This window comes from Heterodontus francisci, chromosome 6 (genome assembly GCF_036365525.1).
Source record: "Heterodontus francisci isolate sHetFra1 chromosome 6, sHetFra1.hap1, whole genome shotgun sequence".
In the NCBI taxonomy this organism is placed as follows: Eukaryota; Metazoa; Chordata; class Chondrichthyes; order Heterodontiformes; family Heterodontidae; genus Heterodontus; species Heterodontus francisci.
In genome coordinates this window covers 130284603-130854838 of record NC_090376.1, presented here as the reverse complement: position 1 = coordinate 130854838, position 570236 = coordinate 130284603, and the positions used below count along the sequence as shown (strand labels likewise).

The 570236-nt window shown below is 43.0% G+C and overlaps 1 protein-coding gene across 9 annotated transcripts; it reads left to right on the top strand.

Moving 5' to 3' along the window:
- Positions 1-316941: 316941 nt before the first annotated feature.
- On the top strand, positions 316942-555170 carry klf12b (Kruppel like factor 12b). Of its 9 annotated transcripts, XM_068034300.1 has the most exons (9): positions 316942-317066; positions 318780-318889; positions 347850-347897; positions 423956-424054; positions 464424-464964; positions 492835-492939; positions 498279-498408; positions 529788-529945; positions 554322-555170. In XM_068034300.1, exons 3-9 carry the CDS (start codon positions 347877-347879, stop codon positions 554501-554503), a joined length of 1236 nt encoding a protein of 411 aa, XP_067890401.1. In that variant the 5' UTR covers positions 316942-317066; positions 318780-318889; positions 347850-347876; the 3' UTR covers positions 554504-555170. The 9 variants fall into 9 exon arrangements, 8 of the variants coding, with proteins under 8 accessions (XP_067890401.1, XP_067890402.1, XP_067890404.1 ...); XM_068034301.1 differs by lacking the exon at positions 318780-318889; XM_068034303.1 differs by lacking the exon at positions 347850-347897.
- The last annotated feature ends 15066 nt before the right edge of the window (positions 555171-570236 follow it).

The following is a 570236-nucleotide window of genomic DNA, read 5'->3' as shown; positions in this document are numbered from 1 at the left end:
TGTATTAGTGCTGAGTGTACGGCAGCTCCACAAAGGCTTTGTCACCCTTTTGGAATGTACCCAGAAGTGTTGTTAGTGAAAACACTAAACTTCATTTTCCTCAGTTTGGATACAGTAAGCTAAATTACACAGTTGCATGATTAATACACAGCATGTGGTTAAAAAAATCCTCAGTTATACTTATGATATATACTACAGTCCAAATTATTAGTTGTTTAAAGTTGATAATGATTATATCTGCCTAAAGCTAGTCGTTTTGTCGTAATCCACTTAACGGCGTAAACAATTTTGGCAAGTTGAGGATAGCATTAAAAAATTGACTGTGCTGACAGTCTACATTGAAATTTGTATGTTTAGATAAAAGTTGTAAGTACTTTGTTCTGGGTTATTTAAATAGCCTGTTTATTATCCCATTTATATTATAATATTACTTTCAGAAAACATAAAATTATATGGAATTTACAGCATAGAAACAGGCCTTTCGGCTGAAGTATGCCAGTGTTTATGCTCCACATGAGCCTCCTCCCACCCTATAATAAAAGCAAAATACTACAGATACTGGAAATCTAAGCTAAAAACAGAAAGTGCTAATACTCAGCAGGTCTGGCAGCATTAGCGGAGAGAGAAGCAGAGTTAACGTTTCAGGTCTGTGCCCTTTCATCAGAAATGGCAAAGGTTAGAAAAGAATTAGGTTTTAAGCAAGTGAAGACAGTTGCGGGGGGGGGGGGGGGGTGGGGGGGGGGGGCTGGTGGTGATGGTGTTGGTGGGGAAGAGAACAAAAGGGAAGGTGGGTGATAGGACAGAGGGCAGGAGAGATTAAATGGCAAAGGCAAAGAGCGTGTTAATGCTTGTGGTGAAAGACAACGCATTAGTCCAGAGAGAGTGTTAATGGCAGAATAATGAACAGCTCTGTCCACATGAAAAACAGGCACAAGGTTAAAAAAATAAAATAAGATAATAAAAAAATAGAGAAAAGGCCAGTCATGCTCTGAAATTGTGGAACTCAAAGTTCCACCCTCCCACCGTATTTCATTTAGTACTATCAGCATATTCTCTATTCCGTTCACCCTCATGTGCTTATCTAGCTTCCCCTTAATTAACTCTGCTGTTTGTCTCAACTACTCCTTATGGTAGCAAGAAGCACACTCTAACAACCCTCTTGGGTAAGAAAAAAGTTTCTCCTGAATTCTTTATTGGATTTATTGGTGACTATCTTATATTTATGCTCCCCAGTTTTGCATTCCCCAACAAGTGAAAACATCTTCTCTACTTTTACCTTATCTTCATAATTTTAAAAACCTCTAATAGATCATCCTTCAACCTTCTGTATTCTAGAGATAATCGTCCCAGTCTGTCCATTCTTTCCTGAGAGGTATCAACTCTCAGTTCCAGTATCATCTTCTAAATCTTTTTTACATCTTCTTCTGTGCCTTTATACCCTACTTGTAATATAAAGACCAGAAATGTGCACAGTTGTGAGTAACTCTGTGGTAGACTGCAATACAAGCTACTTTTACGTTACACAAGAACTGTGCTAGTGGACCTCGTGAAACTGAACCAGAAGTAAATTTGCCAAGATATGCTAAAGGTAACGGCAAAGAAGACACTAGGACCCAGGTCACAAGATGAGGCTCCTTGAGCCGAAGCACTTGTAGCCAGTGGCTATTCCCCTGCAAAACAGATGTACTGCTTTGGATGCTGTTGGGGGGAGTGGCCTCTCAGCGGAAAACATCAACAGCCCAATTCATTGCACTATGGCTGGCTCTGCTGCACAGGGGAGGAGTAAAAAGTCTGGGAATGCAATAGTTATAGGGGATTCAATTGTAAGGGGAATAGATAGGTGTTTCTGTTGTCGCAAAAGAGACTCCAGGATGGTATGTTGCCTCCCTGGTGCTAGGGTCAAGGATGTCTCAGAGCTGTTACAGGACATTCTGAAGGGAGAGGGTGAACAGCCAATGGTCGTGGTACACATTGGTTTAAACGACGTAGGTAAAAAAAAGGATGAGGTCCTAAAAGCAGAAGATAGGGAGTTAGGAAGTAAGTTGAAAAGTAGGACCTCAAAGGGAGTGATCTCACGTGCTAGTCAGAGTAGAAATAACAGGATATATCGGATGAATACTTGGCTGAAGAGACGGTGTGAGGGGGAGGGTTTTAGTTTCCTGGGACATTGGGACCGGTTCTGGGGAAGGTGGGACCAGTACAAACTGGACGGGTTACACCTGGGCAGGACCAGGACTGATGTCCTCGGGGGAGTATTTGCTAGAGTGATTGGGGAAGGTTTAAACTAAAATGTCAGTGGGATGGGAACCTTTGCAAGGAGTCAGAGGAGGGGGGATCAAAGACAAGAACAAAAGACAGTAAGGGGAATAAGAGAAGTGATAGGCAGAGAAATCAAGGGCCAGATTCAAACAGGGCCACAGTGAAAAATAGTGAGAAGGGGCCAAGAAATGTTAAAAAGATAAGCCTTAAGGCTTTGTGCCTTAACGCAAAGAGCATTCGCAATAAAGTGGATGAATTAATCGCGCAAATAGATGTAATCGGGTATGATGTGGTCGGGATTACGGAGACATGGCTGCAAGGTGACCAGGGATGGGAAATGAACATCCAGGGGTATTCAGTACTTAGGAAGGACAGACAAAAGGCAAAAGGCGGTGGAGTTGCATTGCTGGTTAAAGAGGAAATTAATACAATAGTAAGGAAAGATATTAGCTCTGACGATGTGGAATCTGTATGGGTAGAGCTGACAAACACTAAGAGGCAAAAAACGTTAGTGGGAGTTGTGTATAGACCCCCAAACTGTAGTGGTAATGTTGGGAATGGCATTAAACAGGAAATTAGAGATGCATGCGATAAAGGAACATCTGTAATTACGGATGACTTTCATCTGCATATAGATTGGGCAAATCAAATTAGTCACAATAATGTAGAGGAAGAATTCTTGGAGTGTATACAGGATGCTTTTCTGGACCAGTATGTTGAGGAACCAACTAGTGAACAGGCCATCCTAGAGTGGGTATTGTGTAATGAGAGAGGAATAATTGACAATCTAGTTGTGTGAGACCCCTTGGGGATGAGCGACCATAATATGATAGAATTCTTCATCAAGATGGGGAGTGACATAGTTGATTCTGAGACTAGGGTCCTGAATCTTAGTAAAGGAAAATATGAAGGTATGAGGAGCGAGTTGGCTATGATGGATTGGGAAACGTTACTTGAAGGAACGACGGTGGAAAGGCAATGGCAAACATTCAAAGAGCGCATGGATGAAATACAACAATTGTTTGTTCCTGTCTGGCGCAAAAATAAAATGGGAAAGGTAGCCAAACCATGGCTTACAAGGGAAATTAGAGATATTAGATCCAAGGATGAGGCATATAAATTTGCCAGAAAAAACAACAGACCTGAGGATTGGGAGCAGTTTAGAATTCAGCAAAGGAGGACCAAGGGACTGATTAAGAAGGGGAAAATAGAGTACGAGAGCAAGCTTGCGGGGAACATAAAAACTGATTGTAAAAGTTTCTATCGGTATGTGAAGAGAAAAAGATTAGTGAAGACACATGTAGGTCCCTTACAGTCAGAAACAGGGGAATGTATTATGGGGAACAAAGAAATGGCAGACCAACTAAATGCATACTTTGGTTCTGTCTTCACAAAGGAGGACACAAATATCATATCAGAAATGTTGGGGAACACAAGGTTTAGTGAGAGAGAAGAAGTGAAGGAAATCAGTATTAGTAGAGAAATGATGTTGGGGAAATTGATGGGATTGAAGGCCGATAAATCCCCAGGGCCTGATGGTCTGCATCCCAGAGTACTTAAGGAAGTGGCTCTAGAAATAGTGGATGTATTGGTTGTCAGCTTCCAAGATTCTATAGACTCTGGAACATTTCCCACAGATTGGACGGTAGCTAATGTAACCCCACTATTTAAAAAAGGGAGGGAGAGAGAAAGCAGGGAATTATAGACCAGTCAGCCTGATGTCGGTGGTGGGGAAAATTCTAGAGTCCATTATCAAAGATTTTATAGCAGAGCACATGGCGAACAGTGGTAGAATCGGACAGAGTCAGCATGGATTTACGAAAGGGAAATCATGCTTGACAAATCTACTGGAACTCTTCGAGGATGTAACTAGTAGAGTTGATGAGGGGGAGCCAGTAGATGTGGTTTATTTGGACTTTCAGAAAGCTTTCGACAAAGTCCCACATAAGAAATTAGCGTGCAAAATTAAAGCACATGGGATTGGGTCTTGTGTATTGCGATGGATAGAAAATTGGTTGGCAGACAGGAAAAAAAGAATAGGGATAAATGGGTCTTTTTCCGAATGGCAGGCAGTGACTAGTGGGGTACCGCAGGGATCGTGCTAGGACCCCAGCTATTCACAATATATATGATTAATTTAGATGAGGGAACTAGATGTAATATCTCCAAATTTGCAGATGACACAAAACTGGATGGGATGGTGAGTTGTGAGGAGGATGCAGAGAGGCTTCAGGGTGATTTGGACAAGTTGAGTGAGTGGGCAAATGCATGGCAGATGCAGTATAATGTGGATAAATGTGAGGTTATCCACTTTGGTAGCAAAAACAGGAAGGCAGATTATTATCTGAATGGCTATAAACTGAGAGAGGGGAATATGCAGCGAGACCTGGGTGTTCTCGTACACCAGTCGCTGAACGTAAGCATGCAGGTTGAACAGGCGGTAAAAAAGCCAAATAGTATGTTGGCTTTCATAGCGAGAGGATTCGAGTACAGGAACAGGGACGTCTTGCTGCAATTATACAGAGCCTTGGTGAGGCCATACCTGGAATATTATGTGCAGTTTTGGTCTCCTTATCTAAGGAAGGATGTTCTTGCTACAGAGGGAGTGCAGCGAAGATTTACCAGACTGATTCCTGGGATGGCGTGACTGACGTATGAGAAGAGATTGAGTCGGTTCGGATTATATTCGCTGGAGTTCAGAAGAGTGAGGGGGGATCTCATAGAAACCTATAAAATTCTAACAGGACTTGACAGTGTAGATGCAGGAAGGATGTTCCCGATGGTGGGGAAGTCCAGAGCCAGGGGTCATAGTGTAAGGATACGGGGTAAACCTTTCAGGACTGAAATGAGGAGAAATTTCTTCACCCAGAGAGTGGTGAGCCTGTGGAATTCGCTACCACAGAAAGCAGTTGAGGCCAAAACATTGTATGTTTTCAAGCAGGAGTTAGATTAGCTCTTGGGTTTAAAGGGATCAAAGGATATGGGGCGAAAGCGGAAACAGGTTACTGAGTTGGATGATCAGCCATGATCATAATGAATGGCGGAGCAGGCTCGAAGGGGCAAATGGCCTACTCCTGCTCCTATTTTCTATGTTTCTATGTTACGATCAGGTGAGGAGGTGTCAAAAAGCTCCCCTCTTGTCCCTCTCCTTGGTTGACCGCAACAGTTTATTTCTTTTTAACAGTGGATTGCTTACCAATTCATTGAGTGTTTAACCCTTTATGGTGCTATGATCATAAAAGAACCAATTGTTCAGGTTTTCTTAAGTTTAAACGAGAAAGAGGTTACTTTATTATACTTAAAACCAAAACCCGATCTATGTAAAAATAACAAACTACACTCCAACTTTCTCGCTCGCGCACGCACACACACACACACACACACACACACACACACACACACACACACACACACACACACACACACACACACACACACACACACACACACACACACACACACACACACACACGTTACAGAGTGATGAAGGACAGTTTGGTTGGATTGGAGTCCAGAGCAAATAAAATAATATGCAGTCTGTGAAGTTTGATCATTCATTGTCTTCTGACTAAACTCGTGGTCCTGACGTTTCTGGCTGGTAGAGGTGGCCAGCTGATTCAGGGTTTTCTTGGAGACAGTGATGTAGATGGTTTTCTCCCCAGAATCTCTGCCTGCAGCAATAATAGGCTTGGATGTTTTGCAGCCTGCAGGCAGGGCTCAAAACACACAGTGTTTCCTGGAGAGAGAGAGAGAGAAAGAGAGAGAGCACTTGGATCCGACACTGGTTAAAACACAAAAGCTTGTCTGCTGTATCCAAAAGAAACTCCAAGTTTTCACATAAATGGAGAGACTGTCATATGATTGTCCCAGTGTATTCTCCTTTGCACTTTAATCACAGAGTCACAGAATTGTTGCAGCGCAGATGGAGGCCATTCAGCCCATCGTGTCCACACCGGCTCTCCGAAAGAGAAATTCACTTCGTGCCATTCCCCCGCCTTCTCCCCTTAACCCTGCACATTCTTCCTTTTCATATAATAGTCGAATTCCCTTTTGAATGCTTCAATCGAACCTACCTCCATCACACTCTCAGGCAGTGCATTCCAGACTTTAACCAGTTGCTGCGTGAAAAAGTTTTTCCTCATGTCGTTTTAGCTTTTCTTACCCAGTGCTATAAATTTGTGATCTCGTTGTCAATCCTTTTTAATGAGATCCAACTCTAAGAATTCCAGTATAATAAAAGGAAAGTACTGCAGATGCTGGAAATCTGAAATAAGAACAAGAAATGCTGGAAATACTCAACAGGTCTGGCAGCATCTGTGGAGAGAGAAGCAGAGTTAACATTTCAGGTCAGTGACCCTTCATCAGAACTGGCAAGTATTAGAAATGTAAAAGGTTTGAAGCAAATAAAGCAGGGGTGGGGCAAGAGATAACAAAGGAGAAGGTATTGACAGGACAAAGTCACAGAGGATAACTAAACAGAAGGTCATGGAGCAAAGGCAAATGGTATGTTAATGGTGTGGTGAAAGACAAAGCGTTAGTACAGAGAGGGTGTTAATTGACAGAAAAATGAACAGCCCTGGCCCCAAGCACAAACATGAAAAAAACAGTGGGTAGGCACAGTAGAAACAAACTAAATAAACTAAAATAAAATAAACAAATATAAAAGAAAAAATAACTAGAAATAAAAATAAAAAGGGGGACCCATCATGGTCTAAAATTATTGAACTCAATGTTCAGTCCGACAGGCTGTAGTGTGCCTAATCGGTAAATGAGGTGCTGTTCCTCGAGCTTGCATTGATGTTCACTGGAACACTGCAGCAATCCCAGGACAGAGATGTGGGCATGAGAGCAGGGGGAAGTGTTGAAATGGCAAGCAACCGGAAGCTCGGGGTCCTGCTTGCGGACTGAGCGGAGGTGTTCGGCAAAGTGGTCACCTGATCTGCGTTTGTTCTCCCCAATGTAGAGGAGACCACATTGTGAGCAGTGAATACAGTATACTAAATTGAAAGAAGGGCAAGTAAATCGCTGCTTCACCTGAAAGGAATGTTTGGGGCATTGGATAATGAGGAGAGAGGAGGTAACTGGGCAGGTATTACACCTCCTGTGATTGCAGAGGAAGGTGCCATGGGAAGGGGACGAGGTGGTGGGGGTAATGGAGGAGTGGACCAGGGTGTCGCGGAGGGAACGATCCCTTCGGAATGCTGACAGGGGAGAGGAGGGGAAGATGCGTTTGGTGGTGGCATCATGCTGCAGGTGGTGGAAATAGCGGAGGATGTTCCTTTGGATGGGGAGGCTGGTGGGGTGGAACGTGAGGACAAGGGGAACCCTGTCGTGGTTCTGGGAGGGAAGGGAAAGGTTAAGGGTAGAGGTGCAGGAAATGGGCCGGACACTGTTGAGGGCCCAGTCAACCACAGTGGAGGGGGGGGGGGGCGGGGGAATCCTCAGTTGACGATAAAGGAGACATATCAGAAGTGCTGTCGTGGAAGGCTGCATCATCAGAGCAGATGCGTCGCAGACGGAGAAACTCGGAGAATGGAATGGAGTCCTTACAGGAGGCAGGGTGTGAAGAAGTATAGTCGAGAATTCCAATCTCTCTCAGATCTTATCCTTTCAATGTTTACCCCTTCAGGTTCATCTCCCCTAGTGTTCGTGTTCCAAGATAGCTCTGAATGTCTTGCTAATTAAGGTGAAAGCAGGTAGCTCATTCAACTGCTCAAGCTGTTGTTCTGGATGATGGCTATTCAGACATGTGTCTCCACCTCAATACCTTGGCATGTGAGGTATTTCAATGCAAATTGTGGTGGCCATCTTAGCTGCTTTCTTTCTAAACGTTTAATATAGGTTTCCAACCGATGAATTAAAAATCATCATTCAGCATAGCACTTCATTACACCAGTTATACTTCTGAGTTAATGCTACTGGCTCTGGAAGTGTGGAAAACCAATTCTTCAGCTCTATCTGTGTCCCTCCTAGGGCAGTATTTGCCAGCTAATTTACTTGTGCCCCAGTCATTTGTTTTCTTTACAGTCAGATTAAATAAATGAACTATTCAAATGCTTTTTGAAAACTATTTATATGAATTGAAAGGGTGTATACATTCTTTACTTCACTTGAGTGCTACAACGTAGAATGAGAAAATACTCTTTGACAGGCCCTTTAACTCTTATTAAATGTGTTACATACAGCATAATATATGGCACATGTCTTAAATCTTGTGTGGCACTTAGATTCAGTGTGCAGTTAATGTAGATGAAAAATCACCTTGGTTATCATAACTTTTAACCTTTGGATATTGATGGAGGATTATTTTATTTGACCACAAATTCCAAGAGTTGTTGACGAGGAACTCCTGCAGGGATATTCTGGGGCTGAGGTAATTGGTTTTTGAAAAAACCACAGCCTCTGAATAATTTTTCCTCTGATCCCCAGTAACTTCAATTTTACTACGTCTCCTTCGTCGCACCATTAGTCAAATGTTGTCTCGATGACCAGGGCAGTCACTCACACCTCACCTCAAGAGTTCAGATCTGTGCCCATGTTTGAACCAAGTAGTCATGAGATCTGGAGTCTAGTGTTCCTGGTGGAATCCAAACTGAGCATCCTTAGTTATAGAGCAGGCTATTGGTGTTTAAGTGCCACTTGATAGCACTGTTGCTACCTCCTTTGATCACTTTGCTGATGATTGGGAGCAGGCTGATAGGGTCATAATTGTTCAGTCATGACTTGTTCTGCTTTTTTGGACAGAACATATCGGGGCAATTTTAAACATTGTCGGGTAGATGTCAGTGTTGTAGCTGTACTGGAACAGCTTGACTAAGAGCTGGACTTCTGCAGCACTACAGCTGGGATGTTGTCAGAGCCTGGAGCCTTTGCTGTGCGCAGTGCGCTCAACCATTTCTTGATGTCATGTAGAGTGAATTGAATTGGCTGAAGATTGATATCTGTGATGGTCGATACTGTAGTGTTGTAGTGTTTTGAAATTGCAATTGCATTGTGCTTTGTGTACTCTAGATGCTGCTGTAGAACATACATACTCGCAAAGGGAAAGTGAAAGTAAAACAGAATAAAGAAGAAGCCTTTGCATTCAACAGCTTGCTGCTTCTGTCTCAATCTCCATCTCACATATCTTATTCTAAACTCGGCTAAACCTCACTCCAGTGACATCACAATGGTGATGTGGTAAAAAGCAGAAGGATGGTAAATAACCGGAAGCATTGAAAAGCATGAAAATTTTAGAAGGTTTTTGTCTACTTTTGCAGGCAGCATTTTCAATTTCAGACTGTGTCAGACACACACAGAAAGCTTGTACAGTGTATACTCAGACACTAATTTCTCCAAAATAACCATCCAACCAAAAAAATTTATAATCTTGGATCATTGCAGAGAAGTTTTCTCCGAAAGAAATGTGAGCCCCGATCCTTTATCACTGCGTTGCTGATCAGTATGATGTTGTCTATGCCCTATCTATCCCCTTCTGTTGTGCATTCAGAGCCATCATCTGTATCCGCACATTGGCAAAAGTGGCTGCAACGTTTCAAAGGCGCGATGGCAGGTTTTGCAATCACAGATGACACAAGGAAAAAGGCCTTGTTTCTACACAATGGGGGTGAAGAATTAGAAGATATCTTTGAGACACATACGCCTGAGCAAAATTACTACAACTCAGTTAAAATTGCTCTGACGACCTACTTCATGCCCAAGAAAAACATCATATGCTAAACTGTTATCTTCCGACATACTGAGCAAGAAGAAAATGAGACAATTGACCAATATTTCAAGTGACTGAGGTAATTAGCAACAAAATGTGACTTCGCTGATATTGAACATGTCGAACAGAGATCAAAACACAAATAATTGAAGATTGCCTTTCCAGTCAAGTATGCTGAAAAGCACTTGAGAAAGACAGCTCGCAGAACTGTTGGAGTTAGCAAGATCACTATCATTCACAGAGTCCAGAGCTACTGAAGTTGAGGCTGCTAACAGTAACTACCACACTCCAAGTACAATTCCTGTGAACACTATTCATCGCTCACATGTCAGGAAACCACCTGCAAAGCAATAACAGCTGTCTCACAAACAGAGCTGCGACTTATCAGAAGAATGTTTCCACTCTGGTTACCCACACCGTGTCCTTCTACTGGTAAACAGTGCAAAGCCTGTGCAAAACCCAACCACTTTGCTCATGTTTGTCGCTCATTAGCAAAATCAACTACTAAGACCAATACCAACAGTAGGGTGCCACGTATATGTACTACAGCAAAAAGGTGACAGAATGTAGCTAAAGTAGAGGTGGATGACTCAGAACATACTTTTGTCCTCTCTCTCAGACACAGCAAAGAGCCACATGTGCCAGTGACCACTGGCTGCTTGGATGTAGATGCTCTCATAGACACAGCAGCATCTGTCAATGTCATGGGAGCCAAAACAGTCAACAAACATTCAGGATTGCCGCATCCTCTGAAAACCAGGGAATACGAAAATTTTCTCTTACAACAGTGACAAACTGCTGAAAATCATCAAGACTTTTGAAATGCTAATCTCCTTCAAGGACACTAGAATGAAAGCTGTATTCTATGTCATATCTGGAGAATGTGACACACTTGTCAGTTTCCACACAACAATTCCTTCACATAACAAAAACATTCTTGAGCTGTATGCTGATCACTTCACTGGTATTAGCAAGCTGAAAGGTGTTACATGCAAGCTGCATGTAGACCCTAATCTGCCCCCAGTTGCCCATTAATTGTTACAAATACCATTTCATGCCAGGAAACAAACAGAGAAGGAACTTCAACAACTACTGGACCTTGACATTATTGAGAAAGCTAAGGATGAGCCTACCCTTTTGGTCTCACCCGTAAAAGTCGTCAAGAAACCCAAGGGCTAGAACCAAATTAGAATCTGCGTTGAGATACGATCACCAAACCAGGCAGGCATACAAAACTCCCATCTGTGTATCAGTCCTTACTTTAAATGGATAAACTATCAAACTAGGCTCAGTATCTATCAATTGATGCCAAATACAAATTCCTCTTCCAGTCAAGCTAGCAGGGAGTGAACATGCCCTTCCAGGAGGTGTCAGAGTACATCTTTCAATAGAGATTGAGATCCAAAGTCAGGGGCCAAAATAAGTCCAGCATTGTAGGCACTGGATCACCTCAGACACTATTAATCTAATTATATAAGCAAACCCTTTTAAGTAAACTACGTTATATACTTTGTTTTCTTTTTAATAAACAATCCCAGTCTTTAAAGGGTTAATGCAAATACTTCAACCCACCTGTCCTGAGAGTCCTCACATGTAAAATGAGCAGAGTCATTTAATGTAAGCAAATCTGTAGAAAGTTCATGAAAGTTGCATCTAACAAGTCTGAATAATTACTTGTGTATCCCTTCTACTACCATCTAGTGATCAGGTTCGCATTACAGGCAGTTAATATCGCTAAAGTATTTTAATTATTAACCATCTGTGTATGGAGCAGAAAGATATCCAAGAACTTGTAACATTTATATCCTTTGTACATGTGGACTGTTTTCAAAGGATAGTAGCTACTTCATAAAGTTTGAGTTCCTATATTAGCTAGCAGATGAATTTTAATGTACCACCAAGTGTTTCTGAAATTTTCACAAATCAAAATAATCACAGGCAGTATAAACACTTCCCTAGGATTGTAGCAGTTGGTAAAATTAAATTCAAAAAGAGCCAAGGCTGTATTTTTGCTTTTATATTGAAACAGATAGATCAAGCTAAATCCTGAATCTTCAACTTTAACTTCCTTGCTTGCTAATCCTCAGTAAGTGTCTGGGATCCTGAACAGATGCTTTATTTACTGTGTGGCCCCTTGCTTACACCAGGCAGTTTTATCTTTGCTGTTCATTCACCACTCGTTAAAACGTTGCTGATATATTTCCACCTTGATGTGTTCTTTTCCTCGAAGAAGACACCTAGGCAGGCATTTAATGAGGTAATCTATAAAAACAGGAAACTGAAGTCTGTCAATGCTTATCAGTTGCTACCATTTAAAAATACATACACCAAATAGCTCTAAAATTCCCAGCTACTCACTTATTGATTATAAGCACGGAACTTCTACTTAAAAATTTAGCAAGGGAGTCGCAAAGCACCTAGTTACTTACTTATCAATTATTAACTGCACAACCTCAAGCTCCATTCAGTGGCTGCTTGGGACAGCGTTTATTCAGAGCTGGGATCACATCCAATCTGGTTTACATAGAATTTGCTGACTTTGTTTAGACTGGAGTCAAGTGCAAGCAAAAACAGAGTGCTATGTATCTAGTGCTGCGCAGCAACTACTCAATGTCAGTGAACTAAGACCAGGTGATGTAATTTCCTGTCAGAGATGTTGTTTTAAAATCTTGAGAAAGCTGGGATAATCGAACCTGGAGAAGCTAATTGAGACTTAATAACAATGTCATTAATGATCAGGTCAGAGGTCCTAGCAGACTGGAACCAGCTGCCTTTTATCAGCCTGTACTGTTAAATGGGCCACTATCTTGATGCAAAATGTTTAGCAAAATGATCTTTTGGATGGCAAATGTGACACTATGAGGTCAATTGCAATGAAACACATGATTGTGTGTGTCATTTCCATGTGGAAACATTTATGGGCAAAAAAGGCTGTTCCAGTTCTTCTCCTTTCCCAAACACAAACTTGATGAAGATGTAGCCTCTTTAAGCGTGAAGCTAGTAGGTAAATTGATACACAGATGTGAGGCCTGATTTTAACTCTGGGCCAATTTTTGGGGGGTGGGCAGCTGCTCTAGAAACAAGGGTTGGGCTATTTCAACTCCTGGGCCTAACTTAAATCCTGCCGGCTGACTCCCATCCATTCTAGGAGAGATGCACAGAGGACAACTCCCCTGACACCTGGGTGGCAAGATCGGTCACTGGGCTGTCTTGCAAGAGCCTTGTAATAGTGAAGGGGGATGGGGAAAAGTTGAGAGTCTGCAACAGAAGAGGTCTAAACTTTTCTTGTGGGATCCAGTGAAATACTCCTGCTCCTGCTTGCCCAATAAGGAAAGTTTTTAAAATAAATTATTTATTTAGATCTCTTCCAGCCCCAATTATTTTTCCCACGGTCTTCACTCATTGAGAAACTCACTCTGGCTTTCCCCTCAGTGTGCCAAATTAAATCGCAATTGGGTCTCGATGATGTCATTGGGACCTGATGACCATATGCAAGAAAAGGATCTTGCCACTTGCTTAGGAAAGCAGTTAAAATTGGCAATAAGGTCAGCTGCCAGAGGCACCAAGGCAGGTAAGTAACATGGGCAATTTTAACTGCCCACCTACCCAGTTTCCACTAGGCAGATAGGTTTAAAATCATTCCCATAGTATACAAAGAATATAAAATTAATGCCGGGGGTGGGGGGAGATATATAGAATTCCATGTTTCTTGGTTTCAACATCCAGAAGAAGTGGGCAGGCAGCTGTACTATTCATAAGTGTGCAGGGAAGAGGTATATTGGATAAAATTATAAATACACTACAAATCCCGCAAAGCTGGTGCTAAGAGAAAAGCAGTGGTCGCAAAGTGCCCACCAGTCAGTGTGATACTGACAGCAAATGGGCTGTGTGACGCTCATGAAATATAAAAAGAAAACGCAACAAATTGACAATCTGCGCAGAGATTTATTAGCACAGTCTGACCATTAGCCCCAGCTGCTGCTGAGGCAGTTGTAGCACCACAAGTGGTGTTGTTAGGTTGACTGAAACCTGTGTGGTGCAGCAACGAAACAGGAGCCGTGCGAACAAACATTGGGTGCTCGATCCACAATGATAAAAAAATTAAATCGACTGGCAGTATCCTATATAATTATAAACCTGTTAGATTGCACCAAAATACATTGGACTGACACTATAAAATTGTCCTTTTCAGTAGTCTGTAGAATGTACAGCACAGAGACAAGCCATTCGGCCCAGCTGATCCATGCTGGTGCTTATACTCCACATGAGTCTCCTCCCACTTTACTTCATCTCTCCCAATCAGCTAACCTTCCATTCCTTTCTACCTCATATATTTATCTAATTCCCCTGAAATGCATCGATACTATGCACCTCAATTACTCCATGTGGTAGCAAGTTCCACATTTTCACCACTCACTGGATAAAGAAGTTTCTCCTGAATTCCCTATTCATGACTATCTTACATTTATGGCCCCTAGTTTTGTGAGAACATATTCTCTACATCTACCCTATCAAACCCTTCCAGAATTGTAAAGACCTTTTGTAAGGTCACACCTCAGCCTTCTCTTTTCTAAAGAAAAAATCCCCAGCCTTTTCAATCTTTCCTGATGAAAGTAACCTCAATTTGCATTCTTACCCTGTGGGGATGGAAACATCAAAGCTTTAACTATTTCTTCCTGTACTTTTCTAGGTTATTCACTGGAGTCTTCATCCCTCGTTATTTTTTAATATTTCTTCAACTTTTCCACATTTTTCATTTTCATTTTTCTTTCCCTTTTATGCATTATCATCTACCTTTCTATATCTTTGATTCAACTTGTCCCATGACTTCACTCTTAACAAAATGTGTTGCTAAACTCGGGAGTTTGAGCAGCCAGACTGTTCCGTCATGCATTTGGGATTATTAAGAAGAAAAAAGACTCAATTTATGAATATGCTAAAGGAAAAGATTCTGTTGCTGGGAAATATACCAGACGTAAACACTCCTGTGGTGCGTCTGCTTTCAAAAAAAGATTTTAAAAGCTTGTATGTTGAAGGTGTAAATTAAAGTGACACTTCAATAAAAACAGAAAATGCTGGAAATACTCAACAGATCTGGCAGCACCTGTGGAGAGAAAAGCAGAGTTAATGTTTCAAGTCGATGACCATTCATCTAAACATAGACCTGCTGAGTATTTGTCATTTCAGTTTTTATTCCAGATTTCCTGAATCCGCAGTATTTTGCTTTTATTTTAAGGTTAAGAGGAGATTTGACAGAGGAGTTCAAAATCAAGCTAATAAAGAGAAACTGTTCCCAGTGGCAGAATAATCAGTAACTAGAGAGCACAGATTTAAAGGGATTGACAAAAGAACCAGAGTGACAAGAAGAAGCATTTTTTTACACAGCGAGTTGTTATGATCTGGGATGCACTGGCTGAAAGGGTGATGGAAGCAGATTGTATGGTAACATTCAAAGGTAAGTTGGATAAATACTTGAAAAGGGAAAAAAAATTACAGGACTATGGGGATAATTTTACTGGTACATGTAAGATGGGCCAAATGGCCTCCTTCTATGTTGTATCATTCAATGATTCTAATTATGTCCTCTGCCAACATCTAGGGCTGAAATTTATGAGTGCGCTGCAAATCATGATGGCACACTCTGCTGTCGGCGATTTTCAGACGCGGATGCGCTGTCACTGAGCCCCCACGATATTTTGTGCGGGGGCTCATTTAAATGGAGGGGGCGGAGCGGCTGCCCCCAATGACATCATCAGGCGTGGCCACTCCGTCCCCAGCAATAGCGTCCAGCGACACCGCACATGCGCCGGCGTCGTTTTTAAATGGCTTCAAGCCCTGCAGTAGCATTTGAAATTTTCAAGCGACATTAATTTGAAATTTGTTTAAAAAACTAAGTAAAAGCGGGAATCCCCCTCCCACCCCCACACCCCCCCTATCCAAAATAATTTTAATTCCCCATCTGAACTTTCCCCCCGAATCTCATTACCTTTGCCCTTCAATCCCTTCCCACCATCCCCTCAGCCAATGGAATAAGTTATCCTCCGTTATCTCCCCCACCTGAAAATTAAACTCCTCCCCTCTCCCCACCAATGTCTCGCCTTGAATCCCCAAACGGGGATCGGAAGGCGCGAGAATATCGGCATGGGATGGCCGCCCAATCCAGGTAAGTTAATTAACATGTATTTGCATAAGTTTTATTAGGCAAGTGAAGGTCCCGCCACTGAGTGGCGGGGGTGGGGGGTGGGGGGGTGGTGTGGGGGGGTTGCTGCACAGAGGCCTCACCCCTGCCGGTAAAATGCGGTGGGGCCTTCTCGGCATCGGGGGTTGTGGTGGGCCTCTCCCGGAAGAATTTTCCAGGTCCCCCATCACGTGCCCCAACGCCGGAGGGCTAGTAAAATTCAGCCCCTAGAATTTTCTGAATTGGATAAGCATAGCAGCAAATTACACATCAGAACCACTTAAAACAACAACTTGTGTTTATACAGCACGTGGAATGCAGGCCTAGAGTTTCCTCAATGTGATTTATACCACAATAGTATCAACTTTGGCTGGGAGGAGACTGATGTGGGGCATCATAAAAAATCTGCTGCCATTCTGACCCTGTCAGAAGCAGTCAGAAGCAAAGTGCAGGTGTCTAAAGGGTGAAGGGGTTGCTTAAAAATTCATTTCCTACCAGAAGAAATCTGTTTTTATTTTAAAGGTCTCCCATCCTCCTCTGACAGGAAGGTCTCCATCCAGAGCCAGTGCTGATGCCTGCCGAGCCTCTCCGATTGGAGCGTAACTTGCTTCAGATGCAGAAGCTGTGCAAATTCCACAAACCCATGGGGTCAGATGCCACTGGCTCTCTCTTTGACAGATAAAAATGAGGCCAGTGGCAGCTCAGTAGGAGATTCACTGCACAATCCCAATATGGTGGGGAAACTCGGGCAGAAACAGCTTGCACCTGACTTTCCTCCCCACTAGCCTCCCAAGTACAGATAGGCACAGTGGTCAACTAGCCAGCACTAAGTTGCTACTCAGGATGAGATCATGACCTGGATTTTACGCAGCTTTCGCAAATCAGGTGGATACAGCAGGAAAGTAGAGGGGTGGGATGAGATCGACCACTACCTTGTCACCTTCACATTGACATTCCTCCTCCTGCCTTCCACTGGCAACCAGACACTGCTACCCTGCCCATGGTATTAAGTTATAGCTGTGGCTGAAGGCCAGCAAGGCGCAGCATTACCCAACCTTCAAATATTCCAACATTATTTACAAACCCATCCAAATAGAGAACACTAGCAGCAGGACAATATCACCTCAGTCATTAATAATAAAGTGAGGTTAAGATGACCTTGGCTACAACAGGGCTTATTTTCAATATTATTATTTATACATATATTTAAAAAGAAAAAATGCTGGAAATCCAAAAGTTATATAAAATGCTGATAATACACACTGGGGATAATATTGGCTTGGGGTGACAGTGTAAGATGGGCAATCTCCATTCAGTTGCCCCTTATACATCTCTCTTGTTTGATGGGTTTGCTATCGTCCAATTTATACCATCACTTAAAGTTACCCCCCGAGAGTCTGCTAGAGCTGATGGGAGAAAAGACGGGTTAATATTTTGGGTGTAGACGCTTTGCCAGACTATTTCTTATTGACCTGTCTCAAGTGTTTCACTCTCATTAGGCCCACCATTGTTTCAGAACCTTTTATAATGCGATTTTTTTCTTTGACTAGTGAAACATCAAAATTGTTACCTCAACACTTAAGCATGATGAAAACGTTATATATACAAGAATTTGAGGGCCTTTCAGAGTGTCAGCAGTATTAAGGTTGATTTACTTACATTGAAAATGAGTATTTGGCATTACAGTTTGTTTCAGCAGTCTTGGTGCCATATTAAATTTTCTGGTTTGGGTTTAGTACAGAGGCTAATGCTTATTGGTAAACACTAACTGGCCATCTTAGGAATTCATAGAACCATAGGGCAGGACTTAGTGTTTTGGGTTGGGACCCTTACGTCAGGGACTGGACATTGACTTTTGCTGCATTGGCCAATTAGTGGTCAGATGGCACGCTCGCCGTCCAATTAAGGATGGCAGACAGGTTCTCGAAGCTGGAGGGCCAATAGGAGCTCCTCCAGCACTGAAGGAGCTGTAGCCTACCATTGCAGGTAAGGGAGAGAAAGTGTGTCTCCATCTTGAGGCACCCTCTCAGCACTGATAGAACTTTTGAAAAAAGGCCACAGGTGTCAGCCCACCATTGTAGGTGGAACCCCCTCCCTCCCCACTGAGAGGGCGGCTTGTGGCTGTAGCTGTGGCCAGGTCAGTGGTGGGGAGGGGGGTCGGCTAGTGGGCATCAAAGTCAGCCTGGAGCGCTGGCCCCCTGGTCTGCCACTGGAAGGCTCCCTCCAGGCATCTGCCGTGCTCCCAATGCACAAGCCGACTGGAAAATTCCAGTCAGTGTCTGAGCCTTGGCCTGAATTAGCCTTTTAATTATCTGAACAAGCTACCTGCCACTTGCGGGCGGTTAGGCATTCCATCCCTGATCCAGCCTGCAGGAAAATGGCTTGGGGGCAGGATAATGCCAGCAAACAATCATACTGGCCGGTGGTATGACATTACACGCACCCCCCCCCCCCCCTCCACCCCCACCCCGCCAGCCTGCCCACCTCGGTTCCCACCCCCATATCGGGGCAAACATCCTGCCCATAGATTCAGATAGAAGGAGACCATTCAGCTCATTGTGCCTGTGCTGGCTCTTTGAAAGAGTTTTCCAATTAGTCCCACTCTTCTGCTCTTTTCCTATAGTCTTGCACATTTCTCCAGTTCAAGTATTTATATAACTCCCTTTTGAAAGTTACTATTGTATTTGCTTCCGCCTGCCTTTCAGGCAGTGCCTTCCCGATCATAAGTCACTGTGTAAAATAATTCACCTCATCTCACCTGTGGTTCTTTTGTCAATTATGTTATATCTGTGTCCTCTGGTTACTTATCCTACTGCCAGTGGAAACATTTTCGCCTTATTTACTCCATCAAAACCTTTCATAATTTTGCACACCTTTATTAAATCGCCCCTTAACCTTGTCTGCTCTAAGGAGAATCATCCCAGTTTCTTTAGCCTCTCCCCATAACTGAAGTCGATTCTATCCAGTTTAGTAAAAATTTGCTTCCAGCCGCTTTAAATACCTACTCTGTAAAGGCCCACTTATCATATGCATTTGCTACTGATGGCATTCCTGAGGTCAACAGCAAACGTACGTTGTAAATTGTAGTAGAATTGCTTACAGATGTAAATGAGCATGGCCAAGGCATACAGTTTTCACTCATGCTTCACTCTCCAATGTAAGCACCAGAGTACCATGCGATGAGAGATAAGAGGTGCTGGAAAACATAGCTGCTGGCAAGCTGAGTGGCTGAACCATTGCTGCCCATAAAGAGATGGGCAGCAAAGCAATTCTGTCTCTCTGTAAGAATCTTCCTATCGATTAATATCACAACAAAGAAAGAGTCAGAAACGGTTGGTTGGTTGGCAACCTTCCATCTACACAAGATGATGGACACGCAGCAAACAATCCATTTAGGTGGGGTGTCTTCTCTTGGTGCACCTTTGCTAATGGCTGTAAAGGTCAATCCTTGAGAGGCAGGTTCTGCCACAAGTGCTGCATGTGAAGCTGCCAAGTGACACTGTGAATTGTTGCTTTTAGCATTGGCACCTGTTACCAAGCTGCTAACAGGTCGTCGTGGTAGTGCACACCGGTCCACAGGATGTGTCGCCATTTCCCTCTTTCGCCAGCTTGTGACTTCCAACTGCGATAGTCGAGATTTAGGGCCTTCATGTCATGCTTGCAAGCATCCTTGAAGCGGAGCTTTGGGTGCCCACTGGTTGTCTGGCCCCGGCTACCTCACCATGCAGCAGGTCCTTGGGTATGCAACAGTCTTCCATCCTGCAGACGTGTCCGATCCACCGAAGCCGTCTCTGTTTGATTTGTGTCAACACGCTTGGGAGACCTGTTTTGAGAGGGCTGCCCCATTTGTGATTTTGTCCCACCAGGATATACCCATAATGTGCCGCAGATAGCGAAGATGGAAATTATTGAGCTTCTTTTCCTGGTAGCTGTAAGTCACCCATGTTTCACAGCCATACAGCAAGGTGCTGAGAACACAGGCCTTATAAACCATCAGCTTGGTCCTAAGGGTCAGCTTGGTGTTAGCCCATGCGCATTTGCAAATCGGCCAAAGGTGGCAGCTGCTTTCCCTATGCGTGTATCGAGCACTGCATCAAGGGACAGATTATCACCGTGGAACCAAAGTAGCAGAATTTGCTAACCACTTCCAGTGGGTATTATTTATTGTGATCGGGGACGGAGATGAACACCTTGTCCCATGACCATGGTTTTCTTGACGCTAATAGTCAGGGAGAACAAGCTACAGGCATGGGAGAGGCAGTCCATAAGTTTTTGTAGCTGAGTTTCCGTGTGAGAGACTAGCACAATATCAGCAGAGTAGAGGAGTTCTTTGATTGGGACACAATGCGTTTTTGTCTTCACTTTCAGCCTTGACAGATTGTAAAGCTTGCCATCTGACCTAGTGTGCAAGTGGACTCCTTCCATAGCTGCTTGTCAGAAATGGTAACTGTCAGGAGCACAGAGAAGAAGGTGCCAATCAGAGTGGGGGCTAGGACACAACCCTGTTTCACTCCATTCTTCACTCTGAAACTGTCAGAAGTGAAGCCATCAAACTGAAAAGTGCAGTGCATGTTGTCATGGAAAGAGTGGATGAGACTGAGGAGCTTCAGTGGACAGCCAATTTTCCCCAAAATCTTGTAGAGCCCTGCTCTGCTGACGGTGTCGAATGCCTTAGTGAGATCTATGAAAATAAGGTAAAGGGGTATATTCTGTTCCCTAAGCTTCTCATAGCTGGTATATCGAGAAGATCATGTTCACAGTAGATCTGCCTGCATGGAAACTGCACTGTGCTTCTGGGTACACTTGATCTGCAAGTAAATGGATTCTTTTAAGTATGACTGTAGCAAAGGCCTTCCCCGTGATACTAAGGAGTGAGATTTCCCTGTAGTTGTTGCCATCTCCTCTGTCGCCTTTGTTTTTGTATAGTGCAATGATTTTTGCAGAGCCTACTTTTCCAGCAGAGAAGGAGAAGGTCATAAAGATGTGGCAATAGATGGCACTTTCTACTCTTGAGCAGTTCCGCTGGGATTCCATCCTTGCCAGTTGCCCTTCTGTTTGCTCGGTGGTCTATGGCCTTTTCGAGCTCCAGTGATGAGGATTCTTCATCTACCTCATCCATGACAGGAAATTGCAGGAGAGCATCGAGTACAGACTGGGAGATGTCTGACTCTCAGGAGTACAGCTCACAGTAGTGTTCAGCTCAGTGGGACATTTGTTTACTTCTGTCGGTGAGTGCTTCACCATCTGCCGACTTCAGGGAAGCAACTTTGGTGATGGCAGGGCCAAGCGCCCTCTTGATCCCTTTGTACGTGGCTCGTAGATTTCCTTTGTCATATACAGTTTGGATTTCTTGACATAAGTTGATCCAGTGTTTGTTTGCGCAGTATCTCTCTGTCCTTTGCACGGCTGTTTTGGCTACTTTCAAACCATGCAGTGTCTTAGCTGCTTGTCAGAAATGGTAACTGTCAGGCAAGCCCCCACCTGCCAAGAATGAGGAAAATTAATTTCGCCACATGAACATTAGTTTTGGACTGTTGTTGGTGAAGGAAGAATTTGCTTTAAAAAACAATTGGAGATTTTGGCTGGAGAGAGACTTTAGCATATCAACAGACAGTACTTCAAAGGACAAAGGGGTTATTCCCTGCTCCAATTTAATCCACAATGGACTTTTGATTACCAGACCTTGAAGGTGGAAAGGCTAGCATTCCAAGTTAACTACTAAAATGGCCGAATACACAAACAGACGTGGTCGGACCGGTTTGGGTCACAGGACCAACTGACTGTTGGAGCTTTTTGAATTTGAACTTCCAACAGGGAATTTGAATTCAGAAAGCTGTTTTCTCCTGGACTGAGAACACCGCTCTCCTGTCTGCTCTCATCTTGCTCTCACCAGCTTCAGAAACCATTGAGGACACATGAACCCCAAGAGAAAAAAGTCTCCTAGAGAGAACAAGGTTTAAGAAGAATACTGGGCCCCAACGCAAAATAAGACTATTTACAAAAGGACTACAGTGAGCTCGAAGCATAGTAAACATGAAACTCTTCTGATATTGCCTCAAACCTCTCCATTTTATTTTTGTTCCCTTTTCTGTCTCTATTTGCACGTGCATATCACATATGCATGCTAGTGTGGTACACGTTTCTTTAAACCTAAGAAAGCCTGTTTATGCTCATTTTTCGCCTTATAATTGGAAAGTGGTGAACAAGGATTCACCAAAGGGGGAGCTCAAACACAGTGTGTTTAAAAATTAAACCCTGTTACAATATAATCAGGTGAAGATAGTAAAAGACCCCGAGATACCTTTCTCACCTGGTCGTAACACAACTTTAAAATAACTGGAAGGTAGGAAAACTGCTGCGAGGAGGAGTAACGGCTGCTTATGCAGGCTTGTTGGTTTGTCAACAACATTGTGACTGACAACGATGGGGAGAAAGTAACAAAATGATGCTCAGATGTCCACACATTTGACTCTACCTCTCCCATTCCAACACAACTGATGTGAAGCAACTAAAGAATGAAGAAACCATACTGGGGTTTATGCACATACTGTACCTTGCTGACTGAGAGTTCAGCATGGGTATACAAAAGCAAAAATTTAGATTTAAAAAAGAACCCTTACTAATATCTGAGAGGTGTGAAAATTCTTAACATTGGTAATTAAAATCAAGTCACATCCTGAGCCATAAAATAATGAAGTAAAATAAGACAATGCTGGAACTATGCAGTAGGTATCAGAAGCTGAAAAGAAATGGGAGCCCTCATTAGTTCTGAGAAAAGATTTCCACCAACAATCTTAACTTTCCTTTCTTTGGGCTGGATTTTATCTTGCTGACGGGGGTCCCGGCGACGGTTGGAAGGCAGTGGTGGATTGGGGAGGGTGCAACTCTGCCTCAGACCTTTATTGAACCTGAATTCAACAGCGGGAAGGTATTAACTGCCTGTCGCCGGGGATCTCATACCCTTTAAGGGACAAGATCCCACCCCAAGAGCTGCCAGCCAATCAGAGGGCAGTGATGGCCATTGCTGGTACTACAGCAGTCCCAGGACTAGGAGCAGTGCTGGAGCCTCAGACTGCAGGTGAGTGGGGGCAGGTTCGCTGTGGCCAATCAGGCAGGCCCCGGCGAGGGGTGGGGAGTTGATGTTGAGGGCAGGGGGATGGGTATTGGCACAGGGGCAACCACACATTACCCAAGCAGGAGGGCCCCACCCCACACCGCACAGCCCACAGAGAGGCCACATGATGTCACTGGGCAGCATCCCCATGAGGTAGAGGGCCTCGCCCTCGCCCCCCCACCAGTTAAATGCCAGCGGCAGCAGGAAGCGTCCCTTAAATGGCCATTAATTGGCCTCTGTGCGGGAGGGCTGACCTTGGCCTTCCCTGCCCCTGACAAAATTTCATGGTGACGGGAAGGCGACGGGCACTCCATCCCCTGCCTTCCATTGCTATTTTATGGGACCCCCCCCCACCACCAACCACCTTGCCCGTCCCTAGACGCCTGATAAAATTCAGTCCCTCATTTCAAATGCTGTCAGACCTATAGTGCGTTTTCAGCATTTATTTCAGATTTGCATTATTCATTTTTTAAAAGCTTTACAGTAAAAATGAAGTATATTCAAATTAACTGATCGAAATTGACTCATTAATAATATCATGAGCATGAAATTCTACCCAATGAAAGAAAGACTAAACTGCTTGCAGTTCTTTTCCGTAAGTTCTTTGTAAGTATCTGATGGAAAACAATTCTTTATGGGGTTGTATTATCCCTTATCATGTAAAACAACAGGACACAGTAAGGAACTAAAGAACATGAGATTGTATTGCTGTGTATTTCCCTTTGATAATCAAATGACTGCTTCTCAACAGTCACACAATTAAAATATTAACCATGTTTAACACTGAGCTGAAAATTGTCCGAACTGATCAGATTTGGGCTTTTTAATAACTGAGAAAATAGCCTCTGGAGTCAACTTTCAACCAATTAAGGCCCATTGCTTTAAAAGTAATTTCCATCATCAGGGCAGAATAAACAGCAGATGCAAGACTTCCAATTTATATTTCACACACACTTCATCAGGGGGATTTTACAGTACTTGTCTCATCCAATGAAATAGTCTCTTAATCAACATTAAGCATAGAATAAATGCTGATCACAGCGATTTGCTATGGAGCTATTCAGTGATATGTCCCAAACTTAATATCAGTTGAGGTGCTTCCCTGCTGAGTGGAGGTTCAGAAGATGAGCAGTTTCCACTGAGGACAGTAAATAAACAAAACATTATACATCGTCTACAAATTACGGATCTCCTTCACTTTTATTCCTATAATCTCCTGCACCAATATGAAGAGAAATATATGTGCAGCTAAAGAATAAATGCAATGCAAACACTTTTGGGGAAATCCTAGCCACCTAATTACAACATGTGATGACACAAAATTAATTTAATTTTCCATGGCCCCGATTTTAACACCCACCCTCCCCTACCCAATGGGAATAGTGTGTGGTAGGCCAGAAGATTGGGAAAATGTTAGAAATCTGTAGAGGATGACTAAAAACACACAAAGAGGGAGAAATTAAAGTATGAGAGTAAAATAGCAAGAAATACAAAAACAGACAACAAAAACTTCTACAAATATATAAAAAGAGAGTAGCTAAAGTAAGTGTTGGTTCCTTAGAGGATGAGACTGGGGAATTAATAATGGGAAACAAGAAAATGGCAGAGAATTTGAACAAGTACTTTGTATCTGTTTTCACAGTAGAAGACACAAAAAGCATCTCAAGTATAGTAGAAGATCAAAGAGACAAAAGGGAGTGCGGAACGTAAAATAATCAGTAAAAGTGAAGAAAAAGTACGAGGAAAACTAATGAGATTAAAGGCTGACAAGTCCCCTGGACTTGATGGGCTGCATCCTAGGGTCTTAAAAGAAGTGGTTGCAGAGATTGTGGATGCATTGGTTGGAATCTTCCAAAATTCCCTAGATTCTGGAAAGGTCCCAGCGGATTGGAAAACCACAAATGTAACGCCTCTATTCAAGAAAGGAGGGAGACAGAAAGCAGGAAACTATTGGCCAGTTAGTCTATCATCTGTCATTGGGAAAATGCTAGAATCCATATAATATTCTGAGGGGGCTTGACAGGGAAGATGCTGAGAGGATGTTTCCCCTTGTCGGGGAATCTAGAACTAGGGGGCACAATTTCAAATTAAGGGGTCTCCCAATATTAAGCGCCCAATCCTCACCATTTTTAAGCCACGTCTCCATTATGGCCACGACATCCTATTCCCACATGGCAATTTGTGATTGTGGCCCACCAATCTTATTCACCTCACTTAGTGCATTTACATGTATGTATTGTAATCCTGTCTTTGTGTTCCTCATAGTCCTTCTTAATCTGCTCCTATCTAATATGGTACTACTTCTTTCTCTTGTCTTCTCTTGTACTATCCAACACTCTCACTCCTCTATGTACCTTATTCCTCTTTTCTACTTCTATATGCTAGTGCCCATTCCCCTCAATTTAATTCCTCAGCAACAGTAGTGAACCTCTCTGCAAGGACAATGGTCCGAGTCATGTTGAGGTGCAACCTGTCCCTTTTGAATAGGCACCAGGGAGGCTTCCTGCCCCAGAAGTAGTTCTAATGCTCCAAGAATCTGAAGCCCTCCCTCCTGCACCATGCCTCAAGCCACACATTTATCCTCCCTAACTTCCACTTTCTACTCTCGCTAGTGCATGGCACTGGAAGTAATCCAGAGATTACAACCTTCAAGGTCCTACTTTTTAACTTCCTCCCTAGTTCCTGAAAATCTGACCATAGGACCTCAATACTTACCTTCTCTATGTCTTTGGTTTCGACGTATACCACAACATCCGCTCACTCCCTTCCCCCTGCTGAATATTATGCACCCTCCCCATGATGTCCTTTACCCTGGCACCAGGGAGGCAACACACCGTGCGGGACTCACAATGACGGTTACAGAAATGCCTGTCTGTCCCCCTAGCTACGGAATCTCCTATAATGACTACATCACTGTTCCCTCCTATGCAGTCCCTTACCCATTGATGCCATTGTCTGGACTGCACTCCTTCAAGGTGTCATCACTCCCACTGTCTCCAATGCTGAGAACCAGTTTGAGAGTGGCACACACCCTGAAGACTCCTGCACTTCCTGCCTCTTCCTACTCTTCTAGATGGATACCCATCTACTATCCTGAACTCTCACTGCCTATGGGGTGACCATCTCCTGGAACATACGATCCAGCAAATTCTCCTGCTCCCTGATGCTCCGCAGTGACTCCAACTGCCCCTCAAAGTCAGAAATCCTGAGCTCGAGCTCACGCAGCTGGAGCCACTTCCTACAAACGGGGTCCCCCAAGACACATGAAGTGTCCTGAAGTTCCCACATGTTGCAGGAATTGAGAGCAACAGGTCTCAGCTGCCCATCCATGATCTAAGAAAAATATCCCTCTTCCCTCTTTTATAATTTAGTTAGTACCTTGTATAAGCTATTAATTCTAATTAAAATGCCTCTAGATCTGCTCTGTGCTAATGCTCATATTAATTCAGTTGCTGTTATACTTACCCTGATTGGAATTCTATTAATTAGTCTAAGCTTTAATAAGGTACTTTGTAGTTTCCTTTTCTATTTCACATGGCTACCCTATATTAGAGAGAATAAATACCCTTACAAACTCATCAATCAATCACCGACTTGCTATCCTTTGACGTTTTGTCAGAAAACACCATGGAAGGTCCTGTCCTCCCCCCGCTCTGATTTTTTAGCTGCCGCTGCTGCTACCAGGTCTCACTGTCTCCCACTCCCTCACTCAGACCACTCCTTGTTTTGTAAAAGACCAGAACAGCATCTCTTCCCTCACTGCGCCGAATTCCCTCACTGACCAAATACCCCGAGTTACATACTCTGTCACAGCAGTTCTCCGTCAAGCTGGACTTCGTGCTACTTACTTAGGAAGAAGAAAAGTTTGTGTTTGATGAGACATACCATGTTTTTCAAGTCCTTGGTATGGAATTTATTTGGAGCTGCTCCAATCGCTTCACCATAACTTTACCAGTGTGTGATGGAACTATTTGAACATATTGCACCTCTGTCAAGTTAAAGTGGTAGCGTGGAAGCAGCTCTAAGATAATGAGTTAAAGTGGGAGACAATGCGATCAACTTTACTTTGTTACAGTGAACCTACAGAGGTATGAAATGTGTCAGTGTATGTTTACAATTTTGGAGAGGGAACTGCAAGGGAGTAGTGCCCATATTGATATTGATAAAATACAGAGAGAGAGACTAGAAAGATTGGAGGCGGAGTTTGGAGCATAGAATCTAATGAGATATCCAACTGGCTTGTATTCCATCTAGGACTGTAAGAGATGTACTAGAAGGACTTCCTCAGAGATCAGAGCAGCATTCACGTCTTCCATTGAGTTGAGCTTCATTGCGATTTAAGAAACGTTGAGGAAATAAGTGATTTTTGGCATGAATTCAAATCAAGCTTCTTGGGACCAGTGTTAGGGATGGAAGAGATTTGAGATCCGAGCACATAAAGGCCAACTAGTCCTCAAATAAAGAAGGACTAAGGTTGAGATGATCAAAGGAAAAAGATGGCAGCTGCCAGAGTTTCAAGAGACATAAATAAACTGCTGGATAATTTTAAATGTGTTTCACATAGCAGAAGTGCATATTTGGAATCGGGTATGTAGGTTACATCCCTAGAATTTTCTGATCGTTAAAATTAATGGATAGAAAATCATATTGGATGAAAGTCCTCCTTTGTTTAAATTCTGTGCTCTCATCACATACAACTCTGCACCAGCAGCACCAATTCATAAAATTAGCCCTTATGTCTTTGAAGAATTGAATAAAACTGATTTTGAATACAGCTTTCACAAGCATGGAGATTAAGATGATACAGCCATTGCACAGTGAAAGGAGGGCAGGGTGTTTGTACTGAGGGATATGCAATATATAGCAAGTTAATGAGTGTAGAATGGAATTAGCAGCAAAAGAATGGATAAGGTAAGCTGATGAATGTTGAAAGTCATTGATACATTAAAGGAACAGAGCTCATGACTCTAAGTACTCCTGAATAGGTGAGGAAGAGATGAACCATCAACTACAGCATGGATTGAACAATTTGAGAGCAGAATTGATGGCCATGAATTTAACAAAATTTATCCAAAGTACCCTCGGAGTTAAAATGTTTAAAATTAAGTAAACATCTACCCAAGTATGTCAATTTCTCACATGGAAGAAATGTACGAATGATTCCAACTGACCAATAATTAACCACTGTTATGATTAATTAATTAATATAATATTCCACGTCACCTTTTTACCTTGTTCATAGTGCATGCATTTCTATTTTTATCTCAAATATATATTGACAGTTTAACTGACCATAAAATGTGTTCTGTCTAAGATTGACACTTTATAAATCTTTATGTCAGAAGTATCCAAGCTACAACCAACAGGCCAGTGAAGTCTAAGAATGCTGGTTATCTAGTTTGTGAAGCCTTGTGTGATGCTATTGAGATGAATACCTACAACAACCAGCACACATTCTCATATACTCATCTTCTGCGATCCATTCCATTGCTACGGTGAGGCTGTCAGTCAGGTCAAGTGTTCATATTTACAAGCAATATTAATCCAACAGTTTTTTTATTCAGCATATTTTTCTATCCAGTTTATCCTCACCAACTCTTCCATTATGGCTTTACAATGATTTTATCTTTTGCTCCTGCACTTGCAATAATATCAAATTGAGCTTATGGTACTCATAATCTTGCTTACCACAGATTTACTCCGAGTTTATTAACAGCAAGTCAGAAGAATACTGTTTCCTTATGATTGTGATTTCAAAGGTCAAACAGTTAGGTGTTTGTAAAGACTGGATGCTAAAGGCCTGCTCAGGTCAGGAAAAAAAAACCCGACTCGAACCCGACCCCGGCCTGAGTCCCTCCATTTTTTCTCGCGCCCAACCCAACCCAAGCCTGACCCGACCCGATCACCAGAATGTTCACTTTACCTACCTTCCGATTCCAAATCTGCAGGAAGCTGCAGCATGAACGCGATGATGTCATAGAGTCACTCACTCGCTCACTGCACAGACTCAGAGTTTCCCTCCTTGACGTCCCTGACTCCCAGCTCAGGTAGCTTTTCAACTTTTGACACTTACTAAACTCAATTTCTGTTTTGCTCCCAGCAGAGCAAACGTTAATACTGCGTTGTCCAACCGAACCCGGCCCGACACGGACCCAGCCCAACCTGAGCCAAGCTGATCCGAAAGTCGGACCCGGAAGAGCGACCCGACCCAACCCGAACCCGACACATGCCGCTGGGTCCCGTTAGGTTTGGATCGGGTAGCTGACCTTTACTGGGTGCCCCTTGTCCAGGGAAATCATGGGAAGAAGATGTGGGACTCAGCTTGCCAGATTGTGAGAAACTGGGTGCAAACCCTCATTAGACAAGATAATAAGAATATTACAAATCACTATTTTGCTTTTATATTTCTATTGATAGATAGCAGCTGTTCACTGTTCTACTGAAGAGGCAGATTTTCGACATCAACATATTTCATGCGAAGTTTTAAAGTTTACATCAATTAAAGTGGTTAGGATCCAGAATGCATTGCCTGAGAGTGTGTTGGAGGACAGATTCAATCGTAGCTTTCAAAATGAATGGGATAATTATCTGAAGCAAAAAAATTTGCAGGGCTATGGGGAAAAGGCAGGGCAGTGGGACTAGGTGAGTTACTTTTTTGTATTCATTCATGGGTGTCATTGGCGAGGTCAGCATTTATTGCCCATCCCTAATTGCCCTTAAGAAGGTGGTGGTGAGCTGCCTCCTTGAACCGCTGCAGTCCTTGGGATGTAAGTACCCCCACAGTGATTTTTTTTCTTATTATCTGTTCATGGGATGTGGGTGTCGCTGGCTAGGCCAGCATTTGTTGCTCATCCCTAATTGCTCTTGAACTGAGTGACTTGTTCAGCCATTTCAGAGGGCATTTAAGAGTCAACCACATTCCTGTAGATCTGGAGTCACATGTAGTTAGGAAGGGCGTTCCAGGATTTTGACCCAGCAACAGTGAAGGAATGGCGATATGTTAACAAGGCGGCACAGTGGTGCAGTGGTTAGCACCGCAACCTCACAGCTCCAGCGACCCGGGTTCGGTTCTGGGTACTGCCTGTGCGGAGTTTGCAAGTTCTCCCTGTGACCGCATGGGTTTCTGCTGGGTGCTTCGGTTTCCTCCCACAGCAAAAGACTTGCAGGTTGATAGGTAAATTGCCCCTAGTGTAGGTAGGTGGTAGGGGAATTGAGGGAAGGTGAGGCTGTGGTAGGGAATGTAGGATTAGAATAAATGGGTGGTTGATGGTCGGCACAGACTCAATGGGCTGAAGGGCCTGTTTCAGTGCTGTATCACTCTATGACTCTGTCAGAATTGTGTGTTGGTTGGGAGGGGAACTTGCACGTGGTGGTGTTCCCATGCAATTGCTGCCCTTGTCCTTCTAGGTGGTAGAGGTCACAGATTTGGAAGGTGCTGTTGAAGTAGCCTTGGTGAGTTGCTGCAGTGCATCTTGTTAGATGGTACACACTGCTGCTACTGTGTGTCAGTAGTGAAGGGAGTGAATGTTGAAGGTGGTGGATAGGGTGCCAACCAAGTGGGTTGCTTTGTCCTGGATGGTGTCGTAGTGAAGGGAGTGAATGTTGAAGGTGGTGGATAGGGTGCCAACCAAGTGGGTTGCTTTGTCCTGGATGGTGTCGAGTTTCTTGAGTGTTGTTGGAGCTGCACCATACAGACAAGTGGAGAATATTTCCATCACATTCCTGACTTGTACCTTGTAGATGGTGGACTGGCATTGGGCAGACAGGAGGTGAGTTACTCGCTGCAGAATTCTCAGCCTCTGACCTGCTCTTGTAGCCACAGTATTCATGTGGCTGGTCCAGTTCAGTTTCTGGTCAATAGAAACCCCCAGGATATTGATAGTGGGGGATACAGCGATTGTAATGCCATTGAACATCAAGGGGAGATGGTTAGATTCTCTCTTGTTTGAGATGGTCATTGCCTGACACTTGTGTGGCGCGAATGTTACTTGCCACTTATCAACCCGAGCCTGAATGTTGTCCAGGTCTTGCTGCTATCGACATGGGCTGCTTCAGTATCTGAGGAGTTGTGAATGGTGCTGAACATTGTGCAATCATCCACACTTCTGACCTTATGATGGAGGAAAGGTCATTGATGAAGCAGCTGAATATGGTTGGGCCTAGGACACTACCCTGAGGAACTCCTGCAGTGATGTCCTGGGACTGAGATGATTGACGTCCAACAACCACAACCATCTTCCTTTGCTCTCGGTATGACGCCAACCAGCAGAGATTTTCCCCCCGATTCCCATTAACTCTAGTTTTGCTCGGTCTCCTTGATGCCATACTCGGTCAAATGCTGCCTTGATGTCAAGGGCAGTCACTCTCACCTCACCTCTGGAGTTCAGCTCTTTTGTCCATGTTTGGACCAAGGCTATAATGTGGTCAGGAGCTGAGTGGCCCTGGTAGCACCCAAATTGAGCGTCAGTGAGCAGGTTATTGCTGAGCAAGTGCTGCTTGATAGCACTGTCGACGACCCCTTCCATCTTGCAGAGAGCTGGCACTGACATGATGGGCTGAATGGCACCCTTCAGTAACCATTCTATGATTCTATGAAAGTCTCAAATGACCAGATCTGGGCAAAATGTCAGTTTGATTGAAACTGACATGAGCCAATTAAATTATCCAATTTGTGCCACTTTGGGCTTTTTGTTTCAATTTAACTCTTAGCTCCATTTTATCTTTAGTTCTCTCCTGGTTCCCCTTTGTTATTATGAAAAATACTTAATTATCATACTTTTATCATTCTCTGTATCCAAATAGTTTCCAGACTAGACAAGGTGACTGTGCACTAAGATCATCGGAAGTAAGTGTCTATTATAAGTATTTGTAATATAAGCAAGAGTATCATATCATATGATTAGTAGAAGGTTGCAATATTTGTTATGAAAAGAAAGAAAGACTTGCATTTATGTAGCACCTTTCATGACCACAGGACACATCAAAGTGCTTCACAGCCAATGAAGTATTTTTGAAGTGCTGTCACTGTTGTAAATTAGGAAACCTGGCAGCCAATTTGCACTCAGCAAGCTCCCACAAACAGCAATGTGATAATGACCAGATACTCTGGTTTTGTGATGTTGATTGAGGGATGGTTTTTGCCCAGGATACAGGAGCGAACTCCCTTGGGCTTCTTTGAAATAGTGCCATGAGATCTTTTACATTCACCTGGGTGGGCAGACAGGGCCATGGTTTAACGTCTCATCTGAAAGACGGCACCTCTGACAATGTAACACTCCCTCAGTACTGCACTGGAGTGTCAGCCTAGATTTTTGTGCTGAATATGTTCCTGTACTATTAACTGTTTTGGAATTATTATAGAAAAGCTTCAGGAAAAACTGATGCAAACTGCTGTTGAATAACACTTGTACAATTGTTAAATGTTCCATAGTTGTCATTTGTTGTGTTATGTTAACCTATTACTAGATGGGCTTCTTCTTCTTCTCCTCCTTCTTTGGCCTCCTTGTCTCGAGAGATAATGGGTAAGCACCAAGAGGTGGTCAATGGTTTGTGGAGCAGCGCCTGGAGTGGCTATAAAGACCAATTCTAGAGTGACAGACTCTTCCATAGGTGCTGCAGACAAAATTGGTTGTCGGGGCTGTTACCCAGTTGGCTCTCACCTTGCACTTCTGTCTTTTTTCCTGCCAACTGCTAAGTCTCTTCGACTTGCCACTCTTTAGCCCCTGCCTTTATGGCTGCCCGCCAGCTCTGGCGATCACTGGCAACTGACTCCCACGACTTGTGGTCAATGTCACAGGACTTCATGTCGCGTTTGCAGACGTCTTTAAAGTGGAGACATGGACAGCTGGTGGGTCTGATACCAGTGGCGAGGTCACTGTACAATGCGTCCTTGGGGATCCTGCCATCTTCCATGAGGCTCACATGGCCAAGCCATCTCAAGCACCGCTGGCTCAGTAGGGTGTATATGCTTGGGATGTTGGCTGCCTCGAGGGCTTCTGCGTTGGAGATACGGTCCTGCCACCTGATGCCAAGGATTCTCTGGAGGCAGCGAAGATGGAATGAGTTGATACGTCGATCTTGGCTGACATACATTGTCCAGAACACTACCACATTCTAATTATATGAACCTCTAATCTCCATTTAGCTAGTTAAAAACTCATCAAAATAAACAGCTCAATGAAAATTGCAGTTTATTTTTGAAACAACCAAAGTGGAAAGTTGACGTCAATCATGCTAACTTTGTATCAGGATATCAGCTCTGACCACCATTAATAGTAGTCACTAAATGCACATCACATTATGGTGGGATTAAGCAGTAATAAAATAGCTTGGCTCAGTGGGCAACACACTCCACTCTGAATCAGAAGGTGTTGGTTATGTGCTCATAATTTAAGCTAACACTCCACTCTTGTACTGCATTGCCGATGGTGCTGTCCCATAGGTGAGACACTGTCTGTCTGTTCCATGGTTCAGTTGGGTGTTAAGAGATTCCATGCCACTATTTGTAGAAAGTGTCTCAGCAAACATTGCGTCCTTGACAACACCTACCAAAAACAGAATATCTAAATTTTGTTTAGGGGATCTTGCTGGAGCTGAGCAACTGTTGCCTTTTCCAGACAGCAGTCACGATGGTTCAATTGTAATCCATTGCGTGAAGCATCTTGAGATATTTTAATTTGGCAAAGTTCTACATGACTGCAAGTATTAATTTACTACTCAAATGAAATTCTGTAGAACATGAATAAAGTGCTGTTGCAAATTAACTTTAAACTGGCTCTGTAGTCCTTACTTGCAAATATTTGAATGTAAATTTTGACTATCAACACTTTTTTTATTTTAAGCATTTTCCCCATCCAAAACTTTCAGGGATGACCATCATTGTCAATGCGAATTGAAGAGTTCTTATTGGCTGCTTGATCTTAACAATAACAGCAGCAAAATGACAAGGTCATGCATTACGAAGGCAAGGTACATGATCTGCCTCTCTGTTAATTCATGCATAAAATAGTCCGCTAGAAAGAGCATAGACACATGCTGGGTTTCATTTACATTTGCTTAAATGTTAACTTATTGAAGATGTCCACGACTGAATTTGGATCCAAATTTTTTTTGAATTATCAAAGATGAACTATGCTGATATTTTTCACTCTGGGACATGGTGCAAATATTTACTAAGTGTTTTCTAATGAGAGCATTTTAATAAAGATGTTGTCTTAAAAATGTTTGATATTTTAATTCTTGTTTGAGTGCATAAAAAACTTGAGCTACTTCTAATTAAACACATGCACACGCAACAAATCTTTCTTTTGAAAATCTGTCAGGTAAAAAGACTACAATATGCTTCCATTAAAGCATAATAAATGTATTCATGATCTACATTTATCTGTTGTTAGACTGATTGACAGGTGAGTTGGCATTAATCCCAGTTGGAACCTTCCATTCCAGAAACTCAGTTTGAATTCAAAAAGTTGTGCCTCCAGTGCACTATCTATTAATAGTTGTAGATAAGCATCATAAGTTAACAAAGCCATATAAATGCAAATAAAGCACTGTGATTGATTTCTAGTGGAATATAACTGAAAAGTGGAGAAGTTATGTTAAATTTATTAAATTTAACGACCACAAGGAGTAGTTGAGGTGAATGGCATAAATGCATTTAAGCGGAAGCTAGTTAAGTACATAAGGGAGAAAGAAATAGAAGGCCATGCTGATAGGGTTAGTTGAAGTGGGGTGTGAGGAGGCTTGTGTCAAGCATAAACACTGGCCTATACCTGTTGGGCTGAATGGTCTGTTTCAATGCTCTAAATTCAATGTAATTTCTCTCTGCAGCTTTGCTCTGAAATGTTCAATTAAAGATCTGTTCGCAAACTCTGCAAACACTAAATAAAATATGTGAAAAGCACACACAACAAAGAAGCTCTCTATTCTCTATTCCAGTAATATTTTATGTTCTATAAGTATGACTTTTTGATGATAAAAGTCTGTATGAGGAAAGGGCAGATTTTCTAAATAAATTGACACATGAGGCTGAATTTTATTCTGTCGACAGGGATCCCAGCGGTGGGTCAGAAGGTAGGGGGAGACCCTGCCTTGACCCTTCGTCAGACCCCCGTTGCAATTCCATGGCTTGCATACAATTAACTGCCCTCCGTCGGGGATGCTGTCCCTTTAAGGTACGAGCTTCCTCCTCCAGAGCTGCCGGTTAATCGGAAGGCTGGCAGTTCTGCAGTAGCTCCAGTACCACTGGAAGCAATGGCTAGTGCCACAGGATGTTGGCGACCTCAGGACGAACAAGTGGGGTCAGAGTCGTCAGGGCCATTCACTGGCGATGGTAGGGGGTGGGGGTGGGGGGGGCCTAGGTATTGGTGAGGTTGGGAGGGGGGTCTCTTCCTGGAGTGGCAGCGATCGCTGCCAGGGGGGCCATCCAGGGGCCCTGGATTGTCCCCAAAGGAGGGACCCCTCTCCGACCCCACTAGGAGGGCTTAAGGTTTTACCTGATGGCGTCTCCCCACAGCAGCTGGCCACTCTGCCATCAATAAAATTGAGGCGGAGGTGGGAAGAAGCTCTTAATCAGCCATTAATTGACTCCTTAAGGGTCTCAATTGGCCTGGGATAGGAAGAACTAAATTGGAAGGCATTGGGAGGGCGATGAACTTTCCAATGTAATTTTATGGGCTCTCCCACCTCCATTCCTGTCCCTATCACTAATACTGTTAGAGCTGTAACAATTTGCACTACAACAGACATTTAGAACATCTTTGCACCATATTATTCACTGAATAATCTGTTCTCATATTTCACTATCCAAAATAAGTCAATATTCGATGAGGTCCTACCTCACTCACCTGACATTATGTGTATCTCCACAATTCGGGGCATGTTACCAAATGACATCAAAGCTTTTGAGGCTGAAAAAAATGTTTTAATAATTGAAAAGAAATAAAAAATTCACCAACCCCTGTATAGTGGGGGTTAATCAGTGAATTGCAGATTGTAATCTAATCTCTGGGTTTATCTAGTGAATAGAGCTTTGCTCTTGATTTGATTACTGCCTTGTAATGACTGCACTGACAGCCATTCAGTGTTCTCTCTAGATTTAATCTTTGTACGTTCGGGAGTTGCATAGATATTAGAGTAGAATAGATGTAACGTAATTCAAACTAAGAGCATTAAGATAGTTTCAAGTAAATTGTTAAGTATTTTGGAGGGACAAACCAAGGAAAGATAGCACCTTCTATATATAGCACCTTTCACAACTTCATGATGTCCCAAAGTGTGTTACAGTCAATGAAGTACTTTCGAAGTATAATCACTGTTGTAATGTAGGAAATGCAGCAGCCAATTTGTACACCTCAAACTCTCACAAACAGCAATGTGATAATGACCAACTAATCTGTTTTTTAGATATTGATTGAGGGATAAATTTTGGCCAGGACACCAGGGTTAACTCCTCTTTAAAATAGTGTCATGGAATCTTTTACATCCACCTGAGATGGCAGATGGGACCTTAGTTTAATGTCTCATCTGAGAGCCAGCACTCAGTGCTGTCTGTCAGTGAAGCACTCCCTTGGTACTAGCAATAGGCTGGAATTTTACGTTGGGCGGGAGGTCCCGCCCACCCGCCAAAAAATCAGGGGCGAGCCTGCCTCTGCAGGGCCTGGGGAGCCATGCCAGGATTTTACAATCCCCAGGCCCTTAATTGGCTTTGGGTGGGGCTTCCACCTCTCTGAGGCAGGAAATCCCACCTCCAAGAGCTGCCAGCCAATCAGTGGGCCGACAGCTGTCAGCCCCAACAGCACCACTGGGAGCAGTGGCCATTGCTGGGACTGCACCCAACCAACAGCAGGATCGTGGAAGTCGGCCCTGGAAGAGAAGTAAGTTTTGCAGCCTCGCCTGGGACAATTGGCCAGGCCCAGGCGAGGCAAGAGGGGGTCGGTTTGGGGTGGGGGACTTTGTTTCAATGGGGGCAGCTGGGGCTTCGGGGGGGGGGGCCCTCCGTGGGGCACAAGGTGCCTGATCAGGAGGATACCCCCCCCAAGCCCACAAGGAGGTTTTCCCTGGCGGCCTCCTGGGGGACCTCTGCCACCCACCCACCCACCCATTGCTGGTAAAATACCATCGGCAGCATTAGAAGGCCCTTAAGTGTCAGTTAATTGGCCACTTAATGGCTTTGATTGGCCTAGGGCAGGCGGGCCGTTTCTTGCCACTGCCGCCCCTGGTAAAATTGCAGCGGGGCGGGAACGTGTCGGAAACGCCTCCGCCCCCTTGCCTCTCACTCAATTTTATGACCAAGTCCCCCCACCTCCTGCCACCAGCCTGCTCCTGTGTGGGGGTTTGTAAAATTCTGGCCACAGAGTGTTGGTCTTGATGTCTGTGCTCAAGTTCTGGTTGAATTTAGTGAGGCTGTTTGGAATGAGAATGGAGGTGTGGGGAGCTGGAGAATAGTGTCAGACGTGTCCGCCAGAAATCTGATGTCATGACATTGTTTCCTTATTTAGTCAGCAGCGGGAAAGCTCCATGATGGCGTTGCCACCCCGAGGCAACAGGACTGCCATTTTAATTGCTGAATAGATAGTCATATTACATGTGCATGCAATTGATCACGATTCAATGGGGGGCCTTGGAATTAAATGGTCGGAGGGTGGTCCTCCCGCGCTTTTGGATGCCCGGTTGTTGAAAGGGTGGCAGTCACGATGAGCACTGAACAGAGGAAGAGGAAGGAGCAGAGGCCATTGAGGGCCTAAAGTGCTGTGCACTCTGCACTTGGGGGCGTTGTATACTGTGGCAGTGCCAGGTGGACTTGGTCTCGGGTGGTCTGCATGAGTCGGCTGGGCGTCAGGTGAGAGGGTTGAGAACCCATACTATCGGGCTCTCAGCAAGGGTGGGCACGTAAACTGAAACGAGTAGCAAAGACAAAGATGCCAAGACAACTTCATCTCAGCAAGGACAGTGCTCTGGATGCCTCCTGATCAGCTGGCATGGGTCTCATACACCCCGTTCTTTGTGGACCTCCGTGGCGTGATGCAGCACCACTGATTGGAGACCGGGTCAGGTGGAGCTCCACAACGAGAGCAGCAGCAACCAGCCATGCCAAGAAGGGCCCACCTGCGCCAGAGAGTGTACCGGATTCGACTCAGCTACCTCCAAATATCCAAGTGGCATTGTCAGTGAAGATTGCAGCTCTCCAGGGAGGCCGAGACCAGCACGTTGCTGCAGGACACGTTGCAACCTATGGGACTTGGGTGTAACCCTATGCTAGTGGCCCTGAAGATTACTGTGGCAGATTTACGCAATTGGATCTTTCCAGGGGTCCACCCTGGAAAGGATATGTATGGGGTGTCCCAAGCAGCAGCTTACTGCTGCATTAAGGAAGTGACCAATGCCATGCTCATGACGGCTGGCGGCTATGTGCGCTACTGGACCGACCCTGACAGTCAGGCTGAGAGGGCCATCGGATTCGGGGCCATTGCTGGATTCCCGCGGTGCAAGGTGTGATAGATTGCACACATGTGGCCATCAAGGCTCCAAAGGACCAGGCAGCCACCTTTCTCAACAGGAAGGGCTTCTATTCCATCAACGTTTAACTGGTCTGCGACCACCGAAAGCGTTTTCTGCAGGTGTGTGTTCCCGCTTCCCAGGAAGCAGCCACGAGGCCTACATACTTCAACAGTCCCAGGTGTCACAGCTTTTCAAGCCCCCCACTCACCTTATGGATTCTTGGGGCCAGGGGTTACCCATTGAAGACATGGCTACTGATGCCTGTGAGGAAACCTCACAGTGCAACAGAGGAGAGGTACAGCGCTTTCCAGGACTCTACCCGAGTGGCCATCGAGCAGGCCATTGGGCTGCTGAAGATGATATTCCAGTGTCTGGATCGATCTGGTGGAGCCCTTCAGTGTGCCCCATATTGTGGTCATCTGCTGTACTTTGCACAATCTAGCACTGCAGAGGGGAAAGGCCTTGCATCTAGAGATCATTTTTGATCACCAGTCCTCAAGTGACGAGGAGGATGTGGAGGAGGTTAATAAGCTGGCAACACTGGATCTTGAAGCCCTTGCACTGGAGGCCAGGCACATTGAGTGATGGGCAAGGGAGGCAAAAGACAATCTCATACTTACCTGCTTCCAGCCACCATGATGGCCTCTCACAAAGTGAACGCAATAAAGACACCTCAATGGATTCAGTCTGTCGCCTCCTTTCTAACTGGATTCTCTGCCTAGTGCCCAGCTTCACCATGCGCTCTGGCACATCTGAGATGCTTACCAAAGGAGGTCTGTGCCTACACCAGCAGCCCAATAAGGGTGAAGGTTGAAGGCAGCATCTCACAATTGAGGCTTGAAAGAATTAGCATTTTCCAGCAATGAATATGAACTACAATAATAATATAAATCAAAACACAAAACAAATGGCAAATGTCATACACCCTTGAAATCCCAAGTGTCGATGTGCTTTTCTTTCTATGTTTCCGTGTGCTTCTACAAGGTATGACTCCTTGGCTATTAGCTGAGCTGGAGGCAGGCTGCTGATCAGGCTGCTCCTTGCCTCAGATGACTTTGGCGGCCGTCCTCTGGCTGCCTGAGACCTGGAGGGCCCCTGCTGCCTGAGGATTTCGTGCACAGGTGCAGGGTCCTCCTTGGGCATTGCAGCTGCTGGAGTTGGGCTTACTAGAAGAGGGGCTGAGGCGCCGGTGTCCATGCTGTCAGGCAAACCCCCCACCTGCCAAGACTGAGGCACACATGGTTTTGCCACATGAACATTAAAACTTAAAATTGCAAGACCCTGACTGGAAGGACATTTGCATAGTACCAGCAGTGTTGGAACAAAAGGGACCCAGTCGTTGCTTCCCCAATAGACAGAAGAAGTGGTCAGACCAGTTTTAGTCACATGACTAGCTGGCTGTTGAGATTTGAACTTCCAACAAAGGATTTGAACTCAGAAAACTCCTGGCTCCTGGTTTGAAAAGGTCTCTCTCCTGCCTGCCCTCATCCCACTCTCAACAGCTTCGGAAACCATTGAAGACACGTAAACTCAAAGAGAGAAAAAGTCTCCAATGTGAACAAGGTTTAAAAAGAACACTGGGCCCCAACAGAACGCAAGACCATATCTTCAATAAAGGACTACAGCGAGCTTGAGAAACAGTAACAAGACATTCCCTTAAACTGTTCTACTTATCTTTTCTTCTGCCCTTTCTGTCCCCATTTGCATGTGTGTATCTCATGTGCATGCTAGCGTGGGCGCATCGTATATCCGTAGGCGTTAACCATATTAGAGCTTAAGTTTGAATAAATTTCATCTTTCTTCTTTAAACCAAAGAAAGCCTGTTTGTGCTCAAAATACAGTGTGTTTAAAATTAAACCCTGTTATAATAAGGCCAGGTGAAGATAGTAACAGTTCCCTAGACACCTTTCACACCTGGTCGTAACAATGCTCAGAGTGCCCTGAGGGGAGCCCCCAGCTGTGGAGGTCAGCCTCTCCTCCTCCCTTTCAAAGCTCACTTGAACCTCCCTGCTGACCAGAGAAGGACAATGTCCTGGAGAAGTATTCAGGTGCTTCATCCTGTTCCCACCTTGCCACTGCTCCATTGAGCTCATGATCATGTGTAGGTCTGCACACACCTGGCTCTCCATGAGGAAACCATGCACTCACACGCCTGAGACATTCCACCAGTCATGGCATGGATGGACTCACAGCTGCATATTGCCTCTGGCAGCTCCACCAATTGCTGCCTTACCTCGCTCTGCAAATCCAGCATGCTCTGTGCTATCAACACTAGAGGCTCGTCATCATCCTGGGGCTCAGCATGGACCTGACCACCCATTGTCCTCCGACTGTCAGAGGCCTTGGCTGTCTAAGCCTCAGCCAGCTGCTCGGGTGTGTGTGCGGTGCTCTCACTAGCATTTGACCCTGATTCTAATGCTGATCGATTATCCACTGAGGTGGAAGTATCTGCACTTGTGGAAGGTGCAGACGACTCATGGGACGGTGCATCCTCTGAGTGTTTCTCCTCCTCAGAGGTTGACGGCAGTCCTTCTGTGGCTGCAGTCACCTGTCAATGCCGACCTGCGTGAGAGAACACAACCATGTGTGGGTTAGGCTGTGCATATCCCGTAATGCCAAACATGCCTGATGTAATTCACTATAGTTCATGAATATTTCAATGAATGGCAATTATCACTCTCTTGCTCAGGGACTCCGGTCTCCCCATCAGATATTGCTCTGGCTCCCCGCCAGTTCTGAAGCCTCTTCCTCGGCATGGCTTAGAGAACGAATGCCAGGGACCCCTCCACCAGTCCTGGCCGCCTTCCTCCTGTTATGGGCCCTCTTCCCTTGCAAGAGGAAAGATGGAGAAATTATAAATTGGCCTTGACAGTTCTGCTACTATGGGCCCCTCGCCTCCAAATGGGGGATCTGATATATCTCATGCTGACCACATGCTGTCATGGGATTTACTGGCAGTGAGCTATGGACAAAGGTGATGCATGGCCAAGATGCAGCCGTGCATAACCTCTCTGCCATCGCGCTGGTAATGACTGCCTCACCATGTTGTACCGTCTGCCACGTAGTCACATGCAAACCCCAAAAAGAGCACTGGAATGGAGCACTCACCTTGGCTGAACGCAGGAGGTCATTGACCCTCCTCCTGCACTGCGCCCAGTTGCGATGGCTGCTGCCCTCCTCTGCGATCTCCACCCAGGCTTTCTTGGTCAGGTGGGAGGAACTGTTCTTGCCATCACTGGGGAAGAGAACCTCCTGCCTTTCCCTTGCAGCCTGGAGGAGAATCTGCAGAGAGGCATCACTGAAGCATGGGGCCACCCTTTGTCTATCCTCGGACATCCTGTCCACTCTTCCTCGTGGTGGGGGTGGGGGGTGGGGGTGTTGTGGTGGGAGGGTTGGGTGGTATAGGAAACAGTGCTGTAAATTTTTATGCTTCACACTTCACAGAGCTTCTATTGACTGTAAGGCAGGAGTGATTGCAGGGCTGGCAGGCTTTTAAAGATGGCGCCAGCACCTGATCCGCTGTCAGCTGACACCGTAATCGACGTCTCACTTCCCGCCCCTGCCACGCGATTGTGGGTTATGCAAAGTGGCCGAACCACGTAATCGCAGTGGCGCAGCTGCATGCGTGACGCACGGGAACACTGCCCATTTCTGAGTCCGCCGCTGAGACCGTTGGAGGCCTCATTAATTTCAGCCCTAAGTTTGCAGCTGACACCACGGTTAAGAGGGTAGAGGAGTCCAATCAAATCCAAAAAGATTTAGATGCGCTAGAGGAGTGGGCCACAAATTAAATGATACTTAATTTAGATAAATGTTGTGTCACGCAGGTTGTTGGGGCCAACACAGAATACACGTATCATTTCCATACTGAAAGAGGTCGAGCAAGAAATTGATCTTAGTGTTATTGGATACAGGACATTGAAGGTTTATGACCAATGTAGAGTTGGGTTATAGTAATAGAACCATTCAGTATAAATCAAAGTACACCATTTTGACACTATATCGGTTGCTAGTCAGACCGCATCTAGAGAACTGTTTCCAGGTTTGGACCCTTCACATGATGGGTGATATAGTAACTTTGTATAAAGTCCAGAAGAGAGCTCCAAGAATGATTCCTTGCTTAAAAAAAACCTTAGCTACTCAGATAGGCTCAAGGACCTTGGTCTATCTATGTTAGAGCAGCGCAAACTTAGAGGGGACCTGAAGGAGGTTGCTAAAATAATTAAAGGGCTGGAAAGATTCCCTATTAATAGATTATTTCTGTTGTGTGATTGCCTTCTCATTACAATTCCAAGGGACAATAAATACATCGCAAAATTCCTCTCTGACCCCTTCAGGCAATCAAAGCCAGTCCAGGAGTTCACTTGGATCAAGTATTACCTCCTACTGGCAATTAGGTGTTAGTTGTGGCTCCATTAGTAGCACTCACACCTCTCAATCACAGGGTTTAGGGTGCAAGTCCCACTCCAGGACTTGAGCACAAAAATCAAGGCTGATGTTCCAGTGCAGTACTGAGGGAGTGTCGCGATGTCAGAGGTGCTGTTTTCAGGATGAGACATTAAACTGAGGCCACCTCTTCCTGCTCGGGTGGATGTAAAAGAACCCATGGCACTATTTTGAAGAGCAGGGGAGTTCTCCATCGTGTCCTGGTCAATATTTATCCCTCAATCAACATCACAAATTATCTGGTCATTATACATTGCAATTTGTGGGTGTTTGCTGTGTGCAAATTGGCTGCAGCGTGTCCTACATTACAGCAGTGACTGCACTTAAAAAGTACTTCATTGGCTGTAAAACGCGTTGTGATGTCCAATGGTCATGAAAGGTGCTATATAAATGATTGTTGAGGACCAAGGGATAGGAGCTTAAACTATGTAAGAGTAGGGATAGACTGGGGATTGGCTGGTTCTTCTTTTCCCGGGGAATTGTAAGCCTTCAGAATGTGTTGTCAGCTGATGTGATGGGTGCTGACTCTCTGCATTGCATTCTGGAGGGAGCTGGACTGGGTTCTGACTGGAACAGAGATGGGCATCATACAGAAGGTAAATATCTTTTTTCTTTAAATTGTATTTATATAGCACCTTTCACGACCACTGGATGTCTCAAAGTGCTTTACAGCCAATGAAGTACTTTTTAAGTGTAGTCACTGCTGTAGGATACTCAGCAGCAAATTTCCACACAGCAAACACCCACAAACAGCAATGTATAATGACCAGATAATATGTTTTTGTGATGTTGATTGAGGGATAAATATTGTCCAGGACACCAGGGGATAACTCCCCTGCTCTTCTTCGAAATAGTGCCAGGGGTTCTTTTATATCCACCCAAGCAGGCAGATGGGGCCTCAGTTTAATGTCGCATCCTAAAAACAGCACCTCTGACATTGCAGCACTCCCTCAGTACTGCACTGGAGTGTCAGCCTTGATTTTTGTGCTCAGGTCCTGGTGTGTGACTTGCACCGTAAATGCTGTCGTTGAGAGATGTGAGTGCAACCTACTGAGCCACGACTGACACCTAACTGCCAGGCAATACTTGATCCAAGTGATCTCCTGGACTGGCTTTGATTGCCTGAGGAGGTCAGAGAGGAGTTTTGCAGAGTATTTATTTCTGTATTGACCTAGTTTTTTTCCTTTCCCAAGTGGCTGCAGGGTGTGAGGGGAGGGTGAAGGAGTGTTTAGCCACATTGGGCCAGCCCTCATGGTATGGAGCAGGATCAATGGACTAGCTGCTCTTTTCCTACCCGTCATTTTCGTACATTGATAAGACTATTGATAAGTACATGAAATATAGCATGAGATGCCTCATGTTCTTCAATTTCAATCATAAATGAACAAATAACACCCCAACAGCCCATCATCCCCGACTATAAACTGTAAATCAAATCTATTAAGAATTGGATTTAGCAAAAGCACAGATATTACGTGGCAACAAAACTTTGCTTAAACTACAGCCTCTATTCCCAAAATAATATTTTCAATGCCCTTGAGGTTAATTTAGATCAGATTTGGTAATGTGTCGATCGTACAAGGTATTGAATATTCATGCAATGTCTTTGCTAACCCTCACTTGTTAACAGACTGGTGAGGCAGAAATTCATTAAAATGTCCTCCTGGTTACCAAATCTTTGCTTTCAAATTCAAGTTGAGACAAAAGGTATTTTAAAAAGAGTTATCTTTCACTATTGAATGGAGCTCTTACGCAGAATCTGTTTCCAGACATCTACCGCTTTTCGGACAAGGACAAGCTGTGAGAGCACTTCCTTGTAGGAACTCCAAATGGGACAGTTAGCTCTGTCTCTTTCTCACAGCCAACTAACTCATTAAGTGTTTTTTCTACCTATATGATTTCAACAATTAGTATTCATTAAGTAGTCTACCTATGCAGAGGTGACTTATCCGGTCATTTGAAGTGATATCAGCACATGCAACTTAGTGTATTCACCCAGATTTTCTGTTACTAGCCATAAATAAGCAAATTAAAGAGGACACCAGCTGGCCAGCTACCAAAAATGTAATCTTTTATGATTTGAAACACAACATATTTCTGATCTGTCACAACCCCTGTCTGGCAGGTTTTATTAAATAGAACCCATATTTTGACCAGCCTGTTGGAATACACTCAGGAAGAGAAATGAAACTTGAACTTCCCTTGGGGTGAAGAAGTCAGTGTCATGTTATCAGGTCACACACTGAAGACTGCAGGGTCATTATCAGTGATGGTGCATGCTGTGAATGCATGCATACATTATGGGGCCATGCTTTGCTGCATTGGACAAGTCGGCCTGAAAGCCTGATTTGTGAAATCCAGTGACAGGAAACTGTTTCACATCTTTGGAAGTCCTGCACTGACACGGTGAAAACTGCTCCCATGCTGAATTCCTTGAGTTTTTATTCGTGTTCATTATAGAATCACTGTTTATACTTACAAAATTGACACTGCTGAGAGTCACTGTTCGGACCATTGGGAGTTTCCTTTATATTTGACTGTTCAGCATGGCATCTAAAATTTTTTCTTTATTCCCCCTTTTAGGTTATCTATGTCTGTCTTGACTTATTTGGCTGGATTTTTCAAGCTCACCACCGATCTCGGTGGCAAGCCTCTGGAACGGCACGGCACACGTGCAAGATGCACACTGCTGAGCCGCCACGCTATTTCGCACAGTGGCTCATTAACAGTAAGGGGGCGGAACGCCCACCCCCAGTGACTTAAAGGGGGCCAGTGCTTGGTCCCCGGCAATGGCATCCGGCACCACTGCGCAGGCTCTGGTGCCATTTTTAAAGTGCTACAAGCCCTGTTTAAAGGGCTTCAGATACATTTGAATTTTTAAAGGTCCTGTTGTTAGAAAAATTAAAATAAAATTATGTCACTTTGAATCCTCTCTCCCACACCACCCCACCCCCCCACCCCCCATAACATTTTTACGATCCTGAACTTCCCCCATCAAACTTCATTACCTTTGACCTTCAACCCCTTCCCACCATCCCAACAACCAATAGAAACAGTTTTTCTCACTCCCTGCTCCTCCCTGAAAACCTCACTCCTCCCCCCCTTCCTACCAGTGTTACACCTCGGATATCCAAAAAGAGATCCGAAGGTGCGTAATTTCTGGCAACTGGCCGGAAAATCGGCGTGGGATGGCTGTTGTGACATGTTAAGTAATTATTCTGTAATTATCATTTATTTAAATATGTTAATTAAGTTTTATTCGCCGAGCGGTGAGGGGGGCTGCCCTCAGGCCTCGCCGCTGCTGGTAAAATGGGGCGGGGCCTTCCCGGCATCGAGGCCCATAGTGGGCCTCTCCCGGATGTATTTTCTGGGCCCACCTGCCTCGAAACCCCCCCCCCCCCGACATTGGGGGCCTGGTAAAATTCAGCCCATTATGTTCTTGCTTGCTGCTATTAGCATTTTTTTTGCATTTCAAACTGCTCCTCCAATTTTTTTCCCCTCAACCGCTTTGCTGACATATTCTATTTCACTTGCAATTAACAAATTGTTTCGTTTAAGTATTCTTTTGGACATTTTTGCTGCTGTCCTAGTGTCCCCGATTTTGAGAAGGTAAAGGAGTTTCATTTGGAGGGAAGAAAATCAAGTCCAACTGAGGCATTCTGCACCTGCTTGCTCTTACCTCATGTGCTGAGACACCTTGGTACATCTGAAGAGACCTGACTTGGCCTTTCCATTTTACAAGGTAAGCCATCCCCAAATTAGGCCTTCTCCTCGAGTGTGACCACCAAACAAGTTCCATCACAGGTTCAGATACATCGTGACCATAGACTTAATTAGACTTGGAAAACTATGGCCAGCCTTATCTTAGTACTCTTCCTCAGACAAGGGAACTTTTCTTTCATTTGCTTGCACAATGTATAAACATGGAACACATTGTTGATTTGAACTGCCATCTTCTGCCATACTTGTTGCTGAAGGTGGTACACAGAAAGATTTTGCTCAGCTCCAAGTATGACTACCCTCCTCTGTCACAGCTCATCTATAAGAAAGATTTGTATTTATAGAGTGCTTCACACCCTCAGGATGTCCCAAAGACCTTTAGAGCAAATTAAGTATTTTTTGAAGTGTAGTCACTGTTGTAATGTTTTGTGTTGTTGTTGTAGTTGTAGCATAGCTAGGACATTATCGAGTCTGGATAAAGTCAATTAATAACTTATTATTTACACATCACTATTTACACTCTCTTCAAGCCTCCTTAGCTAGCACCCTTCGTGCTGCTACCCTCTTCTTCCAAAGCCCATTACCATTTGACTGTTGTATCATCACCCTTACAGTAGGAGGGGTTGCTCTCACTGTCTCGAGCATTAGCCCTTACATGTCCTTATACTACATAATGTAGGAAACACAGCAACCGATTCGGGCACAGCAAGCTCCCAGGAACACTGATGTGATGATAACCAGATATTCTGTTTTCAGTGATAGTGACTGAGGGATAAATATTTGCCAGGATAATGGGGATAGCTCCCCTATTCTTCTTCAAGATAGTGCCATGGGAGCTTTTACATCCACCTAAGAGAGCAGATGGAGCCTTGGCTTAATGTCTCATCAAAAAGACAGTACAGCACCCTGTCAGTACTGCACTGGTGTGTCAGCCTAGGTTTATGTGCTTAAGTCTCTGGAATAGGACTTGAACTCACAACTTTGTAACTCAGATGTGAAAATGCTACTAACCGAGCCATGGCTCACACATATCAAGGAAAATATTCAAGCTTTCTTACTAAATAGGAAAGTTCTGGCCATATTCCCTTGCGAATGTTTCTTTGCTGAAATAGATTTTCTGCAGTCAAAGAAAGCAGCCAACTTGCAGTGTAAGCAGCAATCCTCTAATAGCTGCAATCATTTGGATATCTTGCCAATAAAGATACACTCTCTGCTTGTGAAAGACATCCTGAGAGCATATTCTATTCATTAACTAACCTTGCTGAATCTCAGTGAGGTAAGCTGGCAGCTCCACTGGTGCAAAGTCTCATAAGTGTGCAGCAATCCTCACACCATTCAGCTGAATCAGCCCTTATATTTCAGCCATTATATTGTGTAAACTTTGGGGGTGAATTCCGTGGGGGGTTTTCCTGATTATCTTCCATAATTTTGGTGGAAGAGCTATGGAAATCCTGCAATAATATTGTTAATGCTGAAAATTCCTGAAATTTGCCTAGGTCTTCTGTTAAACTCGGATGAGTGGGAGAATCTTTGTGGAAATCCACTTGCTGTGTGTCAAAAATGGCTGGGGGAGATAAAATGTTAGGTTACTTAATTGGATACATGCTTTAGTCAATTTACACTCTAAGAATACACATTTCTATAAGTCTTTTATGAAATTAATGCAGATGGATGTTCAGTGCGTTTTTATGCAGACAGGAATCATCAGGACTATATGAATCAACACACCCTCAATAAATTATAAAAACTGAATGCCTACAGTATTTAATAGATGGAAAAATGTTTCATAATGGAGGAAAATCTCTCCCTAATAATCAAATATCAATCTTACGAACATACATACGAGCATACGAATTAGGAGCAGGAGTAGACCACTCGGCCCTTTGTGCCTACTCCACCATTCAATAAGTTCATGACTGAACTGATTACTCCACATTTCCACCTACCCCTGATAACCTTCTACCCCCTTGCTTATCAAGAATCTGTCTACCTCTGCCTTAAAAATATTCAAAGACTCTGCTTCTACCGCCTTTTGAGGAAGAGAATTCCAAAGACTCACGACCCTCTGAGAGAAAAGATTTCTCCTCATCTCTGTCTTAAATGGGCGACCCCTTATTTTTAAACAATAACCCCTAATTCTAGATTCTCCCACAAGGGGAAACATCCTTTCCACATCCACCCTGTCAAAACCCCTCAGGATCCTATATGTTTCAATTAAGTCGCCTCTTACTCTTCTAGATTCCAGCGATACAAGCCTAACCTGTTCAATCTTTCCTTGTAAGACAGCCCGCCCATTCCAGATATTAGTCTAGTAAACCTTCTCAGTGCATTTACATCCTTCCTTAAATAAGGAGACCAGTACTGTACACAGTACTCCAGATGTCATCTCACCAATGCCCTGTATAGCTGAAGCTACTCCAGATGTGGTCTCACCAATGCCCTGTATAGCTGTATAGCAATCAAGAGAAGGACACTAGACAAAAATTCTAAATTTATCGCTGAAGCAAGGTCTAAATGTCAATGTATGTTGGGGAGAAAGAGGAAAAGGGAGCACTGGGGCACAACGAAGCAACATAGTTGATTTAAAAGATTGTTATGTGAACCAATTAAATAGTTAAACTGTTTTCCAGATGGTTTGTTCATTCAACTGAACCCAAACTTAATGTGATGTTGTTCCCCATTAAAAAGCAAGCTTTGGATTAGAACAGCAAATTAGTTGCTCCCCAGGCCATACTTGAGACTGAAGTGTCTGAAGCATCTCAAGCATGGGGAGGGGTAGTTAACCCTCTTCCTCCTTTGTATTTGCTTGGTTCAGGTACATTCCACATTAGAATGGATTTTGGCTCCAATACGCCGCCAAAGGATGAGGCCGAAAAACCCATTCCCATCATCCATCTTATCTGATGGCCTGTGGCCACTGCCAAGAATTTTAAGGGCATATCGTCTTTCAAGTCATGTGAAGGTGGAGAGTCAGTACTATCTTCAGATATATAATTTACTGATAGACGCCACTGCCTGGGACTGAGGCTTTCAGCCACTTATGACGTTGATGGGGTTTCTTCTATGCCCAAGGAGGGTAAATTGCTTTCCCTTTTTTATCCCACGTGTGTTCTGTGCCCTTTATTGCCTCCAGGCACAGGAAAGAAGCACAGGGGGAATAGCTGGAGAATTACATCTTAAAGGAGAAGTCAAAGGTCTATTCCCTATAGTTTAACTGTTAGTAGCAAGCCATGTGAAAGTCAGGGCACAATTTTGGAGCAGGACCTACTATAAAACAATAGACCTGCACTGATACTGATACACTTCTGTCCCTTGTACAAGTCCATAGAAAAGTGGCAAGGGAATCGGAAATGTTTTCTGCCTATAAAGGAATGATGCCCTGTACTTCTTTCCAACAAATTTGGATATTTTCTCAGCAGACTTCTGTCATTTTCTTCAAATGTTCCAGAATGCAGCTGCCTCAGATGGTATACTGTTCATTCTTTGGCTAAAATAAAATAAAAGCTCTTGCAAATAGTATCTCCCATTTTTGGTGCACTATGAACACTGGGCTTTTGCACCAATTACTCCCATTCTCAAATGGACAGACTTTAAAACAACTGGCAATGCACACTAGGAGATCTGGGAGGGTGGGTGTCAGCAAAGAACAGAATCAAGGGCCTGGATTGTAATCTGGACGTGGGTTCTGTGTGTAGGCGGGTGCTATAGTGAGGTCGGGAATCCTGGAAGAATGGGCTTCTCAAATGTCCTGCAGAATGTAACTGCGTGACTCCTTTTAAGTGGGGTTGCTGCCCACAGGCAGCCTGATTGACAGGCAAAAGACATCTTAGATGAGAAGTTTGTTTTGTAAGGCTGAAGCATTTGAAAACAGCTTTATTAGTATTAGTTGAGTGAATGGGATTGTGGGGGTGGTGCCAGATCACGGGAGGGGTCGTCCCGTTTGCTGGGGGGGAGTGGGGGCAGGGTGATGGTTGAATGGTGATCGGTGGGGTTGTGGTCTCAAATGGAGGTCGGGGCTGGGAAGCAGACAGATCATGGAGGTGGGGAGGGGGTTTACTGGTAGTTTGTTGTGCCTGGAGGAAACAGTTCTACTCCTCGTGGCCCACAAGCAGTGCTGTAAAGGCACTTAACTCATTGATTCAGCCCCTCTCTCCTCCCTTAAGCTGCCTAGTTTCCCAAGGCCACAGAACCCCATCCAACATGAGTTAAAAATACAATGACAGCCAAAATGAAGGTTCCCAGCCTCATTATAATATTTAAATTACCAACCTACCTCCCATGAGCTAGTGGTCACCCATCTCTTTTCGCACCTCCCCTTAAAACCGGTAGTGTGTAAGTTCGAGATGTGTTGTGTTCCTGTTTCAGATTTCTTGTATTCTAACCTCTGACACAACTTCAATCCAACTGTTTTTGGGAGTTAAAATTCTGTTTTGTTAACCCCTCAACTTAAAACCCTGTGATTCCTCGATTCATTTGATGGCATTCAATCGAGGTTTTAAAAGCTGGTCATAAATATTCCCAAGGGACAAATCCTTGATCATTCTTGAACAAGTGCTCTTAAGGGTAGTCTCTTGATAACTGTATGTGGACACTTAATTGTTATTAATAATAACGTAAGCTCTGTTCTCATAATAAATGTTTGCCTTTACCTTTAATGCCTACACAGTATTATTTAAAAGTAGTGCCTTATAACTTGTATAATTCAAATGTGTGATGTTATATTCCTTTCTTGTAATTTTATATATCAACATTAAAATGAAGTAAAACAAAATAAAACTTCAAAAGCTACCTAAATAACATAAAAATGCAGCAAAGTAAATGGAAGCTCATCCTTATTGAACCAGATACCTTATCCTGATGTTTAAACCTGTTCGGAGGTGACTTGCTTTCCAGGCATTCCTAAGCTCCAGGTTTTACCTAATAAAGGAGAAATAGGTCTTGCATTTATATGGTGCCTTTCACATCCTCAGGACATTCCCAAAGTGTTTTACAGTCAAAGAATTACTTTTGAAGTGTAGTCAGTGTTCTTACGTAGGCAAAGGATCGTCCTTTCAGACCTTACAACCAACATGCTTCATTTCAACTCCATAGATATGTACAGGCTAGATTTTTTTGACCAGTGTTAGCTTAATGCTAATCCATTCAAAATAAATGGGATAATGTCAGTGTTACTATAATGTCAATTGGAAAATTCTAGGATGATAAACAGAAAGCACAGAAAAAAAATACACACACTAAGATGATTATACTTTATACTGAAACACCTATGGACTTATTACTTGTTATGTTTACACTGGGTTGCTGGATAATATATGTATATCTGATTTATCTCAGAGAAATGCAGATATCTCACTTGTACTAAATCACCAACTAGATTTTTACAGCACATTAAACTACATTAGTTCTTACGTGATTTCAGTACGTCTTCTCATAGCAGTTAGTGTGTTTTCTGATCGAAGCTGTGTCTTTTAGTTTCACTTTTAATTCTTAAGGTCCACCCAGAGGCTTAAGCAACTAAACACAGTGAACACAGATAATTGGATAGACTAATACAATTCAAACCCAGATCAATCAAACACGACATTACTCAGAATGGCTTAATGAGGGTATGTTGAATACTAATGAGGAGTTCAATCCATGTAACACTAATTCAATAAAAGGAAGGCTTCAATGAATTTAAGAAACACAGTATATTATGACTGTATTTTTTTGGTTCAGCATAAATAGGACAGATCACGTTTCTGCATCCATTCTGTAATTCTGTGATTTAAACAATAATCATGACAAAGGATAACTGTAAAGGTCAATAAGAGATACATGAAAATAGTAACTACTTCTGGCCAATACCAATTAATCAACCTCTGCCCATATTCATTTTTGACAAGAAAAGGTAGACATCCAAGTGTTAAATGAAGCATCTAATGTAGTTCTGAGGCATACAAACCAAAGATCAAACCTGGAGTCTGTTGGTGCTGGTGTAACTAGTGTACCTTAGCATGAGAGATTACCTACATTGAACGAGGTAGGAAAACTGAAAAATAAGAAACAGCTGCCATAGAATGGAAACCTGTCAATAAATATTATTTTAGATGGTTCCACTAAATTATAAGCATAGTAATTTGATAAAATGTTTTGTTGCTAAGTAATAACACAGCTTCAGGCTTCCAATTTTTGCAGGAAATCAGGAAAGATATGAAACAATCTTCCAGTGAAGGTTCCTGGGGTACGACCAATCTTTCCTGACAAGTCACCTTAACCCAATTCTGAGATAAACACCCGCATAACATAATTTCCATTCCCTATGTCTTTTAGCTTTCCTGAATGAGACTGGAAATTGGTGATTTTGTTTTATTCATTCATGGGATGTGAGTGTCGCTGGCAAGGCCAGCATTTGTTGCCCAGCCCTACTTGTGCTTGAGAAGGTGGCGGTGAGCTGTCTTCTTAAACCGCTTCAGTCCATCCTGGTGTGGGTACTCCCATAGTGCTGTAAGGGAGGGAATTCCAGGAGTTTGACCCAGATTAATTCCTGGGATGATGGGGTTGTCTTATGAGGAGAGATTGAAGAAACTGGGCCTGTATTCTCTAGTTTCGAAGAATGAGAGGTGATCTCATTGAAGCATACAAAATTCTTACAGGGCATGACAGGGTGGCTGTAGATAGGATGCTTCCCCTGGCTGGTGAGTCTAGAACCAGGGGACATAGTCTCAGAATAATGGTTAGGCTATTTAAGACTGCGATGAGGAGGAATTTCTTCACTCAGAGGATGGTGAATCTTTGGAATTCTCTACCCCAGAGGGCTGTGGAAGCTCAATCATTGAGCATGTTCAGGATAGAAATCGATATCTAGATACTAATGACATCAAGGGATACGGGGATAATGCAGGAATGTGGCATTGAGGTAGATGATCAGCCATGATCTAATTGAATGGCAAAGCAGGCTTGACAGGCTGAATGGCCAACTCCTATATTCCTACGTTTCTATGTCCTGGATGGTGTCAAGCTTCTTGAGTGTTGTTGGAGCTGCACCCATCCAGGCAAGTGGACAGTATTCCATCATGCTCCTGACTTGCGCCTTGTAGATGGTGGACAGGCTTTGAGGAGTAGAATTCCCATCCTTTGACTTGCTCTTGTAATTACAGTATTTATATGGCTACTCCAGTTAAGTTTCTGGTCAATGGTAGCCCCCCAGGATGAAGATCGTGGGGAATTCCACAATGGTTATGTCTTTGAGCATCAATGGGAGATGGTTCGATTCTCTCTTGTTGGAGATGGTCATTGCCTGGCACTTGTATGGTGCAAATGTTACTTGCCACTTGTCAGCCCAAGTTAGGATGTTATCCTGGTCTTGTCGCATCTGCACACAGGCTGCTTCGGTATCAGAGGTGTCATGAATAGTGCTGAACATTGTGCAATCATTAGTGAATATCCCCACTTCTGACCTTATGATGGAGGGAAGGTCGTTAACGAAGCAGCTGAAGATGGTTGGGCCTAGATGATTGACTTCCAACATCCACACCCATCTTCCTTTGTGCTAGGTATGACTCCAACCAGTGGACAGTTTTCCTCTTAATTCCCATTGACTTCAGTTTTGCTAGGGCTCCTTGATTCCACACTCAGCCAAATGATGCCTTGATGTCAAGGGCAGTCACTCTCAACTCACCTCACCTGATGAATTATGAATAGCTTGGAACTCAAAAGTTGTTGCATGTTATTTCTTTTAGGAATCCCACAGCTGGAAGAATTCAGAGGCCTTCATGCCATGGGTGTGTGTTGCATTGAAAACCAGCTTTGAGTAGCAAAATTATGTTTTAATTGAATGCATCGCTATTCAGTGACTATCTTTAGGGGTTTAATTCCCCAAGGGTGAGGCATCCTGTCTCAAATTCACAGTTTCAGGTAACTTCTGCAAAGAAAAGTGTGCACTTGTAGATTTTCAAAATAAAGCATCTTCCTTTTCCATTACTTTTCCTGAGATTTGAAAAACTGGGAAGGGGTGGGTGGTGCCAGGTGTGGGTGCCTTTACAAGATCCAGAGAGTGAAGTGGGTGGGGAGCACGGAGCAGCAATGAGCAACTCTGTAGGGTGCCAGATGGACTGGGAACTATAACAACAAGAAGCTTCAAAATGTGTGGTTTTAATCAACATTGGCCAAGACGCACAATAATTTTTAAGCCTCCCATTGTTTGATCATTAAACAGCGCGGAGCCAGTATAAATTCGGCAAAAAACGGGGTTGGTCCCAAACAGAAAAAAAAATTAGAGCAATGAAAAGATTTTTCGGGAAGGTGATGTGCGATTGAGAGGAGTGGGAGTCAGTGTGAAGCACTGGGAGGTCATCGTTAAATTTGATTAATGATTCACGACTATGCAGTAACATTAACATGAATAAAGTTGTAAAAGTGCTTCATTGTGCATCTTTCTCCAGTAATTTCACTGCAAAAGGTTATGGATATGTTTTTGTACATTGAGAAATTTTGAAAATTCATTCTCAGGATGTGGGCGTTGCTGGCAAAGCCAGCATTTATTGCCCATCCCTAGTGGCCACTTTGGCATCAGCTCATTCCCTCCTGCTGCGCCCACTCCTAGAATTGCTTCACCAGACCCAGCCCAGTTGTTTCTGCTGCCACAGCAGTCCTGCCCACTCCCATGACTTCTGTTTCTGATCTCAACAGAACGCTGTTTTGTTCCAAAGCTTGTGCTCCTTGCATTCACATCCTCACCTCTCCGAGGAAGAAATAATAGGAGAGTAAGGTAGAGGGAAAGAGGAAAAAGAAGGGGGGTGGTGGGAGCAAGGAGAGTCAGAGTAAACCAGAAAGTGAGAGAAAGGGAATGTACCAGAAAAGGAGAGAGTGTGAGCAAACTAGAATGGAAGGGGGAGAAAAAGCAAAGCAAGGAAGTACAGAACATGAATCAGAAAAGGAGAGAATGAAAAACCAGAACATGAGAAAGAATAAGACAGAAGAGAGACAGAAAAAAGGATAAGAATCAGAGAGAAGCATAGAAGAGGTGAGAACAGGAGGGGTGAAAAGGGCAATAGAAGGAGGCGTGAATAGGAAGGAATGTCAGAAAGCTGAACTAGAGGTATGGAGAGCAGGAAGAAAATAGAGAGGATAGAAGGAATGAAGTGGAGACACACACACAAAAGGAAAGAAGAGGGAGAAATACAAGTGGAATTAACGGAGAGGGAGAGCCAACAGGAATAGAAGAGAGAGTGATTTGGAAGGAGAGAAGTGAGAGAGTCACAGAAAGAAAGATGGGAGAGATACATAAGGGCTGTGACACATAGTGAAGGATAGCAAGTATTTTTTCATATATATCATTATGGGGAATAGACAGGCTGAGTATTTTTTGCTGAAGTGAATTATAAAATGTATCGAGAATCATTGAATTAGATTTTACTCACTTATGTTTACTGTCCAACATCACATGTTACATGAGCGAGATACAAAGAAATATTCCACGAACAATCAGTTTGTCCAATTGTTCCTTCTGTGTGCTATTCTTAATGCATTGTTCAATATGTGCACATTGGAACAGATTTTGTGGTTAGTGGCAAATTAATGGCGCCAGCCATTCATTATATTACACTTGCACTTGCCGATAGACTTTCTACGGCTTTTGCATTGGTCGGTTATGTCAGCCAACTGGCAAAAAAGCACAATCTCCCATAAAGGGAACCTGGGACCTGTATGAACAGGGTAAGCAACTGTGTATCTCCTTAACCAATCAGATTGAAGAATCATTAATGAGCAGCACAGAGTCTGAACCAGGAAGTGTCAGTTAGGATATTAAATTCAATGTTAAATCAGGTACAGAAAGTGAAATAAGAAGAGGGAAAGAAAGACTGGGTTAAATGAGAGAGATAAAAAAAGACAGAAAGACATTTTTTTAAAGTATTTAATTTTTTTTAAAATAAATTTCTGATGATAATTAAAACCTGAATGAATAAAATTCTACCCTGGTAGAAGTTAATGTTCAGTGCCAGAGAGTTTATTTGACTGTAATTAAGACTTAGCATGCCATTAAATAGGTACTTACACTGGAATGGACAAGCCCTAACTTTTAGTGGTGAGCTTAGTCTGTATCTGTGTGGTAAACACAGCAACTTCATGCTGTTTCCTGTATTCCAAAGGCAAGTTTCTCAGCAAGGTACCAATTTCGCACAGCTTTTGGAAGAGCAGGGCATCCCAGACAGGAACCTTTGGATTTCCATGTTTAACTGCGCGTTTGGGCTCGCTGTACAATTTCCATGTAAATAATGGTGAGCGCCTGTTCGCCTCATTGTTATTTCTACCACAAAATCTGATCCATTATGTTCCTAACGGAGCCACTTTAAAATAATGTTACGACCAGGTGAGAAAGAGGTCTAGGGGTTCCCTTTCAGCCTTCACCTGGTCTTACTGTAACAGGGTTTTGTTTTAAACACACTGTGTTTTAGCTGCTCTTTGTGAATCCTTGTTCACTGCTTTCTAATGATAAGGCAAAGAAATGAGCACAAACAGGCTTTCTTAAGTTTAAAGAAGAAAAATTAAATTTATTAAAACTTAAACTTAAACTCTAATTCAGTTAATGCCTACATGCTAGCATACATACGCGATACGCACATGTACATAGAGACAGAAAAGAGCAGAAGAAAAATAGTGAAAAAGTTTGAGGCAATCTCTGAAGGGTGTTTGTTACTGTGCTTCAAGCTCACTGTAGAGTCCTTGATTGTAGGTAATCTTGCTTTTCGTTGGGGCCCAGTATTCTTCGTAAACCTTGTTTTACTGAAGAAGACTTTTCTCTCTTGGGGTTCATGTGTCTTCAATAGGTCTTCAGTTCAGTGAAAAAGAGATGGAAGCAGACAGGAGAGAGTTGTTCTCAATCCAGGAGTCAAGAGCTTTCTGAGTTCAAACTCTTTGTGGCAAGTTCAATGAAAACCTTCAACAGCCAGTTAGTCATGCAACTAAACTGGTCTGACCACGTCTGTTTATATATTCAACCATCTTAGCAGTCAACCTGGAATGTGAGCTCATCCACTTTCACCATCTGGTAATCAAAAGTCCATTGTGCATTGAATGTGTCAGGGCATGGTCTTTTGTCCCTTTTAAGCACTATCTGTAAATATGCAGATGTTTTTCCAGTCAAGGGTCTGGTGTGTTTTTTCAAAAAGCAAGTTCTTTCTTCACTCCGGTAACAGTTTAAAAATCAATGTCCATATGGCAAAATTAATATGCCTCATTCTTGGCAGGTGGGGGCCTGCATGATAATAACCATTACCCATTTGAAACTGCACACAGTAATTTAAGGCATGTACGTTAATTAGTGTGCTAAAATATGCAGGGAGGGCATTGAATCCTTCTAGTTATGTAAAACTGATAAATGTTATGAGGAGAGGATTGCCTCTGCTAGATGAAAGTGAATCGTGTGCATGATTTTGCTACAAATAAGAACAATTTTGTCTGTGTTGTTTTTTTCATCTCTATGTTATGCCATTCATGCAATACTGCTGGCTGCAGATAACTTCACTTTTAAAATATTCATCTCATGACATTTCATTGAGTTCAACCAACAGTTACTACCTAGCATATAATGTCCAATGCCAAAAGTGAGAATGATCTCAATGTCGGACAGTTGAATTCAGAGCAATAGGGGTGACTGAAAATATTCAACAACAATAGCAATTTGCATTTACGTACCAACCGTAATGTAGTAAAATATCCCAATGAATTTCACAGGAGTGTTATCAAGTAAAATTTGACATCAAGTCACCTAAGGAGATATTAGGACAGGTGGAGATAGGTTTTAGGGAGTGCCTTAAAGGTGGATGGAGAGGTAGAGAGGCAACAAGGTTCAGTGATGGAATTCTAGAGCTTTAGCGCAGAGGCAGCTGAAGGCATGGCTGCCAATGGTCATAGAGAGTCATAGGACTGGATTTTGTGCTGAAGGTGGGGCTCCTGGCAATGGGTCGAATTGCTGAAGGGAACCACGCCTCTGCCTTTTCGTGGCCCCCTCCACCCACCCCAGAGCAAAGACTTTAAAGGATGGGGATCCTGCCAATCACAGGGCTGGCAGCTCAGCAGAATCGGCAGCACCACCGGGAGCGGTGGCCAATGCCAGTTTTGCAGAGGCCTCGGCTCCAGGCCCAGCAATGGAACGCTGGAACAGGGGTAGGTGAGGCGGGGTTGCTGGGGCCAGTCCAGAAGGCCGCCAGTCCAGAAGGCCCTGGCGAGGGGAGGTGTGGTGGGGGCTATGCATTCCAGGGCGAGTGAAGGTCCCAAGGGGTAAAGTTGTTCCTGGTGGGGGTCCTCCGTGGGCTACAAATTGCCCACGAAGGAGGGAACCCCCCCAAACCCACAGGGAAGGCACATCATTTTACAAGGCATCCTCCCAGTGCAGCGGAGGTCCCCCTGCTGCTGGTAAGATCCCAGCAGCATCGGGAAGAGGCCCTTAATTGGCTATTAATAGGCCACTTAAGGGCCTCAATTTACCTCTGGGTGGAAAGGCCATCATCGACCTATGCCGCCCCTAGGAAGATTGCTAGGTGATGGGTCCTCAGCCCCGTTGTCCCCTGCCCCGCCATTCCTCGTGATTGTCTGTGCCCCACCCCGCCTTCGACCCTGCCTCGGTGGCCTCACAAAATCCCAGTCTTGGAGTCATTTACGGCATAGAAGGAGGCCATTCAGCCTATTGAGGCCACGTTGACTCTCTGTGGAGCAATCCAGTCAGTCCCACTCCCCTACTTCATCCCCGTAGCCTTGCAATGTTACTTCCTTCAAGTGCTCATCCAATTTTGTTTGAAATCATTGATTGCCTCCGCTGCCACCACCCTCATGGTCTGCGAGTTCCAGGTCATTTACAATTGTTGTGTAATAACGTCCTTCCTCATATTTTCCCTGCATCTCTTGCCCAAAACCTTCAATCTGCGTCCCATAGTCATTGTAACATCAGTTAATGGGAACAGTTTTTCCTTGTCTCACTTATCTAAGCCTGTCATAATCTTGTACACCTCCATCAAATCTCCCCTCAATCTCCTTTGTTCCGGGGAGAACAATCCCAGCTTTTCCAACCTAAACTTGTACTAAAATCCCCCATCCCTGGAACCATTCTGGTAAATCTCCTCTTCACTGTCATAAGGACCCTCACATCCTTCCTAAAGTGTCGTGATCAGAACTGGACGCCATACTCTAGTTGGGGCCTAACAAGAGATTTATAAACGTTCAGCAAATCTTCCCTGCTTTTGTACTCTTTGCCTTCATTTATGAAGCCCAAGATGCCATCTGCTTTGCTAACCACTCTCTCAATAAGTCCTGACAACTTCAAGGATCAATGCACATGCACCCCCAGGACTCTCTGTTCCTGCACACTCTTTAGAATTGTACCATTAAGTATATATTGCCTCACCCCATCCCTTCTGCCTAAATGCATCATCTCACACTTGTCAATATTAAATTTCATCTGCCACTTGTCTGCCCATTTTGCTAGCCGATCTGTGTCCTGTTGCAGGCGGTTCACATCATCCTCACTGTTTGCCACACCTCCAAGTTTGGTATCATCAGCAAATTTTGAAATTCTACTCTGTATTCCAAGATCCATGTTATTTATATATAGCAAAAAAAGCAGTGGTCTTGGCAATGACCCTTGGGGAACACCACTGTTGACCATCCTCCAGTCTGGAGAGCAACCATTTACCATGACTCGCTGTTTTCTGTCTTTGAGCCAATTTTCTTTATCCAATTGGACACTCACACTCCTATTCCATGAGCCTCAATTTTGTTAACCGGTATTTTATGTGGTACTTTATCAAACACTTCCTTAAAATCCATATAGACAACCTCCACCACATTCCCTTCACCAACCTTCTCTGTCACTTCATCAAAAAATTCAATTAGATTTGTCAAGCATGATCTGCCTTTTACAAATCCATGCTGGTTATCCTTAATTAACTCAAACCTCTCCAAGTACTTGTTGATTTTTTTCCCTGATTGTTTCTAAAACCTTACCCACCACTAATGTTAAATTAATTGGCCTGTAGTTGCTAGGACTGTCCTTGCGCCCTTTCTTGAACAAGGGTGTCACATTTGCCACTCTCCAATCCTTTGGCACCTCCCTCGTATCTAGGGAGATTAGAAGATTATGGCAAGCCTTTCCGTTATCTCCACCCCAACATCCTTTAGCAAGTGAAGCAATTAAAATCATGGATAAGCAAAAGGCCAGAATGGGAAGAGCACAGCGATCTAAGAGGGTTGTAGAGCTAGAGGAGATAAGGAGGGGCGAGGGCCATGGAGGGATTTGAAAACAAGGATGAGAATTTTAGCGTTGAGGCATTGCTGGACAAGGAGCAAATGTAAGTCAGTGAGCACACGGGTGATGGGTACATGGGACTTGATGCTAATTAAGATATGGGCATATAGGATATATCAGTTTCTTCACATGCACCTCCACTTCAGTTCTATGTACATAAAGCTAAACTCTACATACATCATGTGCCACACTATGTGAGTCTTGTGCTTCTTCATATTACATACTGCTCCATCTACACCACGTGCTCTTCACACATGTTGTATCCCACTTAATGTATACCGTCTGCTGATTTACTACCTATCTATTAGGGTGCGACTTTTTATAGCAAAAGCCACAAAATACATAAATATTTAGTTTCATCTCCTATTTGTTTCTTTTCTTCTTTACCAACTATTCCTGCAATGGTACTTGGTCCATTTAAACATGCATCTTTTAGTAAAACATTTTTTTAAAAAGTCCAGAACTTCCCTTCAAAACTTGAATAATGGTACTGTCCTTCCAGAAGTTTCTCCCTGTTTATTTGTCAATTATCTTTTGAGCTCTCAGTATGAACAGATAAATAAAAAGCAGCTGCTATAACTTTGTAAAATATATTACAAAATATAAATATTTCAGGTTGAAATTTGACACAGTTTAAAGTTTCATTTGCAACACCCTGAGGATTTGCAATCTGATTAACTTTCTATTGGTGAAAACAATGGAGAAAGGGCTGGCTTATAAATAACAGTTAATAAAATGTTCTGTGAACACTCAATAGTCCTGACAATTATTAGAAATGATATAAAAGTTATGATTGCAGGTACATTCTTGCCGTTGTGACCTTCAACATTGTTGGCTCTGGTAATCTGGATGAACTGCAGATTTGGCCTTTTGGACAGGCATTGTCTTCCAACAAAAGGCACTATTACGGGTATTTCACAGGGAGAATACAATTCAATGGGTAAGCTTAATAATCTTCTTGTAATATGTTTATTTCAAATAGTATATGCTCTGCTTAGTGGAATAATCAAGAAAAAAAGTACTTGCATTTCTGTAGCACCTTTCATGACCTCAGGATGTCCCAAAGCACTTTACAGCCAATGAAGTACTCTTGAAGTGTAGTTACTGTTGTAATGCAGGAAACAAAGCAGCCAGTTCTCTCACAGCAAGATCCTACAAACAGCAATGTGGTAATGACCAGATAATATGTATTCAGGTGTGGGTTGAGGGATAAATATAGTTAGCTGCAGAATCCATCCCTCTTCCTGGCAACTGCCTGAGGCAACACCAGCGTGTTCGCAACCTTGGTGGCATATTTCATCCCGAGTTGAGCTTCTGATCACATATCCTCTCCATCACCAAGACTGCCTACTTCCACCTCTGTAACATCACCAGACTCCATCCTGCTTCATCTGCTGCTGAAACCTCCATCCATGCCTTTATTACCTTTAGACTTGGCTATTCCAATGCTCTCTTGGCTGGCCTTGCATCTTCCACCTTTCATAAACTTGAGCTCAACCAAAACTCTGTTACCTATATCCTAAATTGCACCAAGTCCTGTTCACCCATCATTCCTGTGCTTGCTGACCTACATAAGCTTCCAACACCCCAATTTTAAAAGTCTTATTCTTGTTATCAAATCTCTCCATGGCCTTGGCTCTCCATATCTCTGTTACCTCCCCCAGTCCTACAAACCTTTAAGATTCTATGCACCTCCAACTTTGGCCTCTTATGCATCCCTGCTTTTAATTGCTGCACAAATGGCAGCTGTGTTACACCTGCCTAGGCCCTAAGCTCTGGAATTCCCTTGCTAAACCTCTCTACCTCTCGCTCCTCCTTTAAGAGTCTCCTTAAAATCCAAGCTTTTGGTCATTAGTCCTTACGTGGCTCAATGTCAAATTTTGTTTGCTAATGCTCCTGCGAAGCACCTTGGGACATTTTGCTACATTAAAGGCACTGTAGAAATGCAAGTTGTTGTTGTTGGAGTGGGGCTTGAACCCACAACCTTCTGAATCCGAAGTGAGAATGCGACACTGAATCATGGCTGGCAAGTTGGCCAATTATATGCGTTTACATATACATAGACATGATGCCCAAAGTGTGATGAGCAATATTTTATATACCAAAGATAATTTAAGAATTTAATTATATATTGTTGGTATTTTACTCTGTGATATATACATGATGGTTAATTGCTTATATGGTTTTACCACACAAATTATGTGTCCAATAGCTCCTAAATGAAAGGAGACAATGCAAGGGATATTATCAAAGATTTTATAGCAGAGCACTTGAAGAACAGTGATAGAATCGGGTAGAATCAGCATGGATTTACGAAAGGGAAATCATGCTTGACAAATCTACTAGAATTCTTTGAGGATGTAACTAGTAGAGTTGATGAGGGGGAACCAGTGGATGTGGTTTATTTGGACTTTCAGAAGGCTTTCGACAAAGTCCCACATAAGAGATTAGCGTGTAAAATTAAAGCGCATGGGATTGGGGTAGTGTATTCCGATGGATGGAAAATTGGTTGGCAGACAGGAAAGAGTAGGGAGTTGGTCGGCACAGACTCGGTGGGCCAAAGAGCCTGTTTCAGTGCTGTATCTCTAAATAAATAAAAAATAAAAAATGCATCTTGCACCGAATGGCAGGCAGTGACTAGTGGGGTACCGCAGGGATCTGTGCTAGGACCCCAGCTATTCACAATATGTATTAATGATTTAGATGAGGGAACTAAATGTAATATCTCCAAATTTGCAGATGACACAAAACTGGGTGGAAGGGTGAGTTGTGAGGAGGATGCAGAGAGGCTTCAGGGTGATTTGGACAAGTTGAGTGAGTGGGCAAATGCATGGCAGATGCAGTATAATGTGGATAAATGTGAGGTTATCCACTTTGGTAGCAAAAACAGGAACGCAGATTATCAGAATGACTATAAACTGAGAGAGGGGAATATGCAGCGAGACCTGGGTGTTCTCATACACCAGTCGCTGAAGGTAAGCATACAGGTTCAACAGGCGGTAAAAAAGGCAAATGGTATGTTGGCCTTCATAGCGGGAGGATTCGAGTACAGGAGCAGGGATGTCTTACTGCAATTATATAGGGCCTTGGTGAGGCCACACCTGGAATATTGTGTTCAGTTTTGGTCTCCTTATCTGAGGAAGGATGTTCTTGCAATAGAGGGAGTGCAGCGAAGGTTTACCAGACTGATTCCTGGGATGGCGGGACTGACGTATGAGGAGAGATTGAGTCGGTTCGGATTATATTCACTGGAGTTCAGAAGAATGAGGGGGGATCTCATAGAAGCCTATAAAATTCTAACAGGACTTGACAGGGTAGATGCAGGAAGGATGTTCCCGATGGTGGGGGAGTCCAGAACCAGGGGTCACAGTCTATGGATACAGGGTAAACCTTTCAGGACTGAGATGAGGAGAAATTTCTTCACCCAGAGAGTGGTGAGCCTGTGGAATTCGCTACCACAGAAAGCAGTTGAGGCCAAAACATTGTATGTTTTCAAGAAGGAGTTAGATATAGTCCTTGGGTCTAAAGGGATCAAAGGGTATGGGGAGAAAGCGGGAATAGGTGACTGAGTTGGATGATCAGCCATGATCATAATGAATGGTGGAGCAGTCTCGAAGGGCTGAATGGCCTACTCCTGCTCCTATTTTCTATGTTTCTATGAGGGGATAAGCTGGTGACATTTTCCTGCCTGCTAAGTATGTCCATAAAGAGAAAGGAGTCTTGTGTTCTACCATCTTGAATGCCATTACCACACATAGCATCCACTGACAATTCAGCTGTACAAGACTTTCATTTCAACTAATTCCCTTTCCAGTCAAAAAAAAATGCTTATTTGAGATGAAAAGCCATTCAGTTTTTCAGTGAGCATGGTCATGAAATCATTTAAGCTAGGCAAGTGGAAATACTTGCATTGCATCCAGGAGGAGTTCAAGAAGAGACATCTGGTGCAGCAGGGAGCTGGGACATTCTTGTTTGGAGGCAATGATTCTGTTTGCAGCGAGTCTGACAAATTATAGTTGACTACATCTATGCTTCGAGCAAAAATGTGGAAGGTGCTTACTGAGCGCAGGGTTGCATGCAAGGAGTGAAAGTTGCTGATGTCTCAAGTGCTTAGCTTGGACTCTGAGACTATGTGGAATATGTTGAAACAGTTCATCTAAAAAAAACCCAGACAGTTTCTCTTGGAATCATACAGTTTGATGTCACAGTATATTTCAAATCAGAGAAATTCAAAACAACTAGTCAATGGCTTCATTGCCTTGTTCATGACATCTCAACCAGCCAATGTTCCTGATTTTAATGCACACAAAAAAACTAACACAGGCATCCAATTATTCTGATACCTCATTAACTTTGAAATGCTTTGTGTACACTTCAATTTAATGTAATATGCCGACAGAGTTAGATAAAGTAGAGTGGGAGGAGGACCATGTGGAAAGTAAGCACTGACACAGATCAGTTGTGAAAATGACCTGTTTCTGTGCTGTAAATTGGATGTAATTCTATATGTAAGATGATATAGAAAATGTTGGAACGACACAATAGGTCAATCAGGAACTAAAAAGAAATAGGATCGTTTACCTTTTTGGGTAGAGTGGAAGTGGCCTATGTCTCAAGTGCTTGACTTTGATTGTGTATCTATTTTTCTGGCAAAGAGCCTATACTCTAAATGATAGGTGCTGACAGACCTGTTGCGCATTTACAGCATTGTCTATTTTATTTCAGAATTCCAGCATTTAAGGTTTATTTCTTTTTATCTCTACATTTAAATTCAGTGCACGTGCAGAGAATCTTAACCAAATATGAACTACGTTTTGTACTGTGGTATGAATATCACATCGCAATACTGAGATCAGGCCGGGGCCGGGATCAGAGTTGGGTGGGCACGAAAAATAGCACCGCCAGCCTGCATGCCGGTCCCCCGGCCATCCCACTCCCCCCCCACCCCGGCTCCATCCTGCCTCCAGGCCATATTCCCGGAGGTGGGATGGAGGGACAGTAGGTCCACATGCAGTAAATAGCCAATCCAGCTTGATAATGGCCACTTAAGGCCAATTAAAGGAGACAATTGGGTTCGTCTAATCAGTTTCTAAGTCCCCACAGGCGGTGGGGGCCAGTTAAGCTGCCTGGAGGTAGCTTTCTGGCGACAGATTATTGGGGGGGGCAGCTTTCTTTTCCAAAAATATACTTTATTCATAAAAAATTGCAAAAATACATTACAAAACAGTTCCAAACAGTTCAAATTTCACAATTCGGGAAGTGCAATAGAGATCAGATTTCTTTAAGACAGAAAATATGAAGTACCTCACAATTCTTGCCATTTCATTTTAAAAGTAATATACAGTGGCATTACATAGTATCATGCTAGGCTCCCACCTGCCAAGAATGAGGCACATTAATTTTGTCATGAACATTGATTTTTAAACTGTTACTGGAGTGAAGAAGGACTTGTTAAACAGATCAGCTGTGGCTGGAAAAGACATTTGCATATTAACAGACAGTGATTGGAAGGACAAAGGACCATTCCCTGACACATTCAACCCACAATGGACCTTGATCACCAGGTATTGTGTGTAAGAGCAGCATTCCAGAGACTGCTAAGATGATACAATCCAAGACATGGTCAGACCAGTTAGTCACATGACTAACCTGCTTGGCAACCTGGGTTTTTCTGAATTGTACAAACAGTTTGAACAGAGAGTGTCTGGTTGCTCCTGGACTGAGAAGATCTCTCCTGTCTGCTCCCATCTCTTTCTCACAAGCTTCTGAATCCACTGAAGATACATGAACCCAAGAGAGAAAAGTCTCCTACAGCGAACAAGATTTAAGAAGAATACTGAGCCCCAATGAAAAGCAAGATCTACCTACAATCAAGGACTCGACAGTGAGCTTGAAGAACTGTAACAAAAATTCTTCAGATATTGCCTCAAACCTATCCACTTTATTTTTCTTCTGCTCTTTTCTGTCCCTATCTGCATGTGTGTATTGCATAAGCATGCTAGCATGGGCGTTACCCGAATTAGAGTTTAAGTTTAATAAATTTCAACTTTTCTTCTTTAAACCTAAGAAAGCCTGTTTGTGCTGGTTTCTTTGCCTTATAATTGGAAAGTGGTGAACAAGGATTCACCAAGCAGGAGCTAAAAACACGGTATTTAAAAAATTAAACCCTGTTATGGTAAGATCAGGTGAAGGCTGAAAGGGAACCCTAGACATCTTTCTCACCGGGTCGTAACAGAAATTTGGATGCTAGCGTCCGGAATTTTACTCACAGACAAACGAGAGAAATTGAAAGTGGGAAGCCAAATTGTTCTCAATCAAAAAAGCGCAAGATTTTCTTGAGGTTGTGTATGATTGAATATTAACATGTCTGCGACTGAAGCTAGTAGCACCCCAAGCCAGGCTGAAGTAACTTGGGATAAGTTAAAAGCACTGTCTATGGAGGAGTTAAGGAAAATGGCTGAGTAGTGTGGGATCACTGCCCGTGCCAAGGCTAGAAAGCCTGAACTCCTAAGATTAGTGGCCAACCATTTTTCCCTTGAATCTGAAGAAGCAGAAACAGGGTTAGAAGTAGACCCATTTTTGATCTCCAGATAAAGCGGAAAATGGCTTGGGTGACCGCCACAGCACAGGAGTGGGGTACGGGCCAGACCTGCGCCACGTACAGTAACAATGTGAGCGCTTCACACCTGATGACCAAGTTCCTACCCGCAATGGAGAGAGAACGCTGCTCCCACATGCTCAGTTTATGTTTTACCATAGCTTATACACTCCTTCCAGTTTTTGGCACATGCCCCAGACCCTCCGAACCATATCCTCAGCACCTTCAGGTAGTCTGACCTGACAGTAAAGGGAACAAAGGATCAGTCAGCCCAGTTCCCAAAGAACATGGCCTCGCTTTTGCCGCAATTTATTTTGGCTCCCGAAGCCAGTTCGAACTGGTTGCAGATGCTCATTTAGTGGATTTAACGCTACACACATTAATGGAAGCAATTTTTATACCCATTTAAAGCTGGATGTCGCTTACCACACCAGGTGTCCTTACTAGTCCCAGTTCTTGGCTATTTTCCTGCATACTCATAGTGTATACAAGCTGTTGTACATTCGTTGGGCTCAGAAAAAAAATACCAGTCACTCACAGGGGGTTTGTTCCACTGGGGTGACATCAGGGGGGTCTTAGAGGCAGTGAGGTTTGCACTGTCCTCTGCTCGTGGTGTCTTTCCCCTCTGTTCCTCCTCGAGGACGTTACAGCTCCCGGCTTCCCAGAGCTGGAGTGCATTGGACACTTTGCTGCTCTTGGTCTCCCGGAGATGGGGTGCGCTGGGCATCTCACTGGCTTCAGAGCTTTGGGGTTGGGGCGTGCTGGGCCCATCGCTGCTTCCAGTGCCACAGAGCTGGGGGGCTTTCTCTTCCAGCTCCTTTGCATTCTGCCGCTTCTTTTTTAGGTGCTGTCTTTCTGGCCCTTCCTCATCCGATGAGGAGTAGCTGCCTTAGTCTGATTCAGACAGTAGCCTCCTCTTTCCACTGGATTGGGTGGTGACCTGCTCCTTTATTGGGGGCTTCTTCTTTGTGGTTCTCCTTTTGACCACTTGCCACTCATCCGGTTATCCCTTTGCTACCTCCTCCTCCATTGATTCTGTCTGTTGAGGAGGAGTTGCCGGGCACGGGGTAGGTGTTGGGTTGCTTGTTGCAGCTGCCTCACCTTTCTTCTCCTTCTCAGACAAATTTTCCTCACTGTGGGGAGGGTTGCTGTTCTCCTTCTCAGCAGCAGGCGCGTTTGTTGTTCCTTCCTCCAGCCTTTCCTTGGACTTTGCTGCCTGTGGGGAACTGAAGCAGTGTTTCAGGCTGGCTTGTAGAGGTGGCCTACCCCACCACACAGGTTTGCAGGACTTACTCTGCTTACAGTTCTTTGTCTGAAAGCCTTCCTTCTTGCAGTTCTTGCAGACGACTGTGCTGCAGTTAGCCGCCACATGACCAGATTTGCCACCGGTTCGACAAACTCTGGTCTGCCCCGCTTAGACCAAAAAGCCTCGACTTTCCTCGACAGCAAAGCTGGAGGGAAGACGGTTGATGGCTCCATTGGTGTCCACCTTCAAGGTCACCTTGACCTGCTGCTTGCTGGTCCAAATCCCAAATGGGTCCTTGACCTCGGTGCTACCGCCGGCCACCTCGGCATGCCTGGTGAGGAAAGTGAACACATCCACGACAGGAACATGGGGGTTGTAGAAGTGGATGGTTACCACCCAGTTCCACTGCGATGGCAGTGTGAAGAGGTGTTCCGCCATGAGAATCGACAGCAGCACCTGGTTTCCTCTCTCCTTGAAGACCTTCAGGAACTTGTGGCATCCTGCCACATTCTTGAGCATCACATTGAAATAGCCACTGCTGGGAAAGTCCTGCAGGTGGAAGATGTCAGCAAGTTGGAATCCACCGCATTCAACCAGGATTTTCTTAAGTAAGAAGGCGTGGTCGATGGGTGCACCTCCTTCGCTATCTTTCACGGCCACCTAACAGTGTTACACCCTGGCCTGGAGCTCTGGTGTTGGTTGCAACCATTTTTTTGCTTGACGGTTTCCTGGGACAGATACTAAAACCCCAACCAACAGGGAAACAACAATCACAGTAGATCAGGGGGCCAGCACTCCAGGCAGGCCTAGAGGCTCCCTGTGGCTGCCTGGGAGCAGCAGCAGTCACAGGCTGCCCTGTAGAGGGGCTCCTCCCATCACAGTGGTGGCCTGGCTGAAAAAGCCATTTTTTACTTAAACTTTAAAAGTTGGAGAGAGGGTGCCTCCATAATAAAGCACACTGACTCTTCCATTCCACTGCTTCTTTCAAGCTGGAACACCTCTGATTGACCGTCCAGCTTCAAGGCCCCACCCACCATCCTTGATTGGACAGTGAGCCTGCCCTCTGGCCATTAATTGGCAGCTTTGTGGAAAATCATAATGACGGTTTCCCCACAGTGCGGGATTCTGACCCCCATTTGAGCCTGAGGACGGCATTCAGAAATCCACAGGGCAAGTTCTGCCCTAGTTTTCTGAGTTTTAGGGAGATTTGAATTCATAGGGGGAATTCTCTCTGCCCAGTGGAAATCCGGAAAAATGGAAGTTAAATCGAGGCAGTGCACTTACCATTCATTCCTCACCCTCGGCTATTTTAGTGCCACTGATTTCTTGGGAAATTGAGGCACCTGCTTGATTCATGAATAAATGTACATAGGCATCCTATGATCTCATTAGAACGCCAATGTAATTTTAACTGCAGAACATCTACCATGAATTCTCCCCTATAGTAGACACCCAATGGAGATCCTGTCATGTATGTTTAAAACTTATCTTCCAATTAATTTGTCTTTGTGTTCGGACCCCACAAAGAAAATTTCAGCCACTGCCGCCCCAGGCTTCCCCATTACCTCCACCCACCTCCCGCCATGCTAAACGCTCACAAGTGCACACTCACCTCCCCATCTCCATACCTCCAGGCTGCCCCCTCTTGTGGAATGTTAATGAGATAAAATGGACTGGGCGTCGCCACCGCAGTTCCCGTACATCTAACTGATTTTCCACACAGGAGTTAAAATATCCCCTTCTAATCATTAAAATCTAAGTCCTTGCAAAGCTAGGGGTGAGCTGGCCCTAGTAACGCATGAATTTCTGTAACCAAGCAACACAGATATGTTGGGCTTGATTTTAACTCTATGTAAGTGGTTCAAAGGGTTAAAATCAAGCACATTCTTCCCAATCCTCACCATCACCGGCCTATAAGGCAACATAGATGTCACCCTGCAATAAATTGCTTGGGGTCGGTCTTATTCTAATTACTGCCTCGGGTCACTTCAGGAACCAAGATTAACAGAGTGCTTGACATGCAATGATCAATAGGCCACCAGCAAACAGATGCCAATAGACTACTCCACATGAATAAATCATCAGACCATATATGGTTTTGACTAAACGGGCTTTAAGTTCCTCAAACAAGTGATAACATCCGAAATTTCCTGCAATGGCGATATCGTCACTGAACACGATGGTCCGCTCGCCACTGACCTCGAAGAAAGCTGCCTACAAAGATCTAGCGATCTCTGCGGCATGTATTTCCTCTTTCCCGATGTCAGTTTTAATCTGGTGCCAGGTCAGTCCTGGGATCGCCAGGTTTCCAGCAAAAGTATTGCCATACACCAGGCTGAACAGCCAATCACGCCGATGCATTCCCGCAGACAACAAACCAGGAAGTAAAATGCATTGGGTTTTTCACTTTAAATTTAAATCTTACAGAGAGAGAAATAAATGTATGGAACATACACATGGGATAATGGTAGAAGTTGAAATATGATAAACAAACATTTGAAAAGATGTATTATTTTAAGAATGTGTGAAATGAAGATATTTGGCATTTCACAAATATAAAATTAGTTTTTCAGGGCCAGTGAGGCTGCTGAGCAGTAATTAAGAATACACCATTAAAAACCCACTTGCACCTCATTCAACAAGGTGTAACTTCTTTCAAGGCTTTTACAGCAAGACTAATAGCAGAAAAGGGCAAGTTCTCACCAGTTCAGTGACTTCTGCTTGTCTGCAGTCTTTGAGACTCTAACGGTGTACCCATGGGGAAATGTAGGTCACTGGTGGAAATTTCCTGATTTCTGCATTAAACTGCTCATGTGCAGACTCAAGAAGTTGCTGCGAGTTTCAGGGGAATAATGACCGTGAATATTGACAGTTTTGCCATCATTACCACTGCAAAATCTGGGCCCATAAGCTAGAAACTTGCATGCTCCAATCCTCCAGTAGCAGATTTTCTCCAACAGTTTCTGGAAAACTGATTAGCATATGCTTCACCAAGCATAGTGGGGATTGTACTTTCCGCAGTCCATGAACACTTCCTGCTTCCTTCATATAAAAGTGATGCTTTTGCATTAATAGTTTATATCTATTCATAGCAGTCAGTAATTTTTATGGCTTTTCATCAACATTATGTTTAAGGATACATTTATGCATTTTCTGCTTTTATTTATAGAAGTTGAAGGAAATAAGTAAAAACTAATATAAAAGTTACTTTCGAAGGCATTGTACTTTTAATCTTCCTGGTGATGAAAATTAAATAAAATGTTAAATTTCTCTCTTGTTCTTCAGGATGTGAAATCCCATATTTAAATGTTATTATTTGTAGTCACCCATTGTGAATTTTTTGATTTAGTGATACAGCACTGAAACAGGCCCTTCGGCCCACCGAGTCTGTGCTGACCATCAACCACCCATTTATACTAATCCTACACTAATCCCATATTCCTACCACATCCCCACCTGTCCCCTATATTCCCCTACCTATACTAGGGGCAATTTATAATGGCCAATTTACCTATCAACCTGCAAGTCTTTGGCATGTGGGAGGAAACCCGAGCACCCGGAGGAAACCCACACAGACACAGGGAGAACTTGCAAACTCCACACAGGCAGTACCCAGAATTGAACCCAGGTCGCTGGAGCTGTGAGGCTGCGGTGCTAACCACTGCGCCACTGTGTCACCCATAAATCTTTAATAAATGTGAGACAATTGTCTGTTTCATGCAAAAGAAGAAATTCAACTGTTGAAATAGAAAATACAAGGTAATTGAAAATAGAAATCTTGTGTTAGCCAAGGCTCAGTTGTTAGCATTCTTTCCTGAGTCAGAATGTTGTGAGTTCAAGTTCCACCCTGGAGACTCGAGCACAAAAATCAAAGCTGACTCTCCTGTGTTGTACTAGGGAGTGCTGCACTGTTGGAGATACAAAGAACAAAGAACAAAGAACAGTACAGCACAGGAACAGGCCATTCGGCCCTCCAAGCCTGCGCTGATCTTGATGCCTGCCTAAACTAAAACCTTCTGCACCTCCGGGGACCGTAACCCTCTATTCCCATCCTATTCATGTATTTGTCAAGATGCCTCTTAAACGTCGCTATCGTACCTGCTTCCACCACCTTCCCTGGCAGCAAGTTCCAGGCATTCACCACCCTCTGTGTAAAGAACTTGCCTCGCACATCCTCTCTAAACTTTGCCCCTCGCACCTTAAAACTATGCCCCCTAGTAACTAACTCTTTCACCCTGGGAAAAAGCTTCTGATTATCTACTCTGTCCATGCCGCTCATAACTTTGTAAACCTCTATCATGTCGCCCTTCCACCTCCATCGTTCCAGTGAAAACAATCCGAGTTTATCCAACCTCTCCTCATAGCTAATGCCCTCCAGACCAGGCAACATCCTGGTAAACCTCCTCTGTACCCTCTCCAAAGCCTCCACGTCCTTCTGGTAGTGTGGCGACCAGAATTGCACGCAGTATTCTAAGTGTGGCCTAACTAAAGTTCTGTACAGCTGCAGCATGACTTGCCAATTTTTATACTCTATGCCCTGACCGATGAAGGCAAGCATGCCGTATGCCTTCTTGACTACCTTATCCACCTGCGTTGCCACTTTCAGTGACCTGTGGACCTGTACGCCCAGATCTCTCTGCCTGTCAATACTCCTAAGGGTTCTGCCATTTACTGTATACCTCCCACCTGCATTAGACCTTCCAAAATGCATTACCTCACATTTGTCCGGATTAAACTCCATCTGCCACTTCTCCGCCCAAGTCTCCAACCGATCTATATCCTGCTGTAGCCTCTGACAATCCTCATCACTATCCGCAACTCCACCAACCTTTGTGTCGTCCGCAAACTTACTAATCAGACCAGCTACATTTTCCTCCAAATCATTTATATATACTACAAAGAGCAAAGGTCCCTGCACTGATCCCTGCGGAACACCACTAGTCACATCCCTCCATTCAGAAAAGCACCCTTCCACTGCTACCCTCTGTCTTCTATGACCGAGTCAGTTCTGTATCCATCTTGCCAGCTCACCTCTGCTCCTGTGTGACTTCACCTTTTGTACCAGTCTGCCATGAGGGACCTTGTCAAAGGCTTTACTGAAGTCCATATAGATAACATCCACTGCCCTTCCTTCATCAATCATCTTTGTCACTTCCTCAAAAAACTCAATCAAATTAGTGAGACACAACCTCCCCTTCACAAAACCACGCTGCCTCTCGCTAATAAGTTTGTTTGTTTCCAAATGGGAGTAAATCCTGTCCCGAAGAATCCTCTCCACCAATTTCCCTATTTTTCTGATGAGACATTAAACCAAGGCCCAGAGGGCAAACGTAAAGGATCACATGGCACTATTTTGAAGAAGAGTAGGGGGGTTATCCCCTGGCCAATATTTATCCCTCAATCAACATTCCAAAAACAGATTATCTAGTCCTTCTACATTGCTGTTTGTGGGAGCTTGTGTGCAGTCAGGCTATTGCTAGCAAGAATGTAAAAACATAAGAAATAGGAACAGAAGTAGATCCTGCGGCCCTTTGAGCCTGCTCCGCCATTCAATACAATCATGGCTGATCTACTGCCTCAACTCCACTTTTCAGCCTGCTCCCCATAACCCTGGATTCCTTGAGAGACCAAAAATCTGTCTATTTCAGCTTTGAACTCAATGATGGAGCATCCACAACCCTCTATGGCAGAGGATTACAACAGTGACTACATTTCAAAAGTACTTCACTGATTGCCAAAGTACTTTGAGACATCCTGTGGTCATGGAAGGCACTAGATAAATGCAAGTCTTTCATGTCATTAAGTTGAAACCACTTGTTAAATGGAAGAAACTCTGAATTGCTTATCGCTACTCGATATAAATGATGCTTTGAAAGAGAATTTAAGGATCTTGATCCTTTCTCGAACACTGATAGTTGTCAATATTTATCAATTCTTAGTACTTGCAAGTGATCATTGTCAAATATGGTTGTAACTAAGCTGATCTAACTTACACACTCTTCATTCCTCTTCTCATCTGAAAATGCCACTGAGTTTTTTAAAAATTCATTCATGGGATGTGGGCGACACTGGCCAGGTCAGCATTTATTGCCCATCCCTAATTGCCCTTGAGAAGGTGGTGGTGAGCTGCCTTCTTGAACCGCTGCAGCCCATGTGGGGTAGATACACCCACAGTGCAGTTAGGAAGGGAGTTCCAGGAATTTGACCCAGCAACAGTAAAGGAACGGCGATATAGTTCCAAGTCAGGATGGTGTGTGACTTGGAGGGGATCTTGCAGGTGGTGGTGTTCCCATGCGTTTGCTGCCCTTGTCCTTCTAGGTGGTAGAGGTCGCGGGTTCGGAAGGTGCTGTCCAATGAGCCTTGGTGCATTGCTGCAATGCATCTTGTAGATGATGCACACTGCTACCACTGTGCGTCGGTGGTGGAGGGAGTGAATGTTTGTGGATGGGGTGCTAATCAAGTGGGCTGCTTTGTCCTGGATGGTGTCGAGCTTCTTGAGTGTTGTTGGAGCTGCACCCATCCAGAAAGTGGAGAGCATTCCATCACACTCCCTGACTTGTGTCTTGTAGATGGTGGACAGGCTTTGGGGAGTCAAGAGGTGAGTTACTCGCCACAGGATTCCTAGCCTCTGACCTTCTCTTGTAGCCACGGTATTTATATGGCTACTTCAGTTCAGTTTCAGGTCGATGGTAGCCCCTAGGATGTTGATAGTGGGGGGATTCAGCGATGGTCATGCCATTGAATGTCAAGGGGAGATGGTTAGATTCTCTTTTGTTGGAGATGGTCATTGCCTGGCACTTGTGTGTCATGAATGTAACTTGCCACTTATCAGCCCAAGCCTGGATATTGTCCTAGTCTTGCTGCATTTCTACACGGACTGCTTCAGTATCAGAGGAGTTGCGAATGGTGCTGAATATTGTGTAATCATCAGCGAACATCCCCACTTCTGACCTTATGATTGAAGGAAGGTCATTGATGAATCAGTGAAGATGGTTGAGCCTAGGACACTACCCTGAGGAACTCCTGCAGTGATGTCCTGGAGCTGAGATGATTGACCTTCAACAACCACAACCATCTTTCTTTGCGCTAGGTATGACTCCAGCCGACGAAGGGTTTTCCCCCTGATTCCCATTGACCTCAGTTTTGCCTGGGCTCCTTGATGCCATACTTGGTCAAATGCTGCCTTGATGTCAAGGGCAGTCACTCTCATGTCACCTCTGGAGTTCAGCTCTTTTGTCCATGTTTGAACCAAGGCTGTAATGAGTTCAGGAGCTGAGTGGCCCTGGCATAACCCAAACTGAGCGTCACTGAGCAGGTTTTTGCTAAGCATGTGCCGCTTGATGGCACTGTTGATGACACCTTCCATCACTTTACTGATTGAGAGTTGGCTGATGGGGCGGTAATTGGCTGGGTGGACTTGTCCTGCTTTTTGTGTACAGGACATACCTGGGCAATTTTCCTCATTGCAGGGTAGATGCCAGTGTTGTAGCTGTACTGGAACAGCTCGGCTAGGGGCGCGGCAAGTTCTGGAGCACAGGTCTTCAGTACTATTGCTGGAATATTGTCAGGGCCCATAACCTTTACAGTATCCAGTGCCTTCAGTCATTTCTTGATATCATGCAGAGTGAATCGAATTGGCTGAAGTCCGGCATCTGTGATGCTGGGGACTTCAGGAGGAGGCCGAGATGGATCATCAACTCGGCACTTCTGGCTGAAGATTGTTGCAAATGCTTCAGCCTTATCTTTCGCACTGATGTGCTGGGCTCCGTCATCATTGAGAATGGGGATATTTGTGGAGCCACCTCCTCCAGTTAATTGTTTAATTGTCCACCACCATTCACGGCTGGATGTGGTAGGACTGCAGAGCTTAGATCTGACTTGTTGGTTATGGGATCGCATAGCTCTATCGCACGCTGCTTACGCAGTTTGGCATGCAGATAGTCCTGTGTTGTAGCTTCACCAGGTTCACACCTTATTTTGAGGTATGCCTGGTGCTGCTCCTGGCATGCCCTCCTGCACTCTTCAATGAACCAGGGTTGGTCTCCTGGCTTGATGGTAATGGTAGAGTGGAGGATATGCCGGGCCTTGAGGTTACAGATTGTGGTTGAGTACAATTCTGCTGCTGCTGATGGTCCACAGCTCCTCATGGATGCCCAGTTTTGCATTGCTAGATCTGTTCGAAATCTATCCCATTTAGCATGGTGGTCGTGCCACACAACACGATGGACGGTATCCTCAATGTGAAGGCGGGCCTTTGTCTCCGCAAGGACTGTGCGGTGGTCACGCCTACCAATACAGTCATAGACAGAAGCATCTGCAGCAGGCAGATTGGTGAGGCCGAGGTCAAGTATGTTTTCCATCTTGTTGGTTCCCTCACCACCTGCCGCATCCCCAGTCTAGCAGCTATGTCCTTTAGGACTTGGCCAGCTCTGTCAGTAGTGGTGCTACCGAGCCTCTCTTAGTGATGGACATTGAAGGTTCCCACCCAGAGTACATTCTGCGCCCTTGCCACCCTCAGTGCTTCCTCCAAGCGCTGTTCAACATGGAGGAGTACTGACTCATCAGCTGAGGGAGGGCAGTAGGTGGTAATCAGCAGGAGGTTTCCTTGTCCATGTTTGACCTGATGCCATGAGACCTCATGGGGCCCGGAGACGATGTTGCGGACTCCCAGGGCAACTCCCTCCCAACTGTATACCACTGTGCCGCCACCTCTGCTGGGTCTGTCCTGCCATTAGGAGAGGACATACCCAGGGATGGTGATGGCAGAGTCTGGAACATTGTCTGTCAGGTATGATTCCGTGAATATGACTATGTCAGGCTGTTGCTTGACTAGTCTGTGGGACAGCTCTCCAAACGTTGGCACAAAGATGTTAGTAAGGAGGACTTTGCAGGGTCGACAGGGCTGGGTTTGCCGTTGTCGTTTCCGGTGCCTAGTTCGATGCCAGGTGGTCCGTCCAGTTTCATTCTTTTTTATTGACTTCGTAGCGGTTAGATGCAACTGAGTGGCTTGCTGGGCCATTTCAGAGGGCATGTAAAAGTCAACCACATTGCTGTGGGTCTGGAGTCACATGTCGGCCAGACCAGGGTAAAGACAGCAGATTTCCTTCCCTAAAGGACATTACTGAACCAAATAGGTTTTTACAACAATCATTAGACTAGCTTTGTAATTCCAGATTTATTCATTGAATTCAAATTCCACCTTCTGCTGTGGTGGGATACCCTGGGTCTCTGGGTTACTAGTCCAGTGACAATACCACTATGCCTCCGCCTCCCCAGAGTACCTGGAAATATCTAGGTTGTTACACTCATTTGTTGAGTCTGTTGTTAATTGTTTAGATAAAATGCCCCCGTCAATCTATTTCAACACTCACAAACTAAAAGTGAAATGAGAAATATGGCTGTGTTTATCATATTAATTCTGTCCCTTTGCTGCTGCACTTTCGATATAATTGCTGAGTTATTTAAAATGTGAATCTGTACAATTTGCATTTATCGATAAGGCTTTCTGAAAATTTCATCAAGCTAAAGCTTACCACCTGTATTTTATTGAAATCAATTCCCGTGCAGCCATTCTGACTGTGAAATTGATGCAAAGTATTTTATCGTTATGGAGGAGCCATGATTAGCTCTTAGAAATAGCAATAGGAATCTTCCAAAGCATCTTCAGCCTTAACAATTAATGATTGAGCAAAATAACCTCAGACTGAAAAATGTTGGGGCTCCAATTAATTCTAAGCCTTTTCTAATCTTGTGCAAAAGTGAGGCATGTTTTGTTAGCTTAACTGATCCATAAAACTGGAATGTCAATCAGATTCAGAATATTCTAATCAAAAAATGAGGGATGAGCTGGGTCAGCAGCATCAAAAAATCCTATAACTTCATGGACTTTAGGGACCGATATTCTTTGTGAGAGCCTTTGCTGCAGTCTCCAGCCCAGTTTATGCATGGTTTTGCCAGCCATGGATTAACCGTCATTTGTACACATATCGATACGTAATTGTTGAGTTGTCTTTTATTGGCATTAATTTATGATCGAGGAACCTTTTAGCGAAAATAATTTAGCAAACAGTTGATTAGCAACGATCATTGCTTAAATAGAAACTTAGTTTAGAAAAACTTCATAGAAACTAATCCTTAATACTCCGTTTTTAATGATAATGGTTTAAAACAAGTCCCGATCAGCGAACACATAAATTATACCTGCCCTCTGGAGATGGTCTGGGAGGCGGAAAGGGTGGTAAAACGGTGGGAGAATCCATTGGGAAGGGAGCCCGATGCGTTCCTGCCACTATGGCATATTATCAAAGGTGCGGACAGCAGTGGCTTGGCTGCCCGCCAACCAGAGGCAGGCAGCCAATTAAGATAATTAACTGGCCTATTGACGGCCATTTTACCATGGCGACGGGATTTTAGTGGCGTCAGAATTGGCCTCTGCTGCATGGGGAGACTGCTAAGTACATCGAGGCAGCCTCTCAATGGCTTTCTGGGAGGCCTTCCCTCCCAGAGGCTCCATGCCCAATAGAGGGGCCTGCAGGTGGCAATGGCCGCCCCTGTAGATCTGACTTCGCTGCTGGAGGGTTCACCATTCGAATTGCAGGTGCCTCACTGCTTGGCCCTGGCACATTTTAGAATTTTTTACTGGCCCTTTGTGGGCGCCGTAACATGGAGGTGCCCTCTCCTTCTCCCTGCAGTCCCAGCAGCGGCCACCTCTATCAGTGGCGCTGCCAAGGCTGCAGAGTTGCCTGCCCTCTGATTGGACGGCAGTCCTGGCAGAAGCCTCTTGATTGGCTGCTGCCAGTAAAATCCCCTCCACGGTCCCCCAATTGCTTGTGTGAGCTTGGGAAATGCATTTGGTCCCAGCGGTGGGACCCACAGCATGCTGGTAAAATTCCACCCATTATTTAATTACATTCAGGGAACGTATTGAAAGCCAATAAATTACTTATAAATTATTTTTCAGTCTAAATGATGGCAGTAAGAAAACAGGAGTTAATTCAGGGAACTCATGATCCCCATTCAGTTTAATGCAGCAGAGCTATGATAATTAAATCCTCACTGAAGGTAATGACAGAGGTCGCAGGAGCTTACAGCATGGAGTATGTAATGGCATAAGTCACTTAAGCTCTTATTTTTTGGAAACTCTGCACCACAATAAAGGATACACCATCGATGCGCCATTATTATGGTGCAAGTTTCCAGGAAATTCTGGCCCAACATTTTTCTGTTTGCTGCTCAACACAATGACACAATTTGCATCAAAATGCGTCACTACGTCACAAGGATGCTCCTGTGAGAAACTTCACCTGAAAAACGGGCAGCCTGCAGTTACAAATTAGAGGGTCAGTAATGGGGTTGAGGGCTTGCTTGGGGGTCTAGGTAGGAGGGGCCACCTTGGATACCACTTTGACACTCGAAGTTGGTCTGTAAATAGGTGAGCAGTCCAGCCACCATGAACAGGGTTAAGGCTGGTTAAAGATGCAAATTGTGAGGTTCAGAGGAGCACTCCTGCCTCTCCTGACCCACAGAAAAACATGGGAAACATTTGAAGCTTACCTTCTGGGTCTGTCCTCGCCCAGTTCCCGAAAGGCTTTGCTGAATGGAGGAGCCAACACTGGTCCTCATCACCATCACTCCTCCCACCCCCTATCATTTGCTCAGGCCTCTGTATGATATCGGACCCTAACAACATCGGACATGATCTGCATATTTAAAACAAGACCCCTGATTCCTTTCTGTAGGTGCCTTGTCGCCTCAGAAAAGTAGGTTAATATGGGGACACATTCGGAATGAAACGAGATCTGTGTGGCTAACTAACATCCACAGGGGCAGTTAAAATCAGGGCCATTAACTCTGTTTCCCTCTTCACAGATGCTGCCTAACCTGCTGAGTGTTCGCGGCATTTTCTGTTCTTTTCCTTCAACAGATGGTGGAGGCTGTTCAGAAAAACAGACCGAACCAATTGTTAATTTTTATTCTTGCGAGTCCAGGAGATGCTCCCCCTTGGGCCCACAATTAATCGTTCAGCTCACTGCCGATGCAATCATAGCCCAAGACTTCTTTTCAGGGTGCCCTCATCCTCTCCAATATACAACCTGCCAGTGGCTGCTCAAGAAGGGGAGATGTGGTTGAAGTTTTCAAGATATTAAGGTGAACTGATAGGGTAAATGAGAGAAATTAGTTCAGCTGGTTGGGGAGTCTGGCACTAAGAATTAGAGGCAGATCTTTCAGGAGTGAAGTTAGGAAACACGTCGACATACAAAAGGGTGGTAGAAGTTTATTCTGCAAATGGCAGTTGATGCTAGATCAATTGTTAATTTTAAATCTGAGGTTAACAGCATTAAGGGATACTGAGCAAAGGCAGATATATGGAGTTAGGTCACAGATCAGCCATGATCTCATTGAATGGCGGAACATGCTTGAAGAGCCTACTCTTGTTCCATCTTTAACCAGCCTTACCCCTGTTTAAGGTGGTCTGACTACGCGCCTATTTACAGGCCAACTTGAGTATCGCATCAGAGGAACTTCAAGTGTCAAAGTGTTGACCAAGGTTTCCCCTTCAGCCCCCAACTCCATTCCTTCCAACCCCACCACTGAGCCTCCTATTTGTAACTGCAGGCTGCCTGTTTTTCAGGTGAAGTTTCTCATAATAACATCCTTGTGGTGTAGTGACGCATTTTGATGCAAATTATGTCATTGCATTGAGCAGCAAACAAAAAAATGTTGGGCCAGAATTTCCTGGAAACTTGCACCATAATAATGGTGCATCTATGGTGTTCATGCCCTCCACTACCAGCAGCTGCAGCAGGGGGTGCGTCTGGCATGCTGGCCTGTAACTGAGGCCTAAAGCCAAATTTGGCTCTGGCATCAGGCCGGCAAGGACGGGCACACACTGTTGCTTCTCCTCCGACTTTGCTTTTCAGCCTCAAGTCGGATTTTGCCACAGTTGTGTCCTCTGCACACAATGCTTTGTGATCGAAATGACAGATGATTATATTGTCTTGTATTTCTGCCTGAAGTGAAGATTGTGCCTCTGATCATTATATGTTACTGGCATTGTAAAAATGGTAGGAAAATTTCTACTGAGCACAATTACTAGTGGCATTGCAAACCCAGTGTTTTTGAAAGTATTTTTCATTTCATTAGAAGTACCCAATGCGGGATATTGGCTGCTGTGTTTATGGTTTCATGAGGAAAGGACATTTTTTGCACATACTTTCACGTCCACACAACAGAACTCCATAAGTGGCCCAAGGAGAAAATAGACTTGTGTGGCACAATACAGTTCCTCTTGCAAAGAAAATATGTCTTGGCTTTTTTAAAAGTGCTCCCCCTGTTGAGTCAGTGGGTATTGCAACATATTGAGTGATACTGTGCCAGGATAGATCAAGAAGGTCCCAGGTAATGTTCCCTACAATGTCTGTTTGTCCTGTGTGGCTGGCTAATTGCAATGCATAGCCAAGCATGCATACATCTTAAAGTGAGCGTTGCTTGTGCACGAACTGTTCCCTACATGGCACATTCCTTATTCTGCGGGGCTGCGCACATGTGCAGTTTAGAGGGAAAATTGATCCCAAGTTCGATTCCTGGTCTGAGTTAGCAGATCTCAGACAACGTGGTGGGAAGACCATAGGCTTGATTTTATCCTACCCTTGGAGATGGGAACAGAGGCAGGGAGGCCACACAAAATGGCGTGGGGTGACATTAGGTGACGTGCCTGTGGTCCTGCACCCATGCTTTTCTGCCCGCAACAGGGAAGATGAAGGATGGCCCTCCAACCCAAGGCCAATTGAGACACTTTAGTGGCCAATTAAGGCCCACTTTAGCATAGCTTTCCACTTCCGCTCCTATTTAACTAACGTCAGAGGGGCCAGCCGCTGCATGGAGACACCGCCAGCTGGTGGCCTCCTAGTGGGCTCAGCAGAGGAGTCCCTGTTCTGGGGGCAATCTATAGCCCATGGAGGCCCCGCAGCAGCAATGATTGCCCTTGCAGTAAGACCTCTGACCCACCCTCACCAACCACCAGCCCACTCCTTTGTCGGGGCCTGCTGACTGGCCCTGGCAACCCCAACCCCACTTACCTGAATCCCGGGATCTCCTCCATGTTTGCGACTGCAGGCCTCTTGCAGTACCGACAGTGGCCACTGCTCCCAGTGGTGCTGCTGGTACTGCTGAGCTGCCAGCCCTCCAATTGGCTGGCTGCTTTGGAGGCAGGAGTTTGTCCCTTAAAGGGATGACATCCCCGACGGCGGGCAGTTAATTGGCTGCTCGCTGTGGAATTTGGTCAGGGATCTGAAACAGGGCCGGCCCGCTATTGGAGTGAAATCCAGCCCAAAGTCATTCTTCAGTGTCCCTAAGGTAGAGTGGGGAGAAACTGCCACAGTTCCTGCCCATGAATTCTATCCAGTGGGACTATGCAAATGAATTTCTATTTGGGCATGTCAGTGAGGCCAGGACTGATGTCTAGTGCTCTCCAACACAGTTGAATTGTCACCAATCCTTATTGTTCCGACACATGAAGAATGGCCAATTATTAGAAAGGTGTTGTGAGGTGAGTAAAAAACAGGGAGAAAACCTGGAGGAAAGAGTCCTTTTCCCAACAGCTGACCAATAGCAAAAGTTTGGCTTAATTGGATATTATCCATTAAAAGTTCCATTCATTCTAAACTTTTGTGTGCTTGTAATCCCTATCAAAAGCAACATTCTTCTTCTTTTGAGGAATTTGCCTTCCCTACTGTGTCTATGACAATTGCCTGTTGAAGCTATAAAGACACAGTTTTATGAAAGGTAACGTATAGGAACAGTCATCAACAGCCATGTAATATAATGTGATGATGCAAAGGATGAGGTGGTGGTGTAGTGGTAATGTCACTGGACTAGTAACTCAGAGACCCAGGACATGAGTTTGAATCCCACCACAGCAGATAGTGAAATTTGCATTCAATTAATCTGGGAATTAAACAGCTAGTCTAATGGTGACCATTGCCAATTGTTGTAAAATCCCATCTGGTTCACTAATGTACTTTAGGGAAGGAAATCTGGCCTAAATGTGACTCCATACCCACAGCAATGTGGTTGACTCTTAATAAATGCCCTCTGAAATGGCCTAGCAAGACATTCAGTAGGGATGCGCAATAAATGGTGGCCTAGCCAGCGAAGCCTACATCTCACAAATGAATTTTTAAAAATTAGCTCAGGATTGACTTCCTTCTTGAAGCTTTGTGGGCCATCTGGAACTATGACGTGTTAATGAATCAAATACATAGACATCATTCCTGTGGAAATCATCAGTGGATCTTTGTCCCTAAACCCCACAACCACAATGCTGTTTAAAGCATGATTTAGGTGCTGGGATTTATCGCTGAGTGATTGGGTCTGGGAGTTGCCATGGAAATGTAATGCGGTCTGCTCGAAAGTGTACACATCCCAGCCATCTTTCAGGCTACTGAAATCTTCTTCTGATGCTGTAAAAGGATGCTCCTGCTTAGTCAGTGATGCTGTAATAAGCTGTGACCTATTCTAAAACATCATGGAACATTTGTATGGTGTTGATTTGGTGTTTAGTTTTAACTGTGTTTTTTGCAGTGAGATCTGAGGTAGAGTCCTCCTCTTGGAGGGATTAATTAATTCAGGACTGCTGGTTGAGAATCTGCAGAATTGCCAGTGAATACTTCATTGTTGGCACTTGCATCACCCTTGAATAGCACAAAAGAAAGAGGAATTTATGGAGTAAGTGAGTTCACCCATTAATTATACCTCCATATTTTCCTGTAACTTTTACGCCCATCCATCCTGACGCTTGCCAAAGACAGTGAGAAGTTAATTATCTAAACTTTTTCCTCTCCTATTAAAGTCAATGGTGATGGTGAATTTCCTGGATTAGCACCAGTTGTCACTTACTCAACAATCATGTTGCTGGTGGTCTCAAAGATCAATTCCTTTAAAGATATTTCTAATGACCGCAAAACATTTATAATCAGCCTTAGCAACAGCAGCAGAACCAGAAGCATTAACCCCGATATTTATCTGAAGGTGGCTTCCGAGCAGGGGAAACCTGGAGGTCAACTGAGCCAGTCAGAATCTGCGATCCCAACTCAATTGAACCAATTCATTTTGACTTCTGGGTTTTGCGTTTCCAAGTTGCACAGCTGGCATGATGTACATCTGCATGATGTGATCTCAGCTGCGTTTAAAGGGACAGTTCACCAATGAAAATTGGAGGTCCTCAGGATGAATGTTGGACATAGAGGAAGTGCAGCACCTAGATTTAATGATACCTCACTGGAATCACTGCTGGGTGCAGCCAGGAGGAGGGACATACTTTTCTCCAGCAATGAAAGGAAGGAACCTGCTGCTCTCATCAACATGTTTGGATGAGCGGCAGGAGTGTTGTACCAGGTCTTGGAAGCAATACAGGAAGCAGTTTAATGACCTAAACAGGTTAGGAGAAGTGAGCACACTTTCTGATTCAACAACACCCTGTAGTTTATGTCCCTTCCCCCTCTCACTCTGTCTTGCTTAGCGTACTCCATCACATCATTCCTCACACCCACTAAACTTCCAGCAACACCCAGCCTTCACTTTGTATGCATTTCAACACTTCCGCATTTGTCCATCCACTGTTCCCGCTCACCCCAAACCTATGCAACGTCATGCATGTGTCTCATAGTCACCCTCACCAAATGCATTGCATTCATTGGGTAAATACCTTATCTTCACTCACTCACAGGTCTGTTTTTACACCCCTTGTAGGAGAAAGAAGGGCAAAATGCAAAGAAGAGGGACAGTATTGGAGATAGGCCACCACTAATAGTACAGCTCACAGATGTGGACACCCTGGAGATAAGTGAAACATCTGCATCCCTCTCAGTCAGAGATGGAGAAACAGGGAGCTCACAGATAGCTGGTGACAGAATTACAAATATCCCTGACACAGATATGCTGACTTCAGTTCATCAATGACTGAATTATAAGAAGATTGAGTGTGGTGCTTGTCAAGATTGTGAGCTGAATTTTATGCCACCCCAGCAGGTCAGATGGTGGCGTGGGAGCGGCGTAAAATTGAGCAGGAGGCTCCAGGAGACCTACCCGCCCCCCTCCCACCTCCTGTCGACTTTACGGCGGTCGGGCGGGGGTGGGGGGAGGACGGTGACGCAGCCCGCCCGCCCGAGGCCAATCAAGGCCCTTAAGTGGCCACTTAACGGTCACTTAAGGGTCCTCGCATGCCTCCACAGGTATTTTACCCGTGGCAAGCGGGCATGCTGGGGACATGAAAGGCTGCCCAATGATAGCTGCCAGCCTTTCCCTGCCCCAGGGTGGGGGGCCATGGCAGTCGGGCACAGGGTGCCCAATTGAGGGCTGCCCCTGCCTCCCAACCCACTCCCGGGACCCAAGACGCCCCTGTCCCCCCAAACAACCACTCCAGCCTCATCAGGGAAGGACCGATCTCTCTGGTGAGGCATGCCCAACTTACTTTCACTCATGGATCCACCTGGTCGGCTGGGCTGGGCCCCCGGGCTAGACGGAAGCGGGTTCGCCACCAACTTTTACATCGTTGGCGAATTCCCGTCCACCTAAGGTAAAATCCAGCTCTGTGACTTTGTCACGACGAAATCATATCCCTTTCTTTTGTCTTACAGGGTCTTTGCGCATACAGTAAGTATCACAGGACACCATGAGGACGATTCCTCATAGGATCTCATTCCATCTGAAAATGCACCGTCACGGGATCCATAGCCCTGCACAAGCGCAGATACTCACACTTCGGTTTGTCTAATTAAAGGCTTAGCTGGGTTTTTACCTGATGATTCATACTTCATAAATGAGCACAAGCAGGAACTGGTGGCAGGGACAGCTGTGGAGAGTCTGTGTCAGGGATCACAATCTTCTCCAAGCTATGTTCAGGTGGACACACATGTTGAATCCTGTGGGCGATTGTTGAGAAGGAGAATGCGAGAGGTTCCTCAGCAACCTAGCCAGGTGCTGACAGACATGTCACACCCTCTCCAGTAGACCAGAGAGGCTGTTGATGTCCAATTTAATCACTAATGGATTTCACAAGTATGTCTGCCATATGGAGAGAGTGGCCACCTGCATGGAGCTTGAAGCAAGGCTCTCAAATAAATCTGTGCAGGCAATCGCCATGGCTGTGCAGACTTCAGATGCCAACCTGTCTGTCGCTTTAGACAGGATAACAATTACCTTATTCATGGCCTTATAATGAATCATTGATCTTCAGAAGTCAGGTCTATAGCAGATGGTAGGAGTGATGTGGTGCTTACCTGGGGTACAGATGTTGACAAAATGGGGCCTGGAATTGGAAACTCCCCTCAAAGCATTTCCACTTCTCACCTAAAATAAAAGCAAAATACTGCAGATGCTGGAAATCTGAAACAAAAGCAAAGAGTGCTGGAAATACTCAGCAGGTCTGGCAGCATCTGTGGAGAGAGAAACAGAGTTAACGTTTCAGGTCTGTGACCTTTCATCAGAACTGGCAAAGGTTAGAAAAGAATTAGGTTTTAAGCAAGTGAAGGGGAGTGGGGTGGGGGAGAGAATAAAGGGGAAGGTATTTGATAGTGCAGGAGAGATTAAATAACAAAGCTGTCCTGGAACAAAGGCAAAGTGTGTGTTAATGCTTGTGGTGAAAGACAAAGCATTAGTACAGAGAGACTGTTAATAGTGGAATAATGAGCAGCTCTGACTACATGAAAAGCAGGCATATGGTTAAAAAATAAAATATTAAAAAAGGCCAGTCATGCTCTGAAGTTATTAACCTCAATGTTCAGTGCACAAGGCTGTAGAGTGCCTAATTGAAAGATCAGGTGCTGCTCCTCGAGCTTGCGTTCACTGGAACACTGGAGCAGACCAAAGACAGAAACGTTGGCATGAGAACAAGGGGGATGTGTTGAAATAGCACAGCAACCAGAAGCTCAGGGTCATGCTTTCGGACTGAGTGAAGGTGTTCAGCGTCACCCAATCTGCGTTTGGTCTCCCCAGTATACAGGAGACCGTACTGTGAGCAGCAAATACAGTATACTGGATTGAAAGAAGTACAAGTAAATCGCTGCTTCACCTGAAAGGAGTGTTTGGGGCCTTGGATAGTGAGAGGAGAGGAGGTAAAAGGGCAGGTATTACACCTCCTGCGATTGCATGGGAAGGTGCCGTGAGAAGGGGACGAGGTGTCAGGGGTAATGGAGGAGTGGACCAGGGTGTTGCGGAGGGAACAATCCTTTCGGAATGCTGACAGGGGAGGGGAAGATGCGTTTGGTGGTGGCATCACGCTGGAGTTGGCAGAAATGGCGGAGGATGATCCTCTGGATGTGGAGGCTGGTGGGGTGGAAAGTGAGGACAAGGGGAACCCTGTCGCGGTTCTGGGGGGGAGGGGAAGACATGAGGGCAGAAGTGCGGGAAATGGGCCGGACACAGTTGAGGGCCCTGTCAACCACAGTGGGGGAGAATCCTCGGTTGAGGGAAAAGGAAGACATATCAGAGGTGCTGTTGTGGAAGGTTGCATCATCAGAGCAGATGCGTCGGACACTAAGAAACTGGGAGAATGGAATGGAGTCATCACAGGAGGCAGAGTGTGAAGAAGTGTAGTTGAGGTAGCTGTGCGAGTTTCCAGCAATTTTTGTTTTTGTTCCAATTCTCACCTGTTGCACCCCTACCCCCTCGTCCAGTACCAGACATGCTGCCTCATCTCCCAATGGACGAGTCTGCCACTGCACAGGTGTAGGTGGAGCAGTCTCTGACGGGGCACTCAGGGCCTCCAAAACCTAACGGTCATAGACAAAGCATCTTATAATCAGGGCAGGGATGTGAGCAACCTGCCTCTACCTCTGCTGAAGCTACACGGGATTCATCATGTAGAAGCAGTAGAACGTATACATTGAAGAAATTGTAATTCACCAAGGTTATACACAAGGGTCTTTGACAAAATGTTATGTTGTTAAGTTTCCTTTTTTTAATAATGCCACATAAAATTTAATAATTTGCTTCCTGTAGGAACATGGGAAGAGGAGGAGTCCCATTTATTCCCTCGAGTCTGTTCTGCCATTCAGTGGCTGATCTGTGACCTAACTCCATATTCCTTTGCTCAATATTCCATTTAGTACATTTGGTTAACAGAAATCTATCAATCTCAGATTAAACAATTTCACCACAATCAACTGCCATTTGCAGAAGAGAGTTCCAAACCTCTATCAACCGCTTTGTGTGTAGAAGTGTTTTGTAGCTTCACTCCTGAAAGGCCTGGCTCTAATTTTTATGTCCCTTTCTCCAAGTGGAAACAGTATCTATCTCATCAGTTCCCAAACTTCAATCAAATCACCCTTTAATCTTTTCAATTCCAGTGAATACAACCCGAGTTTGTGTAAACCCTCCTTGTAATTTAACCCTTGGAGTCCATGTATCATTCAGGTAAACCTACACTGCACTCCCTGCAAGGCCAATATTTCTTTCCGAAGGTGTGGGGCTCAAAATTGCTCACTGTACTCCAGGTGTAGTCTAAGCAGGGCTTTGTACAGCTGAAGAATGATTTCTAACCCCTTGTATTCTAGTTCTCTAGATATAAAGGCCAGCATTCCGTTAGCCTTTTCAATTTTTTTTGTAGCTGTTCATGACATTTTAATGATATATGTATATAGACCTCTAAGTCTCTTAAGATCTCCACTGTTTCTAGCTCTTCGCCATTTACAAAGTACTATCTTTTTTAGGTTCAAAGTGGGTGACCTCACATATGCCTATATTTAAATCTTCTTGCCACAGTAATTTTATGCTTTCATCTACACTGCTTACTATACTGTCTAGCTTTGTGACATTGGCAAATTTGGATACGTGGCTCTCTATCCATCATTAATTAATATTGTGAATAGTTGAGCCCCAATGCAGATCCTTTTGGGACATCACTAGTAACACCCTGCCAATTAAAGTACCTGCCCACTACTCCTACTCTCCGTCTCCTGCCACTCAACTATTTTCTAACCAGGTCAATAATTTGCCTTCAATTCCAAGAACTTCAACTTTACCTCTTATGAGAGACTTTATCAAATGCCTTCTGGAAGGCCAAATGGATAACATCCATAGACATTTCCCTGTCCACTAATTAGCCACCTCTTCAAAAAGCTCAATCAGGTTGATCAGGCATGACCTACCCTTTACCAATCCATGCTGGCTCTCTCCACATATACTGCCTGACCTGCTGAGTATTTCCAGCATTGACAGGATGAAGAAAGTGGATATGCAATGGATGGACGAGTGGTTGAATGACTGCTGAGTGCAAAGGGGGATGGAGAGGCAGGTTAGTGCTGGTGGTGGGAGCAGATCACGGGGTTTCATTTGTTGTGTTTCAATCTAGGTGAATCTCCGTGATATTAGGACATCCTGGCCAGCAATGTAAGGGCTGGTCTGGAGATGGGCACCCCATAATCATCCTTTTGCTCCTCCTCCTCTATGTACTCCTCATATGAAGATGAATGATGAGTCCCTATCTCCTCCTCCACCTGTGAACCTCCCTCCTATGCACATGCTGATCTCACCACAGCACATTGTCACTGGCATGGATGGTGATAGTTTTCTATGTTTGTTATGCTGTCAAACACATCCAAGGCATCTCCCATCCTGATCTTACCAATTTGAAATGCACTGAGGTGGAAAAGAAGCTGTATTCACACAAGTATTTTCTTCCAGACATTTGCCAGGGGGAACTGAGACAGTAGTTGCAGTTAGTGAGGTTTTATTCAATTTTAAGTTTCAATACCCACCTGAACTGCTGCTCAAACTTGCTTCCATTTCCCTGGTCAGATGCCTGAGCCACAGGAACCCGTGCTGCTCAAGTAAAATTTGGAGCCAGGTGAAAAACAATTTAATAAAATGTCTTCTGAGAGCGTTAATTGTGCCAGTAAGCACTCACCTGTATCAGATTAGGAAGTCCCCCATTGCGACGTGTAGCTTTCTCACCTGCATCCAAACACACCTCCCTTAAACCTGGAAGTGAGTGCTATCGAACCAGGTTTCACTCCTGCTCTAAAATCAATCATTTTTATCCCCACCTGCTCCCAACTCATCCCTTCTTGGGGGTTAAACTCCCCTCATTGCATCTGTGGCTAGAAAAGAGCACAAGTACAACAGTGATTTATGATCCAAGATCCCTGGTGCCAAGCCTGAAGGCCGTCCGGCTGCATGCTCTCCCAGTTTGGAGTTGCAGCGTGGATCGGAGTAGTACAGAGTCTGGAGCCCATCCCCAATCTGCTAGATTTGTTTAAAGTGATAAAGTTAGAATCAATGGATGACACACTAAAGCTTTCACACACGAACACTCACACAGACACACATAGACACACACACAAACACTCACACACTCACAAAGACACACGCACACAGACATATACACACACTCACACAGAGAGACACACACATACACAAAACGCCACACTCACACACACCACACTCACACACACACTCATCCCGCCCGCCCACACACACACAAACAGAGCATGCCTGCTGTGGCATATTCTAACCAGAAAAACAGCAATATCAGCACATTAGATGGTGAAATTCATGGTGTACATCTTGCCGAATCAGGGCCAGCATATTTAAACACTGTTGAATTTAATGACAATACTAAAAGGATTGACAGAGGCATGTCATACCAAACAGTTCCTTAAGCCAAAGAGGCAGTGCCTTACAAATGATGCTTAGAAAAAGGTGAAAATTGAACCCCTATTAGTGTTAGAGATATACTGGAGGAACTCAAGTATAATTTAGAAATGCTGTCAGCAGGAGCCTGCTGTACGATAACAGTAGTGCAGACTTGCAATAATTTAAAACTCAATGCTTCCACATTTGTCCCAGCATGAAACACTTCCTCTTAAGTAATGGCATGGGAATGATTTTCCCGAAACACTTTAGGTATTAAAGAGCCTTCGAGATGGCCAAGATGGGTTCTTCAGCTAAAATGCTGGTTTCACCTGAGCTTAGCACAAGATGCCATCTTGGTAAAGGAGTTGAAGCTTGTGCTAGAAATGGCCACCCAGAGGATAGTTAAGGTGCTGATTGCGACTTAACTTGCCTGACAGCACTCATTAAGGAGGCTGTCAGGCAATTTGGTGGCTAGCACTTGAACTAATGCCCTCACCTAACATCGGTCGGCCGATTGGAAATAAACAAGTTGTTTAACAGAATAAAAGCAAAATACTGCGGATGCTGGAAATCTGAAACAAAAACAAGAAATGCTGGATTCACTCAGCAGGTCTGGCAGCATCTGTGGAAAGAGAAGCAGAGTTAACGTTTCGGGTCAGTGACCCTTCTTCGGAACCAGTTCCGAAGAAGGGTCACTGACCCGAAACGTTAACTCTGCTTCTCTTTCCACAGATGCTGCCAGACCTGCTGAGTGAATCCAGCATTTCTTGAAGTTGTTGAACAGGATTTTTAGCACTACTTACAGTTACTTTTACCAATCACTTGCTGCTGGAGGTTTGAAGAGGACTTTAGAAACACATCAGGAGACTTTCTGCGACACTTTGCAAGACTTCACCCACTTGAGCAACATTTATTCTGGAAATTCTCTGAGGACATCACCTAAAGAGAGTAAGTGCTGTGCTATTCCACCTTACTGGACACCTTAGAGGAGTCACCAGGAGAATGGGACTGCTTGGCCATTTTCATCTTGCCGGGGTCTGCAGGCGGAATGGTACAAGAATGTGATGCCAGGCAGAGCGGTGGCAGCTTTTGCCGGAGAGAGGACAGGAGGGTGAGCAGGGTCCCTTCCCCCCTCAGGTACAGGACATCCCTCCTCCTCTGGACCTCCTCCACCAGGATCACCAGTGCCACAGATTAATTTTATCCATGTAATGATCTAACTGCTTTCTCACTACCAGTGTTAGGCTAACTGATCTATAGCTACCTGCTTTAACCTTTGCTCCATCTTTTGAATAGAGGCATTGTTTCAGTCCTTCCGCACAATTTCCATATCCAAAAATGTTTGAAAGACTTGGACCAGATCTGCTGTTATTTTCTCTCTTGACTTTTGGCGCAGAATTTTACCAGTGCCCAAGTGACAAGATCTGAGGTTGGCAGGGGGGGTTAGTGGAGGAGGGGGTGTGGTAAAATAACGGGGAGCTGCGCCAGGACAGCTTCCCAATGCAGTCCTGCTGCCGGGGAATTTGTCCGATGGTGGGTTGCGAGGCAGATCGGCTGCCTGTTCCAAGGAGGCGGGCAGCCTATTTGAATATTTGAAGTCCCTATTAAGTGCCATTTTAGGAAGCTGTTGGCCTTTTGCCAATTAGGAGGCTGCCTGCGGTAAAATCACCAAGCTGGACCAGCTGCCGGCAAGTGTGAGCTCTCGATCCGCTTTTCTCACTGATGTCAGGGTCCCTAAGCCTGCAGTAAAATTCAGCCCATGGTTCCTATCATCAGTGCTAATTGCTTTTCCTGCTTAGAGTTCCACTCCAGTGGAATCAGTGCTGGAGAACACCAGTGGTTGCGATCCTGGCAGAACTGCTGGTGCCGTGATCCATAGATTTTTAGGACCAACGTGCTTATGAAATTTTCTCTTTCTCTTTATGTTACTTGCTAATATTATTTTGGAAGAGAAAAATCATCTGTTTGCTTGAAAATCTATCTCTAAGCTTCTGCCTGCAGCTTCTTGCTAAGGGGTACCATGAATCATTGATTTATTTTGCTGAGGAAGGGTTATTATTAAATATTCCTGGAGAAAATACCTCTGATGCTGAATGGATTGAAAACTGCAGACCTTTTCAGTACAGCAGTCCATTCTGAGCCTTAAGATTCTCCCAGAAGGAAGGCACTGTTAATCTTCAAAAATATTTCTTGAAAAAGGCAATGGATTGTGGATTTTATTAATTATAATTACCTCTAATATTATTACTTGATTGTATTCACTTAATTCTTTGCACTTTACATTTCCATTGAATTGTAAACAAATTTATTAATTGCTTCACTGAACAAATTCAGTCCATTTCTAATAACAGCTTATTTGAAGGGAGTATGCCTAAACTATGTTAAGTCCAAAGAGCAACTCAACATTTATTGTAATAATTAATCTTTGCAGTCATGCAATCTACAAGTACAGGAACCTCTAAAATTATTAAAAGCAATAAATTACACCTGCATTCCAATATTTCAGCTTTCTTTTCTGTCTCATTCCTTTCTCACATCCCAATTGTTCTTCATCATAGTATGTTCGCATTTCATTTCTAATACTTTCTGCTTTGTTTTCCATTCAACTATGCCTACCTTGCTACATTTAATAATCGGAAGATCTTATGATAACACTGTACTGCCAAAGAACTATTGAGTAACCTTGTTCTCAGAAATTAACATTAGATTCTAGTGGCCATAAAAATATAAGAATAAAGAAAAAACCTTTCAGTCTATCTTGCTCATCTCGTCTAATTCATGCAGTAAGACCTGCTCAAACTATTTTAATTTCTCTCTTTGCTTGCTGCCATAACCTCTCTCTGAAGTGATTTATGACTTTAACCTCTTATAGGGACTAAACCAAATCAGGAGTACATACCTATGAATCTCCTTTAATTACGTTCAAACCAGACAAATTCTTATAGACACTTATTTGGGTCCAAAGAATTGAACTAGCTTTCCCTCAAAGAAAGAAAACTAGCAGAGAATATTATCATCTTTCGGATAGCCTATTTTTAATAATTATGTCTAAGTCATAAATATCCCAGATATTATAAGGGTCTGGGAAACTCTCTTCAATATGTATCTCTCCACCTAAAGAGACACAGAGAGGGGGTTCTTGTCGTTGTATACAGAGTGCTACTTGAGACAATTTATGAACTTTTATATATTTATTAAATAATTTAACTTGCAATACACTTTAAGTGGATAAGTATATCACAATATCAACTATTACTAAGAGATGTAGCACATAATCTTATTTCTAACATAGAATCCAAAAGTTTAACCTTGCTAATGTTACAGCAAAATATCCCAGAATATCCATCAAAATTTAAAGTAAACTTTTACCTTAAATTCCCCGGGTAAGCCATGGGGTGAGAAGTATTGTTTGAGGAATTCAACACTTCTAATTTTTGCTTCAGATATTCTTGTGTTTATACTGTTTCTAAGGTGTCATATGACCTTTTAGCATATAGGTATTACCTTTCTGTGTGTGTTTTTCTTGCTTTCAAGATCCATATTTGGTAGTATCATTAACTAACATCTCCACTAAATGTTTTAATGGAAACCCCCTGCTCTTGAAGTTGTGAGCATTTATCTGGTCAAAATATTTATAATTGTATTTACTTGACCTCTTTTCCTATAAGTACTATCCCATTTTATTGTTTTATTATCTATAATTGTGTTGTATGGTAGGTTGAACCCTCTCTGTGGGTCAATCTGCCTACATTTGCCAACACCATCAATTAATTACATTTATGGCAACTTCTTATTGATGTCACACAGGATATTTCAATGTGTGTGTTTATCCTCCACGTCCCTGGCAACAGAGACGCTGAAATAGATTTTCCAACTTGTTTCTAGGTCATATTCTATTGTAAAAGGGACCTTGACAGACCTTAAAATTTTTTAACTTTATCTTCTTAAAGGGGAATGTCAGTGAGTCTTGAAAACTGACCATTTATTCAATCTTTAATTCTAAAAGGTATAATATATTAACTGTATCTAAATTCTACCTAATTAAGCCTATTGTACCTATATTCCATCACAACTCTTCTACTCACTTCCGAATACAGATTTTGCCCATTCCTTTTTCAAATTCTACAGTCAAATCAATTCCATTTGATTGTGATCTATTCAGTAAATTGGTTAAGGTAGTTAGTTACTCCTTAAGGTACATTGGGGAGGCGGTGGTAATGTCACTTGACTAGTAATCCAGAGGCCTTGGCTAATGCTCTGGAGACATGGGTTTGAATCCCACCACAGCAGATGGTGAAATTTGAATTCAATTAATAAATCTAGAATTAAAAGCTAGTCTAATGGTGATCATGAAACCATTGACGGGTTTTGTAAAATAAAACCCATCTGGTTCACTAATGTCCTTTAGGGAAGGAAATCTGCTGTCCTTACCTGGTCTGGGTTACATGTGACTCCAGAGCTACAGCAATGTGGTTGACTCTTAAATGCCCTAGCAAGCCACTCAGTTGTACAAGGGCAATTAGGGATGGACAATAAATGCTGACCCAGCCAACGATGCCCACATCCCATGAACGAATAAAAAACAATTTAGCTTGAAGTTTTGTTAGCTTACGATCATGACCTCTGGTTCACTTCTAGTTCAACACAAAGGAACACTGTTATTAGCTTTCTCAGCACTGTGAGGCCTATGATATACTCACTCACAATGTGGATTTTAGAGTTTAATTGTATCTTGCATGCTGCAGTGTGTGAAGATCCTGTTCACTCTTGGTACTATTGACACTATAATTTGAAAATTGTTTGTAAACCATTTAGCTCTGTCATTAAGGGCCTGGGAAGTTTTTGAATTATAATTCTGAAATAGGGGTATATTTTCTCTTGTATGCCTACAGATGGGATAAGTGATCAATAGCAGTAATGAATAAGATGTGTGCATACTCACTTTTCTATTAACATTTGCTTCAGTATAGCTTTCACCTCACACTAAGGAGTCTCTGGTATGATAAAAATCACTGATATATTTATGCACTCTCTTTCATTACTGTCTAATGATTTTTAAGCCTGTGACTCAAAATTCCTGTTGGAAGGGTTAAATAAATGTGATTATATATAATTCCCTTTGTAGGTTTCTTTGATTTTGACATTATCACAAGGTCAACAATAACAACAACTTGCATTTATAGAGTGTCTTTAATATAGAAAAATGTTGCAATGTGCTTCACTACAGCAGAATCACACAATGGATAATGAGGCAAAGAAGAAGATATTAGGATGCCTGACCAAAAGCTTAATCAAAGAAGTGGGTTTTAAGGAGGGTCTCAAAGGAGGAGAGGGAGGTCCAGGGATGCAATTTCATAGCAAGTTGAAGGCACTGCTACCAGTGGTGGCTGAATGGAGCAGGTGATGCACAAGATTCCAGAGTGAAAGGAACAGCGTGTTTTGGGAGGGTTTGGGTGGTTTCCCTATTTCACCTCTCAACTGACCGCAGTGTTTTGATTAGAAGTGTGTTTAACCTTTGAGCTTTTAATGGTCAATAAACAGACAAATGACTGGTTTTCTTATAGGTTTAAAGAAAGATAAATGTTCAATAACTTAAACCTGAAAATTCACAACTTCACCCGTTCACACACGCAGGCATATGCACACACACAAGAAAAGATAGAGTTAAAAGACAGCATGCATTCAGGTCTGGTATTTCTAAAAAGAGTTTGTTGTGAAACCTTCTTTGTTTTCCAGGAGGAAAATTTAAACGGTGCAGACCGGGTTTTTCTTTTCCTGGTTCACTGAAATCAAATTTGGAAAGTTTCAGGTGGATGGATGCTTTGCTGCAGATTCCTTTGGTTAAATCTCAGTCGCACTCCGATGGCAAAAAAATCCTGTTACAGTCTCTCCGGTGGGGCGTTTTCAAGGTCACCTTCCATCTCTGCCTTGAGGTAGTTTTAAAATGGTATTTGGGCAGGGTCTTCTTCTTTGCTGGAATATATCCCTCTCATCCTCCTGGCTTTCTGTCTCTCTGGCTCAGCAATGTGTCTTATTAAAACCTCCTTATCATAGATTTGGTTTCTGTCAGGTGACCAAGATTTCTCTTTCATAATGTTTTCATAAATAGTTTGATGGCGTGGCCATTGTTAGACAATGGATTTCTATGTTGCTCATCTCTATACCATCCTGATATAGCGGTGCCTTTTCACACCTATTATCCTGAGTTTGAGACTGGAGACTCAATATCTGCAAAATTGTTGTTAGTCCAACTCGTTGAAAAAGGTAGCCATTAACATTGAATGGGCCATTAGCATTTCTAATGCTTTCTTCAACACTTGACCCAACATGACATCTGGTTCAGAGTTCCAGCAGTTACCATGTATATTTGCAGTTCAGGAGAGGTCACCTGACCTTTTACTCCATTTTGTCTTGCAGCAAAAGCATTTTGGACTTCAATTCCTCAGTTCATTTTATATTTCTTACTTGCTTTCATGCTCACGGGGGAACAGTGATGTAATATGAAATTAAATGGAGGAATTATGAAATAAAAGTAAACTGTTGAACTAAGTGACAAGAAAATGGACACTTTGCAACATGGAGGGAGAGGTCAGGTGATTCCCTCCTGTACTGCCAATCAACATGTTTGTCTGTTGAAGATGGGACCATTATTAACACCTAGAATCATCTTGAGGAGGCACATTGATGTGTAAAACAGCCCATTCCATGCTAACAAATCCTATTATCAAAAATTGGGCTAGCAAAGGCATTTACTGACAGACTGATGCTGCTGTCAAAGCCAAGATAATAGGTGTAAAATTACACCTATTTATTAAAAGAGACCACATTCAGACACCGTAATGTAACAATGGTCCCCACATCCTGGGGCGTTGTATGAACACCCCAGGGGAGAGTGTCTTGAGTCACCTGACTGAAACTAAAACCTGATAAGTTTTTACCTTAAAAGAAGTAATTTCTCTGTGAGAGAGGGAAAAAAAGCTATTCACGCCAGAGAAGCTATGAGATTGATCCAGCTAGGCAGGGAGCCCTCCAGCACTATCTTTAAACTACTGAGGCAGAGAGATTGCAAGGTGATCTTGAAAATGCCCCATCTGGGTAATTGAACCAGGACTTCCACCATCAACCTCAGACTGAGTTTTAACCAAAGGAGTCTGCGATACTTCATCAATTCCAAGACAAGGAACATTCAGGCTTGCAATGCTGTAAAAAAAAATTCCTCCTGGAAAACCAAGAACGTTTCAAAGTGAATTCGCTTTACAACAATTGAACTCTAATTGCATACTACTATCTACTCTTTAACTTTTCTTGTGTGTGTGCATGTGTGAGAATGTGGCGTGGGTGAGGTTGCAAACAGTTTTGGGTATTGTTTTAATAAACAGTTATCTTTCTTTTTAAAGCTATGAGAAAACCTGTCGTTTGTCTGTTTATTTGACCCTTAAACACTCAGGGACTAAAACACTATTTTGAAAAACACTGTCTGCGGCCAGTTGAGAGGTGAAAAGTGGAAGCCACCCACACCATTTTCCACCTGTCTGTAACATACTCCTTACGTGCATGTGACAATATATACAATTTCTTGAAATCTTTAACTCAAGCAAGTAGCAAAACAAAATATGAATAACATAGTAGAATTACAGTTTCATTTGGAGCAGATGGTATCTGCCCATGCCTGAGGTTGGTAAACCATCTATAAACAGTCTAGGGATTATGTGAACAGGAACCATGTAATTTTGGTCCATTATGTACTTTAGTAAATGGGCATGTAAGTAATTATGTGTTGGATAAATTAAGAGGTATTCTGCTCAAAGACATAGAGCTATTTTGTTGATTCCTTTAAACACATGGTACAGCTCATGACCACACACCCACTCTTTAAAATCCAAGGATGATTAGGTAGCCATTTTTCACAAGGGTTTTCCAGGTTGTCACTATCTGAAACCATACCACGAACATGTTTCTGCAGATCAATCCTTTTTCTGGCATTTCCAGAAAAATTGTTAATGCATTTTTAAAGATTTTTCAAGGAATCCCAAACAGAGGTGATCCCCATAAAGACATTTACAATGTTTCTGCCCGAAGAATCCTTACCCCATAAGAGCCGCATGGTTTTAATATTCGAATTCTTAACACAGATTGATTAGACCAAACAGATTGTTTCTGTGTTTCTAATTTCAATGTAATTGAAACTGATAGAAGAAATTGATGTAGAGGGTCTAAAAACAGTATGATGAAGTAAGCTGATATTGTGCTATATTTGAAATCTACTAGAGAATTAGTAATTAACTATTCTGTTTAATCACAGTTTTAATTATTACCCTTTACTGCAGACTCTGCTACTTTGATATACTTTGCAGGTATTTTTAGATTATTGTTATTCACTGAAAAACATAAATTTAGATATTGCTATATCATCTCCATCAATTTGCACATCTATTAGTAGGTTTGAATTTAGCCGGGGAATTCTTGAATAGTCTAGTTTTTAACATCTCATCCTTGTGGTTTCTGTAACTCTGTGCTTTTCCAATCCAATAATTTTCATTATGAATGGAAAAACACACAATGATGGATAGTCGGTGAATTGCTGCATATATACCTTCCCTTGATGTGGTGGGATGGCAAGCTAATCCTATGACCCTGAGAGCAATACTGGTGGGAGTATAACTCCTGGTAGGACCAACCAAGCTATAGAGGTGGAATGGTAGAAGCCAGATTAAATCCACCACCAATCCTCCTGCTAGGGGTTTGAGTCAGGTTAATGACCTGTCCATGTAAAAACATTTTACTTGGTTTCACTTTTACCTATCCAATTGTAACCAAAGCATATCCAGCAATGGCTCCTTTAGCCACCCCTGCATCATTGGTTGATTGTTAAATGCCCTCTGAAATGGCCTAGCGAGCCGTTCAGTTGTACCAAACTGCGAGAGAAAAGTCTAAAAGGAATGATACTGGGCGGACCATCAGCTATCGACCTAGGCACCCAGCATATCCCCCACTGTGCCATTATCATCAAGCCGTGGGATCAACCCTGGTTCAATGAACAGTGCAGCAGGGCTTGCCAGGAGCACGACCAGGTATGCCTCAAAATGACGTGTCAACCTGGTGAAGCTACAACCCAGGACTGCATGCATGCCAATCTTCGGAAGCATCGTGCAATAAACAGAGCTAAGTGACCCCACAACCGATGGATCAGATCTAAGCTCTGCAGTCCTGCCACATTCAATTGTGAATGGTGGTGGATGATTAAACAGCTAACAGGAGAAGGAGGCTCCACAAATATAACCATTCTCAATGTTGGGGGAGCCCAGCACATCAGTGCAAAAGACAAGCCTGAAGCATTTGCATCCATCTTCACCAGAAGTGTTGAGTGGATGAACCATCTCGGCCTCGTCCTGAGGTCCCCAGCATCGCTGATGTCAGTCTTCAGCCAATTCAACTCACTCCACATTATATCAAGAAACGGCTGAAGGCAATGGACACTGCAAAGGCTATGGGCCCAGACAACATTCCAACAATAGTACTGAAGACTTGTGCTCCAGAACATACCGCAGCCCTAGCCAAGCTGTTCCAGTACAGCTACAACACTGGTATCTACCCGGCAATGTGGAAAATTGCCCAGCTATATCCTGTCCACAAAAAGCAGGACAAATCCAACCCGGCCAATTACTGCCCCATCAGCCTACTCTCAATCATCGGCAAAGTGATGGAAGGTGTCGGCAACACTGCTATCAAGTACCTACTCAGCAATAACCTGCTCATTGATGCTCAGTTTGGGTTCCGCCAGGGCCACTCAGCTCTTGACCTCAGCCTTAGTCCAAACATGGACAGAAGTGCTGAACTCAAGAGGTGAGGTGAAAGTGACTGTCCTTGACATCAAGGCAGCATTTGACTGTGTATGGTATCAAGGAGCCCTAGCAAGACTGGAATCAATGGGAATCAGGGGGAAAACTCTCTGTCGGTTGGAGTCATACCTAGCACAAAGGAAGATGGTTGTGGTTATTGGAGGTCAATCATCTCAGGCCTAGGACATCACTGCAGGTGTTCCTCAGGGTGGTGTCCTAGGCCAAACCAGCTTCAGCTGCTTCATCAATAACCTTCCCTCTATTATAAGGTCAGAAGTGGGGATGTTTGCTGATGATTGCATAATGTTCAGTACCATTTGCAGCTCCTCAGATACTGAAGCAGTCCGTGTCCATATGTAGCAAGACTTGGACAACATTCAGGCTGGGGTTGATAAGTGGCAAGTTATATTTGCACCACACAAGTGTCAGACAATGATCATCTCCAACAAGAGAGAAGCCAACCATCTCCCCTTGATGTTCAATGGCATTACTATTGCTGAATCCCCCATTATCAACATCCTGGGGGTTACCATTGACCAGAAATTGAACTGGACCAGCCATATAAGTACTGTAGCTGCAAGAGCAGGTCAGAGGCTGGGAATTCTGCGGTGAGTAACTCACCTCCTGACTCCCCAAAGCCTGTCTACCATCTACAAGGCACAAGTCAGGAGTGTGATGGAATACTCTCCACTTGCCTGGATGGGTGCAGCTCCAACAACACTCAAGGAGCTCAGAACCATCATGGACAAAGCAGCCCACTTGATTGGCACCCCATCCACCACCTTCAATATTCACTGCCTCCACCACTGATGCACAGTGGCAGCTGTGTGTATCATATACAAGATGCACTGTGACAATTCACAAAGGCTCCTTCGACAGCACCTTCCAAACCTGTGACCTCTACCACCTTGAAGGACAAGGGCAGCAGATGTAGGAAACACCACCAGCTGCAATTTCCCCACCAAGGCACACACCATCCTGACTTGGAACTGTATTGCCATTCCTTCATTGGTGCTGGGTCAAAATCCCTTCCCAACAGCACTGTGGGTGTACCTACACCACAAGAACTGCAGTGGTTCAAGAAGGCAGCTCACCACTACCTTCTCAAGTGCAATTAGGGATGGGCAATAAATGCTGGCCTAGCCAATGATGCTCACATTCCGTGAAAGAATAAAAAATAATTACCTCTGGAGCCTCCCAAGGATCTATCCTTAGTCCCCTTCTCCTCCTCATATGCGTGTTGCAACCTGGTGACAACATCTGAAGATGTACCAACAGGTTCCACAAGTATGCTGACCACATCAAACTCCAGTGCATCTCTCACCTTCTCCACTGCTTGCCATAATTTCTTTCAGTTAAACATTCAGAAGACTGAAACTATTGTCTTCAACGCCAGCCACAAACTATGACCCCTAACGTCTCTCAACTCCTTCCCAGTTAGTGTTTCAGGACAAAGCCAACAGCTCGCAATCTCAGCATCCTTCTGACCCAACATCTTTTCCATCTTAAAGACAACCTATCTCTACCTCCATAACATCACCCGTCTCCACCCTTGCCTTTAACCATGCTTTGCCATTCCTCCGAATATCTCCTTCTTTGGCTCAGTGTCAGTTCTTGTCTGATTGCATTTCTGTGAAGCACAGTGGGCCGTTTTCCTATGTTAAAGGCACTTTATAAATGTAAGTTATTGTTGTTTTGTTACAGAAATAGCCCAGGGTCAAGATGAGCCTGCGACAGATTTGCAAATTTAAAGATCAACTGTGAAAAACCACAATCTGCTCCATGTAAGACAAGATGTTATTCCATTTTTTTTATTCGTTTGTGGGATGTAGACGTCACTGGCTATGCCAGCATTTATTGCCCATCGCTAATTGTCCTTGAACTGAATGGTTTGCTAGGCCATTTCAGAAGGCATTTTAAGAGTCAACCACATTGCTGTGGGTTTGGAGTCACATGTAGGCCAGACCAGGTAATACAGCAGATTTCCTTCCCTAAAGGACATTCAATTGATGTATCTGGACGGAAAGCAATGGAAGAAACTCAGCACAGGAGATTCTGACTTACTACGTATATAGATGTTTAAAATAGAGATACAAGACAATAATTGAATTTAAGGGTGCTGATGAATACATAAACTGTGAGAGATGTGTTTCCATGTTAGCAGAACCCCTGAGATTTAACTACAGTCTTGTAAATCTGCTAGCCAGTTTTAACATTTATAATCATCAATATATTTCTAAAGTTGTTATTCTGGAAAACTCAGAATAACTTTCCACTTTGAAAACATTTATTTCCCATGTCTTTGGATGCTCTTTTTTTGTCTTGTGCCTGATAAACACAGAAATTCAATGATATTCAGTCACAGCTACATGTGTCAAAGGAGCATTAGCAGAGACCTCGCAATATCCTGCTCATTGATGATGGATAATGTGTTCTGTGGAGAGAGAAAACTGGGTAAAAAATGTAAAAATAACTTTAGCACTAATGTTTTCAAATTGAACCATGAAGAAATGTGTTAACAGCTTAATATGAAATGTGTTATTTTAACCTTGATACCATGAAATTAGATTACCTTCTGCAAGCTCTCTATGAAATGGATTGCTGGCATGAAATTCTTTACCAAAAGTTCTGGCCCAAATGTATATGTATGTATCTATAGTTCAAATGTATAGATGTCTATGTATATATATAAAAATGTGTGTATATGTGTATCCCATCAACTCTGCCATCTCAGCTTTGCAATACATGACTGCTTAATCTTATACACTTAAATTCTCGCCTCTGCATCAGAAGGTTGTGTGTTCAAGTTCCACTTCAGTGACTTGAGCACATATCAAGGCTGACACTTCAGTGCAGTACTGACAGAGTGCTGCACTTTCAGGGGTGCTGTCTTTCTTTAAACCAAGGTCCTGTCTGGTTTCTCAGGTGGACGTCAAAGATCCCCTGCCACTATTTCAAAGAAGAGTAAGGGAGTTCTCCCTGGTGTTCTGACCAATATTCATTGCTCAACCAATATTTCTAAATAAGACAATCATGTCATTATCACATGGCTGTTTTTAGAAGCTTGCTGTGTGAAAATTGGCTGCTATATTTCCTACATTACAACAGTGACTGTACTTCAAAAGTACTTCATTGACTGTAAAATGCTTTAGGACATCCTGAGGTCATGAAAGGCACTATATAACACCAACAGCTTATATTTATATAGCGCCTTTAACGTAATAAAATGTCCCAAGATGCTTCACAGAAGCATTATAAAACAAAACATTACAGTGAGCCACAAAAAGAGATATTGGGCTGGATTTTATGACGGTCTGATGGGATCTGGCCACCGAATTTAAAGTCAGTGGTGAACCTGCATCCGCCCAGCCCGGGGATCCAACCCACATTTTACGGGTCCCAAGGCTTTAATTGTCCAGAGGCGGGACTTCCACCCGCTTGAGGGAGGAAGTCCCACCTCATTGAGCTGCCAGCCAATCATCAGGTCAGCAAGGCAAGGTTGGTAGTTTGGGGGGATGGGGGGGCGCATCTCGGGTCCTGGGCATGGTTGAGGAAGTGGGCGCCCTAAGTTGGGTACCCCCCCACCGCCGGTGTGCTGGAAGGCCGCCAGGTATCGTTGGGTGGCCTTTCACGTCTACAGGATGCCCATTTGCCACGGGTAAAATACCCGTGGAGGCGAGCGAAGGCTCTTAAATGGCCGCTAAGTGGCCACTTAAGGGCTTCGATTGGCCTGAGGCAGGCGGCCCGTTTCTCCCCCACCCCCCCCCCCCCCCCCCCCCCACCTCCGTCGCGGCCCACGGAAAGTGGGGCGGAGGGGGGAGCTGGCTGGGAAGGTCTCCTGGAGCCTCCCGCTCCATTTTACGCCACCATCCGGCTCGCTGGGGTGGCATCAATTCTGACCAGTTAGGTCAGTTGACCAAAAGCTTGGTCAAAGATATAGGTTTTAAGGAGTGTCTTAAAGGAGGAAAGCGAGGTGGAGAAGGGGAGAGGTATCGGGAGTGTATATAAATGCAAGTCTTTATTTAAAAATCGCCTCATCAGCACTCCTTTTTCTTTTATACTTTAGCTTGATTTGCTTTTTATAGCACACAGCATATTGCATTCCAGCATCAGAATATGTGACTGTATCTGGCAGAGTGGTTGACAGTTATAGTTGAGTGACTAAACAAATGACTCCCAAATATTACAGATAACGGTTCCATTCCTGTTGTCTAGAATTACCAAGGGAATTAGTAGGGAAACTCCTAGTGCTTATCTGCATTGCCTTTTTTTTATTATTTGATGTCAACTTGATAAAGCCTATCGCATCTTAAAGAAAACATTGATGCAGTGACTAAAATAAATCCCAAAATGACTGACATCACTGTACGGTACAGATACTGGGTATCATTGTATTGATGTATTATGTTGCATGATCGCCTTAAGAGTGATGTCCCTTTAAGATCTCAGTATGCTAATGAGTTAAATACCAGGATGTAGTCACGTGACTACAAGCCAGGGTCACTCTGCGACTGCAATGCCCGGATGAAGGTTCTGTAAATAGTTTTCTCTGTACTGTATATACTTGTTTAGCTGTACTAAACCTGTTAGAGATCTTCAACTAACTGGACCCATGCACCTCATTAATGTTGCACAAAACAACATAACGAGCTCATTACATATTGCAGCACGAAACAGATTTTATTTGAGAATATAACAGAATTGAATGCTACTCAATACATTTTTAAAATATTTTATATCAAACAAGTTTGTGTATTCCGAGTTCCTATCTGCATTTCCAATTGGCAGTGCCTAAAGCTGCTCCATAAACCATCCAGCTTGATACTAAGCCATTGATTCCCTAATTCTGGGTTTTATTCCTCCAAGTAAGTGTTCAAGGTCTAACAGCAGCAGTGGGATGGAAATGGATTAAAATCTCCCTCATTGAATCTCTAAGATATACGTCTGCTTCATCTGATGTGATGATAGTATGTGAATATTCCATATATTGGCTCCAAATTTACTGAAGCGGGGCATCGTGCAGTGAGTGCCATGATTTGGATATTTTCCCTCGGTCTTCAGCTCCAATTATTCCAGCACTGCAAATTGCTGGACGTACGAATTGATAGTGTGATGGTGGGGGCAACGAGACATCTGGGACCTAGGTGAACGACAAGTCTATCTCCCTAACCAATGAAATTTAAGGCTAGAGAAGAAACAGAAGAATGACAGAGAAGGAAATAGGATCAGTTAGAGTCAAGAAAGAGAAATAAAGAGAGGGAAAGAAAGATTGGATTAAGAGAGAGAAAAAAGAAATAGAAAGAAAAATTAAGAAAATAAATGTAAAAATTTATCATTTAAAATTGAAAAGCATTTAGGAACAATTTGTTACCTGCAGCAGTGAGACTCCACAATTTCAATTGTTTCTTTTCTGGGCCAGAGAGGTTGAGTGACAGATCTACCACAAGTCACCTCATTAATGGGGTCCTCACACCATGCAATTGCTGCCCTAACTTTCTATGAGAGGAGAGTTTAATTTGTATTTACAATGTAAGTGCAGCAATTTCTTGATGCTCATGAGGTGGTGGACGATGGTTTTCATTTTCCAAGGCTATTGGAGGAGCGGCATTAATCATCCAGCAATTTGTCGTGATTCGCAACTCACAGGTTATCTCTTCCTCGCCATACGTTTTTGGGTTTATTACGTACTGATAATAGCCCATGTATTAAACTCACTGTTATTTTGCCAGTGAATTCTGGGTCAATGTTTCTTCGGTAAAATGGTAGGGATGATTGCAATATCAAACCAAAAAAGCTCTGAATGGTCTGGTATGAATGGATTTAAGGCAAGTCTTTCATCCAATTCACATCTGGCCAATTTACATTGTTTCTAAATGATGTGTCACACCATCTGCCTCACTCTGGTTTTCTGTCTCACAACAACTCAAACAATTTCAAACTAGAAACATAGAAAACATAGAAAAATATGAGCAGGAGTAGGTGATTCGGCCCTTTGGGCCTGCTCCGCCATTCAAAAAAGATCATGGCTGATCGTCTAATTCAGTACCCTGTTCCCGCTTTCTCCCCATATCCCTTGATCCCTTTGGCATTAAGAAATATATCTATCTCCTTCTTGACTATATTTCATGACTTGGCCTCCACTGCCTTCTGCGGTAGAGAATTCCACAGGTTCACCACCCTCTGAGTGAAGGAATTTCTCCTCATCTCGGTTCTAATTGGCATACCCTGTATCCGGAGACTGTGACCCCTGGTTCTGGACTCCCCAACCATTGGGAACATCCTCCCTGCATCAAACCTGTCCAGAACACGGAGCCAAAAACCTAACAGCAAGAATTAAAGTGGGTAAAAAGTATAGATTTAAAGCATTTTTTTTTTAGTTTCACAATCCTGTTGCAATATCATGTTTTAATGGATTTTTGCCTGATCGGTCAGAAATGTATACCAAAGGTATTAACATATAGAAAAAGATGGATCTAACTGTTGATGAACATCTGAGGAACACTCCCTGTGCCACCACAAGACTCAGTAAAGAGCTACTGATGACCTAAAAATAGAAAATGATGGAAACAGTATCTATGGAGAGCGAAACAGAGGTAATGGAGGGAATTTAAACATGGCAACACACTGACATTGGGAGAGCCTGGTAATGCGCAGGGGCCTCAGAGTAAGCATATCCTATCTGTCAGTGGTTTTTAACCCAGCCAATACATTTTTATCTGACGTCTGGGTTTTCTGACCAATTAGCGTGAGGGGGCGTGATGACCATTTTCAACTGACTAGTTAAAGGGACCCCTGCAAAGATGACAGTTGATATATTGTGGAGGTGGGGAAACAGTGGAAGCAACTGGCATTATGTAGTCCGTATTTCTGGAAGGGCCTACAGGGAGATACTTTTCCCTGCTGACTGCCACAGAGAGCAGGAAGGCATGGCTGAAGATTGCTGAGGAGGTGAGCTGCAGGAGTATGGTGCCACACTCCTGGATGCAGTGCCAGAAGCTGTTTAATGACCTAATCAGGACAGGAAAGGTAAGTACAATGGAACATACAACTATATCCTGTTGTGGGCACCACACCAACCCCGTATACCTACTCCTGCATTTCACTCCTCGCACCAACTTACCTTGCAGGTTCACCCATCCCTCACTCTCTATACACTCCCTCACATCTGCATCTGTCCATCCACCACTGACACTCAACCTCATCTTAATTTACTGTCATGCCGCTCCCTCATAGTCACTCTTGACAAAGGTTGTCCATCCATCCACTCAACACATTCCGTTACTCTCACTCATAGGTTTCTTCTTTCCCTCCTTTCAGGAGAAGAGAGTGCTGAACCCCAGGGAGAGGCAGAGAATCAGCAGTGGCCCTCCAGCTATCTCCATACTGACAGCTGCAGAGGAAGAGGCACTGGAGATGAGCGGAGTCTCGGTGTGCCTGATCATCAGAGATAGGGAGATGGGGGCCTCCCAATGACCTGGCTACAGCATTAAATATCACACAGCCTCATGGCATACAGCACTCACTCATGTTGACTTGAAATGTGATCATGTGCATGATGTTCACTTAAAACTTTTTCACCGAGATCATTCTAATTCATGACTTTAATCCCCCAAAGGCCCAACAAGCAGGACGTGGTCCAGGAGGATAATGAGGACTCCTCAGCTTGGAGCATCCTGCACCCTCTGATGGAGTCTCTCCACTGTTGCCCCATTCTCTATCATCTGCTCTGGCTCATTTGTGATGTGAAAACCCAATCTTACTGGTCCCTCTGAGGTGTGAGTATCTGAGCTGGTGCAAGGTCAGCATGTGTCCTGTGGTGGTGCACCTTTGCAGTGATTGACCTCCTGACTACATTAGGTGGACCTTGGGAGCCGTTGGCAAAAAGGAGACCTCTGGAGCAGCAGCAAAAAATGTGCAAGGTACTCGCAGGCTTTCCAGCTGCAATGTGCATGTTTGCAGAGAGATTGGAGGAGTCCATCTCAAGCATGAGTAGCATGATGATGCAAGCCTTTGAGACGATGTCTTTATCCATGGAAAGAGTGGTCACCTACATGGAGCTTTCACACTTGAATAGGATTGATGAAGCCCTAGTCTTGGCCATTCAGTGCCCCACTAAAATGCTGCAAAGTGCTCTCCAGCTGTGGCTCAGTGAGAGAGAGCACTCTTACCTTTGAGTTAGAAGGTTTGTGAGTTCAAGTCCCACAAAAATCAAGGCTGACACTGCAGTACAGTACTGAGGGAGTGCTGCACTGTTAGAAGTGCCTTCTTTCAGGTGAGATGTTAAACTCAGGCCCTTTTTTACCCTCTGAGGTAAATATAAAAGATTCCAAGGCACAATTTCAAAAAAGAGCAGGGGAGTTAACCCCAGTGTCTTAGCCAATAGTTATCTCTCAATCAACATCACAAAATGGCGGCACAGTGGCGCAGTGGTTAGCACCGCAGCCTCACAGCTTCAGGGACCCGGGTTCGATTCTGGGTACTGCCTGTGCGGAGTTTGCAAGTTCTCCCTGTGTCTGCGTGGGTTTTCGCCGGGTGCTCCGGTTTCCTCCCACATCCAAAAGACTTGCAGGTGATAGGTAAATTGGCCGTTGTAAAATTGCCCCTAGTGTAGGGAGGTGATAGGGAATATGGGATTACTGTAGGGTTAGTATAAATGGGTGGTTGTTGGTCGGCACAGACTCGGTGGGCCGAAGGGCCTGTTTCAGTGCTGTATCTCTAACTAAAAAATAAAAATAAATAAATAAAAACAGATCATCTGGACTTTATCACATTGTTGTTTGCTGTGTGTAAATTGGCTGCCATATTTCCTACATTACAACAATGACTACAATTCAAAAGTATTTCATTGGCTGCAAAGCACTTTGGGATGTCCTGTGGTCCTAAAATATGCTGTATAAATGCAAGTCTGGCTTTCTTTCTTTTGATAGCAGGGAGATGCGGGTGGGCCAGGAGAGGGAAGATGGTGAAAGGGGACATGGAAGTAAAGACTCTGCTCAAAGTGTCTCCACTTCTCACTCATTGCCTCCCTTCCCCCTGATGGCCAAGTCTGCTCCTGCACAAGGGTGCAGGTGGGGCAGTCTTTGGTGGGGCCCTCACAGGTTCCAAAACCCAGAAGGCATCAGCCAAGAGCATCTCATCAGTGAGAAGAGGGGCCTGAGCAGCCTGCTTCTACCTGTGCTGAAGCCGCAGGGGTTACACCATGTAGGAGTAGCAGAGAAATAATTTGTTGCAGTTGCACAGGGTATGCACATGAGTGTTACAAATGTTAGATTGTTACGTTTCTGTTTAATTTATTTAGAGATACAGCACTGAAACAGGCCCTTCGGCCCATCGAGTCTGTGCCGACCAACAACCACCCATTTATACTAATCCTACATTAACCCCATATTCTCTACCACATCCCCACCATTCTCCTACCACCTACCTACACTAGGGGCCACATAAACATTATCTGTTTGCAGAACTTTACCATCTTGCCCATTTTTGTCAGGCAAATGGCCTTCTCACTTGTGATAACTAGTAAGACCAGAATAGACTCTGACCAATAGGTGTCAATGACAGGAATGCTATGTTGTTGTTTTGTGTTGGGGGAAGGGTGGGGAAGGTGGGGCAAGTGGCTTTAGCATGTGGCTGCCGATGGGCGCACTGGTGCAACCTAACTGAATCTTGTCATTATGAGGCCATCCCATGCAGCAATGTGCAACACTGCTAGTGCAATGGCCAAGTGACATTCCTCCTCCTCTGAAGGGACTCTCTGCACCTTGTTCCTCCTGAGGGTTCCTTTCTTATTGCTGCCCTACGTTGTGTACAGCATGGTCATTGTGCATACCACAATCATTCTAGAGACTCTAGCTGGTGTGTATTGCGCAAGTGCAGAGACTAGCACATGAATTTCATCTTCAGGATGCCAATTGCTTGGTCAATGACACATCTCTTCATATGGTTTTGATTGTAGCGCTTGAGATTCATTGCTTCAGTTCCTCACGGGTGTCATCAGCCACATCTTAAGTAAGTAGCTCTTGTCTCCAGGCAGGCAGTCAGTAGGTATGTTCCGGTATGCGAAGAGCTCAGGGCAGGGAACTGGTGCAGGATGAATGCATCATGGCAGCTCCCTGGGAATCTTGCATGCACCTGTATAAACATCTTTCTGTGGTTGCAGACTCCTGGATGATCTGAGGATGCATTGATTGCCATGCCGTTGATGACGCCCTCCATCTGTGGGAAGCCATCTAGAGATGCAAACTCGAGTGCCCACACAGTCTGATTGGCATCGGTGGCAATATGTACATAATGGTCTGCGCTGGCAAACATAGATTCGCTCACCTGGATGACACATTTGTGGGTGCCCAACTGCAAAATCCTGCAAATGTCACCTGCAGACTCCTGGAAGGAGCCTGAGGCAAAGAAATTGAGGGCAGTGGTCATTATGACAGTTGCTGATAAAGCGTGGCCACCAGGTACACTTGGCAGAAGGTCTTTTTCCAGCAGGCTGCAAATGTCTAACACAGGAGACCCTGAGCCCCCTGAGACACTGTTGTTCAGACAGGTTCAGGAAGCTGATCCTCTGCCTGTATGCCTTTTGTTGTGGGTATCACTTCCTCCAAGCTGCACCTCTCTACTCATCCCTCTCTCAGGAGCAGGCTGTTGCTGGTGCTTCTGGTGCTGCTGCTGGTCATCTTGGTCTTCATCTGAGGTTTAAGCTAAAACAACATAAGCAGCCCCCTTGCTGATCTGATTTATCACATGTGGCAAGTGGAGATCAGATGCACAAACCTCTAAAGTAATAGAAATCACCTGTAAATTAGTGAAAGTAAAGTCTCAGAATAAGTACTGTGAGCAAAAGCCTATTACACAATTATGCAAGAAAGCAGGTGTGAGATCTCAGTACTTATGGGAATTTTTTGCTTATAATTTCTTCAACTCCCTCAATTGTTGCTGCGCTCTCGCCTTGCTTCCACTGGCAAGTTCCAGAAAGCCCGGGAAACCTGTTCACCCACAGTTAGAGTTGGAAACTCCTGTTAAAAAAGTGTTTAATCACCTAATAACATATTTAAATTGGCATACCACCTCTCGCGTGGGATTTGCTCACGCCAGCCTAATGCGCTGTAGTTAAATGCAGAAGATGGTAAGATGCCACTTTTCAGTGCTTATAACCCTTCATCTGCTCCCAAACCCATTCGCCCTTGGAAGTTAAAATGCCTCTCACTAATGTTTCAGCCCAATGACCTTTTATCAGAATGGGAATATTTTGGAGGTGTAACAGTTTTTAAGCAAGTGCAGAGACTGGCAAAATTGGGTGGGGAGGGGGATGGGGAAGTGGAGGAGGTGGTGAGGAAGAGCAAAACAAAAGGGAAAGGCCAGTGATGAGGTAGGAGTGAAATAGTGAAATGGCTTGCCCCAAAACCTTAACTCGCTCTCCACAGAGGATTTCCAAATGTTTTGTTTGTATTTCAGATCTGCAGCACCCAGATTATTTTGCTAAGATGACTTTTGGTGAGGCAAAGGGAGATGAATGTGCCCAAAGAGAGAACAAAGATCTGTCAGGAAATAGTAAATCAAACCAATGCTGTTTCCACTTAGTGCTTGGACACAGGGGAAGAAAGGCAAGGTATCATAGTTTCAAAGCCTGGATCGAAAACATTGTAAAATAGGAAATGGATGGACAGGTAATGACACATCTGTCCCTTGGGCCTGTCCCATATAGTCATGTTGCAACTAAGCATCATGACCCCCAAAGCTCCCCACCCACCAGCAGCCATGAGAAAGCCAACAAAACAGATTTAAAAAAAAAACTCTCGGCCAATTCAGGGAGAAACAATCTCTGGGAAATTCCTTTCTGATTCACCCCCACCCCCCCCTAACCCCAATCATGATCAAAATGAGTTTGAGTAGGCCACACTAATAATGATGCATGTCACCCAATATCACACCTACATTGTGCCTGCAATGATATTACCCTTAGATGACAACTGCTGCAGGAATGTTAGGGTTGCTCAGGACAAAGGTGAGATATCCTTCACCGCAGGTCATAGAATTGGCCAAAAGGAATGGTTCAAAGGGGAAGGCTATCACTGGAGTCTGCATGTATAACAAACAGCGGGATTAGAAAACACAGCCATAGACATAGATGTAACCTGGAACAGAGGAGAGCACCCGCACATTGCTTTCACTTCAAGACCTGAGTCTTGTGTGTCCCAGAGGAGTCTAGGCCATCACCCAAACTCCCCTTCCCCCTTCCCAAACATGAGACTCCCATGAATGAAACCTGTAACCCAATCCTGCCATCTACCGTGTGTTGGCAGGTGACCTCCGGGTTACGTGACTTTCTACCACCTCCCTCCAACTGGTGGCAAGTTAATAAGGCCTGTCACATTTCAGGCTAAAGAATCACACTTGGTCACAGATTTAACTTTCACTATGATTTAACAAGCTTTATTAAACGTTTTTGTTCACTACAGCAACATTGCTTATCTAACCTTACAACAACCCCCAGGTTAGGTGTTTTCCCCAAAAAACTGAGTTCCTTTCAGTTTCACTTCCAAATACCATATATTGTCTAATACTCAAGCCCACACATACAATCATGATAAGGCCCAGGGTTTAAAATAATTGGACATAATTTCTGAAGCACCGGGTGGTTTCCAACTCACCTCACCACCTGTCTGCTTAAAACCCATCTTGTGTCAGAATTAAGGCCATTGTCTTTCTTCCATAGTTCGACCCTTTTTGCTTCACAATTACCTCACTGACAACAGCTTACAATTCAAAGCATGTTCTGAAGCAAATGGTAACCAGAAAGAATGGTTAACATTTATACAGCACCTTTCACAACCTCAGGACCTCCCAAAGTGCTTCACAGCCAATGAAGTACTTTTGAAATATAAAATAAAAACAAGAAATGCTGGAACCACTCAGCAGGTCTGGCAGCATCTGTGGAAAGAGAAGCAGAGTTAACGTTTCGGGTCAGTGACCCTTCATCGGAACCTTCTCTTTCCACAGATGCTGCCAGACCTGCTGAGTGGTTCCAGCATTTCTTGTTTTTATTTCAGATTTCCAGCATCCGCAGTATTTTGCTTTTACTTTTGAAATATAGTCACTCTTGTAATATAGGAAGCATGGCAGCCAATCTGCACACAGCAAACTCCCAGAAATAGCCATGTGATAATGACCTGATAATAGAAATATAGAAACATAGAAAATAGGAGCAGGAGTAGGCCATTCGGCCCTTCGAGCCTGCACCGCTATTCAATACGATCATGGCTGATCATCCAAACCCAGTACCCTGTTCCCGCTTTCTCCCCGTATCTCTTGATCCCTTTAGCCTTAAAAACTATATCTAACTCTTTCTTGAATATATTTAATGATTTGGCCTCAACCGCTTTCTGTGGTAGAGAATTCCACAGGTTCACCACTCTCTGGGTGAAGAAATCCCTCCTCATCTCAGTCCTAAATGGCTTACCCCTTATCCTTAGACTATGACCCCTGGTCCTGGACTCCCCCGCCATCGGGAACATCCTTCCTGCATCTAGTCTGTCCAGTCCTGTTAGAATTTTGTAGGTTTCTAAGAGATCCCTCTCATTCTTCTAAACTCTAGGGAATACAAGCCTAATCGACCCAATCTCTCTTCATACGTCAGTCCTGCCATCCCAGGAATCAGTCTGGTGAACCTTCACTGCATTCCCTCTATAGCAAGAACATCCTTCCTCAGATAAGGAGACCAAAACTGCACGCAATATTCCTGGTGTGGCCTCACCAAGGCCTTGTATAATTGCAGCAAGACATCCCTGCACCTGTACTTGAATCCTCTCGCTATGATGGCCTGTTTAGGTGATGTGAATTGAGGGATAAATATTGTCCAGGACACCAGGGAGAACTCCCCTGCATTTTTCTCTGGAATAGTGGCATGGAATCTTTTATTTCCATCTCAGAGAGCTGACGGGACCTCGGTTTAATGTCTCATGCAAAGGACAGCACCTCCAAGAGTGCAGCACTCCTTCAGCATTGCACTGCATTTCAACCTGGATGTGTGTACTTAAGTCTCTGGAGTGGGACTTAAACCTACATCCTTCTTGAATCAGAAGCAAGAGTGCTACCAGCTAAGCCGTGGCTGACATGGGCTCCATTCCCCGATTCATTGAGACACTTGGCGTTGCCAAAATATGCACAAGGTGGTGGAGGGGCCACCCACCAATTCATGCCATGTCTCGTTGACATGCTGCCTGCAAGTTGCGACTGTCAAGAAGCTGCCCTGCTGCAGACCTCCAGGTTTGGGTGAGTAGGAAATGAGCCAGTTTCCACACTAAAGCTGCCTGGTAGTTTGATCCGGGAGGAGGAGGGCGGGGAGGTAAAGCAATCCTGGGGAGCAGGCCTTGCCTGTGTCAGCAGCAGCCTGGGTCTTTTCTTCATGGTGCAGAAAGGGGCACTCTCCTCCTCCTGGCCCCACACTTTAAAAGAAACTTCTGCTCATTCTTCGAGTGTCTCGAACAACGTATAACAGGAGTATGACCCTGATTTGCATCAAGCAGCCTCACTTCTGTTTCAGGTGTGTGGGGCAACCATCTATTTACAGAGATGCCTGAATATTGCACCAGACAGTCCTTGGATATCAGTGGGGTGACCAATGTCCTCCCTTCATACCCTGACAAACTGACAAACACCCATTCTTCAGGCGATTTGAACATTCTCTTCCCCCTCCCAGTGTTTTTCAGCATTTAAAATAGCAGGTATGATCAAGACACCATTTTAATAACTTCATAATGCATTTTCAAAAATTATCCTTTACAATGGTTTTCGATGTTATAGTCAAACACCTGAGAAAAAAATAAGCTAATTCATGACAAGGGGAGTACTGAAATAGAGCTCAGTAATGTTTTTGATTCTTTTTAAGCACTGATGGCATAAATAGAGTGCTTAGCGGGCAGCTAACAATGTATCTTGTTGATCTCTCTCACATGGCTGAGCTTCATAATTCATTCATGTCGTTGCTACCCACAGGATAACAATTATACTGCATAGTTAAACTTTAAGTAACTTCTACTTACATTTGAATCATTGCTTAAGTCAAAGAAAGAACAAACTTTCATTTATACAGCGTCTCTCATGACCTCGGTGTGTCCCAAAGTGCTTTTTGTCACTGCTATGATCTACGAAACTGGCTGCCAGTATACACACAGCAAAATCCCACAAACATCACTGAGATAATGACCAAAGAATTGTTTTCTTTCTCTCACTGGTGTTGGTTGAGGGATAAGCATGGGCCAGGACACTGGGGAGATCTCCCTTGCTGTTCTTTGAAATAATGCCATGGGATCTTTTACTAAGAGGACAGACAGGAGTTTGGTGTAATGACTCATTCAAAAGGACAGATTCTGATGCCTTGATACAAAAGCTATAGAGGTAAGTCCTGTGAATTTGAAATATGTGCCCCATAATGGACCGGGTGGTTATTTTCTTACTTTGAAAATATTCCTATTATCCATCTCCGTTGTGAAGTTGTGTACTGGTTCTAGTCTTTTAGTCATTAGTGGGATTATTGTGTTTACTTGGTGTTGTCAATCAAGCTGATTTGCTTGGAGATGTCTGTTTCCTAGCACCGATATCAATAAGTTCAGTTTATTTCCAAACTGTCTGCAATCCATTTTATCTATTTTTTTAGTCCATGGCAATTTTTTCAGACTGCTGGCAGAAAGCATTTTTAGAATTTGAAAAAAAATTAACCTGAAATGGCGGGGGACAACACCAGATAGCAGTTGTATTCACAACTGATGGGTGTCCAGGTGACTAACAGATATACTATTGATTGACAGGTATCCTGATGACTCACAGGTCTATTGGTTACTGGCAGGTGTATTGGAGACTGGTTGGTAAATTGGTGATTGGCAGTTCTATTGGTTGTTGGTTGGTCGGCATCCTTCCCTCTATGTAAGATGATGGGCACGGAGCAAATAATCCATTTATGTGGGGTGTCTTCTCTTGATGCACATTTGTTGACGGCTGTGAAGGCCAATCCTTGTGAGGCATGTTCTGGCACAAGTGCTGCACGTGAAGCTGCCAAGTGACGCTATGAGTTGTTGTTTTTGACATTGGTGCCTATTGCCAAGCTGTTGTAGTAACTGGTTGTTGTGGTAATGCACACCAGTCCACAGGATGTGTCACCATTTCCCTCTTTCCCCAGCTAGTGACTCCCAGGCATGGTAGTTGACATTTAGGCCTTCAAGTCACGTTTGCAAGCATCCTTGAAGCGGAGCTTTGGGTGCCCTACTGGTTGTCTGACCCCGGCTACCTCACCATGCGGAAGGTCCTTGGTAATGCAACTGTCTTCATCCTGTGGACGTGTCCGATCCACCGAAGCCATCTCTGTTTGATTGGTGCCAACACACTTGGGAGCTCTGCCTTTGCGAGGACTGCCACATTTGTGATTTTGTCCTGCCAGGATATATCCATAATGTGCCACAAACAGCAAAGATGGAAATTATTGAGCTTCTTTTCCTGGTTGCTGTAAGTCGCTCATGTTTAACAGCCATACAGCAAAGTGCTGAGAACACAGGCCTTATAAACCATCAGCTTGATCCCAAAGGTCAGCTTGGAGATATCCCATGCACATTTCGCAAGTCAGCCAAAGTTGGTAGCTGCTTTCCCTATGCGTGGATCAAGCTCTTCATCAAGGGACAGATTGTCACCGTGGACCCAAATTAGCAGAATTTGCTAACCACTTCCAGTGGGGTGATATTTAGTGTGATCGGGGCAGGGTTGCAACATCTTGTCCCATGACCACTATTGGTGACTGGCAGGTGTATTGGTGACTGGCAGGTGTATTAGTGACTGTCAGGGATGATGCAGGCAGAGGAAGTAGACTTCTTGTTGAATAGTTTAAATGAAGTTTGGCCTTAACATTACCACTGCCTCATTATGGCAACCATCCTGATCCAAACCAGCATGACATCAGTCCCTATGATGGATCATATTTACAGCAGTAATAACTTGGACTGTGTGATGCATGGCTCTGGATCAATTTTAGGTCCAATATCCCTCCTGAAAAAAACAGCGCAATCATCAAGTAAGATGAATAGTCAGTCTGGACAATCAAGGCACTGACAATTGGATAGGCTAACACTTGTACCTTTGCTCAATGGAATTGATTCTTCACATTAAAAAATGTCACGCAATTTATGATTGCTACTGATTTTCGACTTTGGCAGCAGACATACATGCTATAACTATTCTTCCCAATTGTCTGCTTTTTCCAGGCACAAAATAAAGGCCAGAGAAGTTTAAGAGGAGATTTTATAGAGATGTTCAAAATCATGAGGGGTTTGATAGAGTAAGTAAGGATAAATTGTTTCCAGTGGCAGAAGGGTCAGAAAGTTGACAAAAAAAAACCAAAGGTGAGATGAGGAAACATTTTTATGCAACAAGTTGTTCTGATCTGGAATGCACTGTCTGAAAGGATGGTAAGAAGCAGATTCAATAATAATTTTCAAAAGGGAATTGAAATATACTTGAAGGGGAATACTTTTATAGGATTGTGGGGAAGGAACATGATCGTGGGACTAATTAGAAAGCTGTTTCAAAGAGCCAGCCAGGCATAATGGGCTGAATGGCCTGCTTTTGTCCTGTATCATTCTATGATTCTATGTCTTTTTAATTCATTTGTTTCATAGTAGCTCATTATACTAACCACTGAGAAAGTTAATGCTGCAGTTTCTGAGGGACAAATTCGTTAGGAAATCTTAAAAAACATGTTTTCATTTTTCACTTGATGATACAACCAAGGTGTCATGGTAGATTGCATAATTCATGCTATGCATTGTAAACCCCACTGAAATTATTGCCAACATTTTTCAGTAAAGATAATGCCCTTTTAAATTAAATATCATGACCTGACAAGACAGTTGATCATCAACAAGAAATCAAATCACGCGGGTAGTTCACCCAGAATGGAGGTTACTTGTTTTCCTTCTTGCTCAGAGTTGATCTGTGGTCAGAAGAGATAAGGGGTAGGGGGAAAGAAAGGACAGGGGAAAATAACTTGAAAAGATATGTCTGTACCTTCAAAGAAAAGGAAAGGAACATTGCCATGACTGAGCTACTAAAACCTAACCTTATTAAGTCAATAATATACATTTGATAAATTGAAAACTTTCAATAGTTGTGAATAATCTAGCCCGGAATGTATTCTTCCCTTCCTCCAGTCCACTTTGAGCGATAGTTGAATATGTTTGAGACATAAGAGTCATTCAAATAAGACTTTTGTAGTAACTGATGCAAAAAGCAAATTTGCTACCAATCAACCATGTATGAGATCAACTATTTTATGCATTACAGAATGATATTATAGAGTTCTAGTGTTTTATGAAAAAATGGCAAAGTATCATACAGAACTAATACATTCTGCGGAGCTTTCTGACAATATAGGTGCATGCTAAAACTTTTGGGATACTGTTTAAATATTTTAGATCTAACTTTACGGCATTTATGTATTTAATAATGCAGCTTTATGTTCCTTTGGAGTACAAATCTGGCAGTACCACCATAATTTTACTACAGGACTACAATGGGACTCCTTAGACTATGTATAAAGGAGAATATGAGACAAATGGAATGAGGTGACTAAACAAATGTATTTTTTGAAGACCATGAGTAGCAGATATTTTATTGTTCGGATTCACTTCCATGAAATGCATATCACATCTATTGAGTCTGTACTATATAAGCTAAATCAAAAAATGCATCTGATTAATCAAAAAGCCTCATTAACCCAATATTTTTTCTTCTGGCACACTGATCAGGGCAGTAGATTGCAGATATTAAATATTGCTGGATTTTAAAGCCCCTCCACCGTCGGGAACATTGGCGGGGGGCAATGAAGATCACTGTGGTCCTAAAGAACAGGACCCCCATTTCAGTTTTTAAACTAATTTACATACCTGATTTAATGAAGGTTAGGTTGCCTCCTTAATCGCCGCACCGATCTTCATTCAGGTGGCCGACAATGCCGTGCTGTCAAATCCCCGTTCAGGGAAACGTGGCGCGACACCCCTGTGGGGAGGGGGAGGAGGATTGCTTCGCTGTGCGGGAGGGGAGTAGTGGGGTGACATCACTGCAAATTGGTCGGGGGGAGGGGTGATGGGAAGGGGTAAAGGGCAAAGGTGTCGAACTTTGGCAGGGAAAGGTCAAATTCGTAAGAAACAAATTTTGGGGGCGGGGGAAAGGGCAGAAATGTTTTGAAATGCCACTACGGGGGCGGGGGGGGAATGAATTTAACAGTAATTTAATTCTGTTTTTGGTAATCGAACTGATCTGGCCCTTTAATTTTTAAATCTCCATTGAGGGGTGTAAGCCCTTTAAAAATGGCACCGGCGCCATCGCCTACACATCATCGCGGGGGGCGGGCGCCATGGTCATGCAAATGAACCACCGCATTTGAAATCACAGTGGCTCCGTGACATGGCGCTCATGCGTGCGGACCACATTTTTTTACATCTGCCGCCTACTTTGGCGGCGGACTCTTAAAATGAAGCCCATGGTGTCAAAGAAAAGGGAATATATTTTCTAATGAATATTCGTCCTGCAGTTTTCAGTTCTCGTCAAATAGACAGGATGAAATCTCTATAGATTTCAGTGACAGTTGGAAACAGAATATCAGCTAGATGGGTAGCTCAGTGAACATATGACAGAACTGATCTGGGAATCATCACAGGTTAAAACAAGGTGGCAAAAAAGATGAGAAATAAATATCTGAGTTACATTTATTCACGGGCTCTTTTGAGCAGCACAGTGCTTGGATGCCCTTCAGTATAATAACCAGCAAAACAAGGATGGTGGGAGAAAAGGACTCAGAGAAGATTTCAAAATAAACATATTGCATTATAGAAGTGTTAGTTGATGAAAGGATTAACGTGGTACTGATGGTTTCATGCGCTTTTTTATTGCCAAAAGGAATACACAGATGTTTCTGCTGAAAAAATATATTGCTTTATTTTCCTTTTGCATAAAGTATTTGACTGAGCAAAAAGATGCTGAGTTCGACCTTGGCTTGTGGTTGCTGCAAACCATTTCTGTCAGCAGCATTCTGCACCTAGCTGCCTTCAGCATCGTGGATGTCACTATTCCCAGACTCTGGCAGCAGGAACCCTGGGCAGAAATAGAGAACAGCAGGATAAAGATTCCATGATGCCATAGTCAGGTCACAGGAGGAGATAAAACACCCTTGACCATGGTGTCATCAAGAATAACTGAAAAATCTTGGGAAATCTAAAGGGGGTTTGACAGAGTCACTACGCTAGTGCAAGAACGTGAAAAAAAAGGTTACTTTTCTGAGGTGATTTTGCTCCATTCTAAACAGGAGTCTGTGTGAAATGTTATGTGATTAGGGCTTTTTAGAGCTGTATTAACTTTGTTTTAACATAATCAGGGCTTTAGGGTTGCATATACTGTGGAAATATTTCAAATATTTAAAATTAATTTGAATAATGTGTAAGATGTATTCTCACTGCTGTGTTTCAGAAAATGGTAGCTTGCATCCACCTTATGTTTGCATCTGGACTATTATATTCACCAAGCCTCACAGAACAACTGATCACACACACTTTTTAAAGAAAAGGCTAAAAGGGACAATTTTTAACCTTGCATTTCTAGCATGGAACTTCACTCGCTAAGATTGCATAGCATAAGTTCCGACGTTCACTGCCCATAATTTTCCCAGCATTTTCTGCAGTGTTGGAAAATTAGCCCTTAGATCTGAATTTTAAGATCATTCTCAGAAGAAGCAGAGGAGAGATGAGGAGATTTTTTTTTATGCAGTGAGTTTTTATGATCTGGAATACACTGCCTGAAAGGGTTGCAGAAAGCTGATTCAATTGTAACTTTCAAAAACTAATTGGTTATGTACTTAAAGGAGAAAACATTGCAAGGCTAACGGGAAAAGAGCAGGGGAGTGGAACCATTTGCATAGCTCTTTCAAAGAGCTGGCACAGGCAAGATGGGCCAAATGGCTTCCCTCTGTGTTGTATCATTCTATGATTGTATGAAACGGGTGGGCAGCAGTTGAAAATCACCCTAATGTTGACCAATAAAAGCCCTTGTCATTTTCTATGATAAGTGACATGTTTCTCATTGGTTTAATGATGTCAGATTCTCCTAATAAAAGCTCCACTTTATACAAATTCTATTTTGTTTCCCATAACATATATTGTACAGTAAATTAAAATAAAGTTGATTAACCTGCTGGGTTCTTTAACAATTTTTTGCACAACCTCACTTGTATCAGATCCAACTGCTTTTAATGAACGCTGCAAAATCTTATTCTTCACTTCTACAAAGTCACTTACTTTCTGAGTGCGATGAAAAAAAAATAGAAATGTCATTAATTCTTGGTTGCTGCAACCCTTACAGTTATTATTTTTTTAAATGTATACGACATGGCGCATTACTGACATTGACCAGAGACAGATTTTCAATCATTCAACTGGCATGTACTCAACAGACCATCTGATTTCACTTGTTGATGTGCAGCAGGAACTTGATTTAAACATCATCACAAGAGGAAAACCTGCGCCTTGAAAACTTTTTAAAACATTCCTGTAGTCCTTTGAGTTATAAATGTAAACAGTTCAAATGATGGTTCACTGATGGAGCCAATTTCATTTTTGCTCATTTTTCCTTTGTTCCATTTGCAGAATAGATTTATTCATGCATCTTCCAAAATTATTATAATATATCAGAATGAGGAATAAATATAAATCTATTAAATATAAAATATTTGATATTATGGCTGGATGTTCCTAGGGTTGATCTGTATGTTATTTGTGGTGTGCTGTTAATAATAAGCCTGCTAATACTTCATATTAAAATTCATTTGAACTCATTCTTTTGGGCCTCCTTATCTCGAGAGACAATGGATACGTTTTCTCATCTCTGGTCCTGGCCTCATTGTACATATGAAGATATGAAGATAACAGGCAGGAAAAGCAAGCCTGCCCCAAGCCGATTACCATCTGAACCTCCTTGTTACAAATTTTGAATCTTTCTTACATATTCTCTCAGGTTAACATCATTGATATCTGGAGTAAGTGGATTGGTGTCCCTTGCAATCAGAGGTTTAATCTCTCTACATCTGGGGGGTGGAGCGGATGTTTGAAATATAACAAAATTACCCCCTTGCTATATGGACTGGATACTCTAAATCTCTACATGTGTCGTTACCTGTGCTTCTCCAATCTTCCAACAGATGTACTGATTTGTACTTTGGTAACACAAGACGAGATATGAATCATTAAAACTGCTTTATTTAAATAGTTAGTAGGTGAGCTCATAGAGCAACAGCAACAGCAAATGTCACCTTACTTCAACTTAACTTCAGTTTATTCTCAGTCATTAAAAAAAAATCTTGCCCATGTTAGTGAACTAAATAACATGTTCTTTTGGTCGTAAATGTAAATGTATCATTGAATAAGACCAAAACTTGCTCTTTGTTTGGTTGGATCTCAGATTCAAGTAGACTAGCTTAAGTCTTAACTGGCTCACTCAGTAGACATTACCAACTGATTTTGAGCATTTGGGTCTTACTTCGTTTGTGGCCTCTCTGAACAGGACGTTTGGCAGTTTGACCCTGACTACTTCCCAATCTAGGGGCCAGCAGGAGAGATGCCTATTAAACCAACTACTCCACTCCCAAGAGGGGTTTTCTACAAGACCACAAGTACATCAACAAGTTGCACTTATAGAGCAAATACATAATATGGTAAAAAATATCCCAAGATGCTTCACAAGAGTGTTATCAGACAACATTTGACACAGAGCCATATAAAAAGACATTAGAACAGGTGACCAAAAGCTTGGTCAAAGAAATAGGTTTTAATGAGCAACTTAAAGGAGGAGAGAGAGGTAGAGAGGAGAGGTCTAAGGAGGGAATTCCAGAACTTAGACCCCAGGCAGCTAAAGCTATGGCCGCCAATGGTAACCCTTGGCGGTAAACCTTCCATAAAAATAAGGGATGAGGAAGAAGCAAAAATTGGAGGAGCACAGAGATCTCAGAGTGTTGTAGGGCTGGAGCAAGTTACAGAGATACGGAAGGGTTTGGCCATGCAGGGATTTGAACACCAGGCTGAATATTTTTAAATCAAGGCATTGCGAGACGGGGAGCCAATATAGGTCAGCGAGCACAGGAGTGATGGGTGAAGGGACTTGGTATGAGTTAGGATACAATCATACTGTGTATTCTAGAACATATTTTCTCCACAGTGTCCTATGTGAATGCCTATTGAAAATATCTGAAATTAAATTATGACCCCCCCCCCCCCACTTATTATTCAAAATTGTCATGGACACCAGTTTCGAGGGCTGGTTCATTAACTATCTGATGAGTTTTTGATTTTGATTTTTGATTTAGAGATACAGCACTGAAACAGGCCCTTCAGCCCACCGAGTCTGTGCCGACCATTAACCACCCATTTATACTAATCCTACACTAATCCAGCCCTTCGCTTTGCAAGCTGGAACGTCAGAACTATGTGTCCTGGCCTGTCGGAAGACCTTACACAAATCAACGATTCTCGGAAGACCGCCATCATTAACAACGAGCTCAGTAGATTCAATGTGGACATTGCAGCACTTCAGGAGACTCGCCTCCCCGCGAGTGGCTCTCTAGCAGAGCAAGACTACACCTTCTTCTGGCAGGGCAGGGATCCTGAAGAACCAAGACAGCATGGAGTGGGCTTCGCCATCAGAAACTCCTTGCTCAGCATGATAGAGCCTCCCTCAAATGGCTCGGAACGCATACTGTCCATCCGACTGCTCACCACCTCTGGTCCAGTACACCTACTCAGCATCTATGCTCCAACACTCTGCTCCCCACCTGAAGCTAAAGACCAGTTCTATGAACAACTCCATAACATCATTAGCAGCATCCCCAACACCGAACACCTATTCCTGCTGGGGGACATTAATGCCTGGGTTGGGGCCGACCATGACTCATGGCCCTCCTGCCTTGGGCGCTATGGCGTTGGAAGGATGAATGAGAACGGGCAGAGACTGCTTGAGTTGTGTACCTATCATAACCTCTGCATCACCAACTCGTTCTTTCACACTAAACCTGTCACCAGGTTTCATGGAGGCACCCAAGATCACGTCGTTGGCACCAGCTAGACCTCATTGTCACAAGGCGAGCCGCCTTAAACAGTGTTCAAATCACACGCAGCTTCCACAGTGCGGACTGTGACACCGACCACTCCCTGGTGTGCAGCAAGGTTAGACTCAGACCAAAGAAGTTGCATCATTCCAAGCAGAAGGGCCACCCGCGCATCAACACGAGCAGAATTTCTCACCCACAGCTGTTACAAAAATTTCTAAATTCACTTGTAACAGCCCTTCAAAACACTCCCACAGGGCATGCTGAGACCAAGTGGGCCCACATCAGAGACGCCATCTATGAGTCAGCTTTGACCACCTACGACAAAAGTGCGAAGAGAAATGCAGACTGGTTTCAATCTCATAATGAAGAGCTGGAACCTGTCATAGCCGCTAAGCGCATTGCACTGTTGAACTACAAGAAAGCCCCCAGCGATTTAACATCCGCAGCACTTAAAGCAGCCAGAAGTACTGCACAAAGAACAGCTAGGCGTTGCGCAAACGACTACTGGCAACACCTATGCAGTCATATTCAGCTGGCCTCAGACACCGGAAACATCAGAGGAATGTATGATGGCATGAAGAGAGCTCTTGGGCCAACCATCAAGAAGATCGCCCCCCTCAAATCTAAATCGGGGGACATAATCACTGACCAACGCAAACAGATGGACCGCTGGGTTGAGCACTACCTAGAACTGTACTCCAGGGAGAATGCTGTCACTGAGACTGCACTCAATGCAGCCCAGCCTCTACCAGTCATAGATGAGCTGGACATACAGCCAACCAAATCGAAACTCAGTGATGCCATTGATTCCCTAGCCAGCGGAAAAGCCCCTGGGAAGGACAGCATTACCCCTGAAATAATCAAGAGTGCCAAGCCTGCTATACTCTCAGCACTACATGAACTGCTATGCCTGTGCTGGGACGAGGGAGCAGTACCCCAGGACATGCGCGATGCCAACATCATCACCCTCTATAAAAACAAAGGTGACCGCGGTGACTGCAACAACTACCGTGGAATCTCCCTGCTCAGCATAGTGGGGAAAGTCTTTGCTCGAGTCGCTCTGAACAGGCTCCAGAAGCTGGCCGAGCGCGTCTACCCTGAGGCACAGTGTGGCTTTCGTGCAGAGAGATCGACCATTGACATGCTGTTCTCCCTTCGTCAGATACAGGAGAAATGCCGTGAACAACAGATGCCCCTCTACATTGCTTTCATTGATCTCACCAAAGCCTTTGACCTCGTCAGCAGACGTGGTCTCTTCAGACTACTAGAAAAGATCGGATGTCCACCAAAGCTACTAAGTATCAGCACCTCATTCCATGACAATATGAAAGGCACAATTCAACATGGTGGCTCCTCATCAGACCCCTTTCCTATCCTGAGTGGTGTGAAACAGGGCTGTGTTCTCGCACCCACACTTTTTGGGATTTTCTTCTCCCTGCTGCTTTCACATGCGTTCAAATCCTCTGAAGAAGGAATTTTCCTCCACACAAGATCAGGGGGCAGGTTGTTCAACCTTGCCCGTCTAAGAGCGAAGTCCAAAGTACGGAAAGTCCTCATCAGAGAACTCCTCTTTGCTGACGATGCTGCTTTAACATCTCACACTGAAGAGTGCCTGCAGAGTCTCATCGACAGGTTTGCGTCTGCCTGCAATGAATTTGGCCTAACCATCAGCCTCAAGAAAACGAACATCATGGGGCAGGACGTCAGAAATGCTCCATCCATCAATATTGGCGACCACGCTCTGGAAGTGGTTCAAGAGTTCACCTACCTAGGCTCAACTATCACCAGTAACCTGTCTCTAGATGCAGAAATCAACAAGCGCATGGGTAAGGCTTCCACTGCTATGTCCAGACTGGCCAAGAGAGTGTGGGAAAATGGCGCACTGACACGGAACACAAAAGTCCGAGTGTATCAGGCCTGTGTCCTCAGTACCTTGCTCTACGGCAGCGAGGCCTGGACAACGTATGCCAGCCAAGAGCGACGTCTCAATTCATTCCATCTTCGCTGCCTTCGGAGAATACTTGGCATCAGGTGGCAGGACTATATCTCCAACACAGAAGTCCTTGAAGCGGCCAACACCCCCAGCTTATACACACTACTGAGTCAGCGGCGCTTGAGATGGCTTGGCCATGTGAGCCACATGGAAGATGGCAGGATCCCCAAAGACACATTGTACAGCGAGCTCGCCACTGGTATCAGACCCACCGGCCGTCCATGTCTCCGCTATAAAGACGTCTGCAAACGCGACATGAAATCGTGTGACATTGATCACAAGTCGTGGGAGTCAGTTGCCAGCATTCGCCAGAGCTGGCGGGCAGCCATAAAGACAGGGCTAAATTGTGGCGAGTCGAAGAGACTTAGTAGTTGGCAGGAAAAAAGACAGAGGCGCAAGGGGAGAGCCAACTGTGCAACAGCCCCGACAAACAAATTTCTCTGCAGCACCTGTGGAAGAGCCTGTCACTCCAGAATTGGCCTTTATAGCCACTCCAGGCGCTGCTTCACAAACCACTGACCACCTCCAGGCGCGTATCCATTGTCTCTCGAGATAAGGAGGCCCAAAAGAAAAGAAAAAGAAGAACACTAATCCCATATTCCTACCACATCCTCACCTGTCCCTATATTCCCCTACCACCTACCTATACTAGGGGCAATTTATGATGGCCAATTTACCTATCAACCTGCAAGTCTTTTGGCTGTGGGAGGAAACCGGAGCACCCGGAGGAAACCCACGCAGACACAGGGAGAACTTGCAAACTCCACACAGGCAGTACTCAGAATTGAACCCAGGTCGCTGGAGCTGTGAGGCTGCGGTGCTAACCACTGCGCCTCTGTGGTATTAAGATACCAATAGGAACATAGCTCATCAAGCCTGTTCCAGCATTCAATTCGATCATGGTTGATCTATACCTCAATTATATTTAGCTGCCTTTGCTCCATATTCCTTGATACCCTTAACTAACAAAGGTTTATCCATCTCAGTCTTAAAATTTTCAATTCACCCAGCATCCAAAACCATCTGGGGAAGAGAATTCCACTATCCTTTGAAAGAAAGAAAGAAAAAAAAGACTTGCATTTATATAGCATTTTTCATGACCACAGGACATCTCAAAGCACTTGCTAGCCAATGAAATACTTTTGAAGTGTAGTCCCTGTTGTAATGTAGGAAACACAGCAGCCAATTTGCACACAGCAAGCTCCCACAAATAGCAATGTGATGATCTGATTTCTGTGATGTTGATTGAGGGATAAATATTGGCCAGGACACTGGGGAGAATTCCCCTGCTCTTCTTTGATATCGTGCCATGGCATCTTTTACAGCCACCTGAGAGGGCAGACGGGCCTTCAGTTTAACATCTCAACCAAAAGACAGCATCTCCAACAGTGCAGCACTCTCTCAGTACTGCGCTGAAGTGTCAGTCTTGATTTTTGCACTCAAGTCCTGGAATGGGAGTACCAGTGCTACCAACTGAGCTTTGTGTGAAAAAGTGCTTCCTGTTTTCACTGTTAAATGGTCTTGCTCTCATTTGCAGATTATGCTGCCTTGTTTTTGATTCCCCTGTCAGAAGAAAGAGTTTCGCTGTATTTACCCTATTGAATTCCCTTATTTTAAAGATTTTGATTAAGATCACCCCACAACCTTGGAAAATTAAGGGAAAACAAATCAAGTTTATGCAACCTGCTGTCATAATTTAAACCTTTAACAGATGACTAAACGTTTGGTCAAAGAGGTAGATTTTAAGGAGTGCCTTAAAGGAGGAAGGTGAAGTCGAGAGGCAGTGAGGTGTGGGGAGGGCATTCCAGAGTTTATGGACTAGGTAACTTAAGGTGCAGCCACCAATGGTGGAGCGATTAAAATTGGGGATGCTGAAGAGGCCAAAATTAGATAATTGCAGATATCTTGGAAGGTTGTGGGGTTGGAGCAGATTACAGAGACAGAGAGGGGCGAGGCCATGGAGGGATTTGAAAACAAGGATGAGAATTTTAAAATCAAGACATTGCTTGATTAGGAGCCATTGTAGGTCAGCGAGCTCAGAGGTAATATGTGAATGGAACTTGGTGCGAGCTAAGACACAGGCAGCAGAGTTTTGGATGCCCTCAAGTTTATGGAGGGTAGACTGTGGGAGTGCAGCCAGGAGTGCATTGGATAATCAAGTCAAGAGGTAACAAAGGCATAAATGAGGGTTTCAGCAGCAGATGAGCTGAGGCAGGGGCAGAATCGGTTGATGTTCCAGAAATGGGAATAGGCGCGAATACGAGGTCAGAAGGTCATCATGGGGCCAATTGTGACACCAAGGTTGTGAACAGTTTGGTTTAATCTCAGACTACAGCCAATGCATTTCTTTTAAAGTAGTCACTTTAGTAATGCAGAAAACGTGGCAACCAATTTGCGCATAGCAAGCTCCCACAAACAGCAATGTGATAATGACTAGATATCCTGTTTTAGTCATGTTGGTTTATATTGAATCTGCTTCGACCAATCTTTCAGGTGGTACAATCCTGATCAGAACAACTCATTATGTAAAGAAACTTTCTCCTCATCTCTTCACTGGTTCTTTTGCCAATTACTTTAAATTGCTGTCTTCTGGTAACTGATCTCATACTTTTCAACACCTCTATTAAATCTCCTCAGTGGAAGATGCGATTCCTCCAGAAGGTCTTTCCCGGTGTCTCTGATAATTCAATCATATTTAATGAATTAGAGTCATAGAGAGAGATACAGCACTGAAACAGGGGCCCTTCGGCCGACTGAGTCTGTGCTGAAAATCAACCACCCATTTATACTAATCCTACATTAATCCCATATTCCCTACCACACCCCCACCATTCTCCTACCACCTACCTACACTAGGGGCAATTTACAATGGCCAATTTACCTATCAACCTGCAAGTCTTTGGGAGGAAACCGGAGCACCCAGCAGAAACCCACGCAGTCACAGGGAAAACTTGCAAACTCCGCACAGGCAGTACCCAGATCCGAACCCGGGTTGCTGGAGCTGTGACGCTGGGGTACTAACCACTGCGCCACTCTTATGATGCCTACTAGTTTATTACATAGATATGTGGGCAGTGGGAAGGCGGTGGCGTAGTGGTATTGTCACTGGACTAGTAGCCCAGAGACCCAGGGTATTCCCCTGGAGACATGGGTTTGAATCCCATCATGGCAGAAGGTGGAATTTGAATTCAATTAATAAAAAAAAAATCTGGAATTAAAAAGCTAGGCCAATGATGGCCATGAAATCATCGTTGATTTTCACAAAAACCTATCTAGTTCACTAATGTCCTTTAGAGAAAGAACTCTGTTGTCCTTACCTGGTCTGGCTTACATGTGACTCCAGACCCACAGTAATGTGGTTGATGCTTAAAATGCCCGAGCAAGCCACTCAGTTGTACCTAACCACAAAATGGTCGATAAGAAATGAAACTGGATGCACCACACAGCACCGAAAATGAAAACGGCAAACCCAGCCCTGTTGTCCCTGCAAAGTCCTACTTACGACCATCTGGGGGCTTGTGCCAAAGTTGGGAGAGCTGTCCCACAGACTAGTCAAGCAACAGCCGGACATAGTCAGATTCACTGAATCATACCTCACAGACAATGCCCCAGACATGATCATCACCATCCCTGTGTATGTCCTGTCCTACCAGCAGGACATAGCCAGCAGAGGTGGTGGCACAGTGGTATACAGACAGGAGGAGGTTGCCCTGGGAGTCCTCAACATCAAATCTGGACCCCATGAAGTCTCATGGCATCAAGTCAAACATAGGCAAGGAAACCTCCTGCTGATTACCACCTACTGCACCCCCACCGCACCCCCCCACCCACCACCCTCCCCTCCCCCCTCAGCTGATGAATCAGTACTCCTTCATTGTTGAACACCACTTCGAGGAAGCACTGAGGATGGCAAGGGTGCAGAATGTATGCTGGGTGAGGGACTTTAATGGTCATCACCAAGAGTGGTTCAGTAGCACCACTGCTGGCTGAGTCCTAAAGGACATAGCTGCTGGACTGGGTCTGTGGCAGGTGGTGATGGAACCAACAAGGGGGAAAAAATATATTTGACCTTATCCTCATCAGTCTGCCTGCCGCAGATACATCTGTCCATGACAATATTGGTAGGAGTGACCACCGCACAGTCCTTGTGGAGACGAAGTCCTGTCTTCACATTGAGGCTACCATCCATCCTGTTGTGTGGCACTACCACTGTGCTAAATGGGATAGATTTCGAACAGATCTAGCAATGCAAAACTGGGCATCCATGAGGCGCTGTGGGCCATCAGCAGCAGCAGAATTGTACTCAACCACAATCTGTAACCTCATGGCCCGGCATATCCCCCACTCTACCATGACCAACAAGCCAGGGGATCAACCCTGGTTCAATGAAGCGTGCAGGAGGGCATGCCAGGAGCAGTACCAGGCATACCTCAAAATGAGGTGTCAACCTGGTGAAGCTACAACCCAGGACTACTGGCATGACAAACAGCGGAAGCAGCATGCGAAAGACAGAGCTAAGTGATCCCATAACTAATGGATCAGATCTAAGCTCTGCAGTCCTGCCACATCCAGCCGTGAATGGTGGTGGACAATTAAACAACTAACACGAGGAGGCGGCTCCACAAATATCCCCATCCTCAATGATGGGGGAGCCCAGCACATCAGTGCAAAAGACAAGGCTGAAACATTTGCATCCACCTTCAGCCAGAAGTGCCAAGTGGATGATCCATCTCAACCTCCTCCTGAGGTCCCCAGCATCACAGGTGCCAGTCTTCACCCAATTCGATTCACTCCGCGTGATATCAAGAAACGACTGAAGGCACTGGATACTGCAAAGGCTATGGGCCTGACACCATTCCGGCAATAGTACTGAAGACCTGTGCTTCAGAACTTGCCAGCCCCTAGCCAAGCTGTTCCAGTACAGCTACAACACTGGCATCTTCCCGGCACTGTGGTAAATTGCCCAGGTATGTCCTGTACACAAAACACAGGACAAATCAAACCTGGCCAATTACCCCCCATCAGTCCACTCATGATCATCTGTAAAGTGATGGAAGGTGTCACTGACAGTGCTATCAAGCGGCACTTGCTTAGCAATAACCTGCTCAGTGACACTTAGTTTGGGTTCCGCCAGAGCCACTCAGCTCCTGACCTCATTACAATCTTGGTTCAAACATGGGCAGAACAGCTGAACTCAAGAGGGGAGGTGAGAGTGACTGCCCTTGACATCAAGGCAGCATTTGACTGTGTATGGTATCAAGGAGCCCTAGCAAGACTGGAGTCAATGGGAATCAGGGGGAAAACTCTCCGTCGGTTGGAATCGTACATGGAGCAAAGGAAGATGGTTGTGGTAGTTGGAAGTCAATCATCTCAGCTCCAGGTCATCACTGCAGTAGTTCCTCAGGGTAGTGTCCTGGGCCCAACCATCTTCAGCTGCTGCATCAATGACCTTCCTTCAATCATAAGGTCAGAAGTGGGGATGTTCGCTGATGATTGCACAATGTTCAGCACCATTTGCGACTCCTCAGATACTGAAGCAGTCTGTGTAGAAATGCAGCAAGACCTGGAAAATATCCAGGCTTGGGCTAATAAGTGGCAAGTAACATTCGCGCCACACAAGTGCCAGGCAATGACCATCTCCAACAAGAGAGAATCTAACCATCTCTCCTAAACATTCAACGGCACTACAATCGCTGAATCCCCCACTATCAACATCCTGGGGTTACTATTGACCAGAAACTGAACTGGAGTAGCCATATAAATACCATAGCTACAAGAGCAGGCCAGAGGCTAGGAATCCAGCAGCGAGTAACTCACCTCCTGACTCCCCAAAGCCTGTCCGCCATCAACAAGGCACAAGTCAGGAGTGTGATGAAATACTCTCCACTTGCCTGGATGAGTGCAGCTCCAACAACACTCAAGAAGCTTGACGCCATCCAGGACAAAGCAATCTGCTTGATTGGCACCCCGCCCACAAACTTTCACCCTCCACCACCAACGCACAGTGGCATCTACAGTGTACCATCTACAAAATGCACTGTAGCAATGCACCAATGCTACTCAGGCAGCACCTTCCAAACCCGTGAACTCTACCACCTAGAAGGACAAGGGCAGAGATGCGTGGGAACACCACCACCTGCAAGTTCCCCTCCAAGCCACACACAATCATGACTTGCAACTATATCGCTGTTCCTTCACTATCGCTGGGTCAAAATCCTGGAACTCCCTTCCTAATAGTAGTGTGGGTGTACCCACCCCACATGGACTGCAGTGGTTCAAGAAGGCAGCTCACCACCACCTTCACATGGGCAATTAGGGATGGGCAATAAATACTGGCCTGGCCAGCAATGCCCACATCCCGTGAAATGAATTTTAAAAATATAACTTCTGAAAATGCCACTTTGCTCACTCCTGAATTCACATAACACTTCATATAGTACACATTGTACATACCCAAATGACTGCTGTTATGATCCCATTAACTTTTAAAAAGAGAATGTCGAATTCCCAGTTATTCCTGAAAGAATTGCACCACAAGATTTCACATTTTAAACAAAAACTTTACAGTATAAGAGTTAAACAAATCAAAACACTGCTAACTTATTACAATTTGTAAACACATATTTTAAGCTTAAAAATCTTAACAGAGCATGAAGATGAATATTTTAAACTCTAAATCTCAACAAAACACCCTCATTTGACTGTTACTTCCAACCCACAAATTTCCCCTATACATTACAGGACATTACGTTCATAGTTGGTTCACTTTTCCTGAGACCAATCCAAAGTGTACCACAGCTCTTAGAAATTTCTTAATTTCTCAGCTGTCTTCTGAGTTTTGAGATTTCCTGGGAATTCTCCCTCTAGCTTCAGCTGGGCAAATCCTCCAGTTTACCTTCAACACCTCATGAATCTGGATTTCCCAGTTTGAGTATGGGCATTTCCAAAAGCCAAATTACTGACTCTCTGAAAGCCAACAGCTTTTCAAAAACCAACTGCTTGTCCCAAAGCCAACTGCCTGACTGTGTCAGCAAATACACAGATCAAAAAGCACTGCTGATCCATCTCCCTAGCAACATCCATCCCCATAGCAAATGGTACACGTGGGATGTCCCAGATAGCAATTTAGTCTAATTACCTCCAACTTTAAATCTCTTTGTTCTGGGAAATTATATGAATAATTTAAACCCTTGATGATGGCAGCTGCAGCCATACCATCTCCACACTCCCTGTTATGACCTTACTAAATAAACACAGGCTACCCTTTGATTTGTAATCATCTCAGGTTTGTTTGTCAGCTTCTCAAACCAGCTGTTTTCATTTGTCTTGCATTTTAAAAAAAATACTATTTCCAAATTACAAATTACCTCTAGAAAATTAATACAAATCATAAACCAGATGATCATAGCGCTGCAAGATTTTAAACTGTCCGCCCTTGTGCCAACTATATACAACATACTGCAGATTTCTGGTGTGTCCCAGTACTATAACAACAGCCAGAAAAACAATTCAGCAGCAACACTCCATACAAGACCTCAAATCTACACACAATAAACAATAACTACCACAGAAGTGACAAGGTATAAAATGAAAAGAAGTATATATCTATGCTATAACAAACCAAAGCTACAGAAATGACATTACCTCATTGCTTAATATTGGTAATGGTTATTTCCTAACAGACTGCTAAAATTAATTTGATACACCCCTAAAAAAAACCTGGAATAAATATGATTCGGACTACCAGAAGCTTTCCAACAAGTATCACAGGCAATGGATGAATAACAAATTAATATATTTTACAGCACATAACAAATCCTACAGTATATTTCAAACCAGCTAATAAATTGTATATATCACTGAAACAAAGCATGGCACAATCACGTCAATTGACAGATACATTTTTTCCAGTACCTTGAGGTCTGCAACAACATTATTACACAATCATATCAGAGTGAACTTTCTGATATGGGCACTAAAATGGTCAAATCATGGACCAGCACAGAAGCTGCTCACCAATATTATGCTTTCCACAGTAAGACAGTGGTTCAAGTATGACACAAAGTGTGACTTGTCCATCTGTTCCATATTTACTGCTGGCCTATGCTAAGCCCACACATGAGCCCTCACAGCTCTTTCATTACTTATGCATGCCAATAATACAACAAGGCACAAATTCAAGCTGCAACTTCCAACTCACATCAATAAAGAGCTTCATATATAAAATCTTCATACTGCCAAACTATCCCTTCTCATCCTTCTTGACCTGTCTGCAGCCACTGGCATGGTTGACCACCCCATCCTCCTTTAACACCTCTCCTTCATTATTCAGTTGTGTGGGGCTGCACTCACCTGGTTCCATTCTTATCTATTCAGTCATAGCCAGACAATCACCTGCAATGATTTCTCATCCCACTCCTGCACCGTTACCTGTGGAGTTCCCTAGGAATCTACATATTGCCCTTTGGTAATGCCAGCTGAAAACACAACATCAGATTCCACATGTATGCTGATGACACCCAGCTCTACCTCACCACCATCTCTCTTGACCCCTCCACTGTCTCTGATTTGTCTCACTGCTTGCCCAACATCCAATGCTGAATGCGTGGAAATCTCCTCTGACTAAATATTGGGAAGACCAAAATCATTGTCTTTGGTCACCGCCACAAGCTCTCTTCCCTAATGACCAACTCCATTCCTCTCCATGACAGACAGGTACTTACTGACATGAGCCTCTGCTACCCAGAAGACGACACGCTCACTATTAATGATTTCTCTACTTTGGGGCATGATGCAGAGCAGGCACAATGTGTAGCCATTTCATGCTGACCATGTATTAAATACACACGCAGGTAGTGCATTGACTAATAAGGCGGATCATCCCAATACTCCAATTGATTTGAAACATTAACTCTGTTTCTCTCTTCACAAATGCTGCCTGATCTGCTGAGTATTGCCAGCATTTTCTGTTTTTATTTCAGATTTCCAGCATCTGCAGTATTTTGCTTTTGCCACCAGAATACTAGCCTTGAAGAGGCGGTGTTAAAAATGTTGAAGAAGGAGGTGGTCTTAACTGCCACTGACAGTGTCATCACTGTGGTAGAGGTGCCCTGGCAGGTCTTCTTACATATACTCTTGCGGTTAATGGCAGATGCCTTCAACTGGAATTGTGTTTTTGACAGTCTTGTGAGGTTTTTAGAGAATGTGTCTGTCATGATGGAATAGCTGCTATGCAGTGTGCAGGTTGTGAGATAATGGCAAGTGTGAGGAGAAGTGGGTGTGGTCCAGTGATGGTAACCGGGTGGCGGGAAGTGGGGGAGAGGAATATTGTGAGGCTACTGGTGTTGGAGGAGCGAGCAGAGAGTAGCAAAGCAGATTGGATGACCGCTTTGCGGAACACCTCTGCTCAGTCCACAAGCATGACCCCAAGATTCTGGTTGCTTGTCATTTTAATTCACCACCTTACTCTCACATTTCTGTCCTCGGCCTACTGCAGTGTTCCAGTGAAGTTCAACACAAGCTCGAAGAAAAGCAGCTCATCTTCCAATTAGGCACTTTACAGCCTTCTGGACTCAACATTAAGTTCAACAAATTCAGACCATGGCCCCATTTTGATCGTTTTTTTTTTCATTATGTGCCTGGCTTGTTTTTAATGTTTTTGCTTTTGGACAGAGCTGTTCATTATTCTGTCAGTAACACACTCTCTGGACAAATGATTTGTATTTTACTACAACTATTACAATCCCCGTTGTTTTTTGCTGCATAGCATCTTTGTCATTTAGTCTGTCCCACCCTCTATTTTATCACAGACCCTCCCTTTTGTTCTTCCCCCCCTCCCCCCTTTCAATGGCATAAAACCCATCACAGTTCTATCTTCCTTGGGTTCTGAATAAGCGTCATATCCGACTGAAAATGCCAACTCTGTTTCTCCCTCCACAGATGCTGCCAGACGTGTTCAGTATTTCCAGCACCTCCAGTTTTTAGTCTTCTCTTCTGGGACAGTGTACAGTGACCAGCTAGCAAAGGTCTCATACACCCAGTCTGTGTAGATCCCCGTGCTGTGCAGCAGAGACTCAGAGGGAAGCAGGGCCTAGTGGCTGCTGGTGAAAATTGACCAGGGGAGCCACAATAGTTGGCTGCACCAAGAAGGGCCTATCCGTGGCAGAGAGTATACCGGATATGCCTCAACTACCTCCAAATGTCCGAGCGGCAGTATCAGCAAAGACTATGGCTCTCCAGGGAGGCCTACACCGAATTATGCACCATGCTGTAGGACAAGCTGAGACCCATGGGCTTTGATGGACATCCAATGTCCGTGGGCTTGAAGATCACCATGGCACTCAACTTTCCAGGGATTCACAGGGGACATGTGTGGGGTCTCCCAGGCAGCAGTTCATCAAGGAGCTGGCCAATGCCTTGTTCAAAAGGATCAGAAACTATGTGCAGTACTGAACCAACCCTGACAGTCAGGCTGAGAGGGCGATTGGCTTCGGCGCCATCACTGGATTTCCCCAGGTGCAAGGTTTCATCGATTGCACGCACGTGGCCATCAAGTGCCCCATGGAGCAGCCAGCGGCCTTCATCAATAGGAAGAGCTTCTATTCCATCAATGTACAACTGGTCTGTAACCACCAAAAGCGTGCAGGTGAGTGCCCGCTTCCCGGGAAGCAGCCACAAGGCCTACATATGTCGGCAATGCCAGGTGCCAAGTTCCAGGCCATTACCACTTGCTGCGTAAAAAAGTGCTTCCTCAAATTCCCCCTGCATCTCTTCACCAAAACCTTCAATCTGTGTCCCCTGGTCCTTGTACCATGTGTTAATGGGAACAGCTTTTCCTTGTCTAACTTATCTAAGCCTGTCATAATCTTGTACGCCTCTATTAAATCTCCCCTCAATCTCCTCTGTTCTTCTTGGTTCATATTAAAATGGCATCAGGGCTTTAATTACATCAGAGGAACCTCTTTTGCATGTGGTCATGAGAATCCTGCCTATCTCTGGTGGGAGCCTGGGCCAACTAAACAAAGCTGTGCAAGTAAAATGATGGCCAATGCTAACACAGCAGGAACGGAGCTGTACAATGGCTTTAACTGCCCGTCCCTCCAGTCGTAGTGGGTTAAAAACACCCCCAAAGAGTGTTACGTGATGGGATTGCTTATAATTTTTAATGACTTGCTATCAAATTGGTACTTTTCCATGGCTCATCTCCAGTACACAGTACAGAACCACAAGACAATGTGGACAGCACAGTATAAATAAGATGAATGACATATGAAATGAAACATAAAATATTCCATTATCAAATATAATTATAGGCACAAGTTTTGTAGAATTGTAAAAATTACAGCACAAAGGTAGGGCATACATCCCATTACGCCTATTCCGTCCTGGAGCTATTTACTGTAGTCCCACTTCTCTGCCCTTTTCCAATCACTTTCATATTTTTTTTATTACTCTTTTTCAATTAATATCTAGTTCCATGTTAAATGCTGTTACAACTTCTACCACTTTTACCTTACTTCAATATATTTGCTCTGGATGTATCTAATACTGGAGCAGTTCATCATGCAGTTACCAGAAAGACTCAACAGGTGACTTCAAGAGTAAAAGTGACACAAATATTTTATTGATTTACTGAAATATTTCAGAAAATAAACACTAGATGAAACCTAATATTTCCCCCCCTGCTCATACATGGTCAGGAACTAACCTCACATATCTTTAAACTGTGGACTGGAGTTTATGGTCAGTGGCAAAGTAAGTCACTCTTCTCGAAGAAAGCCTCATGGAGAGATCTAGCGATTTCTGTGGCGAGAACTTACAGTCCCTCGGCGTGCAGTTGATTGCAATGCTCTTTCATGGGGATTCCCAGCTGGAGCTGCACTGATGTCATCAAGCTGTCCAGGCAGCCAATCGCATTAAATAATTCCCACAGACAGCCAAACAAGAAAAGAAAAGCTCTAAAACCGAATCCTTTTTAAAAACTGTTACATAGAGAAAAATAAGTATTGGGACATACACATGGGCTGAAGGTAGAAGCTGAAGTATGCAGAAAAATCTTTTTATTAAAAAAATTAAAATTTTGATTAAAAAATCTAGTAATTAATCATAATGGAGACAGCTACCAAAACTCCACAAATATAAAAATTAATCTTTCATGGCCAGTTCTGTTGCTCAGTGTCAGTTTTTACTCAGATCACTGTTAAAATCCCAGTTACACCTAACTGAATAAGGTGCAACTTTTTATCAGGTCTCTAACAGTGATATGAGAGCAGACAAGGGACATTCTCACCACATCAACAGATTTCGATAATTGCTGGCTTTGGGGTAGGTCCACAGAATGCAAGTTGAGGATTTTTGCGTTAAACTTCATGTGCACTAAATCTTGAAGTTGCCATCAGTTTCAGGGGGGTAATGACAGTGAACGTTGACAACTCGCTCTCAAACACTGCCCCACACACTCCATAAAATCTGGGCCCATCGATCAAACTTTAGTACAAAATCACAGGTGCAGTGAAGCAAGTGATGTCCACAGATCTGTCATATTGGAGTATTTTTATTCCGATTTCTGGGGTTCAAATCAAGAAATGGCTGCAGCAGAAACTGTGCTCATAATCCCACTGCAATTTTGAGGTATTAAAATTGGTTGTTTGCTGAACTGGATTAAACATGATATTGGTTTACTTTGACATTCCTCAAGATTCACTTTGTCTGCCATGAAATCATTGGACTGTATTGGGGAGTCAGAGAAAATCTCTCTCTCTCTCGGGTCCCATTGTTTTAGTTTTCACCCTCTGAGGTTTGTCTCCACCAGTGTTAATGTTCAAGATGGCTTTGAATGTCTTGTTAATGGAGGTGAGGCATAGCTCATTCAAAATTCACAAGCCATTGTTCTAATGTGAGATTGATCCAGACATCATCTCCACTTTGATACCTTGGCATTTGAGGCCATTTTAGCTGCAGGTTGTGCATTCCATATTCCATCCATCATCCATATTGTTGAAACAAAAACAGAAAATGCTGGAAATGTTCAGCAGGTCAGGCAGCATCTGTGGAGAGAAAAACTGCATTAACGTTTCAGAATGTGAACGCTGTGTCATGAACACAGGCTATGCGAAATGATTTTTTTTAAATCCATTGGTTGGAAACCTAAATTAAACTTTTCAAAAGAAAACAGCTAAAATGGTCACCAAAATTTGCATTGAAATACCTCATATACCAAGGTATCGAGGTGGAAATGAATGTCTGGATTCATCTCCCACAAGAACAATGGCTTGCGAATTTTGAATGAACTACCTGCCTCACCTCCATTAACAAGACATTCAAAGGCATCTTGGAACATTAATACTGGTGGATATGGGAACAATGGTACCCGAGAGAGAGACTGAAATTCTTAAAACTTGAACTAATTAAGATGCAAAAGAGAGAATACACTGGACAATCATTTGACAGTATCTCCATCTGTGTGAAAACTTGGAGTTTCTTTTGGCTACAGCAGACAAGCACCTGCTTTTGACCAGTGCAGGGCCCAATTGAGAGTCTGTCTGTCTCTCTGTCGCTCTCCAGGCAACTCTGTAAGTTCGAATCCTGCCTGTAGGCTGCAAAACATTCAAGTCTATCATTGCTGCAGACAGAGACCCCAGGGAGAAAACTATCTGCATCACTGTTTCCAAGAAAACCCAGGTGGCCATCTCTACCAGCCAGAAAATTCAGGACCCCGAGTTCAACCGGAAGACAATTATTCTGGACTCTAATCCAACTAAACTATCCTTCTTCACGCTTTAACCTATTTGTGTGTGTGTTAGTGTGTATGTGCGTGATTCTCATGTGTGTGTGAACGTTGGAGCGTAGTTTATTATTTTACAGAGATATGTTTTTGATTTTTAAGTACAATAAATGAACCTCTTTCTTGTTTAAACTCAAGAAAACCTGTCCGATTGGTTCTTTTATGATCATAGCACATAAAAGGTTAAATTGGTAAGCACATCCACTGTTAAAAAGAAATAAACCCTGATGCAGTCAAACAAGGAGAGGGACAAGAGGGGAGCCTTTTGACCCCTCCTCACCTGATCGTAACAGCTGTTTTTCTCTCCACCGATGCTGCCTGACCTGCTAAATATTTCCAGCATTTTCTGCTTTTGTTCCAGATTCCCCACATCCGCAGTATTTTGCGCTTGTATCTATATAGTTGATACTGTTTGGCTAAGGAGGAATACATTGCTCGTGCCAGTAATCACCTGCATTGTATTGTGAAAATTTAAGCGTACCTTTCACTGAAGGAGATATTTTTGTGACCTATGATTGTGACTTTAAATAAACCTTTTTTTAAATGCTGACCAGATAACGAAACTCATGTCAGAATACATCGTTGTGGTACTTGTATCTGGTATTATCATGGGAACAGATAATAAATAGATTATTTCTCACTGCAAGTCTGCTGTTATTTTTATAATGACAGCAATACCACCATTCCTTTTCTTTTTATAAAACCGTAATTCTCTACTTTTATTTTCCTCAAAGAAGCTGCTAACCTCCAGGCAACCTCTCCTTCAGTGAAAGGGCCAAGCAGTCTACATATTTTCTGTCAATACCATTCTGTGATTCCTTACATTTAGATAAGCTGACCGTCCTTTTTTTTCTTTCTTCCCTTTTCCTGAGAAAGAGCGGCCTGACAAAATATGGTGCTTTTTTCACCTGGTACGGCTAAGAAATGACCAGATTAATTTAGGCCCCAGTCCTGAGTGGCAAGCAGCCCTGAGATTTAAGCAGGCATCTAAATGGAAAGTAAGAACTTTATATAAAATTCGCAGCATGCTTGGTTGCCATGCCAACATACTGTCATGTCGATGCAACCATGTCAAGACAGCCAAGGGTAAAATCAATAGCTGTACTAAGTGTTATTGGCTTTTGAGTCGCATTATTCATTTTACCAAGCTCCTTTCCAAGAATTATTATACCCTTTTAGATTTAAGCTTTTAGTCCCTTTCATGAACTAGTTCCCACTCACTTATTTTATCTGTATTACATAGAATTACATAGAACTTAGAACAAAGAAGCAAACCATTTGGCTAACTGGTCTATTCTAATGTTTATGCTTCACATGAGCCTCCTCTTACCTTACGCCATCTAAACCTATCAACATATATTAGTTTGTCCCTCATGTTCTTGTGGGTTTCCCTTAACTGCATTTATACTAATTGACTCAACTACTTCATATGATAATGAGTTCCACATTCTCACCATTCTTTAGGTAAAAAAGTTTCTCCTGAATTCCTTATTGGTTTTATTAGTGACTATTTTATATTTATGACCTCTGGTTTTGGACTCCCCCACAAGTGGAACTATCTCCTTTATGCCTAGCTCTATCAAGCGCCTTCATAATTTTCAAGATCTCTATTAGGCCTTCTCTGTTCCAGAGAAAGAGCCCTAACCTGTTCAGTCTTTCCTGATAGCTATAACTTCTCAGTTATGGTATCATCCTTATAAATCTTCTTTGCATCTTCTCTAGGGCCTCTATACTCTTTTTGTAATTGGAGATCAGAACTGTGCACAGTACTCTGAGTGTGGCCTAACCATAGGTCTATATAGGTTTAACATAATTTTTTTATTTTTTAGAGATACAGCACTGAAACAGGCCCTTCGGCCCACCGAGTCTGTGCCGACCATTAACCACCCATTTATACTAATCCTGCACTAATCCCATATTCCTACCACATCCCCACCTGTCCCTATATTTCCCTACCACCTACCTATACTAGGGGCAATTTATAATGGCCAATTTACCCATCAACCTGCAAGTCTTTGGCATGTGGGAGGAAATCGGAGCACCCGGAGGAAACCCACGCAGACACAGGGAGAACTTGCAAACTCCACACAGGCAGTACCCAGAATTGAACCCGGGTCGCTGGATCTGTGAGGCTGCGGTGCTAACCACTGCTCCACTGTGCCGCCCTAAATGTATCTGGAGGAGTCAGTATTAGAGGGTTAGATCGCAAACAGATGTGACCTTTGAGCTGTGAAGTGAGTGTTGGCATTTAGTTATCGTGCCATCTTCCTTTGTAAGTTGGCATTTTGCTTCAGATAATAACAAATGCTACAGCCTTCATAGCACAGAAAAGTTAGGAGTTCTAGTTGATTTCTTGTGGCACTGCTCAAGAGCAAAAGATATGCGTCTTCCTGTCAAAATTTCTCCCTTTGCCTCATATCTGTAATTCTTTCTTTCTGTCTTACACTCTGTCCGCTTCTGTTTCTGTCTGCTACTGCTCCTTGCATGCTTGATAAATCTCTGTCCGCAATGCCTGGGATGTAATCTAGCTGACCGAGTCATCCACACATCACAGAACTTGCCCATTTTCATTCTGTTGGTTAGTAAGCGGGCAATAAGGATGCTTTCCACCCTGTCAAAATGTTCCTGGGCCCGACATAAAGTTTCAACTCCAGGGACACTACATGCCAGATGCCAAGCTTCGATAAACATGAAATTTAAGGCTTAACAATATTCGATGCAGTAAACACTCTGGTACTAAGTTTCTGCATAGGCTGTCCTGCGGAAGACTGCCGGAACCACTGGAGAAGGGACGTAAAGAGCAACTTTCAACCATTTATATGTTTTTTTCCAAGGATTCCAGAAGTCTGCAGAACTTCAAGAAATTCCAATGTTAGGCACTCTTGTCGGGATAAAACCATAAATCTTCATCCCTAAATCCAAAGTCCCAATCCTTCTATTTATTTCTTTATCCAGAATCTGCTTGCTCCTTGAATAAATTCAACAGCAAGAGGAACAATTAGATTTCATTCACTTATTGTAATTTTAATGAGTAAACATAAAGAATCTGGGCATTTATCAGAATAGAGCCATTACTGGTTGCCACAAAGGCCTGGAAGCTATGTAAACTGACACCAATGAGCTAAGGTGATAGAAAGCCTCTAGTGGCCTGTCCCTGTAGATTTTAATTGACAACCTACAGCACGGCCTGAGGTAGACGCCAGATTAGATCTTTCTTTCTCTATCTCTTTTTCAAGTTGTCTCACTAGTGAAATAATGTAAAGTGTTAGCAGATATAATGATTTGATATTCCACTATATAAAAAAATACATTTGGTTTAAATAGACTACTGAATAAGAAACACATGGCTTATTTGATTTGAGTAGATTAAAATGATACTGTATATCAAACTTAAACATTTTCCGATTGAATTACTTTATTTGACAATAGATTTGCTGTGCTACTGTATGCAGACTGGAGCCTGAAAAATTCTCTGCAAAACCGTTGATGTGACTTAAATTCTTGTTTCCCTCAACAGTGACCTGGTGATGAGGGAGGGATAGATTATTACCTGGACAAGGCAAACTGTAAGACCCTGGTCACGCTGCCCAGATCCTTTGCCTGAATCTGTGAAATCATTTAAGCTCAGTATTTGTGAAATCACTTAAGAAGGAAAAGGATGTTCCTAGTTAGGAAAGAAGCACAGAGACTTGGCACTGCTCAAGAAAATAGATTTCAATTTGAAGGTGGACGAGCTGAATTCTACTTTCTTGTGGAATGGAAAAATGTCTTCAAAGAACAGTCAAATTGATGTTCTTGAACAGAAGATTTCACCTTGCTTTGAATCATGTACTCCTTATGGTAAGAACTGTAAGTGAGAAACCCTTCCAGCATAATTTAATAAGACATTACAAACATGCACAAAACATAATGCCACCGAGAGCTCCACACCTCGGTCTTTCTAAGTATCTCTGGAGGATCACAGTTCACTACTTGAAAATGCCTGTTGTACAGTAATTTCTACTTCTCATTTGTCATTGCCATTGGTTTAAACTAAACCCAAGGCATACCTACCTTGCCAAACCCCCGCGATTGAACACCCCCTCCCCTTCCAATCTCTCGCTGACCTCCTTGTGCCCTCATCCCTAGGCCTGCAATTCCTCCTGAGGCCTTTGACTTCCCCCCGCCGCAAGGCCTCCAATTTCACCCCCAAGGGCTCCGGACTCTCACCTCCTGGCCTCCAATCCCTCAGGCTTTCGATCTCTGTTTCCCCCTTCGAATCAGAATATAGGAACCCTCACCCTCGCCCCCTCAAGACTGAACCATCCCCATCTGAGACTGGACTCCCGAGCACTCCCCAATGATTGGACCCCACCCCAGTATCTGCACCCACCCTCGGGTCTGGACCAACCCTCCCCACCCTGGGATCGGGGATCGACTTACCTGGTCTGCAGCCTGCTCCAGAGTCCTCCGTACCAACTGGAAGCCAAGCCTGTCAATCAGGCTATCTTCCAGGAGGAGAACCGATCAGTAACGTCACACGCATTCTGTGGAGTTCAAACTCTATGGCATATGGTGAAACCCTGACTTCCCGTGGGTTACCTGGTGTTCCCAGTCCAGTGTCAAAAAGTTGAAATTCCCTCTGAGTTTCAGCTCAAAAACCCACAAAAAGTCTGTGGGCAGTTGTCAGTGTGGTGGATAGTGAGTGCTGTTCCTTCATCACTGAACACAAATACAATCCAATACAGGTTTCAAGACATCAACACATCAGGAATACAGTAGCAAAAAAAAAAGATTATTTTTGGTAGCTAGGCCAGAAACAATTGCTCTAGCTTTGCAATTCTATTTGATCAAATTTGGTACAGTTTCAATAAACTTTCAAGCAGAACAGATACACAAGACAAAACTTTCTGTGTCTCTGGTCAGACAAAAATAACTGGTAATGGTTCCCCTGTTCTATAATTTCAGCATTTAGGAACAGAGCAGCTTTACAGCTTGTGGCGTCTTCCCAAAACAAAGGCCGGGCTGCACAGAGAGAGGTCACAAAGAGGAGTTTAAATCACTCTCCTGAATGGAGAAAAGCACGTGAAGAGAACCTTTTATTGAAACTCACTATAATATACCGCACCCCGGTAATTACTGCGATTATGAGCCATAACTGGTACTGTAATATATACTTGTAGCAAACTGACACTTCCCTATTACTTCTTCCCTGAATTCCTCCATAGCGATTGTTTAATTATCACAACCTTTTGTTTTTAATACAGTAAGCAATGTTATTGATCATGGCTAGATTATGTGTTTTTTCATTGACCTATATGATTTTTCAGCAGAGATCCTGTAAATACACAGATATTGGTTGTGCATCTGGAAGATGCTTACTTTATCCCATTGTCTAGACTACAGGGAGAGCTTGGCATGTGATGAGAATCTGAAAGCCTTAACCTCTGTGACTCCTTCAGGGGATGGAGTAAACTGTAAGTTGTTGAGGATGTAACCGCTGAACACTTTCTTTAAAACTGGCCTCGTTAGGATGGCTTATTCGAAGTGCATTGGCTCTCCCTAAATTAAGAATGACCAGTAGCACTTCCGCTTCATGGAATACAAGATATCTGGTGCCTCTTGGTTGAAGACTGATAGCACTAAGATATAAAGCAAAGTTCAGTGACCCCCGTCCTCACTCCCAATGGGGAGCATCAGGTGAAGAGGGTGCAAGTTGGAGGAGGGACACAAACAGTATTGTAGCTCTTCCACCAATCCCAGCTCTTTTCAAACCTGACTGACTGTAGTGAGTCCAGGATCACTGCAATTTACCCTATAGTGAACATCAAATATGTTTTTGCAGTATTTCCCTCTCCTGGATTTCGTTACAGCAAGAATAGGAACCAAAAATTATCTAAATTGACCTGTAACAGGAAAGAAAGGATGTTTTGGCAGCTATTATTAATTGTGCTACAGTGTAAGCTGGCAAGCTGGTGACAAGTATAGCTTTTGGAAGTACAGGATCAGTGTATTAGCAGTGATCTGTGCACATTATGGGCTAAAATATTGATTTTAAATTGGAAATGCACCATAATCTGGACTCTGACTTTCCTGATAGGATTGCTCATCATTATCATGCTGGATGCAGGTTTCCCTTATGAACCTACTCAAAACTTCCTGGAACAGTGTGGCACGACATGGTGAGATCGTGGGAGTGTCAAACAAATATAGTCTTGGCTTTCTTACAGTTTTAGGAGTACTCCATCCAAAGGGAAAGATGGCCATACAAGAGACTGGCCAGGGTTCCCCTTCTGCAATGGATAAATTCAATGCCATGCCAAAAAAGGCCACAACAGATGCATAAATCACTAAAGAATATGGCCATTAAAAAAGCAAACAAAGCACTGGGGTTCATTTCTAGAGGGATAGAATTACAAAGCACTGAGGTTATACTAAGCTTATATTGAACCTTGGTTAGACCATACTTGGAGTAGTATACATAGTTCAGGTCTCCATATTACAAAAAGGATATAGAAGCACTGGAGAAGGTGCAAAAAAGATTCACAAGGGTGATACCAGAAGTGGGAGGATATACTTATCAAGAAAGAATGAACAAGCTAGGGCTCTTTTCTCCAGAAAAGAGAAGGCTGAGGGGTACCTAGCAGAGGTCTTTAGAATTATGAAGGGGTTTGATAGAGTAGACAGAGGGAAGATGCTTCCACTTGTAGGGGAAACCAAAACTAGGGGGCATGAATGATATAGTCACTGATAAATCCAGTGGGAAATGCAATGGGAACTTCCTTACCCAGAGTGGTAAGAAGGTTGAACTTGTTACCACAGGAGTGGTTAAAGTGAATAATATAGATTGTTTTATTCTTTCATGGGATGTGGGCATTGCTGGCTAGGCCAGCATTTATTGCCCAACACTAATTGCCCTTGAGAAGGTGGTGGTGAGCTGCCTGCTTGAACCGCTGCAGTCCATGTGGAGTAGCCACAGTGCTGTTAGGAAGGGAGTTCCAGAATTTTGACCCAGTGACAGTGAAGGAACGGCAATATAGTTCCAAGTCAGGATGGTGTTTGGCTCGGAGGGGAACTTGCAGGTGGTGGTGTTCCCATGCATCTGCTGCCCTTGTCCTTCTAGGTGGTAGAGGTCACGGGATTGGAAGGTGCTGTCGCAGGAGCCTTGGTGCATTGCTGCAGTGCATCTTGTAGATGGTACACACTGCTGCCACTGTGCGTCGGTGGTGGAGGGAGTGAATGTTTGTGGATGGGGTGCCAATCAAGCGGGCTGCTTTGTCCTGGATGGTGTCGAGCTTCTTGAGTGTTGTTGGAGCTGCACCCATCCAGGCAAGTGGAGAGTATTCCATCACATTTCTGACTTGTGCCTTGTAGATGGTGGACAAGCTTTGGGGAGACAGGAGGTGAATTACATGCCGCAGGTTTCCTAGTCTTTGACCTGCTCTTGTAGATGTATTTAAGGGAAATCTAGATGGCCTCATGAGGGAGAAAGGAGAGGGAGTATATACTGGTAGGGTTAGATGAAAAGGATTGGGCAGTGGCCTGTGTGGAGCATAAACACTTGCATTGGCTAGTTGGGTTGAATTGTCTGTTTTTGTGCTGCAGATTCAATGTAACTATATACAATATTTGAAAACAGATAATAATTTCACTTACAAATTTGTACACATCATCTCAGATTACATAATTAATATCAGAGGAGGAGATCTGAGCAAAGCTGTTTGATCCTGTTTCAGCCATTGCCATTGCATTCTTTTCAAATTCCACGTTATGCTACCGAAGTTGTTCTGTTCTCATGTGGCCAGGATTTATATACTTAACAATCACTGAAAATCTGTTCTCCAAAACCCATTTCCTTCAGTCTTAATTGTTCACACTTTCTCCGGGATTTTTCAAGCTGTCAGTTATAAACTGCTGTGAAATTTTACACATTTTAATAACAGATTTAAATATTATTTGCAGTTCACTTAAGCTTCTGTGTGCCTGTGAAATCATTATGTTAGCACTTTATGGAAAACTGGTACAAAAATATTAAATAGAAGCTTGGATGAAACGTTCTTCAGATTGTATGAGTTATTAGTTAAACTATTTGAATAAGAGAATATTTCCCTTTTGTCAGAGTCAGTATAAGAATCCCTTGTTTTCCAAGAAGCTTTTGTTTTTAGCTTTTGATGTCTTGTCACATTACCCAGAATTTGATAGGGATCTTTGTTGAAGAATTGCTGCTTCAGTGAATTATACAAGAAAGCTGAAATGCCCTTGCCAGACTGGCTGGGATTCACCTGCACCGATCGATGGAGACAGCTTTTCATGTTGCTTTATATTTCTCAGTGAGCTTGACTACAGTGTGGAGGGCAAACATGGCAAAAAACGAAGGGTTGCATTTTTATAGTGCCTATTATGACCTCAGAACATCTCAAAGCGCTTTACAGCTAATGGAGTGCTTTTTGAAGTATAGTCACTGTAGTAATGTAGGAAAATGCACAGCAAGGTCCCACAAACTGATGTGAGAATGACCAGATAATCTGTTTTAGTGATGTTGATTGAGGGATAATTGTTGGCCCAGGACACTGGAGATAATTCGACACCCGCGCACCCCCGTGCAACCCCCCACCACCTCCCCCAACCCGACAAACTTCCTGAAACTTGTGTCATGCAGGCCCCCACCTGGCAAGAATGAGGCATATTAATTTTGCCACATAGACATTAAATTTCAAATTGTTGCTGGGAAGAAGAGAAGGCCTGTTACAAGGGGTGGCCAGGCCCTTGGCTGGAAAGACATTTTTGCATATCAACCAACAGTGTTTGTAGACCAAGGAGATACTCCCTGCTCCAATTCAATCCACAAACAGACATGGTCAGTCCAGTTAGTAAAATGGATAACTGGCTGTTGCAGAGTTTGAACTGAGAGTTTTAAATTGGTGAGACAATTTTGAACAGCCAGAGAAGGCAGAATGCTCCTGGACTGACGCAGACCTCCTCTCCTCTCCTGTCTGCTCCCATCTCTTTCTCACGGAACTCCAAAAACCCACTGAAGACACATGAAACCCAAGAGAGAAAAGTCTCCTACAGTGAACAAGGTTTAAGAAGAATACTGGGCCCCAAAGAAAAGCAAAAGCCACCTACAAACAAGGACTCTACATGAGCTCGAAGACCCGTAACAAAAACTCTTCAGATATTGCCTCAAACCTTTCCACTTTACTTTTTCTTCTACTCTTTTCTGTCTCTATTTGCATATGTGTATCGCGTATGCATGCTAGCGTGGGCACGTCGTGTATCCGTAGGCGTCAAACAAATTAGAATTTATGTTTAAGTTTAATAAAATTTCACCTTTCTTCTTTAAACCTAAAAAAGTCTGTTTGTGCTCATTTCTTTGTCTTATAATTGGAAAGCGGTGAACAAGGATTCACCTAAGGGGGAGCTAAGAACAGTGTGTTTAAAAATAAAACCCTGTTATGGTAAGAACAGGTGAAGGCTGAAATTGTGTTCCAGCAACATTTGGGCAGCCTCACCCTGCTTCATACTCACTGCCAATCCATACATGTTGATCTTGCAGTCGAACTGGCTGCACGCTCTGGACCTTAAAAATAGCAAAAGGTAGAAATTATGTACATCAATAAAGGGATATTAATGAAAACTATATAGAGAGATTGAGTGACACACAAAAGAGATTGGGGATGTAGCAATTGAGAGTTTTACACAAAGAAGGATTGAGAAAAAGAATTAGAGACAAATAATGAGATAGGCAATGAGAAGTATATGTGACGGGCATACAAAAAAAGGAACAGAAGAGTGGAAGACAGATAGAAAGATAGAGAGTGACACAAAGGGCTGAATTTTGCAGCAAGGCTGCAGATCTCGGCGGTGGCACCACTACCGCTCAGACATTCAGCAGCTGGCTGCACACGATCCAGCAAGAATGGCAGAGGGAAGATCCCGAGTGGCTCAGGATTCAGCGATGCCTCCCTGCAGGTTCTCCTCCAGGCTGCAAGGGTAAGGAGGGAAATCCTCTTCCCCAGAGATGGGAAGAGGAGACCCAACCCACCTGATCAAGCAAAGCTGGACAGAGATTGCAGGTGGCATGGTGGTATTATCACTGGACTACCACCCCAGAGACCCAGCTCTGGGGACATGGGTTCAAATCTCACCACAGCAGAAGGTGGAACTTGAATGTAATTAAAAAATCTAGAATTAAAAGTGAGTCTAATGATGGCCATGAAACCATTGTCAATTGTTGTGAAAAACCCATCTGGTTCATTAATGCCTTTCCGGGAAGGAAATTGGCTGTTCTTACCTGGTCTGGCCTACATGTGACTCCAGACCCACAGCAATGTGGTTGACTCTGGAATGACCTAGCAAGCCACTCAGCTGTATCAAACTGCTACAAAGTCAAGAAGGAATGAAACTGGACAGATCACCTGGCATGGCACCGGCAATAGCAAACCTGGCCCTGTTGACCCTGCAAAGTCCTCCTTACTAGAAGTGATGCATTTTGGGAGGACTAATAAGACAACAGAATATACAATGGATGGTAGAATCATAGGGAGGGCCAGAGGGACCTTGGTGTACTTGTCCATAGATCACTGAAGGCAGCATCACAGGTAGATAAGGTGGTTGGGAAGGCATATGGGATACTTGCCTTTAATAGGCAAGGCATAGAATATAAGAGCAGGGAGGGTATGATGAAACTGTATAAAATGCTAGTTAGGCCACAGCTGAAGTACTGTGTATAGTTCTGGTTGCCATACCATAGGAAGGATGTGATTGCACTGGAGAGGGTGCAGAGGAGATTCACCAGGATGTTGCCTGGGCTGGAGCATTTCAGCTATGAAGAGAGACTGGATTGGCTAGGGTTGCTTTCCTGAGAGCAGAGAAGGCTGAGGGTGGACCTGACTGAGGTTACAAAATTATGAGGGGCATTGATAGAAAGAAACTTTTTCCCTTAGTGGAGGTGTCAGTAACCAGGGGGCATAGATTTAAGGTAAGGGGCAAGAGGTTTAGAGGGGATTTGAGGAAAAAAATTTTCACCCAGAGGGTGGTTGGAAGCTGAAACACACTGCCTGAAGGGGCGGTAGAGGCAGGAACCCTCACAACATTTAAGAAGTATTTAGATGAGCACTTGAAACGCCACAGCATACAAGTCTACAGGCAAATATTAGAAAATGGGATTAGAATAGATAGGCTTGATGGCCGGCGCGGACACGGTGGGCTGAAGGGCCTGTTGCTGTGCTGTATAACTATGACTCAATGACTATGAAATCAGCAGCTATTAGGTCACCCCAAGAACCTTAATCCTGTGCTGCAAGCACATCAATGACCTCCTTCTGTCCACCAATGTGAGTAACTCCATATCTCTTTCCCTTTGGGGCCTGCATGTATCAACACAAGAGGGTGTGTTTGGTGGAGAGGGAGTGACCACCTATTCGGTGGCAATGGGAGTAAGACAGCAGCATATCCTGCCAGGGGCATGGCTGCATCTTGGTGCGAGGTGCCCGTCCGTCATTGCTGACTTCCAAAAAATCCCTCGAGAGTGTCTCTTTTCAGGAGACATTCCTGTGCCCCCATCATTGACCGCTGGGCCCTCACCAGCATAGGTGTTGTGCTTGTACCAATGGAGAAAATAACAGTCTTTTATCTTGTGCTTACAGGAGAAGACGGCACACAACAACACAGAATGGCGAGTGTAGGGGTGCCGTACCTTTTCATCCTGACCCCCATGGAGAAGGAGGCCTCGGTGAGCACATCACAGACGTGCATGAGCAGCTGATGGAGGCTGTGACAGTCAAGGCCATTGACAGTTGGAGGACTGTGGGAGGCTAGGCGCATGCTGAGCCCCAGGCTGATGAGGTGCTTCTGGAGTCAGCGGCAACACGGCAACTAATGCAGCTGCAATGAGAGGTAAAGGAACATCTGGCAAAGCCTGCTGAGCCTATGTGCATCCATGCACGGACAATGGAGGAGTCATTCCAGGCCATGAGTGCTGCCACATCAGCGATGGCGTGCTCTTGGCTTCCTCTATTGAGAGATTGGCGACCCTCATGGAGAGCCTGATGCAGCAGACCACTCAGTGATTGCCAAAGATGCGCGCTGACCACTTCTGAAATCTTCTCTCAGGGTGCTCCTGGTGTGGACAGCAGTTACTCTGACCTTCTGCCAGTTACTCCAGTGACTCAAGTAGCCAAGACGACAGAGGAGGGTGCTGCAGAGCCCCTCAGCATGCCAGGGTCTTATAGGCCTCATGCAGCCAGAGGATGACCACCAAGGTCAGCCCAAACCATGGGACAGCACGATCAGCAGCCTGCCTCTCCCTCAGCTGCGGCCTCAGAGGTAGCACCTCATAGGAGGACTTGTAAGAGAGTTAAGAAGAGCACCTAGCTGAACCTGTGGTTCATGGGCGTTTAGATTAATGCAGATGGAAAGCCTCGTTTCTGTTGTGTTGCTCAATAAATCTTTCATTACTGTTGCTGTTTTTCATTCCAATTCTTGCTTTTCTGTGAGATGACATCTACAGCCTTGCTCCCTCAAGCGGCTGGAAGTGATTGACTAAACTGCACTTGGTCAGCTCCTCAGCCTTACCATTGTGCGCTATGTCCCTGGGCTCTGGGAGATGAGGTATAAAATGAAGGAGGCGACAGCAGGCCCAATTAACGGTGAGACTTCACTAAAATGTTTCTGAAAGGGCATAAGGGTCACAAGAAATAGTTATGTATTAGGACGCCCCAATTCTCCCTTACATGCATCTCATTGTGCCTTGGCTGCGGTCCAAGGGGTCCCTCATCTTGCATCGACTGGTCAGAAGCCTCCTCCACATGCTTATCATCAGAGGAGGCATTGTGATCAATTATGTCCTCATTATGCAATGACTTCCACCTCTGCAAAACCACTTTGTGCGTAGCACAGCAGACCACCATGAAACACGAGACCCTTGCTGGGGCATACTGAAGGGCTCCCCTGGATTGATCTAGGCACGTGAATCGCATCTTCAGAAGCCCAATGGCCTGCTAAATGGTCACTCAGGTTGACGCATGGCAGGTGCTGTACCTCTCCTCTGCCCTGTGCATGAGTTCCTCATAGGCGTGAGGAGCCATGTCCTCAGTGGGTCACCCTTGTCTTCAAGTATCCATCCCTGAAGGCATGCGGGGGTCCAGAAAAGCGGTGGCACCTGAGATTGCCAAAGTATGTAGGCATCATGGCTGCTTCCCAGGAACCATGCACACATCTGAAGGACGCATTTGATGGTCGCAGACCAGTTCTATATTGAGCAAGTGGAAGCTCTTCTTGTTGAATGCTGCTAGCTGGTCCGTGGAAGCCTTAATGGCCATATGCATGCAGTCAATGACACCTTGCACTGGGGGAGTCTAGCGATGGCCCAGAATGCAGTGGCACTTGTTGCCTGATGTTCCGGATCAGTGTGGTAGCGTTCTTTGTCACCAGCCCTCTAAAACATCATTGGTGACCTCCTTGATGCATCAATGGATCGCAGACTGGGTGATCCCACACATTCCCAGTGGATCCCTGGAAAGAGCCGGAGGTGTAGACGTTGAATGCTATGGTAATCTTCAGCACCACTTGAACTGAATGTCCACCAACCTCCATAGGTCTCAGCTCATCCTGCAATGTGGCGCAGAGCTCAGCGACAGTTTCCCTGGAGAGCTGCAGTCTTCGCTGATACTGTCAGTTGGACATCTAGAGATGGTTCAGCCTCGGGTATTATACTCTCTCCTGGAGATAGCCTCTTTTGTGCACAGGTGGCTGTTGGCCTGCCTCTTTGCATCCTTCTCTGGCATGCCCAACCTGAGGCTGGCCCTCTTGCTGGCCCTGAGGTTCCTAATGAGCCCCCTGGGTGCCTGGGCCTCCCTCCCTCTAAGCTGCCCCTCCTCCTCAACAAGGGCGCTGAAGCCTGTGTGGATGAGGCCCATGGCAGGTGGTCTCTGTCCTGGTCCTGGGCCTTCTATCCAGACACCTCCCCTGCATCCACACCTTTCCCTGAGTCTTTCCTATTGAGCAAGTGCCACTGCCCCTATATCACCCTGCCAGCATTCCCCCTCCGTGCTGGCACCTTTTCCCCCTTCTGCCATCATCTGGCAATGCCCTCTGTGCACCAGCCACCCTGCAACTGCACACTGGCTCTCTCGATGGCTGGCCAATGAATAGGAGAAAACAAGAGAGACATACGACCATACGAATTAAGAACAGGAGTAGGCCACATGGTCATTCAACAAGATCATAGCTGATCTGACTGTAACCTCAATTCCACATTCCCGCTTACCCCCGATAACCTTTTGCCCCCTTCCTTATCAAGAATCTATCTACCTCTGCCTTAAAAATATTCAAAGACTCTGCTTCCACCACCTTTTGAGGAAGAGAATTCCAAAGACTCACGATCCTCTGAGAGAAAACATTTCTCTTCATCTCTGTCTTAAATCGGCGAGCCTTTATTTTTAGACGGTGACCCCTACTTCTAGATTCTTCTACAAGAGGAAACATCCTTTCCACATCCACCCTGTCAAGACCCCTCAGAATCTTATATGTTTCAATTAAGTCGCCTATTACTGTTCTAAATTCCAGCGGATACAAGCCTAGCTTGTCCAACTTTTCCTCATAAGACAACCCACCCATCCCAGCTATCAGTCTAGTAAACCTTCTCTGAACTGCTTCCAACACATTAACATCCTTCCTTAAGTAAGCAGACCAATACTGTACACAGTATTCCAGATGTGATCTCACCAATGCCCTGCATAACTGAAGCATAACCTCCCTACTTTTGTATTCAATTCCCCTCGCAATAAACTATAACGTTCTATTAGCTTTCCTAATTACTTGCTGTACCTGCATATTAACCTTTTGTGATTCATGCACTAGGTGTCCCAGATTCCTCTGCCTCTCAGAGCTCTGCAATCTCTCACCATTTAGATAATATGCTTTTTTATTCTTCCTGCCAAAATGGACAATTTCACATTTTCCCACATTATGCTCCATTTACCATATCTTTGCCCACTCACTTAACCTTTCTATATCCCTTTGTAGCCTCCTTATGGTTCCTTCACAACTTAGTTTCCTACCTATCTTTGTGTCATCAGCAAATTTAGCAACCATACTTTGGTCCCTTCATTCAAGTCATTTATATAAATTGTAAAAAGTTGAGGTCCCAGCATTGATCCTTATGGCACACCACTCATTACATCTTGCCAACCAGAAAATGACCCATTTATGCCTAATCTTTGTTTCCTGTTAGGTAGTCAATCTTCTATCCATGCCAATATGTTACCTCCTACGTCATGAGCTTTTATTTTCCTCAAGTTATCAAATGTCTTCTGGAAATCTAAGTACAGTACATTCATCTTTTCCCCTTTATCCACAGCACATGTTATTTCTTCAAAGAACTCCAATAAATTGGTTAAACATGATTTCCCTTTCACAAAACCATGTTGACTCTGCCTGATTACCTTGATTTTTTTGAAGTGCCTTGCTACAACGTCTTTGATAACAGTTTCTAACAGTTTTCCTATGACAGATGTTAAGCTAACTGGCCTGTAGTTTCCTGTTTTCTGTCTCCCTCCCTTTTCGAATAAAGGAGTTACTTTTGCTATTTTCCAATATAATGTAATCTTCCCCGATTCTAGGGAATTTTGGAAAATTAAAACTAACGCATCAACTATCTCACTAGCCATTTCTTTTAACACCTTAGGATGAAGTCCATCAGGACCCAGGAACTTGTCAGCCCACAGTTCCAACAATTTGCTCAGTACCACTTCCCTGGAAATTGTAATTTTCTTGAGTTCCTCCCTCCCTTCCATTTCCTGATTTACAGCTATTTCTGGGATGTTATTTGTATCCTCTATAGTGAAGACCACTGCAAAATACCGGTTCAATTCATATGCAATCTCCTTATGTTCCATTATTTTTTCCTCAGACTCACTTTCATAGGACCAACGCTCACTTTGTTAACTCTTCCTTTTTAAATATCTGTAGAAACTCTTACTATCCATGTTTATATTTCAAGCTGGCTTTTTCTCGTACTCTGATTTTCACATCCTTATTAATCTTTAGGTTGTTCTTTGCTGCTTTTTATATTCTGTCCGATCTTCTGACATGCTACCCATCATTGTGCAATTATAAGCTTTTTCTTTATGTTTGATACTATCTTTAACTTTTTTAGTTAACCACAGATGGTGGATCCTCCCCTTGGGATTTTTCTTTCTCGTTGCAATGTATCTATTGTGTGTATTCTGAAATATCCCCTTAAATGTCTGCCACTGCATTTCTATTTCACCATACCTTTCTGACAAGCACGCATTATTTCTTCATTAATAACCCGTCCTATCATGTGGTTACTGTTAGGGGCCTGTACACCACTCCCACAAGAGACTTCTTGCTTTGATCATTTCTCATCTCTACCCAAACCACTTCCACATCCTGGTTTCCTGAACTTAGGTCATCCCTCTCTATTATGCTAATAGCATTACTAATTAACAGAGCCCACCCCTCCACCTTTTCCTAGCTTCCTGTCCTTCCTAAATGCCGTGCACCCTTCAATATTCAGGTCCCAATCTATGTCATTCTGCAACCATGTCTCTGTAATAGCTATCAGATTGTACTTATTTATTTCTATTTGCACTATGTGCATAATTGTTTTGTTTCAGATGCTATGTGCATTCAGATACAGAGCCTTTAGTTTTGTCCTTTTACTATTTTTGTATCCTCTAGCCATGTTTGCCGATTTACTCTTAGATTTGTCCCTTCCTGTCACAATCTGTTTATCTTTTCCCATATTAATACCTTTCTCTCTCGCCTTGTCTCTATTCCTTGATTTACCACATCTTCCCAAATTTGATTTCCTGACCCCACTATTTAGTTTAAAACCCGCTCTACTTCCCTAGTTATGCAGCTTTCTAGAACACTGGTCCCTGCATGGTTCAGGTGTAAACTGTCCCAGTGATACAGCCCCCATGTTCCCCAGTACTGATGCCAGTGCCCCACGCACTGGAACCCACTTCTACCTCTTTGAGCCATGCATTCATTTCTCTAATCTTACTTACCCTATGCCAATTTGCACATGGCTCAGGTAATAATCCATTATTACCTTTGATATTCTGCTTCTTAATTTTGTGTCTATTTCCGCATACTGACTATGCAGAACCTCTTTCTTTGTCCTGCCTATGTTGTTGGTATCTACATGGACCATGATGACTGGATCCTCCCGCTCCCACTGTAAATTCCTTTCCAGCCCTGGGCAGATGTCCTGAACCCTGGCACCGGACAGACAACACACCCTTCTGGACTCCCATTCTTTTTGCAGAGACAGTGTCAATCCCCTCACTATACTCTCCCCTTCTACCACTACTTTCCTTTTTGCTCCCCCTGCTTGAATGAAGTCCTGTACCTCGGTGCCGTGGCCAGTCTGCTCATCCACCCAGCAGACCTTGCATTCGTCCACACAGGTTGCATGTGCTTCAAACCTGTTTGACAGTTGCAAAGGCTGAGGGTCCTGCTTGGTCCCTTTACTTGCCTCACTCACGGTCACCCCCTCCTGTCTCTCACCACTGACCAAAACAGATGACCCTATTCTAAGGAGTGTGACTGTCTTCTGGTACAAAGTGTCCAGGTATCTCCCTGATGTTGCATAGTATCTGCAGTTTGCCTTTCAGATCAATAATCCTGATCCGGAATTCTTCTCCCTTCTTACATTTTCTGCAGACGTGTTGTCCTGGATCGCGTTGGCAACCAGGCAATCCCACATTCCACAGCTGCAACACAACACCTGTCCTGCCATTGTTACTTATGTCATTTAGTTAATTTAATTTAAATACTTGCTTAATGAACTTAGAAAAATTCCTATGTATACTACAATTTACTGTATGTATTAAATGCTAGTACCACCTACAACTAAGAGTTACACTTTTCTTAATTACACAGGTATGTGTTTTTGATATTTATTTCAAAGTTTTAGTTCTTTTTATTTATAGATCTTCCCTAACTCCGTTGTCCTATGTCGGCTATTAGCACACTGTCCCTTACACTAAGCACTTACCAGCCAATCAACTTGCTAGTTTCCTGTGATTTCACAGTTTTTTTTTCACTCAGTTTCTTCAAACTGAGCGCGCGTTGGCTCACAGGAGTTGCAATGGTGTTCTCTACTGTTCCTGACTGTATACCGCAGGTCTGCTCTGACTCCCAGCTGTAGGAAAAGTTTTTTTTCTGTGAGCAATGCCGTGGGACAGGAATACCCAAACTATGGCCTGTAGTTTGCATGTGGCCCCACCATCCTAGCAATATATCCCAAGAGGCACAGGCAATTCAGTCCAATTTCTACTCATATTTCTTGTTTGCTACTTTATTACTTGAATTTTGAGGGCCCGGGGATTTAGAAAGAAATATTCCCCTCATTGTTGCCTCATTGGTGAATAAATCCTAAACGAGGACTCCAAGATCTGTCAGCATCAGCAAATTTAGATATATGCAAAGTAATGGGAAGATGGATTCAAATTTTATGTTGCCTGAAGCTGTATGTTGTGCAGCTAAGTGGCCCACAATGCTCGGACTTACCATAGGAAATCAATTAGTGTTAATTAAGACTGCTGATTAATTAGGATCATTAAGATCAATTATCTATGTTTTCTGAACTTCGGTATTCAAGAGGTTAGGAATGACTATTGAATTTGTAACTGATTAAAGAGATAGTCTCTTTATGCTACATCTGACCTGAATTTGAGGCAAAAACAGAAAATATTGGAAATATTCAGAAGGTCAGGCAACATCTGTGAAGAAAGAAACAGAGTTAATCTTTCAGGTCGATGACCGTTTGTCAGAATTTGCAATAATTTAGTCCATATTCAATCTAAATACACATAGAGCTGGATTTTATTTGTGTGCCGTGCTCCGCGGTGGCGCACTGTGAGGGCGGCGGCCTTCCGACATGGAAGGGCCACCACACAGCCTCCACGATATTATACGTGAGGGCTGATTTAAATAGAGGGGTCGGAGCGGCCGCCCCCTATGACATAGAGGGGGCAGCCGCCATGTCCCTGGCAACAGCGCAGGTGCTGGCGCCATTTTTAAAGGGCTTCAAGCCCTGACAGCTGATTTACAATTTTGAAGGGATCAGCAATTTAAATGTTAACAAAATCATTAAATTCAGCGTGAAAGCGCTTCTTCGACAACCCCCCCACAATGGTCACACAATAAAGTTATTTCTCCCCCCCGAAAAGCCATTACTGACAGCCCCGACCTTTAAACCCCAAACTTTGCACTCTTTGCCCTTCAACCCCTTCCCACCATCCCCACAGCCAATAAAAAATGTTTTCCTCGCTCCTCCAGCCCTCCCGCCCTGAACATTTTATTAATCCCCCCCTCCCCATCAGGTTCTCGCCTCGGAACTCCGTACGGAGTTGTGAAGGCACGCGAGCTGTGTTCAGTCGTGGTAAAATCGGCGTGGGACAGCTGACACCTGCAGGTAAGTTTATTTGCATATCATTTTGGTTGATTTAAATATGCAGAGGAAGGGCCCGTCGCCAGGCGACGGGTGGGGGCCGCACCAAGGTCTCCCCGCTGCCGGTAATATGCCGCAGGCCCTTCCCGATGTCAGGGGTCGAGGCGGGCCTCTCCCTCAGAATTTTACCAGCCCACCCCACCCCGGCGTGATCCACGGCATTGAGGGGCTGGTAAAATTCAGCGCATAGTTTCCTGAAATGAGAATGGTGTGCGATACACAACGATAAATGTCCTGATGTGCAAGCACTTGATATTTTAGTTGGTTGCTTTTAACACATCAGTGGCTCAGTGCTAGTTGGTATCCTTCCATCTACGAAAGATGATGGTCGGGCAGCAAACCATCCGTTTAAATGGGGTGACTTCTCTTGGTGCACCTTTGCTGATGGTTGTCAAGGCCAATCCTTGAGAGGCAGGTTCTGACACAAGTGCTGCATGTGAAGCTGCCAAGTGACGCCATGAGTTGTTGTTTTTGACGTTGGCGCCTTTTGCCAAGCTGCTGTAGCCACTGGTCATCATGGTAGTGCACATCAGTCCACATGATGTGTCACCATTTCTCTCTTTCGCCAGCTAGTGATTCGCAGGTGCAATAGTCAGCATTTAAGGCCTTCATATCACACTTGCAAGCATCCTTGAAGCAGAGCTTTGGGCACTCCACTGTTCATCTGGCCCTGGCCACCTCACCATACAGAAGGTCCTTGAGTATGCGACTGTCCTCCATCCTGCAGACATGCCCGATCCACTAAAGCCGCCTCTATTTGATTAGTGCCAACACACTTGGGAGCTCTGCCTTTGTCACATTTGTGATTTTGTCCTACCAGGATATACCCATAATGCACTGCAGACAGCAAAGATGGAAATTATTGAGCTTCTTTTCCTGGTAGCGATAAGTCACCCATGTTTCACAGCCATACAGCAAGGTACTGAGAACACAGGCCTTATAAACCATCAGGTTGGTTCTAAGGGTCATCTTGGGATTATCCCATGCGCATTTTGCAAGTCAGCCAAAGATGATAGCTGCTTTCCCTATGCGTGTATTCAGCTCTGCATCAAGGAACAGATTGTCTGTCACCGTGGGACCAAGGTAGCAGAATTTGCTAACCACTTCCAGTGGTGTTATTTAGTGTGAACAGGGCTGTAGATGCAACACCTTGTCCCATGACCACGAGCCACAGTGGTTTAGTATGACTGGAAAATAAATGCACTGATTGTCATTTCTCAATGGTAGTGTAGTGGCTTGCATCCTGTTTTTGTGGTACTTTAGATGGTATCTATTACTCCCCTTGCCAATTAGGTGTCCATCAGCATTTTTCTATTCCTTATGGTTCAGCAGAAGCTTCCGGTGGGCGGGGTGCAGCGAGGTGCAGCTGAGAACAGCTGCGAGAGAGGAGGCCGGGCACCCCCTCCCTGCAATCCGAGTCCAAGCAGGATGTAGGCAGATGGCGGAAAGCTGGGCTTTGCTCCCCCACTTGAGGGAGCCGTAGTGTGGATCCAGCCCCAACTCCAGCCCGCTGTCGGGCCGCGGGAAAGCGGCGGCAAGCGGCCACCACCGGCACCTGGGCCATGGACACTGCCTGAGGAAAGTGACGCTTACCAAGCCCACCTTCTGCCAACACTGTACCGACTTCATCGGGCGCTCGGTGGCATCCAGTATGACCGTGAGTCCGGGGCCGGGTCTGGGAGTCGCGTTTTGAGGGCTCGGAGAACCGAGGTGTGGGGGGCGGCTTTGCTGGGGAAGTATCTCCGGGTGAAGGCGGATTCTCTTTATTTGGCGCTCATTCGCCTTGAATTATGTCCGAGGATAGCACGGACTCGATGGGCCGAGTGGCCACTGATATTCGGAGCTTTTGCTACGACTATTGTGGATGGTGGAGGGTATCTCAGCATGGAGTGTGTACTCTGCTTGTTAGGGCCCCTGCTCAGGGACACGAGCTAACAACCCCACTGCCTGTGGGCGTCTCAGGAGAGACTAAGGCTAAGGGAGTAAACCACAACAGAAAATCCGGAGCGGAACCCCTAAAGAGGTCATGTGTCACCTTTGGCATGTTTCCAGCAGTTCCTGCAGCCAAACTGGTGCCAAACGTCATGCTCTGCACTTCTTTGGACCCCACTAGGAAGTCCGAGGGGGGGGTTTGATGCTTGGGCAACTCACAACCACCATACATTCCGCCCAGGCATGCGCCATAGTCGCCTCACAGCGACCAAAACTACATGGAAGGCAGCAGTTACGCATTTTAAGTCCAGCTCAATTGGCGTAGAGACTGGGCGTCATGGGTTGCCTTTGTCGGTGGGAGAGGTCATCGCATTTCATTGGACAGCTACCACCTGCCTCAAAGCGGGCCGCCCCCGGTCAGAAAGGCTCTGTCCCGCCACAGTCCACCTGCTTCAATGGATGCTTGGAGCTCAGGGTCATTGCCTGAAAAGTGGACTGTAACACCGCACCAAACAGCACGACAAAATAGGAAAGAAGGTACCAGCCCTTCATTTTGCAAGCTGGAACGTCAGAACTGTGTGTCCTGGCCTGTCGGAAGATCTTACACAAATTGATGACTCTCGGAAGACCACCATCATTAACAACGAGCTCAGTAGTTTCAATGTGGACATTGCAGCACTTCAGGAGACACACCTCCCTGCGAGCTGATCACTAAGAGAGCAAGACTACACCTTCTACTGGAAGAAGGGTCACTGACCCGAAACGTTAACTCTGTTTCTCTTTCCACAGATGCTGCCAGACCTGCTGAGTGGTTCCAGCATTTCTTGTTTTTATTTCAGATTTCCAGCATCCGCAGTATTTTGCTTTTATGAAGTCTTGCGACATTGACCACAAGTCATGGGAGTCAGTTGCCAGTGATCGCCAGAGCTGGCAGACAGCTATAAAGGCGGGGCTGAAGAGAGGTGAGTCAAAGAGACTCAGCAGTTGTCAGGAAAAGAGACAGCAGTGTAAGGAGAGAGCCAACTGTGTAACAGCCCCGACAACAAACTTTACCTGCAGCGCCTGTGAAAGAGTCTGTCACTCTAGAATTGGCCTTTATAGCCACTCCAGGCGCTGCTCCACCAGCCACTGACCACCTCTAGGCGCTTACCCATTGTCTCTCGAGACAAGAAGGCCAAAAAGGAAAGGATATGTCCAAAAACACAAACAGTCTAATAAAGGTTGGGCGCTGTGCAGCATTCATTTTACTTCAACTTCTGATTTGGAGAGGGCGATTGAACATCTAGATTTATCTGAACAATCATTCTTGAAAATATATTTTACTGCACTCTAGCATTGTTGAATACTTCTTGAAGTATTTCCAAAATATATAATCAGGCATTTACTATTTAAACATTAATCACAAATATTCCAAAAAGCTGCCACAAAATGATTAATGCATGGGACCCTTTAAAGATTTCCCCATGTTTATTCTCATTTGTCTCCTTGAATGCTTTATATTGTGCTGAATTTATGCATCTTAAAATATGCCTTTGCTATGAGATGTTCCAGAGTATTGACGTATTGTAAGACAATCTTTCCAGCTCTACGTGTTTTGCAGTCAAGATGTGAATGTCATTCACTGGAGTTTTAGTGACGTCAGGTTTGCAACCCACTATGTTTGAAGGTTAGGCCATTCCTGCAGACACAGGAAACCTAGACATAGAAGATAAAGAGAAAGACAGGCAGGCATGATTACATATAATGCTGCAGTAGTTACATTTTGTTTAACCCCTTTGTCACAGGATTGTGTTATTCTTACTGCACAGTAAAGGTTAAGCACTGTTTGAAAAATGTTGTAACACACAAGCAGCATGGAAACATGAGGATGCCCAAATGAAGGAAAGATAATTGTAACAAGAACCTAAATTAAATGAGATTACCTTTTACATTTTTGTCGCTCTATTATTCAAGAAGTATCTTATCTTCCTCAAAAATATCAGGATAAATTTTAGAAGGACACAGCCTTGTTCAGCAGGAGTAGGGAATAGAGGATTATATGTGGTGGTCAGCATGGTTGGTTTGTACTACTCGAAATCTTCTGGTGATTAACTTTTTCTTAAATCGGGGCAGCACAAATCTTTTGTTAGGTAGGCGGGCTGGCCGGCCGCTTCGTTGATGTGTCACGGCATTTGAATGAAGGGCAGGGAGGCGGTTTGAGAAATGGCGTCCACCTTGGAGCAGTGTCAACAGTGTGAGACAGCTCTCCTCCCAGGGTCAAATGACTCAGCTGTGTGACCTCATTAACAAGAATGGAGAGCTGCTGGCTAAAAACCTCTCTCACTTGGATACGGTGATAGGTGCGTTGGATGTACAGGAGCATTCTCTGGGAGTGTTGGCAGTATTGTATGTGAAATTTTCTATGCCCAGTATCCCAGATTTTGAGACTTTACACGGGCCCATGGTGGGCAGATGGAGTTGAGATACAGATCCGTCATGATCTAACTGAATAGCGGTACAGGCTGGAGGGGCTGAATGTCCTCCTCTTGTTCCAATGTTCCTACAATCGGGTGCGCTGACCATCACTGCCATTCTAAACGCTCTGATCCGCACTCCTGTTGAACACATTGGGAGCGTTCCCTTGTAGAATGTACCTTATAAGGTAAATAAACAAGCACTCCATTTAAAGAAAGAACTTTCATTTGCATAGCAGCTTTCATGACTTCTGGACATCCCAAAGCACTTTGCAGTCTATTAATTACATGATTGTAATGCAGGAAATACAGCAGCCAACTTGCACACAGCCATGTGATAATGATCAGATAATCTGTTTTAATGACATTGATTAAGGAGTAAATGTTAACCAGGGCACCAGTGTGAACTTCCCTGCTCTTTGAACAAGTACCACAAATCTTTTTCATTCACTTGAGAGGGCCAACTGCACCTGGATTGAACATTTCACCTGAAACGCAGCCCCTCTGACAGTGAACCACTACTCCATGCTGTGCTGTTGTGTCAGGCTAGATTATGTACTTAGGTCTTAAGTAGGACTTGAACCTATAACCTTCTGACTCAAAACCAGAATGCTATCACTGAGCCACAGCTGACACATTTCAGCCAACACCTTGTACTAAGGAGCTGGATTATTGAATTTCTTATCATTTTTCTACCCGTTAAATAGCTCACTGACAGTTTGAAAAGCACCATTTTTAGCTTCCCATCCTGATGGGATTCCTGTTGCTGAAAAAGGCCTTGCCTCTGGTATTAGGGAAGTTCTGGCAGATTCTATTCGAATTGGAGATAAGATCATTTTAAAACAAGCAGATCTAAGGTATCTAATATACTGTTTGGGCAGCTGCAGCATGCGTGTCAGGTAGGCGGATAATTATCCGTGCTCCGGGCACAGGATGTCAGTGCTGGAAAACCTGAAGATATTTCCACTTTAAACACTATCAATATCAAGCATTCACAGTCACATAAAGCATAGGTTAGGTGCAGATTAATGCTCTCTCCACAAAAACAATGTGCGTAAACGCAGAAGTGCACCGCTACTACACAAGTGGGATATTTCCATTTCTCAAACCAGACACCCTGTGGTCATTTTCATTTCAGTTCTACTCAACAGGCTTTATTTGGACCTGCATGCTACAAACCTCAGCTACTTTCACCTAAACCTGAATTTGCTCTCTGACCCATCAAGCTCGACACATCTAAGGCAACTGGCAAGAGGCATTAAAATATATGTGTAGTGTTAGACTTTCAAAAATCACCCCAAAACCCAAGTAGCAATTATTTTAGTTCTTAAAACTTGTAGACTTAATGTACAGGGAGGGAGAAAGACTTGGTGTTCTGAAGAAGGGTCACTGACCCGAAATGTTAACTCTGCTTCTCTTTCCACAGATGTTGCCAGACCTGCTGAGTGGTTCCAGCATTTCTTGTTTTTATTATAGGGAGAAAGACTTATTCTGAATCAAGTCCATTATGTGTATTCCAATAAAGATTGGCTGAATTCATATGTAAGTATAGTTGACACCCCAGTAATAATGCCATAACCTGAACTCCAGGGTTGATCAGTGTCACTGAATTTTTTTTAATTCTTTCATGGGATGTGGGCATTGCTGCCTAGCCAGCATTTATTGCCCTTGAACTGAATGGCTTTCTAGGCTATTTCAGAGGCCACCACATTGATGTGGGACTGGAGTCATACATAGGCCAGCAGATTTCCTTCCCGAAAGGACACTAGTGAACCAGATGGGTTTTTACAACAATCAACAATGGTTTCATAGTTACCATTTGACTAACTTTTAATGCCAGATTTATTAATTGAATTCAAACTTCACTATTTGCTGTGATGGGATTTGAACCCATGTCCTGAGAGCATTAGCTTGAGCACAGAATTACTAGGCCAGTGACATTACCACTATGCCACTGCCTCCCCTCTTAATTTCATGCTAGGAGAGGGTGGAGCAGGAAATTGAGTCTTCGTGCCCACAAGTCTGATGTGGTGCACAATGTATTTTGCAACCAAAACAACTTGCCAGGTTTCAGGAGGCTGTGTTGTTGGCAATCCTCATTACAACCACAAGAGTGATGATAGTTGGTCCTGTACCCATTTACATATTCTTCTGGTGAGTTCCAGACACTGGACATTTGTTAAATCAGCCAGTTTAATACCCATAAATAGCTAGAACAGAAAGTATATACGTTTGCAAGGGGTAATACCTTCATTGCTTTTACAGTGGTAAAGAGGGCACCGCACCGGTCAGATAGGGCTCAGGTGGCAGGATTCCCATGAGTGCTGGATGGCCCACATGGCTAGTCTTTGTCCCACCTTGTGTGACTGCATTCTAAATGCACATAAAGAAGTATAAAAAAGAACTTGCATTTATATAGCACCTTTCATAACCTTAGGACATGCCAAAGTGCTTTGCAGCCAATGAAGCACTATTGAAGTGTAGTCACTGTTGTAATGTAAGAAATGTGACAGCCAATCTGCACTCAACAAGGTCTCACACAGCAATGTGAAAATGACCAGATAATCTGGGCAGTGGGATGATGGGCAGGTATAGACAGTGGATATGGGTAGTCATTCGTGACACTGTTGTTTCTGAGCTAACCTTTCAATACTTAAGTTATGGTGTAAGCTCTTTGTGTGCCCCACAAAAGGTAGGACAATAAAGGATTGAATAGAAAAGTAGTCTCTACGCTTTTCATGATACTCCCTGCAGCTCATGTTTCTAGTTTGTAACATGCATGCTGTACCCCAATAGAGAAAATCTTTGCAAAGCTTGGTACACTTACCTTGGCACCCCATCTGATACCAGGAAACAATTTTAACTTGCTCCTCCATTTGTTCTCTGCAACATACATCACTGCCTATTTTTTCATATGCTGAAAACAGATGAGGAAAGGCTAACCTCACAAAACTTGACAAAGTAAGTTCTCCTGTGTTGCTGGCACAGGCTGCATTATAATATTGGGGTTTATGTCGGAAAATAGGGAACTGGGTTGTACTGGTTTCCCAGCGGAATCTTCCCGAAATTGGCCAAACTAGTGCAAAAGATTGCGAAATTTTAAGCGCAAATTGCATTCAGCATGACTCAAGTTTCCTCGATCTTTTGCATTAGTTTTAAAAACATGGTGCCAGAAGTGGGTCCCACCCACAAATCTGGTCACACCCCCCCAGTGCAAATTAATCACCATTGGGAGTCTTCGTCAATTGTGCTCATGTACAGGCCTTCGAAGAGACTCCAAAAATGGAGCTGGTTCTTTTGGTCCAAGGACACAAATAGTTTTTGAATATAATTTATTTTAAATGTAATAAGGAACTGATGATTGTACCCCAATCTAACTAGCAAATAGTTTGTATATTTTTAATAAATCATTTTTCAGTAATTTAAAATTGGGTTATACACTGTTGTTAGATTGACACTGTGATTAAAAATGCTTTTTTTTGATTATCTCATTTTCAACTGTATTAATCAAACTGCACTAACCTCTCACTCTTGAATTTATCAAGGAATATTTTTTAAAGCAAACTTTTAAAAAAAAATGGCTGTGGTTCATGGTGTTTGGTGATATGCAAATAGATTTGAGCCAATTTGGCCAATTGTGGCCAAAGCAGAAACTCTATCCTAGAAACAGGGGAAGGTCACTTTAGCCCCTCGAGCCTGCTCGGCTATTTAATTAGACCATGGCTGATCTGTAATTCAATTCCAATTACCCACCTTAGTTCCATATTCCTTGATACCCTGACCCAACAAAAAAAACTGAACTCAGTCTTGAAAACTCCAATTGCTCCCGCAGCCACAGGCTTTTGCAGGAGAGATTTTCAGATTTCTACTGTCCATTGAGTAAAAAAAATGCTTCCTGATTTCACTCCTAAGTGATATTATTTCCATTTTAAGATTACTTCTCCTTTGTTCTTGATCCACCTTCCAGAAGAAATTTCTGCACCTACCATGTTGAATCACAGAATCACAGAATTGTTACAGTGCAGAAGCAGGCAATTCGGCCCATCGTATATGCACTGGCTCTCCGAATGAGCAATTCCCTCAGTTCCATTCCCCTGCCTTCTCCCCATAACCCTGCAGATTCTTCCTTTTCATATAACTGTCTAATTCCCTTTTCAATGCTTCAATTGAACTTGCCTCCACCAAGGTCTCAAGCAGCGCATTCCAGACCTTAACCACTCGCTGTGTGAAAATGTTTTTCCTCATGTCACTTTTGCTTCTCTTACCAAATACTTTAAATCTGTGCCCTCTTGTTCTCAATCCTTTCACAAGTGGGAACAGTTTCTCTCTATCTACTCTGTCCAGACCCTTCATGATTTTGAATACCTCTATCAATTCACCTCTCAGCATTCTCTTCTCCAAGGGAAACAGTTCTAACTTCTCCAATCTATCTTCATAACAGAAGTTCGTCATACCTGGAACCATTCTCGTGAATCTTTTCTGTACTGATTCCAATGCCCTCACGTCTTTCCTAAAGTGCGGCACCCAGAACTGGACGCAATACTCCAGCTGAGGCCGAACTAGTGTCTTATACAAGTTCAACAAAACTTCCTTGCTCTTGTGCTCTACGCCCCTATTAATAAAGCCCAGGACACTATGATTTATTAACTGCTCTCTCAACCTGTCCTGCCACCTTCAATGACTTATGCATGACCTGGCCTGGGTTCTTTCATTTTTTTCCCGCACCTGACCCAACCTGACCAGACCATCAGTTAACCTACCTTCCATTTTTTACTTTGTTGCTTATCTGCACAATCTTAAAAAAACTGTAACTAAACTACCTTTCAAGTCCAAAAAGTACATTAACATTGGAGCCACATACCAGAGGTGGTGATAGAGTGTGTCCAACCCGGCCCGACCTGACCCAAGCCCGAATGCCGGACCCGTAAGTGCGACCTGACCCAACCTGAACCCGACACATGTTGTCCGGTCCCGTCGGGTTCAGGTCAGGTAGCCATGCTCTATATCTAGGTCCCTCTGCTCCTGCATCCCCTTTAGAATTGTACCCTTTATTCTATATTGTCCCTCCATGTTCTTCCTACCAAAATGAATCATTTCACATTTCTCTGCATTGAACTTCATCTGCCACCTGTCTGCCCCATTCCACCAACATGTCTATGTCCTTTTGAAGTTCTACGCTATCCTCCTCACAGTTCACAGTGCTTCCAAGTTTCGGATCATCTGCAAACTTTGAAATTGTGCCCTGTACACCAAGGTCTAGGTCATTAATATATATCAGGAAAAGCAAGGGTCCCAACACTGATCCCTGGGGAACTCCTCCACAAACCTTCTTCCAGCCGGAAAAACATCTATTAACCACTACTGTTTCTTTCCTGTCACTCAGCCAATTTCGTATCCATGTTGCTGCTGACCCGTTTATTCCATGAGCTACAAGCTTGCTCACAAGTCTGTTATGTGGCGCTGTATCAAATGCCTTTTGGAAGTCCATGTACACCACATCAACAGCATTAGCCTCATCAACCCTCTCTGTTACCTCCTCAAAAAACTCCAGCAAGTTAGTTGAACATGATTTTCCCTTAAGAAATTCATGCTGGCTTTCCTTAATTAACTCGCATTTGTCCATGTGACTATTGATTTTGTCCTGAATTATTCTATCTGGAAGTTTTCCCACCACCAAAGTTAAACTGACTGGTCTACAGTTGCTGGGCTTTATCTTTACACCCTTTTGTGATCAAAGATGCAATGTTTGCAATTTTCCAATCCTCTGGCACCACCCACGAGCCTAAGAAAGACTGAAAAATTATGGCCAGTGCTTCTGCGATTTCCACCCTCACTTCCCTCAGTATCCTTGGATGCATCTCATCTGGTTCTGGTGCTTTATCCAGTTTAAGTACAAACAGCCTATCTAATACTTGCTCTTTATCAATTTTAAACCCCTCTAGTGTCAGACTTATCTCCTCTTTCAACATTGCCTGGGTTGCATCTTCTTCCTTGGTAAAGACAGAAGCAAAGTATTTAATACCTCAGCTATGCCCTCTGCCTCCATGTGTAAATCCCCTTTCTGGTCCATAATCGGCCCCACTCCTCCTTTTACCACCCTTCATGATTCCTTCATGACATCCTATCGAATCTATGTAATCTCATTTACATCAGCAGTTTAAATATGGATAATGCTTCGTTCATCCATTTAGCAATGAATAAATAAAAGTGAGCAGAATATGACCCATGGAAGCAAAAGATAATGATCTTTTCGTGTATATTAAGAGCAAACCATAAATAAGTCATTGTAACGTACAGACTGGTGCGGTCAGAGGTTGTGGTGAATGGAATGTTTCAGTCACAACACCATTATTAGAATCTTATGTCAAAGTTTCATTTTATTACTGCTGCATTGAATATCAAATGTTGGTACAGTACTGAATTTGAAGACAGCTGTTTGTAACTGATGCTGGTACCTTATAGCACAAGTGTGGAAGTCAGCATAACCCAGTCAGTGTTATCAGACACTGGCACCAGTACACTTGAGATTTTCTGTTTAATTCAGAAAGCTTTAGAATGAAATTCTGGTGATCAAAATACATTATAAAATCACAGTAGAAGCTGAATTATTCCATTCATAATAATTGCCAATCTACTAGCTTCTGTCCACCAGCACAGCTTACTTAAAAGAAACAAAGACTTGCATTTATAACAAAACCTTTTATGACTCTGGGATATCCCAAAGTGCTTTACGGTCAACAATGTACTTTTGAAGCATAGTCACTGTTGCAATATACAACAACAACCTGCATTTATATAGTGCCTTTAATATAATAAAACACCACAATTCACAGGAGTGCTAGAACCCAAATTTTGACACCTATCTACGTAAGGAGATATTTGGGCAGGTGACCAAAAATTTGGTCAAAGAGGAAGGCATTAAGGAGTGTCTTAAAGTAGGACAGAGAGACAGAGAAGTGTAGAGGTTTAGTAGGTAACTCCTTGTGCACAAACAGCAATAAGTTTATGACTACATCCTGTCTTTTAGTGATGTTGATTGAGGGATAATTATTGGCTGAAGCAAATAATAATACCATGAGACCTATTCTCTTTGGCCTCCTTACCTATTACATCCAGCAAAGGCATGAGAGCCTCAATTTTGACTCTCTCTATTCTGCAGTGAAGTATCAGACTAGATTATGTGCTAAATTCTGTAAGAGAGGACTTAAACCCAAAACCTTCTAGTGCAAAGCTGAGAATGCTACAAACTGGGCCACCACTGACACATAGATGAGATAAAGTAAATATGGTCACTTGGATGTGCATGTGGAGAAACTTACTTGCACTTTAAATTCTGGAAGGATGAGCTCAAATGGGCTCTTTATCTGAAACTATCGTGTGATCTGGGTAGGCGGCGCTTCTAGTTACAACTTTACATACGATCTTGCATAATCAAGGTTTTGTGAAAAGATTAGAACCTGATTTGAGCAATGATAAGCATGTGAAAATGTAGGAACTTGCAAAGGCAATTCAACCCTCCAAATACCTCTATCGTCAGTTCGAGTTTCAGTCTCTGTCTGACGTTTTTTTTCTTAATTCTAGCCAATAGGAACAGTTAATTCAGATTCAGTGTTGAAGTCACTGTGAACTGAGAGAACCCATGAGTTGGCCACATTGTTGCCTGTTCGATGTGGTTTGTGTCTGGGAGATGAGGATTAAAGCTAGAGTGATACACAGGAAGCCCATGTCTTGTTACCCACAGTCATTTACGCAGTGCAACTGCTATTTCCTTTCTCAGGCCCTGTAGGACACAAGTTGACTGAAAACAGTTCTTTCTGAAAGATTGTTGTGTGATAATGGCCCATAATAAGTTGCAGCGGAGGCTAATAGAAGACTAATGCCTGTGATACAATGAATCAAGATAGTCATTAATAATTGGAAATCTTAACCACCAGTTCTTAATTCAATGATTGCTGCAAAAATAGATTCTGAATATATCTCAATATTAATAGACAAAAAAGAACATTTGGAAAAGCAGTTCAAAATATATGATTGTTCTTTTTTGGGACGTCAAGAAGAAACTTGGTCACAATGCCTGTTACCTGATGACTAAAAATGTATTGCCCAGTCAGATAGGTAAGCGATACGTAGCCACAACAACAACTTGCATTTATATAGTGTCTTCAAGATATGTAAAATGCCCCAAGGTGTTTCACAGAAGCGACTATCAAGCAAAGTTTGGCACCGAACCACAAAATTAGATACTAGAAAACAAAAGCAAAATACTGTGGATGTTGGAAATCTGAAATAAAAGCAGAAAATGCTGGAAGCACTCAGCAGGTCTGGCCGCATCTGTGAAAAGAGAGAGCAGAGTTAACCTTAATGTTAAGAGAAACAGACACGAAACGTTAACTCTGCTTCTCTCTCTACAGATGCTGCCAGACCTGCTAAATATTTCAGCATTTTCTGTTTTTATTAAGGAGACCTTAGGACCTGTTGATCAAAGAGGTAGGTTTTTAAGGAAAGTCTAAAAGAGGAGAGAGAGGTGGAAAGGTTTAGGGAGGGGGTTCCAGAGACTCGGGCCTCAGCAGCTGAATGCACGACTGCCATTGCTTGAATGATGAGCAGTATTAAAACTGCATGTAAATGATATGCAGATATGACCACATGGGACTGTGTGCCTGGAAAGAATGGTGATCCAAAATAACAGGTAGGTTATGGAGCAACAATATAAAACATCAACAATTATTAGTCAGATTCCTCTTGAGGAAGCCTTGAGTAGTGGTGTTTCACTAATATTTTGCTGTTAAGGCAAAAATAAACAAAGTTACACCACACAGGAACTGGTCTAATCTGTATAGTTGCCATTGTCTTGATTACTAATATCAAAACTCATGCCCCATTGTCTATTACAATACTGAGAAAGTGCTATGTCTAGAATAATAATCAAAAAGTAATGGAGCAAAGAGAAAGCCCTAAATGTGTTTACACACCTGTGATCAAATATCACTAAGGCAATAATTGGACTACGGCCTTTAAGAAAAAACTTTTCCAGAGACTGCTCAGAAACTAACAGAAAAAATTATATATTAAAACATTTTTTCATTACAAAACCAAATAAGAAACAGAAAACCTTTCAACAATCAAGCTGTAATTTATTTTACAGAAAAAAATTAATTTGCATTTATATAGTGCCTTTCACAACTTTTAACTTTGAAGTAGAGCCACTGTTGTAATGTAGGAAACATAGCAGACAATTTGAGCACAACAATGTCCCAAAAATAGCAATGAAATCAATGCCCAGATCATCTGTTTTAGTGATGTTGTTTGAGGGATAAATTTCAATCAGGGCACCAGGAGAATCCCCTGCCCTTCTTCAAACCTTCAGATCGTGGCATGGGATCTTTTACATCCACATGAGTGGAAAGACAGGGCCTTGGCTTAAAGTCTGTTTTTTTTTAATAGGATAGCATTTTCTCAGTACTACATTGAAATCCCAGTTTAAATTATGGCTGGAAATTTTCGGCTCCTGATGACTCCAGGGCAGACGGGGCGGAAGCAGCCAAGTAAGTGGAATCCGCTCCGCGTAGCCCGTCCACCAGCATCACGCACGGGGCAGCCAATTAGCGGCCCCTCGATGTGTTCGGCACCCGACAGGACACGTGCGGCTGGTTCAATCAGTAGTTGTGGATAGTGCCGAACGATGTTGTAGGGTACAGAGAGACATAGATAGGCTGCAGAGCTGGGCTGAGAGATGGCAAATGGAGTTTAATGCGGAAAAGTGTGAGGTGATTCACTTTGGAAGGAGTAACAGGAATGCAGAGTACTGGGCTAATGGGAAGATTCTTGGTAGTGTAGATGAACAGAGAGATCTTGGTGTCCAGGTGCATAAATCCCTGAAGGTTGCTAACCAGGTTAATAGGGCTGTTAAGAAGGCATATGGTGTGTTAGCTTTTATTAGTAGGGGGGTCGAGTTTCGGAGCCACGAGGTCATGCTGCAGCTGTACAAAACTCTGGTGAGACCGCACCTGGAGTATTGCGTGCAGTTCTGGTCACCGCATTATAGGAAGGATGTGGAAGCTATGGAAAGGGTGCAGAGGAGATTTACTAGGATGTTGCCTGGTATGGAGGGAAGGTCTTACGAGGAAAGGCTGAGGGACTTGAGGTTGTTTTCGTTGGAGAGAAGGAGGAGGAGAGGTGACTTAATAGAGACATATAAGATAATCAGAGGGTTAGATAGGGTGGATAGTGAGCGTCTTTTTCCTCGGATGGTGATGGCAAACACGAAGGGACATAGCTTCAAGTTGAGGGGTGATAGATATAGGACAGAAGTGAGAGGTAGTTTCTTTACTCAGAGAGTAGTAAGGGCGTGGAACGCCCTGCCTGCAGCAGTAGTAGATTCGCCAACTTTAAGGGCATTTAAGTGGACATTGGATAGACACATGGATGAAAATGGAATAGTGTAGGTCAGATGGTTTCACAGGTCGGCGCAACATCGAGGGCCGAAGGGCCTGTACTGCGCTGTAATGTTCTAAAAAAAAAGAGAAACGCCTGCCTATTAGGGCATTCCGGGTCTCTTTTGCTCTTAATTCCAGAGAACATTCTGCTTCCTCTCCCCTGCCATCATGTGGGTGGTGCCCATCGTCCTCATCAGAAACTCCAACTTCATCTGATGACGTGTCATGGTTACCTTGAACCTCCTCAATGGCGTCTCCCCTTTCCATCGCCAGGTTATGCAAGGCGCAGCAGACAACAATAATCCTGGAGACCCATGCTGGCGCTTACTGAAGTGCTCCACCTGAGCGGTCCAGACACTAAGCAGGCCAATCGTTTGTTCAATTGTCACTCTGGTGGCCACATGGCTCTCATTGAAGCATTCCTCAGCATGACCCCTTGGGATTCTCACAGGTGTCATCAGCCATGTCTTCAAAGGATAACCCCTGTCACCAAGTATCCAACCTTCCGGTCTGTCCGGGGGACTGAAAAGAGCAGGAACCTGAGAGTTTCTGAGAATGTATGCATCGTGGCAACTCCCTGGGTACCATGCACAAACCTGCATGATTCTCTTCCGATGATCATATACAAGCTGAACGTTCAATGAATGGAAGCCTTTTCGGTTAATAAATGCCCCTGCATGACCTGCTGGTGATCTAATTGCCACGTGCATACTGTCTATCATGCCCTGACCCATTGGGAACCCAGCTATTGCACTGAATCCTCTTGCTCTTTCAGCCTGGCTGGTGTTGTCCATTTTGAAACTAATGAAATTGTTAGCACGTCTAAACGTCTAAACAGTCACAACCTTTATGCAGTGGTGCTCAGTTGCTTGGGAGACTCCACACAGGTCTGCCGTCGAAGCCTAGAAAGAGCCACACGCATAAAAGTTAAGGGCAACGGTCACCTTTAGAGTGACCGACATTGGATGGCCACCGAGGCAGTTTGAGGCTACATCCACTGCCAGCATCTCACAAAGAAATGTCACAGTCTCACGTGACAAACACAGCCTTCTTCTGCACTGGCATTCCAACAGGTGCAGGTAGCTCAGAGGCCTGTTGGGCAGGCGCATTTCCTGACATGTGTTGGCTCTCGCCCACCTCTGCCACCTGCTCTCCCTCCCACATAAAAGGGAGCCACTTGACCAGCTGCTTGCGCATGCCCATGCCCAGCTGTCGTTCTGTCCCTGATTGGGGCATGGTCCTCCTCCTCTGAAGTGCTGCCTCCAGAATGCACAATTCCCATCGTTGAACTGGTTACCAGATTTAATGATTAAATCTCTTAAGTTTCAGCTGTCAGATCAGGCACACATAACCCTCTTCCTCCCAGTCACTGACTCAGGACAGATAGGTCCCGAGCTGCAGTGAGTCAGTCTCAGTTGGAGCCCTCTGCCCAAGCTACAAATGTCAACATTTACATGAAACACAAAAACTCTCACAGATAAGCAACACTAAAAACTTTACCTCCAACACCCTCACTGATTGCCTGCCTTCCGCCCTTTTAAAGCTGCTGGGTCCCCGACACGATCAGTGACCTGCTTTACGGCTGTAAAATCCGACGGCCCACATGAATTTCCAGTCAATTGCCTTCTCAACTACTTTAATTACCTTCAAATTACTTGCGGTTGGGCAGTGAGCGGAGACTCGATCGCGCCCGACTTCCTGGGTCGTGAAATGGCATCTGTGCATGATGATGCCGGGGACCCGACCCGACGTCATCTGACGCCATTTCACCACCCGGACGCCTGCCTGACCCAATTGCAGTAGATAAGATTCCGACCTATGTGTTTGCATCTCTGCAGTGGAACCTGCAGACAGCTTTCCATATAGGGGTAATTTTTTTTTTAACACTGCAATTATAGGTTGAGATTGAAGCTATAGTTCTGCATACTTGTCCTCCTGGGACTCTCCTGCCATGACCAAGTTCTGAGTAGAACTTCGGGAGTCTGGTGTCAGGCATGTGATTGACATGTCCTGCCCAACAGAGCTGGTTTTGGGTGGCCTGATGCTGGGCAGGTTGGCTTGGGAGAGGACGCTGCTGTTGGACCACCTGATTTGGAGGATCTTGTGGAGGCACGTCTGCTGGTACTTCTCCAGTGCTTTGAGGTTCCTGCTGTAGATTGTCCAAGTCTCCAAAGCATATAGGGGAACAGGGATCACTGCTGCCTGGTAAATAATGATCTTAGTCTTGGGATTAAGATCCTGATCCTCAAATATTCTTTTCCTCAGTCGGCCGAAGGCGATGGGGCGATGATTGGGGCAATGATGAACCTTGGCGATTATGTCTGCCTTTGCCGATAGAAGGCTTCCAAGATATGGAAAATGGTCCACGTTTTTCAGGATTTCACCATTGATTCTTATTGATGGGGGGAAGGTGTTGTGTTGTGAGCTGTTGGAAGAGGACCTTTTTTTTAGTGTTTAGTGAAAGTCCCATTTTACACTATTTGTACAATTTTTGAGTTATCTCTGTTCATTACCCAATATAGTTGAATCTAAGTTCCAGACCAGATGCTGTGCAGGACATGGCAGCTTAGCCACATCCTCTCCAGCAGATAGATGTTATCTGTGAATCTTATGTAGGCTATGTTGTGCTTGGTGCATGGCTCTGAGTGATACACACATTCTACTGAAAGTGCTAGTTCTGAGGGTTTGTTCCAAAAGTAAGAATACAGAAAACTCATTGAAAATTAAATTTAAAACACTAGCCATGATCGGAGTCAAGACCAAGTGTAGCATTCAGTTAAAGTAAGGATAGAGGGCAGGGAATAATTGAACCACAGTATGCAAATATAATTCAGTCCCTATTATATATTCAGAAACACTTTGTCCTTATTTCTATACAATATTTTAATTTAATATTTAGAGCTAAATAGCAAAATAGATGGCAACTTGGGAAGCAGGGAAATAGTGTGTTTGTGCCAAAGAATTGTCTCTGCAGTACAAGCAGAGGTGCTGCAGTCCCCCATTGGCATGAGGATATAATTGCAGCCTAACAAGTTTACATAGACAGTTACCATTATAAATGTGGATCTAGGCATTTACAATGGAAAAGCTGACAGGAAGTGCACACATAAGTAAGATTTTTAATATGTTATAGATAGACTACAATTTTTTGTAATTATTGAATGAACGTCAGCCATAAGAGATAGTTGAGTCATTTTCTGAGTAATAATAATTGACAAAAGATTTCCCTCATAACTTTTAAATGCTAAACCTGCTTTAGAAATGAAGCTTTCAACAGTGATTTGCCTTCGCCTTTTATGTGTTTATTCAGTCATTTCCTAAGTTCATAATTCATCAATTAGTTGAGCAGACAAAAACTACATAAGGTGCTCGTAAGGTTACGTTTCCTGAGGATTGCTCAGAATTATTAAATTATGGAACAAAAAAGATAAGCTGATCAGTAATTTTGCAGGAGTACCTGTTGGCAAAGTATTTATTGTGGGCAAATTTTACGATTCCAAATGTGCTTACACCCTGCTTCATGAGGGTTAATTCACAATGCATATCTTTGTTTAAGGTTAAGAAGTACAGAATGTTGTTACTATTGCTACAAGATATATTGTTTTAGTGAGTGTAAGTCTAGTTCTTTTTAAGTAATTCTCCCCTTTTATATCTCCAAACGTCTGACTTGTTCCCAGACCATTATCAATAGCATTTGGAAATGAAGCAGTAGGAGGTTCTTAGAAGTAGACTGGACTGTTCTCCACTGGACTGCATACCTAAAGCAATATCGTTGTTTTACTTTGCTGTTTATTGGCTCAGGCTCAGGGTTGAATGGGCTCCTCCATTAGGTCATTTGATTTGAGTGGTTCTGAAATTCATTACATGTGATACTGCTTCAGACAGTCTCAAACACAATGAAAGGTTACACGAGAAAGAAAGAATATCCGTTCTGTCCAAAGTCAGTTAAATATTTGACACCAGTGCAAAGGGTTGACACCTACCAGTGCTGCAATACGCTAACCTCTAATCAGATTGTGTGTAGCTTTGCCACATTGAAGTCATTATTAGAATCCAGCAGTTTCAATGGTACAGGATGATTGCACATCTGTATGAAAACAAGGTAGACTGCACCAGTTCAGGGATGGAAATGTGTCTGGCTTGAAATCTGAGCAACAATGAACAACCGGTTTAGTGATACCAGGTGTGAGGCAGATATTGCTTTTAAATGCTTGGTTCAGTATGCTTTGAAATCCAATCTTGTAAGGCTGCATTTTCTGCCATCTTTAATCAGCTGATATTACTGGGGTCAGTGACTGGGGTCAGAGAAATAGCAAGTCATAGAATTCCACTCTTTTGTTCACTCCTCATAGACTTTAATATTCCTCTTCCAAACAACGATCTAATTCCCTTCCATGAGGATTTACAAACTCTGCTTCAGGAATGGTTTTGCCTGAGAATTCCATATTCTAACCATTCCCTACGTAAAGAAATATTTTGTAAGCCATCTTTTTTTTTAATAATCATAAAGGTGTGTCCTCTCTTTACTAGCTTTCTGAACAGTGGAGATAAACTCTTACTATTTACCTTATCATAAGCCTTCTTAATCCTGAAGAAGGTCAGGAGGGGATTCAGTAATTAGAGATTAACTAAAGGCTTCATGGTCAAAAGGAACTTAGGTAAGGAAGGTTTGCCATGGATGGAGCAAGTTAGAGAGTCTGTAGGTGAAAGCCAGCTTTCAGAGAATGAACATACAGATAGAGAATGCATCTGTGGTTAAAAAAAAGTGATAAACCCACAGTAATCTGTTTTAGAATACATAAATATTTGAAGGCGGATAATTTCCTGAGGGTATGGGGAAAGGTTAGGGGAGTGGGACTAATTGGATAACTTTTTCAAAGAGCTAGCACAGCCATGATGGACCAGATGGACTCCTTCTGTGCTGCATCACTCTAAGACGTTACCAGAGGAAGAGCCTTGGACCCAAAGCTATATTAGAATCTAGATGTAAGCATTCAAATATTTCAGAGTTGGACTCACTGAAATATTAGTGGTCTGTCTTGGAATCCAAACTCTAAGGCCTGAATTTTTGAACTCGGCGGGGTGCCCGCATTCACCGGGCACCGCTGAGCCTGTGCAATATTTTGGTAAGGGGCTCGTTAGCATCACTGCCACGAGCCCTCCACCTCATATTACGTGGGGAGAGGTGGGACATCCAGGAGAGTGAGGAACCTTTTGACAGTTGTGCTGCAGGTGCTAGGGCCCTATTTAAAGCACCCCAGCACCTGCTTCCTGACAGCTGTCAAAGACATACTTACCTGACTGCTGAAGAGTGGGGCTGCTGTCCATCTGGCAGCAAAACATAAAGTGCTGGAGAAACTCAGCAGGCCAGGCAGCATCTGTGGAGAGAGAAGCAGAGTTAACTTGGCCAAGTTCACAGACCTGAAACTTAACTCTGCCTCTCTCTCCACAGATGCTGCCTGACCTGCTGAGTTTCCCCAGCACTTTCCTGCTTTGCTGCCACATGCTTACCCTGCTGTGTCCCAGTGTCCTGTGAAGTTGCGATCCTCTTCTTCCACTCAAGTGTTACATTGCTTCTTGTAGGCGTGCTGCACCTGGGTGAATAATCTTAATTTTGTACATTCCAGGAAATGAAACTTAAATGTACCATAAAAGACAAATACACAATAGAAATAAAACCATAATTGAAGAATATTTACATACTATGGGCTTCTAATCATCTGAGTGTGAAAAGCCACAGACTAATATGCATTTGGAATCTGTATTCATTTCTCTGCAAACTGTTTTGTGAAAATACATGTAACTGCAATTAAGCGATCTTTGTTAAAAAACAGGAATATATGGTCATATTCTAGCTGGATTGCCAACTAGAAATATTACACAAACAACTATGATCAGCTATTGTAAGAGCAGAGTGTTCGTGAACATGTAATAGTTGAAAAACCATGACAGATTTCCTCACCAGTCCTGCATTGGTTTCCAAACATGTGCAAAACAAACCTTGTAGCCAGAAATTAGAGCAGTTACACGGTGGATTCACCTTTGCATTTAAAGGACCACATCAAAAGCCGAGGATGGCAGAGGACTGCTCTAGGGTGAGCCCACAGTGCAGTGAAGCCTCCTTGCTCACTCTCCTCTAGGCTGTGCAGGCAAGGTGGGAGGTCCTTTTCACCAGCAATGGTAAGAAGAGGCTGTCCCACCTGAACAAGGCAGCCTGCCTGGAGATGGCAGAGGAGGTGAGTAGCCATGGGGGCATCCAGTGCCAAAGGGTCCAATGCCAGAAGGGAATGAATGAGCACTCCCCAGCCAGCCGGGGCCTTCTAGGCCTCGTGCACACCAGGTACGAGCACCAAAATCATCCACAGTCAAAGGGCAATCAGATCAACAGCCTTCCTCCAGTCAGACTGCTAGCACAGAGGCTGCACCTAGAAGACGCACTTGCAAGCATTTATACAGAACACACTGACACAAATGGGAATGCAGAGATGTCACAGCAATGTAAATATGTCTTTCACTAAGTGTTCCTCACCAACATGTGTGTTCTTTTCTCTGTGTGAATGATGTGTGCCAGCATGTAGCACCAATGTCACATCCTTTTGCACTGTTGGCCCTTCAGGAGAGCCAATATATGCAATAAGATCATTGCCATGCCACCATTACACATGAGCGTCTCCACAGATGCAGTGACATGGGCATTGGCTCAGTCAGCTGCTGCCTCTAACATCACAGGGATGTTGCAGATGTGGACTGGTGCACAGCAGGTGAGCGAGGGTGATGTGTGGCTTGCAGGGCTCGTGTCGGTTCCTATGGTGCAAACAGCCTTTGTCTGATAAGCCACTGCCTTACATCCCTAGCTCACTGCTAGCCCTGCATGCAGAGCCTGGGTGCCATCTGCCCTCCCATGTGCCTTTCCTGTTGTAGGTCCTCAGTGTCCTCATAGTCCGAGGAGGAATCCTGTTGATGTCTCTCCTCATCATGCCAGGGCTGGCCCCTATTGGATGCGTAGTTGTGCAAAGCACAGTGAGCAGCAAACGAAAGGAGCTGGCCTTTTCGGCCCATAGTACAGGGCATCACCCTGTCCATCCAGGTATTGGAAGCGCTCTTTCAGCATGCCGATCTCCTGCCCAATGGTGACTCTTGTTGCTCAGTGGTTGGCGTTGTATCTCTCGTCTGCAGCAGTGGTGGAGTCTCTCACTGGTGTCGGGAACCATGTCTGCAAGGGATAGCCCTTGTCTCCAAGAAGCCACCCCTCCATGTGAGCCACTTCAGTGAACAGCGGTGGCAGCTGGGACTGGCGTAGGACCCAGGTGTCATGGCAGCTACCTGAGAAGCGAGCACATCCGATGGCATGTCACGTAGGGCCTGTAGATGCACGGCGACCGTAATGGCGAGCTTCTCTTGGGGGCAGCTGCTCACGACTGGGGACCTTTACGTGGACAGCACCTGTATATTGGTTTTGGCTCCAGCGTATACAGATCCTCAGAAGCAGAGGATCGCACAATGTAGGATAAGCCATACCTATTTCCATGTGAGAAATAAAGTTGAACCCTCCATTTATTTGAAGCTTCCTAACAGGTCAAGGATTGGTGTTGACGGGTACATCAGGTGCTTTCCTGGATCAACTATGTAGCGTGGCATGGCATTGCCCATCTTTGCCAACACTCAGAGTGGCACAGCATGACCACATCAAGATCCTACCAACTGCATCGATTGCCCCCACCATCCATATAACCTTAATGCTCCTACCCTTTCTGGCACCCTCCCCACACACAGGGTGACTATTGTGCCATTGCCCCTTCACAAACACAAACAAACACAGAGCGTACACTGTTTACAGAGGGAGGGTACACAGTACCTCCCTTCATGCCTGCAGAGCTTTCCCTCCAGTAATCGCAGACCCCCTCCCTCCTCACTTTAAGAATGCAGAGCTGAGACCCCTGTGATCCCCCCCTCCTCACTTTAAGAATGCAGAATGAGACCCCTGTAATCCCCTCCCTCCTCCCTTACAGAATGCAGAGTGAGACCCCTGTAAGCCCCCCTCCTTTAAGAATGCAGACCTGAGATCCCTGTAATCCCCTCCTCCCTCTTCCCTTCTAGAATGCAGAGCTTTCCCTCCAGTAATGCCAGACTCCCTCCCTTGCAGAATGCAGAGCTGAGGCGCCTGTAAATCTTCACTTACCTTCACTGTCCAGTACCCCTGCTTCTGCTGTCCTCCCTGGTTTCCTGTTCATGAACGGGATAGCACGTGACGGCTGCCCTTGCGATATAAAATGAGGAAGTACAGAATGAGAGGTGGCGGGATGCATAATCTGCAGAGGTAAGTAGCGTTTTACGTATTCTAGTTGGGGTGCCCCCAGCAAGCGGCGAGGTGGGGGGGGTGTCTGCACCAGGGTCCCTCTGCAGCCGGTAATATGCAGCGGGCCCTTCTCGATGTTGCGGGTCGAGGCAGGCCTTTCCCCGCAGAATTTTATCGGCCCCTGCACCGTGACCCATGGCATCGAGGGGCCGGTAAAATTCAGCCCTAAATAAACACAACTAACACAAAAGAGGTTGCTAAAGAGAATTCCCCCCCCCACCTCCCTTCCACCCAACCCCGACCAACCCCAATCAGGATAGTGGGGCCTTTGGACTAATAACCTGCCAGAGATGCAGGTAGTTTGAACGGATATCCTCTGGAACTCCCGAGATATATATTCTTTTCCCCCGGTTACCATGGTAACAAACATCTTGGATGGATGGAAGGCTCATCTCCCTGTAGAACACTAGTGATATGAATGTCTTGGACACATAAACTGCTCCTTAATAAATAAATTGGCTGTAGCTTTGTCTCTGCAATAGTGAATAAAAATACACCACATAACACAAACTACAGTTATTTCTGACCAAAATATTTTATCCTATATTTCCAGAAAATAAATTGTACTAACTTACAATCTTAATTGCCACAGCTACTTTGTTTTAAAGGAACTTTCTGCCAATTGGAGTTTTTATCGTCTTTCTCTAGATTTTCAAAGTATATTCACACATTGTAAGTTTTAATTCTTAAGAAACAGTAAAGCATACTAACATGAGTACAAGTCCCTCAAGAAACTGTGACGACTGATTACCCTGACTACTTTGGATGATATGTTCTCAGTATGGTTCATTCTTTATCGCTGTCAATTTTCATACCCTACTCATACTCAGAAGGCATTGCTGGGGTACAGTTTCTTCAGCAATTGTCACCCTCGAGTACCTCCTCCAAATGAGCAAATTGGTATGAAGCCAGACAACGAAGATTTGACATTGGGCTCTTCCCAATTCTGGCCTCACACGGCCTCCATTTCCAGCAGGTTGCTGGATATAGCAAGCAGGAATGGGGGCCCTAGCTGACTATCTCCTCTATAGCCCAGAGACACAGGGGGGAATTAAAGCTCTGCTTCTGTTGTCTCAGCTAACGCAGCACAAACCTACAACCATCCTGGTCCATATGATTCAGCTAGTCACTGCCTGAACCAACTGAACTGTCAAAAGAACCTCGGTAAATTAATGAACATTGCTTTAACTAGTCAATATACTGATTCACATGGAGATCAGTTTTTATATTGGACTCTGTGGATCAACAAAAGAAACACTACAAGCTTTACTATACACCTACAAATAATAGATAATTACAGTAAACAACCTCAGCAAATACAAAACAGGTTTACATTTTTCTTTTCAATTAGTTCTTTAACAATTAGCTTGTCGGGCATAAATATCATATCAACATCATATCTTCTGGCTATGTTTCTGTAAGTTAGAATACTCCCCAAGCAGTTTCTATCTCCTCTCTCATCTGCTGACAGTGGCCAATGATCAGAGGATTCTATTCCTGCACTTCCTGTTGGCCATCTCCTATCATGTGTCTACTGGGTGACAGATACACTTCCTGTTTGCTATATTGGTTGCTGCAGTGGGGAATTAATTGTGATTAAATTATTGAGCTAATTCAGGCGTGAGAACATTCCCATTGAGACAGACCTGCTGGAAATGCCGAGTACTATTGCATAACTTGAGAAATAAGTAGGAAGTATCATTCTCCAACACTGACGTAGTTCTGCCAGAATCCAAAATGAAGCTTATTAAGGACAATCCTCTAAAGCAGCAAGTCATATCCCACTGGGTGAAATCAATGTTGAGCCTTGGCTTAGAGCACTATAAATTAACTTTAGAATGCAACAGATAAACTTGTATTGGTATAGCAAGAGCCACATGAATATAACTAAAATATAATAGAAAATTCTAAACACTCTGGCACAAAGTTTAAGATAGCAATTCAGTTCTTGCGTTCTAGTTTATTAATTACTCATTTAATTCTCATTGTTTGTAGCGCTGTCATAACCATTCTGTTGAATCACTGTCTTGTCTGAACTGGTTCATGCAAAAATTAAACAGGCCATAATTTGCTGTCAAGTTAATGGGAGGCTAAAAGCAGTCATTGTTATTTATGTGCCAATCGTATAGCAACATCAGGAGAGGGCAGTTGCACGATTAAATGCAGAAATCCAAAAGTAGCTGTCCTAGATGCATCACTCTCCTGTTGGCTTCACATAAATGGCATCTTGCTGTCTGACTCACCATTGAGATGCCTGGAATAATGTATTTCTGTATCTGCGTGGTAGATAAGAATTAAACTCATCAAGTTTAGTCTTGTCCATTTCAGTCTAACTTTAACTACATAATACATATTAATTACTGCCAAACAACTTCTCTGGCACTGAAAATTAACTCATACGGGTGTGAATTCTCATTCCTTCTGGTATTACTTATTGCTGGAGATTTTTAAAACATAAAATTGGATTAAAATTTATTTTTACTTTTCCATTCTGTGTCTGTTTTCTCTCTTTTAATCCAATCTTTCTTTCCCCCTCTTTACTTCTCTTTCTGGACCTGATTTGACATTGAATTCACCCACTCTAATTTACACTTCCTTCTCAGACATGGCACTGTTTATTTCACAATTCTTCAATCTGATCAGTTAAGGAGTTAAACAGTTGCTTGTTCTGTTCACTCAGATGATCCAGGTCCCTGGTTTCTTTCACTACATTGTTATGAACTCACACTTTCAGCAGCTTGTGGTGCGAAATATCATCGTGGTTAAATGAACATGGATAATTCTACCTAACAGTGAACACTATTCGTTGCCCTGCTACAACAAATTATGGTCCACTGAGTTTGTTCATGGGAAGTCAGTGCTGCTTTCCCCTGCTTACCATTTCACCCAGTCTCTGAAACAGATTTGACCTATAATATCACTATAATCATGTTGGTGGTTCCAGTGAACACCAACAACAGACCCATAATCATTTTTTGTTAATCTTTTATGGCGTCATTAGCATTAACCTCTTTAGGAAATGCAATTGGATACTTGTCGAGCATCGAAAATTTTCTCCCAATCAAATGTATCTACTTGTGGCTTGGTGCAGAACTAGGCTGACAAATAACGGGTAAGAAGCCTGGCCATGATAATGAATCCTTTACTAAAAGTGGGGACGCTAACATTCCAAGAGGCATTTGTCCTCTTTCTTATTTTTTATTTCTCATTTGCAGGCTTGTGTGTACTGAACCCTCTAGCCTCATAACGGCACCTTTTATGTCACAAGTAAATCAATCTACTTTATATTAATATGGTTTGGTTGAAATGTAAGCCCAAGAAGCTATTTGTTAAAGAACTAATTGAAAAGAAAATGTAAACCTGTTTTGTATTTGCTGAGAGTTGTTCACTGTAATTATGTTGCCGCCAGCGAGTAGCAATTGCCAAACAGGGTCTCGCTACAGCTCACTGGTCTTGGATAACACAATTTCAGCCAGCCTGAAGTCTAGCCCAGCCAGCGGGAAGGTAGGTCTGGGAGGTGTGCGGGGGACTGGGATAACAAAGGCCCATTTTCCACATCACCAGGCCCCAGGAAAATAATTGTTCGCTTAACGTTTTTAGGGCATCTTCCTCTTCACTGCCTGGTACAACTAGACAAAAGCATACATGACACACACATCATGGGCTGAATTTTACCGGCCCCTCGGTGCTGTGGGTCGCAGCTGGGGGGCCGGTAAAATTCTGTGGGGAAAGGCCCGCCTCGACTTGCGATGTCAAAAGGGCCCACCACATATTATCGGCAGAGGGGAGACCTCAGTACGGGCCCCCCGCCGCCTGGTGGCGGGCCCTTCATCTGCATATTAAAATCAACCTTAATGATATTTAAATTAACCTACCTGCAGGCAGCGGCCGTTCCACACTGATCTTACTGCCGCCGTTCATCCTTCGCGCGCCTTTGGAACTCCGTATGGAGTTCCGAGGCGAGAACCTGGTGAGGAGGGGGGAGGAATAAAACTTTCAAGGCGGGAGGGGTGGAGGAGCGGGGAAATCACATTTTATTGGATGTGGGGATGGTGGAAAGGGGTTGAAGGGCAAAAGTTAGAAGATTGGGGGGGAAAGTTCGGGAAAAAAGTTAGGGAAAAAAGCAAGTGTTGGTCATTTCAGGCATTGAAATGACCATTGGGGAGTTGGGGAAGGGCCTCCACATCTTTATTATATGTTCATGAAAAAGTCACATTAATGTACATTTAAAATTACAAGTAATTCTAAGGGCTTAAAGCCCTTTAAAAATGGCACTGGCGCCTGCATGGTGGCAGACGCCATTGCCGGGTATGCGGCGGCTGCCACCTCTACATCATCGGGGGTGGCCGCTCCGCCCCCTCTTTTTAAATCAGCCCCCGCGCATAATATCGCGGGGGCTCAGGGATGGCACCTCTACGAGGGATGCACGCCACCATCAGAGTGCACCACCACGAACTGCGGCGGCCTCGTAAAATTCAGACCCATGTGTTTGTACTTGAATTTTGCTATTGAGGGTCCTACAACTGGTGTAGGACCCCTATTTGCATATTTAAGTGGCCGTCAGCCAGTTTCAGGCACTCTACTGCTGGCCCCTTCACAGACCTGCTTGAGTATTCCATCAGTTGGTCCTTAGGCATCAACGGGCAGCCAAGGACCTCACCCCCACCCCTGGGTGCACCTCACTTGGATGAAGAATTTGCTCAGCTGCTGAACTCATGTTACATAATGTTCAAAACAACAACTCGCATTTATATAGCACGTTTAATGTAGTAAACATATCACAAAACACTTCATAGGAGTGTTATCAGACGAAATTTAACACCAAGCCACAAAAAGAGATATTAGGCATTGCCAGACTGGGAGCCAATGTAGGTCAGTGAGCCCAGGGGTGATGAGTGAACGAGATTTGGTGCGTGTTAAGGTAAAGGCAGTAGAGTTTTATAGAGGGTACGAGATGGAAGGCCTGTCAGGAGGTCATTGGAATAGTCAAATTACATGTAAAGATTTGAATGTTAAACTGGGGGATTTGGAACAAATTCTATGGACTATTGTGCAAAAACCAACAAATTCCATCCAATCGCTCCTCACTTGTCAAAGGAGGAAACCTTGATTTTTTTTGCCATTGTTATCTAATTACTCATATTCTTTGAGTGAACACAGGGGAGGACTTCAGTCTCATAGCCAATTAAAAACAGGGTGATTACAGAGCCACAATCAAGCAGCAGGTGGCCATGCTTGACTTACCACTGCATTGTCTTTTGTCCCAATTTTCAAGCAGGCCTTAGTTCTGGTGGCTAGAGCTCCCTATGGAAACATGAGCGAAACTCATACATATAATATCACACCAGGGTGAAATTATGCAGTTAAGACACCTCACCCCATTTCCGTCTCTGTCCGCCTGTCTACTGCCAGTTCCTGCCTTCACAAACCGAGTTGAGAGGTCGCCATTGACACCAATAATTAAAGGATCCTCAGCTGCAGTCAGGGAAAGCTGGGTGAATGTTTGAGGGACTTTTTTTATGATGGTCACATGTGATTTTGCCACTTTAATGAATTTCACATTGACAGCATTTGCTACTCTCAGTTCTGCACATGTTGCCTGTGCTCTAAATGGTCACCATTTCTCCTGCAGGAGTGCTTCCCCAAGCCCCACAAAAAATAATGTGTGCTCCCCTCTGTAATGTGACCTTCCCCCATGCACTTACCTTGATGTCGGTCCCTGGTACTACCACCTGTTCCTTCTTGCTTGTGCATTGGTCCAGATTTTGGGTTGGCAGTGACGCCATGGTGATCACCTTTGACCCTGAATTCAGGTACGAACTGACCGAACCTGTTGGTAGGGGTAAGAATTTCACTTGCAAGGAGGGTAGACTCCCTCATGGCATGGCCCTGCAGTGTTCTGTAATGCGGATGAAAAGGACAGATGACATGGTGCAGTGCTGTGCTCCACACCCAAAGAATTCGTCAAAAGTAAGCTGCTGCAGTATCTGTCCTAATAGATTTATATTAAGAAGTCTTTGGAACAAAAGAATAAGCCAAATAAATTTGATCAGAATCATTTTTTAAAAATCATAAATTTATACATATTTTAAAAAATTTGATCAGAATCTTTTTTAAAAGTCATGTGTTCAAACATTTTAAAAAGACATAAACATTTTAAAAATGTGAAAAGCCTTGTTAAAAATCCTATACATTTAAACTTTTGAAAAGTCACTTAAAAAGTCTGATAAATTATATTTGAGGAGGGTTGAAACTGTCCAATAGCTGTTTTTAAAGTTAAATCTTCTGTCCTGTACCGTGCACTCATTAAATACTCGTGAACTGCCTCTGGATGCTCTTTGCACCTGCATACAACAGCCCTAAAACATTCTGTTGAGAAAAGGTTGTTATAACTGGGCAATTAGCCCAAATTCTCACTATACCCATTCGTTCCATTTTAATCCTGATGTCAGCGAGCTTAAGAGTGAGCACACTGGAGGAGTGCAGATGGCCCAATGCAACTTTGGGATTCCTGCGCTACAGTTTGTGCACTCAAAGGTGCTGGGCCTCTCACTGTTGCAATGGTGGTGAACCCTGACAACCTCACCACCATTAGCCCAGCAAACCCCAAGCCAATATTAGTGCTGTGCTAAATAAATATGTAACTGTGAATCTCAGAAACCATCAACTCATCTTAAAACTTTCCTGCCTCAGCTGTTTGAATCCTTGTAACTGATTAACTCTGGTAATTTCCTGTTGTCCCTTAACACTGCTTGGATTTGTTTCTATTGGTAAATTGCAATCCCTGAGATAAGTATTATTTTCTTGTGAAACGCTGATGAGCTGACACATGGGTTGACAAGTTGACTCTCAGATGCTGACATGTATGGTCTAGGTGCCCTCCTCAAAAGGAGTCAAGGCCTTTACATTTCTGGTTTCTGCTCCCCCAACCTCTTCACTTTATGTCTGTTCTCCTTTCATTATATGACATCTTGTCTTGAAAGCAAAGTATTTTGCTTTGAGATTTTGTAAGTTTAAGATTCAGCAAAAGACATATTCTCATCCTGCAACCCATCTTGAGTGTCAGTAACTGGGACATGTTAAAAAGATTTGTCACGTAAAGCCCACTAAGAGTTAAATATGACAACCGTTTCAGATGTAAGTGGCAGCTTGTATTTGTGCCAATCTGTTTTATGACCAGGCATGCTAAGCATTCTAAGAGCTGTAAAATTGCATTCAGGTTTTGGAGGAGCGAGCAGAATGAGAACAGGTCCTGAGGGCACAGTTTTTGGCATGGATACTTGAGGTAGAAACCTGCTCCAGGAATCTGCTGAGTAGCACCATCTTAATGCCTTCCTCAGGTCTGCCATCTTCTTGTGCATTTATTTGCAAGACTTTTGGCCTCCTGAACAGGACTGCCCTACTTGCACTCAATTCAGGATGCATCTTTCAATTCTGCATTGGTTGTTCAATTGCAGTACTGATCATGAAACGCTGCTTCTTTCTGAAGTCATTTTCTTAATAATAGCTCCAGCCCCTTTAAAGGTTTGTTGCAGCCCTTTAATGTGCAACTGCACTCAAAACTTGTGACCCAGAGCATGCAAGTTTGTAGAAGTTGCCTGTTGCGCATGGGATTTGAGTTCACATAACAGGGGCTAAATCAGGTTGTATAGCACCCATTCTCAAAAATAGGGTCCAAGATGAACATGCAGACATCCCATGGAATATGCACAGGACATCAACTTGGTAAAGGTATTTGCATTGGCAGCATATAGAGCGGGCAGATTACAATGTCAATCAGTGTACAATGCTGATTTGACACCAGCGTTGCCATTTTCAAACTCCACACTCCAGCCATTGCCCTGCCTGAACCTTGCAGAGCTGAACATGATGTTAAACAGAGGAAGGACCCCCACCAGTGTGATTTAAAGGGATCATGCACTACTTACAGGTGAGTTGCTGGCTTATTTTGTCTGACTACTGGTGCAATTGTATGTGTTTTTGGAGCTTTCCTGTACTTGACTTAAGTTTGAATAGTCTTTAGGGAGTGGTCTGGCTGGTGCTGAAGTATTTCTTTATTGATTTAAAATCTTGTGTGCTGAGACAAGTTGTTTTGAGACATAGGTGGCCTGGTAGACCTTCCTTTTGCAATTAAGCATTACTGGGAGAGGCCATGTAGAGCAGAACAAGCTGCTTGAAGAGGTAGTAGGATGGGGTGGGGATGTTGAAGGGCTCTCCGCTGAGTGCCTATAGAGAGCAATTCTCTTCCCTCAGCTTCAGCGAGTACAAATTTTCATGCAGACCCACACCTGCCAAGAATGAGGCATATTAATTTTGTCATATGAACATTGATTTTAAACTGTTGCTGGAGGGAAGAAATGACTTGTTAAACAGATCAGCCGTGGCTGGAGAAAACATTTGCATACTAACAGACAGTGCTTGCAGGGACAAAGGGGCTATTCCCTGCTCCAATTTAACCCACAATGGACTTTGAGCACCAGGTATTGTGTGTAAGAAAAGACATTCCAGGGTCAGCTGAGACAAGATAATCCACAAACAGACATGGTCAGACCAGATAGTCACATGACTAACCTGCTTGGCAACCTGGGTTTTTCTGAATTGTACAAAGAGTTTGAACTCAGAACGTTCTGCTACTGAAGTGAGAAGATCTCTCCTGTCTGCTACCATCTATTGCTCACAAGCCTCTGGACCTACTGAGCTCAGATGAACTTCAAGAGGGAAATGTCTCCTACAGCGAACAAGGTTTGAGAAGAATACTGGGCCCCAATGAAAAGCAAGACCTACCTACAAGCAAAGACTTTACAGCAAGCTCGAAGGACAGTAATGAAAAAGATCTTCAGATATTACCTCAAACTTTACCACTTTATTTCTTCTGCTCTTTTCTTTCTCTATCTGCATGGGTGTATCGCGTATCCATAGGCGTTAACCGAATTAGAGTTTAAGCTTAATAAAGTTCAACCTTTTTTCTTTAAACCTAAGAAAACCTGTTTGGTTTCTTTGTCTTATAATTGGAAGTTAGTGAACAAGGATTCACTAAGGGGGAGCTAAAAAATGGTGTGTTTAAAATTAAGCCCTGTTATGGTAAGATCAGGTGAAGGCTAAGAGGGAACCATAGACCCCTCTCTCACTGGGTCATAACAAAATGCATGAGCCGTCTTCACTTAACAAAAGAGATTGTGACTGAAATCTGACAACTGCCGGAACCGCAACTGCAACCTCAAAGTAGGACAAGGACGGCATTGCTTGTGGCTGTCAAGGTGACCATCACTCTTAATTTCTATGCGTCTGGCTCCTTCTTGGCTGCTGCTGTAGATAAGAGCAACATCTTGCAGTTTATTATGCACTTTTAGCCTTAACACTTCAAATGATCCCACACCTGCAAGTTCAGAGAGGAATGAATGTACTCAGTGTGGGTGAATAACATTGAAGTATTTCAGCCTTAGGATTACATGAATCATAAAAGGTGTTAATTGTACAATACTATATCAGGAATTAAAAATAATGCTTTATGAACATAGCTATAAAAATTCTAGGTTAATTGTTTCAATTAATGTTGCTGTCAAACATAAAAGCACAATTGCGGTGGTTATGCCCTTTCTGCTCTTTCCAAATTAGTAGCTCAATAATTTACTGCTGTTCAAGTGCACTATTCTGAAGTATAGAATCAAACGAAGTGCAGCTCCAAAATTAAGTTCCATTGATTTTCCCACATTCCTCAACCACCACCACTTTCTTCATATGAAAAGCCATCAGAACTAGTCTGCATGCAGAATCTCTTGGAGTGAATTAACAGCACATGCTGAATCCATTTACAAAAGTGACATCATAAATAGCTAATAATGAGCTACGGTTCTGACCTCAGGATTTAGCAGCACCAGCTGCTAGAGCTAAAGGCTGATTGCACCAATATATAAAATACTGCTTCTTCAGGCTTCTTTTAATGTGTAAGGCTCATTACCGGTGGTAATTTAACTATGGTTTGAACTCACATTTTCTGGATTATTATTCTATAGCCTTGGACTCAGAATCCAGAGAATACGGGGGTTATTTTGGCCCAAGGGTGAGAACAGATGCGAATTGGGTGCCATGCTAATAAGACTAGCCTGTTTGAAAGCCCAGATTTTGTACACAGTTTTGGTCCTAATTTCTGATTTCCCATAATTCGAATTTCCCTGGAGGTGCTAAAGCAGAAACCTACCGGTTTAGTACTCAAGTGCTGATAAGACACAATTTTCATGGAGCACTTTGGCCTGAATATTTCCAGCTGAGGTGGCGAGCTTCACGTTGGGGCGCATGTGCGAGAATTGCTCATTTAAATGGCCCGGGCGGACCGTACCCCCCACCCCCACCGATGATATGGAGGGGACCGGCACACCGTCCCCGGCAATGGCATCCGCGCCACTGCGCAGGTGCCATTTTTAAAGAACTTCAAGCCCTTCAACTTTATTTAAATTTTTAATTTGTATACATTTTAATATTAAAGTAAAACATTTAATAAAATACCCTCTCCCACCACCCCCCCATGACAAAACAAATTATTACTTGCCCTCCTGTCCCTAAAAAAACTCACCTTGCAGTCCCGACCTTCTCCCCACCAAAGTTCACAAACTTTGAAGCTTACCCCTTCCCACCACCTCCCAAATCCAATCAAAAAGATTTCATCCCACTTGCCCACACCAACCCCCCCACGCCCTAAAATTTTACCTCCTCCCCCCTCCCCACCAGTGTCCCACATCGGATCTCTGGTCGGAGATCCAAAGGCGCGGGAGTCCCGGCAACCGGCCGGAACATGAAAGCGGGATGGCTGATGGGAGCAGGTAGGTAATTTATTAGCATATTTAAATCCTGCTCCGGTCACCAAGCAGCAGAAGGTGGGTGCCACCATGAGGGTAGGGCCTTCCTGGTATCAAGCCCCGTGGTGGGCCTCTCCCAGAGGCATTTTGCAGCCCCCCGCACCCACACACAAAGACCTCCAACATCTGGGGGTTGGTAAAATCCAGCCCTATATGTGGGCTCCTCACACCCACTTCCACTGAAGGTGTGGACTGCACTGACTGGCACACAGCAATACTTTGAAGGATGGCTCAGGGACCAAGGGAGAGGGCGCACAGGTTCACGAATGCAGCACTGGAGGCCCTGGTGGAGGAGATCCAGAGGAGGAGGGATGTCCTGTACCCACAGCGGGGGATGGACGGCACCTCACCCTCTTCTCTCTCCTAACCCTCCCTTCTGCAGAAGCTGGTACTTCATTGCCTTGCTAATGTTCTTTCCATTCCTCGTCCTAAACAAGGTCCATAGAAACATGCCCATGACCAAACACTCCCTTTCTCCTGGTAATTCCAATTAAGGGTTTACATCTTTGGAATAAAATCCACTGAGAATTTGTGCTGGAATGTTGGTGAAGTCTTGGAAAAGTAACCCAAAAAGTCCTCCGATGTGTTTCTGAGGCCTTCTTCACAGCTCCAGTGACAAGTGAACATGAAATGATGAGTATCCCTTTACATAGCACTTGAAATCAACACGTTATTTACTCCCAAACAGCTGGTCATTGGTAGGAAAGGGCATTAAGACAAGCACTAGCCACCAGAATGCCGTGCAGCATCTTGAATGAGCACCACCAGGCATTTTAAGTGGCAATCAGGCCCTTAATGAGCCCCTAGGCAGCTATTCCTGGTGCAGGCTTTAACTCCTTTACCAAGACGACGCCTTGAGCTAAACCAGACTAAACCATCGTTCCAATCCAGATCCCATCTTGGCCATCTCAGCGGCTGGTTAGTGCTTGAACACGCCGCCAAAAATTGCCCCCAGTGAGTGCAATCCCACCATGGCAGCTTCAGAATTTGAATTTATTTTAAATATATCTGGAATTTTAAAAAACTTATCTGTAAAAGGGAGTGTGAAGCTGTCAGATTGGCAATGAAGTCCATCAGTTTTTTAAAATTTGTTTCATGGAATGTGGGTGTCGTGGCCAGGCCAGCATTTATTGCCCATCCCTAAATGAGAAGGTGGTGGTGAGCTGCCTTCTTGAACCACTGCAGTCCATGGTGGGGTAGGTACACCCACAGTGCTATTAGGAAGGGAGTTCCAGGATTTTGATCCAGCAACGGTGAAGGAACGGTGATATAGATCCCAGCTAGGATGGTGTGTGGCTTGGAGGGGGGCTTGCAGGTGGTGGTGTTCCCATGTGTCTGCCACCCTTGTTCTTATAGGTGGTAGAGCTTGTGGGTTTGGAAGGTGCTGTCTAAGGAGCCTTGGTGCGTTGCTGCAGTGCATCTTATAGATGGTACACACTGCTGCCACTGTGCGTTGGTGGTGGACGGAGTGAATGTTTGTGGATGGGCTGCCAATCAAGCAGGCTGCTTTGCCCTGGATGGTGTCATACTTCTTGAGTGTTGTTGGAGCTGCACCCATCCAGGCAAGTGGAAAGTATTCCATCACACTCCTGACTTGTGCCTTGTAGATGGTGGACAGGCTTTGGGGAGTCAGGAGGTAAGTTACATGCTGCAGGATGCCTAGTCTCTGACCTGCTGTTGTAGCCACAATATTTATATGGCTACTCCAGTTCAGTTTCTGGTCAATGGTAATCCCAAGAATGTTGATAGTGGGGGGATTCAGCAATCATGATGCTGTTGAATGTCAAGGGGAGATGGTTAGATTCTCTCTTGTTGGAGATGGTCATTGCCTGGCAATTGTGTAGCACAAATGTTATTTGCCTGTTATCACCCCAAGCCTGGATATTGTCCAGGTCTTGCTGCATTTCTACACAGACTGCTTCAGTAACTGAGGAGTCGGGAATAGTGCTGAACATTGTGCAATCATCAGCGAACATCCCCACTTCTGACATTATGATTGAAGGAAGGTCATTGATGAAGCAGCTGAAGATGATTGGGCCTAGGACACTACCCTGAGGAACTCCTGAAGTGATGTCCTGGAGCTGATATGATTTACCTCCAACTACCACAATCATCTTCCTCTGTATTAGGTACAATTCCAACCAGCGAAGAGTTTTCCCTCTGATTCCCATTGACTCCAATTTTGCTTGAGCTCCTTGATGCCACACTCGGTCAAATGCTGCCTTGATGTCAAGGGCAGTCACTCTCACCTCACCTCTTGAGTTCAGCTCTTTTGTCCATGTTTGAACCAAGGCTGTAATGAGGTCAGGAGTTGAGTGGCCCTGACGGAACCCAAACTGAGTGTCACTGAGCAGGTTATTGCTAAGCAAGTGCCGCTTGATAGCATTGTCAATGACACCTCCCATCACTTTACTGATGAGCGAGAGTAGACTGATGGGACGGTAATTGGCTGGGTTGGATTTGTCCTGCATTCTGTGTACAGGTCATACTTGGGCAATTTTCCACATTGCCAGGTCGATACCAGTGTTGTAGCTGTACTGGAACAGCTTGGCTAGGGGCCTGGCAAGTTCTGGAGCACAGGTCTTCAGTAATGCCAGAATGGTGTCAGGGACCTTAGCCTTTGCAGTATCCAGTGCCTTCAGTCATTTCTTGATATCACGTGGAGTGAATCGAATTGGCTGAAGACTGGCATCTGTGATGCTGGGGAGTTTAGGAAAAGGCTGAGATGGATCATCCACTCAGCACTTCTGGCTGAAGATTGTTGCAAATGCTTCAGCCTTATCTTTTGCACTGATGTGCTGGGCTCCCCCATTATTTAGGATGGGGATATTTGTGGAGCCACCTCCTCCTGTTAGTTGTTTAATTGTCCACCACCATTCACGACTGGATGTGGTAGGACTGCAGAGCTTAGATCTGATCCATTGGTTATGGGATCGCTTGGCTCTATTGCACGCTGCTTATGCTGTTTGGCATGCAAGTAGTCCTGGGTTGTAGCTTCACCAGATTGACACCTCATTTTGAGGTATGCCTGGTGCTGTTCCTGGCATGCACTCCTGCACTCTTCGTTGAACCGGAGTTGATCCCCTGGTTGAATGTTGTTTAGGGAAGGAAGCCTGCTGTCCTTAACTAGTTTGACCGATATGTGGCTTCACTCCCATGCCAACATAACTGAGTATTAACTGCCTTCTCAGGTGCCCTAGCAAGCCCCTCAATTGCATCAAACCACCAAAGCAGTTCAAGAAGACCCACTGCCACCTTTGCAGGGGATTAAGGAATGGGTAATAAATATCAGTCTTACCAGTGACATGCACATCCAAAGAATGAATTTTAAAAAGTCAGGGAAGACTCCGACATAAAGCTGCTTTTATTGTTAAAACAGTGACATCCATCCTTTAAATGATGCTGTCGGCATTATATATTGAATAGTGCAGTATAACCGTTAGTCATAGATAACAGCTGCAGACAGGAAGTGTGTCAAGCATGATGTACAATCTAATTTTTCACCATCCCACACAATCTAGCTCACGATGTGACTTCAAGGTTAGAAATGGTGCAGGCTCATGGTAAGGCTGGCACACACTTCTGGCATTTCATCAGCAATGCAGCTTCAACACTGACGTCAAAAGAACACAGTTTGTTGCTACATTATCCCATTTAACAATATAGTGCAAGGTCTGCAAAATGAGGAAACTAGACTTAGGAGGTCATTTCAGTTCTGTGCTCTCGCCATTAAAAGCTCTCAATTGCCTTTTCTACTACAAAGCGTATTTATTTAAATTAAAGTTAAAATTTCCTGAGTAATCCATAACATGTTTCTTTTTTGCACCATTTAATTTTTGAAATCTAATTGCCAGGGAAATTACAAGTAAGCTTGTTACAAGCATCCCTCCAGACACTGACAGAGCTAACAGACAATCATCATGGTTTTCCACACATATTGTGACTAGATATATTTTTTTAATACCACTGTGAAATATGTCTATTTTTTAACAGACATTCCATTTAGTTTCTGTGTTGATTCAAACCTTAAGAAAGAAGTTTCACCATTAGGACACGATTTAATAATCAAAATAGTTACAATGAATTAGGATTACCATCCACATTTCTCCATTTTCTGTCCATTTTGGGGATTTATTTAAAAAGTAATTTTGCTTAATCAGTGTGGGTAATTGCTTGGAAGAGTCAGTGAGCCTGAGAATATGAAGAAGCTAAATTACCATGTACAGCCAATGCGGAGCTTAGGTTATGAGTGTACCCAGTGGTGAAAAGAAATGTTCGCAGGGAGTCTTAGTCAGGGCATTGTAGACCAACAGCCTGTGATTTTCCATTCGTATAAATGACTGAATGGAAAATGAGGGACTCTGGGCTCACAGTTTCCCAACCAATACTTCCTGTGAACGCTGCTCCTTTGTAGAAGTGCTTGATAGAGCAAAACAGCCCTTGCATCTCCTCATGATAATACAGCTCCCTCACAGTTGACCATGCTGGCAGTTCAGTGCAGTACTGAGGGAGCACTGCACTATCGGGGTGCCGTCTTTCAGATGAGACATCTTCCCTCTCATGTGGGTGTGAGAAATTGCATGCCACTATTTTGAAGAAGAGCAGAAGTGTCCTCCCCAGTGTCTTGGCCAATATTCATCCCTCAACCAACATCTAAAAAATAGATGGTCATGGGAAATTAGTTATTTCTGTTTGTGGGATCTTCTTGTGACACAATTTTGATTTTTTTTCTCCAAAAGTCCAGGCATCAATGGATACTCCATACATGAGGTCTATCCATGAACCTGAAGGGTTTCTACTCAATGAGCATCATCCCTGTGACTCTCTGTTCAGGATACTGTAGGAGGATGCCCACTTTCCCAGCAAGATTTATGATGCATTTCCTTTACTGCAGTCCACCATGTCCCCACACACTCCCAACATCTCTGCCAAAAACTGCACCAAGTTCCTTCATAAGACAGGAGCCTACATTTCCCTTGCCATCATCCCAATGTGCAAAAGCTAAATGCATAAATATAAGTGAAGTTCAAACTCTTGGTGCACTAGCTGTATTTTACTTCACTCACTGGGGTTAATTTTTGACTTTTGGAGAATGTGTAAAAAAGTTTTATAATATCATCAAAAGTCAAAATTGTCCCTGCAGACTTTCCAAAAAGTGCAATAAATTGGAACCACTCAATGTACAACCATTTCTGAAAACCATGTGTACACTTTGTGCCAACTAACTTACTTATCAGTGCTCCTAATTTAGTATTCCAAGAGCTGCTGTCTGAGTGAGATGAGTTTCAGAAGGTGAATGGCTGGGATTGTCCTCCTGCAGCCTTTGAGCCTCAGGGAACCAGCTCCTGGTGGCCTTTCTCTTACAGTGGCAAGAGGTGCTAGGCCTCTTGGTGACATGAGTATAGGCTCTGGAGGAGGCCTTCAGGCAGTAGGCCCAATGCCAAACAGCAGGTTCAGAGGAGCTTCTGGTCTGTGTCAGTGCAGACCAAAAAATCCCAGTCGGGCCCTGGAAGCCAGGGATTTGTCCAAAAAATCTCAGAACCTTTCCAGATGCTGACAACAATAAGGCCGCTGATGCTTGATTCTCACAGCAAGTGATGCCACTCTTTAACTGTCTTTCCCCCCTTCTCTACAACGATAAACCTTTCAGCAATGGTATTCTTGCTCCAAACCTGGTCTGCATAGCAAATTAGATACCTGGAGGAAATTGCAGAGGGTTAGCAATACTGCGTTAGTCGCTCACATGGAAATTCAACTACAAAGACTCATGGACTGTCTCTCCTGTGCTTGTAACTTGTTCTCCCTGACTATAAGCATCAAGAAAACCATGGTCATGGGACAAGGTGTTGCATCTCTGCCCCTGATCACACAAAATAACACCCCATTGGAAGTGGTTAGCAAATTCTGCTACCATGGGTCCACGGTGACAGACAATCTATCCCTTGATGCAGGGCTCGATATACACATAGGGAAAGCAGCTACCACCTATGGCTGACTTGCAAAACGCGCACGGGATAACACCAAGCTGACCCTTAGGATCCAGCTGATGGTTTATAAGGCCTTTGATCTCAGCATCTTGCTGTATGGCTGTGAAATATGGATGACTTACAGTTGCCAGGAAAAGAAGCTCAATAATTTCCATCTTCGCTGTCTGCAGCACATTATGGGTATATCCTAGTAGAACAAAATCACGAATGTGGCAGTCCTCTCAAAGGCAGAGCTCCCAAGTTGTTGGCACTAATCAAACAGAGGTGGCTATGGTGGATCGGACACGTCCGCAGGGTGGATGATGGTTGCATGCCCAAGGATCACCTGTATGGTGAGGTAGCCAGGGCCATATGACCAGTGGGGCACCCAAAGCTCCGCTTCAAGGATGCTTGCAAGCATGACATGAAGACTCTAAACGTCGACTATCAGACCTGGAAGTCATCAGCCGGCATAAGAGGGAAATGGCGACATATCCTGTGGACTGGCATGCACTATACAATGAACAGTGGCTACAGCAGCTTAGCAACAGGCGCCAATGTCGAAAACAACTCCTCACTTGGCAGCTTCACGTGCGGCACTTGTGGCAGAACCTGTCTCTCAATGATTGGCCTTCACAGCCATCAGTAAAGGTGCACCAAGAGAAGACACCCCACCTAAATGGATTTTTTGCTGCGTGTCCATCATCTTTCATAGATAGAAGGATGCCAACCAACCATAGCAATGGATTCATACGAGAAAATGTTTCCTGTTCCACCACTAATCTACCAACAGGAGGGAAATCCAAGTCCTGACTTCCAGGAACTGTAGACTGTACCTCGAGGTCAAGAAGGCTGCCTACCTCTCACTGCTCTTCAATCTGATTGACTGTTAGAATTGGGAAACTGCCACTTTAGGGACAACCTCAAACTAGCCAGCCCATCGGGAAACTGACAGGAGCATGTGCAGCCCACCTGATTTTACTCTCATTGAAGTCAAAAAAGTGTAATTTGAGCAGGGGGTAAAACCAGGGGACCTCCCCAACCCATGGGAATCCTTCCTGGCTCGTTGTTAAAATTGCTCTCTATGTATTGTATTAACTGCTTGAAAAATGCACTCAGTTACAATAGAAATAAATTGAAGCTTTATTAAGATGAAATTTAGAACTGAACCGTAAGGCTAAGATTTTGTGTGGCTCCCTGAGGCGGTGTCAGAGGTGGGGGGCAAGGAGTATCGTAATGAGTGGCGGGGGGACAGAGGGACAGGGGGGCTGAGGGCCCGTTGCCAAGCGATCTTCCCAGGGCAGGAAAGGCCAATGGCCTTCCCACCCAGAAGTCAACTGAGGCCCTTAGGTGGCCTATTAAAGGCCAATTAAAGGTCTCTTCCTGCTGCTGCTGGAATCTTATCAGCTGCAAGCGGAGGCTCCACCATGCGGGAAGGTCACCTTGAAACACAAGTCGACCTCCCTGCGTGCCTGGGGGGGTGGGGGTGGCGGGTGGTCAGGGGTCCCACCTACATGGGCAGTTTGTGGCACACAGAGGACTCCCACTGGGAACAACTTTACCCCCAGGACCACCCACTCCTGACTGCACGATCATTCCCCCACCCTGCCTCGCCGGGACCTTCCGGACTGGCCCCGGTGACCCCACCTCACCGACCTCTGGTCCAGAGTTCCAGTGCTGGGCCTGGGTCTGAGGCCTCTGCAGTACCAGCAGTGGCCACCGCTCCCGGTGGCCCTGCCGATACTGCTGAGCTGCCGGCCCTTGATTGGCCAGCAGCTCTTAGAGGTGGGATCTCTGTCTTTAAAGGGATGGGGATCCCGGCTTCTGAAACGTTGATTTAAAAAGAATGGAGGATCACTCCAGGTGGACATGAAAAAGCAGAGGCAGGGTTCCACCCCCCATTCCCCCCATCCCCACCAGCTTCTTGGCCGAGTGCCGAGAGTCCCACCTCCAGCACAAAATCCAGCCCTTTTAATTTTTTTTTCTTTTGAATCAATGTCTTTTAAAAACATTTCTGTGGACTGAACAATGAAAGGGAATTCCCTTCAGCTATGAGCACAACAAACAAGGAAAGCCACAGTATTTTTCCATTGTTTCTGCTGCACCATCTGCCAACACTGAAAGTGCTGCATCTAGGACTCTCCCAGGGGAAATAGCTGCAGATAAGTTATTCAATTAGAACCGCATTATTGACCAGCTACCACTGAGGATAGGGAGTTGATAATATTGTGATTATCCTTTGCTGCATTCCTTCATGCTCCAGACAGTCTGTTTCACTGAGGCAACTTCCTGAAGTATTTACTGTGTTGTAAGTTGAAGCAGGGAGAAATGGGGGCCATAAGCAAAACCTGATGGAAAATCAATCCAAAATGAACTACCTAGGTCATACAATACCTTCACTCTGAGTCACACAACCAGAAACTAACAAAGCAAGACCTGCATTCTAATTGTCACTACTATGTTGTTAATTATTTTTAGTTTAGCTTGCAGTCTGGTAATTGTGATACTTGCACAAGTATTTTTATCGTTGTCTACATGTTTTACGTATGAATGATGAATTCATAACAAATTCAACATATACTGTATACAGTTTCATATTAAGCATGAGGACAGAGGTCAGAGTTTATTTTACTTACATCATCACGGCTAACCAGTAATGCAGATGTTTGGTTAACCTCGGCAGTGCTGCAATAGCATTGTTTCATATTTTCCTTCCTCAACTTAGCAACCCGCAAGCATCTTAATTCATTGAAAAGATAAACTGTCTGACCTGCTGACCTTGGCCGACTTGCCACCCAGTTTTCCCGTGATCCCTCACATAGGGCTGAATTTTATGGTCCCCTGGAGATGGGTTCGGAGGCAGGGGGGGCCCATAGATTGGGGAGGAGGTGCTCTCCGTCACACCAGGAGGTCATCCAGTAAAACAAGGTGTCACTGTGGGCTTGGTGGAGGGGCGGGGGGTCGTCCGGTCGTCCTCTGTGGGTCACAGATTGGCCCCCGCCGGGAAATACTCCATCTACGTTAAGCCCCTCCCCCTGCTCTAAACACCCACCCCCACCGCCAGAGTCGGTGACCCTGCATCACTCATCTTGGATCTGGGCTCCACCGCTGGGCCGGGGTCCCAGGCCACTTGTAGTACTGGCAGTGGCCACCGCTAGTGCTGGCGCTACGAATACTACTGAGCTGCCAGCCCTGCGATTGGCCAGCAGCTCTTGGAGGCAGGATCCCATCTTTAACGGGACGGAGATCCCGGCACCGGGCTGTTAATTGCCCGGGCGCCGTACAATCTCACTGGGGGGCTCCAAATGGCTGACGCGGTGCTCCCCCCACCAGCACCACAAAATCCACCCATAGTCATTGTGTCTGAGATTCTTATTGATTGCTCTCAGTCCAAGTACTAATATTAGGCCTATTTCTAATTGACATTCACAGCCTTGTAATCGGCTGGCACAGAAGTGTGGTGCGATCGAGTGCCCTCATGGCAAATTGGTCTGCCAGCTTCATATGTACGTGGCTAATGAACTGTGCTGTCAGTCACGGCCTCAGAGGCAGCTCATTGGTTGGAGGCTGGGAGCCGGAGTGGAGGTGGTGGCGGGGGGGGGGTTGGTGGATGCTGGGATCCCAGTGACGGCCTAATGTAATTCTGAGGGGCAATGGAGGGAGAGAACGAGTGCAGGCGCCATTGGTCCATAGCAAACTTTAAACTCACCTCTAGGGTGGCAGTTTTCAGCAATACCTGTAAGGGCCTCTGGTGTAGCTTCTGCGCGCCTGAGAAAACCAACCATGTGAATGCACAGTGCGTACTGGAGTCAGTCACGAACCAATTTCACAAAGGGGCCTGAAACAAGCATTAGACCCTTGATTCATATAAGCATGGCTCAGTTAAGCACAAATGTGTTACACCCTGGAGCCCTTTAATATGGCCCTACTCTGTAATTATTAACTTTAGAAACATAATGAAAATTACTTTTACAGCTGTTGCATGATGGAAAACAGGTATATTTTGAAAAGAAACAAATGGTCCTCCATCCTCAAGACATAATAAAACAATCAAAATGAAAAATAAAGTTAAAACTTGCTCTAAGTACAGAATAGCAAACTGTATGTGAAATAAATATGTAAGAAGTCTTGCTATATGCCTGTACTGTCATGCAACTGAGGATCATCCTCAGTTGCAATCAAGAGACATATATAAGTGGAGCAGACCTATGGTGCACTGCGCTAATAAGCGACTTCACAGACCAACAGATCTGGGTTCAAATTCCCAGCCTTGACTGAAAATTTGCTCTTAGGCATTCCCTCCACAATCTCAGCCAACTCATCAGATGCAGTCAGTGAACCCAGGCAAGGTGCCCAGCCTTATGTGACTGGAGAGAAAATTGGCATAGTTTAGAGCAGCAGTCACACCTCAGCACCCCCAGCCAGCTGTTCACAAAGCAACATTGGCAGAGGCTAAGGGGATGTTTTCTGTCAGCTGCCTGGTAATATCAGCAGGAAACTCTTGCTTACAAACTGGGGAGAATATGAATTAAATATCGTCTGCTTTTCAGGCAATATTGAGATATCAAAACGCCGAATGCTGCATTGGAGTTTTATCCAAAATAACGTGAACAGTTTCATTATCTGATTTCAGCTGGGTAAATAAGTGGCCGCATGACTTTTATTTAAAGAATGCATAAATCTATAACATGGATCTAAATTGATCATCAAGGCTGATATGGAATATTTTGACTTTCTGTAGATAGGATATACTGTTATTTCCTGTTCTCCATTATATTCCTATTGGCTTTATGTAAGAATAAATAAAATAACAATTATGGGGGAGACAGTGACATAATGATAATGTCACTGAGCTGGTAATCCAGAGGCTCAGGTTAATGCCCTGGCAGCTGGTGGAATTTAAATTCAATTAATTAATGAATTCAATTAAATGCAAAAAATTTGGAATCGAAAGGTAGTTTCAGTAATGGTACCATGAAACTAACATCGATTGTCATAAATACCCATCCGGCTCACGAATATCCTTTAGGGAAGGAAATCTGCCGTCCTCACCTGGTCTGGTCTACATGTGACTCCAGACCCACAGCAACGTGGTTGACACTTAATTGTCTTCTGAAATGGTCTAGCAAGCCACTCAGTTGTTAAGGGCAATTAGGGATGGGCAACAAATGCTGGCCTTGCCAGCAACGCACACTTCCCATAAAAGAATTTTTTTTTAAATGAAATTTAAATGTAATGCCCTCTGTTTTTCTCCTATCTCAAAATAAGGGGTAAGCCATTTAAGACTGAAATGAGGAGGAATTTCTTCACTCAGAGGGTGGTGAATCTTTGGAATTCTCTACCCCAGAGGGCTGTGGAAGCTCAATCATTGAGCATGTTCAAGATAGAAATCGATAAATATCTGGATACTAATGACATCAAGGGATATGGGGATAGCCCGGGAAAGTGGCGTTGAGGTAGATGATCAGCCAAGAAGTAATTGAATGGGGGAGCAGGCTCGATGGGCTGAATGGCCTACTCTTGTTCCTATGTTCCATACCCACCTCTAGACAGGAGAAAGAGGATAGTCTGAGCTGCATGTGTGTTAATCAGACAATATCAACTTTTCTTCCCTCTCTTGGCTCTGTGTAATGCTCTGTCCAGCAATCTGAAAAATGAACAAACTTATGCAAACTGAGATGAATAAGTTTGAGTGGCTTCCCTCTGTCAGTGGCCTCAGGAAACAGAGCTCAAACAGGAGGAACTTGGACTTTGGCCATCTCAATGTTATTTTCTTCCAGGGATGAGAAGCATTTTATAGTCACATCTCGGCTGAAGAATTAACTTTTTTCAAAAACAACAATAATACTACCCACCAAAAAGCTAGCAAGAAAAATGTTTTCAAGCAGAAAAATGATTTTGTCTGAAATTGCTTTCGTCCGAAAAGTAAAATAGCATTGAATAACAGCCCCTGCTGATTCGTTGTACAAGATGCTGCAAGCTTTTCAGGAACCCCTAGGGTTTAGTGTGGCATCTGTAAGTGAAACATCTGAGCTCAAATAACCTTAACCCTTAGGGAAAAGGCCAAATGAGGAAGATGGACGGGAACAAACTTGGCAACATCTGCAAGACATCTTTGAATTTAGTGATTGTAATTATAACACAGGGGGAGTACTTCTAGCAAAACGCAAGTATCAGCAATTCTTCCTACTTCAACTTTCAATTGTAAAACTCAATGGCAGATCTGGAGATTGATTTGTTTGTCCTTTCTGCACCTGGGCACAGGCTGGCAGAGTGCACCCAAAGTGCACTTATTTGTACTGACCTACACCTGCCTCTATTTCGATGATAAAGTTATTATCTTGCTGTCAACATGGTGCTGAGATAGGTCCTTTCCCTTGCAGGGTCTTTCACATAGAAAGTTGGGCCACTGCAGGCCTGAGAAAATGATAGAAATGACAGACAGTTTTAAAGGCTGCTTTATCTAGTATTTGTTTCCTTCGCTGCATGTTTGGGGTATTTGCAAACTCTAATGTAGAAAATGATACTTTAAGCACCCAATAGTATAATGCTCCTGTGTTTATAAAACAGCTGATCAGAAAGATTACACAGATAAATACAGATGAGAGAGGCCATTGAGGCCATCTAGCTCATCATTCCATAGAAACCTACAACACCCCCACCCATACCCCGCACCCAACCCCACGCCCCATTCAAGTATTTCTCTCGAAAGCGCGAGATTTTTACTTCCCTACCTTTTCCCTCTAGAGTTTTTGCATCACCTCTTTTTTGTGCCTTCATTCCAATCCTCAATCTCACCATGACAAAAAGCACAGGCGAACCTTTCAGTAAATAATAAAAGACTTGTACTTATATAGCACCTGTTACAACCACAGGACGTCCAAAGCGCTTTACAGCCAAAGAAGTACTTTGAAATGTAAGAAACATGGCAGCTAATTTGTGCTTCCTAACAGCACTGTTGGTGTACCAACACCCCCAAGGATTGCAACAGTTCAAGAAGGCAGCTCACCACCACTTTCTCAAGGACAATTAGGAATGGGCAATAAATGTTGGCATTGCCAGCGACGCCCACATCACCTGAATGATTAAAAAAAACTCTCCAGTTCTTCACAATAGTGCCACATTAGAGAACAGACATGTCCACAGTTTAACACCTCATCAGAAAGACAGGACCTCTGAGAGTGCAGCACCCTCAATACAGTACTAGAGCATCAGCTTTGATTTCTGTGCTCAAGTCCTGGAATGGGATTAAAACCCACAGCCTTCTGAGTTGGAGAGTAGAGTGCTCCCAACTGAGCCTCAGCTGACATCTAACACTTAACTATTAAATAGCTGATTTAAATTTGCTTTTGACCTGACCTGGAGAAAATAGCATCGAATATGGAATCCTTATCTATCATAGGATGGTGGCACAAGTATTTAAGATTGAGCAGCTCATCATTTTGCAAGTACTGAAGATGAACCTTGACTTTTATTTTAATATAAACATCTGCTACGAGGCATTCCACCCTACCACTTTGCATTTTTCTTCATGGTGGTGTATCACCAAAGGTGTAACAAAGCATTGATGACAATGCTTTAGGTGTTTTAGGCATGTTGCCTTGTCCTGACCTTTGAAGTACAGAATAGATACAAAACTCCGTGACAAAAAGATTGGCAGAATATTGTACAAAATCTCATGCGAACTTATTGTCATGAAAACGTGCTTGGCCTAATGGTTTTTTTAATCCATTGGTTGGAAACCTGAATTAAACTTCTAAAAAGAAAGCAGCTAAAATAGCCACCATAATTTGCACTGAAATAGCTCACATTCCAAGGTATCGAGGTGGAGATGAATGTCTGGTCAATCTCCCACCAGAACAATGGTTTGTGAATTTTGAATGAGCTACCTGCTTTACTTCCATTAACAAGACATTCAAAGCCATCTTGGAACATTAACACCAGCGGAGACAAACCTCAAAAGGTAAACACTGAAACAATGGGACACGAGAGAGAGATTAGAATTCTAAGACTTGAATTAATTAAGATGCTTAAGAGAGAATACACTGGACACTCATATGACAGTCTCTCCATCTGTGTGAAAACTTGGAGTTTCATTTGGCTACAGCAGACAAGCATCTGAGTTTTAACCAGTGCAGGACCCAAGTGGGGGTCTGTCTGTCTCTCTCTCTCTCCAGGCAACATTGTAAATCCGAACCCTGTCTGCGGGCTGGAAAACATCCAAGTTTATTATTGCTGCAGACAGAGACTCCAGGAATAAAACTATCTACATCACTGTCTCCAAGAAAACCCTGAATCAGATGGCTACCTCTACCAGCCATAAACTTCAGGACCACGAGTTCAGTCAGAAGACAACAGAATTACCAGACGCCACTGACTGTATATTCTTTTATTTGTTCTGCATGCTAAATCTAACCAATCTATTCTTCTTCCCTCTGTAACCTATTTGTATGTGTGTGATTCTCAAGTATGTGAAAGTTGGATGCATAGTTTATTATTTTACTTAGATCAGGTTTTGATTTTAAGTACAATAAACTAACCTCTTTATTGTTTAAACTCAAGAAAACCTGTCTGATTGGTTCTTTTATGACCAAAGCACCTAAAGGGGTTAAACACTCCTGAATTGGTAAGCATATCAAACCCTGTTGCGGTCAAGCAAGGAGAGGGACAAGAGGGGAGTCTTTCGATCCCTCCTCACCTGATTGCAACATTATGTTTGCCTCATCAAACATAGAGGAAGTTTATTTTAGCCATAATGCTAAACAAATAATGCTGAGCCCATAAGCAGGACAGAAAGAAGATTGTAAATAGCTGGTATAGCCATAGTGGTGATCTTGAAAAGCCTAGATACCTATTAAGTGGTTAGAAATTAATGCTGCTGCACAATAATCTTATACCATGTCAGTAATGGGAATGTTTTTGATGTCTTGTTAAAACAAAGGTGATATTTAGGATTGCACAAAGGTCAGAATTCAGAGTGTAGCTAGTATTACCAATAAGTTATGTTTCTATGTAAAGAAGAAAGTGCATGCCATCAGAGGATGATGCATTAGCTAACGTGGAGAGTCAAACATAATTTGGACCACACAAAGAGGAATCTATCATGAAATTGTGGAACATTACCACATAAGTGGAACAAGAACCTTTAATGCGACTGTCAGAGAAAATAAATGACAATTGGGCACCTTGATATGTCTGTGGTGATTTTTACATAAGTTAAGTGAACTATTTATGTCAGCTGTGCTAGAAATATTTAAGTGATATAGAAGGATGCAAATCAAAAGAGCAAAAGTTTCCTTCAGTCCTTTGAACATATTCGAAGTTCCCTGAATTGCATTCCAGAAACTCTGTAAAAGCGCTGCTTCAGCACCTGTGCCATCATGTGAGAGGATTTTGGGAAACCTGCAGTCCAACACACAGCTCATGACTTTTCCATGGGAATCTTCAAGGATGCTTCCTACAATAGAGGAGGCGATGGCATAGTGATTATGTCAGTAGACCAGTAATCCAGATGCCTAGGCTAATGCTATGGGGATGTGGGTTTGAATCCCACCATGGCAGATGATGAAAGTTGAATTCAATTAATGAATCTGCATTAAAAGCTTGTCTAACGTTGACCATGAAACCATTGTCGATTGTTGTAAAAACCCATCTGGTTCACTAATGTCCTTTAGGGAAGGAAATATGCCGTCCTTACCTGGTCCGGCCTACATGTGACTCCAAACCCACAGCAATATGATTGACTCTTAAATGGCCTAGCAAACCACTCAGTTGTATCAAACTGCTACAAAGTGCAGGAAAAGGAATGAAACCAGACAGATCACCTGGCATTAACCTCGGCACTGGAAATGACAATGGAAAACCCAGCCCTCTTTATTAACATTTGGGGGAGCTTATGCCAAAATTGGGATAGCTGTCCCACAGACTAGTCAAGCAACAATGTGACATTGTCATACTCTGAAATCATACCATCCTGGGTATGTCCTGACCCACCAGAGGTGGTGGCACAGTGGTATACAGTCGAGAGGGAGTTTCCCTGGGAGTCCTCAACATTGACTCTAGAACCCATGACATCTCATGGCATCAGGCCAAACATGGGCAAGGAAACCTCCTGCTCATTACCATCTACTGCCCCCTTCCCCCTCGGCAGATCAATCTGAGCTTCCCCATGTTGAACACCAAATGGAAGAAACATAAAGGATAGCAAGGACTCATGAATGTACTCTGGGTCGGGGACTTCAATGTCCATTACCAAGAGTGGCTCAGTAGTACATAGCTGAAAGACAGGGTCTGCGGCAGGTAGTGAGGGAAACAACAAGAGGGAAAAGCATACCTGACATCCTCACCGATGCATCTGCCCATGACATCATTGGTAGGAGTGGCCAGTGCAGAGTCCTTGTGCAGATCAAGTCCCATCTTTACATTGAGGATACCCATCATCATGCTGTCTGGCACTACCACCGTGCTAAATGGGATAGATTTCGGACAGATCTAGCAACTCAAAACTGGGTATCCATGAGACACTGTGGACCATCAGCAACAGCAGAATTATATTCAACCACAATCTGTGATCTCATGGCCAGCATATCCCTCACTCCACCACTACCATCAAGCTGGGGGACCAACCCTGGTTCAACGAAGAGTGCAGGAGGGCATGCTAGGAGCAGCACCAGGTAGACCCCTAAAAATGAAGTGTCAGCCTGGTGAAGCGAAAACACAGGACTACGTATATGCCAAAGAGCGGAAGCAGCATGTGCTAGACAGGGCTAAGCAATCCCAAAACCAAAGGATCAGATCTAAGATCTGCAGTCATGAGTGGTGGTCCACAATTAAACAACTGACAGGAGGAGGAGGCTCCATAAATTTCCCTATCCTCAACGATGGGGAAACCCAGCACATCAGTGCAAAAGACAAGGTTGAAGCATTTGCATCGATCTTCAGTCAGAACTGCTGAGTTCATGATCCATCTTGGCCTCCTCCTGAGGTCCCTAGCATCACAGATGCCAGTCTTCAGTCAATCCAATTCACTCCATGTGATATCAAGAAATGGTTGAAGGCACCTTAAAGGCTATGGGCCCTGCCAACATTCCAGCAATAGGACTGAAGACTTGTGCTCCAGAACTAGCCACACCCCTAGCCAAGTTGTTCCAGTATAGCTACAACACTGGCATCTACCTGGCAATGTGGAAAATTGCCCAGGTATGTCCTGTACACAAAAAGCAGGACAAATCCAACCCGGCCAATTTCAGTCCATCATCTACTCTCAATCATTAGCAAAGTGATGGAAGGGTTCATCAACAGTGCTATCAAGCGGCACTTGTTTAGCAATAAACTGCTCAGTGACGCTCAGTTTGGGTTCCGCCAGGGCCACTCAGCTCCTGACCTCATTCCAGCCTTGGTCCAAACATGGACAAAAGAGCTGAACTCCAGAACTGAAGTGAGCTGAGAGTGACTGCCCTTGACATCAAGGCACTGAGTATGGCATCAAGGAGCCCTCGGGAAACTGGAGTCAATGGGAATCAAGGGGGAAACTCTCCACTGGTTGGAGTCATATCTAGCACAAAGGAAGATGGTTGTGGCTGTTGGAGGTTAATCATCTCAGTCCCAGGACATCACTGCAGCAGTTCCTCAGGGTAGTGTCCTAGGTCCAACCATCTTCAGCTGCTTCATCAATGACCTTCCCTCCAACAGGGTCAGAAGTGAGGATGTTCGCTGATGATTGCACAATGTTCAGCACCATTTGTGACTCTTCAGATAATGAAGCAGCCCGTATCCAGATGCAGCAAGACCTGGACAATAACCAGGCTTGGACTGACAGCGGCAAGTAACATTCGCGCCACACAAGTGCCAGCCAATGACCACCTCAAACAAGAGAGAATCTAACCATCTCCCCTTGATGTTCAATTGCATTATGATCACTGAATCCCCCACTATCAATATCCTGGGGGGGTTACCATTGACCAGAAACTGAACTGGACCAGCCACATAAATGCTGTGGCTACAACAGCAGGTCTGATACCAAGTGCAATGAATGGAATGACTGCCTTTAGAATATTGTTATTGTTGTATGTTTGATTAGTCTGCCATCGTTTTGCATATTTGATTAGTCCAGCTAGGAGAGATTAGAGTCTTCTGTAATTTTAGCATTAACTTATTTATAACATATTAACTATATACAGCTTTACATAATTCAATATGACTCCTCTGAAGCCATGTTGCTTCTCCTTCACATGTGATCGCTTACATCATCATGGTGGGAGGTATTCCTCACACTGTCTCAAACTTTAACCCTTTCAAGACCTTATACTACAGTTAGAATTTTTGATGGTTACATGTGTGTCATTAATGAGGCCCTGCACTTTTGGAAAGCTTGCCTCCTGGTAAAAGTGCTGCAGTCTCTTGTTCTGTTGCTTCCTTTCCTTGGTAAACAATGCTTCCTTTAATTGCTTTATTCAACGGGACCAAAGACGTGCTACATTAATGAAGCAAAGTCTTTTCTGTTGTGAATCAATTGTTTTCAAACCCTTGACCAGAGTACACACAGGGGTTAACAATGTTTCCTGTGCAATTATTCTGCAAGGTATTGGGATGTACATTTCTGTGGCCAGGCGATATTTCATGACAAAGCAGCACAGTTTTGGTTTCAGTCAAACAATGATGTTGGTTGAATGTTGATGATGCGAATCAATCTGCTAACAATTGAATTATCACAACAGCAATTCAATCTAAGGCAAATGCCTTGTGTATTCTTTTAAAGCATTGAGGAATATTGTGGTAATGTCCTTTACATACAAAGATACGAATTAGGAGCAGGAGTTGGCCACTTGGCCCTTCAAGCCTGCTCCGCCATTCAATAAGTTCATGGCTGAACTGATTACTTCACATTTCCACCTACCCCCGATAACCTTCCACCCCCTTGCTTATCAAGAATCTTTCTACCTCTGCCTTAAATATTCAAAGACTCTGCTTCCGTACTTTTTGAGGAAGAGAATTCCAAAGACTCACGACCTACTGAGAGAAAAAATTTCTCCTCATCCCTGTCTTAAATGAGCGACCCCTTATTTTTAAACCGTGACCCCTAGTTCAAGATTCTCCCACAAGGGGAATCATCCTTTCCACATCCACCCTGTCAAGACCCCTCAGGATCTTATATCGTTCAATCAAGTCACCTCTTACAGCCTAGCCTGTCTAATCTTTCCTCGTACGACAGCCCACCCATTCCAGGTATTAGTCTAGTAAACCTTCTCTGTACTGCCTCCAATGCATTTACATCCTTCCTTAATTAAGGAGACCAGTACTGTACACAGTACTGCAGATGTGGTCTCACCAATACCCTGTATAGTTGAAGCATAACCTCCCTACTTTTGTATTCAATTCCCCTCACGATAAACGATAACATTCATTTAACTTTCCTAATTATGTGCTGCACCTGCATACTAACCTCTTGCAATTCATGCACTAGGACACCCAGATCCCTCTGCATCTCAGAGCTCTGCGATCTCTCAACATTTAAATAATATGCTTCTTTTTTACTCTTCCTGCCAAAGTGGACAATTTCACACTTTCCCACATTATACTCCATTTGCCAGGTCTTTGCCCACTCACTTAACCTATCTATATCCCTTGTAGCCCCCTTATGTCCTCTTCACCTATATTTGTGTCATCAGCAACTTTAGCAACCATACCTTCAGTCCCTTCATCTAATGCATTTATATATATTGTAAAAAGTTGAGACCCTAGCACAAATCCCTGTGGCACACCACTCGGTACATCTTGCCAATCAGAAAATAACCCATTTATGCCTACTCTCTGTTTCCTGTTAGCTAACCAATCTTCTATCCATGACAATATGTTACCCCCTACACCATGAGTTTTTATTTTCTGCAATAACCTTTGATGTGACACCTTATCAAATGCCTTCTGTAAATCTAAGTACAATACACCCACTGGTTCCCTTATATTGACAGCACATGTAACTCCCTCAAAAAACTCCAATAAATTGGTTAAACATGATTTCCCTTTCACAAAACCATGCTGACTCTGCCTGATTAACTTGGAATTTTTCTAAATGCCCTGCTATAACGTCTTTAATAAAAGCTTCTAACATTTTCCCTAAGACAGATGTTAAGCTAACTGGCCTGTAGTTTCCTGCTTTCTGTCTCCCTCCCATTTTGAATAAAGGAGTTAAATTCGCTATTTTCCAATGTAATGGAACCTTCGCCGAATCTAGGGAATTTTGGAAAATTAAAACGAACGCATCAACTATCTCGCTAGCCACTTCTTTTACCACCCTAGGATGTAGTCTATCAGGACCCGGGGACTTGTCAGCCCGCAGCTCCAACAATTTGTTCAGTACCAGTTCCCTGGAAATTGTAATTTTCTTGAGTTCCTCCCTCCCTTCCATTTCCTGACTTACAGCTAATACTGGGATGTTACTTGTATCCTCAATAGTGAAGACCAATGCAAAATATCTGTTCCGTTCATCTGTCATCTCCTTATTATCCATTATTAATTCCCAGACTCACTTTCCGTAGGGCCAACGCTCACTTTGTTAACTCTTTTCTTTTTAAAATATCTATAGAAACTCTTACTATCTGTCTTTATATTTCTAGCTAGCTTTCTCTTGTACTCTAATTTTACCTTCCTTATCAATCTTTTAGTCATTCTTTGCTGTTTTTTATATTCTGTCCAATCTTCTGACCTGCCTCCCATTTTGCACAATTATAGGCTTTTTCTTTAAGTTTGATACTATCTTTAACTGTTTTAGTTAACCACGGATGGCAGGTCCCACCCTTGGAATTTTTCTTTCTTGTTGAAATGTATCTATTTTGTGTATTCTGAAATATCCCTTTAAATGTCTGCCACTGCATTTCTATTGACCTATCCCTTAACCTGATTTGCCAGTTCACTTTAGCTAGTTCTGCTTTCATGCCCTCATAATTGCCCTTATTTGAGTTTAAAACACTAGTCTTGGACCCACTCTTCTCTCCCTCAAACTGAATGTAAAATTCAATCATATTATGTTTGCTGCTACCTAGGGGTGCCTTAACTATGAAGTCATTAATTAATCCTATCTCATTGCACAATACCAGGTCTAGTATAGCCTGCTCTCTGGTTGGCTCCAGAATGTATTGTTCCAGGAAACTATCCGATAACATTCTATGTACTCCTCATCTAGGCTACCTCTACCCATCTGATTTTTCCAGTCTATATGTAGGTTAAAATCCTGCATAATTATCGTTGTACCTTTCTGACAAGCTGCCATTATTTCTATCTTTATACCCCGTACTACAGTGTGGTTACTGTTCGGTGGCCTGTACACCACTCCCACAAGTGACTTCTTGTCTTGATCATTTCTCATCTCTACCCAAACCATTTCTATATCCTGGTCTCCTGCTCTTAGGTCACCCCTCTCTATTGCGCTAATACTGTCATTAATTTACCTTTTCCTAGCTTCATGTCTTTCCTAAATGCCATGTACCCTTCAATATTCAGGTCCCAATCTATGGTCCTGCAGCCATGTCTCTGTAATGGCTATCAGATTGTACTTATTTATTTCTATTTGCGCTCTCAGTTCATCTGTTTTGTTTCGAATGCTACGTGCATTCAGATACAGAGACTTTAGTTTTGTCCTTTTATTATTTTTGTAACCTCTAGCCTTATCTGTTGATTTACTCTTAGATTTGTACGCTCTGTCCCTTCCAGTCACAGTGTGTTTATCATTTTCCATATTAATATCTTTCTTTCTTGCTTTGTCTCCTTGATTTACCATATCTTCCCAAATTTGATCCCTTGCCCCCACTATTTATTTTAAAACCCTCTCTACTTCCCTAGTTATGCAGCTCGCTAGAACACCAGCCCCAGCATGGTTCAGGTGCAGACTGTCCCAATGGTATAGCCACCACTTGCCCCAGAACTGGTGCCAGTGCCCCACAAACCGGAACCCACTTCTACCACACCAGTTTTTGAGCCATACGTTAATTTCTCTAATCTTATTTGCCCTATGTCAATTTACATGTGGCGCAGGTAATAATCCAGAGATTATTACCTTTGAGGTTCTGTTTCTTAATTTGGCGCCTAGTTCCTCATACTGACTATGCAGAACCTCTCTCCTTGTCCTGCCTATGTCGTTGGTACCTACATGGATCATAATGACTGGATCCTCCCCTCCCACTGAAGGTTCCTCTCCAGCCCTGAGCAGATGTCCCGAACCCTGGCACCGGGCAGACAACACAACCGTCTGGACTCTCGCTCTTTGCTGCAGAGAACAGTGTCAATCCCCCTAACTATACTATCCCCTACTACCACTACATTTTGTTCAGACATATCTTCACAGGACCTTGGAACAGGCCAGTGAAGGGGCTAAATTTTCACTTTGGGGCAGGAAACAGGAGTTGGATATGTTTTTGTGTCCTTAGCCCACCCTGGTGGTAGGGGGGGCAAACAATCACTGACCTGGGATTTTGGCAAGGGTGCCTCCTTAATTGGCATGGAGACAGGTTCCCCTTCCAAATAAGGATGGTGGGTGGGCTCAGTAAGCAACTGAGAAGCTGTTAAACAAGAAGGTGCTTTCTCAGCCACTTGTTTAAACATTTAAATAAAAAATAGAGAAAGCAGCCGGGTCATCACTGTGGGTGGGAGGGTGTGGGAGCCCTTCTACAGGGTGGCCTTTGGCTGCATTTCCATCCAGGCAGACAGGGAGCACCAGTAGGCTTGCCTGAAACGCTGACAACGCGGCCTGCAGGCAGTTAAAGTGTCCCCTCCGCTCCCCTCGGCAGTCTCTGCTTCTTACCCTTAGCAAGGCTCTTAACAAGTCTAATTAGCTGGCTGCTGCAACCCCGCCTCAGCCAAATGGTACACTGGTGGGTTCCAGTATTTTTGGACCCCACTCCACCTCTGTTTCCAGCCTTCAGGGGCCCAGAAATTCAGCCCCAGGTGTCTGACGCAGATCAAAATTAGCCAAGCCTGCTGAGGGTGCTGATTTTTATCAACACGTATGTCTCAGGCCTGTAAACAGAGCCAGGATCAGTGATTTGCTGAGGTGTTTTGAGGGACAATTTTGTGTCATAAATGACTCTATGACTCTAATCCTCTGCATGGGGGTTATCTGTGAATGCCTTGCCCTTTGCGCTGAATTTTCTTGGCCCTGTGGTGACAGGTTTGGAGGCAGAGGGGGCCAGAAAAATAGCAGGAGAGCACATCGGGACAGCTCCCTGAATTCCTATCTAGGGAAGAGAGCCTGTATTATTGCTTCATATAACTGAGACGGATTCCAACTGAGGTTTCGCCAATGACCCCTGAGGCCCACCACCTGTGTGGAGCACAGCATCGCTCGTGCCTCTTGACGGGGACTGGCTGCAGCTGTCACCACCACAGTCGCCTGTGTCGTGCTCACCAGCTGGTGTCACCCGTTCTAACTGCACTGCTGGCCCTGCTAAGGTAGCAGTACTATTCAAAGTACTGTATATACTGTACTGATCCTCAGAGGGCGCCTCCTCCTCTGAGGTGTTTGCTGTGCTATCTCCACCACTGGCCCTGTGGGAAAGACAAGAACATAGTTAATGACGCAGTATACTTCCCCTTCCTCCTGCCTCCATGTGTTCCTGAGTGTCGGATGGTCATCATGGACAATGTAGGTGCCACTGATGAGTCAACTGAGAAGTATTCGCATTCGCAACCAATGCAGCTCTCACCCCTCTTTGGACTCCATACCTGCTTCGCCATCGGCGACTGCCTGGCCTGCTGTCAATCTGCCAATCTCCTTCGCCTCCTCCTCCACTGGTGTTATGATTGTGAGGAAGGGAGCACCACCACCCATCCATCTCTGCTCCCATGCATTCTGAGATCCCTTCTCCTGCAAAGACACAAAGAGTCTCACAAAGCGTCCCTGCCCCTGCATTGTTCATAAGGCCATCATTGCGGCACTGGGTAGCCTGGTGCTGGCATTCAGCCATGCTAGGCACCACTTTGTTGCTGAATGATTGGCCAATGGCCTCTGGTGTGACAGCACCCTCTGCCTTGATGCTCATAGTAGGCCTTGTTGAGTCCCTATGCAGAGATCCTTGATGGCGTTGCATATGTCATGGCTACCATATGACACATGCTGGGCTGCCACCTTGCCAGCATGCATGCCAGCCTTCACGAGATCATTGACGCGCTTCCAGCACTGCACCCATGCTCTTGCCAACCTCCTCGGCTACCTCTGGCCAGCATGACTTTGTGAGGTCAGCTGGCTTCCTCCTCCCATCCTGTGGGAAAAGGACAGGCCTCCTTTCCCTCACTGCCTGCAGGAGCACCTACAGGGAGGCATCACTGAAGCGTGGAGCGACCCTTCCCCTGGTTCCTTCCATGCCTCCACACTCTGCCTTCTCCTACACCCCTTCTTCAGCCTTCTCTGTGTGCGGCCAGTATGAAGGCTGCAGACTGCCCTTTAAAGATGGGCCCCTCAAGTGAACTGCCTTCACTAACTCCTGTCCGCCAGACGTAATTGGTCAGTTATAATAAAAACAAGAAATGCTGGAACCACTCAGCAGGTCTGGTAGCATCTGTGAAAAGAGAAGCAGAGTTAATGTTTCGGGTCAGTGATCCTTCTTCGGAACTGACAAATATTAGAAAAGTCACAGGTTATAAGCAAGTGAGGTGGGGGTGGGGCAAGAGATAACAAAGGAGAAGGTGTAGATTGGACAAGGCCACATAGCTGACCAAAAGGTCATGGAGCAAAGGCAAACAATATGTTAATGGTGTGTTGAAAGACAAAGCATTAGTACAGGTTAGGTGTTAACGGAGGTGTAATTGGTCAGTTCTCCTGCAATCCTGTCATTAATCAGCCGCATGGAGCAAGATACCTCCACAAGTCCTGTCATATGCTTCTGATGGGTCATGACCTGGAAGTGAACACACCATTGGGATCGTGACTCAAATGATAAAATCAAGCCCTTTGAGTCAGCTTACAGCCAGCCGAGGGTGTAGGCTAGTTTGACTTTCTGCTATCATTTCACCATTTAAGAAGTCAACATTCTATTTTCAAGATTCAATACACGAACATAGGTAGTTCAAGTAGAAGTGCCTTTATTATTTTGATGTGTAGCATGAAAGATAACAAAATTTAACAAGTACTATAAATGCATATTATATTATTGACTGTTCATTTAGTTGGTCTATTTGAAATAAACCATTTGTTGAGTTATAGTCTGCACCTCAGTCTCATAGGCTGTATGTTTAATCCAGCCACCAAACACAAAGAAAAGTAACATGGCAGAACAAGATACTTTCTAGTAAGCTGCAGTACAATGATAAAGGTTCTCTTTTCAGTCACTCGGTCTCTTTACTGTTTCCCTACATATTGGACTGATAATGACACACATGACATGCGAGACCTACCTACAGGGGTAGTCAGTGATGCTGAGCCCAAGTAGATTGTCAAGCGTAAAAGATAAAAAATGTTAAGTTAGGGTGGGAGATGTCATCATTGGTGGCTTGGAAGGATTCAGTCAATAAAAAATTCAATGCTTTCGTTATCTTCACAACAATGGACAGGGTTGCCCCATATTGTCTGGGGATTAACCTTGAATAAAGAAAGAAAGAATTTATATTTATATGCTTTTCACATCCTCAGGATGTAATAAAGCAGTTTACGACCAGTGAATTACTCTTGAAGTGTAGTTGGAGCAGAAGGAACTGCAGTGTTTCTCTGCTCTCCAAAAAAAAATGTGCGTTGGTGCCTCTCTTGCCTCCTACACTCCATGATCCATATCAGGATCTCTATCTCTGCTGGCCAGGTCAACCTCAGGGCTGTCTAATGGGCATCCCAGTGCAGTTCATGGGTGCCAACCGTGGCTCAGTTGATAGCATCTCTTGAAGTCTTGACCACAAAAATTCAAGGTTGCACTCCAGTGCAGTACTGAGGGAGTGCTACACTGTCAAAAATGCCATCTTTCAGGTGAAACATTAAGCCAATGCCCCATTTACCCTCTCAGGTGGATGTAAAAGATCCCATGGCACTATTTTGAAGTAGAGCAGGGGAGTTATCCCAAGTGTTGTAGCCAGTATATAATCCCTCAATCAGCATCACTTAAACCGATTATCTAGTCATTATCACATTACTGTTTGTAGGAGCTTGCTGTACGGAAATTGGCTGCTTTATTTCCTACATTACAACAGTGATTACATTTCAAAAGTACTTCATTGACTGTAAAGCACTCTGAGACATCCTGTGGTCATGAGGCCCCTCCCTCAAAATAGACTGGGCCAGAAATGAGCTGGCCATCTGATAGTTAAAACGCCTCTTTTGCGTTCTGCAATCAGCAAGAAAAAATTTACAAAAATCAATCTATCAAAACTTTAAGGGTTTTGGAAAACCAGTAAATCCATGAAGCAAGCAAGCTGAGGACCACAGGGGCAAAAGGGGGAGGCCAAAAAGAACCAAAAGCTTTGAAGAAAAAATTGAAAAGGTTCAAGAAATCTCATTGATAGTTAACTACTCTTAATCTTGCTGAACAAATTTTATTTTCATGGCTCTTAGCTTTTACTTGCAATTTTTTTGTCTGTCATTCAACATTGTGGGAATTAACACCTCCACTAAAATGGTGGGCAATGGAATTTCATATGAGCTTGACAACCGGTATAATTTTCAAGCTTATGTTTTCTCTTACAGGAGATCACTGGAGAAACATCACCAATGACGTCTCTGCAAAATCCTTCACATTCCTTGGCAGGATAGGTAGTCTAATGTCAGCATCCTCTCCCAAGCCAACTGCTGTACTTTGAGCTTCATCGTGGCAAAAGACTCCCAAGAAGACAGAAGAAATGCTTTGGAGAGGTTCTCAAGGCATCCCTGAAGAAGTCCAACATACCCTTGATCGATCAAATTGGAGAAGGTGCATTTGGGAAGGTACTGAGCACCTCGTGAGATTTCAACGGAAACACACTGTCACCAAGTACAGGCAGCGGAAGGAGTGCACAGTCCCTCAAATAACTCACCCAGCCAACTCTTCAAACACCACCTGCCCCAATGTGCTGGAGTCTGCAGTTCGCACATCAGACTCGGTAGCCATATTCGAATGCACTGAACCAGAGTGGAAGCAAGTCATCCTCAATGCCGAGGGACTGTCTAAGAAGAAGAAGGTATTTTCTCTTATGAATACACAAAAGCTACACAATTTAACAATTTCACTGTTAAAAGCCCTTAAAACGTGTAAGCAACAACTTCAGCATCTACCATTTCCAAGAAATGTATGAATTGGTAAAGGTCAAGTGATGCCCAAGTATCTCACTGAGATTTGCCAATGGCAGATGACTGCTGTTACTAATCCTGCAAATTTCATTTTCTCCAGCTATTATGTACCAGTTGTCAAATATACTGAAGCTCTCCAAGGAAGAATGTGCTATTTTGACTAACACTGGAACAAAAGGAAGTACTTGGGAGAGAACAGTGTGTTTTATTTCCTGCAAGGACATCAAACAGCTTTTGCCAGCTACTCAGTATTGAGAAAGCATTTCACAAGTGCTTGTTTGACCAATCCCTTATGGATAAATGTATTTTTGTTAACAAATTAAAACTGTGGTGTCTCACTCCTGCAGGTAGTAAATCGTTCCTAGAGGATTTTTTACATTTTACATTTTTTTCTTACTTTTCCTTACTCTCTCTTAATCCAATATTTCTTTCCCTCTCTTTATTTCTCTTTCTATATCTTATTTGACTGTAATTCCTTCTCTGCCATTCCTCTGTTTCTTTCTCTATCCTTAACTTGCCTTGGTTAAGGAGATAGATTGTTCGTCCTGTCGTTCATCATAGATTGTTCGTCCTGTCGTTCATCAAGGTCCAGATGTCCCATTATCAACGAGTATTTCCTGCAATTTGTGGCTCAAAGTTAGTTGGAGCATGAGAGGCAAAAATCCAACTCATGGCGGACACTGTCAGATGCCGTTCTCCTGCAAATTCTTGGCCATTGCTCTGTGGTCTATGCTAACCATGAACTACTATCCATGTTTGCTATGTTCTAATCATACCTAGAAAACCAATTCAAAAAATACACAAGTTGGGCATATTTGTTTTAATTTAATTTTTTAAATTATTTCTCGACAGCTCCTCACCTAATTATGAAATTAGAATATATTCCCATCCCCTTGTAGTGTTCAATGGTTTGATTGATCTGTGTTTGTTTTCTATTAGTCTATTCACAGATTAGTGTTCACTGTGCTTGATTGCTTAAGCCTAGTGTTTTGAAACTGAAACAGGCTGGAATGTTCGAGTAAACACATAAGAGTGTTCTGAAAGACATTGTACTGAAATCCTGTAAGTGCTGGGATATTTTAAAGTACTCTAAATAAACCTGTTTTTGATTTAGAACTAGTGTCATCTCTGCATTTTTCTGAGATAGATCAGATATATAAAATATCCAGCAAACCGGCGAATACATAACACCCCCAACACCACCAACCGCCACCCCCCACCCCCCGCCCCTTCCTCTCATGATCCTTCCCATTCTCAGCCTAAAATCTTAGCTTTGGCCAACAAGCTTCTGACCCACGTATTTTTTTTACCTCCAGCGCAACCCTGGCCTGCATTTTCTGCTTTTTAAAAAAAAATTATTTGCTGTGTCTGTTCTTGTGCACACTCAGCTCAATTAGACCTTGGCAAATGGTATAGACTGATCCTCTCCCTTGGCTCTTGCTTGCAGCTTCTGGCCTAATCCTAATCCCCACACTAATCCTAATTATTTGTATTTGCACAGATAAATATCCAAAATATTTTGTAGCGATGCCTCTCCGACACCTGAAACAATATGGTGTGGACATGTTTCCAACACTATAATCTATCCAGGTTTCCTGACTTGGCAAAGCAAGGTGGGAAAGTAAACTGTGAGGAGGATGCAAAGAGGCTGCAAAGGGATAGAGACAGGTCAAGTGAGTGGGTGAGAAGGTGGCACTGAAGTATAAAGTGAAAATGTGAAATTGTCAATTTGGTTAGGAAGAATAGAAATTAGGACAACTTGTAAAAGGTGAGAGACAAGTACATTTTGGTATTCAGGATTTGGATGTCCTTATACATAAATCACAGTAAGTTAGCATGCGGGTACAGCAAGTAGTTGGGAAGGCAAATGGTATGTTAACCTTTATTGTAAGGGGGTTGGAGTATAAGAGAAAGGAAGTCTTGCTGCAATTATATAGGGCTTTGGATTGACCAGACCTGGAATATTATGTGCAGTTTTGGTCTCTTTACCTAAGGAAGCAAACACTTGCCTTGGAGGTCGAGCAACAAAGGTTCATTAGACTGTTTCCTGGAATGAAAGGGTGGGTGTATGAGGAGAGATTGAGTAGAAAGGGCCTACATTCGCTGGGGTATAGAAGAATGAGAATTCATATCATTAAAACATATAAAATTCTTATAGGGATTAACATGGGGTAGATGCTGAGAGGCTGTTTCTCCTGGCTGGCGAGTCTAGAACTAGGGGTCACAACCTCAGAATAAGGGGTCAGCCATTTAGGACTGAGATAAGAAGAAATTTCTTCACGCAGAGGGTTCTGTATCTTTGGAATTCTTTACCCCAGAGAATTGTGGACGCTCAATTGTTGATTATATTCAGAAATGAGATTGATAGATTTTTGGGATAATGGGATAGGGTGGGAAAGTAAACTTGAGGTAGAAGATCAGTCACAATCTATTGAATGGCAGAGCAGGCTCGAGGAGCCGTATAACCTGCTCCTGCTCCTATTTCTTATGTTCTTATGTTATTTGGGTGAAGGAAGTTGACTGTCCTGAATTAAACTTTTTCTGTACCTGTTTTCTGCCTGGACTTTCACTCCTTAGCCTCTGAATTCTCATGTGCCATGTCACGGGAGATGAACTAATTGTTCATTATATGCCTGGAAAACAGTGTGATAATGGGAGATGGATGCAAATGACCACTGCACTGCAAAGCAGTTTTCATTAAATGGTGCTTCAAGTGAGGTATTTTTCATTGGTTCCTAGAAAGTCTCCCTCATCCAGTTATGTCAATAAAGAAATTGATTCTCCTCACACCCATAATTTCATAAACAAGTACATCTGTGCTGCATAAATAAACAATTCATTGAATCATTTTTATCATCAATTCTAATGAATTACTTGGTTAATTTTTCCTCTCAAAGTTACCTATGATGCAAGTCTAAAGTTTAAGTTTCTCTTTCCTTTACTATTTTGATCCAAAAAACAAAACCAACTTGGATTCTTAATAATGGTTTCTTTGTTTAGCTTCACATCACTGGACAGGCAGAGAGGGATTCAATCTCGCAAAGAGCAAGCCCTGGCATATACTGTTAATGGCCAGTCTAGCTGTGAATGATTAGGAAAAGAAATTGGTGCATTACGTGCCGTCCATTTCCAAAAGATGGTGACAGAGTCAGAAGGAAGGCAGCCTTAAGCTACATTTTGTAGCCAAATGAACAGAGAAGGGTCCTACTGTGAATGATATGGAGCACAGCCAAATGTAAGAAACCAAGGCATCAGCAACAACAAAAAACTTCAGCAACAAAGCCCAAAAGAATAGTTGAAAGTCCAAGCAAGTACTGCAAATTGAGTCCTTAGCTCCATACACAGGAGTCGGTCTCTGCAAGAAAACATTTTCCAGGGATTTACAACATTTACAAGGAATTCCAGGAGTAAAAACAAGTATTTAATTCTTAATTTTTTAATTACTTATATTCTAAATTTTACTTACGTATTTATACATTTAAACTACCAACAATTCAATTGGTGGCTAAGATGAAATTCACTAAATTATTTAGAGTGTAATGACCAGGTGAGGAAGGGGGTCTCACTCATCCCTTTCTCCCCTTCTCCGGTTTGACCGCAACAGGGTTTATCTTTTAAACACTGTGATTTAACTTACCAACTCAGTGAGCACTTGCTCCAGTTATTCAAATATATACTTGCAAATGAACCAATCAGACAGGTTTTCTTGGGTTTAAACAAGTTTATTAACCTTATCACTCTAAACCAGTTAAGATTACTAAAATATATGATGCATACACACTCATAGTCACACGAGAGGCACACACACAAATAGATTACAGAGGAATAAACAGATTTGGGTGGTTGAAGTAAAGTCGGTAATAAATGGAATTTAAATACTGGGCCTCAGTGTCTTTAGTTGAAGTTAAAGTCTTGAAGTCCTTGTTGGGCCACGTGCACAATTGGGGTTTGTTTCTCTGGTTCCTGAAGGCAGGAGAAGGGTTTTATCCATGTCCCCTGGTTGTTGACGATAAGGATCAGTTGTCTTGAGGCTTAATAGCTGCCACCGAGGCTTCCCTGGGACTTTGCTGGAGAGAGAGAGGTCCTTTCTTGGAGTTCAGTTACTGTCTTTCTGAGGCACAATTCACAAACTTCCAGAGTTACACAGGTAGTCATGTGATGTGACCACCTCTTTGCGTTTGAAACAGAAGTTCTGGAAGGGTTTTTTGAAATTCAAAGTTCTCCTCTCAAGCTGTGCAAATATACTTGGTAGGGGGGTTTCGCTCTTTCAAAGTCGATGGGTGTCGATGGCTTTTGATGATCAACATTAACAAAACCATTCTAGGTAATTTAATCAGACAGCACCCCATTGTCCGAGCTAGACTGGGTAATCACCTCTGTCTCCAGTCGGCCTTTGGCGTTTCAAGTGCAAATTCATGCAAGGCCATATTTAACTGCTCTGTTCTGATTTTTAAAAGTTATTTGTAGTAATGTCCAGTAAAAGTCTCAGGCAAAGTTCCAAAAATAATATGAATATTTCTGTGTGGCATGTGGGGTTTCCATTACAACAGTGATTTGATTCGTCATTTTTTACCATTTGCTAATTCAGGATAGGTTCCTCATTGTTCATTAGCACTAATTACTGAATCAAATTGCTTTTAATTCTTTCACATTTATATCAATTGAATATTTGACAAGAAATTGAACCAATTCATGCTTATTTCAGCCAGTCATCAATTTTCGCCTGATGGGCATGACACCTTGAGGTGTATTACCCTGAAGTGTCAGACTTTTGAGCTCTGAAAAATATGTCATGTATGATGCTTGTGAGACTGCACTTTCAGGTATGATGCATCACCAGAACTTTCAAACAAGCACCAAGACGTAGCTTGGCTGGTGGTGAGAAGGGCCCTCCCCGTCAGATCCTTCATGCACACCCGAAGTCTCGCCCCCTCCGCACAGTGCCCCCGCGTTGGCTGTGGTGGGGAAGAGACGGTCGCCCACCTCCTCCTGGAATGTGCCTTTGCAAAGCAGGTGTGGAAAGAGATACAGTGGTTTTTGTCAAGGTTCATCCCAAGCAGCTCTGTAACACAGGAGTCTGTGCTCTACGGGCTGTTCCCAGGGACGCACACCGAGACAAACATCAACTGCTGCTGGAGGACTATCAATTCGGTGAAAGACGCCCTTTGGTCTGCCCGAAACTTGCTGGTCTTCCAGCGCAAAGAGTTGTCCACCACCGAATGTTGCAGACTGGCACATTCCAAGGTCCAGGACTACGTGCTGAGGGATGCACTAAAGCTTGGGGCAGCCGCAGCAAAGGCTCAATGGGGAAAGACCACAGTGTAAGGTTCCCCCACCAAGCTGGACTGAGGGGCTGGATCCATGGGAAACCCCTCGAACTGTATCGTTAATATTCTCAATTGCTGTAAATGTAAAACTGTAATTGACATGACAATTGTGAAACGGAAGGGTTGGGAAGAAACTCATGACAGTATTGAAGGAAACTGATCTCCCTTGCAATGTTTGTATTTTTTGGTGCTGTTTGGAAACTGTTTGGCAATGTAATTTTTACAGATTTTTATGAATAAAGTATATTTTGGAAATAAAAAAAAAGATGCCTTTGAAAGGTGCGATAATAGCAATACCTTGCCTGTTATAAACATCCTATGATATGTACAGTATAACAGCAACAGCAATATGCATTTATATGATGCCTTTAATGTAGTAAAACTTCCTGAAGTGATAGCAGTCAAAGTTTGCCACAGAGCCACAAAGTGATACGAGGACAAGTGACCAAAAGCTTGGTCAAAATGGTAGGTTTGAAAGAGTGTCTTAAAGGAGGAGGGAGAAGTGGAGAGGCAGGAGAAGTTTAGAAGGGATATGATGAACATCACTAGATGCAAGATTTTTCATCATAAGCCCAGATTAGTTATGTTCATTGCTTCTATTTATAACTGACCACTCAGTGGCATCAGGTCAAACACGGGCAAGGTAACCTCCTACTGATTACCACCTACCGCCCTCCCTCAGCTGATGAGTCAGCACTCCTCCATGTTGAATACTACTTGGAGGAACCACTGAGGTTGGCAAGGGCACAAAATGTACTCTGGGTGGGGGACTTTAATGTCCACCACCAAGAGTGGCTCGGTAGCACCACTAATGACCAAGCTGACCGAGTACTAAAGGACATAGCTGCTAGACTGGGTCTGCGGCAGGTGGTGGGGGAACCAACATGAGGGAAAAACATACTTGACCTTGTCCTCACCAATCTGCCTGCCGCAGATGCTTCTGTCCGTGACTGTATTGGTAGGAGTGACCACCGCACAGTCCTTGTAGAGACGATGTCCCACCATCAAGGAACCCTAGCAAAACTGGAGTCAATGGGAATCAGGGGGAAAACTCTCTGCTGGTTGGAGTCATACCTAGCACAAAGTAAGATGGCTGTGGTTGTTGGAGGTCAATCATCTGAGCTCCAGGACATCACTGCAGGAGTTCCTCAGGGTAGTGTCCTAGGCCCAACCTTCTTCAGCTGCTTCATCAATGACCTTCCTTCTATCATAAGGTCAGAAGTGGGGATGTTCGCTGATGATTGCACAATGTTCAGCACCATTCGCGACTCCTCAAATACTGAAGCAGTCAGTGTAGAAATGCAGCAAGACCTGAACAATATCCAGGTATGGGCTGATAAGTGGCAAGTAACATTCGCGCTACACAAGTGCCAGGCAATGACCATCTCCAACAAGAGAGAATCTAACCATCTCCCCTTGACATTCAATGGCATTACCATCTCTGAATCCTGCACTGTCAACATCCTAGGGGCTACCATTGACCAGAAACTGAACTGGAGGAGCCATATAAATGCAGTGGCTACAAGAGCAGGTCAGAGGCTAGGAATCCGGCGGGGAGTAACTCACCTCCTGACTCCCCAAAGCCTGTCCACCATCTACAAGGCACAAGTCAGGAGTGTGATGGAATACTCTCCACTTGCCTGGATGGGTGCAGCTCCAACAACACTCAAGAAGCTCGATACCATCCAGGACAAAGCAGCCCACTTGATTGCCACACCATCTACAAACATTCACTCCCTCCACCACCAATGCACAGTGGCAGCAGTGTGCACCATCTACAAGAAGCGCTACAGCAACGCACCAAGACTCCTTAGACAGCACCTTCCAAACCCGTGACCTCTATCACCTCGAAGGTCAAGAGCAGCAGATGCATGGGAACACCACCACCTGCAAGTTCCCGTCCAATTCATACACCATCCTGACTTGGAACTATATCGCCATTCCTTCACTGTCGCTGGGTCAAAATCCTGGAACTCCCTGCCTAACAGCACTGTGGGTGCACCTACCTCACATGGACTGCAGAAGTTCAAGAAGGCAGCTCACCACCACCTTCTCAAGAGCAATAAATGCTGGCATAGCCAGTGATGCCCACATCCCATGAATGAATTTTTAAAAAGTCCAGCAGGTCTCCGCTCCTGTTTATGCCACAGACAAGCCTCCTCCCCCTTTACCTCATCTCAGCCCATCAGCAGATCCTGTCTATATGGGTATATACCTCTATTTACCACTGATATTGACTTTGAAGGAAGCCAACATACTGATGGTCATACTGGTGTTCCGAAGAAGGGTCACTGACCCGAAACGTTAACTCTGCTTCTCTTTCCACAGATGCTGCCAGATCTGCTGAGTGATTCCAGCATTTCTTGTTTTTGTTTCAGATTTCCAGCATCCGCAGTATTTTGCTTTTATTATACTGATGGTCCTATTTTTTTCTGACTGGTTCTTATTTTCTTCACTGAAGGAATTGTCAATCTTTGGAATTCTCTAGCCCAGAGAGCTATGGATGTTCAGTCATTGAGTATATTCACAAAAGAGGCCGATAGGTTTTTGGGTACGAAGGGAATTAAGGGATATGGGGTAGTGCGGGAAGGTAGAGTTGTGGTCGATGATCGGCCACCCTGTAATCAAAAGGTGGAGCAGGCTCAGAGGGCTGAATGGCCTACTCCAGCTCCTATTTCTTATGTTCTTAACAAACATTACAAATATTCCTTTGCTAAATTACATTTTTTGACTGAAGTTTTTTTGTCAAGTCTTGTTCATTTTGGTGACAGCTACTCGGCTTAAGAATTAAATCATTCATGATGATATTTTTTTGCACTATATATTCACTACTTGTTTCCTATGTGGATCAAAACATTTATGCCAGACATGTGGTTAAAGGGGAGCTCAATCTGACTTTTAAACTTATTTTGTTTCAATCCTTGAAGTATGATGGCATTCCTACAACAGTTTATTGGCTTTGATGCCAATTTATATTGAGAAATAATCTGCAGTTGATTACTCAAATTTTGCATTTCGTATGCATTTTATAGGAGATAAATATGTTGAATTGAATTACTGGCGAGTAATCCAATTAAGGTATCCAGGTGTTGTTGTGAACTATACAAACCACAAGATTGGATTATTGCCTTGAATTATTTGCAGCTATCAGTTAGCAGTTACAATGTATATCAAATACTGAATTTGTATTGCTTATGTTCATGGTGGGCCATTTCTTTGATGTGGAACATTTTTTTGATGAGTTTTGAAGTTGCGTGACATAGAAAACAATATTCCAATTTAATACTATCAGCCGAAGGCATCTTGTATTGGGTCACACAGACTGTATGTTACTTGTTATTCTTCCTCCGCAATGGATTATAGAAAATGTAATCATCGGGTACATATTGTGAGGGAACAATAAGCGATGAACAAAGCTTGGTATAAACTCTGACTGAGTTGGCCTCCTGTCACTGGTGCAAATAGAAGCTTCACTGCACCAAGTGTGGTCAAGATGTCTGCCATTGATAGCAGGAAGATAGCATTTCGAGCTATAAAGAAAGGAACTGGTGCTTGACAGCAAGGAGGCGCTGTGCTTGTTTGGATCCAATAACCCAATTAATTACACCTTCTCTTTGGGCAAAAAGTACACTGCAGATGTAAAGCTAGTTCAGAACTATTTTTAAAGGGTTACTGCCTTTATAAGAACAGATTGGCAATCCTTTTTTTAAGCTTGTGAATGCAACAGATGAATATATAGATTGATGATAAGAACAACATAAAAACCTAAGAAATAGGACAGGCGTAGGCCAGACGGGCCCTCGAGCCATTCAATAAGATCATAGCTGATTTGATCTTGGCCTCAATTCCACTTTCTGCCTGTTCCCCACAACCCTTGACTCCCCTATAGTTCCAAAATCTGTCCATCTCAGCCTTGAATATATTCAATGACTCAGCCTCCACAACTCGCTGAGGTAGAGGATTCCAAACATTCATGACCCTCTGAGAGAAGAAAGTCCTCCTCTTCTCTGTCTTAAATGGCGACACTTTATTTTGAAACTGTGCCCCACTTCTAGGTTCCCCGATGAGGGGAAACATCCTTTCAGCATCTACCCTGCTAAGCCCACTCAGAACCTTATATGTTTCAATAATATCACCTCTCATTCGTCTAAACTCCAAGAATATCAACACAACCTTTTTTTGAAATTTATTCGTTCGGGGATGTGTGCGTCGCTGGCTCGGTCAACATTTATTTCCCATCCCCAAATGCCCTGGAGAAGGTGGTGGTGAGCTGCCTTCTTGAACCGCTGCAGTCCTTGGGGTGTAGGTACACCAACAGTGCTATTAGGAAGGGAGTTCCAGGATTTTGACCCAGCACCAATGAAGGAATGGCGATATAGTTCCAAGTTAGGATGATATGTGTCTTGGAGGGGAACTTGCAGGTGGTGGTGTTCCCATGCATCTTCTACCCTTGTCCTTCTAGGTGGTAGTGTTTACGGGTTTGGAAGGTGCTGTCAAAGGAGCCTTGGCGAGTTGTTGCAGTGCATCTTGTATATGGTACACACTGCTGCCAATGTGCGTAGGTGGTGGTGGAGGGAGTGAATGTTGAAGGTGGAAGATAGGGTGCCAATCAAGCGGGCTGCTTTGTCCTGGATGGTGTCGAGCTTCTTGAGTGTATTTGGAGCTGCACCCATCCAGGCAAGTGGAGAGTATTCCATCACACTCCTGATTGTACCTTGTAGATGGTGGACAGGCACTGGGGAGACAGGAGGTGAGTTACTCACCGCAGGATTCCCAGCTTCTGACCTGCTCTTGTACCACAGCATTTATGGGCTGGTCCAGTTCAATTTCTGGTCAATGGTGACCCCCCCAGCATGTTGATAGTGGGGGATTCAGTGATGGTAATGCCGTTGAATGTCAAGGGGAGATGGTTAGATTCTCGCTTGTTTGAGATAGCCATTGCCTGGCACTTGTGTGGCACGAATGTTACTTACCATTTATCGGCCCAAGCCAGGTCTTGCTGCATCTGGACACAGGCTGCTTTATTATCTGATGAGTCACGAATGGTGCTGAACATTGTGCAATTATCAGAGAACATTCCCACTTCTGACCTTGTGATGGAGCGAAGGTCATTGATGAAGCAGCTATAGATGGACACTACCCTGGGGAACTCCTGCAGTGACGTCCTGGGACTGAGATGATTGATGCCCAACAACCACAACCATCTTACAAAACTTGGAAGTATTGTGAACTGTGAGGAGGATAGTGTAGAACTTCGAAAGGGGACATAGACAAGTTGGTGGAATGGGCAGACAGGTGGCAGATGAAGTACAATGCAGAGAAATGTGAAGTGATTCATTTTGGTAGGAAGATTATGGAGAGATAATATAAAATAAAGGGTACAATTCTAAAGGGGGTGCAGGAGCAGAGGGACCTGGGTGTGTATGTGCATATGTCATTGAAGGTGGCAGGACAGGTTGAGAGAGCAGTTAATAAAGCATACTGGGCTTTATTAATAGCGGTATAGAGTACAAGAGCAAGGAAGTTATGGTGAACTTGTATAAGACACTAGTTCGGCTTCAGCTGGAGTATTGCGTCCAGTTCCGGGCCCCGCACTTTAGGAAAGACATGAGGACATTGGAGAGAGTACAGAAAAGATTCATGAGAATGGTTCCAGGGATGAGGAATTTCAGTTATGAAGATAGATTGGAGAAGTTAGGTCTGTTTTCCTTGGAGAAGAGAAAGCCGAGAGGTGATTTGATAGAGGTATTCAGACTCATGAGGGGTCTTGACAGAGTAGATAGAGAGAAACTGTTCCCACTCATGAAAGGATTGAGAATGAGAGGGCACAGATTTAATGTATTTGGTAAGAGAAGCAAAAGTGACATGAGGAAAAACATTTTCACACAGCGAGTGGTTAAGGTCTGGAATGCGCTGCCTGAGAACGTGGTGGAGGCAGGTTCAATTGAAGCATTCGAAAGGGAATTAGACAGTTATATGGAAAGGATGTGTCGGGTTACAGGGAGAAGACGGGGGAATGGAACTGAGGGAATTGCTCTTTCAAAGAGCCAGTGGGACATGATGGGCCAAATGGCCTACTTCTGCATTGTAACGATTCTGTGATCTTCTTTTGTGCTCGGTATGACTCCAACAAGCAGAGAGTTTTCCCCCTTGATTCCAATTGACTCTAGTTTTGCTAGGGGTCCTTGATGCCATACTTGGTAAAATGCTGCTTTGCTGTCAAGGGCAGTCACTCTCACCTCACCTCTTGAGTTCAACTCTTTTGTTCTTGTTTGGACCAAGGCTGTAGTAAACTCAGGAGCTGAGTGACCCTGGCAGAACCCAAACTGAGCATCAGTGAGCAGGTTATTGCTGAGCAAGTGCCACTTGATAGCACTGTTGATGACCCCTTCCATTACTTTGCTGATGACCGGGAGTAGAGTGACAAGGCCCTAATTTGCCGGGTCAGATTTGTCCTGCTTTTTGTGTACAGGACATACCAGGGCAATTTTCCACATTGCCGGGTAGATACCAGTGTTGCAACTGTACTGGAACAGCTTGGCTAGGTGCATGGCTAGTTCTGGAGCACAAGTCTTCAGTACTATTGCTGGAATGTTGGCAGGGCCCACAGGCTTGCAGTATCCTGTACCTTCAGCCATTTCGTGATATCATGTCTAGTGAATCGGATTTGCTGAAGACTGGCATCTGTGATGCTGGTGACCTCAGGAGGAGGCTGAGATGAATCATCCACTCGGCATTTCTGGCTGAAGATGGATGCAAATGTTTCAGCCTTGTCTTTTGCACTGATGTGCTGGGCTCCCCCATCATTGAGGATGGGGATATTTGTGGAGCCTCCTCCTCCTGTAAGTTGTTTAATTGTCCACCACCATTCATGACTTGATGTGGCAGAACTTCAGAACTGAGATCTGATCCGTTGGTTGTTGATTGTGAGATCGCTTAGCTCTGTCTATTGCATGCTCCTTCCGCTGTTTGGCATATAAGTAGTCCTGGGTTGTAGCTTCACCAGGCAGACACCTCTTTTCTAGGTATGCCTGGTGCTGCTCCTGGCATGCTCTCCTGCACTCTTCATAGAACAAGTGTTGGTCCCCCAGCCTGATGGTAATGGTAGAGTGGGGGATATGCCGGGCCATGAGGTTACAGATTGTGGTTGAATACAATTCTGCTGCTGCTGCTGATGGCCCACAGTGCCTCATGGATGCCCAGTTTTGAGTTGCTAGATCTGTTCGAAATCTCTACCATTTAGCACAGTGGTAGTGCCACACAACACGATGGTGGGTATCCTCAGTGCAAAGATGGGACTTTGGCTCCACAAGGACTGTGCGGTGGTCACTCCAATCAATACTGACATGGACATGGACGTGGTCAAGTAGGTTTTTCCCTCTTGTTGGTTCCCTCACCACCTGCAGCAGACCCACTCTAGCAGATATGTCCTTTAGGACTCGGCCAGTAGTGATGCTCCCAAGCCACTCTTGGTGATGGACATTGAAGTCTCCCACCCTGATTACATTTTGTGCCCTTGCTACCCTCAGAGCCTCTTGCAATTGTTGTTCAATATGAAGTACTGATTCATAATTGATGGGGGCGGGGGGACAGGCAGTAGGTGGGAATCAGCAGGGTGTTTCCTTACCCATGTTTGACCTGATGCCATGAGACTTCAAGGGGTTCAGAGTCAATATTGAGGCAACTCCCTCCCGACTGCATACCACTGTACCGCCACCTCTGGTAGGTCTGTCCTGCTGGTGGGACAGGACATACCTGGGTATGGTGATGGTAGTGTCTGGGACATTGTCTGCTAAGTATGATTCGGTGAGTTGCTGTTGCTTGACTAGCCTGTGGGGCAGCTCTCCCAATTTTGGCACAAGCCTCCAGATGTTAGTAAGGAGGACTCTGCAGGATCGACAGGGCTGGGCTTGGAGTTGCTGTTTCGAGTGACTAGGTCGATGCTAGGTGGTCCGTCTTGTTTCATTCCTTTTCTTAGGCTTTGATAGTGTTTTGATACAACTGAGTGGCTTTCTAGGCCATTTCGGAGTCAGCCACATTGCTGTGGGTCTGGAGTCACTTTTTAGCTAGACCAGGTAAAGACAGCAGATTTCCTTCCCTACAACAATCGACAATGGACTAACTTTTGAACTCCAGATTTTTATTAATTGAATTCAAATTCCACCATCTGCCGTGGTGGGATTCGAACCCATATCTCCAAAGCATTAGCCTGGGGCTCTGGGTTACTAGTCTAGTGACATTACCATTACACCACTGCCTCCTCATAACCTGCTCAACCTTTCCTCATAAGTCAACCCCTTCATCCCAGGAATCAACCTAGTGAATATTCTCTGAACTGCCTCCAATGCAATCATGATGTCATGAAAATGGAAGGAATGCTACTTTACGTGCCAACATTTAATTTGCATATTGTTAAAAGCTGTAGTTGTTGCTGAGAAAAAACTTCACATCTCCTCCCGTGCAAAATAATGGGCCAACTGAGGTGAAAGAAAATTTATCTTTGTCTGCTTGCTTTAACCTTACCCTTCAATTAACCAACTTATCACCAATTTACTAAAAACAATACATATACTCTAATCATCGAGCTGATGAATGAACACTCCAGCCTATTTTATAATGGAATAGTCAGCTGAAAGCTGATAAATGTACAAAACTAGAACTTGTGCTTTAATCAGCTTTAAGTTTCTGTCTCAGCTTAAATACCTTAGAAACAAAAATAAAATACCATTAGTTGCAAATTATTTAATTCATAGCACATTACTAGATAGCTTTTTTGCTTAAAAAGCTCAGCATTTACAAATTTGAATCCTTCAAATACCATTCTATTATTGTTACACAGTCCACTTCAAATTGTAATCATTGTAATAATTATTAGTTAGGTTGGAAATGAAGAATGGCTGTGATCTAGATAACCTCAATGAACATAGTTTTTTTTTAAAATCTCCCTCCTTCCCACCCACCCTCTCCCTCCCTCCATCTCACCCTCTGCCTCTCTCTCTCCCTCCCACCTTCCTGCCCATCGTCTCTCTCCCTCCCTCTCTCTCCCTTTCTGCATCCCTTTTTCTCCCTCCCTCTTTCCCACTCATACGAGCATACGAACATATGAATTAGGAGTAGGAGTAGGCCACTCAGCCCCTCAAGCCTGCTCCGCCATTCAATGATTACTCCACATTTCCACTTATCCCCTGATAACATTCCACCCCCTTGCTTATCAAGAATCTATCAACCTCTGCCTTAAAAATATTCAAAGACTCTGCTTCCACCGCCTTTTGAGGAAGAGAATTCCAAAGATTCACGACCTTCTGAGAGAAAGAAATTCTCCTCATCACTTTCTTAAATGGGCAACCACTTATTTTTAAACAATGAATCCTAGTTCTAGATTCTCCCACAAGGGGAAATATCCTTTCCACATCCACCCTGTCAAGATCATTCAGGATCGTATATGTTTCAATCACTAACCCTCTCGCTCCCTGCCACTCTCCCTTCAGTTGTGAGATTGCCTTAAGAGTGGTGTCCCTTTACGATTTCAGTATGCTAATGAGCTAAGTACCAGGATGTAGTCATGTGACTACAAGCCATGGTCACTCTGCAACTGTAACACCCAAATGAAGGTTCTGTAAATAGTTTGCTCTGTACTGTATATAATAGATTAACAATAAACCTATTTGAGATCTTTAGCAAACTGGACTCCATGCATAACATTTATGTTGCATCAGAAAACATAAAGAACTTATTACATGGTGGCAGCTGTGGTGATAGGACAAAAATCTCTGATTGAAGATAAAATAGCTGTGAAAACAACCCTTCCTGCAGCCAAAAGAGAAAAATTTCAAAAGAAATACTGGCCCAAAAAGTGGAAAGAAGAAAGAACCTACCTCCAGCTGTAGAAGACAGAGCATAGAATGACAGGCTGCAAACAAATTCCTGTGATTGGATGAGTCATTGTGCAGAAGGTCGAGGAATCTCCGTTTAAAAAAAAGCTTTGAAGTGCTTAAAAAGTTGATTTTTTTTTCAACGGCTCCATTAAAAAGAAAATGGGAAAGATCCAATTCCTTTCTCAGGCTGATCGAGGTCGGTGTCATTACAGGAGGCATCTGATAGCAAAAGCATGGGAATCCTCCAAATACTGCTGTCTCCATTCATGTAGCCAAAATTTTAAAAATACATTAAACCACTTGAGTGTGAAGAACATAAACAAACTCTTGCAAAAAAAAAGCTTTTGAACTGCCTGTTGAACAGCTGTGTAAACAGCCAAGCTTAATTGTTTCAAGCAAGATAAACACAGAACACTGTCATACACCTGTTACTCTTTATCCAGGCAGCTAGTCTAAATAACAAAAGAGAATCTTTTAAAGGGGAAACAGTGCAGAGTGAATAGAACAAAGTTAAATATAGAGCAGAAAGTAAAATAACAGCAGAAGATGGATACCAAATTTCCCAGCATGGACTGGAAGGCCATTGATATCCTATCTGAGTTCAAACTTTTCAAACAAAGAATGCAGTTATGTTTCACAGACCAAGTGATGTAGGACCAGAGAAGCAAGCTCTAAAAATACTGATAGCAGTTGGAAATGAAGGGTTATACAGAATCAATACCTCTGGCTTATCAGAAGAGGACCAGAAAGATCCCACAAAGATATGGAAGGTGCTAGAAGATCAGCTCTGATTAAGAGTGAATTTTAGAGTTCACCGCCTGGAATTGATGCCCTACACAGCCACAGGAATCAATAAACCAGCTCGTCAGTAGATGCCGTAGTTTGGGCAACAAATGTGATTTTTCAGAAACTGAGCTGTCAGAGCAACTAATGGAGCTAGTAATTGTCTCAACATTAATTGAAGCATTTCAGAGACTTCTTGGGGAAAAAGAAAGGTCACAGCATTGATGTGCTGCTAGAAGATGGCAGGAAATACAAAGCCATTGTAGCTGGACAACAGCATCTGCAAGCACTAGGTGCAGCCAACAGTATCGGCATGATAACCAGGTCAAAAAGAACAAGCAAGCTTTGTGGTATATGTGGTTGGTCCCACTCACTGCGAAGTTGTCCTGCATTTCAAGATCTGTGCAAGGTGTGCAGTGCAAAAGGACACTGGGCCCGTTTATGCAAGAAGTCTGGCTCTGAAGCCACAGCCAGAAGTCACAGTAGGACACAAACAAACAGGCGACAGGCACAGCAATAAGGCAACAGCCACAAGGAGGGTGCCAGAGACCTGCATAAATGCAAGCCAATATACGAAGTCCACAGTGAAACAGACCTGAGACAAGACTCCGAGAGAAGTGATTCTCAGAAGATGAGCAGGTGTTTCATATTGTGAACACGACACATGGTGTTAATGAAGTCAAACAACTGGAAGCTTTTGCTGCCATTAACATCATGTGCCCAAAGAAAATTGGCAAACACACACTCAGGGTTAAGACTGACACTGGAGCTAGTGCAAATATCCTACCAGTCCGAATCCCGAAGGATTCAAATCAATGATACAACCAACAACTGCAAAGTTATCTGCATATGATGGGTCACCCATCCTTTGCAGTGGCAGACTAACAATGCAATGCAGCTATGGCAAGTCGGCATGGAAAGCACAAGTATTTTACCTGGTAGACACGAGTGGACTAGCAGCAGCAGGACTACCAGCGTGTAAGGACCTCAACATCATAACTATCCACGAGGTCACCAAAATACCCATTACAGCAGAAGAGACCAAGGGTACCCGCATTGAGTCATAGTTCCTCCAGGATCTCAGTGGTTCTGGTTTGGAAAGTATCGGCCCCTTCTCAGAGACGCCATACTAAAAGAATGAAGATCCAAAATCAGATAGTGAAAGTTCTTCATCAACGAGCATTGTCTCTTCGCGCTCCAGCGATTCAGAAGGAGAGACTGACATTGTCACTACTGAGAAGCAAAGGCTGGCAGTGGGGAGCATTGCCAAGGGGAAATCTCCAAGGACCGGAACCTCTCGCAGACTCAGGCCAACATCAAACGGTGCAAACTGGAAATCCAGCAACAGTACAACTCTGCCGCACTCTCACTTCTGCTTTCTAAAGAACTACCAGCACCACAATGAACCAGAATGGACAGGTAGCTCAATAAGACCAAGTACTCTTCCCCTAACAAGTCCTCAACCTTGAGTCCCAGGTCTTCAGACACAGAGGATGAGGAGAGGCAAAGGTCACGCAATGTCCTGAAGAGACAGAGGAGGAATGAGTTGAAGCATTGTCTGTTGGCTGTTCGAGATCTGCTGCCAGAACTTCCCAAGAATGGCAAGGCCTCCAAAGTAGTCATCTTGAGAAACACAACAGAATATCTGAGCAGGCTGAAGGCAGAGCAACAGAAACTGGATGCAGAGAGGGAGAAACCTCAGAAAAAACAGCAACAGATGAGATGCTAATTCCCCAAGCAAGCGTTGTCAAACCCCCGAAACGACATATGGAATGTGTAAATAATTTTGATTTTCTTGTGTATTTTGCTTGTAGCATACGAGACTTATCTTTGGAAAGAAAGGGGATGTTGTGTGATCGCCTTAAGAGTGATGTCCCTTTAAGATTTCAGTATGCTAATGAGCTAAATACCAGGATATAATCATGTGACTACAAGCCATGGTCACTCTGCAACTGTAACACCCAGAAGAAGGTTCTGTAAATAGTTTGCTCTGTACTGTATATAATAGTTTAGCTGTTAATAACCCTGTTTGAGATCTTCAAACATGGTCTCCACGCATCTCATCTATGTTGTATCAGACAACATAAAGAACTCATTGCAGATTCCCCCTTCACTCCTTCCCTTTCTCCCTCTCTCCCAACTTCCCACCACACTCTCCCTCTCCTTCCTTCCCTCCTTATCAATACCTATCCAGTAAAATCACCCGATTTGATTAACATAGCTGCTAATGTGTTACTTATTGGTTGAGGAACATCCCCCTCCCCTCCCACAAAACAAAAACAAAATAACAACATTTAAGTAAAAATTAGCACAGAAATGTGGTTTTATGTACCGGGATCAAATCAAGGGACAAAAAGATTAAACAATACTTAGTATTACGTGCCTGCTTATAATGATCAACAAAAATTGAGTTGTACATTAAAAATGCCAGAACAGCTGCTAGAAAATATATACAATCGTGACTATCAGTTTCAAAGACATTCACAATGTAACAATCAACCTGGAATCCATTTTGTTTAATTTTTTTCCCTCACACTATCTAAAAGGAGAGTTTGTGTAATTCTACGCGAAGACAATAGTACACATTTTGATGAAAGCCAATTCTATGAAACGCTCAGATCGCTAATAATACTGAAATCGCTTTTACTCTGAGGGATAATGCTGGATACAAGTTGTGTGTCATTAGACTCGCCGTCAAAAGCTGGTGAAAGTCCTCCAGTTCATTAGCATTTCCTATGAAGGAGTTTCTTTGATACAGCACTGCTGCTTTTGGTCTGACAATATTTTCATGGGTTTTTTTTGGTCCCTGTCAGCTCTGGTTCTGTCCTTAGAGTTGTATTTGAGGTGCTCCAACTGACCAGGTTTTCTTTTAAATAAAAGAAAGCCGAGCTGGCAAAGAATAATATTTTGTTTCATGTGTTTCTTCTTCTAGGCTGATAAGAAATGTACATAGCCTCTTGTGTCTACTCTGCTGAACCTTCCTGTAGTCTCCAGACTTCAAATGCATGCATTTAAAATCAGGCACCTCTGCCGCCCTGACCCCAACAACCCCTTCAGTTCCTTCAGTAGCACCATAGCCAGTGGCAGCAACTTACTGTGACCTTTTTTTTTCAATCAGGTCATGATCAGCAGCTCCCCCACCAAACCAGCACAGCAGCTGATGAAAGCAAAGCACCGTTATCATGGCAACCCATCCTGGCAGCTTCCTCCACTAGGCTTAAGAACCGACCGAATGCTGTGGAACAACACGATCTGTTCTCCTGGCTCGGGGTTTGCTAAAGGTGAAGCAGGGTTTCTCAGTTAATATTCAGGACTGCCTGCCACGACGTGAGCCCATCAGCAAACCCATGCAAAGTGCTAACAAAGCTGGGCTTGAGCTGCTAACATGGACTTTGGGCTGAAGCACGCAGGATCGATCCTATGATGCTAGTGCTCTGCTCAGCAGAGAATTTCTCAACTTGTTTTTGGAGTCAGTAGTGAAACAATTTCACTGCTTCACTACATCTGCATGTTCTAGTCAGGTAAATATCTTCTAATCTCATGTATAAAAGGGTGGTGTCTCAAAGTACTGAATACAGGTTTGGAACTAATTCCTTCTCTCAGTCACACAGCAAATTGCTCTATCATCTCAACAATCTTTTTTTTTAAAAAAATCCCCTTTTACCAGGGTCCAGAATGAAACTCGGTAGGTTGCCCTGACTGTAATGGAACACATTCTGCAATGCAGTCATGGGGTTAGGATAAATGATCAGCTCCCTGACTTTCACAAATCAAATTTTGACCATTGCGCAGTATTAATTCCACACTTTAAATTTCATATGGCAGCTAGACTGAAGCATTTGAGCTTTTTATATTATTTCATTGAGTTAAGAGCTTGTTCCACAACTAATTAGGCAGAAATGCACACTTTTTAACCCCAAAATGGCAAGTGACTATAATTCTATTGGAGGGGGTGAGATATATTTCCTTCTTTATTCCTGCTTTCCTGAAGGTGTTGATTCTTATCGACGCATATTTTCACAGGCGTCAACAGCCTTTCAGTCCCTTACCCTGCTAACCATTCCTTGTGAGTCTAGACAAGCAATGCAATCATAGAGGATCACAGACAAGACCCATCATGTACATGTCTGCATGTGTATACCTGAAGCTGTCACTGGTGTCACAATGCAATAATGAGATGTTCCTTAATGTTGAAACCACAGTGACCAGCATCTTGGACAGGTGGTCATTCACCATAGTCCAGACCTGACTAACTGATCCCTCTGGGCCATAATGTCTGAACTCACTATCAGTGCATCCTAAGCATTTCCCTTTTGCCTTGATCCAACATTATCACCCCTTAGTGCCAGAAAAACCGAATTATTAGCTCAAAAGGCTTTCATTACATAATTATTATTTGTAACTTTTCTGTCTATTTGCATTATGATATAGTTGTTGTAGCACTCTCTGGATATTGTAGGGTGAAAACTACAACTGTCATAATGCATCACACTCATCCAGATTTTGTCAACAGGAACAGTAATTAGCCAGAATTCAAGATTCAAGCAAAGTTCTAACACGCAGCTAAAGAAACGCTTAAGACCCAGATCCCAAAAGATGGGGTTGACCTATGTATTGGAGCAGCAAAATGATTTTTCCAATCTCAGTATGGTGATAGCAGGAGCACTGTTATATGTTATTACACCCAATTGTGTTGCATACAGCTGATTCCAAAGAATCTTATCAGGGTCAGAGCGTATTAGTCACTCAGAGTGAGCTGCTGCTATGTAATCCATCAATGATTGCTGTTTTAGTGCTTCTGCAGCCCCTTAAAGAGCTGCAGCAGCTGCTAAAAGGTTGTTACTTTTTTTGTCTTTTTTTTGTAACATTTGTTCATCACGACACCATGTGAGAATGGAACAGTGGTATCTCAGAACACCAAGGTTTCTGATGCTGTTCTGGAAATGCTACTGGAAAAGTGAGGCACAGTAGGATTGCACTGTTAGTTCTCTGAAAAATTGAGAAAAAAAGAAACAATCTCAAGCATGCCAAAAACAGCCAAGGTAAGGCCATCACCATTACCATACTCCAAACTGATAGGCAAAACATGCCACCTTAGGGCTCAGCACAAGGAAGTACAGTGCAACCTCAATCCCAAACATCTTTCAATAACACCCCAGTAGCCAGCCCCTCACTTTATCCTGTCATTAGGAAGGGACCTAAGAGCAGAATCTTAGAATGTAAAACTCACAAACATAGACTGGTGCCAAAAACTATTGGGTTAAAATATTAAGTGTGCTTGCTGGGAAGGCAACACATTGGGTTAAGATCATTACATTTTTGTTCAGGGGGTTTCTTCTGACTGATGCAGTCTAAGTTGACAGCATCTTGTACCACTTAAAGTATGAAATATTGCCAGAAATACTCAGCAGGTCAGGCAGCATCTGTGGAGAGAGAAACAGGGTTAAAGTTTCAGGTTGATCACCTTTCATCAGAATTGTTCTGATGAAAGGTTATCAACCTGAAAAGTCAACTCTGTTTCTCTCTCCACAGATGCTGCCAGACCTGCTGAGTATTTCCAGCATTTTCTGTTTTTATTTCAGATATCCAGCATCCACAGTTTTTTGCTTTTTCTGTGAATTATTACCATTTGAGCTTATTCAAAACAGCTCCCCCCGCCCCCTCACCCACTTCAATGTTCATTTCACACTGATATACGGAACAGCACTAGACTACAGCCTGAATCTGAATGTCCTCTCATACTCCCTGAGGTTGAAAGAAAATTTATATTTAATAGCTACACTACAGACCCCTTCTTCTTTAAGGATCCTCCTGTTCTATTGAACTCTTGGAAATCCTTCCTTTACAGTTAGTTTTTTCTGTGATATTGGATACAATACTGCTTGTATATTAACATTTCCTTCATATTCTGACCCACAGAGTAAGGCAAAATCCAAACAAAGTATCTAAATAAAATAAACCCTGTGTTCCTTTCACTGCTGCCCTCTGCGGGCACTTGAACAGCTGGTGTGAGTGGGCAGAAGTAAGACTGAGCAGTACATCTGCCCAAAGATTGGAAGTGCTTCAAGGAACAATAATTAGGTCATTTGCATGTAGGGTGCATGTGAAATAAAGGCTTTGCATAGAATTTGTGAACATTTGGTGAATGCAAAGCTCGATTCAGCAGTGACTGGGTGCAACCCTCGGACATACAAGTCCCAGTCACTGTTTGCCCAAATCCTGGTGACAGGACCTAACCCACTGACTAAAAAACTGGCCCTTAAGTGATTAACTTTAGAGGTAGATATTGTGTTTTTTCTCCCAAAATTGTGTATCTTTTAAGCGTTTGTTATAAAAGCCACAATGAGCCGTTTACACTGACTTAATTGCGGAGGATGACTGAAAACAATGTGAAGAAATTATTTGAGCGACTTAATTAATTAATTTCATTGGTTGGTTTGGTATTGATTGGTAGATTGCGATTGATAGGTTTTCCTACCTGTTACATTTGTGTGAATAAACACAGTAATTAGCAGATGATAATTACGTGAATCAATCAGGTAAGTGTGATGTACTCTGCATATCTGACACTTCAAAGAGTGATGTACACTTTCTCATGCACTGTGAAAGTTTGTTAGATAATTACATAGATGCACAAAATATAGAATAAAATAAAAATAAATGCATTCATTTCATGAAGATCTTAATAATAAACTTAAAACACACCAGTCTAATAAGAAGTTCTCTATTTCACAGTTCTTCATCAAATATATTTTAAAAACCCAAACCAGTCTACACACTGTGCATTTGTCTCCAACATTAAAGATTGTAATGGTGAAACTCATCACGCAGCAAGAGCCAAATTCAATAGAAAATGATATATCTTATTGATCACATTACCATGCAATATATTGCTTTCTGTGCCCTCTTTCGAACCTATTCCAACACATTAAGTGAAACAGAAAGTTTTTCTTTTGTTGTGCCAGTTTTAATGTTTACATGAGATTGCAATTAATACATGTTCATTTTGCTCCTTTGAAAGCTTCAGTTAAAGAAAAAGAAACATCTTTCATCATCTATTTTAATTCCTGGATGCCTGTCGGCCAGCAACTCAGCTGCGATGGAACTGGCAGAAGCTTGTAGTGCTGCCTTAAATAAACCTACAGTGTGCTGATGATATTGTCACACCAGCATCATGCTTTCCCCCCTCACTTCAACGAAAAAGTGGACCTCTCCAAAATGTAGGCAGTGCTGCGCCTTTTGTGGCTTGGTGGTTTTGGACTCCAGAAAAATGGATTCAGCAGAAAACTAAGTGACACGTTTGCCTGCCTGTGGCAGCCGCGTCTATAGGGGAAGAGCACTCGGTTCCTGTTCGAATAAGTAGGAAGTGAAGCTTGAAAACTGCGGCTTCAGCAGAATCTTTTCACTAAAATCCCTAAAGTGAATAAACGAATGCTGTTACTAACCAGAATCGCCAGCTGAATAAATAACCCAAGAAACAGATGAAGAAAGAAAAAATAGACGTTTTAAAAGATATGTGCAACAGAACATTCTTTTCTCCCAAGAAGAGGTTCCCCGGAGAATCACTCGCCCAACCCAAGGGAATCGGGATGCATGACCTGTGTTTTTCTTTTCAAGATTGTTGGCTCCACATGTAGGAGTGTGACATCATGGTTAAATTCAATGCAGGAAGTGATCTATTTTAAAGGGCATTCATCACTTCAGTGGAATTTTAGGTTGGGCCCCAGTTCATAAGACAGTTTGCTCCAAAACAATCTCTGCCTGACCACTATGTTGGCCACAGAAAAACTTTGTTCTTTAACTGAAACTGCCCCTGCTGCAGTACCTACTTTTTCAATGGGAGCTTCGGGATTTTAACCTTCACTATGATTTATCGATTTGTAGCTGAGTGAAGATTTCTTACATGGCATGTCGTTGTATGAGTTCTTTGTTAAAGACAAAAGCGTTGAAAGAAAGTTTTATCATGATAATACTCTCTCCCTAATGTTTCAGAAATACAATAGATGGCCTGTTGCAGTCTCTGTTGGAGATGATTCATTTATACTTATTTATATTTATTAATTAGTGTGCCAACTCTGGCTCAGTTGGTAGCACTATTGCCTTTGAGTCGGTAGGTTGTTGATTCAAGTCCCACTCCACGACTTAAGCACAAAAATCAGGACTGACACTCCAGTCCAGCACTGAAGGAGTGCTGCACTGTTGGAGATGCTGTCTTTTGGATGAGTCGTTAAACCGAGGCCCGTCTGCTCTCTCAGGTGGATGTAAGAAGATCCTGTGGCACTATTTTAAAGAGTAACAGGAGAGCTACCCCTAGTGTCCTGACCAATATTTTTCTCTCAATCAACATCACAAAAACAGATTATCTGGTCATTAGCACATTGCTGTTCATGGGAGCTTGCTGTGCGCAAATTAGCTGCCATGTTTCCTATATTACAATAGTGACTACATTTCCAAAGTACTTCACTGGCTGTAAAGCCCTTTGGGATGGCCTGAGGTTGTTAAAGACCCTATATAAATGTAAGTCTTTCCTTCTGTATGGGTGTGATGTGGACTATTTTTATTCGATTTGAAAATCAAGATATTACTGTATTAGTTGGACGAATAATGAAGAAGCAGTGTTTCAGAATTTTTGGTTCATGATGCCATCAATACAGGACCTGCATTTCAGGGGCAATTCATATGGCCATAAGCAATGGCTATGTCATCAGATGGATCCAAATAAAATTATACAAAATGAAAGATCATAAGAAATAACGTTATGACAGAACTCAGTAAAAGCTGGTTAAACCAAAAATCCAAGCCCAAGTGTAACCAGTAAAAGTGCTGTTCCCTCTTCCAGCCCAACAGCCAACTGAGACTTCAGCTCCTTATAAATTAGCATGCTCTGTAAAAAAAAAGAATTGACTATCCCAAGGAAACAAAAAAAACCTCATTGTTTAAATGCACCAATCAAATATATGGAGTGGGTTAGGTCGATTTTATTCTCAGCATCCAATTCAATGTAATAACCTGTATATCAAAAGCTTATCAATATTCATAGTTCCAGCAGATGATATTTACTGCTGCTAGTAATGGTAATGATAGTAGTATTCTTCATTACAGGGAAATGTTTTTGAAAAGTAGTGCCTTTTAAATGACAGGTTCATTCTGCTAATAACGAAAGATAACTGTAGACAAACAGAAAGGTCATTTCCTTATCATAGTTCATTGAATGCGGCTGCGTGAGTTCATTCATGCCAGGAATAATGTCAATATGACTCAGGCAAGGTAAAATCATGAACTGGGTAAGGTATTGGTTAAAGGAAAGGATGTAACGAGTATTTTGTTAGGGGGCAAGGTCGGGCGGGAAGGAGGTACTGAGTGGACTGCCCAGAGATTAGTGCTGGGCTCCATCTCTTTCTAATGGAGATCACTGATTTGGATTCATAGGCTCAGTGCTAATTTGATGAAATTCATAAATAATACTGAACTGCAGGTGGGAAGCATTCAAGCATAAGAAAGCAGCTGACAATTAGAAAAAAAAATCTGTTAATATGACAAACAAAATTGGATGCATAAATGTAAGGAATTGCACATTGGAAGGACAAACAGATGTCACACACAAACCTATTCATACCTAAATAGCTAAAGGTGAAGTTGAAGAAGATTTGAAGCAGACAGTAACTTTGGCACTCAATGGGACAGAGTTTCCTCTGCATGGTTTCCTCATGGTACACCTATTTCCCAGGCACAATGCAGAAGAAAGTGGAATGGAGGCTTGGTGTTTCAGCTCTATGCACATTTTGCACTTTACACACATTTTCAGGATATCCTAAGTATATGGACAGAGTGCTGGCATGAGAAACTGGTGGCCAGATTGAAATCAAATGTAAGTGACAGGCATGTTGTCAGAATACTGCAGTGCATACTACAAATGTGCCTTGATGGTTGTACCCTCAGATTGGAGCATCTGAGAGGTGCTACGAACAACCTCCTTGCACCTGGAATTACTTGCTTCCTCTTTAGGAGCACCAAAGAAGATAGCGGAGGTGGACAACAGACAGAAAACCTCAAGGCAGGCAGACATTACCACTTTCCCCTACTTTTGGGTCATTGTCCCATTCCAAACAATGCCCCTACACCAGGGTATGTAGGGGTCATGTTCATGACCTGAGTCTGGATGGAAATACTGGAGGTTGAAGTTTGCTCAAGTGTAGTGCACTTTGGGGGTGTTGCAACTTATTTGCATGCTTTGTCGCTGATTCATAATCATTCCATCCATCCTCGCCTGCGGGGGTGGGAGGAAGGAAAGGACTGACTGGAGATTAGCTATAAACAAATCAAGTAAAATGCTAACTAATTTGCTGGATCAAATGGAGTAAAAGTGAGATTTCATGTTAAATTTTACCGTGCTCATGTCTTGAGTTCCTTTGTGGAATTTATGTTCCATGCAGAAACCATGGTTATTCTTTTCTTCGTTCTATTCAAAAAATATTATTTCATACAATGATACACATTGGGGCACATGTTCCTGGAAAAATAATAGCAAGTTCATGGCACACACTGTCATTCATTTGCAAATCACCAGACTGTTCATGGGATGAAGAGATACAATGTAAGGTGCAAATCTTCCAGAACTGGTCTCACAAATGGCATTTCACCCTTAGCCTTAGAATCACAGAACTGTTACAGCACAGAAGGAGGCCATTCAGCCCATAGTGTCTGCACCAGCTCTCCAAATGAGCAATTCACCTAGTATCATTCTCCCCATAATACTGCACATTCTTCCTTTTCAGATAACAGTTTAATTCCTTTTTGAATGCCTCGATTAAACCTACCTCCACCACACCCTCAGGCAGTGCATTCCAGACCTCAACCACTCGCTGCATGAAAACATTTTTCCTCCTGTCGTTTTTGCTTCTTTTGCCAATTACTTTAAATCTGTACCCTCTCGTTCACGATCCTTTCACGAGTGGGAACAGTTTCTCTCTATCTATTCTGACCAGACGAGTCATGATTTTGAATACCTCTACCTCTCAGCCTTCTCTTCTGTAAGGAAAACAGTCCCAACTTCTTCAATCTATCTTCATAACTGTAGTTCCTCATCCCTGGAACCATTCTTGTGAATATTTTCTGCACTCTCTCCAATGCCCTCACATCTTTCCTAAAGTGTGGCACTCAGAACTGAACGCAGTACTCCAGCTGAGGCTGAACTAGTGCCTTATGCAAGTTCAACATATCTTTCTTGCTCTATGCCCCTATTAATAAAGCCTAAGATACTGTAAGCTTTATTAACTGCTCTCTCGACCTGTCCTACCACCTTCAATGACTTATGCACAAATACACACAGGTCCCTCTGCTCCTGCACCCACCCCCTTTAGAGTTGTACCCTTAATTTTATATTGTGTCTCCATGTTCTTCCAACCAAAATGAATCACTTGACATTTCTCCGTATTGAACTTCATCTGCCACTTGTCTGCCCATTCCACCACTTTGTCTATGTCCTTTTGAAGTTTTACTTCTATCCAGCCCGACAATCCTCTGTGACTGACAGCGAGCTGCCTGTGGCTCAGCTTTGATTAATGGCTGTCCTGTACATGTACGTCAGGCCGAGGCGGTAGACGGGACCTGTGCTTGATGGACGTTGGACACCTGTCTGTGATTGGTCCCTGTGACTGACAGTGGGCTACCTGGACGGGATGCGTGCTGATTGGAATTTTGCAGCGCAGGCCATCCCTGTTGTTTTTGCACGGTTCAGGGAGTGAGTGGGAATGGTTGCAGTGGGGGAGATGGGGAGAGGGAAGGAGAGAGGCCGAGGGGGGAACAGGAAGCAGGCCAGCATACAGCCAGCGGCATGGCGCAGCATGGCAAAGTGTTGAGGGACCACGGTGAGACAGAGAAAGAGGAGCGGGCAGCAAGTCATAAAACTAGTTGTATCCAAGAGAAAAATGTTCATCACACTAAAATAAGCACTTTAAGCATACAAATCAAAACATCTCAAGAATGAAAGAATAGAAACTTTATGGGCATTCATAAAACTAGTCAGACATAATAGGAAAAAGTTTCAACTCATTGAGACAAGCATTTCAGCAGGGAGCAGGGAACCAGAGAGAGACACACAGAGAGTGCAGGGAGAGAGACAGAGAGCGGAGAGAGAGACAAAGCAAGAGGGGGGAGCGAGAGAGACACACAGAGAATGGAGAGAGAGAAACACGCACAGAGCAGAGAGAGAGAGACATGAAAAGTGGGGGGAGAGAGACAGTGGGGGGGGGGGGAGACGGAGAGGGGGAGGGAGACACAGAGAGAGAGAGAGAAATGTGGAGAGAGATAGACTCAGAGAGAGGAGAGAGAAAGTAAGTCAATAGTCTTCTCATTTAAAGCTTCTTCACAAAAATGCACATTTTTTGTTTTGGTAATAGTAAGATTAGTTTTTAATGCCTTAATCTTTCTGAAATTTGCTCACCTGCCCCACTATATAGGGCAAAATTTGTAATGTGGACCCCACGCGAAAGGTTGGACACCTCTGTTCTACACTAGCTTCCTCACAGTTTACAATGCTTCCAAGTTTTGTATCATCCTCAAATTTTGAAGTTGTGCCCTGTGCCCCAAGGTCTAGGTCATTAATATATATCAGGAAGAGCAAGGGGCCTAGCACTGACCCCTCGAGAACTCCAGTACAAACCTTTCCCCAGCTCGAAAAACATCCATCACTACTCCCTGTTTCCTGTCACACAGCCAATTTCATATCCATGTTGCTACTGTCCTTTTTATTCCATGAGCTATAACTTTTCTCACAAGTTTATTGTGCGACACTGTATCAAATGCCTTCTGGATGTCCATGTACACCACATCCCTGTTATTTTTTTTTTAGTTTAGAGATACAGCACTGAAACAGGCCCTTCGGCCCACCGAGTCTGTGCCGACCATCAACCACCCACTTATACTAATCCTACACTAATCCCATATCCCTACCACATCCCCACCTGTCCCTATATTTCCCTACCACCTACCTATACTAGGGGCAATTTATAATGGCCAATTAACCTATCAACCTGCAAGTCTTTGGCATGTGGGAGGAAACTGGAGCACCCGGAGGAAACCCACACAGACACAGGGAGAACTTGCAAACTCCACACAGTCTTTAAGAACTTACATAGAATGTACAACACAGGAACAATCCATTTGGTCCAACTAGTCTGTGCTGGTGTTTAAAGTCCATCGAGTCTCCTCCCGTTCCATCCACCTCATCTCAGCCTTTCAGCATATCATGCGGGTCTGGACAGAGTAGATAGGGACAAACTGTTCCAATTGGTGGAAGTATCGAGAACAAGAGGGCATAGATTTAAGGAAATTGGCAAAAGAAGCAATGGTGACATGAAGTAAAACTTTTTCACGCAGTGAGTGGTTAGGATCTGGAATGCACTGCCGGAGGGTATGGTGCAGGCAGGTTCAATCGAAGCATTCAAGAGGGAACTGACTTCCTATCTGAAAAGGAAGAATATGCAGGGCTATGGGGAGAAGGCTGGGGAGTGGCAGCGCACACATGATGGGCTGAATGGACTCCTTCTGTGCTGTAATAATTCTATGATTTTGTGATTCTTTCTATACACTTTTCTCTCATGTACTCATCTAATTTACCTTTGAAAACATCCATTTGAAAGTGAGTCTTTAATTTCAACCATTCTCTGAATAAAGGAATTGCTCCATATATCCCTTTTGGATTCATTAGTAATTATCTTGACTTTATGGCCCCTCTTTTTGGATCTTCTCACATGTGGAAACATTCTCTCCAGGTATGCCCTGTCCAACCCATTCATAATTTTAAAGACTTCTATCAGGCCTCCTCGAAATCTTCTCTTTTCTAAAGGAAAATCCCCAACCTGTTCAATCTTTCCTGGCAGTTGAAACTTGCTGTATTTCCATATTAATTGCCCATTGAACTTGTCGCAGAAAGTTAGGGCTCATAACTAATAGCATAATTGCTCCTTTAAAGGCGTGATAATTGTTAATGCAATGCGAATCATTCTCTCTGGTCCAGCTCAATCTCATTCCTGCATGTAGTCAGTTGTTAGAAATTTTAAAAACATCCAAAAAAATTTTACTTTTCCTTTCCATCTCTTTCTCTCTCTCTTAAGCCAATTTTTCATTCGCTTTCTTTCTGCATCTGGTTTGACTCTAATTCAGCCTAGTTCCTTCTCTGTTGTTCCTTTGTGTTGGATCTTCTCATGGGCCTTGGGACACCAAAGTCAGGACCCAATAGGGGTCCCGAGTCAGCACTTATCGGCAGCACGCTGGACAGCGCTATCTTCTTGGAGGCTGCCTCCTAACTGGTCGCCTCCGCGTTCGCCATCCTCTTAAGGACAGTGGGTGGGCTCCCGATGCTGCAGGCCCAATCGGAGGGAGACGTGGGCGCTGCTGAGACAGGTCAGGGACCAGAAGGGACCCTCAACATGGAGGCACCCTCAGAGATGTACATTTAAATTAAAAATTCTGATGGGCAAAGCCATTGGGCACCTCAGCGGATGACAACAAGGCCTCTGAGACTTTATTGAATGCAAGGACAACAACTGTATCTCCTTAGCCAATGAAAGTTAAGGATTAGGAAAGAAACAAAGGGCAAAATGCTGGCACGCCACAAAACTGGACCTGATTGAATCAGCTTAACTGTTTGCCTGCCTCCACATCCTGCCCACCCTTAGGAAACTTTCCCAGCGGCAGGAATGCATAGGGTAGCTGTCCCAATATGGCTCCCCCCTGCTTTCTTGTCGTCCCCCTACCCCCCGCGCAGCACGTCTTTTCTTTCTTAATTCTTAAATTTAATTTGTAAAGGAGATACACTGTTTGTCCTGTCATTCACTAAAGTCTCAGATTCCTTGTTGCACTTGTCGCATCATTATCAACTCACACTTATAGCAAGATGCAACACAAATAAAGTTGGAGCTGAAAGGTAAGGGAAATGTCTAACTAACTGTGCATGGCATGGAATGCATCTCCACATCAAGATTTGGCCTAATATGTTAATAGCAATATTTGAACATTTGCAACAGTGGCATCCACCCAGCAATGTGGAAAATTGCCCAGGTATATCCTGTCCACAAAAACCAGGACAAATCCAACCCGGCCAATTACTGCCCTATCAGTCTACTCCCAATCATCAGCAAAGTAATGGAAGGTGTCATGCAGGCCCCCACCTGCCAAGACTGAGGCACAATTTATTTCACCACATGAACATTAAAACTTAAAATTGTGGCTGGGAAGAAAAGAGGGCCTATCACAAGGAATTGCCAAGCCCCTGAATGGAAAGACCTTTTTTGCATACTGGCAGATAGTGTTGGAACAAAGGACCCAGTCCCTGCTTCTCCAATACACAGAAGGCCTGGTCAGCTCAGTTTAGTCACATGACTAATTGGCTATTTGAATTTGAACTTGCTGAGAGAAAGAAGCTCAGAAAGCTCTTTGCTCCTGGACTGAAAAGACCTCTCTCCTGTCTGCTCTCATCTCGCTCTCACCAGCTTTGGAAACCATTGAAGACACATGAACCCTAAGAGAGAAAAATCTCATACAGTGAACAAGGTTTAAGAAGAATACTGGGCCCCAATGAAAAGTAAGACTACCTACAATCAAGGTCTACAGCGAGCTCGAAGCACAGTAAAAACACTTCTTCAGAGATTGCCTCAAACTTTTTTACTTTATTTTTCTTCTGCTCTTTTCTGTCCCATTTGCATATATGTATCACGTATGCATGCTAGAGTGGGGCGTGGTGTTAACTGATTTAGAGTTTAAGTTTAAGGTTTAATAAATTTTTCTTTTCTTCTTTAAACCTAAGAAAGCCTGTTTATGCTCATTTCTTTGACTCATAATTGGAAAGTGGGGAACAAGGATTCACCAAGGGGGAGCTCAAAACACAGTATGTTTAAAAATTAAACCCTGTTACAATAAGACGAGGTGAAGACATTAAAAGACCCCTAGACACCTTTCTTACTTGGACGTAATAGAAGGGGTCATCGACAATGCTATCAAGTAGCATTTGCTCAGCAATAACCTGCTCAGTGATGCTCACTTTGGGTTCCGCCAGGGCCACTCAGCTCATTACAGCCTTTGTGCAAACATGGACAAAAGAGCTGAACTCAAGAGGTGAGGTGAGAGTGACTGCCCTTGACATCAAGGCGGCATTTGACTGAGTATGGCATCAAGGAGCCCTCGTAAAACTGGAGTCAATGTGAATCAGGGGGAAAACTCTCCACTGGTTGGAGTCATATCTAGCACAAAGGAAGATGGTTGTGGCTGTTGGAGGTTAATCATCTCAGTCCCAGGACATCACTGCAGCAGTTCCTCAGGGTAGTGTCCTAGGCCCAACCATCTTCAGCTGCTTCATCATTGACCTTCCCTCCATCATAAGATCAGAAATGGGGATGTTTGCTGATGATTGCACAATGTTCAGCACCATTCGTGACTCCTCAGATAATGAAGCAGCCCGTGTCCAGATGCAGCAAGACCTGGACTTGGGCTGATAAGTGGCAAGTAACATTCGTGCCACACAAGTGCCAGGCAATGACCATCTCAAACAAGAGAGAATCTAACCATCCCCCTTTTATGTTCAATGACATTACCATTGCTGAATCCCCCACTATCAACATCCTGGGGGTTACCATTGACCAGAAACTGAACTGGACCAGCCACATAAATACTATCGCTGTAAGAGCAGGTCAGAGGCTGGGAATTCTGCAGCGAGTAACTCACCTTCTGACTGCTCAATGACTGCACCATTTATATGGCACCAGTCAGGAGCGTGATGGAATATTCTCCACATACCTGGATGGGTGCAGCTCCAACAACACTCAAGAACCTTGACATCATCCAGGACAAAGCAGCCCGCTTGATTGGCACCCCATCCACCACCTTCAACATTCACTCCCTTCACCAACGCCACACAGTGGCAGCAGTGTGCTCCATCCACAAGATGCACTGCAGCAACTCACCAAGGCTCCTTCAACAGCACCTTCCAAACCCACGACCACGACCTCCTAGTAGGAAAAGGACAGCAGATGCATGGGAACACCACCATGTGCAAGTTCCCCTCCAAGCCGCACGCCATCCTGACTTGGAACTATATCACCATTCCTTCACTATCCATGGGTCAAAATCCTGGAACTCCCTTCCTAACAGCACTGTGAGTGTACCTACACCCCAAGGACTGCAGCGGTTCAAGAAGGCAGCTCACCACCACCTTCTCAAGGGCAATTAGGGATGGGCAATAAATGCTGGCATGGCCAACAACGCCCACATCCCATGAACAAATAATTTTAAAAAGGCACAGATTTAATTTAGCTAGTTTTGTTCCTCAAGTATAAAGTTCTTGTGAGCACATCTTGAAGAAGGACTTTGGAAAGCAATCAACCCAACAGTGTTCAGATAAACAAAACATAAACATAATAATAACTGAGTAGCATGGAGTTAATCACCTTGATTAGAGGGTACTGATTCACATCAGATTCACTAATAAATCGATAAATAGTTAGGCAAATATGGTTCTTATAGCTACCCAGATTTCCATCCATCACTGTTTAAAAAAAAATGACCTGAATGCAATACATTATTCTGTAATATTTAGTGATATGTACAGCCCTTGGAAATCTCAGAAGCCTTGAGATGAGAACCATCTAGCCCTAAGAGGTTCATGATATCACACAGTGCATGCAAGTGCAATAGGATCCCTTGTCTCAAGGTATCACTTTGGCAGAGCATGAGAATATATTTAAGAAGAGAACAGAGGCTCCTTAAGTAGGGGATAGAAGCACTTGCCATAAATATATGTGTGCACAATGTGATATGAAGTCCAATTTTCCAAAATATACGTGTGAACGTCCAAAATGATGGGCAGGAAAAAGTCAGCTGCCCATCGGGTCTATCCCATTCAGCCATGTTGCAATTAAGCAACATTATCCCCCAAATTCTCCACCCACCAGCAGCCATGTAATCTCCTGGGAGAGAAAAAGAAAAAGGTTTGATAAAAGTGTCTGTTCTTTGGTTTGTGTGTTTGAGAAGCTGTTTGGAGTTTAGTTTGCAACAGGAGCTGAAATTCTTTCTGTCCCTCCTTACTGAATCATTTTGTCTCCTCAAGTAGATGTCTGTTAAAACACACTAGAGGGAACAGCATGATCTTTAGGCTCTGATGGAAGGGTACTTCCTAATTGGTCATCTGTTTTGGTGAAGTCTTATCTGTGGTTTGACTGGAGTATCGTATCCAGCTCTGGATGCCATGCTTTAACAAGGATGTCAAAACCTTGGAGAGGGTGCAAAGGAGATTTACTAAAACGATACCAGAGATGAGGGTCTTAGTTACATGGAGAGACTAGTGAAGCTGGGATTGTTCTTCTTCAAGCAGGGGAGGTTAAGGGAAGACTTAATAGAGGTGTTCAAAATCAGGAAGGGTTTTGATAGAATAAAAATTGTTTCCACTAGCAAGAAGGTCAGTAACCAAAGATAATTGGCAAAAGAACCAGAGATGAAATGAGGAAAATTTCTTTTACACTGCCTGAAAGGGTGGTGGAAGCAGATTTAAAAGTAACTTGCAAAAAGGAATTGGATATATACTTGTAAAGGAGAAATTTGCAGGGCTATGGGGAAATAGTAGGGGAATGGGACTAATTGGTACCTCTTTCAAAGAGCCAGCACAGGCATGATGGGCTGAATGGCCTCCTTCTGTGCTGTATCATTTTATGATTCTATTCACTCTCATTTTTTCTTTCCAATGCTTCTGTCTACCTCCATCATAAAGACATATATTGGAATGGCCATTTGTGAACTCCACTCTAACAGCTCTGTGAAAGAAGCCTGAAACTGCTGACAGACAGTGTGTAGAATCCTTCCTCAACAGCACAGCTGAAAGTAAAGGTTTTTTAAAATCACATCAGTCAAAGCCGATATGTCAGAAAAAGTTTGTGGACAGTCAAAATCTGTAAATTCAATCACTTCCTAGATTGTCAAATTATGCAGGTAATTTAATCTCCCCTTCCAAAGGATTTAACTGTCAGGTTCAATTCTGGTAGAAATGATGGAATTTCTGGTAATTCACTTTTAGCCCTGATTTTGCTGTTAATTGTATTCATCCACCTCTTTGGGGCCAAATAAATCTTTCTTTCCTCCCTTCTTGGACTGGAATTTAGCATTTATATTAGAAGGGGCTTAAATTGAATGAATCTGACTTCTGTCCCAAATTGCAACCTGCTACACCAGGAATGACCCACTTACACCCCAAATGTTTGCAGAATTTCTAGTTCCCCAGCACTGGTATCAGAATTTGCAGCATTATTGGAACTGTAGAAGGTTATTGTACAAGGAAGGGATATTAGGTCAGCATAATATCCACATTTGAGCTCAATATAATCTTGTCCCTTACAAAGTTAGGATAGAGTCTTTGATAGAATGGATAAAGAGAAAAGCAAACATAGAGAATTCAGGCTGTTCAATTAGTGGGAACACTTTGAGATGAAGCATGCCTTAACAATAGAGATTTCAGTTCTGTCTCATCAGGCTTCAATGTAGCCCTTAACCACATTGCCTTAAGGTGCACTGCTCTCCCCTATGTGTTTTACATGGTGCTGTCGTTCCAAAGGAAGGCCAGTTACAATTGTAACTTGTGGTTCGCCACTATTACAAGCAAAAGAATCTGTCTTCGTGATTTTACTTTGAAACGTAGACCTGAAAGCAACTTGTAAGACCTACCAGAACATGTATCTCAGCTGCTGGCGGAACAATGAAGGTCAGGTCTTTTATATTTACAGAAGCATTTGATGGCAGGAGACCTGCATGGTTTTCTATTGGTTGTACTGTAAATGTAAAATCGCCTTTAATCACATATCTACATATGACAACCATATACTCACTTATGTTCTCAACGTGTTTAAAGTGAAAAGGAATGGCCTGCACATCTGTACACATAGCATGAGGTATGACTGGCAGAATCATAGGGAGAGATGAGCAAAGGTCAAATGATCATAGGGGTAAGGTTTCAAGAGATAATCATTAGGAGACACACACAATCAATTTAATTTGATATGTTACCTCCAGAATCAGCTGCTTACTATCCAAGTACCACCCCTTGGGCCAATGCTTACTAACATAGACCATCTCACTTTTTCATCCCCTTCAGAATTGTGTCATCACCATCTCCTAAAAACAAAATTACACAACCCCCTGTCCTTAAAACTACTACCACATCGCAAGCCTTTCCTTTTACCTAAGGTCCTTAAAACAGGTCGCTCACTTTCTTGATCCCTCCTATTCCTTATGTTTTTGTTACCCTTCTGCAACATCATCTGCAAACATGGAGTTAGCCTGTCTGCCGATGACTGCTATTAGCTTCATTCCACCATTACTTCTATACTGTCCAGCTGATCATCTACTTCTGGGTGAACCAGAACTTTCCTCTGATCCAAATTGGCAAGATTGAAGCAATCCTTTTGGCTGCTAACAGAAATGTTACACCTCAGGAGCTCATTCCATCTCCTTTCCTGGCTGCTTACTCAGACTGAATTAAGTTATGAAACCTTAGAGTCCTGTTTAAAGCTGAGGGAATGTTGCAACTTCACCATCGACTAGATCCAGAAAGAGAGTCTAAGATCGTTACCTATTTGGCTTTGTACCAGAAGTCAAGTTTTTCACTTACGTCAGCATAATTTGGAGGCACTGAGGTTGTCAATTGAATTTTTCTTTAACAGCAAAGAAAACACCAAAATCTCATCCTGACATTTGATTTTGGAGGAATGAAAGAACAGGCAGGTAAATGACAAAACTCCTAAATATAACAGGGTGTCATTAAAAGATCACAGGTCTGTCGGTGGGATTCGTGTCTCCCTCTATAAAGCTACAACAGTAGAAGAAGCTCAAAAACTGTCAGAGTTTATGATCAATTTACGAAGGAACATCTTGTGTAAACTTTCTTTCAATTCTCCAAAAATGTCAGATACATAATAGAAAATACCAACCGCTCATTAGCTCTTCAGTAATCACTCAGAATTATTGGGTTCTAGTCGAGGAGGAAACCAGTGTAAAACACACATAGTGAAGATCTTTCATGGTACCCTAATTCTCACTGTTTGTTTCTCTTGGGTTCTTAAATCCGCTTATACGTTTTGTCATATACACTCACCCATCGCCCTCCCCCACTCACCCCTCCCCCACTGAGCAACCCCCTTCTCCACTCACTATTCCCCCTGACCCACTCACACACACCCTTACCCCACTCACTCCACTTCCCGCCGCAGCAATGTTCCCTCTAACCTCTGTTTGCTGCACGTGGCTGTGCGGTTCCTTTAAGATTGCCACACCGCCGCGCATGCATGCATTTTATAGGGACATTGCTTGTGCACGGCCCATTTGTTCCCTGTGCGCACATTCCCTATTGCTGCGCATCCGTGCAGCTTAAAGGGAACATTGCTCTCCACTCACCCATCCCCTCTCCCACTCATTGCTTCCTGTACCGCTCTCCAATTTACCCTCCCCCACTCACCCCTTCCCTCTCATCCCTTCCTCCTCCCCCTCCCCCACATTCCCTCATTATTCACACATCCCCCTCCCCCACTTCCCCATCCCAATACAGACAACTCCCTCCCCACTCACCCATCTCCCTACCCACTCATCCCTTCCTCCTTCCCCTCCCCCTTAAACCCATCAGCCCTCCCCCCTCTCTTCATTGAAAATTGCATTAAAGTGTATTTTTATGATATTACAATGGTAAAACTACTTGAGGTGTTTGAGTAGCTTGAGTAACAGTGGGTTTTCACTGCACAATATATGAGCTGGCACCTTTATAAACAAAGGCCATCTGCGAAGCATGGAATTCCTTGAGCTGCCAGCATACTACACGTTAAAAACTGAAATGATATTATCCGCCCTCCAATCTTCTGGTGTAGATAAAATTACCACCTCTATATCCCTTATGTCTGCTTTTATTTGTTTCAGTTAGTCCAGCTTTATTTGGGCCTGGTAATTTATCAACCTGTAAGTAATTCTGTGATGCCCTTGAGATACACTGCAGCCAGCATTGTTCCATGTAATACACATACAGGAGAAATTTTTGATAATATTATCCCATATTCAGCAATTCTGTCTCCTAATGCCAGGTATTATGGTGGTCGGCAATTCTCCAACAATTGCATGACAATACTTCATTGAAGCACTATTATATCACAGTTTAAATTACTGCAAGATCAGGACTTATTTCATTGAATGCTGCGGGGGAACAGAATGACTTGTATATATGCCTCATTATTAACCTCTCTGAAAAATCCTTTAAGTTTCCATTTTCGTTTAGCATTTCCCTAGTTTACTTTAAATTATCTTCTATTAACTTAAAAACCACTCTCTGAGATTTGTATCAAGAAGTGATCCTGCACTAGCTCAAAGGGATATATTTCTTCACAGTTCTTTCTTGAAAGATCGTTATAACTCTTCCATTTCATTTCTGGCTAATTAGAATTACCCAATGTGACAAAGAAGACTTTGCTTTCCTTCTGTGTTCTCCAGTTTTGCTCAAATATTTTGCCCTTTACTCTTGTGGTTTACAGCAATTCTCGACTATTAATTGGAATATATCTTGATACAACCCATTGATAATTATCATGTTGGAATTAATTGCATTCCATTAATGGAGTCGAGTACTGTCAGATGATTACGACCATATGAATTAGGAGCAGGAGTAGGCCACTCAGCCCTTTGAACCTGCTCTGTCATTCAATAAGTTCATGGCTGAACTGATTATCCCACATTTCCACTTATCCCCAATAACGTTCCACCCCCTTGCTTTTCAAGAATCTATCTATTTCTGCCTTAAAAATATTCAAAGGCTCAGCTTTCACCGCCTTTTGAGGAAGAGAATTCCAAAGACTCACAACCCTCAGAGAAAAAAATTCTCCTCATCTTTGTCTTAAATGGGCGACCCCCTATTTTTAAACAGTGGCCCCGATGTTGCAGATTCTCCCATGAGGAAACTTCCTTTCCACATCCACCTGTCAAGACCCCTCAGGATCTTATATCGTTCAATCAGGTCGCCTCTCACTCTTCTAAATTCCACCATATTCAAGCCTAGCCTGTCCAACCTTTCCTCATAAGACAGCCTGCCCATTCCAGGTATTAGTCTAGTCAACTTTTTCTGTACTGCCTCCAATGTATTTACATCCTTCCTTAAATAAGGAGACCAGTACTGTACACAGTACTCCAGATGTGGTCTCACCAATGCCCTGTATAGCTGAAGCATAACCTTTCTACTTTTGTATTCAATTCCCCTCGTAATAAACAATAACATTCTATTAGCTTTCCTAATTACTTGCTGTACCTGCATATTAAGCTTTTGCCATTCATGCAGTAGGTCATCCAGATCCCTCTGCATCTCAGAGCTCTACAATCTCTCATCATTTAGATAATATTCTTCTTTTCTATTCTTCCTGCTAAAGTGGACAATTTCACACTTTCCCACATTATACCCCATTTGCCAGGTCTTTGCCCACTCACTTAACCTATCTATATCCCTTTGTAGCCTCCTTATGTCCTCTTCACACGTTATTCCATGAAAGGCACAGAGGAGACTGATAAGATTTGATACGGTAGAGTTACTAGATGAGCTGATAGTACATACAGATATAAGTATAAACTATATTCACAAAATATGTAGCACCAAAACTACATTTTCATCCATCATATCTTACAGCATGGAAGGAAACCATTCAGCCTGCGCCGACTCTATGAAAAACCTGTCCAATTAGACTCATCAATGCTCTCTCCACATAGTCCTGCAAATTTTTTCCTTTTCCTCAGTCCCCAACCCCTTTGATGCCTTATTTCACCTTAAACCAGCAGGACTGGCTGCTTTAGGCTGAAGACTTTACAATGGCTATTTAATTATACTGCTCTTTCACGATAAAACAATTCATTGTAACAAACTACAGAGTGGCTAGTCCAGAAGCTAGAAAACACATCTATTGAGGGAATGCCACAAGTTTGAAGATCCATGAAGATGGGAATTCAGACTTGGTGGGGGAGGTTAGGGAGATGTAGTCATAATGTCACTAGACTAGTAATCCCAAAGCCTAGGCTAATGTCCTGGGGACATGGGTTCAAATCCCACCATGACAGCTGGTGGAATTTAAATTCAATTAATTAATAAAAATCTGCAATTGAAAGCTAATATCAGTAATGGTGCCATAAAACTATCATTGGCTGTCATAAAAACCCATCTGGTTCACTAATGTCCTTTAGGAAAGAAAATCTGTCATCCTTACCTGGTCTGGTCTACCTGTAGCTCCAGACCCACAGTAATGTGGTTGACTCTTAACTGCCCTCTGAAATGGCCTAGCGAGCCACTCAGTTGTCAAGGGCATTTAGGGATGGGCAACAGATGCTGACCTTGCCAGCGACGCCCACATCCCTTGGAAGAATTTAAAAGAATTATCTTTGTTTACACCTGTTTTGCACACAGAAGATGGTGGCAAAAATGGTCAATTCTGTAGGGCTTTGCCTTGTGCCCCAGTGATGGCCGAAAAATGTCCAACGCCATAATTGACATCAGATGATTCTCACACGTCTGGGGCAGCAACCTAAAACAGGCATTGCTAATGAGGAAATGAACGACTGTCTTAGGATCCCTCAGGAAATTGGGCTGCTATGTGGATTTTCAGGTATGGCTGAAGCTTAGCAAGCTATCGCCACCAAAAAGGTAAGTTTACACTTATTATTTAATTCATGTGGAGCCAGAAGGAGCCGGGTGCCAGGAGCTGCTGAACTTATTGAAAGGAATCTCAGCCACAATTTTGGGCACTCCCTTCGGAGTGCTTGCTGCCTGTGCAGGGCCAATTCCCAGATGAGTTCCCATCCCAGGGTCTTTGAACAGCATGCCAGACCAGATGAAGGTTTCTCACTCAACAATGGCTTATTTATAGTTATTGATCTTTCACCTAAGAACACCTTCAGTGATGCCAAATGATCTTTGTTGTGAAATCAACACCACTCATTTGTAAGTAATTATTTTGTCATTTTTCTGTCCCCAAGCTACACTAAATATCACTTTTGGCACTGTCGGTAGCATTCTTGCCTCTGTGGCAGAAAATTGTGGGTTCAAGTCCCACTCCAGAGACTTGTGCACAAAATCTAGACTGATGTTCCACCTTAGTACTGAAGGAGTGCTGCACTGTCGGAGGTGCTATCCCTCAGATGATACGTTAAACTGAAGCAGTGTCAAGTGGACACAAAAGATCTCATGGCACTATATTGAAGAGGAGTAGGGAAGATTCCCCCTGGTCCTGGCTAGTAATTATCCCTCAATCAGCATCACTAAAAATAAACCCAGATTATCTGGTCTTTGCTGTTTATGAGTCCCACATTTCTTACAGTCCAACATCAGTGTCTTCTCACAAGCAGGCACCACAAGCTACCATTATCCGCCATCAGCTTCGTTGGGTTGGTCGTATAGTTTGGACATCAGATACCAGGCTCCCAAATCAGGTCTTCTTCTCCCAGTTCAGTCAGGTCAGATGCACCAGAGGAGGACAGATGAAGCACTTCAAGGATGTGCTGAAAGCCAACGTGAAGAAATACAACATTGGCATCAACTCCTGGGAGACCATCGCCCTGGACCGAACCAGATGGAGGCAGAGTCTGTGGGAAGAATCCCAGCGTTTTGAGACCCAACGACAACAAAATGAAGTAGAAAAGTGAGAGCGGCGAAAAGAACAAGTCATGACCCGAACTAATAATACACAACCAGACATCCCACATGACAACAAATGCCCAACGTGCCATAAAGTCCGTAGATCCCGAATCAGCCTCATCAGCCATTTTCGAACTCACGGACGACAATCATCCTTGCCTGCGAGGGATAGCCAATAATAATAATACAATAAAGTGCAACATTGGCTGCACTTCAAAAGCACTTCACTTGTTGTAAAGTGCTTTGGAATTATCTGAAGTTGTGAAAGGTACTATATAAATCTTTAAGATGTGGCACAAACCAATTAAATAGGACATGCTTGGTAGTTAGCCAAAAAATATTTGACAACTTGGGTGATCGGGGATAAAGTAATTGACAAGTGGTACTGATTATATTCTGGATCAAGTTTTGTTTTGTTCATTATTAATGGTCATATGTAAAATAGATTAAAGTATTTACATGCTGCAGAATAGCTACTAATTATTTGCCAGCGCTTTCATTGAATTGTATTTGTAATTTATTTCTGAATTTGATTTGAGATTTGCACCCAATTTTCACTCAGTCTGTGTGTCTGGTGCACTTTAGTTTGTACAGTTTGGTGAATGGGGTAATTTAGTTCATAATCAAAGACAAATCAAGGTAAAAGAAAAGGCTTACGCAATTGCAAGGAAAAGTTGAAATCCAGAAATATGGGAGAGCTATGAGAAGGAGCAAAGGGATACAAAGCAAGTATTAAGAGGTGCAAGAAGGGAGTATGAACAAAAACTTGAAAGGCATATGAAAGCTAACAGCAGAAGTTTTCATAAACATATTAAGGGAAAGAGAGTGGTAAGGGAAAAGGAAAGGAAGATACGTGCAGGACTATAATAAACAATAAATAATAACAGATTTGTTGAACGAATATTTTGTGTCTGTTCTCACAATGGAGAAAGAGAAAAAATGGAACCTAAAAAGAAGTCAAGCAAAGAAGCTTAGTCGATTTATTATGTGAAAAAATGGTAGTGGTGCAAAGATTGGGACTTATAATGAGCCTGATGGTCAAAGTATTACAATAAATGTATGAGGAAATTGCAGATGTATTGGTCATAATTTTCCGAAGCTGTCTAGGTGCAGGAATTCAGTCTTTGAATTGTATAATTGCAAAATTACTGTGCTCTTTAAATAAAAAAGGAGTGAAGGAGAAACCAGGTACCTACAGATCTGACAGTTTAACATCAGTTGTGGGGAGATTACTGCAATCTATCACTGGGACAGAGTGACTGTGTATGAGCTGATCAAAGTGGGTCTGCATGGATTTGTAAAGGGTAGGCAATGTCTGACTAATCTATTTGAATTTTTAGAAGAAGTCACTAGCATGGTGGGTAGGGAGTGTTTATGGATGCTCAACTTCCAAAAGGCATTTGATTAGATTAGCACAAAAGATTATTAGCAAAAATGAAAGCACACAGTATTGGAGGTAACCTTGTGACATGGGTTGGTAATTGGTTGGGAGGTAACAGACAGAAGATAGGATAAAGGGAATGTTTTCTGATTGATGGGGTGTGACAAGTGGTGCTCCCCAGAGATCTGTATATCCAAGATTTCAGACACTATGTTAGGAGGCACGATAAGTTATGCAGATGGGAGCAGGAAGTTACAAAGGGACATGGATAGGCTACATGAGTGGACATAATTATGGCAGATGGAGTTCAGAGAGAGGAACGTGAGGTCATTCGCTTTGGGTTTGACAAAGACAAATCAGAAAATGTTCTTACTGGTGAGAGACTAGGAGCTGTGGAGGATCACATACGTGTCCATGTATACTAATCATGTAAGGCTAGTACACAGCTACAAAAAAACAATCAAAAAGGCTAATGGAATGCTGGTCTTTGTCTCAGGGAGTTGAAATATAAATCTGAGGAAATGCAGCATCTGTTGTATAGAGCCTTGGTCAGACTGCGTCTGGAGTATAGCGTTCAGTTTAGGCCCCACACCTTGGGAAGGATATTTTGGCCTTGGAGTGGGTGAGTTCAGTGCAGATTCACCAGAATGATAATGGGGTTAAATTATGAGGATGGGCTGCATAAAGTCAATTTGAAGGTTGCGGAATAATCCAATCAAGGTCATTTACCCACCTTTGCTCCATATCCTTTGACACTCTTACCTAACAAAGATCCATCATCACAATCTTGAAAGCTTCAATTGCATCAGCATTCATAGCCTTTTAGGGAGAGAATTCCACATTCCCACTACCCTTTGTATGAAAAAGTGCTTCCTGATTTCGTTCCTGAATGGCCAAGCTCTAATTGCGTGTATACGTTCCCTTGTTCTTGATTCTCCCACCGAAAGAAATAGTTTCCCCATATCCATCCAACCAATTATTTTTAACATTTAAAAGCCTCGATTAGATCACTCCTCAATCCTCTATCCTCAAGGGAATACAAGCCATGTTTGGCTGCACAAGCTGGGAAGCTGGGGAAGCAACCTAGGGGTGTGTGAAATTAATGGTTGGGAAATCACTGGGGAGCACACCTCAATTCTTGATATTCGCCCCTCGGGTGGAATTTAATGATGCTTTAGGGAGCGGGTTGGGAGGCAGGGGGGCCGGAGAGTTGGGAGTGAAGGCGACGGGGTGTGGAGTGGTGGGCGGGGTGTGGTGGAGTGCCCATCCCCTTCTCAATGCTGTGAAATTCAATCAGCAGTGGGGAAAGTGGAGAATGGCCTTCCCACCCAGAGGCCAATTGAGGCCCTTAAGTTGCCAGATATGGCCACTTAAGGGTCACTTCCTGTTGCCGCTGGCATTCTACCAGCGGCGGTGGGGCTGCCTCCGCTGTGTAGGGAGACCACCCAATGAAACCTGGCACCTTCCCTGCGGGTTTCAGGTGGGGGAGCCCTACTGATCGGGCACTCTGTCGCCCACAAAGGGCCCCCCGGGTGGCAAGGGCTGCCCCCACTGTCTGGCCCTAGTGACTCTGAAAGAATTCCGCCTCTAATGTGCAAAACTTTGCACCAGGAGCAGCAAAGAAGAAAAAGTACTGCCATTTTATTTCTTGCAGTGTTAAATTGTTTCTGTTTCTTGTTCAGGGACTCTGTGCTTACAGCACTTTTTGGTGCAATTCATTGTACTGTTAGCACTAGGTAGATCAATATATAGTTATTCCAATTTGTCAATAAGGCGATAATTATGTGACAAATAGAGATTTTTTTATTTTCCTGCATATCTGGGTTTAAGATCCCTCAATATAGTGCAGTTAATTTCTGTTAAATAGATAATGTGTTGGTCACAGACATTTATTTGTTTACTAAGAACGCAACCATATTTCATCAACATGGAAACACTGAGCTAAAAAGTTACAGCCTGGATCTCGCCCCATACTTCTCAATTACTGATTTTTACCTTTTTATAAACATTATTATTCTGAAAGAAAAATTGTAAACAGGAATCCAGATCAAATCAACCACTTTGTAGCAAGAAAGTTTGCTCTTTATTTTTTTTCTCTCTCCTGTGGGTTAGCAGTAAAAGTCAGTCTGGCCCTCTTTTCAGGCCCACACTTGGAGAAGAGGCCTGAGGACTGATAGAAATTGGTGCTTGGGTCTTGGCTAGATAATTGGAGTGAGCTGCCTATGATGATCACACCTCTACAGGTAGCTCACCCAATGGGTTAAGACAATTTTGAGCCACTTGCCTTGCTGGTTGAAACCGAAGTAAGTCATTGGAGAGGGGGGTGGATAGTTCTGTGGGCAGAGTGCGATTGTAGAGCTTGTGAAGTCAGAAGAGCACTCCTGCTCCACTTGGCTCCACTTGAATGGTTTTTATAAAAACAAATTCTTAAAATGTACCTTTCATGGCGGATGGGGAGGTTGCCGGAGAACCCAGAACAAGGCAGGCCTGACATTTGCCTAATTTAGAAAATGAGTCCTTCAATGGGCATTAGGCCCTCAAGAACTTATTCAAGGGCCCTAACGGCTGTTCTAAGCATCTGCTTGGGACGTCTAATTTTTAAAATTCTTTCATGGGATGTGGGCATCACAACTGGCAAGGCCAGCATTTGTTGCCCATTCCTAATTACCCTTCACAACTGAGTGGTTTGCTAAGCCACTTCAGGGGGCAGGTAAGAGTCAACCACATTTCTGTGAGTCGAGAGCTACATGTAAGCCAGACCAGGTAAGGATAGCAGGTTTCCAACCCAAATGGGCATTAGTGAATCAGATGAGCTTTTATGACAACCACTGATAGTTTCATAGCATCATTATTGAGAGTAGCTTTCAATTCCAGCTTTTTAATTAATCAATTTGAATTTAAATTCCACCAGCTGTTGTGATAGGATTTGAACGAATGCCCCCAGGGCATTAGTCTAGGCTTTGGGATTACTAAACCTAGTAAAATTCCAACTACACCACCATCTCCCTTACAACTGGACCCACAAATTTAGCAGTGAGAACAACGCCCATGCAGATTGAGCACATGCTTTCCCATGACTAAATTGCTGTGCTTGGTGCGTCTTTTATGCCCACCAATGGTGTACAGCGCATACCAATTTCTACTCCCAAGTTTACTCAAATCAGAGGATTTCATATACCTGTAAATTCAGCTGCTTTTATAAAATATATCTGGGTATACACCTAAAAGCTATCCATGTGCATAAAGTCGATGCTGACCACAGTGAAATTCAATAACAACTTGCATTTATATAGCACCTTTAATGTAATCACCTCTAAGTCTGCCAAATGATGCTTCACCTCCCGAAGGACGTGGATGAGCTTTCCGGACGTCGATGGTGGGCACTGAGGAAATGGCTTATTACCTGCACCAGATTCCACCCCCCCTCCCCCCCCCTTTACCCCCCTTCCACCCCCCCCAACCCCCGTCCCCTTCCCTGCTCCACCCTCTCAGCTCACCCCCTCACAACCCCGTCCCAGCCCGCCCCCCCCTCGCACCATCTTCACCCCGCACCCCCTTTCCCTGCACCCCACCCCCACCCCCTCCCTCTACCCCTCCCCCTTGCATCCCCTCCTCCCACCGGCACCATCCTACACCTGTGTAGGGGCCCCAACAACCCCACTGCCTTGTGGGCGTCTCGGGAGAGACCAAGGCTAAGGGAGTAAACCCTAACAGAAAATCCGGAGCGGAACCCCATAAGCGGTCATGTGTCACCTTTGGCATGTTTCCGGCAGTTCCTGCAGCCATACTGGTGCCAAACGTCGTGTCCTGCACTCCTTTGGACCCCACCAGAAAGGCCGAGAGGGGGGTTTTGACGACTGGGCAACTCTCAACCTCCATAAATTTGCCCAGGCATGCGCCATGGAGAGGTCACTCCATAGTTGCCTCACAGCGACTAAAACAACACGGAAGGCAGCAGTTACGGGTTATAAGTCCAGATAAATTGGCGTAGAAACTGGGCGCCACGGGTTGCCTTTGTCGGTGGGAGAGGTCATTGCACCTCACTGGACAGCTACCGCCCGCCTCAAACCGGGCAGCCCCCGGTCAATAAGGTTCTGTCCCGCCACAGTCTGCCTGCTTCAATGGGTGCTTGGAGCTCAGGGTCATTGCCCGAAAGGTGGACTGATACACCGCACCAAACAACACGAAAAAAGGAAAGAAGGTACCAGCCCTTCGCTTTGCAAGCTGGAACGTCAGAACTATGTGTCCTGGCCTGTCGGAAGACCTTACACAAATCAACGATTCTCGGAAGACCGCCATCATTAACAACGAGCTCAGTAGATTCAATGTGGACATTGCAGCACTTCAGGAGACTCGCCTCCCCGCGAGTGGCTCTCTAGCAGAGCAAGACTACACCTTCTTCTGGCAGGGCAGGGATCCTGAAGAACCAAGACAGCATGGAGTGGGCTTCGCCATCAGAAACTCCTTGCTCAGCATGATAGAGCCTCCCTCAAATGGCTCGGAACGCATACTGTCCATCCGACTGCTCACCACCTCTGGTCCAGTACACCTACTCAGCATCTATGCTCCAACACTCTGCTCCGCACCTGAAGCTAAAGACCAGTTCTATGAACAACTCCATAACATCATTAGCAGCATCCCCAACACCGAACACCTATTCCTGCTGGGGGACTTTAATGCCAGGGTTGGGGCCGACCATGACTCATGGCCCTCCTGCCTTGGGCGCTATGGCGTTGGAAGGATGAATGAGAACGGGCAGAGACTGCTTGAGTTGTGTACCTATCATAACCTCTGCATCACCAACTCGTTCTTTCACACTAAACCCTGTCACCAGGTTTCATGGAGGCACCCAAGATCATGTCGTTGGCACCAGCTAGACCTCATTGTCACAAGGCGAGCCACCTTAAACAGTGTTCAAATCACACGCAGCTTCCACAGTGCGGACTGCGACACCGACCACTCCCTGGTGTGCAGCAAGGTTAGACTCAGACCAAAGAAGTTGCATCATTCCAAGCAGAAGGGCCACCCGCGCATCAACACGAGCAGAATTTCTCACCCACAGCTGTTACAAAAATTTCTAAATTCACTTGTAACAGCCCTTCAAAACACTCCCACAGGGGATGCTGAGACCAAGTGGGCCCACATCAGAGACGCCATCTATGAGTCAGCTTTGACCACCTACGGCAAAAGTGCGAAAAGAAATGCAGACTGGTTTCAATCTCATAATGAAGAGCTGGAACCTGTCATAGCCGCTAAGCGCATTGCACTTTTGAACTACAAGAAAGCCCCCAGCGATTTAACATCCGCAGCACTTAAAGCAGCCAGAAGTACTGCACAAAGAACAGCTAGGCATTGCGCAAACGACTACTGGCAACACCTATGCAGTCATATTCAGCTGGCCTCAGACACCGGAAACATCAGAGGAATGTATGATGGCATGAAGAGAGCTCTTGGGCCAACCATCAAGAAGATCACCCCCCTCAAATCTAAATCGGGGGACATAATCACTGACCAACGCAAACAGATGGACCGCTGGGTTGAGCACTACCTAGAACTGTACTCCAGGGAGAATGCTGTCACTGAGACTGCCCTCAATGCAGCCCAGCCTCTACCAGTCATGGATGAGCTGGACATACAGCCAACCAAATCGGAACTCAGTGATGCCATTGATTCCCTAGCCAGAGGAAAAGCCCCTGGGAAGGACAGCATTACCCCTGAAATAATCAAGAGTGCCAAGCCTGCTATACTCTCAGCACTACATGAACTGCTATGCCTGTGCTGGGACGAGGGAGCAGTACCCCAGGACATGCGCGATGCCAACATCATCACCCTCTATAAAAACAAAGGTGACCGCGGTGACTGCAACAACTACCGTGGAATCTCCCTGCTCAGCATAGTGGGGAAAGTCTTTGCTCGAGTCGCTCTGAACAGGCTCCAGAAGCTGGCCGAGCGCGTCTACCCTGAGGCACAGTGTGGCTTTCGTGCAGAGAGATCGACTATTGACATGCTGTTCTCCCTTCGTCAGATACAGGAGAAATGCCGTGAACAACAGATGCCCCTCTACATTGCTTTCATTGATCTCACCAAAGCCTTTGACCTCGTCAGCAGACGTGGTCTCTTCAGACTACTAGAAAAGATCGGATGTCCACCAAAGCTACTAAGTATCATCACCTCATTCCATGACAATATGAAAGGCACAATTCAACATGGTGGCTCCTCATCAGAGCCCTTTCCTATCCTGAGTGGTGTGAAACAGGGCTGTGTTCTCGCACCCACACTTTTTGGGATTTTCTTCTCCCTGCTGCTTTCACATGCGTTCAAATCCTCTGAAGAAGGAATTTTCCTCCACACAAGATCAGGGGGCAGGTTGTTCAACCTTGCCCGTCTAAGAGCGAAGTCCAAAGTACGGAAAGTCCTCATCAGAGAACTCCTCTTTGCTGACGATGCTGCTTTAACATCTCACACTGAAGAATGCCTGCAGAGTCTCATCGACAGGTTTGCGTCTGCCTGCAATGAATTTGGCCTAACCATCAGCCTCAAGAAAACGAACATCATGGGGCAGGATGTCAGAAATGCTCCATCCATCAATATTGGCGACCACGCTCTGGAAGTGGTTCAAGAGTTCACCTACCTAGGCTCAACTATCACCAGTAACCTGTCTCTAGATGCAGAAATCAACAAGCGCATGGGTAAGGCTTCCACTGCTATGTCCAGACTGGCCAAGAGAGTGTGGGAAAATGGCGCACTGACACGGAACACAAAAGTCCGAGTGTATCAGGCCTGTGTCCTCAGTACCTTGCTCTACGGCAGCGAGGCCTGGACAACGTATGCCAGCCAAGAGCGACGTCTCAATTCATTCCATCTTCGCTGCCTTCGGAGAATACTTGGCATCAGGTGGCAGGACTATATCTCCAACACAGAAGTCCTTGAAGCGGCCAACACCCCCAGCTTATACACACTACTGAGTCAGCGGCGCTTGAGATGGCTTGGCCATGTGAGCCGCATGGAAGATGGCAGGATCCCCAAAGACACATTGTACAGCGAGCTCGCCACTGGTATCAGACCCACCGGCCGTCCATGTCTCCGTTATAAAGACGTCTGCAAACGCGACATGAAATCGTGTGACATTGATCACAAGTCGTGGGAGTCAGTTGCCAGCATTCGCCAGAGCTGGCGGGCAGCCATAAAGACAGGGCTAAATTGTGGCGAGTCGAAGAGACTTAGTAGTTGGCAGGAAAAAAGACAGAGGCGCAAGGGGAGAGCCAACTGTGCAACAGCCCCAACAAACAAATTTCTCTGCAGCACCTGTGGAAGAGCCTGTCACTCCAGAATTGGCCTTTATAGCCACTCCAGGCGCTGCTTCACAAACCACTGACCACCTCCAGGCGCGTATCCATTGTCTCTCGAGATAAGGAGGCCCAAAAGAAAGAATGTAGTAAGATGTCCCAATAGTACTTCACAGCAGAGTTACCAAACAAAATTTGACACCAAGCCACATAAGGAGATATTAGGACAGAAAACAAAAAGTTTGATCAGAGTTAGGTTTTAAGGAGTCTCTTAAAGGAGGAAAGAGAGGTAAAGAGGTGGAGATGTTTTGGAAGGGAATTTCAAAGCTTAGGATTGAGGCAGCTGAAAGCATAGCCACCAGTGGTGAAGCAATTAAAATCAAGGGTGCATAAGAGGCCAGAATTGTAGGAGTACAAAGATCACAGAGGGGTGTGAGGCTAGAGGAGGTTGCAGAGTGGGCGGCACAGTGGCGCAGTGGTTAGCACCGCAGCCTCACAGCTCCAGGGACCCGGGTTCGATTCCGGGTACTGCCTGTGTGGAGTTTGCAAGTTCTCCCTGTGTCTGCGTGGGTTTTCTCCGGGTGCTCCGGTTTCCTCCCACAAGCCAAAAGACTTGCAGGTTGATAGGTAAATTGGCCATTATAAATTGTCACTAGTATAGGTAGGTGGTAGGGAAATATAGGGACGGTGGGGATGTTTGGTAGGAATATGGGATTAGTGTAGGATTAGTATAAATGGGTGGTTGATGTTCGGCACAGACTCGGTGGGCCGAAGGGCCTGTTTCAGTGCTGTATCTCTAATCTCTAATCTAAGATAGGGAGGGGAGAGGCCATGGAGGGATTGAAAACAAGGATAAGAATTTTAAAATTGAGGCATTAATGGAATGCAAGCCATTGGAAGACAGTGAGGACACTGGATGAACAGAAATTTCCCTCCAACAAAATATTGGTAAGACAAAAGCCATTGTCTGCAGTCCCCACGACAAACTCTGTTCCCTCGCCACCAACTCCATCCCTCTCCCTGGCATCTATCTGAGGCTGAACTGATTTGTTTGCAACCTTTGTGCGCATTTGACCCCAAGGTAAGCTTCCAACCACATATCTATCACCAAGACTGCCTACTTCCACCTCCATAATATCACCTAACTCTTGCCTCAGCTCATCTACTGCAGAAACCCTCATCTATGCCTTTTTACCTCTAGACTTGCCAACCCCCATGCTTTCACGGTCAACCTCCCATTTCCCACCCACCCTCCATAAACATGAGCTCATCCAAACTCTGCTGCCCGCACCCAAATTCAGAAGCACATATTACACATGTGAATCAGTTGCCTTATGGCTGGCTAGGAAATGTAGCATTGCTATGACTGATGTGAACTCACATTTTCAGTGATCACACATTTGGTCAAACAAAGGTATAATTATTTTCTGGGAAAAGCATTCACACAATGACAATTAGAATTTTCTAATTAAAAGTATATTCTTTGTCTGAAATAATTTTTACTAAATATTCCCATTTCCTAATTTTACTAATAATTTTTCAAGGATAAATGATTCTAGTCTGCTGCAAATGGTCCAGTGTGTTTACAAGAAACAAAGCAAGTTTGGATAATTTTTAAAATATATAGCTATATCTGAGCTGTATGGAATGGCGCATCTCCATACACTTGCCAATAACTTAGTTGTGTAGTCTTTTGTAATGTAACTGTGATTAATCAATGAGGGATGAATGAAACAGGATGGGACAGCGGAAGGCTATGAGGTTACATTAGTTTATCAGAAAGCAGTCTGATAGAAATGAATGGGGGAAAAGCTACATACTTAAATAAAGCTTGTTCTTGCAAGATTTACTGTTCAATACACCAGCCTGTACTTAATGTATTGAAATCAGTGTTAATCAGGCAATATATTTATTCTGTGCTCCTTTCACTATGATGACAGGTCTCTTGTGTAACTTGGTGTCTATCCATTTGCGGAAGATTGCAACTTGAACAGATATGTGCGCCTAACAGGTGGTCATTCAATGGAATTAGTTCTACTCCCGCGCATGGATAGCATCAATGACATTATTGGATTACAAGCCTATTAACCTTTATCCTTTGCTTTTATAAAGTGAAATATATGTTTGGTCATTGAAGCATCTAGTAACTATGAAAGAAATAAGCGTGAAGGTTATAAAATGAAAACATAGCATTTGGCATTCTGACACGTGGAAGGTGCATATGAGGCAAGAATATTACCATGTAATAACTTAAAATATAATTTACTGAAAACTGTGTTGAAATTTCTACAGGGAACTTCCATCAATTTGCAAAAGAAGTATACAATAGATAATATTCTTGGTAAACATTGTAAAATGCAGATTAGATGTGTTTTAAATGCGTCTTCGGGTATGCATATATTACAACTTTATTTCTGCCTTGCTGCAATTAAAACACAGCTCTACTTTGAGGGGAACTTTGTGAGACCCGCAAAAAGAGACAGTCTCGGATCACTTCGGTAGTTCACCGGAGTTTAACCTGCATTTATATAACATCTTTAACATAATAAAACGTTCCAAGGCACTTCACAGGACCGTTGTCAAACAAAATTCGACATTTACGCATTGCAGGTTTACAAAGTGCACAGGCTGGTCCATTGAACCACCTTACCACTTTTATAAATGTACCTCCCCTATGCTCCTACTGCAACTCTCAAAGCATTTAAAACTCAGCAAACAGCAGTGGAGTTTTGTATGTGTGCAGAACTACGCATGTGTAGAGCTTACTCAAGCATCTGACAGTCCAAATTGTAGTCAGGCAGTATAAGCAAATTAGTGACAGCTGCAAATGGATACTGATTTGAGGCCAACAGTTACAGTGTAATTGCACCTTTAGAAATCCATATCAGGGGAACAACCACATGAATAATCAAAAGAGCTATGAAACCAGGACAGAAGCAATCATGATGAAGGAATGGATCTTAGACTGCAATCATCTTTAGGAGATTCCTTACTAGCAGTAGATCACTGATTTGCTCTTGCAGAGAACTGGCACGGGCATGACGGGCCAAATGGCCTCTTTTTCTGTAACCATTCTATGATTACTGGACTGCATTAGAAATGCCAATATGAAGCATCTGATTTGGATTAGCTGAGGATTGGTTTCCATCACTGAGTGCATGATACCTGTCCAGAACAGTGTGCTTTTTCTCGGCTCACAGACTGCTTTATTCTTACGATGCATTGGAAAACTGAAAGTATATCAGAGAGAGAAGGATAAAAATGGCAATCCAGTAAAACAGGAGCTTATAATAGGCACAACTAGGCAGTTAATAATCAGATAAGACAGAATAGAAATTATTCCTAAGAATGTCAAATTGATGAGTCAGATAAGGACCATCCCATTAACACCAGAAATACAGACAGAATGCTACCTCAAGAATCCCCAAGCAGCCAGTTTAAAATTGTCAAGTGAAGAACACAGCCTTATTGAATTTACAGAATTCTCTTAAGACTAGAGCAGAACAAGCACAAACCCTGTAATGAGTTACAGGAGGGTTAGAGTGTTACAGAATAAAGAAAAACTTGCATCTATATAGCGGCTTTCATGACCTCAGGTCATCCCAAAGCACTTTGCAGTCAATGAAGAACTTTTTGAAGTGTCATCACTGTGGTAATGCAGGAAATGCGGCAGCCAATTTGTGCACAGCAAGCTCCCACAAACAGCAATCCGATTATGATCAAAAAATCTGTATTTGTTAGTGATACTGATTGAGTGAATAAATATTGGCCAAGACACTAGTGATGACTCCCCTGCTCTTCTTCGAAATAGTGCCATGGAATCCTTCACGTCCACCCGAGAGGGCAGACGGGGCCTCGGTTTAATGGCTCATTTGAAAGATGGCAGCTGCAACAGTGCAGCAATCCCCCAGTACTGCACTGGAGTGGCAACCCAGATTTGTGTGCTCAATTCTCTGCAGCAGGACTTAAACCCAGAAAAATCAGAAGTAATGCAGGGACTAAAGTCAAGGTAAAAAAGCAACAATGATATGCAAGAGTGCACTCCTCAAGAGATTCAGACCCTGAGAGAAAACTAATTGGAAACATTTCTTCTAAAAGTTAACAGAAGTCAAGACAAGTAGAAATTCAGTTCATCTCATGCGGGATACATTGCCTAATTCTTGAGGATAACAGATATAGTCTCATAAAGATGGATACGAGGTTGGAGGATTAATAGAATTGTGGATAAAACAGCTAAATAGCACTAAGGTACTCTACTCTAAATGCTTTAAGGGCAAAAGAATGAAACACTTAAGATATGCCTTCAATTTTCCAAGATCCATTGTGTTGATCTACTACTCCAGGAACTCCTTCCCCCTCCCCTTCCACCCTTCCCCTCCTTTGTTTAGCACAATGCTAGCAATTAATTAAACACTGGCCTCTTGAATTATTTCTGCCATATTCGATTTAAATAAACCCAATAATATATTTCTGCAGCCACTGCTCAGGGACAGAAGGATCATGCTTCACAGCAGAGTAGCATATACACAGAGGCAGAAAAAAATGGTTTGAGTTATTTAGTTAGCCTGGCCAGTTGAACTGTCAGAGTGATTGTTCTACAGTCCATAGATCACAGTAAACTGCTGCCCTGCGATCCTTTACAATAACTTTAAAGCCCGAAAATACAAGGACAGTGCTTCTAGCATGATTGGGGTTTACTTTAGTAATAATACTGCCAAAGTATTGTTAATAAAAATACATAGAGATAGCCTACTTTCTACCCTATATCACACAGCAGTTTAGAGAAGGTTTGCTAGACTATTAGCTGGAATGGGTTGCCTTATGAGGAAAGGTTGGATAGGCTAGGCTTGTATCCACTGGAGTTTAGAAGAGTAAGAGGCGACTTCATTGAAACACATAAGATTCTGAGGGGTCTTGACAGGGTTCATGTGGAAAGGATGTTTCCTCTGCAACTAGAGGTCATTGTTTAAAAATAAGGGCTCGCTGATTTAAGACAGAGATGAGGAGAAATTCTTTCTCTCAGAGGGTCGTGAGTCTTTGGAACTCTCTTCCTCAAAAGTTGGTGGAAGCAGAGTCTTTGAATATTTTTAAGGCAGCGGTAGATAGATTCTTGTTAAGCCAGGGGGTGAAAGGTTACTGGGGGTAGGTGGGAATGTGGAGTTGAGGTTACAATCAGATCAGCCATCACCTTAGTGAATGGCAGAGCAGGCACGAGGGGCTGAGTGGCTGAGTGGCTGATTCCTGCTCCTAATTCGTATGTTCGTATGTTCAATTAGCCTTGGCTGTGTACTTATGTACTGATGTATGACATTTTGATGGCATGCTTTTTTGAAATTGTAATATGACAAGTAAGGAAAAACAGAAATAATCAAACTAAAGCAGGACAATAATGAGCACAAGCAACTTCGTAAACAAATATACATTCTAAATACACAACACAGAGCAAGTTTATTGAGCATTCTGTTTATCATTTCAGGTTATCTGCTTTTAGAGGTGAGAAATCACGTGGAAAATATAAAGTTATTCACATTGAGAAACTTTATAGCTTCTCACAGCAATCAACATAAGGATGATAATATTCCCTTGAGTGCAGAGACAAGGCAATTCCAGGAAACATAACTGTTACCCTCTTTTGGATCAAAACACTTTTAAAAAAAAGTTCTGTAAGTTGTGGGTTAGAAATTCAATTATTGGGCATTTTCTTGATTGAGGTTGAGATTTTTATTAGTTGATTCCTGCTGTTTTATTATTGTTTGAAAAGTAATATAATATATCGCCAAAAAGTTTGATTAATGAGTAGAAATAGTAGAGCTTTTAGTTATTTACACACAACGTTTGCCTACCAGGAAAACACATGTTGCTCTCTGTTCCAATTGTACTTTGTTTACTTACAAAAACTCCCTCTTGGCAGCATTAAGTAGACAGATTTCAGTTAATGAAATCCAGGTTTCCTTGAAATACTATATTTCCATCACAGAAATAATACTTTCTTCAAATGAACTTATAATACACCTCAGCCTCAAGGAAAAATATTGTTATTTTGAATAAAGTTTCCGTTAATTAAATCTTGTAAGCATTGGGCTAAAAATGCGATTCCAGTGCCTTGGTACTGGTAATTCCGCTCTTTGGGCACTATCTAGGCTTGTAATTCTAAGAGCTGACCTCATGCGAGAACACAAGTTACATAAGTATATCGGTACTCCAACTATACACACATTGGGCTAGATTTTATTTCCCCGCCACTGGGAGTGGCGGCAGGCGTAAAAGATGGCAGCCCGCATGAGCAGGTCGCGTGCCACCGTAGCGGCTCATTTAAATATGTACGGCGGCCGCCACCCACACCCAATCATGTGATGGGGGCAGCCTCAACGACGCTGTGAGCACATCAACTGCCTCTGCGCAGGCACTGGCGCCATTTTCAAAGGACTGCCAGCCCTGCTCAGAGATGGCAGAGTTGCCCCCATTACCCCTCTCCCACTGCACTAAAAATAAATGTTTGGCCCATTTCCCCCCATTCTCCACCCCCCCCCCCCCCCCGCCAATACACTGAACTTGCAGAGTTAACCTTTTCCCCACAACTGCACAAAATGCAGATTTAACCCCATTCCCCCCCTCTCCCAAAACACTAAAAATGCTTTGATTCCCCCCTTCCCCACCTGGCCCCAGATTTCCCTGGCTGGGAAAGTGACAGCGTGTGAGTGCTGCTTGTCGCACTGAAGATCTGGATCCGAAGGTAAGATTACGAGGAATTGGATTTAAATGTATGCAGAGAGTTTATTTAAAGTTGGGTCCTGTCGCCAAGTGGCGGGCGGGCCGCCACGGAGCCTTGCTGCCACTGGGAAGATTGGGCCCGGCAATGCTGGCATCAGGCTTCGTGGTGGGCCGCTGCCAGTGCAACGTTCCGGGACCCCTGCCCCCACCCCCCACCCCTACCACGGAGCCTGACGTCGGGAGCTCAACAAAATCCAGCCCATTAAGTAAAGGAGAATATGATTTTGCACCAACAGCTCTTAAAAGGCTGCTGTTAACTTTTAAACTGTTCTGTTACCAGTGGGCAAAAGACCAGGACAATATATGGCACCCCAGTAGGATCAGGTGGCAGGACCGTATCTCCAACACAGAAGTCCTCGAGGCGGCCAACATCCCCAGCTTATACACACTACTGAGTCAGCGGCGCTTGAGATGGCTTGGCCATGTGAGCCGCATGGAAGATGGCAGGATCCCCAAAGACACATTGTACAGCGAGCTCGCCACTGGTATCAGACCCACCGACCGTCCATGTCTCCGCTTTAAAGACGTCTGCAAATGCGACATGAAATCCTGTGACATTGATCACAAGTCGTGGGAGTCAGTTGCCAGCGTTCAGAGCTGGCGGGCAGTCATAAAGGCAGGGCTAAAGTGTGGCGAGTCGAAGAGATTTAGCAGTTGTCAGTAAAAAAGACAAAAGCGCAAGGGGAGAGCCAACTATTTAACAGCCCCGACAAACAAATTTTTCTGCAGCACCTGTGGAAGAGCCTGTCACTCTAGAATTGGCCTTTATAGCCACTCCAGGCACTGCTCCACACACCACTGACCACCTCCAGGCGCTTACCCATTGTCTCTCAAGATAAGGAGGCCAAAGAAGTAGGATGTAGCTTTGGAGATCCTGGTGTAAGAAGTGCTGGAGAGAATGGTGATCCTATTCATAGCATGGGGGAGCAAAAGTAACCAGGATGTTGGTAGCAGAAGCAGTGAATGCTATTTCACCTGTGACTAGTTGCTGGAAGCAGGTAGGGAAGACATTGCTGGTCTCAGAAAGGTTGTCAAGGTAAGTATGCTGTCACGTTGCTCAATCCTACAATGAATCGTAACAGTGTTACACTCAAGCTTGTTGGAGTTTTATAACATGTAGTATAGCCTTGTCCTTGTTTTGGCACTGAACTCTGCGCTATTTTTATCTCAATGGATCTCCTTTGTGGCCCATAAATTGTGGCTAGGAATAAACAGTAAGCGCGCTGCCAAGACACGACACCTGCATGCTTCATGCTTCATTTGATGAAGGGCCATCGACCTGTTAAATCTATTTCTTTCTCCACAGATGCTGACAGGCTTGCTGAGTATTTCCAGAATTTTCTGTTTTTACTTTGGTGTTAAACTGTGTGCACCAGTTCTGAGCTTAACGCTTATAAAATCATAGAATGATACAGCACAGAAGGAGGCCATTCAGCCCATCATGCCTGTTCTGGCTCTTTAGTAGAGCTATCCAACTAGTCCTACTCATCTGCTGTTTGCCCATAGCCCTGTACTATGACCTGAAATAGAGTTTTGTTCCAGAGTTAGATCGCACACCATGTGCAGCATGCACCTTGTCCATATTATTGAGATGGCAGGAAGCCTATTCATGGAGGCTTCTTAAAAGATCACAGTTTGAGGCGTTTGAGGTGCTGATAATTATTTTTAGCCTTTGAAGTTAGATTTTCCTCCATACGTTAGTTGGATTTGCTGGGCAGTGCACCATGTTTGCATTTTTATGTTTCTTCACCCAATACTTCATTATTTTTGGTCATTACTTCAATTTAAATAGCAAAGAGTAAAGATGGGAATGCCATTTCTCTGAGATTATCAGCTGATCTTCAGCTGAAACCCTCGCGCAAATTCTACCCCCATGTGTTAATAGGGCTTCATTGGGAATTGTACACAGTTGATTTACTACCAGAGGCAACTGGGCCCAAACTTCCTGTGGGTCCGTTTTGCCAGACTGAACCCTCACCCGCTCTAGCCATGGACCAGAGAATCTGCCCTAAATCTCAGGGACAGGGTCATTGGCCTGACTGAGACAAGCTACCCTCACCTTCAGGGGCTGGTCTGAACTAACAGTGAAATGCTGGAGTAGCACCATGCAATGGTGGCAGAGGAGGCCTGGTGAGGCCATGAGGAGCCATGTCCTCTTTGGCTCTTCTGCTCCCAGTTGTTTAACGGGGATTGATTTTTTTAATTCATTCATGGGATGTAGGTGTCACTGGCCAGGCCAGCATTTATTGCCCATCCCTAATTGCCCTTGAGAAGGTGGTGGTGAACTGCCTTCCTGAACCGCTGCAGTCCATGTGGGGTAGGTATACCCACAGTGCTGTTAGGAAGGGAGTTCCAGGATTTTGACCTAGCGACAATGAAGGAACGGCGATATAGTTCCAAGTCAGGATGGTGTGTGACTTGGAGGGGAACTTGCAGGTGGTGGTGTTCCCATGTATTTGCTGCCCTTGTCCTTCTAGTTGGTAGAGGTCGCGGGTTTGGAAGGTGCTGTCTAAGGAGCCTTGGTGCATTGCTGCAGTGCATCTTGTAGATGGTACACACTGCTGCCACTGTGTGTCGGTGGTGTGGGGAGTGAATGTTTGTAGATGGGGTGCCTATCAAGTGTGCTGTTTTGTCCTGGATAGTGTCGAGCTTCTTGAGTGTTGTTGGAGCTGCACCCATCCAGGCAAGTGGAGAGTATTCCATCACACTCGTGACTTGTGCCTTGTAGATGGTGGACAGACTTTGGGGAGTCAGGAGGTGAGTTACTCGCCTCAGGATTCCGAGCCTCTGACCTGCTCTTGTAGCTACGGTATTTATATGGCTACTCCAGTTCAGTTCCTGGTCAATGATAGCCCCTAAGATGTTGATAGTGGGGGATTCAGTGATGGTAATGCCATTGAATGCCAAGGGGAGATGGATAGATTCTCTCTTGTTGGAGATGGTCATTGCCTGGCACTTGTGCGGTGCGAATGTTACTTGCCACTTATCAGCCCAAGCCTGTATATTGTCCAGGTCTTGCTGCATTTATACACTGACTGCTTCAGTATCTGAGGAGTCATGAATGATGATGAACATTGTGCAATCATCAGCGAACATCCCCACTTCTGACCTTATGATTGAAGGAAGGTCATTGATGAAGCAGCTGAAGGTGGTTGGGTCCAGGACACTACCCTGAGGAACTCCTGCAGTGATGTCCTGGAGCTCAGATGATTGACCTCCAACAACCACAACCATCTTCCTTTGCGCCAGGTATGACTCCAGCCAGCAGAGGCTTTTCCCCCTGATTCCCATTGACCTCAGTTTTGCTAGGGCTCCTTGATGCCATTATCGGTCAAATGCTGCCTTGATGTCAAGGGCAGTCACTCTCACCTCACCTTAGCTTTCCCTAATTAGGTTTGGGACCTTTTTGCACATCTTGTTAGGTCGCAAGCCGGCTCTCAGCTTATATGAGTTCCACTGAGGTCTATAGATGGCAGAAATGGCAGATTAGCAGGGGAAACATGAAAACTCTTTCACATACACCCTGTTGACATGGGGGATGTGGCAATATACAGTAATTATCCCTAGTGGCCTGAAGAGAACAGGACAGAGTTCCACTTTAGGAGGACAATAGCACATTGTACCAGCGTGGCTCAGTTGGTAATACATTTTCCTCTATGCACTGAAACAGGCCCTTCGGCCCACCGAGTCTGTGCCGAACATCAACCACCCATTTATACTAATCCTACACTAATCCCATATTCCTACCACATCCCCACCTGTCCCTACATTTCCCTACCTATACTAGTGGCAATTTATAATGGCCAATTTACCTATCAACCTGCAAGTCTTTTGGCTTGTGGGAGGAAACCGGAGCACCCGGAGAAAACCCACGCAGACACAGGGAGAACTTGCAAACTCCACACAGGCAGTACCCAGAATTGAACCCGGGTCGTTGGAGCTGTGAGACTGCAGTGCTAACCACTGCGCCACATTAAGATTAATGATCCAAACCCCAGAGACGACAGACATGGAGCTCAATATAATGGGTGACATTGTTGTTTAAGATGTTACTTATATCCACCACTTTGGCTCTTGTATGCATAAAATGGATGGCATAAAAGAGAAAACAAAATCCATTCCATGTCGTAACAGAATATATTAAACAGTCCAATAGCGAGGTATTTTATGTGAGTAACATCTGATGAGAATAGGAAATAAATTGGCATTAATGGGGATCGGAAAGCAACTAATAAATCAGTACTAGATTGAGAGTTGATATAAAACATTTCACACCTAACCATATGCTGATATTACCTGCTCATATGTCAAACCTTAAAATTAAAAACTATTAGTTGAAATATTTGACATATTTCATATTGGTTCATATTGCATTTACTGAATGCTGTGGGTCATTTGGTTGCATCGTTACCTCTGAGCCACAAGGTTGTGGGTTCAAGTCTCACTCCAGAGACTAGAGCACAAAAACCAAGCTGACAGTCTGGTACAGTACTGAGGGAGTGCTGCATTATTGGAGGTGCTGTCTTTTCAATGAGATGTTAATCTGAGGCCCTATCCATTTTCTAAGGTGGACCTAAAAGAATACACGGCACGATTTCAAAGAACAGCAGAGGAGTTCTCCCCGGTGTCCTGGCTAATATTTATCCCTCAATCAAGATCACTAAAACAGAGTATCCTCTCATTATCATATTGCTGCTTGTGGGAGCTTGCTGTGCATAAAAGGCTACCACATTTCCTACGTTACAATAGTGATTACACTTGATTGGCAGTAAAGCACTTCGGGATGTCCTGAAATCATGAAAGGTGATATATAAATGCAAGTCTTCCTTTACATGCAGAACATTAACTGATATTTCTCAAAGAAATAATTTTCATTTATATAATGCCTTTCATGACTTCAAGATGTCCCAAAGACTTTTACCACCAATTAAGTACATTTGAAATGTAGTCACTGCTATAATGTAGGGAAACATGGCAGCCAATGTGTGCACTGAAAGATCCCACAGGTATCAATGAGATAATTGATCAGATGTTAATTGAGGATAAGTGTTAGCCAGGAACTCCCATGTGCTTCTTCAAATAGTGCCATGGCATCTTGTATATTCTTCTAATAGGACAGATTGGGTGCAGTTTCATGTCTCATCTGAAAGGCAGCATCTCCAACAGTGCAGCAATCCCTCAGTCCTACACTGGGGCACCAGTTTACATTAGCTGCACAAGTCCCTGGAGAATGACTTGAATCCGCAACTTCTGACTCAGAGGCAAGAGGAGAACCAATGGTGAGACAAAGGGGTAATCTTTACCTAAATTGATGATTGAGACAAACCACAAAATCGACTAGAACACCAGTTATACACTCTGCCCTTTTGTCTTCAAATGAGGGCAAAATTGGGCAGAGTGTAAAACCAGCGCTGGATCCAATCTCGCCCATTTTCCAGTGGGTGGGTTAGGTTAAAATGTTCCTGTTAAAGTGTTCTTATGTTTGTATTGTTAATGTGTTTTACCCCACTGAGGTAGTGCTGTAATATAAATGAGGGGCAGTGTACCTGCCTTTGGAGGCACTGTGAACTGAGCACAGTGAGAGCTGGTCACATTGCGGAACTGCTTCCTATCGACATAATGCAGCCAATTTTTCCCCAACTTAGGCACGTCAGCAAGATTGGGCCTGAAATGCACCTGACTTAATCTCACCTTCTCTGTATTTGGGGTTCAGTTCATTGCTCTAAGTCCAATGTACTCAAAGTACAGGCCAGCCCCTTGGCAAGGCCTTGTGTCCTGAAATGGATAGGAAACATGGGGAGACATGCAAGAAGGTCAACAGTTGCAAGGCCTCTGGCCAAAAACAGCATCTGAAAAGATCTCCAGCTTTGATCCAGAACCTGCAAAGGAACGGATTTCTGAGCGGAGCTGGGCACCTCTTCTGAGCTCTCCCAAATGGGTGTCCACCCATTTTTGAGAAGACAAAATGAGGCAGGATATGCCCTTACCTTAGTCCAACCTCATTTTGTACTTGATTTGAAGGTTTGCACCAGTTGCAAAGGAGCACTCCACACCTGTTCAGAGGAAACCAAGGGAATTTCAAAGGACAACACAAAGCGATTTGTGCCCCAGCTTCATGCACCTTCACCCCTTTTTTTCCTTTTCTTTGCCAGTAGGTTCCCCAGAATATGAATGAGATATTAGTTGTTCTTCGAAAAGGAATATACTATGTAACTGTTTTAATCAACTTTGGGCCAACATATATTTAGAATTGCCTTTTGAAAATAAAGACCGCAAAGAAGTCAAATTCTATAGTAGTGTTTTAACCAGTCTAGCAATTTCTTAGAAAGATCCCAACCTATTTGTAGAAAGGTGAACAGTGAGTGGTTTCCCAGAATGGTCACTCTCTAGGGGCCTATCATTAACATTTACTATGATTAGATAATATCCATCATATCAGTAATTTCTGTTCACAAGTCAATTATGAAGGTCTTTCATCTGAATGTAAGAACATCTGAAATTTACTGTTACTGGTCAGATACTCTGTCGATCCGTGAAAAAAAAAATCCCCGAGAAAGGTCAATGGTTTTTACATTATTTTTAATTACAGTGCCACCAATAAGCACAGATTTTCGCATGTGCTACCAGTTTGATTTTTAGTGTGTGGGATTGCAGCAATCGGAAGTGAAATGTTCATTCTTCCACAAAATAAATGAAGTTATGTCATCAGAAATTTTTATGCTGGTAGAGATCCAGTTTTTATAACAAGCAACAAAATGGAATTGTTGTGGCTTTTGCCTGGTGTGGGGCTCAATGGGTTAAGAATGCTTTGCAAAGGGTGAGGAGATCCAAATGCACTGCATCCTGAACATATATCAAATCTGGTCTTCATTTAATAGCTAAGGAATAGAATGAAAGAAGTGAAACATTGGAAGCAGCCAACATTAACATGCACTTTTAAAAAAGTATTGTACGCTACAAATTTGCCGCTGATGCTATACTTATATCACATCATTGTCACTGCAGCCATGCTAAATCTGATATAACTGAGGGGGCACCTCAAGGAGTATTATTCTGTGTGTTACCAGACGTGCAGAAAGATTGGTGCATGAATAGGGAGAGCGGGGAGAATCTCCTTGTATTGAAACATATAAAATTCCTAAGGGGCTTGACAAGGTAGATGCTGGGCGGATATTGCCCCTGGCTGGGGAATCAAGAACTAGGAGTCATAGTTTCAGAATAAGGGATTGGCCATTTAGAACTGAGATTAGGAGAATTTTTTTCACTCAGAGGTTAGTAAATTTTTTTAATTCTTTACCCCAGAGAGCTGTCGATGCTCAGGCATTGAGTATATTCGAGACAGCGATCGATAGATTTTGGGTACTACGAGAATTGAGGGATATGGAGACAGTAAGGCAGGGAAGGTATAGCTGAGGTAGAAGATCAGCATCATCTTACTGAATGGTGGAACAGGCTCGAAAGGCCAAATGACCTACTCCTGCTTCTATTTCTTTTGTTCTTGTTATCTGGGAAACCAGACACCCCTCCCACTAGATCACTTGGGAACCAGATTGTATCTCCCTCCTGCCAAATATTAGGAGTTGCCAATGTAACTGTTTTAATCAACTTTTGGCCAACATATATTTAGAATTGCCTTTTGAAAATAAAGACCACAAAGAAGTCAAATCTTATAGTAATGTTTTAACCAGTCTAGCAATTTCTTAGAAAGATCCCAACCTATTTGTAGAAAGGTGAACTTTCAGATGTTCTTACATTCAGATGAAAGACCTTCATAATTGACTTGTGAACAGAAATTACGGATATGATGGATATTATATAATTTTGCCAATGGGCAAAAATTAAATAAAATTAAAAATGCATTTCAACATCTATTACAGCCCATGAATGCTTAACTGATGGGTATAAAATTTCCTTCATGCTAACTTACCAGGGCAGTAACCCACACCAGTAGTGGCACAATTTCCACTTGCTTGGATGAATGCAGCCCCTTCAACTCAAGAAGCTCAACACCATCCAGGACAAAGCAACCTGCTTGATTGGCACCCCATCCATCACTTTAAAAATTCACTCCCTCCTCCACTGGCACAACATGGCAGCAGTGTGTACCATCTACAAGATGCACCTGCGGCAACTCACCAAGGCTTCTTCAACAGCATCTCTCAATCACATGACCTCTACCACTTAGAAGGATGAAGGCAGAACAACACCAATTCCAAGTTCTTCTCCAAGTCACACCATCCTGACTTGGGCATACATTGTCGTTTCTTCATCATTGCTGGATCAAAATCCTGGAACTCCCTATCTAACAGTATTGTGGGAGTGCCTTCACTACACAGACTGCAGCAGTTCAAGAAGGTGGCTCACCACCCCCTTCTCAATGGCAATTAGGGATGGGCAGCAAATGCTGGCTTTGCCAGTGAAGCCCACATCCTGTGAATGAATAAAAAAAATTCTGAAATAAATTAGCCCTGATCTTAAACTATCGATGATTTCCCTCATGTTCATTTGAGCTATATCTGACATATGAGAGGTTTCTTTTTTAGCCAAGCTAAGATGACACGTTTCATGGTATACCCCAAAAGCTCCCCAGTTTCTTCCTGCTTGGATCTAACCTTGCACAGAAGTCATGGTGAATAGTATACTGACTTGCATGTAAGATTGACCATTACCAGTTTCTTCAGGCCTGCAGACCTTTCTTCCAAAGGGTCTAATTATCACAATAGAATAAAATATAGAGATGTGCTCCCAAACAGGGGAGCTCTAAGATGGAATAACCAATGAAGACTGGACATCTTGCCACAGGGAAAGAGGAGACAAAAATCAGCTGGGAAGTTTCCACAATCTCAGTCTTGTGTGACTCCTACATCCAGTTGGGGCCAGATAGGCAATGGTCTAGGAACTGCTTGATCACCTTGCCTTCTTCAATGCAAGCAAGAACATGGCTCCAGGAAGACCATCGAAAGGAGGAAAATTCGCAAAAGGTGGCATATGCTCACATTAGAGAGACATACTGGGATAGAATTTCAGTATGGGGAAGAGGGGTGGTGAGGTTCTCTAATCTGCTGCCTTAATGTTAGTTGTGTATCAATTGTTTGATTATATGCAGGTGGAGGGTGTTAATTAGGGTCTTACTTGAGCACTTATAAGCAGAACCACCCCCCCCTCCTCCACCCCCACAACCCCCACTTACTGAAACTGATGGAGAGTTTTGAGTGAGGAACTACATGTCTGTAATCCTTTTACGCTGTAAAATGTGAAACTGATAGGGTCCCGCATTATCCTTCCATAACAAGCTTTCTGGAGTTTTTAACACTTAATTTTGTCAGATGTTCAGTTGAAACTCGAGGGAAATAGCATTTCACTGGGATTTAGGCCGATATTCTACCAAACTTACGGGAGGTCATCAAGGAAGCCCCACGGAAATTATTGTTGATATACCCTAAACGCCCAGATATTCTACCAGTCATGGTGCTCCTTCTTTAAATTCAATTTTTAAAATATGCTGAGCCAAAGAATGACTGAAATAAACTCACCGAACCTATTTTTCCCACTGCACAAATGATATGCTATAATGTTCAATGAAATATTATGTTGTATCTTCTACTTTATCTAATTTGCACCATTTGTGCAGAAATTATATATAAGTAAAGACGGATACACAGAGTTTCAAATACCGAATGTTGGGAACTGCATAGGTTGGTATCATTGAACTGGATTCCATTCATTTGTTTTCCTTTGTGCCCTACTGAAAGCTGTAGGACAGTGTTGCCAGGTCGTACAACTGAAGAAAGGTTATGGAAAGGTGCCACTTCAAATATGAGTCCCTTCAAAATATAGTTATGATTTACTGTGTCTCAATGCAGAGTCTAATAAGTGTTCTTAAATACTGTTCTCTTCATCATAATGCAATTTTGTTGCCCTATTTATAGTTGTAACATTGCATTTATATAGCACCTTTAACATAGAAAAATGTTCCAATGTACTTCACAGAAAGGAATAGGTGTTAAGCATTTGTAGTGGAGTTAAGAAAAGTGACCAAAGGCTTTCTCAAAGACTTGAGTTTTCAGGAGGCTCCAAAAGGCAGAGATAGAAGAGGAGAGGTGGAGAAGTTTGAGGATTGAGCTCCAGAGAGTTGGGCTGAAATGGTTGAAAGATCTGCCACCAATGGTGGAGTAGACAGAAAAGTAGTTGGACAAAATGTTAGAGTCAGAGGCACAAAACACATAAAAAAGAACCCAAGACTGGAGGAGGTTGCAGAGGTAGAGTTGCACTAGGCCATGGACAAGGACAAGGATCCTAACTTCAATTCGATGTACTGGAAGATGGGGAGCTGGTGTAGATCAGTGAAGATGGAGGTGCTTAGTGAGTAGAACTTGGTGTGGTGTTTTGGACAAGTTGGAGCTTGTGAAGATCAAGAGGCAAGTGAGTAGGGTGTTAGTGAAATCAATTGCAAAGGTTATGCTAGCATGGATAGAGGTTAGCACATATGTTGCATGTATTGAGTTGATTTGTCGTATATGTTTTGGGGCTCAAGACTGGAGGGTGAATTATTGGACCTGGTCTGCTTCCAAGATCTGCCCAAAAATACCCCACTATTTCCTTCAGTTGTGCCTTCCTCACTCTTCAGTACATATCCAACCAGCCACAAGGGCAAGATACATCAATGATCTTTTTCATCTGATTGCTTGACATAAAGTTCACTAGAAACAGACCAGCCCTAGATCAGATTTTCCTCTTGCTGAGATGAAACAACTTAATCCCCTGCAGCAGACCAACCAGCAATCTCACTAACCTAAAGTGAGCAAATTAAAATGGCAGGCAGTCAGAGGACTAGAAAACATGCTCTAATAGGCAGGAATCCAATTCTTCTAAAACATGTCGGTTGGAATTTTCTCACTGCTGTAACTTCAGCAGGAGATGGTAGAAATCCCTCAGAATGGCATAAGTGTCTGTTTATGCAATTTCCCCAGGGTTTTTCCCAATCTTCTGCTGAAGTTACAGCAATCAGGTTGACTCCCATGAGAATTCTACAAGGTCTTTCCTTGTTTTGCCTATAGAGTGATGCAGCACTGAAACAGGCCCTTCAGCCCACTGAGTCTGTACTGACCATCAACCACCCATTTATACTAATCCTACATTAATCCCATACCACATCCCCACAATTCTCCTACCTATACTAGGGGCAATTTACAATGGCCAATTTACCTATCAACCTGCAAGTCTTTGGCTGTGGGAGGAAATTGGAGCACCTGCCAGCAACCCACACAGTCACAGGGAGAACTTACAAACTCCACACAGGCAGTACCCAGAACTAAACCCAGGTTGCTGGAGCTATGAGGCTCCACCACTGCACCACTGTGCTGCCCAAATTATTTTTACTTTTATTGTCTTTTTACTATAGATTTCTAACCAGATTATTTTTATTTTTTATTTTGCATCTCTATTAATTTATTTATGAAAGATCTGAAAGGATTGCATTTGGATAGGGAGGGAAGTGGGAAGGTGGAAGAAGGAACATTGGCCATTTGTGAAGGCATATGCTTGTAAAATGATTGCAGATGGAAAATGTGTTTGCATCCTATGAAAAAGGGTTGGACTTAAAGGTAAAACCCAATCTAATATCTTATGGATAAGTTCTTTCTAAAAGAACACAATGATTTCGGTAGAAACGCTGAACAGAAGAAACCTTCACAAACACATTCATGCACAACAAACAGAAGTACTGCCAAGTAGTTGTTTTTGGGAGAAGAGTAAAATAATGTTGTTTGCTTATATGTGGAATGAGAGCAACATATAATGAGTTGTTGCAATGGACTCCTACTGTATGCTATTCTTGATTTAATTTACTTGGTAGAGGTAGCAACAGACGGCAGTAGGTTACAGATTTGTGATGAATACGTACGAACATATGTACGAACATATGAATATACAAATTAGGAGCAGGAGTAGGCCAGTAGAATAGCTTGCATGAACCTAATCAAGTATCTTACGAGAGAGGACCAAGTTCAACAGCCTGATCATCTAAGCAGAAAACTACTTCAAGCACAATAGCAATGGTGATGGCGAGTGACGTGTCCGTGGACATTTATAAAATCCGATCTAAAGTTTTTCAGATTCCAACCTCACAAGTTGTCGTATGGGTAAAAAGAAGGGTTCTACTTGTTACGCAGCCCGAACTAGCATTTGGCATCAGATTTGGCAGGCTATAACCATTAACAAACTGACGGCTGTTTACAGACACAAATCACAAATTTAGAAACAGTCATGGACTTCAGGCCAATCAGTTGTGTTTGGCTGATGGTGCAGTTTCTGACTATCTTGACAGAGCAGCATTCATTGATTAATTCTTAATGGAGCATGTGATAAAGAATACTGTATTTAGCCTGGGCTAGCTCTTTCTCAACAGAACTGTGGCACAGATGATAGCTAAGTTATCCTCCCTTTTACATTTAAGCCAGAAAATCTCCATTGGATCAGGATTCAAATCACATGTTGTCTGTAACTATACCATTTTGCTCCCTCATCAAATACGATTGACAGTGTTTGATCTATACTTTTAAATACAGATTGGCAACTTCAATTAGTAATGTGAACATTGGATAGAAAGGAAAAACAGACCAAGTGCAAGCTACATGTTCTTTCACAATTTTTAATATCTACGTAGTTTTGGCATTAATTGACTCCTCCGATCATCTGAAACCACTCAACAAAGCACCAGTTGGTGTGTATCCAACCAGCTTTTCCTTTATTGATATATTAAAGAAACACCAGGTGTTTAAAGGTGTGGCCTTATGATTGGGCCAATTGGAATAGTCTCAAGCAGGAAGTTGCTACCTTAAACTGACTTTTGATCTACCAATCAAAAGACTCAAACTTCATCTTGGTGCAGACCAAGCATATCATATTTGACACAATGGAACACCATGTTCTATCTCAGCCCTGATGTAAATTATGCAACAACCTTAGAAGAAAAGTAAAACTGACTTGCTAGACTGGAAGAAGGGAAATGTATCTCCAAGTAAGTTTTAATATGAAAGCATCATCAGTTTATACCCAAGATGAGCTCCAAACGCAGCTCCAAACTCTATAATTCTAGATATAATCCCAGGAGTGCTGTAGATTACCAATGGAAGCTGTGCCTCATTTTGAAAGGTATAGAGTCATGCAGACCAGCATTGGATGATCCCAGCCAGACTGCAGTTGGTCTCAGCAGGTTGGTATTGGGTTAATAAGGAAGAAATTGACTTTGGATCACTATCCAGTAGCACCTACCAGAAGAATGTGAGTATAGCTATCCAGTGAGAACTGGTATGGCCGAGGATATGATATCTCTATGGTCAGACAACCTGCTGATGCTCGTAGTCAATGCTTACAATGACAACAACTTGCATTTATATTGCAGACACATCGTTGAGCTTTGTCACAGTCACATAGAATGTCATTTGTAACTTTGATAAGAGTCTTTACGATGACTGCCTGACCCCAGTGACCCCAACCCCACTTACCTTTCTTCAAGGACACCTGGCCATTGAGGCATCCTCTCGCTGCAGCTGCAGCCTCAGCAATGGCTACCACTAGTGGTGGTGCTGCTGAGGCTGCTGATCTGCCAGCCCTCTGATTGGGCAATCAGCTCTTGGGGGCCGGGCCGCTGTCCTAAATTGGATTGTAGCCCTGGTGATGGCCTCTTAATTGGCCGCCACCGGAAATATGCCTCCCTTGGCCCCACCACCGGCCAAAGTGGGGTCACCTCTCGCTTTTGGCTCATGCAGCGGGACCTCTGCCACCACCACAAAATTTAGCCCACAATTTCACTCGAATTAACTGCAGATCAATTCTCCGTCAAGCTGCAGTAATTACACTACAAATATCTTTAATAATCCTTTATGAACATCATATTGAATTACTTCTCAACTATCAGTGCGTCTTTATGAACCATAGGGGACTAAAGAAACGTAGCTTAAGAAACATAGTATCTAAGCAATGAGATCATTCATTTAATTTGCTTTTTTGAGTTAGTGCTTTGATAATTACTCTTACCAATAAAGACATAAAATATTCTTATCCAACAACCCAAGAATTGGTACATGCTAAAAATTAATTTTAAAACCAAATACTAGTCAGCATCAAATATTCCCAATGCTCTCCATGTAGTGCCCATACATCACAAAGTATCCAAACTCACAACTAATAATGGTATATCTAATATGAGATAGAAATTGGCGTCTGATTTGCGTACTTTTTAGTTGCACAGTTGGGAGGCATACCAACTTAGCAATGGGATGGCCTGTGCCCAATTTGTGCAAATTTTAATCCCACTGCTAAATTTGTGAGGACCATTTCAAAGCATCCCTGGCAGGCATCTTTTTTTTAATTCATTCATGGGATGTGGGCGTCACTGGCCATGCCAGCATTTATTGCCCATCCCTAATTGCCCTTGAGAAGGTGGTGGTGAGCTGCCTTCTTGAACCGCTGCAGTCCATGTGGGGTAGGTACACCCACAGTGCTATTAGGAAGGGAGTTCCAGGATTTTGATCCAGCGACAATGAAGAAATGGTGATATAGTTCCAAGTCAGGATGGTGTGTGACTTGGATGGGAACTTGTAGGTGGTGGTGTTCCCATGCATTTTCTGCCCTTGTCCTTCTAGGTGGTAGAGGTCCCGAGTTTGGAAGGTGCTGTCTAAGGAGCCTTGGTGAATTGCTGCAGTGCATCTTGTAAATGCTACACACTGCTGCCACTGTGCGTCGGTGGTGGAGGGAGTGAATGTTTGTAGATGCGGTGCCAATCAAGCGGGCTGCTTTGTCCTGGACGGTGTCGAGCTTCTTGAGTGTTGTTGGAGCTGCACCCATCCAGGCAAGTGGACAGTATTCCATCACACTCCTGATTTGTGCCTTGTAGATGGTGGACAGGCTTTGGGGAGTCAGGAGGTGAGTTACTCGCCGCTGACCTGCTCTTGTAGCCACAGTATTTATATGGCTACTCCAGTTCAGTTTCTGGTCAATGGTAGCCCCTAGGATGTTGATAGGGGGGGATTCAGTGATGGTAATGCCATTGAATGTCAAAGGGAGATGGTTAGATTCTCTGTTGTTGGAGATGGTCATTGCCTGGCACTTGTGTGGCACGAATGTTACTTGCCATTGTCCAGGATATTACTGGATATTGTCCAGGTCTTGCTGCATTTCTACACCTAAAACAGGTGTTAGGCCCCTTAAATATGTTAATGAGAGGCCTAACGCTCATTAAACTCTCTACAAAATTAGTTGGCTATGAGCAGGGCAGGTGTCGAGCTCAGGACTCTTCAGCAGTCCTTGAGGTTGCCAACAAAACAAGTTTGTTTTGAATAATTTAAGCAGGAACCTTTCTATGGAGCCAGAAGGATTACATGTGTTCTATCATGCTCCTCCCTTCCCCCCAAAGCTGACTCCACAGTATTGACGATCGGCCTCCCTTATTACCTGATCTAACTCTCCCTCCCTGAACCTACCTGAAAGCCCCTGCCAGTGTTGGTAACTTTATATTTCCTGTGGGGGTCAGTTGTCTGTGGAGACCAAACAGCTGCTGGCAGCTAGCTCCACAAATGCAGATAAGGCCCAAGGCCTAATTTCAAGAGGGCCTGAGGCCTCTGTGTTTGGGTGCTGCTGATTGTGCAATGTTCCAGGTTTGGGCCTGAAAAGCAGGCCTGGATGAAATTCTACACCTATATCACTATTCTCCGTTTTGGTGAGTACAGGTGTTAAACCTATGTTAAATTTTTACAATGCTGCACGTGGAAAATAGCAATTTTCTGTTTGTTCAGAGAAAAATTGCAGGTGCAAAATTTAGGTCAAACCAACCAAAACAAAAAAACTAATTCTGGTATAAGGACGTGCTAATACATATAAAAAAAATCAGATAAAGAACTGAAAGGAAGGATAATCCACGGAAGGAACAATTTTCTGAGAAGGAAGTGTTCTTCCTAACAGAGGAAGCCTTCAAACCTCAAGGTAATTCTTTTTGTTTCAAACAGTAAGACTGCCTTGTCTGCGCAAAGGGTCATGTTGTTCTTGGGAAGACATTGGCAAAGAACTAAAACAGCAGGTCAGAAGCAAAAAAGGGAGTGGAAGTGCTGTAAGCATTGCAGTGACTTAAGAAGGTGAGCCAACAAAAAAAAAAATGTGCCAAGCAGTTCTCCAATTCCGCAGGAGATGATGCTAGAACTCAAATGCAGCTGTGCCTGGCCTGGACAGATAGATAGCTTCTCATGCAGAGGTAGTCAATGGCCTGGCTGAGCAAAGTGCATGACAAGAGCACAGGAGCACAAACGCTCAAAGGTAAGTCATGATAACACCAGAAAGATTTATGTGCATTTTATATTTGACCCCATTATTTTTTCATACTGTCATTAATCTACTTAGGATACATATGGTGGCAAAAGAAGATGGTTTAGACAGTGACAGAAATACATGTTCACATTACACAGGGTGAAATTCTCCTTCTCAAGTGACTTGTTTTTGACTCAATTTACACCTGGTACTTTTCTTTAGTCCATGGGATGAAATCATTATAACACAGTTTTTTTCCATGCATAGGAGTCACATCCTAAAACATGGGGTGGAATTTTGTGCTGGTACTGGGGGTCTCGGTGTCGGGGGAAACTGATGCCGAGATTCCCCCCGTCAGCTCTTGTATGGAAGGCCTGCCGAATTTACTGCCAATCAGGCACTTAACTGGACAGCGGCTGGCTTTCCATACAATTTAGGACTCCACTGCCGGAAGTCCTGACCTTGCAGAGCTGCCGGCTAATCAGAGGCCGGCAACTGCAGCACCACTGCAGAGGTAGTGGCTGCAGCCAACAGACACCGAGAAGAGGCACTGGAAGCAGGCTTAAGGTAGGTCAGAATGGGATGGGTCTCATGGGTTGGGGGTCGCAGGGGAGAGGGAGTAGGGGATTGGCAGCAAAGGCAGAGGGTGGCCCTCAGCAGGCATCCCCCTCCCCACCTTCCTGATGCCATGTCCCTCATTCAGGCACTAACGATAATGAGATAAATCTATATGTATGAAAAGATTTTACAACTCCTTATTCTTCCTAACCCTCATGCACACACATGCATTCAAAAACCAACAGTTAATCAGTTTTAAAATGATGCTTTAAATTAGAACTATTTCTTGGGAATAATAAAATAACTGGGTAACGTCTGGTAGGATATTTCCGGATCAGTGAGGTGTCCCAGAGTCAAATAGTCAGATGCCACTCAAGGTCTCTCCAGGCGAGTTTGATAAACAGTTTGTGATGGGTAGGCGTTCAAGGCAATTTGACTGCAGCAGGTGTCACACAGATCTTTCAGCAATAGGTTGCAGCAACAGGTCTACTTAAATTTTAAAGTAGCAGTCTAACAGTAGAAACTTTCTCGAGATTTCAGGAACTTCCAGAAACACAAAAGATACAGGATTCATTCTATGAGGCAGAGATTTTCCAGAGACTGGAGACAATAGGAATTTTGCTACCTTCAACAATGCAGGCTTCCTCGCAGCAAATGAGTCTTTCTCCACAGAGAGCAGCAACTCCTCTTTCTCTTGGTCTTTTTTCTCTCCAGGGGTCTTTTCCCTCTCTCCAGGCAGAACACTGCCCCAACACAAATATAAGATTCCTTTTTTTACAGGAGACAAGACTTCCATTCAGGGAGAGTTCTTTTTTCTGGTCTCCAACAGCAACTGGCTTTTAGCTGCTCACAGCTCCCTGGTCTCTTTCACACTGCAGAACTGAAACTGAAACTCTCCAACAATCCAAGCCACAAGACAGTCATAAATCTTTCTGGTCGCTTGGAAACCGGTCTTATAGTCTGCACTCTTCAAACACCAAGTCTCTGCAGTCGCTGTTCACAGAAAGTCCTTTTTCTCAGTCTTAAAGGCAGACAGACTTCTTAGTTTAAAAAAAAAACTCTTGTGACGCTTAAAAGAAGGAATAATGGAGCTCTTCATTTGTTCTTAGAGTAGAGAAGTTTCAGGGGAAATTAAATAGAATTATAGAATCATAAAATGATTACAGCACAGAAGAAGGTCATTCAACCTGTCGTAGCAGTGCCAGTGCCCTGGAAAAGTAATTTAGCTAATCCCACTCCCTTGCTCTTTCCCTGCAGCCCTGCAATTTTTTTCCCTTCAAGTACTTACATAATTCCCTTTTAAAAGCCAATATCGAATCTGCCTCCACCAACGATCCAGGCAGTGCATTCCAGATCATAACCACTCATTGCGTAAAAAAAGCTTTTCCTCATTGTCCCACTGTTTTTTTGCAAATCACCTTAAATATGTTTTCTCCACTAATAGGAACAGTTTCTCTCTATCTACTCTGTCTAGACCCCTCATAATTTTGAACACCTCTATCAAATCGCCTCTCAACTCTCTCTGCTCTAAGGTAAACAACCCCAACCTATCCAATCTATTCATGTAACTGAAGTCCCTCATCCCTGGAACCATTCTAGTAAATCTTTTCTGCATCCTCTCTAAAGCCCTCATATCCTTCCTAAAAAGTGGTGCTCAGAATTGAACACAATACTCCAGTTGAGACCGAACCAGTGTTTTATAAAGGTACATCATAACTTATTTGCTTTTGTACTCTATACCTCTATATATTTATAAAGCCCAGGATCCCGTATGCTTTTTATGCGCTTTCTCAGCCTGAACTGCCACATTCAATGATCTCCATAGCATATACCCCCAGATCTCTCTATTCCTGTACCCCCTTTAGAATTGTATCCTTTATTTTATAATGCTTCTCCTCTTTCTTCCTACCAAAATGTATCACTTCGCACTTACATACATACAAACATATGAACTAGGAACTAGAGTAGGCTATTCAGCCCCTCGAACCTGCTCCGTCATTCTGTAAGATCATGCCTGATCTGTTTGTGGACTCAACTCCACTTTCCTGCCTACCCACTGATACCCTTTAACTCCCTTGTTTGTTAAGAATCTGTGTACCTCTGCCTTAAAAACATTCAATGATCCTGCCTCCACCACACTCCAGAGAAGAGAGTTCCACAGACTCATGACCCTCTGAGAGCAAAATATTTCTCCTCATCTTTGTCTTAAATGGGAGACCCTTTATTTTTAAATGGTGCCCCCTAGTTTTAGTCTCTCCCACAAGGGGAAATATCCTTTCAACATCCACCGTGTCAAGTCCCCTCAGGATTTTATCTGTTTCAATAAGATCACCTCTCATCCTTCTAAACTCCAATGGGTACACACCCAACCTGTCCACATTTTCCTTCTCTGCTATAAATTTCATTTACCACATGTCTCCCATTCCAGCAGCCTGTCTTTGCCCTTTTGAAGACTATAACTATTCTCCTCACTGTTCGCTACGCTTCTAAGTTTTGTGTCATATACAAATTTTGAAATTGTGCCCTGTACACCAAAGTCCAAGTCATTAATATAAATCACAAAATGCAGTGGTCCTAGTACCAAACCTCCTACTGTATACCTCCCTCCAGTCCAAATACAACCATTTACCACTATTTTCTCTTTCCTGCCCGTTAGCCAATTTCATATCCATAATGCCACCGCCCCTGTTATTCCATGGGCTTCAACTTTGCTAATAAGCCTATTCTCCAGCACTTTCTCAACTCGAGGTGTTCAAAATTATGAAGGGTTTTGACAGATGCCATGCAGACCCCACCTGCCAAGAATGAGGCATATTAGTTTTGTCATATGAATATTGATTTTAAACTGTTGCTGAAGCGAGGAAATGACTTGTTAAACAGATCAGCCGTGGCTGGAAAAAAACATTTGCATGCTAACAGACAGCAGGGACAAAGGGTCTATTCCCTGCTCCTATTTAACCCTCAATGGACTTTGAGCACCAGGTATTGTGTATAAGGAGAGACATTCCAGGATCGGCTAAGAGAATAGAATCCACAAACAGACATGGTCAGACCAGCTAGTCACATGACTAACCTGCTTGGCAATCTGGGTTTTTATGTATTGTACAAAGAGTTTGAACTGAGAAAAAAGACTCATTGCTCCTGGAGTGAGTAGACCTCTCTTGTCTGCTCCCATCCCTTTCTCACAAGCCTCTGGACCCACTGAGGACACATGAACTGCAAGAGAGAAATGTCTCCTACATCAAACAAAGTTTAAGAAGAATACTGGGCCCCAACGAAAAGCAAGATCTACATTCAAGGACTCTACAGCGAGCTCAAAGAACAGTAACCAAAACCATCTTCAGATATTGCCTCAAAATTTTCCACTTTATTTCTTCTGCTCTTTTCTGTCTCTATCTGCATATATGTATCACATATGCATGCTAGCATGGGCGCATCGCGTATCCATAGGCGTTAACTGAATTAGAGTTTAAGTTTAATAAAGTTCAACCTTTTTTCTTTAAACCTAACAAAACCTGTTTGTCTAGTTTCTTTGCCTTATAATTGGAAGATGGTGAACAAGGATTCACCAAGGAGGAGCTAAAAAAAACCCTGGGTGTTTAAAATAAAACTCTGTTATAGTAAGACCAGGTGAACCCTAGACCCCTTTCTCACCTGGTCGTAACACAGAGTAAATAAAGAGTAACTGTTTCCACTGGCAAGAAGGTTGGTAGCCAAAGGACACAGATTTAAGGTAATTGGCAATAGAACCAGAGGGGAGATGAGGAGAAATATTTTTTCAAAATAAGTTGTTCTGATCTGGAATGCACAGTCTGAAAAGGTGGTGGAAGTGGATTTAATAACAACTTTCAAAAGGGAATTGGATATATATATATATGAAAAGGAAAAATTTACAGGTCTTTGTGGAATCTGAGATTTTAATTTGATCATAAACAAATCACACAACTGTATCCCAAAGGAATTCCCTTTTGAAGCATTCCGGTGTAACCCCCGAATAGGGCAGAATGGCCTCCTTCTGTCTTGTATCATTCCATGGTCATACTCTTAAGAACTTGTGAAAAAATAGACTACTGCATTTGGTTCTGAAGAAGAAGAACTTAAAGCCACATTTAAAATAAAATATCCTGGTAGTGACTATCGCCAATGGAATTATCATCTCTATAGCCTTTACAAGACCTGATGCTGAAACATCATATTTCTTCATTTAACCTCAAATTCCCCAGAATTCGAACAAAAGACTGTAGCTACAGGAGAACCTCTTCCATTGAACGTATGATTTTCTTGAGAAATATTTCAACACATTTTGTCCGTTTCCAACATTGATGGTGCTGTCCTACAGTTGATAGTCACCAGTTAAAAGACATAACATCTCCCACCCTAAATCCTTCTGTGTGAGCAGTGATGACACACCTCTTGAGGCCATTCAAACCATTTTCATGCAAGCTTTATCTAAATGTAGCTATGAAAGGTGACAGCTTTGGCAAGAATGACAGGCCCGAATAATGGTAAGTATTGAGTGAAAATGAAGCAAAATCAGCCACAACCAAGTAAGTAAGTACTTCAGGTTCTTTCTCATATCTCATCTGATACAGCATGATGAGCAGAGTTGCCAAAACTCAGGAACCATGTGTCCTTCATCAAGCAAGCTAAAATATTCATCAGTCTACAGGAGATGGTTTTGTCAGTGCCTACAGTGGTTTGACTCAGTTGGTAAATCCGCTGGACACCAACCAAGTGGTGACTTACAAATTTAGAGAACAGATTGCCTCTCATTACATGCTTCTATTTGACATCTATGTTGTGGGAGATCTCATCTATTTTGCAACTTGAATAAGTTACCCTGACCTTTCAATTTTCTCAGGATTTGATTCCAAGAGCTTCCTGATTGTGTACAGTTTTGGACTCCTTACCTAAGGAAGGATATACTTGCCATAGAGGGAGTGCAACAAAAGTTCGCCAGACCGATTCCTGGGATGGCAGGATTTTCCTACGAGGAGAGATTGAGGGGGCTGGGCCTGTATTCTCTAGAGTTTAGAAGATTGAGGGGTGATCTTATTGAAGCATACAAAATTCTTACAGAGATCGACAGGGTTGGTGCAGGAAGGATGTTTCCCCTGGCTGGGGGGTCTAGAGCCAGGGGACACAGTCTCAGAATAAGAGGTAGACCATTTAGGACTGAGATGAGGAGGAATTTCTTCACTCAGAGAGTGGTGAATCTTTGGAATTCTCTACCCCAGAGCGTTGTGGAGGCTCAGTCACTGAGTATATTCAAGACAGAGATGGATAGATTTCTAGATAGTAAAGATATCAAGGGATATGGAGATAGAGCGGGAAAATAGCTTTGAGCTAGAAGATCAGCCATGATCTAGTTGAAAGGCAGAGTAGGCTCGAGGGGCCAAATGGCCTACTCCTATGTTCCTATGTTCCCTGTGGTCCAATGTGGAGAAAAGAAATGATCAAGCATCCAAGTCTTCCAAACATTCCATGAGTACACAGCCCTGCATTAAACACTTAGGGGTAGAGTTTCCGCTCTGGGTGCAAACTGGCAATCTAGGTGAAAAATGCATTTGAAATTGCGCTGGTTTTTGGATTTGAAGTTATCACTCAAATTTCTGCCAAAACTCATTTGCATAATCACAAATATAAAATCTTTCATGAACCAGTGCAATCAGGCAGTGTAATAGAATAAATTGTCTATCTGTTTTTCCTTGCATTAAAAGATATTCCTTGATATATTTAATTGTGATAACCTGGTGCTGTTTTATTAATACAGCTGAAAGTGGATTTATCCCAAACAATAGGCATTTTAAATCAGAGTGATTATTCCAGCACCTGTGAGGAATCTGATTTTAAATCACTGACATTTAAAAAAAAATGCAGAACCAGTTATTGTTATATTCATGTACAGTGGTCAGTTTCTTAGTAAATTAAATATTTTGTAAAACTTGAAAGGTTTTAAAATGTGCCTATTCATGACCTTGGGCATTTAAAAAGCCTTCTCAAAGGGCTGCAAATGGACACAATCGACAGAAACTTGTCATCTTCGTTAATTCAATCTAGAGACATGACCGGTTTTCTGGGCGGGGCCAGTTTCCAGCCTGATGTTTCTTAATCCAGCATTAAAGATTGTGGAAACTTGATTTATGCTTGATGTAACTTGTCCTTAAAATTCCTTGATCCTTTGCACTGGTTTAGCCGATCTCAGGCGAATTGTTTCGGAAATACCACCGCAACCTAAAAGAAACTCTAGGCCTCAGAAAGTAAGTACAGTTCCAAAAAGAAACCAAACCCCAAAGTAAAAGCAAAATACTGCGGATGCTGGAAATCTGAAATAAAAACAAGAAATGCTGGAACCACTCAGCAGGTCTGGCAGCATCTGTGGAAAGAGAAGCAGAGTTGACGTTTCGGGTCAGTGTTCCAAAGAAGGGTCACTGACCCGAAACATTAACTCTGCTTCTCTTTCCACAGATGCTGCCAGACCCCAAAGGTTACCTTTGGCAACACCTGATAAAAAACATTTGGCAATAGTTTTTGCTTTGTGTAACCAGTGTGCGCATCAGCTGAATTATACATTGGATCTTAGCTGGAATATGAAAAGGATGTCACACAGCTGAATAGTGCTATTAGGACTCAAATAGAAAGAAGTGGGTGAATGTAGTACATTGTAAAAGCACTTAATCCTAGTTATCTATGCGTATTTATTTTTTAAAAATATCACGAAGTAGGTAATCCCTTATATGAAAATGAATGAATCGAGAAATTAAGGATAGATATTTTAGTTGGCAAAAAATTCTACCTTAGTATGCTATGTAAATTATACTGAAAGGAGCCATTGTGTGACTTCCTGTTCTTTCTTATGGCAGTAGGTGAAAAGGGAAGTTCCAATTGTAAAGGAGCTGCTAAAAAAGCTAAGGTTTATTTTGGGAGGGCTATTTTGTTGATGTTTTTCTGATCAGAACATGTAGAAAGAATTTATATTCATAGAAAAGAAACCAAACCGTTGGGGCCTAAATCACACGAAAACAGAGGGAAAGTGGGTGATCACGCACCTGTTCATGGGGACTCGGGGACTGATTGTTCCCCATTCCTGCTTAACGTGAAATGAAAGACATGCCAGCACTACTGGCACACTTTAATGGCAGCTCACCTATTGTGGGGAAGGACAGGAAATCAGATATCACTGGCATCAGTTAAAGGCAACCAGTGCCTCTTGAAGGAGAGGTACATTGTGGCTACAATCTGAATACCACTGAAATAGCAGACAAAAGAGAGGTTGGAAGGACTGTCTGCTTTTTTGATGTAGGTTTGGAGCAGATCAGCAGGAGGAGAGATCTCATTTTTACTCCCAAAGGCAAAATGTTTCTTGGTTAGCTTACCACCAACAATTGGAAGAGGTGGCAGTACAGGTCAACACCAGAAGGAACTGGCTGTAATGCAGAAAAAATTCAATGACCTCACAAGGGCTACCAAGGTAGGTCTCCTCACCCATATTTCTCATTACTCTCTGCTTAGCCTTGCATTACGTATATCCTCAACATTCATAATCCTTCTATCTCCTGCTTCCCACCACTCTCCTCCAAACATTCCAGGTTACCTCACCCCACCTCCTCCTGTTGCTACTGACACATGCTGCACCTGTTGCCCTCCTCATTATCACATCCTTCACTTCCTCACTCCTGTACCATTTACTATTGCAACACTATTCTACCCTGACAAGCACATCCTAAAAATAAAAATCCACTCAGCTTCCACCGACACACTTCCTTCTTTCTTGAAGAAGAAGCTAGCGCACCATAACAGCGTTGGCATGGGCTTTTACACACACAAACACTGCAGGCTGAATTTTATCCTGCTGTTGGAGGCTGGATGAGAGGCAGTGAGGGGAAAACAAAATGGCATTGGGAGGCGTGCCTGGCGTTCTCCTCCATGCCATTTTGTCCACAGCAGGGAAGGTGGAGGACAGCCCTCCTGTTCAGGTCCAATTGAGCCACTTATATGGCTAATTAAGGGCCCTATAAACGCAGCTTCTTTCCTCCGCTCCCATTTAATTAATGTGGAGGGGCATGCCCCCACGTGGAGACCGGCGACCTCCTGGTGACTCAGGTTGGGGTCCCTCCTTTCGGGGCAATCCATGGCCCATGAAGGTGCCCCCCCAGCTGCAATGGCCACCCCCGTGACAAGACAAACCCCTGCCCTCACCAACCACCACCCCCTACCAATCCCCTCACCAGGGCCTCCCTGACTGGCCCCAGTGATACTAACTACACTTACCTTGGTCCCAGGGCGGTGTCCACAATGCTGCTTCGGGCCAGGTGCAGTCCCAGCAGTGGCCACCACTTTCAGGCTGACGGCCCTCTGATTGGTTGGCAGCTCTTGGGCTGGGATCTTGTCCCTTAAAGAGACAGCATCCCCGGCGGTGGGCTGTTAATTGCCTGACGATTGTTGAATTTGACTAGAGGTCTGAAAAATGGCTGAGGTGGAGTCGCCCTGCTCTCTGGTCCGCCATTGGGACATCTGCCGCTGAAATAAAATTCAGCCCACCATGTCCCTTTAGTCAGGTCTGCTGCCGTTTCCTATGTCCCACAGCAAGTTTCACTGCCTTCGTGATGGGCAATGGCTGTTCGTTTTCATATAATTAGGTATTTTTTGAATTATCTCATGATTATGGTTGCAAGCTTCTAGTTCCTGGAGTTCACGAGAAGAATCTGAAGTTACGTTTTTGAGAAAGTTGCAAACTCTAAGTGCAGATGTCAGTTTAATTTGTATTACCGTCCAAAAATAGTTCAAAGTGTTTAGCACTGAAAATGAATCAAATTTTCCGTAAGTTTACACTAAACACCACAGCAAAGTGGGAACATCACTGTTGCAAAATTCAGATGTATGGCGCCCATTTTTTGGGTGCGACAGGTTGCCCTAAAGGTCCAAAATGGCACCCATGGCCCACATGCACACTAAGGTGCAAGTCATACCAAGATTCATTCTGGTGAGGTTATTACTGAGCATGCAGTGAGCGCCAGATGGAGGTGTGCAGAGTAGGCAGATCATGACATCAATCAGCGGGTAATACTGATTTGATGCCAGTGCTACCATTTTGGAGCTGAATGCTCCAGCTAATGCCCTCTTTTAATAACGCAGGGCTGAACACGTGTTCAGGACCTCTCCGCCTGTCCTATTGAATGGGATCAACTATTTTCAGTTTAGTTCCTCATTGATTTCTACTGGCTGTTGCTACAATTGTAAATGTATTTGGTGCTATCTAGAATTCTTTAAAGTTGCGAAAGTCTACAGGGAATGGTAAGGCAGGTGCTGAAGGAGTTGATTGTGACATCTTGGCTTCTGCACAAACCATTTGTTCCCAGACATGGTTGCATTATCAGGTATTGCCCCTTGGAATACTGCATGATTGGGACAATGAACAGAGGTCATGCAGAACAGGATAATCTGCTGGAAAAGGGAGGAGTAGTGGGGGAGAAGGGCTCTCATTAGGAGGCCATATCTGCTCAGGCTGTTCAGGGAGCAATTCTCCGAGCTGATCCTCAGCAAGGGACAATGTGTCAGATGTCTGTGCTTCAGTAAGGACATCCTCCCTGAGATCTGCTACCTGCAGCCACAAATGCAACCTCAGAGCAGGGCAAGGACTGCATTGACAGTAGCTGTGAAAGTGACTGTGGTGATGAACCTTTATGCATCTGGCTCCTTCCAGGCTGGAGCAGGCGATATATGCAACATCTTCCAGTTTGTTGTCCATTATTGCAGAAGTGAGGTAACTGATGCTGATATTCGAAGAGAGCTGGCTCCATTTAATTCTCTCTTGCCAGAGAACAGCAGGCACAGCAAGCATGTGGCTTTGCGAGGACTGCAGGCTTTACCATGGCGAAGGGTGTCATTGACTGCACGCACGTCGCTTTGTGGGCATCGCATGTCAACTCGGAGATGTACCTCAACTGAAAGTGATTCCAGTCCCTCAATGTCCAACTGCTTTCTGATCATACACAGCGTATCATGCAGGTCAGTGCTAGATATCCTCACAGCATTAATATGACCCCATTGAGACCGTTAACGTTAAAACATGAGATATGAACTCCCCAGACCAATTTAAAGAATTACACAACAAGATTTCACGTTTTCAGACTTTTATTGTAAGAACTAAACTAAAAATCTGCATTAACTAAATAGTACTTTGTAAGTAGCTGATACCCCAAATTACAGAGAAAGGTATTTTCTTCACTTATTAAAACACTTGAAAACCCCACGCCACACTTCTACATTACACAGTCCTCCTTGATGGCAAAATCTTTGCAGCTAAAAGTCCCAAACTCCTCCCAGTTGCAATGGGTTGGATCTCCCAGACATTTTTCAAAGTCAATGTCCTCTTTGTTCAGTTCTTTCGAGCACTTTCGACCTGGACTTTTGTGAATAAGGCAATCTCTGGTGATCCTGTTAGTCTTCTACTTCTCTGCAAATGTCAACTTTCAAAACAGTCTTCGCACCCTTTCACTGTATCAGTCTTCTGAGAGGAGGTGTTCCCATTCTCTCTCCTCTCTGAGGCTGCCACCTCTGGTCTTCTTCTGACCCATCACAGGATCCTCTTGGCATAGTGCAAAAGTGAAAGCCAACACAAAATATACAATCCAAAACAAATTTATAAATCGAAGCATATTGCATACAAACATCAACTAATCAACCTTATGCATTTTTTTAGTGCCTGTCTTCCATGTGCCTTTGCCTGTCTTAGTGCTCCTAAACAGTGATACCCCCATGGCTGCCAGCAGCTGGTGGAAGGCTGCTGACCTTCAGGGAAGGAGACTGCAGATGGCTTGGAGGCCCGGCTTCAGACTGCACCATCTTGGCATGGGCAGCAGCACTCTGAGCTGGATGGCTGACAGGCAACAGCAAAGGCATTGGTGGAGAGGCAGGGGTGGGAGGATGAGTGCTGTCATCTTGAGAGAGGACAGCAGGTTCGTGCTCCATGGTGTCACTGCCACTGGCCCTGCTCCCCACCATCCCCCTGCCCACCCACCCACCCCCCCAAGGCAGTGCCTCAGCAATCTTCATAATGTGTTGGAGGATAGATTGCTTGACTGCTCTGACACCCTGCAAACCCCTTAGAGTACTGATAGCTTCAGCTTTGATGGCAGCAGTGTGAGGCTGCATGGCAATGAGATGAGCTTGTAAGAGAACAGTCTAAGCTTGCATGACAGAAAGCTGATCTTGCATTACAGAAGTCTGAGCTTCCACTGCAGCACCGAGCCTTTGGTTGGCTTCTGCATGTGCTGCAATGGAAGCTGAGACATTGGCCATCAGAAGCTGCATCATGGTTGGGTCCAGAAGTGTCCTCATGGATTTGGCCACCACTGACATTCTGGAGAGGATGAGCTCCAAACTCTGTGCAAAGCCCTGTGCAAGGTTGGTGCAGGACTCCCCCATGCTCCTTAACAATGCACAGAGGCTTTCTGGCCAGCTTTCCAGTGCAGCAGGCATCTCATTGTGAATATCCATTAGCCTTCTTCTGTAACCTGCCTCATCAGAGTGCTCATCTGAATCCCCTGCAGCAGAACCTGTGTGTGACCTCTCCCTCCAGGGAGCAGGCACTTATTCCACCTTTGTCACTGCCCTAGCTGTAGGCCACTCGTGCCCAATGTTTCACCTCTAAGCTATCCTCTAAACTACACCCAGTGTCAGTATCCGAGCTGATGGCTGCAAGTGTGAGATCGAGTGACCGTGTTTCTTCATGATCACTCTCTTCTTGCTCCTCCGCTTGTTCTCTTCCAATACTGCTTTGGGCATCTGAAAGGAAAAAAGCACAAGGATAGGACTATGGTGTGGGGAGCATGGAAAGTAAGACGAGCATGCTTACATAATTTGCTAATTCAGACAAGATTGTGGAATTGAAGGGAAAGTGCGATGTGAGGAGGATTAGGCATGAGGTTACTGACATTGTTTCAGTCCGGCTGCTGGCCACAGCCTTTGTAATGGGCACTGCAATGATGACGAACCCCATCTCCTCCACAGGGCTAAGAACATTCAGCAGCGCCTATCGCCTGCCGGTTAGGTGCTGCTGCCACTGTTTTTGCGCCACCTTGTCCTCCAAAAGAAAAGGAAGATTGTCAGAATTTGTTTGCATGATGTAGCTGTATTGGCTGAATGGCTGTCGGTGTATGCCAGCTGTTAGATGTGGGTGTGAGATTTGCAGCAGTGCGAGGATGAGGTATGAGTCCTGATCGATAAGAGTTATTAATAGGCGAGTGATTCAGGTGCTGTGCTTTGAGTAGTGCTGGAGGCCATTGGTGCAGTTGATGGGATATGGCATTTGAAGATGCATTTTTTGACCTTGACCACTCGTGTAAGGTCATTGAGCTTTTTGCTGCACTGCACCCAGGCCCTTGGAGTTTGATTCCTAACATTAACTGCTCCAGCTATCTGGTTCCACTGCCCTCTATCTGGAGGGCCTCCCGGCCCCTTGTGGATACAGCACATCTCCGCTCCTCCTCAACAAAGGCCTCCAGGGTGTTATCGGAAGACCTTGGAGTCCGTTTTCTCCCACGTTGTGCCTTTATTGAGTGTTTCCAAAGTCAGAATCAGTTTACTTACTTAGAGATACAGCACCAAAACAAACCCTTTGGCCCACCGAGTCTGTGCCAACCAACAACCACCCATTTATACTAATTCTACATTAACCCCATATTCTCTACCACATCCTTACCATTCTCCTACCATCTACCTATACTAGGGGCAATTTACAATGGCCAATTTACCTATCAACCTGCAAGTCTTTGGCTGTGGGAGCAGCCCATAATAGTAGCCCATAGTTGTACAATGACTTTCAGTATCTGCACCAACCACAATGTACGTCCTTTAAGAATTAAGTAGTAACTTTAAGTAGTGCAGCCTAATTTTAATTGGTAATAGCCTTACACAAACTTGGGCCCCCTAGAGAGATGTACAGTCACTCAACAGTGTGGTTGGCACAGGCAGCATACTGCAATCAGGATACTTAACAGGCAACCCAAAATTGGTATGCTGACAGCATCAGAAGCAGCGGGCGTGGGTTAATCCTGCATTGCCATCCCTGCACCCATTTTCGGGGGCTATCAAATTATATCTCTAGCGTCTTACAAAAATAACATTTTCATAGAATTTGAATTAACCGACTTTGAATTCTGTGTAGACTTTATTCCAAAGTTCGGGTCTGCCGCCATTTTTGTTTGGGAGGGTTGACTTCCTTTCCTACAGAAAGTGAATCTTGGGCGTAGATTTATCCCAATTATAATTACTTTCAGTTAGAAACCCGTCTCAGATTTTCCTTCTTTTAAAAATGTCTTCCTCTGTTCCCCAGCATAGAAACAGTGGACTATGAACGAAGCCACAAAGGAACTATTTGCACTAAATTTCAAATTGTGATCAGTACTCAGAATCAAGATGTGAGTTAAAAGAAATATAAACTGGAAGATTTGCTCTTATGATGGTGCATGTTTATGCACAGGAACTGACAGCCTCCTCATTTAGGGAGTACGTGGCTGGTTGGCATCCTTCCATCTACGAAAGATGATGGACACGCAGCAAACAATCCCTTTAGGTGGGGTGTCTTCTCTTGGTGCACCTTTGCTGATGGCTGTGAAGGCCAATCCTTGAGAGACAGGTTCTGCCACAAGTGCCACACATGAAGCTGCCAAGTGATGCTGTGAGTTGTTGTTTTCGGCTTTTGCGCCTGTTGTCAAGCTGCTGTAGCTAGTGGTTGTCATGGTAGTGCACACCAGTCCACAGGATGTGTCGCCCCACTGGTCGTCTAGCCCCGGATACCTCACCATACAGAAGGTCCTTGAGTATGCGACCGTCTTCCATCCTGCAGAGTACATAGTGTCATAGAAATTGAAGCACAGAAGGAGGGCGGCACAGTGGCGCAGTGGTTAGCACCGCAGCCTCACAGCTCCAGCGACCTGGGTTCAATTCTGGGTACTGTGTGGAGTTTGCAAGTTCTCCCTGTGTCTGCGTGGGTTTCCGCTGGGTGCTCAGGTTTCCTCCCACATGCCAAAAGACTTGCAGGTTGATAGGTAAATTGGCCATTATAAATTGCCCCTAGTATAGGTAGGTGGTAGCGAAATATAGGGACTATATGTGGGGATGTGGTAGGAATATGGAATTAGTGTAGGATTAGTATAAATGGGTGGTTGATGGTCGGCAAAGACTCGGTGGGCCGAAGGGCCTGTTTCAGTGCTGTATCTCTAACTAAGTAACTAAGAAGGAGGCCATTTGGGCCATCATACTTATAGTGAAATCACAATCCTTGGCAGTGCAAAAGTGAATATAGTCATAGAGAGATACAGCACTGAAACAGGCCCTTCGGCCCACCGAGTCTGTGCCGACCATCAACCACCCATTCATAGTATTCCTACATTAATCCCATATTCATTACCACATCCCCACAATTCTCCTACCACCAACCTACACTAGGAGCAATTTACAATGACCAAATTACCTATCAACCTGCAAGTCTTTGGCTATGGGAGGAAACCCAAGCACCTGGCGGAAACCCACACGGTCACAGGGAGAACTTGCAAACTCTGCACAGGCAGTGCCCAGAACCAAATCCAGGTCGCTGGAGCTGTGAGGCTGTGGTGCTAACCACTGCGCCACCCAAGCAGATATACAACTGGTTTCCTGAGTGATTTTTTTGGGGGGGAACAAAGTTGAATATATTTTCGGGTTCATTTAGAATGAGGGATATTAGTGATGGGAAGTAAGGTTAAGGATAGTGGTGATGGGATAATTTTCCCATTTCAGACACCAGTATAATCCATGCTAGAGTGAAAACCTTTCCCTATTTTGCTATTCTTCTGGCATAAACAAATTTCACCCCCAATGATAACCAATTCAGATCACAAGGGGTTCTGTTGCGACAAAGCACCTCAGATCCAATTCCAGAAGAGCTTATTAATCATTGTCATTGCATCTTTCTCTCAGCTCCTGGACCAGCCATCCCTTCAGGAGTCTCTGAGTCAGATTATCAATTCTCTACCAACTTGTGGGCAGCTTTGAAATCTGTATTTGCACCACTAAGAATGGAGTTGAGAGCTGTCAAAATACAGCCAACCTGCAGAAGTGAGCTTAATTCAAATTAGTGTCCCAAGGTGAAAAGACCTGGTGCTAATTCAGAGTACCACCCACTTCCCTGGTTAATGTCACAGCATCAGAGGCATCTGTGAGTGCACTGCAAACAAGAAATCATGATTGTACAGTACTCCACAGCTCTTCATTTAGAAAAAGCAGAACAAATTCATGCCCCGCTCACTGGCCTTTGTGTGTTCGTGAAATTTTAAAAGTTAGGCAACTGCCAGTAATCAAAAAAACAAATGAGCTGGCTTCCAATTCTTTTTCAATTTTAATATTTAAAGTTAAAAAGCTGGACGCACAACAGATCCACTTGTTTCAGAGTGAATTCACTGTTAGAGGTGCAAGATAACCTTTTCCCAATGCAGAATTGATGAATACCCTCCCTCCCGTATGTACTCATTTATTCAAAAAATTACAGGGTATAAATTTGTCTTGGGAGTTACACAGTGAATCGTTGGCTGGTTGTAAACACTGTCTGATTTTCTTTCCCATTGCAGTCAACAATAAAGAAAATCGGACATAATTAGATAAGCTGCTGACTTGCCATTACCCGGTTTGCAATAGTGCCTAAGAAAAGTACCCTCATTTGTTTCCAGACAGAATTGTCCCAACTTCCTGTAAGTGGACGAGAATTCACAACATGCCTTAGGAATTCTCTTGGGTATAGTGATGCTGATCACTGCTGTAAACGCTCTGAACATCTTACATTTAGGAGCATCCCTAATTGCACAGGTGTGTAATGCAGGGATGTAACAATAGGACCCCTTGTAATCTAAACTAGATATCATGGGAGTTAACTTGAACTGTACTAGTAGTACCTAGCAGCCTGACAGCAAATCGCCAGCATGCTTTACACCACACCCGATTTTCCAAGGAAGAGTAGATTGAGCCTGGTGTAAAATGGGCTGTGGATTCACTATCAGCCTCTTTTGTGCTACTGTTGGAGACCAATTTCATTGCCACTGCGTTTTTCACACATGCCTTCATGTGCCTTTCCAATGTCTTTTGAAAGCAGACCAGAAGCATTGGTAAGATAAGCTTCAATTTGAACAATTAAACTGCTTTATTTCCAGACTGCAAGTGAACTTACAGAGCATCAGTTATAACTGGACTCACATACTTCAATCATTGCAACTTGCATTTGCGTAATAATACAAAATAATAAACATGCTATGGATGACCACATCTGTGGGTTGTCATACTTGATTTAAAAAAAAATTCTAAATGGCTTCCTGCATTCTAACCCAGAGGGTAGTGGGGGTCTGGAACTCATTGCCTGAAAAAGTGGGAGAGGAAGAAACCCACATCACATTGAAAACATTCTTGGATATGCACTTGAAGTGCTGTAACCTAAAGGGCTACAGAACAAAAGCTGGAAAATGAGATTAGGCTGGATAGCTCTTTGTTGGCTGACATGTTTGCGCTGGGCTGAATGTTCTATGTTTCTGTTCTATGTTTCTAATCTAACCTTCTGACCCTGGTGAAAGCCTTTCCAAGAAACTTTCTATTTAAAAACCTCATTGTCAGTACTCTAGTCCAGATAGCCAGTTGGTGAAGAATGATACTGAAGCCAATCTTTACTCAGTCTGCTATTTATTTACAGAGTGAAACATTACAAGCATTTATTTCCTAATTCAACCACACATTGAACTGGATTTTATTCCGGCGACGGAGGTCCCAGCCACAGGCCGGAAGGCTCGGCGGGGGGGATGTGGTGGCCCTCCATCAGACCCCCGGTGCAACCTAACAGCAGGCTGCCAATTAATTGTCTGCCATGTAGAAAACTGTCCCTTTAAGGGACGAGTTCCCGCCTCCACAGCTGCCAGCCAATCCGAGGGCTAGCAGCTCTTCAATACCGGCAGTCGCCACCACTCTGGTGGCGACTGTCGGTACTGCACAAAGACATCAGAGATCCAGGTGAGTGAGGTGGGGGTCAAACGGGCCAGTCAGACAGGCCCTGGTGACAGGGTTGGGGAGCTGTGTTGGTGAGGGTGGTGGGGAGTCTTGCCGGGTGGGGGGAGGGGGAGGGGGCAGTCATCGCCACTGTGGGGGGGAGGCCAGGGATTGCCCCCAAAGAAGGGACCCCCTCCTGACCCCACTAAAAAGCCGTTAGGTCTCACCTGGCGGCATCTCCACGAGGGTTCTATCTGTCCCCGGTGTTGCGAAGGATGGGCCTGGTCACATTGCCGCGGAACGCTCCGTGCAGTTGGGACGTGCCGTACCACCTATCCTTCGTGGAGCAGTTTCTGCGGGGAAACACCTTTGACCACCGGTCCATCAGGCAGTGGTCTGCACGGAATGTCCTCAAGGCCCTACGGGAAAAGGAAACGGTGGATCCTGTCGGATGGTTCCCCGAGCAGACCGTCAAAGTCATTTGGCGGAATGCCTCATCACCAGAACTTTCAAACAAGCACCAAGACGTAGCTTGGCTTGTGGTGAGAAGGGCCCTCCCCGTCAGATCCTTCATGCACACCCGAAGTCTCGCCCCCTCCGCACAGTGCCCCCGCGTTGGCTGTGGTGGGGAAGAGACGGTCGCACACCTCCTCCTGGAATGTGCCTTTGCAAAGCAGGTGTGGAAAGAGATGCAGTGGTTTTTGTTAAGGTTCATCCCAAGCAGCTCTGTAACAGAGGAGTCTGTGCTCTACGGGCTGTTCCCAGGGACGCACACCGAGACAAACATCAACTGCTGCTGAAGGACTATCAATTCGGTGAAAGACGCCCTTTGGTCTGCCCGAAACTTGCTGGTCTTCCAGCGCAAAGAGTTGTCCACCACCGAATGTTGCAGACTGGCACATTCCAAGGTCCAGGACTACGTGCTGAGGGATGCACTAAAGCTTGGGGCAGCCGCAGCAAAGGCTCAATGGGGAAAGACCACAGTGTAAGGTTCCCCCACCAAGCTGGACTGAGGGGCTGGATCAATGGGAAACCCCTCGAACTGTATCGTTAATATTCTCAATTGCTGTAAATGTAAAACTGTAATTGACATGACAATTGTGAAACGGAAGGGTTGGGAAGAAACTCATGACAGTATTGAAGGAAACTGATCTCCCTTGCAATGTTTGTATTTTCTGGTGCTGTTTGGAAACTGTTTGGCAATGTAATTTTTACAGATTTTTATGAATAAAGTATATTTTGGAAATTAAAAAAAAATCTCCACGAGGTGATAGGCCACACCATCCTCCACAACATTGGAGTGGAGGTAGGAAGAGGCCCTTGCATAGCCATTAATTGGCCGTTTATGGGCCTCAATTAACCTGGGGCGGGAAGACCGTCCCAGGCCTTCCCTGCCCTGAACAAAATGGCAGTGGGCCAGATAACCTGCCCCCCACCCCCTCACCTATCTCCAAGGGCAGGATAAAATCCTGCTCAAGTAAAATCCCAATTAAAGATCTCCACCTACATATAATTAAGCACAATTGATATAGAATTAACAGTCAGTGTATCTCTATGCCCCAATTCCTTCTCACTGAGTTCACAAACAAAAGGGGAAGGTCTATGCCAAAAGAATCCTTGCCTAGTGTCTGGATGCAGAGACTTCCCAACAAAGTGAGTGTGAGATTTATTGATGATAGAGAATGGTTAATGAATTGCTTACTGCTTTCAGCCTTTGGAGTACCAGCTTCTTCACATTTTACCTGCTTTTTTTACAACTTGCATGAATTACATTGCTTTAAAAATCCCAACAATTAAACTCTTTTCCAAATCCTTTCAGCAGAGAAATGGTCCGATAAAATCCCTAAATATGGCTGGTGCATACCTACCAAGAACTTGAATATATCTTTCCCCGCCCCCCCCACCCCCCCAAACCCCATTCCCTTCATCAAAGTTCCAGGGATCAGGTCCATGCTGGCCAACAAGGAAGCAAAAGAATCTCCCCCCACACCACCACCCACACACAAAACAAGTGCCAAAGGCTGGATCTGTGCCTACTGCTAAGTCACGGAGCAGACTAAATCACCGCTAGGCTACCAGGAAAAATCCAGAGACTTTGAAGGGCCCAGTGTGTCTCCTGGCCATGGCAGCAAGATGTTCAAAATATATAACCTATTGTGAACGCGTGTCACTACTTGTTTTAGCTAAATGCCCGGAAACCATAAACCAGAAATATAACTTTAAGCCTGGATATAAATGGGTTATTTTAATTGTTATCTGCACAGAAATACCTCTGATGACAATTTTTTTCCCATTGTAAGTATAGTTTACATATATATATATATATATATATACAGAAACAAAATCAAATGTGGTGAATTTTCTGTTTGGCAATACTTAAGCAGTTGAAAAAACCTGATTTGTTTAAGTACATGGAAATATTGACAGCCCTGCAGCTACAAACAATATGCAATGACAAGTGCATGTCCTAGGAAACCTGCTTTGGTTCATACAAACAAAGTGTCTCACCATCTTTGATCAATGTGTCTAGTAAAATGCTGTGCTAAATTTTGGATTTTGATAATAACCTTCTGCAATTAATTAAAGCTGTAGTATTAAGTGATTTTGAACTGCACTGTCATTATTTCCACTGTGGCTGAAGTAAATTCCCTCCCCACCCCCACTGATGTGCTGTGAGAATCTTCAAACCTCAAGTTGCCTCCTCCATGTTTCAGTGCGCACTGTGACTGCCACCTTAGGCAGCCTGTGAGCCAGTGCTCTGCTCGCAGTGGTTTGCTTGCTTGATGAGCTCAGGTCACTTCTCAAGGAGGAGGAGCAGGAGGAAATATGTCAGAGCTGATGCAGATGTTGCATAGCAGTGGCCTTTCTCTTCTCAACAGCAGCAGTCAGGAAACTGCACAAATCCCTGGCAACACTCCATCCCCCCGTCAAGGTTCTATTTTTCTAGTCTGTACTGTCAATTAAAAACAGCTCTATTCTCTGCTTATGACTAGAATTGAAACCTTTCAATAACTACAGTAATTCTGGGCAATATTCCATTTTGTTTAAAGTCATTTTACATTAGTTAGTACAGTTCTTGTAACTTATTTTCATAAAACACAGTTGGCAGTATTTGGACTCTGCTTATTTTAGAATATAATATAAAACTGTATTATGTAGAACTGTCTCACTGATGGACCATCTAAGTAGCTGAGCAAAGGTATGCTGTAAGTGTGTAAGCAAGCATATTTTAAACACAACCAGGATAACAGGACAGGATGCAGTCTATTTAGATCCCCAGCCACCTTATTTTAACCTCATTCCAAATACTTTCACACAGCTCTGCTAAACACAGACTTCACAAGCTGCGAGAGGTATTTTTGACCTGGTGCTGCAGCCACATAGGTTTGTGGGTAGCTGTTCTGAAGACAGGAGGTTAGACAGGGTTATCAAAAAAGAGAACGGCTGGATGATTTCGCTAAATTAAAACAAATTGTAAATAATGCTACTTTGCAGCTTCAGATCCTAGCTCTAAATGGATCATCAGCAGGTCCAATATTTTGGGGGAAAACATATGTGTACGTATATATTATGCACATACATGTATCCTGTATTTGTGTGAGTGTGTGTGTATATATATATATGTGTGTGTGTGTGTACATATATATATGTTATACACACGCATACAGGGAGCTCATACTGCAGGTCCACGGTGATTTTAAAGCTGTAAACTGACTGGGCTGCTCGGAAACCTCCTACAAAGGGGCCCCTGTGTAATTCGATGCATGCTGGTAAGGCTTAGGGTATATTGTCCTCTGTTGTTTATGAAGCCTCCACCCACTGGCCCACCCTACATTAACCAGATCATGTGACTCCGGTAAGTCATTTGCAAGTACAACAGTCCTCTGTGCGCCCCCATTCATTTCCTGCAAACAGCAGCTGAGGGAGAAGAGACACTGTATAAGGGAAGGAAATATTTCTCCTCTGCAGCTTTCCACCAGGTCAGCGCTTTATATTCTTTCTTCCCATTCTTTGTGTTGAGCTGGCTCACTTCTAAAGGCAGTGGCAGTCGGACTGCGTTGAGGTGGCATGCTAGATAGAATTTGACTCGCTTCTCGCTTGTTTTCCTAACAGTTCTTGCAGTGAGCAGAAATCTCTGTGATTTGAATGCAGTTGTTGGTGTGTGAGCATAAGAGTCAGAAGGGCTGCAGATGTGGGAGTGTCAGTAAAAGGGAGGCAAGCTAATGCATCTTCAATAGCCTCAGTGCTACATCCCGTAATCAGTAGCAATGATGTGCGCCTGTCACTCGACAATTCTTCATAGTTCATTATCAGAGCTGAAGCCTGAATAGGTGTTATCCTGGATGTTAGTGGACTTGGCCAGAGTTGACAGCAGACACATTCAGAGACTGGCAGAGAGGGTCGCTTGTACAGTTTAAAAGCAGCTAGAGAAACTGCCACTCTGCAGTCTAGGATTGCTGAAATGAAAATAGAAATGCGATTCCCTGGTGGCATTGGATTGTGTTAATGTTATGTTGTCATATGAATACTGTCAAAGACTGTCCAGCTTTAATATTTATAGTCATAAACTTGTTCTGCTCAACATCATCCTTTGAACATGCATGTCTGTGTGCACATTTTTAGTGTAACATTTCGTACAAACCTTGACCTTCCCACCTTTTCACCACTGTTAATGTTTACTTTGGTTGGAGCAAAGCTATACATAAGGGGGAGTGACTACGAATGTACACGTATTACCAGAAATTCCTCTACTCCGGTAAAAGCACAGGCAGAGACTTAAAGAAGAAAATAAATTAAAATGCATACCTCCACAAACCATCAGCTTCTATTTTAATATTTTATGTGGATAATGAGGCTACAAGCATTTTAGTCAATATGAGTTCAGTAATGTATTTGTGCTGCAGCTGTTATACAATAAGACAACATTAATTTCATGCTCGGAAGGATTAGGTGCTGTCGAATGGTTGTAGGTTTGTTTTGCGGGAGGGCGGCAGGAGAATGTATCGGGTGAGGTGCAGGGGTGGTGGTGGTGGTGGGTGGGATTTGTCTGGGCTGGAAACCAGACTATAACCAGCCACTGTTTTTAGAATACTTCTGTGATAGAGTTAAGTCTTAAAACTGTGACAGAGTTCCAGACATGATCAGTTGCTGAACTTTATCCACTAGCTATCGTCTGGTGTATATTAACAAGAAATAAAAATATAGTGTAAGGCTGTCTCAGCTAGCTTATCTCATTACTGACAAGAAGTGCTTTTAGTTAAATACTAAAGTTTTAGGAAGATAATTCAGGGGACAGCCCTGAAGCTCTACAGACTAGAATGAAAACATATCAAAAAAAGTCAGAATTATAACCTACAATAGTTTATTCTTGTCATTGTTATGTCGCTTTGTTTGAGGATTTCGAGATAAACTCAATCAGAAAACCTGACAGTTGCTTTACAGCTGTGAATTGCCACTGGGGGAGGGGAAGGGAAATATGAGGTCAAATGTCAAGCACGCCCAAAGTTGACCAGATATGTTGAACTGGGGTTGGGTTTGGATCCCATGTGGAATAACAGACTCCTCTGTTCTACAAGAAATGCAAAGCAAAGGCAGGAAGCTGCAGTGCTACAGTGTTAGATTTCCAGATAGGAGATGTGAATTTGACTCAAAATCTTGACTGATTTTCTATAATTACTCTTTTCCTTGATAAGCTTGCATCTTTGGCAGGAGCTTTTGTAGAGGGAGGGCTAATCCGAAGGGGAAGGATCTACTCTCAACACTTTTCCTGAAATAACAATCCAGTGAGGAAGTCCATGAAAAAGTATGTGAGTTGAACCATTTTGTCCTGATTTCAGTGAGCAGGTGAAAGGTTACCTATATTCAACAGGAAAAAATATTACAAAAATAATGCTCTTTTTTAGATCCAAACGCAAACAGATAAAATACTCAGAATGGTCCTGTTCCGTGCTGGATTCTATTTACAGTGTGGCAATTTCCATGCATTAGGTTTGAGTTTGAATTATTCAGTGAATCAGGTTCACTTTGGGTGAAAGCAAGTCACAAATTCAAACTCATTTCTGCTATCAAAGTTCTTTTTGTGCCTATGAAATAATTGTATTTTGGTAAAAGCTTTATAATCCCCAGTTTTCTTTTGTTTTATTTTTTATGACTACCAAATGAGGCTCATTACCTGAACATATCTTGTTCCACTCAGGAGGTTTGCTGATTAACACATGACTGCAGTAATGTGTTGTGCTTTGCCAATAGAAGCTGCACCTGCTGCCAGGTGAGATGCTCTGTTTTGTTCCCACAGCCTCCCAAGGTGAACCGTTTTACCAAAGCGCTCAGTTGAAGGCAGGCACAAACATTAAGCATCTGGCCTATGACAAACATACCATTTTGTCCCTTACTACACTGTTTTCTATTAGTTATTAAGGTCAAAGTCATAATTGTTGTTGCTGCACTATTGGCCAGCTGGTACAGTTTAATAATTCGACTGGATTGAGCTGGTCTGTGTTAATTCCTCTCTCCCTTCATCCCTGTAAGCCAAGAGAAAATGTCTTATCAGCCTATGCCAGTCCGTTTAGCAGTCCCATCAAGAACTGGGATAACTCACATATCCAAAAAGAATGAGTTTGAATAAAAGACCTATGTGCTTTGTAGCAACAGAAATTTTCCATGGGGTGTAATATTCTAAAATAGATAGTAACCCTTCCCTCACCATTGTATCAACATTCATATCATGTACAAAAAAAAATCAGAAACGTTTAGCCAGCTTCCATGATAATACATTGGGTAAATGTACCACCCAGGAGATATTGAGCCACACAGAATTGTAAAGTTCAAGGTTGATCCCTAATCTGTTCTTTGCTAGCTGATCTGAGTCAGGGTGTGGAAGAGGAGCACTATAATAGGCTTGGGGTTGTCAGCAGCACATTTAGAATTGTACACAATGCTTCCAGTGCTACCCTCCCTCCCTCCACGCACGCAAATAGTTACATTTAAACAGTATTTTTTTCTTCACACTTGATAAGATTTTTGGTAAAGGGGGGGAATCAGGATGAAGTATCAGAGAAACAAGATGTATAGCTGGCATGGGCGAGACAAAGAGTATTAGAATAAAGAGAGGTTCAGAAAGAGGAGGGATCAGAGACGGGAGAGATGCAAAGCAGACTAAAGCGGATTTGGAGTGCATATGCAGAAATGCACGGATCGCAACAAATAAGCTTGGTGAGCTACAGGCAAAAGTTATATGGGGTTTTGATATAATAGCAATAATGGAGATCTGACTCAAACAAGGGCAGGAATGGGCACTTAACATTTCTCGTTACAATGTATTTAGATGGGGTAAAGAGTGAAAAAATGAGGAAATTGGTGGTATTGACCAAAGATAATGTTACAGGCCTGGAAAGGGATGTTGTGGTAGAAGGTTCAAAGACAAAATCTATTTGTTTCGAGTTAAGGAGCAGTATAGGAGTTGTTATGCTGCTGGGTGTATACCATAGGCCATAAAATAATGAGAAGGAAATGGAAGAGCAAATCTGCGCACAAATTTCAGAAAGATGTACAAACAGTAGAGTAGTGATAAGGGTGGTGGGGGGTGGCTTCAATTATCATAACATAGACTGGGGTAAAACAGTGTAAAGCACCAAATGGAGAAGGAATTCCTGAAATATGTACAAGAGAACTTTCTCAATCAGTGTGTTTCCAGACAAATGAGGAAGGAAACAGTGCTAAGTCTGATTCTGGGGAATGAAGAGGGGGAATTGAAGCAAGATTCAGTGGGAGAGCATATGAGAAACACTATTATTAGTTATGGAAAGGGACAAGAAATATTCAAAGGTGAAGATACTCAGTGAATTGAAAAGGGGTCTGGCTCAGGTCCATTGGAAACAGAGATTGGCAGGTAAAATAATAAATGAACAATGAGGGGCCCTCAAGGAGGAGACATATTCCCACAAGTGGGAGAAGAAGGGCATCCAAATTCCTGGATGCTGAGATAAATTGAGATGAAAATGAAACAGAGAAAGGACACTTCTGAAACATGTCAGGCTAATACAGTAGAAAATCAAGCAGAATACAGAAAGTGCAGAGGAGAACTGAGAAAGGAAATAAGAGAGTGCATGAGAAAAGGTTATCAGATAACAAAATGGAACACTAAAGTCTTTTATAAATACATAAAGAGTAAAAGAATAGTGAAAGAAAGGGTGGGGCTGATTAGGGAGCAGAAAGTAAATCTTCTGGAGACAGAGGGCATGGCTGAGGTACTGAAGGATTACTTTCCATCTGTCCTCTCAAAAGAGGATGCTGCCCTTGTTACAGTAAAGGAGTGGGTAGAGAAACTGGATAGGATAAAAAAAATAAAGAGAAGATAGTAAAAAGGTTGGCAGAACTCAATGTCGAAAAGTCACCTGGTCCAGATGGGATGCATCCTAGGTTGCTGTGGGCAATAAGAGTGAAAGTAAAGGAGACTCTAGACACAGTCTTTCAATTCTCCTTGGAGGTCAAAAGGACAGTGGCAGTATGGATACAAAATTGGCTAAGGGACAGAAAGCAGAGATTAGTAGTGAAGGATTGTTTTTCACACTGGAGGGAAGTATAGAGTCATGCCCCAAGGGTCAGTATTAGAACCACTGACCTTTCAATGATCTGGACTTGTATGTAAGGGGCACAATTTCAAAATTTGCAGATGGCACAAAATTGTTGCTGCTTCATTCCAGGCTGAACTCCTTAGTGGGATGGAAGAATTCCTGATTTATTGGGAGACAAGTAATTCCCAAAGGCAGTCCCAGAATGAAGCGGTAGTGCCAAAGATAAATTGCAGCCAATACTGAGCAGCAGTATCACCTGACGAGATCCCTTGGGGTGGCTATTTCAATGCAAACTCATAGTTTGCTGAAATCAAACTTTGGCAGTTTGATTTGCTGCCCTAGGGAATATAAAGAGTACACATTTGCATACACTCTACACACCAGGCTAGACTGCTGAGTAAGCCTTACTAGCCCTCAGTAGTGGAGGGGAAGTCTCAGCCAATCCAGTGACTCCTGTTTTGATAAAGTACATGTATGGGAACATCAGGTGAGGTCAGGATTAGGCTCAGATGTAATGTCCCACCGTCTAACAGGGGCCAGGAATTTATGTGCCCCCACCCCCCAGGCAGGATCGGAGGCAGGGGGCGGGACACGGAGAATAGTGGTGGGGAGGGGGGTGGTGGGGTGGTGGGTGGAGGGCCTGTCACCTCCCTGTTGCCCAACGATCTTCCGGGGGTGGGATAGGCCGACTACGGCCTTCCCGCCCAGATGCAAATTGAGGCCCTTAAGTGGCCTATTAAGGTCCAATTCAGGGCCTCTTCCTGCTGTCATTGGGAACTTACCAGCAGCAGTGGGGACCTCCGCTGCGCGGGGAGGATGCCTTGTAAAATGAGGCGCCCTGCCTGCGAGCTTGGGGATGGGTGTCCCTCCTTCGTGGACAATTTGTGGCCCATGGAGGACCTCCACTATGAACCAATTCACCCCCCCCCCCACCCCCCAGACCCCCTCTCCTGGATCCCCCTCACCCCCTCTCCTGGATCCCCCTCACCCCCTCGGCAGAGCCTTCCGGACTGGCCCCAGTGACCCTGCCTGACCTACCCCTGTCCCAGGGTTCCAGCGCTGGGCCTGAGTCCGAAGCGTCTGCAGTACCAGCAGTGGCCACCGCTGCCAGTGGCACTACCAATACTGCTGAGCTGCTGGCTCTGTGATTGGCCAGCAGCTCTTGGAGGCGGGATCCCCATCCCTTTAAAGTCTTTAAAGGGATGGAGATCCTGCCTCCTAAAACCTTGATAAAAAATAGACCAGAGGACCGCTCTGGGGATGGGGGGGGGGACAATGGGGGAAAGGCAGAGGCAGGTTTCCCCCCGCCTTTTCAGCCCAGCACTGGGATCCCCATCTCCAGCACAAAATCCAGACCAGGATGTCGAGACACACTGTCTAAGCTCACAGGTGAAGAATGCCCACTTCATTTAAGTGCTAAAAGAATGCTGATGTATTCTTGTAACATAGTCCTGCAAGAGCAATTCTGTTCGAGAGAGGAGGGAGGAAGAGCAGAAGATTGGGCGGAGGTAAATTAATATAACTGATAATGCAGTAGAAGTATGTAAATCTGAGCACCTGAAGCAGTATTAGGACAACAACGGGTTGGGTGTTAATTATATATTTATTGTATTTAATTGTATGCAGGTGGTGTGCATTAACTGGGGATGCACTTGTGCTCCTATAAATAGAAACAGACTGAAACTGTGGTTGTTGGAACAGGAGGTGCATATTTGTAACGTGTATCTTTGTAAACAAATGCTTACAAAAGTGTGTAAACATTGGCTCCAGTTCTATCCTTCACCACCTGGCTTTCTGGAGTAGAACATTGGGCATGGCTGGAAAGGCAAGATTTTAACTGCGGCCCTTCAGTCAATATTATCTTGCCCTGTCACATTCAGACAGACTAATCTCACTGTCAAATTGGTTCATCTTGAGGAAGAGAGAGAGAATGAAGAAATAAATATCAACGAGGTTACATCTGGCCCGCAAAACCGAATCTTTGGATGGCTGAAAGTGAGAAGCATTAATGGGACCAATGAAGAAATCCATGGTCTGAATCTGGTGAAAGGACACTATGTATGGAGGTGGGATTTCATTTTAATTTTGGTGTTTACAATCAGAAAGGGAAGTGCTCATGAAAGAAAAAAAAAATGAATCTACTTTTCATTTCAGCATAGTTGAATTTACAAAATAAAATAGGGCTAGGTTTTGAAATTGGGTGTCCACTACCTAAGGATCCCAGGGGGTCAGTGAGTTGTTTTGTCCATCATTGGTCTGTATCCCATTCAGCCCCTTGAGCATGTTCTGCAAACATTAAGCATTCAATTTTAACCTAACCCACCAGTCAGGAAATCTACCAGATCGGTTGCAGCTCTGATTTTACCTGCTGCCCAATTTCACACTCTGGTGAAGTCAATGGAGAATAATATTGAGCAGGGTGTAAATATAGCCTTCCTCCCCATTCCATGGGTTGGTGATTTAAAATCACCCCCTAAGTATTGGCATGCTGTTACGCCATGAAGGTCATCATATCCTGTTTTCATTGCATTCCTACAAACATGCAGTATCCAGCTGGGCGTTGCGTCACTGTATTGTGATCTGCAGCAGGAACCCAGATTGTTTTATTTCCCATTAGCCCAGAGATCCCAAAAATAGTTGCCACACCCCCTATCTGTACCCGAGCAAAGGTCGTCTAAATCAACGGAAAGCAGGGAATGAATCTGGGTCCTTATGTTTAGTGTGGTGCAGCAACAAACCCAGTGATACTGCTACCACTTAAGACATCAGAGGCAGCTCAGTTTGTTTTAATAGATGAGTGTGGGGCTACTTAATAGTTTTAGGACTGTGGCTGAATTGTATATAAAAATATATATTAATTAAAAAATGTTTTCATTGCACTCAACAATGTGGACACTGTAAATAAGGCTGAATAAATGCTGACTTTTATGGTCTTTGTACTTCACTACAAAAAATAAATAAAGCATTTTATGGCATTCATGCCCAGAGTGAGATTGGAAATCAGACTCACGAGCCTATCTATTGAAGAAAGTTATGTAAACTGAAAACCAGTGGCAACCTGATTAACAAGTGTTTGAGAATAAGCTCATTTAGAGCAAGAAGGGGATCGACCAGGATTTGCAGATGCTGTAAAACAGGTCTGTAAGGGAACTGGTTGATGTGCATACTAAATGTAGGATAAAGCAGCTTGGTAGGGGACATTCAGAAAAGGAGAAATGTATTGATGTTGTGTTGCTTTTAATGTGAAATCTTAATGGGAAGATGGGAAGCCGAGTGCAGCCCAGTGGTTTAGTGGAAAGGTTAAGGTTATTGGTAAAAGCAGAGAAGGTGCTTCATTTAAAAAGCACTAATGTTGATTCTAGATGCAGCTCTATTTTCTAACGTAAAATAAGATTTATTCTTATGAACGGAACTCATGGGGAGGTGTGGCACAATATCTGCAGTTCTGAGCAGGATGGAGGCTACTGTGGTTGCACAGGCCTAAGAGAAACAAGCAACTACATACACGTTTATACTTACCAGCTGTTTTCTTTGGGGCGGTTGACAGCGTTTTTTCATGCCTTCTTTCTTAAATAATAAATGGTCAGTCTTAGAGCAGTGTGAGTTGAGGGTTAGGGGGCAGGTTGCTCACTTGACACTTGCTTTCTGTTTGTGAAGGTGTGTGCCCAAAGGAAACCATGAAAGCAGAAGGAGAAAAAAAACTTTAGGGACAGCAAACAAATGTGTCACTAAAACTGTAGTAGAAATGGATCACTCAAGAAGACCAGCAGTTTTCTATACAGAACTTTGGGCAAATAGAAAAATTGCTACAATTTATGATCAACTGTAGGGCATTTTATGCTGTCAGAATATTTGGCTATCAGGATATGCAAAATACATCCGTTTGGTGTGTGGAGGGTGTGGGACGGATTCAGTATTTTGTATAGCAAACAGAAAAATATATAACAGGGAATAATTTAATCAAAAAAAGAACAATTTCATCGTTTTCAAGTCTGAAAGACAAACTGATGCAGCAAACGGATGGCACAGTGGCACAGTGGTTAGCACTGCAGCCTCACAGCTCCAGCGACCCAGGTTCAATTCAGGGTATTTCCTGTGTGGAGTTTGCAAGTTCTCCCTGTGTCTGTGTGGGTTTTCTCCGGGTGCTCCGGTTTCCTCCCACAGCCAAAAGACTTGCACGTTGGTAGGTAAATTGGCCATTATAAATTGTCCCTAGTATAGGTAGCTGGTAGGGAAATATAGGGACAGGTGGGGATGCAGTAGGAATATGGGATTAGTATAGGATTAGTATAAATGGGTGTTTGATGGTCGGCACAGACTCGGTGGGCCGAAGGGCCTGTTTCAGTGCTGTATCTCTAAATAAAAAATAAAATAAATAAAAATTAAGCGTCACCTTCTTGCACTTTTATCCCATTTGTGGAGACGGCTGCCAAGCAAGTTATATTAGCAATGAAAACAGAAAGTGCCGGAAATACTCAACAGGTCTGGCAGCATCTATGGAGAGAGAAGCAGAGTCAACATTTCAGGTTTGCAACTTAAAGGGTCATTGACCTGAAACATTAACTCTGTTTCTCTTCTCCACAGATGCTGCCAGACCTGCTGAGTATTTCCGGCACTTTCTGTTCTCATTTCAGAGTTCCAACATCTGCAGAATTTTACTCATATTTAAGTTCTATTAATAACTTGATTCAGACTGGCTTCATCTCCCTTCTCATTCTTTTCATCATTTAGGAGGAATGTACAAGTGAGAAGGTTAATGACTTTGATCTACACCTCATCTGGTATTTTTTCTATAGCTTTATGCTGTTTTATTTATTTTCTTTCATTATTGTTTCTCCAACCCATGAATAAAACAGCTGTATTATTCCTTCTGAGCAATATGAGATCATTTGCTCCCTGCTGCCCTCATATAATTCCTGTAAGATAACACAAAAGCCCACTGAAAATTTATGTAAACTTACTGATTAATATTTATCCAGTAACAAGAAGCAGCAGTTCACACTACTGCATAAAATAACCTTTTAGCTTCAGGTCATGGGTGCACAAAAGCTGTCTGTAGTTCCACATGGGGAGCTTCATTGACTCATTATTGTGTCAGCTTGATAACTCTAATGCTAACAGATTGGATTTTGGAAACCAGGCAATGGGTTTAAGTGGGCCGATTGACATTCAAACCTGTCAACTCCTCATTGTCTGACATTTATCAGCATTTGATCAAATTGTTGGATGGAACAACAGAAATTACTTGCATTTATATAGCACCTTTAACACAGTAAAGCATCACAAAGCACTTTGCAGGACAAAGGTTGACATCAAGTCAACAGAAGGAGATGTTAGGACAGCTGACTGAAAACTTGATCAAAGAGGTAGGTTTTGAGAAGTGTTTTAAAGGAATGGATAGAGTCGTGGAGACTTAGGGAGGGAATTCCAGAGCTAAGGGCCTGGACAGCTGAAGGCATGGCAGGGAACTCTAAGCAATGACAAAGTGCTTCTACTTGCTGTTGGGGGGCAGGGCTGGGTGGAGAAGAAGAACTGTTCAGACAAGCTCCACCTTAAGGGACACTTCTCCAGTTGGCTGATGACAGAGTGGGTTTGACCCGTGTGAGCACGATGGAAAACACAGTGAGACAAAATGTTGCTTTATCCTGACCAGCAGTGGAAGACTACAAGCTAGGGGAAGGGTGGGCAGAAGAGTAGAGAAAATAAATACAGACTTTATTCTTCCGTAAATGGACTTGCCGTTCTAAGATGTTAAAAATTCTTTCCTCGTTATAATTGCATCCCAGTAGCTATGCACTGCAGAGCTCTCTACTTACGAGAGTATGTTACGATGCTGCTGATTCTGGAACGTTCCGGATGTTGTTACATTCATTTGGTGGAGCTTTCCAGAGAGCAACTGATACCTAACAGAGGCATGGCCAGAAAGCAGCCTAGTTCTTTGGCAAGGCTGATTTTCTGCTGTTAAGATCAGCTTTTCAGAAACAAAGCAGAAATTTCATGTGTGCTTTTCTGACAATTCCAAAGCTGTCTGCATTGCTGTTGACAGACTGTACAACTTGTCACTGATGGCACTGTGCCTGTGGCCAGAAAAATAGGGTGAGAGGAAAGAAGATTTCACTCTTGGATTTACATAGGGAGCAAAGGATACTGAGATTGATCTACCGAGGACCAGGATGTTGATCTCCGCACTGTGTACGAGACAAGGATAAGAATAATGTCTGTGCTTTTTGGAAAATGTAAAGAAGGTCCAAATGGCGTCAATCTATAAGAATGCTGATTAATAATGTTTTGCATCTACCGTACGTTTTGCTGCCAAATCCATAATATTCAGTTGTTGTGAGTTCCACGAATGTTAGCATGTTTAGTTTAGTTTAGAGATACAGCACTGAAACAGGCCCTTTGGCCCACCGAGTCTGTGCCGACCATCAACCACCCATTTATACTAATCCTACACTAATTCCATATTCCTACCACATCCCCATCTGTCCCTATATTTCCCTACCACCTACCTATACTAGGGGCAATTGCTACTGGCCAATTTACCTATCAACCTGCAAGTCTTTGGCATGTGGGAGGAAACCGGAGCACCCGGAGGAAACCCACGCAGACACAGGGAGAACTTGCAAACTCCACACAGGCAGTACCCAGGATTGAACCCGGTTTGCTGGAGCTGTGAGGCTGCAGTGCTAACCACTGCACCACTGTGGTGATATTAGAAAATATCACTGCCCATCAAAATATAAGCCTGGATTCTTCCTAATCTCCTCATATTAGCTTTATAAGAAAAGGTGTCCTCTTTTTACTAATCCTTCTTTAATTGTTTCCAGTTCCTGTTCCTATGCAGTGATTCCTTTGTCATGTCAGGTTTCTGCTGACAATCTTTCTCTGAGCTTCCCAATCTGTTACAGAGCTAGAGTATATATTCAAGTACCATTCTCTCAGACTCTATTCTTACTATTTCTGTTTACATTGCTTATAAAGCCAATATTTCAGAATTGGTATGAAGAGTGGGACCTACACAGGCTATGAACATACAAAGGGTGTAGCCTTTTATTTTATGCAGACCAACAAAAGCATTACTCTCCAACATTAACATCTGAGGATTGTAACTGTTTTTAACGTTGTGCCTGTGAAGGTTCAATGTATCTGTGCCACTGTTTTTCGCTCAATCGCAGTATGCAGCACTCCCAGGCAAGGTACAGCAACAGACAATTGCAATTTGAAGGTCCTTTTACTCTATCCCAAAAAATCTGTTTCCATCCCAGCTTGTGTAGAGTGCCTCCTACTGCAGAATTGTGAGATTTTCCATTCCCTGCAGCAGTCATCTGTGTTGACTTTCTGCATGAGATTGCCCAATTAGTGCTAATTAATGCTGAATTAGGGACAGTTTTATGCTGTAAACTCATGTCCACCGGGAAAGAGTTGAACATGGCCAAACCCATATCAGTTAGCAACATTAACGGCTGTCAAAGAGAGGAACTACTGATCCCATCTGTCTGATTGATTCAATCCCAAGACCCAGAAGTGAAAGAGAACTGTAACTTACTCTGCCAAAATCTCATTGTTGTAATGGCTTTATTTGTGCTGTCAATGGTAAGTTTAATATCCTATCTTCATGAAAAAGAGCATTGGTAAGGTATCAAGAATCAATTTCAGAGAATTCTGGCAAGGGCAGTTTTTTTATGTACTGGTATTCAATCTTGGCCACACCACAAATATATACTAAACAATTATATTAAGCAGAGCAAGACCCTTCATATTACTAGCTTAACAAGTGGATTGCATTCATAAACAGTCAGTAAACCAGTTTGTTAAAAGGTTGTCCTAAACCAGAATTATCAAAACTCTTAGCAAGTGAATGTTTTCATTGCTAGGATATCCCACACAAGGAATGCAATGATGTGGCAAAAACTGTGCAGTATATGCCATTGCATTGTGTTTGAAAAACAAGAAGATTTTGTCCAAGACTTTTGCTTAAACACAGTTCCCTTTAGCTGCACATCTATGTAGAATTATAGAATTAAATAGCACACAAGGAAGTCATTTGACCCAACAAGCCTGTGCTGGCTCTTTGAAAGAGCTTTCCAATTTGTCCCACACCCATTGCTCTTTCCCCATTGTCCTGCAAATATTTCCTTTGGTAACTTTATTTTTCTCCTTCAATAATTTTCTTTCCAGAAGTTGTAAAGGGACTTTTTTAACCATGTTGTTAGTGTTAGAAATTTCTAATATGGGAATTCGAGTGCTAACCGAAATAATCAACATCCGCCTCACCCTCAGTATAAGGTTCTCATTAATATTGTTATCCACTATAATGGTCCAGTATCCTGGTCCCTGGGAGTATATTTAAGAAGTATAGGATTACTATATACTGTACAGTTCATCATAAAATATTTAGTTCAGAAGAGCCTCCACATAATAGCGGTACAGTTACCAAACTAATGAAAATAGCAGAGTTGATAATCTAAAGCTTTTAAGATGGTAAGAGATGTGTTTCTGTGTGTGGATGAATAGATTGAAGGTTGAAAGAGTGTAGAAACAACACAAAATCCTGACTCACTGCCAGCATCTACTCTGAGTGTTCTGTCCTTTATAAATGTTTCTAAATGCCCATTTCATCGAAACCTTTTCTCCCATTCCCTGACACGCTGCAGAAATCTGAGTGTGTTCCATCAGTTCAGGGTTGTTGTCTACGAGTGCCAGGGATGCCTGCAGTCATTTCACCAGCTGTTTCAGGGCACTTGGAGATGTGGTTGGGTGAACAAACTTCAAAGGTCAGTAATGACATTATTGCACTGCCTACGTGTGAGATGAGATCATCAGGCTGCGCATGTATGTGCTCAAGATCAGCCTCCACTCTGCCAATTACCTCATACATGTATGCATATGATCTTTTAATAGTCATAATAAAGGTACATTACTCAGTCCAACAAATTTACATACCAAAGCCCATCAATGATGGCTCAAGCCAATTAGTAACATCAACATTGGAGAAGCATGTGACAGTGCACCAGCTAAAGCCTTAGAACTTTGTCTCAGTCTTGTTCTCTACTGCTCCTGGTCTCCATTTTATTGAATTTCATTCTCTGCCTCATTATTCATGCTAAAGAGCACTTTCCAAATTCCTACTTCTCTGTCCTCAGTACGGTCCTCCATTGCACTCCAGCTCTGTTCCCATTCCTTTTCAGTCTCTTGCCTCTCGCTGTTTTAAGAAAGGATATAATTGCATTAAGAGCAGTTCAGGGAAGGTTCACTCAACTGATTGCTGGGATGAAGGGGTTATCTTCTGAGGGAAGGTTGGACAGGTTGGGCCTGCATCCATTAGAGTTTAGAAGAATGAGAGGTAATCTTATTGAAGCACAAAAGATCCTGAGGGGACTTGACAGGGTGGATGCTGAGAGGATATTTCCCATAATGGGAGAAACTAGAACTAGGGGACGCAGTTTAAAAATAAGGGATCTCCCATTTAAGACAGCGATGAGGAGATTTTTTTCTCTCTCCGAGGGTTTTTAGTCTGTGGAATTCTCTTCTCCAGAGAGCAGTGGAGGCAGGGTCACTGAATATTTTTAAGGCTGAGTTAGATAGATTCTTGATTGACAAGGGAGTCAAAGGTTACAGCAGGTAGACAGGAAAGTAAAGTTGAGGCTACATTCAGATCAGCCGTGATCTTATCAAATAGTGGAGCAGGCGGGTGGAGCCAAATGGCCTACTCCTGCTCCTAATTCGTTGCTTTGTGTGTTTGAATCCCTTAAAATGCTTGGCTGTCTCCTGTTTAGCATTTCATTGTCACGCTACAGTTATCTGCAAATGAAGGTTAAGGATCCTTTCTCCACAAGAACAACCTTTAACCATTGACAAGTGGCATGCAGCAACTCCCTGACTGGTGTTACAGGAAGCACAAAGCCTAAACAAATGCTCATCAAAGCTTCCAGTCTGCTCCCCACACCCAGCAGTTTCCAAATGAAGAGAAACTGAACCAGAGCCTCTCCACAGCAAAACAAGTAAAAACAAAACAAAAGGAGTTAATCCAGACTGATTTATAAATGCAATGCAATGTTTTAGATTAGCATACAATTTCTCCTCACACGCACTGAGTTATTCTTCAACTAGTCCAGGGTATTTAGTCATTGTTTCACATAGTGAGGGTTGACCGATACTAACTGGACTTATACCTGTAACTGGATGTTCAGACAGGACTACGCTCTGTGGGTGAATGCTCCAACCCTACATCCTGATGGACTGGTGCAATAGAAGAAACATTCTGTTATGCTTGCAAGGTATAATTTATTTCAACACATGGGCTATATGAATTAAACAGATGGATCTGTTTACAGTGGCTTTGTGACTGTCCCGAACTATGCTTTACAGGACAGTTACTGACCAATCATTCTGAACTGTTACCAAAGACTCAAAAATAAGTCTCTGTGTAAATTGAATTACATTTACATTAAGTGTGCTTCTGCTTTGTGCTTTTTCCTCGTAAAATATCTTCTGTTGACTGCTGACACATTTCCCAAACTGTCAGGCAGGCTCTGTGCTGCTTTCCTCTGGCACAAATTTGTTCTTGTAATTAAACATTTTCGATGAGGCGGCAGAGCATCCAGATTGCACACATTGAATCTGCAGCATAAATCATTTAGGTTCCTCCAAGAAATAGATTAATGTGTAATACTGTACGTGTACCAATTTGCATCTGTATGTCAATCAATAAAAAATATCATGGAAGTGTGCATAATCTGGAGGACAGGGATTAAAAATAGATCATTATGTTCATCACAAACAGTTCTTTTTGTGAGCAATCTGTGCCACAGTTGTGCTTTTCCAAGCAAGTGAAAGCTCTACTAACATCGCCACGTCATCTGAGAGTAGAGGACTTGAAGATTGAGTCTGATAGACAGGATGTGAAAGTGCACAGAGGTGCTGAGCCATAGTTTGGTAAAAAGTGGACTTGTTCTCCATCTGCTGAGTTCATGACCTCAACTGAAAGAGTTGTGAGGGACAAGCTGGAAAGTGAATCAATCTGCAGTGTGCTTGTGTATCTTTGTGAGCTAAGGCTTAGTTGGTGGCAGTCTTACCTCTGAGCCTAAAGGTTTAGGCTGACACTCCAGTGAGGGACTGATGTTGTGGTGCAGTGTTCGAGGTGTCATCTTGCAGATGGGACATTAAACTGAGGCCCCATCTGTCCTGTCAGGCAGATGTAAAAGATTCCATGGCATTATTTTGGAGAAGGGCAGGGAGGTCATCCCTGGTATCCTGACCAATATTTATCTCTCAATCAACATCGCAAAAAAAAATTATCTAATCATTATCACATTGCTGTTTGTGGGAGCTTGCTGTGTGCGAATTGGCTGCTGCATTCGATACATTACAACAGTAACTACACTTCAGAAGGTGCTCCATTGGTTGTAAAGGACTTTGGGCCATCCTGTGGTTGTGAAAGGCGCTATATAAGTGCAAGTCTTTCTTTCTCTACTGGTTAGTTCAGAGTATATATAAATACTCAAAAGTGTGCTGAATCTGGAATTCTCTACTCCAAAGGGCTGTGGAGGCTCAGTCATTGAGTATATTCAAAACAGAGATCGATAGATTTCTAGATATTGGACATATCAAGGGATATGGGGATAGTGCGGGAAAATGGCGTTGAGGTAAAAGATCAGCCATGACCTAGTTGAATGGTGGAGCAGGCTTGAAAGGCTGAGTGGCCTACTCCTGCTCCTATTTCCTATTGTTCTCATTCATCTATATTGCATAAAATACATCAGTAAACATTCAAACGTTCCATTCTTCTTTCATCACATCTTTCTCTTGACCTGAGGAAGTTTGTGTTGTGTCACTTTTATCTGCCAGCCTCAGCCCTCTGATTAGGGCACCACTAGCTGGGCATTCTTGCGCTTTGCAATCTGACCCCTTTTTTCCTGACTTGGAGCACTTGGGTGGTGCCGCATGTAATAGACTCACCAACATATGTAGCACTCTCTTTGACCCCAGCCACAAATAACTGCAAGTTATATGCAAACCTAAGAGTTGCATCGAGAGGAAGTGAAAAAAAAAAACACTTTTTTTCAATAGCACTTTGGTGAGCCCTGAGCTGACTTCAATTGTTGCCCAGTTCTACACAGGCAGGACAGATCTCACTGAAGCCTCCCATATGTACAAACACTTCTGTAACTTTTGGCAAAATATTAAAAACATGAGAAATTAAAGTGAATTTATCTGCAACATCAAGACAATGCACCAGCAGTAAACAAATTAAAATTGGAAGAAAATATAAATATTGTGGCTCCTTTTTTTAAAAATGTGTGGAGCATGCATGGATTATGTTGGGATTATTCTACTGAAAAAAATCCCTGTGCCTAATGTTAGCCTCCACATGTTCTGCTGCTGACTTGTATATCAAACTTGGTGGCAGGGGGTATTTGGGTGGTTCAGAGAGGGGCAGTACCATTAAAGAGAACTGGAGGGGTTTTCAAAACACTACAGCTGACTGTCAGGCATATTCATCAGGGCACATTAAAGCTGGCAGAGGAAATACCACCCTGCCCAAAGCAGTCTAATCAGTTTTTAATTTTATGGCGAGCATAGGGAAAAAAGTAAGGAAGATCAGTTCATTGGTGTCACATAGGCTCTGATTTTAACTCCTCCTGGCTGGCAGAAACCAGGGCAATTTATTGGGCCCTTTTTTATTGGTTTTCAACTGGCTCCATTTTGCTCAGCAACAGAATAATTTGCAATCTTCCTCACTCCCATTTGCAGTTTTCTCATCCTGGCCATGGACCTCCCAGTTGTTGGGGGAAGAGCTTGTATAGTAATGACAGCAGTTCATTGCTGGCCTATATGTGTCAGCTGAGAGCTCAGCCTGTGATTGGATATCAAGATGGAGATCCAGCAGGCGTGCCATTCAATCATTGATAACACTTTTCCATGGGATACAATGGATGAAACTCCTGGTTTAGGAGGGTTTTGTTGCTATTATTATCATATCAGCCTTGGCTAAGTGGTAACACACTTGCCTCTGAGTTAGAAAGTCATGGGTTTAAGCCCTGCTCCAAAGACTTGAGCACATAATCTATGCTGACACTTCAGTGCAGTACTGAGGGAGTACTGTGCTGCTGGGGGTGATGTCTTTTGGATGAGATGTTAAATCAAGGCCACTTCTGCTTCACTGTTTGGATGTAAAAGATCCATGGCATTATTCGAATAGCAGAGCAAGAAGTTCTATTGATGTTCCGGCCAACATTGATCCCTGAACTAACATCATGAAACAGATGATTTGGTCATTTATTTCATTGCTGTTTGTGAGATCTTCTTGAGCATATATCAGCTGTTATGTTTGCTTACATTACACCAGTGATTACACTTCAAAAGTACTTGATTGGCTGTAGAATGCTTTGCGGTGTCCTCAGGACGTGAAAGGCATTATGGAGTTTATTGAATGTATGTGTTTGCACGTTATCCATGCTCCAGGATTACCTTCAATGGTGCTCTTGGTAAAGAAAATATTGGATATTGTTTATGTATTCCGGTCCCTCATACCCAACAATACGTCCAAGCCACTGCCTCAGCTCTCACTATTTAGATAAAAAGATTCAACAGCAAAATAATTAAGGATTAAGGGTTCTCGTAATCCCCATGGCAGTCACGATTTACAAAAGCAATGTGATTGGGTGATTTTGTTTGCATAAAGCACAGTTTTCTTTTTGGCATTTATGTACTATTGTCAGACAGCAACACGACCCATTAACCAGTATTCGTTCAGACACTGTTCTTACAATGGTAGATTGCTGCTTTTGCTCGGTCCCCCACATGCCGCAGTGTGCTCAGAATATGTCAGAGGCCTCGGAGACTTAAGCCAGGCCCGCTTAAGTCCCATCTGATGAGTATTTACATTTTAAGTGGCGACTGCACTCTGTGCAGCCATTCGTCACTGTGTCGTTCCATTGCAGTGCACTTGCTGCAGTGAAACACAGAATAGATGATCTGTTGTCACTGTAGATTGCTATACCACATTTCAGTGGATTTGCTTTGAGGACAAAGATTGCTCCTGCAATGTGCTGCAGGATTGTTAATTTGGGTTTTGTTACTGTGAATCTGGTCCAGTTTTTGTCTCCTAACTCAGTGGCAAATTGGTATATAAATCAAAATTACTGCATTATTGTCAAACTGAGGGGAGATCCGATTATGAATATAAAAAATGGCTGTAGTTACTTCATCTTGCAGTAACATATCATTGAAAAGATTGTATCTCCCTGCCTGTTCTTACCAGGCAGACCTGGCAACATTCCTGATTTGGGATCACAATCTCACGTGTTTTCTGTTTTGCTCACTGAGGGCAGGAGACAACAAGCAAGCGCTGCGAAGATGGGAATCACTCTGCATCTATTGTACGTGTGAAATAATTAAAACAATGGGCCATATAGTCTGGGCTCTACTTTCCCAGTGATGTGACACGTTTCCTGTCCGCAGTGACCCAGGTTATGAAGGCAGCTTGTTTCTTTTAACCACAGTATGAATCAACAGCTCAGATATACAGCTGACTTATGATTGAAAATCTTTCATCAGTGTTTGCTCTCTGTATCAAGCAGTGCAATGCACCTGAAGTCATAGCTGGTGTTGTTCCCCTTCAGAAAACTGCTAATACGAGAACAACTGCTGATCACAAAATAACACAAATCGCTACTTATGGCTGGACTTTCCCTCTGAAAATTTACAGTCATTCTAACTCGCAGCAGGCCCCAATTGCACATCACCCAGTGCTTGCTGACCTACATTGACACCCAGTCCGGCAACAACTCAATTTTAAAATTCACATGCTTATTTTCAAATCCCTCCATGGCCTCAACCCTCCTCATCTCTGTAGTCTCATCCAGCTCTACAACACTCCAAGATAGCTGTGCTCCTATAATTCTGACCTCTTGAGCATCTGTCATTGGCATCCGTGTCTTAAGCTGCCTGGGCCCTAAGTTCTGGAATTCCCTCCCTAAACCTTTCTGCCTCTCTACCTCTCTTTCCTCCTTTAAAGTGCTCCTTAAGACCTGCCTCTTTGGCCAAGCTTTTGGCCATCTGTCCAAATATTCCTTCGGTGGCTCGGTGGCAAATTTTGCCTGATTGCTCCTGTGAAGCACCTTGGGACATTTTTACTCTGTTAAAGGTGCTATATAAATGCAAGTGGTTGTTGTTGATGCACTCTGAAATATTCTTGTACTGAACATTGATCAACTTTGTGGGAGATTCTTGAAAGACAGTTTAATTAAATGGTCGAGAAACACAAATATTACTCTTAATTGAAATGGCTTATCAGAATTTGACCTTTTTATGGTCAATTATCTTTGATGGATCCTAGATTAGAAAAAATGAATAAGTCCTGATTTTTAATTGGGGGTGAGCATGGGTTGGTGGGGTAAATATCAGGCCCAACCACCTGCATGCTTTTAATGTAAATTTTGAGTAGAATCAATACTTTGTAAAATGCATAAACATAGAATTTTACACAGAAGGCCATTTGGCCCATTTCATCTGCACTAGCTTTTGCAAAAGTAATGTAACACTATGCCCACAGCACTATTCTCTCCCCAAGGCATTGAATCATCATCTGCTTCAAATGTATTTATATTTTGAATAAACTTTTTGTTTTCGGAAAGAGCGGAGTTATTCCCTAATCCAGCTGGCTCCACCTCTCTCTACTCTGTCCTTCGTTCCCTTAGCTAAGCTGCAATGACAGATGGGACAGTCTGTCAGAGCTCGAACACACTCAGGTTCAGGTGGAGTAGGCAGCTGCTGTTGTCTGCCTCACTATTCACACCCAAAAGGGACTAGCAGAACTGCTTAAAGTTATTTTCTTCTCTTTAAAAAATGAACAAATTTCTACTTGGCCATTTGGAGTTCAAATTATGATCGAAATTTTGCCACCAATAATTATATTCTTTTAAATTAGGGCTCCTTTTTAAAAATAAATATTGATTTATTTTTGCTACAGTTGCACCCCAGGTAGTCCCAACTCCTTCTGAATCAGCAGGACAAAGACAAACTCCTCATTTCAGCAGCTCGTTGTGGAATTCTAAATAAGGGAACCTTATCTCAGAGTTCCAACTAAGCCAGTTAAAAGTGAATGCAGAAAAAAATTACATCACAAAAAAGGATTGTAAAAATGAGGAATGCTCTGCGCAGAAAGCTATAGTCAATTGAGATGTTTTAAAAGGAGATAGATATGTATTTGGGAAGAGAAAGTATTAAGGGATGCAGAGAAAAGTGAGGGGAATGGTATGAAAAAGAGATCTGTTCAACAGGAAGTTGAAGCCCAAAATGCCAACCTAGAAAACTTCAAAAGCTGACCAACAGCTTCAAAAAAGCTGTTACATCTCATCTGAGAGACAGTACCTCCAACAGTGTAGCACTCCCTCAATACTACACTGGCATGAGAGCATGGATTTTGTGCTAAAGCCTACGGAATGTGACCTCGAGGTAAACGTAATATCCACTGTGCCATAACTGATATGTACTTCAAAAAGCTGTTATTCCAAGAATGGCCATGATGTGAAACCTTAACTTAAGATTCAGGTATACACAATTTTCCTTTGCTTGTGTTGACAAAAGCAAAGTACTTGAAATTCTGATGGGGAAATGCAAATTTTGAGGCGGCAAAAGTGGTGGGATCTGTATCATGCTTACCTGGAATGTTGTTACATTATTAATATATTCTGGTTAACTTGAAGCACATTATGACTCACTTAACTTTTATAAATTAAAAAAGGATTGAAAAATAAAATGCCATTTGGATTTACAGCAGACTACCTAGACTATCACTTCCTCAAAAGTTTCCTCAACAGTCACTCTCCACATCCAGAACTACCTTTTTTTTTATTCATTCATGGGATGTGGGTGTCACTGGCCAGGCCAGCATTTATTGCCCATCCCTAATTGCCCTTGAGAAGGTGGTGGTGAGCTGCCTTCTTGAACCGCTGCAGTCCATTTAGGGTAGGTATACCCACAGTTAGGAAGGGAGTTCCAGGATTTTGACCCAGCGACAGTGAAGGAACGGCGATATAGTTCCAAGTCAGGATGGTGTGTGACCTGGAGGGAAACTTGTAGGTGGTGGTGTTCCCATGTATTTGCTGCCCTTGTCCTTCTTGTTGGTAGAGGTCGCAGGTTTGAAAGGTGCTGTCTAAGGAGCCTTGGTGCATTGCTGCAGTGCATCTTGTAGATGGTACACATTGCTGCCACTGTGCGTCGGTGGTGGAGGGAGTGAATGTTTGTAGATGGGGTACCAATCAAGCAGGCTGCTTTGTCCTGGATGGTGTTGAGCTTCTTGAGTGTTGTTGGAGCTGCACCCATCCAGGCAAGTGGAGAGTATTCCATCACACTCCTGACTTGAGCCTTGTAGATGGTGGACAGGCTTTGGGTAGTCAGGAGGTGAGTTACTCGCCTCCGGATTCCTAGCCTCTGACCTACTCTTGTAGCCATGATATTTATATGGCTACTCCAGTTCAGTTTCTGGTTAATGGTAGCCCCGAGGATGTTGATAGTGGGGGATTCAGCGATGGTAATGTGAGAGGGGGGCCAATGCATGTGCCAAAGAGAGCAAGCAGTTTGCCCAGAAAGCTAGGGCTTTCCAAGTGTGTGAAAGAGAATGACAAGAGTGTGCTACGGGTAATGCAGTTGAATGTCAAGGGGAGATGGTTAGATTCTCTCTTGTTGGAGATGGTCATTGCCTGGCACTTGTGTGGCACGAATGTTACTTGCCACTTCTCAGCCCAAACCTGGATATTGTCCAGGTCTTTGCTGCATTTCTACATGGACTGCTTCAGTATCTGAGGAGTCACGAATGGTGCTGAACAGTGTGTGCAATCATCAGCGAACATCCCCACTTCTGACCTTATGATTGAAGGAAGGTCATTGATGAAGCAGCTGAAGATGGTTGGGCCTAGGACACTACCCTGAGGAACTCCTGCAGTGATGTCCTGGAGCTCAGATGATTGACCTCCAACAACCACAACCATCTTCCTTTGCACTAGGTATGACGCCAGCCAGCGGAGAGTTTTCCCCCTGATTCCCATTGACCTCAGTTTTGCTAGGGCTCCTTGATGCCATACTCGGCCAAATGCTGCCTTGATGTCAAGGACAGTCACTCTCACCTCCCCTCTTGAGTTCAGCTCTTTTGTCCATGTTTGAATCAAGGCTGTAATGAGGTCAGGAGCTGAGTGGCCCTGGCGGAACCCAATCTGAGCATCACTGAGCAGGTTATTGCTAAGCAAGTGCCGCTTGATGGCACTGTTGATGACACCTTCCATCACTTTACTGATGATTGAGAGTAGGCTGATGGGGCGGTAATTGGCCGGGTTGAACTTGTCCTGCTTTTTGTGTACAGGACATACCTGGGCAATTTTCCACATTGCAGGGTAGATGCCAGTGTTGTAGCTTCACTGGAACAGCTTGGCTAGGGGCGCGGCAAGTTCTGGAGTACAGGTCTTCAGTACTATTGCCGGAATATTGTCAGGGCCCATTGCTTTTGCAGTATCAAGTGCCTTCAGTCGTTGCTTGATATCATGTGGAGTGAATCGAATTGGCTGAAGTCTGGCATCTGTGATGCTGGGGACTTCAGGAGGGGGCCGAGATGGATCATCAACTCGGCACTTCTGGCTGAAGATTGTTGCAAATGCTTCAGCCTTATCTTTCGCACTGATGTGCTGGGCTCCCCCATCATTGAGGATGGGGATATTTGTGGAGCCACCTCCTCCAGTTAGTTGTTTAATTGTCCACCACCATTCACGGCTGGATGTGGCAGGACTGCAGAGCTTAGATCTGATCCGTTGGTTATGGGATCGCTTAGCTCTGTCTATCGCATGCTGCTTATGCAGTTTGGCACGCAGATAGTCCTGTGTTGTAGCTTCGCCAGGTTGACACCTTATTTTGAGGTATAGAAACAAGAAATGTTGGAACCACTCAGCAGGTCTGGCAGCATCTGTGGAAAGAGATGCAGAGTTAACGTTTTGGGTCAGTGACCCCTCTTCGGAACACTGACCCGAAAGGTTAACTCTGCTTCTCTTTCCAGAGGTGCTGCCAGACCTGTTGAGTGGTTCCAGCATTTCTTGTTTTTATTTCAGATTTCCAGCATCCGCAGTATTTTGCTTTTATTATTTTGAGGTATGCCTGGTGCTGCTCCTGGCATGCCCTCTTGCACTCTTCATTGAACCAGGGTTGGTCTCCTGGCTTGATGGTAATGGTAGGGTGGAGGATATGCCGGGCCATGAGGTTACAGATTGTGGTCGAGTACAATTCTGCTGCTGCTAATGGCCCACATCGCCTCATGGATGCCCAGTTTTGCATTGCTAGATCTGTTCGAAATCTATTCCATTTAGCACGGTGATAGTGCCACACCAACACGATGGACGGTATGCTCAATGTGAATGTGGGACATCGTCTCCACAAGGACTGTGCGGTGGTCACTCCTACCAATACAGTCATGGACAGAAGCATCTGTGGCAGGCAGATTGGTGAGGACGAGGTCAAGTATGTTTTTCCCTCTTGTTGGTTCCCCCACCACCTGCCACAGACCCAGTCTAGCAGCTATGTTCTTTAGGACTCAGCCAGCTCAGTCAGTAGTGGTGCTACCGAGCCACTCTTGGTGATGGACATTGAAGTTCCCCACCCAGAGTACATTTTCTGCCCTTGCCACCCTCAGTGCTTCTTCCAAGTGGTGTTCAACATGGAGGAGTACTGAGTCATCAGCTGAGGGAAGGCGGTAGGTGGTAATCAGTAGGAGGTTACCTTGTCCATGTTTGACCTGATGCCATGAGACTTCATGGGGTCCGGAGTCGATATTGAGGACTCCCAGGGCAACTCTCTCCCTACTGTATATCACTGTGCCACCACCTCTGGTGGTTCTGTCCTGCCGGTGGGACAAGACATACCCGGGGATGGTGATGGCATTGTCTGGGACATTATCTGTAAGGTATGATTCTGTGAGTATGACTATGTCAGGCCGTTGCTTGACTAGTCTGTGGGACAGCTCTCCCAACTTTGGCACAAGCCCCCAGATGTTAGTAAGGAGGATCTTGCAGGGTCGACAGGGCTGGGTTTGCCATTGTCGTTTCCGGTGCCTAGGTCAATGCCAGGCGGTCCGTCTGGTTTCATTCCTTTTTATTGACTTCCTAGCGGTTAAGTACAACTGAGTGGCTTGCTAGGCCATTTCAGAGGGCATGTTAACCACATTACTGTGGGTCTGGAGTCACATGTAGACCAGACCAGGTAAGGACAGCAGATTTCCTTCCCTAAGGGACATTAGTGAACCAGATGGGTTTTTACAACAATCAAAAATGGTTTCATGGCCATCATTAGACTAGCTTTTAATTCCAGATTTATTAATTAAATTCAAATTCCACCTTCTGCTGTGGTGGGATTCGAACCCATGTCCCCAGAGAAATACCCTGGGTCTCTGGGTTACTAGTCCAGTGATAATACCACTACGCCACCGCCTACCCATTGTCTTAATTCAATCCATTGTCTAGAAGCACAAATATTACTCTTAATTGAAATGGCTGATCAGAATTTGACCTTTTTATGGTCAATTTTCCTTGATGGATCCCAGATTAGAAAAAAACAAACAAGTTCCGATTTTTCATTGGAGCTGAGCATGTCTTTAATATAAATTTTGAGGAGAATCAATACTTTTGTAAAATGCATAACTGTAGAATTTTACACAGAAGGCCATTTGGCCCATTTCTTCTGCACTAGCTTTTGCAAAAGTAATGTAACACTATGCCCACGGCACTGTTCTCTCCCCAAGGCATTGAATCATCTTCAAATGTATTTATATTTTGAATTAAAAACTTTTTGTTTTCAGAAAAGGCCAGTTGAGACACAGAACCCAGTCAACTCCCTCACCTTTCAATTAGACACTTTATTTCCCTCCAACCCTCTCAGTTCCTGCAGACACTGTTCAGCCTCGGTACTGTTCGCCTCCAACTCAGCTAAGCTAGTCCTCTTCTATTCCGACTCCCCAGTTCAACCTGGTGTTCTCCCCCACCCCCACAACCTCACCTGCCTTCCCTGACCACCCGTGAGCTCATTCTATCCTTCACCCACAATTCCAGTTGGCACTCTCCTCCACTCCCACTCAGTTAATCCTGGCACCTTCCTTTCTTCTCCACTCCCTAGGTTTTCAGCTTCTGCCCTTTCACTCTCCTCCAGAGTCATAATTTCCTCTTGCCCTCTATTGCCATCCATTTCTCTCCCATGTTGCAATTAATTTCCCCTTTCCTTTCCTTTTCATCTCTTTCACTGCCATCTATTTTCCACCTTTCATTGTCATCCATTTGATTCCTGTTTTATCCCCATTCATCCACCCCATTATTTTGCTGTTCATTTCCCCTTTCACATCCATCCACTGTCTAACCACCCACCCTTAACCAAGTCTGGTGGCTAATGCACTGGGACATACTCCATCTCTCCTCTCAGTGCCACTTCCAATGCTAATAGTCAGAAATTAGACAGCACCTTCCAAACCTCTACCAGCTAGAAGGACAAGGGCAGCAAATACATGGGAACACCGCCACCTGCAAGTTCCCCTCCAAGTCACACACCATCCTGACTTGGAACTATATCACCGTTCCTTCACTGTCACTGGGCCAAAATCCTGGAACTCCCTTCCTAACAGCACTGTGGGTATACCTACCCCAAATGGACTGCAGCGGTTCAAGAAGGCAGCTCACCACCATCTCCTCGAGGGCAATTAGGGATGGGCAACAAATGCTGGCCTGGCCAGTGACGCTTACATCCCACGAATGAATAAAAAAAAAAATTTCTGTTCTCACAAGATTTCCCATACAGGGAGGCTGCAATCATGGCATTAGTATTGGATGTAGCATTGAGATGGCCAAGGTGCATTTAGCTATCAGACGTAGGTGGGAATGGAATGGGGTGGAGAAGGCCTATTCACTATTGCTTTTTGTCAGTAGATTTTTGACTCTGCATGATTTTCCATCCATAAGGAAAGAAGATCATTAAATGCGCTGGCCAGACAAGGCATTCGGAAAATCAGCCATTAAGTGCAATAGAAGTAAAGCAGGATAATTCTGTCCGTGAGTTGTTTGGAATAGAAAAGTTTCTTCCTTGGCTTGCTCTTACAGCTAGCTGTAATTTCAAATGAATGACCCTTATTTATTGGTAATCACAAATTGTGTATAATCCCAAAGTTTATTTGAAGAGACTGGAGAGCCGGGATTGTTCTCCTTAGAGCAGAGAATGTTATGGGGAGATTTAATAGAGGTGTTCAAATTATGAGGGGCTTTGATTGAATAAATAGGGGGGAAATATTTGCAGTGGCAAGAGGGTTGGTAACCAGAGGACACTGATATAAGGTAATTGGGAAAAGAACCAGAGTGGAGAGGAGGAGAACTCTTTTTATGCTGCGAGTTGTTAAGATTTGGAATACACTGCCTGAAAGGATAGTAGAAACGTATTCAATCGTAACTTTCAAAGCGAATCAGATAAATACTTAAAGGTGAAAAAATTTGTAGGGTTATGGCAAAAGACCAATGGAGCAGGATTAATTGGATACCTCTTTCAAAGAGCCAGCACAGGAACGATGGGCCAAGTGCTATATGATTCTATGGTTTCAGTTAAACTGGAGGTCATGGTAATTTAATCTTGTCACTAGTGGATGTTCATGAAACAAGTTGTTTGATTGAACCAACATCTACACATTCTGTATCTTGCGGAGAAGGTCGCAGACTTAAGAAAAAATTGCAGCCGCCTGCTCAACTAAATTAATTCATATTCGTATGCCCTGATATAACAGGGTTTTTCCTGTGTACAGGCAAAACATCCTGAGTTAAAGTTTGCTTTGCAGAAGAATATCCTCAGCCACCCACCATGACTATTCCCAGTCAATCTTCACTCAGCAAATACAAACCATCTAGCTCAGGAGCACCAGGCATTGGACAATCTAGAAATATTCTTTACATATAAATAAACTTTGAATTGAATTAATATTGCTATCACTAGCTCAGAAACGTTTATTTATGATGGAGAAGGGGAGCACCAAAGTCGAAGTACTCTCATGCCTATTTTTAGGCTGTATTTAACTTTTAACAGCGCGGAGGATGTGTACACAGAAACATGTTTAAAGTTATGCAAGAACATTTTGGTCAAAGAACAGTCCGGAGCTGGAAACCTGCCCTGTGTAGGTTTAAAACTTACCATGTGTGAGGGAACATAAGAAGAACCTGGGGTAGAATTTGTTTGCTTTTAAATAAGTAGAAGGGTAATCCATTTAAGGGGACAGTTTCATCTGTAATATGCACTAATGGTAGCTTTACTGCCTAGATCCAGCAGGTAGGTATGTGATCTGCAGTTCAGTTTGTTTTCTTTTTGCCCTCATTATATCATTGACTTTGCTTTTAGTGTGCTTCAGTAAAAGTAGAGAGGCAAAATAATCTAAATAAAGGAAACTATGAAGGTATGAGGCGCGAGTTGGCTATGATAGATTGGGCAATGTTACTTAAAGGGTTGAAATTGGATAGGCAATGGCTAGCATTTAAAGAGCGCATGGATGAATTACAACAATTATTCATTCCTGTCTGGCGCAAAAATAAAACAGGAAGGGTGGCTCAACCATGGCTTGTAAAAGAAATTAGGGATAGTATTAGATCCAAGGAGGAGAAATATAAAATGGCCAGAACAAGCAGCAAACCTGATGATTGGGAGCAGTTTAGAATTCAACAAAAGAGGACAAAGGGATTGATTAAGAAGGGGAAAATAGAGTATGAGAGTAAGCTTGCAAAGAACATTAAAACTGACTGTAAAAGCTTCTATAGATATGTGAAGACAATAAGATTAGTGAAGACAAATGTAGGTCCCTTACAGTCAAGAAACGGGGGAATTTATAATGGAGAACAAAGAAATGGCAGACCAATTAATTATATACTTTGGTTCTGTCTTCACAAAGGAGGACACAAATTACCTCCCTGAAATGTTGGGGAACATAGGGTCTAGTGAGAAGGAGAAACTGTATGAAATCAGTATTAGTAGGGAAATGGTGTTCGGGAAATTGATGGGATTGAAGGCCGATAAATGCCCCAGGCCTGATAATCTACATCCCAGAGTACTTAGGGAAGTGGCCCTAAAAATAGTAGATGCATTGCTGGTCATTTTTCAAAATTCTATAGACTCTGAAACAGTTCCAATGGATTGGAGGGTAGCTAATGTAACCCCACTATTTAAAAAAGGAGGTAGAGAGAAAACAGGGAATTATAGACTGGTTAGCCTGACATCAGTAGTGAGGAAAATGCTAGAGTCCATTATAAAAGATATAATAGCAGAGCACTTGGAAAACAATGACAGGATCGGACAAAGTCAACATGGATTTACAAAAGGGAAATCATGCTTGACAAATCTACTGGAATTCTTTGAGGATATAACTGGTAGAATAGACAAGGGAGAACCAGAGGATGTGGTGTATTTGGACTTTCAGAAGGCTTTTGATAAGGTCCTACATAAGAGATTAGCGTGCAAAATTAAAGAACATGGGATTGGGGGTAAGGTACTGACATGGATGGAGAACTGGTTGGCAGACAGGAAACAAAGAGTAGGAATAAACGGGTCTTTTTCTGAGTGGCAGACAGTGACTAGTGGGGTACCGCAGGGATCAGTGCTCGGACCCCAGCTATTCATAATATATATTAATGATACAGATGAGAGAATTAGGTGTAATATATCCAAGTTTGCAGACGACACAAAGCTGGGTGGGAGCGTGAGCTGTGAGGAGGATGCAGAGAAGCTCCAGTGAGATTTGAACATGTTGAGTGAGTGGGCAAGTACATGGCAGATGCACTATAATGTGGATAAATGTGAGGTTATCCACTTTGGTGGCAAAAACAGAAAGACAGATTATTATCTGAACAGCGATAGATTGGGAAAGGGGGAGGTGCAATGAGACCTGGGTGTCCTTGTGCACCAGTCGCTGAAAGTAAGCATGCAGGTGCAGCAGGCAGTTAAGAAGGCAAATGGTATGTTGCCCTTCATAGCGAGAGGATTCGCGTACAGGAGCAAAGATGTCTTGCTGAAATTATACAAGGCCTTGGTTGAGACCACATCTGGAGTATTGTGTGCAGTTTGGTCTCCTTATCTGAGGAAGGATGTTCTTGCTATGGAGGGAGTGCAGCGAGTGTTCACCAGACTGATTCCTGGGATGGCAGGATTGACATATGAAGAAAGATTTGGGTCGATTAGGCTTGTACTCACTAGAGTTTAGAAGAATGAAAGGGGATCTCATAGAAATCTACAAAATTCTAACAGTACTGGACAGACTAGATGCAGGAAGGATGTTCCCGATGGCGGGGGTCACAGTCTAAGGACTGCGAAAAGGAGGGATTTCTTCACCCAGAGAGTGGTGAACCTGTGGAATTCTCTACCACAGAAAGCAGTTGAGGCCAAATCATTAAATATATTCAAGACAGAGTTAGATATAGTTCTTAGGGCTAAAGGGATCAAGGGATACAGGGAGAAAGTACCCTGTTCCCGCTGAGTTTGGACAATCAGCCATGATCCTATTGAATGGCGGTGCAGGCTCGAAGGGCTGAATGGCATACTCCTGCTCCTATTTTTCTATGTTTCTATGTTGCTGTAATCAGAGGATGAGTTGTCCCAGAGTCACTCTTCTGTATCTCCTCGCAGTTGATTACAGAAAAATGCCCGGGAGCAGATCTCCAATATTGAATGACTTGAAAGACTTGCATTTATATAGCACCTTTCACAATCTCAAGATATCCCAAAGTACTTTACAGCCAAATAAGTGCTTGTAAAATATAATTACTGTTGTAATATTGAGAAACGTGGCAGCCAAATTGCACACAGCAAAATCCCACAAACAACAATCAGATAATGACCAGCTAATCTGTTTTAGTGATTACAGTTGAGAGGTAAATGTTGGCCAGTACACCGGGGAAAACTCCCCTGCTCTTTTTCTAGATGGTGCCAAGGGATCTTTTCCAACCACCTGAGTGGACAGACGGGGGCTTGGTTTAACATCTCATCTAAAAGACCAGAGAGTGGTGTACAAATAGTGAGACCAACATTCATGAGAAAATACAGCTGAATTTAAATTAAAAAATGATATTGAAGAATCTATAGTATGGGAAAAGAGATGATACCTTCAGGCTGGGATGCAATTCTGATAATGTCATATCTGTTTTACAGTTTTTACTCTCTCTCCTTTCTTCCTGGATGGAATACACACTAATTCAGGTAATTTCTGCAGCTGCTCCAACAAAATTCTATGGTTGCAGTGCAATACAAAATAAAATATATTTCAAAACTGATAACTGGAAATGGGACGATGTTTATGGGATAAATTAAACAATGTTGATCCCAAAAAGCTTGTAAAGTGAATCAAAATAACACTGCAAAGCTATTACAGTGTAGTCATCTTGGAAACACTGCTCAGCTGAGGCTTACAAAGAGAAAAAATAGGTTTTAAAATCTTAGGTACTGGACAATCAGATGTGTGAATAGCGTAATTTAATTTCACAGTTAGTCAATTTCTAGTTTTCAAAATATTTCACTTTTTTCATATCTGGTGACAGGTGGAATCTCACTCAAGTTTATCCCATTTTGGTTACAGAATATTATTTTTATTTCAGTCCTAAGTATCAAGTTTAATCCCGTAAGCACCGTAAGCATATACATTATAAAATGTTAGGCTCGAGAATATTACTAGTTTGGCATCACTTTGTAAAGGGCACTTGAATTTTTTTCTCTTGTATTTCCTGTAGGCGATTATCACAGACTCTTGGGGGATTGGTGGTGGCGGGTGGTTTGACAGCCTTAGAGGTGGGGCGTTTAGATTAATGTGTTACGACCAGGTGAGAAAGGGGTCTAGGGGTTCCCTCTCAGCCTTTGCCTGGATGGACCATAACATGGTTTAATTTTCAAAACACCATGTTGTTTTGTAAAGCAAAGAAATCAACCAGATAGGTTTTCTTAGATTTAAACAAGAAAGGTGTAAGTTTATTAACCTTAAAACTCTAATTCGGTTAAAACTACTATGAATACACAACACGGCCACACTAGCATGCATACGTAATAAACACACACACAGATAGAGGCAGAAAAGGAGCAAGAATAAAGGGGAAAAGTTTGAAGCAATAGCTGGAGGTCATTTACTGTCCTTTGAGTTCAATGTAGAGTCTTTGATTGCGGTTAAATCTAGCCGTTTCGTTGGGGTCCAGTGCACGCCTTCAAACTTATTTCGATGTGGGAGTCTTTTCTCTTGTGGTTTAAGTGTATCAGTGGATTTGGGAATTCGTGAGAGAGAGAGAGAGCCAGGCAGGAGAGAGGTTCTTTCTTCAAGTTCAGTTGCAGTCTCTGACTTCAAATTGTCCTGTGAGCACAATTCAAAAACCCTGGGCCAGCAGGTTAGTCATGTGACTAGTTGTTTTTTTTTAACAAACTCTCCTGTGTTTTTATGGATTCCTTTCATCTTAGCAGACACCCGCAGTGGGGTTGGTGGGGGGGAGGGCGGGTAGGGGGAGGGAAATGGAATGCTGGCTTATTCCACCTTCAATCTGGTGATCAAAATCCATTTGGGTTAATTGGATCAGGGAGCAGTTCCATTGTCTTTTCCCAGGCAACTGTCTCTTGGAATGCAAATTTTTTCAGCCACTACTGATCTCTTTAAACAAGTCATCTCTTCATTCCAGAAACTGTTTAAAATTAATGTTTCATATGATGAAATTAGTACGCCTCATTCAGGGCAGGTGGGGTCTTCATGACAAATTACCTTTCCATTCAACGCAATCTGTCCTTATGGCCACCCTGATCCACTGAAAATTGTATTGAAAAGACACAACTCTCAGTCACATGCCATGGTTTGCGAGAGAGGGAGATTAAGGAGACAAGGAGAAAGTCAGAGATAAAAAAAGAAAAATGGATACGCAATGGAAAGGAAAGAGAAAAGTGGGAGAGTAGAGAAAGAAAGGCAATAATGGTTTTGATTAATAAAAATTAGGATCACCAGTACTTCACAAGGTAACCATAATGACAATTGTCTTCCCGTTACACTTTGATTCAATTTTCAATTTTTAGGACCCGCACTCTTCAGTTTATCTCATTCACAATAAAAATAACCCTCAATAATACTCATCAAACAATAAGCTTTAACTGCACTTTTCTTCATTTTCACAAAACAGGTTACAATTCAGTGACCTGGAGTTTCCTCTAGGTTGCAATGTTTGTTCAGCAGAAATCGCCTCAAATTGACCAAACTAGCACAAAAGGTCAAGAAATTTCAAGCGTAAATAACATCCAGCACAAATCGAGTTTTGGCAAACTTTTGCACTCGTTTAGAAAAAATCCCAGCCACAAAACCAGCTATGCTCCCAGATCAAATTAATCACCAATGGGAATTTCATTAATTGCGCCTGTTGCCAGTCCTTGAAGACGCTCTTCAAATTAAGCTGTTTCTTTTGGGCACAGGGGCACTAATAAGCATGTTTTAAAAGCATTTGAATATAATTGCTTTTAATGTACCGAGAAACTGACGACAGTGAGTGCACCAATATGACTAGTTCTGTAAAGTTAATTAAAGTCATTACCAATTATTTAAAATTAGGTTGCTCACAGCTGGTGCACTAATTAAAACCTGCTTATTTTTTATAATAAACATATTTTCAGCTGTATTAATCAAACTGCACCAAGTTCGCAAATTCTGCTACCTTGGGTCCATCGTGACAGATAATCTGTCCCTTGATGCAGAGCTCAATATACGCATGGGGAAAGCAGCTACCACCTTTGGCCGACTTATGGAACATGCATGGGATAGCGCCAAGCTGACCCTTAGGACCAAGTTGATGGTTTATAAGGCCTGTGTTCTCAGCACCTTGCTGTATGGGTGTGAAACAGGGGCGACTTACAGCTACCAGGAAAAGAAGCTCAATAATTTCCATCTTTGCTGTCTGTGGCACATTATTGGTATATCCTGGTGGGACAAAATCACAAATGTGGCAGCCCTCTCAAAGCAGGTCTCCCAAGCGTGTTGACATTAATCAAACAGAGGCGGCTTCGGTGAATCGGACACGTCCACAGGTTGGAAGATGGTCGTAAACCCAAGGATCTTCTGTACGGTGAGGTAGCCGGGGCCAGATGACTGATGGGGTGCCCAAAACTCCGCTTGAAGGATGCTTGTAAGCATGACATGAAGGCCTTAAATGCCGACTATTGCACCTGGGAGTCACTAGCTGGCGAAAGAGGGAAATGGCGACACATCCTGTGGACTGGTGTGCACTATCACAACGACCAGTTGCTACAGCAGCTTGGCAACAGGCGTCAATATCAAAAACAACAACTTGCAGTGTTACTTGGAAGCTTCACGTGCAGCACTTGTGGCAGAACCAGCCTCTCAAGGATTGGCCTTCACAGCCATCAGCAAAAGTGCACCAAGAGAAGATGCCTCACCTAATTGAATTGTTTGCTGCGTGTCCATCATCCTTCGTAGATGGAAGGATGTCAACCAACCAAACAAGTTACCACTCTCAAATATGTCAAAGAATATTTTTACAGCAATTTTTAAAAAAAATTACATTCTGAAATGCTGCCTGATTACAGTGGTTCACAGCATGTTTTACATTTGGGTACATGCAAATGAATTTGTGTGGAAACTTGAGAAAAAACATGCATCCCAAAACCAGAGCCATTTTGGGCGCAATTCGCATCTGGATTGCCGCTTGCACCCAAAGTGGAAACTTTACCCCATAATGTACCTACAAATATTCCCTTTCCTTAAAGCAGCTTTCTCCAAATGTCTTTTAGAAAGAAGAGAAATTACCATGTGCAATCCTGAGACAAATAGAGGGCTATTTGAAATTGTGGGCTGTAATTGTCACAGTAGATCCTACATTTCAAACAGTTCAGAAGTGTTACTGTGAAAAGGACACTGGAAGGATTTACTCTGTGTGCGATACATACCAAACTCCGAAACCCATCTATAAAGAACGATTTCACTATACTTGAGGACCAAAATTGTGAAGTTTCACTCCATATGGTGCCTTACTGGATACGAGCGTGGATTAGAGATATTCCAAAATACAATGGCGCTGATTATCTGACCCACACTCCCCTCTGGCAAAGTTCAATGCCCTATACTGAGGAGTGGAAATGTCCATCCCTCCAACAAAGCCCTACATGAATAACAATGCACCTTTAAGGACGCATAACTCAGCGGCAGGATTTGCTCATTTAAATAGAACCAATTCACCATCAGTTCATCAAAGATGGATTAACACAAACACCTGTTAGGAAACACATTCTCTGCCAACTCAAAACTTCCTATTAATTGCAGAGAAATCTGAACTGATGGGCATTCTGCAAACCCTTTTCTAAATATATCCACTGGTATTAAAGGATTTGCAATATATCAATGCCTTTTAAATGACTGGAGTATTTGGACAGTATGATCTTTATCTGAGCATTCCTTTAGCAGGTTTTCACTGATGCAAGCTCGATAAAAATGGCATTGCACATTTTTCTCCACATGTGGGTTCATTACTATGGGTGGGAGCAAGATGATGAATAATTTTTTTTGAACAAGCAAATAGGATATTTAGCAAAAATCTCCTGCAAATACCTGCATCTTCTTGTCAACAGCTACTCCTCGGGTGCTAACCATGAACAACAGGCTGAGAAATGTAGTGAACTATTGGAATAGTGAGCAGGATTCAGCCTTTTGAAAGCTTTGATGGAAATTCAAAACTTAAGTCATATATCAGTGCATTTCCAAACTTTTGCCATAATTGTTTCTTGTCCTAATCCTCCCCAACAAGACATTAATATATTCCTTTAAAATATAATAAATGTATACACTGTCTTGTAGTTGGTTGCAGCAGTGAGGAGTGAGAGTAAGTCTCTTTCCTCCACCACCCGCCCCATACCCAATTTATCTGGATTGCTATCTCTCTATATTACTATCTGTAGGCGATCCAGCATGTTGCATGACCAATATAGTCTTGCATTAGATCCCTAAAGTTGGGCCTGCATGTTTAACACAATGCTATTAGAAGTCCTGATTTTATTTTAAGCACACTAATCATAAGGGACACAATACAGCTGGAGTTACGTGATTCCTTTGCAGTTTGGCTCCCCTAAATTCTGAGATTGAGACTTGTTTTTCTTCAGTGAGAATTTAGTCATCCTGTCAATAGGGTTCAAACAACAACACTGCCTTTAGTGTAGAAGCTATGCCAAGGAACTACACATGGGAGAAGACAGATGTTGAGCAGCAGCATGAGAGTTTAGAATGGTGACCAACAGCAGGGTTGAACTGATAGGTTTTAGGAGGCATTTTGAGGTAGCAAGTGAGATAACAATGCAGAGATGAGATCAAATTCCAGAGAGTGGGGGCTGGTTGTTGAAGGCTCTGCCATGTTGCTTCAATGGGAGGGGGAGGTGATGCAGAGAAGACTGGAGTTGGAGGACTGAGGAGCATGGCATTGAGCAGGAGGTTGAGAGACGTTGCAAAGGTAAGGTTGGGCAACATCGAGCAGGGATTTGTAGATGAGGACATTGAGTTTGATGCACTGAAGGATAGGGAGCCATTGGAGTTTGGAGATAAGAGCATGGAGGTGTTCAGCTCCAACTTGTGGTGGTCTAGTAGTCTACCATGGAACAAGTGGTCAGTTCATTAATACTGCTGTATGCTTCACAGTGGTGATAGTTTAGATGGAAGCTCAGACTGCTGCCAAATTGGCTATGGAGTCCAGCAACTCCTCATGCTTTCAAAGTCTGAAAGAGAGCATGAATAGAGGCTTTGCAGTGGAGTACTTAGACATAGCCCCATGACAGTGGCATTTGTTCATTAGGAAAAGGACAGCAGCACCTCCCAACCTCATTCTCCAAAGCCAGTGAACAGGAAAGCAACAGGAAAATAGTCACGAAACCAGTCCTACAACACACCAACAGCCTCGAAAAACTGAGAATCCCTTTAACTATCATCGTTGCAGCCTGCTACCCGACTCTTTGCAGCATGTTTTGCTGGGCTGGGTAAGGAACTGGCATTTCATACTGTCCCAGACACCAAATTCACAAAAGATTCCTGATTCAGTTGCAGGACCCTTATTTCCATTTGGTGTTTGATGTGCACCAGCAAGAGTGACAACAGGAAATAAGATTTGTTAGACAGGAAATGCACATACACATAAGATTTTAAATAAGATATAGATTTTTCAGAATGCTGACCAATGTATGGTACAGAAATGCATTTCAAATTGTTTCATTGGAATAGTGCAGCATTTTGATTGCAAAACAAATTCATTGCACGGAAAAGCGATGCGATAGATACATTCTACTCACTGACTGGAGATGCTGACTTCAGTAGTAAAGAATGGTTCTGGGATAGGAGTATAAGAACAGTAGGCCATTCAGCCCCTCAAGCCTTTACTGATATTCAATGAGATTAAGGCTGATCTGTCCTTCAATTCCATTTACCCACCTTTGCTCCATGATCTCTTGATACCCTTACCTAACAAAAATCTATTGATTTCAGTCGTGAAAATTTCAATTGACCCAGCATTTTTGGGGAAAGAGTTCCAGATTTTCACTATCCTTTGTGTGAATAAGTGCTTTCTGATTTCACTCCTAAATGTCCTAGCTCTAATTTTAAGATTATGTTCCCTTGTTCTGGATTCCACCAACCAGAGGAAATCTACCATATGATATGGTATCTACCATATCGAATCCCTTTATCATTTTAAAACTCGCAGTCGGATCACCCCTTAAAACTCCTAAAGTCAAGGCAATACGTCAGTACCATGGTCAACATCTAAGAGATGGCAGCCCTGATTGACAGAATCACCAAATCACTCATGGTCTCGTATCATTGTGCATGGTAATAACTCCTGAGAAAAGCTGCTGCACAGATAATCAGTCAATCAGGTTGAGGTACCTGTTAGAAAAAAACTTTTAATTTTGGGACTGGTGTCACACTGTACCTTGTTTTTCCAACTGTAGTAAGAGCTCCAGTTTCACAGCTCAGAGGCCAAAGTTTTGAGTACAGTGCTATGGACCTGCCAATGTGCATCAATGTCGCAGTCTCAGATACCTTCCCCATTGTTGACTAATCATGGTCCCTCAATTATGAAAAATTTAAGTGTGCCCCACCCCCCCAGTCCTCCACGCTGAATGCTGAATGGAGCTCTGGCTATGTGAAACATGATGACAAATGGTGAGGGTGGATGAGCAGTGAAAGATACTCAAGTGTTTTTAAAGGGAATCTATCCCATTGTGGAGGGTGGGAAGATAAATAATTATGGTAACAACTTAGACAACCCAAATTGTTAACATCAATGATGGCCCTGTTCAACACTGTGACAGACAAGTCTTTTCAGTCATGCTCTTTGGAAATGTTCAAACAGTGCATTCTTCATTTTACACCATCTGAAACTATTTAGAAGTTATCCTGTTGAGATATCATGAAGCACTCATTGTCAGCTGCCATGCAAGATACCAGTGTGTCCCTGGTTGCGTCTTGCACCTAGGCAATTCATAAGGACCATAGTTTTAACCCGTGCATGGACTGAAACAACGGACAGAAAGATACGCCACATGTCTACGACTAAACTTCAGAAGACTCCAGTTCACCACAGTGTCTGACACCATTTTCTGTGGTTTTTAGGTGTTAGATTTCATATCCTCAGAAAAGCAGAAGCTCTGCTCAGATGTGTAATAGGAAAATTAAAGCACCGCACGATGTTTTTTATGTAAATTTTATTAAAAATCTGCAAGTTTAGAAAGCCTAAAAAACATGACCACATGATAACACTACACTCCATCCAACTCGACATCTCAAACTGCCCAAGATTTTAATTGACAACAAGATGGCCTAGGTAATGCTTTGTCTCTAGTATTGAGATGGACAGGAAAACTCTCAAACTACTTTGTAAGTCTACTAGCTACTGATCAATCATTCCGTTCATAAAATGTGAAACCGGGCGAGGCAGATAGAGGCCTTAAAGTCAAAAGGCAGTGGTAGCTGCTAGTCCATACATTAAAAAAGTGCCATTTGGATTCTGAGGGATATTTATTGCATGCTTTATGTCATACAGGAACAGTAATGAAACTATTCACATTTGTTAGCTTGTAGATGTAAGGGTGAGGTCAATTTCTGATGAGTGTGCTTATTTAACTGCTTTCTACTTTTAGTAACACTTCACTTTAATACTGTCTCAACAACATCTTCACGACTGAAAATAACTTTATACTTCTAAAATCTAATATCAAGATTCTGGCCCACTGAGCATTTTTGTTTGGATGTCTGTAGCTTGCGAAACTCCAGCCATGGCTGCTATTCCCACTGCTACACAATTATTTTGGTTCCTTCTTTGTTGTTACGGCCAGGTGAGGAGGGGGGGTCTCAGGCTCCCCTCTTGTCGTCCCTCTTATTTGACCGCAACAGGGTTTAATCCTTTTAAATAGTGATTTGGCTTACCACCTCTGAGTGTTTTATCTTTTTTTCTTTACTGTGATCATGAACAAACCAATCAGACAGGTTTTCTTGAGTTTAGACAAGAAAGAGGTTAGTTTATTATACTTAACACTCTAACCCTGATTTAAAAATACTAAAAAAAATGCTACACATTCACGCGCGCATTAACACGAGAATCACACATGCACACAAATAGATTACAGAGGGAAAAATAGATTTCATCATTGGATTAAAGTCCAGAATAAATGGAACTTAAATACACAGTCTATGAAGTGGATGATCCAGTAGTCCTCGGCTGAAGCTGTATTCTTGAAGTCCTCACTGGTCAAAGTACACTTTGTCTGACTTGCTTTGCTCAGGGTTTTACTGAAGGCAGACTTGTATTTGTCTCTCTTCTCCTGGTCGCTGGCTGTAGCAATCTGTAGGCTTGGAGGGTCCACCCATTGCAGACAGTTTTCAAACTTGATGAGCTGATTTTTGTAAGCAGCGGAAAAAATGGCGGGCCGGATGCCAAAGATCTGCCGCGGCAGAATAGCCAGGGCCGGCTACCCCTCCCCTGATCACGTGAGGGGGCGGTCTGTCTGTCCCCAGTAATGGTGTTAGCTGACACCATTTTTAAAGGTCTGTCAGCTCTACTGGGAAATTTAAATATTTAAAGTTAAATGGAATTTTTAAAAAAATACATCTCTTTACCCCTCTCCCAAACTCCCAATAACAATTTAATTAATTATTTGCCCTTCCCTGCCAAAACACCTTTACCATTTGACCTTTACCCCCCCCAAACTGCACAAACTTTCACCTACAACCCTGCCCGCCCTCCCACCTCCCCACAAGTGTTCCACTTTGTTTCCCCAGACGGGGATCCAAAGGCACGCCGTGCCGGCCGCTGGGGTGGAGATCGCAGCGGGACATCAGGAGGCGATGTCAAATTAATTCATTCAGGCATTTTAATTTATTTAAATGTTTAAATTGCGGTCCCGTTACCGAGTGGCGGGGGGGGTGCCACCATGAGGGCTCGCCGCTGCTGGTAATATTGGGCCAACCCCTGCCGGCGTCGAGGTCCATGGCAGCCTTCATCCGGGGCCATCTTCAGGCCCCTTCCGCCACGGATCCCGACGTTGAGGGCTCCTTAAAATCCAGCCTGATATTTTCTGCGGAGAGAGAAAGAGAGAGAGAGAGAAAGGGAAGCTTGCAGCCTTCTCTGCTGTTACACACTCAGTTACTGCTTGCCCTTTGTCTGCATAACAACTCCCAGTTTCTTCCAGGATGGACAGACAGTCACATGGTTCTCGCAATCCCCTTTGTTTTTAACGAGGTCCCAAGTCTAAAACCCAAAACCTTTCTCAGGTGGGGTTTTCAGGGTTTAGCCCTTGGAGTGATGTCCCCAATTATGAATGCCTCAAGATGGTTTGGAATGTCCCGCTAATGAGGTGATCTGGCTAATCTACTCAGTTAGCTAAAGCATAGTCCTGGCTGGGCTTAATGTCGGACTTTTTTTATCTCCAGTTCAATCTTCTGGTATTTCAGATGCAAATTGCAGTGGACATCTTGGCTGCTAGTTTTTTAAAAGTTAACTTGTCGGATTTTTTCCATTAAAAGTCTAATGTAAGTTTCCAACCGAAGAAATTAATATTTCTCATTTGGCGTTTCAAGTTTTCTTGACATTGTATACATGCTGCCCCTAAGCAGTATTATCCTTTGGAAGGATGATTGTGACATCCTGTTCTACTTCTCCTCGACCACTTCCCACTTCACAGCCAGCTCTGCTTTGTCAGATTGCTCGTCAGGTTGCAGATGAGCCTGAACTACCTCTGCCAAATTCTCCACAAGCTTGCACCCATTTCCATATTCCTCTCCCTGGCCTGGCTGAATTTAACCAGATGTTGGAAAACTTCAGTGTTCTGTTTTGCCCTGAGTCCATATCACATCCATCACCAAGACCGCTCACTTCAATTTCCATCCTTACCTCAGCCACACAGCTACTGAAACATTTATCCACACTTTTGCTACCTTCTTACTCAACTTCTCCAACATTTTCCTCATTAATCTCCATTCTATAACACACAAAATAGTCTGTAGAATGCTGCTGCCTAATCTCCTGTAATACTAAGTCCTGCACGCCTGTCAGTCTTATCCTCATTGACATTCACTGCATCCCTGTCCAGCAATGTATTACAGTAGTTTTTGAAAGCTCCTTCCTAAACCCTTCCACTTTGCTGTTTCTCTCCCCATCTTTAAAATTCCCTTCACAAACTATCTGTTCTGTTATCTCTCCTATTTTAGTGCGAGCCATTTGATTTTCTTCTGTAACACATCTTTGAATGGTCACAACATTAACGGTGCTATTTTCACGTAAGTTATTGCCATCTGTCGTAATTGATTTTTTAATTTCCTTTTAATCCTGTGCTTACCACTGACATTTATTTTCTGTGCCTGATGATAAACCCACTTTATGCTCTGCATCTGTCTTGCTTTGGGAAGATCCTTTTCTATTTATTCACTCTGTATAACAAATTGCACGCTTTCACATCTTTGTTTAAATAAATATACTCCTTCAAAGTGATTGTTCTAGCTCTTCTAACAAAAAAATAGTTAGTATTGCATAATATACCATAAATTTACACTAAATCGACTAATAGAGAGCATCTATTATTGCAGATCTAGGGAACTGTAATATATAGGCATTTATTATTACAACAGGGTGGGGGGGGGGGGTGTTTAGATGCATGTACAAACTTTACTAAGTTTTTCCAAGTCAAAGAACAATGATGACTGCAATAACTTGTTAGGTATTTTGCTGCGGTATTCCCCAAGATCAGCATGTTAAGCTTAGAACCATGGCTGGAGGTTCACACTTCCCCACCCCCACTTGGGAGTGGGCTGGGAGGTGGGAGGAGTATAAAATCAGGTAGGATGGCGGGGTGTGCTGTGTTCGTCATCTACCCAAGCCAAAAGACTTGCAGGTTGATAGGTAAATTGGCCATTATAAATTGTCACTAGTGTAGGTAGGTGGTAGGGAAATATTGGGACAGGTGGGGATGTTTGGTAGGAATATGGGATTAGCGTAGGGTTAGTATAAATGGGTGGTTGATGTTCGGCACAGACTCGGTGGGCCGAAGGGCCTGTTTCAGTGCTGTATCTCTAATCTAATCTAATCTACCCACTTCCGCTTATATTTTACCAGCGGCAGAGGAAGTGGTGGGCGACCTGCCCAACCTTGGGTCGCCTGAGGCCCTTAAGTAGCTAATTAATGGCCATTTAGGGGCATCTTCCCATCCCTGCTGGTATTTTACCAGCAATGGATGGGCACCTTGCCACCTAGGGAGGCCACCCGGTTTTACCGGGTGGCCTCCCTGTGGCCTTGGTGGAGAGGTCCCTCATGATCAGGCACCCTATGCCCCACAATGCCCCCCCCCTCACATCGGCAAGTGCCGCTCCCGCTGGAAGACCCTTCCCCCGCCCTTGCGATCAACTGCACACCCATCTTCGTCAGGGCCTGCCTAATTGTTCCTGGCGATCCCTGACCCGACTTACCTGCCTTCTCAATGGCTGTTGCTCTGGGGACTGTGGCCCTCTAATTGGCCGACAGCTCTTGGAGGCAGGACATCCTGTCTTAGAGTGACGGAAGCCATGACTGCAGGCAGTTAATCGCCTGAGGACTGTAAAATACGGTTGTGATTTCTAGAGCTGGCGTAGGCGCGCTCGCCCCCAACTTTCCAGCTGGTTGGCAGGGTCACCGCCTCGTCATTAAATCCTGAGGAATAAATGAAAGGGCGCAAATATGACTTTTAGTGGTTCGAAGTTTGAGTCACTGGGCAAACAGCCACCTTGTACACCTGTAAAGTTCAGCTTTTCATTTCTCAAATCAGTCCCTTATATCAAACGATCAATTGTTTCAGCAAAAGCTGTGAACTCTGGATGAAAATTAGATCTGCTGCAGTGAGAGCTGTGGGTATTCAGCAAATTCCAGGTGCGAGTCATATATCCAAGGTATCTACTTATAGCAAATTTGTAAATACGGTTAAAAGTGGAAGTATCCATCAATGAGTTGCAAGAAATGGCCAGTCTCCTTTTACCCTATTGTTTACTTATTTTCCCAATTTCTTTTCCTGATCTTGCTCACAAGCTGCCTGGCTGTAGAATTTGTAACTGTTTTCTTTTGCTTTCTCATTCTGGAAAGGAAATCAGAAAAACATTATGGAGGTGGGGGCTAACCTAGCATTAATAGCAGTAGTGAAAGCCTTCAGTTAATTACTGAAGGCCTCCACAATGATTGCCAAAGTGCACTCTTGACTCTCAACAAAAAAGTTATGAGTTCAAACACTCCAGGGGCTGCAGCATAGAGACTCCAAAAATGCACAAAGTTTCGTAGAAGGTGCTAGAAATATACCCAGTCTTGTCCTTCACCAGAAGTTTCCAGATGAGTATTGTTTGCGGAGGCACCAAATACGGGTCCCCAGCTCAGAAGAATGTAGGGACTCTCTACATTGAGAGTTCCTACTTCCCTGGCCACCACGGGGCCCGGTATAAGTTTGGAATTTGATATGCTCAAATTATCTGCCACCTTGGCTGACCTAACAAGAGTGACTTTAGTTCAGAAGTAATTCATTGGTTCTGATGCACTTTAGGTTTTCCTCAGGTTGTTGAAATTGGAAAGAAAAGGAAAGAACTTGCTTTCTTTCATATGGCACTTTTCATGGCTTCAAGTCATTCCAAATGTCAATGAAGTATCCTTGAAGTGGAGTCACTGTTCTAATATAGGAAAACGTGGCAACCTGAAGACAGGATAAAGTGCTATATAAGTACTTTCTTTCTTGCTTTCTCTAATGCTCTAGAGAAAGAAAGCCAGAGAAATGCTGGGACTGATTTTCCTATTCCATGTAGAGTCATAAAGGGTCATAGAGCCATCTGCAGTACATATTCCACATGTGAGACATCAGAACCTGAGGGAAAAAAAATGCAATCTTACATGTGAGACTCATGTACAATATTGTAGATTTTGTAAGCCTGAGTGTGTTGCTTGAAACCTGCCCTCCCCCATAAACTTCAACTCCAATTTACTGAACACCTTTAATACCTTTCCTCTTACAATATCTTAGCTGAGCTTAGCCACTTGAGCTTTGCTCCTATGATTTGTGTTATATCGCAACTCCCAGTTGATATGCAACCTTATATATCACTCTCTGTTGTACTGTGTTTACTTTAACACTTAAACTACATTGGACAAGTTTTGTGCAACAAGCATACAAAAGCAGAATAAAATGGATACTAGATCCTCAACCATAATAAAACATGGTAAACCGATAGCTTTGTTACCACCTTAATCCTGTGGAAATGGTTCAGAGCTGAGTACTGTTGTGTAGTGGTCAGATCCAGGTAGCATTGCTTTACCAGTACTTTGCCCAGTGCATTCAAGGTAAGACTTGACAGTAATATCACAAGTGCATGCAACCTGTAATGTTGTTATTCTTTGCATAAGATCTTAGCTCAAAGAAAATGCATCAATTTAACTATTTATTATCGTAACTAGGATTCTTGCACAAAATTTAATTTTGTTCTAACATGCCTCTGTCAGACATCCTAATAAGCAGTGATACAGCAGAGTTTACATTAATGCAACAGCTTCGGGTTCACACTGACATGAACTGTGCCATCGAGTTCAGCTGGGAAGTCTTCTGAATTCAGTATAGGCCAGCAGTATGAGACCAATTTCAGGTAGTCTAGTATCTCTCTTTGCTGTTGCACTAGTTGAAACCACCAACTTTTTGAACTTTAATTTTTAATCCTTCAGAACTGTTTGTTCTTAAATTTTTAACATTAAAATGTATTATTTAAAGTGGCAGTAAGCATAATCTGGTGAGGGGTTGCCAATCCTCCAGGATTGTTCTGAAGTGTCAAGAAAATCAACACTCCAGTGCAGTTCTGAAGGACTGCTGCACTGCCAGAGGTACCATCATTCAAATGAGACATTAATCTGAGGCCCCATCTGCCCTCTCAGGTGGATGTAGAAGATCCCATGGCATTACTTTGAAGAAGAGCAGGGGAGTTATCCCGGGTGTCCTGGCCAATATTTAGCCCTCAATCAACATCACAGAAACAAATTATCTGGTCATTATCATATTTCTGTAGGAGCTTGCTGTGCACAAATTGGCTGCTGTGTTTCCTACTTTACAACAGTGACTTCACTTCAAAAATATTTCATTGGTTGTAAAGTGCTTTGAGACATCAGTGGTCATGAAAAGTGCTTTATAAATGCAAGTCTTTCATTTGGAGTCTCCAGGAATTAAAGCAGAATCTCCTGGACACTACTATGAGCAATCCATGAGAAAAATCATTAGGGCAATTTTTGTGAGACGATCTTAAGAAGGGACCACCTTAAGAGTGTTATGTAAAGATCACTGGAGGAAGTGATGTCATGTCATACATGACCAGTTAGTTGCGGGTGGAGCCCAACAGAGTGAGATGTGTTTAGATGTGCTTGTGCAGTAACTGTTTGTGTGTGTGTGTATATATATATATATATATACACACAATGTCCAGTTAAGTTATAATAAAACTCGAGTTTTCTTTGGATATCACTTGTAGTCCTGTGAATCTTACAATAGTTCACATGTCAAAAGGACAAGTAATATTACGGCAATAACCAAAGTTGTGTGTGGTTTTTCCCATTAAATGCTTTTAGTTCTAAAAAGACTGGAGATGGGGGAAACAAAAGACTGTTTGTCTAGGCAGGATGGTTGGAGGTAGGAGGTCATGTGATGAAACCTCGCGAAAAATGTCCCATCAGAGTTGGCAACACTAAATGATGCAGAGCCCTATTTTTCCTGATCAACAAGTGGTAAATGTTGTCCCCATGTCACATTAAGTAGGCACTTGTCTATCAAACTGGTTATTGTAGTATAAGTGTGCCCGAAATGCTCCATTCCCATTCTATCTAATTTGATTATTTGGCACATTTCCCATTTTTAATTACTTTTCCGGTGTGGGTACTTTTTCTATAATAGATCAATTAATGTTACAGGGAAATCTTTTCTCCTTGATTGTTATACTTGTTTATCAATAAAAGGGTTCCAGGTGGGAGATATTAACAAAAATGTTTAATTGGCGGATACGCTTAATATGATTGTGGGTCAGAATTTTGCCACTCATGGGGCAATTGTTTAATATCTCCCACCTGGAACCTTTTTATATTAAAGAAGCACAACAGTGCAATGAGAGGGGGAGGAGAGAGGAATTTGCCCCCCATACAATTTTTTTCTATTAAAAGGAAGCCAAGAAAGTCTGAATTAGATAAAATGAGAGGGGGGGAAAATCGATAAAGCTTTTGAAGTCCTTCAAGCAAGAATTTCCATCAGGTCCTTTTTAAAAATGAACGGAAACAATTACAAAGAATTCTGATCATCACAAACGTCTTGTGTTTCATTTTGCTTTCCTTGCTCTGTTGCATAAATTTTGTTTAGAAAGTCCTGATGATATCGTAAGGGGAACTGATTCACAGAAGTTGCTCAGCCCTAAAAAAAAAAGGAAGGTGATTTTACAGACTTGGTTGAAATGCCACAAGTATTGATGCACTTTGGGTTAGTGACTGTATCCTTGCTGATATGAATCTTACACCCTCGCATCACCGTGCTCAGTAAATGTTCAAAGGTCAAAGCTGTCGCACCCTCCCCCATCACTTCATTTTTGACATGGTAAAAATTCAGTTTGTTAATAATTATGTCCATCAATGGTATTTGTTATATTTTACCCATAATCTCTGCCCTCCGCCCACCCGTCCCCCCGATCCCTACTACTTTAGCTATGAACAAGAATTCTGTAGAAAGTTATCTACAACAGCATTACAGACTTCATGCAGCAATTGCATCACAATGCATTAGTTAAAATGTACTGCATGAGGGTTATTGCAGTGATATCCACACATGTAATGCCATAATTTGGATTTTCCATAACACAGTTGCATATGTTTTTCATATGTGGCAAATTATTGAAATTCAGAACTCTTTATAGGTTGGAGTCCCACTTTTAAATATTGATTATACGTAAAAGTTAATTTTACTAAATTTACAAAATATCGGTGGCTTTGAATATAGCCAATATCAGACACTGAACATGAAATAGAGATTACATAGAATTTACAGCACAGAAACAGGCCATTTGGCCCAATGGGTCTATCCCGGTGTTTACACTCTGTACGAGTCTCCTCCCACCCAACTACATCTAACAATCATTTAATCAGATTAAATAATGTATGACACAAACCACTACAATAGAATAGAGTACATACGTCCTTTTTAAGGTGAATGCTACTATTCCTTTGAGAGTGCTGTCATGATTTTTTTTTTTGCTGGCAGTAAAATAACAAATCTCTGAGAAATCAAAACATTGGTACTGTTTGGAATTAATGCTACTTGTTTAAAGGCTGGGAAACACTACTCCATTCCATGAAGAGGAATGTGGTAAAACATGCAGCCAGCTAGATCTTAGCAGCTGATGTGGGATCAATACTGACTCAACCAGAGCAAATGATTGTTTAGCCAAAGTACCAATATCACGTGAGTGTATTCAAGTAGTACAGCACTTGAAAGAGTGTCCAAAATTACATGGGGAGTTCCAGGTATCCGGATGCTCCATGGCTGTTCAAGTACAAATATAGATAGAAATTTCATCAGGATGGTATATATCTCCTTCTGGATTAGCTGTGACTGATAGATGTGATATTAATATAAGTGGCTTTCCTTTTGATGCATTTTTAGAAATACTGTAATTTGCACCATGCTGAGGATAACATGGGTGGAGAAAGGTTATCTGTTCTAGCTTGTAGTAATGGGACCTGGTTTTATATGGGGAAAAATTTCTCCACACACCTTTCTTATCTCACAGGCAAATTCTTGTATTCACTGTGACATTCTCCCTAGTTCAAACATAATGCGTGAGAAACATTTTCCCCATCTTCAATTATTAGTTTGTTTTATATAAGACCTTTAATTTATTATTTTATGCAATGTGCTTCTATCACAATATAAATATGAACACTTCTCTCAATAAGGCATTATTTAATATTGTATCAATGCCTTTGGCAGCCCTCTGTTCAAGTTGTTGATCCTAGCAGTAGCCAGATATTGTGGGCTATTTGGCAGTGAGATAGCATCCAAGTTGTATTTAATGTCCTTCACATCCGATATACACTTTCCAATAGAGGTCACTGGATAAAAAACAGGAGGCCCATTTAGATCTCCAGCCAATGTATCTCTCTCTTTAGTCAATGGTAATAAAGTCAATTGTAGCACCTCCACTCCTATCCCGATTTAAATTAATTAACTCAGGACCTAGACCGTCCCAGTCAGCACGCTGCAGGGCTTCAGTTATCCACTGAGGCATGCCAACAGCTTCTGCGCAGTTTTTAAAATATAAAATAACCTCTGAAACACATGTCACACTTTCATGAGGAAAATTCAACAGCTGAGCTAAAAATTCTTTATCACTTGCCATAAAAAAGTCCAGCAAATGTCATTGCCTGTGAGAGCACAAACATTATTTGAAGCACATCTGGCATTAAAACAAACAGTTCAAAGACACTTTAAATCATATTCAAACCAAGACCAAAAGAAATTATGGTAAATTTTCTTGATGTGGAAGAAAGAATTAAATAAACCATCCGCTACTACACAAATCTTTGATGTTAGTCTGATCTGGGTCACCACAGAAAGAAATGTTCATGTGTTAAAAGGAACAGCCCTGTCTTACAAGCTTTTACAAAAATGTAGTGATATATAAACCACAAACATATTTAAATGCTTATAATTCTATCTCATTTTTGAATTTTACATCCATTATATTTCCAGAGCTCTGGTCAACATGTACTCATGGAAAACTTGTGTGGGCTCAACACAGAGGCCATAAGAAGATTGCACTTTATGTTAATGAAAAGTCTAATTTAGGCCAAAGCTACACCACTTTCTCCTTTAAAACCAGCAACGAGGAGAACTTCAGTTCTGTTCTCATGTTGTATTTTTTCAGAATGATTATGCACATGGTTCGAAGTAAGAGTGTAACTTACCAAACATGAAAAATAACATAAACATCATCATTTATTTACCAATAGAAGATTGAGAAAGCCACGAGTCAAACCTTTTATCTAATTTTATTGACTGAGAAACCAGGAGTGCTGCAATTGGGCAGGTTGAAAATTATTCCTCCATCACATGCAACTCTAACTCTGCATCAGGAGCAATATCCTGGATCATTTAACCACATGTGTTTAAATAGGATTGCAATCTGTGTCACGCTTACTGGTTTTTAGTGTCATTCCTAGCATTTCCCTGATGGTAAGAGACTCTGCTGTTCAACAGCACAACAAAGTTATTGCTAAAGGCTAAAATGTACATGCCAAAATTGTTGGGTTCATGCTACTAGGTTCAAATGGAAAGTATGAAATTTCCACTTGCATTCATTATTTTAATAATAATTCTACTTTCGATAAATTTCTGTAAGGGTTGTCCTTCATCTTGCGGAGTAATCCAATAATAAGTTGTTCTTGCATCAAATTATATTTTTTAAGTATTCCAACTATTGGGTTGCAGAACTCTCCAGATCCCCATCCTCTTTCTTGCTCCATGTTCAATTTCTAGCTTTATCCTTCTTGAAGTGATGATGGACCTCAGTCAAGGCACCATAAAATCTTACTGATGGCCTCAGTTTCTCCAGGCTAGAGAGAAAGGAAAACTAGTTGAGATTCCTGTTCTTAATTGTGATCCAGCGATGCACCTTGGAAAGTTTGTGTCTGGATCCAAAGTGAGGAAAGGATGGGGCTCAGGTGTGATGTTCTCCCAAAGTCAAAAACCCTGTCAAACTCATTGTCTAGAGTCACACAAAGTCTTGTGAAAATATGTTTTTTGTGTCCAGCAGGTGAGGGATGTTAAAGCTGGGAAATAGAGGTCTTCCTGTTTTAGGTATAAAAATAGAAAGTGCTGGAAAAACTCAGCAAGTCTGGCAGCATCTGTGGAGAAAGAAGCAGAGTTAACATTTCAGTTCAGTGACCCTTCTTCAGAACTGCCAGATACAAGAAATGTAAAAGATTTTAAGCAATTAAAGCGGGGGTGAGGCAAGATGTACCAAAAACGAAGGTGTTGACAGGACAAGGTCACAGAATAGCTGACCAGAAGGTCATGGAGCAAAGGCAAATGGTATGTTAATGGTGTGCTGAAAGACAAAGCATTAGTACAGATAGGGTATTAATGGACTGAAAACTGAACAGCCACAAGTATAAACATGAAAAAAACAGTGGGTAAGCACAGTAGAAACAAACTGAACGAACTAAAATAAAATAAACACAAAAAAAAAATAACTTAAGATAAAAGTAAAATGGGGGGCACATCATGCTCTGAAATTATTGAACTCAATGTTCAATCCGGCGTGCCTAATTGGTAAATGAGATGCTGTTCCTCGAGCTTGCGTTGATGTTCACTGGAACACTGCAGCAATCCCAGGACAGAGATGTGAGCAGGGGGTGTGTTGAAATGGCCAGCAACCTGAAGCTCGACGCCATGCTTTCGGACTGAGCGGAGGTGTTGCGCAAAGCGATCACCCAGTGTGTGTTTGGTCTCCCCAATGTAGAAGAGACCACATTGTGAGCAGCAAATACAGCATACTACATTGAAAGAAGTACAAGTAAATCGCTGCTTCATCTGAGAGGAGTGTTTGGGGCCTTGGATAGTGAGAAGAGAGGAGGTAAATGGGCAGGTATTACACCTCCTGCGATTGCCGTGGAAAGGGGACGAGGTGGTGGGGGTAATGGAGGAGTGGACCAGGGTGTCGCGGAGGGAACGATCCTTACGGAATGCTGACAGAGGAAGGGAGGGGAAGATGCATTTGGTAGTGGCATCACACTGGAAATGGCGGAAATGGTGGAGGATGATCCTTTGGATATGTAGGCTGATGGGGTGGAAAGTGAGGACAAGGGGAACCCTGTCGCGGTTCTGGGAGGGTGAGGAAGAGGTGAGGGTAGAGGTGCGAGAAATGGGCTGCACACGGTTGAGGGCCCTGTCAACCACAGTGGGGGGGAATCCTCGGTTGAGGAAAAAGGAAGACATATCAGAAGCACTGTCATGGAAGGTAGCATCATTCGAGCAGATGCGTCGGAGACGGAGAAACTGGGAGAATGAAATGGAGTCCTTACAGGAGGCAGGGTGTGAAGAAGTGTAGTCGAGGTAGCTGTGGGTGTCGGTGGGCTTATAATGGATATTAGGAGACAGCCTATACCCAGAGTTGGAGATAGAAAAGTCGAGGAAGGGAAGGGAAATGTCGGAGATGGACCATGTAAAGGTGAGAGAAGGGTGGAAATTAGAAATTAGTGCCTACCCACTTTTTTTTCATGTTTGTGCTTGTGGCTGTTCAGTTTTCAGTCCATTAACACCCTATCTGTATTAAGGCTTTGTCTTTCAGCACACCATTAACATACCATTTGCCTTTGTTCCTGGTCAGCTATTCTGTGACCTTGTCCTATCAACACCTTCGCTTTTGTTATATCTTGCCCCACCCCTGCTTTAATTGCTTAAAATCTTTTACATTTCTTGTATCTGTCAGTTCTGAAGAAGGGTTACTGACCAGAAACGTTAACTCTGCTTCTCTCCACAGATGCTGCCAGACTTGCTGAGTTTTTCCAGCACTTTCTGTTTTTATTTCAGATTTCCAGCATCTGCAGTATTTTGCTTTTATTCTGTTTTAGGTACCCAATATCAGTATCAAGCACTCCCAGGTCAGGTGCAGCACAGGCAAATGTAGATTAAGCTCTTTCTACTGTAGCCTGACAAGATGGCTTTAGCTCCTTTCTCACTTCCTTCTGGACCAGCTGCCCTGTGTCTTCTCCAAGTGAGTCTGGCAATCAAAGCCAAATTAGGGACTGATTTGTTGTGTAGGCTTTGGCACACTTGGAACTAGATTGAGGTTGCTAAAACTCATTTCATATAGGGCCCATATGGCTGGTAGACTGAAGAAATTTGAATCCATTATCCTGGTTTAAATTGTGAAGTGGGCTCCAGGTCACCTATTGCACCAACTTATTCCTTAAAACAAGCTGTTAGAGAACTGCCTGTATTTGCCCCCTGTATAAGTCACTCTGTTTCGGAGGGCATGGGAAGAAAACAAACAGAATGTCTTGCTATAAAAGACCTGAAAATAGTTTTAGACCATAGTTAAATTCTGGGTAAGCAAACTTTTATTTTCTTTTAACCCTTGCTTAAATTTCAAGTCCTGACATGTGACCCTCTGCAATCATAGACCTGTGTGTGTGACAGTCGTCCTCTGATCTAAGTTCACAAGTCCCATAACCACCAGTAGAGTGAGGCAATGGAAATGCTTTAAAAGGCATCATTTTTCCAGAAGGTTGTGGACAAAACTGTTCCATCTGTCTTGAAGTCAAGACTCAATGACATAAATTCTGTCAAAGTGCACCCTAGCATCATTTTCGTGTGATAGCACCATGACAAGAACATCACACAGTTCTTCTGCTTCTCTTCCATCTCCAAGCTAACAAAACCATTTGTCAGACAGATAATTCCTTAACTCGGATCTCATTTCAGATTTCACTGACAAGTCTCCTTTCTCAGTCTGGCATGGTTTGCATGGCCAAAGAAATAGTGCAACTGCTAATACTGTGCTTTCTGAACGGTGGGGTATATTTTACTCAGTGTAAATTTTTAGAAGAATTATGTTATTAACCTGTCAATACAAATCAAAAGCAAGAACATTTGCACCATTTGTGCTGGAATTTTTGCTTAGCTTCACACAGAGGGAAATATTGGCCACTCCTGGTGCATCTTCAAAATGCTTTCCTTGAATTAGGAGGTAATATAAAACTACAGGTTATAAAACTTTACACTGTCACCTTAGTAGTTGTATCTGTGTAACTTCCCTGCAGGGGTAAATACTGCTCCATAACATATCATCAGGGGTGGTGTTGGAATGTGTGAGGCGACTGTTTTTGTTTCTTTTAAATGAACACTTTTTAATGCTTGATCATTTGATCATTTTGTGTTCTTCAAATAAAAGCTTTTCATATGGATCCTTTGAACTTGTCAGAAAGATCTTTAAATAGAAGGTGATTATTGAAAAGTTGTTGTGACCTTCCGAGAGGATGTAACTGTCTGCAGTTGGGAAATTGCCAGTGAGGGTAGCCTGGAATGAACAGCCTCATAAGTGGGCCATAAAGATTCCCTAGACCTTAAAATATCAAACTATGCATCTGGCTGGCCTCAATATTTTTGATTTATTTTCTGTACCAGAAGCTTTTAGACAAAATTAAAATTGATCTTAAATTGGACAATTGTATATAATTGATTCTTTCACAAGATGATTTTGTAATTGGGTGACTTGACCATTAACATGCATATTTAGCCATAATTGGAAGAAGAGTTTCAGGAGGATGATGTTTAACAATTTATGTACACCAAGAGATCCTTGGAGCCCTGTCTCTGCTTTCTTTAGAAGCATTTTTCTAAGAGTATATATTTGGAAACCAATGCTCTTGGGTTTCTAAAACTTATGCTTTTCCCACACTGAATATTCCACTTTGTACTATTTTCCAAGTTAATGGGTTTAAATTGTCCTCTTTGGAATAGCTGTTGGGAGAATCAAGCAACTTGAGATTTGTGCAAACATAAGTCAATTTGTTGCCCCACTGTCTTCCTAGCCTAGCATAGGGACTTGAGCAAGAACCAACCTCGCAGACTTCATTGTATGTGCCGCTACTTATCCTGTGGATCACAATAAAAAAGAAAATGTGGTCAGCAGTATGAGAATGAGGGGCACTATAAATCACTCTGACTGATTTCCCTGCTGCTGCGAGATGATACTGAAACAAACCCATGTGCAATGGTGTACATCCTATACACCTTCCTTTAGTCATGGGCATCAGACAGGTGTACAATAGCATAGTTTTTATGCCACTGGACTAGTAATCCAGCAGGCCTGCCCTAATGATCTGAGACATAAGTTGAAATTCCATTCCAGCAGCTAGGGAATTTAAATACAATTAAATAAATATGGAATTAAAAAGCTGGTATCAGTAATGGGGACCGTGCAACTATTGGATTGTTGTAAAAATCCATCTGGTTCACTAATGTCCTTTAGGGAAGGAAACCTGTCATCCTGATTCAGTCTGGCCTACATGTAAGTCCAGATCCACAGCAACTCCAGTCCCTGTGAAATTGCCTAGCAAGCCATTCAGCTATCAAGAAGGCAGCTCACCATCACTTTCTCAAGTGCAATTTGGATGGGACGACCTTTGCCAGCAATATCCAATGAATAAATTTTAAAAAATCAAAAGGCATGATTCTCAGCTTTGGAATCACATGCCTAGGCTCTTCCACTGTATTTAGGTGTATTTGCAGTTTACTAATGTTGTCCTTGTATTTGTGGGCATGCCCAACATTGCATTTGACTGAAATCCAAATGACAACAATTGCTGGACAATGAAGACAGAACTTGTGGTATACATTTCAAATGGGTATTAAACTTGATTGGAATATACACATTCCTTTATTTACTGATGGCGCCATCTCTGACCACTACTTGGCTAATTTTGATCTACGACAAACGTGCATGCTTGAGATAATTTGGCTGGATTTTATGCTCTCCTCCACGGCGAGTTTGGAGGTGGGGAAGGCATTTAATCAGGCAGGATGGTGGTGGGTGGGTCCCCGCTACCTTCACACCTCTACCTCGATTAAGCCCATGGCGGGAAGGCCCATGGACGGCCTTCCCGCCCCGCCACCAATTGAGACCCTTAAGGGGCATTTAATGCCCAATTAAGGGCCTGTTCTCACTGCCGCTGGTATTAACCCTGTGGCGGATGTGCCTGTCACCCCGTGGGGAGCTTGACATGCAAACCCATGTGGGTTGCTTTCCAGCTCCTGGGGTTGGGGGGTGTGCCCCTCATTCAAATGCACTCAGTACCTGATTGAGGGACATGGCACCGGGAAGAGAGGGCCCACTGAGAGCCATCCCCTGCCCTTGCTGCTGACCCTTCTACACCTCCCTCCCCTGCGACCCCCCACCCCACAAAAGCCCTCCTGCCATCACTCACCTGAGTCCGGGATCCACTACCGACCTGGGCCTTGGGTGGGTGTCTTTCTCGCAGCAGCCACTGTCTCCCCAGTGGCGCTGCTAAGCAGAATAGCTGCCAGCCTCTGATCCCAGGGAAGGCCTGCCACTGTCCACTTCCTGATTGGCACTTAATTCGGCAGGCCTTCCCAAAAGGAGATGACATGGGGCTCCTGCTGGCTCTCCAGCTGATGGGTGACACCCCGTTGCCACATTAAATACCGTCCGTTATTTCCATCTTTTGCTAAAAGTTATGAGCTATGAGGAGAGGTTGGATAGACTCGGATTGTCTTCACTGGAACGACGGAGGTGGAGGGGTGACATGATAGAGGTTTACAAAGTTATGAGCGGCATGGACAGAGTGGATAGTCAGAAGCTTTTTCCCAGGGTGGAAGAGTCAGTTACTAGGGGACATAGGTTTAAGGTGAGAGGGGCAAAGTTTAGAGGGGATGTGCGAGGCAAGTTCTTTACACAGAGGGTGGTGAGTGCCTGGAACTTATTGCCGGGGGAGGTGGTGGAAGCAGGTACCATAGAGACGTTTAAGAGGCATCTTGACAAATACATGAATAGGATGGGAATAGAGGGATACGGACCCCGGAAGTGCAGAAGGTTTTAGTTTAGGTAGGCATCAAGATCGGCTCAGGCTTGGAGGGCCGAATGGCCTGTTCCTGTGCTGTACTGTTCTTTGTTCTTTGAAGTAGATGGCTAACATTTGCATTTATTTGTGATTCACTCTTTTGAAAGTGTATTCTTTTTTATTTCATTAGTAATAGTTTGATAACCTAACTGCACGATGGTAGATGATGTAAAGGATAGCCGGCAATAAATGAAATACGGCCTAAAAATTATGACCTAATAAAGGTCATTAAACTTATCAAGCGGTTTGATAGGGTAAATAGAAAGAAAATGTTTCCATTCATGGGGAGTCCAAACTGAGGGTCATAAATATAAGATCATCATTAATCCAATAGATAATTCAGGTGAAACTTCTTTACCCAGAGATTGGTTAGAATGTGGAACTCGCTACCACAAGGAGCGGTTGAGGCTGACTAGTATAGATACATTTAAGGAGACGCTAAACAAGTACATGAAGGAGAAAGGAATGGAAGGATATATTGATAGAGTTAGATGAAGTAGGGTGACTCATGCGGAGCATGAACACTGATATAGAGCAGTTGGGCTGAATGGCCTTTTCTTGTGCTGTGAATTTAATGTAATAAATCAACTGCCCCTGTCGTGGCCACATATTAAGAATATCAGCTTTAATTGCAGCATTCATTTTGGAGTTCTGTAGAACCACTTTAATGGTTTAGTAGTGTTTCTTACAAGCGGATCTAGCCATCTAGGACTTAGAACTGTACCTTTCCAGTAATCTAACCCTAACAGAGGTGAGCACTGAAAATGTGCCTTATCTTGCAGTAATCTGTTGACTGAGTTTAACATAGTCTCATACTATGCTCCCAAACTCTGTTGGAAATGTGGATATTACACTCAGACCCGACTTACAGATCTACTGTCTGTGTGTATCTATCGTGCATCTAGTAAACCCCTGTATAAAATTCAGACATCACACATCAGGTGGAACACTTGATCTGCAAAATTTTCACCCGATTGGTTCAAATTTCCTATTCCTAAAACAGCAACAAATGACAAACATATCAGCTATGAACAAGAACTACCAATTAACAATGGACAGCTATCACGGAGAGCTGCGTCAGATTGCCTCCCCGACGCGGTCTCACCGTTCATCCAGAAAATCTTTTTGGACTGACGGCAGCATCTTATTAGTGGAAAATACCAGTCACATCGCCACTACATTGTAGCAGTGTGAAACGGCGTGCCTAAGCTATTATTCAAATTTCTGAGATACTTTGCCTTTCCAGAGTAATTTCAGGTAGATGGAGCACTTTTCAGGTCCAAAAGTGGTGGCATTTGGGCCATTTGCAAGTTTGCATGATACACATTAGAAAATCAGACATTCTTTGTTTTTATATTGCCTTTATAAATTCCTACATCTGCATTTATAATGGCACCTACCTCGTTGTGTTGTAATCCTATCCTTCCACCAGTGGGGGTGCTCCACTAGAAGGCCAATGTAATTGCAGTGTGACAAGTTTACATAGGTAGGGCGGTATTTTATATAAGAGATGAGGGTCTCGGCCACTGGCGGAAGAGCCAGCGAGAGCTCCATGTTGCCTCTTTGCGGGAAGGCCCGCCACATTTCATGCCAATCAGGCTCTTAACTGAGTAGCAGTGGGACTTCCCTGGGTTTAAGGACCCAGGCGACACAAGTTCCGCCTGCTGAGAGCTGTTGGCCAATCAGAGGCTGGCAGCTCTTTTACTGAGCAGTGCCACTACAGAGGCAGTAGCTGCTGACGGTAATGCACCCACCCGAAATCTAGGATCATCAAGGGATCCAGGCCCAGGTGAGTCATGGTGGGAAGGATTTTGCGGGGTGGGGGTTGCAGGGAGGGAATGTAAGGGGGTCAGCAGCAAGGGCAATGGGTGGTTTCCAGCAGCCCCCCCCTTCCCGATGCCGGGCCCCTCAATCAGCCACTGAGTGCCTTTGAACGAGGGACACCTCCCAACCCCGCCCCCTCCCCCCCCTCCCCCCATTACCGCCAGGAGCCAGAAAGCAACCTGCATGGGTTTGCTTCTCATGCTCCCTGTGTGGCGACAGGCCCACCCGCCACTGGGCTAATACCAGCGGCAGTGGGATGAGGCCCTTAATTGGGCATTAATTGCCCACATAAAGATGTCAATTGGCGGTGGGGTGGGAAGGCCATCGATGTGCCTTTCCCCCACTGACTCAATTGGGGTGGAGGCAGGAAGGTGGTGGGGTCCCCACCCACAAATATCCTGCCTGATTAAATGCTCTGCCTGCTTTCAAACTTGCCACATGGGAAAGGATAAAATGCAGCCCATAGTGCCATTATAATCATGGATATAGGGATTTATAATGGAAAAGGTTTGACAGTAAGTGCTGGGATGCTGCAGGTGTCACCCTATCGCCCTCTGGAACTTGAGCTGGAGATTAGCAGAACCTCCCCCCTCCCGCCCCCACTCCCAAGAAGATATATCAGTGGGTGAAAACTGGTATTTTTGCAACTCCCCAGGGGTTCTACCAATGGGGGACTGAGAGAATCCCTGTGGAATTTCCAAACCAAGATTGTTGATATATCACAGACGATGCATGAAGGGAGAAAAACCTATCGATCTACCTGAAGAGGGTAAGGAAAAAGACTGATTTATTTTCCAGGCTCAAATTTTTTTTAAAACTTCATCTCCAAGCACACCTGCCACCAACTTCTTTTCAAAGTATTGTAGTGGCTACTTATTAGGTATAATGAATAGGGATAATTTTACAAATTCACCCACTGAACATGTGCAGCTTGGTGCCAGGAATACAGATTTGTAAAACTAAGACTCTAATGTGTTAGGTGCACCAAGCTCAGTTACGTGGTAGCTAAAACCGGCATAAACATAGGACATAGATGTCAAATGGTAAAAGCATTATATTCTAAGCTTTATTTTTCTCCCAATGTGAAAAGAACAGAAGACCAGTCCAGAACTATTCGGTATAAAGGCTGGGGATGTATTACGAGGCTACAGCAGATGCACGGACTTTCTATGACCTCATCAACTGCGAGAGCTATTATAGCCACTGAGGTTTGCTGAGTGACAGTGCATCACATGACAAGAATAGAGGGCGTCATGACGCTGGCCCAGGGTTATACTGGGGTCAACTGACAGAAAGAGAGGAACTTCCTAGGAAATAATAGTCTTGTTTAACATAAGTTTAATAATCCTGTTTTGCTCTCATACTTAGTGAAGATAGCCACTCAGTAATCTTTGCAAAAAAAGGACATATCATTTTGGTTGATAGTACATCATATATCAAAGGATATTTGTTGTTGAATTAATCACAGTGGTGTTAAACTAGCAGGCGTTTTCTTTGTAGTAGATAACAGCATCTGTTGATGTCAACTTTCTCATTTGGCTAACATGATGGAGTTATTGGTGCTGGCTGAGACTGCCTGGAAAAATAAACTCAGCCACAATACCCCTTTTAATCTTCCTAGCATTACATAGAATAAAAATTTAACTTTGTCTTCCAGTTCTGTGCTGTTTTTAAAAGAAAACCAATAAGCTTTTCACGGGATTACTTTTGTGAAAATGATGAGCTTTTTTTCAGTCTGGAGAATTATTTTGCAATTATTATGGATCTTGTGCTGTTTTCCTAATGCTGACTTTACCACAGTCCGAGCTCTCTGTGACGATGCTCCACTGGAATCAGCTGGTTACTTGGCTTAATGAGCACCTTAACTGTCACAATCATTAAGTACATTGAAAGTGGCCAGTTGACTGGTGGGAAACCTAAAACTCCCAAACTAGATACCAAATAACTGGAGATGAATAGATAGTTATCGTGAGCATCCACTGGCCACACACACTAAATACTCTTCTTTTCTATCTGTCTGGGTAACATAAGTGACACAACATTCTCCAGCATGTCTTCTGCTTGCAGACCTCATGATCAATCAAGGGCAAAAGATATTTGTCTTCTGGATTTTGTGCTAAAAATGAAACTTGGAGAGGATATTCTGAGACTGATCCAAGTCTTAAAAACATTAAATGGTGACAGAGCACAAACAAATGAAGGTATAAACATGCACTTGATACACAGCTGGGGTGGTATTCCTTTTTTGTACTTTTTTATTTGTTTGTGGGATGTGGGCATCGCTGGCTCGGCCAACATTTATTGCCCATCCCTAATTACCTTCTCAAGGGCAATTAGGGATGGGCAATAAATGCTGGCCTAGCCAGCGGCGCCCACATCCCACAAACGAGTAAAAATAAGTACAAAAAAGAAATACCACCCCAGCTGTGTATCAGGTGCATGTTTATATCTTCAGTGAACTGCTCATGTTCGGATGTAGTCTTTATATCTTACTAAATACTCATTTTCTGGAGTAGCTTGGACTATAGAATCAAAAATGACTTACTGGTAATTTTACACGAATTGATGTCAAATGTGTGGTTTACTGTTGCAACAAAGCTTTACTACCAAAAATGTTAAATGATATTTTAATGCGTTTCTAATACATTTTGTTGTGAGTGTACACCTTTAATAGGTGTGGTCAAGTTATCAGGCCAGCAGTGTAAGAGCTGTGATGTAACACACCATGTGACCTCTGGGTTGGGGGCAGTCTTAAGAAGTAGCTGTACAGTGAAGACCTGTCTGTACATCCAGAACCATCCTTAAATAAAGAGGCCATGCTACTGCATTATTGATCCCGTCTTGAGTGGTCAGTACTTTGTGTATAGTAACAGCTAGCACAGAGGTTAAGACAACACGCAACATGATGGCAACAGTGTGCGTTTGAAGACTGGACTATGTTACAGAATTTAAAAAAATTTAAAGTTGAAATGTGGACCAGTAGATTAGGACTGTGGAGCTATACTTCAGCGCAAGATCATGGAGAGGAACCAGCTCAAAGTCAGGAAGAGCCACAGACAGAAAAAGCAAAGTCTGTTTATAACTGTGAGTACCTGATTTTAAAATTGCCAAACCAGTGGTCAAAAGAAGAAGCAGGTCAGTCCAGGTACATGCTGTCCAAGTTTGCTGCAGGTTGCTCCAGGACCGTGCTGTCCAAAGCCCATTCTGACCCAGCAAAAAGTTTAAAAAAAAGCTGTGGCTAGCTGCCATTGCAAAGTCCTTTGCCATGTTGACTGCTTTGTGTGGGGGCTTGGCAAAAGCGTGCGAATTGGGCAACAGCCCCACATCCTCCAAGCCTGTTCACAAGTGGAACTGCAGCCTGTTTCTATAGCAGCAGACAGCGCCACACCCTCCAAGCCTGTTCACAAGTGGGACTGCAGATAGTTGTTTCTGTCTACCTGTACAGCAGGAGATTTCTTTTAAGAGCAACTACAGGGAGTCAGTATAAGAATGATAGCACAGTTCCCTACCATCAACTGGAAAAGACTTGACCTGCGATCAGAATTTCAGCTGTTCAAGCAAAGAGTGGAGCTATGTTTTGACAACTTAGCAGTCGCGGATCCAGAGAAGCAGACAGTGAAAATTTGCATTGCCATTGGCAATGAAGGCTTACATTGCCTTAACACTTCTGGGCTTACCGAAGAAGAGCAGAAGGATCCCGTGAAAATCTGTCCATATTAGAGGAACAACTTCATGTCAGACTCAATTTTCGGGTCTATCAACTCAAATTCATGTCCTTCAATAGCAACCAACTGAGTCAACTGACCAATTTATCAGTTGACATTGAGCTAAGGGTTGCGAGTGTGACTTGGGCAAACCTAGAAAATTTCTGGTTTCTAATTTCTAAGACTGAGCTAGTAGACTGCATCAATAGAGGCATACCAAAGAGAGCTTTTAGAGAAGCCCAAGGGATATACAGTGGACGCCTTGCTCAGATCCGGTCGAAAATTTGAGTCGATCATTGCGGGCCAATAGAGTTTAAAGCCCTATGTGCTGCAAATACCATTGCTGCATTGAGTAAGGAATCCAAGTACAGGAAACCATGTAAAAGGTTCGGCTCCTCCACAATGCCTAAGGGTTGTCCAGTGTTTAATGACATCTGCAAAGCATGTGGTGTCAGGTGTCACTGGAAACGCCAGTGTTGCAAAGCCAAGACAGATGCTGCCGGTAAGAGTCCTGACTACAGTCGGCCAGACTGTAAGAAGGCTTCACACCCTGACGAGCTTCGAAGTTGTACTTCACGTCATGACCAGTACATCCACGAGGTTGCAGATGACATCAACACTAGTGCTGATGATGGTGAGAGTTCAAGTTCAAGTGGACGAGAGGAACAGTCGTTTCACGCTGTCAATATCACTGAACACATTGATTCGATTATTCTACCGGAGGCATTTGCATCTATTCGTGTTCTATGCCCGATAAAAGAGGGCACACGTGCTCTAGGCAAAGGCGAACATGGGCGCCAGTGCAAATAGTTTACCTCTGTGTATCTTAAAAGGCATGCATCCGGGTAAATGGAGAGCCATAGTGATGCCAACAAATGCCCAACTAACTGCATCCAATGGGTCCCCAATCCTGTGTTTAGGATCCATCAAGATTAAATGCAAATACAATGATTCGGATTGGAAATCCCAACTTTTTTACATCATCCAAACGGCTGAACCTGTTATCGCTGGACTGCAGGCATGCAAGAATATGAGCCTGGTACATGCAAAGAGTGGAGCTACCTGATGCATGGCATTGGGCAGTGCCAAGCACAGCCTCCCTCCAGGCCTCAATCACAGACTTGGAAAGGCCCTGAAGCAAGTGTGCAAGGAAGGCCGCAGTCTCAGAATAATCTTTAAATTTTGCCCATACTGTTGCCAGATGATAGAAGCTGTTTTCAACTTTTGCCCATCTTGTGGCTTCAAGATACCTAAAGAAGAGACTGAGGAAGATGCACAGCCTATTACAGTCCAGTCTACAGCATCTCCAGCTCAGACTGTGCCCAGAGCAGAGGCACCCAAAACAAAGCACACCCCTGTGAAAATAATCTACCCTGCAGTTAGGGACACTGTTCTGGAGCAACGGACAAAGATGAAAGAGGTGCACGATAGTCATGCTGGGAGTGAGCTTTCAAAATTAGTGATAGGACAACAGGTCATGATCCTGGATCCATGGAAGACGCTATCTCAAATCGGACGAGAACAAAGATGACGCCCTGGGCAGAGTCTATGCATTCCATTTCCATAGAGCCGAGTCAACACACATCTGCTCTGGATTCCAAGAACTGTTATCCTGTTTCTAAATCAGGCCGTTTGATTAAACCACCCTTACGTTACCATGACTGATGTACTCACATGTTTCTATTATTGTTTTGTACCACGTATATAGTTAATATTACTGTTGAATTGTATATAGTTAAGTTTTACCTATTTGAGGGGAATATGTTTCTGTTTGGGAAAAGGAGGATGTTTGTGTGTGTGTGTGTGTACACCTTTAAAAGGTGTTGCCACGTTATCAGGCCAGCACTATTAGAGTGTGATGTAACACACCATGTGACCTCTGGGTTGGGGGCAGTTTTAAAAAGTACCTGTACAGTGAAGACCTGTCTCTACATGCAGGGCCATCCTTAAATAAAGAGTACATGTTACTGTGTTACTGATCCCATCTTGAATAGACTTTGTGTAAAGTAGCAGCGAACACAGAGGTTAAGAAAACATGCAACAAATTTCATTTGTTGTTCACATGGCATTAAAATGTATCTTCTGTGCAGTATCCAGGACCACAGTTTTAATTCTGGGAAGGTTTTGTGTAGATAAATAGTGAAGCATATTGGAAAGACACTCGCTGCTGTAGAAACGGTGCCTGGATTAGTTTAACTACCGCTCCTCATTCAAAACCAAATGGACAACTTTCCGCCCTGCCTGATTTTCCAAATCTTTGCAGTCAAGTCAGTGTGGATTCCTTTTGTTTTAAGTTTGCAATGGTAGGATATTTTCACAAGCTTATTCGCACTAGCACAGTGAATTTCCAACAAAAAGAGCCATGCATTCATCTTGTGTGCAGAGCGGTTTGTCAATAGTACTGCTTTAATATAATGTAAGTTCAATATTTTTCACACAATATAAAGATTGGAGGATTTCCTCTTTGCTGTGGCGCAACCAGAAATTTTCTATGTTTGCCTTGCACCATTTTCTATCAGCTGGTTACTTGCGCTCAGGCCTCAGAAGTGCACCGTGGAACCAATTGCTCAGATTTAAAATTCGCATCCATGTTAACAAACCCCTCCATGGCCTTACCCCTCCCTATCTATGCAGCCTCCTCCAGCCCTACAACCCTCCACGATATCTGCACTCCTCTAATTCTGACCTCTTCCACAACCCCGATGTTAATCACTCCACCATTGATGGACGGGCGTGTCTTCAGCTGCCTCGGCCTTATGTTCTGGAATTCCCTCCCTAAATATGTCAGTCTCTCTAATTCTCTTTCCTCCTTTAGGTTAATCCTTAATACTTACCTCTTTGACCAAGCTTTTGTTTATCTGCCCTAATATCCCCTGATGTAGCTTGGGGTCAAATTTTGTTTGATAACGCTCCTGTGAAGCACTTTGGTAATTTTTACTACATTAAAGATGCTTTATAAATGTAAAATAAAAACAGAAAGTGCTGGAGTTACTCAGCAGGTCAGGCAGCATCTGTGGAGAGAGAAACAGAGTTAATGCTTCAGGTCTGTGACCCTTCATCAGAACCTGAAGCGTTGACTCCGTTTCTCTCTCCACAGATGCTGCCTGACCTGCTGAGTAATTCCAGCACTTACAGTTTTTATTTCAGATTTCCAGCATCTGCAGTATTTTGCTTTTATTCTATATAAATGTAAGTTGTTTCTTGTATAGGGTGGTGATGTTGGGCTGATTAATTCTTCAAGGTTCGCCCGTCCGCTCTAAGGTGTTATCAATGCTGGTCTTTGCTGACAACTTAACCCTGACTGGCCTGGCAAAATGAGTAACTCATCACGAGAGATCCGTAACATCTCTTGCTCCTTAGTATGCTAGCAATCTACAATGCTTTACAATTAGAGAAATGAATTCTTTGCAAACATGTTTGTCAATGTGTTGCAACATCTCAACAGGCTGACAGCTACAAACTATATTGAGGTTGACACAAATTATGTATAATACTGCAAAACATATTTGATCAAGAGAGGTTATTAAATACAGGGATTTTTTTTTAGCTTGAATGCATTCTCCGTGAGTTACATATTTTAATATCTCCATCTGTTTGATTATTTGGAGATGTAAAATCATAGCTGATCTGAGAGGGCCCTAAGGAAAAAGAAAAACTAGCTGTTTTGAATGGCTTTCTCTCATTCCTACCTTGCATTCTTGGATGGAACTGGCGATTTACAAAGATCCAAGGTTCATTCTCAAATGGCATATGAGCAACTTTGTGCTATGCTGTACCTTCTGTGCACAAAAATGTAATTTTGTTATGTTTAATCCCTTTGTGATTTAACACTGTCATGCACCTCATTTATATGCTAATTTCATGCAAATTACATTTAAGACTCTTGCATCGTTAGCATAATTTCCTCTGCCACCTGGAAATTTAGATCACCCATGCTATGGTTGTGAGAATACAATGAGCTTGGGAAATTGATATCAAGACAAAGAAATCCAATCTTTTTAGAATTGTCCACTCTTCTGCTGTTGTGTTCCACTTTGGCAGTTCAAAATGAAATGGCCCTTGAGAAAGTAATCGGGAGTGTCCTTGATTGGGCAATGCTTTGTAACCACTGAGCATTGTGAGGTTGAGCTTTAAAGGCTGGTGCCTTCCAGGTTCAGTCCCTGATCATGCTCTGATGCTATCCCAGCTGAGATCAAGTTGCAAATCATCTGCCTCAGGTTAAGGAGGGGAAAGAATCAGTCAGGGTTCCTGCTCCCAATCACTTTCATCTAACTCATGCTGGCAGGCACACGTGTGGGTGTTGGAAAAGTGCAAAACCAGACTGGAGTGTAAAGCACCCTGTGGTTGACTAGAGTACTGGTGCTCATTCTCTAAGCTCCCATGAAGGGAACGGTAGCATAGTGGTTATGTTACTGGGCCAATAATCCAGAGGCCCGGACGACCAACCCGAAGATATGAATTCAGATCCCACCACAAGTAGCTGGGGAATTTGAATTCAGTTAATTAAATAAGTCTGGAATTAAAACACTTGTACCAATAATGATGACAATGTAACTACTGGATTGTCATAAAAACCCATCTGGTTCACTAACATCCTTTAGGGCAGGAAGTCTGTTGATCTTACCTGATCTGGTTTATATGTGACTCCAGACTCTCAGCAATGTGGTTGACTCTTGACTGCTTTCTGCAATGGCCTAGCAAGCCACGCAGTTAGGGGAAGTTAAAGATGGGCAATAAAGGCTGGTCTTGTCAGGGATGCTCACATCCTGTAAATTAATAATAAAATGTGCAGAATGGGCACTTAGATGAGGTACTTACAAGCTGCTACTACCTATGAAACTTTGTAGGTGTCCACGCCTTCAGGAGGGGAGAAAATTAGGGAAAATCTTTTTTTTTAAAGAATAATGTGCTAAGCAAAGCCTTTTTGTTCAACTTTTGCAAATACACAGAGCCAATCATGTTGAAATGCAACACATCTGCATTTGCACCTCAGATATGGTTGCCAGCTCTGTTTGGATCTATCATTGGAGGTTTCCTCACATAACCTACCACCTTCAACTGCTGCACTAACCAGCCTTATTCCTCCATCTGCAATATTGTTCCAACTAATTCAGGGAAGTGTTCAAAGAAAATTTTTTAAAACCCATCTTTTTAAATGCCCCTATGACTTTTCTCCTGCGTTTGCTTGCAGCAGTGCCCAGGTGGTTAATCTTTAATTCTTGGAGGGTTTAGGACAATCCTGAAGGGTAAAAAAACATCAAAGGGTAAAAAACATCAATTGAGGCCCAACTTTGCTGATTCTTTTCCAGCAAGTTGTTAAGAGGTTTGACTAAAGATTGTGTCTATGGTTCTGCTGCACCACATAAAACAAGTACCAGTCTTATGCTGGAATTGGTGTTGTAGAAATTCTTAGTACACTCGCTGCAGCTTACAAATTACCACACAAGAGAAGTATCTTTGGCAAGAAACACTTGAAGGCCTTTCCCCCAACAAGTACATATGGCAGTGCGCTAGTTGTGATACAGGGTGATGAAGAATTCTTGCAATGCAGCTGAATCAAATTGAAACTGTTAGGCTAACTATATTAGAAGGACAGAAAGTACAGACATGGTGTGATCTAGAGAGGTTCAATAATGTAGCTGTCTTGCAAACAGGTAAGAATTATATTTGTGTTCTTCACACCAGCGGTATGCAAAACTTTCAAAAGTACTACATCTATTGGTGGGGAAGGGTGAAAAACGTCAAGGATTATCGTAGACTTCAAGTCTAGCAATATATTTATCATAATAATGATGTGCTTTTCATGTAGACTGTACAATGGCAGAAGGTAAAAGAGGAACTGTCATGATTTGTACCAGCTTGTTACTGGATAATCACTGAGTAAAAGGACCTCCTACCCTTGTGTAACTGTTGGAGGCAGGACTTGGGGCCTAATGACATGGGGGGGGAGGGGGCGGTGTTGAAAGAGGAGGGATAGTCTTTTGTAAACAGGTAGAATTGAATGCAGTTTATGTTCTTGTCACAAGTGCTGATGCTGTTGACTAAAGGTCAGGGAGAGTGCTTGAAATGTCGCTGAGCAGGGAGCTAGGAATACTATCAAATCCATGAGCTGGAGTCATTCAAGGGTCAGCCAGCTTCAGTGTCAGTTTCTCTAGTAACCAGAGCCAAGGATTCTGGGATTAATGTGCGTTAGATGCCACATCCTGAAAGCGTATATAGTCCCTTAAAAAAACAAATTTAGCTCTCTGGTATCAGTAAGCAACCTAAGAGTAAATTGCTTTAATTTTTTCCTATGTAATAAATCAAGTGTGTGCTTACACAAGGGTAAGCTTTGTTGGCCAACCCACTAACGTTTGAGGCAGTGATCACATTGTTGCATGTATTTTGAAAAAACAAGCATTCTGTTACTTTTTTGGACTCATCAATGACTTTCAGATTTCTAAAGACACAATGATAAACTAAATCATGAGGTTTGTTCAGTTCTGATCAAAACAATACAATGTTAGCAAAGTCCCCAGATTGCCAAAAATATCCATAATCATTTGACATGCTATATTACTATGCAAACCTAGACTGTGCTGCATTCAGGTAATTTCTTTTACTGTAATGCTCAGCTGAGAAGGAATAGAACACTTCTTAGCCAGTGAACGAAAGAAAGAATGAATGGAAGGTTGTTACATTTATCACATTCTCAGGATATCCCAAGGTGATTTGTAACCAATGGATTAGCTTTAAGTGTAATCACTGTTATGCAGGCAAGCACAACAGCAAGTCAGTGCACAGTAAAGTCCCCCAAACAGCAAATAAATGACAGAATAATGTGTTTGTGACGTTGACTGAGAGGAATACTGACTGTGCCACCAGGAGATCTTCTTTGAATTGGGCCATGGGATTTTTTACATCCACCTCAGCAAGTCACTGCCTTCATTTAATGTCTCATCGGAAAAGCAACACAGAACTCCCTCATTATTGCACAGAAGATCAGAGTGAAATTAGCAGGCAAATTTGCATGTCTGATGCATCTGTTAGGCAAGTGAGAAATCTGAAGCAAACAAGTAAATAATTAAAAGCAGAAAGTGGGGCTAGAGGGCTGCAGTGGATTTGTCTTTTAAAGGTTCTTAGGTCTGAGGCAAACATCAAGAGAGATTTGCTGAACAACAAAATATCTTGCAGAGGTGCTTAGATTCAGTCAAATTCTGAATAGGTGCCTTTCAATCTTGTTGCAGATATTCACTATTTTTATAAACTTATATGCTCTAAATAAGCGGTTATGGTAGCATCGTGGTTATATTACTAGAATAGTAATCCAGAGATCTCAACTAATGATCTGGCGACATGAGTTCAAATTCCATCATGGCAGATGGGGAATTTAAATTCAATTAAATAAATCTGGAATAAAAATCTAGTATCAGTACTGGTGACCATGAAACTGCTGGATTGTCGTAAAAATCCATCTGGTTCACTGACACCCTTTAGGAAAGTAAGTCTGCTGTCATTACTTGGTCTGGCCTATATGTGACTCTGGACCTACAGCAATGTGGTTGACTCTTAACTGCCCTCTGAAATGGCTCACTGCCACTATCTCGGGAGCAATTGGGGATGGGCAATAAATGCTGGTCTTTTTTTCAGGGTTAACAGAAGCTTCTTCAGGTTATAAGGTTGAGTCAGTCTGAGTGAGACATGTTCAAAACCACTCTTAATACTGCTTCATGATTAGGCAACAGACGTGCATTTAAAACAGGGTACCAGTGTCGATTTGTTGTTTCCCATACCCAAGATGGAGAATCTGGTCTCAGTGTTGGACCATTCCAAGCAGCTCAGCAGAACAGAAACATTTTCTCTCAACTCTCAACTGTGGCAGGTGGGCTTGAGTGACAGGCAGTCCTGGGACTGCATATGATCATGTGCTTTAAAAGGCAAGCAATCTACTGCCAGTGAGAAATGTTGATAGATATGTGATCTTCAAGCTATAGCACTCCCACATACTGACATTTGTGACTTTGACTGACTGAGAATACTGATCCATAGAATATTGTATTCTGATGCCCTTGTGATTTAAGCTAGAAACAATGAAATTGCATGTAACAATCCACCGCCAATTCTTGCTACATCAGCAAGCATATGGCTGTTAAGCAACTACATAAATGGTTGTTTCTTTTGTGTCTGCCTTACACTTAGAGTTTCTGCAACTCTCTGCTGTATTCGCTTCACTTAACATGATTCAAAATTGGGAAAATATTCCATTGCTGTTTTATTTCCCCAGAGAAGAAATAGGCTTCAAGAAAATATTCAAAGTGTATGTATATGATTCTGGGAATACTGTTGCTTTTACAATTGGGCAGCGCAGTGGTTAGCACTGCAGCGACCCGGGTTCAGTTCTGGGTACTGCCTGCGTGGAGTTTGCAAGTTCTCCCTGTGACTGCGTGGGTTTCCACCGGGTGCTCCGGTTTCCTCCCACAGCCAAAGACTTGCAGGTTGATAGGTAAATTGGCCATTGTAAATTGCCTCTAGTGTAGGTAGGTGTTAGGAGAATGGTGGGGATGTGGTAGGGAATATGGGATTAATGTAGGATTAGTATAAATGGGTGGTTGCTGGTCGGCACAGACTCGGTGGGCCGAAGGGCCTGTTTCAGTGCTGTATCTCTAAATAAATAAATAAATGACTACATTACGTTAAATATTATGCAGCCTGGCTGATCTAACAACAATGCTTGTTAAGGGTCCCACTATTAGCTTTTGGTCAAACCCAATTATCCCTGATTCAGTTCATCACAGAATTTTATTTTCCGCCCCTTGTGTGAACTTTTTACTGGTTTAAATTGCAGTCAACATCTCCTGTCGATATATTCTTGTCCTACCGAAAACAGCAAGAGTATCAGATTGAGGAAGTCATCTAGCCCAGTGTGCTGCAAATTCCCTGCCCCCTCACACTTATGTTATTAGTCAGTTGAATCATGCTTTAGAAAAAGTCTTGATTATAGCGGTAGAGCTTTAAAGGTAAAAGACTAAAAATTCATGTGCATAGCTCTGTTTCGAAGTGTTATGCAGACTATGTCCATTCTCTGGGGCAGACAGTGTCACCTCATTGATATCAATGAGGAAATCCGCTTTGAAGTAGCACTACGCAAACAAAGTTTTAGCCCAGAGAATATTGTTTATAAAGGATGCAATTATTCATCAAACCATAGAACACTGGAAGTGACAGAGTACAGAACAAGGGAGCATATCCTTAAAACTAGAGCGAGGCCATTTAGGGATGATGTCAAGAAGCACTTCTTCAAACAAAGAGTAGTGGAAATTTGGAACATTCCCCCATCCCCGGCCTCGCCCCCCCCCCCCCACCCCCGGCTTCCCCAACCAGCACTCCCCTCCGCACTCCCACAAAATAAAAGCTTTTAAGACTGGGGGTCAATCGAGAATTTCAAAACTGAGCTTGATATAGGTTTTGTTAGAGAAGGGTATTAAGGGATATAGAAACAAGGCAGGTCAAAAGCGTTGAGATACAGATGAGCCATGATCTAACTGAATGATGGAGCAGGCTCAAAGGGCTGAATAACCTATTCCTCTTCCTATGTTCCTAAGTGTAGTTATGTATGAGTTTTTTTACTCTTTGTTTACTCTAGATATTTTTGGCTTTGCATTCCACATTACTTGTTGGCTCCCTATGGTTTAGGGAGAGTTTTTACTTGCTCAAATACCTAGATCAATTCACAGCTTTCCCAGGAATAAGCAGAGACCCACCTTCAGTTCGTTCCTTCAGAAGGTCAAACACTAAACTAGATTTTGACTCAGGCTTCAACCATCAAACACATTTATTAAATAGGAAAAGAACAAGAGAACTGTCGCTGTGAGGTAGCATTGACTTTTGCAATAATTGTGAAGCTCAGCGAGTTCCCTCTGTAGTAGAAAAAGTAAATACAAGAAAGAAGGAAATCAGTCAAAATTGCTTCAGTTAAGCTACAAAGACAATGAAGGGAAAATGTTGTGATTCTCTGCATTTTAAATACCAACATTAGGCTCATTAGTGGGTCAGTGTTTGTATATTAAAGATCTGCGCTTCAGTTGAAATTTGGAAATCGTTAAGGTCAATTTATAGCAGATGCCCATATACTTTCAAACACTACATTGATTTTAGGTTGTATTAAGCAACATCAAATTATTTGTTTTGATATTTTTAGCAAGGTTTTATATCCTTACATACAAAAACATTTTCTTTAAAAATGTTCTTGTGTGCAGGGCAGTTGAACTAACATTGGCAAATCGACATTTTGTCAATTTATTGCACTGAAGCTCAGAATCTTCAATGCTGTAAATAGAATCCTGAATGGGGGGTGGGGGGTGGTGGCGGTGGGTGGTGAGGAGAGATTACATTATATAATGTCAAAATAAAAATGTATTTTTCCTTAATAACTGAAATATTAGAACATGATACTCTAACCTATAGTTCCTATGTGCTGTCAGAGACCAATTGCAAGGCATTCGTCTAAAATGCTGTCAGCAAAACCCTTTACAGCCTAATGATTTATTAGATGGAAAAGCTCAAAATTGTGCAGGCAGATTGTGTCATTTCTGTTGTTATTCAGAGAGTAATTTGTTCCCCTCCATTCTCCAAATCATGGCCCCAGCTGTTCCTTAATTCTGCACGCACTTCTGCGTTTTGTTTTGTTGACTGAACTGATCCTCGACTCCTACACACTCCCACACTCCCTCTGTATCCTTGAGCAGGCCTGTCTACTGGACTCCACCCACTCTCACCAGCCATTCCACTGTGTTTACCCGAGTGCAGTGCACTGCAGTGTGGAGCTTAGATTGAAAGGACATGCTCAGTGTGGCATTACAAAGAGCGAGAGAGAGAGAGATATGTTTTATCAAGGGAAATGGAAGAAATAATCTTCCATAACTAGGAAAATTCAACAGAGAGAGCCTGGTATGAGTGAACATTGACATTTTTAAAAAAAAACATTTTTTGAAACAGTTCATTTACTATGAATCACCATTTCTGGTGACTTCCCCTTGACTGCTCAAATTTAACCTTGCACAAAAGAATCCGCAGCCTAGTTCACTCTCCCGTGTGCAGCACATTGCACTGCACAGATGTGAAAGAGAATTGGGACATTTATTATGAGCAGTAGCTGTTCTCTGGTCTCATTTTACGGCAGTGACAGTGGCACAAGTGCTGTCTGTTCCCACGTGATGCCGGGACAGTTGCAGGAGTGTGATGACCCCTCTCATCCATGTATATCGGGTGAGGTGAAAAGCTGGCCATTCTGAGCACTTTGGCCAACTGCTCGGTTCAAAGCTATTTACAGCAGGGAGCAGTTAGGAGTGAGAGCCGTACTGATGGCAAAGGAGATCGACCGCGATAAAGTGTATAAAAGGAGCAAGTGATCACAAATAAAATGACAAGAACTTTGGTCATTTGATAGATCCAACCTCCTGAAAGGAGTAGTGTTTTATTGCATATTCATACTATATGTTACCGACTTAATCTGGTGCTGGATCCACAAACATATCATCATGGAAAGGGCGTGTTTGAAATAGGTAATATAAAAATAGTTGGCCAAAGGTAAGGAGGATACCTTGATAGGGTTAGATGAAGAGGGGTGGGAGGAGGCTCATGTGGAGCATAAACTCTGGCATGGACATGTTGGGCTGAATGGTCTGTTTCTATGCTGTCATCAGGGATCAGCAATGCACAGGTGTCCTTCCACTGGATCTGCTCAGGACCCCTGATTGGCTCAGGGTCCCATACAATGGCATGGGTTGCACACGTCTAACACCATCTGTCTCTTGAACAAATTTGCAATATTTTTTCTATCAAATTTATGTTATTACGTCCTGATTTTATTTCACCTCCCTCACCTTAGCAGTGGCAGTGGAGCCATTTTATAATCCCAATTCCAGACAACTAAACTACCCCATTATGGGTTCAGTGCAACACCCCAAAGAGCTCTGTATTAATTGTATATCAGAACGTATAGCTTTTGAAAAGAATAGATTGTGGTGTTAGAGACTGTAAGGGCAAGTATTCCAGTGCTTCCTCCAACTCATAAAATCTTAGGCCAAAAATGAAAGGGCACATCATTAAAATAGAATTGACATTTGATTTTTTTCTTTGTTTTCACATTGAGACTGTTTTTTGGTTGAAAGTTTTAACTGGCAATGAAGAGTTTCTTCTTAGTTTACACATTTTTTTTGAAGGTATTATATTTTTGTTCTATTTTCTCTGTTTTCCCATGCCCCTACATTAAGATGCTTTGACCTGCTATTAGCCCCAAACAACAGTAACATTTACATAGCACCTTTAACATAGAAAAATGTCCCAAGGTGCTTTATAGAAGCATAATCAGAGAAAAAATGTATGTCAAGCGAAAGGAGATATAAGGGGGAGTGACCAAAAACTCAGTCAAAGAGGTGGGTTTGAAAGGACAGGAGGGAAGCTAAGGAATTTTAAGAAGAAAAAGCCAGACTGTAGAACCTAGATGCTGAAAGCACAGCTGTGAATGGTGGGGCAAAGGGAGTGAAGGATGTTCAAGAGGCCAGAGTTGGAGGATCGCAGAGATCTCAGAGGATTGTAGAGCTGGAAGGGTTTACAGAGATGGGGGCTGGGATTTTGTGTGGCCCCTAAGGCAGGGTCAGAGGCATGGGGCACAGAGTATCATGACTGGTGGTGGGGTGGGGGGAGGGCTGCGGAAGGCCTGTTGCCTTCCCAATGCCAAGCGATCTTCCTGGGGTCGGGATAGGCCAACGATGGCCTTCCCACCCAGAGGCCAATTGAGGCCATTAAGTGGGCTATTAATGGTCAATTAAAGGTCGCCCGCCACCACTGGGATCTTAGCAGCGGAAGTGGTGCCTCCACCGCACAGGAAAGATGCCTTGTAGCATGAAGCCTCACTGTGGGCTTTGGGGTTTGTATGGCCAATCTGTGGCCCACGAAGAACCCCCAACAGGAACCACTTTACCTCCTGGGACATCCCTTCCCCGGACTGCATGACCACCTCCCAGCCTACCCTCGCCGGGGCCTTCCAGACTGGCCCCAGCTACCCCGCCTCACCTACCTCTGGCCCGAGGTTCCAGCGCTGGGCCTGGGTATGAGGCATCTGCAGTACTGGCACTGGCCACCGCTTCCAGTGGCGCTGCCAATGCTGCTGAGCTGCCGGCTCTCTGATTGGCCGGCAACTCTTGGAGGCAGGATCCCCATCTTTAAAGGGATGGTGATCACAGCTTGTGAAACTTAGAAGTTAAAAGACTGGAGGATTGCTCTGGAGGGTGGGGGAGGGAGCAGGGGAAGGCCATGAAATAATTTTTTTTTGATTCATTCATGGGATGTGAGGGTTGCTGGCAAAGCCAGCATATATTGCCCATCCTTAATTGCACTTGAAAAGGTGATGGTGAGCTGCCTTCTTGAACCGCTGCAGTCCATGTGGTGTAGGTGCACCCACAGTGCTGTTAGGGAGGTAGTTCAAGGATTTTGACCTAGTGGCAATGAAAGAATGGCAATATAGTTCCAAGTCAGAATTTAGGAGGGTACCTACAAGTTGGTGGTGTTACCATGCGCCTGCTGCTGTTGTCCATCTAGGATGTAGAGGTCACAGGTTTGGAAGCTGCTTTCGAAGGTGTCTTAGTGAGTTGTTGCAGTGTGTCTTGCAGACGGTACACACTGTAGCCACCGTGCACCTGTGATGGTGGGAGTGATGTTTAAGATAGCAATCAAGTGGTTTGCTTTGTCCTGAATTGTAACAGAAGTGTTAGAAATTGAAATTTGAGGCATTGAAACTAATACAAACACTTACTAAATGCTTACACACTGGCTCTGTATCCCCTCTTCTGTCTGACAGGCAACATCATCACTGCTCTGGCACGCTCAACCATAACAGGAGTGGGACAGGGGAATTACAAAGTCTTCCTTGTGTATTTAAAAGAATGGACAATGAGTAATTTGTTTCAATATTTTTTAACATTGAGGTTTAAAAAGTACCTAACATCAGTCTCCGGCCAATCCTTATAATTACCAGGATCTACTTTGGGTGTGTCAAAATGAAAATATTTAGCAGCAAAAAGGGAACGCCCAACAACTTCTAGGTGAGCTCAATTTGGTTTAACTTAGTGATCACCAAACCCTCCAAGTATACTGTCATGCAGGCCCCCACCTGCCAAGAATGAGGCACATTAATTTCGCCATATGAACATTGATGTTTAAATTGTTACTGGAGTAAAGAAAGAACTTGTTTTTTTTTAAAAAGCACCAGACCCTTGACTGGCAAGACATTTGCGTATTTACAGACGGGGCTTAAGAGGAACAAAAGACCATGCCCTGACACATTCAATCCACAATGGACTTTTGATTACCAGACGTTGTGGGTGGAGGAGCTCGCATTCCAAGTTGACTGCTAAGATAGCCGAATACACAAACAGATGTGGTGAGACCAGTTTAGTCACATGACTAAAGGACATGGAGGTTGTTTTTGAACTTGCCACAGAGAATTTGAACTCAGAAAGCTGTTTGCTCCTGGACTGAAAAGACCTCTCGTGGCAGGCTTGCCGCAGCCTCTCCTGTTTGCTTTCATCTCTTTCTCATGGAACTGAAAACCATTGAAGACACATGAACCCCAAGAGAGAAAAGTCTCCTACAGTGAACAAGGTTTAAGAAGAATACTGGGCCCCAAAGAAAAGCATGACCATATCTTCAATCAAGGACTATAGCAAGCTCGAAGCACAGAGATTGCCTCAAACTTTTTCACTTTATTTTTCTTCTCTTTTATGTCTCTATTTGCATGAGCGTATCGCGTATGCATGCTAGCATGGGGTGCGGCGTGTATCCGTAGGCATTAACTGAATTAGAGTTTAAGTTTAAGATTTAATAAATATCACTTTTCTTCTTTAAACCTAACAATGCCTCTTTGTGCTCATTTCTTTGCCTTTGGAAAGCGGTGAACAAGGATTCACCAAGGGGGAGCTCAAAACACAGTATGTTTAAAGAACAAAACCCTGTTACAGTAAGACCAGGTGAAGGCTGAAAGGGAACCTCTAGACCTCTTTCTCACCTGGTCGTAACAATACCTTACAAGAAATGTGTAAAAGATCAAATTTTCCAATCATTTCTTCCATTTAGTGGGTTGACCAACATTTAGAAGGCTGCAATGTGACATCCTAGCGGTACTTGATGCCACCAGAAACTAAAACAGATTGCATACTTCTTGACTCTTGTCATATGCTTCTTTGGTTAGCAGACTCACAATTAAACCAGCAAGGTTAGCCTATTGATATAAAATCCATAGGTATAAAATCAGCAGCAGGTGGTACCTCCAGTATTGGAACAACTGGAAATATTTTTTTCACCTGAGGATGTTGTTGCTTGTATACAAAATAAACTAAAATCAAAATCATCCTGCATCAGCAGGGACGAAACGATAGCCCACTGAACTATCGAATTGTTCATTCTTTAACTGCAGAATGTGACAACCTGAGAATGGTGGTGCCGATAACGTATCAACTGTGCAGGAGCAATTAATGTTGTTAATATCACACTAGCACAGAGGAGATTCGTCAATATGGAATTTTGGTCTTAAATGAGAGGAATATACTTTCTCCTTTCCAGTTAGCAGCTGCTGCATCTCAAAGCACACAGAGTAAGAGGCCTTTGCTTCCATTTTTCAAATTTGATTTGAGAAATCCATTTAAGGAACAAGAAATTGTTGTGATGGTTTACATAACCCAACAGGGACTGGAATATGGCTCAATATTTTTTAACATTGAGGCTTAAAAAGTACCGAGCACCAATCTCAGGCCAATCCTTACAAGTAACCAGGATCTACGTTGGGTGTGTCAAAAGGAAAATATCCAGCTGCAAAAAGGGAACGCCCAGCCTAATTCTGTGCTGACATAAGCCATAAATCTCAACACTCCTGTTCATGCAAACTGTATAATGGGTGAAAGAAGCCAAAATACTAATGCAGAAGCAAAACTGCCTTTCATTCAAAACTGCAAAAGGCAGAACCTTGAAGTGGGCTAGGTTAGAAATGACCATGTCTATTTTCTCTCTCTTGGTGAAATCGCAAACAAAATGTTTTTCCCAATGTTTTGCAGATCGAATTGTCTAGTTAAGTTTCAGGCTACAGATCAGAATTTACGATGGAATATGAAGCTTTCTTTCTCGTTTCATATACTGATAGTTAATTAGTGAGTATTTTCTGTTCATTTGTGTAACAGGATAGATACAAATCATAGACTCAGTCATACAGTCAAATGTCTTTAGAAACAGAGTAGTACCTTCCAGATCACTATTTAAAGATCCATCATAATGGTGTGTAGAAATTCGATATAATTGTTAAAGAAAGTGTTGTGGTTTGATCTGTAGGATTGTGCAGAGAATTCAGCAGTCAATAGCATCAGGAACTTATTCCTTGCAAGATCCCTTGATGTACAAATGGCAGCCAGGCCATTTTGGCTGGAGTGGCACAATACAGGCCTATCATACATCTTCACAATTAAAAGGTCTTTAGGCAAAGGTGTTACTGTAGAAATTTTGGTGAAGATTAGAAAATTCTCTTTTAGAAATGGAAATTGTGGTTTAGCTCTTAATTCCCAACCATCTCCTGGGTTTGATGTGGGACTCTTGATACTGGACTTACCAGCATTACCTACATGATTTTGTGGTGATAATTGGTCAAGGCATGGGGTCATTCCTGGCTGCCACTGAAAACATTCACATAAGGCAAACAGCTGTACGCAGCTGCATGAAATAAATCAGTCATTTGGAGCCCAGGAGAGAAAACCCTCACAAAAGCTGGCTGATAAGGTCTCTATTGAAGCATCTATACATTATCCTCAGGATCTCTTTGAGGGTCACCACTGCAGTTGGAGAGTGCTGCAAAGCTATCTATCAGGGTAGCATATGTGCAGGTGGGTAATGGACTCTTTCACGTCACCTACCATCAGAAAGATGCTGTCTTATGTGGTGGCCATGCATGCACGTACACTTGATGTCTCCTGTCCCACTTCCCATCAACCTGTTCCACCTCATACCCTTGTTCTCTGTGTTTCATCCAGTCTACTTCCTTCTGGCTGACTCTCTAATTTCCCTAAGATCGATGCCTCTGGTTTGATGATTAGGAGGGATAATCTCATTCCTGACCTAAATGCTCAAATCTGCAAAGCTTCTTTCTCATTGGGGTGAAAAGTGTTAAGTTTAAGACCCACCACATATTTCTGATCTCTCCTGGCTATTGTGGACTGCATTCTGCTTGAAAATAAGGAATAATTTTATTACCCATGAAGTGCTAGAATGAAGCCCATGATGCGAGGGGAGGAATGACAGATGCACTGTATCAAGCAGTTAGGTTCTCTGTGGGGCTTTTAATGGGGTGACTGCATGCAAAGCTGGAGGTGAATAAACCATAGGGTTGTAGAGAGTATTGTTCATAAACAATTCAAGCACTTTAATGCAATAGATGTGGAGGGGTTATTATAAATGGCTGACATGCTTAGTACAATGTACTTTTGGAAGGTGTGGTTGACTCTTCTCAACTTCTTTATCATTAAGCTTTTTCCAGCGCTATTTGTTGGCCATATTCACAGCCATTGTTCTGGTCCCGGCCCGTGACTGACGTATACTGCTTTCCATGGGGCTTCTGTCACTCTGACCCAAACAGGGCCTCCCTCCTCTACCTAATTTGGTCAAGAAGCACTTCTGCGCCTTCATCCATGAGTCACGGGGCTCTATACCCTGCTGAAGATCTTGCAGAGTTCATAGACCGTCTTTAAGTAGAAAAGTTTGAAATGTGCTGACAAAACAGTTTTGGATGAGGTGCGCACCTTTTAATCCTTTAGTGGCTTCTAGTTCCTATTCTACAAATGGTTAATCTCCCAGTGAGAGGCACACATATCTACAGGAACTTTCCATGATTAATGAACTTGGGGTTGATCCTGATGGCAGAGTTGTAAAGCAGGTGCTATAGCACCTGGTGGAAGAGTGTAATTACAGCCTGATAGGTTTACATAGGCAGTTCCCATTATAAATGTAGACATGGTAGTTTATGATGGTTGAAATGTTGATACAAAACTGTGACAAGAACATGATAACCAGTAGTAAGGTTTTGTACACAGGAAATACATACAGACATAAGATTGGTGCTATATCGTAGATATACAAACATACGAATTAGGAGCAGGAGTAGGCCACTCGGCCCTTCGAGCCTGCTCCGCCATTCAATAAGTTCATGGCTGAAATGACTACTCCACATTTCCACCTACCCCCCGATAACCTTCAACCCCATATATAGCCTAATTCTGTGAGAAAGTGCCGTCTCTATCTTTTTAAACCCTAGAGGTTAACCGTTAACCCTGCTTAAACATGTACCATTTTCTGAGCTTATCAATACTTAAGTGGGCTTCACAGTGAGCCCTGTAAGAACTACTTGAAATATCTAATCCATTTCTTAGTTTACAAAGTGGTTCGTTGCTGGGCCCGCAAAATTATATGTGCAAAATTAGAGCACATGGGATTGATTGGAGGTAATATACTAGTATGGATTGAGAATTGGTTAACAGGCAGAAAGCAGAGAGTAGGAATAAACTGGTCATTCTCAGGATGGCACGTTGTTACTAGTGAGGTACCAGAAGGATCAGTGCTGGGGCCACAGCTGTTCACAATCTATATAAATGATTGGGATGTTGGGACCAATTGTAATATTCCAAATTTGCTGATGACATGAAACTAGGTGGGAATGTAAATTGTGAGGAAGATGCAAGGCTGCTTCAAATGGATTTGGACAAGCTAAGTGGATGGGCAAGAACGTAGCAGATGGAATATAATGTGATTAAGTGAAGTGATCCACTTTGGTAGAAAAAACAGAAAGACAGAATATTTCTTAAATGGTGAGAGGTTGGGAAATGTTGGTGTCCAGAGGGATCTGGGTGTCCTTGTTCATGAGTCACTAAAAGCTAGCATGCAGGTGCAACAAGCAATTAGGAAGGCAAATGGTATGTTGGCATTCATCGCAAGAGGATTTGAGAACAGAAGTAAAGATGTCTTGCTGCAATTGTATAGAGCCTTGGTGAGACCATACCTGGAGTATTGTGTACAGTTTTGATCTCCTTGTTGAAAGAAGGATATATTTGCCATAGAGGGAGTGCAATGGACATTCACCAGACTAATCCCTGGGCTGGTGGGATTGTCTTATAAGGAGAGATTGCAGAAACTGGGTCTGTATTCTCTCGAGTTTCGAAGAATCAGAAGTCACCTCATTGAAACTTACAAAATTCCTATAAGGCATGACAGGGTGGATGTAGATAGGCTGTTTTCCCTGGCTGGTGAGTCTAGAACCAGGGGACATTGTCTAAGAATGAGGGGTAGGCCATTTAAGACTGAGATGAGGAGGAATTTCTTCACTCAGAGGGTAGTAACTGGTTGGAATTCTCCACCCCAAAGTGCTATGGAAGCTCAGTCATTGAGCATATTCAAGACAGAGATCAATAGATACCTGGAGACAAGTGACATCAACGGATATGGAAATAATGTGGGAAAGTGGCATTGAGGTAGCCATGATCTAATTGAATGGTGGAGCAGGCTCGAAAGGCTGAATGACTTACTCTTGTTCTATGTTTCCTATGAGTTGAAAACACATATATCAGAACCAGTATATCATTTTAACAGTGCAAAGGCATCATTCAAGACTTAGCATTTTTTTTTACAGACTTCTTTCTGCGCAGTTGCATAGACTTCAGTTTCACATTTTGGATTTCAAAGTTTCTCCCAGTGAAGAAAGTCCCTTTAGAAACGAACACTCATTTCTTGAGCTGTTCTTTGCAGCCTTGAGTCATAACATGTATATTCAAAAGGCGTGGGCGGGTCATTCAAAATTGTCAACTGCAGCTAGTGTCGAGCATAGTCCTGAGGGTTAATGGATTTAGAAAATACTATTCTGATTCAAAATGCCCTATTCAAAAACCAGAATTGGTGGTACCTTTTTGATCACAAAGGGGAATTTATTACATTGATTTGTGTCAGGGACTACTTCACTCTGTCATAATGTACTAGAATATCAAGCTTGCAATCCAAATATTTTACACAGAAAAATGTTTTGCCCTGCACCCAACATAATTTAAAGCTACAGTACTTAAATTCAATGCAATTGATTTACATTGCAACCAATGAGTGTGCGCCATAGAATGTTTGAAAAATTGCTACATACACCCTGCTTTTACAAAGTTTCTTCTTAGGATACAAGGCTGCATTTATTGTCTGTCTCTAGTTCCCCTGAGAGGTTTGTGCTGCGGTACTGATTGTTTTTACATCTGAGAGACTTTCTAGGGTCCTTCAAAGGGCATTAAGAATCAACCACATAGTGGGGTACTGAAATCAATTGAATGTCTGACCATAAATGGATGATGCAAGAACACAAGAAATAGGAGCAGAGGTAGACTATATGGCCCATCGAGCCTGCTCCGCCATTCAATACTTTATGACTGATCTTGGGCTTCAATTCTACTTTCCTGCCCTCTCCCCATATCCCCTAATTTCCTGCAAGACCATAAATCTATCGATCCCAGCCTTAAATATATTCAACGATGGAGCGTCCACAACCCTTTGGGGTAGAGAATTCCAAAGATTCACAACCCTTTGAGTGTAGTAATTTCTCCTCATCTCAGTCCTGAATGATCAGCCCCTTATCCTGAGACTGTGTCCCCCAGTTTTAGATTCTCTGACCAGTGGGAACAATCTCTCAGCTTCTACCCTATCAAGCCCTTTCAGAATCTTGGTATGTCTCAATTAGATCACCTCTCAATCTTCTAAACTCCACAGAATATAGGCCCAATTTACTCAGCCTCGCATCATAGGACAATCTCCATATTCAGGGACCAATTTAGTAAATCATTGCTGCACCACCTCAAGTGTAAGTATATCCTTTCTTAAATATGGAGACCAAATCTGCACAGTATTCCAGGTGCGGTCTCACCAAAGCCCTGTATAATTTTTGTTCTTTATTCATGTACTCCAATCCCCTTGCAATAAAGGCTAACATGCCATTTGCCTTCCTAATAGCCTGCTAAACCTGCATATTAACTTTGTGCGTTCCTTGCACGATTACCCCCAGGTCTCTCTGAACATCAACACTCTATGACTTACCAGTTTCACAGCTTTTAAAAAATATTCTGTTTTTCTATTTTTATGACTGTGATGGAATTCACACCTGCCAAAATGAGACACATTAATTTTGTCATATGGAAAATTATTATTTGAACGTTTACTGGACGTTGAAATAATTTGTTTAAAAAGACCACAGAACAGTGGCTGAAAACATGGCTGCACATTTGCATTCTAAAAGACAGTGGCATGGAGAGAAAATGGGAGCACTCCCTCATCCTATTAGCCAGATGGGTTTTGTCAATAGCGATGATCAAAAGACATTGAGAGTCATTGACTGTGTAAGAGCTAGCATCCCACCACCACCCACCTCCCCCCACCCCCAGCCCCAGTGTGTCTGGTAAGCTTGGAGGAATCCACAAACCTCGCAGGAGAGGCTGTTCCAAACAAGGAGCTAGTCACATGACTAACCTTCTGGCCAACCTGGAGTTAATTGAATTGTGCTCACAGAACAGTTTTTGAAAGAGACTGCAATTGAACTTCAAGGAGGAAGGTATCCCTCTCTCTGTCTCTCTCGCTCACGCAAAGTTCCAGGCAGCCATGGAAGCAACTTAAGCCTCAAGACAGAAGGCCAGCGAAACAAGTTTGAAAGTGTGCACTGGGCCTCAACGTGAACTGCAAGACTTAACTTCAATCAAAGACTTTACATCCAACCCAAAACCAGTAGCTGAACTCCACCTATTACTTCAAACCTTTCCCCTTCAATTCTTCCTCCTCCTCTGTCTTTGTTTGCATGTGTGCTATCTTGTGTGCATGCTAGCATCATCGTGTCACGTATTTTAGTAGTTTTAACTGAGTTAGAGTTCTAAGGTTAATAAACTTACACCTTGTTTAAATCTGAGAAAACCTGTCTGGTTGATTTCTTTGCAATTACAAGTAGAGAGCAGTGAGCAAGGACTCGCTGAGGGGGAAGCTAAAAACACTGTTTTAAAAGTTAAGCCCTGTTACGGCCAAACCAGGAAAAGGCTGAGAGGGCAGCCCTAGACCCCTTCCTCACCTGGTCATAACAGAAATTTGGGGGCTAGCATCCAGATTGGACCCAAAGACAAATGAGAAATTGGAAGTGGGAAGTCAAATTGATCCCAATCAAAAAGAGAAAAGATTTCAATACAGGTTTTCTTGTGGTTGTATGTGTAAGAATACTAACATGTCCACGACTGAAGCCAGTAACTACCCAAGACAGGGTGAAGTGACATGGGACAAGTTAAAGGCACTGTCTATGGAGGAGTTGAGGAATATGGCTGAGCAGTGTGGGATCACTTTGCATGCCAAGGCTAGGAAATCAGAACTCCTGAGACTAGTGGTCAACCATTTTTCCCTCAAATCTGAAGAAGCAGAGACGGTTAGAAATAGACTCCAACAGGGTATTGCTAGCAAAGATATAATTGGAACAGAGGAAACTTGAATTAGAATACAGGGAAAGAGAGAGAGAAAGGGAGAGACAGGAGAAAGAAAAAGAGAGAGAGGGGAGAGAAAGAGAAAGACATTTCCAGAAGGAAGGGGAAGAAAGAGAGCTGAGGCAGCTTGAGTTAACTAAGGGGCGACAGAGTAACCCCAGTGAAAGCATGGAAATTACATGTGCGGGGCTGTGTACGGAATTTAAAAAATTTTCCCAATTGATTCCAAAATTCAATGAGACAGACGTGGAAGCATTTTTTGTATCTTTTGAGAAACTTGCAAGGCAGTTAAAGTGGCCGGCTGAGAGTTGAACTCTTCTGTTGCAAAGTAAGCTAACAGGAAAAGCCCATGAGGTTTATTCTCTGTTGCCAGATGAGAGTTCATCACATTATGGGCTGACAAAAAATGCTATCCTTGGGGCATATGAGCTCGTACCGAAGCCTACCACCAGGAGTTTTGAATCCTTAGGAAGCAAGCTGAATAAACTTGCTTGGAGTTTGGGAGAAGTAAGCATCTGGCTTTTGACTAGTGGTTGAGGGCTCTTAAAATGCAGCACAGCTATGAAAACCTTAGAGAGGTGATTTTGCTAGAAGAATTTAAAAGCTTTCTCCCCCTTTCCATAAATACCCATGTGGAGGAAGAAAAAGTGCATCATGCGAGGCAAGCCGCAGTTCTGCCTAATGAGTTTGCTCGAATATACAAGTCGGTTCCCCAGGGGAAACCTATCCTAATCACCCCCACAAATCTGAAAAGGACAAAAGGTGGGAAGGTGATAGGAGCCCAAGCAGTCCTGGGAGAGAAAGAAAAGCAGGAGACACAGGGGGCCCTCCTCCTGCCCAAAAGGAAGGTGTTGTAAGTAGGAGTGCCGCCCGGAGACCTGTGTGCTTCCATTGTAATAAGGCAGATTATCTAAGAGTTGACTGCTGGAAACTACAGGGAAAGTCTGTAGGGTTCATCAGGGCACACCCGCTCAGTGAAAGAAAGGACCCTGATGGAAAACACAGCTGAACAAGCTGTGGCTTTAACTGCAGCAGTAGTAAGGCCCAGAAAACATACTGCTGTGGGTGCAGGAAAATCTGAAAGGATACCTGAAGGTGATCAGGATTTTGTGTCTAAAGGGAGAGTAACCCCATACCCCTTGAGTGGGGCAAGCAAGCCCATAGTAATCCTCAGGGACACAGGGGCCACTAGATCCCTTTTACTGGGAAAAGTTAAACCCTGTTACAGCCAAACCAGGAAAAGGCTGAGAGGGGAGCCCTAGACCCCTTCCTCATCTGGTCATAGCAGCAACCAAAGTGAACAACTTCACACATCCCTACATTATACTCATTTGCCATCTTATTGCCCACTCACCTAACCTGTCTATATCTCTTTGCAGCCTCTCTATGTCCTCCCAGCAGCTTTCTTTTCCACTGAGCTTTGTATCATCAGAAAACTTAGATACATTACTCTCTGTCTCTTCATCCAAGTCATTAATATAGAATGTAAATAGCTGAGGCCCCAGCACTGATCCTTGTGGCACGCCACTATTCACTGCCTGAAAACTTGAAAATGCCCCATTTATGCCCACTCTCTGCTTCCTGTCTGTTAACCAATCCTCTATCCATGCCAATATATTAACACCAACACCATGAGCCCTTATCTTGCCTATTAATCTTTTATGTGGCACCTTATTGAAAACCTTATGACAAATTACCTTCCCTGAAGGACGTTAGTGAACGATTTGGGTTTTTATGACAATCTGGCAGCTTTCCTGGTCTTTTTTTTTCTGCTTGTGGCACCAAGGAGGGTAAATGGAGTTCATATATAAAACAGCCATGATGTAATTGAATGGCAGAACAGGCTTGAGGAACTGAATCGTGTACTCCTGTTTCTACGTTTCTTCCTACAACTTAGCTTGGTGGGATTTGAACTCACACTCTCTGGGTTGCTATTGTACTGGTCCTGAGAAAAAACAGTAAGAAGAGACTTATCAAAAGAATTAGAGACTGGGAGATACTGAGACGACACTTGAAACCTTCTTCTCTTCTTTGGCCTCCTTGTCTCGAGAGACAATGGGTAAGCGCCTAGAGGTGGTCAGTGGTTTGTGAAACAGCGCCTGGAGTGGCTATAAAGGCCAATTCTAGAGTGACAGACTCTTCCACAGGTGCTGCAGATAAAATTGGCTGTCAGGGCTGTTACACAGTTGGCTCTCCCCTCGCGCTTGAAACCTACACAGAGATAAAGAAGGGATACAGGGTGGAACTTGGCCTTTATAGCCACTCCAGGCGCTGCTCCACACACCACTGACCACCTCCAGGCGCTTACCCATTGTCTCTCGAGATAAGGAGGCCAAAGAAGAAGAACAGGGTGGAAGACAGTCAGAGAGATAACAGTGGAAGAAAAGCAGAGGTAGTTACAGGGAGAAAGATGATTTTTTAAAAATCTGAACACCATCAAAGGAGGTCTTCTGATATTATTAATTGCTAACCCCTTAACAGAAGAATCACAATATTAATTAGACCACCAGCTCGAATGTCAATTTAAGAATTTTTAAAAATGCTTACCTTGTGAAAAATTCTTCAAGTCAACAATGTATGATATGCTCTTCAGAACTTAAATTGTGAAAAATATGATGGCAGATTTATAGTTTATTGTGAAAATAAAAGCAAAATACTGCAAATGATAGAAATCTGAAATAAAAACAGGAAGTGCTGGAAACACACAATACAAAGAGCAACATCTGTGGAGAGAGAAACCACAGACCTGAAACATTAACTCTGTTTCTCTCTCCACAGATGCTGCCAGACCTGCTGTGTATTTCCAGCACTTTCTATTTTTATTGTAGTTATTGGTGTTTTGGAGGATAACCTTTGGGAAACGTATATGTTGTATGCCTGGTCCCTGTTCTGTATACTGTGAATTGCCCTTTAAAACAGAGCTTCAATGAACACTTCAGGATGTTCGCTGCAGGTGAGATATCACTTCTCTGTTGAAATCCTGATCCTCAGTTGTTTTGCATAAATGTTATCTATCGACAGTATTATGCTTTTTTGGATCTGAACTCACTTTCAAGAAAACTCCAGTTTCCTAATAGTTTACATTTTGTTGTTACATGATTCAGTGGGTAGACAATGGTCGATTCATATTTATAATTGTGTATGTAATAGATATAAACACATACATATATCTGTTTAATATCAATCAGGCTGGTGTTGGGGGCTCTCGACTTAGCATTAGGGTAAGGAGAGGAAATTCAGACAGGCTTTCTAAACCTGCTTGAGAAATGTGTCAGATAAAGAGAAAAAAGGATTCTGCTGTCATACCCCCGTGACAGAATGGTCACCTGATACCCTCTAGTTGGGTTTACATGTAAAGGATGGCCAATTGAGTGACATAATTAAATGCTGCCAGCACCCATTGGATTCTACCCCAGCAAGGGTAACAGCATCCAAAGTGAGAAAGAGAGAAAATAGGGATAAAAAGAAAAAAACGCATGTTACATTTCCATGCATGCATTAACATGTCGAACATTGCATGAACTGCCAATTCAAAGAAGCCCCTTCCATAATATTGCTCACTCTGCCCCAGCTGACACCCTCATCCATGCTTTTGTTCCCAGCAAACTTGATTATTCCAATGTTCTGCTGGTCCACTTTCCAGTCTTTCACCCTCCATAAACTTGAGCTGATCCAAAACTCTGTTACCCACATCTTAACTTGCATGAAGTCCCATTCACTCATTACCCCTGTGCCTGCTGACCTACATGGGCTTCCGGTTCACCAATGCCTCAAATTTAAAGTTCTCCATCCTTGTGTTCAAATCCATCCAGGGCCTCGCCCTTCCCTATCTCTGTCACCTCCTCCAATCCTCCGAGAACTCTGCATTTCTCCAAATCTGGCTTCCTGTGCATGCCCGTCTTCCTCCTAACATTTGCAGCCGTTGTTACGATCAGGTGAGGAGGGGTCGAAAGGCTCCCCTCTTGTTCCTCTCCTTGTTTGACTGCAACAGGGTTTATTTCTTTTAAACAGTGAATGTACTTAACAATTCACTGAGTGTTGAAAACTTTATGTGCTATGATCATAAAAGAACCAATTGGACAGGTTTTCTTGAGTTTAACAAGTAAGAGGTTAGTTTATTGTACTTAAAACCAAAACCCGATCTAAGTAAAAATAATACACTATGCTCCAACTTTCACACGCGCGTGCAGACGCGCGCGCGCACACACACACACACACACACAAAGAATCGCGCGCACACGCAAATAGGTTACAGATTGAAGAAGGATAGTTTGTTTGGATTAGCATCCAGAACAAAAAAAATAATATACAGTCTGTAGAGTCTGGTAATTCATTTGTCTTCCGGCTGAATTTGTGGCCCTGAAGTTCCCTGCTGGTTGAGGTAGCCACCTGATTCAGGGTTTTCTTGGAGATAGTGATGTAGATGGTTTTCTACTTGGGGTCTCTGTCTGCAGCAATGATAGACCTGGATGTTTTGTAGCTTGCTGACAGGGTTTGGAACTTAGTGTTACCTGGGGGGAGAAAGACAGACAGACAGACCCACTTGGGTCTGCACTGGTGAGAACTCAGAAGCTTATCTCATGTGTCAAAAAGAAACTCCAAGTTTTCACACATCTGGAGAGACTGTCACATGATTGTCCCAGTGTATTCTCTTTTGTACTTTGATGAGATTCAAGTCTAAGAATTCTAATCTCTCTCAGGTCTTATTGTTTCAATGGTTACTCTTTGAGGTTTGTCTCCGCTAGTGTTAATGTTCCAAGATGGCTTTGAATGTCTTGCTAATGAAGGTGATACCAGGTAGTTCATTCAACTGCTCAACCATTGTTCTGGATGAGGGCTATTCAGACATGCGTCTCCACCTCAATACCTTGGAATGTGAGGTATTTCAATGCAAATTGCAGTGGTCATCTTAGCTGCTTTCTTTTTAAAAGTTGAATTTAGTTCTCCACTGTCTTTTTAAAAGTTTTTAATTTAGGTTTCCAACCAATGAATTAAAAATCATCATTCAGCATAGCATGTTCATGATACCATGCTTTCAGCTGTCTAGGACTTAAGCTCTGGAATTCCTTCCCTCAACCTCTCTGCTTCTCCACCTCGCTACCTCTCTCACCGCCTTTAAGAGCTCCTTAAAATCTATCTCTTTGACTGAGCTTTTGATTTCTTATCTTAATATCTCTTTATGTGGTCAGTGTCAAATCTTTTCTCTGATTGCAGTCCTGTGAAGCAACTTTGGGACATTTTACTACATTAAAGGTGCTAAATAAATGCAAGTTATTGTTGAATGGGGAAATAATAAGAGAGAAAATAGGGATAAAAAAAAAAGGTTGACAAAATAATTTTATTTGATTTCAGGAAAAGAACAAGGCATTGTTTTTGTCGTCCTATCATCCAGAAGTGGCAGGATGATGCAATTTGACACAATTTATATCATATATCGATATTGTACATAAAAATAAAGACAAAAGTGCCATCTACTAGGCTCAGCTCAGGTGTGTGCTGAAATAATCGCAACTATGCTCAAAAATCCAGGACAGAGCAGTTTGCTTGATCAGTGCTCCTGTAGTCGCCCCAATATCCAATTCTTGACTGCCACACAGAGTGGCTGCAGTATGTACTATATACAGGATGCAGGGCAGCAACTCACCAAGATTATTTTGACAGCACCTCCTTCCCTTACGACCTTTACCACCAACAAGGACAAGAACAGCAAAGTTTTGGGAACTTGAAGTCGCACACCATTCTAACTTGAACCTATACTCCCATTTCTTTATCATTGCTGGGTCAGAGTTCTGCCTAACACCATTGTGGGAACAGTATCATCACAAGGACTGCACCACTTTCTTAAGACAACTAGAGATGGGCATTAAATGCAGCCTTGCCAATGGCATAAATATCCAAAGACTTTTTGTTGATTAGTTGCAATGTTAGACAGAGACATTTAACAGAATAATATATGAATTTTTGCTGCTGGTGCAGTTTCATAGATGGAACATCCTGTGAGACTTGCTGGCCTCTACCCTCTGAATACCCTATATGGGTGAAGCTCAGCGCTGGGAGAGCAAATTCATCAATTACACGCTTTGATGTGGCTCCGAATTGAACAGCAGTATCACAGACCTCGAGATATTTTGCCATCACCTTGTGACACCTATTCGTGACTGCCAGGAAAGGAAATGAGGTGGAACATTGCAGCTGTTTCAGAATCTATAGCTGGGAGAAAAGGTGTGGGCACCATTGTGTCCAGAATAAAGATGACAGAACAAACCAGAGATGGGCTTCAAAGTATGGTCTCATGGTCAAAGGAAATACACTGTTCATTTATGAGTGTAAAACTCCACCCAAGTCGGGCAGAAAGGATATGTTAAGAGCTGGACAAAACGGTTCATGATGGCTGAGGAGAGATAGGAAAATACAAGGTAGCTATGAAGAAGGGTGAGAGATTAATCAATTAAATTCCTCAAAAAAGGAACCTCTGGAATAGAGAGGCAAAAAGGGAGACAAAATAAGAGGGGGGATCAAATAGGAACTGCTCTGCAAACCCATAACCTGAATGCAGGGAATCACCAGTGCTACTGTATTTTTCTGTAAAGCTCAGTAGTCCCACTTTAACATATAATGGGGACATTTAATCCTCTAACAACGTAGCATTATTCTCTCCGTATGCTTAAACCTTTCTCAAAACTGACAGCAAATGTATGTTCGCTTTGCAACGGGGGTTTTTTTTTTATGAGGGGGGAAGAGTAAATGCAAATTCATTAAATCATCCATACTTTTGAGGTCAGCAATGGGTCATTGAAGGGCAAGTTTTCCTGCATTAGCCTGTCACCTTGTATTGATCAGTCAGCCATTCATTTCAGCTTGGCTTGATGCTGTCCTGCAGTAGCTATGATTGCATCAATCAGTCTTGATTGCCATCTGGAGCTTGCCAATTTCATTTGGCAGCGAGTGCAGCCTGCTCACACAGAATGCAAGGAATAGATTCTTGTATGCAGCACACACAGCAGTTAAGGCGGAGGGGGCAGGTGTATCATCTATAGTTGGTTGAATGCATCTGGGCATTGCAAAGGGAGCATATTGCTGTTTTGTGTACAGCAGATCAAGACTCTTGGGAGGGAATAGTCTGGCATGGCATTATAATCCCCAGGACCCAAAGCTCCTTCATTGACTGACAGGTGCAGCCATTAGTGAGTAGCTAGCAAATATGCCTGAAAGGGAAATAAACTGAAATGAACAGAAGCAGAGATTCTAATGTCATTTGCCATCAGCAGTGGGTTATGTTCAGGACTGGTCGCAACTGTGCAAGTAATATTATCTCGCAGTTTAATACTGTTCTCCACAGAGAGACAATCTTTATTTAAACTAGTTCAGACTGAGCATCAGTAATTACTGACCGGCCATCTTTTCTGACCATAATTAGCACCACAAGGCTTTAGTGTGCCTCCATATTAACATATTTCTCTTCCTCATTGGCGAAAGTATAGGAACTCTTCAAAATATAATTGAAGCTGCAGTGATGTCTGTACTTCGAGAGTCTTTATAAACCCAAGTTAAAGTTTATAGAATGGAGGAAAGCACTTTAAATTGCTAGAATTGAATAATAGAACATTGATTCCTTGTTTCGTTTTTACAATTATCAGCCATTTTTAAATTATTTTTCAAATATTTATCTACTGACCATTTCAATGTTTTGATGGATTCTGCTTCCACTACTGTTTCTATCAAGGCATTTCATGTCCTAACAAACTCTGCTTAAAAATATTTCTCCGAACTTCTCCCTTCTTTCATTCCAAATATAATTTTGCCCCCTCACATGGTTGGTCTTAGGAAATAGTCACAGCCAACATGTAACCGTCACACACTATTTAGGCAAAAAATATATATTTTAGAAAAAAAAGTGTTTGAAAATGTTGGTTATCTGTACAACGTATGTAACGTGCCAGGTCCCATGGGGAGGTGGTTGAGAGGTGCTGGCGGAGGATGGTGGTTATAGGGAGATATTTCAGCAGCTTGGCTCAAACCCCCTTTGGCTTTTTTAGGAATTCCTAGGACATGACAAGCAGCCACATTGGTCTCAGATAATTTTCAGGCATCTGGTATAGCCGCCTAAATAGGCGTTAGGCTAATGAGGAAAACCTGATTTTAGGATCCTTGTGGGAAATTGGGTTGCACTGAATGCTAAGTGTGGATGTTGCCTAGCAAGTGGCCAGTGCCTGAAAAGGTACGTTTTTAACCTTTTTTTAAAAATTCTTGAATATCAATGAAGAGCAGGAATTCTCCTCCTGACTTCACAGCATTCCTACCAGCTGCAATTGCCTCCACCCACCATCTCTGGCACTTATCTAAGGGGTCTCTGCTGGTGAGGCTCTTTTGAGTTTGGGTCATAGCTCAATGTTTGAGAAGGCAAGAGGAAGCTAAAAACGGGGCTGCACATGATGCAGAACTCCTTGGTGCTTACACTAGCTGCATGAAAGGGGGTGGCACTTTCCTCATGCTAGCATTCCTCACCTGATCAGTACAAAAATGTTCCCATTCCAAAAAAATGACATTGGGCCAAATCTTGTTGAAAAACACAGTTGTGTTAAAGGCACATGTCGTTAGTAATGTGCAAATCAGCCAGCAAATTCAGGGGATTAAGAGATACGTGAGTCATGGATCTCCAGAACTTGCTGGCCGATTTACACATTTCTGCCATTTGCTTTGTATAAAAGCCATCTCACCCTTAACCTCCCTGTTACGTTTAAGAACTTGCTGAATTTGCACATTAATTGTCCATTTAACTCCAGTAATAGCACAAGTAAGTACCCTTTTAACAATGTGATAATTGTTAATGACTGCCAATCAACCTTTCTGGATCAGAAAGGGAACTATTTGAAATGTTCAATCACATTCCTGCATGCAATAAATTGTTTGTAGATATTTAACTAATATTTAAATTTTACATTTTATTCTTTTTCTTTGTCTCTCTCTTAATCCAAACTTTCTTTTCCTCTCTTTGGCTGGGATTTTGTGTGACCCCTGAGATGGGGTCAGAGTCGGGGGGGGGCTCAGAGTATTGCGATGGGTAGCAGGAGGGGGTGGGATAGACCACAACGGCCTTCCCGCCCCGAGGACAATTGAGGCCCTAAAGTGGCTTATTAACAACTAATTAAAGGCCTCTTCCAGCCACTGTTGGCATCTTACCATGTGGGGAGGGCACCTTGGAAAATTAGGTGCCCTTCCTGTGGGCATGGGATGTGAGGGTCGCTCCATCATGGGCAATTTGTGGCCCTTGGAGGACCGCCACCAGGAACCTCTTTACTCCCCAGGACCCCGCTCCCCGTGACTGCACAAACAAACTACAGCAACCTGCTCGCCGGGGCCTTCCAAACTGGTCCCGGCTACCCCGCCACTCCTACCTCTTGTCCGGGGTTCCAGTGCCAGGTTGAATTTGTCCTGCTTTTTGTGTACAGGACATACTCAGCCAATTTTACACATTGCCGGGTAGATGTCAGTGTTATAGCTGTACTGGAACAGCTTGGCGAGGGGCACGGCGAGTTCTGGCGCACAAATCTCCAGTACTGTTGCCAGAATGTTGTCAGGGCCCTTGCTCATTCCAGTCCCTTCTGCCATTTCTTAATATCACGTGGAGTGAATCGGATTGGCTGAAGACTGGCATCTGTGATGCTGGGGACTTCAGAAGAAGACCGAGGTGGATTATCCACTCGGCACTTCTGGCTGAAGATGGATGCAGATGCTTCACCTTATTTCCCAGGCCCGCACTCTAACTTACCTCCTTCTCAGTCATTCCTCTGTTTATATCTCAATCCTTAAATCTCATTGGTTAAAAAGATAGACTAATGGTCCAGTTGTTCACTGAGGTTCCAAATCCCCTGTTGCAGTCACCATGCTGTTAGCAGCTTGCATTTCCAACAAGTTAGCCTGCAAAAGATGTTTGAACTGAAGGCTGCAGGAAGAAATCTAACCAATGATATATGCTGTCAGATGCCCCACTCCAGCAAGTTCCGGCCCCATATAGAGTCATAGGCTTGAATTTGTGCTGATGGTGGGTCTCCCCACCCCAAGCCAAAAGTTCAATCCCATCCAATTTCCTTTTGAAATCATTGATTGTCTCTGCTTCCACCACCCTCGTGAGCAGTGAATTCCAGGTCATTACCACCCACTGCATAAAAATGTTCATCTTAACACCCCAGCAAACCCCACACCCCTGCATCTCTTGCCTAAAACCTTCAATCTGTGTCCCCAGTCCTTGTACCATCAGTTGTTGGGACTAGTTTTTCATTGTCTATCTTATCAAAGCCTGTCGTAATCTTGTACCCCTCTGTCAAATCTCCCGTCAATCTCCTTTGCTCCAGGAGAACACCCCAACTTTTCCAACCTAACCTTGTAACTAATAAATAACTAAATACATATGGTCATTAATGTAAAGGTAGTGCTGTGGTTCCAGCACAGCAAATTGACTGAAATTATGGAAATATATTTATCCATTTAAATTTGGCACTGTTGTCCTGTACTCATCATGAGGTAATTACACTCTCCTATTCACCACACCCAGAGCAAGTTTTGCATTTGCACAGGTTACGCAAATCATCTTGTTCTATTTTAGTTTTCACACAGTGAATTACTAACTGGAGTTTGCTTAGCATACAAATTTCACTACTAATATTTGATTTTCTGATTCATGCCGGGTACATTTGTACAGATGCTGGCTGCCCTCTAGTACCTCACCCAAATGTTCATTCTTCATGAGGCATAGACAGTGAGTGCTGGCAGGTAATTTTACCATGGTGCAGTTAGTAACGCAGCTCCTCAATCCTGTCATCTCCTGGTATCCATGCACAAACACTTTTCAGCAAGGCTCAGGATGAGGCAGAACCAGAAGTGTCCCAGGTGCTATCTCTAGTCACTGTTGAACTAGCAGCTCTCAACTGGGGCTGTGGTGAAGAGTACTAAAAAGGGCATGGAATCAGGCAAGAAGGTTCTGCAGTTGCAAGCATCATGGTGGGTGGCAGACAGTTCACACCTCAGCATACGTTTCATCTTCTGATGTGCAAACGTTCACCCTGCTGCTTTTACCATTATAAATTCATTTTAATGTCTAACTTTATTCTCATCCCCCAAAGGAAGTAACAGTATAATAATGGGCCAAGACTTGTTTGTTTTCTCCCACTCCCTATGTGCACCAGCAACCAAGCAAAAGTCTCAGAAATAAAATGTTAAAGTAATTATCCAAATGTATTCCCTGATCACAACTGCCATACAATTTCCATAATCATTTAATTCTATGAAAATTAAATCGGAAAGCTAATTAATATTGCAGCAAATGTACCTTAATGCCACAGCTGCAATACAAACTTCATGCTACTTGAGAAGACTACAGCAGAGCAATGAAGATGGGAGAAAAGTGAACATAGACTGACACAATAGTCTATATTCCTAATTTGGAGTCACTTCATTCAAATCATGTTACTTCAATTCAATGCCCCTTGCACTATTTTAGTTGCTTAAACTGCATTACTGGATAATGCAAATTTTGTCCCAGCACCAAAATAACTTTGAATTAACAGTGAGCCGCGTTGTTTAGCAGTCAGGCATTTTCTTCCATAATGATAGAGAATTGGTGTCATTTCTCCCCCAAATAATGCAACAACAGTGCCAGTGCCAGTTATAGTCATGTCAACCTTTGACTTCCCAGATTTCTGGGGCCCACAATCCACAAACAATCTTTACTTCTCTGCTGTATAAGACCACAAAATATATCTTAGTGATTTAACAGAAAATAAATGGAAAAAGAAATATGTTGAAAGGAGGAGAGAAATATTGATAGTAAGGAAGTCTGAAAGAGGTGGAGAGAAACTACAATGGAAGGAGTTGGAGAAAGGAAGAAAATTGGAGATGGGGAGGGGGGAAAAGACAAAATGAAAAATATAAATAAAAAGAGCAACTAACATGAATGGCGAAAAAAGGATCACAAAGTCAAAGAATTAAGGCCAGGAGTTTAAAGGGACAGATTTGAACATGATAAATCATAGAGGAATAATTAGTCAATAAGATGTCTCTATTGCAGAGTTTGTCACTAATATTACATACGGTAGTTGGATGTATTCCAGCGATATTAGAGTCATAGAGCCATAGAATTTTACAGCACAGAAACAGGCCCTTCGGACCATCATGTTTGTGCCAGCCATCAAACACCTATCTATTCTAATCCCATTTTCCAGCACTTGGCTCATAGCCTTGTATGCTATGGTGTTTCAAGTGTTCATCTAAATACTTCTTAAATGTTGTGAGGGTTCCTGCCTCTACCACCCCTTCAGGCAATGTGTTCCAGATTTCAACCACCCTCTGGGTGAAAAAATGTTTCCTCAAATCCCCTCTAAACCTCCTGCCCCTTACCTTAAATATATAGCCCCTGGTTATTGACCCCTCTGCTAAGGGAAAAAAATTCTTTCTATCTATCCTATCAATGCCCCTCACAATTTTGTATATCTCAAACAGATCCCCCCTCAGCCTTCTCTGCTCTAAGGAAAACAACCCTCGCCTATCCAGTCTCTCTTCATAGGTGAAATGCTCCAGCCCAGGCAACATCCTGGTGAATCTCCTCTGCACCCTCACACTTCTCAAGATTAAATTCCATTTGCCACTGCTCCACCCATCTTACCAGCCCATCTATCTCGTCCTGTAATCTAAGGCTTTTCTCCTCACTATTTGTGACACCACCGATTTTCGTGTCATCTGCGAACTTACTGATCATACCTCCTATATTCATCGTCCAAATCATTAATGTACACTACAAACGGCAAGGGTTCCAGCATCGATCCCTGCAATACACCACTGGTCATAGGCTTCCACTCGCAAAAACAACCCTCGACCATCACTCTTTGTCTCCTTCCACTAAGCCAGTTTTGGATCCAATTTGCCAAATGGTCCTTCTTAACCAATCTCCCATGCAGGACCTTATCAAAAGCTTTACTAAAGTCCATGTAGACTACATCAACTGCTTTACCCTCATCTACACACCTAGTCACCTTCTTGAAAAACTCAATCAAGTTTGTTAGATATGATCTCCCTCGGCAAAGCCATGCTGACTATCCGTGATTAATCCCTGCCTCATCAAGTGGAGATAATCCTGTCCCTCAGAATTTTTTCCAATAGTTTCCCTACCACTGATGTTAGACCCACAGGCCCATAATTGCCTGGTTTATCCCTGCTACCCTTCTTCAATAATGGATATTGAATGCATGTCATCTCGTGAGATGCAATTCTTCCTGTTAATTTTACTGAAAACGAGTACAAAACCCATTCCAATATTGGCTCCAAAGAGAGACAAGGCAATGGACCAGAAAAATGGAGGTGACTCTCTATGCTCTTCACAGCATCCTTTGGTGAATTGCTTGCCCATGCTTGCACAACTGAGATTGGAAAATCAGCATGTGATGGGATCATCAGTGCAAACCCACATTGTAACATTAAGTGGCCACTGCACTGCCTTAAAAATTCTATTTTAAACACAACTGTGCCACTCAGGTAGGAACAATGCTGCCATGTAGATTGTACCATCTTCTTAAAAGGTTCTTTACTAAATATACAGTTCCTGGTGATGGGGTGGCAAGGTGAGAACATTGAAAATCTACAATGCTGATGTATTTAGCAATCTCCCTTGTGACTGATAGGCAAGGTTATGAGTTGATAGCATCAATAAAACCAACCAGTTGAATCCTACAGACTCCTGTTCCACAGCAATGTTCTACCATGGAGGAGCATTTGGTTTATTTCGGGTTTCGCCTTAAAGGCTGAAGTTCAGTCATTTGTGAAAGTGAAGCTGTAGGTTTTTTGTAATTTTCCCCAAGCAGTATATAAGTAGAAGCTACACATGAATACAGAATTATGCTTTTTCTCTACATGTGTAGCTTTTTTTAAAATTGGTGTTTAATGCAAACCAAATTGGAGAACTTCATTTCCTTTCCTAGCAATCTAAAATCATTGTCTTAATATGTCACATAACTACACCAATGTCATAGCAGCTTCTTCATGATATCAGAGTATCCCAAGGACTTTCATTGTTTCATGGTTTTAACACCTCAAAGAAATATAAAAATCTTGAATTGCTTTCAGTTTACATGTTTGGTGTTAACACCTGACCTCTAGATTCTGACTTGGCACGTATTATTAAGGGAGCCATGCCATTATTTTATTTATCGTGTACAATGGGACTACAAATAACAGACAAGATTTTGTAATAGGAATGACTGTGAGGCTCTCAGTGCTCACCATTGTTGAAGAATACAAAAACAGAAAATTCTGGAAATACTCATCAGCTCAGGCAGCATCTGTGGAGAGAGAAATGGAGGTAACGCTTCAGGTCTGTGGGACCTTACATCAGAACTGACAAAAGTTAGAAATGTAATGGGTTTTGAGCAAGTGAAAAGGGAAAAGTGGGGAAGAAGAACAAAAGGAAAGGTCTGTGATAAGGGTTAGCACCGCAGCCTCACAGCTCCAGGGACCCGGGTTCAATTCTGGGTACTGCCTGTGTGGAGTTTGCAAGTTCTCCCTGTGACCGCGTGGGTTTTCGCCGGGTGCTCCAGTTTCCTCCCACAACCAAAGACTTGCAGGTTGATAGGTAAATTGGTCATTGTAAATTGCCCCTAGTGTAGGTAGTTGGCAGTGATTATGGGATTACTGTAGGGTTAGTATAAATGGGGGGTTGTTGGTCGGCACAGACTCAGTGAGCCAAAGGGCCTGTTTCAGTGCTGATCTCTAAATAAAAAATGTTTTAAAATAGATTAAATGACAAAAGGTTTCATGGTACAGAGCCAAGGGGAGTGGTAATGGGACAAGTAAAGATGTGTCTGGATGAGTTGTAAATGGCAGGATAACAGTCATCTGAGCACAAAGTAAAAGGATTAAGAAAGAAACAGGGGATGGGGAAGAATCATCAAAAAAAAAGAAAAAATGGGGGCAGAGATTATGATCTAAAATTATTGAACTCAGTGTTGAGTCCTGAAGGCTGTAAAGTACCCAGTTGAAAGATGAGGTGCTGTTCCTCGAGCTTGCGTTGTGAAAAGTAAATCGACCAGCAATTTCTGGCGTCCACACACTTGCAGTGAAATGCAAAATACGGAAGTTGCTATCTGATTTGCTCTGCCTCGCCACAGCTTTGTTGTACCACTACCTCTCCAAAAGATTTGACATAAAAACACATGAAGTTCTTGAAGTTGCTGTACTTACCCACTAGATAAGCACTAAACACATCAGAAATACTTAGAGCTTGTGCATTCAGATGTAAGTGAGCTTTTAATGGCATTTTAAGTCTTAGGTGCTGCCAAACAACTGCTCTGGCAATGAAAATGTACATTCACAAGTGTGGTATCTCATTCCTTCAGATTTTAATTATTGTTGGAGATTTTTTTTTAAATTAAAATAATTTTGTAACTTTTCATTTCTGTCACTTTTATCTCTCTCTCTTAATCCTACCTTTCTTTCCCTCTGTTTATTTTGCTTTCTGTACATACTATTACATTGAATTAAATATTCGAACTCACACTTCCTGGTGTAGACTCTGCATGCCTCAGTAAGGATCCTTCAATCTGGTTGGAGAGCATTGCTGTTGCTTGTCCTGTTCACACAGATGCCAGATCCCCTGTAGAGGGGTTTGTGCTGGTTCAGACTTCTGATGAAAGTAAATTTCCATGCAAAAGCCCACAAAAAGTTTGGACAGCTGTAAAAGCATATTGAACAGCGAGCGCCGTTCATTTGCAGCTGACTGCAAAATCTGGGCCATTATGAAACTAGTTCATTCCACAGCACTGATGTCCTGATGAGCACAAGATGAAAAGAGTACGCCCAACGGTTTAAAATGCCATGATTATTTATTTATTTATTGGAAGGCAATGCATAACAACAAAATTATTTTCAATTTGTATGTACAGTTTTATATTTGCCCATTATCGAATGGACAAGTCATTCGCTGACCTTCCATTTGTTATTAGTCCTTTCATCGCTCATCTAAATGCAGCACTTTAACACTAGTTTATTGAACAGAAACCCGGTTCAAATATCAATTGAAAACCTCCCTAAACTGCCAGAAACTATCCTGCATTTACTGTTTTCAGTTAACTTGAAGTATCACCTATTTTACAGTGTTGTGATTTAAAAACAAGAAATGCTGAAAATACTCAGCAGGTCTGGCAGCATCTGTGGAGAGAGAGAAGCAGAGTTAGCGTTTCAGCTCAATGACCCTTCTTCAGAACTGGTTTTATATTAGAATGTTGTGATTGTTGGTGGTTGCAACTAAATGTATAGAGTAGAATTCTGAAGCAGCTGATGAAGTACCAGGAAACCAGCTGCCTGAGTATGAAGAAACAGAAGCATGGCTTGAACAGGGAAAGAAAGAAGAGGAAACACTTGCATTTATATAGCACTTTTCATGACCACTGGATGTCTCCAAGCCCTTTACAGCCAATGAAGCACCTTTGGAGCGTAGTCACTGTTGTAATGTAGAACATGCAGCAGCCAATTTGTATACAAACAACAATGTGATGTTGATTGAGGGATAAATGTTGGCCAGGTCACCAGGGATAACTCCCTTCTCTTATTTGAATAGTGCCATGGGACCTTTTGTATCCATCTGAGAGGGCAAATTGGGCCTCAGTTTAACTTTTCATCCCAAAGATGAAGCTGAAAGCAGATTTGAAATTATGCCTGGTTAACATTGATTCAGGTGCTAACCTTTACCTTTGGGGCTGGTTGACCAGATTCATATTGAATATGCATCTGTGTTGCACTATCCTTCACAGTTCTTAAGGCTGGAAAAGTCATGCTAACTGAGTCCCTGGATATTTGTGTCATAGCATTGTGCAGTATAGAGTGGCAGCATTGTATTATAAATGAGTTTTCGTGTATCTTAGTGACTATTCCAATTCATGTTTGCTTTGGGCATTGTTTGCTGTGTGATTTTTTTTTTATATGCTTAAAGTGAGGGATAACAGTCCTATGAAATGGAAGATGTTCCAGTTTCTGGAATCCAGTGTCAGAATGAAGCACTTGAAGGTTGGCTATGGCAAAGTCAGCTGCAAAGTAAACTTTCTCAGCCCCACCACAGACGAGTACCTCGACTGCTCGAGGATAATGTTGCAAAGGGCCACGAAAAAGTTGATAAGGGAAAAAATAGAATATAAGAGTAAACTAGCTAGGAATATTAAAACAGATTGAAAGAGCTTTTATAAGTATATTGTTACGACCGGTGAGAAAGAGGTCTAGGGTTCCCTTTCAGCCTTCACCTGGTCTTACCATAACAGGGTTTTGTTTTAAACACACCATTTTTTTAGCTCCCCCTTAGTGAATCCTTGTTCAATAACTTTTAATTATATGGCAAAGAAACTAGCCAAACAAATTTTCTTAGGTTTAAATAAAAAAGGTTGAACTTTATTAAACTTAAACTCTAATTTGGTTAACACCTACCGATGCATGACGCACCCACGCTAGCATGCAATGCGATACGCACATGCAGATAGAGACAGAAAAGAGCAGAAGGAATAAAGTGGAAAAGTTTGAGGCAATATATGAAGATGGTTTTTTGTTACTGTTCTTCGAACTCGCTGTAAAGTCCTTGATTGTCGGTATATCTTGCTTTTCGTTGGGGCCCAGTATTCTTCTTAAACCTTGTACAATATAGGAGACTTTTCTCTCTTGACGTTCATGTGTCCTCAATGGATCCAGAGGCTTGTGAGAAGGAGATGGAAGCATACAGGAGAGGTCTTCACACTCCAGGAGCAAACAGTCTTTTTCAGTTCAAACTCTTTGCACAATTCAGAAAAACCCAGGTTGCCAAGCAGGTTAGCTGGTCTGACCATGTCTGTTTGTGGATTCTCTTGTCTTAGCCGACCCTGGAAAGTCTCTTCTTACACACAGTACTTGGTGCTCAAAGTCCATTGTGGGTTAAATTGGGGCAGGGAATAGCCCCTTTGCCCCCCCCCCCCCAAGCACTGTCTGTAGTATGCAAATGTTGTTTTACAGCCATGGCTGATCTATTTAACAAGTCATTTCCTCGCTCCAGCAACAGTTTTAAATCCGTGTCCATATGACAAAATTAATATGCCTCATTCTTGGCAGGTGGGGGGTCTGCCTGACAATATAAAAAGGAAGAGAGTAGCTAAAGTAAACATTGATCCCTTAGAAGCCGACACGGAAGAAATTATTATGGGAAATGAGGAAATGGCAGAGACATTAAACAAATATTTGTGACTGTCTTCACAATAGAAGACACATGTTGCAGAAATAGAGGGTAAACTGGGGGCTAAAAAGTGAGGAAATTAAGGTAATTGATATCAATACAGAAAAAGTATTGGAGAAATTTAAGATACTAAAATCCAGAAAATCCCCAGGACCTGATGGCCTACATCCTCGGGTTCTAAAAGACATAGCTGCAGAGAAAATGGTTGTGCTGGCTATGATTTTCCAAATTTCCCTGGATTCTGGAACGGTCCCAACAGATTGGAAGTTAGCAAATGTAATATCGCTATTCAAGAAAGGAAAAGAGAAAACAGGGAACTACAGACCAGTTAGACTGACATCAGTCATTGGAAAAGTGCTTGAATCTGTTCTTAAGGAAGTCTTAACAATGCAGTTAGAAAATTATAGTATGATCAAGCAAAGTCAATGTGGTTTTAAGAATGGAAAATCATGTTTGACCAATTTATTAGAGTTTTTTGAGGATATGACTGGTAGGGTAGATAAAGGAGAATCAGTAAATATTGTATCTCTGGATTTCCAAAAGGCATTTGATAAGGTGCTACACAAAAGGTTAATAGGCAAGATAATGGCTCATGGAGTCGGGGGTAATATATTACCATAGATAGAGGATTGGTTAACGGACAGGAAGTAAAGAGTAAGCATAAATCGGGCATTTTGAAGTTGGCAGGCTGTGACTGTTGGAGTGCCACAAGGATCAGTGCTGAGGCCTCAGCTATTTACAATCTATATTAATTATTTAGACGAAGAGACAGAGAGTATCTAAGTTTGCTGATGATACAAATGTAGGTGGAAATGCAAGCTGTGGGAAGGACACAGAGTCTGCAAAGAGATATAGACAGGTTAAGTGAGTGGGCAACAAGGTGGCAGATGGAGTATAATGTGGGGAAGTGTGGGGTTATTTACTTTGGTTGTAAGAATAGAAGAGCAGAATTTTTTTAAAGGTGTGAAACTTGTAAATGTTGATGTTCAGAGAGATTTTGGTGTACTCGTACAAGGAACACAGAAAGTTAACATGCAGGTACAGCAAGCAATTAGGAAGGCAAATAACATGTAGTTCTTTATTGCAAAGTGATTGGAGTGCAAGTCTTGCTACAATTGTATGGGGCTTTGGTGAGACCACACCTGGAATACTGTGTGCAGTTTTGGTCTCCATATTTAAAGGAGGATATACTTGTATTGGAGGCAGTGCAGCAAAAGTTCACTAAATTGGTCCCTGGGATGAGAGGGTTGTCCTATGATGAGAGGCTGAGTAAATTGGGCCTATACTCTCTGGAGTTTAGAAGAATGAGAGGCAAACTAATTGAAACATACAAGATTCTGAAGGGGCTTGACAGGGTAGACACTGAGAGATTATTTCTATTGGGGGGTGGTGGAGGGACATGCAGTCTCAGGATAAGGGGATGATCATTTAGGACTGAGATGAGGAAAAATTTCATCACTCCCAAGTGTTATGAATCTTTGGAATTCTCTACCCCAGAGGGCAGTGGTTGCTCTATTGTTGAATATATTTAAGGCTGGGATAGACAGAGTTTTGGTCTCTCAGGAAATCAAGGAATATGCGGGGAAAGTGGAACTAAAGCCCAAGATCAGCCGTGATCATATTGAATGGTGGAGCAGGCTCGACAGGCCGTATGATCTACTCCTGTCCCTGCTTCAAGTGTTCTTATGTTCTTATTTCCCACAGCAGCCATTCTGTGGAATTGCTAACTGAGTGTCAATTTGCACAATATTGTAATACTTTAAATCACGTTCTGTTAAAATGATGGACTTTAGATTTGAACTCTTGACCCTTTCGGGAGAGGAGTTGATTTATCCCAGTTATTAAATTTGTGGCTTCATGATTACAAAGTCCATTCTTTAAATAAGTCAGATGTCACTCAAGATTGTAAAAGCTGCCTGGGACTTACTGCCACTGATCATAGTGTGCCCTACACTGTCAAGGGATATTTAATCCATTAACCTTGCTGGCTGGCATCACCTGTCAGAAATTCAGGTGGCAGATGATTTTCCAACAATTTTAATTAGCCACCACAGACACTGCAAAGTAGGAAAATTACCCCTTATATTTCCATTGCCATCCGCAACTACTCTGATGTTGTCTTTAAGCAAGTCTGCCAATTAGTGTCTGATGTGGATTCATAAGCAATGGGAGCCAAAATTGAGACTGTCTAATCTAATTTTTGTTTAGTGTGTAAATTTCACCAAGGAGAATTTGAACTGCGGGATATAATGATGGGTAGGTGGGGGGTGTCACGAAATTTCCCAAATTTGCACCCAGGCGCACAGGGTCATGTCTAGGAAATACCGGAAAATCAGATAGGTTTCTTTGTAGGCATGCACTCTGATCCATCCAATGTTCCAATATTTGCTCTATTCTGATGTTCCATTGTGTATCGGTGCAGGCCCAGGGATATTTCTGCTTTACCCACCGCCCCCCAAACCCACCAAGTGTCTGCTGCATTGTGATTTCCCCTGCACACTGCAGTTTTGCAGAGCAGTTTATTTCTGGCATTGAGAGACTTCCTACAACATTTTCTCTACTAGCCAAAATTTGGTGACTTTAAGGATTGGGCTGTTCCTGCCAACAAAATCCTGCCTATGCTGGACGATAGCAAATTTATGTCACCAATTTTGTGAAGCAAGCACCTTTGAACCATTCCATGCTTAGACTAATTTGGAACGGTGGTTTTACACAGCAGGCTGAACTTGCCATTGAGTTCTCACAGTACTCCCTATTCAAATCTAATGGCTTCATGTAGAAGATGTTTCTCAGTCTACCTTCCTACAAAGTTTCCTGCTCAAGTCATTGAATACTGAAACTCTCCATTGGTCAAATTGTCAAGTATTAAGCCTAATAAGTTGCTGGGTAACTGGGTGCCAAAGTATTTTTTCCATATCTGAGGCACATTTTGACCTCTTTAGAGAAACATTTAGCATCCTACAGATTTAGTATCACTACATTCAAAAGTCAAACATCAGTCTTGTTGTTGAATAGTAAATATTGATGGTTCAAGAAACTCTCATTTCAACCACCATACAGTTCTCTAAGCTACTAGCTGATTCAAATGTTCCACAGCTTTTGAAAAATTGACCAGGGTACATTTATAAAACATTCGTGTATAAGTGAAAGTTTGCTAATTGTCATGTATAATACGTGAACAGAAGTTCTTGTTGGTTGGGAAATTTGGAGATGTAAGCCCCAGGCCACTAAAAAAAATTGTATTTTCAATTCCAATCACAAGATATTTTGTGTCACCTGTGATTAAGAACACTGCGCTTCACTGTGAGGCTCTGCTACATGGTAATTTCTGGTATCTTTCTCCAATGGAGGAATCTTAAAACACCATAAGAAGACATTACAGATGCAAGCTGTATTGCTGCTCTCAAAGTGTTTACTGTCCCATGGAGGTTCCCTTGGAAGCATGTGTTTTTCCTGAAAATGTTAAGTCTGAGTAAGCTACTTGAGCCCACTGGGATGCAACTTTTTCATTCATTATTCAGCAGGAACTGGGTGAAGTATTGGGTGAGTACATTATCCTTTCACTCATGCAATAGACGTTCCATTGGGTGGTAATGCACTTTCAATGGTAAATATATAAGAATGGTGCTTATTTATTATTGGTTTGCACATATGTTGTGTCCACATTCATCCATGGTTCATTCACAGCTAGCAGTACAACAAGCTATCCAATGAAACCATTCGAGTTTATAAACAAACTTTCGTTCTCCCACTGCAAAGTGTGTTTGATTTTGCTAGAAAAAGTATGCAGGGGAAATGTTCACCATATTTTGACAATTGGTGCAATTCTTACTCTGTGGCATGTGCCAGAAAATAGTGAACATTTTATAGGAAAATTCCAGCAGGAACACTGCTATTGAGGGAAGTGGTGGGTTAGGGAAGGGAAGGAAATATTTAGTTAAAGGCACGGTGATGATATAATTCAGGTGCTAGATGGGTATTCAGGCAGTAGATGAATTTGGGTTTCTGCTCTTCTCTGCTACCGAGAAGCAAAAAATGTTGTTGAAAACGAGCACAAAGCTAATCAAAATCAGATGAAGTCAACAGAAAACCGGGCTGGGAAAGGTCAGCAGAATACATAAACTTGACTTTGATGACATAATCCATCGACCAGAGTCAATGAAAAGCTGTAAGTCAAGGCCCTACTTTTCTCGGGATCATTTGGGTGGTGAAATTTAAGGACCATAGTGAGTTGTGAAATATTTGATGTGAATTCAATTGTAATAGGGTGCTGAGAAAAAAAAATCACCACAGGTTTATCATATTTTTCCAACTGTTCATTAATCATGCATTTCTTAAATCTCTTCCTCGCTCAGAACTGTTCCATTTCTGTGTGGCATGTGAGGCAGCTGCTTTCTCTTTGAGCAATGCTTCCTCAAGGGGGCTCAGCTCCATCCGTTCATCCTTCAATGTCTATCAGTAATGTAGCCTGAGGCATTTGCACTTCTACTGGCTGGATGCCGAAAGGGAGCTTGCATTTCAAACAAAGCTGGAGGAGAGCAAGGTCCTCTTGGGTGTCTGAGCAAGAGGCACAATGCAGTAGGATCCCTGCCGCAGATCACCAAGTTAGCCTGTTGACTCACTGGCATAAAAACAGCGAACTCGTGGTTACAAAAGAAGTGTCTGAATAGTTCAAATTGTATGATTACTACAACTGATGTTTGTTTTAGTTTTTCTGCTGGGATGAGGGGGATGGATGGGAGGAAAGAGAGTACAAAATGGCCGTTTGACACATGACTATTTTTCACTTCCTCTGCAGTGCTCGGACAGCAAAGACGCCTTTGAGAACATAATGTTAATGCTTGACGGGATGCCAGCGGCAAGAGTCAAACCAGAGCTTCTGGAGTCTGAACGAGGGGTAAGCTGAGGTTTCCAGACAATTCCCTTTTCCCCGATAGCTAGCAGTAATTATTTCCAGACCTTTCAGTCTCCTCACAGCCTGAACCACAAAGTTCACATCTATCTCCACCCCTCCCCCACTCCTGATGATGTGTAGTCTGAAATCCAGGGAACATACAGCTTTGCCGACATGATATCACCCCACTCTGAAGTTGAGAAAGTTAGTGGAGTATATTTAAAATTGTCTAGAGTATATAGATTTTTTTTCTTGATTTTTTTTTTGTTAAGCTATTCTTACTATGGACATCTCCCTCAGACTCGACCTAGGATTAAAAAGTTATATTATATCTAAAAGTCTTACAGCTATCTCACTTGAAAGTGTCACATTTAAAAGGCTTCTTTCACCCTTGCACCTGATTTAAGAATGTGTTCATAAAACAGAAAAAAATCAACTCTACATAAATAAAGATACAATGAAAAAACAGCATTATTTTAAAAAATAGACACCATAAACCAGTAATTTCCTGCTGCTTTCTTCTAGCATCGAGCTAGCAATTTATTTTGGCAGCTACCAATCTGCAAAGTTTGGTCAGCCACAACAGTTAGCTTTTTACTTGCTTCATCAGCTCTGGTCTTTTGAGCATCTCCAGTCTGCATTGGGCCACCATTAGTGGCCAGGCCTGCAGCTGCCAAGGCCCTAAGCTCTGGAATTACCTTCCTAAACCTCTCTGCCTTCCTAGCTCTTTCTCCTCCGTTAAGACACTGCTTAAAATCATCTCTTTGATTAAGCTCTTGGTCATCCTAATATCTACTTATGTGGCTCCATGTTAAATTTTGTTTGATAATTGCTCCTCTGAATCACTTTGGAATGTTTTCCTACAGTAAAGGCGCTATATAAATGCAAGTTGCTGTTTTTGCAGTTGATGCCAGAACAGGTCATTCTAAACACAGCCCCATCTTAACAGCAGACTATTATATTGTGCATTACATAGCATAGCACTGCTGCTGTTATAAAACAGCATATCGCCTGACATTGTGCAAGCGAGAAGTCCACCAGTGTTATTTACCCAGCCAAAAGTATTACATTAGCATGCAATTGTATGTATTTTAACATTTACAGGCCTTTGCCAAAAGAAATTAGTATTTGGTGAATACAACAGCAATTGTTAGGCTCATAAAAGATCCACAAGGGCATAAATCAACACCTTACTGTGAGGCATATCAAATAGGCTGCTCCTATTGTCATGGTTTAGTATTGGTAGTTTGCAGTGGAACAGTGAAGGACGCTGCCCAATGTTCTCTGGCAGAATGCGACAATATCAGGGAGAGACAGTGAAAAAGGCTGTAGTTGTAATAACTACAACTTGCATTTATATAGTAACTTTAATGTAGTAAACTTCCCAAGGCACTTGGTAAGCGTGTTATCAAACAAAATTTGATACCGAGCCATTCAAGAAACTATTAGGATCGGCGACGAAAAACTTGGTCAAGGCGGTAGGTTTTAAGGATCATCTTACAGGAGGAGAGAGAGGTAGAGAGCTGGAGATGTTTAGAGAGGGACTTCCAGGGTTTAGGGCCGAGGCAACCAAAGGCAAGTTGCCAACAGTGTAGTGATGTTAATCTGGGATGTGCAAGAGACCAGATTGGGAGGAACCCAGGTATCTCGAAGGGTTGCAGGGCTGGAAGAGGTTACAGAGTTGGGGAGGAGTGAAGCCATGGGAGGATTTAAAAGAAAGGATATTAATTTTAAAATAGAGGCATTGCTGGTCCCGGAGCACATGTAGGTCGGCGGACACAGAAATGAATTAAAAGATTACAATTAAAGGATAAGTAAATGAAAACAAAAAGCTTTGCAGTGCTTATTTCACTAATATGGCAAAGACAATGTCATGTTTTTGGACCTGTTCTGAATTGCTAAAATCAATGGAAATTGAAGATGGAAGAATTTCATATTAAGGTTCTATTATGCTAATATCACACTTCTGTTAAATATTTTACTATCATTTTGAGAGGAGAGGGGCAGAAAGAAATGCAAAATATTCCTTGATCCAACTCTGCACATAGGTGCATTATTCTAATCTCATTGTAATAAATAGTTTGAATGTTTAGTGCCACTTAAAAGCATTCCTAAATTATGCACAGATAAACATCACCGGTGGTGGAACATTATAGTGATATGCCGTGTGAATGGAAAACACATGAGTCATGAATTTTAGCACTGATTTTCATTTCTGTCAGATTTTCCTTCTCATAAATAAACAACAGGAGAGGTTTTTTTTTTAATGTGCCGGATATTCTTTGGTGTCTTCCTTGTGTGAAATAAGCAAGCTGCTTTTTACAAAAAAGCATTGATTCTGCTTGCATTTTATGAATTACAGCAGTTCCTCTCTGTAACACTTCCTATCCTGATAGGTGGTAACATCATACCTGACCAAATAGGAGCAATATTTAGCAAATCAAAGTGGTGATGCCTGTGTAGGATTGTACATCCATTCATAAAAATAGAAGACAAATATGTATTAAAGTAACTGGATTCAGCTGTTTACCCACTAATGTCTAAGTGCTCCCCGTTTAATAAGTCTTGTTCTTGTCATGCATTTGCAGTGTCACTTTTAGCACAGATGTTAAACTTCAAAGTATTGCATTTAAAATTGTCCTTAGAACAAGCAATCATGACTGACTCTTATAACAATTATCGGATATTACAAAGTATATCAGATTGCATGCATAGCATTACAGAATATTTACAGCACTGAATTAGGCCATTTGGCCTAACAGGTCTATACTAGCACTTATGCTCCACATGATACTCATTCCACATTAGTTCATCTAAACCTATCAACATATCCTCCTATTCCTTTTCTCCCTCATGTACTTAGAAAGCTTCTCCTTAAGTACATCAGTGCTATTTGCCTCAGCTACTCCAAGTGGTTGCAGGTTCCATATTCTCAGCACTCTCTGAGTAAAGAGGTTTCCCTGATGTCCTTATTGGATTTATTAGTGGCTCTCATATTTATAGCCCCTAGTTTTGGACTCCTCCAAAGGTGAAAAATCTTGTCGACATCTACCCTATTGAACTCCGATATAAAGACTTTTATTAGCTCACCTTTCAGCCTTCTCTTTTCTAGAGGAAGGAGCCTTTGCCTTTGATAGTTCTAACCCCTCATTTCTGGAATCATCCTTGTAAATTAGTTTTGCACTTTACCCATCAAGTGTGATTGGCACCCCATTCACCACCTCAAACCTTGGGCTGAATTTTTCCAGCATGCCGCTGACCTCGGCAGCGAGCTTCAAAAGCGGCGCGGCACACATGCAAGATGTGCGCCACGGAGCCGCCGCAATATTTAGCATGGCGGCTCATTTACATGGAGGGGGGCAGACCGCCCACCCCAGATGACGTAGAGTTGGCAGACACCCCATCCCCGGCAATGGCGCCCGGCACCACCGCGCAGGCACGGCGCCATTTTTAAAGGGCGTCCGGCCCATCCATATCACTTTAAAAATTTAAAGTAACAGTTTTTTAAAAAATAAAATGAAACATTTATTCACAGTTCCAATCCCCTCTCCCACAACCCCCAATGACTAAGCAGTTTCTGTTTTGTCCTGTTCCCCCCCACCCCACCCACCAAAAAAAGTAAACTCTCAATCCCGACCCTCCCCCCCCCCACACAACTTTCTTGACTTTAACCTTCAACCCCTTCCTACCATCCCCTCCAACAATCGCATTACTTTTTGCCATTCCCCCCTCCCCCGCCCTGAAAACTTCACTCCTCCCCCCTCCCCAAAAGTGTTCCTCCTCGGATCTCTGAACGGAGTTCTGGCAGTTGGCCGGAATATTGAAGAGGGACGGCCATCGCTACAAGGTAAGTCTTTATTCATGTAATTTAAATTAATTAACATATTTTTATTAGATCTCCATCGCCGAGTAGCAGGGGGCTGCCACGAGGCCTCACCACCGCCTGTAACATAGAGCAGGGCCTGCCTGGCGTTGAGGCCCATGGCGGGCCTCTCCCGTAGATATTTTCTGGGCCCCTCGCCATGACCCCGATGTCGGGCGGTTGGTAAAATCCAGCCCATTCACTCCCTCCACCACCAGCACACAGTGTCTATCATCTACAAGATGCACTGCAGTAACTCACCAAGCCTCCTTCCACAGCACCATCTAAACCCGTGACCTCGACCACCTGGAAGGACAAGGGCAGCAGACACATGGGAACACGACCACCTGCAAGTTACCCTCCTGACTTGGAACTATATCACTGTTCCTTCATGGTCACTGGGTCAAACTCCTGGAACTTCCTTCCTAACAGCACTGTGGGTGGACCTACACCATAGATACTGCAGCGGTTCAAGAAGGTGGCTCACCATCAGTTTCTCAAGGACAATTAGGGATGGTCAATAATTGCTGGTCTTGCCAGCAACACTCACGTCCCATGAACAAATAAAAAAAAATCTATGCATAGTACTCTAAGTATGGTCTAACCATATTTTTTTTAAAAAGTAATGAGATTAAAAGCACAAATGCATGTGGGAACTGAGCTTACAACCTATTGAGTCATGTTGACTGAGAGTGATGGCTCTGGGAAGCCCCATGAACTCGAATTAATGTTTTTCACATAGGAGCAGGCTTTCAATGGAAATCATTACGGACATTTCATATATAGAAAATACTATTGTATAGGCATGTTTAGTCATTTTTGCAGATTTTATTATGAGCCTTTTTCCAGCACTAAGTCCTCAGCAAAGTGGAAAAACCAAGATGTGATCAAAAACTTTGTGAAAAATATGTTGACCAGTTCCCTTTTATTGTTGATGTTTTCAGTCACACAAATGCCCCAAAAGTAGATTTTTAATCTGACTTCTCAGTCTATGATTTTCTGTACTGCTACAACCAAACTCAAGGCAAGCTTCACAAACGGTATCTTTTTTTTTCCTGGGAATTCAGTCCTATGTTCTGAATATTGAGTTTAATAACTTCAGGTACAGCGGGTTTCTCTTCCTTTCAGCTGAGGGACTGGGGATATGGACTGGGTCTATTCAGATCCAAGGGCGAAGTGTTGATGCTTTGTATGCTGTCTCTTGCTGAGGACGTTGTTCTGCCAAGCTTTAGGGTTGGGCCTGTTTTCTCCTTTTTAGGATGGGTGGACCTCGAATGTATTTCCTGCTTTAATTTCAGACCTCATCATTTCCCCGTGCACTTCACCATCTTTTTAATTTGCATGTTATTTAATTGTTCCAATGTATTTTCATATTTTCACTAATTTAATCTGTTTATTAAGACTAAATATAAGATAGTCACTAATAAATGCAATAGGGAATCCGGGAAAAACCTATTTGTTGCAAGCTTTGCATGTCATCTGTGGCTCAGTGGGTAGCACTCTGAGTTAGAAGGTTGTGGGTTCAAATCTCAGTTTAAGACTTCAGCACAAAAAATCAAGGCTAACAGTCCAGTGCTGTCTTTCAGATGAGATGTTAAACTGAGGCCCTATCTGCCCTCTCATCTGGATGTAAAAGATTCCATGGTACTATTTCAAAGAAGAGCAAGGGAGTTATCCCCAGTACCTGTCCAATATTTATCACTCAAACTTGTTCACAACAAGCACAGACTCCAACCAACAGAAATGTAATAATCAGATCATCTGTTTGTATGATGTTCATTAAGGGTTTATATGTTGGTCAGGTCACAACTCCCCACAGTGCCATGGAATCTTTTATGTCCACCCAAGCAGATGGGTCCTCACCTTTGTCTTATCTGAACAACAGCACCACACAAGCAGACAGTATTATGCTTAAGTCCTACAGTGGGACTTAAACATGCAACCTTCTGATTCAGAAGGAAGAGTACTACCAGCTGAGCCATGACTGACACTTGCACATTACTTGTAGTGTTAGACCTGCTGCAATATCATTTTTGCAAATGTAATTTATGGATTACTGACCACTGACCACCTCCAGGCGCGTATCCATTGTCTCTCGAGATAAGGAGGCCCAAAAGAATTTATGGATTGTTAATATTTAATTGTTATTAAAACTTCATAATGTCAAGATAAATCATTTGTAATACCAAATACAATCTGGAATGCAATGATGCAATTGCATCACTAATCACATCCCTGCTCAATGTTTCATACAAGAACATGACCAACTGTCTTCCAAGACACTTTGCCAAGCCAACAATAGCCCTGTAAAGCGCTATCATGCAGGTGACCTGCAGATGAACCTGCGTGTAATCCCTCGGAAGCCACATTAGTCGCTTCCCAATGCATGATTAGTCAAGCATTTCAATAAGGGTAGTTCAGGGGAAACTCTAGGTAAAAGAAATTAAAATGTTTTTATTACTAAATTGGAGTAAAAAAAAACAATTTTCAGCCAAAGCAAACAAGTTTTACTCTTTCTGGAATATTTATTTGATTCTCAGCAAAATATAAGTCTGTGCATTTGTGACTCCATTTCTGGAATATGTATGTTTAAGTATAGTGGAAAAGCAGACACAAGCTACTCTCAATTTTAGTCTAATTCAGACCATCATTTTAATAGCTTGTTAAATCACACCTATGGAGCAACATAGGAAAGATCTCATAGATTTATCTGTTAAAAACATTTGCTATATTATCATTATGCAAAATAAATTCACACACAAAATAGTGATATATGGTCAAAAGTGAATGGGAATGAATGCAATTAACATAGGTAAACGCATCTTGTGATTTTTCTTCTTAGACTACCAATATTAAATGTATAAAAAATCCAATTAGTATTAATTTATGATACAACTATTAATATAGAGAAACCCCATATAAACAACTCAGTGGTAGATTTGAGAGCCATTGACTGCATTAGTTGAGCAAATAGTTGATAAGAGATTGGATTTAAGTTTCTCAACATGCAATAAAATAGCAGCTTTAACAGTGATAGATTTTTGCACTTGATCTTCGGCGAAGTGAAAATGTTTGTACTCTTCAAAAATTCTTATGAGAAATATCAAATTTCTTTGACATAGTGAAAGTATGTGGACGGTCATAGTTTGGCCAGCAAAAATTAAAAATGAGGAGCTTTATTCTATGCAGGTGTCCTGTTGACATAAAATAAGATATTCAGAAACTGGTCACATTCCCAATCTTTTCCTCAGTTCCTTCGAAGGTGTTCCAGTACTTTCACAAAATTGTCTTTGACGCAGTTTCTTTGCTGCATCTTCTTTTTCAATATAGTCATGAGTACATACACATTTTGGCACATTTCAAAGAAAACAAAGAAAGTGTGTGAATGCAATACAGTGGTTTTCTCAGTATTTTATAAAAATTAACCAATGAAAAATTCATATGATCGTCCCTGTAAATCATGCCCTTGGTCGATGGAAAAGGGTTGTTTTCTTTTAGGGCAGTTTGCATATTTAAAGATTAAGTTCAATGGAGTAACAGATTTCTATCTTTTTAAAAAAATTCTATTTACATGTATCTGCCCATATGTATGTATGAAGCATGTATACATGTTTTCTTATATCAATAGAAACTATTTCCATTAGTTGGGCAGTCTAGGATTCAGGGGCATAGTCAAAAATTAGTGCCAGACCTTTCATGAATGAAATTAGGAAATACTTCTTCACGCAAAGGTGGTAAAAGTTTGGGACTCTTGCCTGCAAACAGCAATTGATGCTGGATCAAGTGTTAATTTTAAGATTGAGATTGGTAGATTTTTGTTAACCAAAAGTATTAAGGGATATGGGGCAAAGGCCACTATATGGAGTTAGGTTGCAGATGAACCATAACCTCATCGAAGAACTGGCTCGAGAGGCTAGATAGCCTACTCCTATTCCTATATTTTCATAAATATGCAAATATTATTTCATTGTTTTATTTTTGACAAAAATATACCATTTTATTAAAAATCCTTAATGTAGGTATAATTCCATTTTTACTTACGTGCTTCCTTTGGGGTAATTTTAATTTTGGGTTCCATCATCAAAAGCGCACTGTGGAATTGTCTACCCATGAAATGCACCATCTCATTTTCTCTTCCATCGTCTTCAATGATCGAATGTGCTGCTTAAGGGGAGCTAATTCAATATTGCCCCTTTTGTATCATTGCCCAGTGTTAAAATTACCCCTCTTGTCTTAGTTGTCAAGTATTTCTTGAGCTTAGCTTTATTCCATAGAATTTGTATGAAGAAAAATGCTTGCTTTTAGCAATAATTTTCAGACAGGTTTATATTTGTAATTTGCTGTCAGGCAACATGAGTAATTCTTTTTAGACCCTCGCTGAGTCTGGCTAAGTTTCAGAGCCAGCTAGAGAAAGCTGATGACCCAGACTGAGATCAGTGTCTGGCTGCAGTGTTGGGTAGCAGTGTTATGTCTAAGAGCATAGAATTTAACTTGAACCCGTTTTTAAATTAAGCTAAGAAATTTAACAGTTTAAGCAAGCTGTTGGACACTGCGTGAAATGGTTTCTTTCCTGGGAGATGATGTAATCGGGTCAAAATGTGGAAAGATTTTGTGTTAAGGCTGGCCAACATAATGACAGATGGAAAATAACTGAGGTTTTATCTGCAATCAATGATTTTTAATTAGTTTCTGTACATTAGTCCCTTAAAGCTCTGTTTCCAGACAAATACCAATCTTTTAAAGCTGCATCTCCAGACAAATCAAAACGTTAGTAAGCAGTTTAATTATACTCACTATGGTAAATGCATCTTTAAAAACCAAAAGAAGACCTAAAATATTTCTATCATGTTGCAAGCTATTATGGCCTTAAATGGGGCCATTATGAACCTTGTAATTAAATCGGTCCAATCTCAGTGGGCAAGAGGTTAGCTCGGTGAGCTAGGGTGGGGCAGCTATTCATGGCCCACAAGCAGTGCTGGAAAGGCACTTACCTTTTCCATGCAGCTGCCAGCTTTCCTAAGGCCTGGAACCCTCACCAACCAGGGTGTAACCCAAAAATGGAGCTATAATCTGAGACATGCAGCCTCATTAAAATATTTAAATGAGCGACACATATCTGTTAAAACCAGAAGTGGGTGGGTTGGAGACCGGCTGGGTTTGGGATTGAGATTTTTAACATTTTTGCATCTCACCTGACCCAAATTCACCCATTCTGGGGGGGATGGGGGTGGGGGGGGGAGGGGGTTACAAATCTCCTCTATGACTGGCAACCTATAACCTCCTCTTAACTCAAAGTCAATTAATCTCAGTGAATATTGCTGAAAAAAGAGACATGTTGCTGGAGTGTTTTGTCTTGCAATCATCAGGACAAATGCAACAATGCCAAATTTCAAATGATCGCACAATTTATACTACAGGAGAAAAGGGGGCTAATTGGTTGGCAAGTCGACTCAGATTGGCCGAGGCATTGCCATGGAGAAACCAATGGGGAACTGTAGGCTCCACAAACTTCCGGGTAATTCAAAAGAGGCGCCAGGATTGAACATATTCCTTTGTTTGCAGAGAACAGGTCCCTGCGTATGAATGTGTATCTCTTCTAGCAAGCATAAGAGCGCCATGTTATTAGTTTAACTGATTATTTTAAATTGGTTCTTAGTGTAGCTATTAGCACACTCAGGATTGTTCAGCAAGTGCTGTCCAATCGTGGAATCATGTTTTTTTTTAATTCATTCATGGGATGTGGGTGTCATTGGCTAGGCCAGCATTTATTGCCCATCCCTAATTGCACTTGAGAAGGTGGTGGTGAGCTGCCTTCTTGAACTGCTATAGTCCTTGGGGTGTAGGTACACTAACAGTGCTATTAGGAAGGGAGTTCCAGGATTTTAACCCAGCGACAGTGAAGGAGCGGCAGTATAGTTCCAAGTCAGGATGGTGTGTGGCTTGGAGGGGAACTTGCAGGTGGTGGTGTTCCCATGCATCTGCTGCCCTTTTCTTTCTAGGTGGTAGAGGTCGTGGGTTTGGAAGGTGCTGTCTAAAGAGTCTTGGTGAGTTGCAGCAGTACAAAGATGGTACACACTGCTGTCACTGTGCGTCGGTGGTGGAGGGAGTGAATATTCGTGTATGGGGTGCCAATCAAGCAGGCTGCTTTGTCCTGGATGGTGTCAAGTTTCTTCAGTGTTGTTGGAGCCACACCCATCCAGGTAAGTGGAGAATATTCCATCACATTCCTGACTTGTGCCTTGTAGATGGTTGTCAGGCATTGGGGAGTCAGTAGGTGAGTTACTCACTGCAGAATTCCCAGCTTCTGGCCAGCTCTTGTAGCCACAGTATTTATGTGACTGGTCCAGTTCAGTTTCTGGGCAATGGTAACCCCCAGGACATTGACAGTGGGGGATTCAGCAATGAGTAATGCCATTGAACATCAAGGGGAGATGGTTAGATTCTCTCTTATTTGAGATGGTCGTTGACTGGCACTTGTGTGGAACGAATGTTACTTGCCACTTATCAGCCCAAACCTTGATGTTGTCCAAGTCTTGCTGCACATGGACATGGGCTGCTTCATTATCTGAGGAGTTGCGAATGGTGCTGAACATTATGCAATCATCAGCGAACATCCCCACTTTGATCTTATGATGGAGGGAAGGTCATTGATGAAGCAGCTGAAGATGGTTGGGCCGAGGACACTACCCTGACAAACATCAGAAGGAACATGTTTGATTCGATCAACCAATCGTTGGGACGTACAGCCTACATACCTGACATCACACTGACACTGAACTTCATACACGATGTTGCTTTATTGTATAGTAGGCAGACGTCTTTACGGACTGATGGCAGCATCTGTGTCACGTCCTATAAGATTGGCCTTATCAACAATCTTGTAAATAGTGTCCTGAGCCATTCACTCACCTTGCAAGCTTGGTGTAGAAATAGAGCGCATCAAAGCTCTGCTATGGGACAATAGTTATCCTGATCAGATCATCGTTCACTGTGTATGAGGCAAACTCACAAATGGTCCAAAGGTCGCCACTTACAGACCGAAAAGTGCTCGGTCTACATCAAAGTATCTCAAAATTTTGAACAACAGGTTAAGCAAGCCGTTTCATGCTGCTCCTATGCAGTGGTGATGCGAGTGGTATTTTCCTTTGTCACAGTCACCTAGGGTGTAATTTGTGACTTTGATAAGAACTCTTTTGGTACTGTGGCAGGGGCAGAAACCTGATTGGAGCTAATCAAACATGGAGTTCCAGGAAAGATGTGCACAGATTTGCCAGGCAACAGAACATTAAAAGATTTTGGAGAGGAAAGGGAGGTTGGAGATGGAGTGGTAGATTGCAAGGATAGAGTGGTCAAGGGTTTGCTATTTTGAGGAGAGGGCTGGTGATGACAGAATTGAAGGAGGGGGGGACATAATCTGAAGAGAGAGAACCGCTAACAATATCAGCTAACATCAGAGCCAGGAAGGGAAATTGGGTGATCAGCAGTTTAGTGGGAATAGGGTCGAGGGAGCAGGAGGTGGGTCTCATGGACAAGATGAGCTCAGAGAGGGTATGAGGGGAGTTAGGAGGGAAACTAGAGCAAGAAGCAAGTTCAGGGCTAGGGTAACCTTAGAGGAAATTTGGCTGTGAGAAGGGAGTGAAGTGACAGAGGCAGCTGATAGAGAGCAAAGGGGTAAAGCTTTACCCTAGCTCCTCTTGCAGAACTCGTAGCCTGGTACAGAGCACCATTACCAGAGACCAGGAACAAATAACTTGTCTACCTTCTCACCTAGGGGAATGGCAAAAAATATGAAGATGTAACTTGATATAAAGATATAGGTCCTATTCTCCCATCGTCCCTGTGCTTCCTGACGAACATTGTCTTCCAGTCCACCTTTGGTATGAATTTAACATTCTCATCCTTGAATTCAAATCCCCCGATGGCCTCACCCCTTCCTAGTTCTATAACCTCCTCCGGTCCTACAATCCTCCAGGTGCACTGAGTTCCTCCAATTCTTGCTTCTTGTGCATCCTCGATTTCATTAGTCCACCATTGGCGGCCATGGCTTCAGTTGTCTAGGCCCCAAGCTCTGGAATTCCTACCTTAAACCTCTTTGCCTCTCTAACTCTTCCGCACTTTCCTCCTTTAAGATGCATCTTAAAAGCAAGCTTTTGACCAAGCTTTTGGAAACCTGCCCGAATATCTTGTTATGTGGTTCAGTGTCAAATATTGTATGGTAATGCTCCTGTGACACGTTTTGCTATGTTAAAGGTATTATATAGATGCAAGCTGCTGAAGGGCTGTCAGGGGGAAGGAGGAAGAGGAAAAAGTGGGGGATCAATTAATTTTAAAAGTAAAAACAAAACAGTAGCTAGTTGGATACCTTTTACTTTGATTTCTTTCATATAGTAGAAAGAAAGAACTTCCATTTATACATCTCTTCGTGGCATTTCTTACAAATATTTCTAAGTATTTCACTTATAGATAATTACTTTTTTTGAAGTTAACACCAATAACTTAATAAAATGATCTTCAAATGTAGAAACACCTTCTGAGGTACTCCAGAGAATGATAATGGATGCTAAACCGTAGAAGAAATTGGGAAGGGTGATGAAGTAATTGTTGTTATCTGGATGAATGAAATAGGCATTTTGCGCATTACAACATGGCACAGATAGTAATAAATCTAATAACCAGCAAATCTATTTCAGATAACTTTGTTTGATGAAGGAATGTTGGTCAGGAGAACTCCCTACTCTTCTTCAAATAGTGCACTGAAATCATTAGTGCCCACTTGAACAATCAGTTTACTGTTTAATCTGAATTCCTCAAGCAGTGCACTTAAGTATCAACCCGGATTACATGTGCCAAAGTTCTGGAGTAAGGTTCAAACATACAAACCTCTCATTCAGAGGTGAGGGAGCCACCAACTGAGCCAACTAAATCAAACAAAAATTATTATGGAGATACGGTGCTCTCAATTCCTGCTGCCCCTTAGGTACTTTGGGCCATTGGGGGATCATCAGGTCTACCTTGTAAATCCGAAGCAAGAATACTTCATGGCACTTGTGTTCGGCAGTCACAAACTAGTTCTACGTCATACATACTGTCATGAAGACCCCTACCTGCCAAGAATGAGCATATTAATTTTGTCATATGAACATTAATTTTAAACTGTTGCTGGAGTGAAGAAATGACTTGTTTAAAGAGATCACCAAACATTTGGCTGGAGGACATTTGCATATGAAGAGACAATGCTTGGAGAGATAAAGCAACTACTCCCTGATCCAGTTAACCCAAATGGATTTTGATCACCAGACATTGAAGGTGTAAGAAAGCTTGAATTCCAGTGTCTGCTAAGATGGAAAATCCACAAACACAAGAGTGGTTAAACCAGCTGGTCACATGACTAACATGCTGGACCAGGCTTTTTGAATTACACACAGGACAGTTTGAAGACAGATTGCAACTGAACCTGGAACAAGAGAGCCTCTCTCCTGGCTGGCGCGCTCTCACTTTCTCACAAATCTCCGGACCCACTGAAGTCGTTTAAACCTCAAGAGAGGAAAGACTCCTATATCGAAACAAGTTAAAGTGTGCACTGGGCCCCAACAAAGGGCAAGACTTACCAGCAACCAAAGACTCCACATTGAACTCAAAGGACTGTAATTACAACCCAGCTATTGCCTCAAACTTTTCCCCTTTATTCTTTCTACTTTTTCTGTCTCTATCTGCATGTGTGTTTATCACGTGTGCATGCTAGCATGGTCGCTTCACATACTTATAGTCGTTAACTGAATTAGAGTTTAAGGTTAATTAACCTCTACCTTTCTTGTTTAAATCTAAGAAAACCTGTCTGATTTCTTTGCCTTACAATTGGAAAGCAGTGAACAAGGATTCACTGAGGGGAAGCTAAAAGCATGGTGTTTTTAAAATTAAACCTTGTTACAGTCAAACCAGGCAATGCTGAGAGGGAACCCCGAGACCCCTTTCTCACCTGGTTGTAACACTACCTTCCCTGAATCATGTTGTGCTGCAGGTTATCAAAGATTCTACCTAATGAGCGCAAACAGTAAGCGTAATGATGGTATCAGATAAAAATTTATCTTTAAGTTTGAGATAGTTGGATGCAAACCAATACATACCAAGTACAGTTAGCCCAAGGTCAAGAATATAGGGGGAGAAACATCATTAGGGATGAGGGGTAATGCCAGAGATCAACACCAATAAACATCAGGTCTTCAAAAAAAGCATCAAACTTCAATCCTTCACAACATGAAAATTGTACTTGCTGTTCAATTTTCAGTCCATTAACACCCTATCTGTACTAATGCTTTGTCTTTCAACACACCATTAACATATTGTTTGCCTTTGCTCCATGACCTTCTGGTCAGCTATTCTGTGACCTTGTCCTATTTACACCTTCTCCTTTGTTATCTCTTGCCGCACCCCCGCTTTACTTGCTTATAACCTTTGACATTTCTAATATTTGCCAGTTGCAAAGAAGGGTCACTGACCCGAAACGTTAACTCTGCTTCTCTCTCCACAGATGCTGCCAGACCTGCTGAGTATTTCCAGCATTTCTTGTTTTTATTTCAGATTTCCAGCATCTGCAGTATTTTGCTTTTATTAAACTGTAATCAATGTTCTGCTATTATTTGTGTGGAATTACGTTGCACTGGAAAAAGTGTTGTAAGCAGCTACTGTCCTGACATTTACCATTCATTTGTTTTCATTTGTCAGCCATTCTTATTGTGCAAATTAACAGGTTGGTCAAAAAAACTAGCTGTTTCTGATGTCGATGTGATTTGGGTATCCAGAACTGTTTGAAACAGTTAAATATCCATTTCTGAGCATTACATCCCTTATTTTGAATGTTAAATTTACCACAGATACATGAAAGAAAAGTATGTTGAAAAAATGAGGAAATAAAATACAATTACAGCAAATTGCCAGAGATTGTCCACATTTTTAAAAAATGATGTATTTGGTTAATTGTAATGTTTGTCAAGATTGGCCAAAGGAATAAGTTGTAAATATTCGGGACCTAGTGTCACCACTAAACATTCTTAGGTCAAGTGTACCATGACTAAATGACTAATAAAAAATGACTAAATACAGAATAAAAATTCTTTTACTCTGTCCCACATCATGCCTTCAGCTCAACCTGAAAACAATCTCCCCATTGCACTTTTGTGAATGTTTTTATTTGTCAGCCATCCTTGTGATCTCTGAATGAGAGTACTGATTTATTCTCAATTCATACATAACTGCTCGAAGACTTATCTCTAGTTGCTAAGTTGGGACAGGTCAAACTCATTTCACGTTAAGACTCTTAAAAGTCAGTAGAGGAACGAGATTTCTGCCCATTAGATTTGGCTTCAATCAAATCCAGCTCCCAAAGGTGAAAGAATGATAACTCAATATTCTACCCAATCCCTTCAACTTTGACTGCTTAAGCAGCTTTGAAATACGTGTGACTTAATTTTAATACATTTGCATCAAAATATATTTGTATTTTTGAATCAAACACTAATTTTTTGCATTCAGCCACCATTTCTCTTAACAAATCGAATTTGCAGTACTCCTTGGAAGAGGAAAGTGGAACCTGACCTGATGCAATGTTCAAACAGTGACATCCCTTTTTGCGTATCTTAAAGGTGACTGCACCAATTCCAACATTCTGCTCTTCTGTGTTATAATGGTAGAATAATTTTTAAAATTACTATTGGGTCAGGAATCTATAGGTTTTTTAGTTTAAAGCAAAAATATTAAATTGTTTCAATATTATGAGCCACTGTGCCACACCATTCAAAACCATTTCCTGTCTGATTACTGTTTAATATTCCTCCACATCAATGTTAAACAAAAATCCATTAAAAATAAATAATATTTATCTGCAAGTGACATATAAATACTGAATGAATTGGTTCATTCAGTCTCTGATGACTGAGGAAGGGAAGACAATGCCAACATGCTATTAGAGATCTGGACACAATTTGTACATAACATATCCTTTATTATGATGATATAGAGATGCATTTATGTCTGCAATCTGCTAAGCAGTATTTTCCACAACCACTTAAAGGTCTCTGTATCTCTAGATTATATTATTGAATTACTTGCATATTAATTCGAGTTTACTGAGGGTGCAGGAAGGGAGTACAGCCAGGAGAGCATTGGAATATTTAAGTCTGGCAGTGACAAAGGTCTAGATGAGGGTTTTAGCATCAGATGGGCTGAGTAAGGGGCGGAGATGGGCCATGTTACGGAGGTGGATGTCGGCGGTCTTTATGATGAATGGTATATGGGGTCAGATGTTCAGCACAGGGTCAAACGAGTGTTGAGATTGTGAACAATTGGCTGGGGAGAGGGATATATTGGTGACAAGGGTATAAAGGTTTCAGGCAGGGCTAAAGACAATGGTACATGTGCCAGAAGAGAAGCCATTTGTAGATATGCTCTGGCAAGACTGGATAGTGAAGTGTGGAACTAAGCGAGGGCAATCTCACAGATCGGGTCATCAGGAAATCCATTGAAGCAGGATTGTGTAGTCAACCACGTTAAAGACCGCAGAGAGGATGAGGCCAGATAATTCACCCATCATTGATGGTGTCATTTGTGTCTTTAGTTGGGATTGGTTCAATGGAATGATAAGAGTGGAAGTCTGATTGAGGAGATTAAAACATGGAGCAAGATAAGCACAGATTTTGGAGGAGAAAACACATTCAAGAACTTTGAAGAGTACTGAGAGATTGGAGATGGAAGAATAGAAATTGAACCTCATTACATCAGAATGACTGAAAAAAACCAGCCCCGAAATTGGATCTGGCTTCTTTTCAGCTAATGACTGGCAGAACGGCTGGTTTAGGATCCCTGTGACAAATTTTGCTGCCCTGAGTTAAGAGGGTGCTGGGCCTACTGCAGTCAGGTTTTCTAGACATAGCTTTGACTTAACCAATGGCTGTCACTGAAACACCACTTTATTATATTTGTACAAAGCTTGTGTGGCTCCAGGAAGAATAGGATTGAACTTCCTGGCTCTACCGCATTCCTGACGACTGCTGACAGCCGTGATCAGTCCTCCTCCCACTGTCCTCCACCTATTTCCCCCATGACACTTATCGGAGGGTTCATGCCAGTCAGGCAAATGGCCTGCAATTTTTGCGAAGTAGGAGAGGTGATTGTGGAGATGACATAGATCGCCAAACTTGTTAAACTGAGGCCAGGGAGCTAATTTCCGATTAGCCTTTGGTCTCTCCATTGGACCACCCACTGGCTGTGCAGCATATATTCTAGGCCCAGGTAAATCTTTGAACACAGTTTGTTAGTTTTCAAGGGCAGGAAGGTTGGCAGAGGACTTTTTGAAGAGGGTTGATGGCAATGATTTTGAAACATCAGGAACAATACCTGAGGAGAAGGAACCATTTGCTAACATGCAGACCAGGAAGGGAAGTTGTGTGATTAGTAGGAATGGGGTCAAGGTAGACTAGATGCATTTGGAAAGGGTATTAGGAGAGAAACTGGAAAAAGACACAGGTTCCAGGGCTAGGGTGTGGGGAGAAAGTACAGAGGTTTGGTCTGGCAGGCAAGGGATAGGGGAAAAGCAGCAGCATCGGCTGAAAGAATAGTGTCGAACGTAATGATAAACTAATAATTCAAATTGTGATTTGAAGGGTGAACTTCTTTATTTGTCCTCATTTCTATGCAACCTTAACTTTGTTTTTACTCCAGAATGTGTGTTTAAAAAAAATGCTGTACTATTTTAATATTAAAGGTGACTGCTGCAGGAATGGGCATTCTCAAATTTGCATCTGCTAATAGTGACAGCGACTATAAAGATTGATGGCAATGTTGAATTTTCCTATTGCAACGACATTGCATCCTCAGAGCACCCCTATCCTTTTCCATCCTATTTAGTAAAATATATCATGCAGGTAACATGGGGGAATAAAAGCAGAAACTATTATTTGGGTTTTCTGCAAGCCACAACAACACAAGGAGCCTAATTGGTTTTAATTTCCCTACACACCTGCTGAGTTCAGTGCTGGGATAGTCGCCAAATAACCTACGGGCTTCTTCTGCTTTTGACACCTACACAACTCTATAAATTATCCAACAGATGGGGGACTTTCTCTTTATTTCCAGCCACCCTCCTTTGGGTGCTTTGCCAACTCATTCTGTTGCCAAGCGTGCTTCTTTAGCTGGGAGAAAGATCTGATTTCTTGACAACCATCAGCAGTGATGTTCTGTGGTCAAAGGAAAATAACCGTAGAGAAAATCCTGTCAGTTTTCTCTTCTGTTTAGGATAGATTCTTATCTTGCTTCACCCACCAGCTTGCCCAAGAACTAAAAGGTTTGGAAAGTTTGAGTCTAACATAGTATTGCTGCGGCGAACAATTTGCCCAAGAAAACTGACCCGCATAGGATAAAACAGAATAGCAGCTTCTGTTTTTTCCATGTAGCCTAACTGAAGACCAAATATGGCAGTTCAATGGGTGTACCGCACAGTTGCATAGAAAAGGAGGGGATGGTTCACATTTGTAGTCCCTCATGTTGGGAGTTTCCAACCTCAGCTAGTCTGTCTCAGGATGCGGGGATTAAGGGAGAGTTGCTAATTAGAAACCACACAATGAGAAGGAGACATCCCTCTTGTTTAGATGTGTTGGTGGGGGAAAGAAAACTAAGTCAGGATGGAATAAGAAGAGAAATATTTGGTAGGGATATTGGAGTGCAAACTTCCAACTGAGATTCAAACCTAACTATTGGAGATAGTTAAAAAAAAAAGCAATGACAATTGCAACCACCGTGTTGCAAAAACCTTTCATTTCTCATGTTCTAATTGTTCTTTGATGAATGGATTCTGTGCATCCCTCCATAAAAGTGGCATGTAGAGCAGTCTGCTGGCGACGTTCATTACACCTAGCTCTACAAATGGGAAAAAAAACAAACAATCACTATATAAAACTGCGCTAGGAAGGTATGAATAGATAAATTCATCTACTGTGTTTTAATTCTGTCACTTGAAGCCTTAGTTATGTGTTTTGCCAGGTCCACTCTGTTTCTGAGACTATGCCAGTTAGAGTGTACAGGTTAATATGGTCAGCTGTCTTTAATTTGTACTAATTCTGAATTTAAAAGCTTTCATGTTGCAGTTTAATAAGAAGGCACAGTTAAGAAGAAGGCCTTTGAGAATTTGTAACGTTTCTATGGTTACTGAAAGGTGTTTCCTTTTGCCTATCTTCTTGACTTGGTGAAATTTATTAGGGCAGCTGTTACACAAGTAGTCATTATCTTCGAGTTAAAGGCTGAGAGTGTGGGTGGACAGTTTTGTAGCTGTCTATCTCGCCACTGTTTGTCTGTTTGAAGTTGTTCGTTGCTGTAAATAGCCTTTCAGGCTCAGAATTCAGTTTTTTTTTGTTGCATTCCAGCCATTTTGTGGCTACCTTGGTTTAAATGCAGCAGAAAAGGTTTCGTCCATGTATTGAATACTGAATGTGGTGGCATGGTTTCTGCCAATCACAGTAAATGGCCATTGTTACCATGGAGAATTTGAGTCAGTCAAATCAAAAACTGCACTTGATTTAAGATAAACTGGATAAAAGAGCAGTTTCCTGAAGCCTGATGACCAGGTCACCTTATCACTAACCCCAGACATGAGGACAATTAAAAGTTTTCAAATAAACCAAACATTTCTTAACAGCAATTCTTTGCACCAGTAAATTCAACAGTGTATAAAAACGTCCTCTAATAAACCCAGAAAGGATTAAAGTGTTAACCAGTCCTGGCTCTCTGCTCTGTCCCTTTTGTTTGCTTCAATACACTCACAACTCCTTGAGTTTTACATCAAGTGTTCTAACCACTACTTATTCCTATCTCTTTCTTCAGTCACCCACACTTGCACCATGCTCCCCCCCCCCCCTCAACCCCTCACCCACATTCTACTGTCCCTCTTGGTTCTGCAACTCAGACCTTGATTATCCCCCTTTTCTAATGTTAGCCTCTGTGTCCTTTTACTGTGTATCAGTCCTGCTGTTAGCCGATCTCTCTTGCTTTAGCTCCTCCAGGGAATCTGGCAATTCCATGAAAAATCTAAACTGGACATCTGCATGTTTGGTGAAGTCTCTTCTCCTGCAAATGTTTTCTCCCAGTGAGTCCCCAGGGTTGGAGAGGCCAGAGTGCATGTAATGTGTTTTAAAAATGCCGCTTATCCAGTATATTTAATTATTATGTTTTGCTGCAAGATGTCCCATCTGTTGCCTATTGCTGCTAGTGGCAACCATGAGCCTGAAGCTTGGCAGTACCATCCTTTGCCTGCTTTGATGGATAGCCATGGACTAGTGAAAGAGATTTATACCTCATTATTCGTCCCAGAAGTACCATTCAGCCAGCGTCCAATGGGTTTGGGAGACGCGCCTCAACTCCCATAGCCCATGGTTTCCAAAAGTTGCTTACGGAAAGAGCACTGGAATATGTGAAAACAATTCACCATGATATGGGAAGATAAAAGCCAAGAAAAAAAGGTGGGAGAGAGTATTGCAGGAGTGATTTCCACGTAACCCAAACACTGAAGAACACCACAGCCCACTTCAAGGTAAACCTTGTGCATATGTATCAGCTGATGAAGCATTTAATACATGCTGGCTGAGCACACAGATTTGGAACTGGCACTCAAAGTGAGGTTTGCCTCTTGTTCACAAAGTTCTTCTGATCTGCTGTTTCCTCTGTAATTTTCCTTGGAGTTTGATCGGTTCATCAAATCACAGATGTAGTGGTAGTGTTTTGAAATTGCATTGTGCATACTGGGATCTGCTGCAGAACACACATGCTAGTAAAGGGAAAGTGAAACTGAAGCGGAATAAAGAAGAAGCCTTTGTGTTCGACAGGTTACAGTTTTTGTCTCTCTGTCAAAGCCTCATTTCCTGTACTAAACTTGGCTAAACCTCACTTAAGTCCAGAGGGCATCTCAACATAGAATATTAAATTGTTCAGTAAAATTAATAATTCAACATCTGGACTACTGCATAAATTATGTGCTTTTCATTATAACATTTTTATAAAAGATATAGCAAAGATATCAATACTTGTAACTCATTTAGTTTATTCATCCAATATAGTATCTTTTTCTTTCCATTCTGCCACAGTAGTCTCATTCCTTTTACTGTTTGACATTGTTGTCTGCCTTCAGGGTAATTGCCACAAGCACAAACAACTCGACAAAGCCTCTGTTGGAAACTGGAAATGATTAGTCCTGATTGCTTTCCATGGGAGGCACAGGTTTCTAAGACTGAGATATAGCATCTAAAGTTTAGTCAGTCACCAGGTTCATCAATATTGTTTCTCAGATAAGAAACCAGCTTTACTTAGGATAGAGTTATAACCTTTTGTAATCTGTTAAACCAAGGGATAGTGTTGCAATGGTATTGAAATGGGTTGCACCCCTTAATTTGGCCCAGCCAGCAGTGGAATTTTTAATGCTGTTTCATACCAATCTCCCAAACACAATTATATTTAAGATAAAGCATTTCTTAAAATTAATTTCAACTCGCATAGCACCCCGTAACCCTTGCAGGCTATCTACCTTGCCCATGGGAAGGCTGAATGAGAAACAGTTGGGCATTCCCAGCGATGTGTAGCCTGCCAAGCTGCATGAAAGAGTGACAGGTGCAATGTCTATCACTGCAGCTGGCCTAGAGATAGGGTGGAGAGAGGAAAAGCAAGTAGAATTACATTAGAAATCGAATTACAAGACCAGCCTTTTCCAATCTTCCCTTGATATTATTAGTGTGATTTTTTTTTTTGCTTAAAGCAGTGTGTTACTGTTAATATATAAGTATGATAGGTGTTGATTCAGTGCTGACAACTGAACTGTGCTCCAGTTTCAAAATGAGGTTTCTGTCTTTTAGCTCACTTCATGACTGCTTGTTGTTAGCATAGGGCCAAATTACTGATTTTAATGAATGAAAAGTATTAGAAAGCGCTAACGGACTGTTTATATTTAGCACTCCTCTGACGAATGATATTCCTGTAAAACTGGATTAGTGAGAAGTGTTACTGCCTTGTTAAGGTATTAATGAGGAACACACTCAATATTTCACAGCTGCACAGCAAAAGTGAATATGTTACATCAAAACAAACCGATCAAGTGACTCCTCAGTATGCTTTTGAGAATGACGGCCGAGTGTTTGGTATTCTTTAATCAAAACAAAAAAAAGAAAATTACTCCTATTCCAGCCTCTATTATCAAGCAAGTCCACAAAAGCCTGAATCTCTGTGGAGTTCAGTATAGCTACACATTGGGCTATCATTATGCCCAGCATTAGCTAATCTCTCATTCACTAGCACCAGTGCTACTGCTCCTTCATCACCAGTGTTTTATGTCTCAATCCCACTGCTCCCTCCGAAACATCACCATGATTTTTTTCTTGAGTTTATGGGTCTGTACTGGCAACCGATTCAAGTGCTTCTTTTAAAATTTGTTTTATGGGGATGTGGGTGCACAATTAAGCGGCTGCTCAGCTTCAGCTGCAGGTCAGCAATGCTCTGCTTACTCTGAAGAGAGCAGATGGTACATCATGGGGCCATAACCACATTTATCCATATGGACACTGCATTGTCATTAAATGCTTTATCATCAGAGGACAATTGCTGATGCATTCATATGACACATTGTGCAAATTACAGGATATGGGAATAATAAGCTACATACCAAATGTTCTGGGATTAATGCTAACTTTGCATGTTTTCCAAACATCCCTTTCCAAATAAACTCAACAATTGCCTCCCAATAGGAGAGATATGATCTTGGTATCCACCATCTATTCCACGCTGCACCATCAGATTATGTACTAGTTTCACTGTTAAACCTTAGAGCATCGGGGATTTAACCCATGAATATTGATGCTAACAGTACATTGTCTTCAGAAAGAAAGAAACTAATGTCTGAATTTATATGGCATCTTTCACAACCTCACCACATCCCAAAGCGCATTACAGCCAATTAAGTATTTTTGAAGCGTAGTCACTGTTGTAATGTTGGAAAATGCAGCACCCACATAGCAAGTAAAAGCAAATTGGTGGAAATAAAAGCAAAATACTGCGGATGCCGGAAATCTGAAATAAAAACACAGTATTTTGCTTTTACCCTGGCATCTACCCGGCAATGTGGAAAATTGCCCAGGTATGTCCTGTACACAAAAAGCAGGACAAATCCAACACGGCCAATTACCGCCCCATCAGTCTACTCTCAATCATCAGTAAAGTGATGGAAGGTGTCATCGACAGTGCTATCAGCAGCATTTGCTTAGCAATAACCTGTTCAGTGACGTTCAGTTTGGGTTCCACCAGGGCCACTCAGCTCCTGACCTCATTACAGCCTTGGTTCAAACATGGACAAAAGAGCTGAACTCAAAAGGTGAGGTGAAAGTGACTGCCCTTGACATCAAGGCAGCATTTGACCGATTATGGCATCAAGGAGCCCTAGCAAAACTGGAGTCAATGAGAATCAGAGGGAAAACTCTCTGCTGGTTGGTCATATCTAGTGCAAAGGAATATGGTTGTGGTTGTTGGAGGGCAATCATCTCAGCTCCAGGACATCACTGCAGGAGTTCCTCAGGGTAGTGTCCTAGGCCCAACCATCTTCAGCTGCTTCATCAATGACCCTCCGTCTATCATAAGGTCAGAAGTGGGGATGTTCGCTGATGATTGCACAATATTCAGCACCATTCGTGACTCCTCAGTTACTGAAGCAGTCCGTGTAGAAATGCAGCAAGACCTGGACAACATTCAGGCTTGGGCTGATAAGTGGCAAGTAACATTCACGCCACACAAGTGCCAGGCAATGACCATCTCAAACAAGAGAGAATCTAACCGTCTCTCCTTGACATTCAATGGCATTACGGTCACTGAATCCCCCACTATCAAAATCCTAGGGATTACCATTGACCAGAAACTGAACTGGACTAGCCATATAAATACCATGGCTACAAGAGCAGATCAGAGGCTAGGAATCCTGCGGCAAGTAACTCACCTCCTGACTCCCCAATGCCTGTTCACCGTCTACAAGGCACAAGTTAGGAGTGTAATGGAATGCTATTCACTTGCCTGGATGGGTGCCACTCCAACAACACTTAAGAAGCTCGACACCATCCAGGACAAAGAAGCTCGCCTGATTGGCACCCCATCCACAAACATTCACTCCCTCCAGCACCGACGTACAGCGGCAGCAGATGCACTGCAGCAACACACCAAGGGTCCTTAGACAGCACCTTCCAAACCCGTGACCTCTACCACCTAGAAGGACAAGGGCAGCAGATGCATGGGAACACCACCACCTGCAAGTTCCCCTCCAAGCCACACACCATCCTGGCTTGGAACTATATCGCCGTTCCTTCACCGTCATTGGGTCAAAATTCTGTAACTCCCTTCCTAACAGCACCGTTGGTGTATCTCCCCACATGTACTGCAGCAGTTCAAGAAGGCAGCTCACCACCACCTTCTCAAGGGCAATTAAGGATGGGCAATAAATGCTGGCCTGGCCAGTGATGTTCACATACCATAAATAAATTTTAAAAAGCACATAGCAAGGTCCGACAAACAACAATGTGATAATGACCAGATAATCTGTTTTTAATTATGTTGATTGATAAATATTGGCTAGAACACTGGGAATAGCTCCCCTTCCCTTCTTCAAATAATGCCTTGGGATCTGTTACATCCATCTGAGAGGGCAGCTTTGGTTTAATGTCTCATCCAAAAGATGGCACCTCCAATAGTGCAGCACTCTCCATGGTACACTAAATTGTTAGTCTAGAATGTGTGTTTAGTCTCTGGAGTGGGACTTGAACCCACAACCTTCTGACTCAAAAAGCAAGGCTGTTACCCACTGAGCCACAGCAGGACATTTATAATACAATTAGCATAACTCTGCAATTTTCACTTTTAATATTTTACTTCCAACATTCTTACTAACATTTATCTGTCAATACAACATTTTTAAATATGCCTTTTACAAGCACAGCTTTCCATCAAATTTATATGTGTTTTATGACATCAATGCACTACAAGTCATAATGAAACATTTGCAGTTGGCGGTCAGTCATTGTCTAGTACTGGTGCATCCTCCACATCTGGATAAGCACATATTATTTGCATTGTTCTTACCAGTTATGTGACTTGTTAGCTGTTTCTGAAATGTTGTTGCAGATGCATCATTGGCTGCTAGTTTGTTGTTACCCCTATAATGAAATCAGATTTTGGGGAATTGATGTTTGGAGAATGAGCCATCTTGTTATTTTGTTAATGTTTTCTTAATCTCAACAAGCAAATATCAGTATTTTTCCATTTTTGCACTTTGATCCTGACACACATCCTGTTGGGTTGTATACTGTACATCTGTGTAACTCAATCACTGCACATTCTTGACCCTTTCAAGTACTTCATTGTGTTCTTCCAGATGTTTTCACAAATTATCCTTGTTTGCATGATGTTATGTCACAGGTATGAGCACAGAGCAACATTTATATAGTGGTTTATAGAAGAAAGTCCATGAGGTATAAAGTGCCCTTCCTGCCTCCTGCAGTACAATTGTCGAACACAGAAAATCAATATTTATTTATTTTTTATTTATTTAGAAATACAGCACTGAAACAGGCCCTTCGGCCCACCGAGTCTGTGCCGACCATCAACCACCCATTTATACTAATCCTACAGTAATCCCATATTCCTACCACATCCCCACCTGACCCTATATTCCCTTACCACCTACCTATACTAGGGACAATTTATAATGGCCAATTTACCTATCAACCTGCAAGTCTTTGGCTGTGGGAGGAAACCGGAGCACCCGGCGAAAACCCACGCGGTCACAGGGAGAACTTGCAAACTCCACACAGGCAGTATCCAGAATCGAACCCGAGTCGCTTGAGCTGTGAGGCTGCGGTGCCAACCACTGCGCCACTGTGCCATTTTATTAGTGAAGTGCTGAACCCACCCAAATCTGGAAGACTTGATGGAATCAAATTTGTTGAGATTTGTTTGAACATTTATAGACTTTCTGCTCTGTGAGATCATGAAGTCCAGGCAGGTTTTGATAACATTGCAATGCTAGTCATCTCGCTTGTATGTCGGTTTCTCATTTTAACCCCAAATTGAACCAAGCCAAAACATCTGGCTCAAGACTGGTTTACTCATTCTTAATCACAACTCAATAATGAACTTTATCTTTTAAGCTGGAAAGGGACAGAATTTTTTTTAATTAAGTACGAAGCACAAAGTGAATGTGAACTACACAGTGATGCGAGACTTGAGACGCACACGCGACTTTTAACCATATCTCAATTTTTTTAAAATGTACTTGTTTTCTGGGAATGAGGTGAATTGTTGTTTTCAGATCCAACATTTCCAGCTGCAAAATATTACACCTTAAAAATGTACCTTAACTCTTAATATTTACAAGGAGCACCCTCTACTGTACCAATTGAATATTTCCATTTTTCACACTGGTCAATCTTTATGTCCTCTCTGAATAAAATTCGCAATGTACTGGTAATTTGTTATGAATTATGAAGAGCTCGTAGTATAAACTCCTGCTCAATAAGAACTGGGTTGCTGTTGTATGGACTGTTTTTATTTGGGACTTTTACTGCAGGCAAATAGGAGAGATATAGTACAGGATCCACAAATGAAAAGCATTCCCTTACTTTTTGTAATTACCACCCCAACTCCTCAGCATAAAAGATGATAATGCATTTCACAACAACAAAAAAATTGGAGATAGGGGAACAGTTAAATAACAGCAAATGCAGAGGGCAAGAGTCCATTTATTTTTGTTTTGCATTAATGCTGACAGAGTTAAATGTCACTTACAATATGATTGTGCCAAATATATTACTTCCCACCCACTTCTGAATGTTTCCCTCTGTGCAAATTACCAGGAGGCACAGATTTAAGGTGATTGGTAAAAGGATTAGAGGGGACATGAGGAAAAACATTTTCATCCAGGGGGTGGTGGGTGTCTCGAATTCACTGCCTGGATTGGTGGTGGAGGCAGAAACCCTCAACTCATTTAAAAGATACCTGTAGTTTGGCTAGTTTTTTTTCAGGCAGCGCAGATACGATGGGCTGAATGGCCTCTTTCTGTGCTGTAACTTTTCTATGGTGTCTGTGGTTCTATGGTGTTAACTTCCATATGATCGAGATGTTCAGACTTGGGATTGGAGAGGGATGTTCAGTGCACTATGCAGGCTGACCTTAGCCTGCATAAATGGAGCCATTGGAAGCTTTCTTAACTTATATTTATTTACTCTTACTTACTAGTTGCCATTTTTACAAAAGAACAGAAAAAGAAAATCATACGAGTGTTAAGACCAGGTAAGAAAGCGGTCTAGGGGTCCCTTTCAGCCTTCACCTGGTCTTACTGTAACAGGGTTTTATTTTTAAACACATTGTGTTTTGAGCTCCCCTTTGGTGAATCCCTGTTCACTGCTTTCCAATTATAAGGCAATGAAATGAGCACAAACAAGCTTTCTTAGATTTAAAGAAGAAAGGTGAAATTTTACTAAACTTAAACTCTAATTCGGTTAACACCTACGGATACATGATGCGCCCACGCTAGCATGCATACGCGGTACACACATTCAAATAGAGAGAGAAAACAGCAGAAGGAATAAAGTGGAACAGTTTGAGGCAATAGCTGAAGAGTTTTTTGTTACGGGTCTTCAAGCTCACTTTATAGTCCTTGATTGTAGGCAGTTCTTGCTTTTCGTTGGGGCCCAGTATTCTTCTTAAACCTTGTTCACTGTAGGAGACTTTTCTCTCTTGGAGTTCATGTGTCTTCAGTCATTTTTTGGAGTTCCGTGAGAAACAGATAGGAGCAGACTGGAGGGGAGGAGGTCTTTTTAATCCAGGAGCAAAGAGCTTTCTGCTAGTTCAAACAGTCTTGACAATTTAAAACTCCCCAAGTTGGCCAGCAGGTAGTCACATGACTGGTATAACCACTTCTGGCTTTGTGTATTGGGTGGGTCTGGGAATGGTCCTTTGTTCCAAGCAGTGTCTCTTAATATGCAAAAATGTCTTTTCGGACAGGGACTTGGCAACCCCTTGTAACAGGCCTTCTCTTCTTCCCAGCAACAATTTGAAATTTAATGTCCGTGTGGCGAAATTAATATGCCTCATTCTTGGCAGGTGGGGGCTTGCATGATGTAATGAAGAAACAAGAAAAATGTGACATTAGCAAATTTAAATTAACAAAAGATGTTACTGTTATGATGTAAATAGCAGGCATCCATTCAAGAAATTTCAGGATAAAATAGTGAAAAGTTACATAAAGTATACTAAGCACCATAGTACAGTGACTTCAAATGGTCTGGAGATAGCAACCATTGGTTTCCTTGCGCTTGTCAAATTCTTATGGCCCTGCAAGATCGTGTCTGCATAGAGAGGAGCTCACAATTGCAGAAAGGCGAAATAGTGCAAAGATTGCCACAACACAAGATCATCACATTGTTACTGAGCTAACGCAAGTTCATTGGGTTACCCAAATATGCAGTCCTATTTATTTTGTTTAACTTTATAATAGGGCCATTGTTTTCCTCATGAGAAAGGGTAAAGGATACAGTAGAACAATTATAAGAAAAGTTTAGAAAGGCCTTGACTTAACAGCAGTATCAATGATGGCAGCAAGGCTACCACAATACTTAATAGCACCAACTTTGGAGAGTTTCAACTGACTAAAAAGAATGCTTAAATTCTGGTTTAAAAAAAGGAGGATGGTAGACTCACTGCTACTATTTTAAATAGCTTAGATGCAGATTTTTTTTTAACATTGAGCAACTTCTGGTTTGCAGGCAGGAAAACCCAGGGCAGCAACATTCACTTGTTCCTTTAGTACATGACAGCACATTGCTTATAATGTCCTGCCCCCCGTTAATCATATCCCAATTAACAGAAGCCATCCGCATACACATTTTGGCAGGAACCAATCTCTTGTTCTCACGGTTAGCCTGCAGTCACTGAACAATGCGCTCAGTAGCCATAACAAGCCACTACCTGGAATTGTTGCGTTTCATATCCTGGTCATTTTTGTGTAGACAGCACAATAGCAGATTTAGATGTCCACATAACCTAACTAATTCTGAGATCCTAAACACACAGCATAATCCTTTTGTTAATGTCACTGTTTTACTCACTCGGTCTTTCTATCCAGTAAAATCCTACTATAGCAATAACTTACACAAAGTAGTGTTCAACCATTTGATTTGACCCAAAGAATCTTTAGAAGGGGACAGAGTACCCCAGCAATTATTTAACATTCATCTAGTCTTGTAAAAGAGTTGTGGGCGATGAGTTTGTTGCCCAGATGTACAAAGTTGTATATTGTCTTTTTTTTAAAAACAGCAGAATAAATTCTATTTGTAATTCATCAAGAAAAGGCAAGATGAAAAGTTTCAGTTCCAAGAATTTATCTTCTGCATTATGCACACAATGTAAAGGTTTGCTACTGCTTCCCAATACTGTGAAGTCTTTTATACATATTGTTCTGAATTTTTGCCAGGTTTGTTTTCAGGTCAGAAACCCGCCTCTGGTGGGAAACTGATTAAAGTCACGATTTTCACAGGGGCGAACCCTTCATTAATATAGAGACAGGCTCCCTGTCTAATTAGAGCCAGTGGGGACAGAATGGGGGGTGGGTGAGATGAAGTGTATGACTGATTTAGATACTTCACAACAGCCAACACTGAGGCTGCTGGATGTCCTAAGGGAGAAATCTGCTGATTTTGCCAAAACCTTCCACTGCACCAGATAAAAGTGAGGTGTCACAGGAGAGCCAGAGGCCAGGCACCTGGGGAAGGGCTGCCCCTCGCTTCATCGACGCCGACCAGGATGTAATGTTGGAGACCGTGAGGGAGAGGAGGGAGCTCCTCTTTCCAGAGGGTGCCAGGAGAAGTCTACCTCACCAGGCAACAGAAGCACCTCTCTGTTCAGTGTCATCTCCCTCCACCTTCAATTTCCCTTCATCTCTCACCTCCTGCTCCTCCCCAATGCACTGTCTTATTCCAGGGTCTCACCATCCTCAAGGTCCACACCTCTCTGGAGGCCATGTTATGGAGAGTGCAGTAGACCACCACAATGTCAGAGACCCTTGCAGGAGAGTATTGGAGGTCACCACCCAACTGGTCAAAGTACTGGAATTGCATCTTCAGAAGCCCAATGGCCTGTTCAGTGGTTGTCCTATTGAGCAGGTGGCATTGGTTGTATTGCCTCTGTGCTGCTGTCTGGAGCTCCTGCAGAGAGGTGAGTAGCCATGTCTTCAAGGGATATCCCTTGTCCCTGAGGATCTATTCACACACTTTGGGGGTTGGAGTGAAGATCTGAAGCAGCCTAGACAGGCGGAGGATGAAGGAGTCATGGCAGCTGCCAGGAAAGTGATCGCACACACGGAGGGAAGTTTTGTTGTGGTCACAGACAAGTTGGACTTTGAGGGAGTGGAAGTTCTTCCTGTGAATGGATCTCAATGGCTAGTAAATCAGTGCATTGATGGCCACATGTGTGCAAATGATGATACCCTGCACCTGAGAAATTCAGTGATGGCAGTGAAACCCAATGCTTTCTGTCCCCGTAAGGCTGCGTCTGTCATGAAATGAATGTACTGTCCAATTCTGGTAAAGAGGGCTTCAGTGACCAGCGAGATGCCACTGAGGTCCACAGCTGATCCTTGGAAGGAACCAGAAGTGAAGACATTCAAGGCCTCAGTGACTTTGTCTTAAGGCAGCAGAGAGACAGGGAAGCTTAGGCAGGAAATATCACAGCTTTTATATAATTATTATACATTATTGAACAGCATGTCAATGCCATTTAAAAACTCAAATAGAACACACTGCAGCCAATCAGATGTGCAGTATTTTGGGCATCACGCAGAATGGCAAGATAGAATTGATAACACTTGGACTATAAATAATATAAATGGGATTTGTATTTCAGCTAGATCTTGAACTAGATCTGTAGCAACTCCAACATATTTTTTATTTGAATGTAACTAGTTGTTAGGGTTATATGCTTGAAGTTTTTAAGATCAGATACAGATCAGCCATGATCTAATTGAATGGCGAAGGAGGTTGGAGCGGATGAATGGTCTCCTCCTTTTCATAAGCATTAAAATGCACATTTCAAACTCCTTCACTGTCTTATTCCACCTTGTCTCGACAACCTTCTCCAGCATTACATCAACTCCTACTTCATTTAGTTATTCAACTCTGACAGGTCCCCCCCATCACCCATCAATGGTAGAACCTTCAGCTGTCTCGGCCCTACCATGTAGTATTCCCTTCTGCCTCCCCCCACCTCATTGATTCTTTCCTCAAACCCCATCTTTTTGACCATTTTTGATTAACTTTCTTAACTCTGGACTCAGGGGACATCACATGCTTTCGTGTTACTTCTATTATCTAACTTCTTCTTTCTCCTCACCTACCCCCGTCATGTAAAGCACTTTGGCTCATTTTCAACAATTACAGCTGCTATATAAATGTAAGTTGTTGGGTAAATGAAACGCTAAGGCTGCAAAATGTAGTCTTGATATGGACTGACAGATGGAAAGTTCTCAATATGTGGGCTGAGGGAAATCTAGAGGCAGTGGGTTAGTGGCTTTCAAACACAAACTATGTAGGTTTCAATCTTTCAATTTAAAGTGGTATAATTTCCTGTTTTTTTAAGCTTTAGTAAAATCACTCAGTAAATCAATGTTTTCCCACTACTGTACTCTGAAGATATTGTCAGAGGACGGAGGTGGATGGGTGGGCGGACAGTGCTCTGAAGTGTCTCAGCTTGTTCAGGACATTCTAAGCTAGATTTACATCTTTGTCATCTGGGCAGAATGGATTGCCTGCTTATAGTGGAACTCTGCCTCATTTTCATTCCATTGAAGACAAAAAGCTACCTCAATCATTTAAAATAAATGATTTGTTTGCTTGACAACACTGGGAAAAAATGCCATATTTCTGGTGCCAAGCTGATTTATTATGCACCATCTTTGAAGATTGGTTCAAGTGTGTGTTTTACAGTTGCTGCCACTTACAGCAGTTGAAGAAAGTTTTGAATGAAAAATCAGAGAATGCCCAGTCACTCTCTCAAGTGTTCTGAATGCCTTACTTTTATTGGAGTCGACTCATAGTGTAACTCAGGGGCATAACAATAGCATCTTCCTTGGCATCGGGACCTGAGGTACGTGCCCTTTGCACATGTCCTTCTTCAAATCTCTGCAATGGTGGACTGAGCTAACACTTGGTGAGAGGAGGCCTGACTACATACTGAGTGAACAAACAGAGCAACAGTTAGGGTCAGATTCACTTCGTTCAATTGGACAACCCTGGCTGGAAGTTTACACTATGCGTGAGGCCCCACCCACCAGCAAAAAAGTCATAGGTGAGCGCGCCTCTGCCAGGCCTGGGGAGCCACACCAGGATTTTACATTCCCCAGGCTCTTAATTGGCCTTGGGAGGGACTTCGCCCCTCTGAGGCAGGAAGTCCTGTCTCCAAGAACTGCCAATCAGCGGGCCGGCAGCTCTCAGTCCCAGCAGCACCACCGGGAGCAGTGGCCACTGCTGAGACTGCAGCCAGCTTCAGCAGCAAGAGGGACACCGGCCCAGAAACAAGGTAGGTGTCTGGAGCCTCGCTGGAGACAATTGGCCAGTCCCCGATGAGGCAAGGGGAGTTGGCGGCTTGGTGGGGGGGGCGGGTGGTGGAGGAGTGCGGCCGTTGAGCCGTGGAGGGGGCCCTCCATGGGGCACAGGGTGCCTGATCAGGAAGGACCCCCTCCAGCCCACAAGGAAGCAGCCAGGTTTTCCTTGGCAGCCTCCTGGGGGGGTCTGAGCTGCCCGCCCGCTGCTGGTAAAAAAAAATCAGCGATGGCGAGAAGAGTCCCTTAAGTGGCAGTTAATTGGCCACATAAGCGGCTTGATTGGCCTGGGATGGGCGGGCCATTTCTCGCCACCACTGCCCTTCGAAGATTTGCAGCGGGGGGGGGGGAGGCATCATGAACGGCACCCCCCCCCCACCTCCCACTTAATTTCACGATCCCCCACCCCCCACCCCATCACCACCAGCCCGGTCCTGCGGAGGAGGAGACGTAAAGTTCCTGCCCATATCTTTGTGTAACGATAACAAAATTAATAACATACGCCATGCTTCCCCTTGATCACTTTACTTGATTTCAACAGGAGATCTTCTCGCTGTTCCTCCAGCATCTATGACTTTGAGCCTGCCTAAAGCCTTTGTAGTTTTGAGTTTAAAAGCTTCCCTGCCCTTGCAGCCTTCCTTTGTTTCTAGAAGTACATCTCTTTTTATCTCCCCTCTGTTTGCTTACATGAAGGGATCAAAAAACTTTGCAACACAATGGACGCAAGTTGTTTTTGTGATTACCCAGACAAGCCAACAGATTCCTAACTGTTTGGCCTCTGGGGAAAACAACTTCCAGTTAAATAGATGATTTTTAAAAAACAAACTTGATAATAAACTTCGCTTTAAAAAAAAATCGTTAACAGTAACTCTTTTATTTCCAAATCCTTTTTTTTGGAAAGTGGCAAAAAAACCCTGAAATATGCCATTTTCATTCATAATTACTGACCAGCTAACAAATTCAGCTGTATAGAGTAACACCAATATTCCCAGCCAGAATGGAGATGATCAGGTAATTCCCCCTCAATCATGCCTGGAGACTGCACTGCCAGAACAGATTGTGACTGATTTCGCACACATAACTTGTATCAACTATCCTCTGCTTACTGCACTTTACTGGAGAAATTGATGTGACTTTATTGGGAGACGTTGTTATAATTTCAGTCATGAGTTCTGTTTCCACTAGTTTGCCTTTTCAAATAGGCTCTGTAGACTGTTGTGCGCTGTGACGCTATTTGCTGAGTAAATAGACATAGTTTGCTTTGCTGTTTTCTTAATAATAGACTGTTTGCTGCCCCACCTCCAACTCATTGGCTGACAAAGCAGTGTCAATATACACTTTGAACAAAATCACAGAAATGCACAGCTTTTTAAAGGTGTCATTTTTGTTCACTGTCATTCTTCCATGGAGAGATTTCACACCAGGTTTCAGAAACATATCCTCAGGACATCATTAAGTACTCCACAGCCAATGGATTGCTTTTGAAGTATAGGCACTGTTCTTATGTAGGCAAATTTAGCAGTCAATTTGTGCATAGCAAGTTCCCACAAACAACAGGGGTGATAAATTGCCAGTTAATCTGTTCAGAAAGTGTTGGTTGAGCGATAAATGTTGACCAAAATGACACAGTACTGCTTTGAATCGTGTTTTCGATATCTTTTATGTCCACCTGAATAGGCAAATGAGGCCTTCGTTTAACATATCATGGCACTTGCAATGTGTCAACCTAGATTATGTGCTCAGGTCCAGGAGCAGGACTTGAACTTGTGACCTCTTAGCTTTTAGCCAAATGCAAACCAAGCTGACACAGGCCGTTTATCCATATTCCTTAGCAGTGAAATCACTACAGGTTAGACAGTGATTTCTCTGTCGCTAAGAGGGATGGTCAAACTATGCCTCTAACAGCAAAACACCAACTGTTTGCCTCAGGTTCTGGCAGTGGAAATAGGGCTGAAACTTGGCCCACAAGAGAAGCTAATATGTAGAAGTAACAGTTTGAGAGCTGAACGATAAAACAGAGAGCTGCTAATAAATAGATATTTAAGTATTATGAAACAAGAAAGATGGAGAGAGGATTCAACAAAATAATTAAATCCAGTTTAACATTTTTAACTACTGTGCCTATTGTCCCTGCCACCCAACAATGTCATGAACATTAATAATACATATATCCCTATATTAGCTGCAACAGTTTATTGCTTTCTCCTGCAATATATTAACTCACACTAGAAAACGTATCATGTTGAATTTATTTGCCCAGTCAGGTTTACAAATTAAGTGTCTCCCTCAAATACTGGCTGAATTTTATTCTCCCGCTGTCGGGAGTGGCGACGGGCAAAAAAAAATGGTGGCCTGCAAGTGTGGGCCACGTACCGCCATGCCGCCACGATCTACCATGCAGTGGCTCAAGATAATATACCATTCGGGCCAACCCCACCCCCCCCCCCCCCTCATGTAGAGGGGGGCGGGCTCCGCGACGCCGGCAATGGTGTCAGCTGTCTGTGCACAGGCGCTAACGCATTTTTAAAGGGCAGCAAGATCTGCTGCTAATTTTAAATATTTAAAACCATATCCACCCAGTACACTGCAATAAAAATATCACCCCTCTCCCCCAATAAATTACAGATAATAGTTGCCCTCTCCCCCACCAAAAGACTTACGTACAAGACTTGACCTTTCCCCCCAAACTGTTCGAAGTGCAGAGGTCACCCCTTCGCCCCATCCCCTACACTATTAATGCACATTTGACCCCGTACTGCCTCCCCCCATCCCACCTAACTTCACTGAAATTCCTAAGTTCCCCCCTTCCCCACCTTAGTGGCACCAGCTTTCCCTGGATGGGAAAGTGAAGGCCCGTGAGTGCCGGCCGCCATTCAGAAGATCCCGGGCAGCAGGTAAGATCGCTGACAATTTTATTTAAATGTATTCATTTTCTTAATTTACATATTCATAGTCGGTTCTCGTCGCCCAGTGGCTGTGGAGGGGGGGTGACGCCACGGAGCCTCGCCGCTGCCAGGCTCCATGGCAGCCACTGTTGGTACAATCTACCGGCTCCCCTCCACCACAGATCCCGACATCAGAACCTCAACAAAATCCAGCCCACCATATTTGCAATGCTATAATCATTAGGGCTTGCTCTTTGGTTGCCAAATGAAATGAATTTGCATAGCCTTGGCCTAGTTTTTTGTGGGTGTGGACTGACAACATAAATGTGTTCCTCATTTGCCACTGATTGATAGTATTGAGTTACAAGGATGAGAGAAATGGAAATGCTGAACTGATACAGTGAGAGGTGTTCTAGGTTTGGGATGTAGCATATTGTTGGAACAGAGTAGCAGAGTGTTCAATGTTTGAACCAAGTGCCTGAAATGAGAAAGTATTCCAATTTCTAGTGTTGATATCCATCACGTTGATGAAAAATTAATAGATTCACGATATTTGTGTAATAATAATGTTATTAGAAATTGTCTTAACTGGTGTTGGATTGCCTTTACTTACTGCCTCATTCTCCCTGCTTTACTTGTTTTTGTCATTTGCTTGCATTACTACCACTTGTTCACATTCCATGCAGCATTCGAATTTTGCTGCATGGCTTCCACAACATCTGTCTTCACAGTCTGTCTCTCCTGCTCTCCTTAAACATTAATCCAACATTAGTAATTTGTCACTAATATGAAAAGCAAACTACTGCGGATGCTGGAAATCTGAAATAAAAACAGAAAATGCTTGTAATACTCAGCAGGTCAGGCAGCATCTGTGGCGAGAGAGACAGAACGATCTGATGAAAGGTCATCGATCTGAAACATTAACTTTATTTCTCTGTCCACAGATGCTGCCAGACCTGCTAAATACTTCCAAAATGTTCTGTTGTTTTTAGTTATTTGTTAATGTTTCCACTGCCCTGTGTTCATTCACATTTCTTTAACTTCATTGTTTATCATTACTTTATAAGGTAAATGCACAAACCCTGCACTCCCAGCAAACAGCCATGCTCAAGAGAATGTGAGTCAGAAATTGAGCTACAATATCTTTTCTCCAATTTACATTTTCTTTAAGCGCAAGTCTCTGTTGGAGTGCAGGATTCATAAATTTATTTAGTGTAAACATTTTTTAAATCCCCTACGGTTTCTTATTAGTTGCTACTTAAGATCTTTTCTCATTTTGGTTATCTATTTTCTATTAAACTGATTTTCCACTTATGATCAGCTGTTTCAGTAGAGCTTTGACTGGTCTCTCTGATTCTCTGCCTTTGCTTTTTGTTCTTTTCCACTGGCTCACTGAATTCTTCTTTTCTCACAAACTTTATTTTGACTTTTGATACTTGTCAATTTCTGACGTTTTCTTCTTATCCAAAATTTACAAGCTGTCTTTCTCGCTCACTATCTCCTCCCACACCGTCTTTCTAACTTCCTGTCTTCTGAAGATTTCTTGAATTGACCTCTTCTGGATTTGTAGGTTTAACTGATGCCCATAAACCTGTACTGTCCATGACCTGACGACCTAAGAGCTTGTGACTCAAGCTTTCAGTGCACATCAAATCCTTTTAGTGAGCATGTAATTCGTCACCTTATACATTAAAACCCCTCATCCACTTATGTGTGATTACATGCCTAACTGATTCAAAACAAGTAGTAAATGAGCACAGGTAAAAGACAGAAGAAACAAGAGAAAATTAAAGATCAAAAGAAAAAAATGCAAAGAACAAATAAGTGCATTTTGGTAACAGGAATAAAGAGGCCACAAATTCCTTAGAAAATAAGAGTTTAAATGGTATAGGGGAGCAAAGAAAGGGATAGAGAGCTACACATTCACAAGTCATTAAAAGGAGCAATGCAAATTAACAAGGCCGTAAAAATTCAAACACAGCACTGGGATTCATTTCTAGAGGAATAGAATTAAAAAGCAGGGAAGTTATGTTAAACTCCTCTACTACCCTGGTTGGACCATACTCAAGGTCTGCTCACTTGTGTGCTTATGAATGTGTACTTCCAGTAGAAGATCACCATATGGCACCCAAGAACTTTCCTGGATGATTTTCTCCTCATTAATCTGGGAACAATGACAACCATTATTGCACCCATTCTACTGCCCTGGCCTGAGACTAACTAACTCAGCACAGACCCGGGAACTGAGCCTGGGCCATCTCTGACTCCTTGGCTGTACTTCCCAAAGGTTCAACTGGTTAACATGGTGACGATTCCCTGTGGGTGAACAGGGGCACTTGAACTGGAAGGGTTATAACTTTTTACTTTTTAAGATTTTCTGTACATCCGTGGAGTCAATAAAGATTTTAAAAAAACAAATCACCCATGTTTCTAGAAATATTTCTCATGTTGAAAACATAGGTTGAACTGGAGTAGCTGAATTGGGAAAAATGCTATCAATAGTAGAGAATTCTAACCAATAATTTCTGAAGATACAAATACCTAAGCAGGTAGGATTCAAACACCCACACAATATGTAAAAGTCAGAAGGAGTCTAACCATGAGCTTACTTTTAAAAATCAACCATCAAGAACTGTGGAGAATCTTAACATTCTCTTTATTCCAGCTATGTAGAACAATAAGAATACTTTCATTAATTAAACAAAATCTTTTTATAGTGTCAACTGTAGCTTAGTTGATTGTACTCTCGCCTCTGAGTTACAAAGTTCTAGCTTCCAGTCCCACTCCAGGACCTGAGCACAAAAATCAAGGCTGACACTTGCAGTACTGAGGGAGTGCTGCCTTTAAAATGAGATTTTAAGCCAAGGTCTTGTCTGCCCTCTCAGTTGGGCAGAAAAGATCCCATGGTACTATTTTGAAGAAGAGCAGGGTGGTGGGGTGGGGTGGGGTGGGGGGGGGGGGTGGGTTCTCCCCAGTGCCCTGGCCAATATTTATCTCTCAATCAACATCACAAAAATAGATTATCTGGTCATTATCACATTCGCTGTTTGTGGGCGCTTGCTGTGTGCAAATTGGCTGCTGCAGTTCCTACATTACAACAGTGACTACACTTCAAAAGTACCTTGTTGGCTGTAAAGCACTCTGAAACATCCAGTGGTCATGAAAAGTGCTATGTAAATGGAAGTCTTTTTTATTTAAACAGTGACATAATTTGGTGGATTGACTTGAAGGAATTACTGAGGCTGACTGTTGAAGAACTGAATAACACATGAATAAATTCAAGAATGATTCAAACTTATCTGTAAATGTTCCTACCAGTTGTTTAGAAATGATGACAACTTTGCAAAGTTTACAATTTGGTTAAACACTTGCTATAAAGGGTTTTTTTCCACATTAAGTTAAATGGCAAAGATCTGAAGGTAGCTCATGGATACAACCATTTCGACCTTTAATGTAGCATTTCCACCAAGACAGACCGAGAATGTTTGCTGTCAATGCACAAGGATCTCTGGAGCACAGACAATTAATTTATCTAAAAGTTAAGGCAGATCTCTGGGGATATCATCAGATGAGCAAAAAGATGATTATAATGGACTGAATTTTAAAAAGGCTATTGATCAGCGTTCTTTTGGACTATGACCATCAGAATTCTGTTTGTTGTTTATTTTTTAAACATTAATTCTGGTAAAAGTCAGTTTGAGCCTAAATTACACCATGAGAATTAAGCATAAGAATGCTCATTTGTCTGAAATTCCCCTCTCCACCATCTAGGAGAAGTATTGATTCAACACCTCTGCTAAAATAGCAAAGCAAGGGATTTCAGATGAATGCATTTTATTCATGCACGAGTATCCCACAGTTCGATTTCAGGGCCTTATCTTTCTTAGTGATAAGTGTTGCAGTTTAAATGTCAAATGTTTTCACTTGGAATGATCTGTGGTAACAACATACGAATGAGAAAGAGATGTTCTAAGATGGTACCCGTTGGATGTTTTTCTTTGAAATTTGTCACAAATTATTGGCCCAGCAACCAGGCAACCACAACCTAATTGTGAGTGTACAGCAAAAGCTCAAGCATGAACTTAGGAAGATCTAATTAAAGGCAAAGTGCATATTATGCACATGAACATCTTTTTCCAATTTTCTTTTTCCAAGATCTGACAGTGGAATGCCAAAAACTTTTCCTTATATATTCAGCAACTAGAATTAGTAACAGGTTATGCTGTAGTTACTGCCTCGGTACTTTTTGTTAGTATAGGTTAGATGATGGACAGCCTGGTGATGGGAGCATTTTATTAAAAAGGACCATATGTATAACCATGGATTAATTCCTAATCACCTCGTGAAACCCTGTTGGTAATGAGGAGATTACTGCCTTTAGTTCCTGGGCACTGACTGGAGGTAAGCATTGAGTAATTTGTGCTCTTGTTTTGGCATTTGGATGTCCCAAAAGCATGGGCCAATGCACAAATGCCCCTCAACCGTAAAGGAGCACCCAACCTTCACAGCCAGAGAGTCTTTGCTTCAATTTGTTTCTTCTTTATTACTTAAAAGGGGGTCAGACTCTTCACCAGCCACCATCAGTACCAGACGTTGTGGGAGAGAATAATTGACATTATGGAAAAGGATGAAATTTCAAAATCATATTATCTTATTTTCATAATCTAACTGTCCATTTGAATATTTCTACAAACCTCACTACTAACTATCTTCTGTGTTCTATCAGAATGTTGGGGATTTGATTAGCCTTGTTAAAATGCTAGCTTAAAGATGGTTTAAAATGAAAAGTAACGTTTATTTTCGTGGCTAGTCATATATTTTAGCCAATACAGCTGTAATCAAGTTATTTGTCAAATTGCCTCCTATGTACTTGATCTTCAGATATATTTCTTCAAAAACTTACGTTGATTCTTATTTTTGTACTTTTTTAGATAAAAATACTAAGTGATTCTTATTTCTTTTTTATGTTAACAGTCTCCACGAGCCTCTAACTTTTCAGATATGGAAGCTGTACCTATTTTGCTTAACAATGTGAAAGCAGAGCCTCCAGAGGATTTGCTATCAACCGATCAATATCAGACACAAACTGAGCCAGTGGACTTGTCCATTAACAAAGCCCGGACATCACCAACAGCAGTATCATCGTCACAGTCCTCACCCAGCTCAGTGACAACAACCTCAGTCTCTTCAATGTCCTCTTGCTCTCCTCGATTGACTTCATCCCCAACTGTGATAACCTCAGTGTCTTCATCAACAGGATTGTCAACAGTATTAGCACCAGGCTCCATTGTGGCATCTTCACCGGCTGTTGGGGGCCAGCAGTACTTGCACATAATCCACCCAGTGCCACCTTCAAATCCTATGAACTTTCAGTCTAGCAAACTGAGTCACGTGCATCGTATTCCAGTGGTTGTACAGTCCCTTCCTGTGGTCTACACAGCCATGAGGTCACAGAGGAACCTCAATTCTACCATTGTACTCCCAATGTTAGAGGATGGCAGGAGTCAAATAAAAGGTAAGAGCACAGAAATAACACAGCTGTTGGGCACAATTAGAACGGGAAATAATATACTAGTGCAATGGGAAATTCTGGCAAGATGAAATGCAAATAAGTTTTCATCCAACTATTCAGTTGAAGGTATTTGAATATTAAGTAAAACTGTAGCACAGCTCTTTACTTGCTTTACCAGATATAAGCACATACAAATTTGTATTCATCCTCCATCCTTTTAATTTATATTCTCTTTCCCTCTATAGATTGCCTGCATGTATGCACCATTCCCTAACTAAGTTGTTAGGCAGTTGATCTGCACACAGTTCAAAAGGAGGTGTATAATTTTTGTCTCTGATTTCCAACCCCCACCTTCCCTCCCCCATCCCCAATAGTTAAGTATCTCATTATGCTTGCTGGCTCCCCAAATGGGCTGACTGAGGTAGAGCTTCACCCTAATGAGGAAGGAGGAAACTTTCATGGTAAACATATATAACCTACCTCTCCCAAGTAGTATCCTGGGAGACTAAGCACACCCATCACCATATTGCCTGCATAATCAGTCAGTCTTTGTAAACTGCTCTGCACCATTCACCACTTTATTTTGCTGCTTTGAAGCACAATGTCCCGTACCAATCCAAGTTGTAAAATAATACAAGTGGACCTCCAATGTTACTGTTTACACTGATGCAAGGAAGGGTGGGCAGGTTTGCACTTTCGCAAAATTTGTGAGGGATGTGCTGTGACAACGAGCTGTTTTATGATTTCTAGCATCGGTCAACATTTAACAGATAAAAGTAAAAATAATGGATATTTTATTGTTTGTGGTTATGGATTTGCCTGGTAGTTACAATATCTTCTTCCCACACACTAATGCAAATGTAGGCATTTTCCTAAGAGGGAGATTGCATTAATTGTTGGATTGAACAGGAAGCAAACAATAATTTGGGTGAATCGTCCTTTGCGATAAGTATTAAGGTCATTCATGTTTATTGTTAATGCATAAAGATGTCATCTGCAATTACACATGGCAATGAACTGACAATGGTTATTTGAGTCCATGGAGAAAGCTAAATAAAATGACACCTATTTTCCATCTTTATGACTGAAAATGAATCATTCCACTATTGGATTACCTCTTGCTGTGATAAAATTGCAAAATGGCAAGTGAAAATGAACTTTTCAGGAACCCAAGGCAAAACATTGATGAGAAGCACTGAAAGAGATACAGCAACATCCTTAGAGAGCTTTCCACGAAAGACCCACCAGCATCATGACAATGAAATATCAAGGTTGAAGTTGCCAAAAAAAATCATCAAATTAATCCCGGGGATATGGATATAGAAAAGTGTAATAGAGGTGGCAGAACCTTAAAAAGGGAAGTTACAGGCATATTCTGGGGGAAGAGGAGACCCAATCAACAGAATGCCTTTGATACTGGTATTTAGATTCTCTGTATATACACGACATACAGATACCAAACACATGTAATATAGCATAAATTAACAACCATAACTTCATGTAGAGATTTTGTTATGATCCCTAATATTCATAGCTCTCATATCTGCATTCTAAAAATTAAAATTAAAAACAATTCAAATCTAAATTTTTTATGATGCAGGTTTGCAGGCAACTTTTAAAATACATGATTATTTATGCAATTATATATTCACAGATGGTTCATTGTCATCATTACATACTGATAGCTCACCCAGGAATAAACCCAGCATGATTGCTGAAGAAGCAATCTCCAAAATTTCTATGGAGAAAGGGGTGCAGTCCAAAATTCTCTGATACCAACATTATCCCCAAAACAATGAAGAGCCACCAGGGCAGGCAGTTCCATAGAGCTACTGTCTGGAGAGGCTGTTATGAAAGTAACAATTTGCAAGAGAGGAAAGGGGAATAAACAGTGGGAGGGAGGCATGCATTAAGTTGGAAACCGCCCACCGTACATCCAGAGCAGTAGGAAACAGGGAGCAATCATAGGCACTGGAAATATCAATGTTATTATGAAAGCTTTTTGAAAAGAAAATATAAAAAGAAACTGCACGATGACATCAGTTTATGTCATGTATGCATCACAGCTTGACTTAATCACCCAAGCAGAATAACTATTGAATTAAACTGTTGACTATTTCAGTGGAAAAACAGGCACCCTGCTCTGTGCAATTCATGGATGAAGGCGATTAGAGCTAATTGGTGCCTTCCTATGTTCAGTCTGGTGGAATGAATCCCCCAGTACCACTGTGGCTGATGTGCCAGTTCCCTCCGAGGCTGACTCTATGGCGTTTCCTTTCACAGATTCAGTTTTGAACTTCTAATTTTTCTGTTTAGGCCTGTATTTCTATGAATTGTTCACTTGTAACTCAAATATATCTTTTCTGCTAACATGCAAAAAAGTTATGTTCTTATTTTATTGACTTTGTTCCATAAAATGTTGGCTTTGATCACGTTTGTGTGCCGGTCCGTCTTGCTTCCTGCAGACAGCCAGATACCATTTAAATCAAAAAGCAAAGTGCGCCACACAAGACAAATTAAACCATGTCCACCAATTTCAGTTCCTGAATATAATTTATATGAGAGGCAGTGGATTTTCTAGGCAGCAGGATTAGACCTGCCAGTATGATAGAGGTGAGTCAGATTCGAGAAATGAAATGGGAACTATTTCACTGGAGCCCTGGTTCAATTCACAGTGAATGCAATCTTCCAGCTAGCCCTTAAATGGCTTTGTTTTGATGCGCCCAAAGAATGAAAATCACCCCTTATGATTTCCTGTCCATCTAGCATGAAATTGCAATGTGTCTCTCTGCTTGCCCATCTGCAGCGGGTTTTAGTTGTAAGTTAAAGCTTTGATATGTGCCCTGTGCAGTATGGCCATGCATAATAAGCAATGAAGGAACTGCAGTAAATATGTAACAAGGTTGACAGACATCACTTTGGAGTGTACATACCTGCAGTGTACATATGTATCTGGTGTACAGCACTATTAGGAAGTCGCATCTTAACATATTTCTTGCCATTTCTTTCAGCGTATGTTTCCAGGTGCAACAGCGACTGTAGCCCAGAGTTGGCCTTTGCTGTCACTTCCTGCATTGCTGTTCTCTGTGCTAAGTGAGACAAGCCTTATTATTATCCACCTTAAGCAGTACTTTGCAGTCCTTCAAATATGTGTTTGGATGCTGTACTATTCTATTACTTGTCCACACACATTGGCCAGAATTTTACGTTGGGTGGGAGGCCCTGCCCACCGGCCGATAAGTCAGTGGCGAGCCTGCCTCCACTGGGCCTGGGGAGTTCAGCCAGGATTTTTCGCTCCCCAGGCCCTTAATTGGTCTTGGGCGGGTCCTCCACCTCCTTGAGGCAGGAAGTCCTGCCTAATGGAGCTGCTGTCTATCAGCGGGCCTGCAGCTCTTAGTCCCAGCAGTGCCACTGGGAGCAATGGCCACTGCTGGGACGACACCCAGCCATCGCAAGCAAGGTGAAGGACTGCCCTGGAAGACAGGTAAGTTTTTAGGGCCTCATCAGGGACAATCGGCCGGACACCGGCGAGGCAAGGGGGGGGTTAATTGGGAGGGGGGGGGGCGGGGGGAGTGTTTTGCATTGGGGGCAGTTGGGGCTTTGGGGGCGGCCCTCCATGGGGCAAAAGGTGCCCGATCAGGAGGGCCACCTCCCAACCCGCAAGAAGGCTGCCTGGTTTTAACAGGCAAGGTTCTTGAGGCTTTTGCCGACTGACCATTGAGGGTTAAATACCTGCGGTGGTGAGAGGAAGCCCTTAAGTGCCAGTTAATTGGCCACTTAAGGGCCTTGATTGGCCTGGGGTGGGCGGGCCGTTTCTCGCCACTGCCCCACGTAATATTGCAATGGGGGTGGGATGGGGTCGGGAACGGCCCACCCCCCGCCTCCCATTCAATTTTACACCCCACCCTCCACCACCAGCCTGCTTTTTTGGGGGCCATAAAATTCCGGCCTTCATTTCTGACATTCACTTTTTTTTGCCATCCGCTGGCTTTTGGGAATTTGCCTAACATAGTTTATGGATGGTAGGAAACAGGCTTTGTCCCATATGCAGCCACTTATCTTTAAGTGACCCTATGTCTTTAAATGCTACCTGCAGCCCTTCAAGAACTGAGGTGATGTCAGGAAGCATTTCTTCACACAAAGAGTCGTGGAAATCTGGAACTCTCTCGCCCCCCAAAAAAAGCTGTTGAGGCTGGGGGGGTCAATTGAAAATTTCAAAACTGATATTGATAGATTTTTGTTCAGAAAGGCTATTAAGTTTTATGGAACCAAAGTGATAAATGGAGTTAAGATATAGATCATCCATGACCTAATTGAATGACAGAACAGGTGCAAGGGGCTGAATAGCCTAATCCTGTTCCTACATTTAGTTCCCAGCAGGAAACTCAGTTTAGATCAGGAGCTCAACATGCATATGAAATTAGAACTGACCCATAAGGGTTGGATGTGCACTAGTCTTGGTGAGAATTGAAAAATATACTCCAGATTATGATTTCCTTACTTTGACCTTGTTAAAGCAGCTTTTAATTGGTGCTGATAAATTTTTTTTTAAAGTACAATATGAAAAGCAAAATTGTTACTCAAGTTAATATCCTTTTAGATCTGGTATTCTATGTATTTCCATACTTTGGTCTTCGCTTTTAGATGGGCAAGGTTGAACAACCTGCCACCTGATCTTGTGTGGAGGAAAATTCTTTCTTCTGAAGACTTGAATGCATGTGAGAGCAGCAGGGAGAAGAAGATCCCAAACAGTGTAGGTGCGAGAACACAGCCCTGTTTCACGCCACTCAGGATTGGAAAGGGGTCTGATGAGACGCCGCTATGCTGAATTGTGCCTTTCATATTGTCATGGAATGAGGTGATGATACTTAGTAGCTTTGGTGGACATCCGATCTTTTCTAGTAGTCTGAAGAGACCACGTCTGCTGACGAGGTCAAAGGCTTTGGTGAGATCAATGAAAGCAATGTAGAGGGGCATCTGTTGTTCACGGCATTTCTCCTGTAGCTGGCGAAGGGAGAACAGCATGTCAATGGTGGATCTCTTTGCTCGAAAGCCACACTGTGCCTCAGGATAGACACGCTCAGCCAGCTTCTGGAGCCTGTTTAAGGCGACACGAGCAAAGACTTTCCCCACTATGCTGAGCAGGGAGATTCCACGGTAGTTGTTGCAGTCACCGCGGTCACCCTTGTTCTTATAGAGGGCGATGATATTGGCATCGCGCATGTCCTGTGGTCTAAAAGTGAAGACCAAAGTACGGAAAGTCCTCATCAGGGAACTCCTCTTTGCTGATGATGCTGCATTAACATCTCACACTGAAGAGTGTCTGCAGAGACTCATCGACAGCTTTGCGGCTGCCTGCAATGAATTTGGCCTAACCATCAGCCTCAAGAAAACGAACATCATGGGACAGGACGTCAGAAATGCTCCATCCATCAATATCGGTGACCACACTCTGGAAGTGGTTCAAGAGTTCACCTACCTAGGCTCAACTATCACCAGTAACCTGTCTCTCGATGCACAATTAAACAAGCGCATGGGAAAGGCTTCCTTTGCTATGTCCAGACTGGCCAAGAGAGTGTGGGAAAATGGCGCACTGACACAGAACACAAAAGTCCAAGTGTATCAAGCCTGTGTCCTCAGTACCTTGCTCTATGGCAGCGAGGCCTGGACAACGTACGTCAACCAAGAGCGACCTCTCAATTTATTCCATCTTCGCTGCCTCTGGAGAATCCTTGGCATCAGGTGGCAGGACCGTATCTCCAACGCTGAAGTCCTCGAGGTGGCCAACATCCCCAGCATATACACCCTACTAAGCCAGCGGCTCCTGAGATAGCTTGGCCATGTGAGCCGCATCGAAGATGGCAGGATCCCCAAGGACACATTGTACAGCGAGCTTGTCACTGGTACCAGACCCACCGGCCATCCATGTCTCCGCTTTAAAGACGTCTGCAAACGCGACATGAAGTCCTGTGACATTGATCACAAGTCGTGGGAGTCAGTTGCCAACGATCGCCAGAGCTGGCGGGCAACCATAAAGGTGGGGCTAAAGTGTGGCAAGTCGAAGAGACTTAGCAGTTGGCAGGAGAAAAGACAGAAGCGCAAGGAAAGAGCCAACTGTGTAACAGCCCCGACAACCAATATTATCTGCAGCATCTGTCACTCTAGAATTGGCCTTTATAGCCACTCCAGGCGCTGCTTCACAAACCACTGACCACCTCCAGGCGCTTACCCATTGTCTCCCAAGACAAGGAGGCCAAAGAAGAAAATTCTATGTATTGAAATCCTAATTGTTATTTTCCAAAATTCAACTATTGTTTAAAATAATTAAACCCCATCGTACATTGAAATACATTGAGACGTTATACCGGACTCAAATTTAGGAAAATATCTTGGTGAGGAGGCTGAATTTCAATGTGACTGTAGTCATCTGCCCAAAAAATACTATTCCAACTTATTCAAATGATTGTCTTCCCTTAATAATTGCTTCAGTTGTACTTTAGATACAATAACAGTCATATTTAATGTTCTAAACACAATGCAAGCTAACAGTAATTATGGCTAATATTGGAAAATGGTGCTTGGCACTTATGCAGTAACATTAATGTATGTAAGATGATATAGAATGCTCTCTTCCAGCCGTAAGATTTAAAAAAACAATTATTACAAGGTACATTTCAAACATCTCATTTCTATTTGTGTTCTATTAATGTGGAAGGGTAGAGGACTATTTTAGCTCAGATCATGATAGATGTGTGGAGTTATAGAGCCTGGTCAGAGTTTATTAGATTGAAGTAGCATGAAAAAAAGGAAGAGAAAAGCTGCTTTTGTCTGTAAGTTTTCATCACCTCGCCCCTTGAAATACGAGCTGTGATGCACTCAGAATCTTGCTTCTGCCAATAGCAACAGGAATCCGAATTGCTTCAAGAAGGCCGTAGTGCCCCAAGAGGTAGAAACATACTATTCCATTAAGAGTGTACAGTGAAGAAGAAGAGAAGGTAAAGATTAACAATTTTCCATCCTCAAATCGGCAGGAAGGATTAATGTAAACTCATCTCCTACAGTAGCTCGCAGCTCCTGAATTAGGTTCCTCGCCCTCGGAGATTACAACTTAACATCAACAGTGAAGTGTTTCGTCTCCAAAACTAAGGCAAGGAATCCCTAAACCTTGAGATCTCTGATCTATGCAGAGTTAGCTCATCTCAGCCAGAGGCACTACAAAAGGCCCGAAAGGCTGAGCGCGTGAGGTAAATAATCAGCCAAGGCTCCCACTTTAAATCGCCTTCCAGTTCACCATCGTTTTTGAACAGTCCCCTGGATCTTTAATGTAGGTACACTAATCGCAATACTTAGTTTACTGGTATAGAGTGTGTCAAATAGAACAAATGTTTATGGTAACCTAACATCTCTGGGGACATAAAGTAAGACCTCCCCATCCCCAGAACTTGGCTGGACCTTATACCTTTGGCATTATGCTGTACTTTTGCTTTAGAACATTTTCGTCATGTTATGAAAAGTTATAGACTGTAACCAGTGATTCCAATAAGAAAGTGTGCATGTGTGGTTTAGAGGATCGGGGTCACTGTGACTGCGCACACTGGAAAATATCTGCCAGCACCCACTGTCTTGACTCAAGCGTAAAGAATGATAAATTGAAATAAATAAATAAATAGGATCTATAGCACAGAAACAGGCCATTCGGCCCAACCAGTCCATCCTAGCATTTATGCTCCACGCGAGCCTCCTCCCATCTTTCCTCATCTAAAATCTATCATCATAACGCTTCTCCCTCATATACTTGTCTAACGCCCCCTTAAATGCATCTATACTATTCACTTCAACCACTCCCTGTGGTAACAAGTTCCACATTCTCACCGCTGTTTGAAGTTTCTTCTGAATTCCCTATTGGATTTCATGGTAACTATCTTATATTGATGGATGACCTCTAGTTATGCTCTTCCCCACAAATGGAAACATTTTCTTTGTATTCGCTTATCAATACCTTTCATAATTTTAAAGATCTCTATTAGGTCACCCCTCAGCCTTCTTTTTTCAAGAGAAAAGAAAACCAGCCTGTTCATCCTAATTTGTATCAACTGGTAGAGGGCATCTATCATCAGTGAAACTATACTATATCAAAAGTCAATGACATTGGGAGAGGAGGTGAGACTAATTCTGAGAATGTAAGAGCCAACATATTATAAAAGAAAACTCAAGTTAATAGTTAAAATGAAAAAAAAAGCATTGCACCTACAGAATCCTATGGAAAGTCATTTTAAGAAGTACTTGCTTTAAATTCAGTTGAGGATACCAGACAGAATTGGTTGAAAGTGGTTGAAAGAACAGTGGACCTGAATGAAATGCATATTATGGTGTAAATGTTAACGGAGTTTGTTGAACAGAAAACATTTATGATTATGATTAGAGATACAGCACTGAAACAGGCCCTTCGGCCCACCGAGTCTGTGCCGAACATCAACCACCCATTTATACTAATCCTACACTAATTCCATATTCCTACCAAACATCCCCACCTGTCCCTATATTTCCCTACCACCTACCTATACTAGTGACAATTTATAATGGCCAATTTACCTGTCAACCTGCAAGTCTTTTGGCTTGTGGGAGGAAACCGGAGCACCCAGAGGAAACCCACGCAGACACAGGGAGAACTTGCAAACTCTACACAGGCAGTACCCGGAATCGAACCCGGGTCCCTGGAGCTGTGAGGCTGCGGTGCTAAGCACTGCGCCACTGTGCTGGATCTTGCTGGATAAATAATAGCGAGTTGGTTATTGTTAATATGCAAATCAGCCAGCAAATTCGGAAGATTAAGAGATACAATGTGATTTGCAGGTCTCCAGAACTTGTTGATATTTTATGCTGTTCCTGTTTGCTTTGTGCAAAGAACTTGTTGGATTTGCTCATTAGTTGTCCATTAAGTTAGCCACAGAAAGTTATGTCTAGTAATTAACTGTGTTTAACGGTAATTAACCTTTTTAACAACATGCTGATTGTTAATGCCAGTGGCCCAGAACATGAAGAGTTTAAACTGGAGTCTCATTGCTTTAGGCGGTAAATTGCTCTTAGAGGTTTTTCTCTCTCGCTCTCTCTCGAGCCGGCATTTATGATTTGACTCTAATACACCCTCCTTCACACTTTATTTCTTTCTCAATCCTTAATCTGCATAGGTTAAGGAGATACACTTTTGGTCCCATCGTTTACTGAAATCCCAAATTCCCAGTTATCAGCTGGCACTTCCAGATGCCTCATTCCAGCACGATCATTGTATAAATTAATAATTCCTTGCTTTTAATTACCTTATTTTGAAACATGACCATGCACGCAGCTCTCAGGAAGACCTTACTCTTTGTACCTGTAATAATGAGCTCTAATGTAAGCCCTGTAGAATCGAAATTGTTACATTTTAAATATTGGCAACTTTAACTAATGGTAAGGCGTGACCAACATAATTTTGCACGAGACTGGAAAAATTTGCGGTCTTAGTTTTTTTAAGTTAACTACCCTGAACGCTTTGAAGGGATTGAATATATTTTCTGCCTTTGAAACACAGTTAATTTTGGCCAACAAAAAGTAATACTGTAATTGTAATTGAAACCAGGTCACCGGCCTGTTTTCTATTGCACATTCTTTTGAACTCCCTGCTCCGGCGAAGTGAATTAGTGTTCGGGAACTAATTTCTCAATAGGGGGTTTGATTTCCAACTGCTCAGATTGTGTTTTGATGGAGAAGGGGAATCGAAAGGACCTTTTAGGTTTTATTTATATACTTTTTATAATGTATATTTATGCAGATACAAAATGTCACTAAACTGTTGACTTTTGTTACGACCAGGTGACAAAGGTGTCTCGGGGTCTTTTCAGCCTTCACCTGGTCTTATTGTAACAGGGTTTAATTTTTAAACACACTGTATTTTGAGCTCCCCCCTTTGGTGAATCTTTGTTCACCACTTTCCAATTATAAGGCAAAGAAATGAGCACAAACAGGCTTTCTTAGGTTTAAAGAAGAAAAGTGAAATTTATTAAACTTAAACTCTAATTCGGTTAACGCCTACAGATATATGACATGCCCATGCTAGCGTGCACATACAATATACACATGCAAATAGGGACAGAAAAGAGCAGAAGAAAAAATAAAGTAGAGAGGTTTGAGGCAGTCTCCGAAGGGGGTTTCTTGTTACTATTTCTGTGTTTCCAGCTCACCGTAAAGCCTTTGATTGTAGACAGCTTTTACTTTTCATTGGGGCCCAGTATTCTTCTTAAACCTTGTTCACCTGGGAGACTTTTCTCTCTTTGAGTTCACATGTCTTCAATGGGCCGTCCGTTCCGTGGGAAAGAGATGGGAGCAGACAGGAGAGAGGTGTTCTCAGTCCAGGAGCATACAGCTTTCTCAGTTTCTTTCTCTCAGCAAGTTCAAATTCCAAAAACTCCAACAGTCAGTTAGTCATGTGACTAGACTGGTCTGACCCCCTTCTTCTGTGTATTGGGGAAGCAAGGACCGGGTCCCTTGTTCCAACACTGTCTGCTAGCATGCAAATGTCTTTCCAGTCAGGGGCTTGGCAATTCCTTGTGATAGGCCCTCTTTTCTTCCCAGCCACAATTTTAAGTTTTATTGTTCATGTGGCGAAATAATGTGTGCCTCAGTCTTGGCAGGTAGGGACTTGCATGACACTTTTGATCTGAAATGCCTGCAGTCTCCTAGAGTTATTGAAGCAGAAGGCAGTGCTGTGGAAGCAAGTTTTAATGCCAGCCTGGGGGAGCAGTAGTTTGTTTAATTAGGTGGAACCGACATTGCAAATTGGTGTTACCACAACCACTGAGGATACACACAGAAACTGGGCACTTCACTCAGAATGATTTGGTAAATTTGCTAGAATTGGAGCTGAATATGTGGGTTTTGTTTTCAGTTTACTCGGATGCTTCTAAGTGATCAAAGCTGACTACAATTGTTAATACAGCTTCTAGTAAGTTTGCACTGTAAATGCAGAAATTGTGTCATTTCATGCTCGAGCCAGTTGGTGTTCTAAATTAAGCCTTCTTCCAGCACATCTGATGTGCGTGTAGTCCTTATTTTTCATTTGTGTCTGCTTCATCTTTTTCTCTCTTCCCCCTTCACCTCCCCAACACATTCAATGCCAAGATGATCAGGTTTTAACTTCAGGGAGTTCTGCTTCAAGCTGATTATCCTCTCATTATAGACCCCAGAATGGCTCATTGGTCCAAGTTTTGTAGCGCAGTGACTCAAAGCATTGCCTGATTCATTCCAGGAATGTGCGTTTTAATCCAACTTGAAAGACTGGGTTGAAAATCTCCTATCATTGCTAGCTGCAGGCTCGATTGCAAAATGAGGTGGGCCAGTCTGCACCTTAGCGGTGACGGATACACTGAGCGAAATGTCCCATGATTTGACACACACTGGACCCAAGTGAGCAGATTGTCATTCTTGCTCAGCATTTGAGCAAAGCTGGTACAGGAACTGGAATCTTCACACCAGTATTGTGTTCATCTGATGGTAGGTTAAAGGCACATTATTAAGATAGAGAAGAGGAAGCTTTATCTATTTTTCCTTCATAATCTCATCCTTGAAATGTGTTTCTAAATGGCTATAACCATTTTCATGCTAATTGTTCCCATCCTCAGTCATAGTGGCCATTCTGAAAACTGGGTGATGCTAACAAAATAACAGGTCCTTTGACAGATTCTACCATTCAATCATAGCTGAAATTCTTTACAGCTATTACATTTTAGGGTAATAGAATTACTTTCACCAGGATATAACTGCACCATTTGTGCTGTGTAGATTTTATGCATGCTTTATTTTCCATCACTTTTCTGCCTGAAGGCTTACTGGGGTACAGTCACCTGAGCACCAGTCATTCTCATGGTGATTATTCTGTGAGTATCTGCAAGCTATTTGACCATGAGGTTGATTAGGGAGACATAATAAGCCATGCCGATCCCATCCTATCCTCATCAATTTCCACACAGGCCTCCTTCCAGCAAGGATCAAAGTAGCTATCAAGGACATGTGCTGTATCTGAGTTAGCTAACACAGCACAAGCAGACAATCAAGCCTAGGATTTTCTTGGTCTGTATCACTGAATTCCTCGCATTTATTGAGCAATCAGGCAAGCTCAAGTTTATTGTCTGAGAGAAGAATTTGTTCCTTGCATCTACTCAACATGCACTGCATTGATTTTTATTTTCTAAAAGCTTCACTGATCATCTCATAACATTCTGGCCAGAATTTTACGCCCCCCTCAAAAACAGGAGCAGGCTGGTGGTGTTGGTGGGGGGTGGGGGCGTAAAATTGAGTGGGAGGCAGGGGTGCCATTCCTGACTCCTTCCCATCCCTGCTGCAATTTTACGAGGGGCGGTAGCAGCAAGACATGGCCCACCCGCCCCAGGCCAATTAACTGCCACTTAAGAGCCTCCTCCTGCCGGCGCTGGTATTTTACCAGTGGCCGGTGGGTGCCTCAGGCCCCTAGAACGCCGCCAGTTAAAACCTGGCAGCCTCCTTGCGGGCTGGGAGAGTGCCTTCCTGAACAGGCACCCTGTGCTCCATGGAGGGCCCCCACCCCCAGAAGTCCCAGCCGCCCCCATCAAAATAAAGTCCTCCTCCCTCCCAACTGGCCCCCCCCCCCCCCGCCTTGCCGGGCCCGACCGATTGACCCCGGCAAGACCCTGAAAACTTACCTTTCTTCCGGGACCGGCGTCCACGATCCTGTTGTGGCTGGGTGTAGTCCCAGCAGTGGCCACCGCTCCCAGTGGCGCTGCTGGGACTGAGAGCTATCAGGCCGCTGATTGTCTGCAGCTCTTGGAGGTGGGAGTTCCTGCCTCAGAGAGGTGGCAGTCCCACTGAAGTCCAATTAATGACCTGGGCCACGTAAAACCCTGATGTGGCTCCCAGGCCTGGCAAAGGAGGGCCCGCCCCCGACTTTTAGGCTAGTGGACAGGGTCCCCCGGCCACCGTAAAATTCCGACCTCTATTTTTGAATGTAGAAAATTGTAACTTGGGTTTTTCTTATCTATATACGATACTATCATAGAATCCTACAGCACAGAAGGAGCCCATTCGGCTCAATATGCTTGTGCTGGCTGTTTGAAAGTGCTATCAAATTAGTCCCACTCTCCTGCTCTTTCCCTATGGCCCTACAATAATCGTCCCTTCAAATATTTATCCAATTTCCTTTTGGAATTTACTATTGAATCTGCTTCCACCGCCCTTTCAGGTAGTGCATTCCAAATCATAATTTTCTGCATAAAAAAATTCTCTTTATCTCGCCTCTGACTTTTTTACCATTTACCTTCAGTCTACATCCTCTGATTACCGACCCTTCTGCCAATGGAAACAGTTCCCCCTTATTTACTATATCAAAACTCATGATTTTGAACAGCTCTATTAAATCTGCCCTTAACCAACTGTGCTTTAAGGAGAACAATCTCAGCTTCTCTAGTCTCCACATAATGTAATACTGTTTGAATAAAGATGCTGAATATGATTTTAGAAATGGTAGAATATTAATAATTAGCTCTGATGTGCCATTCACATAGATATTGCTGCTATGTTGAAACTCAGTTTCCAGAAAAGTATATTTTTCTGCATCAACATTATTGGTTCTTATCCGTATAAATATCTACCAGCCGCTCCGCCACCTCCAGAGTGATGACTCTTGCTGAGGTACAATTCCATAGATGTTAGGTATAATTTGGTACCTCACCCAAATAGCTATTCTGTGTGTCTAGATAATAGGAATTTATATACAATTAGACAGTAGTGGTATACCAGAGTTAACTTGATTCTGTCCTCAACAAAATTGTATACTTTTCAACAAGCTTCAGTAGATAGCAATTAAAAATGGAAACCCTGGTTGAATGTTCTACAAGCCGTCTACAAGCCAGAAACTCAGTACATAGAAAGCCCAGCACAGAAACAGGCCATTCAGCCCAACTGATCAAGGCCAGTGTGTATACTCCACATGAACCTTCTCCCACCCCTCTTTACCTAACCCTATCAGCATAACCCTCTTTTTTTCTGCATCATATGTTTGTCTAGCTACCCCTTAAAAGCATCTTTGAAATTCACCTCAGCTACACTTTGTGGTTGCAAGTTCCATATACTAACCACTTGATGGGTAAAGAAGTTTCTCCTGGAATCCCAATTGGATGTATTAGTGACTACCTTATATTTATGGTCCCTAGTTTGGTCTCTCCCCCACAGTGGAAACACCTTTCCTGCATTTACTGCATTAAACCCTTTAATAATCTTAAAGACCTCTATTAGCATGGAGCAAGGATTGAAATTGAGACCCTCATGCTTAATAGAACCAAATTATTTTTTAAACTGCACAAAACCTGTGCAGCACAGGCATACAATCGCAGACAGATTACCACAGCAGGTTGTAATAAATCACCTGCTTTTAAAATTAAATGGCTGCAAGGCATGGCAGTTTTAAAATACTTTTGCCATATTAAATTTTCTGTATCTTGTTATTACGATCCATGATTACTTCCCAAATACTTACCAATTTTCCGAGTGCAGATCTATATCTACCAAATGGCAGCTCATTTACCAATGCCCATCAATCTTTGGCCACTCAACTGATTGCGAGTTTATTGGTACATGAAAGCAAGCTCAGAGTTTCTCAGAAACATCAAGGACATTTTTTTTAATTTACCCTGCCCTTAATCATTGTCGTTGCTAATCAGTAATAACATGAAGTATTCATCTATTAGATCAATACTTCAATGATATTTTACAATTGCATAAATTACTAATGGTTAGGGGAAAGCACAAGCCGTTGACATTTCTCGTGCCCTTTCGTCTTTTCTGTCTTCCACCTCATCTTTTTCTCTGCATTGGAACTGGAATTGAGCATCAATGAAATCATTCATATGCATCACATTATTTGCATCATTAATCTTACCCCTGAACCTCCTACACGTAGATCAAATAGATTTCAGCTTTCCACAGCCTGACACATTAGTACAGGATTTAATATTATTGGGGAGATTTTTGTGCTGTTGACAAGAATGTGTGGATTCATTTACTATGAAGAGTTCAATGCAATGATGCTCATTTATTTAGTTAAAAGTAAAGCTTATTTTAGAGACCTAGCTATCTGAGAGGGTGTTTATAATTTTTATCAAGCACAAGTCAGAAATGCCTTTTGACTCTATTATCCACTTCCTCGTGTCTGTTGAAACCCAGTGAGAAATTAGAGGGAGTGTCAACACTGTTTTAAAATGGGTAAAAAACGAATGGTTTCCTCACAACACAATCCACTCCCAAATGTTTAGAACAGAGTGAAGGAGAGATTTCTGGCACGGCTGTTTCTTTTCATCCAGTGCATTCTATGCAGGTTGCTTGTCCTCTACAAAAACGGTGGTGATGAATTCCATGGGGATGATTTCCCTTGTCAGCCTGAACTTCAGCAGATGAGCCACCAAAATCCGAGAAAAGTGGTGCAAGTCTGTTGAGATTCTCAATTTTCTTTTCATTCTCAATCTTTGCAGATGCATCACTTTATTTGGATCATTAATCTTAACTCTGAGCTGCGACACACAGTGTATTCAAGTGGATTCCGGGTTTCAACAGCCTGACACATTTGTATAGGATCTAATAATTTAGGAGAGATATATGTGTTGTTGGCGCTACACAATATACGCATATCTCTCCTTTCTCTCTTGCATTACATTTACTTTTCCCTAACATTGAATTTCTTCACAATTTGTATTCTATATCTATTCTTGTTTCTTGATTTTACAATCCTGTTCAATGTTCCTTTTTTTTAGTTTATTTACATCCCTCCTTACCCATTCACATCCAACTTTTTATGTTCATTATTAATTTCAGACACTTTCTGATGCAGACAAACTAAACAACCAATTTAGCTCTGAGTTCTTTTTTTGTTTAAGCATGTGAGTGTGTGATAGGTTTTACCAATTGTCAGCTGAAAGGGCAAAGCTTTGCAATAACCGAGCCTTTTGTTAAGTATCAATACATTTTTTAAAAATTAAATTATGTTTTTCACTTCTGTAGATGAATAAATAGGATGCAAAACAGTAATACCACACATTTTCTTGTATGTCTGATTTATAAGACATTACAAAATTATCAAAGAAGGACCCAGGTCTCCAGACATTTGGATTTATCTGCCACTAACAATGTCTGTCTGTGGCAGCGCCGGAGGGACTGGTGATAATTGTTGTTATCAGACATCCTCCCAATTTCTTTTTGTGTTAGTTCAGTGTTCAGAGCTGGTGAAGTCGGCTGATTAGACTCGGATCAGACACTTGGTCCTCTATCAGTTGTGTAGCTGCAATACATGAGTGTGGTATGGACAAGATCCAGACTCTTTTTTGCTAATCAGAGTTATAAAAGGAGATGGGTGTGTCTGAGCGGATGCTGGGGCTGAGCTGTTAGGTTATTATCATTGCAACACACCCAAAATATGTGAGTGGATGCCAGGGTGTTGGCTGCAATTTTTTTTTTTAACTTGGCAAGCATCCCATTTTAGCTTTAGTGAGGCACAAGGTCCTAAGTTCAAAACATCAGTTTACTTTTTTTCTATTCACATGCCATACAACATGGGATTGTGAAGGCAACTCTGGCATTCATTGCATTTTTGAATGTATGCTTGCAGAAAATTAATTATGTGTACCCTGTAAAATAAAATGACAGTGAATCATTTGTCACAGTTGGAGGCCAAAGGTATCTTCATTGTACTGAGGTCAATAGAACAGATCATTAGAGTTGCAAAGAACTGTTGTATTTGATCATACAGTAGGCAAAGATTTTTCGGTAAAGGCAAGTACAATGTAAGTACAAGCTTTTCACCTTTGGGATTTGTGTTCTGTGAAGACTTGTAAAGGTCTGAGTAAAAAGTTTTTGAGAAGCCCCAGCCTTTTGACTATAGGACATAGACCAACAGTGTCAAGTTGCCCCCCCTAGTTTGGCAGCAGATTAACAAATTGTACTCAAGGCCACAAGAATGATTGAAGTAGAAAAGTCAAACTGGCACACTATGGCGTTCCTCCCCAAGGTGGGACTAAGGTACGTTGCTAGGGTACAGCCGAATGAGTTTTACCCTGCATCTAACCACATGATGCCTGATCTACAAGTGCTTGATGCTGAAATTTTAACTGTTTGCAATGAAAAGAGTCCCATTATTCATTGCTAGCACCCCATCACTTTGATAAAGTTAAATATCACTTTTTTGAGTTAATGATTGTTGCCGATTCCTTATTTTGATTCCACGCCCCTACTACTCTCTGAGTAAAGAAACTACCTCTAACATCTGTCCTATATCTATCACCCCTCAACTTAAAGCTATGTCCCCTCGTGTTTGCCATCACCATCCAAGGAAAAAGACTCTCACTATCCACCCTATCTAACCCTCTGATTATCTTATATGTCTCTATTAAGTTACCTCTCCTCCTCCTTCTCTCCAACGAAAACAACCTCAAGTCCCTCAGCCTTTCCTCGTAAGACCTTCCCTCCATACCAGGCAACATCCTAGTAAATCTCCTCTGCACCCTTTCCAAAGCTTCCACATCCTTCCTATAATGCGGTGACCAGAACTGCACGCAATACTCCAGGTGCGGCCTCACCAGAGTTTTGTACAGCTGCAGCATGACCTCGTGGCTCCGAAACTCGATCCCCCTACTAATAAAAGCTAACACACCATATGCCTTCTTAACAGCCCTATTAACCTGGGTAGCAACGTTCAGGGATTTATGTACCTGGACACCAAGATCTCTCTGCTCATCTACACTACCAAGAATCTTCCCATTAGCCCAGTACTCTGCATTCCTGTTACTCCTTCCAAAGTGAATCACCTCACACTTTTCCGCATTAAACTCCATTTGCCATCTCTCAGCCCAGCTCTGCAGCCTGTCTATGTCCCTCTGTACCCTACAACATCCTTCGGCACTATCCACAACTCCACCGACCTTAGTGTCATCCGCAAACTTACTAACCCACCCTTCTACACCCTCTTCCAGGTCATTTATAAAAATGACAAACAGCAGTGGCCTCAAAACAGATCCTTGCGGTACACCACTAGTAACTAAACTCCAGGATGAACATTTGCCATCAACCACCACCCTCTGTCTTCTTTCAGCTAGCCAATTTCTGATCCAAAGCTCTAAATCACCTTCAACCCCATACTTCCGTATTTTCTGCAATAGCCTACCGTGGGGAACCTTATCAAACGCCTTACTGAAATCCATATACACCACATCCACTGCTTTACCCTCATCCACCTGTTTGGTCACCTTCTCGAAAAACTCAATAAGGTTTGTGAGGCACGACCTACCCTTCACAAAACCGTGCTGACTATCGCAAATGAACTTATTCTTTTCAAGATGATTATAAATCCTATCTCTTATAACCTTTTCCAACATTTTACCCACAACCGGAGTAAGGCTCATAGGTCTATAATTACCAGGGCTGTCTCTACTCCCCTTCTTGAACAAGGGGACAACATTTGCTATCCTCCAGTCTTCCGGCACTATTCCTGTCGACAATGACGACATAAAGATCAAGGACAAAGGCTCTGCAATCTCCTCCCTGGCTTCCCAGAGAATCCTAGGATAAATCCCATCTGGCCCAGGGGACTTATCTATTTTCACACTTTCCAAAATTGCTAACACCTCCTCCTTGTGAACCTCAATCCCATCTAGCCTAGTAGTCTGAATCTCAGTATTCACCTCGACAACATTTTCTTTCTCTACTATAAATACTGACGAAAAATATTCATTTAACGTTTCCCCTATCTCCTCTGATTCCACTACTGATTCCATAAGTAGGAAAGTAACTTGTGAACAAGACATAAGGAGGCTACAAAGGGATATAGATAGGTTGAGTGAATGGGCAAAGACCTGGCAAATGGAGTATAATGTGGGAAAGTGTGAAATTATCCACTTTGGCAAGAAGAATAAAAAAGAAGCATATTATCTAAATGGTGAGAGATTGCAGAGCTCTGAGATGCAGAGGGATCTGGGTGTCCTAGTGCATGAATCACAAAAGATTAGTATGCAGGTACAGCAAGTAATTAGGAAAGCTCATAGAATGTTATCGTTTATTGCGAGGGGAATTGAATACAAAAGTAGAAAGGTTATGCTTCAGCTATACAGGGCATTGGTGAGACCACATCTAGAATACTGTGTACAGTACTGGTCTCCTTATTTAAGGAAGGAGGTAACTGCATTGGAGGCAGTACAGAAAAGGTTTACTAGACTAATACCTGGAATGGGCAGGCTGTCTTATGAGGAAAGATTGCACAGGCTATGTTTGTATCTGCTGGAATTTAGAAGAGTAAGAGGCGATTTGATTGAAACATATAAGATCCTGAGCGGTCTAGACAGGGTGGATGTGGAAAGGATGGTTCCCCTTGTGGGAGAATCTCAAATTAGGGGTCACTGTTTAAAAATAAGGGGTCGCCCATTTAAGACAGAGATGAAGAGAAATTTTTTCTCTCAAAGGATCGTGAGTCTTTGGAATTCTCTTCCTCAAAAGGTGGTGGAAGCTGAGTCTTTGAATATTTTTAAGGCGGAAGTAGATAGATTCTTGATAAGCAAGGGGGTGGAAGGTTATCGCGGGTAGGTGGAAATGTGGAGTAATCAGTTCAGTCATGAACTATTGACTGGCAGAGCAGGCTTGAAGGGCCGAGTGGCCTACTCCTGCTCCTAATTCGTATGTACATATATTCGTATTGCAAATTCCATTATTCATGTGGACTTATCTACATTTAAAAATTAATGAGCATTTTGCCACAGATTGGAAAATGTTGCATAGTGAAAATGCCCCTAAATTGCCACCAGAAACGTCCCTGCAAACTAATTAAGGTGTAAGTGAATCTTTTGAAAACATTTGCAGAATGATGCAGAAATGTCCTAACATAGAGAACACGCAAATCCCTTTATGAGTTTGCTACCTTTTTGGGGGTTTGAAATGAACCCCACATTGTATGTAAAACAGTCAAGAGAGTTTGCGTGGAAGTGTACTTCATTGACCAATAAAGCCTACTGTAACTCAGACCTATCACAGAAAATACATTCGGGTGTCTGAAAACATTGATCTTAAAGTGTTCCATTGTAATAACTAGGTAGAAAATTCATGGAACCGTAATGGAGGATTTTGCAGTTATGCTAGCTGGTCTGGTTAATTATATGTAGATAGTCTGGAGTGTGCTCCAGATCATTAACCCATTGAGTGTTTTATATGATGTAACAAACAATGAGCGTGAAGTAAATTTTCAGATGAGCATTGGGAAATGCCTGAAACTGATCACTTGCCTATCCTTGTAATTCTGCCCTAAAAGCTTACATTGGAGGAAACAACTCCATTATTATAGAAAGATTTTGTGACCAAAAATTGTCAAGTAAACAAACTTGAGTGATTCCACTTCAAATTAAATAAAGAAGCAGTCAGTTGTGTAACCAATAGTATGTTTGTTTGCTTGAGCTTTGCTAGACAGCACAGCATTCAAATACCATCCATTTCTTCATTCTAGTTCAATAGCTTTAAAATGGAGCTGCTACGCTTGTCTTTGCCCATCTTATCCTCCTAGCAGTTGTCAAACACGAAGGGGCACTGGTGACAGTGATGAAAACACTGTAATTCCATCCGCCTCATTCTTCTGACTAAGGAAGGCAAAGCAAAGTGGCAAGAGTGTTTATCTAGAACACTGTCTTTATGAGAATCCTCGGCAAACCTTTTCCCATCTCATTTGTAAACACAGAACACAATAATGTACATTGAAGCACTTCACCAAGCAGCGGCCCCAGTGATTCAGAGGTAAAAGCCTCTATATTAACCCCCACCCCATGCCGGACAGGAGGTTACTGGGGGCAATGGGAGTGTTAAAGACTTAAATATGGGGAGCACACCCCAAACTCACCAAAGTGCACACTCCAGCCAGCTTTTTTACATTGCTGGATATTAGAGCATCCATGTGTCATAGAATCATAGAGAGATACAGCACTGAAACAGGCCCTTTGGCCCACCAGGTCTGTGCCAACCATCAACCACCCATTTATACTAATCCTACATTAATCCCACATTCTCCGACCTACACTAGGGGCAATTTACAATGGCCAATTTACCTATCAACCTGCAAGTCTTTGGTGGTGGGAGGAAACCAGAGTACCCAGCAGAAACCCACGCAGTCACAGGGAGAACTTGCAAACTCAGCACAGGCAGCACCCAGAACTGAACCCAGGTCACTGGAGCTGTGAGGCTGCAGTGCTAACCACTGCACCACTGTGCCGCCCACTGTATCCTGCTGTGGAGAGGTGGGACACTTCAATAACATATTTAAATCAGGCCTCACAGTGCAATTGAGATGTCAATTTAAAATTCACAGTTGCTGCACAGATTTCCCGGGGTTGGGAAACCTGGCAGTGAAAGCTACCAGCTCCACAAGGCAAGTGCCTTTTTCAGCACTCCTTGTGGGCCAGGCAAAGAAGGAGTGCTCCTCCCAGGCCCTCAAGGAAGCCTTCAACCTTTCCCAGATCCAATCACAGCCTTCCCTCCCTCCCTGACATTGCAATTGCTGACCCTCCCCCCGCCCCCGCCCCCAATTGCCAAGGACCGTCCAAAAGAGTCCCAGGCTGCAAACTCCTGCCACTTATTGTCTTTCCCAGGTAGGCTGTCAAATTGTCAGACCGCCAGGTAGGAAACAGACTATAAAAAGGATAATAAGGTCCTGCTGTTAAGAATGCCAGGCCCTCCGTGTTCCAAACCTTGCCAGGTTCTTTCACCATTTTGGCGTCTCCCGCACCCTGTCCGCCTCCTTGTTATTTACTGGGGCCTGTCCGCCTCCTTGTTATTTACTGGGGCCTAAGACTCTGTCTGTCAGCCATTTAAACACGGAAAGTCCCAGATTCAATTCCCAGTACATGTCAACTGGGCTAAGCTGGAGCAGAGGTAGAACTGCAACTGTTGACTGTAGTCCTTTTGGATCAGAGAGCACAAAATTGGCCAGGACTTCAGATTTCTATCTATTGACCCTTGCGCATATGTGAGTATTTGAATGTAAGATGAAGACAGAATCAGGCACAGCTGTGACGCCCTCCTTAGCCGGATAGCCTGTAATAAAACTTTCATGAATGATAGCTACCTAGATAAGGTGCTGCATGGCACCAACACCTTCAGAAGAAGAGAGAGGAAAGTGAGAGGAGAATTTTTAAAAACGCTGTGTTCGATTGTTTGATGTGATAATGGGGATGGGAAAAGATATAATTGTGCTGCTCCTTTAAGGGAGAAATTGGTAGAAATAATGGCAGCAGAGAGTTGTTACATGTTTCTCCCTGCAGTGGAAAGATCAGTAACTGGCTGGAATGTAAGGGGCCATGTTATATAGTTAGTTCAGTTTGCTCATTGGCTGATATCATGTGCTACAAGAGTCCATCAGTGAAAGGTAGAGCATTCGCTGTCCTTTAAAAATCAATTAAAATCCGTTATTACCCTTAGAGAAACATGACTCTCCCCTAAGAGGAAACAACCTAAAAACTGAGAACAGTCACACACTTTAGTTTAAAGAACGTATTGTCTCGTGTCAATTTTGCCTCAACTACTTCTTATCCAGCTGAATAAACAGGAACGCTGCCTGGGTAGCATAATGAGCACTGTGACTAGATGTAAACAGGTAATAAAATACAGTCGTTAAATCCTCTGTTACTGAAAAAGATCACAATGCATCATGGCATAGGCCCATATAGGGAATGGACGTGTTCAATTTCTAGGGCTTGTTCAACTTCTAGAAACTGGAGAAGGGAAACGCTTAGGCCCATGATGTGCTTTATTCTTCTTCACGTAAATTCCTGATATCAGACCTCTGTTAGCCACCACAAACTGTCAGAACTACAAGCTCTGAACCAACATGGTGCACACCAGACCTACTAAGAGTTGTATCTCATGCAGTTGCCAATATAAATTCCCAATTTACTTATGACCCTGTCCTCATCTTCCGCACCCACCACGTTATTCATCTTCCTGCCAGTGTTACTTCCCTGCTATTGCCCGTACATGCAAAATTCATTAGACATACAATTTTATTTAGAAGATCAGGGCAAGGACTTGATACTAATGCTGAGTATCCCTTACACACTGGTACAAGCTCCTCAAATTCCTACCCAATTCAATTGCTGGGTTGAATTATGCGACAGGTTTCTGTGTAAATTCCATATAAAAGGAAGTTTCATCACACTAGTTTCAGAGCAGCATTTTTGGACTCTGATCTATAATTTTTGGGTTTGGGCAACTGTTGATTTACAACTGTAATGACAATTTAGATCTTTATGGTTGAATTTGCCTTTGCAATTTTGGGTGTAGTTGTGCTTTGGTGTTGATGTAACGAGGCTTTGGATGTGCATTATTTTAAAGTTATCACTATATGACCAAAGACCTGATCTACCAAGTATACTAAAGGTAAGGGATTAGATAACCTGAGCAGTTGAGCATCTTACACTGTTTGGGCTCAACACATTGTGGTGAATGACTGTAGTCAGAAATAAAGCTGGGTTTAAAAATTGCTCAAGTGGACCTCCAGAGTATTTTACAAACTGACTGGACAGTCTTCAGCGTTCCTTCAACATTCAACAATTGTGCCTGGGGAATGGAGCAGTCTCCTAAGTGGCCAACGTGATTTATTGCCCATTATAGAACATGGCTTTTGAGGGCTGCAGTCTCAGGTTTCAGTGTTGTCTTTAGTTCAGGCTCTGTATCTGTGCTGTCAGGTTCAGATCAAGATATCAAATTGTGTTTTTTGAAATTTCTCATTCTGGATTCAGAGCTGTATCAGTGGATTGAAACTTTAAGCCTCCTAGCTTCAGTTCATTCAGCTGCTACACCTGAGCTCAATAAGCCTCAAAATGTGAGGTGGCATTGAATGTTAGTGTGCTGACACCCTGATTTTAATTCACTCCAAAACCCATTCACCTAGACAGAGTTAAAATCGGGCACAAAATGGATGGAATTTTTATGCTGTCCCCCGCAGCGGGTTTTGAGGCAGGGAGAGCATAAAATTGGATGGGATGGTGGCGGGGGAAGACCCCACCACCATCCCGCCTCCGCTGAAATTTAGTCTGGGGCAGGAAGACCTGTGAACAGCATTCTCCCCATCCCCAATTAAGGGCCCCTTCCTGCCTCAGCCACAATTACCCGTGCGGCGGGCGGTCCTGTCACCGCATGGGAAGCATGGCACAAAAAAACGTGTGGGCTGCTTCCCAGCTCCGGGGGAGTGAGGGGGTGGAGAGGGGTCCTTCATTCAAAGGCACTAAGTGCCTGAGACCTGCCATCTGGCAGGGGGGGCCCACTGAGCGCAGCCCCCTGCCCTTGCTGCTGACACCCCTCCCCCATAACCCCCACCCAGCAAGACCACTCTCGCCCTGATCTACCTTAAGCCTGGTTTCAGTGCCGCTCCTCAGTGTTTGGTCACTGCAGCTACAGCAGCAGCCACTGCCTCCGTGGTGGCGCTGCAGCTGCAGGCCTCTGATTGGTCGGCAGCTCTGCAAGGCCGGGACTTCTGGCAGTGGAGTCCTAAATTGTATGTAAGGTCCGCTGCTGTCCAGTTAAGTGCCTGAGCAGCACAAAATTCGGCGGGCCTTCTGTACAAGAGGCGATGCAGGGATCTCGGCGCCAGTTTCCCCTGACATTGAGACCCCCGCCTCCAGCACAAAATTCCACCCAATTTTTCAGAGCAGGCATAGATGTATACTCAAGTCCTGCTCCTCTCAGCTTCTGGGGCTGTGGATCACTCATTCTGTGAAACAACAGCAAAAGAACAATGAAAAAAATCATTCTGTAAATGGTTGTGCAGCAAAATATTTCCCACACACCAGGGTAAATTTCTTTTTTCTTGAGTTATGAGCCCATCCACAATTATTCCCTAAAGTTGTGTTATCCTCTTTCTTTATCATTTAGGCATTGTACCTCTTAAGCTAATTACAGCAGTGTATATAATTTTACATTTGGGTTGATTTAATTGCAGCATCCACATTTTGCAGTGGCTGATGTGATTGATTTATTTTGTCTGTGACCCAAATACCCTCTTTTTCACAGAATGGAAGCTGCCAGGTTTAAATGATATATCAGTAAGTTCATTTAGCTACAGGGTTTCTGTTGGGATTTCCCCCGTCATCACAGAGTGTGAATTACAATGATTTGATGCAAATTAAACAATTTTAAAATTGGATTTAGCAAAACAGCTTTCTTACATGAATTTATGTGTGTTAAAACATTCAGCCAAAAACGGGATTTAAGAAGACGTGCTACGCTAATAAGATAAATTATCCAATGCACATGGTATGTACTGCAGAAAGTGATATGTTGTGGTGTAACAGATTTTATAAGCAACTACTTGACTGTGTGTAGCGCTACTGTAAACAACCCATCTGATATTCCTTCCGAGAGAGGACAGTTCACTATTTTTCCTACCATTTTGCTGTTGCATGAGGGCATCAGTATTTCCTCGGATCTGTCCTGTTCCCATTCTTAGTACTCACTGCCCTATCTTCTGTTCTCGTTACAATGTTAATTTCAAGACTTTCCCAATTTGAGCTGACAGACTCAAAGATTAAGGGCAGGATTTTTGCCCCGATATGGGGGTGGGAATGGAGGCAGACAGGCCGCAGAATTTCCCAAAGCTGGCGGGCGTGCCAATTTCCCGCCACGGTCCCAACTCCTGGCCATTTTCCTGAAGGCCGGATCAGGTGAGGGACAGCTACACGTCCGCAAGTTAAGTCAATTGAAAGGCCAATCAAGGCCATTGATCAGAGGTCAACTGGAATTTTTCAGTCAGCCTGTGGGCCTCCACGCGGTGTCGGGAGCACAGCAGCTGCCTAGAGGTTGCCTCGCAATGGCAGGCTGAGGGGACCTGCGCGCCAGGATCACTTTGAGGTTCCCCCGCCATCCCGCAGCCACTCATGGATGGGATTACCTGCCACAATGGTGGTCCGGCCGCCGTGGCCATGTTTAATATCAAATTTGTGGAAAGGGCTGAGTGGGCACCTCAAGATGGAGGCGCCCTCTCTCTTCCATACCTGCAACATCAGGCTGCAGCTCCTTCAGTGCTGGAGGGCCTCCTATTGGCCTTCCAACTTTGAGAGCCTGCCTGCAGTCCTTAATTGGGCATTGAACGTGCCCTCTGGCCACTAATTGGCCAATCCAGCAAACAAACAATGTGGTTACGGCTCCAGACACAGTGTAGGGTCAGGACCCACATTTGACCCCAATCTTGGAGTCTTGACCCCAAAAGAAAAATCCTGCCCTAAGGTACAATGACACAAGTGCAGTTAGGGATGGGCAATAAATGCTGGCCTGGCCAGCGACGCCCAAATCCCATGAATGAATTTTTAAAAAAACAAGCCCAACAGAACAGAACACCAAAGGTATCAATCTGTACTACACCCACCTCTGCAAAAAATATTCTCATAAAAATTAACTATTAGGTCTATACTTAAAAAAAAAAATCTTTGATGTATCGAATACATAAAAAATATATCCTGATCGTGAATTAACTATAAAAACTAAAACTCAAGCTGTGTCAACATGTGTAACTGTTAAGAAAATGCACGACTATGTCAATATCATTATGTCAAACTGTTCTATAAATCTTCTCTAACTTGTGGCATTCAGGAGTTCTCTGGCTGAGTGCCACTGAATATTTTATTTTCCAAAATCCACTGCTTCACATTGTTTATCCCCAATGTATACTTCTTTTTATGATACATAATGACTGTAAATAATGAAATTCTCTCAAGAACAGTACCCAATGCAGATGCATTTGGCTATTCAGCACAGAAATCATGGCCTCGATTTTTACAGGGAGATGGGGTGGGTGGGAAGTGTGCATGGGAGCCTAGTATTGGGCAATGAACCTGGACAGTTCAGAGAAGTGGGGGCCTGGCTGATCTGAACAGCAGGGCCTTATTTGAAAAATACTACCCAGATTCAGACCTAACAGCTGACCGGATTCACTGCCTGGCCGAGAGCGGGAATTTGGCCGCAGAAGGCCACAGACGAGGACTCGTGGCAATGAATCCGGCAGTCTGTTGTGGGTCCCAGGGCAATCACGGTAGGATTGGAGAGAGCTGGGGATTCCATTGTGATGTGTGCCTGGGGCTGGGGAGGTCCAAGAACCCCTTGATGGGCATAGGCGTTGGGCGGGAGCAGAAGCACTCCTGTTTCTCCTAACCCATAAGGTATTCAAAGATAAGGAAGCTTTTAAAAATTAACATTGGTCTCTTCTGGCCAGTCAGCTGCTTCCGTTATGGTTCTGCTGCTTGGCGACAGACAGTGTGGGACTTTCCCAGCTTTGACGTTAATATTATGTTGCAGTGCCGATCACATCATGTGGTTTCTGAATCTTAAATAGGTCACCGCCTACTTTTAGCTGGAAACTTGTCGAAGGCCCAAAGCACCACCGTTAATATTCCAGTGGCCTGGAATGTGGTGGGTTGGAGGCGGGATTTTGACTTTTAGGATTTTCAGCCCTCACTAGATCTTTTCCTGCCCATCAGGAGGGAGAGAGCTGAAAACTGAGGCCTGTGAATCAGCACTGTTAATAACCAATTGGATTACTTTGCTATGTTGTACAACACACATTATAATACCACGTTATAATACTATAGTTCATCTTTTACTAATGAAGCTGCTGTGGAAATTCCATCAACATTAACAGGGTAGAACTCAATTAACACATCCTTATCAAATTATACCAATTTAATGAGTTCAGACCTTTGAAAACATGTCCAAACTCATTCCCCTAATGTTCTGTAGTGAGATGGACCAAATACACTCAGTATTTTATGATATATATATAATGCTATTTCTTCCCTTCAATTATAGTGGACGCTCAACAGTGCATTGTGAAAAAACCATTCAGCCTGCAGCCTCACAGTATTGTTCCACACAGCCACTCCTGGCACAATACTATAATTGAAGGGGAGATAGGTAAGTAACAGCATTAGCAGATATATGAATTACTAACAAATATTTTCCCCACATTTTGTAACTGATTTGTGTCCTTTCCTCCACCCTTAGAACACCATAGGCCCTGATATTTGCAGAGAAATGGGGAGGGAGTGGGAGATTCTTTAAAGGGCCGAAGAAACCAGCAATTCAAGGGACCTGGAGGTTCTGGCAATCTTAACAGCAGGATCTCATTAGCATTTTCTATGTTCTGTTCGCCAACTGGCAGACGACCAAATGGACAGACTGGCCAGTGGTGGGCGGGAACAACAGCAACAGGAGGCCACAGTCGGAGTCCCTTGCAATCTCCTGCCCATCATGGGAGAGTTAATATGAAGGCCCATGAATCTAAAACCTCAGTAATGTAGATTAATAGGTACGGTATCCAAATTAATGGAAGGCATGATTAACAGATTAAAGTGAAGTGTTAGTTCCCCACATTACTCGTAAGCACTATCAGCCATCCATTCCTTCTGTGCAACTGGAAACGATCTGATCTGATTCCATAAGTTTATGCTCTGAACCAGAGCTCTAACATTCTGAAGCCTCAAAGGTTTGCACAAGATAAGGTAGTAAAGCAACATAATTGATGTGACAAGTATTGCCAGTACCCAACTTCTGACCTCCATCAACTGTCCTATCTCCCTCTTTTAAGCAATTATAGTGCTACTGCCTTTTTTGGGATATGGAAATGAGCCATGCAGATTGTCTGGAATCGGCTGAAAAGCCTTAGTTCATGTACCAAAATTGCTATCAAAGTTAGCCAATAAAATCCTTCAAATTAAGACATGGTACAGAAAAGTAATAAACCTCCTTATGAGGAAAACTTCTGCCCCAGTTGTGTAGGTGCTAAGTTTCTGAATGTTTAAGATAAGAAACTAGCCCCTCTTTTGGCTCACCTATTTCAGTTGTCCCAGTCAATCATTGTTTTCACATTGCAAGTGGAAAGCTGCAAATATTATGTTTAGCCACAATACAATAGAGGAAACCATTGTCATACTCCAGGTGGTGTAGAATAGAACTGGAGCCTAGTCTTTCCAAACTTATAAGCTTTTATTCACAGAGACACACACTACAGACTCATACCTTCAAACCCAACCTCCACAGTTTCAGTCTGCTCCTGTATACAGGAGCACAAGTGAATCCTCAGTTAATGCCCAGCATCTGAATACCATTAAATAAACAATATACAATTAACAACCATAATCAATGACTTGCTTGGTCAAAGAAGCTCATAATCAGGCTCCCAGCTTGCTTTCAGAGCAAATTTATCAACTGGCAACAAGTTTAATTTCATGATCCAGAAGAGGAGCGATTCTCTCATTAGTCAGCACAAAAGTTCCGACAGTATATCAGAAAGCTGTTCTTCACAAAAGGGGTAGTGGACACCTGGAACACTGTCCCCCAAAAAGCTGCTGAGGCTGGGGGTCAATTGAAAATTTCAAAACTGAGATTGATGAGGTTTTGTTAGGCAAGTGTATTATGGAGTATGGAACCAAGGATGGAGATGGAGTTAAGGTGCAGAGGAGCCATAATCTAATTGAAAGGCAGAATGGCCTATTCCTGTTCCAACATAACCAGCCATGTTGTGGAACATTTGATAGGGTATAGCCTCATTATGATAGCCAATCTCTTGTGGTATAGCTAATGAGCTGCAGGGCTGGATAGACAATTCCTCAAAGGCCAAAAGCATGGGGTCAGTCTAAATTAGTGTTCTTTTCCTCATTGCAACACCTATAGAAGAAAACCAAGCACATAGAATTCAAGGGGCAGGAGGATACAATTTGTAATTGCTATTATAACAAGTTGATAACATAATCTATCCACTATGATAAAAATAACAAGGGATTCATCTTACAAGGAAGGTTACGATTCTGTAGTTTTTGATATTCAGTTGATCCTCCACGCGATGCTCGCTAGAGTATAGATCATCTCATCAATCATCACTGCTGGTGGGGTACCTCAACTGCCAGCAACACATAGTGAGTGCTGCCTACAATTTCTGATATTCACCGCTGGCCAATGATGTTCCCCAAAAGGGTGGTTGTGTCTCTCCTGTATATCATACTAAAGGCAATTTTCATCTTCAGTAAGCAACTAGTTTTGCATTTCTAATTTTGCAGCCCTCGAACAACGGCACATTGAGAAATGACAACCATTTACAACCAGCATTCTTAAATACTTGACGGAAAACATTTACAGAGCCATAGGGAAAGGGCAGAGAGTGGGATTGATTGTAGACTGGATCTGTTGACACTGCAATGCTAGGTGGGCACTTCCAACACATGTGCAGTCTCTGATATACTTAGCGACATCTTAGGCAGCTGCCTGCACCAAAGGTGGCTTCGATAATCACGGCATCCTCCATTCACAGAGAATCACATAATCACAGAGAGATAGACTGGGGGAGACAGAGGGAGAGACTGCAGGGAGAGAAAGAAAGACTGGGAGGAGAGAGAAGTGACTAGTAGGAGGGAGAGTCACTGGGGAAGAGAGAGGGAGAGACTGGGTGGGGGGGGGGGGAAGAGAGAGAGACTGGAAGGAGAGGGAGAGACTGGGGAAGAGAGAGAGAGAGACTGGGTGGGGGAGGGAAGAGAGAGAGACTGGAAGGAGAGGGAGAGACTGGGGAAGAGAGAGAGAGAGACTGGGTGGGGGAGGGAAGAGAGAGAGACTGGAAGGAGAGGGAGAGACTGGGGGAGAGAGATGGAGAGAAAGGGAGAGACTGGGGGAGAGAGGGTGACTGGGAGAGAGGGGGAGACGGGGAGGAGAGAGAGAGAGAGAGAGACTGGGGTGGGGGGGCGCGAGAGAGTGACTGGGGGGAGAGAGAGAGACGGGGTGGGGGGGGAGATATAGCACAACTGGGGGGAGCTACTGGGGAGGGAGACTCGGGAGAGAGAGGGAGAGACTGGGCAGAGAGAGGGAAAGACTGGGGGGAGAGAGAGACACTGGGAGGAGAAAGCAGGTGAGACTGGGGGCGAGAGGGAGTGACCTGTAGGAGTGAAAGGGAGAGACTAAGGGTTGGAGAGAGAGAGAGAAAGACTGGGGGCAGAAAGAGGGAGATACTGGGGGGAGGGAGAGAGATTGGGGAGAAAGAATAATCTGACGGCATAGCTATTTTATGGTTTGAAAAGTTGCACTGCTGGGTGAGTTGGCTTGGGGGTGGGTGACGCCACTGCACATATGCGCAGATTGAACCTGGAGCTGGTACTGGCAAATTACTCCTGACACCATTTTGATGATGTCACCACCTTCTCTGCGCATACGCAAGTAAGGCCTCCCATCACTGTCAGGAGTTACAGTGTTAATTGTACAGCTGTTTTAAAGAACTAGCATAGGCATGATGGGCTGAATGACCTCCTTCTGTGCTGTATGATTCTATGATTCTAATACTGTCAGCTTTGTTTCTCATCTTAACTGTAATCCAGCCCTCTTAAGGAGGAAGTATGCAGCAGGATCATAATGTCACAACACATGAAAACTGCCTTTAATATGATACACAGGAGAGAGAGGATCTTCCTTTTGGGGAGTTTTCAGGCAGACAGAATTCTGAAGCAGATATACATACAGTACATTATTTCAAAATCGGAATTTGACAAAATGCTGGAAATGCAAAGTGGGTCAGTCATAGAATTACATAGAAGTTACAACACAAAAGCACATCATTTGGTGTGCTGACCCTGTTCCTTTATCCCTTCATTGCCTTTTCCTTCAACCCCCTACCTGATCTATTCTTAAATGCTGACATGGTCTCTGCTTCAGGTAGTGCATTCCACAGCCTCACCATCCTCAGTGTAAAAAAGATTCCCCTGTATTCAATCCCAAATCTTTTACATTTAATCTTATAACTAGGTCCCTTTGTTCGAGGCCCCTCAATCACTGGATACAATCTGTTTCTATCCATTCTATTCCATCCCTTCATAAATTAAAAAAAACTCTATCCAATTACCCTGTAATTTCTTCTCTATTCTAACAAAAAACAGTCTCAAATATTCAAGTATTTCTTTTATATATTTCCGTACACCAGGCTGCATCACAGTGAATTTGTGCTGTACCCTCTTAGTCAATGAGAAAGAGAGAGATTGGTTTAGAAATTTGAGGTTATGAAGGATGCTACCCCAAAACATCATCCTATCTTTCCCTTGCAGGGGCTGACACACATTTCCAACATTTTCTGACTTTTAATTTCAGTCTTGGATCAGCTAACTTCAAAGTTTGGCAAAACATAGATTAAAATGTCATCAACAGATATGGAATGCTGGTCTTTATATCTCGAGGACTGGAATACAAGGGGGTAGAAGTCATGCTTCAGCTATACAAAGCCCTGGTTAGACTACACCTGGAGTACTGTGAGCAGTTCTGGACACCACACCTTAGGAAAGATATACTGGCCTTGGAGGGAGCGCAGTGTAGATTTACCAGAATGATACCTGGACTCCAAGGGTTAAATTGCAAGGAGAGATTTCACAAACTAGAGTTGTATTCCCTGTAATTTAGAAAGTTAAGGAGTGATTTGATTGACATTTCAAAATATTAGGGGGAACATATATGTCCAACATAGAGAAAAACTATTCCGCTGGTTGGGGAATAGGGGGCATAGTCTAAAAATTAGAGCCAGACCTTTCAGAAGTGAAAATGAGGAAACACTTCAACACACAAAGGGTGGTAGAAGTTTGGAACTCTTTTCCACAAGTGGCAATTGGTGCTAGATGAATTGTAAATTTTAAATCTGAGATCGATAGATTTTTGTTATCCAAAGGGATTAAGGGATAAGGGGCAAAGGCAGGTATATGGAGTTTTGTTGCAGATCAGCCATGATCTCGTTGAATGGAGGGACAGGCTCAAGACGCTAAATGGCCTACTCCTGTTCTTATGTTTCCATTGGTGTCAGGTTAAGGACAAGGATAACTTTGCTGCTGATGCAGATTTCAAATGGTTGGTTTAATTTCTCTTGAGACTTTAAAAGACATAATCATTATGTAATGACATCTTCATGGCATCAATCACATCATGGTAGATCTTGTTTTACAATTATCTGGCATAATAATGTGCACATATTTTAGCATAATGCAGATACCCCTTTAAATAAACAGATAGACAATGGAATAGTTGGAAGCAGACTTGAATTTTTTTTTAAACTATATAATTAAAAATATGTATTTTTGAATGAGCTGTGGTATTGGGCTGTTGATGTTCTTCAACTCTTTTCAAATTCAATGATCTGCTGAAAGCTTATGTTTGATGATAAAATAAAAGAATATTAGATTATTTGTTAGAAGTGTGCTGGCCATTCTTAGGCAATGATATGTTTTTATTTGCTACAGCACAACTGAGGAGTTTGTCACCTGGGCGCATTAAAAGTGATAGTGAAGATGATGACCTGCCAAATGTGACTTTGGACAGTGTTAATGAAACTGGATCCACAGCACTCTCTATCGCACGTGCTGTACAAGAGTAAGTACGACTTTCCTTTGTACTTTGCACATGTTCCATTAACTTGAGGTCATCCGAAACTCTCTTGCCTGTCTCCTGACGCATCAAGTTGCATTCACCCATCTTCCCTGTGCTTGCTGACCTACATTGGCTCCCGGTTAAACCACGGGTCAATTTTATAATTCACATCCTTGTTTGCAAATCCATGGCCTCACCCCACCCTATCACTGTGATTTCCTCCAGCCTCACAGGCCCCAAGATCTCTGCGTTCCACCAATTCTGGCCTCTTAAGCATCCCTGATTTTAATTGGTCCACCACAGGCAGCGGTGCCTTCAGCTGTCTGAAGCTCAGGAATTCCCTCTCTAAATCTCTCTGCCTCTGGATCCTCATTTAAGATGCTCCTTAAAACCTACCTCTTTGACTAAGCTTTTGGTCATCTGGCCCAATATCTCATGTGGCTCAGTGTCAAATTTTGTTTAATAATGCTTGTAAAGCGTCGTGGGACATTTTATTATGTTAATGGTGCTATATAATGCAAGTTGTTGTTCTGAAAAAAAGTGTTTCACTCCCCAGTTACCTGTGCTACTAACAATGTGGCAGAGCGTTCACAAAACATGAATCTTGTAAGCATAAATCATGTACATGCCTGTGGTATATCTTAATTAGTATGGTGTGTGATGTGTACAGAACTTTACTTTCTCTATATACTTCTTTCTAGTTCTCAGAATTTAATTGCATGTTTCCAAAGTATTTTTTGAAGAAACTTTCTCCTTATTTTTCTCATTATGTAAGAGGCCATCTAAAACTGGCATCTAAGGAAGTACAAAGAGTCCTCTATTGCCTTGTCCTTTTCCCTACCAGGAGCATACTACTAAGATAATGTAAAAAGACATATTTCTTGGCACATTAGCCCCCATCCCCTCACCAAGTATTCTCTTCAGTCTTGTCAAAGTGCCAATTCTGTAGCTCTAGCTGACTTTGATTTTGATTGTGTCTTGTCAAAAGTACCTACTCCTTGTTGCCTGATGTCGATGATTGGAACCGTAGCAGTTGACAAGTACTTTTGTTCTCTTGTTTTTCCACAGTTTTTAACCCATGCTCTATTGGGGGGACCATCCTGGGCTGGATTTTTAAATGCCGACAGGGCTGGTACCAGGTGCAGACGTGATTTGAAAATCACGTCCCGGAGGTTACCACTGGAACCCGATGGCTCCGGGACAGTCTGCAATTTTCGATGTGAAGGTGGGGTGGAGGGGGTGGGGGGGTGCGGAGGGAACAGGGAAGCTGCTCTCCTCCAATTAAGGGCTGATTAAGCCCTTGGGGGAACTCGTTAAGGGGCCAGGGGCGTCCCCAATGTAATTTTCAATTAGGATTCCGCCGAGCCGAACCAGTCTGGTGCAAGATAGTGCTCAGCTGTTGGGCTCACATCAGGCAGAGGGCAAACGTTATTGTTGGAAGATGAAATGTTTTGACCCTACGGGGATCTTGCGCTGAGCCAAGCGCAAGACCTTTTTTTATTTTGGAAGCACTGCCTCACCTCGTTATTCTGTTGCTCCTCCAAGGAGCTGTCTGCTCTCTTTGGCAAGGCAGCAGTAGGCCCCATCATGGCTGCTGGCTGCCTTTGCCGCATGTGCTCTGCGGGCAGCTCCAGCCTCCTGCAGATGCTCAGTGCCACTAATGCCTGGTTCTTATTTATATATTTTCTGCTCTGGTAGAAAAGTGAAGGCACCGTATCCCTGTCAATCTAGTATCGTCTTTTGGGTAAGAGAAAAAGCTGCAGGGATATGGGGAAAGGGCAGGGGAATGGTACCAACTGGATTTCTCTTCGAAAGAGCCGGCGCAGACTCAATGGGCCTGTGCTGCACTGTTCTACAGTTCTATTCTAGTGTTAGTTGTACTTCTATACTCCAGCAGTCCAGGAAGACTCTGCTTTTAAATGCAAGTCCAATTCATGATGGTCAAAACTAATATACTCATGGCTCTTGAAGGGGATTATGCTATGAAACTTTGTCTCCATGAGCGCTTGAATGCCAGAACTTTTAAAGCTGCAGCTGTGTGGTAGCACTCTTACCTGAGTTAGCATGTTGTGGATTCAAGCCTCACTCCAGAGACCTGAGCACATAATCTACGCTGACAATCCCAGTTTAGTACCAATGGAGTGCTATATTGTCCGAGGTGCCACCTTTCGGTTGAACCATTAAACCAAGGCCCTGTCTGCCCTCTTTGGTGGAGGTCAAAGATCCTGTGGCACTATTTCGAAGAAGAGTAGAGGGGTTCTCCCCGGTAACCTGGATAATAATATTCCTTAGACAACACCGATAAACAAATTTTCCAAAGAAAGGAATACTTACATTTATATAGTGCCTTTCACAACCTCAGGACATCCCAAAGCGCTTTACAGCCAATGAAATTCTTTTGAACTGTTGTAATGTAGAAAATACAACAGGCAGTATGCGCAGAGCAAACTCCACTAACAGCAATGTGGTAATGATCAGAGCATTTTTTTTTAGTGGTGTTGATTGAGGGATAAATATTAGTCAGGACACCAGGGAGAAGTGTCCTGCTCTTCTTTGAATGAGTGCCAGGGGATGTTTTACATCCACTTAAAAGGGCAGATGGAGCCTTTGTTTAACATCTCACCTGAAAGGCAGCACCTCCGACAGTGCAGCACTCCCTCAGCACTGCACTGGAGTGTCAGTCTTGATTTTTGCACTCAAGTCTCTGGAGTAGTATTTGAACCCACAACCTTCTGACGCAGAAGTGAGGATGCTAACAACTGATCCGTGGCTGGCATGCTAATTCATTGTCCCATGGCTGTTTGTGGGGCCTTGCTATGCACAAATTGGCTGCCAAGTTTCCTACATTACAACAGCAACTATACTTCAAAGAAAGTATTTCATTGGCAGTGAAGGGCTTTGAGACCTCCTGAGATTGTGCAAGGTGCTATGTAAATGCAAGTCTGTCTTTCTTTTTGAAGCCAAAAGCATGAAAATTGCTGATCACCGTTTCCCAGTCTCTAATGCACAGAGACCAAAACCTTGAAGCTGGATCAGATTTTTTTTTTTAATAACAAGCACATGCTGCTTTAAAAATAAAAGTATTCTTGGCATGCTCACCATTATTTTTCACATTCCCTCGATCATATATCATAGATCATAAAATCTCACTCACTAAGTGTTTACATAGGCCTTTATTGCAGATAGGTTAAATGTTGAAAACTCAGCAACATATATATATATATATATTTCTAGAACTGTACTAAATGTGACATTTCTGTTACAAATTCAGGGAAAGAACAATTTTTTTCAACCTGTAATAAATAGAGTAACTGTTCCCAACCAAGATGGATGCATGGAGCAAATAATTCGATCATATCTTTGTCATATTTTATTCATGTCATTACAGTTTATCCTTAATATTATCGATAACTGCAATTATAAGATGAGCAAAACCACAGAGATAGTGCAGAGATTACAATGAATGTTAAAAGTAAAACCAGTCAAAGCATAGAACACGTGCCCAAGATTAGATCATCAACCAATAGCATACATGGAAAAGTAACATTTCACACATCAGTACTTTTTTCAGGCATTTTCTTTATACTTAAAGGAACAAAGGTAAATGATACTGACAGTATTTGTATGAATATTTATTCTGTTTTGCTTTTAAAAGACCTTCAGCTATTGATTGCGCAATTGACGATTGAGTAGATTAGATCGCTCACTACAAAGTTACTGTTTTCGTTCAGTCTGTTTTGGTGCTCTAGTTTGCTTTCATATTGACCATCATTTTTGGTACTTGGAAGAACAGATCCATCTAATTTCCAACTGATTCTATAATGTCCGTTAAGCCCCAGCCTGGCATTAAGCCAAAAGCAACAGGTGATCTTCCAAACTGCAAAACAGCAGGAAGTGGGCTGGATGTGTTCATGAGAAAGCTCACAATTAGGTCTGGTTGGCACTTCTCCAACTTTATAAATAAACCTACTTAAAGTATAGGTCATTCATACTCATTGCTTTGTGACTACCTCCAATAACAAGGTAGCTTTCAAACCATTACTTACATTACTATTAAATCAAAAGCACCCTGCATTACGAAGTGACAGAGTGCAGCGAAGGACAGAGGCGGGGACTTGCCACCTGGCGCTCTTTGAAACGGTCAGCTTTGAAACAGCCATTGACAGCTGACAGTTTTAATCAGCGGTACGGTGCCTACTTTCTTATTTTGTGCTGAGGCTTTCAATCGAGTTGCCAACCCTCCAGTACAGGCCTGGAGCCTCCAGAAATTAAGGACTAATCTCCAGTTCACTGCTATGAGCAAACCCAGGAGAAAAATAAAAGGCACAATAAAAAAGTGTGCTTTATAAAAAAATTCTTTTGACACTTTTGACAGTTTATTCATTATATTGTAAAAAAAAAGGATATTTGACTGACTGTGAAGAATGATCCTGTCGGGTAATGAAGAGCCTATTCACTTTTCAATTGATGTTGGAAGGGGGTGTGTGTAGTGTGACTGGACATTTCAGGCAACCAATGGCAGGAGTGTGGGGCTGGGACAGTCAGAGGCAGGAGGCTATTTGATGACACCTCCAGGAATATGTCTGACCAAAGTTGGCAACCCTAGCTTTCAACATGCACGTGGCCACTATTATTAATTTTAAAAACTATCAGCTGGTAATCATAGTTCAGAAATTTGGCTGGGCAGGTAGAAGAACAGACAGTCGACAATCCTAGGTGGAAGGACACAGGTTTAATTACCTCCTTTCGACCCCATGCCTCTGACTTCCCAAGATTAACTGCACTGATGTTAAGAAATGCTTCTCACTGAGGATAGGGATTATTGTCTCCCATCTCCTACTGAGCTGGATTTTATGCACCTGCCGCCAGGAGTGGCAGTGGGGGAAAAAACGGTGGCCCGCATGTGCGCACCGCCATGCCACTGCGATCTTTTTCGTGGCAGCCCACAATAATATGCCGGTTGGGCCGCCCCTCCCAATCATGTGGAGGCGGCGGGTTCTCCGACTCCGGCAATGGTGTCAGCTGCTTGTGTGCAGGCGGGGCGCCATTTTCAAAGGCCTGTCGGCTAATTTAAATGTTTAAAGTTATACACCCCTGCCCCACACTGTACGGATTTAAAATCTGCCACCCCTTTCCCACCCCCACCCAATAACAGTAAAATTCATTATTTGCCCTCTCCCCCACCCCAAAGCACTTACCTTCCACACTTGACCTACCCTGTGTAAGAGGTTCTGTTTCCGTACCCCTTTGCTACAGTTCTTGGACTTTGGGAATTACAGGAACAAAATTACACACGACACAGGGTTAGGCTGAACCACAAATTTGTTTATTTAAAAAAACATAAAAACCCTCCTGACAGCCTGCTACAAAGACCTCTAAACTAATTTAAAGGACACCATATGACACCTTGATTGGTTAGTCCGATTGAAATCCCTCCGTGATTTAACCTTGGCACTCACCCAAACACACAAGTCCCCATGACTTATAAAATAAACCTTTTCAAAAAAAAAACACAGGCAAAACCCCATGTTTCTGTCCCAAATTCACTTAAGTCAAAACCCAAACCCTCCCAGGATTTGGTTGCTGCACTTAAAATTCTTTTATAACTCTCAGCCCCAAATACCCCTTGGATTTGGCTGATAACTTACAATCTTCCACGCGGTTGGTCCTTCCGGTGAGAATTGTAGGTCCACGAGCCAGGTTGACCGTTCCCGACCCTCCTCGACTGCAGCCCCCACAGTACAAACCCCCTCAAGATTTGACTGAAACTTTCAATCACCCACACGGCTGGTCATTACCAATGTTAATTGTAGGCCTAGACCTGAGATGACCAGTCCTTGTCCTTCTTCACATAACTGCAGTGCCAAACCCTTCGATCTTGTCCTTTTTATGATGATCCTTATCAAAATATCATGAACACATCTCCTGAAGTAATTCTGCCAGATGGTCAGCACTTAGCACCTTTTAATCTCTTTCCTCTGTTACCTGCCTGGTCCAGACAGATCCATTTAGTGTCATAGAGAGATACAGCACTGAAACAGGCCCTTCGGCCCACCGAGTCTGTGCTGACCATCAACCACCCATTTATACTAATCCTACATTAATCCCATATCCCCACCATTCTCCTATCACCTACCTACACTAGGGGCAATTTACAATGGTCAATTTACCTATCAACCTGCAAGTCTTTGGCTGTGGGAGGAAACCGGAGCACCCAGTGGAAACACACGCAGTCACAGGGAGAACTTGCAAACTCCGCACAGGCAACACCCAGAACCGAACGCGGGTCGCTGGAGCTGTGAGGCTGCGGTGCTAACCACTGCGCCACTCGTGCTGATGTGACTTCCCTGACCGAGAACAATGAACTCCACTAAGGTGAGGTAACCCAGGCTCCAAAGCTAATATCCATGAAAGAGGTTTCTCTCCTGTTTTGACAGGAGTGAATGCTGTGCTCTGGGGCCAGTTAGTTGTAACAATGGCCTCCCCAATTACTTAACATGATGGCAGTTATGCTGTGTCACTGTTATGATACAGTTAAAGGTCTGGAATTTGGGACATTATCAGTTCTGTTGTGATGTTGGATGTTTGAAAATTGACTCATCGGAATGCAGCCTGCCTCTGTGTGCTTTGTGTTGAGGTTTGGCTCTTATTCACAGTACTAGTGTCTGTTGGGGTGGGGGTTCCTTCCCCATACTCCACAAAGTCCAGTTTTAAAGTCCAGTTGGGGAGGAGGAATTCCGATCCCACACCCGCCCACCACCAAACTGAAGAAAATGCACAGGTCACCCCTTCTCACCATCCCTACACTAATGATGTAAATTTGACCCCATTTCTCCCCGCCCCCCCCACACACTAAAAATCTTTAAATCCCCCCGTTTCCCCGCCACTGCGGCACCTGCTTTCCCCAGATGGGAAAAGGATGAGTGCCGGCCGCCGCTTAGAAGATCACAGCCCAAAGGTAAGATTGAAGTGAATTTTATTTAAATGTATGCATTCTGCTAATTTGAATATTTTAATCCGGGTCCCATTGCCCAGCAGTAGTGGGGGGCCGCCATGGAGCCTTGCCGCTGCCTGAAAGATCGGGCTCCGGTCCACTGCCAGAACAATCTTCCGGCACTCCACCCCCCGCCACGGAGCCCGAAGTCCGGAACTTTGTAAAATCCCAGCCACTGACTGCGTGAAGAACTGCACCAGGCAGAGGTAGGACAGACTGCCCTCTCTCCTCTTGATCATAAAAAGATCTATGGCGTGCCAAGACCTTTTTAGTAATGAAAATAAGGAAAAATTGAACGCATAGATAAGGTGGTTAAGAAGTAGATAAGGCACAGAATATAAGAGCAGGGAGGTTATGCTGGAACTGTATGAAACTCTAGTTAGGCTGCAGCTGGAGCACCTGTAAGGCTTTGGTCACCACATTACAGGAAGGATGTGATCACACTAGAAAGGGTACAGAGGAGATTTGCAAGGATGTTGCCAGGAATAGAGAATGTTAACTACGAGGTAAGATTGGATAGGCTGGGGTATTTTTCCTTGAAACAGAGGAGATTGAGGAGAGTCTTAGTTGAGGTGTAGAAAATTATGAGGGGTTTAGATAGCATGGATAGGAATGACCTATTTCTCTTCGTAAAGAGGTCGATAACCAGGGGGCATAGATTTAAAGTAATTGGTAGAAGGATTAGAAGGGAGTGGAGGAAAAATATTTTAACCCAGAGGGTGGGGGGTGTGTAGAACCCACTGCCTGAAAGGGTGATAGAGGCAGAAACCCTAATTGTATATCCACTTGAAGAGCCATAAACTACAATGTTGGAAAGTGTGATTGGCTGGATAGCTTTTTTCAGCTGGCACAGACACGATGGGCCAAATGGTCTCTTTCTGTTTCATAAATTTTCTATGTTTCTATGTCATATTCTTCTGTCAGGTGATGCATTAAACTGAGACCCGTCTGTTCAGGTAAATGTAAAAGAATCCCCATGGCACTATTCAAAGATCAGGGATTTGTTTTTTATTCGCTCATGGGATGTGAGCGTCACTGGCTAAGCCAGCATTTATTGCCTATTCCTTAATTGCCCTTGAGAAGATGGTGGTGAGCTGCCTTCTTGAAGCGCTACAGTCCTTGGGGTGTAGGTACACCCACAGTGCTGATAAGAAGGGAGTTCCAGGATTTTGACCCAGCGACAGTGAAGGAACGGCGATGTAGTTCCAAGTCAGGATGTTGTGCGGCTTGAAGAACTTGCAGGTGGTGGTGTTCCCTTGCATCTGCTGCCCTTGTTCTTCTAGGTGGTAGAGGTCGCGGGTATGGAAGGTGCTGTCGAAGGAGCCTTGGCGCATTGCTGCACTGTATCTTGTAGATGGTACACACTGCTGCCAATGTGTGCCGGTGGTGAAGGCAGTGAATGTTGAAGGTGGTGGATGGGGTGCCAGTCAAGCAGGCTGCTTTGTCTTGGATGGTGTTGAGCTTCTTCAGTGCTGTTGGAGCCTCACCCATCCAAACCAAGTGGAGAGTCTGACCTCCTCTTGTAGCCACAGCATTTATGTGGCTATTCCAGTTCAGTTTCGAGTCACTGGTAAGTCCCAGGTTTTTGATATTGGGGGATTCAGTGATGGTAATGCCATTGAACATCAAGGGGAGATTGGTTAGATTCCCTCTTGTTTGAGATAATCATTGCCTGGCACCTGTGTGGCGTGAACGTTGCTTGCCACTTATCAGCCCAAGCTTGGATGTTGTCCAGGTCCTGCTGTAACTGGACATGGGCTGCTTCCTTATCTGAGGAGTCGTGAATGGTGCTGAACATTGTGCAATCATCAGTGATCATCCCCACTTCTGACCTTATGATGGAGGGAAGATCATTGATGAAGCAGTTGAAGATGGTTGGGCCTAGGACATTACCCTGAGGAACTCCTGCAGTGATGTCCTGGGACTGAGATGATTGACCTCTAACAACCACAACCATTTTCCTTTGTGCTAGGTATGACTCCAACCATCAAAGAGTTTCCCCCCTGATTCCCATTGACTCCAGTTCTGCTCGGGCTCCTTGATTCCGTACTCGGTAACATGCTGTCTTGATGTCAAGGGCAGTCTTTCTCACCTCACCTCTGGAGTTCGGCTCTTTTGCCCATGTTTGGACTAAGGTTGTAATGAGGTCAGGAGCTGAGTGGCCCTAGCGGATCCCAAACTGAGCGTCAGTGAGCAGGTTATTGCTGAGCAAATTGCCACTATCGACAAACCCTTCCATCACTTTACCGATGATCGAGAGAAGACTGATAGCATGGTAATTGGCCGGGTTGGACTATGCTTTTTATGCATAGGACATACCTGGTCAATTTTCCACATTGCTGTCTAGACGTCAGTGTTGTAGTTGTACTGGAATAGCTTGGCTAGGGGTGCAGCTAGTTCTGGAGCACAGTACTACTGCCGGAATTGAAGTGATCTATGACTTCAACCCCTTATAGGGACTAAACCAAATCAGGCGTACATCCCTATGAATCTCCTTTAGAGTCTTAGAGTCATACAGCACAGGAACAGGCCCTTCAGCCCATCGTGTCTGTGCCGGCCATACAGCACTCAACTATTCTAATCCCATATTCCTGCACTTGGCCCGTAGCCCTTAGTCCTTTAGTTCAGTTCAAACCAAAAAAATTCTTATAGACACTTATTTGGGGCCAAAGAATTGAATTAGCTTTCCCTCAAAGAAAGAAAACTAACAGAGAATATTACCATCTTTCAGACAGCCTATTTTTAATAATTATGGCTAAGTCATAAATGTCCCAGATATTATAAGGGTCTGGGAAACTCTCTTCAATACGTATCTCTCCACTTAAAGAGACACAGAGAGGGGGGTTCTTGTAGTTTTATGCAGAATACCACATGAGACTATTTATTAACTTTTATATATTTATTAAAGAATTGAACTTGCAATACACTTTTAAGCGGATAAGTATATCACAATATCAAATATTATGAAGAGATGTAACACATAACCTTATTTCTAACAGAATCCAACAGTTTAACCTTGCTAATGTTACAGAAAAATATCTTAGAATATCCATCAAAATTTAAAGTAAACTTTTTTTAGTAAATTCCCGAGTAAACCATAGGGTGAGAAGTATTGATGAGGATTCAGCACTTCTAATTTTTGCTTCTGAACCCTCATGCTTATACTGTTTCTGAGGGATCTTCTGACCTTTTAGCATATAGGTGTTACCTTTGTGTGTGTGTGTGTTTTTCTTGCTTTCAAGATCCATAGATGGGAATATCATTAACTAACATCTCCACTTAATGTTTTGCTGGAATTCCCCTACTCTTGAAGTTGTGAGCATTTATCTGGTCAAAATGTTTATAATTGTGTTTACTTGACCTGTAAGTACTCTTCCATTTATTGTTTTATTATCTATAATTGTGTTTTTTATGGTACCTTGTAACAGCCTTTTGAGCCGATCTGTCTACATCACCATCCAACACTATTAATTAATTAAATTTATGGCTACCTTTTACTGATGTCACAGGACATTTCAATGTGTGTTTATCCTCCAATTCCCTGGCAACAGAAACACTGAAATGGATTTCCCAACTTAAAAGATGTTTCTGGTTCACATTCTATTGTAACAGGGATAACAGGGGTCTTGAAAAACCTTGAAATGTTTAACTCTACCTTCTTAAAGGGGAATTTCAGTGAGTCTTGAAAACTGACCATTTATTCAATGTTTAATTCTAAAAGGTATAATATATTAAATATATCTAAATTCTACCTAATTAAGCCTATTATACCTATATTCTATCACAGAATGTTGTCAGGGTCCTTAGCCTTTGAGGTATCCAGTGCCTTCAGCTGTTTCTTGATATCACGTGGAGTGAATCGGATTGACTGAAAACTGGCATCTGTGATGCTGGGAACCTCAGGAGGAGGCCGAGATGGATCATCCATTCGGCATTTCTGGCTGAAGATGGATGTAAATGCTTGAGCCTTTTCTTTTGCACTGATGGGCTCCCCCATCATTGAGGATGGGGATATTTGTGGAGCCTCCTCCTCCTATTAGTTGTTTAATTGTCCACCACCATTCATGACTGGATGTGGCAGGACTGCAGAGCTTAGATCTGATCTATTTGTTGTGGGATTGCTTAGTCCTGTCTGTTGCATGCTGCTTCTGCTGTTTGGCATGCAAATAGTCCTGTGCTGTAGCTTCACCAGGCTGACACCTTACTTTTAGGTATGCCTGGTTCTGCTCCTGGCATTCCTTCATTGAACCATGGCTGGTCCCCCGGCTTGATAGTAGTGGTAGAGTGGGGGATATGCCGGTCCATAAGGTTACAGATTGTGGTGGAATATAATTCTGCTGCTGTTGATGGCCCACAGCATCTCATGGATGCCCAGATTTGAGTTGCTAGATCAGTTCGAATTCCTGTGTGATAGCCAACATTCATCTTCAACCAATGCCAGAGTGAGACAGAAATAAAAACAGCAATTACTAGAAATACTCAGTGGGTCAGGCAGCATTTGTAGAGAGAGAGAGAAACAGGGTTAACATTTCAGGTCAATGACCTTTCAGTTCCAGTTCTGATGAAAGGTCATAAACCTGAAACGTTAACTCTTGTTTCTCTTCCTTCACTGATGCTGCCTGACCTGATTGTTCCCAGCATTTTCTGTTTTCATTTCAGATTGATTTGACTTTAGTGTCGTTTAATGCAACTTTGCTTTGATGTCTCATAACTCTACAGAGTCAACCATCCCAATTTTTTGAGAGAAAAGGAGCCAGTGCAACAGCATGACTAGTGTGGCATGTAAATTTTACTTGTAAAATTGTGGCAATTATGACTGAAGTCTAAAGGACGGACATCAATCTCTGGAGCAAGTGATGTCCGTCACTGACCCACCCTTTGCCATCCCTTCTCATATTGAGATTCTTCTAACTGTAAGACACTGAACAACATGTAAAGACAAATTTAAATTATTCATTGGTATTGTAGATGCCAGTAAATCACTTTTAAGCCACAGCTGCCATACTTTAAAGCAATCAATAAAATAAAATGAGTGTTGTATGTGAAAAATGAACTTAATGAGAAACAGTGTGACTTGTGGAAAATCAGGGCTCAATATCCCAACCTAGGTGAAAATAAATCTTTTCTGACTATATTTGATACATTATAGTGTTGGAAATGTCAAAGTGAAATTAAATAATCACACTGTTGAATTCCAGTAAACTTTTGTATGCACCAGTTAAAATTGAACTCAAGTCCATCAAGGTTTGCTTTGTTCTATTCTGTCAAATGACTTCAGCTCAGATGAGTTCTTGAGTTTGTGTCTGGATATATGTTGTCTGCTGTTTGTTGGTTGTAAAACCACCTTTCTATACCAAAACTGTTCTTAGCTCTGAAACACAGCAATTAAACATTTAAACCACCATTGGTCCCAAGTTTGCCATTAAATTGTTTCAGTAATTTGAGGCTAGAATTTCTCAGCTGTGTCAATCATGGCTTTTAGTACATTGTATTTAATGACAAGTGTTCAGATTTACCCAAGACATATGATTTGACTCAGTGGTAGCCCTCTTGCCTCTGAATTAAAAGGTTGTGGGTTCAAGTTCACTCTAGGGACTGGAGCACATATCTCACATTTAAGTGCATCACTGAGGGAATGCTGCATAGTTGAAGTCTTTTCAGTGTTGCTGGTTCAGTTGTTAGCACTCTCACCTCTGAGTCAGATGGTTGTGGGTTCAATTTCCACTCCAGGAATTGAGCACAAAAAAACTGACAGTCCTGTGCAGTATGGAGGGAGGGCTGCACTGTCAGTGGTGCTGTCTTTCGGATGAGATGACCTTTCAGGTTGATGTAAAAGATCCTATGGCATAATTTTGAAGAAAAGCAGGGGAGTTATCCCTAGTGTCCTGGTCAATATTTATCCCTGAGCCAACATCAAAAAAACAGATTTTCTGGTCATTATCATGTTACTGCTGTGGGAGCTTGCTGTGTGCAAATTGCTGCCATGTTTCCTACATTACAACAGTGACTACACTTCAAAAGTACTCCATTGGCTTTGGGATGTCCTGTGGTTGTGAAAGGGTCTATGTAAATGCAAGTCTTTATTTAACCCTTGCAAGTGGATGTAAAAGATGCCAAGGCATAATTCAAACATCACTAAGAAACAATCTAATCGATCATTTATCTCACTGTTGTTTATGAGACCTTTCTGCATGTAAATTGACTGCCCTGTTTCCCTACATTGGGACAGTGTCAACACTTCAAACAAAAAAGTAAAACGTTGGCTGTGAAATGCATTGGGATGCCCTGAGGTTGTGAAAGGCACTATATAAATGCAAGTGGCTTTTCTCTTCCATTCCATTTTGTGAAAGTATTAACAACAGATGTCATACCAGAGCTTGGAGAAGAGTTGGGGCAATCTTCACACAGGGTAGGCTGACTATAAAATCCACCAATGTTTGCATTTCCCTTGTACTAGTAGTACTACTATTCATAGAGATACAACCCTAAATTGGTTCATTTTTGCATCATAGCACAGGGAATAAACCCCATACAAACATTGCAAATTCTCAACAATGACATTTTATCCTCAACATATATTTGCATATAGTAATTTTCTTTTAAGCCACAACAAAATGGAACATGTAAAGATTGGGTGTGTCGGGAAAACACAATAGGCCAAATGAGAAATATTAATTCATGGGTTGGAAACTTACATTAGAATTTTAATGGAAAAAATCCTACAGTTAACGTTTAAAAAAAGTGGCAACCAAGACTGCAGTTTGCATCTGTAATACCAGGAGATCGAACTGGAGACAGAAATGTAACAAGAAGCCCAGCCAGAACAATGCTTTGGGCTAACTGAGTAGATTATCCAGATCATCCTTGTTTGCAGGACATTCAAAGTCATCCTGAGGCATTCATAAGTGGAGACAACCCTCCAGGCATGAACACTGACCACCTGAGAGCGCTTTTGGGTTTTAGATTTCGGACTTCATTAAAAACAAAGGGGATTGAGAGAACCATGTGACCGTCCGTCCATCTCTGAAAAAAACTGGGAGCTTTGGTACACGCAGAGAAGACAAGCAGTAACTGAATGTGCAGCAGCAGAGAAGGCTACGTGCTTCCCTTTCTCTCTCTTTCCAGAAAACATCAAGTTTGAAAACCATCTGTGACTGTGGACCCTCCAAGCCTACAGACTGCTACAGCCAGAGACCAGGGGAAAGAGAGCCAACTACAATTCTGCCTTCAATAAAACCCTGAGCAAAGCAGGCCAGCCACAAACTGCATTTTGACCAACCAAGGACTTCAAGAGTACAACTCTAGCTGGACAATCACCGTATCATCCAACCTCAAACTGTGTATTTATCTTTTATTTATTCAGGGCTTTAATCCAATCAAAAACCTACTTTCCACTTTGTGATCTATTTGTATGTTTGTGTGATTCTGTTGTGAATGTGTAGCATTTTTAAAAATTATTTTTAAATCAGGGTTAGCTTGTTAAGTATAATAAACTTACCTCTTTCTTGTTTAAACTCAAGAGAACCTGTCCAATTGGTTCTTTCACAATCACAATAAAGGAAAGAGGTAAAACACTCACTGAGGTGATAAGTACAACCACTGTTTAAAAAGGAATAAACTCTGTTGCGCTCAAATAAGAGGAAATGCCAGAGGGGCAACTGTGACCCCCTCCCCACTTGGCCATAAAATAGCAAAGGATTTCTGTTGATTTTTTGTCTAACTTCAGGAAAAATCCCAATTAGTATTCTATCTAGACAGAGTTTCTACGCTTTTTCAAAAGAACGAGGGATTAAAAACTCTTTCCTTTTTACTTTTATTCAGATGTAACCTATCTCTTGTAAGGCATACATACTACTAAATGTTTAAATGCTTTTCCCTGTAACCTGAGGTATTTTCCCTTGCACAGAAATGCATTACAGTGTTTATTCAAATGTTCTTTTTCACACTAACCTCTTAACAAGAAACTCTTGGAAAAATATTGCAAGTAACATTGGCTTTGTAGCTGTAAATCCTTACGGAAGATCCTTCTAAACAGATTTCTACTTTGCAGAGCGGAAGGGTCTTTTTAATCCAATGTGGAGGTGTTGATCTTTGCCTTCTAGAAACAGAGGCGGCTAACACAGCAACTATTTCTGCTGAAGGTTGGCATAACCTAATAACCTTAAGCAACTGTGGCACAGTGGCGCAGTGGTTAGCACCGCAGCCTCACAGTTCCAGGGACCTGGGTTTGATTCTGGGTACTGCCTGTGTAGAGTTTGCAAGTTCTCCCTGTGACCATGTGGGTTTTCGCCGGGTGCTCCGGTTTCCTCCCACAGCCAAAGATTGGCAAGTGAATTCGTCGTTATAAATTGCCCCTAGTAGGTGGTAGGGAATATGGGATTACTGTAGGGTTAGTATAAATGGGTGGTTGTTGGTCGGCACAGACTCGGTGGGCCGAAGGGCCTGTTTCAGTGCTGTATCTCTAAATAAATTCTACTCAAGGAAAAAATAATTAGTGTAATCCTTTTCTCCCATTCCCATTTTTGTCCTCCTTTCTCCTCCTAAGCCAACCTCCATTCCTCAGCCAAAAGGATAGGCGATAGGTTGTTTCCAGGACAAAACTTTGTAAATAGGGGCATCGCTTTGTAATTGGGGGCATTGAATACAAAATCTAAGAAGTCACACTAAACCTTCACAAATTTCTGTTTCAGTCTCAGTTGGAGTATTGTGTACAGTTCTGGGCACTGGACTTCAGGAAGAACGTCACAGTCTTAGAGAGAGTGCAAAGGAGGTTTACCAGGATGATATCAGGGATGAGGGACTTCAGTTATCTGGATAGATTGGAGAAGCTGGGATTGTTCTCCTTAGAGCAGAGACATTTAAGGGGAGACTTAATAAGGATACTCAAAATTATAAGGGGTTTTGATAGAGCAAGTAGGGAAAGATTGTTCCCTCTGGCAAGTGGGTTGAAAACCAGAGGTCATAGATTGAAAATATTTGGCAAAAGAACCAGAGGGAAAATGAGGCGAAATTATTTCACAGAGGATTCTGATGATCTGGAACACATAAACTGATAGGGTGGTGAAATCTACTTCCATAGGAACTTTCAAAGGGCAATTGGTATTCAAAGAGAACTAATTCTCAGTGTTATGGAGAGAAAGCTGGGCTGTGGGATTAAATTGGATAGCTCTTTTAAAGAGCTGGCACAGGCACGATGAACTGAATGGCCCCCTTCTATGCTGTATGTCTCTATGAAAGCTTCTTATCAGCCAACCACTGGAAAGTGTGCTAAACCATAATGGTTGGACCAGCCCTTGGCATTTTATCCCTCTTGCTTGGGCAGAGCCACCCACCCCTCCGCCCCAAGGTTGCTCTATGCCACACCCCAAAATTGGTACCTCCCCCCCAGAAAGTGTAGAAGGGAACAGCGCTGCTACCTTGCAATTCAAATTAAACATTATACTACATAGTCCATTTTAAAAGGTAATTTTATGATAGCATAACACAATGATGAAACAGTCCAAGTACAGGGGTTCCCATCCTGAATCCCTCGCAAAGATTGATCCTGTTCATGTCTTAAAGAGGTAACTCTGGGTTGAAGTAGAAACACTTTCCCCATGGGCAATGGGGAGGAAACATAACCTCGAAAACAAGCCACTCCCGACTGCTCTTGCACATCTCCTGGCATCTGGTTACACAATAATATTGGCATATGTCTGCAAGTAGCTTCCCTCTTAACCCTTACAGTGGCACATGAAGTTACATAAAAGATTTTTTTTTAAATTCATTTCAGAACACTTTAATCAGACTACAGATGAAAATGCAATGTGTGCATTTTCTTTTTGTTGTCGATAATGTTTTGCGATGCTGTGTTGATCCTGTTTACAGGAAGGGGGAAAGACTGACACGTGGGGGGGACACATTGAGACAGGAAAAAAGACACAAAAATATTATAACCAGTGTTATTGTGTTTAGAGCAAAAAATCTTCCAGATATTCTAAGAGACAGGGCACATCAAAACCCAAGTATTTTGAAGTCCATCAGCTGCTCAACCTTCCTTTTTACAGTCACAGCTTGTTCATGCAGCTCAGTCATTAGTTGGACTTTACATATTATTGCAATTGTTCTATTACAGAATGGTTGTAAATTGCATACTACATGTGGTTCAATGTGCATGATACAGAGCTACAAAGTGAAGGAGGAGGGAGGGAGGTGAGGTGATGGTAAGCCCTGCATAGCAACTTGCTTCCAGCATAGAGAATCATAACGGAGTAGAATCGAACATTGCAGTGTCCAATAAACAGTGCAACAGTCGCCACCAACAGGCAGCATACTGCAGAAACAGGGCAACTAACTGGTGCAATTGCCAGCATATTTCTTCAAAAGCTTCCATGTTGAATGCTGATCTTGATTTATTTACTTATAAGTGTTTCTCTAGTGCTGATAGACATTGTGCCAGCTTGCTGTTTTTGCTTACTGAATGACTGGCATTTTTGCAACAAAATAAGGCATTATTATCAATCTACAATGGTGACTCCTTCAGTGATAATGGCAGTGAAGACAGCACCATCATTTGTTATAATAAAGATTTTGCCAAGTTTGATCTTTGTGCCAAGTTTTGTTGTTCAGGGAGGAACAAAGCGCAGAAGAGCAATAGTTATAGGGGACTCTATAGTCAGGGGCACACATAGGCGCTTCTGTGGACGTGAAAGAGTCTCCAGGATGGTATGTTGCCTCCCTGGTGCCAGGGTCAAGGATGTCTCTGAACGGACAGGGGGTATTCTTCCAGGCACGTATCCATTGTCTCTCGAGATAAGGAGGCCCAAAAGAAAGAAAGAAGAAGAACTGCGGGAGGACACCTCAGAGGGGTCATGCAGCGAGGCAATATGGGTGGAGCTCAGGAATAGGAAGGATGCAGTCACGATGTTGGGGGTTTACTACAGGCCTCCCAACAGCCAGCGGGAGGGAGAGGAGCAGATATGTAGACAGATTTTGGAAAGATGTAAAGGTAACAGGGTTGCAGTGGTGGGTGATTTTAACTTCCCCTATATTGACTGGGACTCACTTAGTGCTAGGTGCTTGGATGGGGCAGAATTTGTGAGGAGCATCCAGGAGGGCTTCTTGAAACAATACGTAGATAGTCCAACTAGGGATGGGGCCGTACTGGACCTGATATTGGGGAATGAGCCCGGCCAGGTGGTCGAAGTTTCAGTAGGGGAGCATTTCGGGAACAGTGACCATAATTCCGTACGTTTTAAGGTACTTGTGGATAAGGATAAGAGTAGTCCGCGGGTGAAGGTGCGAAATTGGGGGAAGGCTAATTCTAACAATATTCGGCAGGAACTGAAGAATTTAGACTGGGGGCGGCTGTTTGAGGGTAAATCAACATCTGACATGGGGGAGTCTTTCAAACGTCAGTTGATTAGAATCCAGGACCAGCATGTTCCTGTGAGGAAGAAGGATAAGTTTGGCAAGTTTCGGGAACAATGGATAACGCGGGATATTGTGAGCCAAGTCAACAAGAAAAAGGAAGCATTTGTAAGGGCTGAAAGGCTTGGAACAGACGAATCCCTTGAGGAATATAAAGACAGTAGGAAGGAACTTAAGCAAGGAGTCAGGAGGGCTAAAAGGGGTTATGAGAAGTCATTGGCAAACAGGATTAAGGGAAATCCCAAGGCTTTTTATACGTATATAAAGAGCAAGAGGGTAGCCAGGGAAAGGGTTGGCCCACTCAAGGACAGACAAGGGAATCTATGTGTGGAGCCAGAGGAAATGGGCGAGGTACTAAATGAGTACTTTGCATCAGTATTCACCAAGGAGAAGGACTTGGTGGATGATGAGTCCAGGGAAGGGAGTGTAGATAGTCTCAGTCATCTCATTATCAAAAAGAAGGAGGTGTTGGGTGTCTTGCAAATGGCCTGATGGGATCTACCCCAGAATACTGAGGGAGGCAAGGGAAGAAATTGCTGGGGCCTTGACTGAAATCTTTGCATCCTCATTGGCTACAGGTGAGGTCCCAGAGGACTGGGCGGCACAGTGGCGCAGTGGTTAGCACTGCAGCCTCACAGCTCCAGCGACCCAGGTTCAAATCTGGGTACTGCCTGTGTGGAGTTTGCAAGTTCTCCCTGTGTCTGCGTGGGTTTCCTCCGGGTGCTCCGGTTTCCTCCCACAGCCAAAAGACTTGCAGGTTGATAGGTGAATTGGCCATTATAAATTGCCACTAGTATAGGTAGGTGGTAGGGGAATATAGGGTCAGGTGGGGATGTGGTAGGAATATGGGATTAGTGCAGGATTAGTATAGATGGGTGGTTAATGGTCAGCACAGACTCGGTGGGCCGAAGGGCCTGTTTCAGTGCTGTATCTCTAAATCTTAAAAAAAAATCTAAAAAAATAGCCAATGTTGTTCCTTTGTTTAAGAAGGGTAGCAAGGATAATCCAGGAAATTATAGGCCGGTGAGCCTTACATCAGTGGTAGGGAAATTATTAGAGAGGATTCTTCGGGACAGGATTTATTCCCATTTGGAAATAAATGGACTTATTAGTGAGAGGCAGCATGGTTTTGTGAAGGGGAGGTCGTGTCTCACTAATTTGATTGAGTTTTTTGAGGAAGTGATGAAGATGATTGATGAAGGAAGGGCAATGGATGTTATCTATATGGTCTTCAGTAAAGCTTTTGACAAGGTCCCTCATGGCAGACTGATACAAAAGGTGAAGTCACATGGGATCAGAGGGGAGCTGGCAAGGTGGATACAGAACTGGCTCGGTCATAGAAGGCAGAGGGTAGCAGTGGAAGGGTGCTTTTCTGAATGGAGGGATGTGACTAGTGGTGTTCCGCAGGGATCAGTGCTGGGACATTTGCTGTTTGTAGTATATATAAATGATTTGGAGGAAAATGTAGCTGGTCTGATTAGTAAGTTTGCGGACGACACAAAGGTTGGTGGAGTTGCGGACAGTGATGAGGATTGTCAGAGGATACAGCAGGATATAGATCGGTTGGAGACTTGGGAGGAGAAATGACAGATGGAGTTTAATCCGGACCAGTGTGAGGTAATGCATTTTGGAAGGTCTAATGCAGGTGGGAAGTATACAGTAAATGGCAGAACTCTTAGGAGTATTGACAGGCAGAGAGATCTGGGCGTACAGGTCCACAGGTCACTGAAAGTGGCAACGCAGGTGGATAAGGTAGTCAAGAAGGCATACGGCATGCTTGCCTTCATCGGTCAGGGCATAGAGTATAAAAATAGGCAAGTCGTGCTGCAGCTGTACAGAACTTTAGTTAGGCCACACTTAGAATATTGCGTGCAATTCTGGTCGCCACACTACCAGAAGGACGTGGAGGCTTTGGAGAGGGTACAGAAGAGGTTTACCAGGATGTTGCCTGGTCTGGAGGGCATTAGCTATGAGGAGAGGTTGGATAAACTCGGATTGTTTTCACTGGAACGACGGAGGTGGAGGGGAGACATGATAGAGGCTTGCAAAGTTATAAGCGGCATGGACAGAGTGGATCGTCAGAAGCTTTTTCCCAGTGTGGAAGAGTCAGTTACTAGGGGACATAGGTTTAAGGTGAGAGGGGCAAAGTTTAGAGGGGATGTGTGAGGCAAGTTCTTTAAACAGAGGGTGGTGAGTGCCTGGAACTTGTTGCCGGGGGAGGTGGTGGAAGCAGGTACCATAAAGACGTTTAAGAGGCATCTTGACAAATACATGAATAGGATGGGAATAGAGGGATACGGTCCCCAGAAGTGCAGAACGTTTTAGTTTAGGCAGGCATCAAGATCGGCGCAGGCTTGGAGGGCCGAATGGCCTGTTCCTGTGCTGTACTGTTCTTTGTTCTTTGAAGGTGGCATTTTTGAAACCATGCATAAACCTCATTGTAAAAACTGCCATCTTCACTTCACAGCACTGTACTCTAGTCAACAACCTTGTTCATGGCTGAATGAAATCGCATAACTCGGACTACATTGACTTGCTATGTAAAAGGAAACCAAACAGTGAGACAATTGGCAACTTCGTAATAACACGTCTTGTTCGAAAAGGAACAGCTGTATTTGATCCCTTTTCATGTCAACACCTTATAGAAATTATTGTATTCCTCACATGCAAATACTTGCCCTCTCAAAAGAAAAATCAGTTGTGTAATGAATATTGTGAAAGACCCATAACATCCCAAAACTGCATAGACATTTCAGTTATTGGCCTATTGCAGGTAACACACCATCAATATGGCCAATCAAACATCAAACGGGCCTATCCTTGTGGAACATTACTTCTACATCAAACTAGGTGAATGTTTGCACAACTGGACTGTGAAATCAGTATTCCAAAATGGAATAGACAAGAACAATTTTTTAGGCTTTTCTGGCAATGTTATCAATGCTAACAACACCTACAGCAGGTATACCTCTGCTAGGAGTCCTAACTGCCAGAAAGGCCATAGAAACAGACAATTGAAGATACATTTACCTTCTGTGCTGCCTCCAGTACCAGCAACACAATGAGATAAGTGGTTAGGGGCTCTGCTGCTTCCAGAAGGGCCTGTCTGAAGTGTCATTATTTTCTTTGGTCATCAGCAGACTTTTTTTTAATTCATTCATGGGATGTGGATGTCACTGGCTCGGCCAACGTTTATTGCCCACTCCTAATGGGCCTCGAGAAGGTGGTGGTGAGCTGCCTTCTTTGAGTGTCGGTCCAACAACATGGCTGTTGGGAAAGGAGTCCAATATTTTGACCCAGCGACAGTGAAGGAACAGCGATACAGTTCAAAGTCAGTATGATGTGTGGCTTGGAGGGAACTTGCAGGTGATTGTGTTTCCATGCATCTGTTGCTCTTGTCTTTCTAGGTGGTAAAGGTCAGGGGTTTGAAAGGTGCTGTCCAAGGAGTCTTGGTGAGTTGCATCTTGTAGATGGTACACACTACTGCCACTGTGCATCAGTGGTGAAGGGAGTGAATGTTGAAGGTGGTGGATTGGGTGACAGTCGAGTGGGCTTCTTTGTCCTGGATGGTATTGAGCTTCTTGAGTGTTGTTGGAGCTGCACCCATCCAGGTAAGTGGAGAATATTCCATCACACTCCTGACTTGTGCCATGTAAATGGTGCACAGGCATTGAGCAGTCAAAGGTGAGTTACTCGCTGCAGAATTCCTATCCTCTGACCTGTTCTTGTAGCCACAGTATTTATGTGGCTGGTCCAGTTCAGTTTCTGGTCAATGATGACCCCCAGGATGTTGATAGTCGGGGATTCAGTGATGGTAATGTCATTGAACATGAAGGTAGGATGGTTAGATTCTCTCTTGTTTGAGATGTTGATTACCCGACACTTGTGTCACATGAATGTTACTTATCAGCCTAAGCCTGGATGTTGTCCAGGTTTTGCTGCATATGGACACGGGCTGCTTCAGTATCTGAGGAATCGCGAATGGTGCTGCTGATGTAGCGCAGAAACGCATTTGGCACCTTGTAGTGTGTACAAACTTTGCCCAGACATTGGGAATTACCCAAGGAATTGAAAATAAATGTCCTGGTTCTTTGTTTGTGACTGTTGGCAGCGGTGTGGATTCCCCCAGATAACGTAAATGGGGTGGATGCCACAGCACGGGCAATCACAGAACCACTTCAAACAGAAGCTTTTCTGGAATATAAATGCAACATTATAATGTGATGTGCTGCCAAAACCAAGTCCTTTGTGCTGAAAAAATCCTAATTAAGTGAAATGCTGGATTTTCTACAACCTCCAGAAGTATCTTCTTCAGAACACAACTTTACATTTATATGGTACAGAAATAGGGAAAACTTTAATATGCTGAATAGCTGCCCATCAATAACTTACAAATCAGAAGATGTATTTGAGGCGCTGATATCTTTGAGTTTGGAAGTTCCTGCCAGCATTTCTGACACGCGAGTATCTGATGAGCTAATACTCATCCACAAACATTCACTCCCTCCACCACCGACACACAGTGGCAGCAGTGTGTACCATCTATAAGATGCACTGCAACAACTCACCAAGGCTCCTTCGACAGCACCTTCCAAACCCGTGACCTCTATCACCTAGAAGGACAAGGGCAGCAGATGCATGGGAACACCACCGCCTGCAAGAGCCCCTCTAAGCCACACGACATCATGACTTGGAACTATGTCGCCATTCCTTCACTGTCGCTGGGTCAAAATCCTGGAACTCCCACCCTAACAGCGCTGTGGGTATGCCTACCTCATGTGGACTGCAACGGTTCAAGAAGGCAGCTCACCACCACCTTCTCAAGCGCAATTGGGGATGGACAATAAATGCTGGCCTAGGCATCCCATGAACAAATTTTTAAAAACTTCTGGGTTCAGAAATTTCCACCAACCAATATAGATGCATAAAAGGAAAAATTATATAGATGTTTTTATGGTAGAGGTCTCAAAGTAATGCTGCATTCATTATGCTGCTAGTCTTTTGAGCTGCCCCCTAGTTTGTTAGTCGATTGTGTAATAGCAAAAACTTTTCACCCCTAGTAATTTTAGGATAAGCAAGTGAGTTCAAGCATGCATTCATTACCATTAATTATCCTTCCAAAAAGTTATTGTTGAAGAATTTCTGAGAAATATGGTAATTCTTAAGCTTGTTCACAAAGTGCAACTCAAACTGTGATGTTGGTATCACTTCTGACTAACGCCAAAGTGACAAAAACAATAGCTGTTCTGCCTCATCTCCATCCTCAAATACAGATCAAACGGAAATCTTGGCAGTTGAAGTGTACCATCTGATTGACTGCGGGAATCCATATTTCCAAACGACACATCCAAGACTATCTCTACCATAAAAACATCTATATAATCTTTCCTTTTATGCATCTATATTGGTTGGTGGAAATTTCTGAACCCAGAAGTTTTTTTTTATTCGTTCATGGGATGTGGGCGTCGCTGCCTAGGCCAGCATTTATTGCGCATCCCTAATTGCGCTCGAGAAGGTGGTGGTGAGCTGCTTTCTTGAACCACTGCAGTCCACATGAGGTAGGCACACCCACAGCGCAGTTAGGAAGGGAGTTCCAGGATTTTGACCCAGCGACAGTGAAGGAACGGCGATATACTTCCAAGTCAGGATGGTGTGTGGCTTTGAGGGGAACTTACAGGTGGTGGTGTTCCCATGCATCTGCTGCCCTTGTCCTTCTAGTTGGTAAAGATCGCGGGTCTGGTAGGTGCTGTCGAAGGAACCTTGGTGAGTTGCTGCAGTGCATCTTGTAGATGGTACACACTGCTGCCACTGTGTGTTGGTGGTGGAGGGAGTGAAGGTTTGTGGATGAGTATTAGCTCATCAGACACTCGCGTGTCAGAAATGCTGGCAGGAACTTCCAAACTCAAAGACACCAAAGGCACAACAATACTCTATCCCTCCAGGTTCAGTCAGCAGAGTGCATTGGTGTTGAATGCTGGTGGACTGAAGGCTAGCAATTGCTATTGTCATATTAGCAGGAAAACACTTGCGCTGTATTCCTCTGTCTGCTATGTTAAAGGAAGCTGTCATCCAGTTTATTTGAAAATAGCAGACACAGGCATTTCATACAAAATACAATACAGTTGCTGTTTGCACAGCAATACTTTCTAGCCTTCGATCTTTGGCTAATTCCCAAGAACCCTACCTCCCCTCCCAGCATACTCTGTGCAAACCAACAGAAGCACTAGGCAGGGGTATAGTGAGACCACTAACTTCTGGGGCAACTAGAGTCCAAGGCAACTCTGGAGAGATAACAACCCTAGTTACCCTGATAGAACCGTACCTCAGTATGAATCAGTACCTTCAGATGTAGAAGAGAAAGTAAAAAGCAACATTTTCAAAGAAAGGAAATAAGAATTTAGGAAAATTAATACATAGAAATGATAAGAGTAAAGAAAGTACTTTGTTTCTGCAGATAGTAATAATAATGAAACAAGCCACAGTCTTTCGGTTTTAGTTTAGTTTAGTTTAGTTTAGAGATACAGCACTGAAACAGGCCCTTCGGCCCACTGAGTCTGTGCCGACCATCAACCACCCATATCAACCACCCATTTATACTAATCCTACACTAATCCCATATTCCTATCACATCCCCACCTGTCCCTATATATTTCCCTATCACCTACCTATATACTAGGGGCAATTTATAATGGCCAATTAACCTATCAGGAGACAGAAATTTTCCAACATAATTAACAGGAATTTTTTTTCATGATTTTTAAAATTAAACATTTCTACATTACAGAGAATGTAGCATTCAGGGAACCACCCCCTGCAAGTTCCCCTCCAAGCCACACACCATCCTGACTTGGAACTATATCGCCGTTCCTTCACTGTTGCTGGGTCAAAATCCTGCAACTCCCTTCCTAACAGCACTGTGGGTGTACCTACACACCAAGGACTGCAGTGTTTCAGGAAGGCAGCTCACCACCACCTTCTCTAGGGCAGTTAAGGATGGGCAATAAATGCTGGTCTAGCCACCGACACCACATCCCATGAACGAATAAAAAAAATTATATAGGAATAACAACACGTAAATGAACCACTCAGCCCAACCAGTCCTTGCTAGTGCTTCTCCTCCACAAAAACATTAGTCCCAGTTTTATTTATTTATTTAGAGATACAGCACTGAAACAGGCCCTTCAGCCCACCGAGTCTGTGCCGACCAAGAACCACCCATTTACACTAACCCTACAGTAATCTCATATTCCCTACCACCTACTAGGGGCAATTTACAATGGCCAATTTACCTGCAAGTCTTTGGCGGCGGGAGGAAACCGGAGCACCCGGCGAAAACCTACGTGGTCACAGGGAGAACTTGCAAACTCCGCACAGGCAGTACCCAGAATTGAAGCCGGATCTCTGGAGCTGTGAGGCTGCGGTGCTAACCACTGCGCCACTGTGCCACCCTAAACGCTGCGTCCCCATCCTGTTTCCACATCCATTAATCCCCCTTTTCTTCAACCACTTAACGTATTCTCAATTGAGGGGCGGCGGGCAAGGTGGAGGACGGCCCACCCGTCCAGTGGCCAATTGAGACACTTAAGTGGCCAGTTAAGGGCCTCTTCCCGTCACTGCTGGCATTTTACCACCTGCAGGTGGGCCCTTTGCCATGTGGGGAGACCACCTGGTGAGCTCTGGCAGCTTCCCTGAGAGTTCCGGAAGGGGGGGTGCCCTCAGTTCGGACACTCTGTGGTCCACGGAAGGGCCCCCAGTGGCAATGGCTGCTCCCACTCCTGGTGGCGCTGCTCAGACTGAAGAGCTTCCGGCCTTCTGCTTGGCCGTCAGCTCCTGGATGAAGGCACCCATTTTTCAAAGGGATAGGAGTCCCAACGACAACTAATTCGTTGCTGGGCATCAGAAAATGCGGCTTGGGGTTGCACAAACAGCTGAGGTGGGGTTGCCCCCAGCTGCAAAGCCCGTCGTCTGGCACCACGTCTCCTGCTCCAACCAGTATCCTAATGGTATTCTTGATAAGGAAATATGTAGATTGACAATTATAGCTTTCATTTTTTTTAAAAACTAAAACACATCCTCTGGGGATAATTTTACAAATTTTGTGCACCCTCCTTGAAAGGGGGCGTTATCGAATATTGTATGAGTTCCATATTCAAATTTTCTATCAGCAGAGAGAGACTCAACTGTTCTGCATGAAAAGTAATGCTTGCCACCTGCACCATCTTATGGTTTAAAATAGAAATGCAACGTAAATAAGCCTAAAATGATAAAAGTGGTAAAGCCATTTTTCTCAGTCATACGCAAAGGGCAAGTTTTCATTTATATAGTACCTTTTCCATGTGCTCAGGAAGGTGCAAGGCCCTTCAGGCCCAATGAACTAACAAAGACAGCACACTAGTCATGGTGACATCTGCTGCAAGCAGCAAAATGAAGCTTATGCTGTTCAATAATGTAAGAGGGTTTTATGCTTCCGCATATCAAGCAAAGATAAACAACAAAAAATTGCTGAACACATCAGGGGCAAGTTTTCTTGCACTAAAAGATGGTTTATCAAGAACATTTCCCTAATGTTCCTTTCAAATATTTTGTGTGAGTATGAGCATTCAGGTGGATTTAGATGCCAGATCTGGAGTGGGCAGAATCCAAATTCTGGATTTAAAATGGTTCTTGTTTTGGAGGCAGGGTCATCTTCTGAAACTGCCAACAACAGATGAACTCTGAGAATGAAACGATAGGCACTAGGGAAAGTCTATAGCTCTATATACTAATTGTAAATGGGCCAAAACAACTTAAGTCTGTACTATTGTTTTGAATGTTATTTTTTCATTTTATTTAATATATGCTATTAATATATATTTGAAAAGGAGAAATTTGCAGTACTATGGGCAAAGAGCAGAGGAATGGAACTAACTGGATAGCTCTTTCAAAGATCTGGCACAGGAAAATGGGCTGAATGGCCTCCTTTTTGTGCTGTAGATATTCAATTCGATGAACAACCTTCAACCAAAACGATCAGAGAACATGCCATGAACACATTAGAAAAGAGCTTTCGGATTTAGACCCCAGTGTGGATGTGCCACTTGGAGTATTTCAAATGGTTGGTGACAGATAAATAAAAATGAACAGGACCGTCTAAAAATGATTGACATTCCTGTATCTGAGAGGATCTGTCCAAATGACCAATTATTAATGTTCAGGCCAGAACTGCAGCCAATTCAAATGGGAAAACCTGAAAAGTCTGTTGAGTGACTAAGGCGTGTCTAGGAAATAATCAGTAAAGTGTGTTTTAGTCCATGTCCTGCTGCTCCCAAAAATGCAAGTTGGAATGCTGCTGCAAGGATGATAGGTAATCACAGCAAAACATAACCGAGGAACAGAATTGCCAACAACCTGGAGTTGTCCCTATTCCTGCTGATGTTTAGCAAAGGATTAGTGGCTTCACTGCCTTATGCCTCAAAAAGGTTATTTATAATGTTAACATTATCACTGCTGGCAATTTGCTTTTAAAAAACCACTAAAAAAATAGGATCACGCAACCAGGAATTTCTAGGCCTTTTTAAAATGAAAATTGGCAAAGACCTTCTCTAGTGGCTTTTTTGAGCTCATTCTTGGCTTTATTTGTTAAACCGAGGCCCCATTTGGCCTCTCAAGTGGATGTAAAAGATCCCATGGAACAATTTCAAAGAAGAGCAGGGGAGTTCACCCCTGTGTCCCAGCCAATATTTTTCCCTAAACCATAATCACATAAGCAGACTATGTCATTGCTGTTTGTGGGATCTTGCTGTGTGCAAATTGTCGACTGTAGCATAGGAAGTACAATAGTATCTACACTTCAAAAGTGCTTAATTGGTTATAAAGTGCTTTGGGACTTCCTGGGGTTGTGAAAGGTTCTAATATGTATAAAACACAAGTTTTTTCTTTCACAGAAAGTTACAATTTCCATAGGCACCTGTGTTCCCATTGAAAAAGAACTTAAAGTTTAAATGTATGTGGTGAAGAGGAGGAGCCAGCTTCAAGGTTAACAATATATCCTGTACTATTTAGTACAGTGTAAGTCATAGTTCTAGTCTCACTGATTGGTTTAAAAAGACCATGCTGTCAGACCACATAACACAAGACTAAAGACAAAGGGTGGAATTTTGTGCTGGCAGCGGGAGTCTCGGCATTTGGGGAATCCAAGTTCCCGCACCAGCTCTCGTACGGAAGGCCTGCCAAATTTAGTGCCAATCAGGCACTTAACTGGACAGCAGCGGGCTTTCCTTATGATTTAAGACCCCGCCACTGGAAGTCCTGGCCTGGCAGAGCTGCCGGCCAATCAGAGGCCGGCAGCTGCAGTACCAGCGCGGAGGTGGTGGCTACTGCTGTAGCTGCAGTGACCAGACACCGAGGAGCAGTGCTGGAACGAGGCTCAAGGTAGGTCAGGGCGGGAGGGGTCTCTTGGGATGGTGTTTGCGGGGGAGGGGGGAAGGGATGTCGGCAGCAAGGCCAGAGGGGTGGCCCTCAGCTGCATTGCCCCCCACCCCACCCCGCCACTTCCCAATGCCAGGCCCCTCTTCCAAAGACGCTAACTGTCTTTGACAGAGGGACCCCACCAATCCCACCAACCGCCCCCCACCCCCCAGCAGCCAGGAAGCAGCCCGCACGGTTTTTTGTGCCGTGCATCCCGTGCGGCAACAGGGCTGCCCGTCGCACGGGTAATTGTACCTGCAGCGGGAAGTAAAGGCCTGCTTGGGTCTGCAAATGAGACCCGACCCAAGTCTGACAGAACCCCATCCGACCCCGAGTCCTTCCATTTTTTTCCCGCGCCCGACCCGACCATCAGATAACCTCCCTTCCAATTTTTCACTTTGTTCTTTACTTGCACAAGCTTAAAATAAACTGTCACAAAACCACCTTCAAAGTCCAAAAAGTAAATTAACATTAGAGTCACTTACCTGAGGTGGTGATACAGCATGTCCGATCCGGCCCAGCCCGAGCCCGAATGCCTGCCCCAGAAGTGCGACCCGACACGTGTCGTCGGGTCCCGTAGGGTTTGGGTAAGATAGCAGGCCTTTAGTGGGAAGAGGCACTTAATTAGGGTTTAATTATCCAGTTAAGAGCCTCAATATGGGGCGAGATGGGAAGGCGGTTCACAGGCCTTCCTGCCCCAGACTAAATTTCGGCAAAGGCAGGAAGGTGGCTAGGGACCCACCCCCGACACCATTCCACCCGATTTTATGGTCTTTCTGCCTCCAAAGCACTATGGGGGAAGAGCTAAAAATTCCACCCAGTCAGATTTGTCAAAGCCTTACCTATTTACATCCACTACCTAATCGTATCAGTGTGCAGATAATAAAATAAAGACTCAGAATACACTTCAGTGTTTCATCAGTCCTGTATAGAACAATATCAGTACTGTTCCCATCTGACAGTAATTAATCAAATCCAGTTTTGTCAATATTTTTCTTTCGCAATCAGTTACTGGCAGTGCTCATGGTAATCCTGTGTTATTTTTGGGTGTGTGTTACTCAAACAGTAAATACAACTAGTTATTGGAGTTCACTTTGAGAACACTGATGCAATTGTACCATTTCTAAAATTAGTTAATCATGTACTGACAGGAATCCTTGTGGCAGTACTGGCTTTTCTTTTCATGATGCTTTATGTTTCAGTCAGGCTGCTATAAGATTTCATTGAGGTCTGGAATTCTGCTAGGCAATGTGGCATGATGGCTTACACAATGATCTGTGAATCTGAGTTAACACCCGATCAGAAGATAGTTGCTGAGAGGCATGAGTGATGAATTTAGGCCTTCATGGTGGACATGAAGCTATGCCACCAAACTGTTCCAAATTGGCAAAACCTTCAATTCCAGTTGAGTTGAGATGGTTAAGTTACAAAAATTGGAAAGTCACAACTTTGGAAGATCCATGGCAAAGCACCAGAAGCTGTATTCCTTGGGCTTCCTCAATGGATCAATGAGAAAATCCAAGAAATCTGCACTGGAAATTTCCTTGGGGCTCCTCCTGTTCTGCTGCCATTACTTTGGCAAAAGTTTGATGAAAACCCCGGCCTCAATGGAGTTTCCACTAAAGGTGGTGGTGATGTAAGACAAGCCTAGAGGAAAGCCTGCTTTGGTGCCGAACTTTTGTTTTTCCCTCAGCAACTCATAGATTGAACCAAGTAACTTCCAAACTTCAATATCTCTGAAGGGAACCTAATAGCTCTCTCACCCTCCTGCTTAAGATACAACAAAATCCACTGCTGAAAATACTTCCTTTTTAAATACACAACATGTGAATCACATCTACAATGTGTTTCAGACAATCACACTCAATGTTTGTGAAATGCCACTGAGCCCTTACAATTAGTTACCTTCCAGTTGGAAGTATAGGAAGGTGTTAGCACATCACATTACCACATGGAGTATGAGAATCACATGAAATACACATGGGGTGGAGGGGAAGGTAATTTTCATCTGCCAGTCACCCATTTCTCGTCCTAGTTGGAAATCAGTTGGAGGGTGAGGGTGGGTGGGGGCATTTTGACCATTCCATTGATTGCTAAAAAAAACTGCATCGTTCAGGCCAATAAATTGGTGAGTAGCTGTTGTAGGACTTTGATCACAATTCTTAGGTACAAATGGGTGCCTTACACATTGGAGTGCTGCTGGTGAACAAGACTGGTTCAAAGAAGAAAGGAGGAAAACGTAGAGACACCGAAAAAGCAAGAAATCTGAATATATAATATATAAAATTATCTTGTCACTTTAATTAAATTGAAAGAACTTTGGAAAAAGTAAATTTAATATTTGCTTTAACTCCTGAAACATAAATTTTCACATGTTATTGATAGAATTGGCTAGAAATCTTATTTCTTTGATATTCGTTTGACTCCCATCATGTTATCTTGGTTTCCCATCATATTCACAGGAGGTAATTTACCCAGTGTAACAATCAGTTCCGGTTCCTATTTATCATATGTTGATTGTGTCCTTTTTCAGTTCGGATTCACCTTTCAGTATTGAGGGCACAAGACTACAACGCAGATCCGAGTCCCCTGACTCAAAGAAACGACGTATACACAGGTGTGATTTTGAGGGCTGCAATAAAGTGTACACAAAAAGCTCTCATTTGAAAGCACATAGGAGGACGCATACAGGTAGGAAGCTACAACAGCTTGCATTGATACAAGACCTTTAACGTGAAAGTGTTACAAATGGAAACTGATAGGGGAAAGGGAGCTAAGTCGTGGAGGGAGAGGTTTGTTGAAAAGATGGATTTTAAGGCCAAAGAGAAATGGAAGGGTTGAGGATGAGAGGTGGTAGGGTTGATGTCGGCTTAGGGTTTGTGGGGCAAAAGGACCAGATAGAACAGACAAAAGGTCAGAGTCAGAGGAGAAATGGAGAAAAAAAATGGCAAGAAAGAACAATTTTTCTATCATGCTTTTCAGGACCTGAGGACATCCCAAAGTGCTTTAGAGCCAATGAAGAACTTCTGAAGTGCAGTTACTGTTGTAATGTAAGACTGGAGGAAGCTGGAAGGATAGGGTAGGATGAGACCATGGAGGGATATGAAGGTGAAGATTTTAAATTTAATGTGGTATTGGGGTAAGGAGCTACTGGGGCAAGTTACAATTTGGAAAGGTTGCAATTCATAGAGGATGGAAGATTGGAAGCACAACATGTAAAGCCACATAGAGTTGCTTGTGGTCTCCCCAGCAAAGGGGGAAGTTGGGGGGGGAGGGGGGGTCCCTCGTTCAAAGGCACTCAGTGCCTGATCGAGGGACCCAGCATCAGGAAGGTTAGTGTCCACTGAGACCCACCCTCCTGCCCTTGCTGCCATCCCCTCTACACCCCCACCCTGCAAAACCCCTCCTGCCAAAGCCTTACCTGAGTCCAGGATCCAGTGTCGACCTAGGGCTCAGGTGCGTGTCTGTCTCACAGCAGCCAGCACCTCCCTGGTGGCACTGCTGAACAAAAGAGATGTCAGCCTCTGATTGGCCGTCAGCTGTTGGTGGGCAGGACTTCTGCCCCCAGGGTCCTTGAACCCAGGGAAGGCCCGCAACTGTCCACTTAAGTGCCTGATTGACACTAAATTTGGCAGGCCTTCCTGAAAGGAAGTAATGCAGGGTTCTCACCGGCTCTCCAGCTGGCAGGTGAGACCCCGGTTGCCTACATAAAATACCACCCACGGTATTGGAGGTGAGAGTAGAGGGAGTGAGGAAAATGAATTTTAGAAAGCTGGGAAGAGAAAGGAAGTATTGAGTTACTTTTGCCCTGATCCTGGAACAGTAGGCAGGAATAAAATAAATGAGTTAACAGCGCAAATAGAGACAAATGGGTATGATTTAGTGGCGATTACTGAGACGTGGTTGCAGGGAAACCAGGTTTGGGAATTGAATATCCAAGGGTACTCAGTATTTCGGAAGGATAGACAGGAAGGAAAAGGAGGTGGTGTAGCTTTGTTGGTAAAGGAAGAGATCAATGTTGTAGTGAGAAATGATATAGGCACTGGAGATCAAGGCGTAGAATCAGTCTGGGTAGAAATAAGAAATAGCAAGGGAAAGAAGTCACTGGTGGGAGTAATCTATAGGTCCCCAAACAGTAGTTCTGCAGTGGGGCACAGTATAAACCAGAAAATACTGGGGGCTTGTAAGAAAGGTACGGCAATAATCATGGGTGATTTTAATATGCATATAGACTGGATTAGTCAAATTGGCAAGGGTAGCCTTGAGGGACAGTTCATTGAATGTATTAGAGATTGTTTTTTGGAGCAATATGGTGTGGAACCAACCAGGGAGCAGGCTATTCTAGATTTGGTGTTGTGTAATGAGGTGGGATTAATAAATGATCTAATTGTTAAGGATCCTCTAGGGAAAAGTGATCATAGCATGCTAGAATTTCAAATTCAATTTGAGGGCGAGAAGCTGGAGTCCCACACAAGCGTTCTGGAGTTAAACAAAGGTAATTATATGAGCATGAGGACAAATTTGGCCCTAGTGGACTGGGCAGGAAGACTACAAGGTAGGACAGTTGATGAGCAATGGCAGATGTTTAAGGAGATATTCAATTTATCCCAACTAAAATATATTCCAGAGAGGAAGAAAGATTCTAGCAGGGTGAAAAAACATCCATGGCTAAGCAAGGAAGTTAATGATAACATAAAGACAAAAACTAAGGCATACCCTATTGCAAAGGCCAGTGGCAGGCTGGAGGATTGGGAAACTTTTAAAGATCAACAAAGGGTTACTAAAAAAGTAATAAAAAGAGCAAAGGTAAATTATGAAAGAAAACTAGCGCAAAATATAAAAACGGATAGCAAAAGCTTCTATTAGTATATAAAGGGGAAGAGAGTAGCTCAAGTGAATGTTGGTCCGTTGGAGGATGAGACTGGAGAGTTAATAGAGGGGAACACAGAAATGGCAGAGACACTAAATCAGTATTTTGCTTCAGTTTTCATGGTGGAGGACACTAGTACCATCCCAATAGTACCAGATAATGCAGAGGTTATAGAAAGGGAAGAACTTAGAAAAATCATCACTAGGGAAAAAGTACTGAGCAAACTATTGGGGTTGAAGGCAGATAAGTCCCCAGGGCCTGATGGCCTACATCCTAGGGTCTTAAAGGAAGTGGCAGTGGAGATAGTGGATCCATTGGTTATAATATTCCAGGTTATCCATTTTGGTCAGAAGGATAGAAAGGCAAATTATTATCTAAATGGAGAGAAACTTCAGAGTGCATCGGTGCAGAGGGATCTGGGTGTCCTCGTGCATGAATCGCAGAAAACTAGTTTGCAGATATAGCAGGTGATAAGGAAGGCAAATGGAATTTTGGCATTTATTGTTAAAGGAATAGAGTATAACAGTAGGGAAGTGTTGCTGCAACTGTACAAGGCAGTGGTGAGAAATATTGTGTACAGTTTTGGTCCCCTTACTTGAGAAAGGATGCACTTGCATTGGAGGCAGTTCAGAGGAGGTTCACTAGATTGATTCCAGAGATTGCGGGGGGCGGGGTGGGGGCTTGTCTTATGAAGAGAGATTGAGCAGTTTAGGCCTTTACTCTCTGGAGTTTAGTAGAATGAGAGGAGATCTAATTGAGGTATATAAGATGATTAAGGGGATTGACAAAGTAGACATAGAGAGGATGTTTCCTCTTGTGGGCAATCTAGAATGAGAGGTCATAGTTTTAGGATAAGGGTAGCAGATTTAAAACAGAGATGAGGAGAAAGTACTTCTCTCAAAGGGTCGTAAATCTGTGGAATTCACTACCCCAGAGTGCGGTGGATGCCAGGATATTGGGTAAATTTGAGGAGGAGATAGACAGATTTTTAATTAGAAATGGGTTGAAGGGTTATGGAGAACGGGCAGGAAAGTGGAGTTGAGGCCAAGATGAGATCAGCCATGATCGTATTGAATGGCAGAGCAGGCTCGGGGGGCTGAATTGCCTACTCCTGCTCCTAGTTCTTATGTTCTTCATTGATGGTGGGCAAAGCACAATAATGCATGACGTGGTCACTAGGATGAAAACATTTTTGTGACTGTGGCAGGTGCTTCTGCTGTTAACAGTGTTTTCATTGTCTACGATACCCATTTTCTTCAGCCCAGAAATTATGGTGTTCACAAAAGGGCCTGGATTACTGCTCAATTGTGCTAGTTTTTCTGACATAATTCCCCTTATATTGGCATAGCTGCTGCAAAAGATCACGGAACTTTAAGCACAAATTGCATTCTGCACCAATCGAGTTTCTGCAATATTTTGCACTAGCTACAACATGGTGCTAGACGCAGGCCCTACCCACAAAACTGGACGCACCCCCAGGGTGAATTAATCACCATTGGGAGTTTCTGCTAATTGCGCTTGTTCACAGGCCTTCGAAGAGGGTCTAAACATTTAAAAGGATCTTTTTGGGCACAAGGACATTAATAGGTACATTTTGAACTTTTTTTAGTTTACTAAGGAACTGTACCTGAATCTAACTAGAAAACATTTTGTGTAGTTTTTTATTAGTCATTTAAAATTGGATTACTCAGGTGTGGAATGACACTGGTTTAAAATGTTTATATTTTTGAGATAAACTCATTTGTAACTGTATTAATCAAACTTTACCAAGTTAACAGCTCTTCAGTATATCAAGGGGTATTCTTTGAAGCAAAATTATTTCTGTAAAAAAGTTATGTTTTAAAACACTGCCTGATTGCGTTGATTCATGGCAAATTTTGCATTCGGCGATATGCAAACAAGATTGAGTGGAAACCTGATGGAAAAAACTTTCAAAATGGTTCCAATTTGTGTCAAAATCAACAGTTATGCCCAAAGTGGAAACTTTACCCCAAGCTTTTCCACCATGTGCATAACACAGAATCTCATCTTATTGCAATGTTTGTGCTCAAACACAAACTTTTCACAGCCTGAATACTGTATCTTGACATATTTATATCTCACTACACGTTTACATCTTGCTAGAAGATGTAAAACTAATGACTTTCACCATTGATTTTAAAAATCCTACATGGGTTTGTGGAATATTAATTTAGAAGTTACCAAACCCTCCAAATATTTATGTGCCAAAAGACACAAGGCCCAAAGAGTTTCAAGTCAGTCTCATGCTTATCTGCAAGGATTTTGAGACAGTTCAGATATTTTGGAGGCTGATCCTTTTGTATTTGGAAGATTTGCTTCATGAATCAATCCATTGATAAACTTTTTGGAAACTCTGACTTGTCAATTCCTGACCTTACAAATAATTATTTGTGAGATAAATTGAACTTCACCTACCAGCTTCATGGTCCATAAAGTGGGTATTTTAAGCTTAATCACTCTGAACAAAAAAGATAAAAGAATGTTGTACTCTGTAATTAGCTAATCAAATTGAGTTCTCCAGAATTTTCCTGTTCCAAAGCCTCTAGTCAGAATGATATGGGTGCTAGTCCCACTGCAGGATTTCAACATGTTATTTAGGATAACACTCCAATGAAGTTCTGTAAGAGGTGCCATCCCCCAGATGAAATTGAGCTTATGCTAGCCTCCTCTGATGGTTCAAGCAGATACTCAAGATCCCATGGCATAACAGTAACAATAAACTTTTATATAACAGCTAGGGATGTCCCAAGGCCCTTCATCGAGGCATAAACAGACAAAAATGGCTGCTGAGACAAAGGAGATATTAGAAAAGGTGGCCAAAAGCCTAGTCAAAGAACTAAGCCTTTAAAGAGGGCTTTAATGCAAGACAGGGAGATGGAAAGGTTTAGGGAAAGAATTCAAGAGCATTGGGCCCAGATAACATGACTGCCAATGGTGGGGGGAGAACGCATAATAGGCCAGTCAGAGGAATGAAGAATTTGGGCGGAGCTGGGTTTTCGGACTCGAGGAGGATACAGAGATGGGGAGGGGTAAGGCTATGAAGGGACTGAAACATGAAAATGAGAATTTTTTATTTCAGGTATTGGGGGAATCAGGTGTCAATATAGGTCAGCAAGGCCAGAGGTAATGGGTGAACACCTTGTGTAGGATAAGAGACCAGCAGCATAATTTTGGATGAACTGAAGTCTACAGAGGGCACTGGAATGGAGGCTGGTTCAGAGAATATAGCCTGGAGGTGACCAAGGCATGGATGAGGGTTTGAGTGACAGATGGGCTGAGGCAAGGGCAGAGCTAACCCATGTCAGAAGTAAGAAATAGGCAGCTTTTACATTGGAAAGATTATGAGATTGGAAACTCAGCTCAGGGTTGAACCAAGATGCAGAGTTTGTGAACAAGTCGGTTTGGCCTGAGACAATCACTAAGGAGAGGGGTGGAATCGGTGGGGAGGGTCCAGAGTCTGTGGGGATGGCCAAAGCCAATAATCTTAGTCGTCTTAATGTTTAACTGGAGGAAATTGCTGCTCATCCAAGACTAAATATCAGGCAAGCAGTCTGGCAACTCAGTGGAAGGGTCATCAGAATATTTGAGGAAGCTGACCCTGAGTATTCGAAAGATGTCACCAAGGGGAAGCATGTAGGTGAGGAAGAGGAAGAGGCCAAGGGTAGATCATTGAGGGATTCCAAAGGTAACAGTGTAGGGGTAGGAAGAAACACTATGATTGGATATGTAAGGTGGAATCAAGGATGGACAATGATACTGAGCTGGACAACCAAGGAAAGTCTTTAGAGGAGTATGGTGTGGTTGATTGTTTTAAAGAGCTGTAGAATGAAGAGGGACAATGCACCATGGTCACTGTCATGTGGAATGTCATTTGTGACTTTGGTTGAGGCTACATAAGTGCTGTGGCAGGAGTAGAACCTTTTTGGACAGATTCAAATGTGGAGTTGCCAGGAAAGATAGGCACTTCGGAAGGTGAAAAACCATTCAAGAGTTGGTCAGAGAAGAGGAAAGAATCCTGTTTGGATGCTAACCAATATTCCAGTTCAGGATTCTTCTGAATACATTTTACCTATGTCCACATAAAAAGTCAACTTCCATAGACAAATCTACAATTCCTGTGAACCAAAACTTGACTATGTGCTTATATTGTGTGCTACCAGTGAACAATGAATCCTTCTGTCATTGGGACATATAGCATAAATTGTATGGTTTACACACCGTAGAAGGAATTATACCTTGTGGCAGAGGCTCCGCCCACTGGCAAAAAAGTCGGATGCGAGCCCGCCTATGCTGGGCCTAGAAGCCACGCAGCAATTTTGCGTGGCCTAGGCCCTTAATTGGAAGAGGTCAGGCCTTCTACCACTCTGAGGCAGGAAGTCTGGCCTCCAAGAGCTGCCAGCCAATCAGAGGGTCAGCAGCTCTTCAGTCCCACCAGCGCCACTGGGAGCGGTGGCCACTGCTGGGACTGCACCCAGCCAGGACCAGCAAGCTGGAAAGAGGCCCAGAACAGAGCTAAGTATGTGGGGCATTGCCGGCGACAATTGGCTGGGCCCCGGCAAACGGAGGTTAAAGGTCTGCCTGGGTCTGGAAAAAAAACCCCAACCCAACAGAACCACATCGGACCCAAGCCCGACCCGGCCCGAGTCCTTCCATTTTTTCCCGTGCCCGGCCCGACCCGACCTGACCATAGTGCACTCACTGTACTTACACTTTTGGATGAATGGAATGGAAGTTGCAGCATGAGTGAGATGTCATCATAAAGACGCTCGCTCGCTCACTGCGCAGACTCAGAGTCTGTGGAGTCTGGATGCATGCTTCCCTCTTTGACGTCCCGGACTCCCAGCTCAGGCAGGCTTTTCAAATTTTGAGGCTTACTTACTCAACTTCCCTTTTCCTCCCAGCAGAGAAAAAGGTAGTACTGTGTGTGTCCAACCCAGACCCGGCCTGACCCGACCCGAGCCTGAAAACCGGACCCGGAAGAGCGACCCAACCCGAACCCGACACATGTCATTGGGTCCCGTCGGGTTCGGGTCGGGTAGCAGGCCTTTAGCGGAGGTGAAGATCACTAGAGAGAGTGGGGGCAGGTGTTGCAGCAGGGGCATGTGCTGCGGGGCAGGGGGGTGCCCTTTGTGGGACACAGGGTGCCCAATCAGGAGGGCCACCCCACCCCCAGCCCACAAGGAGGCCGCCAGGTTTAACTGGGCAGTGTCCCCAGGTGGCGAAGTGGCCGTCCATGGCGGCGGTAGGAGGCCCTTAAACGGCAATTAATTGGCCACCTTGGGGCTTTAATTGGCCTGTTGTGGGTGGGCTTTGTGCCACTTCCCCCGCCACTGGTAAAATAGCAGCAAGGGTGGGTAGGCGACAGGGACGGCACCCCCAACCTCCAGTCTGCTCCCAGTGTGGGGGGCATAAAAATTCCAGCCCATAGCTTCAGATCCTATTGAAACAATGAAAATCAGCATGCTGCCAACAGACCATATAGCTCAAACTAAAACATAATTCAGTTTATCGCACAAAGATAAATTATACAGTAGCACGAACAAATTAGCATTAACATAAACGCTGCTTGACTCCATCGGTTCCAAAACAATAGAAGCTTTGAATCATAACTGTTTCTCCAGTTCCTTTTGAACATGGACAGGTAATGAGAAATTACCCACAGAGTACCTATAAATCCCTGAGATAAATGGTAGCACAGTTATGGGGAACATTGGGTATCAGTCTGGTTGCATGTCTCTTTGATGCTCAAGCTACCAAAAACAAAGATAAAAATAGTAGGTCAGAGACTAATGAAATCCAGGAGGTACAAACAAGCCTTTTGTTCTCATCAAGTTGATGCTAGAACTGGAAACTAGATTTCTTTTCATTTCAAGCACTTGGTGTGAGCTGTAGGATGGAACTCATCCCATTACAGAGACCTATAGTATAGCACAGCCAGATGCATAGTAAAGCTCCCTCTGGTCTGCTGCAGCAATGTGCCACTGGCCTACTCAACTCATTTCACTAAGGAGCCCTACATAGATAGAGGAGAAATTCATCCCATCAACCTGGCCTGGAATTAAATCCAGGTCCCAGAGGTGAAAGACCCGCAACTAGCCCAGTGCACTACCTAGCTCCCAGCAATAAACAGCTATAAACCAGTGCTGTTCCACAACAAAACAAAATTTGACTCAATTAAACTTGGGTCCCAAACAGTAGGCCTGGCATGTGCCTCTTGACACTGAGAAACCAATTACTTCTTTTTACCAAGCCAATTTAAATTTGTCCATAATATGCTGTGCTCCCAGAGGTTTGTATTCCACTGAGCTCGCTGCTGTTAAAGCAAGACAAAGGCAGTCTTCAAATCAGCCATGGCTTAGACTTTAAACTTTCTGGTGCCTAGGTCAAAATATATGTACACAAAAAAATAAATGGAATATAGAATTTCTGATAAATTGACATTCATTACAATTCCTCCTTCAACCAGCAACCTCGCTGCCTACTCAAAAAAAAGTTAGGCACATTGGCTGGAATTTTTGTTGAGCAAGAGGCCCCGTCCACCTGCCGAAAAGTCAGTGGCAAGCCTGCCTCCGCCGGGCCTGGGGAGCCAGACTGGGATTTTTCACCCTTGGTATTGAGCAGGACTTCCTGCTTCCTTGAGGCAGGAAGTCCTGCCTCATGGAGCTGCCAGCCAATCAGCTGGCCAGCAGCTCTTAGTCCCTGCTGTGCCACTGGGAGCAGTGGCCACTGCAGGGACTGCACCCAGCCATCGCAAACAAGATGAAGGATGGCCCCGGAACTTAGTTTTAGGGCCTCGACAGGGACAATCGGTTGGGCCCTGGCCAGGCAAAGGGATCAGTTAGGGGGGCGGGGCACTGTTGTGCATTGGGAGCGGTTGGGGCTTCAGGGATGGCCCTCTGTGAGGCGCAGGGTGCCTGATCAGGAGGGCTCCCCCACCAGCCCGTAAAAAGGCCTCCGGGTTTCACCAGGCGGGGTTTTTGAGGCTTCTGCCATCTGGCCACCAAGGATAAAATACCCGCGGTGGTGGGTGGAAGCCCTTAAGTGCCAATTAATTGGCCACTTAAGGGCATTGATTGGCCTGGGGCGGGCGGGCCATTTCTCGCTGCCGCCACCCCACGACCCACTGCTGCCCCCGCTGCAGTTTTACAGGAAAGGTTCCCCTCCCCTCCCCCGGCCTCCCACTCAATTTTACACCCCAATTCCCCCACTACCAGCCCACCCGTTTGGGGGCATAAAATTCCAGCCCTTCTTGTTGTTTGTGGATGCTTGGTTTGTGCAAAATAGCTGCCACAGTTGCCTGTGTGACGATAGACACTGCACTTCAAAATTGTAGATGAAGTACTGGTAGGTGGTAGGAGAATTGAGGGAAGGTGGGGATGAGAGAGGGGGGGAAAAATGGGATTAATGTAGGATAAGTATAAATGGGTGGTTGGTCGGCCCAGACTCGTTGGGCCAAAGGGCCTATTTCTGTGCTGTATCTCTCGCTGACTCTATGATTTCAAATGTTCAGTAGAATGAAAGGATTTTTCTTTTAAAGGCTCAAGTCCAGAATTACATATAACAGTAAAATTGCTGAGGAACAGCAGATGGCACTGTTGTTTTATCACAGGATGCAGCAGTGTTGAGCATTGCTCCAACTATTTCACAAGGTCATTCCACATTAAACACTATTTTGTTCTTGAATAAACAATGCAAATTTACAGTTAAATGCTGAGAGAAAGTTAGTGAAGGCTTAAGAAACATAGTCTACCTACAGCCTCAAAATGTGAAGTTGTTTTTGAAGTGGATTCATTTGAATGCAAAATGATCTGTATGTAAAAATCAAACTGCCTCAAAGCCCTGTTGACATAATGAAATGCAATAAGTTGGACATTTCGATAGATCCATTGAACATCGTCACTAAAATTATATTCACTGCATATAGATTTTAACGCACCACTGGATTACCTACGCTCCAATTTAATTCATGTACATACATAGATTATACTGAAAGTAAAGTTTTGATCATGAATCAGTGTTTTTGTTTTGTGCATATCAACTGACAGAAACAATAACATCTGTTAAGATATGCCTGTGCACAAAAATACTGCATGTGTGTGGCACTAAAATGTTATAGGTTATATCGGGATAAATTCCTTGTTGTCTTAACATTTAGTACTTGTTTTAAAAAAAACTACAGACCTCATTAAATTTAGAAAGTATATAAAAAAAATCAGCAGCTGCAGACTATCACAGTGGATGAATGATGAGGCACTGAACCATACAGAATAGGCACAGTTCTGATTCAATCACGCGGCTGTATTGAGCAACCTCGAGGATGGTCGAGGAAAGAAGCAGGGAAAGGCAACACTGAATTGCCCTTGTAATCCTGTAGTTAGGAAGGGAAATGATCAGCCAGTGTCCTATGCCTTACAACAATCTAGAGACTCCTGAAATAGCTGTTCCACTGGTGGTAATATCCACGATTGCACAAGGAGCGTAAGTAGCTCATTGAAGTAATGGAGGGCCAAGCAGCTCAGGGAAATCATACGTCAGTATAAATTGTCACCTTCAGGAGTTTGAGATAAGGGAGGGAAATCAATGAGTGCAAATGAAACATTTCATGGCACACAAACTTCCTCTCAATTTTTGGCTTTCCTGAGGCTTCAACAGGGAAATGTGGCATTGTAGTATGGTGTCCTTGCCACTGCTGTGGCCTCTACTGCACCTTGCATTGCTTTCGGCATGAAGGAAGAGCGCTGGGAGCTGAGGTTAGTGTTGCCAACCCTCCAGGATTGCCCTGGAGTCACCAGGAATTAAAGATTAATTTCCAGGACAATGCTGCAAGCAAGCCAGGAGAAAAATCATAGAGGCATTTCAAAAAAGTGTGTTCTTATAATTTTCTTTGAACACTTTGTTTTATATCTATAAAAATACTGGAGATGTCAAACAAGACTGTTTGACTGACGAGCCATGAAGCGTCCAATTGGGTAACTAGAGTCTGTTCGCTTTGTAATTGGTATAGGAAGGTGGCACCACAAGGATGGACATGGCAGGGTTTTGAGGTTGGAGCAGTTGGAGGAGGGAGGTCATGTAATGCAACCTCCAGGAATATGTCCAAATAGAGTTGGCAACCCTAACTGAGACTCAAAACTGGAATGTGGCCATGACAGCACCTGAGAAACAAACAAACAAAGTGATGGCCCACAATCTGGCTCTTTGTGGTAAATTAATAATGAACATAGATTTTGTTTTTCAACTGAGTTTGTATTTTACAAGCAAATACTTGATTAGGCTATTGTGCAGCCTTATTCTGGGATCAGAATATTATGTTTTAGTCCATGTGGTATGTTCCAGCAAAATTTTGCTTGGATAAGTTGTCAGAGTGTTTACACAAAACAATGTAATTGGTCTGAAAATTCTTCAGCATAATTGCTGGATGAAATCATACTGATCAACTTGTAGGGACAAGATTCAAATCCTTTTTTTCAGAGGTTAGTTTGTCAGTTTCATGTAAAGTTGATGCAGTTTGCATATTGCAAGTAAAGGCTGTGCCAGATTATGTCAATGCCTGGAGCTCTTTGCCTTACATGTATAAGTTCAAGTGCAGTTAACCAATGCTTAGTTGTCAAAACCCACTTCAGGCTACACAAATTTCTGACCTCCTTTGGAACTTAGTATGAGAAAAGCACACAGAACTGTCTGGGTGTAATGATTTTTAAAATTCGGATGGATTGGTTTGCATAGAATCATACAGCAGCGAAGGAGCCCGTTCGGCCCATCGTGTCTGTACTGGTTCTCCGAAAGACCTACCAATCAGTCCCACTTCCTGCTCTTTCCCCATTGCCCTGCTATTTTATTTCCTCCTTAAGTATATATGTAACTACCTTCTGAAAGTTACTGTTGAATCTGCTCCCAACACTCTTTCAGGCAGTGCATTCCAGATCATCATAAATCGATGAATAAAAAAAAAATTCCTCGCCTCCCCCAGTTATTTGCCAAAAAAAAATGACTAAGAATGCATGCTTTAATACATTGACCCCCAGAGTGCCACCTAATTCCTGGTTCCAAAAACCATTAGCATTTCAAATGTACATTTTACCTACAGCTACAGTGGTACTAGTGAAAGAGCTTTGGTAACTGAAGTTACACAAGCTTTGATAGACAGATGACTGAAATGCATTGAGCAATAGTTTCCATGTTATGTAAGCAGATTTCATTGCTTTGATCATTCAAAGACTACAAGTTTGTTCTCTTGTAATTTTTATTAACCCTTTCTACTAGGTTTAATGTATCATAAGCAAAGGATCTCAGTAAGGCCTTCTTTTCAATTTACAAGGAAGCAGGTTAAGGGACATCTCTTTTCTGTTCTGGACTTTATTACACTATCTTTTAAGTTACTTTATAACATGTTACATTTCACTGTTCCCAGGAGCAGAGCCACCTGTTTGTGTCCTGGATTGGGAAATTGAACCCACAACCTTCTGAGCTCAGAGGCAAGAGTGTAACCAACCGAGCCAAGCTCTCTCACCTAGTCAGGCAGAGGGAATTATCTCATCTCACAAGACTCTTAATGGCAAGCTAGCGCACAGTAAAAGAAGGAGAAATCCTCAGCTGTGCCTTGTAGACTGCAAGGTATTGATAATTTGACACAGCTGGAGCACTCTTACCTATGAGCTAAAAGGTTGAGGGTTCAAGCAAGTCATCTGACATTATGCAGCAGAATGCTGCATTACCAAGGAGTCTGCTCTTCAAATGGAATGCTTAACTCCATTTTCCAATTTAGGAGGACACTAAAGATTACTTGACCCTAATGGGAAGGAGACCAGGAGGTTGTCTGTGTTTTAGCGAATATTTCCTATCACCTACCTCCGTCCAAAGCAGATTAACTCTCTGTTTATGCAAAACAGTTGCTGTGTTTGCAACCTAACCAGTCATTTTACTTCAAAGTAATTCATAACAAGCAAATGGTGTTGAGATATTTCTAAGAGATGGGTTAAGAGGCGATATAAATTAGTTCCTTTCTTTGTAAAACCTAATTTATTGTCATGTAGAAGGGAGTCTTGTATAGAATCGACTTCAGGATAAACCTGACAGTGTAAATTCTCAGTGCAGATGGGATGCATGTCCCCCAGTAAGGGACCTTCAATAGGCTGACATTTGCTTCCTTACTTACCCATGCTCCTGGCAATATGATGTTATTTCTACATAATGTAGGTGCTGAGCTGGTTCCCCAACTAAGACCAATAAATCGGCATTAGAGACTGACTTCGCGTCTTGGCCTTGAAGTGAAAGGATAGGATTCAAACACTCATACAGACATGAACAGGAGGAAATATGTTTAGGGCCACTGAAATACAAAGGATTAAATAGGTTTGTTCCTGTGCCATTATGTTTGTTGCTGTGGCTTCTGTTACTGTGGTGATTTTCACTGCATTAGTATCACTTTACATTAAAATAAGCAATGCCTTAAACAGGTTTATACACCAGAAGACATAAAACGTGAAATGTTTCAACATTAAAATGTTGTTTGCCAATGATGGCTACTTCTCTCTTTGTCAGGCTGCAGGGAAAATCCCATTTTGTCACTCGCAGGGTCTGCGCAGACCAGAGACTATTAGAGTGTGTTGGATGAGATTAGAGAGCTCCCCAGTGTCCAGCCTTCAATGATGGCCCAACCAATGTCTGCAGTCTTTATTTATTTATGCCAAATATTCTGTCAGATTCAGTCACTGTATAAGCAGCTCTCACCTCTCCTATGTTCCAGAGTGTACCTTGTTTCTGCCCAAATCTAATTAAACGATAGCACTGCCCAGGGATTGTAACAACAACTTGCATTTTTATAGTATCTTTAACATGGTAAAACATCTGAAGGCACTTCACAGGAACATTATCGACCAAAATTTGACAGTGAACCAAATAAGATGATATTAGGACAGGTGACCAAAAGCTTGGTCAAAGGTAGGTTTTAAAGAGAGTCTTAAAGGAAAGGTGGGGAGGTTTAGGGAGGGAATTTCAGAGCTTAGGGACTAGGCAGCTGAAGGCATGACCGTCAACGGCAGAGTGAGGAAGGTCGGGAACAGAGAAGCCTTTTTACATATAGTGGCTACTGCAATGTATCACATGACTCTTCCTGAATAGTACTTCAAGGCAAGGCTCAGCATCAAACCATAAACTGATTTATTTATATAAAAATAGATGATGAGTATACAGTTTTCACAATAAATACAACCAATTTCCCTATGCTCCTTAGTTATGGAAAACAATAAAGATGTAAGTTACTATCAATAAAAACATGGGCTCACCTTTACGAGCATGACATGTTTCAGGTTTACATAACTATCCTCCCATTGATTCGCATTAAGCAACTATGGTTGAGGCTTATTTCAGGCTGCTGGTTCATTCTGGAGTAACGATACTGCTAGCTGCCTTGGCAGTTTAACCCCTTAGAAAATCACCCTAACATTGGCCCAGTATTACAAGTTTCAAAGTTCAGCTCAAGCAACACAACCAAGATTCAAATTGCAACAAGCGCTTAACCTAGATCTCCCTGTTTATGACAGCAACTTAGGAGTTACTCAGCAATATGTCAATCCCCATCATCTGTACAGAACGGCAGCTACAAAACCTTATGCATCACAGCTAGATCTTCCTCTGTAATCCTTCCCAAAATTGGGTGGCATAGGAGCAGAAAATGGAGGAAATTGGGTGGTCAGGCCCATTGCTGTTGTCTGGCCCCTATCTCCCGTTTCCTCCCCTCCACACCCCCATCCCAGTCAAGCAAGGCCACTGGCTGCCCGCCACATGTAAATACCAGAGGGTGACTCCCAGAAAGTCTCCTGATTTCCCCCCTTGCTACTCTCTGTCAGCACAGACCCCAGGGACCATCAGGAAAAGGTTCACAGTAGTCTCTAGGATAATGCAGCAAGCACATCAAGTTGCTAGGTGGAGGATGAAGGCCCGAACATGATCAGAAAGCCAGTCAGAGGCCTTCAGTCAAATTGGTATTGCAATCTTCGGTATTTTTGTCTCCTTTCAGGCCATTCTATTCTCTTCTAGTGCTGCAGCGGTGCACCTCGTCCAGTGCCATCATATTTCATTCCTCTGTAGCAACGGGCTCCCCCTTGGTGCCAGAGATCTTGCATCTACAATTGAGGCCTGCAGAGGAAACTGGATATGCAGGTGAAAGCCCATCCCTGGAGCTCTTGGTTTGGTTTTAGGAAAATCCCACCCCATATCACCTTCCTGTGGATTTCTGTCTCTGTTGCCCGAAAACCTGTCCGTTAGAGTTGTTCAAGTACACGTAATCATCACCACTCGAATCAGTTGTTGAAGCGCCAGTCAGACAAAGGGAAGTTCTGGACTTTCCCCTCAGCATAAATTCTCCAGTGTTTGAAGTGATACTGTGGAATAATAGCTACAAGTGCTTAACCTGCTCATCTAAAATTCCTGTCCCCACAATTTTAGCTGGGGCATTAACATGCTTAAAATAAATAGGTTAACACTGCCACTAAAATAGTGGCAAGAGGTGTTTCTGATGAATGCAGTGAGTTTCCATACCTTTTTCCAGAAAAAAAAAAGAGAAAGCTGAGGAGTTACCTGCTAAAGGTCTTCAAGATTATGAAAGGGCTCGATCGGGTAGATGCAGAGAAGATGTTTCCACTTGCGGGTGTGAGCAGAACTAGGGGCCATAGATACAAGATAGTCATTATTAAATCCAATGGGGAGTTCAGGAAAATGTTCTTTGCCCAGAGAATGGTGAGAATGTAGAAATTGCTACCTCAAGGAAAAAGTGAGGCAAATAACATAGATGCATTTCCAGCTAGATAAACACATGAGGGAGAAAGGAATAGAAGGATATATTGATGGGGTTCGATGAAGACGTGTGGGAGATGGCTCGTGTGGAGCATGAACTTGTTGGGCTGAATGGTTTGTTTCTGTGCTGCAAATACTGTGTAATTTCACATAACCCATTAATCCATAGTGCAATTTATTCTCAAACACCACCTGGTTCAATTTTATTAAGCATCTGATTTGGTTGTTTCTGGCTTCTCCCTGTTGTAATGCCCCCTAAAAACTGACATTTATAGTAATACAAATTCAATAAGCTGGAGAGATACCTTACCATATTGAGACCTGTTGCAAAGCTCATGACAACATTAAGGCTGATTATGAGTGAGCAACACCCTTTATTATTCTATTAACTATTACACTTTTGTTTTGACCATGCTTGAAAAAGGTAATCTTTTAAATGTGAACTAAAAATACAGACTTCCTTAAACAAAACTTTTAGCAATAAACCTTCATGGATGATAGGACATTATTTATCCAACATTTGTAATGAAGGCAATCATGTAATTTCCAAGAACAGCAACAACTTGCATTTATACAGCACCCTTAAAGTAGTAAAACATCCCAAGGCACTTCACAGGAGCATTATAAAACAATACATTAAAACTGAGGCATTGCCAGACTGGGATCCACTGTAGGTCAGTGAACACAATGAGCAGTGATGATTGAACTGGACTCAATGTGAGTTAGCATACGGGCAGCAGAGTAATGGATGAGCTCAAGTTTACGGAGGGTGCAAGGTGGGATGTCAGCCAGCAGAACATTGGAATAGTCAAGTCTAGAGTAGCCTAGGCATGGATGAGGTTCTCAGCAGCAGTTGAGCTGAGGCAGGGGTAGAGATGGGTAATGTTATAGAGGTGAAAGTAGGTGGTCTTGGTGATGGGGAGAATGTGAGGTTGGAAGCTCAGCTCAGGGTCAAATCGATGACGAGTTTGCGAACAGTCTGGTTCAGCCTCAGACAAGAATACAACACTTACAGATTTTCCAATTCCATTTTAAAAATGAATTAAGTTATCTTTACAATCAAGCGGCCTGGTAATGGAGTCAAATCTCAACCATTGATATATTGTTGGGTTTGGCTGCAGACACTCGGGATTTCAGTGCCTTATTCATGTATTTGTTGGCTTTTGGTCATTTAGCTCTGCAATCTTCATTAACCAAACCAATAGCTTGTACTTACAAATGATCTGGTTACAAATGTGCCATGTTGTCTGACACTGAGTGTTTCTCTCCTCCCCATATTGGCCACATCTTATGGCCAACTTGGCTCTCTGGGTAACCCCTCTAGCAATCCTTCAATCATATTCATTTGTCAGGCTGGTCTCGAATCAAATTTCATTGAAGTAAAAGCATTACAGAAGATTATTTCTGAGTCAGGGATTGCAGCAAAGGTATCAGTTTACTCAAGTGGCAGAAAGTACAAACCCCGACTGCAGAGTTGTTCATGACGTTACAGGAATGGGGAAGAGGGGGAAAAAAATGCTTGCTCATAGCAACATTCAGTTTCCATAAATAAACCCATGCTTTCTATGATCAGATACTTTCACCCTTTTATACATTACATAGAATTTACAGCACAGAAACAGGTCCTTCAATCCAATTGATCTGTGCTGGTGTTTATGCTGCACATGAATCTCCTCCCAACCTACTTCATCTCATCCTATCAACATATCCTTCTATTCCTTTCTCCCTCATGTACTTGTCCAGTTGCCCCTGATCGGGAGCAGCAATAACAACAACCTTTTTGCTAAGTTATTTCCCACTGAATGTTACATGGGTTGCTCAACATGCATTCTTGAATTTTCCAGAGGTAGAAATTACGACCTTGTGATTCAGGCCAATATTAGTAAATAAATTTATCTACAGGAGTTATAATTACACAGAAGGCTGCTGCATATAACAGAGTGACCAACAATACAAACGTTTAATTTACACACTGTTTTAAGCTGTCGGAACAATGAAGTAACTGCAATCCCTTGAGTTTTTGTTGATAACAGTTTTCCCCATCTCACTGCTGCAACATGGAAATATGTGGTTGGAGTAGGGGATCTAAGAACCAAAGATATTGAGAAAAGGCTGCCTGTACACACACCCAGACGAAGAAGCCTTGAGACAAAAAGTTTTCAAATACAGGATAGATCATTTTGAGCACAGCTATTTGATCAGCAAATGTTCCCACCTCTTCTGGCTCTTGCAAGTCCATGAATGCTTTGACAAGGCATAATCAGATAAGCTCTAGGACAATGTCTCCACATCCTGTCCGATCTGCAAATCAAATTCCCATCTTGCATCTTGCAAGCCTCCCTATGTTTCTTCCCCTACCCCCTCAATCTCCTTCAGTTTGTAGAAATAGGACAAGACAACATCAACCTTAACACTAGATAGTTCAAAAATAATCACATTACTCTATTATGATAATGTAACTAGTTAAACAAAAATCTCATGATGTGAAGCAGGATAGAACTATTTCCCCATCACCACCAGCCTTGTCAGATTGAATGTGCTCAGACAGATGGTTCACCATTGATTGGGCCAGTCTCTGCTTGACAGTTTAGATGTGGACTGTGCTCTTCTTGAATATTCTGCAATTGTTACCTAAGTAGTGCATGCATATGCATTAAAATAATGAATTAAGAAACCCAGCCTAGTGAATAATGGCTACTTTACAGTATATAGTCCTATATATTATGTGGCCATCATGATTTTTGCAGCAACCTGAATACGTACCAATGGAAGTCTGGTTTGTAATATCGCAAGGATGTAAAGAAAACAAGTAAATAATTAAACTTCCTTAAAAACATCATTTTCTCCTTTTGGAGTGTCAGCAATAATCTTTTCAATCAGAGGCCTGGGGCTAGTTATGAAATGTGAGCCTCGAATTTATGCCGGTTGCCAGACGTGTCGCCATCAACTCCAGATCTCCACGGTATATCAAGCTACTGCCCCCAGTGGGCATTTGGAGCTACAACATCCAGAATCTTTTTCTAATTGACAGCAAAACTGACAGTTCACACAACAGGCCAGGACTTGCTGTAAGACCTGCTCCTTTCAATAACAGAATAACTGAGAATGACACCCACTCCTCTTGCGCCCGTCTCCACCCTGCTGTGAAATTAGCTTGAATGATTTATTTTTTGTATAAAATATCAAAATGTGGGAAAATATAAACTCTTCAACTTTTTTCTGAGATCACTATGAAAGCAAAAACACATCCCCGATATACTATATCCATTGATACAACTGAAGAGAATACTAGTGAGTGGGAAAGGATTAGGATGACACAGAGTAGGTCTCTATATTTTGCACGGTATTTGCCATGGTTGCACCATTTGCATTTTTCTATTTTTTTTTTACTCAGCACTCAACCACCAACATTGATTACATGAGCAGAAGTATCACAATTCCTTAACCTTGGAATGAGATTCTAAATAAAATTCTTAAACTTTAACATTTAAGCAGAATCTTTTGGCAACACTGAGTACTTTGGTAAAGAAGGTAGGATGCAAATTAGTTTCATCTTTAGAGCTTTATAAAGTTTTCTACTTCATTATAAAAATGTACTATATGGATGATCCCCGTCTTATAGAATCATAGAATAATTACAGCACGGCAGACCATTCGGTCCATTGAGCTTGTGCCAGCTCTCTGTAACAGCAGTTTAGCTTGTCCCACTCCCAGCCTTTTCCTCGCAGTCCTACTAATTTTTCTCTTCAGGTGTTTATCCAATTCCCTTTTGAAAGTTATTATTGAATCTGCTTCCTAATGATGAGACAGTGCTTTCCAGATCACAACTTGCTGTGCTTGATGTGCTGTTTTGTTTATGTAATGGCAACACTTATGTATCTACCTGCAGTGGACTCGGAAACACTTTATTTTCTCTGAGGCAATTGCAAGCAGCACTCTGAGAAGATCGACTGCCAATTTCTTTACAAATTCTTTCTGTGAAGATATGCACCCCACTTCCACACCTCAGAAGCAGGGCAACATCCAACTCATTGTGGACAATGCCTCAGAAGAGGGTAACTAGAAAGAAAAAGTGTCCCACCAGTTCATTTAGAACACCACCCACTCAATTCAGCATCTAAAGTGTTTGAACATTTACTGTGCTTAGTCTCTGAAAGCCCCAGTGTGTTGTTTAAAGAGCCAGCGAACAAGGCACTCTGCTCACTCATAATGTAGGGCAGAAAATACTCATTACAAAATCAGCATTCATTCTTCCCATTTCACACTTTAATATGCTGTCATCCTACTCTATTCTTAATAAAATATGAAATGGTGGAATTTAATTCCATCCTTAAGGATAGACAATTACAATTATTCAAAACTGAACACTGAATAATCTGAGCTTTGCAAAAAATATTATTCCTAATCTAGTATTTCAACTACAATTTCATTTGTTAAAACCCACCTCTTTGGCCAAGCTTTTGATCATCTGCCCTAATATCTCCTTATGTGACTCGGTGTCATGTTTTGTTTTATAATGCTCCTGTGAAGCACCTTGGGACATTTTATTATGTTAAAGGTGCTATATAAATATAAGGTGTTGTTTATAGATCATTCTAAATGGTTTGACTGTACACAAACATTCCACATCTGATCTAATACAAGGGACTCATTATAAAAAAGTGAATGCATGCTCAATAGCAGGGGTTCTCAACCCAGCGGTCCAGGGCCCCTGTGGGATTCACTAAAAGGTTTCAAGGTGTCTGCCAAAGCCGGCAGCAACTGAGTAAGAACAGGCCCACAGAGAAGCTCCTTGGGCTGCTGGAACATCTCTGCCAGCAGGTCATTCTCTTGTCTAGAGACACAAAGGGCAAAATTTTAACTCATTCAAAACCCATCCACTTGCACAGAGTTAAAATCAGACTCAATGTGTCCAGTTCACAGTCTCAAAATTGGGGGACACGAATGGCATCCGGAGCCTGTGTGTTCCAGGGGAGAAGGGAGAGGAGGACTTGGCAGAGAGCAAAAGGGTGGGAGGTGCTCAAGGCCAACGACAGGAGCAGCGGCAGTATCATCAGCAGCCCGGTTCCTTACTGTCAGATAACATGCAGCGGCTGCACAGTTAGGAGCGCGAGTGACAGTAACAATAGATGAAAGGTGGAACACAGGAGCTGGCAGTGACCAAAACAGAACCGGATTGGCAGACTGCGAGAGGGGTCGTAATTACATTGGATATCAATAGCATTTCGTATTCATCACAGAGCTCCTTTCCTTTCCCTTCCTCCACTCACCTGCTCCGAAAGGTGAGCAAAGGAAAAGGTAAAGTAAAATGTGCATGTTCCTGCCTCGTGTGGGCACGGATCTCAGCCCCCGGCCTCACAGAGTGCTCACACAAGACAGAAGACCCGACACCAGCACGTAGAAAGCCAAACGTACATGAGGAGCCAGTCTGACTGCTGCTAACCTCATCTGGACACTCAAGTGTGTAAAATACACAGACCAGTGAAGAAATATCAGTACTGATTGACAATTTAGTGTTTGTTGAACTGAATCAATGGGGAGCAGGAATGAGTTTTAGTTTTAGTTTTTTTTTAGTTTTAGAGATACAGCACTGAAACAGGCCCTTCGGCCCACCGAGTCTGTGCCGACCATCAACCACCCATTTATACTAATCCTACACTAATTCCATATTCCTACCACCACCTACCTATACTAGGGGCAATTTATAATGGCCAATTTACCTATCAACCTGCAAGTCTTTGGCATGTGGGAGGAAACCGGAGCACCCGGAGGAAACCCACGCAGACACAGGGAGAACTTGCAAACTCCACACAGGCAGTACCCAGAATTGAACCCGGGTCACTGGAGCTGTGAGGCTGCGGTGCTAACCACTGCGCCACTGTACCGCCCATGTGAGGAATGAAGAAGAGATAAAATAGTGAAAAATAGTAAGAAAAATGGCACGAGGTAGCGGATTACCCAAATATATGAAAAAATGTTATCTACAATAGTTTCCTTCTCTCCGTTGATGAATGAATAGGCTTTTGGACTATAAACCATTCACTCCATAAGGCTTTGTAAACCCATCTCACTATCTTCAGTGCCCTCACCTCCAACAACAAGCGGGAGGAGCTTATGGATTTCTTTATCACTAAGATTGAGATCATCTGATTAGCTGCCTCTGCTCTGCCATGCCTTCATCCAGCAGCTATAAAAATACTCGTATTGTGTTACAGGGCTCCATGGAATGATTAGAACACAGTTGGTGGGGTGGAGGCGGTGGACCTCAGAAGCAAAAAGGTTGAGAACCCCTGTTCAATAGATCTGTGTTCTGAATTAAGAATTGTAGCAGCATTTGGTAATCCATTAATTGACCTGTCTTTTGAAAATTAAATGTGTTAGTTTTTCTAGAAACTGTAACCAGAGGACACAGATTGAAAATAATTGGCAAAAGAATCGGAGGGGAAGATAAGGAGATTTTCTTATTGAAATGCAGCAAGTTGTTATGATCTGGAAGACCTGCCTGAAAGGGTGGTGGAAGTAAATTCAATAACATTTCAGAAACATTCAAAAGGGAATTGGATAAATACTTGGAGAGGAAGAATATAGAGAGCTATGGAGAATGTGCGGGGGAGTGGGACTCATTGGAAAGCTCTTTCAAAGAGCCAGCATAGGCACGATGGTCCAAATGGCCTCCTTCTGTGTTGTATGATTCTATGAGTTGTTCTTCTATGATATATTCCGATAATGATTTCAATATTAGAGTGAATAGAATATTTTTTTATTTTGCACTGAGATGGTTTTCGGTAGTAATGTTGTATACCTGAACTGTTTTTTTTTTAAGTTGCTGCCACCTTTATAAGCACAAATATTATTAACAACCACCTATATTTGTAAAGTGCCTTTAACATAATAAAATATCTGAAGACGCTTCACAAGAGCATTATAAAACAGAAAAAGTGAGCCACACGAGGAGACATTAGTTCAGATGACCAAAAGCTTGGTCAAAGAGATAGGTTTTAAGGAGGAGGTCTTCTAGGAGGAAAGTGAGGTAGAGAGGTGGACAGGTTTAGGGAGGGTATTCCAGAGCTTAAGGCCTAGGCAACTGAAGGTACGGCCACCAATGATGGAGTGATTAAAATCAGGGATATTCAAGAAGCCAGAATTAGAGGAGTGCAGATATCTCAGAGGGTTGTGGGGCTGGAGAAGATTACAGAGATAGGGAGGTGTAAGGCAATGGAGGAATTTGAAAACAAAGATGAGAATTTTGAAATCAAGACGTTGCCCAGGATCCAACATAAGTCAGCAAGCACAGGGATGATTGGTGTATGGGATTTGATGTGAGTTAAGACATGGGCAGCAGTACTTTGGATGACCTCAATCTTACGGCGAGTAGAATGAGGGAGACCAGCCAGGAGTGCATTGGAATAGTCAAGTCCAGAAGTAACTAAGGCATGAATGAGGGTTTCAGCAGCAGATGAGCTGAGACAGGGGTGAAGTCGGGCAATGTTACAGAGGTGGAAATAGGCGATCTTAGTGATGGCACAAATATGAGATTGGAAGCTCATCTTGGGTCAAATGCGTCACCAAGGCTGTGAACAGACTGGCTTAATCTCAGACTGTTGCCAGAAAAAGGGATGGAGTTGGTAGCTAGAGAATGGACATTGGAGCGAGGATCGAAAACAACGGCTTCAATCTTCCCAATACTTAGTTGGAGGCAATTTCTGCTCATCCAGTACTGGATGTCGGATAGGCAGTCTGATGATTTAACAACAGTAAGGGAATTGAGATAGGTGGTGGTGTTGTCAGTGTACATGTGAAAACTAATACTGTGCTTTCAGATGATGTCGCCAAGGGGCAACATATAGATGAGAAATAGGAGGGGCCAAGGATAGATACTTGGGTGACATTGGAGCTAACAGTGCAGGAGCAGGAAGAGAAACCATTGCAAGTGATACCCTGGCTATGATTAAATAGATAAGAATGGAACCAGGCGAGAACAGTCCCACCCTGCTGGACAACAGCGGAGGGCAGCAGCAAAATACTGTGGATGCTGGAAATCGGGAATACAAACAGAAAATGCTGGAAAAACTCTGGTAGCATCCGTGGAGAGAGAAAGAGAGTTAATCTTTCAGGTTTCATCAGAACAGATGATAGTGGAGAGGAGTTGGAGAAGTATAATGTGGTCAGCCATGTTAAAGGCTGCACACAGGTCCGGAAGGACAAGTAGGGAAAGTTTACCTTTGCCCCAGTCACATAGGATGCCATTTGCGATTTTGATTTGTTTCATTTCTGTCGCACGGACGGAAACCTGATTGGAGGGATTCAAACATGGAGTTCCATATTATCAGAAAATATTGCCATTAATTTTAACTCACACGCTCTGTTATGTTTTATATTTAGGTGAAAAACCTTACAAATGCACATGGGAAGGCTGTACGTGGAAATTTGCTCGTTCAGATGAGCTGACAAGGCACTACCGCAAGCACACAGGGGTAAAACCCTTCAAGTGTGCAGACTGTGACCGCAGTTTCTCACGCTCAGATCACCTGGCACTGCATCGTCGAAGACACATGCTTGTTTGAAGGTGTTTTGAAGAACAGTGGGGCATCAGAGCAGGATCTCTTCCAAACCCCAGAATTCAGCTGGGCTGAATTATCAAGAGTATTGATCGAGGAGACATCTCCAATTGTCCAGAAGGAGAAAAAGATAAAGAACACTCTAATCTTTCCTGCTGCTGACAGCAAAGCTGACTGTCAGTGATTTGGCAATTCAGATTATTTCAGTTTGGCCTATGTTCTTGTCCAAGGTTATTCGTAATGAGTTGGTGCATTTTTTAAATAGTTCTCATTTTAAATCAATTTGTCTTTACTACAATTCTTCAACTACTGGATAAACCTACAGCAACAGGCTGATATTTAGTGTTAAATGTTAGTTCAGAACATAATTTAAGCTATCATTTCTCTTTCTTTTTTTTGTATGAGTTCAGAAAGCTCTGCCTTGTACAGACCTCATTTGAAAAATGAAAAGAAACAAGAGAGAATAAAGGCTTAATGATATTTTCCTCGACTGTAATCCCATGCCCTAAAAATCAGTGCATGGAGGATAATACAGTCCATAATTAATGAATTGAATTACATGTCAGTAGCAGTGTCATGGATCATGATGGTCATTATTCTGCAATAGAATCAATCAAACCCTCCTTTAGTTGAAGAATTACTAGGCTGCAGTGATCACTACTGGGTTGCATAAATAAACTGGGGGGGGGGGGGGGGAAGAGGGTGGTGGGGGAAAATAGAGGCAGTACGGCTTCAGTAACTTGTTATACACCATAGTACACTATAACTTGGTGCTTATGCTTGTTCAAGTATCCTGCCACCTGCACGACCGCACTCACCAGGGATTGTGCACTTCTCACTGGAACCGTATTGGTCCTGTTTTATTTTTCTTTGAATTATGTAAGGGTGTACCATATAGTGTCAGAAAAATGTATTAACGCACCACCCTATGTGCAAATTAGGAACATGGAGTTTTTTTTCAGGCAGTGGGTTATTGGTTCTGTTAGGAGTCTGTAGGTATATAGTAGTTTTAATCACATTCAATGGACTATCATAAATACCCGAAGCCTTATTTCTTTTTAATTGTGTTTCCATCGGCAAATATCATCTTGCAGAACTATGGCATAAAAATGGAGCTATCATATTGATCCATTATTCAAAAGCAAATTTACCATTAAGTGCAGTGTTACATTGGTCTCCAAGAATAATAGTAGGGGCAACATATAGCATAATCCTGTTCTACGTGTAGAATCTAATGCCTTTCTATTTGTTGGACTTTCATTGATGCTATTGGTGTGCTGTTTAACACATCTACTGCCATATCATCTTTCACAACTGTGGCATTTGAATCATGAATTTCCTCATTTCTTAGTTGCTGGCACCATCCATTAGATCACTTACTCCACGACATGAAATGCAAGGTGAAAATAGGAAGAGGTTCTGCAGATGACAAGCAGAAATGATGGGGAGAAAATGAGAAGTTCATTAGTTAATCATTGCTTAAGACTACCAGTGAAGAACTTGCTACAGCTCTCTAGACCATCAATCATTACTAAGAGTTTTATATTGCAGTGTATTGCAGTACAAATTAGAAGTGCATGAATTAGATTCCTTTTTCCTTAACAGGGAAACAGCCAACAATAATTTATTAGTTAAGAGTTACAGTCCATTTTGCTGGGTTTCAGTTACAGCAACCGATGATAATGTTGTACTTGCATAAAGTAGGTCTTTTTTTAAGCGATCACTGTCTTAATCACACAGTCACAGTTAAACTCTTTCACCTCACTGTTGGGGAAACCACGTGTTTTCTGTAAGCATTGATCCATATTTTCTTGACTAGTTCAAAATCTACTTTTTAAAATCATATGCACAGTAGATGACAGTTCATTCCACTCATCTGCTTTAAGACAGCAATATTTCTAGTGAAAAAAGAATCAAAATTGAAAAAAACTGATAAACGCCGCACAGAGCTGTTCTTATTGATATTTGAAGCCTGCCAGTAGCATCTCTAACCCGATTAATGTGACATTATATCACATGAAGAAGAAAAGGGGAGTCGGAGGTGTCTTTCTTCTGATATGCTGATTTATACTTGTCTTCTTGTCAAGATAACATGTTTGTACAAATGTGAAATTGGAATACTAACAGTGCTGAGTTCATTCTTGTGTTGCACAAACTGTCAATAATGTTGAAAGTATTAAACTCCCTCCCCCCTCACAGGGCAGTATTCTACAAGGAGTAAACTGTTGGCCTTCATGATGAACCTGACTGAAGCACACACTGTAAGAAACAGAGCCATTGTCTATAACATCTTAGTTCTCTCACTTCAAATTACAGGTTGCCTCAATGGCAGCCTATCTTGTGAAACTATCAAAGTATCCATACCACGTATATTAATAAAATACCTTAATTAAACTGTAAGTGTTTCATAAAATATGCGTCAACCTCATAACTGAGCTTAGTAACAAAACAAAAATTATCCTATAACCTTGCGTTTTGTACAGCAAAAAAAAAAAATCTTTGAAGGCAAGGGGTTAAAGTTGCACCTTAAAGTCCACGAGATGAAGGTCTGATTCCTTGAAGATGGATACTGTCCTTAAAAATTACCAGCTCCATTGGAAGCCACAAAGACACAACGTCTTGCACTTTGAATTAGCCTCAGTTAAGAAATGAGATTTATACAGGGATTAACATCCAAACTCTCAAAAACCATTCTGATATTTTACTGTACTAGTTAGGACATCTATTTTAAATATAATGTATTATATGTGAGAGTTCAAAGTATTTTAAGAGTCATAGTTTTACATAGACTGTAAATAATGGTGGGCAGAAACTAAATTGGAAGTCTTCTAATTTTAGTTCTAAAGTGCACCAGGTGAATTTCACAAACAAAAAATATGAATTGGCTGATTTATGAAAGGACTTGGAAATTATCCTGCAATAGTTTTTAAACCCCAGTGTTTTCTTCTTTAGGAATAAATCTGATTTTTGAATCTTCTGAAGATGATTTTCTTTTCTTGGTCTTTGTACACTATTTAGTTCAGGCAATAAGTATGTGACACGTTTACTAACATTTATCTAAGTGTTGTTCTTGTATTTATGTACAATGTATGTATTGTAAATATATCCAGAGCTTTTCATCTTACTGTAAAATGATGGTATCACCCAAAAATGTAAAGGGAGTCCCTGTAATGAAATTCTGTGAGAGGATGTTCTGTTTTGCCCCGGTTTGAAAGACATAAATGAACAAGTGTATAGTTTTCCATGTGTCCCGAATATTCTCCGTCAGTGCTTCGCATTTCTGTATTCAACTTTCATATGAGCTGAGCTGTGAATTGAAGAACTATAGTACACATCTTTACACGTATGCATTTGTAATTACCTGAAATATGAATGGAGGCATGAAGGTTAAATAAAGTTGCTTTTGTATGTAACAAATAAAATTAAGTCTTGGGAGAGTCAGAACAGATTGCAGGAATATTGAAAAATTCATGTGGAATTAAACATACATTTTGGAAGCACATTGAATGCTCAACTGACATGGGCCATTCATTCTTTAAACACTTTTTAAAAAATGTTCGTTCTGGGCATAGGAGAATAGTAAATGTGCCATTTGCTCTTTGAAATATATGTTCTGGTGAAGGGTATATTGCAGAAGGTGTACTGTATTGTTTCTACAATCGGGAAGAGGTTTAAACAATAGATGGAGCTTCTGAAAGTTTGTATATGTCAGAAAGGGAGTTAGTACAAGTGGCACCATTGATTCAGAGTGCATCCTACAACAAAGAGACATTTTTAAATGTTCTGCTCCACAGTGATCATCCTAGTTATCTGCAGCAAAGGGTAACTCTTTTCTACATTATTGTGGTACCACAGCTACATCACTATGGTGATCTGCATGGAGAAAAGCTCCCAAGCACTTAGACTAATGTAATCAGGTTCTGATAATTTATGTAAAACAACAACAGCTCATATTTATACAGAACCTTTAACATTGTAAAATGTCCCAAGGCACTTCACAGGAGCTTTATCAAACAAAATTTGACACCAAGCCACATAAGGAGATATTAGGGTAGATGACCAAAAGATATGTCAGAGAGGTAGGTTTTCAGGAGTGTCTTAAAGGAGGAAAGAGAAAAAGAGAAACAGACAGGTTTAGGGAGGGAACTCCAGAGCTTAGGGCCTTGGCAGCTGAAGGCACTGTCACCAATGGTGGAGCGATTAAAATTGGTTATGGTCAAGATGCAGAATTGGAGGAGCACAGATATCTCAGAGGATTGTAGGGCCTGAGGAGGTTACAAAGATAAGGAGAGGATGAGACCATGGAGAGAATTTTAAAAATCAAAGCGTTGCTTAACTGAGGAGTCAATGTAAGTCAGCAGGCAAAGGGGTGATAGGTGAATGGAACTTGGTGCGAACCTGGAATGGGCAGTAGAGTTTTGGATGAGCTCAAGTTTACGGAGGGAAACTTCCCTGGCACTGGGAATGCATCCTGATGTGGCTCCCCCTCTACTTTCCAGGCCCTCCTGCCTCCAACTCCATTTCCATGGGACTGGAAAAATTCCATCCGCTGTTTCTGATGTAATGTCATCAACCTGAAACAGTAACTGTGTTTCTCTCTCACAGATGCTGCCTGATCTGCTGAGTGTTTCCAACATTTTGTGTGTTTATTTCACTTACAGATTGCCAACATCTGCAGTACTTACTTTCAGATATGGCACAAAACCGAGATGGATGTAAAGGATCCCATGGCACTATTATGAAGAGCAGCTGGGGAGTTCTTCCTGGTGTCCTGGTCAATTTTTATCCGTCAATCAAAATCACCAAAATCAATTATCTGGTATTATCTCATTGCTATTTCTGGAAGCTTCCTGTGTGCAAATTGGCTGCCATGATCCTACATTACAACAGCGACTGCACTTCAAAAGTATATCATTGGCTATAAAGCTCTTTGGGACATTGAGGTTTTGAAAAGCACTATTGAAATGCAAGTTTATTGTTACTGCTTGGTAGTTTGAAAGTAATGTTAAAAAAAGGATTGGAGGAAGATCAGTTATCTGGAAGACTGTTTAAAAGAGTTAATCTCACACAAAATCAAATTCTGTCACATGAACAAATAGGCCTAAAGAGCACAGTAACTTTACAGTAGAGAACTAAAATAGCAAAATAATGGACACAGCAAGTAAGCAAAGTATAAATACTCTGCTACATGGATAGATAGCAGGGAAATATTCTAATGCAGACTGAAAAAAAACACCAGGAACAAGGACACATACAAGCACAAAACCTGTAGCAACTTGATGAAAGCCTCCAAGGCAGACATATCCGAGTTCTGTTGCAACAGAATCTACTACTGTGATGGATTACTATGCTGCAAAGAACAAGCTTGTGCTACACACCAGTAGCAGAAGGAAACAACCATGCACAGCTAATACTTCCTAGCAAGCTACGTTCTGAATAATGCTGGTCTCAAGAATTCAGAGAAACTCTAGGGTCACTGCCCATCCTGTTAATTTCCTACTAATCATTACTGATGTGTTGCTTTCAAAATAAACCAGCGTAAGCAAAGGAAGGAGTTGGAGATGAGGATGATTTCATGATCAGAACGACAATTTCGAAAAATGTCTCAGACATCTGGCCCAGGCAAATGCAGCCAAGGTTACGGGGATGGCCAACCTTTCTGATTTCAGCAAGGTCGGCTAATTTAAATAATTTGCCTACATTTCCTATCTGTTATCCAGGTTCGCAGGGAGTGCTGTGTCACTGGGGAGTGGGTGGCGGGGCGGGGCGGGGGGGGGGGGGGGTGAGGAGCACAGAGATGGAATCTGAAATGAAGATGACTGGAGCAGTTGCCCACTTCACTGGAAGCCCTGCTGAAGTAGACTGTGCTCAGGGAAGCAGCCATTTTGCTGCAGAGCGCAATCCTTTTATTGGAGTAACTGTGCAGCAGGGATGGCAGGAGGCAGCAGAGTAAATGCAGCTACTCACGATCACAGGTCCAAGGAGCAAATCTTCAAAATGTTTTCAGAGTTGAGGAAGAGTGTGAAGATAGGCTTCAATAGATGATGCTTACTGAAAAAAAGAAGGTCTTTAATGTGCTTGCCACGAGCACTGAGCCCACAGAATGTTACCACATCAGCAATGCTCTGGCAACAATCCTGCAGCTCCAACTTAGTAAAGGCCAAGGCTTTCTTTTACTCAACAACAACTTCCACCGTTAATGAAGTGAAACAATCCATGACACTTCACAGAAGATTTATTCGACAAAATATTATACTGAGCCATGTGGAGATATTAGGACAGGTGATCAGAAGATTGGTCAAAGAGGCAAGTTTTAAGGATTGTCTTCAAGGGAGAGCAAGAGTAAGGGAGGCAGAAAGGTTTAGGGAGGGAATTTGAGAACCTAAGCAGCTGAAGGTGGGCCACCAATAGTGGAACAAAGTGTCGCGTTCACACAATATGAACTTATGAACTATAAACCCGAAATGGACACTTTTCCTGTAAAACAAAATGGAGTTGAGAGGTCAGGTGACTTTTCCTTTCCTGCCAATACACATAAAAGTGCAAGAACCCTGAGCTAATTTTCATGTCTGGAAAAGTCTTGGCAAAGTTATTAAAATATAAATGATCTTTCTGGACATATCTTTGAGAAGTCATTAAGATGCAAATGGCCTTTTCTATGGTAATGGCTGTATCTCTCCAACTAATATTGGGTTAACAATACTGTGGCAAACATTTTGACTCCAAGCTTGAATTCCAGAGAATGGGCATGAAAAGCTTGACTTTATGTCGATGCTATGTGATTGAATGACACCCGAACTCCATTGTCTGACCATGGCCTAACCATCAGAAACTATTTATGAATTCAATGGAAGAGAAACTCTGGAGGCATGACAGAAACTGGGTTTCTGATAAAGAGTTTTCATAAAGGTATATTCTGGGCAGACAAAGACAGAGAGAAAAACATCCGTGCCATTGAAGAGAAAGTACCCTGCCTAATACCACCAGCTTCTAAGCTACATATAGACAGAGACTGGAGTTGGCCTTGAACTCCCCACCTGAGAAATTGTACCAGGGTTTCGCCATGGAATGTTAACTGGAATATAACAAGAGAAATCTGTAACGTCACATCTGTCCTCCTAAACCTCCCAAGTTTTTTCTTCAATGAACAAGAAAAAGATTACAGGCCTGCACCGTTTCAAGGCTTCACCCTGGGGAAAAGCAAGTGTAACAGAGAACACTTAAAGTCGTAAGTCCTAAATGCATTTTATTTTATAATCTCTATCTTTTCTTTGGTGTATGTGTGTGTCTGTAGGAGTGAGAGAATGGATATGGTTGCGTATATATTTGGTGTTGTACAATAAACATTTATCTTTCCTTTAAAACTTACGAGAGAACCTGTCATTTGTCTGTTCTTGACAATTACAACACTCAGGTGTTAAAATACTTTTTAAAAAAAATTGGGCTGCATTTTATATTTCCGTCGCTGATTTTGGCATAAGCATTGGTGGTCCGCCCATGCAAACCACACATCGCAGATCCGCTGCGATATTAAACAATCCGGCTGATTTAAATGGTCATCATTTTTAAAGGGCTTTGAGCCCTTCCATTTAATTTAAATATTTAAAGAAAGAGGTCACCAAAATTTTTAAAAGCATTAAATTTGCCCCTCTCCCACCCCCCCTCCAATAACCATGCAATGCGTTACTTGCCCTCTCCCCCCAAAGCACTTCCCCTGCCCACCTGACCTTCCCCCCCCCCCCCACAAAGTTCATAAACTTTAATCTTTACCCCTTCCCACCTTCCCCTACACCAATCAGATTAGTTTGACCTACTTCCCAAGCCCCCTCCCCACACTGGAAAACTTACCTGCTGCCCCCTTCCCACCAGTGCTCCACCACAGATCCCCGATGGGGATCCAAAGGCACAGGAGTGCCGGCCACTGATATTAATATCAATACGGAACAGACGGCGGGAGTGGGTAGGTTATTTATTAATTTGTTTAAATTATTTTATATATGTAAATTTGGCTTTCATCACCGAGTGGCGGGGGGCCGCCACTAGGCCTCTCTGCCAACGGCAATGTCAGGTCGGGCCTTCCCGGCATCGAAGCCCGGGGCAAGCGTCTGCCGGAGGCATTTTCTGCACCACCCCCCACCATTCCCCAATGCCACAACCCCCGATGTGGGGGTGTCTGTAAAATTCAGCCAATTGTCTTTGGTCAGTCAAGAGGTGAAAAAGAGGGAGCCATCCCTAACATCTAGCACTTGTCCGTAACAAAAGGAAACTGGAGACTCACAGAAGTGTTGCGTGTATTCTCACCCATAGACAATGATTGCTCAAACTACTCAGATGCTGTTTACACTGTTTTCAATGGGGCATGGGGAGGTTGAACCCAGCCTTCCACACACTCGCTACTTGCATCAAGTGTACTGAAACCAACCAACCTGATTCCATGGGCCTTGCCTATTGTTGATAAGGACAACTTCCAAACTGCATTAACAGGGAATTAGCCTTAAAATCTGCAAATGAGTAAAATAATTGTGGTCGAAATTCTATATGGACAAGTGCAAGGTCATTACAAGGGAGCATGTATGCCATACATGCACAATGAATGTTTAAAAATACATAAAGGTGAAGTTGAAAGGAATGGAGAGAGAAACAGTTAATGTTTCAGATTGAAGACCTTTCGTCTTTTCGTTTTTTATTTCGGATTTCTAGCATCCACAGTATTTTGGTTCTGTTCACATATTGAGCAGTGATTTAATGCTTGGTCGTCAAGACACAGAGGAAGCAATCAAGTCATAGTGATGGCGCAAAGAAAAGCCACAAGACTCATCCTTAGATTGAGTTGTGAGGGAAGACTGGGCAAGTGGGGTTCTTTAACCTTAAAAAGGAGTGACTGATCTTTTAGACGTACACAAGATAAATACAGAACACTGCTTGAAAGAATGGCAGGATATCAGAATACGGCGCTATAGGTTAAAAGTTCCAAAAGGACAATTTAGGGCAGATTGTCAGGATCACTCTTTGTGAAAAGTTTTAACATTGGCATGGTTTTCTCAGTAGGGTAGAGGAGGTTCAAGCCTTACATTCATTGAATGTACAATTTAATGGGTTGATAATGTGACTCAAATGTCACAATTTCAATACTTCAGTTTTCGATTTCGTAGTCCCACTTTACTGCAAGATTACAGTGACATATACATGCCTATGTGTAGCTTCCTATTTTCATTGCTTTTTGAATGATCTCATCTTTTTGCAAACATTTGAGCAGTACCCAATAAAAATGCATGTTCCACTGAGTTACAGTAATACCTGCTAAACTGTACCCATTGCTGGCTAGATGACGGAATCATTTTGAAGTCACTAAAATATTATTTTTAAGATGGTATTCAAGTTTCTGTGTCATAAAGCAAATAAAACTAACATGAAACAATTAATGATAACAAATAAAATTGAAGCCGTAAAGGTTTTTTTTTTAAATTGCTTGATCAAAGGTTTTTTACACATCAATTATTCTCCCAGTCAAATTTATTACTCAAAAGCCCAATAGCCGATCCTTCCACTGTTCCTGGGAAGCCCATCTCTCATTTCTCTTTTTCAATCTGTTCGAAGATATTTATTTGTATCTTCGCAGTCCATGAGTGTGCATTTAGCAGCTTGGATAAAAGCAAGCGATTCTGCTTCTCTTGCCCAGTAGCAAACAATCCACCCTTGTTATAATGTAATTCTTGGGAGCTAACCATCTGTGTTATAATGACAGCAGAGTGAAGATTCATATCTTAACATAAAATGAAACAGACGATAAATGCAAAAAGGAAAATTAAGCAGCTTTATATTCCAGAGCTTTTTAATGCAGGAGCAGTGCCTTAGGGCTAAATTTTCAAAGTGCTTTGGGGGGCAAGTACGGGCGCGGATTGGACTGCATTCCCGGAAGGTGGCCGGAATTTTACGCCGCCCCAGCGGGTCAGATGATGGCATGGGGGGGGCGGCGTAAAATTGAGCAACAGGCTCTGGGAGGCCTAACCGCCCCAATTCCGCCTCCGACCAAGTTTACGGAGGTCCGGCAGGGGGGTGTGAGAAGCGGCCCGCCCACCCAAGGCCAATCAAGACCCTTAAGTGGCCACGTAACGGCCACTTAAGGGCCCTCGCCCGCCTCCATGGCAAGCAGGTGAGCCGGGGACGTGAAAGGCCACCCAGCTATAGCTGTCGGCCTTTCTTCACCCCGGGGGTCCTGGCAACCATGCGCAGGGTGCCCGATTGACGGCCGCCTCCGCCTCCCAACCCAACCCCGGGATCCAAGACGCCCCACTCCCCCCAAATGACCACCCTAGCCTCACCAGGGCATGACCAATTCCCCTGGTGAGGCTGCCCAAACTTATCTTCTGTCCCGGTTCCATTGCGTCCTCCTCAGTCGGCTGGGCTGCAGTCTCAGCAGTGGCCACCGCTCCCACTGATTGGCCGGCAGCTCACTGAGGCGGGACCTCCTTCCTCAAGTGGGTGGAAGTCCCGCCTCAAGCCAATTGAAGCCTGGGGATCCGTAAAATACGGGACGGATCCCCTGGCTGGGTGGGAGCAGGATCGGCACCAATATTTACGTCGGAGTCCGGCTCCCGTCTGCCCAGCGTAAAATTCCGGCCGGTGTCTCTGGATCCCGACGCTTCCGGAACACGCTGCAATTTTCAAAGAGAGGGCGGAGGAGTGGAGAGCCAGGAACCCACTCACTTCCTATTAAGGGTTTGGTAAGCTCCAACGGCAAGCCCTGTCATAGCTACCGTCTGCCTTACAACATTGCTCCTACCCCTCCCGGGGCTGGCACTGCTGATTGAGCACCACACTCGCACTGCCCCAATTAGGTCAGTTACATCTGAAACTAGCATCGCATCAACCACGTGAACGTGGCACAGGATTGGGACCTGGAAATTGTCTTGGCATCAGGGTCCCAACCTGGAATGAAAATCCAGCCCCTAGATAAAATATTTCATCAGCAGAGGTCCAGGACAGGATTTTCTCACCAGGCTTTGGAAACTGGCCGTCATGTTCAAATGAGGGTCAGAAGCCTGCACTGTCAGTGTAACAGTCACCAAGCTGTGATTTTTCCTGAATTAGCCAATTAGTGACCAGAGGGAAGCTCGATGTCTAATCAAGGTCAGTGGGTGTGCTCTTGAAGCCGGAGGGTCAAGAGGAGGCCCTCCAGCAATGAAGAAAACAGAAGGCTGGCATTCCAGGTGAGTTAGAGAAAGGGCTCCTCCATTTTGAGGTGCCCTCTCTCCAACTTTTTTAACTTTAAATTAAAAAAAATTACCTCCACAGCCAGGCCACCATTGTGGAGGGAAACCCCTCCACAGCTGAAGCCAAGCTGGCAGGGAAAACTTCAAAGCCTGCCTGGAGTGCTGACCCCCCGGTGTCCAGCCAGGATGCTGTTTCCAGGCAGCGACACTATTCCCCAAAGCCTCTGGGGACTTGGAGGCCAACTAGAAAATTTCAGTTGGCTTCCGACAATACACAAGAATACAAGAAATAGGAGCAGGAGTAGACCATATGGCCCATCGAGCCTGCTCCGCCATTCAAAATTATCATGTCTGATCTTAGGATTCAATTCCACTTTCCCGCCCGCTCCCCATATCCCTTGATTCCCTGAGAGACCAAAAATCTGTCTATCCCACCCTTAAGTATATTCAACGATGAAGCATCCACAACCCTTTGGGGTAGAGAATTCCAAAGATTCACAACCCGTTGAATGAAGTAATTTCTCCTCATCTCAGTCCTAAATGATCGGCCCCTTATCCTGAGACTGTGACCCCGTGTTTAAGAATCCCCAACCAGCGGAAATAATCTCTCAGTGTCTACCCTATCCAGCTCCTTTAGAATCTTATATGTTTCAATGAGATCACCTCTCATTCTTCCTAGCTCGAAAGAATACAGGCCCAATTTACTTAGTCTCGCATCATTGGACAACCCCCTCATCCCAGGGACCAATTTAGTGAATCTTCACTGTACCACCTCCACTGCATATATATCCTTTCTTAAATGTACAGTCCAAAACTGCACACAGTATTCAAGATGTGATCTCATCAAAACCCTGTAAAATTGTAGCAATGCTTCCTTATTCCTATCCTCCAGTCCCCTGGCAATAAAGGCCTACATGCCATTTGCTTTCCTAATTACTTGTTATTTCTGCATTCCTTGTACAAGCACACCCAAGTCTCTTTGAACATCTTTTCTATTCTTATGACCAAAGTGAACAACTTCACACTTTCGTACATTATACTCCATCTGCCCATCTTGTTGCCCATTCACTTAACCTGGCTATATCTCTTTGCAGCCTCTCTGTGTCCTCCCCACAGGTTACCTTTTCACCTACCTTTGTATCATCTGCAAACTTAGATACATTACTCTCTGTATCTTCATCTAAGTCAATCATATAAATTGTAAATAGCTGAGGCCCCAGCACTGATCCTTGCGGCTCTCCACTATTTACTGCCTGCCAACTTGAAAATGCCCTGTTTATGCCCACTCATTGCTTCCTGTCTGTTAACCAATCATCTCTATCCATGCTAATATAGTACCCCCAACTCCATGATCCTTTATCTTGCCAATTAACCTTTTGTGTGGCACCTTATCGAATGCCTTTTGCAAATTCAGGTATATTACATCTACTGGTTCCCCTTTATCTAGTTACTAGTTACATCCTCAAAAAACTCTAATAAATTTGTCAAACACGATTTCCATTTAGGAAAACCATGTTGACTTGGTCTAATCATACTATGCTTTTCTAAGTGCATTGTTAAGACTTCCTTAATAATAGATTCCAGGTCTTAATAGGCCTTTAAGTGGCTCAATTGGCTACTTGCCATTTGTGGGCGGGCAGCTCTACCATGCTCCCCACCTCCACCTCACCCGTCCACCATTCCGCCTCCAAGAAAATGGCTGCAGTGCAGTGGGGTGGCGGTGGGGTTTGGGTGGGAGGTGGAGCTTGTTGGGATGGAACCGAGGAACTGGCACACCAGCCGGTGGCGTGAAATTCCATGCCCACCTGCCTTCAAGTCCACCCCCATCGGGGCCTAAAAATTCAGCCCAGATCTAATATAAAGCAAAATACTTTGCGAGATCATTTTTGTCACCTTAGTGCTTTAAGCAAAATGTAACATTTGCATTTGTCACAGGCTGCTTCATTTAGCCCCTTACTTACGTGCAATTTTGATTGTAGCATTGGAGAACATTCAGAGCAAGTGTTAGCTTAGTGTACTTGAGTCACTTATAAAACTGTTAGAAAATAAGAGCTGAAACAAACAATAACACAAAACCCTTCATTGATGTTTGTTGTTACAATGCACTTCATACTGCATTGTCATGAATCTGTCAGCAAACGTCAACCTTGACAGTAGCTTAATGGTAGTGTTACTAGCTTCGTCAGCCAGAGATCTGAACTAATGTACTGGAGACAGGAATTCAAATCCCCCCAAGCAGCTGGAGAAAGTTAAATCCAATTAACTAATAATGGTCATGAGATTACCACATTGTTTTAAAAAAAATATCTGGTTCACTAATGCCTGTCAGGGGAAGAAATCTACTGCCCTTACCTAGTCTGACCTATATGTGACTCCTAACCCAAAACAATGTGATTGATTCCTAACTGCCCTCTGAAATGGTCCAGCAAGTCATTCGGTTGTTGGTGACGCCTGCTCAAGGGCAATAGATGCTGGCCTTGCCAGTGATGTTCACATTCTAGGAACAAAATGAGAAAAATTGCCTAAAGAATTGTAATTCTTGCTTATTCTATGTGAAATTAATCAGCCACAGTCTGATCTCAATTTCTGGAGAGTCTGGGTCCAGAATATGAGCTAACCATTTCATAAAAGGTAGCCAGCATGAGATATTTATACGCCATGCTGGTACAATATTTATTTGTCGGGGCAGATTGTGGGAACTGCTAGCTTTGCCCTCAACCTGAGCTATGCATGACTTGGGAATTGGAGGTGCATAAAACACAGAAGTGATCCATTTCCCAGCACTATTATGTTCACTTGAACACATGTTGCTTCAGAAGTTGCAATGCAATGTGAACATTTAATTAAAACTGTTCATAAAACACTGTAAATTCAAGCAACGAGTGCTTAATTCTATTTTGTATGAATGAAAGCACAGAATTTGTCACACGTGCATCAATGATTCAACTACAAGGCCTTGTATCGATAAACACCAAGCATTTTGTGTTTTTATCGTGTTTTGTCGCTTAAACCACAAGCCACATGAATCCTACTCGTGATTCAATTTCATTCAGTTTTCAGGCATTCGCATGTAAACCTAATTGGGTCAAATTCATCAGTAAATGTAAGATTCAAGATTCGGCCCAATGATTAAAAAGATATGCTCACTCAAGCACAAGTAAAGAAAGCCCAAGATTAGAAGTCAAAAAGATTTTACACCCAGGCCATAGCTAATAATATGTTAATTCTGGCTCACTCTCACTCCTCCCTTGGATCAGTAGCAAAAGAAAGCATATACTACTCTGGACACTCTTCCATTATCTATTCTTTGTTGCTCCAGTTACAAATGGAAGTTGCTCAACTAAGTCATCAAATAGAATGAGCTTATATTCTCTGGAGTTTAGGAGAACGAGAGGTGATCTCATCAAAGTATATAAAATTCTAAGATGGCTTGACAGGATACATGCTGATAAGCTGTTGCCCCTGGATGGAGAGTCTAGAACTAGGGGCATAACCTCAGGATAAGGGATCTGATACATGAGACTGAGAGGAGGAGAAATGTATGCATTCAGAGGGTTTTAAATCGTTGGAAGTCACAACCCAGAGGGTTGTGAATGCTCAGTCATTGAGTATATTCAAGACTGCGATCGTTAGATTTTTGGACACCAAAGGGATACAGGGATAGGGCAGGAAGGTGGAGTTGAGGTAGAAGATCAGCCATGATCTTATTGAATGGCAGAGCAGACTCGAGGGGCCATATGGCCTCCACCTGCTATTTATGTTCTTAACCAGGAAGCCAGGAAGCTCACACAATAGGAGAAGTACATACGGAGTGGCATCTAAAAAGGGATCACAAACCCAACTCCAAACCGATTAAGTTTTCCCAAAATGGTCTGTGATTTCAAATTCAATTCAGCTTTCATTTCCAATTTTATTAAATAATAGAAGTGAGAGCGCAGTTCATAATTTCTGGAATGAAGTTACAAAAATGCCATTTTATAATATCCATGTCATGCCAACTGATCAAAAGCACTTTGTTTTTAGCATTCTGTGGCAAGCTTTGCAACTGTTGCTATTAGGATAGGTCATACACAACGGTCAGAATAACCTGTTCCTCACTATACAACATGAAAAAATGTTGTGTTAACACGTTCCAGGTAATCTAGGTCGAATATTCCCTTTCTGTTTGGGTGATAAAACTGCAAAGAACAAAATGCAACACAACACAATGTTGACAACCTTCTGTCAAAGCCACTGTGAGCATTCATGATGTCCCTTAAAACATAACTAGGTCTGTGACTGAATGTGTCTTTGCACACTCCAGTAAAGGTTCTGTAATCTACATTTTTAAAAAATCAATCGCAATAGTCAATTGTGCTTTAACTGATGGGAGCGTACACCAAAGGTTTGGTAACACTGCTACAAGAAAATGGATATCTTTGACATTTTTGTTTGTTCTCACTGAACTTCTGGAAGTAACACGCAAAAACAGCATCATAGTTACCGCCAGTGTTGCTGCTGTTGCTACGCTATGTTCTATACATTGC

Excerpts from the sequence above, each read along its gene's own strand:
- klf12b (XM_068034299.1), top strand. The coding sequence starts at position 403,855 with ATGAACACTTCAGGATGTTCGCTGCAG. Across the intron at positions 492,940-498,278 it reads TATAATTGAAGGGGAGATAG|CACAACTGAGGAGTTTGTCA; the intron begins GTAAGTAACAGC and ends TATTTGCTACAG. Across the intron at positions 498,409-529,787 it reads ATCGCACGTGCTGTACAAGA|TTCGGATTCACCTTTCAGTA; the intron begins GTAAGTACGACT and ends GTCCTTTTTCAG.